The sequence below is a fragment of the Apis florea genome, unplaced genomic scaffold, assembly GCF_048593485.1.
Source record: "Apis florea isolate Af1SG1 unplaced genomic scaffold, ASM4859348v1 contig_1645_pilon, whole genome shotgun sequence".
NCBI lineage: Eukaryota > Metazoa > Arthropoda > Insecta > Hymenoptera > Apidae > Apis > Apis florea.
Window position 1 is genome coordinate 4,758 of NW_028256430.1, and position 493,208 is coordinate 497,965.

The window sequence follows — 493,208 nt, forward strand, 5'->3', positions numbered from 1 at the left end:
CTTTTGATATTCGACTAGAATTTTGTTTAAGAATTCATATTGTTCGTTCGCAATGTGGTTCGATGTATTGCGTATATGTATAAATTTTTCAATATGGCGTTTGGCCTTTGTCACGTATAGTCTCTTCGTATTTCGTGCCTCTATCTATATATAATTTTCTAATAATTAATATATTTCGACTTTAAATACACATTCTGGTATAGGAATCTTGCTTAGAGTTACGTTTTTATTTACAACAAGTGTAGTATACGACTAGATTTTTATTTAAGTTTTATATTCTTCGTTCGTATTGATGTTCGAAATATTGCGTATTATATACATTTGAATTTTTCAATATGGCGATCGTCTTTCGCTACGGGTAGTGCGTTCGATTCGTGTGCCTCTCTCTATATATAATTTTCTATTAATTAATATATTTCGACTTTAAATACACATTCTGGTATAGGAATCTTGCTTAGAGTTACGTTTTTATTTATAACAAGTGTAGTATTCGACTAGATTTTTATTTTAGGTTTCATATTCTTCGTTCGTATTGATGTTCGAAATATTGCGTATTATATACATTTGAATTTTTCAATATGGCGATCGTCTTTCGCTACGTGTAGTGCGTTCGTTTCGTGTGTCTCGATTTTTATATAATTTTCTAATAATTAATATATTTCGACTTCAAATTCGCATTCAGGTGTAGGAAACCGGCCTTGGGATATGTTATTATTAATAGTAAGTGCGTATTCTTTTGATATTTGACTAGAATTTTGTTTAAGAATTCATATTGTTCGTTCGCAATGTATTTCGATGTATTGCGTATATATGTAAATTTTTCAATATGGCGTTTGGCCTTTGTCACGTATAGTCTCTTCGTATTTCGTGCCTCTATCTATACACAATTTTCTAATAATTAATATATTTCGACTTTAAATACATATTCTGGTATAGGAATCTTGCTTAGAGTTACGTTTTTGTTTATAACAAGTGTAGTATTCGACTAGATTTTTATTTAAGATTTCATATTGTTCGTTCGTATTGGTGTTCGAAATATTGCGTATTATATACATTTGAATTTTTCAATATGGCGATCGTCTTTCGCTACGGGTAGTGCGTTCGTTTTCGTGTGTCTCGATTTTTATATACTTTTCTAATAATTAATATATTTCGACTTCAAATACACATTCTGGTATAGGAATCTTGCTGAGAGTTACGTTTTTATTTATAACAAGTGTAGTATTCGACTAGATTTTTATTTTAGGTTTCATATTCTTCGTTCGTATTGATGTTCGAAATATTGCGTATTATATACATTTGAATTTTTCAATATGGCGATCGTCTTTCGCTACGTGTAGTGCGTTCGTTTCGTGTGTCTCGATTTTTATATAATTTTCTAATAATTAATATATTTCGACTTCAAATTCGCATTCAGGTGTAGGAAACCGGCTTTGGGATATGTTATTATTAATAGTAAGTGCGTATTCTTTTGATATTCGACTAGAATTTTGTTTAAGAATTCATGTTCTTCGTTCGCAATGTGGTTCGATGTATTGCGTATATGTGTAAATTTTTCAATATGGCGTTTGGCCTTTGTCACGTATAGTCTCTTCGTATTTCGTTCCTCTATCTATACACAATTTTCTAATAATTAATATATTTCGACTTTAAATACACATTCTGGTATAGGAATCTTGCTTAGAGTTACGTTTTTATTTATAACAAGTGTAGTATTCGACTAGATTTTTATTTTAGGTTTTATATTCTTCGTTCGTATTGATGTTCGAAATATTGCGTATTATATACATTTGAATTTTTCAATATGGCGATCGTCTTTCGCTACGGGTAGTGCGTTCGTTTCGTGTGTCTCGATTTTTATATAATTTTCTAATAATTAATATATTTCGACTTCAAATTCGCATTCAGGTGTAGGAAACCGGCCTTGGGATATGTTATTATTAATAGTAAGTGCGTATTCTTTTGATATACGACTAGAATTTTGTTTAAGAATTCATATTGTTCGTTCGCAATGTGGTTCGATGTATTGCGTATATGTGTAAATTTTTCAATATGGCGTTCGGACTTTGTCACGTATAGTCTCTTCGAATTTGTGCCTCTATCTATATATAATTTTCTAATAATTAATATATTTCGACTTTAAATACACATTCTGGTATAGGAATCTTGCTTAGAGTTACGTTTTTATTTATAACAAGTGTAGTATTCGACTAGATTTTTATTTTAGGTTTCATATTCTTCGTTCGTATTGATGTTCGAAATATTGCGTATTATATACATTTGAATTTTTCAATATGGCGATCGTCTTTCGCTACGGGTAGTGCGTTCGTTTCGTGTGTCTCGATTTTTATATACTTTTCTAATAATTAATATATTTCGACTTCAAATACACATTCTGGTATAGGAATCTTGCTGAGAGTTACGTTTTTATTTATAACAAGTGTAGTATTCGACTAGATTTTTATTTTAGGTTTCATATTCTTCGTTCGTATTGATGTTCGAAATATTGCGAATTATATACGGAAACCGGCTTTGGGATATGTTATTATAAATAGTAAGTGCGTATTCTTTTGATATTCGACTAGAATTTTGTTTAAGAATTCATATTGTTCGTTCGCAATGTGGTTCGATGTATTGCGTATATGTATAAATTTTTCAATATGGCGATTGGCCTTTGTCACGTATAGTCTCTTCGTATTTCGTGCCTCTATCTATATATAATTTTCTAATAATTAATATATTTCGACTTTAAATACACATTCTGGTATAGGAATCTTGCTTAGAGTTACGTTTTTATTTACAACAAGTGTAGTATACGACTAGATTTTTATTTTAGGTTTTATATTTATCGTCTTTCGCTACGGGTAGTGCGTTCGATTCGTGTGCCTCTCTCTATATATAATTTTCTATTAATTAATATATTTCGACTTTAAATACACATTCTGGTATAGGAATCTTGCTTAGAGTTACGTTTTTATTTATAACAAGTGTAGTATTCGACTAGATTTTTATTTTAGGTTTCATATTCTTCGTTCGTATTGATGTTCGAAATATTGCGTATTATATACATTTGAATTTTTCAATATGGCGATCGTCTTTCGCTACGTGTAGTGCGTTCGTTTCGTGTGTCTCGATTTTTATATAATTTTCTAATAATTAATATATTTCGACTTCAAATTCGCATTCAGGTGTAGGAAACCGGCCTTGGGATATGTTATTATTAATAGTAAGTGCGTATTCTTTTGATATTTGACTAGAATTTTGTTTAAGAATTCATATTGTTCGTTCGCAATGTATTTCGATGTATTGCGTATATGTGTAAATTTTTCAATATGGCGTTTGGCCTTTGTCACGTATAGTCTCTTCGTATTTCGTGCCTCTATCTATACACAATTTTCTAATAATTAATATATTTCGACTTTAAATACATATTCTGGTATAGGAATCTTTCTTAGAGTTACGTTTTTGTTTATAACAAGTGTAGTATTCGATTAGATTTTTATTTAAGATTTCATATTGTTCGTTCGTATTGGTGTTCGAAATATTGCGTATTATATACATTTGAATTTTTCAATATGGCGATCGTCTTTCGCTACGGGTAGTGCGTTCGTTTTCGTGTGTCTCGATTTTTATATACTTTTCTAATAATTAATATATTTCGACTTCAAATACACATTCTGGTATAGGAATCTTGCTGAGAGTTACGTTTTTATTTATAACAAGTGTAGTATTCGACTAGATTTTTATTTTAGGTTTCATATTCTTCGTTCGTATTGATGTTCGAAATATTGCGTATTATATACATTTGAATTTTTCAATATGGCGATCGTCTTTCGCTACGTGTAGTGCGTTCGTTTCGTGTGTCTCGATTTTTATATAATTTTCTAATAATTAATATATTTCGACTTCAAATTCGCATTCAGGTGTAGGAAACCGGCTTTGGGATATGTTATTATTAATAGTAAGTGCGTATTCTTTTGATATTCGACTAGAATTTTGTTTAAGAATTCATATTGTTCGTTCGCAATGTGGTTCGATGTATTGCGTATATGTATAAATTTTTCAATATGGCGTTTGGCCTTTGTCACGTATAGTCTCTTCGTATTTCGTGCCTCTATCTATATATAATTTTCTAATAATTAATATATTTCGACTTTAAATACACATTATGGTATAGGAATCTTGCTTAGAGTTACGTTTTTATTTATAACAAGTGTAGTATACGATTAGATTTTTATTTTAGGTTTTATATTCTTCGTTCGTATTGATGTTCGAAATATTGCGTATTATATACATTTGAATTTTTCAATATGGCGATCGTCTTTCGCTACGTGGAGTGCGTTCGTTTCGTGTGTCTCGATTTTTATATAATTTTCTAATAATTAATATATTTCGGCTTTAAATTCGCATTCAGTTGTAGGAAACCGGCTTTGGGATATGTTATTATTAATAGTAAGTGCGTATTCTTTTGATATTCGACTAGAATTTTGTTTAAGAATTCATATTGTTCGTTCGCAATGTGGTTCGATGTATTGCGTATATGTATAAATTTTTCAATATGGCGTTTGGCCTTTGTCACGTATAGTCTCTTCGTATTTCGTGCCTCTTTCTATATATAATTTTCTAATAATTAATATATTTCGACTTTAAATACACATTCTGGTAAAGGAATCTTGCTTAGAGTTACGTTTTTATTTATAACAAGTGTAGTATTCGACTAGATTTTTATTTTAGGTTTTATATTCTTCGTTCGTATTGATATTCGAAATATTGCGTATTATATACATTTGAATTTTTCAATATGGCGATCGTCTTTCGCTACGGGTAGTGCGTTCGTTTCGTGTGTCTCGATTTTTATATAATTTTCTAATAATTAATATATTTCGACTTCAAATTCGCATTCAGGTGTAGGAAACTGGCCTTGGGATATGTTATTATTAATAGTAAGTGCGTATTCTTTTGATATACGACTAGAATTTTGTTTAAGAATTCATATTGTTCGTTCGCAATGTGGTTCGATGTATTGCGTATATTTGTAAATTTTTCAATATGGCGTTTGGCCTTTGTCACGTATAGGCTCTTCGTATTTCGTGCCTCTATCTATATATATTTTTCTAATAATTAATATATTTCGACTTTAAATACACATTCTGGTATAGGAATCTTGCTTAGAGTTACGTTTTTATTTATAACAAGTGTAGTATTCGACTAGATTTTTATTTTAGATTTCATATTGTTCGTTCGTATTGGTGTTCGAAATATTGCGTATTATATACATTTGAATTTTTCAATATGGCGATCGTCATTCGCTACGGGTAGTGCGTTCGTTTTCGTGTGTCTCGATTTTTATATAATTTTCTTATAATTAATATATTTCGACTTCAAATTCGCATTCAGGTGTAGGAAACCGGCCTTGGGATATGTTATTATTAATAGTAAGTGCGTATTCTTTTGATATTCGACTAGAATTTTGTTTAAGAATTCATATTGTTCGTTTGCAATGTGGTTCGATGTATTGCGTATATATGTAAATTTTTCAATATGGCGATCATTCTTTGTCTCGCCTAGTGTGTTCGTAATTTTTGTGTCCTCATCTGTATATTTTTTTATTAATTGATATGTTTTGTCAGTAAATTCACATTCAGATATGGAAATTCTGTCATGGAATACCTTATTATTAGTCGTAATTGTGTATTTTCGTAACAATTGATTAGAATGTCTTTATAAAATTCGTATTTGTAATCTTATTCGAAATATTACTTTTAATATTCGTATAAATTTTTCTATATAGTGATCGTCTTCTTTTAAGCGTTATGTTATATTCGCGTTGTAATTTTCATATTTTTCTCTAATTAATAACATATTTTGGCCATAAATTCCGATTCAGATAAATAATTTCTATTTCTCTCGATACCTTTATATTATTAGTTAATATATATTCTTTTGAAAAAAGTTCGTGTTTCATACTTAGTTCAATTATTGATAATTCTTAAAATACTAAAGTTTGTCTTGTATTTTCGCGGGTAATATTCTTTTGAATGTGGCGTTCGTCTTGTATCAAGTATTATATGTTCGTAATACGTGTCTTTTTCTTTATATTAATTTCTGACACTTGATAGGAGACGGTCGCCATATTAAAAAATGAATATGTGAATCAAATTAAAAATTGTATTTCAATCTTTATATTTAATAAAAAAGAAAGGAAATATTATAGTGTATAACAGTTGTATAATTCTATTTATTAAATATTTTTACATGATATTTAGATAGTCATTTGGTTTCGGAATTATAATTAAAATTAGATTCTCAATAAATTATTCATTTAATAACTTATTGAATTTTATTGTAATAATGTTACAACATATTTAAGTTTTGTGAAGTAAAATACACAGATTCTTGCATAGATGTTATTCCTGGAATGTTCGTAATAAGGGACATGCAATATCTAAAAACTTATTTCAAAGGAAGCAAAAGGATATATTAAACTTGACCGTATGAATCCTATTTGGAAAAGAATTTTGTGTGTTTCGTAATATAAAATGTATTTTATAAGAAAAAACAAGATTCATTTCGCATGTTATACATATAAAATAATTTCATTTGATTCAATATTCATTTTAATTTTATTTGATCCAAAATTTCAAACGTAATAAATTATAGAATTTCATCTAATACAAACCAATCCTAATCTATGATTAAATATGTATTCATTATTTTTCCGATAAATGTTACATTATTATTTTTTTTCTAAATCTATAGAAATAAAAATGAGAATAAGAAAGATATTATTTTACATTGTTCGTAGACTATTTGAAAATTATCAACATGATGCAATATTTGATATTGCACAAATATCTTTCTTAAAAAATCTAAAAATTTGTTTAAAAATAAATGAACAGCATCATAAACATAATCGTCTAAATAATAAATTAATATATTTATATTTTATATAAGCTTATATATATTTTATATAAGCTTATTTGAATTTAAATTTCTGTTTCTTATAACAATACAAATATTATGTAATATATCTATTAATTAATGATATGTTGATCTGTTCAGATAATTATTTTATTTTCAATATTTTGTAATATTATAATATAATAATGCGATGTTATGGTTAATTTATGAATTATGTATTATAATCTTATTATTAGAACAAATCATTTAAACATATATATTTTTTATAATATTATCGTTTACGGATAACATGTGGAAAACAAAATCTTTGTAACGGCAATATTTCGGGAAGTTTTAAACGACAGAATATTAATATTAAATATTATTTTCTACATGACAAAGGATTGTATAAGTGAAGTTATCAAGTATTTAACAACCAAAACAAAAACAGATTATTATCTATACCATAAACAATCTAAAAATAATCACGATAAAAAAAAGAACTACTCGACATAAACGAATATATGTTTCACCAAAAATCCAAAAGTATAATTTTCTCAATAACGAACGAATAACATCATGAACGTAATTACCCATTAAGCAAGGTACATATTATACATTCGCCTCATACGCTGTTGAAAAATCAAACGTCGCTCACCCTGACTGTAAGTTCTGGATTTCCTTGCACGGGCCGACAATCGCTCAAGGCGAATGTGCAAAGATACAACATATATAAAACAACGAGAATCAAGGTGGAACGGAGGCCTGGAAATGTGGAGAGAAAGGGTGGCGGGGTTACGACAGAAACACTGCAGCTGCATTCTGTCGGAGCAGAAATCCTTGAACAACCTATCCACCAGCCCCACCCCTAGATCACGCCGTAAGTAAGCGTATCCACGCATTTCATGCCATCCACTTTTTCTTTTTTTTTTTTTTTTTTTTTTTACGACTTCACCATAGTCGACCCAGAAGTTTCCTTTTCCTTCGATAATTTCGGATCTACTGGGGGATAGTTACAAGCTACGGAAGGTAAATCTTATCACTGTGCATTGTGGATGCACTTTTCCACGAATGGAGCAATGGCATTACCCGATCTCGTTACGGTGCATTATCTAAGATCGTATTTTGTTCTGACAACGTATACATCGTCGTGGGCGGTCCCTAAGTATATACACAACTTCCATCCCCGTATTCATTTCCTCAGGTCTTGTATATTTTCCTTTATCATTTTAATAACGTTATATTACTTACTTTAAACGATATTTCGCTATTCGACACGATATAACGTGCACGATGACGAGATTTTCGATAGATTCGTTCGAAAATTTATTCCGTTATCTCTTACTGACCTGAAAATTTTGTCTACCGTGAAATTTCATTTTGTACCGTAGTTTCGAACGGTTCGAGTGTATCGTGAACGATGAAAAGTAAATTTTAAGTTAATTTTGTCATTTAGCTTTTAGTAGCTTCTTCTTTCCACTCTTTGTCTATTTTTTTTCGCTTTGAGGAAATTGTAGTTTCATCGTATTATTTCATCAATTTATTTTTTATGATAGTATATTCTTGCGGTAGTTATGAAGTATTTTAAACATCATCGGATAAAAATTTTAATTTCAGAAACAATGATTATAATTTATTATAATTATAAAAATATATAAATGTTTTTCTTCAGTTTATATCAATTATCAGTTACTAATATTAATATTATTATACGATTACAGTAATAATAATTTAATTTTCCATATAGAATTTTCTATGTAACATATTATAAACGTAGTAAATGGGTTTATGATTATACATAGATCATTAAACAAGTCGTTAGATCTAATTTCGTTTTATTTTATTTATGAGTGATGAAAAATTTTTTAATCGTCCTTTTTTTTTATTAATCTAAAATTAATAAAAGAAGATAACTTTGTCAGATTATTTAAAAGTTAAGATTATAAAAATATTTATACTTCGATAAGTTAATTTTTTGCACGTGTGATACGTTAAATATTAAAATATATAAAATAAATAAATGCACAAATATTCTGCATATACACTTTATAAGTCTGTCGATTGACGTATTTACAGAAAAATAACCAAACGTAATCACTTTCAAAAAATATCGATATCTAACGTATTAAAATCACTAGGAAACGAAAGAATTCAAATCTGTCAAATATCGCGATTCAATCATCGAATCAAACGATCAGAAATGATATTTCACGATGACACGAGACGTGTCGTAGCAACGAGAATATTTCTCCCCGTTTCACACACCGGTTTTCAATCAACGATCAAAGCAATCGCGTCAAAACTAGATAGATATCCTCGACAAGCCAATAACACGTTGCAACAAGAAAACCGATTATTTCCCTTTCGAACGATGAAACTTGAACAATCTCGAGCAACAGGGGGTACGAAATCATCTGATCCGTCTACTGAACCGTGCCACCCGATAATTCGATCAACTTTTAATCATCGGATATCGGCCCATCAAACATTCCTCATGCAATTTCCCGTTTGGCTTATCATGAAAAGTGGTTCCTAAAGGAAAAGATCGGATGAGCCTGGAAGAACCTATTCCTAAGATGGCAGAAAGGGTCAGATTTTCCCCTAGGAAAAACCAATTATCCCCAAGGAAATGGCGCTTCTTACGAGGCGCGAATTCAAAACTATCCAATCCACGAATGAAACTGTCCAATTAAACATGATTTAAACGTTATCCCGGAGCCAATATCTAATTAATCCTCTGCCCGGCCTATGATTTCTTGCCGCACTTCCCACCCAACCAATTAAGCCGAACGCAGATCTCGCTCCAGCATGATTTAGAGACAGTCTATGCGTTCCTACTCTTCGCCTCCTCCATCCCCTCCTCCCCCTTCTCCCCTCTCCCTCTCAACCTGCCGTCTTGTTCCCCTTTAGTTTTTGTACTAATTAGAATATGTCTGGAGATCCACGGTTCCACGATTTTCGTCCACCGGAGGGCCGAGGCAACGAGTTACAAGCGGAACCGAAAACTTTCGACCGCAAAATCGCGCTGCATATTCATCGAGTAATACGATTTCACACAGTTTCGAGGCTTGGAGCCAGGTTTCACGCTCTAACCTCTCGCGGATAAATCCGGGACACCGGTCTAATCCTCACAGCCGGCTCTATCCCCAACCAGGAAGAAACTTTTTTTCTGGGGCAGCGCATACATTCTGCCGGATTCCGACTTCGCTTTGACGAGAGAACCGCGGAGAGCGCGGATCATACGGAACCGTCTCGCATTTGAAAGGGTAACGATCCCCCGACGGGTATCGAAAAAGTTAGACCGGCTCTGTTTGGACTTGTGGCCGAGGAAAGGAATTACTCGACTCCTTTCATCCCTTTCTGTATAGATTTCGACCGATGAAACGATGAAAGAAAAGTTTCTTGGTCGCGTTATTAAGAATAAATTGCGATACCGTTTAAAAAAGTAAAGTTTCTCTATATTTGTTGGAATGAAAGGTATATTTTAGATGTTAAAATATTATATTTGGAATTGAATGGTGTAAATGATATTAGAATAAAATGTGTAGAGTATTTTAAACGTTGAGAAATGAGAAAATTTGTTCGAGATAATTATACACTGGAATCTGAGTTAATAAAGAAACTAATAATATTTTATTAGTTTGATTATTAGATGATTGTGATTAATCTAATTTGAAAATAATTAAATATATATAGGATATCGAGAGATAATTTAAATACTTTTTTAAATTATATAATGAATCTCATAAAATGCGAGAAATTTATATTTCCAAGAGATCAGAGATTCATAGAGAATGCCATCTAATTTTTTTTTTTTTTAATGAAACAACGTTTATATCAAACATCTTGTATCGAGAAATGATTTTATAATGCAAAACAGATATATATATTTCGAAATTGAAGCTTCTTTTCCTTTACAGCATCGAATGGATAAGAGGATTATTTGCGTATCAAAGATTGTTCGGAACGTGATAATTTTAAAACTGAAAACAACGATCATTAAAAATAATTGACACGAATCACTATTATTCCAAATCTTATCACAAATCAACTTCTATAAAAAAAAAAAAAAAGTTAAAATCACCGAAAGAACACTCGAAAGCAACTGACCGAAAGCTCAATTCATTCAAAAAGCCGTCGCCCAACGAGTCGAGTCAAGATCCTTATCTCGACACATTCGCGTTAATTCCCATCCACTACGCTTTAATTGCTCGCGATTAACGAATCTCCATGGTGGTGCATTCAAGGAACAGTTCGTTCGTGAAATGAAATTTTAATTACTCCGTTTACGCTTCCGATCTTTAATAGACGATACGTCTTCCTTTTCCAAACATTTTTCGCACTCTGTATACGTGGTTTAATTTCACCATAGGAGAGATAAAACTTTACTCGCGTATCGCGGTGGATACCCTTTTCAATTTCTCTCGGATACACTGGTGCAATTCCTTTAGAACCCGCGGATTAACCTATAAGCGTGTACACAACCGGAAGATACGGGGTCACGTGCTGTGGCGCGCAACGGCCACGAATTAGCAGTTAATCAAGCGATTCGCGCTCGAAAGAAAACGGCCACATAGGGTGGCCTTTTTCTTTTTCTCGCTCTCCTACGATATCACGTGCATCGTTTCATTCTCGTTTAAACAAGGATACGTGTTCGAGCGCCATTTATAATCTGAACAGAATAGTGGTTGGGATTTGAATTTTTATACAACGCATTAAGTTCTTAATTTTTATTAAACTTGAGGTATTACTAACGTAATTGTAAGCACGTCTACGTTTTGATCGACCGTGAGTTCCTGCGTTTTAGACCTACGTGGATCTCGTGTTATAATTAGAATACCACACGGTTGGTGGTTGGAATTTGAATTTTTATAGAACGAGATGCATCGTCTAATTATCTTAATTTGTTATTATATTTGAAGAGTAATTGTATGTTGCGCTCTTTATTGAGATAGTTCATGCTCTAATGAATTATTGTATAAGCGTAGATACATGATAATTGAATAGTTCAGGATGTAATTATTTCTGGTTATTAATTTTTCACAGATTTTATTGAAGTTGTATTAAATAATGGGAGGGGGAATCATTGAAGAGAATGATGGATAATTTATAATGATGGAATTTTATTCAAAAATTATAGGATATTAACGATGGATTTCGATCGAGGCAATTTCTAACAAGAATTATTCATAAGTTTCGAAAATATTTCGACACTTGAAAGAATAGAATCTCGTAAAAAGTAGTACTAATCCTAAGAAATAATAATTTTTCATATAAGTTTATAATTAAAAATGGAAAATTATTGCAAGAATATTACAAAGGTATGTTATTTTATTTTCTAATTAAAACATTTATTCTCAAAAGATTAGGATTGACAATATCTAAAATAAAAAAATTATCACAAATGCTAAGAACTTAAATCATAAGCTAAATCTAGAAACTAATTATACATAGTTCAATTATGTACATTTGTATTATTCAAGCAAAATGTAATAGGTATTACATCTAAAATGGTATGAACTTGCTGGATGATTTAATATTAATAGGCACTGTAGTAGATTGCATATCGTTATGTGTACTAACCATTTCGTGAATATGTACATCAGTCTATTAAATGACAAACTGAATTGCTGATTTCACATTTGATTAAGTAGTCGCATTCAATATATTTACAATATAGAATAATATTGTAAATAATGTAACAAAATATATATTTGTTACTTTAATTTATTATTTTATATGTAAAAGAATTATTTAGAAATCCCATTGCTTATAATGTGAATCATTTATTACAATTTCGTAATACACAATAAATTTCTTTGTAGATACAATATTTATCTAATAATTATAAAGATTTAAAAGAATTTTATAGAAAAAATTATTTTAAACGTTAAAATTGAAGAAAAAAGAAAAGAAAAAACTAACTTCAAACACTGGCTACTTTAAAAGATGCGAAATTGCACATAGTTTGCTAGAAAATTATATAAAAATGGGTGAAAATCGTGGAGTATCACTAGGTGCAAATTGTATAACGATACCTAATGTAACATCACGCTGTTAGAATTGCATATCTTGAAACCGCAGGTATCATCATTCTGTGTTACTATGACACCATTTGGTTAAACTCAAATTTCTCAAAACATTTCTCAAAACAAGGCTCATTTTAACACAAATGCGACAAGGTGTTCTGTAACACTAAGTACATTCCAAATCTGTGGTCTCCAAACACAATCAAACTAATTTTAGCCATTGTTATTACTCTTAGTTATTTGACTTTTGTAATAATATTCATTTATACCGATCAGACAGAATCATTATTTATACTGTATTAATTTTTTATTTAAAAATTATAAAATATTCATATTTGAATATTAGAAAAAAAGAATTAGAATTCATTTTTAACATTCATTCTGATTATTTTCTCTCCTCAAGTTTTATCTTTGCATTCTTGTCCCATCGGAATAATCTAATAATATTAGAATAATATTAATTTCAACGATATAAAGAAATATTAGTATTTCTTCGAATACAGGCAAAATTTCTTATCATTTTTAATTAAAACGCTGTAATTACTTTCCTAACACCTCATCTATCTGGCATGTGATAAAACGTTACTCGCTGTTGGAACGCGTAACGCTGAAACTATTACGTATTCGCAATGCAAAACACCCTCGCCGCAATGAACAAAGATACCATTGCCCCTCCGCTCGCCCCGTCTCACTCTCGGTTCACCGCATTGGCTTCCTTGTCACGAGGTTGAGGGAAAGCGATCTGCATTTTTCAATTTCCCATCGGTCGATATCTCTCTGTCTCAAATAAATTCACTGGAAAACGTGAAATATGCGCGCGACTCGTTTGGTCATTGGCCTCCAACCGGAAACGAACTTCGAAATTATCGATGTGAACTCTTTGTAGCCAGTGGTGACTTGTTTAAACGCAGACAGGTCATGCATATTCGTAAAATAAAGCAATTAATCTAAAAGAGATTTTGCGCGGCCAGGGAGGGAAGAGGAAAGAAAAAAGGGGGTAGATAGATGCGTTTAAAGAATTACGAGGCTCGATATATATATATTTTTTTAAGAATGATATCGTTGAATATTTAATTAATCCGTAATACCTTTTGAGATTACAAGAAGAACTTTGTTTGAAATCAAGATTCTTTGATTTCGATGAATCGGATGCAGATAATAATAATAATAAAAGCACGCAGATTTCCATTTATAATGCTCGTGTAGTACGTTCCACGTTATTTTTTCTTTTCTTTTCTGTTTTTTTTTTTTCTTCAATTTCGATTAAAATTAAAAAATCCGACGTCGGTTTCCAATGAAATATCCACGAAACGTGTTTTACCTTCCTGTGAGCAATTTTTCTGACGAACCGTGGAACAAGATTCTCTCTCCTTCTCGCTCTTTCATCTTTTTTTTCCTCCCTTCTTTTATTCCCATTCTGGTCTACCTCCCTTCGGTTACAGACTGAGTTCGTTGTCAAGCCGAACTAAAAAGTTTCCACCGAGTTCAAATGGTATTAATATTCATGCTTCTGCCATTATTAGTCTCGCGGGAGATTTCAGTTCAATTTATTCTGATGCGCGTTTTAAAATCTGATTGAACCGACGGGGAACGATTCGCCCTGACAAAGCTCTGTAGATTACTCAATGGAGATTCGTATTTTTAATGGGCAGAAAGGAGTCGCGGAAAGTAACGCTATTTATCAAAGATTCCCTATCTCTCTTTCTCTCTCTTCCCCTCGATTCTCCTTTGAACTCTTTTCACGTTGTTCTTTTAATCCTTATCTCGCGTAATCCTTTGGTCGAATGCGCATATTTATATTGTATTTAAATTCGAGTAGGAACTCGAGCGACTATAAACGAGGAACAATGTTAATCAAACGAAATTATGGAACCAATCGAGATGCTATGTGAAATAAAAATTGTTGTTAAGCTGTTTGATTAAACGAATATGTGGGATATAATTGAGATTCAATAGTATGAGATGGATTAATATGGAAAAAAATTTTTTAACGCGACGAATAATTCTTGAAGACTTGAAATGCGTTTTAAAAAATTAAACGAATATTGATTTAATTTATTTTAATTTTAATATTAAAAAATTTGTATTCATTATTCAATTAACAAATTTGTTATTTTATATAAATGACTTCAAAATATAAACGATGACAATTATTATTGAATAATAATAATAAATGTTTGTTATCAATTTACTCCAATTACTAATAATATTATTTCAATGAAATGGAGTATTCGCAAAATTTTGCAATAATTTTGCAATCATTGTAAATTGTTTTGAAAGAAACTTGAGACTTAAGATTTTTTCTCCAACTAAAAAAAGAGCATTGATCAATCAATGTAAACCAGATTTTCTTTAACAAATTTTATTTCATTATATCAAACCAATAAAATTTAAAATAAAATTCAAATAATCTCATTCCTATATAAATAATGTTCCATCAAGTTTCATTTATTTCAAAACAAGAGCAAAGTCTTTGAAAAAACTTTTCATCCATTTCATCAATATTATTTAAATTAAGGAAGAAACCACGAATTAAACACACACGCGATTATACACACATATACGCCACTTTCTTCAATAAATATAAAGAATCCTCGTACAAAGAAATTTCATCCCCTCGATTCGTTTCCAATCACCGCCCATTCCAAAGCTACGAATTATCCTTTAATCCGCGTAATTTTATAAACTTTGGAAACTACGCGCGAGTTATCATATCGACACGAGAATGTTTCATTAATTTGCAAACACGGGGTCGTTCGTTTATACATACATAAATACATGGATCGTCGTCGGCGAGCAGATTCGTTTCGGAATTGGCGCGTGACCGGGCAAAACCGACATCGTGCAACGAATCGATAATAATTAATCAACGAGCATCTGGCCAATTATATCTACCGAGGAGGAACATATTTGCGCGACATCGATTAGCAAGAAACGTTCTTCCTCGACGAGGAATTTCTCTTATCTATAATAGGACTGAATCTCTGCCAGAAGATTTTCTTATCGTAGGGAAAAGATAATACAGAGTCGTTGTACGTCATTATAAAGTTTGGAAGTAGAGTAATCGATCGTAATGAATGTTTATTGATATTAATAGCTACTTTGAGCAAAGAAATATTAATCCTTTATGAAGTGTAGATGTTCATCAAAGTCACAGTTAAATAAAATTAAATTAAGTTGAATCAAGTTTTAAATTTTCATGTTTTTCTTTATTTTTGGATCTTTAATTTATAATCTGATAATTTGATGTAGTATATATAAATTAAAATCAAGAGAATTTATTTTTAATTTGTTCGGTGGTAATCAAAAATAATCATTTAGATTGAGGCAAAAATTTGATCTTATATCTTCTATTCAGCAAATTTTGGTTGTAATAAATAAACTTAATTAATAGGTGATTTTCGATATTTTTCTTTTCCTTACTGCTTCCAAATTATTGCTAATATACGTACATCAGTACAACTTGAACACAATGTGGGAAAGTTAATGGTACTAATATCTTGAGAATCCATACATGAATAATGTACCTATAACACAAAGCTCACTAATTTACCTTTGGGACGACACAAAGGGAAGAGGAGTATTCCTCTGCTTTAGTTACCGATATACGATACTGACTACGACGTTATTTGCAGATCTGACATTTTCAATTGTCAATCTGATGTTTTAGTATTGAGATTTTTGTTCGTTTTTGTTAGTTGCTATCTTCGCCAATTCTTGAGAATAAAATCTCTGAACTTCAAATGTGTCGAAATTTGACATCCCTTATCTCTGTCTCATTTCTTCTTTTTTTATTCAAGCTGAAATATCGCTAGATAAGCATTCTAATTCCAGATTGTGGATGTTAAAGCAGGCATTAGTGATGATGAACTTCTTTTTTTCTAAGAACCGTACGATTTCCTTTCTTCTAGTTAGCCAATTTTCTCATAAAAGAATGGAATGCTAATGACGTTCAAATTAAGGAAAGAAAAAAAGAAACTGCTCTTCTGGATTCTTATACATATTCCAGATTCTTCTTTTCATAAGGATTTAAAGAGCGTACAAACAAATGAATAATTTATATCCAATCACAGGGTGCATTTTCATACAAGATGAAAACATTTATTTACAGTGAACTGAACAAAGGAAAATTTACATATAAGAAATTTAAATATACGAAAATGTAGGAAATGCACGTAACGTGAAAAATATCCAAAATATTTATCACGATATTAAATTCTATTTCTCTAATTGTCTTAGTAAAAACTTCAAATATTTTCATTGTCGAATAACAATTTTATTTTCTGAAACGATATAATTCGAAGAACACACAGCTTTTAAAATATTTTTAACAGGCAACATATGGCTCCTGTACGAGTATACGATATAAAAAATTAATCGGTATTCTCTATGGGTCAAGAAAATAGGGGCACATTTTGTCTAACATTTCATACTTCATGCTCTACCAATTCTGCCCATAATGTTCGCGAAAGAGGGTGCAGCTGTCGCTGTGATATCTATCTGATCGTGACAAAGATGTCGTAATTCTTACCCAATCTTTCCTAACTGACTAGAGGAAAAAACCAAGAACATTTTTCAATTTTACCACGGCGACAGCTGGCTTCTAGCCCTCCCAGTCTGCCTCGCCATGGTCATCATCCTCCTCTTCCTCGTGGCGAAGTTTTTTCGACCGCAGAACTTTCGTCCCAGCGAAACTTTCCCAATTCGAAGGCGGATTGTCAGATAGGAAGGGGCGAATCGTGGCGAGGAAAGGGGTAAGAATAACGGTGGATAGAGGAAACGTTGGATCGTCGGTTTTCGAATTTAGGAATGTTTGCACGCGCGGTATCTTGGATGTATGCAAAATGGCAGGGCACACTTGTGTAAGTGCGATTGTGCGCGGGTATATACAAGAGGACCAAGCGTTCCCAGTGATGGAAACAGTGCGATCCGTATAAATATGCAATCAGCAATACCGGGTATGTGCACACACGTTCGGGTTGAAATACGATTTATATGGCAAGTGTCCGGAACTTCGGTCCGTTTACCTTGTGGAATGATAAGTGATTGGGTGAGATTTCCTTTTTTTTTTTTTATTTGATTAGAGGAAGAAAGAGTAATTAGATTCTTCTTCTGCGCTCCTCGAAGAGCGAGTGATGATATCGAGGATCGGTTCTAATTTATTACATTCTGGAATTAACATCGCGACGTAACGGAAATATGAAGATTATGAATTTGATAAGTCTATTATTAAGCTTGTGAGATTAGCTGTTTGTCTTTTCTTAAGTATTGTAAAAAAATTGGTTTAGAAGATTATCTTCCAGATATTGTTAAAAATAAATATTTCATATCACGGGTGAGGTATTAAACAAAGTATTAAGAGCAGTAAAGATGATTGGACGTAATAATTTTGAGATTATTGCATGATAAGTGCAATTTTTCTCTAATAAATGAAAAGTTGTTTTTTTTTTTTAAATTATAACTTGATCTGAACATTGGCTATTTTCAAGAAAAAACATTTTTTTTCCAGAAAAAATGTCTTTCATTGGATGATAACTATAGACTCAATAAATGGAAAAATTTTGTTTTATTTGGATTTCAAAATACTGAGAATTGATGCCAAACGAAAAACATGCTTCCGGCCATGTGTTTCCGTTTTTCATTAAATCTATATAAAAAATACATAGGCATTTTTTTTGTTGTATTCTTCAACAAGAGATAACATCAATCATAACTTTTTATTTTCTTTAAAAAAATCATGAAATTTTATGTTTTTTCAAACATAAAATTATTATGCTTTTTATAAAGAATGTACGATGCCAAATTCTTATTTCATTTTTCTGTACATACTTAATCATTATTAAAAATAAATATATCGATTTCGGTGCATCATACTCACGTATTTATATTTTATATCTATAATACATAATAATCTTTATGATTTTTACTCAAGTTTAAATTTAATTTTCAATATTTAATTTAATGAAGATTGACTTAACTTGCAACATCGATAATTTGTAGATATCTAAAATAGATAGATGGTCTTATCGTCAGATATGACGAAAAGACTGATTCATATTTTCAATAAAATGAAAAATATGATTTCAATTTCTTTAATTTTGCAATTCTGTTTCTTGTAAAGCCATATTATCGATGTTTTAATAATAAGAGATTTACTAGAGAATTCATGATAATGAAAAATCGAAGATTTCTTTTTCTTAAGATTTGAATTTCATCACGAAAATTTTCAATAATAATTTCAGGTGAATGATTATATCGATAAAACATCTGATTTACGATGCAATATGATATTTTAATATTCGATTTACGTAATCCATATGCACATACGTACAATATGTTTTGCACAGAGAATAAATATCATATCTCTACATATAACAGGAATTACGTTTCAATTTTTGATAAAATAAATGATTGAACATTGTGTTTTACAGTGATGCTTCTCTAGCACAAAAAATAACAGATTATATTTGATTCAAAATGTTATATAACGTGTTATAAAATTGTTAAAATAGATCGAACACAAATACTGTTTCTGAGGATGAAATATCGAAATGTATGAGAATACCAAGAAGAAGAAAGAAAATTTTCGCCAATTTTTCTACAATTTTCAATCACTATTAAAAACTCGAACTTTATTTATTTAATTCTCTCAAAACTGCTTCTCACAAGAATAGCACAAACAGCCACACCCGCGATATTCACGATCCACTTGATGGCGTGCAACGCCTCCTCCATCGCTAATTTCTTCCTTTTTTTTCTTTTTTTTTTCCCCATTCTCTCTGTCTTCTTTTTAACAACGCGGTCGCGCAAAGCCTTCTCTCACTTGCCGGCTTACACACGAGTTACGGTTCTCATAGTAAATTGGCTATCTATCAGTGACACGGTTCGCCATACAAACGAATCGATCAATGGTATAATGCATATGCGATCAGCCGGCCTCGTGTACAGAATTGAAATACGATTTATACGAAGTTCGAAGACGCCTTCATTCCCGCTTTAATTTAATCCGCTCTGGCGATTCTGCGGGAATCGCGAAATTGTCAATCCACCGATTGCAACGGTCCACGTTTCCCGCAATGACACGCGATCGTAGGGCGTGCACAGCTATTTTTCTTCCGATCGACAATACCCGTGGTCTGCAAGTCACTTCGCTTCGTTAAAGGATGGATGACGTTCCACGATGGGATAGAGAGGATGCATTTGACCCGTCGTTCCTTTGATTAAATAATTAAGTAGCGAACATGAAATGTTAGAGACGTTATTTGATTTTTGGAGAATAGGTTATACTTTTTTTTGTACCGTTTTGATTGTTGAATTTTTTGGAGATTTGACGTAGATAAATTATATGAAATGGATGGAATCCACTTATGGAAGATAATTTAATAATTGATCGTGTTTGTAAGTGAACTATTATTTAACTATTTTGAATAGGAATCTGATTAAAATTTATTTCGAATCGTTTAAAAAATAATTTAAAAAATATTGAAACTATCAAATCTTCAAAGTTTCGGGTTTCAAATATTTTATTTATGTTAATATTATTCGATTCTCTCTAAAGTATTTGCTTTGCGGCTTATTTTCACTAGTATATATCCTTTTACTTTGCTCCAATATTGAAATCATTGCGACTTGAATGCTAATAAAATTTCCTTCGACGTGCGGCTAAGGTTATAAATCACCTTTCAAATTGGCAAGTCTACTTTATCCTCCTGAATACGCCCAATATCCACTAACATTAAAGCGCACATAACTCCAAAATCACGTCTTAACGCCATTCGCAAAACTATAAAAAGATAATTCTATAAAATTAGTATTTCGTATAAAAATTATACGATCTCATAATATTCTAAGACTGTTCTATATCGTTAAGTAAATTGGTTCGTGTACTATGTATATTTACAATGAAAATAGAGATTAAATGATTTTACTTTTGCGAGTTTCCTATCGATTGTATTTCTACGTTGTATTTACAATAACACTTGACTATGTAGCTGGTTTTCTTCGAAAAGCTATAGGATAACAAAAGTTTGTTTATTGTTTATAAAAGCTATAAGAAACATTTTGTTACAGTTATAATGCTACAATTATCTTAGGTTCTCATATTTCATAATAGTATAAATGAATGGAATCGTAAAATTCGATTACTTAATATAATTAAATTTTAAATTGAAAGCTAAATCGATGAAATGATGATTTAACTTTAAACAAACTTGAAATAACTTTTAAGTCAATTTAGAATCATCCGTATACCATTAATAACATCATTATAAATAATACTTTTCCAAAAATAAAGGCATCTATCGTGTGATTCACTTTGAAACTCGATTAAACTCGATTAAAATTAGGAAAACTTTAAATCGTTATAACTCCGAAGATAGTGACTTCCGGTTAATGAATGAGCGATCGTTGGAAGAGCGGATTCTTGCCCTTTAAAACGCTTTTTCATTTATCTCGATACGACTTCCGGTTCCCGAGATATCGTCGTGTAAAGAAAAAAGTAATTTTTTAAGTTTACTCTCTCTGTCCTTGTCGCTTATTCGGACCTCTCGCTCGCACCTCGTCTCGCTGACCTATCCCAAACTGCAGACAAGCGGCAGACGCGATTCCTAGAAATGCATAGTACGCATTTCCAGGAAAAATAAGTAGGTCACTGGGTCGCGAGCCCATTCATAATGTATTGAGCGCTATGATCACTTTAAATCCTCATATCTCGGCAACCGATTGAGATATCGGGATAATTCAAAAAGAGGCTTCAATGGCATGATTTTCCCTATTTCCTGAATGGGTTTCGAAGGCAATATTTTTAGTTTTTCTTTATATTTTTTATATGAAAAATCAAACCTGTATTTATCGAAGCTATTTACTTAATTTCACATTGATTGAACGTTAACAATAATTGCTTCGAATTTTCAGATTCAATAATGTAGAAAATTTAAAATATTACCTTTGTGTAAAATCGTAGGATTTCAATTAATTGAAATAGTTTAGATGAGAATGATTGAATGCAATGTTTTCTTGGGTACAAAAGGAGAAATATATTTCACTAGTAAACAATAAAACACAAAAGGGATTGTTTTAAATATTGGGTCGTTTGGGAGTTTCGAAGTGTTTTTGACAGTCGATATATTCTGTTTTGTATTTCGATGAAATCGAAAGAAGTTTATTTATTGCAATCTTCTGTCAAATAACAAAAATGCTGTATTCAAAAAAACATTGCTTGGAGCTAGACAATAAATTTCACAATTAAAAGGAAAAATTGACATAAATAGAAAAGACATCCTTTTTATACGTGATCATCTAAAGCTTTATGTTTTCATAAAAACACAAATTAATAAATTAATTTATTTTATAACAGTTCAAAATTATATGGAAAATGATATCTCTTCCTTCCTAATCCAAAATAAAAAATTACGTATTCCAAATACTTAAAAATCTATATAATTTTCAAAACAAAAACTTATTATTCCATTCCAAAATATTAATCAAATATTATAAATTAAATACTAAATAAACTCTCGACTAATTTTCACACCCAACTCTAGCATCCGATAAAATTCCAATTTCCCAAAAATACAGCATTCCCAAGTTTCCCCCTCGATTCCTGCGCAAACTTTTCGAACAGAATTCATCAGGCTATGCGTCAAATTCCAACGACAACCCTCCAGGAACCATAAACTTTCCGCATCGCGATCATTCCGCGACACGTGCCGCGACACCTCTCGGTCATCCATCGTAGCTTTAATATTCCGCCCACGTGTCGCATTAGAAACTGAATTGCAGATGAATCGGGCCGAGTAAGGGGAACTCTATCGGAATCACGGTCGATCAGCTTCTCCCTGAGCCGCGTTTCGAAGATTCAAACATCCCTTGCATGACGTATGAGCTAGGATTGTACATTTGTTCGCGTAAACACGGGCGTAAATAGCGCACGGGACGACCAGGTGTTTTTGGCCCGAGTTTCGAGTGCATTTTGACGTGACGATCGTCCAAGCGCTTCTTCACTCTCGTTACTTCGCAATGTGGATCTCTCTGGCAGGGGGTGGGTTGTGTCGTGTCTCCGGAAAGACGAAGGCGACGCATGGCGCCCCTTGCGAACACGTATATTTGCGGCAGGTGGAACCGTTTCGTGTTCCGCTGCGGTCGACGCCTCTTTAACGGACGTTTAAACCTGGCGAGGACCGACGTGAACTGTGCCAGGCCACGATATTCGTGGCAGCTTGACGATTATTTGCATTCGCGATAGTCGCAGTTGTTCATAATTGATTGTTTGTATTTCTAACGATTATTCTATAATTGCGATACGAGTTACTTTTTATCACCGATGATTTTTGGAAAAGGAAATTTTAATATCTTTGCACTTTTCGCGAGGTCCAGCGATTATTGATCATTTGTATTTCTGCAATCCTATGAACTTTTCACGGGATGTGAAAAATGATCGAGATTGATGAAAATATATTTTTCTCAAAAACGTTGTCGAGCATTTTATAAATCTGGCAATAATTACTTAAACTTTTACGTTATAATCAATTAAGTAATTATAATTTCTATGATTTAATCATAGAATCGATTTGTCGACTGGAACAACGAAGAGATTTTTGAACAGTCAAGTTATCTTCAGAATGTGATTTATACGGTTTCTGAATCTTTCTCGTACAATTCTTAACCCAATGGAAATGAAAGAAGAAAAGTTAACGAAAATTCGAGAAAGAAAAGCTGAAGGGGAGTGTATTAGAAAGTTTCTAAACAGCGAAATAATTAAACGTTTCGCTCGAGCAAGTTTCTTCAAAGAAGAAACGTTCCGTTTCATTTGCCTGGCGTTTAAACGGAAACGATTTCTCATCTGCGCGAACGTGGGGGATGAAAGAGATCGAGAGGGTGGCGGACCACCGTGTGGTCGAAGATTTCCACGATCGAGAAGTTTCAGGTTGAGGTTTGGAAGCAACTTGTAATACCTTCTCGCTGCGCACCGTTTCTCCAAATTGTTGAAATTTCATTTTGGATAAAAAATAGTTGGGGATGAAGATTTTCCTACGTTGTCTCAACAATGAGATTTCAACGCTTACACATATAAAGATGTCTAATAAAAATTTAAAGCAATATATTTTTCATGGAAAAAGAAAAGAAAAGAATAAGTTGTATAAATTTTCTATATAAAATGTTATGAATAAAACAAACACGGAATGAAAACATAAAATTAGGATGAAAATGAAAGGATTACATCATTCTTTTCAAAAGTATAAACAATGCCAATTTTTACACAAATATTCAGGAATATAAAACTAGGTGAAATTTCAAGCTCTGATAAAGAATTTCACATTCCAATTACCATTGGGCAGGCAGTGGAAATAAGGTTAAAAATCGAAATCTAAAAATAATATGAAAGTGCGACGAGGAGAGAGAGAGAGAGTGAGAGAGAAAGAGAGAGAACAAACAAAGAACCGACACAACCAGAGTTTCCTAGGTTGGTGGTTTTACGCGTGGTGCGTGGTGGGCGATGCTAATACTCTCTTACGACGTGTACACGAGTAATAATCCACACCTTACTTACGATGCAGTTCCAAGTGTCTCTTACGTACCGTAACCATAAATGAACCCTTTGCCCGTGAGTGCAAACTTCTTCGCCAACTTACGAATTTCACCGTCGAAACGAGCGAAAATGAGCAAAGAAACTTTTCTTTTTCTTTTTGTTTTTTTGCTGTTCCTACGAGAGAGGTATTCACGTACACGTGATAACGAGTGGGGCTGATTAGAATGTGAAAGGAGAGGAAAATTTATTACTACGAAAGATTCAAATTTTTTACGTAGTTTTTTTTTCTTCTTGTTATTAAAATATTTTTATACGAATAAATATGATATAATGTAACTTTTCACGCGTGTGTGTTAATTTTTTTTTTTTTTTTGATTAAGTATTTATGTAAAATAAGGAAAATATATTATAAAGTCACGTATAAATAATGATAATTATATTAATATATTTATTCATCACTTTTTGTATTCTCATTTCATTTCGAAAAAAAATCCAATGTATATTAATTATTCTTTCAGATCGATTTCTTTAATTTGATTGTATTGCCATTAGACTAATTTACACGTTTTTTCGCAATTACAAAAATTTTATTGGTTTAAAATAAATCGATCGATTGAACAAAACTATTTTAAATAATTTCCTTTATTTTTACAACTGATAAAGTGAAATATTGTTTAAGATAGGATAAAGATGTCATTGTTTCTTTATTGACTTCTTTCTGTTAAATATGTGGGTTTATAAGTTTATAGTGAATAATGTTTCGCTGTAGCATCAAAATATTCAATGTTCGTAATTAGAACTTTGATGCGAGGATTGAAGCTATTCGTTACAATATACATCATCATAATTACAGAGATGTCGGTCATTAAATCGACAAAACTATTTCATTACTCTCTATGTACAGGTGTTTCAATAACCACGACTAGATTTATAGCAAAAACTTTGACACTATTGAACTTAATAACGAGCTTGTTAAATGTAACGTTTCGTACGTCGAATATTTAGATAGAATACTCATGGTAAATGCAGTAAACATATAATGAAAATTTAGTTTACATCTCTAAAGAAAATAAACTTAAAATTATTGTATGTTATTGCTGATGAGTAATTTAAACTTGAAATTCTTTTTTATATCACACTGTTTTTTTTTTATTTTTTATTTTTCATTTTATCATATCATTTATTGATGAATAATCTCAACTTTTTACATTCTATCTGTCTCATACTAATTATTCATTTAGTTTCAATGATATTTCTTAATTCAAAAATTACAATATCTTATATTAAAATATATAGTTTAAAGCAAAAGCATATCAAAGTTATTATTTTTATTTTAATATATTATAAAAATTTATTAAGAGCTTAAATACTTTGATTCTCTTTTCAAATCAAATTTCTCTTCATATTCTTTCTTAAAATCTAAAAAAAAAAAAAAAAACGTAAACTATATTTCAAACTTCAAATTACCTCGCATCGTATCAACCGTAAATCTCGATTCAAGCAATGTTTTCGAACAATGACGTGACACTATCTGTAGAACAATTAAACGGAAAGGCAAACACTATAATCGAAAATGAGATTCGACAACTAGTTAACAAGTTTATACGATAAAGAGTAAAAAGTACTTATTGATGAAGTTTAATTAAATTACAATTGTTTAAGTTTTATTTCTTACCCATCTTTATAGTCTATATAGATTATTTTGTTAACGATTAAAATTAATATTTAATTACAATTAAATATAGAACAAAATTATAGGTAGACAAAAATAAATCGATGTTACATATAATTTAATTATCTTTTGCTACAATGCACAAAGTCTCCATTGCTAAAAAATAGGAAATTAAAATCCAATAAAATTTATAAATCCAATTTTTTACCAAACAAAACAAATCTATATATTATGAAGATGTATAAGGAACAAAACTTAAACAACGATGATCACTTTGAATAAACACTTTTCATTTTCACCACCTTAATCATTCATGATTAATGCTTATACACCTCCAGAATTGAAACAAAGAGAGTTTAAATCACACTTAACTGTACGTAGATATACACACACTAATATTAAATTTAAAACATACAACAATGTATATAATTATGAATTTATATATTATCATATCGTACGACTTTATACGCTTAATCGTTGCTTTGGAATGTTCGTCGTACGACATTCGACACATCACGATAAATTCCTGGTCGCCACGAACGGATTAATATTGTACGTTGTATCTTGGCAAGCAGCGAGATCTATTCTTCCGCCGTCGTATCGCGCGGCGACCCATTCTTCTCAGTTCAAACACACCGTGCACCGCACATTGTTGATCTTGGAAAAATTCAACGGTTACAAAAGCTAGGATAAACTTTTCCCCACCGATAACCGTGCAACCTCTGTACACATGTATATGCAAAACTCTCTCTCTCTCTTTCACGAGATCAAACGCGGAATACGTACGAGGGAAGACTTTCATTCATTCCAAAGATGTTTTCCATGAAAATTCCAACTATCCTGACGTGTATAACTTGGCACCGGGACACGCTGGAGAAACAGAGTATCTCGTCGTTCGATCAATTGTCATTCCATCGAGGAAATACGATGCGTGGTGGAAGAGTATATTATACGATTATTCATCAGATCGTGTATCGATCGATAGTAGGCCAGACAGTCCTGGATTTGTATCGAATTATAGGAGGGTTGGTCCCCGAGGACTAGTCGTCTCGAATAATCACGGATTTTGCGGATGAGAAGGAACGTTTTGGAGAAAGGATGTATTTAAAAAAAAAGGGGGGGATGGTATGTTTGATATTTTGTTTTGTGAATATATCAATTTTTTTCAAAAAATGTTTTTTCTCTCGCAGCGTGTTATTACGAATTATTAAGATCGTATTATCTTGAATGATTGAAATAAATAAGCATGCGTGTAATAAAAGAAGTAAATGCGTATAATCATGGAAATAATCTGACGAATGGATGGATTCAATAATTATACCCTGGAATCTTATCTAGAATCTTTCTAATCATTATTTCAATCGTATATTATTTTTGTATTCTATATGTTATTATAAATTCTGTTTCTTAATCTTCGATAATCTTTTTTTTTCGAAATGAATTGTTTTTCAATAAAATATCGAATACATCGTTCTATATCAATAACTTTTTTAGATTTGAATAGATTTGAAAATTATTAATACGATTCGAAATCATCTGATGATTTTTACATTTTTGTACGTATATATTTGCAAATTATTTAACTTCCATTGAACTGTAGTTATTTATTGTTGTATAATAATATGCGATTCGATTACATGTCTATATATGGTGAAGTTCAAATTATACCGGTTAAATCAATATCATCCATTGATCAGTACGCCTAACATATTGAGTCTATAAATAGACGTCGATGTTGAATCATGAGTTATCGATATACTACGTGTACCGACATATTTTCCTTACCACCACGAGCTTTGCATCGTAATACCATTTTCAAAAATAACAGAGTTACGAGTTTATTACGGGACACACGTGTATATTCCATTATTATTTTAGAAATTAATTTAAATATCGAATGAATAAGAATATGGAAAATAGAGTTTTTTTTTATATTACAATATAAATATACAATATACAATATTTAATTATCGCTGTTGTAAAGGAGGGATGAAATTTATTGTTAGCTCCGATTATAAAATAAGTAATAATTTATTTTAAGAATAATTTAAGCACTTCAATATTTTTAAATAGCTATAAACGAAAAAGATTTAAAGAAGACAAATCTGATAAAAAGTATATATGAATATTTTATTTCTTTATAAATTTGGATTCTAAAAGATCAATATTTTGCGTCCATTAAATTTTAATATTAAAATATATTTAATTATAATACAGAAATAATACGTTATATCTAAAAAAAAATGTTAGGATTTATTCCTCAAATGTCATGAATATTTAGAATATTCATAAAATTTTCCGTATGAATTTAAATTTGAAATGGCAATCATAGGAAAAAACATATATTGTAAATCAATAGCAATAAAGTAACGCTGTTGAACAAGTGGGAATCAATCCTGGTGCACGATATCCTATGAATTCGAAATGAGCATTGAAAAAGCTTCAAGAATTAAAATACGAAACTTGACGAAACCATTCATTCTTTTTTAGATATCTAAACAAATTTTGAACAAATAAAATAATTTTCTCGAAATTAGCAAATTCTAAAAGTAACATAAAAATCATTCAATAAGTTCTCGAATTTTGAAAGTGCTAATTTTTATTAATAAATTTTAAAAGTATACAGTTTATTATTGAGGAAAGCGTAGAATCGTATAGAAATTAATAATTTAATATTATGAATAATCCATATTATGAATATTAGAGATATTATTTAATCAGATTCAATAATCATGGAATTAAAAGTTAATCTAGAGAAATCGATTTCAATTAAATTATTTTTAACATTAGAGAGAATAACTTCAATTAAATTGCTTTTAATATTTATAATATTATAAGTCCTCTCATGAATCCAATGGAAAATTAATATAAATTATTTCCAAAATTATAACAAATTCAGAAAACTGATATAGAATTCGTTCATTTTCACGTATCTTTATATCCATATAAAGATATATAAGATTTCTTATTAAACTTCAACTTCAATTCATAATTCTCTCAAATTTTATCGAGAATTTATAATTTTCCTCGAAACTTTTCAAACAACAGGAACACAATAATTCATCTTGAATATAAATTACACGACATACGAAAAAGAATCCACAAAAAACAAAGAATCATCTACCAAATAATGTAACGTTAAAAGATTAAATTAAACATCCGAGAGAAAAAAGTATTTTATTCGAGGAACATTTGTTATACACGAAGCCACGATACGTCTTCCACTAGGAAAAAAAAAAAAAAGAAACGACCAATTTTTCACCACGCTCACCATTCACTTCATACAAACGAAATACGCTTGAATTTCCGGTTCTTCGTGCGTATTCAATCTGTATCTGCATAAAGTAACACGTTTACACGTTTGTCTCGAACGTTTATTTCCTCTCTCGTGTTTTTTACCTGTAAAAACGAATTCGAATTTCTCCATTACATCCATTTCTCCCGTCTGAAAACAAATTGATAGGAACACTTCCTAATGCATGCCGCAACTTCCTTAATAAGCTACTTAATCGCACGGAACCGGTGTAATTAAATCGCGTGTTTCACGAGGGAGAGAGGCACGCCTGCTATCGCGGAAATGAAGGTCGAAGATGGTTGAAAAAAAAAAAAAAAACTGTGTAACGAGAGGAAGCGTTACGTAACGCGGAGATATGCTGTTGTTCTCTTGAAGGGGAAGAGAATTAGAAAAGTTTCTTCCGTCACAATAAATTTGCGTCGTAAGATCGATTCGTTTCCATGTTTCACGATCTTGAGTATTTGAATACAATGATTAGAATAATCATTTTGAACGAAAGTAATTTTAATTAACGATTGAATGAATTTTCGAACAGGTGAAAAATTGTTGAAAAATAATCGTGAACTTGGGTATTTTATTTTCGTTTTGAACGAATATTAATTATTATTCGCAGAGTGAATTTTTGAAAAATTATTGAATATTTTATTTTATAATAAAATGAATATGAATTCTTTTTGAGCGTCTGAAAATTTGTTATTTTATTTCATTTTATAATGAAATTTCGTTTTATACTTTTATCAAGTCTCTCTACTATTTGAAAGTATGGCTGATTGATTATACATTTATAAAAAAAATTGGAATGAAATCTATTTATACGAACAGGAATCTCTATTAACTTAATGAAAGATCGTAGGTATTAGAGAAGATTAAGTAGATTCCTGTACTATACGAACTTCTTGTTCGAGGAGAGATTCATATAAACGGAGTTCCACTACGATCGAAGATATACCTGATTCTCAACCATTGGAAGTAAAGTCTCCTAATTCAGACTTGGATTTGAATTATTGAACTTGGATCTGCTAATTGAAATTGCTGTAATAATGTTTATAAGAAGATTCGACCAATCTACATATCTGAACGAGATAAAACTTTGCTCATCTGAAAATTCTAAAACTAATGCATCCTGTAACTGACTAAACTAACGCGATACATATTGTAATCGAAAGATTCTATTCCTAAGATTTTTTCTCAATAATTAATGCAAAATTTATAAGGATCTACTTTATTTTCCAAAAAAGTGTCGTCATTCCATTCCAATCAGATTTTCCAAAATACCTAAATTTCCTCGTTGAATGGAGAAAAAAAAGAAAATTGATTTTGCGCAACAGATATAATCTTTTGGCTACAAATGAATAATTCAAACGAAGACGTAAGGATAGTTGCGCCGTTTTGGCGTCGATACGAAAATAACGTCGTTAAAAAAGCCGATCAGCCAGAGAGCAGCGACTCTCGACCGATATTTTCGCGATCGTTCCCCGATCCGTTTCCACCGTCTCCGTTTCCACTCTTTTCTCCCCCTCAAAAAGGAACGATACGTATATTCCTTTCATCGTTTCCATCGCGATAGACACCGAGGCGCCTTCGCTGAGCGATCGTTCTCCTGCGTTAGCCTGAAAAAGACTGCAGTGCCTCTCCCCCTCTCTCTTTCTCCCTCTTTTTCCTCATCGAGCCACACCAGAGCCTTTTCAAATAAAGTTTTCGGAACGAATGCAGTCGCTAGTTTCCTATAGTTGGCCCCGTTATTGCGCGATATTCGTACGTTATCCACGCTCGATTTATTTGTTTCCTCGCGTTGCCAACGATCTCGTTATCGGTTCGATTTTTCTCCTTTCCCTCTTCCTTTTTCCTTTTTTCTGTTGTCTTCGTTCTTGCGGAGAATTGGGGAACATTTTAACACAATAAATCTGTGCGAGAATGGAAACGAATTGGCATTAACAATAGTACGAATTACGAGAACTTGGTCAAATCAAATTCACTCGATTACAAAGAAATTAATCCACGTATTCGTTTCAAACTGCGGTTCAATTTTTTTCACCAGAAATATGAATGTTACTTAGTAAATTCGTACTATCTTTCACGGGGAAAAGCGCGCAGTTTCATCCCCTTCGCGACACTTAAAAAGAAAAAATATTTAACGATATTGCCTTCGAACAGAACGAGTCATCGATTCGTAGATGCGTTTTTCTGTTTCTTATTCTTCCCTCGAAAACGATAGTCGATCTCTTCCTCTTTTTTTTTTTTTTCTTATTCTCGCAGAATTTCGCCCACGCGATTTTATTTTATTTTTTTCCTTTGAGCCAACGTTAGAGGCACTCGCCTCTATAATTCTCGTCGCTCTAACCACGTGTAATTCGCCTCGTATAACGCGATACTGCGATGTTTATTAATTGCATAAAACGAAGCTCTCACGGAAAATAGGGGTTTCCCGAGCGAGTGAGCATAATGAGGCTCGTAATGGGTACGAGGAGCGTGGCGGAGGATCGAGATGTACGAGTCTGCGTTGATTGTGCTGGGTCTGGGAGGGAGAGGGGGAGGGGGGCTTTTATGTTGCCAGAGCTTTGATTCTCGCCTGTTAGGGGTAATTTGATTTTTCGTCCCGTGATTTTTTAAGATTTTTTTAAAAAATTTGTTAAGGAAGATTTGTTTCTGTTTCTTTCTAAATTTGCATCGTTTTTATTCTGAATGCTAATTGCAAATTTCGATCGAGAATTTTTGATTTATCTGTTAAAAATGAATGACAATTAAGAGATATTATGATTAACGAATTTTTGTAAAATTAAATATTTTTAATGTTCCATAATATTAACGATAAATATTAATTAGGAATATTTGTCATTCAGAATGGATTTGAAAATTTGTCAGAATTTATTCAGGTTAAAAATTCAATTTTGATCGTTAATAATCATTAAATCTTTGTCACCAAAAAACTGGACAATAATAATAAATACAAAGAGAAGAAAGAAAAATTATTTTCTGTGTAAATCATTCGTAAACGCGATAATACTTTTCTCGCGTGAAATTTGTAATTTGTCGTGAAAAATTTAAATTTATGATCTCGATATATTACTCATTCTTCCTTCGAAAACTATGTATCTTTTTTCCACTTTTTATCAACCATTGGTCAACATGTATAACAATTAATACCGATTAACACCAAAAAAAAAAAAAGAGAAACGAATTTATCATTGTTATCGATTATTTATTTATTACAAAAACTAATATAAGAGCAAGATTTACCTACGAACGAAACGATCTCTGAAACTCTCTCCACTCCACATATTAGAAAAAGAAAAACCTAAAATTTCAATTCCCTTTCTCACAATCATTTTCAAAGATCAAAAATCTACGAAAGCATCTACATCCACCGTTTAAAAATTCTTCGAGACGGTACACGACGAATAACCAACAACCCTTCCTCGAAATAATTAACCATCGTCCCTATCCAAGCGTAATTGCATCGTGTCCCTTTTCTCGAGAACCCGAGCGGTGCTCAAACTTAATGCACGCGACTTGAACCCCCTCCCCCTGGCCAGAGCGGTAACACGCGTGACAAACACGAAATCCACATTAATGTCCTCGAGATTGGTCGCGACAAAGGGGGTAGAAAAGAGCGGCAAAACGCGTGCATCTCTCGAGAGGGAATCCCGTTTAGGACATGGAATGGAAGAGAGGGGTACAAAAATCTCGAGCACTCGAGCCTTCAAACACGGCCAAACGTATGCCTCGAGCAACGTTTGCTCGAACACCCGGGCTCCTTTCCAACCCATAAAACTCTTCTCGCTCCGCGAAGAGTTTGAAGAAGGGGGTGGCTCGTCGTACGTGCATCATCCGCTCCACACCTTTCGATAGACAGAGAGAGAGAAAGGCCGTCTAATGGCGCGCGCTAATTGTGCCGCATCGCAGACCGTGCAACCCCTTCCTCCTTACATGGAACCTCGTTCGTTGAACAATGACGACTGATACATAAAACACGATGGAACAGAGAGAGAGAGAGAGAGAAAGAGAGGAAGGGAGGGCAGAATCTCTTCGAGGAAGGGAGAAATAGAGTGCAGCGAAGAGAGACGTACACGTGTACTACCTCGTGGAGACGGGGAGAGGAAGGGGGGCAGCCGCTTGGAACCTGCGATAAATAGATTAAATTTGCCCCTCGACTCCCCCTTTTGACGGTGCGTTCGGCGGAAATAGATGGATGGCACGCGACCGGTATTACGCTGATATACCGTATCGTCGGCACGCTGATAATCGAGCGGTCGAATATCGACGACACACCGCCGGCCCTCCGCGGATCCTCGCCGATCGTGTGTGTATATATATTGGCGAAGGCAAGGTTGTATCACGAGATATGCGGATTGCACGACTTATTTCCGGGAATGCGAAACGTACGATTGTGAGGGTCGATAAGGTGTCGAGTCGATATGTATCGGGTCGAGATTCACGGAGCGAATGTTGAAAGGGGATAAGGTTGCATCGATTTTGGATACCAGGCTTCTTTTTGTAAATGCAAATCTTAACTCTTTGCATTCGTCGTACAATCGCCATCCATAATTTGTGTATTTATTTATTGAAAATTGTTTTATTAACTTGATGATTGGTAATCTTTTTAAATATAAATACGAATGCAAAGGTTAAGATTGACAACTTAAGTTTTGAGGATGGAACAGTACGATTTAAAATGCACGTCTTCGTTTCACGTTGCAAGAAAATGGAATTGGATAAGTCGCTTTAAATATATTTTTAACATTGGACTCTAAGAAACGAGAATGCATATGGATTCGTTGATGCGAGCTAGTCGGGCTCTAATTGAAAGATTTTTAAGGTTAGATAAAGAGTTGGAAAGAGATGGTCGAGGCTAACACGTGTAATTAGTGGAACAGCGCCGTTATCTCTTGGGAATTTGCAAGGACATGTTTATTTCTTTGAGAAAAAAAAAAAGAGAAAAAAAATTGCAGTAACACGAACCTATTATATGAAAGGTAATGCGTACGTTGGAACGGGCAACGCCCAAGGAAAAGTACTTGCATTATGTTCTCGAATGTGAATGCGCGAGTTTTCAAAGAAAGGAAAATCGATTTTTCGTGAGATAAACAAGATCGAAATCAAAAGAGTTGATTATTAGTAAATTTATTAGTAATTGTGCACGATGGTTGCATTTTTATTTCGTGGGAACGAGAATTTAATTATGATTAAAAAGTTACTTTGTACGTTGGAACGTAAATTGATTGTGCATTTCAGATTAAAAGAAAAATGAATTGTGGGTGATCGTAATCTAATCTCTAGGAATGTCTATATAAATATGAATAATCTGGAGTGAATGAAAAGTATTGTAAAACAGGGAAAAGAAAACTGTACGAGTTTCAAAATAATGTGTACTATAATAAAATTGAAAATTGAATTAAATTTACTTAAATTCAAATTAAAAGAAGACAAATTTCTCAAAGTACAATTCTTCAACTTCCTCTCAATATTTAATTTATTAAAATGAATCGTCGAATATCTAAGAGCAAACCTTAGAATAAATCACGGATGAAAATATTCCATTTGATAAATAAATGAAACGATCGATCAGAATCATTTAAACAAGCAAACACCATAAATTGTGATTACTTTTTCGCAATTCAAACACAGCGATAATCAAGATAATTTCTACGCCATTAAATACACTTCCGTTGCTCGATTTAGCTTCAAACTTTCTTCGAGCAAGGAACATTCGCTTAAGAATATCCACCCAAGCGTTTTCCATTGTTGTGACGAGTTTCGTTCGAGTGTAAACAGCGATCGAAGTAGGCGAGACACCGAAAAGAATGTGAAAGTAAACAAGAGCGTTTCTGATAAGTTTATGCAACGAATAACGCGTTGATCATTTTTCCAATAGCGGTTTAACCGTTCGTTCCTTTTCTCGTGGAAGCGAATTATTAGCACTTCTCGAGTGGAATTTATATTTCGCCGTGATTGCGAAGGAAAAAGCGTAGAAAATTAGAGATCGCAAGGGGAAAAAAATGGAACTAGTGGTTAGACGCGGGTCATCGAGATCGAGGAGAATTGCATTATGCCGTAGATTTCGAAAGTTCTGTGAAATTGCGATGTTCTACGTATTTTCTATTTCTCTTTTTTATCCTTTTTAATGATTCGTGAAGAGAAGGACGAACATAGTTATAGTTTATATTAACGCAACTTGAATTTTAAAAATTCGAAAAAATTGGAATTGAAATAAAGAACGAGTTAAATATTGAAATAAATGAATATTTAACATTGAATATTTTATATTCAATATTTAACATTGAATATATATATGAATTCTAGAAATAAACTGGAACCAGTGGAAATCTAAAATTATTTTGGAAAGCGACGCGTGAATAATACCAATTTGTACATACTTCTGCATTTCCTCGACGAAGATTTTCCGTTTCGCGAACTTCACCGCGGATTATGAATAACGTAGATTCGCATCTCTAGGCACGTGATTGTGATAGATGAATTAGGAGGAGGAGGAGGAGCGTAGATTCACACCGGCTGTCGCAACGCGTTAACGTTGTTACGTTCGAGGATGTTGGAAGAATAATTCCTCGAGAATTTCTTTCACAGTTTTCCATCCAAGTGATTTCATCGAGGAAGACGTGGTTCATTAATCAGAGATTATCAATCTTGCTTGTCGTCGTTTCTCTTGATCGCACTGTTTGGAACGAATAGGGGTCGCAGTATGGGGATGAAATTCATCTGTTTCTATTTTTTAATCGAATTTTAAATGACACTTTGAATTAACTGTTTAAATTGTTTAAATTAAATGGGATAAAAATTTTTGATTAATTTCAAATAGGTGAAATAATAAAAGAGAAAGAATTTTCTATCTTCATTCGTGAATCTATTAATCTTCTTCTACTTCCAAATTTATTTATTCATTTAACATTTACTTCTGACTAATTACATTTTGTTCAGAAAGAGAAAAGCAACACGTTGAAAATTTTCATCCTTTAATCTTTTTCGATTAAAAAATAGATATGCAGACAATTTTTTAATTCCAACAGCAAGGCTATGAAAACAGTGTTCGCTTACTGAAATTTATAAATAATCTCAAAGAGAATTTCCGTTTCGGATGATGCGGTTTTCAAAGAAATTCGCGCACGAATCCACTAATTTTCGAGCATCTCGTCTATTTCCAGCACAATGGAATTCTAACGTAATTTCCCGGATTCGCGAGCATTCCACTCATTTCCTAGGAGCTCGCATCATTTCCACACTATTCCACCATTAATCGAGCTGATCAATCAGTCAAAGAAATTCTTTCAATTTTTGATCGACTTTCCACTCCAAGTTGCAATAAGATTTCATCCTCTGTTTTTATGGTAGAATGATACTATTGAGGAAATAGTTGTGAAATTGTTATTATCGACTGTTTTCAACTTGAAAAGTGAATTATTTTTGAAAGAATTTTTTACTTTCAATTAAAATACTTTCAATTAAAATATTATGCTTTCCATAATACTTTGTTTAAAATTTTCTCAGGACTCGTTTCCTTATCTTCTGCCGCTTAAACTGTTTTTTTTTACACATCTAAGAGAGTGAGATATTGTGAAAGGAAACATTGGATTTCTGATATTTATCGACTTGTGTTTTTTTTTTTTTGTTAATTAACAAGTGTTCTAAAGTAGTTCAATTTGTTAGAATGATTTGACAAATTCATTAACGATGTTTGTGTCTGTGTTATAAACATTTTTCTAATTAGGAGACGTATCTATATAAGATTATCTAAGTGATGAAATTTTTCAAAAAAAAAAAAAAAAATTATAGGATTTGCAGCGATGAATTACAACACTAATCATTTCATAAGTTAGCATATTTATAATATATTTGAAATCGTAGAATAGGAAATTAAAAATTATAAAATTAATAATATTTATTTACATCAATAATTAAGTCTGTTCAAAAGAATAATTCTAATCTAAAAATTTTTAATTTTATAGAGAAAAACGTGTTCGATATTCCTAATGTGTTTCCAGACAGGAAAAATATAAAAAATGTTCAAAGTTTCGCAACTTTTAATTTAACTTAAAATAATGAGAAAGATGATATTGCGTTCAACGATAATTGGGTTAAAAAATTAGAACGATACTTATTAAAAAATAGAAAAAAAAGATAAATGGAATATTGCTCGTTTCACAATTTTTCCAAATTTTCCCTTATAATATTAGCCATGGGAACGTATGAAGGTCTCTAAAAAATTGGATAGTTAGCTGGAGCGATAAAGTCGTAGGAGTAAGTGGATTTCTAATTATTTTTTGCGGCCATATAAATATAACTGGCCAGCCAGTAAAAATGTGCGGCAATTTCAGAGAGCGAATGTAAAAAATGAACACACTACGAGCACGTACTATAATCTCTGGTTTATGTCAGATTAAAATATCCTTTGCATTACTTACAACCTGCCAGGCCGAAATCTTTACTTATGTTTATGAAAAAGTAATATCGCGATATCTATCTCGCGAATATAAATTTATTCGATACGCGTGTATATATTTTTATTTCAACTTTAATTACTTTCCTGTAGAAACGTATATTTTAATATATATTTAATTTCTCTGAATTTTTTTTTAAAATTAAAATTTTCCTTCGTGGAAAGAAAAACTCGATGAATATAATATAAATTTTGAATAATTACGAAGAAATATTTTATGGAAAAATAATTTTACCATACCCCGCACGTGTACATATTTGTACAATTTGTTTTAATTTACTAGAAATGCTAAGTACGTGTCTCCTCGTATTATACAATGATTAAGTAGCATTGTAAAATTCTCGAGATCCAAGGATTAGGAAAGAATTTCGTATGTTCTTCAGCCTAAAAATATCATCCACCAGTCTTAAATAATTTCAAGAGGATCTGTTTAATTTAATCGGGACAAGTGCTTGTAGCAGATGGGTGAGAATTCGTGTTTGGCAAAGAATAGAGCACCAATATGAACCTCCTGCAAAGGAATTTTTAAGAAAATTGTCCTCCACGATTGTAAGACACATTCATACACGCAAAGAGAAGAACAAAAAATTTTGAGAGGAACAAATCGACGAAATTGAAATTTTTTTTCTTCGCTTTTATAATTGATATTTTTTATTTTATTTATTATTCGTTGCTTTCTTACAAATATATCAATGGAAGCAAATAAATACATTTAAGAATTTTAATATTAACTCGAGGAATAGTTAGTTTTAATCAATACAAATGTACATTTTATCTGTACATTTTAATGATCATTGAATCCATTAACTTGGCTTTAAATTGTTTGTGCTTAAACAACTCGAAGTCTTCTTTGTTTATATGAATTTATTTTTTGAATTGACTTGTAAATATATTTTCAAGTTTCAAATAAACTTAAGGTTCTTATATATAATATAAAAATGAATTGGAAGCGTGAAATGTGATTTTTTTTTTTTTTTTATGGAAATATAAAGGAATTCCGTGTCAGTTGTTGTAACACGAGAAGTAGAATGATAACGAACAATTTAAAAAAAAATGGGACAGATCCCAGATGACCTAATATACAATAGATATTTAAGTATTTTATATCGTTAATATATTTGCTGCTATAATGTTACGAATGAAACCAGCATAAAATTTTCCATTTAAACATTATCAGTTACTGGTAATCGTCATGCGATAGATGCGTCATGTGTTAAGATTACGTATGTATATATATCTATGTAATTACATACGTTTATTTTTGTAACATTGTAGCTATGATGATAGTAGCAATAATAAAACGTAAATTTCAAAGAAATAATTCATATCATATAAAACCGTGTATAAATTCGAAGAAAAATAACTATAATTAATAATATTATGAATAATATTAAATCGAAAAATCAGTGCCTGGATTAAAATTTAACTTAGAAAAATTCCATGATTAATCATAAATTGAAGATCGACTTTCTTTCCATTTTGTATATAAATAAATTATTCATAGCTAATTATTAAATCGAAAAATCTTCACAAAAGATTCAATTTCAGTCCAAACTAATTGCAAATCTTCTATCATTTTCCAGTGAAAATATACAAAATATAATACTTCACTATTTCACAATACGAAATATCTTCAAAATTATCTAAATTAATCCTTTATTTTCCATTGTTTCATTTCCAATTAAAAAAAAAAAAAATCAGAATATTTCACCAACATCTCCTCCACTTTCCATTCACGCGCAATATTCCACGATATTCCCAAACTTCGACCATTGCCATCGAAACGCGAACAAGGCCGCAGAATTCCGCAATGCGAAAGACATAAAAGGCACGTATTATACAGATAGCGGCGTGCACCAATATCGGTAACTCGAGTCGATCGAGGCGAGGGGACGACAGGGCAAATAATTCCGCGTCTGGCCGCGAGGGTATCGTTCTCCTTAAAAGCGAGGAGAGCAACGACGACTCTCGTCAGACACCGCGACCACTCGTTCCCTTCTTCTCGATTCGAGCCGAATTGCCGCCTCTGGCGATCTCTCTCTCTCTCTCTCTCTCTCTCTCTCTGCGCCGATCCCACTAAACTTTTCACTTCGGATCGATCACTCTGGCCAGAATGGAGGAGGTACGAGTATTATTATCCACGCAACTATTCTTTGATTACAAGTTCGATCATGCGAGAGTTTGTTCGAGCGATTCGTTCGAAATTCTGTGTACTAGTCAGAGGTCAAATTTTGAAGTTTCTCAACGTAGAGGTTTTAGAGACAAGGGATTAATGTGTATTTAACAATTCATCGTTCTTAATAGTGTGAAGGATGTGGAGGAAACAGAATTTTCGAAGTATATAAATATACAGAATTTTACAGATAAATAATATTTTGTTTGAAAAAGTAGTTATAATTAACCAATGATATTCTAAATAATTTTAAACACCACAATCGCACGGAAGAATATGGAAAAGAATGCACGCGTTACATTCATCAAATTTCTCTACGAAAACTATTCAAACACGTTGAATGCTTTGAACCGCGGGGGAAAAGAAGTCGATGCTCGAAGAGAAACGAGAGAATCGAGGCCGCAAACTGGAAAAGCATCAGAAACGAACGAAAAGCAAGGTCGTTAAATAGCGGTTCGAGGAAGAAGGAGGAGGAGGTGAGCAGAGGTTGCTCACAAAACATGGTAGTTCGAACGAAAAGGGAGCGAGGAAAAGGGGTAATAGAATCGAACGGAAGGGGATAGTAGACGAGAGAGTCGGTTCACGGAAAACCGTTTCTCTCTTTGGTGTACCTCCTCGTAGGTCGTGACGTTATCGCGACGGTATTAACTCGAATCGAGCTTCCGTTAGGTCGAACCGCAATCAGCTACAACGAACGAACTCGACGGAGCGTAATCTTTCTCCTGGCCACCCCTCCTCGACCCCCTCCGCGCTTTCGATATCCCGCCATTATGCGCCAAGAGCAGGAAGGTTACTCCCTTTCTGTGCCGATCAACCAACCGTGGATAAGAAAAAGAGGGAAAGATAGCCCGCCAGACTCTGTCGAGGACAGAGGACTACGATGAATGCGAGAACCGAGAGAAGTCGTGCGAAGAAATTGGGGTAGAAAGATTAAAATTAGGCAACACTGGACACGTATCGTTCAGCTTCTTTTTCTATATTAAAATTAATCTTAATACGAAGGAAAAATTCCACTGAAAATCTTTTAAAATGATAAAAATAATATATTTATTCGCTACTCGTTTCTTCAACTCCTCTTTTTGTCTTTTTATTTTAAAGTGTTGGTGCAACACGAAATTATCGAAGCGGGTATACAAGTCGAAGTAACTCTCGGCTCGAATTGTAAAGATTTTATCCATCCTGGCTTCCGCTTATCGGGCGGATATCTCCTTCTTCTTCTGAACGAATTGTATTTTCTCTTCGCATTGGCGCACGATCTGTCATCGGCCGGCCAACACACGAATCGGATCGCGAGTTTTTCACCTCCCCCGCCGGAGGAGCGATTCTAAAGGCGCGCCAGACGGTGCTGGCACGTCTGTCGAACTTATTGCCGGTCGAACAATGAGCCGGTGACCCGTCGCCGGTTGAAGAGCAAACGATCGATGCGTGGAGCTCGATTCGACCGATTATACAGGTTTCTTATAGAGGGATGGCCGACGTGAGATGATAATTTTATAATGGATTTAATAGGTGAGAATATTATCAAATTTCTATGCATTAGGAAAAGAAAAGGAAGTTCATATTTTTTCCCATTTTGCTCTAAATGATTATTTGTCTTCTCATTGTGTGATGATTCAGATTACATTCAATTCAAATAATGTTTCTTTAAACGAGAAAGAGAGGCGAGGATTAAAATTACTCGATCATTTTTCCAAAGAATGTGAGTAAATCACACGTAAATCGATCTTCATAATTAGTTACGAAGCATTCATCACGATCGAATTCAATCATAGTTTACGTCAATTTCATAAACCAATCTATAGATACCTGTAGCAAGCGTAACTCACTTCGCCATTCACACGTCTATCCCCCATCAACGTGATAGATAGATTCGATAAATAGACATCCAATCCTCCAATCTCTTCCGAACAACAACAAAAATCAACGACGCATATGTATATATATATATCAATTCTTCGATAAACGATTATATATCATTTTTCATTTTACGTGGCATTTTTGTTTTAATTTATAGCAAACTTACTATAATCGATGATAAAAGTTTAGAAGAATTCATTTAATCGATGGAAATTTTGTTTATCGTGCAAAAGAAACAATAAATTAATCATTTTTTGAAATTCTGTCACAGATAACTCGTTCCATACAATCACTTTTCGCATACTTGCTCGCGATAAGTTGTCTCAAATAATTCCTTTCTGCCATCAAGTTTTTCCACAAAAACGAATCAACGTTACAAACGTTTCTCAAACAAACATACTCGAAACGAACGTTTCAACGTGGAAAGAAAAACCGAACGACAGAATCGAACGGTACGAAGAATCATAGAGACGGAAGGGTGAAAAAAAACATGGCGGTTTTGTGCCCGTCTTTCGCGATTGGAAATTGCCCGATACGGATGAAACACGGCCGAGAAGAATCAATAACGACAGCGACCATTTGCGAACATCGAGGCGTGCGTAACAATTCATTGTCACACGTGGATCCTTCGTCAAAGTTCAATTTAACTTTTCAAATCCCTCCCCCTCCCGCCCATATTTCCTTCTTCGTGTTGTCTGATCATTTTTCTTTTTTCTTTTGTCTCTCTCTGTCTCTCTTTCGTTTGTCCTCATGGAGTGCACGCAGTGGTTTCGACGTCAGCCTCATGGTAATTTCAATGGAGAAAAAACGGGTGCATGGAGTTTGGTTTACTCGCGAAGAAAAGTTTTCAACGATGAACAGTGATCGTTTTTCGTCGTATCCTTTCCTCTGTCCGCCTGCCAATTGTTTTTTCCCTTCCATCCCTCGGTGCAAAGCGAACCGTAACGGCGCAGCCCGCCGGTGTTTCGTCCGCGGCGTCTTCCACAAACGGGATATTAAAAACGGTGGAAAGGGCCTTCGGCTGGAACCGGTCGCGTTTTATTAAATTAAAAAGAACGTTTGTCGTTGCGAATCAATGGTGAAATTCGTGGACAGTTTCACGGTTTCTATTAATTCTTTCGGTGGTTTTGACGTGAGGGAGACCGCCATTTCCTGAATCTTGAGTGAAATAGTGATTAAAGATGTAGCGATAATTATTATTGGATGAGTAATTCATTTTGTTTGGTCGATTGAAGAGAGATATTTGGGAAATAATGTGTATATTATGTCTTAGTCGACGATTTTTCTCTTGAAATAATTGTTGGAAGAATATAGAATATTGTTAATGAGGGATAATAGTGATGTGAACATTTTAATGCTGCGAATTAAAAAACAAGAAACTCGTCGGATAACGAATAATTTATTTCGTGAAATATCGTGTTATTCGAAGAATAGACTTTAAAATAAAGGGTTAAACGATGTACTGTAACGTTAAAATGAAAGTAGAAGAGAACCAGGAGCATTGCTTCATCATATTTGAGATGGAAATTAAAATTGGAAAGAAATTGTAGACATTCTCTGTCGAAAACTTAATAAACAATGTTAGATTGTTCGACGGTATAACATCGAAATTTCGTTCACGCATGTAACGAGAATGTTCAGATGGACAGAACGATTGAATTTCCTGGCTGTTTGGAGAAGGGACTCCCGGGCATGTGTATCCATCGTAGTTCAACTTTACCTTTGTTTTATTTTTCAAGTAAAACAGACACTGCGAATAAAAACAACGAGACGTGTATTGAATCATTGAACGCCCTCGGGCAAGATATATTCTTGCCAACATTGGAAATGTTAAAATCGTTTTCTAAGAATGATAAAAAATTCAACTGTGTCGAAAGATTGATGACTTACGGTTCGATGCTCGGGCTAATTTTTTAAAATTGTCACGTGTTACTTATTCATGACAATTTGATTGCAAAAATTGTAATATCTATTGTTCGATTGTAAATCATGTTATTGTCAAAATAGGAAACAAAATTATAGAAATATACATAGTAAATAATATATTATTTAGGGATAATAAGAAAACTTTTATTTTCAATAAAAGGTAAATGACAAATATATATTCACCTTTATAAGTAAACATTTTAATTTTACTAAATAATAATAAAATTTACTTTGAAATTTGCTCGAAAATAAAAATTCTTATCTCGGCAAATTTTATGGCAAAAATCAAAATTAAAATTAATGCTAATGTAAATACAACTTTTAAGAATTTTATTATTTAATTATTGCAATACTCTATAATATACGATTCTTTTAAACTTCTTTCAATATTTATTTAAAAAAGAAATGCAAGATTCGATCTCTTCCAACTCGATCTTTCGAATTTGTGAAGTATTAAATGGATTTCCTCCTCCCACCTCCCTTTTTTTCGCATTAAACTGCAGACGTATGCGTCGGTATAGGATACGTTTTATAGCGAAAAGACGATAAGGCAAGGAACAATTTTTCCAAAGGTAGAAGACCAGCGGAAACTCGAGTGGGCAAGAACGGAAGTCACTTTGCGGGATGAGCCGCTTTCTTAAAATAAAAAGAACAAGGGATAAGAAGAGAAAGAGAAAAGGAGGAATGGGGAAGGAAAAAAATTGGAAAAAAAAAATAGGGAGGAAAAAGGGAGAACGAGCCAGGGTAAAGGAGGAAAAATGAGAAGTTAGCCAGCGAGTTGCAGTCGTCGCAGGTGCGGTAAACAATTCCTATTTCACTTTAATTCTACCGGAAAAATTCACGTTTTCAGCTACGTTTTACCATTCGCCGTATAATGGCGTTCCTTCGTCCTTTTTTTTTTTTTTTTTGAATCGCGTGATCCCTCGTTGGATAGAATATTTTTCACTCGGGCATCGACGATGGTTGCAATCAATTTTCACTTCTTAATAACTGTCGACAGCTCAATAACTCTCACTTTATTTACTTTAATCGTTAAAAATAACGCAATAGCGTACAACAAAATTTTATGATTAAAAATTTATATATTAAGCATTTTAAAACTTTTAAATTGCTAGTATTTAAAAATTAATATTGAAACATGTATGTGCAATGTTTGAACAATGTTCAAAATAGATAGAAAGAAGTTAAAATCAAAAGTGTGATTTTTTTCTGTTCGATGATAATAACGAAAATTATTAACAATCAAGATAAACATAATTAATAGAATTGACTATTGTTGGATTAGTATGAGCCATACAAGTATCAAATCTATTAATTTCAAGGCTAATTATTTGATGTTCGAAAAATAAAACGTTAATTATTCTTTATAAATCTATATATTTGATAATAATATTTTAATAATAACATAATTTTTGAGATAATAATTATTGGAGTATATCTTTCTCAAATTACAGTTGTGCATATATCATTTTCCAAAATGATAACTCGATAAACTCGCTCGATTGATTAAATAACGTTGTTCATCGTTTCAATTTATTTGCAAAAGTTAATTAATAAAGTATTAAATGATCCTTCGTTAAATGAATCATACGCGTTTCGATTAATTATCATGGAGTATCGTTTTTCAACAGCTTTGGATATGAAACATTTTTGATACGTTTTACAAATATACCTTTTTCAAGATTGATATATGTAAATCGTTTCAGAATGTGTATCTATAATTTATATTATGAATGAAGATAAATATCGAGTTCTGTCTGTTTATTTTTATTAAATAATTTTCCAATCACGATGGGATAACTGGCCCTTTTAATTTTTAAATAAAAATGAAAAATCACTATCTCGTAATGATGAATATATACTTGAAATATTCGATTAATTCGTGTTTAAAAGGAATAAAAATATCTCTCGGTGTATAAAATATTTTTAACGTTACTTTTTATTTTATTCATTATAACTTTAATTTTATTAATATATATAAATGAATGTGAATAAATTATTAAGTACAAATTGTGAAATGATTCATGTTTATATGATGATCATCGAAAATTGCAGCAGAGACAATGTCAGAAATCACTAATTCCATTAAGAACAGAAGCTTCACAGCGTTATGTCGCAAACTACCAAACACATTCCTAAATTCCTCGAGCAACTCGCATTGTTTCACAGCTATGTATACGTAAATACGTGAGTTGAACGTGGAAACGTGGGTTGTACTTGATAAATCAAATATTTGAAATATAACAATAAGAAAAATAAATTACTTTAAAAACTGATAAAGAAGAAATATTAATAGTATTAATTTCAATTTGAGAAACTCGTAGATAAAATTAATGAAGATATTAAGATAATTGAATTAGAATTTTTATTTTAAATTAAAATGCTTAAAATTCATCTTACACTTTATATCTTCCTTTTTATGAATAATAACTCTCTCTGTTATAGCATTATTATTGTTAATCTCTAAATCTATTTACTTAAAATTTCTTTTGTACTTTTTTTTAAATCTATTAATTTTAATATTAATTTAACATAATAATTTTTACATATTCTTTTTTAAACTTAAATAAATAAAATAAAGAAAACACTAGAATTTAAAAATTCCTAATAGAAAATATTTTCACGATTAAAGAGGTAATCTGGAAAATTCTCTCTCAGAATTCCTTTCATAGAATCTAATAATCAATTACAGATCACAGTATCTGTAAAGTTCCTCCAATTCAAAAGCGAGTGTCAGTCACAGAGCGTCAAAAGAGATTATGTCTCGAGACAAGTTTTGTATTCTGTCCCATAGAAGTTCAACGTTTTGTAAAAGAAGTCGGATCGGGCAAGTATCACTCGAGATATTGCCATAGACCGAAAATACAGTCCGTCTTTTGCTTCCCTCCTTGGCTGCACTTATGAAAATAGAGAAAAAAAATTCCATCCAGAGAGAAGGAAACGAAGAAGAAGCGAAAGAAGAAACTGATTTCTGTATGGAACAATCCGAATACAGAGACCAGAGTACAAAAGTATTATAAAGTATTATTTATCGTTTATAAATATTTACTAAAAGTATCATCCTTTCATTTCAATGATTTTTTTAATTTTTTTTTTTATCAAGATCATTATGCTTAATTTGTGTTGAACATTTTAATGATTGTTGTTTATTATTGATTTAATCCCAATATAATGGTGTGAACTAATTAATCAATTGTTTGTATTAATAAATCTTATTTATAATGGCTTGATCAAACTTAAATTATTTCGAAGAAAAGTTTTTAACAACCATTAAGTAAAATAATGTGTAAAATAACGATCTTGATAATGTTAAAAAAATCGAAATGGTAAATACCTCTTTATAAATAATTACTTTTCGTTTACTCTCTCTGTTATTTTTGTAAACTTCCCTCGCAGAAGAGACTTTCGTTTACGTTATAAAGTCTTTAATATTGGGTCGAGATGATGGAGAAGGGTGCACGATTACCAGAATTCCTTATCAATGAAACTCGAAACTTACATTTATATGCAAATCATTCTGTTATCTTAGAATAGCAAGAAAATTCATGGAATTCTATCCGTGGATATATTTTTTCAGAAAATTATTCGTCACACCACGTTTAAGAGATAAATAATACTAGAGAATAAAAAATTAAATCGAACTTTCTCGTGGAGGAATCTTCCTGGTTGTAACTCGAAAAAAGTTGACTAATTTTTCTTCTCTTCTCTTCTCTCTTCGAGAAAAACTTCGAGAAAATATATTCCTTCGTTGTTTTAAAAGTTTTTTCGTTTGATTGTATAATAATTGAATTCGAAAGCCATTTTAATTATATCGATGAAAAATTATGTTATACAAGCGTATCGGCTTACCAATTTTTAATATTAATTTTTATTCCACGATTTATTTTTCAAATTATACGAAAACGATAAAATAAATATAACCTTCGCCTCACGATTTATTTTCCAAATTACGTAAATATAATTTTAATTTGATCAACGACCCATTACTCAAATATAAATATATACATCGTATACAATTTTCCATTCCACGTTTCAAAATTAAGAATTCGAAATAAAAATACAAATATATCTTCCCCCTTGTATAAACGTCCCCTTCGAATTTTATTTTTCCACCGATTTCACCGAAAAACACACGTATCCCCCGATATTATACAGTATTCCGATATAACTGTATTCCAATTTTTCATCGTTGTTCGATCGAATGCTCTCTTGGAACCAGAGTCGAAAGCCACAGGTGGCCGTGTTACGAGTTTTTTCTGCCTCTTTTATTTCCACCAAATCGCATTACCCCTCTAATCCAGCTGTTAATTTCTGAGAGGGCGTCGAGAGACGTTTTCCAAAACAACGAGGCCGAGGCGTGTCCACGCTCAATTAAGCCACTTATCCCCGTGTAATTAGCGGGAATCGAATATTTTCAGGTCTATTTCGAGGCCTTTCGCTTCACGTGGAAGGAAGTTCGCGAAGGAATTCCTGGCGTTTTAATCGAAGAAGCGCATCGTATCCGACCACGTCCAAAGAGATTAGAGCTTTAGAAAAGTGTCTTCATCAACGATAACTCGATCGTGAACGTCGTAATTTATCCCGATATTTCCTTCCCACTCTCTTTCTCGTCCAGATGGAATAATCATCCGTGTTTCGCCCGAGGAAAATCGCGCGAAGAGTAAAAATTCCGTGCGTGGACGATCTCGTTTCTGTTGCCTGTGTTCTTTCACGATCTTGCCTATTATTGTACTTTCTCCAAATTACCCTATAATCAAGCGATTCGTGGCGATTTCGTGCTTTCGAAACCGCTTTTTTTTCTTTTCACGAAAATCGGTCGTGTAGAAAATTACTCGGATTCAGGTCGATTGTCCTCGCTTTGCTCGAATAACTTGAACCTTTTTAACGTAAGTTTAGGCATTTGTTACGTAAGTCAATTGTGTTGGAGATTGAAATAAATTAAAGAATGCAAATTTCATCGCGTAAATTAAATTGATATTATTTATTCACTTTTGATGATTATAATTAAGATTTTAGAAAATAATTAACAATTCAAGATAATGAAAAGTGAAATTGTGTTATAAAATTACAATTTCTTCTTTTTAACTACTTGTAACATTATTCCACGTTAATTTTCAATTTCAGATTTCAAAAAATACGTATATTTTTTTACTCGAGTACATACACAATCTATTTAATTTGTCAGAATTATACTCTGCAAAAAATAATAGACTCTTTTTTATTTGTATTAAATTTTCTTTTCATCGATTATAACAGAATATTACATTTAAAAAAACAAAAAAAAGAACTAGAATCGTTGAAAAAAATTAGCATACTTTTAATTGTGCACTCTTTCTTTCCAATTACAAGGTTTGAGAAAGGGTACATCGTTTAAAACAGCCGAGGTAATTTCGCAATGTTAAAAAGATGCAAAAGTTCGCGGACCACTAGTTTAGAAAATCTGTTTTCCTGTTCGAGTTAGAGCTCGGCTTTATTACGTTGCAGGATAATAGATCTTAAAAGTGACACGGAGCAGACTTGTTTCAACGTTATGCGCTCTTAAAGAGTGGGTAAATTTAATGCTATTACTTAGCCAGACTTTTAGTGGCGCCTTTCAATCATTATGAAATATATATATATATATACACATTTTGTAATTTCGTTATACAATCTTGTAACGTTTCTCGTAATAACGTTTTATCTTAATTCAGATCCATCCTTTCAGGCTGATATATTTTTTGTTTTTCTATGGATATTTTGTTTTCATGGCTAGATTGCTTTATACCCTTGTAGAGAATTATCTTCCCTTTTTAAGGGAGAATGAAAAATGAAATATGTTTATTATTATTTCAATTAGAATTCTCTTTTAGTCTTTTTACATATATTTTTTCCTTTTTTTATCTTTCTGAACAACAGTTGGATTTATTTTATTTTATTTTATTTATTTTTGAAAATTGTTAGATTTAGATTTATCTTCTTTCCTAATATCTCTATTTTTCTTTCCTAGTATCTTTTGACAGTCAGAGTACATTTACATCTTTAGAAAAATTATCTTCGTAAACGAGATGAACTCGGTTATTCCGTTTATCTATACACGTTATCATAGTCGAATTATTTTTACAGTCTCGTAGAAATATTCTTCTTATGATTCTCACGAGAACTCATCTTTTATGAAAGATGAGTTTCTATGTCGTTCCGGTTTATCACTCCGACCATAACTTTTCAAACTGCATTTTACGCAGGATTTTATCGGCCAATAAAAAGAAATTACAAAAGATAGTAGTAAAAATCGAAAAAAAAAGTACGAAGACTCTTTACCTCTCATTCGCGAGGATGATACGCTTTTGTTTTCGACATTTGTCTCGGACGTGTTTTGAATGATCTCTGTTTCCCAATCTCTCTCTGTTTTCCAAAGAAAAAAAATAAAAATATACTCTTTATCACAAATAATTAATAATAAAACAATAAATAAAGCTTCTAAAAATTCCTAATCTTAAGAAGTTCATCCAGAATGCATTCTGTTATCGATGAAATATTTAAATTAATTTTCATATTATCCACACTTCACTACTTACTTTCCAAATACCTTACATACTTCCATTCTGAACGTACAAAAACCACGTTTCCATATATTCCTCGACTTAAAAAAATAAATAAATAAATAAAACTTCCTTTATTAACGCACCGATTAACGCAAATTTAATGCGATTTCGATGGGGAGAGGAGGGAAAACTGCGATAAACCAATCGGGCGACAATGGCGCGATCGAGGTCGAGGGGAAAAAAATTGAAAAATCTACATAATTTCGCGATGAATTTCCCTTTAATTCATTCGAGGCTCTCTTCTTGGAACGACGTTGAGCCGCTTTCTCGGCCAATGAAAAGCTGATCAATTCTCGCTGACGTTGCTGGCAAAGTGAAGAACACGCCGCGCCTCGAATAAATTCCCACCCTTCTTCCCTCTTCTCTCCTCGTTGAAACGAGCAGCTTTGAAAAAAGAATACTGTGCGCAGCACGCGTTCACGCGCCAGATATCATCCCCTTGATCGGGAGGAGCAGCTTCACGCCAACTCGAACGATTCACCTGGAAATTCAATGTCGCTTCGCGCGAATCTCGCCCCCTCCTCTTCGCGACATCGAAAACCGAGGAGATGAGACGATTCCAGGAGAGCGGTTTTCTTTTCACTTATCTATTTCTCTCCATCCTTGCCAATTTAAATCCCTTTTTTGTACCGCAATTTGTAGGGAAATTGCTTGTTTTCTATATTTCACACGAAAGAAATAATTCTACATGAATATTATTAATAAATAATCGGAATATTGTAATGATATGATAAGTAAATGTAATTTGGATCCTGATGGCGAAATTTGGTATTGAAAATTATAGTTTCGAAAGAAGCAAAAAGGGAAAATTTTATGCGTGTTTTAACATCATCGTGATTTCGAGTAAATGAAGTTGAAATCACTGTAAAATCTATCTATCCTTATAATACATGGTTTCGATAGAAAAAAAAAAATCGACAAAAATTACGACAGTCATACAACACCGTTTAATAAACTCGCAATAGACAATCCTCGTGTAACACGAGTGTTTCCACTTCCATTGTGTTTTTTTTTTTGTTGACATTCCTCTGATTTGTATTAGCTCTAAGCTTCGTTTAACACGATTTCGATACAATAGAGAGCGAATCAACCGTGTTATAAGAGGATTGATTATATATACAGAGCAAAACAAAATAAAAATAAATATTTCATTCCTTTTTCAATCTCGTCCGTCATATTCGTGAATTCGCGTTTACACTTGGATCGATAGTGGGGGGGCGACGTTTTGTCTAAACGAATATGCACGCTGCATCTATGAGCACGTGATCGCTGTGGTTAAAACTATTTGCCAATTTACAAGTTCTGTTAATGGGTTTGGCGTGGCCAACTTCGGTATTGTGCATCTAAATGGAGCAGTGATTCTAAACATTCTTGAGGACATGCACCACTATTCCAAACCAGCAAATGTTCCATGTCTGTTTTTAACAGGTTGCAACTTGATCAGAATATTACTGATACAATAGAAATATAATATCTTGATATAATTTTACTTCAAATATCGGAATAATAAAAATCTTAAGTTTTACCATTAAATGTATAAAAAACACGAAACTCGTAATATGAAAAGGAAGAGGAAGATTCGCTAATAGAATCGTCGAAAATTTTTTTGACGGTTAATTAAATAAAGTGGTCATTAACGATAATCAAACAACGTTTTCATCAAGATCTTCCACGTCGCACTCGTCACACGCGCGCAAACAAACAAAAAGCTGAAAGTGTTCTTTCACCGACATCATCATTCAACAAGAACAATTTGTCTCGCGTCGAAATATCCTCTTGGAACGTGTCTCGCGATAATGCAAATTGTTTCTCTTTTGAATCGCTTATTTCCTTGGCTAATGAAGTGTTACACGACCAAACACTTCTTACATAATACCGAAACCCAGATAAATTCAACAGCCAAGAGGGGTGGAGGATGCCATTATCATTTCTCTCGATCCGGATTTCTCTTGGATTCCAAAAAAAAAAAAAAAAATTATGGAAAATGAAAAATATTTCAATAGGCTCTAAATTAAACTAGAACGAGTGATTCTTAATCCATCGCGTCACGACTAACAATTTTTACCATTTATTTATTTTTTATATTTATATTTTCACATTTTCACAAGGATTTCGCAGCGATCGATAATTCAAATTGGTTAATTCGAATGCAATGTTGCATTCTGTGCAACAACGTGTTAGTTTTTTAACAATTGTACAGTGACCCGAATTTTTATTCTCTGCCTCTCGCAGAGAAGTGTAAATGAAAGTTTATAATATTTATATTACAACTGGTTTTGCGAAAAATTGGAAATAAAAAATGGAGAAAAATGTATTTTGCAATTTGATTCGCAACTCGTTTTAATTAATAATCTTCTACAATTTTTCAATTTTTTGTTTCCAAAAGAATTATAACAATCACAAATTGATAAAATTACTTAGACAAGTGTGTGACCTGAAAGTAACACGTAAATTTTCCTTACCTCGTTTCAAAAAAGACTATTTACAAAAAAGAGTAGTAAATCGAAGCAAAGGTTGAAAGACATTGACATGAGATACAGGGAAATGCCACCATTTGAATTGCTAAGTCACGAGCTCCGATATTAATCGTTCTCGAATCCATCTTCGGGGTGGAAAACGTAAGAAAAACGTGCAGCTAGCCAGATTTCCATGTGGAGCTCGAGCACTCAACCTGCGAGAATTTATTTCGTATCGAGAGAACCAGCGTCGTTTTTCTCCTTCTTTTATTTTTTCTCTTCGCTTCTTCCTCTTCTCCTTTTCTTCACCTTGTTCCTTTTCTTTTTTTTTTTTTTTAACGAAAAAAGAAAAGGCGATGACAGCCGGTCTGTCCGCGCGGACTTATTGTTGCGCGACTGAGAAGGGAGGACCAATTTGTCTCGAGACGAAATATCCTTGGAAAATGAAGTGGACGACCATGTAAATCGTTCCTCGTCAATTTTATTTTACGTCTGCTCGATCCCCTTGGCGGAATCAGCGACAAGATTTACGACCACCAAGTCGCTTACTGCTTCGACTGATCCATATCAATGCTCCAAGCTTCATCATTTTCAATTAAAAAAGCTCGTGAAAATATACACGTGGAAATTATAATTATCAATTCTCAGCTTTCTTATTAATTCTTTGTGATTGGTTGAGATCGTTTGAAAACGATTTCAATTTTAAACAATTTTGACACATGGATGTAAATTTTTTTCAAAATCATTCGACGATGATTTAATTATATATATAAAAATTACGTATATATATATATATATATATATAAAATACGATTGAATAAAAGCGTGATTATTTTCTTCGTTTCTTTTCTTTTTTTTTTTTTTCAATATTGGCGTAAATTCGAAAATTTTACAAAAGTGTTAGTTTGAAAAAGGTGAAAGGTGAAATATTTACTCGCATCACTTTGAAAAGTGGACTGGCGGAGTGTTTCGCTTGGATATATATATTTTTTTAAAAGTTTTTCACAACATTCGACAACAACCGTTTTTGTATACCTTTGCACCTTTCATTACGGAATTAAGGGAGTCACTAGATTTACATTCGTTGAGTGCATTTTAATCCGTGCTTTCAAACCGTTCGCGGAAGTAGATGGATGCGTACATTTTATTTTTCTAACTTTTTAAAAACAGCTCCGTTAAAAAATTTGAAATTTCTCGTGGAATAATAATTTTTATAAAGGCATTTTGTTAAACGGGATAAACAATGCAAGAGACTCGTATTAAAAGGGATAACCAATTTAAGAAAACAAACGCGATTTATATTCTAATCTATCGTCTAAATCTAAATTCTCATTTTATATTTATATTTATTATATATTTTATGCCAAATTCTATCCTTTAATACATTCTATTTCGATATCAAAAGAAAATGATAAAAGCAACAGTAACGTTACGAATATATAAATGGAATATAGAGTAAAATATATTCATTTCTTGAATCGATCTTTTATCAGTTCTTTTTATTAAAAGCTATTATAATTAATTATAAATGATAATATCGAAAATAAGAAAAATAATCCTCCATACACGTATTGGACGTATTGGAATACATTTTTGTCCCTTTTATAATATATACATATATATATATAAATGTGCATGTGCTGGTATACCTTAAGAAGTATAGTATAAAATCCACGTATAAAATAAAATACAAATTTCACAGTGCAATATGATGTTTAAAGCGGACAATAATAAGGTTTCAAATACTAATATCACGCGGCCTTAAAAAACCTTCCTGAATAACCTTAAGCTCTTCAAAGTAAAGTCTTGAAACTAAAATAGCCTGTAGTATATAACTACCAGCCATTTCTGTGTTCAAATACACAATTTTCCGGCTTTACAAGTACAACAATTTAATATTCAAATTCGATAAGAGTTCGTTCCACCGTCATAAACCATCGACCACCAACGTGACGAGCCCTTTCAAAACCGTAATCGCCATTCCCATATAACACGTTTTCAACGATTTCTGTTGCATTTTTCAAGCTAGCCACGTTTATCCACCAACGTACAATGCGAGGAATGATTCGATTCGAAGAACCGACGCTCGACCAAAAAAAAAAAAAAAAAAAAAAAACGACAAAAAAGAGAAAAAGACAAAGAGGAGGGCAGGGTGTGGAGAACATCATAACTCGATATCCGAATATTACGTATCAATCACCCCTTTCGACCAGGGAAAAAGAGACATTGGAGAATTTCATCGGTCCCGTTTTCACCGGGATGAAAGGATTAAACGATGAGAGAGCATTATATTCCATCGAGCAACCGCCACAGCGGCCCTAAATCCAGTGCACGCGGAAATTCAGCAGCGATACGATCGTTTTTGCTCTTTTCTCGCCGATTCTCTCCTTTTCATCTCTCTGCCTCCCTTTCCGTCCATTCTTTTTGTCATCGTTTTATCTTCCCCCTTCCCTTTTCCTCCACACCGTGTACCATTGACGACGATGAAGAGTACAAAGCCAGCCGCGGCCAGAGACTCATGGTTACACGGCCGGGCGCGAGAGGGAGATAGCGGATGCATCGAGAGCGAGACCACTCGTCTCGAAATGCGCGCGAAAACTCCGTTTTCTTGAGCTACGTTCCTGCTTTATTTCGTATCTATACACGATTCCTATTTCGTATATAAATAGTATGTATTTTTATTAATTGAAGACATATGATTTTAAACATTTAACTCGAGAAGAACTCGTACATCTCGAAATCTCGCTTGCAATTTATTCCTCGAGATCGAATTTCTCGAGATGTCGAGCGTTTCGAAAAATTTCCATCGCTCGCCACGAAACACCCGGTATAATTTTATATATCTACCCTTCTTGCATATATGTTATTACGTTACACATATACACACGTGCGGAGAGCAAAGTAACATAGACACGGCGCGCGTACAAGGTAGCGGCAAGTTTTTACGCGGGCAGCCCGAGTGAATGACCGGTCAGAGCCGCCTCTCACTCTCGTCTCTCTCCTCGTCGATTCATTCGTCTCTCTTTCGCCCTTTCTCTCCCTCTCCCCGTCCACGTATATATATGTCCAGACACGGTGCAGTGGAGAAAGAGAGAGGAGAGGAAGGAAGACGAGTGGACAGAAGGAGAATCAAACCGATGCGGAGTCTGCAACTTTGCTCTCTCTCCCTGTCTTTCTCTCTCTCTGTGTGGCTACGCACCATTCGATGCATTAGGCGACGTGCACACTATAAAACAGGGGAATACAAGAGACAAAGGTGGGTCGAAACGGACCCTCCGACTTCGAGCTCAACCGAGCAGGCTTCCTCGCATCCTGCGGGAAACCTATTGTCTTCGTATTTCAATATTTCGCGCAACTCGGCAAACACAGCTGTTTTTCCTATCCTTTTATTCCCTCCTCTTTTTTTTTTTTTTTTTGGTTTGTTTCGTTTCGTTTCCATTCCCTTTCTTCGTTTCTATTTTTCTTTCTTCTTTTTCCCCCGTTCTCTTCTCTTTCTTCTTCTTTTTTTCTAGCAACTGTTCGGCCCGGGACGCGTCGTCGAGATACCCAGCTGTCGGATACGTATCTCGAATGTCCTCTTCCTCGACGATGTCTCGCGCCGTTATTAAAAATCTTTTAACCAGCGACACGCTATTCCTTGTCTCGTTTGTCCGCCGGTTGTGACGGAAAACCGCCGTTAATTCCGCTCGTTTTTCAAACGCCACCTACCCGACTTGCACCGGGATCCAGGGAAGATTTCGAGCGGATGTTTTCATCGCGTGCGTTTCTTGAATTGCAGATACTGCGTGGATATTGTTTTTCACAGTTTCGGATACAGACATAGAGGGTAACTGGGGAGTGAAGATATTAAGAATTGAATTAAGTGTGATTCTCTTAAGTGAAAATTGGGGAAAAGTTATTGTATACAGTTTTATCAAATTGCAAAACGTATATTCAATTAATTGAAATTATCTGGGGGCTAGATTCTTGCTTGATCAATTTCCTCATTTCATAATTATAATCTCCACAAGAAGACAATCCTCCCCCAAGAGAAAAAGAAAAGATAATTCGTGGAAAAGTCGAAAAGAGAAATATCGTCGAGACGGATTTGTTATTTATTCCGTCCTCCTTGGCGAAAAATTTTTCAATTTCCTCCGCCTCCGTTCAACACCGGCCGCCATATGCATTCAGCGTGCGCGTTACCATAAGAAAACGTATCGCTTCTTCTTCGCCCTCCATCACCCTTTCAGGATTCAACTCGCGCATCCCATGCCCGAAGGCTATTCCTGCACAGGAATAGCTTAAGCGCTAAAGAGAGCGGAGAGGATATCGGATACCGCACTTTGTTGCAACATGCTCAATTTGCTTGCATCCTGTGTCTTAAAGGTTGATCCACACGAGATACGCGAGGGTCGGTATGGGGGAACCGGTTGTCCATGTATATATAACGTGTTCGCTCCGGTTTTTAATCTGGTTCTGCCCTTAAATTCACCGCGTGTCTTTCTGGCTTCTTGTCTTGGCCGGATGCCGCGTTCACCACTCGCGCGGCGATCGCTCGTAGGAAATGGAAACGAAACGCGATCAAAGGATCGAGATCGTTTTTCTTCGAATTGATATAATATTGGGTGGGAAAATTGGCTGGATCAATCAGAATTTTTCTTTAAACGTTTTGGTAAAAATTGATTCGAATCATTTTATTCGAATTGCTTGAAACTTCAAACTTTGTTTCGCCATATATCCAGAATTTTCTTCTTTTTTTTTTAAATCACTTAACACGATGTCTAATTAGGTGTCTAATATCAAAAATTGGAATTAATAACAACTAATAAATTTCGAGATTAAATTTTATTAAAAAACAGAAGAAAATTGTTGAAAATTGCAGTCCTAATCCTTTTTTGGTTTGGTAGATTGAGTTGGATACAAGTATAAATTAATGAAGTGATAATATAAAGTTTCTTTTCTCTCGTGATGATGGAATTGATATGATTAATATTGAATGGATCGGTTTTCGATCATTAAAAATACGTAACATCGAGAAATTGGATCAAATTAATTGTGATTGAATTAATTATTATTCTTTATGAATGACGGTAGATTTAATGGATATAGATATTTTTAATATGAATTGGATTACGCGATGGCATCATTTGACCTTTTAATGAAAATACATTCGTTCGATCGATAAAAATAAAAAAAAAATCAACGGAACAAATTAAGTTTAATTAAATTCGTTATGTCTATTAAAATTTTCAACGGAAAGAATATTTCAATCTTTGAAAAATTGCATAATTAAAACTTATACAATCGGCATGTTGTTTTATTTTTAATGCGCAACGATCGAATTTTTATAGACTGAAAACACGATTAAAACTCTTTTATTAGAAAGAACATTCATATATTTAACAACTCTCGTGTTACCGTCAGTCATGAAAAATGAATTCGATATGAAGAGAAAAAGAGAGATCTATTTTCGTTCCATAACATTTAATAATTTGGATCTCGTGCAAGATAGAAATCATTTTTCCTCGAAATGCAAATTTATTTATTCAATTTCATTTTTCAATCTTTTTAACGCGTTAATAATGACAAAGATAAATATTATTTTTTCGTTATGGTATAATTTCTTCGCTTCATTTCACTTCTTATTAATAAAAGGGATCACATTCGTGTATAATAGTTTAGAAACAAGAATTGCTAACAATAAGGGGACACATAGAGTTTAAAGCGACAAGGGTCTAGAGAGAGTTTAGAATGACAGTTTATGGAGCGAAACGTATTTAGAGATGGCTATATCGTGCCAACTTTGTTGTGCCCAAAATTTATTATCAAAAGTTTATCCAATTACGATGATACATTTACGTAAAATACTAGTCACGAAACAATGCCCTCGATAAGTAATTTTTTTTTTTTGTAGTTCAATATTAACACACAAATTTTCCATTGTTCGAGGAATGTAAACAAAAAGGAAATCACAAACTTTAAATCTCTTTTGAATATTGAAATATTGTAAATTTAAATTGTATTGTGGCAAGGAATAAATACTTTGGTGAAACTTTCTCAAAGTTAACAATTGAAGGAGCACGAATACAGAGGTTGGCAGTGAGTCATAATTTCTTGTCCAGTTTACAGCATCCTGTTTTATTCTCGTTTTTGGTCGCGAAACACAAGAAACGAAATAGATCAGGAAATAGGACGATTAACAAAAGTATTAACAAAAGTATAAAATACAATCTTTTGTTTCGAAAATTAATATTTTATATATGTGTATAGAATAGTTGTAATTAATACGTATATTATAATACCAATTGTAATAACACATATTATTCTACATTATTTTCGATAACAAATTCGAAACGAAAAATTTTTATTCTATCTTTTATTCATTATGGATCAACAACCAGTTATCTAGTTGCGTCTGGTTGCAGAATTAGAATAGAAAAATTCACGAGATATTTCGCACGTTTTCAAACCAGATTTCAAACTTTAAAAACGAGATTTGAAATGGAACAATTATTATTCCACGTTTTCAATTTAATTTTGTTTTTTTTTTTTTTTTTAAACATAAAATCTCTCCCTTTCATAACTGCGCGATGAATTTAAATTCGTCAATACGTGAGAATAAGATAGATAATGCGATTTGAAAGCTTAATTTGAAAAAAAAGAAAAAAAAATAAAAGCATGTAACACGAGAAAAACGATAATGGGACTATGGCCAGTGGTGGCGATGGAAAGTAAGAATTCATCGATATTCCGTGTAATCACTTAGTGTTAACAATCTATTTCAGAATACCGACAGTTTCTGCCGATACGACATACTGACATTGATGAAAGACTCCATTACTGTACACAAATTTTCGCCATAATATCGTGTCGAAGGTAAAATTCATTATCATTTTTCTTCTATTTTATTTTTACAATCCGTTATAATTTGTTTAATTTCATATGACGTACGATTGCGTTTAAATATTTCATGGTGAGTAGTAGAGTTATTTATTTAATTGCCATCATCAAATTTAATGAGTTAAAATTTTACTGTGTATACGTCTATGCAACGAGGTTTCATTTCCAGAGGTTCCCCTCTCTCGAAATTATAATAATATTACGTTTTCCCCTGGAAACCGTAACCCACCTTTGTGTATTTATTTACATAATTCTTTTTTTTTTATTTTTTAAACACGAGCACGTGAAATTTAGCTGGAAAATTTGTAATGTTATTTTTTGACACAATTGGAGAGTTTAGAAAGAGTTTATCGAGATTAAAACTTGAGAAAAGATAGATATTGATAATATTTATCGTGTTCTTTGAATTGTTATTCATCCAATATTTATTTTTAAAAGACGGATATTTGAGGAAAATTTTATTCTCTTCAAATTCCCTTCGATTCAAAAATGGTACATAATACAAAAATTCTAATACATCGTTGAACAATCAAAATAAACAAAACTAAAAGAAATCGCAGAAAGAATTTAATAAAGCATTTAACACAAATATTTCCATATTTATAAGATATCTATATCATGATACTAATTACTCGAACAAATAAATTACATTCTAGAATAGGGAGAATAATTACATTTCGAACCAAAATAAATGAGTGAATATAAAACTTTTTACATATTCTTCTTTATTCAATATACAATTACAGGTATTTTTAAATACCTCACACATTTGCTAGAAAAATTCTTGCAAATCGAACGAACCCAACAGAACCAAACCCTCTCTTAACTACTTAAGAAACAACTGAATTGGAAAAAATTGAAATAATGGAAACATATAAATTCAGCACGATCGAAATGGAGGATCGTAGAAAGTCACGAGCCATGTTGCGGTTCAAGCACCGAGTTTTCTGGGGTCAAGATCTCGAGCGGAGGAGAGGAAGAAGAAGAGAAAGAGGAAGAGAGAGAAAGAAGGATCGCGCTTCTTGCAACCAGTTTCCGGAGCCGCCTTATCTCCGGTGTGCAGCAACAACAAGTGCATCGCGCCATTACGTGCTGATTATGCGAGACAATGGCTGTGTTTTTGCCATGCGAATGATCCGAGTTATCGAGAGTCTCATCCGTGCGAATCTTACAATTGTTTGCGGCGCATGGAAACGTTTGAAAAACGTTTGCACATCGCGGGAAGAAAACTTCGACTTTCTTGCTATCGTTTCGAAAAGAAATTTTATTTTTTTTTTTTTTTTTAGAATTTGAACGAGGATTTTGATTGATGTTGTTTTGGAACAATTTTTTTTTATTGAATTTTATAGATTTCTTGGATTAATAATTTTAAATTGTAATTAATCGTTTTTGTATGCTTCCAGTTCTTTCTTCGAATTTCTGATATTATTCGATATTTCTTAGATGAAAGATTGAATTCAGTTATGATTGAAAAACGGGGAATGTTCAATAGCCGTGAAAATTCTATACGGTATATCATAAACACGATGTACGAAATATCGTATCAGACAGCCTCTATTGAATTTCGAATGTTTTGCGTGGCGTGCAACAATAAAATACGTGATATCTCGTGGAATTATTTGCCGATTTTATGACAAAATCTTTGTGAAAAATTTTTAAATCGAAAAATTTGAACGTATCTCGAAGAATTTACAGCTTAAAAGCAAGAAGAATTTTCTTATTCAGTATTTGATAAAATGTTTAAAGAATTTAGAAGAATAGAAAATTATTAATTATTGATAACGATTTCATTATTTCTTATTGTTATAATAATATTAGGAAATTGAAATTCGCTTTTCCTTTATCCCCAAAAATTTTTCTCCATAGCAATTTCATTATTTTACAAGAAAAATAAAATAATATTCTTAATCAATGTACAAAAGTTTCTCACGTAATTATCAATCAACAAAACGAATGGAAATGAACATCTCTTCAAAATTTAATTTTCATATTTGCATACTTCCATTCAAAAAAGTTCGTAAAGATCATTCATTCTTTCTCGATTTTCTTAAGCAAGCGAGCTTCGAGTTGTGCTGCACTTTTTTTCTTCCTTTCCAGATTTTAAAAAGATCGATATTACGAAGGAATATTTACATTTAATCAAGGTCTGGCATCGTGCAACGGTTGTACGCACTGCCTGATAAGATTACCTGTCGATGCATCGAGAATCGCGTGTTCCTAGTTGTCAGTGTATAAATCTCACGTGTCGCAGTTTATTCGAGAAAGATGTTGGATAAATCAACGACGACGCGAAACATTTTATTGGTTAACACGTTTAATGTTCAAGAATGTTCGATTTAATTAAAATAATTAGAAGTAATTTAAAATTTCTGGAAAAAATTATATCCCTTACGTTTAATCAATTATAAAGAGAAGTGATTTAATTAAAAATTAAGAATATATCTTCACATAATATCTTCGTGATAATTTATCGAAGAGAAGTTTTCATGTATTTATTTTAGAATAGCATTGATAAGGACGACAAGCATATCGGTTAGGAAGCTTGCGAAATTTTAACTCGGCTCAACTTTCCCCGCTATCACGATGCCCGGTTGCCTGGTATTAAGAAGTTGGATGAATCATGAATAAATTCATCCGATAAACGGCCGCCTTTGTACGAGGCAAGTTTCTTTATACAGGCTGGACCCTCACGACGACGATGATAAAACTTGTCTCTCGAGTGTGCTTGAATTATTAGCGGGCGCAAATAGAACGAGCTGTCGGTGAAATTCTCGACAACGTCCATTTTCTCTCATGCTCAACCGTGTGTTTCACGATCGAAACCCAACGATTTATCGATTTCGATACAAGTTAAAGAATAATACGATTCTGTGAGAATTTTTCGCGAATTATTCGAGTTTTCACGCTTGGAATATATATTTCAACTGTGTGATTGTTCGTAGGGGATGGGAGTTTGAGAAATTTCGTCATTAAGGGATGAATCGAATTGGGAATGAAATATTTTTTTTTCTTTTTTTTTTTAGCTTTTTTGAAAAAACTAATGCATTTTATCATTATATTGGAAAAATTAAAAGGTATTGTTGTATCGCGGCAGCTGTATAATGTTTTTGATTTTTTTTTAAAAACGGTGGAATGAATGAATTAAATTTAAACAATTTTATTTGGGAAAATTAAACTCGTGTTAAATGGTGGTGATAGGTTTTGGTATTAAATATCAGACGTAAAATGCTTTTAATTTTTTGGAAGCGAAATTTATGGAAGTAATTTTGCAAAAAAAAAAAAAAATTAAATTATTAGAAATATCGAATTATTTAATAGAAATGATCGTATGATTTGATAAAAATTTTACATTATAGGTAATGAAATTTTTATATCTTTAAATTTTGCAGAGAAAATGTTAGAATATTTTATTATTACATCGCAAAATTTAAATTTATCGATACAAGCAACATTTTCTTTCTCTAAATTTATTTTCACGTGCAGCATGTTTAATATAACGTTAAAAAACATTTCACACAAACTCGTACTTTATATATAATTAAAATTAATCAAGAAGGTCAGTACAATATGTACTTTAGAGCTTCATTTGTAGAAACACGCAAGTGTAATTATCTTGCTCTTTTTAAAAGGACTTTTAAAAAAAGTAAAACGGAATAAATGAAATACAACGAGTTTTTTAATAATGCAAAAGTAAATATGAAACGACAGTCGTCCAATAATACCACTTTATCATAAGCTGCAATGAAATGACTCAGAATTTTGTCAAGTTATTCTTATCGAAATCTGTATCAATGATACGTAACTTTTGATTTCGATAATAATATTAATTTATACCTAAATATTGATAATTCACATGATAAAAAATCCACTTTTTCATCATCGATCCTATTCAAGTTTAAAGAATTTTCAAATTTTCAACTTTTCAAAAAATATTGAAATTTCATGTCGAATATTATATTTCGAATTTTCCATTCGCTTTCACTTCGTAAAATCATTTCATTTCTCGATCGTGACACGATGATTTTGACGTAAATTCGATAAACGAAAAAATATTTTGTGCTCCTCCAACAATTGGAAAATTTTTTTTTGAAAATTTTGGGAAAAATTGCACGATCTCGATGCGATTATAAATTATAGATTGTGAACAAAGAAGAAATTAAATTTCTCCACAATTCGAGTAGATCGAGATATCAAATCTTTTGAATGCATTTACATATTAGGTCGATAATGGGTCATACGTATTAAGCACCTGCAATATAATCGTGTTATCGGATGATCCGGATAATACTATTGCACGTAACACTCGCATAAATATATCTGCAATTTCAAAATCGTGAAAATTCAAAAATTGTATCCATCCGATAAAACGAGAATCTCGAAATTTACATTTAATCATCGCGAAAGGAAATACCTTGCAATGATTCTTGAAATTCTCGCGTAACCACGCTCTAATGTTGATTTTAAAATAAATTGGAGAATAAAAAAATTGGAGAAACGATTAATGCTATAAAAATATGAGTTAATTTGATCGATACTTATAGAAAATTTTATGGAAAATTATTATTAAAGAGGACAGGCTGACGTATTTTAAAAAATTTTTAAAAATATTCGAACATGCTTTTTGCTTTACGCGTATCTATAAAAATTTGATCGCTATAGATAAAATTAATTTAATAAAAGTTGAAATTCCCACTCGATAGTTCGAGTTAAGGGGTGTATAATTTTATTTCGTAAGAGCTACAATTTCATTTCTGCCATTTCGGTGCGAATTTTCAGAAAGTCCTTTATACACCAAGTTCTAGTAAATTCTATTACGCGTGTAAAACGATTCAACTTAAAAAAAATTTCGAACGCACACGGCCAATGGAAACATCTATTATTCGATTATATGCTTTCACGAAACAAATGGAATTTCAGGGAACTGATATAAACTGGTCAGAAAATTTCACGGTGAGTTAATTTTGTAACAAATAATTTTTTTCTTTCGTTCACGGACGTGAGAGCAAAATTTTATCTATCAGATTTTTTCCATCGACTCCTGGATGAAAGCAATAATATATGCTGCGAAGAGTCGGTGATAAAATAATCGAGTAACAATAACAGCACAGAATATTTCTGTATCGTTTATTATTACATTGATATCATTTTGAAAAATATAGAGAAACGCATGGAAAAAGCATAATTTTTAAAAAAAGAAGAAAGAAAGAAAATGAAGTTAAATGACAAAGTTATACGTTTTCACTTTGTCTTCAATTGTCTTGAATTTTTTTCTTAAATGTGAGAAAAGAATTAATACGAGAAATAATATCTCCTTTCTTCTTTAATGTTAAATTTTTGCCAGATTCGTGGAATTTTTATGGCAATTTGTAAATCTAGAAATCGATTAAGAATATTTAAATTTTTCGATTTACATTTCGATATATATATAAATCTATTAAATCTGTGACTTGATGAAGAAATGCCAATATCCTATTTTTCCAAAAATTAATTAAATTTATATCCAATTTAAAAACAATTATATATTCTACATGAAAAACATTAATTCTTTCTCTTTGCTAGAGAAGAAATTTCAAAATGCGGAAACTTCTGCGTCAGAAATTATTTGAATTTTTTAACACAGTGCTAATATCTCAATTTTATAAACATTGACTGACGTCGATCACTTCTTGCATCGAGCCTCAGAAATTATTAAAAAAAAAAACAAAAAAAAAATGAAACGTGATAATTATTTTCTCTTCCGTTTAGAAAGATTAATTTTGCCATTATTCAATTTCTTTCCATTATTCTTTTCTGTATATTCAATCACATTTAATAACAAACAAAATACAAAGCGTATATAATACAATATAAGACAATGAAATTTATACATAGAATACAATAGAAAATTGCTCGTTTCAATTTAATTCTCCAATTAATACGTGAAAAGTTTTAATTTCACTTTCAACTTTTGAAAAGTCTCAAAGTTTTCCCTCTCCTCGTGTTTTGTTCACCGACTCGGATCAAAACTCGGGCAAAAATTAAATTCATTTCTCACGGTTCTGCATTTTTCGAAACCGTCATTTCTTAGTTGGATTCTGGAATCCATTTCCGGAGCAAGGATATGCGGATAGCCGAAAATTTCGGGTCAGATAGCATGGAATATTTTGATTGGAATCTGGTCTCAAAAGTATCGAGCTGCATACGAATCCACCGATACATACGTAACTTCGGTCTACCCCAAGATTCGATTCTGGTTGAATTACGTTCGTAACTATTGGTTTTCTGACAGCCCGTCATGCAAAACTATTCAGTTTTTAAAAAATAAATATACATATATAGTTGTTTCATTCGAATCCAGTTTAAATATTAAATTTTCCACGATTTCGTCAAATTCAATTTCAGTTTTCGCAATAAAAAAGAAACAACAATTATAATTATTTTTACCGACGAGAAGATATTTATGATATTTGAAAATCTAAAAGAATGGCAAGCTTCAAGGATCAAGGAATAAAAAATTGATTGAAAAATAAAAGGAACATCGATACAATGTCACAAAAATGCTAGGCTATTTTCCTGATGATCTGGAAAAAGAAATTAAAATCAATTCCAAAACATTTATTCGTACAGAAAATCGAATATATAATAAAAAAAAGAATTGTCTTTTTATCCCTAAAAATAAAATTTACTCCTGAATACTAATATTCTCCTCGGGCATTCTCCGCAAAACTCTCAACTCTCCTTCCTCGCCAACCGCACTCAACATTATTAAAAACTTCAATTCGATATAATCTCCACGGCTAATTCCTCATTCCTCAACCGCAAACCCTTGCCAATAAAAAAAAAAAAATTCCTTTCACCCAGACCTTCCTCCTCTCCCGACACCACCTCGTCATAATACAACATCCCCCTTAAACAGAATGCCATCCGCCTTATCTAAATAATGGACGACCAAGCGTCTCGAAACGTCGCGAAGAATTCCTCTAAACCGCATCGAGTCATTCAAACGAGCCGAGCCAACCTCGAAGGGGGAATGAAATAAAAAAAAAAAAAAAGAAAAAGAAACCAACGTCACGATAAAAGGGAAATATACACGTAGAAAAGGGAATGGCGGATACAGAGAGGAAGGAAGAAGGAGAAAAAGAAAAAGAAAACAGGAGGACAAGTCGGAGGGTAAAAGATCGATCCTTCTCTTATCTCGGCCTCATTGTCGTCAGAAATAACGGTCCTTCGTGGAGAGGGTGGAGGTGGTTGGATGGGCGAGCGACGAAACTTGCGGTCGCAAACCGCCTGGATGCCAGCAGAAGGGGGTGGAAAGAGGAGGGAAGAAAGGTGGAAGGGTGTCGGTAGACTCAATTAGCCCCGCGGAAAACTTTCGACGTGGGATTACGACGTCAACAACGTCGTCCTCCTTGGACGTTCCGCGCCCACCAACGAAATTGCTCGAAAAGGCGATTTCTCTCTCTCTCTCTCTCTCTCTCTCTCTCTCTCTCTCTCTCTCTCTCTTCCGTTCGAAGAAGAAGAAGAAGAAGAAGGTGATCTCGTGTCGGCGCGGCGTGTTTCCAGTCAGCGTTTCCTTGCATCGTGCCAACTTCCGGTACCGGAGCCTCGTCTCGACTTATCGCCATCTTACTTTGCTTCGAGCGAGTTGGCGCCGGGACGACCATGTCTCCGAGGAACGAACGCGATTCGATGTGGTTCGATGTCGTTGAGGGAATTGTTGCTGCTCGACGATTTTTCGATCGAAGATTTATTTTGTTTTTTAGGGCAAAAGAGATATGCGAGTAAAAAGAACTTTATGTCCGTCGTGTTAATGCTTTCGTTTCATGAAAAATTTGATTTAATGGGTACAATTTATAAGGGATAAGGCTATTGTTTTCTTTCTGTTTCTAGAATCGATTTGTAAGACATTCCATGAATGTCTTACGAAAATCTGAGAACATCGAATATCGGTCGTTTAAGATTCAAGTGATGTTTTCTTTAATATCTTTATTCTTTATATAAAACGTATTTATAATATTCTCCAATAAATGTAAGTACATATCATTGTTTACGATACATTTATTTTATTTAATTGGAAAAGATCAAGACTTGTTATTTATATATCTGAAAATAAAAAGTTTTATTTAAGAAAAAAAAAAAAAGAATAATTGGATATTTTTCATGCAGCAATGCATGAAAATATAAAAAATTCATTTTAAAGAATATTTCATTTTATATAACGTGTCATACGACGTTTTCCATCTTCGTTTCAAAGTTTCCTTTTCTCTTTCGTGGGACGTTGCCTCGTTACGAAAGTTATTACACGAAACTATGGCCAAATTACGAAACGACTCTTAAAAATCGAACTGTGACTCATATTGCGAAGAAATTAAAAAGAAATCCATTTATGGATTCATTTTTTTTTTATTATTCTTTTTTATTCGTGAACACCTACACTCAACAAAAATAAAATATTCAGAATGTAAATCAATCGGATTATAGAAATTGTATTTCTTGGAATGCTCAGCATCGAAGTATCTGTTGTTTATTTCAGCAGATCGAAATATCAATAAATTTATTTATACGTTTCTCCTAGTACGTTTTAAATTTGATTCTACTTCAATTTCATTCTTTTTTATTGCACGTGAAATTACTTGAACAAATTTTCGAACACTTTATTCTATGTATAAATTTATTATTTTCTCTGTGGAAAATTATTCAAATATAAACTGTTATTTATGTGATAATAATTTTATGATCTTTGAAACGAAGAAAGGAAAAATTATTTTTATTGATTATACTCATCATAAAGATAAAAGTTACTATTTTAAATATTTATCCAAAAATTTCTTTTTCTATTTTAATAATCGATATAAAATAATTTCTATATTATTTAATGTGAACAATGATTAACACGATAACATGGAAAAGAGAAGAAAAAGAAAGGTTAAACCAACGATACGAAACTTGGATCAAAAATCCTCGGAGGAATCCAATTTTTTTAATTCCATCCCTGGGATTATTATATCTTCGAATTCTCGATATCGTTCATCAAATTCGACGTTACTTTAATCCGTTTCCACGTAACAAGCTCTGTTCGAGTGCTCTCGAAATAGAGAGCAAGGACATCGGTGCAAAATGATCCCCCATAAAAAGCATTCAATAGTGGAGAGTTTAATTGATATCAAAGAGAGGAAGAAGAAGAAGAAGAAGAAGAAGAAAAAGAAGGGGCTCTCGCTCGATTAGCCAGCGCAACTTGCCTGGTTTAACTAATCTTAATTTGTCAAGATCTGCTGGAAACGTTCTTTCAAACGTTTCCTCCTCGCCTTCCGCCCTTTCTTCCTTCGATCTTCACGGAGTTATGTCGCGGGCTGAACTACGGGGAAGAAGTTTTTCTCCTCTGAAACGCGACATGGAAGGTCGAGGGGAATAACAGTGTCACGTAGCTAAGCTGGATCGAGAATTCTCGCGATTCTGCCGGAGTCTCTTGGAGCGGATTGTCTTTGGAAATGGAGGGGATCGCTCTTTAATCTCTCGTTATTTACGCTGGAACTGGTGAAAGAGAGCGAAAAAAGAAAAGAAAAGAAAAGGAAAAAGAAACCGTGAATTGCGAGCGTTTCCATAAAGTCGAATATTCGTGTAATTTTAAAAATCTGGAGGAGGCATTTGAGAAGAGAAAATTGAAATTTAAAAATTCGAATGTTATTAAAGTAGCTTGTTAGATACAATGTAAAAGAATCCATGTTTTCTTTGTATAAAATAATTCTTTAAAAAATACGTCGAGCAATTAATGTATCTCTTATATACCGTTTAATTGAAATTGATAAATAAAGGCGATATCTTAATTTGGATTCTGGATTTTAAAATCCAATGAAATCCAGGTTGTTCAGAAATTGTTGGGAAATTGCATTGATTAATATTGAAGTATTATTGAAAGTAAAGTGGAGCTTGAACATTGAAAAGATTAAGAGAAAATAGATTTTTAAAATAAATAAATGGAAATGAATATTTTTATTTCTTCGAGTGGAGTACGAGAATTTTGTGAATAATAAAGTTTTCTTTTAAATAATATTTCAAATATTTATATGTATGTATATTTTCATACTAATTCATACGAAATAATAATATTTCGAGTAAACAAATTCTAAACATTTTTAACTTTTGTATGCAAAAACTTGTACCTCCTTTTTTTCGATAATTCATAATTCGATAAATAGCAAGTAATATTTATTTATGAAAATATCTCAAACTATTTCAAATTTTTCCCAGACTTGCAAATAATATTTTACATATTTGCAATGATCATAAAAAAATTAATATTAATTTTTCAATATTAATGCACAACAAACACGATATCGTTTCATTATGAAGAAAAATATTTCAAAGATGTATTTCGTTATTGAAGAAAATTTTTTCGAAAAATACTAAAATATCTAATAATAATATAATAAATACAAAAAAGGAAAGATACGTGTTGATGATAAGACTTCATTTTAATAGAGATATAAATTTTCCTTCAATTTCCTTACTTTTTTAATCAATTCTGACTTTTTGGAACGAGATTTTTGAAGAAAACATGAAACATTGCGTGTCCTCGTTGCAATGGTGGAGAAACTTGCTATAGGGATTGCCTGTAATTGATTGTTCATGCAGACATGGGAAAGCAGGAAGAGCTTGACAGTGAAATGATCGAAAGACTTTCACCTTGCACTGTTCATGACGACGTTGGTCGTATTACAGATCGTTAAACCAAGATCATTTTAACAAACGATCTACGTGCAGGCAATGTTTTGCGCAATTATTTGATTAAATCTTTCATCCATTACGGAAAGGGAAAAGAAATAAAATTTCTTTTGAACAAAGGCAGATGATTATTATCATTTCCTTACGAATGATCAAATATGTAACGTCATTCGCATCTTACAAAATTTAGCAATTGTTTTATATAGAAGAGAAGATAGGAAAAACGTTGAAGATAAATCAAAAAAATTGTCGATTAAAGATGAATTGAATATTTTAATCGACAGCCGTAATTTCACTTCGATTAATATTATTTTCAAAAAAGGGAGAAGTTTTACGAAAGAATTTGAAAATTTCATCCAATTTTTGTAGTTAAAAATGGACTGGATATTTCAAAAATAAATATCGTTGTTGTTCGATCGTAATATCGTTGGATACGAAATTGGTTACCACAATTGGTTGGTGATAACAACAGAGAAGGAAACGAGTCATCGATTTGACACGGTAGCTGAAACATAAATGATTCGATTGATACGACGACGAGAGATAATCATAATTGAATAGAATAATTAACAGAAGTGTTAATTATTGTGCATTATCGTCGAACAGTTGGAACAGATGCAGATGCTAATAATAACATCGATCATCGATCAAAAGATGTTTCAACTTCAATTGAATTTTGTGAAAATTGATGTATACAGTTTCAAGTAATAATCTTATGAACAAGTTAGACATTTTTTTTATAACGAACAGTATTTTATTAGAAATTGTATCATTTAAAAAACATTTGTGATTCTTCTTCTCTTCTTATAGAAAGTAATGAACGATATTTATTAATGCATTAAAAGTTATATATCTTCTTTAAAATACACACGTTACTCATAATTTCTAAATATTTTCTTTTTTTCAATTTATTTTTCGAAATATCGATGATAATACATTAAAATTGAATTTCGAACATTATAATATTTTGCGATGTGACATTTCATTTCATCTGTCTACGATTATGATTATTTTATCAACACTAAACCTAAATGTAAAATGTCGATATTGCTATAAGCCAATATTAATCTCGCTAAAGGCGCTTGCAAAAATCATTAATAAAAAATCTAGAATCCGTCAATTTGACGGATAATCCCATTGACGGCAGATGAAAAATAAAATCTACGAAAATTCGATCAAAAAATTTCTTTCCTCGGGGGAATAAATCGTTGACCATTGTGAAATCATCTTTGAAACAAAAGCCAATATTAATTTTGTCAAAAGCGCTTTATCTTTAATTTCAATCTTCTCGATTCGAACGAATGAAAAAAATAAAATTTTCCAAATCGAATTTGCCCCGCAAACTTTCCTTTCAAGAAAAATAATTATAAACGCGCGAAAAGTAAAGCAATTCGAAATGGCATAAATAATTGGACGGAATAATTGGATAGAGTGGGCGCATCAATATTTCGAACGGTGTGAACTGTTAATAATCCAATTTATCCGGAAATCCACTTCTGCAAGACAAAGTTGTTTCTGTAAATACCGTAACCGCGAAATCCACCACGCCACGAAAGCGGTTGTGGAAAGGGAGTGGATATAATCGAAGTACAATTCTCTCCCATCGTAGCGGAAATGAAGTGGTTATGGTGGCGCCACTACGGTTTCAGATATTAATTAGCGCTTCCTGGTAATTCAATATGGCGGCAGGTTTTATAACAGAGAAGGAGAAGGAATACACTTACAAATGTAATTTTTAATATCGAGACCTTTAGTTGTGTGGAACGCGATGAATTTTCATGGAGAGTGTAATAATAGGTAATATTACATTTTTGTCGCGCTCCAGTTGCCTCGATGAAAGAGAGGAAAAAAGAAAAACTAGTATAATTTCAACTTTTATTATAGTTTAAGGATAGTAAGAAATGAAGATCGAGCGAGTTACAATAACAATAGCCTCTTTTTTTTATTTAAATTATCGATTATTAATTTGCACAATTTGAATTGAGATGATCCATCGATGATGGAAGAGGAATTTTTGATAGAAAATTCTAATAAATATATGATCGTTTTCTTTTTATGCTGATTTTAATTATTTTAATATAAATATATTTACATTTACATTTTCCTTTTTGCAAACTGCAAAGTAAAAAGTAAATGTTAAATGAAATAACATCTTATCATGAGTAAAATTTGTGATTGAAAATCAGCATTGGAAACACTAACTTCCTCGAGTATTATTTCTTTAAAAAAAGAAAAGATTTTTGTATCTCAGACGTGTGATTCATGACAAGTCATTTATTTCGTTCAAATATTCATTTCCCTGTATATAATCGTACAAAAGAACGATTGACTTACAAATTGAAGCGCGATTATTAATTTTTTTTATTTAAATCTGTAAGTCCATTACTCATTCCCCATTCGTACGTTCGTTAAATTTATTATTCTAAACTGTGTAACTTGTAACAAGGCATTCAACCATGAATTTCAACTCAATAATAATAAAATAAAATTAATCATTCTCCAAGTAAACAATTTTAACTTTTATTATTATTATTATTATTATTATAATCCAGCGAATCAAAGTATCACAAATATCTGAATCCACGATAAAAATCCACGGATTGACGTTGGGCCGTCCCATTTTTAGAAGTTTTTCAATCACTTTTATCATTCGCGCCGGAGGAAGAAATCCTATTTGCTAGATTGTGCAACGCTTACGGCAAACGTATCTCGTGGCAGCGGTATCGGTGTAAGAGTAATTGCTTCCAATTTATTACATCGCCCATGAGGACTTGGAGTCGGCAGATAGAAACGTCGATTAATACGTGTCACCGTTCTATCAACCAAGCCGCACGATGACGTGCACGATCGTAACCGGAAGCCAAATGTATCGAATCGATCATCCCACGACAAAGACGGACTATTTATATTTCGTTTATTAATATAAACGGAAGAGGATACATTTCACTGCCACTGGAATCATCAATTGGCGTAATAACAATGATAAGTAATTGAAACGGCGACGAAATAATTAATTTTCCAGGAGTTATACGTATATTCAGTGATAAAAAATTTCTGAAAACCGATCATTTCGATGATTATATATTTTCTGGCTTGGAAGGATAAGTAAAATATAATTTGTCTGAAACTCGCTTGCGCGAAATTTTATTTTACGTCATTGCAGCAATATCTAAATCGCGAAGGGGGGAGGAGGATAAATCTGCTGGATCAGAAACAATCGATCGTGGCACCGTTTCGAGTCCACGATATACATAAAACCGAGCGATAAAAACAAACGAATTGTGCAGAGAATCCGCTGACTTTTACTGGTTCCATCCTGAACGACTTACCGTTATGGCCAAGGAAGGAACACGTTTCCCTCCATCGATCTCTCTTTATCGCGTTACGTCTTCCTCTCAACTTCTCTCTCTCTCTCTCTCTCTCTCTCTCTCTCTCTCTCTCTTTCTCTTTCTTTCTCTCTGCTGCCGATTCTGACTAAAAAGAATCGTGGCATCACGTATGATCCTCTAGCTATTAAAAGAGAATTGAATCGTGCTCGATCGTTGCTCGAAAATAACGTTATCGTATCTCGAAAAGAGATATACTTGAGAGAATCGAAATGAATGAACGATACGTAAGGATATATGCAAAATCAGCCCTTAACATCGATGCAATCGATCCAAGTTTTCAAGCTGTAACGAAAATTGTTTGAAAAGAAAAACGCAACGAATCATTTCGACTCGATTCCCTTAACGATACACGTGCCTGAATCGATATCCGGCTTCCAATTGCAGTTTCGCATCTCCGCGTCGATTTCACGCGGCCACAGGAGACAGGAGAGAGAGAGAGAGAGAGAGAAAGAGAGACACAGATCGAGTTCGCCTCTCGTGGGAGAGATCTAGATCTATCCAGTTTGATTGATGGGATGGGAAATAGTGAAATATAAGGGACGAGGAGAAGGGCAGTCTTTTTTTGGAGGGGATTTGGCGACTTATTCGTGGAATGAGTCAGCTTGCCTCGAGAAAGTCGATCGTCCGATTCTCTTCACTTGTTTGCAGAGGGATCCTCGGATTACACGAAAAACACTTATTATCATGCAAATCTATTCTTGCTTCCTTTCGCCTGATTTTAAACTTGTCACAGATCCTCCTCTCCTCTTTTGTCTCCTTCCTCCCTGGTTTTTTTTATATCTTCCACTTTTTGTTCGTGGAAGCGGAATTATAATATCGGTGAAAAACGTTGGTAAGCGTTGGATGGATCGATCGTGTTTAAGAATGGAAGAAAGAATTTGATGGGATTGAATGTTTAGAGATTCGAATTATGATTGTTTATGTAGCTTATAGAAAGCATATATCACGTTTGTTTTTATTATTAATTATAGTTTGTTATTGAAAGGGAGAAATATTTTGACGAGAATCTAACGAGAAGAATTGAAATTAACTCGACAAGGTATTAGCGATTGATCCTTGAATGGAATGCTCGAGAAGAAGAAAGGATAGAACGGAGAAACCTTCGTACTTTTTCTTTTCTTTCTTATTACGATACGATCTTTCTCGAAAGATGAACAAAGTAATAAGTCTGATTTCTGTAAATCAATATCAATCGTTTCTTTACATGTAGATAACACAGAGGTTAAGGTTTTGCAATGAGTATGATAAACGTTATTCCATTATTTCACTCGATTTCATATAAAACACGCGTTCTTTATTTTTCAAAAAAAGAAAGAAAGTGGTCCCACTCACCTGGTCGACGATCTCCGTCAGGTCGTGCAGACTTATGTTGTAAATGGCGTTCCTGGAACAAAGGGAAAAAGACAGGGAAACGTTAAGTCCTCGTCTCGTAAATCCTTCGCCTAATCTTTCCGCGCATTCTTTCGCCTCTTCACGATTTCGAGTGGGGATAAGCATTAGTAATTACGACAAGCTTGATGGAAGAACGCCGGCTGGGGGAGGAAAAAGCGCTCGAATGCTTCTCGCGAAACGAATAAACATTCGGTCCACGTTTAATCTCTTGATTTGCCGCTTTCTTTACAAGCTGAATGTTTGGAAAGGGGATGTCGCCCGGTTTTGATTAAATTTGCATTTGTTTGGTATTTTTCGAGATCCCATGTTTTTCGAGATCTTCGCGCGTTGGCAAAAATTTGACGGTTCGTTCGAAGTGATGGTGATTATCGATCGTTTGGAATAAGAGAAAGTTTATTTAGTTGGCTAAAATATTCAGAAGAGAAGATTCTTTCACGATTCCAATATTCAACTTGATTCAATGTATTAAACATACAATAATTATTTTTAAACAATAAAATTAAACAAATTTAAATTAACATATACTATACATCACAGCAACAGATCATTACAATCATAAAATATATTATTCATAAATAAAACTCGAACTTTTTCGCGTAAAAATCGTGAAAAGAAATTAAAATTTTTGTTTTCAAAATCCACTCAGAAAATAGAGGGAATCATGCCATTGAAGTCGCTTTTTGAATTATCCCGATATTCCAAGCGGTTGCCGAGATATAAGGAATCGAAGTGTCCATATCGTTCAAGACGGTGCAAAAATTATGAATGGGTCCGCGACCTAGTGGCCTACTTATTTTTCTTGGAAATGCGTACTATGCATTTCTAGGAATCGCGTCTGCCGCTTGTCTGCAGTTTGGGATAGGTCAGCGAGTCGAGGTGGGAGCGAGAGGTCCGAATAAGCGATAAGGACGGAGATAGTAAACGATTAAAAATTACCCTTTGCTTTACACGACGATATCTCGGGAACCGGAAGTCGTATCGGGATAAATGAAAAAGCGTTTTAAAGGGCAAGGTTCCGCGCTTCCAACGATCGCTCACTCGTTGATCGGAAGTTATTATTTACGAAGTTATGGCGGTTCAAAGTTTTCTTAATTTTAATACGATTTAATCGAGTTTTAAGGTAGAATACGCGGTATACACGATTATTTCTTTTGCTCGAATTAAATTGGATTGTTATATCTATCTGTTTCGAATATAGTAACATTAGTTAAGAGTTTTATAAAATCTGTTTATTTATAATAAGTTTACTTTACAAGTATCGATTCTAAATTTATTTAAATTGTGATTTTTATATAAATTTTTGTAAAGATAAACTTCATTAAGAAAAATTTATATGGATTTTATTATTTAAAATAACAATTGCTTCACGATTCACATTGTGTTAATATTGTTTCTCTTACAAAAGATAAATAAATATATTCTCAATTAAATAAAACTATGACAATAATATTATTGCAAGATAAATCAATCAAACTATGGTAATTAATAACATAAATAAATCAGAGTGGAACAGAATAACATTGTATCATAATTAAGTATATAATTATGATTTCTGTTTACCAAATATAGTGAGTTATGACATTCCATTCTGTAATGGAATACCACACGGATCGATTTCATCATGGCAAAAGGATTAATCATTGGCTTTGAAAATTGAGAAAGTGATACATATATTTTTCACGAGACTATATCTGGAAATAAATTTTCAAGAAACGTAAATTTTATCATTATTTCCAATTTTAATAATGTAAACTGCTATTTAAGAAACAAATTCACACTGGAATCATTTATTAAGTCAATCTTGAACTTTTTTAAACGAAATACAAAGAATGTTTATTAAAGTCTGTTCTTATCTATTATCTGTTACAGTATGTGTGATTTTGACAACTTCGTAAGAATCTTTTAATTTCAATAATCCCCGACATTTTTCATCGAGTCAACCGTGTTTTTTTTTTTTTTTCATCATCTCACACACATGTTAATAAATTCTCCTACTAAATTGATTAAACTGCATGTCAAGTTAGCCCAAGTATTAAGCTGTCCCTGATGTATCGCCTTTAATGTGTCACACGTAGCACAACTTGGAAACTTTGCTCGCCCCTGTTCCATTGTAATTAGTTTATTTAATCGCGACAAAGCCGTCGCCACTTATCCTTAATGATCCAATCAATCGCATACAATCTTTGAGATTCGTGAAACTTAACCCATCCTCGTTACAGACGTAGTGCAATATAGATACAGAGAATCAGCAAAGTTCCAGAAGACGATAAAAAAAGGACAACATTTAATATGAAATGTCATTCGATCATAATATCATTTATAACAAGAAATATATATATATATCATTACACACGAATAATATAACTTTAACTCCATATTATACAGCAAATTGAGAGAAACATGGAGAAATTCGTGCACCATTCATCTGATTGAATCACACTTTACATTGCGCGCTGATGTATTTGTATTTCCATCGTTAATTGCGGCCACGTTGGAAGATGTTCGTACACAGAAAAAAAAAAAACTCGAGAAAAAATACGCGTCGGTAGGAGAAGGATAAAAGTTTTTTTTTTTCTTTTTTGAATTTAACACCGGCGCAATTTCGAGCTGTATATCAGCGGGAACAAAAGAGACCACTTTATCTAAAAACGGTTGAAACGCTGCTGCGGAAAAATAAAGTCGTTCAATCCGAATTAAAATAACAGGGTTGCAAAAATTTATGTTACCAGAACAACGCGCATGAATACCGACAGTTATTGTTGCATACGTACCGATACAATTATATATATATACACGTGTATATGCATGGCCGATTCATCGAATCTATTTGGAGCAATTATGAGCTTGATCAAGTATCGTTCTGTTGCGAGAGAAAAAATTTCTTTTCTCGTAATACGAACATGTTTTTAGATAACAGTTATTATTATTATTATTATTATGATTAAGAGAGAGAAAATATTGTGCTTGCATTTATTTTTGATATTTTCAAATGAAAATTAAAAGATATATTCTTCTAATTATATCTTCCCTTTTTTCTGATGCTATAATTAATAAAAGATTACGTTTATTTTTCCTCGTGGGAGTTTGAATTTATGGAATATAGTAGATTATTAAATTCGAATAATGTTTAATAATAGGTATTCTTATTTTTTTTTCCCTCTTAATTACGAGTTCTTTTATGAAAAAAAGATTGTCCATTCTTTGTTGTAAATTATTATAGCGTGAAGTAAATATTTTTAAATAAGGAAAATTTATATTTGTGTATGCTGAAGGAACAATAATTTAATTGAATAAAATATATGGAATTATAACTGTGATTTTAAAACAGCAACGATTCCTAATATTTTATAACTTTGTTATTATTATTACACTTTCGTATTAAAATAACAGGTTACTTAACGTTCAATTAACTGTTGCAAGTTTGTCTGCCTCACTTAATTTTCTGCTAACTTGCAGTTACGTCCAACACAGCTTATAATGAGTTTAAATCTTCGTAAGAACATGTATGCAAGTTTGTGATGTGATCAAACAGGATTGATTTACTGGGCCACTAGATTATCGGCGTTTCGTGCATTTTTTCCCAGAAAACCAATTTCCCATAGATATTAATGATCGATGAGTTCATTACTTAGCTGTCGATGACTGATTCATAATAACAACGTGGTAATATCGATTTTTGAAAAACGTTAAAAATTGTTGGTAAAACGTTCTAATCACGTATCATGTTTAATCGCAATAGTAATTTAATTTAATGATTTAAAAAATAGTTATCAATGATGCGTAACAAATTTTTTCCTATATGAAAATATGGAATTATAATCAAATTAAAAATAAAAAGTAAAATTAAATTTTTATTCGATGCAATCTTTTCAAACTTAATCAATTATTATTTGGAAATATTTTTAAAAGACGAATCGTAAAGATATATAACACGTTTTATGATCAAAATGAATGCACATGATGAGCCTTATGAGAATGCTCTACAGAGAAGAAAATCGAAATTAGCACATTGATTAAGAGAGCGTCTGGTCACGAAAGAAAACGCGCTCCTGTGAAAACTCTCTTTGCCACGTTGATAGGATCACTTTTTAACGTTTGAAACGACACGACCAAGTTAATACAAATTTCCATGAGAAAGGAAATCCTTTTGAATACAATCTCCTTCGTAGCCACGAACATCGTAATCCCGTTTTCTCATGGAACAACGATACATTAAAATATAATGAGCATTATCAACTGTGTTGTCCCATTGAGAAATTCCAACTTTCCATCGTATGAAATCCGTTGGACACAATGAAAAGGGAAACGGAATTTTATTTATCGTATTATTCGAATAATTAACACACTCAATTTGGAACAATTTTCGAGGATCGCAATTGAAATAACTCTATCTGTGCCACGCATTAGAAATAATTTGCGTTCCAATCTCAAGTTCTTTTGAACTATGATTTTTTTTTTTCTTTTTAACGAAATTGAAGTGTCTTTCATTAATTATTCAAAATATTGATAATCTCTTCTGGCCATCCTTTTCGAAATTCTTTGTTCATTTATCAGTTTTCCCATACAATTGTATCACGAAGAAAATAATATTAGAGCTTTTAAAGGAAGTCTCATCTAATATGACATGACTTCCTTAATTCATATCCTTTATTTATTGAATTGTTTCCAATAAGTGAATCGACATTCTTATGTATTCAAACTTTCGTCTTCGATCCTGCTAAGCATCGTGATAAATTCGAAGGTCGATCTCTTTCGAATCAAAGCCTCACCCGGAGGAGGTCGGTGTAAAATCAGTATCCCTTCCCTTCACGATGGGCCCTTCACGATAATTAACAGAGCAAAGCGTCGAGCTTGTTATTATTGTTACATCGGTTACCCGAGCAATTATACGAAGTATGCCGTACTAATAACCACCACGTTGTAATAACTGGTAACAACCGAGTATGGTTTACTCACTCGACCACCCATCCTCCCCCTCATCCTTCGCGGTTGTAAATTACGATCCTTGAATCGTGTATTACGCAAAGGTAATATCGAATCATTATTGTATCTGTAACACACGATGGTATCACGCATCACGTGGAAACGCGTGTTATCGCGGCGATTCAAAGGATTGAAAATTATGCAATGGAGAATGTAAGCGTTGGCAGGATCGAAAGGATAAGAAATTTTTGTTTGAAATTGAAATGTATTATCTTGCATCTGTTTCTTGAATGATTTTTTTTTATTAAATTCTGGATCATCATCAAATATGAGTTAAAATAATTAGATCATATTTTTGTTCGAATGAAAATTGATAATTTTGATAACAAAAAGAGCATTTGTATATTTTTTTTTATAATTGAAAGGAAACACTGTAGATATTATATAATATTGTAGAACGTTATTGTGAAGAAGGAATTTTAGAAGATTGTTTGTTATTATAAGAGATAAAATTGAGTGGAAGTTTCAAGTGTTTGAGTACAAGAGAGAGGAGTGTAGAGCTATTCAAATATTTTACAGATATAGATAATCTCGAATGTGTATCGAAGATGCTGCTTTAGCTTTTTAAAAATAAACCAGAGAAAGAGAAGATGTGTCACAGATTAAATTTCAGAAATATTATGTAGAAACGAATGTAGTTATTAGAATTATTCTAAAAAATTGTTAAATAAATCCAATTATAGAAATTCATTGAAAACCATGCACGAAATTACGAGGCTGTCTCTTGTTCTGAGAGTTGAAATAGAAAGAAAAGTTCCCGAACGCGTAAGTTACTTTTACTTTGTCACACACAAAGGGATTTCTTCGTTCCGGAATAGATAGAAGGGAAAAGTTTAATTTAATTTCTTTAACAATTTTCATGAAAAAAAAAAAACACATTTCGTCTCGAGAAATGAATTTCGTTCTAGATTTCTAGAAAAACGAAAAAGGAAAAAAAAAGGATTAAAGTATAGAACGATCCATGATCTAATAACTGAAAATTTTAATAAGATTGAATATCGATAGCTCTTGAGAAGATATCTCGAGGAATAGAAAAATATCATATTTTCCTTTAGGAAAATTGATCTTTATTCTATTTCGTGCTTCACGGCACACTCGTTCGATAGACCTTCGCCTTTAAAGTGAAACATATTCCTAGGAAAAGTGTGAGGAACGTGTTAAAAGGAGCGAAATACGAGCCTCTATCTAGAGGGAATACGTTATCGTTGAAACTCGAAAATGTAAACCATAGTTGACTGGAATTCGGTGTTTCTTTTTTTTTTTTTTTTTTTTCGTTCAAGCTATTTAAAATTTACGATTTTTTTTCTTTTCTTTCCTTCCTCTTCTTCCCCCCCCCCCCAAAAAAAAAATTTACATTCCTTTTACTACAGCTACTTTTGGCTTTCCCTCGTGGAAGTAATATCGTTCTAGTGGCTCACTTTTATTGCCTTTAATGTAAACGCTTATATGCAAATATAGAGGGTGGTAAAAAAAAAAGGGTTCATAACTTTTTAAGGTGTTACTATATTCGTGAGATATACTTTAATTTAACCTTTAACTTTTGTTTGTTTGTTGCTTGAAATTGACTTGTCAAAGATGTATCATGAATGTATAATCACGTTATATATTTATATAGAATCGAGAAAATTTTTCAAAAATAAAATTAATCGTGTATTTTCTTCGAATTATTGATGAAAAAATTTATAATATCGAGATATAAAAGAAATTTTGTTGTAAATTTAATTCATTTGTATCGAAACAAACATTACAATATTTACCTTAGAATTAATGTTATTATATTTATATAATTTAACAAATCGTCGACAGTATGCTTATTAACACAACGCAATTATACTCTGATAAATGCTACCACTAATAGTCTGAGATATAATTGAATTAAGCTACCCTGAAGGTAGACAACAATGCTCTGGCCCAATGATTATTGCAATGGTTAATTGAATATTATTCTGAAACTGCGTTCAAAACAGTATCTATGATTGCTTCTTAAATATATCATATTTAACAAGATTAAAACAATTCTCAATTAAAAATAAAACGTTTCCTCAATTACAAAAAAAAAAGTAGAAATAATTGATTAACTTTTTTCTCGAATTGAAAATTATATCCAATATCTAAAATTCCAATTAATTCAATAATTAAAACATTAAGATGATATTATTAAGATGATAATTTAAAGATAAACTAACTGATTGATAGTGGTTAGTAACACAGATGATAGATACGTAACTATGACTCACAATGATCGATAATAACTTCCCCCTGTGCGAACTTCGATATATATTCCTGTCGCTACAACTTCAACAATCGCACGTCTTTTTGTTATTGAAAACAAAATTTCAACAAAATCATTATTCAAAAAATTGTATACGTAATGTCATAATTCTATCTTTCCAAAATTTTTCGTTTCCTTCAGAACGATCATTTAAATCAATTAAAAAATCTTAGAAAATTTCAAAATAGAAACATCTAATATTCTTACGTTAGAAATCTCATCATATCTCAATCATCGAACGAATAAAAATACCTTTCACGCGTCAAAATCTCGACGATTGCGCGATCACAAGCGCGAGAATCTTCGTTTTCCATAATTGAAAGAAATTTATTCCATCGGTATCGAAAAGACCCGGTGGTCGATCGATCAGGAAGGGAATGCTCTCATGTAAAATTAAAGAGGACACGTCATAAGGAGGGGGAGACTTCGTCATCGAGGGAGTGACTCGAGAGAAACGTGGGTGTATCCACGGTTTAGCCGATGACCGTTCCCTCTCCATCCTTTACAAAGAATCGAATCACGTAACAATTACCTGGCGCCAATCAGGATGGAAGTGGTCGCGCGCTCCAGGAGCTTGAAGTGCTCCACGTGGCTCTCGTTTCCCAGGAACCGCTGGCCAATCACCTCGCCTGGAACAGATCGAATGGTGGAGTTACATTGAGAAACTTCTTAGCACCGAATCTACCTTCTCCCAACCTCTATGTCTATTATTCTTCCTCTCTCTCTCTCTCTCTCTCTCTCTCTCTCTCTCTCTCTCTCTCTCTCTCTCTCTCTCTCTCTCTCTCTCACTCTCTCTCTCTCTCTCTCTCTCCCTCCCGTTTTCAGTAACTTTTATCGTGTTGAAAGAGGCTCGATGGCGCGTTTTAAAAGATAGGACGATCATTGTAAAGTTTGTTATACGAAACTAGTAAGGTTTTCTTTTCTTGATACTTTTTAACCTTCTTGTTGTTTCGTTCTACATAGATAACACCGTCCAACAATTTATCGACTATTCGAAAAGAAGGATTGATTAAAAACAATCAAACGTTTTCGAAATTATAACACGAATAACTCGCCCCCTCCCCTCTTTTATGCTGAAGCTAGCGTGAAGCTAAACAGAATCAGTGACACGCCATCGAATATCCATAATTCGACGCATCCATAATATCCGCCGAAACCGTTACACCCTGTCTATTATGCGCCTATTTCGCGCACAGTTTGCTCAAAATCTGAACCACCCCCTCCTCCCTCGTCAAAACGTCGCTCCCTGCAGATAAATGGCCTATGATAAATCAACTGGCCTGCAGCTACACTCGATGGGAGAGAGCCTCGTCGATTCGACCGAACGATTCCAGATTTTCCACCTTCGAAATCGTAAGGTATCCTTATAAAATTGTATTACACGAGATCTCTCTCTCTCTCTCTCTTTCGAGGAGAAGAGAATCCTCGTTGGTCGCCCACTATCTCACGGCGCGATTCTCACCTGGAGATCGGTTTTACCGCGTTATAAAACGCCTCATCACCGCGATCCATGAATGGATTTTGCCCGTATACGCCGTACGGCTGCACGCCCACGCGCGCAGATTTATAAGCCAGATAGAGGCGCGTGGGCGGGTGCATCGATGCGCCTGAATGGGAGGAAGAAGAACTTGTTACGGTGGATAGAGATGCAGGGGTGATGGAGAACGATGAGGAAGAAGAAGAAGATACTTGGATGATGGCGGGGAAAAGAGGAGGGATATAAAGTGTGCTCGAAGGAAGATTCTAGGATTTAAAGTTGAACGTAATGGAGAAACGAGATTTTTCTTTCGAGGCGAAGATTAGAACGAGGAGGAATGAAGAATATGGGGATGATGCCGAATGTTGGACAATCGTGAATGAATGAGATATCTTCTTCTTCCTTAAATCTAGGGAAGTCTGGTGATACGAAGAGAAGACGGAAAATAGAACGTAAGAAAGAAGAGAACTATAGGGGAGAGGCACAAAGTCTAAAGAAGTAAGAGCAAGAGTGGACAATTGTGAACGAAGAGATGAGAAGTAAAAAAATTTCTTCCAGCTCGAACGACGATGAACAACCGTACACACACACACACACATACACACACATATATATACACATAGAATCACATAGAACGCCGATAAAGTAAAGAGGGGAAGAAGAAGAAAGGGTCGATCAAAGAGACATGGAATTAAGAGAAAGAGAGAAAAGAGGCGTAGGAGGACCGGTCAAAGGAGAGATAAATCGGCGAACGAGGGGGAGGAAATTTCAAGGGAGGGGAAGAGGAAGGAAGGAAGCAGAGGGGGCGAGTAAAAAAAAAAAGAATCGAGAGAGAGAGAGAGAGAGAGAGAACACGGTGGAGGAGAGTGTCTCTCAGAGCCTTGGTCGACGATAAAGCGGTGCGCCTACTTTGTGCCGGCTCCCTTCTCCATTCTCACCCTCGCGACTGCCGCCACCAGGCCGCTTCTTGCAAAACCCAACGTTTTACGACTCGCCTCTCCACTCTCCACTCTCCCTTGCCTTCCCTTGTATCTGGTGCACACTCTCTCTCTCTTTTCTCTCCACGTCCTCTCCCTTCGCGGTTATTCACGTTATGCTTTTTCATCCATGTACTCTACAAACGCGACCGCAATAAAGCGCTCTCCGCTTCGACAGGCAGAGAGGAAAAGGAGAGAGAGGAAGGAGGATGTAAGAGCATTCTACATCGGTGCTCATCCGATTGTAGAAGTCGTCCCTTGAATTGGGCAGTTGGCAGGGATCGGAAAAGGGATCTGCGTTCGACACTTTCCAAGATGTTCCAACAGGGTCCCGCAGTCGTTCTGAGTTGAAGGGGAGAGAGAGAGGGTGGGTAAGGAGGAGTAATCGAGCGTCGACGAATTTATGAGCGTACGATTTGGCTTGTTTTCTGACCGTCGAGTGGATAATCGCGAGATGGAGGGTTTGAAAGTATATTTTTTCTTTTTGGTGAATAAATTAGTGATGAAGAATAGATCGAATCGAAAGAGATAGAAGATCGTGGATTTTTGAGATTAATTTGTGAGGAATAATAATGGATAAAATATTTTGGCAGGGTTAATATCGGTTTTTCTTCATTCTGTCTGTATATGGAATTTTGAAATTTCCTCTTTCCGTGAAATATGTATAATAATATGGAAATTTCCTTGTCATAAATTTCTTGTAATGACATAAGGAATATCCTTCTGTTCCTTTTATCACATCTGTTGAAATTTAACAAACGTTACGTCCACGAAAGGTTAATTAGAGTTCTTTCAACGTATGTACGTTTTTGAGTAGAGAGAGAGAAAGAAGTGACAAAGAAGTAAAATTTTTTAAATTGTTCTTCTAATTATCGTTTAACTTTTTTTGTGTGTGTGTGGAATAAAGAAATACACGAGAAAACTTTACAAATATAAATTTGCTTCGAAAAAAATTATATCACGGTATTTTATACAATTTTAAATTTATGATAAAGCAGAATAAATATACGAATTGAAATAATTCCGTGTATAATATAAATTTTATTTAAGCAATAAACGATAATATCCATTAGGATATTTAAAAAAAAGGAAAAAGACTACAACAAATCAGCGATTCACCAATGATGAAGTATTTCCATTATTGGGAGGATTTATGCAAATGACACGAGTCAAGCATATATCTCAGTTATCAGGTATTGACGAAGTTTCGTTGAAATTGGTATCGTGGAACGTGTTTTCTCATTAACGATTAAAACGATTTCTGTAACTGCTGACATTTATTTTTTAGCCATCAGTCAGGAAATTTATGCAGATTTAAACGTATTCGAAAATAATTTACTCCCATGTAAATGGGAATCTATCGATATCGGATAATAAATATCAGATATAACCAAAGTGTATAACCAATTCTCACGATTTCTCACGGTATGTTACCTTCCTAATTACATTTTGTTATTTAAAACTCGTGCCTCATGTTTTAAAAGTGGAAATTGACAACTTTATTAAAGTTGGAAAAGCAATAAATGGTGTAAATATCATTTATGGAATCGATAATCGATATTGTTAATGTAGTTGTAGCATAATCAATTCTGAATACAAAAAAAAAAAGAGAGAGAGAGATAATGAATATTAAGCGTGTAAATTAATAATATTGTCATTAAATTATTAGATCGATATCCATTATTCAATTAAAAATCGTTTGAAGTTATTTTATATTACGTTATACGTTTCGAATAATATATTTTATAATTTTTCGCAATTATTGTATTGTTAGAAAAATTTAATAACGAAGAATTAATTTATAAATTTGATGTAAATTTGAGTAGGAATTGCTAGGATTTTTTTTTTCAAAAAAGAATAAAATAGAATAAATTATAAAGCTGTGTAAAACAGATTTTTTCCTACAAAGAAGTAGCTTTTGAAATCAGCTTATATCCATAAAAAGTGTTCGAGCTATTGATCGTTTATTCCGATACCAGCTTACACGTCCCTTTCTTTCATCCTTTTTATTCGCATACACACGTGTCTATAATCGTTTGTTATAAATATTAATAAATTTCCACAAGTGGTGAGAAATTTAAAAAAAAATAAAAAGAAACTAAAATATTTTTAGTTAATTGGTATATTTTTAAATTTTATTTTAATATTCGACTATTTTTTCATTTATTTATTTACTTCTTTTTTTTTTTTTTTTTAATACCTCTTATCTCATTAATATTTCGAAACAATAAAAGTGCAGAAGGAAAGTGGAGTCTCACAAAGGGACCAAAGATTAGAATGAGTTACGTTTAGTGTCGAAATTATCAAGAAATATAAAAATTTACGATGTATTTCGTAGAGAAAAGTTTTGAGAAAATTATTCCCCTATCTATCTCATTTATTTTCCGAGAAGAACCCTGGAGAACATAATTCTGATACAAGTTTTTGAGAAAACTGCTTGTTACACTTGCTACTTTAACACTCTGCTATTTCAAAATTCCTTACATTCAATGAACATTTCGCACATTTTCTTATTAATCTAAGTATATCACACGAGTGTAAAAACTTTATCATACTCAAAGAAACGAAACAAAATACAAAACTTAACTTAATATAATGAATCTCGATCAACATTTTTCTCGATCTCTGTATAACAGATTTTTTAAAAAGTATCTCACAAACGCGAATAACACGCTGGTAACAGAAGCTTAACTCGCTCGATCAAAGTTCATTTAACCGATTATCGGTGAAAACTTTCCTCTCCATCATCGTGTTTCGTGATCATAATTCAAATAGTTCAAAACGATTTCGAAAGAAACATCTGACAACAACTGCTGACTGAAGAAGGAAAAAAAAAAAAAAAAAAAAAAGGAAAAAAAACCATCGCGCTCAATCGAATCCTGTAACTCGCGTATCTCGTGCACGAAAAAAAGGGCGGGAAAAACGTTCGGTTCCCGTCTAAACGCAACGATTTTTCGTTTAGCCTCTCGGTAACCCCGGCCGTTTGGCTTTTATCTCGGCGAAAATGCATATATATTCACCGACACGGCCTTCCTCTGTGTGTATACACATATATAATACATATATATATATATTCATCCGTTCATTCATTCGACCACGATCGCCCTCTCCTGTGTTTCAAGTTCCCTTCTTCAAACCTTTTCTGCAGGCGCGTGCACGCGTATTTTATATTACACGAGTTTTCCACGAGTAGACACGGTGGAATAAAAAGCGCCTCGCCCTTTGGTGGTGCGCGCCACGAAAAAAAGAAAAAAAAAAAAAAAAAGGAATGGAAGAGAAAGGAAAAAAGGGGGAAAAAGAGGGAGAGAAAAGTTACGTTTGATTACTGGTTGCGAAGCTTGATGGTCTTTGCCCCGTGTCGCGGATATAATCCTTGGTGGCGCCACCGGTATCTCTCTTTTTCCCTCATCTTTGTCCCTTTCCATCGCCGGCTAAGTAATTAACAACTCGGTGCTCGTTAGATCTTTTAATCCGATCGGATTGCGCCGTTTCGCGCCCAACCTTTTCCCATTCCGTCTCTCTCTCTCTCTCTCTTTAATACAGGAGGAGAAATTAAAAATGGAAAAGTCCAATTGCCCGCCGTTATATTCGAACGGTTTTTCCACTTTTGCCACGATCTCTCGAGAGGTGAGAAAAGTGGCGGTGGAAAATGGGGGAAAAATCGCGAGCGTAAATCGATGGATGGGAAACTTTTGTTTTAAAGATTTAAAGCACGGTTGCGAGAAGGAAGGTCGAGTAATCCTTTCGAATTCTTTTCGAACGTGTCGCCTAATTGAGAGCACGATTTGAGACGGAAGATCGGGTAGAAATTTTATTTATCGATTTAATGCTCGATTGAGGATTCTCTCGTTATTATAAATTATCGTTCTGATTATTTTCAGAAAATTGGCGATCCGAAAATTAATAAAATTAATTTTAAAGAGACTTTTACTCTAAATTTATACGGCAGGTTTAACAATGCTCGATCAGCGTAAAAAATAATCGCATAAATCATTTCTTTAAATTTCTACTCGAGTGAAGTGGTGGCATTAATTATACAATGTTTGCTGCGTGCAAAGTGTCCATTATTTTTTAGGGTATACTGTGCTACCAGTGTTGGCCGATTCGTAAGGGGGTTAGACTTCTTTCTTATCACCAAGCTCGATCATTGTATATGTTATAATCCTGACGTCACGCTTTCAACGGGCAGAAAATTTATTTGCGAAAAAGTACATTAATTATATATATATATACACGCGAAATTGAAATGAAATGAAGCTTTTAACCTAATCCCAGCTTTAAAATATAATCACGTGAAATGGATTTCGGAAATCGAATAATCTCACAAAGAAACGCTTTTTCCTTTTCTTTCCTAAAAAAAAAGAAAAATTAAACATAAAATCGTCGAGACAGTTAATTAATATTACGATCATTTGAATTTGATACGCGCACACAAAAATGTCGTTTCATCGTTTTACGCGATTATTAATCCCTAAATATTTGCCTTCGCTTTCGACACATTGATTTTTCTCATTAAATTTTTTTTTCTCATTCGATTCTACCTTTCAGAGGGGAAACGACACTTGAAAATGTGGCGCAATTCGAACGAACGACAAGATCCCGCCGGGATCATGATCGTCCACTCTATATCGAATTTTTCCACGATTCACGTGTTTACCACCAATTAATTCCGCCAGGATGCATTTCACGCAAGTACAGCATAAGCTTCTATCTTATACCCGAATTAAACCGGACAAAAGTCTCTCGAATCGTGGCGTCGAATTTTTTTCTATGCTCTCCTCGCGATATTAACGATAGGGGGAAAAATAATAATGGATCAATCGATAAACGTTGCTGTAAAGATCGTACAGGTGGGATAAACGGGAATAATAAATAAGATTAATTGGGCTGGATAGATCGTAATGAGCGTATCTGGAAAATGTTGGAAATAAAACGCAGGGGAATATTTATGGGTAACAAGATTGAACAAATTGTCCGTGTTTTAATTGTTTTTGCGCGAATTTGTATTAATAACGCAAAGTGATAAGAATATTATATTATTGATCTTGAAATATTGATTTTATTTTATTATTGTTATTATTATATACTCTTCACCGATTCTAATATAAAAGGATCGCTTTAAGCAAGTTTAATTATCGATATTATTATCCTATTACAAATTTTAATTTTATCGAACAAAATTTTTTCTTTTGCATACCAGAGAATATTTAAATTGTATTACATACAGAACCATTCTCGAAAAGCAACTCGATATATTATATTATATACACGAGTACGGATTAAATTTTCAAATTTTCCATAGGAGAATTAATATCCCTCTAATCCTTAAGCATGTTTAAAAAAATAACGGAGCATTACACGAATACCGCTCGTATCGATTTAAAGGATCCGTTAAGCGGCTAAACAAACGAGCGATTTTCATTGGATGGTATTCGGATTGCAAGGATTCCATTAAGGTCGTGGATGGAAGTCGATGGATCTCGAAGATGCACGATGGCTGCTCGATCCTGACTTCCTTATGCCATTTTATACGAGCATAATGCACCTTGCAAGCCGCTTGCATGTATGCAAGCGCGTGTGCAAATGCCTCCAGCCAATTTCCATATATTACAATGGGAACAGAGTTTCGTAGAATTTCACCAAATACCTTGATTACGACACGCACCTGTTTCTTAATTGCTCCCCGATCAGTTTCAGCGTAGCCATTCAGACGAAGGAAAGAAAAGCATCTCGATTTAACGCGGATGTCAATTTCTTTTTTTAAAAAAGAAATTCTTTCTGTTGATCCTATTCGCGTATCACTTTTGATTCCTTTTATAAAAATTCATCGCTAAGAACTGGAGGAGAAATCGAGGCGGAATAAAGCTGGAGCGTAAGAGAACCTGCAGCAACCTCCATTCAATGCACCGGTTACAAGTTCAAGAACATGGCAAGTGCAACGGGTGAACCGTTAGTTACGGTAAATTTCCGTGCACCAAGTCTAACAAGTACATTGTACATTGGCCAGCAACACGCTGGAGACAGTAGATAGGTTGGTTGCTTCTCTCAACTTCTTCACCGTCGCCATTATAATCAACTTTTTCTTCTTCTTCCTCCCCCTCCTGCTGCGGCTTCCAGCAATTCGAGGGAGGAAAGGACAGTCGAGTGGTTGGCTAATTTGCCTCGGTCACGAGCTATCGTAAAGGATCCTAATATTCTTGGGATTATAAATCGCAGGAGGACATTCCTCGGCAATCTTCTTTCTTGAATTTCCCGCCGCTTTGTAATTTGCCCTATCTTCTGAGTTCATTTTCTCTTTCCCTCTCTCTCTTTCTCTCTCTCTCTCTCTGTCGTTTCGATATCACGTCGTAATTGGTCGATATATAGAAAGAGAAGTTTGATAGGAAGAAGAGGGATCGTGACTCTCGAAGTCGATAAATTTTAGAAAAAGGAGACAAAATTGCGAAGTTGTTATCTCCTCTTTTTCTTTAAATAAGACTCGACTTTTCAAGTTTCTCGTTACTTTTGTTACCTCGATAGCTCGATCGAAGTTTTTATTTTTCGGTGGACAGTTTTAAATTACGTTTTTTACGTATCTGAAATTTTTATATTAAATAAACGATGATAAATATGCAAATATTCGAATAATCGCAATGACGTTAAACTAATAAATTATTATATTACAATGTATATAATGTAAATGACAAAAGTACTTATGTACTACTCTATAAAGTTTCTCTTAGCTCCTGTTTTTCTGCTCGTTACGACAATAAAAAATAAAAAAAAATAATTAGCATCGATCGATAGAAAGTAGTAGAAAAATGTTCAGAAACGCGTTTAGAAACTCGCGTTCGTCTCTCCTGTATTTTCACTTTTACCAAAGTATTAATTTTCCAAGAAGAAGCCGTATACACAACTCTACACAATTAAAAATTCGAGAAAGAAACGAAACTACGTACTCGCACACGTACACTTAAAAACAAAACTTTCTACAATTATTTTCAATACAAATTACACCTATAATATTCTGTATTTACATCGCGCGTATACAAACGGAGGAAACTTTCCACGAAATTATCTGCGCAAAAACCTTTGTGTACATTTCTCGATCGACCCGAACGAAACGAAAATATTACGACTCGTATTCAGTACGAGCAGCGACCGCGCGCGGAATGGAGCGAAACTTTCTAAATCCCGTGCTTTGCAAAACCGTCCCCTCCTCCCCCGTTAATTTCGACACCGTTTTTCTTCACGAGGCGGCCGATGCATATGGATGCAGCGGCTGTGGGCATCGAGAGGCACGCGCCGACACTCACGACGTAATTTCTTATTCCCGTGGTAGCCGCCTCTCCGCGGCACGCGACCCCCTCCCCGGACACCGATCGATCTTTCCCTCAAGAATACGTAACGCCATCGTCTGTCAATCGCTTTCTCTCTCCGTTCTTATCCGCGTTTCGACCGATTTTCGCAAATTGCCGAGGAAAAATTAGCGCGTGTGTGTTTTTGTGTGCTTTTCGTGGAACAGTTTTTGCGCGAACAGAGGAGAAAGTTTTAAAGTAATTGGTAGAACGCGTTGTGCAGTGCGGGAAGCAACGGATAATACAAAGTATCAATATGCTTGATACGTAATTGTGCAATTTAGAGAATAATGTCTCGTGGAGAAACGGTGTTCCATCGACACGCACGCGAGATTTTGATAATTTCTTTTATTAATCTTAACCATTTGCATCCTACATATATTCACATTATTAAGCGTATAATATAATTACATTCTAGGCATTCTACTTTCTCAAATATGAATATACGCGCATTAAAAACGTTGCTCGAACCACTTTCGAACCAACATTTTCCGATATCGATTTGAAAGGTGGTCGCTCCCCCCTCCTCCTCGTTGACGCTGGTTCGCCACACCAGTTTCCCGAATGTTTCATCGAATATTAATCCTCAAGCACTGTGACAGTTTGGAAAGACCTAGGAGAGAGAGAGAGAGAGAGAGGGTTAATCGAATTCCCTTTAACGATTGGATTTTTCGAGCCGACGATACGTCACCGATTCGGTTCGTCGAAGTTGGGTTCCCTTCCCCGAAGTTGGACCTCCTCCTAAGTAATTTGCTCGATCGAATTACCTACCTTACCTACCCACGGTTTCCATTAATCACGCGTCATTTTAACCGCGCACGAAATGCACCGTGTGTGTTAAACGAACTCCGCCGAGTTAACCGTGTAGCGTTGCAAGTTGATTCTCTGTGTGTGTGTGTGGTGCAAGGGGAAAGTTTGGTCGGCACGAGGCTGTATCGAGGAGTTCATCCGCGTTACGTTGTCGCTTGGGTAACGAGTTTGCACCGAGAGTTGCGATACGTGGAGGAACGCGAGCGTGTGTGTGTGTGTGTGTGTGTGTGTGTGTGTCACGAGCTTCTTCTTCTTTCTTCGAATGGAGGAGCCAGAATCTGATTCTCGAGGGGGGATGGTTGTTTAACGCGAGACGCGAGTTTTGCGTGGAATGAGCGCGTATATACACCGAAAATTTAAGAAAATTCAAGATTCTTAACCCTTTCGCTACTATACGAGTCTCTCTGCACAAGATATACATTTCTCTGGAAACATAATTATTTTTGTCGTCAATTTTTTTTTTTCCAATAAACACCGTTGAAACAACGATTTTTCTTTGTTGGTTAACAGTGGTTGCAGTGGTGAACAATAAATAAGAAAATATATTAATTTAGCTGAATGGATATATTTTTGGTTATACAGAACAGTAACAATTGACGATCGCGTATCGAAGACAAACGAAAGGATGCCAACTACAGAATAGTGACACTGCAACGTTTAATAATAAAATTATAGATGGAATTTCAGTGAACTTTTATACCCTATGACATTCTCGAGCACATTTTTGTTGCGGCGAAAGGGTTAAGAATAACCCCTTCCCATTTAGCTTCGAAACGAAATTCAGGCTCAAACGGTAGGGCACTTTGCAACGTGGATTATAAGAATCTTCTGGTAAGAAGTAAATCTCGATTGAAAAAATTCGTGCTGTTTGGGCCGAAATCTTGATTACGAGTCAGACTGGTGACAGTAAAAGGGATTAAGATAAAACCAGTGAAAGTCGAAACGGCAAGAATAATTGTCGAACGCGAATTTTTCCGATCCTTAACGAGGAATCGTGGCGTTATTTCACTTAAACCGCTAAATACGAGATATATATACCCACTTCTCCTCCATTTACATTTATATTGGCTTATTATACCCGCGGCTCGTGTTACTCGCGCCTTCCTCGAACCGCAACCCCTCCTCATTCCACTTTTCTTCCACCACGGTTAAATGTATGCCGCTCTTAAGAGCTTACCGGCCGGAAGCATAGAAGATGAAATTTACTCAGCACTCTCGATCGCCCCTAATATTCGCCGGGCGTCTGGCCTCGGGCGGAATTCGAGCTGTGTCGGTGGGGCGCCGCTCGAGGGCCGCTCGATTCGACTGGCGGACGTGCGGGGCCTATCTACCGATCTACCACCACCGCCTTGCTGGTAATTAAGTCAAACAAAGGCAAGCGTGACGATCGATTCGACCGTCTATGCGACCGACAAAATGTCACGTCGCTGCTGTATATATATATGTGTGTGTGTGTGTGTGTCTTTCTGGTACGTGCATCTCAATTTACATCCGTCACTTTCCCTCTCCATCTGTACCTTTGCTATATTCCTTGTCAATTTACGCCCCCTTTTTTCTTTTCAGACTATCTCCTCGTTTTCGACTCTATCCACCTGTCCAGAGAAGTTTGCTTCGTTAATAATACCATTGGATCGAGAGGAGAAGAGAATACAAAGGAGGGAGGAGGTGGCTCCCTTCTTGGAAGAGGTAAAGAGTTTTTTTTTTACGCGAGCCACGGTTCTTAGTCGATGAAGATTCGAAATCGTTATGTCATCGATGATACATCTTCTTCTCTTTCCTTTCGCAAGGAACGAAGAATCGTGGGTTATACGTGTATTTATATTGATACGTATAGCCTTGTTAAATGTAAATACGATTGCAAAGGGTTAATATTCGAGGATGGAAATTTATCGTCATTTTGTATTCATGATGAAGGTTTTGAATTGTTCGAGAACCGCGATCCCTTAATTGTTTTGATAAGTACATTATTTTTAATTGGCTGTTGCGATGTCCGGAATCTGAAGCATTCGACGAGGGATTAAGAGGGATAGTTCATTACGCACCCCTTGCAAACTCAGCATACCTACCATTATATCGCACCCCAGACTTCTGGGTGGACTGCCACCGGGCAATTTCCGTAGTGCCACACGTTCACAAAGTCTTGAATGTTGTGTGTTTGATCAAAACGGGTAGCATGATAATTTTTATATTAATTTTATAATATTATCCTTTTTAATTTTTCGTTTTTGCAGAATAAGTCATTTTTTGGACAATAATACTTTGCATCTCTGTTATTGTATTTTTCTTCAATTTTGCATCGTAATATCCTATTGCGTCGAAATATCTCCAATTATTCTTAATCGAGAAACAGAAATTTCCTATATTTCACGTTTGAAAAATGCATCTGAAGCACATGAATGCAATTAATTTTCTCGAAGAAACGAGGTCCTCAACCGGAAAAAACATAATAATAATAACTTCTTTCATCCAATAACCGCTTCAATCCACGCTCGAAACCAAAGACAATCGATTGATTGACTCGACAATTTCGTAAGCGCGAGCAAAGTCAAAGCGTTTCATCGAATTATCGGATGGTGCAATTAGGAAAACGAGAATGGAAGGGAAAGAAAACGGAAGAGAAGTGTCTTTAAAAGAGTTGGAAAGGAAAGATGGCCTCTCCTTTAGCCGATAAACGAGTCCAGCCAGTGGTTCGATTCCGTTGATAATAAATATCTGTCTGACTATGCGCGTATGTTGAAGCGCGAGGAAGTGCGAGTTTAAACTGCTCGTTGGCTCGTGTAACTAGAGGAAGTTATTGAAAGTTGTTAGAGTTGCATCACGATACGACGATTTTAGTACTGGAGAGTAATGCGAACGAGGAGGAATGCCAACTTTATTGTGGAGATTGTTTTCATTCGAACAATAAATTCCAATTGTGATAATAATTTTAATGGTTTAATTTATTTTTTAGTTTTTGGGATTAGAGATTTGAAAGTTAAGAAAAGGAATCTATGTAGAATTATTCTAGAGGTAAATTTATAAAGATCGATGCGTATGTACAAAAAAATTTGGAATTTAATCGAGTCGATGTTAATATTTTAACTTGGAATGAATTTTCTAATCTATTTTTGAAACACGTGTGTTGATAGAATCATAGATGGAATAAAATATGCAAAATATGCAAAATGTTTGCAATACTTGATCGATATGTCATTGAAGTAGTTGCTTGGAATGCAACGCCGATCGAAAGCGGAAGAAGACACTTGAGTAGAAACGGAATAAAAGACACTCGTCCATTGTCTTCAAATAACGATGTCAATAAGTAACGAACGATGTTTGCCAAAAATAAAATATCGCATCACGATCGTTCTGAATTATTCCAATTATTATCAAAATTATAGCTGCAAAAAACGAGGAAGAAATTTTCGAAACTCCAACTTCCAATTGGAAACACTGCAAAACATTTTCTATTTTATCATAAAGATTAAGAAGTTGACAAATTGCCAATCAACAGCGTATTAATAACAGTCAAAATATGTCCATGTTTGTTGAATTGATCGTAATATCAATTTAACAACACGTATTATTTGATTTCAAACGAACGTGTCAATAAATTTATTTAATGAAACTGAACTAACCAATCGATTCTCCTCTTTAAGTCAGCAAGCATTAGAATCTGACTTGATTCTAAGATTTTGTTTTTCTCAACTGAAGAAGAAGAGTTAATTTCCTGCTTCTCGATATCTTAAAATTTAATTAATCGTTTGTATGTCTTTATCAGAATGTAACAGAATCTCTTATTATTTGAGCCAACAGAGGGAAGATTAGTCGAGCAATGGAATTTTTTCGTAACAGAAGAACAATCATATTTCGCGAGCGATCGATCTTGTCTATTTTTCATCACTTCTTCTCTGAAAGTTCATGTAAACAGTTGATGTAACGTATTCGTATTTTTTTACAATATTTTAAATTTTATGAAACGTAACACATATCTGTATAAACATTTTTATTTCACTGTTAAAGTATGGGCAACAAAGAAAGAATCGAATTCGTCGCTTATCGACACTCGATCGAATTTAGCACGAGGGATACAAGCGTTGGAAATCACGATTTCAAGGGCGAAAAACGAATATGCGTTTGACGCATAGAAGTCAGGGAAAATCTAGTTGCTGCAGCCCGTGACAAATAAATCAGACCTGTTGCGACATGATCCTATTAACGCTAAGTACCGTGATTTATCGCGCTATTTGTATCGAACAGGCGGAAACGGCGTAGAAATGTTTTGTTTGCGGACAACGGTATGGCGATCCATTAAACTATTAGCCCGGTTATCCACCTCGCTCGAGAATTTTTGAACGACAGTTTTCAGCCTAAGCGACGCATCGTTAAAGCCATCGTTCAAAATTATCCAAGCGATCGAAAATTGGCTCCAGTTTTTCAAGCGGATTCGCGCGAAAATTGAAAACGAGAGAGAGAGAGAGCTCTTTTAAAGTCGATTATTGTTGTTTCACTTGAAAATCGTAATTTCCTATGTCTGTATATCACTATTTCGTGGGGATTGAAATTACGATTTTTTAGATTTAAATTAGATCTGATTTTTGAAAAAAGAGCGCTCTAATTTAGCTTAAAAATCAAAATCAAAGAACGCAAAGCTTCTAATATTTTATGGAAACTTTCAATCAATAGAGGAAGAGTAAAAATGGTCGTTCATCTATTCATTTCGAACTATTTTTATGATTAATAAAACTTTCTTTTGAAAATCGCCCGATTTAACGGAGATTTTGTACGCGATTGTATAATTTCGAGAAGATTGTTATCGTTCCCCGCGAATATTTAAATTCCTGCAATATTTAAAACTCGAATTTTCGTTATTAAATGGCGGACGATGCACGTAATTGGACGTATTTCTTTCGTATTATATGTACATATATTCGTTTATAAAAATATTATAAAAATAACATTTATATCATCAATTTGCAGATTTTGTTCCGCAAGATAATATTTATCGACGTACAATTAAAATATTTATCCTCTAATTGAAATCGTGGATGAAAGAAATAATTGAAATGTATTGACTATTGATAGACAAGTTATCTTGAATAACTTTTTACTTTTCCAAGTGATTTTTCCGTTTCTTTTTTTCAGAGGCTGAACTTCTTAACGAGCCTTTGAATGTTTGCAAAATTATTTACAAAATATACTATTCATTGGATGCACTTTGACCATCGTATAAAATAATATTTATACGATTGCTTTGATGAAAGAAGCTCCTAAGAGTATCGTGGAAAAACAATTTCCAGGAATCTACATCTCGTTTTATTATAAATCTCCTCCTCCTTTTTTCGTTCAAGCTTCAAACTCGTATATATAATAAAATGACTCAAATTCAAATGCGAACTTCACTCTACTAGAATTCGACAATCCGTCTCTTTATACCGAAACGATCGACGTCCAACTTAAATACATTCGATATTCCTTCGAATATAATAAACTCCATTTATTCAATGCAACGCAGAAGTTTAATTTTCAACGATTAAATTTCATCGACGCGTAAAAGAAGAAGAAGAAAACGAGCCATATTTTCCCCACATTTCTCGCGATGAAAAAAGATGGAGAGAGAGAAAGAACAAAGATTTTCAAAAAATTTTATTTTCCCGGGCGAAGAGGAATTGAAATCGCGACGAAGATGAAATCTGGAAAAACGTTGGGAAGAAAAGAAATTCGGGAGAAGAAAATGGGTCGCGCGGGAAACCGCGAAGTTGGAGGGGGGAGCAGGAGGAATTAAACTCGAAGAACTTTTCTTCTTTTGTTGTTTTCTTCTTTTTTAGGACGACACGCGGATAAAGCGGGGTACGGTTGATAGCGATATATGTTTGCAGAAAACAAACGAACAAATTCAAAAGCGAGAGTGGAGGGAGGAGTATGCCGTCCTGTTGCTTCAAAGGATTAACTCCACGACTTTTATCCTTTGTGCCCCGTTCGTAATTATTTTGCAACGCAAATGTTATCGTCGCACTTTACATGATCGTGTTCGCGCGGAAATTAAATCTGCCATCTTTGTAACGGAGTTCGAGGTTAGGTCGGGTTAGGTCTCGAGTCACGCGTACGAGTTCTGTACTGTTGGGAAACGGAGGGATTTTAATACGTAAAAAAAAAAAAAAAAAAAAAAGAAAAAGAAGATAGAAAATAAATGGATGGATAATTTCGTTGTTTCGAATATTTCTGCTTTGGAAGAATATTTTTTTCCTACCTAAAAGGAAAGGATCGCTCGAAAACTTTTGTCTCGTTATTATTATTCCTTTGTCCTTTTTATTTTGTTCTTCGAATAAGAATTTTCTATAATTTTTAAATCTTATTTATTTCTCTGTTGAAAGTTAACGTGATTGTTGTCCCATTGGAATTGAGGAATTATTTATAATATTTCAGACAATTTTTCTGAAACGATACGAATATTCGAACGTATTTATTTTTTTCAAACAATTCGACGAGACCAGTTTCGAAACTGTAAAACACAGAGACTGTCACTTGCCAAGTTTTTCTTCTTCTCATTTGAAGAATGTAGAACTCGAAAATGATATTCGTTTTTACAGAAGAGAGAAGAGAGAGAACACGAACGTTTCAGAAATAAAATATGCGGATGGAACGACAAAACGTCGAAGGAATATCCGACGATTTTCGAAACTAAGAGCAGTGAATTTTTTTCAATATATCGACGAGCATTTCGAAAACTAGCTTCTCGTTTGATCAAGTTCAAATTCAAATTTCTATTGGCTACGACAATTGATTTTACGAAGAAATCGTGCTGCTACTCGTCTAATTTAAATTTTATTTACTAAATTTTCTTCCAAATTGTTCTGAATATCTATACATCAGCGTTTTTGATACAGTTTATATATTTCCACTTGTAATAAATAATAATTTGACGTGGTATACTGTTCCATGAATGATCTTGGAATTTCTATTTCGTAATACACACAATTTATTACTACATTTTTACTTTCTTCGCTATTCTGAGGAAATGTTAAAAGTTTCCTCTTCTCGTCCTCTTTTCAGAGACACGATAACATTTATGCTTTAAATATTGAATATAAAAAAAAAACAACACTCATCTTATATCAATCACTTTAATTTACACGTTGATTGCGCGATGAGTGATAAAAAATACCAATGCGATAAAATACGAGATAGAAATCGAGGAATCCTCCGTTGCACGAAATTATGAGCGTTGAATCACTCTCGTTGGATCATTGTCCTTGACGAGTGACCGGTCTGGAAAACTGGCCGTCATTAGCATCGATGCCCACTCGAAATCGTACGTCCCCCGGGCTAATGGCCGTGGTGCTCGATGCTGGTAAACACGGAGGGGGAAAAAGGGGACGAGAGGGTGGAAAAATACGACGAAACGTTCGATCGCCTGGCCCTTTAACTCTTGCATCCCCGAAACGGATTACGCGTCTGACGATCGAGCCACCTTTAAATGGAAAATAAAATAATCGAATCACAAAATGAACAATTGATTCGAGGAAGACTGATCGATATTACACAAAGAGGAAAGAGGAAGGAAGTATTGCGCGTTATTTTCCCAGACACAAGAACGTCGCTTTCTCATAGTTGTCTCTTCATGAGAGCGTACAATGCCGGCCTCCATCAACCAAGATGCCTCCAGCTGGGATGAGATTACAAACTCGTCGAGATGATTCCGCCCGATCTGCGCCCGTGCAATACGCACGAGGAAGAATATGCTTGGGATGCACGGATGTAACACACGGTGTTTGCAACGAAGAAATTTCAAGGGACTCAAATCGTACGATTATTTGATTATTTTTTCAAGCAGACTATTTTGTCACTGTGATCTTTCTTCTTGATCTTCTTAGGAATAATTTAATTTAATTTGCACTGGTATTTAGATTTAAAAAAGGTTATCAATCGAGTAACTAGAGATGTCTCTAGAATGTATAATAATAAAATGTAGGACGACGATTATGTTATATGGTGCAAAGGGTTAAAAAGAAAGTGTTCGAGATCCATCTGATGATCTGTAATTCACTGATTTCATTTATGAATTTTTATTGTTGATTAAATTCCACGATCTTGACAAGTGTCGTCAAGTTGGAAGAGAGATATTGTGCATTCTTCTTACGCAGAATTTTTAAATAAACGCATTATGCATAGAGTAAACGTAGTCGGATAAGACTTCCATCTTCTTTTTCTTCTGACTCGCGAGATACGACTGAGAAAAAAAGAATTTCATCAGGCAAACTGAAATGGCGTTTCAAATTTGAAGATCCCTCTTCATCGAATGGAACTATATCTCCATAATAAAAAGTATTAAAACTATTTCGACTTTTCGAAACAGGAAGAAAGATCAGTGGACAAAATTTAAACTCGAATAATATATCTATGAATCCTCGAAAATTTTAATACTTCGAATCCACTTCTATTTCCACCAAAACGATTCCATCCACGCTAAAAATAAAACTGGCCAGTGGGGTTTCGAAAACAAACAAAACGTTTCCTCGAACGGATTAAGCCTTGTCACGTCGTTCCACGCGCCGATTCGAGTTGCAACGCGTCACGTCACGATTGATCGCGTTTACACCCAATTCTTAGGAATAAGAAAAGGGAGGAACAGTGAAAAACAGTTTTTCAGACGAGTTCGCATCACGCGAAAGAGAGAGAGAGAGGGAGGGAGAAAGGCCCTCGAGAAACGGAGCGAAGGGGCCAGCCAGCCAGCCAGCCAGCCTGTCGCGCCACAATGAATGGACACGGTAACCTTTTGCGGCACTCCAGTGGCGACGGCTTTCCAGACCTTTCCAACCACTTGGAAGTCACTTGGAAAAACGCGACCTATACCACCGGTGGCGAGGCTTCAAAGCTTTCTATCGGCCGCCCAACTTTGGCGACAGCTTTCAGAGGAAGAAGCGGCTACGATTCTCTGGCTATTGTTTTCGCGTCTGTCTAATGCACCCGGGGCGCCCGCGGGACGAGACAGGTGCGGGGAGCGTTTTATTGGAGCGTCGAGATCTCGACGGAACGAAATCCGAAAAAAAGGGGGGATGACGGGCGCCGATTTATCAGGAGGATGATAAATCGCGGTATTGGCGAGAGAGTTGGCGTGATATTTCGACGATTTTATTTTATTTTTCGATTCTTCCGTGAATTGAAGCGAATAAATAATTAGGAGGATGGATGAAAAAAGGAAGAGAGATGATTTTTGGAACGATTCTTGGTTTGTCGAGGTTGGTTTTTACAGTAGGCAAATACTGTTTATGGTTCTTTGTAACTGTTGACTGTTTTCCTTTCTAAATTCGAGAAAAGGAAAAGAAACAGTTTGTATCGTGATTAAATCGTAAACGTGCTCTCGTAACACATCACCCTACAAGTCTACGTTTAATGATAAATTATCATTAGAAATTGGTATCGATCAATCTCGTTTGTGAATTTAATTTCTACGTAACAGTGGAGCTAGAGCTCTAACAGTACAGGAAAAAGAAAGAGTTTTTCGTTACTTAACGAAATATTGCGCTAAAAATTATAAATCCTTTTTTTTATCACGAGTTGTTTAAAAGTTTTTCCTTTGAAAATGGTGATGTAAAAATTCGTTTTTAAAAGGGTATACAATTCATTTTTCCAAGGAAGTGAGCAAACAATTAAGGATTAACGATACCTCGCTCTTCTTTTTCATTTCGTTTCGCAAATTATTTAAACGGTTTTATTACGATAGGGAGGCGACATTTCCGAGTTTTCTTTAATGGATAGCAATAAATCGTGGTCTGCCAGCACCATTAACGCTCTTCACGGACATTCTGATAATCAGACTTTCCCGAGAATACTCGTGGAAAATCCGAGGGAAATGACGCTCACCTGAAAGGTCTCTCGTCTGACCAATAGAATTCAAGGAATCTCTATTCAAACGTTTCGCTCGAAGGGTTGTTAATTTATATAAAATTGGTTTGCAAATAGTTGGATTATTTTTGATTCGCTTGTACCCGGTGAATTTATTAATGTGAATCGAATATAAATTGAACAAAACTTTACTTTTGCAATATATTATTCACATATTGGCTTTTTTTTCTTGTTGCTATAAAAAGGAAAGTAATGCATTAATTTACACGGTTTGTCACATTTTTGATTATTTTTCACCTATGAATACAATTTTGTTTATTCGAGGGAAACGTTTGATCCATTAATATAATTTATTATTGCTCGTCGTAATATTCTCACGATCTTTAATAATTTAATAATAATTTATATTAAAAAAAAAAAAGTGGATTAAAACTTGAAACATCGATCTCACCTTCCGCGACACTATAATTACGAAACCAGAAGTCAGAAACTGATCAATTTCACGCTTCCTCTCTGTAATTATTTAAAGTTCACAAGTGCTTTCTAGTAGAAATCAATATATTTAAATATCGTATTCGAGCGATCCCATTCCATCCAAAATTGTTTCAAAAATTCTTTCCATAAAAATCTATTCAAAAATCGTCGTTCTTTTTCGCCCATTATTTCGAGAAGGACAAAGAAAATGTCCGAGAATCCTCGATATCAAATACGATTCGGATAAATCTTACGATCGAAGGAAGAAGTCACGTCAGCGAAAAGTTTTTCAAAAGTTTCGTCCCTGGAAGCGAAAGGCATCGATCCAAGAAAATTCTCCCCCTCCCTGTTTCACTCTTTTATTAAACAGTTCAGGGAAAATGGAAATTCGAAGGAGGGGGGAGAAAGATGGGAATCGATTCGATGTTTTTCGACTCGGCTGATCGAAACCTGTCCCGTTTTCCCATAAGGTCGAAACGTTTTGACAGACCCGTTGTCCGAATGATTGATGCGTGTCAGCAGAGTCAACGGTGTTTGTCGATGTGCGTGAAATGTTAATCGCGCGATGACGGCGTTTTGTTCGAGATTCGTTTCGAGATTTGGGTGACGCGAGAGAGGATTGGTGAAGGCCGATTATCCAGGATCGATAAAATTATTTCTCGAGCTTTTCCACCCTTGAATCGTATTTGATGTTTCTGTATTCGTTGTACGGTATTTTAAGTGTAATGGTAAAAGTATAAAAAAGTATTTGCATATATATAACCGAGTGAATAATAATTAATCGTTGAGATCAGGTCGAATTGCGTGAAATTTCGTTCAATTTTATTTATAGTTTAAAGAAATATTTAACGATATCGTTTATATATTTCACGACGTTGTTATGTTATAGGGCAATCGTTATCCAACTTTAAAGCATCCATAATCACGAATCCCTGAACATTACAAACTTTCAAGATCCCCTGAACTAGTAAATTCGAATACTTAATAATTCAAAATTCAGGAGAGGCAACGATATACCGTGATAATATTTAACTCGAACATCTAGTTTGTGTGATAATCTAACTAATTCGATCAATTGCGCAACGATTTTAGAGGCTGATCTAATTTACGCAAAACTCACAACATTTTAAAATTGAACAGAACTACGTGTAAAAACGACCGTTTTTTATCTATATGACTTCGTAATAAACAGCAGTAATAAACAATCTTATCGATTGATAAAGAAACAAGCAACGAAAGGCTGTGTCTTATAAATATATTTCAGAGGATTATCGTCCAACATGCTCGATTCGTGAGCAAGCTTTTTGAAGTGAAATCGAACAATGTCAAAATATTTCGACGAACAACTTGTGATTGCAATTATTATCATCTGTGGCGATGAACAGCCAAATTGTAAGACTATCATCATGATTTCAGTAAAATATTTTTTTCCCTGCGTTTAGAGCGATCGATCGTGCCAAAGGCACCCGCAGTTAAAGGATTAAATGGGTTAGTTGCTCGAAGCGAACAGAAATCGGGCGTTCGATTCCTTTTTATCGGGCTTCTTTGTCCTCACTTCCGCCCCTTGTATTATACGCAACGATGCAATTCGACCGATTCTGACGACGGGGGGTCTCTCCCCTTTTACACGTTTCTCTTTTACAGTGTAAACTTGGATGAAGAAGGATGGAGCAAAGCGGGTTGTGCACACCGAGATGGAAGTTACAAGTGATCCTTTGCTCGATCGATCCTATCGATTTCTGGTGGAGATCGTGGTCGTCTTGTCTTATCGTTTAGTTATAACACCACGAAAGTTGGAGAGTTAGAAATGTCTATTGGGACGATAAAGCCTTAAGTGGTTGGATCAAGCAGGTGATTGTGGATGTATTGACGTTTCGTGAAAGGATGTTATTTGATATATGAAAATATGGAAGATAAAAAAATTGAGTGTTGATATTGAAATTTTGGAATGATAAGTTTCTAACAAACGAGAATTTGCAAAATTGTTGAATCTGGATTTATGTAATTTTTCGTATGTGGAATACAAATCAAAATTAGAAGTTGATAGTAATGAGGATAAAAGATTAAAGCAGAGTAATAGTAATAAATAGTGAGAAAGAAAAGGTGAAGGGAAAATTGCACGATGACGATGTGCAAACTTGTGTGTGATTGGTGTAATTCCAGAGTACATTATTGATGGATTATCGAACTTTATAAAACTATAAATATATAATAGCTAAATGATGTAAGATTGTGCGAAAGTTATAACTATGTAAAGCTTACTTCTTCACACGAAATAGATTCTTTTATATTTCTTAATTTATCGTATTTCGCGAACGTGAAAAGGGAATATTTTTATCGAAAACAATTTCGTGCGTGATTTTTTCGTATCGATTTAAAAATCATCGAAAAAAATATTTCGATTACGAAAGGAAAAAATAATTTTCAATAATTCTAAATTATCCTTATTCGTTTCGTAAAATTGATACAATTCGCTTCGATCTTGATTAACGATGTTTGTTTACAGTTAATCTTGAATGTAATTTTTCCATTTAAAAAAAGAAAAATAACAAAACCTCAAACTAAATTACACTTTCAAAAATTCTCTCTTTGAACGTTTTAAAAAAAGTCTCACTTTTAATATATCGCTATTTTTTTTTTTTTTTTTACCTCGAAATCGAGTCAACGCTCGTAACATCGATCGAAAAGAGGAAAGAGAGGGGGAGAAAAATTCAACGTCGATCGAAGTAAGATTCACGAGCGAAATGATTCGCTCGAAAAAATGGGCCGTAAAATTTTTATCGGGTCGAAGGATGGACAATCGAATATACTTTCGTCCACTTGTTTGTTCGACGAGATGAAAATTCAATAATAAATGTTACCCATGCATATATGTACATTATGTACCCTCCTCCTCCTCCTCTCCCCCTCTTCCACGTGAAAGATTCATTGTTGGAAAATTTGGACGATCAACCGGGGACCGTGTATTTTTAATAATCTCCACTAAGTCTTTGCTTGGCCGTAAAAATCGTCAGAGGACGCGCACGTAGGATTAATGAAAAAAAACGGACGTGACGTGGGACCGCGGCCAAATTAATTCCGCCCGATTCGTTCGTCCGCTTGGAATAGCCGTGGTGAGGGTAAAATTTTTCCGCCAAGGAAGAAAAGGGTGTAGAATTTCGTGAATTTAATCTCGCGGGATCGAATACAAAAGAATCGTGACATACGATTTTTTTCGAACTCTTTCTACGTTGCTTTCGAAGCAACAAATTTAATCGATGCAACAACTTTAGATGAGATCTGCGCCTAGATGATTTTAGAAAATATGGTTCTCGTCATATAGAAGGTTTTCTTTTTTATTTCGAAACATTATTTTGATCGTATTAACGGACGTGATCAATTGGTAACATAAAATCTCATCTTCTAGGGAGAATTTGTGAGTCTTGAAATAAATTTTTGCAGGTAAATTTAACTGTCTATTAATTCGTTTATTTATACGCATTATTTATTAAACTTATCTCTTCCAGATTACTAGTCCACGTTTTCTCGTTTCATCCAACTTAACTTGCCTTCAAATCAACCTTCCACGTATCCATTTCGACCCCTGAACTTTACCCCTTCAAAGATGAAACCACGGATATAACATTCTGAACAGTTGAAATTCCATTCAACTTCTTAAAATACGCGATCCAATCATACGCGAGCTTCTTCAAACCGTGACAAATATCTCCATTTTATTACATCCCTGGAAATATATTAACGATGGAAGAACGTTCGAGCGGAACAAAGAAGAAATTAAAAAGAGAAAGAGAGAGAGAAAGGGAGAAACAAAAAAGGGGGGGAAAAAGGAAGAAAAACGAAAGCGAAAAGGAGAATCGACAAGCCCGCCGCGTTTTAGTTCTCTTTCACGAACGTTGCCCTCGAAAGAACTACGTTTAAACGCTTAAACACGGCCGTGTTTAAACGTTAAATCATTCTCTTCCGTTTCTTTGCTCTCTCTCCTTCCCTTTCTTTATCTCTCTCTCTTTCTCTCTCGCGCGCACGCCTTTGTCTTATTGACTCTCTGAAAGGAACCGTAGGAAAACTTCTAATTTCAAAGCTCCATTTAAATTAACCATCGTTCGAAAAAGGCACACCTACCTGGCAGGGTGTGTTCGTTCGTTCGTGCAACACACAGAGAGAGAGAGAGAGAGAGAGAGAGAGAGAGAGAAGAGCGAGCAATGTTATACTCGAAACGTTAAAATTCCCCTAACTTGGAGATCGTAAATTTGATAAAAATTCCCCTAGAGAGTATAACACGGTAATTTTTCTAAGAAGTCTAGAACTCCGTTCGACTTTGCTCGAGGAATCAATCGTTTATTATTCTTCCCTTCAATTATAGAATATTGAATTTGACTTTCGATTATTTTACGTGTTCGAAGAAGTTTCTTTTTTACGTATCTTTGCTACGAGATTAAAAACCGCTCAAATTCGATATTGCTCGATAATTTTTCTAACAAAATTGAAAAAAATGTACGATACAGGAAACAATTTCAGAGCATAAATGTACAACATATAGTTTTTATTCACAACTTTCGAATGGTTTGGTACATAAATAGAAAAGTGTGCAAAAGCGGACGTCGCCGTTCCGACGACGCATGATTTATGTAATTAGTTTTTATCGTCTCGCGCGGCCGAGAAACACGGTTGAAACGTGACGTGATTTTTATCGTGGGATCGATTCGATACAATTTCCTCGAATAAAAATTTCTTCTATTGCGCCCCGCATAAATCAACGACGCTCGTGCACACAACGTGTCTCTTTATTCCTACGTGGCAACCACTTTCGTCGCGTGTTATTTACAATGCCAATACAATCGATACAATTACATAAAAATGCCTTCGTACTTAAGGTAACGAATTTACAAACAGGTTGATGAAACGAAAGAAAAATGAAAATTGTATAATTATTTTCTTTTTTTTTTTTTTTTTGAATTAAAAATTGTGGAAAAGTATTCTTCTGGATAAACTCATAAATTATCACAAAAATTAATACAATTGAAATTGGAAGAAGTTGGAGATAATTGTTTATTAAGAGAATTCTTTCGTTGCATTAAATTAAACATTACTTGAACGATAATTTCATACTATATATAATCTTCGACTAATTTTAACAATTTTAAATATTTTAATAATACCCTTCCATCCTATTTCATACCCACACCTTGCTCCATACGAACGCCTTGTTCTCATTACACCCCCTCTCTCCCCTTTCTCCGTACCTTTCTTCTTCACCACCATCGATCCCCTTGAAGCGCGACTTAATCAAGCAAGTTATAAGCGTTATAACCTTCCTCCATCCGTTTCCTCTTTCCTCTCCTCTGCAAAGATTCCACTTGACCGTGAAAGATCCTTCGCCTTATCGCCTTTCGAGTCGCTTCCCTTTTTCTTCTTCTTTTTTTATCAATCTCGCGTGCAAAAGCACGCCGAGTAACGTCGCGTTTGTTTTATTGATAAATAAAACGTTTCACACGCGTACGCAATGTTCGATCGTAAAATCGAAAGTGTTCGAGCCGTGATACGAAATCGACGAACGAATTTCCCCCGTGATTGAAATTAATTTCTGCCTCGGTAGAACGCTCGATTCGCCACTCCAATAACGCGTATCCATTCGCATCGTGCGTTTTCCTTTCACCCCTCCTCCCCGTACTTTCTCTTTATCCCAAGTCGGCCGTAAACTGGGTTAACGAGCGTCCGTTAATTCCATTTCGATTACATTACCGTATTTATAAAATGATTGTCGCGCGTGTGCACGTTTTAGTGGACGTGTCTTTTTGGAGATTATTTTATATATATATATATATAAGGTGTTTCGTTTGAATCGTTTGTTATTATTTTATCGAGCGATAAATCGATCAGTGGATCAATCCTAAGCTAAAAATTTAAATTTTTACGACACGATATTATCGTTGATAATATTTGAATAGGAATTAGAAATAATTAGTTGTGGAAATTCGAAAATACACGGCACGACGAGTGCCAAGTATAAATTCACGTGTTGCTTTTAACGCGGTCTACGATACGCGAAGAATGATTTATTGCGAGGACGATCCTCTTTTATGCCAAATGCTAACAAACGGGGCGCCACTTGCAGTTGTGTGTGAGAAGCAAGATCCATAACCTGACAGGTTAATAGAACCTTTAAAAAGCGTTCAGAATCGTCGTTTCCCGATTAACCACGTTTCAAAATTCAATTAATGCCTCTACTAATTCAACTAGTGAAATCCAAATAGCAGGGTAATAATCGTGTTATATCATAAATTAGCAGACGGAGTTGATTTCGAATTAATTCCCCGTCAAATTTATCGCGGCTTTGCTAATTCGTCAAGATTCAAACGGAGGCAAGTGTTCGATGTCAGACACGAGCAGTCTGCCGTTAATCGAATTACTTTATTCGATATTGTTTCACGTTTCACAAGTTTGTTAATGGATTCCGGTATAATGGATGCATAAATAATTTCGAAATTTTTACGATACACGGAATGATCCATGTAAATCGAAGGATAATTTTTTAAGAAGGATGATCTTTTGGTACTCAAATTTTCTATTACATGATAACAAGCAATAAAAAAATTAATATTATCATCCATTATAAAGAATTTAAAAAAGTTTCCCTTCTCTAAAATTTTATTAAAGAAATTTGAAATTTTCATGGAACGAGAAGAGTCTTACTTATAACATGACAATTTTCACACGCCAATCTTTCGTTTTAGAACGTTAAAATCGAAGGTATTACATCAGAACATTATTATTCATCGATGGATTCATAAATATATAAACACCATATATATATATACACATCTATACTTATACTTAAAATAAACTCGATACCTTCGTTATAGAAAGCATTATTAAATAGATCGCTCTTCGACAAATCAAAGATGGAAATTCATTTGATACGATCGACTTTTTCTCGCTTCGTTCGTTTCGTTTCCTCGCGCCACCCCTTTTTGTGCCGGACATCGATTTCAAAGGGAAGCTCAATCACCGAGGCAACAATGCCTATCTTTCCTCCTCTCCGCGTAATCGTATCCTTCAGACGAGACAGGAAACCATTTACGTGAGTCACGGAACCCGGAACGACATGCTATTCTCCCTCTCTCTCTTTCTCTCCTTCTCGTTGACTTGAAAATATTTTTCAGCATAGGGACACACGGTGTATACACCGTTTTATTTTACATACGTCTTACGGTTCGGAAGTGGGTAACGCAACCGATGGTACACCTACACGAGATAGGAAGCGAGGGGAATGAACCTTATCGTATATCTTATCCTTGCTGGATAATTTGATGTGATTCATCGTAGAGGCGAAACTGACGGTCTTTTTTCTTTTCCACTCGAGTCGAACTTTTGTTTGAGCGAGTGTTATTAAGGGAGTAGGAGGGGAAAAAAAAATAGCAGGGAAAATAAAGGTGAAAGATTTGTGATTAGGGCAAGATCCTGATATATGAGGAGAAAAATGGGAATAAAGAGGGAAGTATAATTTAATCTTTTGTGAATACGTGTGAAATATTCTTTTTTTTACTTTTTATTTGCAAGAGACTAATACATTTGCACGAGAAAAAGCTGGAACATCCTGTGCATCGATTTGTTCTACAGTTTATATCGAATATAAAGATGATATATACAGGGCTCGATGAAAAGGTGATAGAAGTTTTTCGAGAAATTAGACAAGAATCGGGTAAAGATTCGTATTTTTATACAGGATATTGTCTCAAATTTATGGATATCGATACCATCGATACCTGGACATCAACACTCGTCTGATTCCACGTAAAATCAAAATTCCATCGAAACAATCTCTAAAAATCGTGCCATCGATTATTCACGATCGAACGATCGAAGAATTAATGGAGCTCGATCGAAAGGGAGAGAAAAATGTTCGATTCCAAACGGCGAAGCGATTGCTGGAGAAATATTTACGCGAAATCAAAACGAGGCGAGATTAGTGATAGAAATTACGCGATTCAGGAAGCAATCGTATTTACGTGAATCATCTAATGGGCAAACTATTCCATCGAGTCGAACGTTCAGTTGTGAATCATGGCGGTCACAGAGGCGCGGACCCCCCATCGGCTATGCCATTGGAATGTTCGTAGAATTTGTGGCATTGCCATCGATTCCCTCCTCTGCACGCGTGCAGTAATAACGTGCACGGCAACACCTTGTTAACCAACGCTGTCAATCACTTGCCCCGATTAACGAAACTTTTTTTCCCTCGCCTCAGGTTGAGAGCGACATTGATCGACGCGGCTGGATCACCTTCTTACAAGAATATCATCTGACGAAAGAATGGCAGGAGAGGCGTGTGAAAATTATCAAGAGAAGATATTTTCTCTTTCACGATGAAGTTTCGCGGTGAACGTTTCACGAGATTATCGTTTAAATGGATAAAGAGAGAATGGATCGAATATATATATATGCATGATTTACGATGTTTATTCGTTTATGGTGATATTTTTATAACAATCCTGAAAGCGTGTCGAAGTGCTTTCTCTGGTGGAATTTATGCCCCTTCATGGATCGTTTATCATGCACGACGTTCACCGGTGGTGGGGAGGGGTTAATAAAATAAAATCCTAAGGGAGCCGTTGCCCGAGGAGTAGGGGGGAGGTGAATAATTCTCCCGAATATTTAAAAAAGTTATTAGGAATGATAAGGAGGCGGGGATTCGTTCCAACGTGCATCCATCATGGCCATCCTCCAGGTTAAATTTTAAACCCTGTCCTTAATCTGAACGAGGGGAGGTAATTAGAGAAATTCTATCTTGAAGTTCATTGTGCCAGAGATTGGTGTAATCTGGGCTTATTATTCATCCACTTTGAATCAAGACTCTTGTCAAGATAATGATCCAAGCTCTGTGAAAACACGTGAAAAAGAGAAATATTTAGGTAATGGTACTTGGGTTTTTATTAAAGCGTGATATCTTCCAATTTTCTTCCTCGCAAGAGGTTTAATCAGAACTGGCTAATGAGCAACGTGTAATGGATCACAATGGACTCCTCTGCCTTAGAAACCTTATTATTATCATTGCTTAGACACGAGTCAGGGCACAGAAGCCAACATTCCCTGAAATGTATTAAATCAATCATGCCTCTGATATTAATCATCCTGGACCTCTTCACACACGCTTCCAACCTCTTTTCGAATCGATTTATCTTTCGTCTTGGAAGAAAATGATACGAATTCTCTGCAAACGAATATAATTATCGATCAAACTGGAACAAACGACGGAAGAGGAAAGACCTCTTTCCTTTCCTCAACCTTATTACCAAAATTGCAAATGTTGCAAAGCTTAAATCGGCGACAGTCGTAAGTAACTCTAACTCCAACACCTCGAATACCCCGCCGGATAAATCTCTGTCACCATAGTTATCCGTTACAACCTCCTCCTCCTCTCCAAAAATAGATATCCTACGGGAGCCGTATCCTCAGGATCCAACGAATCCGTGAGTGGATCGCGAAACAGGATATATATATATACACGTGATGGTGGAAAATCGGCGGAGAGGTTGGAAGAGGGAAAAAAAAAAAAAAAAAAGGAGGAAAAGACGCGACACCGAGGCGGGCTGTGCGCTCTCGTGAATGGCCTTAAGGGATATCGTGAGCGGAAGAAGGGCAGAGACAGTGGGGGATAGGGCGGTGGTTTCGAGGGGGCCTCGAGGAAGAGAAAGAAGGATGGCGAGGGAGCGGTGAATCATCGGGTCACGCGACCAACGCGAACCCCCTTTGCGTCGGTACCAACCGGTGCCATTCTCCCTTAACCTATCCTAACCTCGGCTTGGAGACAGAGACCGACCGCTCTTTTCCCCTCTTGCCCTTTGTCCTTTTGTTTTATTTTATTTTTTTTTTTTAAAGGTTTTTCCCGCTCCTCCGCCCCCGCTCTTCGTCAAACGGATTTCAACCCTCCCCACGAGTTTGGCTTCGACCCTTTTCGCTTTCAATGAGTCACAATGAGCCTTGTTTGTCGGTATAATTTTCTCCTACTTTAATTTTCTCCCGGCTTCTTTCCTCAAAATGGGTGTACGTAATTTGGCTTCCGGTTTCTTGTTGACGAAATCGCTGGTTGTACTTTTTCTTTTTTTGTTTTTTGAGCTTGCTGGACTCGAGTAATAATGGTCAGTTTTTTGATCCTGGTGTATTGATTAATGGGGATGATTGGATTAAGTTCTTTCGTGGGGATGGCGAGAAGTTTGAAATATTTCGGCTTCTTTTGTTCCTTGTTTTAACTTTAATTCAAAATTGAAGGCATTTTTTTAGTATAGATTTATCGATCTATTGAATGACTTTTTTCCCCTTTTTTATTTTAACTTAATTTCAATTATTTATTTTGGGACAGTTAATTTTTTATTATTTTCTAAAACGTATCTCGTTCAAATAACGGATTTCTATCACATCTCATTCGTGAAAATACGTTGACAAAATGAAACTATTGAAAGTTTGCCCGATATTTTAGTTGGCAAATTTAGAAAATTGGAAATTTGTATCGATTCGTCGGCTTGATATATATTTTTCAAAGAGGGAACGAATGACTCTATGAATATCCACGACCACGCACGATATTGGAAGATTGAAATAAACGCGATAAATAAATGTACACACATCGTTAAGACACGACGAGGACAATCTCACTTTTAATCGAATTCAACCAATCGAATTAGTAGACCTTTCACTCCAGGCTACTTTACCAATTAAGTTAACAGAGTCGTCGACGAATCCTTTCTCTCTGGACTTCGTGTGCAATTATATTAATTCTCACACCGTATCGTGTTTCGTTTCTCCCCTTTGCATCGATTTATGCGAAATTGTTCAGAACGTAGTTGTCTATCTTCATATACATCGATCGTCGCGAAAATATTTTATTAAGAATTTTAATGAAGATTGGAGAATAAAAATTCCATCCATCGTCGATTTAGCCAAAAGATATTAAAGAGTATTGAGAATTATAAAAAGTTATTTTAAATTGATGATACATATTATCGATTAAGGAATTCTTAATTTTTTTTTAATGCATTCGTTTTTTAAATTTTTATTTAAAAAAAAAATATATATCGACATAAATTTACAAAAATTGGAAAATGAAAAACGAAAGAGAAATTACGAAAAATCGAACGAAAGGAATTTTACAATATTATTTACAACGAGAAAAAATTCGAATCGATAAATTTTTATACTCAAATTGAAAAATTCCACGTTCTATTCTTCTTTAATCGAGATAATATTTTAATTTATACTCGATACTCGTCCACTTTCAACATCGGTTACTGCCATTTCCGTTTCATCATATTAACCAGCGAGGATATTTGCGAGTTCTCGAGATACGAATTTGTAAACTCAATCAGAAAATCAATCAGAACCAGCGAGCAAATAACATCAAACTTAGAGCAGTAAACCTTTCGATCGTTATAACGCCACTCCAACTGTTCAAACAGAAAAAGATTATTAGCGTATAAAATGCTAATATCGAATAATACAATAACTTTTGCTAACAATTACTTATTTACAAAAACTTAATTAAACAAGTAATAACTTTCGTACGATCTTCGATTTTTCTTTTTCTGTTTTTTTTTCCTTTTTTTTTTTTCGATCATCGATTCATCGAAACATCATGGCCGTTGTCACGTGGCGCGACAATTTCATTCAACTTCGCCGCGACATTGATATTTTATTCAATTCCCTCTCACTTTTTGCCTTCGAACGTCGTTGCAAGTCAGCTACACACATAACATACGCCGTGCCCAACATAATCCAGGTGAAATCGATACGATACACGTGTAAATGTACATAACGTGTTCGAACATAACCTATAACGAGCATAACGCTATATACACGAGTCGCGCTTTTTTACCGACAGGACGCTGTCATTCGCGACGATCGTCGACCCAGTCGATACGTGACCGTGTATAATAACCGGAAACCCGTTGATGGGCAGAACTAATTACTTTCATGTCCCGCGTGTGTAATCTCTCTGCGTTGTTTACCTGTACTACTGAACCTGTGCCGTGTAGTGTGTTGACTCTACGCCTTAGAGATAAGAAATGAAAAATCGCATGTAAATAGCCATTGTGCGCCGAGATCTACGTAACTACGTATACCATCGTCCGCGTCAATGCGCCGTATCCCCTACAAGGTAATTACGAATATATTAATTAGTGTTATTAACGGTATTGTCGAGGTGCAGTTATATAATCCATGCATTCTGCGCAGAGCCACGTTTTTGAGGGTCCTCGACCCTCTTTGTTGTTTCTCGTTTCGATTCGCGTGTTGTTCAGCGTGTTGGTTGGAACGGTGTGGTGGTGGTTGTCATTATCGAGGCATGTGGTAAGTGTTAGATGGGATTGTTGTCTGACGGAGGTGAGTGACCCGTGAGCAATGTGGATTGCGAGCAAGATTGAACTGTAATATGCGTCTACGTTTTAGAAACTGTATGTGTCCACCGATCCTCCATTATTTCGATCGATTCGTAAACGGAGCGAAACGGAAATAATTACCCCGGGGTGCGAACCGCTGAATATGCATCATCGTTGATCTCGTTCGTCTCTCTCTCTCTCTCTCTCTCTCCCTCTCCTTCAGGTTGACGCTCGAAGCGTTCCGTATAACGCGGTCGGATGGATTGAAAAAAATTTCTGCTTTATTTAGCTTTTCTGCACCGACACGACATAAACACGGATCTCAATTAAACCGGCCGGTGAATTATTTTTTCGCGCGGGGGAATATCGGCCGGGTTTTTTGTTCGAAACTCGTCCGCGTCACACGTCACGCGTCACGATTGAAAGCGGGGCTCCACGCTTCCGCGCGTTTCCTGTTTTTTCGGCTTAATTATTATTTTTAAAAACTCCATCGATCCGTGTATACGACGAGCCGTCCTCTAATGAAATACGGGGGGGGATCTCGATGTAAAAGCGCGAGATCGAATTTCTATTCTTCGATTGAGAATGAAAAAAGGGAGAGGGGGGTTAGAAATTTGGCAAAATCGACAAATTTTTTTTGATCGGAACTTTTGATTCGCGTGTTGAATCTTGATTTAATTAATTAATAGAATTAAAATTGAAATGGGGGTCGATAAACGAACGTCACGATAAAATACAAAACGAATTACAAATTACAGATTGAAACTGCGTGTTCCTGTTTTTAATAAGACATTATATCGATGTATACACGATAAAATGTATCGCGCTAATGCGTTAATGCATACGTTAATACAGTATTTTCGCGCTGAAAACATGCATAATTCAGTGAAGCAGCAATGTTAATTAACACGGTGTCTTTCAAAATGATCGATTTCTTTCATAAATGATTATTATTATACGATTACGATAAGAGCGAAATCTTTGAAATATCAATCAAGCGGATACCGGTTAAATTTAATATTTTTCGAGGGGGAGATCGTTTGATTTATTTTCACGCGAGGGAAATATATATTTCCATTTGGTGGGGGAGAGATGGAAGAATGGTGGCGAAGCGTGATGCGGAATCAGATATCCGCATTCGGGATTAAAGATGGCCTAACTTGGCAATTTATAACGTCACCGGTGGCGCTTTACACCGGATGTCGATTAAATTCCCCGATGGCAGAAGTTCAGGCGCGATTTCGCCCCGGACCAAATGACCGCGTTAATTTCGATCGAAGCTTGGACGCTGATAAATGCGCGATACATGTCGTTGAAAGCTTAATGAGATCTCTTTTTTTTTTTCTTTTTTTACCTATTTTTCTCAATCGCGTTTCGCAGGGAAAAAAGCTCTGGATTTTATTACTGGATAGATGAAATTGCAATTGTTGGTGCTCTTAAATTTTCTTTTTTTTTTTTTTTATAAAGAAATCACGAGCGAGAAAATTGGAATTATCGACAAAGTATACACGCGTGTTCTTATTTTTCTTACAGATAATATTAATTGATAATGTACGATGAAATTATTTTTTCTCTTGAGAATATTTATACAAGTATTCGTCTAAATTTAAACGTGTATAATTAATTCCTTCATCAGAGATGACCCCTATGGCGTCACCAGCAAGTCCAGTCACCGATGACCCTCATGGTGGCCGACGTGTCAAGGGGTTAACTATTGTAATACGGATCTAAAGGAGCATACATACGGTGGATTAACAAGACAACCATCGACCAGCCTTTGCGTGCCTTCCACGCAAACGCTATAAAAACTCAAACAATACTTATTTCAAATCTAAGAATTTCTATTATTGCAAATAATTTCCTAGATAACACCGATTATTGCAATTTTTTTTCCTCATCTCGAGTTTGAATATTCTATTTTCTAATAAGACTAATAAAAATAAATCTCTTTTGATAAATATTCCAAAACGATCCAAGACGACAAACAAAATTCTATTCTTTTAGAATTATCAAGTACACCAGATTATTATTTATCCCCCTCCGTCATCTTCATCGCGTGATTTCTTTCACTCCAACTGAAATATCGTCTTCGAATTCCAACCAACGATTCTGATTACCAGCTCCAAGGTGCAACCTTGCGCTTCTCTCTCTTTCTCGTTGAAACGAGACGGTTGAAATAAAGACAGAGAGGAAGAGAAAAGAGTCGTTCCTCGTTCACGAATCGCCTTGTTTTCCTCGTGTACGCTTAGTACACGGCTCCATATACACACACCGTGTGCAAACACGTATACACACCCTGCGCGCATTGTCCCGCATTCGAAGTCGAGTCAGGGCCCGCAACCAGTTCCCTCTCTCTCTCTCTCTCTTCCTCTCCTTTTTTCCTCCATCTCTTCCTCCCCTTTTGCACGACCGTCCGCCTCTCTGCGCCCGACACGCGGCCTACCTGTAAAAGCTGTCGAGATCTGGTTTACCTACGTGATTCGCGTTTCCCAACCGGCGGCGGTGTTTCCACCGTCGAAATTGGACCGTCCATTAAGCGGACGGTTTTTCTCGATGTTTCTTTTCTCTCTGTTTCCCTCTCTCACTCTTCTTGTTTGGCCACTCGTTTGGAGAGAGAAATTGATCGAGAGATCGATGATCATTATGCTTTTTGTCGGTGTAAATGGATTAAAGAAGGAGTTGCGTGCGTCTTCTCAGTTTGTAGTCTTCTTTCTTCGAGAGATTTGCCATTTTGTAGGCGATGTTGAAATAGCTTGAGGCATAGTTGACGGATAATTAATAAAATTCTCCTCTTTTTATCTTTTTTTTTTTTTTTGAAATTTTATTCGAAGGAATTAGTTCAAATTCTATGTGTAGCAGAAGTATATAATAATTGCCTTATCTAGGATAAAAATTTAAAGTATAAATTTCCCTCTCTCTCGCGGGATAAACTGCGAAAAGGTTAACCCCTATGGGAATTCGTATCTACGCTACTTCGTCACTGTCTCCCGAATTTTCTTCTTTTATTGTATTTTCCATTATTCTCCTCTCTTCTCCCTCGATTTTTTCCTTTTTCCATTGGACGGGAACAATTTAACAAAACAGTGAATGGAATAATTTCGAATCGTTTCCCTGGGCACATTATCGATCGATCAATCGAATCCACGCTTCGAATTACACAACTGTTGTAACACTCGTCCAGATATGCAATTGCAAAATAAATGATGCTCCTCTACACGAGTTCATTTTCGTGCCGGTCAAATTAATTGGTCGCGTATAATCGCCGCGGTTCCTGAATTTTCGCTGCCTCCCTCACCTTTCCCAACCAAAATATCCAATGTTTACGTAAAAGCGGGATCGAAAACGCATATAAATTCCAGATAATCCATCGATTTCACGTCGATCTCTCGACGGTTGTTAAGAGAAAGAATCTTAAGTGCAGTTGAATTAAAATTTTAAAGAAGATGATAATGACAATTTCGTTTAATTTTAACGAGGGTTAAAATTAATGCGTGAATAATTGAGAGAATTTTCGGAAGTAAATATTGTTTGGAGTTAAGGAGGATGGAATGAATGGCAATTTTTACTTAATTTTTGAACGATTGGTTTTAATTCGAAGGAGGGAATAAGTTAAAATTGATAGAAGGAAATTGAAATAATTTCCAAAAGTAAACAGCATTGGAAGATGCCCGTTCCATTTAACGTCTAAATTACGGGCAAACGGCATTCACGCTTGATTCTCACGCTATGAATAAAATATTTATTTTCCGTTTAAAATGCGATAAACGTTAAGAATAACCGTGTTCCACTTTTCGTTATTCTTTCGAATAATAGAACTGAAAATAAACTCGAGTTTGTTATTTTACGTTACGTTAGTATGATTCCACTGTATCCTGAATAATAAAAATCTTAAAAATTTGAAACTATTTTATTTTAGAATTAGAAGAATATTTTATTATTTTCAAAATTTGACGCGGAAATCGAAGAAATATATCTCTATTTCCAAAAATCCATTCCTCCCAATTCTTGTTTTAACCCTTTTGAATTCACAAATGGATATTAAAGTAATTGAAAAAAGGAAAGGATGGTTCGAATTTTCTTTCCTTCTAATTCTCTTTCAAATATAACATTGGTACTTTCACAATTGGCCAATTGATAGGAAAAAATGTATTTAAATCTCTCCAAGAGCTTCATTTTAATTGCACGTATTTTTATGAAATATTTTCGAGGCTGAAACTTTGTTTACAAGCTTATATTGAAAATTCTACGATACTTCCAAGTACGCTATAATTATTATTTATCTTAAAATTATAACGAAACGAGGGAAAAATTTAACGAAATTAAATGAAATTAAATAAAATTAAATGAAATTAGTATCGATTATTTTAACATATTTTTCGAACATCTTATTGCGAGTGAATTTTAATTAAATTCAAGATTATCAAGAATATGTAAACACATGTATACGAAATAAAATTGATAAACACACGTACGAAGTTTCGTACGAAGTAAAAAATTGGACGAATAAACGTTTTATTTGAAACAAGTCGGAGAAGAATGTTAAAATTTACGTTGTTCGAAAGAGGAAATGTCAGAGAACGTCAAAAAACGTGAGATTGTTAACGAATTATTTTACCGTAGCTTGGAAAGAATGGTCGCTGGTTGAACGAGGAGAAGAAGTGAAAAAAACATCAATTATTTCAACTTAATTAATATTCCTTAAAATAATTAGCGCCTCTAAAAACAAGTTAAACAAGTTTCCTTCGACTTGAAATAACGTCTCAAAATATCTCTGGCCTTTGGTTAAACAATTATAAAACGATATTTTCTTCTTTCTTTTTTTTTTTTTTTTCAAACACCGTAATTTCATTCAATAGGAACATTTTCACCCAACAACCGAGCCACTCATAAAATGATTAATTTCACTTCCCGGCAAATTTTTAATTTCAATGCAAAACGCCTCGACTTCCCCCTCGACAAACTTTTCGCATCTACATAATTTTTCGAAAAAATGATTAATCCAGATCGCGTTGATAAGATCCCCGGATGGTAAAATATTCGTGTATCGAATCTTCGAACAAAGTTTTCTTCCAGGATTTTCATTTCGTTCCCTCCCAAACCACCTCGGATATCGAAAGTTTGAAATAATCCTCTCTCTCTGTCAGGTCGAGACAGAAGGCTTTAAATAAAACCTCGAAATCGTCATCGTCCACGTTGCACAATTTCCCTACCGACATCTTAAAACTTCCATTTCCAGTTATTAGCCGTTTTCGCTCGCCGATCCGTGCCACCTGCGACCATTTCGAATGAACGTCGCATTAATGGAACGTTATAAAAACCGGGCCGACGATTTAAAAGCTACAAGAACGGACCCGTTTCCTTCTTCGCAAAACCTTTCCACGGCGAGGGAATAAAATAAATAGAAATAAAAGGGGGAAGGGAGAAAAGCAAGCAAGCCTTTTTTCTCCTTTTTACACATCCAACACGTCAAAAGAACGCGTCCAAAATTTTCCAAAATGTATACAGTTTCCGAGATGATTCGTCGATTCCTTTGATTCAAGGAAAATAAAATTTAATCCAAGATCAAATACACGTGTAATGAGATATTAAAAATTTTCGAAATTATTCATACAAATTTCTTGCAAGTTCGAAAAATGGAGGCAGGGATACAACGCTTCGACGAAGCAGTGAAAACACATTCGAGAAAGAGAGAGGGAGATCGAGTTTCGCAATCGCGAACCGGTTACGTTAATCCCACAATCTCGTTCGACACGGTTCGCCAGCCGAGCTGTGGAAACAGCGATGACTGCTAGGCGACGATTCATCTCCTCTCGCATCATCAATGACTTCGTGGCCTTCGAGTATTTCTTCGAGTGGCTCGTGACGTTCGAATGAGGCAATCTGTCGCGGATCGCGATTAGAAACGTGCCTTAGAGACGGTTGTAATGGGGCTTGGAGTTAAGTGGAAGTGATCGGTTGCATATATCCTACCGCTTTGATTGAAGGAGGTGGTGGATTGGTCGAGGGATTGGAACGATTGGTTTTCCTTTTTTCCATCGTACGATGATTTCATAAAACGGGATAAATAAAATTTAAAGAGTTACAAAAGTTTGATTTATCCAAATTTTGCGCTCGTTGTATCATATTTATAAAAGTCGTTCGATAGAAATATACATTTCTACGATTAATCATCCATTATCAAAATTTCAAAGCGTCGAAATTCCTCGTATCGATCACTCCTTCCATGCAATTCACGTCATTTCCTCTATCTTCCATACGTCTTCCATACCCTTTTTTTTTTGCGATAAACACACGTACCCGCTCTGCTTTTTCCACCCCTCTCACACGCTGCCTCGAGAGAGAATCATCTGGAGCGGACCTTGACGATACACCGAAAGAAAGAAAGAAAAAAGGGGAGGGGAAAAAAAGGGGAAAACGACGAAGAACGCGACAGAACGATGAGGCAACGATGACGAATCGAGGACGGGTGCAACCGACACCGAATCGGTTTTTTCCCCAGGTGACAAATGTTCGCCATGCTCGAGAAGAGCGGCCCATCGTTAACGCGAGATAGTTGCCGGCGGATTTTCTTTCTTCACCGTGTGCCTCGATCATATTCGACACGCTGAAAGGAGGCGTCATTAGTGGTTGGCTGGGTGTTTCCTCGCCTTCGAAACGAGCCCGTGTACGATGTATAGATGTTATTAGGTTGATCGATGTCACGGGGGTTCTTTTTTTAAGGGGAGGCGATATCAATTTCACTCGGAGCAAATAAGGGGCTAATGTCGCGCCTTTCTCGAAATGGTAATAGCGTGTAATGATATTGGAGGGAACGTGGATAGATCGATATGAGTGTTCTAATATTAAAATTCGGTGTATTGTGTCATTGTGTAAATTTCGATGTATTAAAGTTTCGGGTATTTCATTTTTTTTCGATACTTCTTAAAAATGGACCAATAAAAATGTGTCGAATAAATAATGTTGCGATGAAAATTAAGTGTACAAGGAAATAGGTATGGACGATTTTAAATTTTTTAATTGATTATTCGATTTTCTTTCCAATTTTGTAAATCGAAGATACTCTAACTTTTAATACTCTCTTGTTGTTGCTTTTTATTATTAATACTCGATCTTGAATCGATTTTTAAAATATAATATATTTTATACGAGTTAATAAGAGTTTGAATATTGAAAATATTTTTATGAATTGTTTAACAAAATGTAATCACACGAAATAATATGTTAGGGAATAAAATAAAATTATTATTTTAAATTAATATTTTATGCGAAATATATATCGCCTCGCTTTTGTATTTTAATAATAAAACGGTGAAGATTTAATGGAAACTTATATGGGATATCATGTTTACGGCTTTGCATATACCTTTAAAAATAAAATAGGAAATAAGTAATGGATTCTTTTGTGAATATTGAATTGGAAAATATGTAATGGGTATCTTTATGAATTTTAAATCGATAATTGTATATCGTATTCCTATTACGAAATGAAATATAATACGTATAAATATTTAGCGATCAATCTTTGAAAAAATGTTATTATTTTTATTTTGAGAGAAAATCTCAAAATCAATGCTATAATAACATTTATTCGAGATATTGCATAAAATTAATATTCTCTTTATTTCTTACGTGTTTAATATTTTTATTTTACGATAAATTAAAAAGCAAATAATCTCTTTACGTTTATTACAACATTATTATAAATGGACAAAATATTGATTATCAATAGGAATAGAAAGGGCATAATTAAAGAAGATTTTGTCGAATGATATATCATTGTATCGTAGCTTGATAAATTGAATTTAAACGGATTATCTTGAAATGTAATATTGCATTTTTTAAACACAATTTTCTCTTCTCTTATATCTGATAAAACGTATGATTTTCAAGCTGCGAATACAAAAAAGATATAAATTGTATTATGTTATGCTTCGATATTTAAATTCTATTTTTAAACATTGTTATTAATCTTTGTTTAATAATGGAATATAAAATTGCCAAAATATTTTTTTTATCGAGAAAATATTTATCGATTTTTTTATATAATACTAATAATATTATATTATAAACGATAAATTATTTAAATTAATTGGATCGTGATATAAATTTTCATTTTACATCGATGCAAGTTTTAAAATTGATTAATAATTCGTAAAAGAAAATGCATAAAAGATAAAAGTGATATCTTACAGAGGAAAAAGAAAAGTTGTTCGAAGGTAAATCTATCTAAGGGAAAATTTAAAAACTCTAACAAGTATGAAACTCGATAAAACAAATCTCGGGATAGAAAAATATATATTCATAAATAAAAATGAAAGAGTATCATATCGAAGCTGAAAACTTATCCTTTATCTATAAGCAATATTTTATAAAATGACGAATCTTCAAACTAACACTTGTTACGAAATAAAACAAGTTGCAAACTTTTTTAAATTCATCAACCGTGCTACGACCGTACTACGACCATACTTCACTCATTTTCAACTTACTTAATCATATTCTCCTTAAAAACTTTCACAGTTTTGAGAAAAAAAAAAACGTAAATTCGTATATTTTTTTAATATCACATACAAATTTTTTTTCCATATAAACTTTTTAATTTCAACGAAATACAAATTAAATTGCGATTCGCGACGGCATTAATTTCGAGCAATAATTTTTTTAAAAAAATTAAAAAAAAAAAAGAATCAAAGAATTAATAGAACAAGCCAAAATTCTCGGTTTATTATTACGAGCGTACGTAGAGCGGAATGTCGATACGAATCGCGGCACGAAACGCGCGAAGGAGATAACAATATCGGTCGTCATTGATATTCAAAATCATCGATTCAACGCAGTCGCTCTCCGGACACGGAGCGAAGCGCACGTGTTTTTCGTTACTCCTCGAAAGAATATTATATTATTTCGATAAATTAATTAGTTTCGCGCAAATAGTTATAAATTATTCGATTGTTTACAACTATGTACAAGCAAAAATTAATTAATCGTATAATTATTGTAAAAATTGTAAGTAAAGATACGTTGATGAGGGAAACAGTGTGCATCATTGAGGTCACAAGTGCAATATTTTACTTCAAGATTGCATACGATAATTAATTATTAAAACAGTTGTATCCCGATAATCACAAATTTACAATATCCTCTTCCAGAATGAAAAATTCTTCTCGATATAAATTATAAATAAAACAAATCCATAATCCATTTTCTTTTCTTACATTTTTTTTTCTTACATTTTTTACTATTGTTACAATAAATATTATATTACATATAATAAAAATTATAAGTGAAGATAGTCTCCTACAAAATAAAAAATTTCTCGATATGAATTATTATAAACAAACAATTCCATATAACATTCTTTTTTCTTTTTTTTACATTTTTTTTTATATAATATTATGTTATGAATATTATATATATATATTATTACTTATAATTAAAATTTTCATACACAATTTCTTTTTCAAAAGACAGAGACAAAGAGAGAGAGAGAGAGAGAGAGAGAGAGAGAGAGAGAGAGAGAGAGAGAGAGAGAGAGAGAGTAGGCAGAGAATAGATCTAACCCGCAAAGGCATTCAGGCTTGATAAATGGCGATGCGATCGACACCTCGCGAGAAGAGCACACAGTTATTATATTTGGATCGTATATATATATGGCGGATATCACGATGAGGACCTCATTTCCGTCCACTTGGAATCATAACGTCGCGATATATTATCGAGAATGATATATGGAAGGGGTATTTTTCGTATCAAGCATCCTATTCGTAATTAAAGCCTTTCTCCTCACCATCCATTCGATTCGTGTTGAACGAGGACGTTGACATTGATACGCTTTTTGAAATCGAGATTTTTATTTTTTTTGGAGAACCACTCGAGAGATAATCCTCTTTGTAATTATGATATTTTAACAGATTTTGCTGCGTGGGTTGTGTGAAGAAAGGCGTTATCGTTCGAAGAATTGTTACGATAAGAGAAACGCAGTGAAATTTTTCTTTAATTTTTGCGGAGAAAAATGGAAGGGAATAAAAATGGTTTGGTATTTTCAGACGAGTGAAATTTCTCTATCGATCTAATAATTAGGGAGTGGTGAGCTCTTTTTACGCGCGGAGGAATGTGTGTAAGAAATGGGACAGGGAAAGTTATTGCTGGGAGAAAAGTTGGTCGGACTGACTTCTCGGGCAGGAACATCAATCTGGATTTACTTATAGTAGATACTGCTGGATAGGTTTTTATATTGGAAAGGAATGTAGATCTCGAGATGAAGTTTTTTTGCGTTATCGTAAGGAATAATGACTATATCTATTAGAAAGTTTCTAATTCTTGTTGCGTAAACAAGAAAGATATGCGGATAACATTTTATTAAATATTTTCACAAAATTCTTAATATAGAAATAGAACGGAAAAATCCGTACATCTTTCTATAGACGTTAAAGAAAACATCGATTCGTAATAGGAACGCAGTTAGGAATGACTCGAAATAGAAGAAAGATTATATTTAAAAATCAATTCAAACGATTTGGCCGATCGTTGATTTTCATACAAAATTCATATTGGGAAGAAGATCGAAATAACATTTCCCCCTCTATTTCTAGTTCGAAAATATCGATAACGCGGTTCCTATACGTACTTGCTATAATATAAAACGTCTTTGCTAAAATCACTGAAAATTCCACGTCAATCTCACAAATCTCAGTCAATTCGGTATAACCGGCATTCGCGGTCATTTTCTCAATTGCGTGTCAATTTGCCTTCGACACAGATTCCCATAAATAGAAACCTGACTACACGATATCCAGGCTGAAATAATTCTCTTCTTCAATTGTTCGATCCCCCACCGACTTCTAAAATTCTTCATTGAAATTAATATTTTCGTTTTTCAGATAAATGTATTATCGAGATCGTTGAAATTATTCGAAAAGATTTGACGTCGTTCCTTCCATTCCTATTTCTTTCGCGGTGAATATTATTCAACCATCTCTTGATCAATTTCGAAATAATGGCGATTCGAAGACGCCATAAAGGTATCACGCTGTTATCACGAAAGTATCGGAAAGTAATCGAAAAAAGATGCTGGTCTGGAAATAAGATTAAAAAGTTTCGAGTCGTGGACACATCTTCGTGCGCGCGATAAAACTCGAGGAATTCGAAAGCAGTTCGAAATTTTTATGGGATATTTCTGTCCATTGTGAACGTACAGTGAATGTAGATCAGGATCGTTTCGTGGCATTGTGAAATTATGAATCATTAATTATTTCGTATCTCTTGTTGTTTGATCTCATCGTTAATTGCGAGACAATGACTCATGTTCGATCGTTCCTTTATTGATTCGCGTATTGCATAAAAAATATTCGCTTAAATGCATCGTTTAATTCGTGCAAATATCGCACAATGTTTCCAATGCTCTGTGCAAAGAAAGATATTTTCTCGTTATAAAGGAGAGAATTATTTCAAAGATACACGTGGGTGTAGCAAAAGAAATCCGTGTCGTATGGTTATTTAAGAATTCGATGTAAAGAGTCGTTGTAAAAATTAGTTACAACCGAATATATTAAGCGACCATCAAGACTTTATTAATCCTCGTGGTATCCACCAGGTACCACTTGTCTATGTGGAATATATTAGCGCGAAGTCGATTACGAAAACGGCACTTTAACTTAAGTGGAAAATGTTCGTTCAATGTTCATCCTTCTGATTCGTGAGGGGGGGGTGCAATTCTCAGGGAATGATCCGGGAAGTGGTGGGTTATTGCTCGAAAGATGGACTGGTTGGTAACATGTGGAAAAATTGTACGATTATTATGCACGAGGTTTTTTCTTTTCTTTTTTTTTTTTTATTAAAAATTTAATTTTTAACGAGATATCGAAAACTTGTTGTGCCTCGTTAAATTTTTTCGATCGAGAATAATTTCGAATTGGCGCCACGCCGTGTATATTTAATTAAGATCGCTGTCATTTATATTTCATCGAAATTCGGATTTGATTTCGAAATTAATGCGAATGCGTATAATCGTTTTTCGAATTTGCTTCTTTCGTGCCTCAAACAACAAACATCGTAAACCTTTTATATTTACACCTCAAATCCTAAAATGTGCCACCCTGTTTTTCTCCTCCCATAACAAAAGATTTCTACTCAGAGAACGCTACAAAAGTATCGATTAGATATCTCGTTTAATAAACGAACAATTTTCGAGAATTCATCTTCGTTGTCTCTATCGTTCGAACGATCGATCGTGAAAAATATAATTTTTTCAATAATTTTTAACGAATTCGTATTTTTCGTAAAAAAGGCCATCCCCAATTCTTCGAGGTATATCTCATTATATGCTTTTATACAACGTGACGCGTAAACCCTTCACACCGATCAGGAGCCCGCTAACACACGATAACCTCGGCCCAAGTGTCCCCTCAATTATGGAAATTGTTTTTACTCGAGCGGAAAACGCTTGTGGTTACGAGCGGCCGTTAGATGAACAGCTCCATATCGTTGAACACCGCGTCCAGAAGAGGAGAGGAGAAAAAGAAGGAGAAAGAAGGAGGGCAGAAAAAAAGGAGAGAGAGAGAGAGAGAGAGAGAGAGAGAGAGAAAGGGAAAGTGCGTAACGTGTGTTACATTTCTTCTTTAATGGGCCCTGTATCGTTCGATTGTACGGCAAATCGTCGGTCTGATTAACTGTTGAACAGAACAGGTGATCGTGAAAACCATCCTGCCGGCCGCGAAAAACACGGCCTTTGAGTCGTTTTATCGTGAGGGCGAGAGGGGATCCATATTAAAGAAAAATATTTGCGAATAACCAACGACGATCCTTTCGTCCATGCCTGGCTGAGTCTTTTGTGGCCGAGGTTACGAGGATTTTGACGATCTTTCGGGCGAAATGTATAGGAGGCCCCTTTATCCGATTGGAAATTAAAATTGGTTTCTGTCTCGTTTTGAGGGTTTTTTTTTTTTTCTTTTTGAAATTATTCGTCGAGTAATAGAGCGAGGAAAGAGTATCATTGAATGTATACCGAGGTATAATGGAAAAGAAATAGAGTGGAAGATGAATTTTATTGGAATGAGAAATTTTATATTGGATGGAGGTGAAAATCTTTGGGAGATTGGAAAGTCCTTTTCCACGTGCACTGTACTTATTATGTGTGTGCATGGTTGTAATGGATATTAAAATCTTGTAGACGATTCAATATTTTCACAAGTTTAATACAAATTGTTGATTCTAACAATAATAATAATAATAGGCTCTGTTTTACTTGCGAACATTTGATAGTAAAATATTGCTCGAGAAAACAATTTTATTCCGCGTGAATAAAAAACGTGGGTATACGTGAAAAAGAGATGAATAAAATTGTATAAATTATGTAATTGCGTAGCATTAATAATAACGCGAAATCTTAACGGTACGCGCGGTAACAATCTTCCTGCAAACTCAACTCCTTTCGAAAGATAATCTCCGTATTTAATCTCGTCCACGTTTGTAATTTCATCGCTAAACTATATTATAACGGACTATATTATATAGCTAAAACGTGTTCAAATATTCATCTAATATACAGAATACATGTGTCACGTTACACGCTATGTGTTTTACATCACAATAAAACTATTGCCTCAACGTCCGCAAATAGAATCTCGATTTTTCTCGTATAAAAATTACGAGAAAAAATTAGAAATTTTATCATCGAAACTTTGTCGAGAGATAGAGAAAATCATCCCATTTAAGTCGCTTTTTGAATTATCCCGATATCTCGATCGGTTGCCGAGATATAAGGACTCGAAGTGGCCGTAACGCTTAAAACCGCGCGGAAATTATGAATGGGTCCGCGACCCAGTGACCTACTTATTTTTCCTGGAAATGCGTACTATGCATTTCTAGGAATCGCGTCTGCCGCTTGTCTGGAATTTGGGATAGATCAGTGAGACGAGGTGCGAGCGAGAGGTCCGAGTAAGCGACAAAGATGGGGATAATAAACGATTAAAAATTACCCTTTTCTTTACACGACGATATCTCGGGAACCGGAAGTCGTATCGGGATAAACGAAAAAGCGTTTTAAAGGGCAAGGTTCCGCGCTTCCAATGATCGCTCGTTCGTTGACCGGAAGTCGTTATCTTTGGAATTATAGCGGTTTAAAATTTTGTTAATTTTAATAAGATTAAATTGACTTTAAGGTAAACGATTGGAAAATATTCTTTTCTTTACACGACGATATCTCGAGAACCGGAAGTCGTATCGGGATAAACGAAAAAGCGTTTTAAAGGGCAAGATTCCGCGCTTCCAATGATCGCTCGTTCGTTGACCGGAAGTCGTTATCTTTGGAGTTATAACGGTTTAAAATTTTGTTAATTTTAATAAGATTTAATCGGCTTTAAGGTAAACGATTGGAAAATATTTTTTTCTTTACACGACGATATCTCGAGAACCGGAAGTCGTATCGGGATAAACGAAAAAGCGTTTTAAAGGGCAAGGTTCCGCGCTTCCAATGATCGCTCGTTCGTTGAACGGAAGTCGTTATCTTTGAAATTATAGCGGTTTGAAATTTTATTAATTTTAATAGGCTTTTAATAAAGTTTTAAGATAAATTGTAGAATAAATATTATTTACTTTTTGAAAAATATTGCTTACAATACTTATAATAATGATAAATTTGAGATTTTAATTTAAAAAATTCTTCGAAAGATAAATAGATCTTCATTTAATCGATTGATTTGATGGTTCGATTAATTTATGTTGATTAATCAAATAAAAACTTGTTAGACGAATATTCTGCGTTTACGTTACTTATGTAAAATATGCAAAACATGTATGTAGTAGAAAGATATGTATTCTCGTGAAAATTTCATCGTTACACGTTTAATGAAAAACAGTAGCGAATATAATCCTCGAGAAAATACGAGATTGTCAGACGAGAAACTTGCACACACACAGCATACGTGCATCAAGTGCATCAGCACTTGAAAATAAATAGAAGTAAATTGAAGAAACAGGAGTGTCAAATGAAGACAAGTATATTAGGGTTTACTTGGGTCAGCTGCGATTCATTTTAGCTATTCTGCTGTTTTACGAGTAGAACGAACGTTTCCAAGAACGTTATAAAATATCCCAATTTGAATTCAACACAATATGTGTAAATTCTAAAAATATAATTTCGTTAATAACTTTATTAAATCATCTGATGGAATAAACGTCTTTTAAAATAAAAATAGAATTGCAAATTGATTTGTATTTTCTTTTCAAAATTAGTTTCATTCCAATTTTAAAATAACTTTGCTTTTCCATGATAGAATCTCCAATTTTAACTCAATTTGTGTTTTCTTTAGAATAAATTCCTTTCTAAAGAAAATTTTCTACAATAAAGCTTCCAATTCCAAATCAATTTGCATTTTCATTCCAAAAAATGTGATTATTTTTCGTATAGGAAATTTTTACGTGCACGTGTTTTATTTTATTTTATATCTATTGTTTTTAAAACATAGAATACATATACACAGATAATTAAGTTATAGTTAAAATAAATTTTCATTGATGTTTCAAGTGTTCAATTCAAAAAAAAAAGAGAGATATAAAACATGTCTTATCACTTGAAACGTTCTGTCGATGTTGGTATACAATAAAAAAAAAAAAACAATCCACGCAGAAAAAGTTAATATTCAAATCTGATGACCTAGGCACACGATTCGCTTAATATTTCATACAGCTGATGAATTTGCGTATGGATCACAGAGATTTCTACTATCACTCACAGTCTTCAAAGAAGAATAAAGGATTGGGACAACCTTTAAGACCGATATGTAACATAATTTTACTCTTCATCGTTGCCAACGTTTTAATTTCCCTTCTTTTTTTTTCCAGACGATCGTCCAAGAACAGTTTTTTCCCAACACGATACCACTGTCGAATCCGTTTAATTCGTCCAAAGTTCCTTCGATCCTCTAAAGATTTTCAAAAAAAATTCAACATCGCTTATCGACACTTACAGAATTCTATAAAATCTCTTGAACTTTACAATAATTAGAAGAAGAAGAAGAAGAAGAAGAAGAAGAAGAAGAAGAAGAAAACTTTAATAAATATAAATTTCCTGCGTTATCTCACGATATGGCAAAATTAAATTACTTCCGACGGATTGAACGCGTAAAATTTGCGTGAAAATCCCAGGCCAACGCGAGTAAGATATCCCACAGCGTTGCACGATGATGAGAGAATTAGGCGGAGCAAGCAAAGTATCCCTCTTGGCCCGACGCTGTCCCAAAGGAGCCCTCGGTAACGCATAGTACATGGTGGAACAGAACAGGTAGTTAGTCCGACCTCGTGTTTAATACCGTGTTCACACATTGACCAGGGCTATATATATACACACACATCACTAAACAAAGCAATATGCGCCCACCTGAATTGGATGCTCATCAACAATTGAGACGTAACTGGAATAGAAATGAACACGAGGAAAACATTGCAAATACAATACGGATTTTTAATTTTAATTATGAAGATTCTGGCACATTAATCGAATTATAACGCTTCTAATATAGATTATCACGAGTGTAATAATTATTCATCACGTAGCATAATAAATATTTGATTTCTGGAAATTTGACGCATCAATGAATAATATTGCTCGTCGGGATTAGAGAATAGTCTCTCGACGTAATTCGAGGAGTTTCCTCCTACCGTTTGAGCCGGCTTTCCAAGCTCCTGCTCCCGTCGATATTGCAAGTACGAATTTCTAATCGTGTTTTTTGAATAAAAAATTTTCGTCCAAAGAAAGAGCACGCGAATATAAAAAATGTTTCGCGCATCACAACTGGTCTAAATTATGAATACACGTGGGGAGGGTATGGGCACGAATTAAAAGAGTAAGCGTGGGAGTTGCACAGCGTGGTGGCTGAGAAACAGGGAAGAAGGGAAAGAGCGTGCGTACGTAGTTTCATGGAAAGTGGAGAGACAAAGTAGGAGGATATCGCACGCGAGCTCGCGTGATCGACATCGACTTCGCGCGCGTGTGTGTGTGTGTTGCTGCTTTCTCGTGAACAAAGAACGAGAGGAGAGGAGGAGGAGGGGGAGGACACGGGCAGGATGATGGAGGAACGAACGGAGGACGATGGAGAGGCTGAGCCCTTCACGTGTAATATAGTAATAACCGCGTGGAGAAGCTTTATCGGTCCCTTTATTTATTATTCATCTCGAGTCCACGAGATCTCCTCCCCGGGAATAAAGAAGGGGTTACCTCGTCGTTGGTTACCCGAGAAGAGCGCCAATCGGCTCGTCTCGGCCTACGTCACTGCACAGGGGAAGAAGGATTCATTCTTCAAGAAGATCTTTAGAGGAGTATGTTAAGATTCCTGTGGAATGTGGAAGATCGTTAGGTTTCTTCTTTTTAAAAATAGTGTGATGGAAGGAATTGTTGAGAAAGAGACTTGGTGCGATTAAATGAATTTTTTTCTACTTGCTTATGAACGTGTAACAGTTGTCGAGATTAGATTTTAATAACGCTAGACATATTAAAATTTAGATTAGAATTTAGGCTCAAACAACGTGTTTGAAAATTCCCTGTTTCGTCATAATTTATGATTCATGGATGTCACGTTGTCTTGAAAAGAGAAAGAAAATTTTGAAAACGTGTAATAAGACTTGTTTGAAGAAAAATTCGTCGTCACTTTTTTTCCATCGATGCTTTTCTCAAGATCAAGATGTATATAAAAAATAGAAGAAAAGAAGCTCGCGTTGATTTGTACAATTTTCATAAAGAGTGGAGAGAAAAAAATTGGTTGTACATCTCTTTTTAGTTACTTCACGAATCCTGCAAAGTTTCAAATAAATTTTCAGTTTCGGTAAAGTTGCCTTGTCAGAGGCAGGCCAAGGAAATTGCTCAGTTGCCTCGGAGTTTCGCATCCACCTTGCATTCGCCAAAACATTTTCTGAAACGGGTGGGAAGGGGGAGGAGGAGGGGCTAATGAGAAGTAGTTTCTCCATCCAGGAAGAAGTCAGATTGTGTACATCCGCGAACAAGAAAATCGAACTCTAAGGAACAAGTTCTGAGAAGAGCGATCGGACAGTCTGCCCGCTATCTTGGCACAATTCTCATCTTTGAGGAGAGTCCCTTCAATGGACAAGGGATCCGTTCAAATACTCTGTCCACTTTCCGCGTTGTGGAAATCCTTCGACAGAGGAAATCGGTATTTTTCTTCTTCTTTATTCTTTTTTTTTTTTTTTTAACTTTCTTCGTTTTATTTTCTTATTTCGTTTTATAACATCGTTTAAAGAATTTAATTAAATCTATTCAACACGTGACTATTCGTTCCTTCTTCTAACGTTATTGATTAAATTACATATATTGGAAAGAGAAAATAAACCAACAGAAAACACAAACCACAATGAGACGTAGAAACAAAGGAGCAGCGATAAAATATTCAAACAAAAGCATAAAAGAAATTGTAAAGAATCGAAGAAGATTAAATTACCAATCAAAATCTTCGAACGATTCGACATCGAACACGTAATCCATTGCTGCGTAAAAAATAAATCGTCCATCTTGGACCGTCCAACCCTCTTCTCGCTCGAACAGCGAGAATTACGAACGACACGAGGAAAAGGTCGGAACCACGCGACACAAACCTGAAAAGGATCCACGAAGAGAGAGAGAGAGAGAGAGAGAGAGAGAGAGAGAGAGAGAGAGAGAGAGAGAGGAAAGCGAAACTCGAGCGGAATCTTAAATCAATGGACCGTGTTACTCGGTTTAATTGAATTAGAGCTACACCACCCGGGCGACTCGTTTACAGAGACAAATTTATGAGAAAGTTTTTAATCAGTTGGGAAACGAACGAGGAAAGTATGTTAATATCCCGAATCCCCTGCGAAGCGGGCAAACACGAACTTCGTTAATCGGCCGAAATTAAAATTCATTTCCTCCCTCGCCAAGAAAACCAACTTTCCACTCTCTCTGTTTAGACCAATTTGCTACGACAACTCGATCGTCCCTCTTTTTTTTATCTTCACTCGTATCAGCGACAGAAATCAAAATTTCGACGTTCTCTCGAAGGAGATTGGAGAGCGGCAAACCCACGTGGATCGTTTAACGCGGAGGAGTGGAAGAGGGTGTTAATTCGTTTTTCATCCCGCCTCTTTTATTCATCCGAACGAAACTGAGGAATTTAATTAATTTACCAGAGAGAGAGAGAGAGAGAGAGAGAGTTGCAGATGCGAGCAAGCGTGATCGGGGTCAGGTATTGTGCGACGGTGGTTTATCTTGCGGTTCAACTCGCACTCTCCCCCTATCGACTAAACTTCTCCCGCCGATGATTTATCTTCGTTTACCGCTCGCCAATTTCCGCAACTTGGGGCTGAATCAGTCATGAGCTCAGCCACACTTTAAATAACTTTTGCAACCCGAACCGTTTACTTTCGTTTCGTATCCACCGATGTAATTTTCACCTGTGGAAATCTATGGTATACCCTGGATGGAGACACGCGATCGAAAATGCCTCGATTTAATTGCCTCGTTTCCTTTTAAACCTGACCCAGATAGGAAAGGGGGAGAGGCGTGAGCGGGAATTACTCTGTAATAATAACAATTGGAATTGTCATTGGTCACGGTTTTCTCGAATAAAATATCGGTGTGGAAATTGTGGACGATAGACACGCGAGGCCGCGTGCCTTCTTATTTGCAATTTTAAATCAACACAGATCGAGTATATTCGTTCGTGAATAAGGATGACGATTATCTGTTTTGTTTTCGAAAGGTGTGGGTTTTAGTAGCGTTTGAGCAATTGGATTTCTATTATTCTCTGTGGAATTAATTCTTCGAAAATTGATTGGAAGCGATTGGAGATTATTTATGCAATTCGTTCGAACGTCGTAATATTCGATATCATTTATCGAGAAGCTGAACAATTTCCCTTTATTCACCCACGGATATTACGCGATATATATATACTTGCTTCATCGAAGCAATTCCAGGAATTGGCGTACTTCTCCACGACTAGTTAACGATATACCGCCGTGCCATTTCCTTCCAAGAAACGAAAGAACGAACGAACGTTGAAAGCACAAATGCAGAAAAGTTACAAACGGCACTAAACGTTCCTCCGCTGCTGGCATAGGACAAAAGCTTGGTAATTTCAAAGAAAAACCGATTTACACCGAGAGAGAGGTAGGAAGAAGTTCGTATCGAACGACAAATAAATTCAGCTTTCCATTAACAATCTTGCGCGCGCGATCGCGTGATTAATCTCCTCTTCTTTCTTTCGCGATCGAGGAATGTTGCTTACCGGGACACTTGCCTCGAAATTAGTTTCCAGAAGCTCGAGCTCCAAGGGCTGTTTCCACGTTACGCAATACGGTTACGATAATAAAAGCGACATAAATATTAATGCCGTAATTAAATCAGCATCTTGCGCAGAAATGGAATAGAAGGAGAGAGAGAGAGAGAGAGAGAGTTTCGACATGGTACAGTTTACGAAGTTTCGTTATTAAGGATGGGATTTGAAGCGAGTAAATTCGATATTTCGAGTCGAGTAGATCGAATAGATTTCTTCTAATCTTTCGAGATTTTGAATTATCGCAAATTTTTTCGCGTAATTCTCTCTTCGTTTCTTGATCAGATTTGAATTTTCTTGTGCGACAAATTTTTAACGATGGGGATTTAACATCGTATATTAATCTCTCGATTACATATATCCCCTCTCCAATACACCTCCCTTTAATTTTTTCTGAAATCCAGAATTCGAAATTCACCGTCCTCTTACCTCAAACTCGCTTATTACTCGCGGACGCATCGAGCCAACAATCTTCCCTCTCGAGTTCTCTCGAGTTGAAACAACCCTCCTCCCGAAACACGAATAACCAATTATCCAAATATCGAACACCATCCCGCCTCCTCTTATATAATCACACGTTCTTAACCCCAGACCGGTTTTCTCCTCGATCTTTCCTTCCCTCGACTCGAATCCAACCCCCTCCTCCTCCCCCCATTCTAACGCTCGAAGCGAAGCCGTTAAAGCTCCAGTTACGCCTGTAACACGAGCCTCGACCCCTCCCCTCCCCCTCCACAACAATTTATCCCTCTCTTAACGCGTAATATTCATCTTGGCAGCGTTACAAGCTCAACAGAGGCCTAGAGGAGGGGAGGGGGGGAAGTCCGCACCACGAGTCGAGTCGGTTTAAATCCACAGATGGTCTATTTATTTTCTCTCTCTCTCTCTCTCTCTCTCTCTCTCTCTCTCTCTCTCTCTCGAGGATAATTGTCTCCCTTCTTCCTTCTTCTCGAAAGAATTTGTCGCGATCATTGGGATATTAGGCGGCCAATCAGGTTTCCAACGATTAATCGGATGGTACGCGCGGCAGGGTAAACAGTTGGAGGATTAGAAGCGCGATAGTTTGGACTGTCAACAGGAGATTTCCATACTTGAAGGGGAGGAGGGCTTTCTCTAATCGCTTCCGATCTTTCTTCGTGTGTAACTTCGCCTTTCGCGGGATTTTAGGCGGTGTTTTCGAAGTGTCAACGTTTGAGAGAAGTTTCCTCAAGCTTCTTGTTGAATCTTGTATTTTTATTAGGGGAAAAGAGATTTTAGTCGGCTTGGTCAACGATACGAGAAACAAACGTTGATTCTTCGTGTGCGTGAAAAATAATTGGGTGATCGAAACGATAACGGTATCTTGTTGTATGCATATGAATTTGGTGTGTCCAGTGTGAAGTAGGCACGCAGATTCTTTTTTTTTTTTTTTTTTTTTTTTCGACGAGGAAAATCCATATGCGCTATATTTCGTCGCGTGACACGAGTGACGCAACGTTGAAAACTGCGTCGAGCTCGTAAATATAAAGCATAATTTTCGTTTTAAATTGCATAACTAGACGTGACATATGGCCGAAATATATATGTATAACTTCGTTAACAAACTCTCTTCGATAATAAACTCTTTTTTTCTTTCTTTTTTTAGAAAACTCGTTTCGTTCCAACCACGAATTTCACGATCGAGCGTAGAAATGCATTTTGGATTAATCTGAAGCCAGGTTCGCTACTTGCTCGTACCAACTCCGTTGTTAAGCGCAAAGTAGATAGAACTTTCGTTCGATTCTTCCCATCTAACCTATAAACTTTTCATCGCGACGAGGATTATTTAGAAGAATGGTTTATCGAACAAATTTATAATTTTACGATTCGTCGTAAAAAGCAACGCGCGAACTCTGCATACTTGCAAGAATCCGTGCATCATCTTTCAATCACTTTCCAACGCAGAAGACACATTCTTATTCTTTCGCAACAAGGCTACTCGACTTTGAACTTTCGACGTCTCATCGTTCAATTACGCTTTTCGCAAACGAGAAAGAGAGACAAATAAACAAAACGCTGAATCGGTCGCTTTCCAATCCTCGTTCGATCCACGCTCCTCTACGTAAAAATATCGCATTACATCTCGCCACGCTGCATCACTGTCTACAGTTCAATCGAGAGTTTACGGCTCGAAACTTGCAGCATCGCTTCGCGATCGATACAAGTTTTGCAATGTAAAGAAATCTGCTTTCTTCCACTCCTTGATTATCAGATTAATCAGATTAATCGTCCCGAAGAATCTCGTCTTTTTATCGATAGAAAAGTGGAAAAAAGATTCTGATCCTTTCAACACGATTTTCGAATTATACATAATCGAATGCTTACATTTGCAATCTTTGAAATATACATGCAAATACAAAGGAACTTTTTTAAAACAATGATGGGTGGTAGGAGGGAAATCTCAAGATTGTGTGAGCAAAATTTGAAAATGCGATAGTTGTAATATATTTATTATACACACGCGCTTAATTAATAGGTTACAAAAGTATACGAACGTGTATGTAAACACTGGTATTAAGCGACGTTCAGTCGATGTCGAGCCATCGTTCCATTAACACTAACGTAAAGTGTTATAATATTGAAAATGAATCCAGAAAAGGGTCTAACTATTCTTCGACTGCATAATCGTTCTCAAATTATTTTGAATGATATAATCCTGAGATTACTTCTCTCTCATTGTCTTAAACAAAATGTAAGCGTTCGAGTATTGCTGTGCATATATTGCTTGACCCTGAACTACTTGGATACATAACGTGCTGCCTTTAATCAACGCTACGCAGAAATACTTTGCATCGCTTTCATACGACCGATGCTGCAATTTGTAACGAGAGCCTTGATTGTTTCCAACGTGTGGAAATAGAATGCATCGCCTCCCCTTTGAATTTGTATTACTTACTTTCGATGTCAAAAAACAGTGCTTGACGGTAAAAATCTATCTTTTTGGACGGATTGCTTTATTGCTCGACTTTTTAAGTCGCAGTATAGGTCAGTATCACCTCTAAGTATTTACCAAGAATGTACCAGTTTAAGTCCCCATAGAACAAACTCAAGTTAATATCACCTCAACATCATCCTCAATTTTCAAAAGTAAAAGTACAAATATCATTCTCGATTCGAATCATTCTACTTTTACAGCAACGAAGGATCCGATATTATACGTTTCTATTTCGAAAAGGCCTACAATTTTTAATAATCATTCGATTATACGATTTACATCACGCATTCTATCTCGAGAGGCAGACCTTCCAAGATCATCCTACGTTCGATCGTTCCACTTTCCCCCCTCGACTCCATCCCTCCATTTCGGAAAATAGAAATCGGTCGAGATCCAAAACATCCAATATCCCGCGACACGATCTCATCGCGTAAAATGGATTCGATTCAAAGCCCCGCGTTACGCTTGAAGATGAAACATTTTTTCGTTAAGAGAAGAAGATGGTGCGAAATGAACGCGTCACTTCTGCGTGGTGAAATCGAAAGAAAGGGAGGAGGCGCGTGTTCGTCCAGACAAGTTCTGGTCCAGGATTCTCGAAAAGAGAATTCGGCGTGTTTTCGTGATGGATTATTATATTTCAGAACTTGGAAAAATAGTACAAGGGTGATGAAATCTTGAAATGGAACGTATCCGTCTCGTGTATTCTGCTATTCTATATATCTAAGAAGATGATGAAATTCTTGTAGTATTTCTGGCTAAACGCGGGAAACTGTTGGAAATAATGATAATAACTTTTTTAGAAAAATTTATCGATATAAAATAATTTGCAAGGATTCTCTTCCTTAATAATTCTCATTTTTTTGTGAAAATGAGAGCATCGCGTTTTAGATTTTACAACAGTTGTAAATAACGTTATAAATATTAACCCTTTGCACTCGTATTTATATTTAAAAAGGTCACCAATCAAGAATTCCTAGAATGCAATTATGTGTAATTACATTTATACACATAGAATGTAAAAGTGTAGGATGACGACGTACGACGTATTGTAATTTATTACAGATACAAAAGAGAAATAATAAAAGAAAAGAAGAGAGCATACATAATCCCGAACAAAAGTGGATTATCTTGGAAATAGAAAATTATCGTTCGAGATATAAATTGATCGCCCGAGAATATATTCTTCAAACGAGTGCAAATGATCGTTTCTCGGCCAGCCGTTTTCTCGCGTCTATTCCGGACAATTTAACCGTGTCTAGTGTGCGTGGTTCCTGAATTCCCTCTCTCTATTAGAATAATTACCATCCTCGAGGAGCACGAAGGTACGAGGAGCAACAGGGGGAAAAAAAAGGATGGAATAAACTGCTAAACACCACCACTGGCGACGCATGATTGCCCGATGAATTAACTGGAAGTTAAGTCGAACTCTGAAACCGAGTTTATTTTATCGAGCGGCCCGCTTTCGCGAAAGCCTCTTAACTAGGATCGTTATCATTCTCGATATATTACACGACCATTTTTCTTCTTCTTTTTCTCCATAAAATACGCGACAGAACGTGAAATTGGAAAATTCAAGTTCGACGATGAAATGCTGCATCAAAGAATTTTTATAAATTCGTCTTACATTTTTACGAATACAAATTACAAATACGAGTGGAAAGGGTTAAATTAAGAAGAAAAATTGGACGAAAATTTTGGTTGGATTGAAAAGAGGCATACGACACGACCGCAAACTCATCGTCCCTGGTTTTCATACGTGTCAAACGTCATTAAGAGGAGCGACACGTAGCAGACGACACGTCTCTCTCCCTGCGTTCGAGGTTAAATTCGCGGCGACAGTCGTCGAGCACAATAAAGCGATCTTATTTGAAAGAGGAAGAGGCAAGGCCAGATTGCGACTTATTGCAGCTTCTCGATATACGTTTGAATTCGTTTAAAGATTGCGTTCCAGGTCCTGAAAAATCTTGGTGGAGAGATATCTGTTTTCCAAGAGAGAGAGAGAGAGAGAGAGACCGTGTCCTCCCCTCGACAATGTTTGTTTTTTATCGAGCGGAATTCTTATCGTGCCCTCGCGTGCCACACCGTGTTACCCCGCCCACTTTCGATAGGTAGAGTATATATACAGGGTGTCCAAATCGCGGAACGATTCTTCTTGGAAAGGAAGAAAATTAAAAAATCGAAAGTGTAATGTTGTTTCGCTCGAAACTGTCTGAACTCGTTTATTTAATCTGGATCTTTTCAGAGAAATACAATCGAGCGTGCATGCGCGCATCGATCGAATCGAATTAATTTACGTACAATTAATCATCGTGACTTTTACGAAATTTCAAATTCGATTCTTATTTTCTCACATTTGAATGCAAACCAAGACGCTAAGAAACACGATGCACGTTTCCACTTGCTGCCGCAATCCACGAGAGAGGGTGTCTTGATACGGAGGAGGGCGCTCCCTTTTCCCTCGAATTCGAATTTTACAGAAATTTGTTTTCCGTTCGAGCGGAGCCCGTTCCTCGGTCGGCCAAACGAAATTCCGATGGCCGACGTGTGTGTACCGAATGGTTTTATCGCTTTATTTCCGGCCAGGAATTCGAGGGCACCGGTATAACGTGCGCCGTTGGAGCCGGTTAAAATTGTTGTACGCTTTTGGAGAATTGGGGGTGGTTCCCGATTGGTTGCGTGCGAGGGAAAAAGGAGAGGTGAAAAGGGGAGGTTTGTTCGGAGAAACGAGGTTTCTTCTCGTTAAAAATGATTCACAATGGGAGATAAGAAATGTAAAAATCCTAATTCCTCGTGATTTATAGTCGAACATATATATATATTTATGTGACGGTGTAATAAAATTCAGCTGAAAAAGAGAGAAATTCGTTTTGGAAAGAGGAAATTTCGATGCGAAGAATTTATCTAGTGATTTTTCACTATTGTTGTTTATCTACGATATCAATTTTTCGTTCGAGCGAAGGGAGAAGTAGACGAATACAAATCTTACATAAATACATAGCTTTTTTATCCCAGAAAAAGGAGGAAATACACCAGTTTTTCGCGAAACTCTAAAATTCTCGCCCTTTTTAAAATCTTTCCAACCCAATTAATTGATAATTCTATTGTCGAATTGCAGTTGGCGCAACAGGAAACGAAATTTCTTCGTGGTTGATCCAATGTAAGCTGAGCGCAAGAAGCGATGAAAGAGGAAGCCTCCCCTGTCGTGTAGAGATATACACCCGGCAAAGAAGAAGACGAATGGAGAGCAGATAGATCGAAAAAAGTCTCTCTCTCTCTCTCCGTACGAAGGAAAATCGTGCACGTACAGTTTTCTTTCTCTCTATTCGAGGAAAGGTCTCTTGCATTGATTTCTCATTTATACCTTGCTGTTTGTTCTTCGCCTCGTTTCTTTCTCACCGAAACTTATTGAAGTTTCAATTTATCTCGCGCGACTCCCTTTGTTTAAACATCATCCAACCGAGAAAGATCAGTCACGTCTATCCAATCTCATGAACTGCGTCAAATTCATCGTTTCTCGTCCTCCCCTTCTCTTTCAACCGTGATTCGAAAATTATTTATCGAAAGAAAATACTGCGCAAGAGAGGCGAGAAAATGACTGAAACATCAAAATACGATTCCCAAGAATTTTTAAAAAGTTGCACCATTTATTGGAATAAGATGGAAACCAAAATGTATTTATTATTACCTCTGCAACAATAGAATTGTTAAAGAATGAAAAACAAAAATTTTGAAAGAATATTTGTTTCAAGAAATTCTTCCACAGAACTACAAAACTTCAGCAAGGCATACTTCAAGAGAGAGAATTAAAGAAGATGAAAAGGAAGATACAAAAGCGGATCAGTTCAAAATATATAATCCGTCTCCCCTTTTTTTTCTACTTGGCTCGAGTATCGGGAGGTCGAGGCAGCAACCTCGACAAATCCAGAAGTTTCAACTACAAATCCAACTGTCACGGGGCGAGGGAACAGAATTAACGTTTCAGTTTCCGACGGCAAACTTGGTAACTCAACGAAAGTAACGAGAATAAGTAACGTGGCACGAAATAAGAAGCGAGGAAATTTTCATTTTCGCGCGTCGAGGAACAACTGGTCGTAAGCCGTTCTCCCTTTTCCCTCCCTTCTTCAATAAGGAAAGAACAACGCTTGATTTTTTTTTCCTCCCCTTCCTGATTGAAACGCGGATACCAAAAACTCTTGTTTCTCTTTATTCGACTGAATACATTTAATAATTAAAAAGAAGGACGAGGATGTTCGTGTTTTACGCGTGTATATGTAGGAATAATTTTTTAAAGATGATAGAAACGATCGAGTAAACAGGAAAATTTAAAATTTTAAATGATAGAAATGTAAATATCCTTTGGAGGATTTTATATTTATACATTTTTTCGACAATCATCACATATACGTATAGAATAATATATATCAAGAAATATTAAATCGATCATCGATTCCAATTCGATTCCAAGAGGAATTTATCGCTAATTTTTCCCTGAAATTAATCGAAAATCTTATTTTTCGTTCTTATTCTTCAATTAAATATTTGTAGATACGGAAACGTGTTGTTCTTAGCAATTAAGAGGCGATTCGTTTCCGAGCACGTTACGTTTACAAAAGACTTTTCTTGTAATAGCTAATTAAGACAAGGAGAGAGGGAGAGAGAGAGAAAAGGAGAGAGCTTGGTCTCTGGTTTCTCAGAAAGTTGGCGGGGGTGGTGTCTCGCGCGAGAAGAGAAAACTGCTTGCTTTTTCCATCCAACGTTGAAAAGGTAGAGGACAAAGGACGAGGGGAAGCATTATCCTTTGATAGTTTTATGTATCGAGACGGCATTTTTGCCTTCCTCCTTTGATTTATTGCCTCGTCCAGTTTTCGCATTTTGTCCCCGGAAAAAAGAACGTTAACGATCAGCTTTCCACGCAATGGAATATAATTTTATTAGCTCGAAATGGGAAACAAACGGAAATTTATATCTTCCTTATCGAAGATTTTCCTACTTTTTTTTCTTTTTTTTTTTTTATAAATAATTCGTTCTTGTTTTGAAAAAATATTGCTATAATTTAAATATATTCAATCGAGTCAAGTAAAAATTCTCGATAATTCTATTTAATTCTTCGCGCAAAACAAACTCCAATTTCCACAACAACAATTAATTAATCCACCAATTCATAATGACAGGCATCGCCGCATATGATTAATAATGCTTGAAAAGCACGCTCGAAAATCGAAAGAATCGTATCATCCCCTCTTCCTCCGCCCTCCAATCGCGAAAAATTCACACGATCATGGAACGATTTCAATTTTCGTCGCGCGAACGGAAAGCAGAAATCGATCGAATCGAATAAGGAAGAGAAAAGGGAAGAAAAATAATCGATCGACATCGATAATCATCCATTGAATTAAACCTCGCCCGTAATCAAAACCTCTGAAATTCTTCCGCCAGAGATTGCCGCCCTCTCGTATAATACGTGTACAAGGCGTGGGTGGAAGTCGCGCGAACTGCTCCAAGAATTTTCATTTGCCGCCCAAAGTCGTAAAAGGACCGCGGCCAGTCGTTTCCACTCGTTCCTCCTCTTCGTTCTACCCTCGAGAGGCCGGCTTCCTGTACGTTCCTCCAGGAACTCGGCGTTAATCTTCCGCGCTTTTCGAGACAAGGAAGGGAAGAGGAGCGGCGCATCGATACCGAAGAATATCCGCTCGAGTTGGACTCCTCGAGTCGAATGGTGAATTCGTACGAAACGCGTCCTTCTGTACACCAAGTTTTTGCACAAACTCTCCAATCAATTGGAAAAATCAATCGAATCTTGTTCCTTCGAATTCCCTCGATCTGTCTATATCTACGAATAAGAATACGAATAACCAAGCGAGAGAAGAAAAGAAAGGGAAGAGAGTCGACGGAAAACGGAGTCGGTTGGAAAAAATTTTTTATTCCGTCCGCATCGGCCGACATTTCGACCGTGACCAGGATTTAATACCAGCCTCCATTGTAACCACCTTAACCCCCTCCTCGTAACGCGCACGAACGTTGACGCGGGTATAAATTTAAACGGCTTTGCACATTCGTGCGAATTTCGTGTCGTCGACGAATTCGAGCGTTGATCTCGCGAGATTGTTCATAACAGGAGGAGGGAAATCCCAGCACGAGAGGGGTCGATCGCGGTTTCGAAACTCCCTTACGCAGTCAGCACCGGCCGATTCTGGCTATTACCGACCGAGTTAACGAAGCCCAGGGGACTCGGCTGGCGTTTTACCACGCGCGATACACGGTTATGCTTGATAAATGCGATTCGAGGGATAGGGAAAATTACGGGATGCTGTCTGGATGGATATTCGTGGCGTTTTTTTTTCCCCACGCTTCGAGCCTGAGGGACATTTTGTTTTTTTTTTTGCTCTCTCTCTCTCTGGTCGAGAGTCAAGCGATGGAGAATTTATTGGTCTCGATATCGGGAATGATAAACTCCCCTCGTTAATTCGAGATTTTCGCGATTAAACTCGCGAGAGGTTTGACGAGCGTTTCGTTAGAGGCTTTGCTGCGGTTCGTGTCGTGGTATTTGGCGAGCTTGAGATTCTTTTTTTTTTGTGCTCGCGAGAGATAAACTCCCGATTTTTTCACAATAAATAAAAAGTTCGGGCCAGGCTCGTGCTTGTATAATTTTTGGCCCGAATTTCTTACCACGAGTCTCGTTCATTTTTGTAGAACAAGGGGTTAACGAAGGGTAAAAAGAAATTAAAATCTGGTTACCGTCTACTTCTTACATTACATAGTCCTCTAGCCACGTTTCTTGCACTTGTACTTACCTGAAACATAAAAAGGATCGTACAATTAATCGACGTGTTTGCAATTATCGTGTTCGAGCTATTCTTCGAATTTACAAACACCTCTTACATCATTCCGTAATAATAATAATAATCGATCGAGGCAAGACCTTGCCATCTAAATTGGAATACAACGTTCCCACGATTAAGGGGATCTTTTATACTCGTACTTATAAATAACTGCACATTGTTACACACGACAATGGGCTTTCCAGCGGGAGTTATTACACCCTAATTAACACGGGACGATCGATACTTTTCGCACAACCTTTACGCGCGCAAATTGGCGCGTAATTGTAATCCCGCCGCTTCTTACGATTTCGAGCGACATCCGAAAATGGAAAATCTCGTCTGGAAAGCTGTTCGAGCCAGTTTGGTGGCCAAGTTGAAAAGAGACGAAGATCCGAAAATCCTAATTACTTGGAAAGCCAGCCACGTCCAATTCTCCGCGACGCGTGTAATATCTGTGGCTCGTCGCCAAATGCAGTCTCTCTCTTCCGGTTTGATGAAGCGGCGTTTGCTCGGCAACGATCGATGGAGCGAAATTCTTCCCTGAGAGGAGAGGCGAGGATTCTTTCGAGAGTATTGGACGAACAGAAATCGAGAATATTTTTTTCGAATTTTGCAAGTCTTTCTATGAATTCTAATATTCTCGAGAGTTCTTGATCTCGAGGTTATTGTCCAAAGAGACTCGTGAAAAATATGAAAAATATATGAAAAATATTCGCACAGCCTCGAGACATAAATTCTCAAAAAAGAAACTCTTGCATTAAAACAAATTCTTCTGACGAAAGCGACCAGATAATCGCGAAACCTTAACCCTTTCGCCACGGACGACTTCTTCTGCACCAAAAACTTTTGCAAGCTGCTTTGAAGCAACTACATCGATGCTACGAGAAATATGTGCAATACCTAATCGCTCGTCGCATGTACGACTATAGTGGTAACGAAAGGGTTAATTAAGGGTGGATCTTTTTTCCGTGACACTGCGAGAGGACATCTTCTTCGAAAACTTTATCCGCCCAGGGCAGAGTTGAAATGGGGCTAATTTAGCCTTGCTGGCGCGACTCGGATCGCCCTACTCGATCTTCGTCCCGAAAAAAAGCGCGCACCTTGGCAGCGACAATGGCGTAACTCCCTTCAAGGGGATTCGTTCGGGAGGAGAGACGAATGCAAGGCGGAAGAAGCTCTTTCCATCTCCGGCGAGGAGGAGGAACCAAACGAGACGAGGAGTGCACGGTCTAATGGAGGTCATTTTGATTCTCCAGCGTATCAGGATCCCTCTGCTCTGCAGGGTTACGTACTCGTATTCGTTTCGATCTTGGATTAGGGAGGAGTTAGGTGATGCAAATTTTCCAAGTGAATAATAGATTGTTTTTAGGGATTCGTTTTAGTTTGTAGGTTTAAAGAGGTATCTCAAAGTGGAGGATAATTTGTATTTTATATTGGAAATTTTACTTTGTCTCTCTCGAAGAAGAAGAAGAAGAAAAATGGAAATATCAGTAGATGAAGAATATGCGTATTATATGTGGCTTCGTATTTATATAGCCTGAGCGTGCCCCTTTGGCGGCGATATCGGGGCGTTTGAAACGAGTTAATAACCTAATTAATGTAACAATCGCGAGATATTAATGGTAACGTTAACACGCGCGGTGGATAAAGTTAATCGATAGAAGTGGGAATTGATTTGGAAATTTGCAATCTCAATAATAAACGGGGAACGAGTTAATACGTAAATGAATGTATCTGTTGCGTGATTATCAGAGACACTTTGCAATTAATAACCCTTTCGAGGCTGATAATATTCGTTAAAAATATCCCCCCCCCCCTTTTCAATCGCATATCCAATTCGATTTCGATTCTCTCTTATATAATCTCGAGAGGAATCCTCGCGACACTGATGATCGTTGCCTTTGTCTTCCATTGACACGTGCACGACTCGTTTAAATCCACGTGATGGGCGAAAGATTTAACACCGACTTCCAATAACAATATCATCGTCACTCTTCCGCAACCTTTTTCTCGCCTATCTCTCGATACAATCATCACTCTGATTCTGAAACCACGTTATTATACGAATTACAACTTTTGTGTGCAACACAATGGAATGGAAATGTCGATCGTGTTCATCGTTGATCCAACAAAGTCCAAGTACAGAAGACACTCGGGGAAGGTGAAGGAGGTAAAAGGAGAGAGAGAGAGAGAGAGAGAGAGGTTACAGGGGGATGAAAGTGGCTGTGGGTGGAAATTGGCGGTTCTGACTGGGCCGACCTTGCCAAAGCTCCGTTTAATAATCTCGATAGGTCGAGTTGGGGTGCTGCCATACAGAGGACACACACACACACACACACACACGGACTCCCTTTAAACCTGGAGCCAAAGGTAGATCGATAACACGATTGAACTCTCGCCGATTTCTCGATCCTTATCCTCTCCATTCGCGCCACTCGAAGAAGGAAAATAAAATTTGTTAAATAACTTGTTAAATAAAATTTCACAATTATATAACTCGCAACACATTCTTCCTCTGAGAGGCAAAGGATGGAAGAGAAGGAACTGGAATAGAAGAGGAAACAAAAAGATTCGAAGGAAAGGATGCGAGCAATTTATGAGGGAAAATTATTCGTTTCTAATGTAATCGGATTCTGAAACCGTGTCTCGCGCGCCATCTCGCCTCGTCAAAGAGAGAAAGAGGCACTCTCTCGAGTGTCGGTGGGCGCGGACTAATGGGCTAATGTCGACTCGTTTTGCCCTCTGATCCCCGCGCTCGGGCCGCGCAATTATCGGAGTCAACTGGTACGAGTTGACCCACCGGCTGCTTTTTACGGGGCCCTCCATTCATGAAACCGTGGCGCTGGAATGTCGCGCCGAGCAGCGTGCATTCCAACGGACCTCTGGATACATATATATATATGTTATTCCTTCCATAAGAGAGACGTTGATCGAATAAATTTTCAAATTCGAGGAATCCTTCGTTGGAATTTTATGTGGTACGAAGGGACGAAGGGATAGTTAAAGAGCAAAGGAAATCATTAAACTATCGTTTCCCCCCTGCCGTGGAGAGCGTTCGCTTCTTGAGGAGAGCAAATGGAGGCGAAGGAAATAAATGGCGAACGAGACGAGTTACGCCCCGCGAAATGATCCTCTTCCCTTTGTATCTCTTCTTTTTCTTTCCTTCTCCCCTGTATCGCTCTGTCTCCTGTCTTTGAGGAAAATTAGTTTTCTCGTGTTTGTGACAGGGACACGGGGAGAAGTGTAACGAGATATCGTCAATGGATCGAGTAAAATAATCTTACATCTTTAAGAGAAGAATGAAATACTCGAGTGGCGATTCTTTTTGCGGATTGCATGGAAAAAATTGACTCGAGTTTTCGAATTTTTTGCGCTCCAAATTGGATCGATGCAGCAATTCGAAAGGCGAGGATATTTATTTATGTTTGGCTTTTTTAAAAATATAGAATAGATTCCTAAGCTCTTTGTTACGTATATGATCTTATAAGCGTAGAATGTGAAAAAAATTTTCAAATTTTCGTTTGATTTCTATTTGTTGAAACGATAGAAGAGAAAGGAAATAGCGATAAAAATAGAGATGTAGTAGATGAGAAGATTTCTAACAACTCTATTTCATTGTGATAATTACTTTATTATTAAAATATATAGATTTTCAATATTCAACAAATTTTCATTCTTACAAGTAAAGATACAAAATAGAATATTAAAATGTAAAAGTTCGATACGTTTGTGTGCGTGAATGAATTTCAAGTTAGCTAAGAAGGAAAATAAAAAGAAAAGAATTCTAAACTAATTTGCAACACTTGATCGTAATAAAGTGGCAAGTTTATTAGGATACATGGAAGAAATAAACGATGGAGGCGAAATTTCCATTTCCCCTAATTTGCAATTACATCCTCTTCGCCTTTGCCAACAATTTTCCCATCGCGAGGGTATCGACAAATGCAAATGCCTCTCGTCTTAGACAAGAGAGGGGGAGGTGCTTGCATTTTACCGCGACAGCGAATAAGTGAAAGCCGTGGAAGTTGGTGTGTCTCGATCCACTCGCCCCCTTCGATTTACATTGAACCGCTATAAATATAACCAGCCACTCGATCGACTCGTATCCAACAACTCCACTCACATCTGTCCCGGCGTGCAGTGGCGCGACTTTCCGTCGAAAGGGGCGGATCGTTAATCGACGGGGAAACTCGACGGTGAAAACAGCGGCGAGACGAGAATTTCTACGGCCTCCCGAACTGGTAACTCGAAAACTTAAATTTCAAGAAATTTGCATAGAATGTTTACGAAAATGGCGATACTCCTCGTTTCGAAGGGGGAAACAAAGAATGAATGCGGAGCAGAGTCAATTGAAGGGAGTTGTAAAATTATCAATTTTTTTTTTTTCTCAATTTGAAGATGAAAGAATAATGGATATTTTTCTTGTGGAATATTTCGTTTCGATTAATTATTTTTAAGATCGCAGCAATGCCAGATTAATCTCCTGAGCCTTGAGTAATCAATTCGAGCAATTAAAATTTTTACCACTCGATTTTACGACCAATTTTATCTCCAATTTGCATAGGATCTCCTCCAACACGGCCCATAAAACGCAATCACGCGAGAGACAAGTAATCTTATTAAAATTACACGCGAAGACAATCCAAGTTTCGCGAATAAATTACCGAGGAAAGTAGGAAGGGAAGGAAAAAATAAAGAATTTCCAACTTCTCGAAACTCGTTGGAAAACGATATTTTATTTATCTCGAAAAGGAGAAGAGCCATCAGTCGCAACGAAAACACGCCAATTTGCATCGAAATTCATATCGTTCGAATAAATTCTCAATACGATTCTCGAAAGGGGGGATTAATCAAAGGCTAATTATTCGAGGCGAATAAACCAGCGAAACGCGAGTTTATCCTGGGAGAGGGGGAAGATTAATTCGCGTGTTTCTTATCGCTGCAACATTGATCGTCGACTCGGCACAATTGTTTTTCAAGGAACGAATGGCGGTATCGAAATCTGTTACGAAAGTTGAGCTTCTATCGTGTACGAGTGCGTCGGTGTATTATTTGTACACTGGTCGAGATAATTCAATTTGTTATTCATCGAACTGTTATATAAGACGATATCGTGATGAGATACGTGTTGTTATAGTGTAAAATGAAAGAGCTCGATGATTGTGATGAGTAAATATTTAAGAAGAAAATGTGATTTGTCGAGTTTTTCCAAAGTAATCGTCCGTCGAAACTTAAGATTTTTAAAATGGATTTCAAAAACGAATTATAAATAATATTTCTGGGATAAAATATTAAACGGAACTAAATTTTCACCATGGATGGATTTCATCGCGTGATATTTACGTGAAGGAAGAAGGAATTATCAAAAATTCACAAGATTCACAAATCTCTCGAAAGAAGAAGAAATGTTGGACGGTCTCCAAATCCGAAATTAGAAATGACACCGGTTTAAACTTTTAAACCGAATCGAGAATGGGGCTTAACGTAATCGCAATTAACTCGGAAAATCTTCGTGTCAAAAATTAAACGCGTCATTTCACGGCGTGCTCCATCCGATACCCACAAATCCCCTCACGAAACTTGCTCCCTCGTGTATCTCAATCACTCCTCCCTCCCTCCCTATCTTCCTTACATTCGCCAATTTCGAGATAGCCAAAGATACAAAGCCTTTTCCACAGGCGAACTTTTAATGAATAGTAGAACGCTGCCTGCAATTGATTCCAAAAAGTATCTTCCCTTTTTGAATATTTTACGCTTGATTTCTCACCGTGCCTTTCTTCTTTTTAACTAATTAGAAGTAAATGGAAAATTGGAATAACGAATACATATATATATGGTTAATCGACAAAATAAGCGGATCCTCGAAATCGTTGGAATCAACGACATTAATCTCTGAAATAAAAAAGATCGAATGGTACTTTGGCGTTTCTGAAAAATATTTTTCTCAACAATTATTCTTCGTTTTAAAAACGTGATTAATCGTTCTGCCGTATAATCCCCTCCCCTCCCCGCGAAAAGATTAATTCGACGTTGTATTTTTCATGGAGCCGGGTCCCTTATTAGCGCGTCATAGGACAGGATAAGATTTCGTTGAATCTCTCTATTTATAATTCGAAAGGAACTCGTGCAATAGGAGCAAGGAACAAGAAGTTCCAAAGCTGGGAAACTTGCGAGTCTCTTTTCGAACAGTCGAACAGGGAATAAAACGAGTCGGTCTAAAATATTAATGAAAAACTTCGTCGTCGTTTGCCCTTTTGGCCTACGCTTCACTCCTAATTCGGCCATCCGTGCTAAAGATCATCCTCCCTCGTTCATCCCCATTTATTTTATTTCTAATTTGTAAATTTTCTCGCACAAAAATGTGTATCTTTTGCATCTTTCATTTGGATCTTTTGGATAATTTAAATTTAATCTTAAATTATAATTTCTTCTCTTTTTCTAATCTGTTTCATATAATTCAATACAATCGAATAACACGGATCTGTCGTTTTGAAATTGAAATGTATTTACGAGCCAATGTTATTAAAATTCGAAAGGATTATTTTATCGTAAGAATAATGAAAATAATCAATTTGTTAACAATAATTTACAATCATATACATCTCTTGGCGATCAAAATTGGAGAGAAAATGATCGCGAATTCACCGAGCCAATTCATCATCCCCAAGAAACGTTCCCCCTGCAACTCGGTTCAGCATCCTCGGATCTGGCAATTTCAAGATAGTCAGCAGTGAATGAAAAGACCGGGGTCCAAAAAGGGGTAGAAGCGTTCTGGCTTGCTGATACCGTGGCCTGCGAGCATGCAGATATACCGGATTCCCGTCGGCCATTCCCCCTTGGCCCTCCCCTTTCCCCAACTCGAGTTCAACCGAACATCGAAACGTTCCAGAACAATTCTACTAATAAGAAGTCGTTCAAAATTTCTCACGAGACTTTTATTGAGAAAAATCTTAAAATCTCGCATCGATTAACTCGTCCTCTGAATACAGAATATCCCCACGTCCCAACTCGAGAGCCGCGTTCAATCGAACCAAAAATATTCCAGAAATATTCTAAGAATTTCTCCAAAATTTCTCACGAGACCCAGTTCGATCGAGAAAAATCTTAAAGTTTCACGTGTGCATCGATTAACTCGTCTGAATATAGAATATCTCCACATCGAAAGCGTGTCGAGAGCCACGTTCGACCGAACATCGAAACGTTCCAGAAATATTCCAACAATTTCTCCAAAATTTCTCACGAGACCCAGTCCGATCGAGAAAAATCTTAAAGTCTCACGCGTGCATCGATTAACTCGTCCTCCGAATATAATAATACTCTTCTTGACAATTGTTTGGAACGAAAGAAATGCTCGAGATTAAAAAGAAAGAAAGAAAGAAAAACCGTGCCACGAGGAAGAATTCCTCGATGTTCGAGACGAGCTCGTGTTCTAAATTGCGGAGAGAGAGAGAGAGAGAGAGAGAGAGAGAGAGAATTTTAGGGCAGATACGAAGAAGCGGAGAAGCGCGAATGGCGGGAAGGTTTGGCGTTGAATTATGCCGCGTATGCAAAGTGCGAGTTATCTTGGCGAGTGATAAGGGAGACACGCGAGTCGAGCATATCTCAGAGGATATAAGCAACGACACTTTGCCACACGGTGCGGTCAGACTGATGCGGAACGTACTAGCACTGCGGTCTCTAAAGCGCAACGTGGTCGTCCTCGTCGCTGGGAAACGGTGGCCGCTTATTTGCATAATATTTATGCAACCGCGAGGAAACTGTCCACGATGCGGTCCTGAGTTCGGCAGCGAATCGGATTCGGTGGAGGAAAGATAGATTCGGCATGATTAGAGGCGAGGTTCGTCTATTTTCTCGGCTATATCTCGATCAATTTGTAGATATTTAAAATTTCACCGATTTTTTTGTTATATTTTTATTGCCTCGAAGCCTTGGACAACAAGGAAATTGAATATCCGTCGTTACGTTTTCGAATGCGTGTAAAATCGATCCATTGCGTGGAATGGAGAGCTTTCGTGTTAATTATCTGTTGTGTTTCGAACGGTGGCCAGGCGTCTATTTTTCGCGAATTTTTCGAAAGTAACGATCAGGCGAGCGTGAGGAATCGATTATGAGGCGAAAATGGGTCGCTCTTGGCCGTGATACAACATTTTCAGTTATTTTCAGTTTGTTGGCTGTTACGTCCGCGGGCGGTTTAAAAGTAACAGTGGATTCGTCGACGATATATACGGAGAGTCATCAAGATTTTATCCGACCTTTAGTCGATATCGCCGGCTTAGTTATAGGGCAAAAATAGACGCTTCCTTTTAACAATCGCATTCGCGATATTATCGTGTTGATTTAACCTTTTACACGACGTGTATATACGATCAGCTATTTTTCGATGCGTTCACAGTTTGAAAAAGTAGTTTTCGAATACTTGACGATTGTGAATTTACTTATTGTATTTCCATTTTTCCCGAATATGGAAAGGAAGAAGATTAATCGAAGACGACGCTTCCTCTTCAATAATAAATTCTATCTATCTACTTTTTCGATATTACTCTGAATAAAAATTTCCTTTTCAATACAGAGAGAGAGAGAGAGAGGCTGAAAGTGACACTTACTCAAAAATAATTTAACCGTCGTTACACGTCGACCATGATTGATTCAACGAATTCAAGCATCGCGTTGAATTACATCCAGTTACCAACAACGATAATCTCGACACCGGTTATAAAAATAATATCGAAAATAACACCTCTCGACTCCAGGAAATCTCGTCGAGAGCCAGACACGTTTCCACTTTTATTATTTTTTTTTTTTTAAGTGGGCGCGGTAGTAAATCTCATCGAAAATAGAATTCATTTATCACGCGTGTTCAAGGCCCTGTAATCTCTAATCCCAATACACGTATATAATTTCTTCCTGTTGATTGCATCACAACATGCGAGGTCGAAAGTTAAGTTGACGCCACGATTTTGATTTGAAAATCGCACTTATATATAGAAAATTTCCCTCCCCCCCCCCCCCACGATTTTTATCACAAGTTAGAAAAGGGAATAAGTTTAAACGTAATCGTTTTATTTATGGAAAACAAATACTATCTGCGCCGTTTCCTTGGAGCGAGGACATTTATCTCTGTGGGGATGCTGTGTATAACGTTTCGAAATCCGAGACGAGATTTCTTTTTTCTCGTTGGTGAAACACGTTTGGCGACTTCCGATAATCAGGATAGATGCATAAAGAGATATAGCGGGTAGAGCGGGTAATTAGACGAATGAAAGAAGTCGGATATCATAAATCTGCTCGTTTAAACCGACTTATCTGGCATTTCGGATCCAAAGAAATTTGCGGTTTTGTTATTTTTCCTGATATAACGATATCCTTCTTAATAACGATAATAATAAATTTAAATTTATTTACGGGATAAATTATTATTTTTTTTTTTTTTTTTACAGGACATTCCCGTGAAATGTCACATCTTTCATCATTATGTTATAAACGTGAATATAAAAAATGAAATGTTACGTGAAAGTCTACATAAATTATCAATTTATTCGATAATGGATGGAGAATGCATCGATAATAGAGTAGTAATGAGAAGTAATTAAATTTCTTTTTTTTTTTTTCTTTACCGATATATCACAGCTGCTTAAATCTTGAACTTAATCTTCTTAATCTTTCTTTTCTTTTTTATTTCGCTTAATTCATTTCTCCTCGAATGGTTTTATAATCATATAAGCATTTGTATTAAAATATTCGATAAAATTAAATAATTAAATTACAATTCGAATTTATTAATATAATTAAATGAGCTTATTAAATTTCTAATAATAGAATTTAGAGACAGGGTATCACGTTACATAAAAATAATTTACATCGTTCATTAAAGAGGCAAATGTCTACGTACTTATGCACAAGAAGAGTGTGTATATAGATATTGGAGAGAACGAGCGGAGATAACAAGTAGCGATTAAAAGAAAATCTTAATTAGTTGGGTAGTTAAGTAAATACACGGGCAGATAATTAAACGGGCAGATCGACCGTGAATGGAAAACCAAGTGGCTGAATCGAGTAAATTAACGATACGACAGGAATTTTTCGAATTGGCAAAATCAAGCGAATCTAACGCGAAATCTTTGTCGTCGGAAGTGTACGAAAAATGTGTGCAATTTATCTTTGGTAAATTGATTTTAAAATTTGTCGAGTCCACTTACTTTTATCTTCTTCTTAAATTTAAAATAATAAAAAGAAAAAGATTAACAATCGAAAAATAATCGAATTTATCCTTCTCTTTATCATTTATTATCTTTGAACGAAACTTTGTATAAATGTTTCTCTCTTCATTTGTTAAGAAGAAAGAATTTTAAATCAATTTAAAATTTAACACTCGATCGAAAAACTAAATATACAGAGTGAAACAATCACTTACGTTTCACCTACGAAAGATCTTTCGCGTAATAATTCCTTTCTCAGCATACTCCTCACACCACCCTCCTTAAACCCTCCTTAAACTCTGACTTTACCTCGTGAAAAATGGAGTTGGAAAAAAGGGAGCCAGACGAGCGGAAAACCGGCAATTCCAACACTTTCTCGATCGCAACGCCGAATCGTCGAACGTTATTAAGAAACCCTCCCTTCAAGAAACGAACCCACACTTTTCCCAGCGCAAGTCACGTAAGAAGGCAACGAGATGAGCGAGCGTGTAAAATGATTTGCAACGAGCATTGGCCGCATCGGGTGAGGAAGCACGGCGGAAGAGGAAAGAGCGCGCGCGTAATATCCACAATGGGAGGAAACGGCGAGGAGCAGATTAGACGCGAGGAAGCTCCCGCGGTTAATTAATGCGGGAGGAGGCCTCGTTAATCGGGGGCCTCACCATTGTATTTCGTGGCCGAGAGATTTTTCAACCCCTCGTTTCACACGCTCGCTGCAACTCACGAGGAAAATTTTGACGGTCATCTGAAATGTTCCTCGGTTTTGCTGGTTGCAATAGTCGAGCATTAGTCTCCTATGTTTTGTTATTAGATTGTTAAGACGATTGTCAATGGTCCCTCTGGAGAATGGAAGTGTTTAAGAGCTTTTTTTAAGAGATTTTGTCTAAGAATCGATAATCTGAGAGTGTTAGATCGAGAGACGATGATTCTTTTGCTTGGAATATTCTGGAAAGTATTCTTTTTAATGAACGTGTGATCTCCATTTTGTTATTTGCAACAGGAAAGAATAGAACTCGATGTGTTTTATCGTAAAAATAATTTGATAATTTGAGAGTATCAGAAAGTATTCGAGGGATGATGATTTTTCAACCCCTTGTTTGAGGAAAATTCTAAGAAATTTAATGGTAATCGAAAGATAATCTAAAGAAATTTTTAAAGATATAAAATTCTTATAAAATAACAAATACGATGAATCTTCATTTGAAATTTTGTAATATTGGAATGTGATATTGCTCCTCGAGTATAAGGAATTGAAATTCTCGAATCTCTCTAACTCTTTACTTTGATTTGTTTAATATTTGTCACGCGTGTAGATGCGTTATTTTTACCTTCACAACTCTGCGTGTCTCTATTAAATGAATTGGAAATAATTAATTTTTCCGATACGAACAGGATTCATTCGTACAAAGTTTATTTACGTGCATGCAACAAAATATTTTTCAAAAGTACAAAGGGAGCAAAGGCGAAAATTAAACAAGATTTTATCGACGAGAATTTTCCATTTTTCTTTTTGATTTTGCCAATTTGTAATAACTTTATATTATTTATAAAAGGGGACCAATTTGCATAAACCGACATCATTTTTAAAATTCATTCCTCGATTTTCAGCACAAAGAATATCTAAACGAGGTGGAAAAAGAATTAATCGAGGATTATTTCGACAAACATTTCGTCCATTGTTCAATTTTCGATCGAGCGAGCGCGCAAAGAACAAAGGAAAAAATTAATCAATTCGACGAACGATTTCACTCTTGATTTTCAATCGAAATGCGTTACCTCGCAACAGATCAGTAAGTTGACTTTTAGAGAAACGCATTAGCATTTGCCAGTCCTCAGCCCTTTCACGAAGTTTCGTGCAGTTGCAAATATCGGGGCCAGACACCGAAAGAAATTAGTTTCTTCAACTTCGATCCACGCTTCTTCGCTTCGAGCAACTTGCGCAGACATTCCGATTATACCAGCGACGTCGACATCTCGTTTTATACTCGTTTTATACTCGCTACATTTGTAACTCTATTGCGAGTTAATTTCCTTCGCAAATTTTATTTCGTCGAAATAACAACATCGATTGACACTTTAATCATCGATCCAATTTTTTTAATTATTTCGATAGACCTTGAAGACACTTCAACGATTCCAACGAAATTAATTATTCTCGACATTCTTTCTTGCTATAAAATCCAAAGCATATGGTGTAATAAAAATTTCCTCCTGAATTTTTAAAGGATCTTCCACTTTATTCCATTTCCCCACGAGAAGTCGTTTTTCTTTTCGCGCGAGTGTGACCCTTTGAAAATGATCGACAACGGCCAAAGGTATCGCGAAATCCTCCCCTTTCAGAAACTGCGAACTACAAACTAGGAGGAGATTTTCGAGCAATCAGTCGTACCGTCCTTTCGACTCCGGATGGATCGGATTGAGCCAACCACGGATCGCGTTGTAGAGGAGGAAAACAAGCGTCCTCGATTCGACGGATTCTTCCGCCACTATCGCAATTTCCGCCTCGTTTCTGGCCTCGCGCGTTGCTGGACGCGCCAGTGTTTCCCAACCACAGTGTCCCTTCCATCATTTTCCACCTTTTGTAATTTAATTTAACCATCTTCTGAAACCATCGAATCGAATCTTCAAGAATGGAGTTAATTAAGAGGTATAATATCGAGTACAGGCATAATTTTCGTGATTAATTGGAATAAATTCAACGTATCAACACGAATAACAATAAAAACATACAAGAAAGATTTAACCAATTTCGAAGCAGCACATAATCATCGTTTAAAATACATGGTTTAATTAAAAAAGAAATAAAATAATATTCATACGAAACGAGAATTTTTTTAATTGCCTCGAAAAATATTCGTACACCTCGAAGGAAGGGATAAAAGACGGGCCGCATATTCGTCGAACCGCGTTACGTTGCGCGCCGCGACAAATGCAACGTAAATTGTGGTGCATTAGTGTAAATGAATGCGGACGAGTTGGCGGTATGCAAAGCGGGGCGTCTACGTGCGGGCAGCCGCGCTAATATTAAATTGCATTCGCCGGGTACGCACATCCCGGACGACGAGGAGGATACGTGGTAGTGAAAAGGTGAAAGAAAAAGCGCGAGCGGCTGGGAAGGAGGAAGGAACGAGTTGTGAACGAGTCATGAACGAGTTGTTGTCGTCGTCGTTTCCGCATTGCCACCATTAACAACCCTCGACTCCTCTCTCGCTCGACTCTGCCGCAAGATCTGTCAAAAATTGTTTGTAAATCTTGCTCGAAGCAATCGATTTTGAACAAGCATTAAATTTAAAGAGAGATTGGAGTTGAAGGGAATAATTTCAATTAAAAATAACACGATGAGATGAGATAAACCATCATTTCTGAAACGTGCCGAGGTATGATAAAAGAACGGTAACGAATGTTGGAATAAAAACAGGCATGCTGGATGATGAAGAAGATTATAACGTAATTTAAATGAGAATGAACGAACGTTCTACTATTTAACCGTTCCATCTCTGCTTCTCTCTCTAATTATCAAAATAATTTACATAATACCAAAATTATACTTTGTTCCGCTCGTTCGAGCTTTTCATATCTCCGATTCCCTTTAATTATCAAAAATAATTTCTGTGAAACCAAAAAATTATTATACTTTTCCTTTTAATTCGAAATTAAAAATTGGCCAGAATTTCCATCTTAACACTCGTCTCGATAAATGCGAGGAGGTTGGAAGAAAGATACACGAAAAAGTGTGTTTTTCATTTTTGACGTCATCGATCTAATTTTCCATCACAACTCCCCCCTTTACATTCGAGATAAATCGATCTATCGCATATTTGTCGCTTCCAAGCCACCTGTTTTTCTGCTATTCGCGTCCAGTAATTAGCCCCGTTGACGTAACACCCGTCCATTACCCACTGTTCTTTAGGCATTGTTGCCTCGTTATCCCGATTAGAATCGTTAACGCGAACCACCGCTCTTCCTGCACGCGAAACATTCTTTAACGAGGCCGTCTACGATTCCGTTCCAACCGTGGATACGCCAACTTTAACTTCGTTCCACTTTTTAATTTCTCTCGAATTATTTTCTTTCGAAGATCGCGATGACGAGTTTGAATCTCGCGCCTTTCTGAAGGAGAAGAACAACTCGGTCGATAAAGCGAAACGTCGAATATCGAAAGAGTAGTGGGATGGTGGATAAAAAAGAGCGGGGGGATCGTTTCCAAGGAATGTCTATCGAGGGGGAGGGGAAAATTAAAGGGCGAAAACGTTGGAAATGGTGGGTCGATGCCTTTCGGAACGCGTTTCAATTTTCTCGCGATTCTTCTTTATCGTCATTCCCATTTCTCGCACGCCTCGACTGATTATTTCGATACATTAAGCATTTCCTTGGTGTGGCGTCTCTGCACAACCCTTTTTGCTGAATAAGTACGAACGATTCCGTTTCTTTCGTCGCGATGAAAGCGATGAAATTCGGATTGGACGAGCGTTACTTGTATACTTGTGGATTATTGAAATACGATTTTCATGCGATTATTGATTAAATATTTGTTTAAACATATGATGAAAACGTTATAATGTTATTGGTGATATTATTATTATTCGTATTATCGCATAGTGTTATTGTGGTATTGTAGTATAGTAATTGTGGATAACATAATAGATATTACAATAACGACAATACATACAATGTGATGAGTGATTTTCAAACAATTTTCTATCAAACAATTTCTTACGTTAGGAAAAAAGGGGGATGAACTTTTTCTCATATCGACTTAACTTTCTTCATTTGTCGAAATTGGAATAAGATTATTTCAGTTTTAATAAAATACAATTTAATAAAAAGTGAGACTCGAAATATTACTCGAGATTATCCTCTAAACTGTAAACTCATTAATTTCTGTCACGAAACGATTATAAAACGAGTATAACTAGTATAAATAGTCGTAACGTAGCAAGAATAAATTCATACACAACTCTAAACCCTGTTTACAACGTATATTTAAAATCTTGTATGAATATAATTTTTATAATCCTTACTTCCATACATACGCCTCATTTGCATATAATTTTCCACTTACAATCAAAATCCACTCGCGTGTTTATATATATATATATAATTATACAAATAAAAGTTGCACAAATCTAAAATCGTCAGATCAACGAATTAATTGCAGCTAAACATCTCTTCCCAAGCACGTCGACGAAAGAGAGGGAAAAAATTGAAGAAAAGATTAAATTCAAGATTCAATTCAAACGTGAAACTACATAAAAACACACCTCTGCAAATCTCCTCCCTCGTTCAAAAGTTGCGGATAAAATTAGAAGCATGAAATTAAACTCAAGATTTATCTCACACCCCTTGAGAAACGCTCAAAGCGAATTCTCTCAAAAGCGAACTCGCGTCTGGGAAAGAAAAAAAAGAAGAAGAAAAAGGGGGAAAAAGAGAGAGAGAAAAAAAATCTCGCATCCCACACTTTCAACTCGCGCGAGAGAAATCATCCTCGCGATCGCGCTACGCCTCCTCACTGACCGAGCAAAGGGGCCACAACTCGGCTGTTATTAAACCTCGCCTATTCCCCGATGAACAATATCTACGCGCATCAATGGCATCGCGTTTCTGCGCTCTCGAACGCGACCTTTACCCGCTCCTCCATCCTCTATTAACCTTTCTTATCTAAATAGTTACGACGCCCGTCCGTCCCTTGGTCCTTTTAAAACGCCTATCTTTTGCGTTTTCCGTGCCAAGGAATATGCAAGGGTGTCGTTGCAAGTGTATTAATTCTTTAAGACGTGGAACAGTTGTCTAAACATTGTGCAAGTGTGAATTTTGGAAACGTTGAAATCCAAGTTTGATCGGTGGAAATATAATTTAATTAAATGTGAAATTAACTTGACAATTTGTACAGAGGAACAAGTTTTTCAAACAGTTTCGTTGTTGTAAGCAAGCTGGAAAATAAAAGTTGAAACACTGTACAAAGAGATTCGTCACGAAAGAGGCCAAAGAGGGTTGTTGGATAAAATACGCTATTTTTTTATTATTGTTCATCCAATCGAAAAAAGAAAATTATTGCAAAAAATATACGCCTCTTAACTCGTCGTTCCCCGTTTTCGTCAAGCCATGTCCAGAATCCTCTAAAATCCAAAACAAGCCGGGATTAACGGGTCCAAAAAGCCCGGTTATTTCATACATAAAACCACACATTCATCCGGCGAGAGCCTCCTACAATTTCGCCCATCCCCTCTTCGCGCCCCTTATTATTCCATTTCACTCCATCTGTCGAGTAGCCAGCCCCCTTCCCCTCCACCACCTCGTCGTGCGCATCGTATATCCGCGTAAGTAAGAAGTTTCCACGCGTATAAAGCGACGACAGTATAAATACAAGGGGGTCGTAAAGTCGATGCCGAGGAAAGTGATGCGGCGAAACGTAACTCTCCATCCGAATCGTAAAGTTTCCCGCTGACTTGCAACCGAACAGGAAGGATATATGTTATATATATGTATAGGAGAAAATGGCGAATTCTGGGATACATATTCCATATTATACAGGGTGAGTCGAAATTCAAAGTGAAGAAAGTTGAAGGAAAATTTAAGCCATTCGTCGATGGCTCGTTTATGTAGAATAATTAACCCTTTACACAATTGGAATTATCGAGTATCTTTCTCTGGAAATGCAGCATCGATAAACACCGTCAAAGCGACTCGAATTGCGTAATTTCTCGAGCACCGTACACGTTTTTGACGTGATTGTTAACGAATGTGTCAAATTCGAAGAAGGAAGGCCATTTTTACCGCGAAAAAAATTCTATTCCAATTTTCTATTCCAATCCATAGAATATTTTATTTCGTATCGTGTTGTAAACGAGCCACCCTGTATATATCTATACATGCAGGTTAATCGTGCGCATAAATCGAGAATACGCGCGGAGAAAGGTGGAATATAGGCGGTTGAACGCGGGCTACCGACCGTCGGTAATAATTCTAATAGCCGGAAGCTTTAGACGCGAGCAAAATGGGAGTCGGAAGTCGGAAGTCCGCGTTGCGAGTCGTCAGATATTATTCCGGTGATGACGGAATTCTCACGGGTTCTCCCTCTCCGCGTTCTTTCACAAAGAAGACGAAGAAGAATTCTGTTTCTTTCGAAATTTAATCCGTTTAATCCGGATCCTGTGTGTTTTCTCTCGCGAAAATTCTCTCCGAGGGGCTTTCAGGCTGCAGGGAAAGCCGAAGAGGAAGGAAAATATACCGATTGAACCGTATACCAGCTCGACTGGAAACGGGGAGGGGAGGGAAAGTTTCGAGGGAGGTGTTGTTTGCAAAGAAGTTGGAGAAATTTATTCGTTCGTTTTGCTTCGTGTATCGTGGGAAAAAGATATATCAGAAGGATCTATATTAAGCCAAGGAAAAAGAAACGTGGTGAGTTCGGATATAAATGATTCATAAATGACCAAGATGCGAATCTATAAGATGTATCCTACGTAATGATAATAACTACATAGTTTTTTATATAGCATTCGGTGTGTGTTATTTATTCAAGCATTGAAATTTTGATAAATCTAATAGAAGAGGAGTATCATTTTTGAAATGTACAATTAGACATTTTTAGACGTAAGGCATAATACGTTTATGTAAAATTCTTTTTTTTTTTTTTTTTTTTTTTTTAGATGGACACGCGTTAGTAAATCACGATATATAAGAAAACACTTCGTCGCGGGACGAGAGGCGAGAGAAAAAATACACGCAGCCTTAGTTTCGAGAATCGTACGCTAAGAAGCCTTATAAAACGGTTAAGAACGTATACTGAAACGTGGTGAATGGTTGGCTCGCTGTTTACCTTAAAGTAACGCTTACACGCCTCTGAAACGATAAACTTTACAGATGTTTCACAGCGTTTCCCTTTGCGCCCAGGGAAAACGACTGGAAAAAAAATCTGCTATAAATGCATCCCTCTTAAACATTTTTTTTTAACCACTCTATATTCAACGACGCATTGGCTTCTGTATCGACGAATATAAACGTGGTGTAAAAGTAAGTAAGAAGCAACGATGACGTTTCTAATAAGAAAGTTAAAGAAAAGAGGAGAGGAGATTTAAAAATTCGCAAAAATTAGAGGAATAGGAAGATTGATCGATTAATTTGGACGAATTATGAGAAGCACGAAATCTTATCTGATTGATGTGAAATATCTAAGTAATTCTAACTGATATTTAAAGATCGATATATATATATATATTTTTTTTAAATGGTATTAAGAAATCACTATCCTCTCATTTCACACACTCTTCCCCGTCCTCTTGCTAAAAATATATATAACCGCTGCTATAAAGTTCCTCGACTTTATAAAATAGAGCACACTTTAATCGGAGCAAATTCATCGTGACCCCGTGGCTCATCGCACAAAGGAATTAATCGCGATAGCTCGTGAGAGGTAATTAAGCGTGAGCAACACTGCGACTACAGCTCGTCTTCGATCAATCGATCGAAGACGATTAGCATCGTTTCGCATTATCAGATCTCGACGAAAAAAAGAAAAAAACTATCGTATTAATTAACGATACAATCTAATCCCATCCGTGAGGATTAATTTCGAACGATGTGGAGGAGAGGAAAAATTTCTTCTTCCACGAAATATAGAGGACGGGTAGTAAACGAGGTGGAAAATTGACACGAGGACAAAACGAGAAGTCAAAGGGGGAATGTCAAACGAGAGAGAGGAATTGCAAAGGATAGGAAAAGATCGCGAGAGAAAAGCCACTTAATAACAATTTCGATCGTGGTGCGTATCGTCGAAGCGGGAAAGAAGTGCACTCGAGATTGAGCTGAAAAGCTACGTGTGTATCTGCTCGAGTCTTACGCTCGAGAGTCGTCCTGCCTCGCGCCTCTTTTCAAGCAACGCTTATGTACGCGCACCGCTTAAAGAAGCGCGAGTGCCTCCGCTATTCCAACTTCTTCTTTTTCTTTTCCTTCCTCCTCCTCCTCTTCTTCATCTTCTTTTCGCGTACTTTAAGGCGTCGACTCTCACGAGCTGCAGTACGTTACTCGGGCTCTACTTATAATTACCATCCTACGTTGGAGCAGGAAGGAGACGCTGTATATATAGGGTGTTCGAAGTGGTTAGGGAATTTCAGAGAGACGAGGATAAATAAAATGGGAAAAAGACGGTTAAAATCGAATCGAGACGTTTTTTTTTCTTTTTAAGAATAAAAAGAGCGTAATAAAAAATTAATTAAGAGTAAAAATCTTCGTGATTTCGACGATGATTTTCACGACTTCCATATTGTTCGTTTTCGTGAGAGAAGGATTGATCGAGTCATAAACGATTCAATTTATACTAACAATTGTTGTTATTTCAGGTGTGGACACCCTGTATACGGGCAACCTGAATGGATCGAGCTTAGAGGTAACAACAATCGTCCCCTTCTGATAAAATCCTGACGATAAATTAATCGAAGAAGAAGCTGTCGAGTTTTTTTCCATCCACATCTAGAAGAGAGAATCTTTTCTAACTTGTCTTCGGGATAACGATTTAATACCGAATGCTTCTTGATTGAACGTGATTCGAAGAGACTTTGGAGGGGAAATTCTCTTTTTTTACGCGAAACAAATTGCTTTCGAGCAATTTCTTTTTTCCAGATAGGATTAATTATAAAAAAAAAGGTAACGAGTAATGGTGAAATAAATTTGTGATATTTTTTTTCCCCGACAAATTTTGAAATATCTCGCGAAATATTATGATTTTTTTTTTTTTTTTTCTTTTACAAAATGTACACGTATTCTCTTTAACGCGAAACGGGCAGGATATGGCGGGTCGGATTCGACTACACATATCGTACAATATATGAGTTTGTTGAAAAATATGAAAATAAAACACGTTTGTTGTTATATTTGAGGAACAGAGAGAGTGTGCAAATAAATAAAGAGCATATAACCTCTTTCGGAAAAATGGCAAAATCTCCGAACATGTTTTATTCCAACATGTTCTCCAATAAAAATCCACTATATGTAATCGTTAAATCCGTCTTATTTATCTATCTCTATTTAAAAAACGAAACACTGAATTAATTTTCTAAAAGAAAAAAAAGTTTAAAATTCGAAATACCAAGTAATCTAATCAATATCATTTCTCTCTCTGTCTCTCTTTTTTTTTTAACATTTCTTCCAATAGAGAGTGAATCATAAATATCAACCGACCGTCCATCAATCCGAAAGAGTAATCGGAACCGTCTCTCGTGTTCCATCATTCGAGCTTCGATATTGACCATCGTTAATGACACGTGTTCATCTAGCTCGAAGTTATTTCGAATTTTTCGAAAGGAAGAAAAATCCTTCGAATTTCTAATTATTATAATTTCAAGCAGAGAGATCCACGAAATGGAAAGAACGAGTTGATGATAATTAATAATCACAATCTGTTGAAATAAAAGATGGAATAATTCGCGTATTAAGATTTTAAATTCTTACAAAATCTAGACGAAATATAAATTCGCGAGATCAGAATTTCATTTTCCAAAAAATAACTCTTCAATAACAGAAATATTAATAAGAATATTAATAAATCGTACAAAGAAGACGAAATACAATTTAAGAATTTCGCAAAATCTTCGCGATTCGTTCTTCTATATAAATATCAAATTCACGTTGAAACGGAAGGCAGAAATGCATAAAACACGTTTCCCCCCCAATAAAACTAGAACGAGAAAGAATCTGCCTTAAAACAAACTCCCTCCCTCCAGCGAGATTAATTTATAGTTTCATGTCTTTCGTTTATTTTAACGCACGCATCTAAATTATCCCGCCCTTTTTTTCAAATCGTGTCTCGTGTAAAAATAAAAAAAAAAAAAAGAAGAAAGAAAGGAAAACGTTCCATACACAACTCGTAATAAATAGAGAAGAGGAATATATAAACCGAACAGGCGACGAATACGCCGGAATTCCGCGCGCTAATTGTAAATTCTTTTATTCCCGCGAGCCAACGTATACACAGGCCGCTCTCCTCGCTAATGGAGATACACCTCTGAACACTGGGGGTAAATTGCCTCGCAAAAAGGGCGAGTTTCCACCCTAGGAGAAACTGTACCAAGGCGCAGGCTCGTCACGGTGGCCGATTATACTCGTTGTCGAGCAGAGTGTGCTACATACAGCAGTGCTCAACTTATCGTTTTGCGAGCCCACCCACTCGTGATTGTCCATTAAGACAATGCTTAAAACAATGGGACTAATAAACTAAAAGTTTGAATCCTTATTGGACCGTGTGTAGTGTTTATGAGCAATGAGGAGAGAGTTTAAGACTTTGGGCCTTACATTGGTTCACGAGTAATGCTGAGGACAAAGAAGCTGACAAATGAAATAAAGATTTGAAATTTTAATTTAGGGCAATGGAACTAATAAACTACAAATCTTTTGAACTGGTTGTAATGCAATGATAGAGGAGGGAATTTAAAAGTTTGGGCCTTACATTGATTCACGAGTAATGCTGAAGACAAAGAAACTGAAAAATAAAAAAAAGGTTTGAGACTTTGATTTAGAGCAATGAAACTAATTAACTAAAAGTTTAAATTTTTAGTGAAGTGGCTGTAGTGTCTATGAACAATGATAGAGGAGAGGGTTTAAAAGTTTGGGCCTTATTGAATCTTATGTTGTTACATTGGCTGTTACTCATGAGTAATTCTGAAGATTAGTGGAATGGAGACTTTAATTTGGAACAATGCTGCTTAGAGTCAGCAAAATTTGTGAAATGAAAACTGTATTGGGCCCTATTTGTTCTACATCTGCTCATAGATAATGATGAAGATCGAGAATAAAATTATGAGCTTGAAATTTTAGTTTGGGACAATGGTGTTTAAAGCCTATGAGAGTGGAAATCTTCGGGGCTTGAACAAAATTATTACATAGTATTAGATTTTGGGCCTTATTGAATCTACTATAGCCACGGATAGCAAAATTAGCGAAGTGTAAAGCTTGAAACTTTAAGCTTTATCGACTATTATCGAATACTAGTACGCAATATTAATTGTAAAGCGAAAAAGAACCGAAGAACACTTATCGAAGAATCGTTCTCCATCTCTGTGAGATATAAATTTTTCCCCTCTCTTTCTCACTCGTATCTCGTATTCAATTTTCCTTTTGTGTTGGAATAGTTTCAATTCCGCTTCGTTAACGGCCTCTTTCTCGTTCCGTAGTTTTTACCATTCGGGCAAATTTCACCGTTCGAAATTGTCCTTTTCAATTGTCGACACTATTATTCGTTATTCTTATCCGTTTTGTTGTTTTTCATAACTGTTATCGGCGATGATACGAGAATAAAGTATACGATATATGTGGTATTTTTAATTTTTGAAAGATAATTCGGAATTTTATAATTGTAGTAGATAAATGCCAGATATGAGTGTCGTGTAAATATTGGCAAAGGTATACTCTTCCTCAAAAGTCGTAAGAAGTCATTTTGTAATTCAGTTGATATTCGTTTAAGATTTTAAAGAGAATTTTGAGCAAGATCGTACTTGATAAACTGGTAGTAAATTAAACCCTCTGTTAATTTTCAGATAGAGGAAAGAGATATGATACTGAACATTAAACTTCGTGTTAACAGTAATATTATTGATAACCTGTTAAACAAAAAATATTTTATTGAACAGTTGATATGAGTTATAAAAATAGATTAGATAAAATCAGTGATTACGAAAAATCTTTTTATAATTTCAATGATTAAAATAATTCCAATTTTTTTTAAAGACTAATATAATATTTGTACAAGTTCTCTTATCAGAAGAATTAAAATGTTGTTTAATCACTAATAAATCTACATGAATTTTATAATATTTTTGTGTAATTTTAAAAAATTTTGCCTAAGTAATGTAAAATTTAACTAAGAATATTAATTTCATCAACCATCATGTGCCCAATCCGTCTAATTTAGTTTGCAGGCAAACTTAATGTCTGTTTCCGCATTTAACAATACAACGTTCTACTGACTCAAACAACGGTCTACGAACTTTTTGATTGTTTCATGGATTAGCACGGGAACGCAGTTGTTTAACTTTGAAAATAAGTTAGAATTCATCGCGAAGAACGATTCTGCTTGATGTTTACAATGTTTCGCGATTACGTAGTCCAAGATCTCTGAGGAATTTCTCAGATTTGAATAAATCAACGCATGCTCGTTAAGAGATTTAGAAAAAAAAAAAAATTTTTCTTTTGCTCATTCATATATTCATTCATTTCTTCGTTTCGAACGTTTCGACGAGCAAAGATTAATCTCGAAGACTTTTCGATTATTGATCGGGGAATATATTTTTTTAAATATGTTTTCAAAATTCTGAGAAAGTAGAAAAATTGACTTTTATAGATTTTGCTTGCCAATTTTTCGACGTTTACGTTTCCATTTTATACGACTCGAGGCAGCAAGAACATGCCTCGTTTAAAGCCTCTTTGGCCATCCTCAAGTTATATCAAAGAAATACGTGTATATCCGAAGAAATAAACGAATAATATATACGAAACCGTTTCGAAAAGAGTATCGGGCAAATATTCGCCGTTTCATCCTCGGTGAGACGCGACGGTTCGAAAAACGGAGCTAAAAACGGAAAGATCTCAGTCTTGTATAATTCAAACATTCCTTCTGGTATCGATTAACCGTGAAACGATAACGGGAAAATAAATATCCGTCGAAAAAAGACCGTTCTAGGAAGCGCAACCTTTTACCAACCTGAGACTCCATTTCGAAACGAATATCGAGTCAGAATTATTTTCTTTTAAGAGTAAATAGCAGAATTTTAGTATCATATACGTACAATAATAATCTAAGCCTTTTGATATCGTAAAGTATATTTCACTTTTCGAAACTGACGATTAAAATATTACTTGATTAAATTATTATATATACAGTTGATAAAAATGTTCAAATAATATATTCGTCAAAAGTTCAAGCTTAGCTTTTGAAGAGTTCTCGAGATTGAAGCCCTTTAACCGATTACTTCCGATTATTGCCGAGTTTATTCGACTACCGCTCGTGACGACGTTTCAAACGAGTCGCGAGCCGATCTTGCCCGAATTATTCCGAACTATCCCGAACGATCCACGTTGTTCCTAAAGAACAAAAATTATCCGCAGCTTGAAAAGCAAGAGTTTCTAGATCTACATCTTATTTATACGAACTTTTTTCCATTCTCAGGTGGATACGATAGTATTTTTATACAGCGTATTTTCTTAAGGTTTGTACCATTTTTCTCGAGCTTGGCTACTTATTAAACCAAATAACTAACATACAGAGGATTCGTAGCACATGCAAGCAGTTACGATCGCCGATGCGCTAACGCGAGATGTGCTCATAGATATGCACGTGAAATAAGCGTGGATAAATGAGAGGAACGTTCGTTCATGGGTGATAGTGAGCGATTGTGCGGGCGCGCGTGTGCGTGTGAATAGTTGATTCAGCTTATCACGCGAGAGTATGTTTGTAGCTTTGCAGCTTTATGAATGACGTTTTGAAAGTGGGACCCACCGATAGGAAATTTGCAAACAAACATTTAATCGACAGACTTACTTTTAAATACGTGGAAGATCTCTGCGAATTCGTGTTCGACAAATCTATATATCTATTATCTTTCGTGTTTGTTTTTTTTTTTTTTTTTTTTTTTTTGGATCGTTTCGTCAGTGGTTTTTTAATGGAACTGCTTTTAAGGCTTTTAAGGCTTTTTTATTTTTTTTTTTTGGAATGTTATTATAAAATGAACGAATTTGATTTTTCGCCTTCATATGTATGCGGCTATGTTGGCAAGAATGCTTTTTCTTTGAGGGTTACTCCCAATTTTGATGAAGAAATTCCTTTGGTGCACTTATTTGCTTTATTTTGCCTCGTCGGCTGAGGGAATTGATAGAAAATATCTTTTCAAAGGGTTCATAAATATGAAATGCAGAAACGTGGGATATTTGAAGAATTTATAAAGTAAAAGTACCAGCTTTTACCATACTCTATAAATTAAAAAGTTCTCGCAATCAGGATTGAAAAAAAGCTTGCAATAAATATTTTCATATCTCGAAAATCTTGATTTACTCGAATATAACTACTAATAAAACTACGAATAATAAAAGTAAAAAAGCAAGTACCGTATTTCCATTCTGATATTCTATTGTCAACAAAAAAAAAAAAAAAAAGAAACAAAATTGCATTTGAAAAATTCAACAAATCTCGGAAGAATTTCAATTTCAAAATTTGACAAATCGAAACAAAGGAATCGCGGGATACACAGAAATCCCCATCCTCCCTTCCCCCCTGTTAACACATTTTCTTTTCACCATCTTTATCGCCACGTATCCCGCATTAACATTCAATAGCGCGAAAGAGATCAGAGTGAATTCCCTGGTTATCCGTAGGGCAACAACGAGAGGATCGTAGATCACGGAGGAGGGAAGCAAAGGAGTAAAATTGCATGGCCTCCATCGCGGTGTTACTCGTGTCGACATAGCCGAGAGGCGCCGTTTTTTTCTAGATACACCGATACAAAATAAAAAGAGATAAACGAGCGAGGAGGGTTGATGCAAGTAGGCTGTGCACACGTATACGAGAAGAAACTTGAGATAACATTGGAATGGGGTTGTATACGAGCGAGAAGAAGGTTTGATAAGCGGGCGCACAGAATTGAATACAAATTTTTATAATAAAAATCGTTCGTTCGAGAGTCGAATCGTTTGAGAAAATATACCTCGGGTTTCGATTCTCCTCGGATGCAGATTTTTTTATTAAATTATCATACGCATCGCCTGAGAGGAGGAGGAGGAGGAGGAGGATGGTTTTCGTTTGAAACCGCGGCCAACACCCGCCGATAAATATTGGATTATCGACACGAGTCGATCGCATCGCATCGCATTGGCAAATATTTGGCGGGAGGAAGAAGAAAAATATGGGATCGGGGGAACGGAACGATAATAAGTATTTGCCATTGTCAAGCGGCTTGACAACACACGGTTTATTTAATGGGAACACTCGGCCGAGATATTTTTGATTGGACGCGAGAGATTACGTCCGTCGATGCGCGAGATTTGTAAACCGGACGATGGAAAATTGAAAGCCGTATACTTGAGCGCGTATCGAATTGCAGACGCGTAAAACGCGATCACCCTTTCGCTTCGAATAATTTTTATTCCGTGAAATTTTAATGTATATCTCGTACTTTGCATTTTGTAAAAAGTGCATCAAGATAATGGTTTTGCAACATGTATCAAAATTAGGATGTTTTCTTTATTCTGGATATAAGATAAAATTCGGTGCAGAATAAATAAATTTGAACATCTGGTTTGATATGAGGAATAATTTGAGGAGGCTGTAATTTGATGTTAATAATTTTTTTCTTGGGTGTGTAAATATAGAGAACAGGTTAAGATTAACTTGTAATTTTAATTATTCTTTATAACTTCATTCCACGACGTCCATCATTTCTAAAGTGCAATACCATTCCAAGAGTAGAAACTTTATTTTCCTTCGTCAATATTTATTTTCGATATTCCCGTTATTATCCGTCTCATCGATTTCCTATCGTCGTTGATTACTGACAAATTCTTATGCGCGTGTCTATATACAATGTGTCCGATTCGAAACGCAATAAAAAAAGAAAATACAATCTTCCAAACTTGAAAATTTCTCTACAACAATAACAACAACCGTATCTCGCCCCATCTCCTCGTAAATCGTTATTTATTCTTAATATAACGTTATCACGGCCACCACCGTCTTATTGATTTCCCGTCACTTCTGCCGCAGGAGAATTCTATCCCCCGGACATTAATAAATCTATCCGTCGAAACGGCGTCCTGAAACGTGTGCGGGTCACGGATTGACGCGTCGCGACGCGACTCGACGATCGCTCGGACCGAGGAGGAGGAGGAGGGATGCCGCCCTCGCGGGACGATCAATCACTTGGCCAGCCATTCTTCCCTTTTTCCTTCCTCTATCCTATGGAAATCGTTTCTTCGTTCGACTTGGGGAAACTTGATCGTTTCCGCTTCATTTCGCCTGCGGATCGATGCGTAACGCTTATTTCGCGAAAGAAAAGAGTTCTTTCACAAAGATTGTCCTTGATTCGTGGCTGTTTCTGCGAATTCAGTTGTAAAGTGTGGATAGATAAATAACAGTATTATTTAGATTATTATAAAGATGATCGGGAAAATTCTTTAGAAAAATGATGATCGAAAGTGAAGAATGGTAGTAAAATGTTTCCTTTCGAGTTCCTTTTCTCATTAACGCGCAACAAGCGCAATAATAAATCCATTTTCTGCCTTCGAAAGTGTTACCCGTGCATGATTTATACGATGTTTTGTATTTGTGCCCACATTGAATGCACGTGTCGGGTAATAACGCTTTACAAATATCCTGCTGGCTCTTGCTCTCGTATCAAGAATAAACGATAATTTTAATGGATGTTTCTGTTATCGTTTCAAAGTATCTTTATACTTAAATGGCAATTCGCCGATTTGTTGTTTATTCGTTATTTTTCTCCCGCTATTATTATCTTTGACAAATTGCAATATGTGTACTTTTTTTTTTTCTTCTTTTATTAAACGTTAAATACTTCTGTTTACACGCGATATCGAATACACGCGTTTCCATCTGGAATTATTATAAACCAAACGTGCGCAAATTCCTGTGCAAAAGTTATATTTAAACGTATTTGTTCGAATAAATTACTCGGCACAGGAAATAAATTCGAACGAAACATTATTTTAATCTTACACGATAACATGCATCGTTATACTTATCTTTCTACTTATTTCGTGGAATTTTTTTTTTAAATATATATATATATATATATACATACTTATGTTTAATTTCGTGCCTCGTCGTGCAATTTCTATGTAAGATTATCAACGATCGATATTCTCTTATTATAAATAAACAGGGGAACAGATTCGTTACGCGATCACAGATTAGTTGATTAAACGAGCGTATTAAAGAACGAATACGATGCGGAACAATGTGGTGTACGCATCCCGTGTAAATCTATACAGCTTTGTATTAAGCTACAACTTTCGTCGGATGAACGAGGATCGGCTTGATTAAGCTTATCATGCGTGTGTATAATACGCTGTAATGGGTCTGTCGCTCGAGAAAAATTATTACGTAGAGATCTGCTGCCAATCCTGTTGATAAATATTTTTTCACCGTGAACGAGAGAGAACGAGAGCGATTTGTGATCCCCCTCAATGTTAATAATCGTCTCGGTATCGAGAAAAATTAGATTTGTGCCGTTGTGCCGTTATGTCGGTCAAGAATTATCAGAGGTAAAATGGATATTTTATACCTGGGACTGGCCATTGTACAGCCTTGATTAGATTTAAACGTGAAAATTTGATCAAGAATTAGTTTAATCATCGGCTCGATAATATCTTGGAATTATTCGGGTATAAATGAACTGTGGCGATCCTCCATTTGATATACGTATCTCCATTCAAGTTGTTCTTTATATAAGAAAGAAATATATAAAGAGATGATATTTAGTTGCGTAGAAAGGAGATTACAATTTCGCTCGATAAAGTTGATGTTTAAAAATTTATGGATGAACTTATTGATCGAAAAAATGATATTATTTTTTTTTTTTAAATCGACCATAAATTTTTGCTCTTTATTTTAGCAAAAATTAACAACGTTAAATCGTTTCGTGTCGATAAATAATATCTCTCTGCGGCGCACCTTTCGAAATATATCCCAATAAAACTAATTGTCGATTCCATGCGTATATCTCGCTCGAAAAATATCACCTCCCCCCCTCCTCCCTTCCTCGATTTACAAAAATATATTTTAAATATACGAACGAAAATTTTTCTTCCTCCCTTGTTTTCATTGCAAACAAACGCCCAATCCCAATAAGCAATAATTCATCAACGAGAGAAAGAAATAATATTGTAATATGAAATAATACGTATATATGCATATCTGCATCAGGAGAGTGATACGCGCAACCGTATTATCCGAATATAGGCGAAAGCGCTAAAAACTGTTCAGCAAGATCGCGGGTGGGAAGGTTTAATAAAAGCCGTAAAAGCTTTTAATAAAAGCCGGTACACACTTTCGTTTCACGTAAGACCATAGCGCTCGGGCGCAAAATGCCATTACTTAGGCACGATTAAATGCAACTACCACACTTCAACGATCCCACCTACTAAATCAGCTCAGCAACTACGGCGATAACGTAATCTAGCGTAACGAATCTTCGCTCGTGTTCGTGCGTGTAGCCTAGCTTTTGATTTAATCGGTCAAAATCGGATCGGGAAGAGCAAAATCCCTTTCCATCATTTCACAACGATTTCACAAAACGAATAATAAAATTCTTCCCGATATTGTTTTTTCCCCTGTGCAATTTAATTATAAAAAATATATTTCCAAACTGTTCCAAATTAAAAACTAGATATTTCGTTCGAGAAAAAAGAATCGACTCGAGAAAAGAGTGGAGCGATTAATAAGAAATCGATCGATAAAGTAAGACTTCGCGGAAACCTTGCAACCTCTGCTAATCGCTCCGCCCCTCGCCGAGCGATTCGAATCGATTGTATCGATAAACGATTCGATCAATAATCAATAAATCGCGTTTTCGAGGCGAATTTTATGATAGCGTACGTACGAGTCTCGAAAAGTGGATTTGCAGCGCGAATACTGCGACAAACTTTCGCGTTAAATCGATTTCTGATGGGGGAGATCTTAGATAGAGAAGGATTAACCGGTAAATAGAAATAGGAAACTCCATCGATCAACGTTCCCATTGCCAACTCGATCCTGTTCGCGCGCAATGTTCCCGAACGAACGCCAAGAATTTAACGTTTCGCCCGGGAATTTAAATATCGACAATCGATGTTTAATTACATAACGTCCTCCCCTAATTAACGTCCGATTATAATTTCAATCGCGCACTCCAATTTATTATTCCCTTCTCCCAGTTTCAAGGGGAGGGGATTCGAAGAATTTCATTATCCCGGCTCGGTTGTCTATTTTTCAGAGGTTTTGCGGCGCGCTCTGTAATTCCGAACGGAAGCGAATGAATGGTGATCTTTTTCGCGTGGGAATAACTCGATGATTTTTTTTTTTTTGTTCTTTTTCTCTCTTTTCTTGAGAAAGAGAGAGAGAGAGAGAGAGTTTAAACACTGATGTTTGTCCAATTAATTTGGAATTTTTTCGGTCTTGTGTCTTTAATTTCGAAGCGAGAATTTTAGATTCGTTTAAAGGTATTGTTATTAAGAAGAATTTTTAAGCGAGCAATGGATTACTTAAGAGAGGTTAGATAAGCCTGTTATTATAATTTTAATCATCGATATTTAAATTCCACTCGTGATCTCCACTCACATTTTATTGAATAAGATTTATATTAAGAAAAGAAGAGAAGACGAAATAAAATTCCACTCTCTCGCTCGCACGAGATACACGATCCTCGTCAGAATGAATTAAGCCCGGTGCCGGGGCTAATAATTGTTAAAATCTCGCGCAATGTCCACATTGCATTGTATCTGAATTTCAACTATAAATAAACACGGAGGATACGCAGCACGGCGGTCACGCTCGCTACACACAAGAACGGTTAATGGAAAACGGGACTACCTGTCCCGTTCTCTATGCACGCGGCCCAATTGCCGCCTGGAATAACCACCTGCTCGTGTATAAACCGTCCTACGAAACTGACTTACATTTTAAATAAAACACCCTCGCGAATAAGAAAAATTCTCTGCGAAAGAGACGGGTATGGAGAGCTTGATATCCTCGATATTCGTGTGAGACAAGAGCATGTAAGAGAGTGGTATCTCTGTGTTATCTATGTGTTAATATGAGATCGATTTTCCGCGTGGAAATGATTTATCTTGAGATGGAAAAAATAAAAAGGGGATCAAGGAAGAAATTAAATAACAAGGGCGAATGAAAATTGACGATGTACAATTCAAAAGTATACAAAAGTCGGATATTTTTTGGAAAAACTTTGCTTTTTTGCAATCGATCAGGATAAATGGAAAATTCGTTGAACGCTGTTAAGAAAATCACGTAATCGCAGGTAATTGAAATTTTTCAGCAACGGAAGATTGTTGGTTGAACGTGGCAAATAATTCTTTTTCTTTTTTTTTCAGGATCTTTCGAGGAGGAGAAATATTCCGTCGTGATGTAAAAATAATTGATTATTAAAAAATTGAGATGAAAAAGAAGATGACTTGAAAATTTGAAGGATATAATAAGTGGTAAATGAATATATGATGTGAAGAAATTTCATTCGATTATTACGGTTGATCGCGTTAATGTAGAGCTATTGTCGGTTCGAAGACCAGTTCCGTTAGTTTCACGATAGTTTGACTGCGCGGCGAACGTGCATTAATAACGCGGTTGAATTTACATTGATGAATGTATCAATGATTAACGGCCGTATCACCGTCACAAATTTCCAACGTCGAACAAATACAATGCCTGCCGTGAATCCAAACTACACCCTCTCCAAACTTTGCTCAAAGTTCAAAAGCGCGCAAGATTATAAACTATCGCCCGGATTAAACTTGAACTCAAAAACTATTATCATGTACGAAAACCAAGTAATTTAAAAGAGGAGAACAAACTCGAAGGAAGAGAGGAGAACTTGAATCACAACTAGGAAGATATTATATTGATACAAAAATCGATTCGATCGTTTCCCCAACCGATGATTTCATCGTTCGGAAAATATTGTTTCGAAAATTTCGAAAACTTGTGGAAACACAACGCGTGGAATTCAGACACGTCCAATTACGCGCAACATCGTATCCGTCGGAATTGTAAAGCAAAATTTCGACAAACATTCCCGCCTGTGAAAAATGGGAAAACGGTGAAACTCGAACGGTGTATCAAATTTTCCGCAACATTCCACATCGATCGATCATCCCGTTTCGAAAATCGGGATTCGAATGGGCCGCGCAGGTTCAAAGGTCGGCGAGGATCTGCTTCCTGATCGTCGGTGATAATGGAGATACAAAGGCAGGTCGCATATTCGAGCGACCATTGACGACGCGCTCAGCTTAACAAAGTTCTTCTTCTCGGTCCCCTAACGAGCTTACTCTTGGCAAAAGCCAGTCAAGTGTACGGCTTCCGCCGTTGCAATGGCTAACCTACATACCGTCGTATTATTGCATCCGATACAACAACTGTGCGCGTCTGTGTCGACTCAAACCCGTTCCCGCAATCTTACACAACTTTGTCGCCCCCCACTACTCGCAAAATCTACCCATATAAATTGAAACTCTTGCGACAATTTCTCTGTTCGCGAGAATTGGACGATTTAACGTCGAGTAATAATAATCGAATAAAGTCGATCGACGCGCCATCTGGGAGCGTAAATAATCGTGCCACGTGTGTAGAGAGTTAATTTTAATTTTGAGTGGCGTGGAAAAGCTTTTTGTTATTAAGCTCTTGAATTCTCGAAACAGGTTTCGAATTGCAGGAATTTTTTTTCTCACTTCAAGTTTCTTTTCGAAACTCTTGAAAGGAATAATTAATCAATGAGTAAACGGGAGTATTATACGTTTATTCGATGATCCATTTGAATTTATATTCTTTTAGTCTGTTTTAATATTATTATTCTGCATTTTCAGAAAAGAGAATATTTCCACTTTCTAAATCTGTAATATTGATCTTGAAGACAACGAAGTGAGTTGAATCGGAATATGGTCAGCCGATATCTGACTTGGTTTGGTTAGAAAAATGGAATTGAAACGAGAGCAAGGTTAACATACATGTCCAAGATTGGCGAGTATCTATTTAAATACTTTCTCTCTCTTTTGTTTCTTCTTCTTTTTTTTTTTAGATTCATACAAATATTTGATGAAAAATAATAAAACAATTAAAATACAGTGAAAACGATTCAGATCCAGCTATTCTTTCTCTCCATGGCAATTAAATATATTTTTATGAAATATAGCGTTTATATATATATATATATATATGCATATATGTAAATGAATCTTTACATATTCAATTCTTTTTCCTTTTTTTTCCCCCCCTTTCTAGTTCGACAAATTTTTAAAAACGCATCTCTCTCGCTTAATTGTCATAAAACACGCGTGGGATTACAAGGAACCGGAGATAACAGGCAGGCTGGCAAAAAAAAACGACAATCGGCTTTTTTAAAATCCGGAAAAGAGAACGGATTAAATGGATTCGTATAAAAACGTTAATCGACGCGCATACGGGAGAAAGCAATTGCTGTTGATGGAGGAAAGATAAGCGGTGGAAAAATATTTCCCAACAATTTCTGATATTTATTATTGGATTAAAGTTGTTATCTATTTGGATATATCTAATAATCACGGTTGGCAATTTCTTCGATAACGCTCCGATGTAAACTCTTTCTACGCTATTAACCTGGAAATATTTAAGAAATCTAGGTCGGCAATATAGCAAAAGCTGATAAAGGCGAGGAAGTCGTATATCGTAAAAACTTATTTTCCATACGCGCAACTTTCGAAAGGTATACATATATGTGTGTAGCACTTACACGATATATAAAGAAAACATATAAAAAAGTACAATAACAATTCTATTATGAAACTTGAAATCTCGCGTGTATTTCAAGAAACTTGAGCGTTCCTCTAAGATTAAAAAAAAAGAATAAAATAAAATGAACTATTTAACTTTTATCGTTGTCACGGAAAATATTTAAATTACTTTTGAAACAACGACTTACAGCACAGATATAATGGATAAAACTAAGGATTTTATCATATTTCCTTTGTTCGAACAATTATTTGTCTCCTATTTCATATCGAAACAAAAAAAAAAATAAATTTCCTCACGAAAATTAAATCCGTATGCAGCGGGAGAACAAGAATAGGAAGATTTTTAGCAACAACTTTCTCCTCGCTTGCAAATCTTCTCCAGGAGAGAAAATATTTGCACGAAAAAACCAAAAGAAAAAAGAGAAAAACGAAAAACAATAAAAATTAAATAAGATGGGGAAAATTTCATCGAGCGTTTCCAAAATCTATCCGGTCGAAAAACAATCGCAGAATAAACCCCCCCTCGACTTCGATCGCCAATCCTTGACGGATCCACCGTTGGCACAACGTATTTCCATAATATGTACACAATTGGGGAAAAGCATCGGAAAGTGCTCGATCGTAGATTTGTACACGGCCGTCCAATTTCATCAGAATCGGCCAACTACGTGTGTATGTGTCCCCCGACGTAATTGAATACTCAATAGGATTTACCAAAGCGGACGAACGCGGTGGCCGCGTCGATCGACACGACACACGCCAATATTTGATCCGTGTCAAAAGCTTCGAGGCAGATTCACCCACGGATTTCGAAGGGTCGTTAAACTCGGTGAGCAACCCTCCCTCTCTCTTCGTATTGTTCTTTCCCCTTATGTTTCTCTCCCCTCTTTCGACTTCATTGTCTTCGACTTTCCGCTGAATTTTTCTCCGCCTCTCTCTCTCTCTCTCTCTCTCTCTCTCTATTTAATTCCTTGTAGGTTGCTTTTGTTCGGTTAGAGTTACAGTGGCAGTGTTCGTTTCGCAGAAATGGAAAATTTAACACGTTACACAGATTTTTGTGATGTGTTTTATAGGATAGAATGTTTGTGAGATAGAATCTTTATCATTGGAAATAATAGGAAATGTTTCCTTTTTACGAGATCGGATCTATTTGTGTGATGATTTATGATGTAAAATTGGTAGTGGTGGGGGATTCAATTAGCGTGTTGTACGATGATCGAATACGGTTTCGAATCGATGTAGCAATGATAATTCGAAACGGGATTAAAATAACAAATTTAACATTCGATAGTTGGGAAAATTGTCCATTCAATTTGCAAGAAAATGGAAATTAACTATTGAGAATTATTTAAATAAAGGATAATGTTATAGATGTATTCGTTGCGAGTATTCCGTTGTAAAATATTTTTTCGTTAAATTTCGATTAAAATGAATATATGAAAATATATGTAATCGAAATATGTATCGATATTTTTTCAATTTTATACGCGGAAAAAGTATTCGTTTCGTTTTAATTTATTCTGATATTTCTTTTTTCTTTTGTTTAAATCTCGCCTAAAAATTTGTTGCGATCATTTCTATTTTGAATATCCGTGTTAAAATAAAATTAATATTTTATTTTACTTCGCCTCGACTGTCATGCGTGAAATCGTAAAATCAAAAAATTCTCTCCAAAATTCCCTTGAAATGAAATTTCGAGCGAAAAAGAAATTTCTACTTCGATCGAAATAAAACATTGAAATATAATTTCTCGATTTCTATTCAACGATTTAAACACGTATACAGTTCAAATTGAATTTTAATACAAAAAAAAAAAAAACACAGGCCGCCTCGTTGCATGTTGCACTTCGCCAATAAGAGAAAAACAATTCGTTTTACACAAACGTGCCCAATGATTAAAAAATGCTATATCATACACTTTTCAGATGTATAATCCCTTTCCCCTCCCCAATCCTATTCAAATCGACTGTCTAAAAGCAATTAGGGGTTTATCCAATCCTTTAAGAGCTTCAAAATACCGTGATTAAACAAATTGGATTATTCAGAACGTTACACGCTGATTAAAGCGCGCAATACAAGTATTTGTTTCGCTGCTGGTTCAGCCAAATCGTTTCTCCAGTAACGTGATCTTCCAACCAACCAAGTAATTACCACCGGCTCTTTCCATTCCAGGCCGAACGCGTGAACGATCCGTGTGGAATACGCGGATGCAGAACTGAGAAGCAATCGTCTTTCGATATGATGATATAAGATTTTTAAAAAATTATCCGGAGAAATTGAGTCTGAGTATGCGGAGAAAGGGATTCCAAGAAATTTTAGAAAATTATCTATATACATCAGGCTGAGTAACTTGTTAAATATTTAATGGGCTGTCAACGTGCCAATCTGTTCACACCGCGTGGAAATTTTGGAAAAGTTCCATAATAGTTTGAAACGTTGAAGAATCGACAAGTTGCTGTTAAAGCGGCATAAATCCTGATTTTGACGAAAATTTGCGCATTAATGATTCGTATACAGAGCAGTTTCCTTCCTTTTACGAAAAAAATATGGCGATTGTTTCGCATAAACTGCATCTCGATCGAGAGTAATAGAAAATGGAAAATCTTTGTAATTTATCCTCCCACGTGGCTCTCCCTTTTTTCCCCCCCATCATCCAAGCTCAAAGACGTTCATCCAAGGTGGAGCGTTATCTTAAACATCGACGAGCAGAGCGGCCAAATCCACAGGTGCAGTCGAAAGGGTGCTCACGTCGCGCGGAAATGCCTTTGAATCGATGGAACACGGCCGACGACGCCGACCTCGACGTCGATGAAATCGTCGCGCGTGACACGTGTACCGGGTGTGCGGAAATTTCAAGAGTAGGTGCTTATCGAAACGAGTCGAAAATATTGTTTTAAATAATTTAAGATTATGTTGGTATACAGTTGATGAAAAATTGTACGAATTGTATCGAAAAATTGTATTCCATATAGACACAGAAGAGACGATAAATTCGTCGACGATAGATTCATAAAAATAATTCTGTTTTAGCGTTTTAGGGACCGATCCGATATTCCTCGAAATTGGATTTAATTCAACTTCTTCCACGACTTAAATATCAAATTTGCAAAATTTCTCGTTTATAATTCGAAGTAAGAGAAGAAAAAAGAAAATGGAAGTGAGAAGGGGATAAAGTAGAAGGGAAAAGAGTATCGTTACACCGAGCGAACAGGAAGCAAAATGCCATTTGGCCCCCACGTTTATTATAAATTTCTCCCTTATCTTCACGAGCACTATCCAGCACAACCAACCATCTTCAAAAGTCGACCTGTTCGACCTTAACCTTTCAGAACACCCGGTATGCACGCGCACAATTCTCTCTCATCCTGTCTTGTCCCTTTTCTCACCCTATCTCCCTCCCCCCTCTCTCCTTCCTTCCCTTTTCCAAGTAGCTGTTCAAGGTAAAACATAGTCGTTCCCGATTCTCACAGGGCGACAACCTTCACTTCCATGTATACGGATCGTTTCGTTCCATAGCCAGACACCACGTTTTCTATCAGTCGGTTGCTTCTTCTCCTTCCCTCCCCTCTTACGGTTTCTTTATCTCAACGGAGGGAGGAAATTAAATTTCCCGTGTGAAAAGAACCGAGCGCGAAAAGAGGAGCGCGTCTGAATCGGTTCTTGGAGGAGGAGGAGGAGGAGGACTAACTTCTTTCTTTTTTTTCTTTTTCTTTTTTTTTTTTTTTTTTTTTCGAAACGTTATCGTTCCCGATAAGCAAGCGTGTAAACAGGCTCCAGCCTGCTAACGTTAACGTGGAAAATTAACTGTGGAAAAGGGGCGAATTTTTATCGATCGACCGGTTATCGTATAATAGCGGTGATAGTTAATTTCTGTACGGTAGAAGCTTGCTAATTGTGCGAGGCAAAAAGAAGAAGAGGAGGAAAAATCGAGGTGTGCGCAACGAAAGAGGTAATTAATCATATTGTCTGTTTTCATATTTTCTCGTTTCTTAGACCAGAAGTTCTGGGGGAGGATCAATGCTGAAATACGATGAATTTCGCGTTGAATAAATAACGAACGAGATTCTATGGTAGAATGAAAGAACAGTTTAAAAACAACGATATCGTTCGATTAATCGATCGCTGGTTAGGTTTTCAATATTCTTGCCAAATTAACGAAAAGAGTTATGCAACGACGAATGTTACATACACGAAATATAAACGGAATAACACAGAATTCAACAAGATCGATTCGTTCGTTCATGAGCCAAATATTCGTAATAGAAGAAATATTTCCACACGGATTAACCATTATATAAATTAGAAAATTGGCGTATGCTAAAAGGAAGGCATTATAAAAGAGAAGAAATAAAGAGATAAAAAGGAAAGCCAATTCGAATTGTCTCGAGATCCTCTTAAAAGGAATCTTATTCTCCTTTTATCGCATCCTTTCATAAATGTCCCTTTCAATTTATGAAAGAGACCAAACTTAAAAAAAAAAAAAAAAAAAAAAAAAGACACGTACAATAGAGAGTTAATAATGCCACGTATAATCAAATAATTGACCGTCTCCAATGTTCTTAGAAAAATCTTCTACTTTCCTTTTTTTTTTTTTCTTTTTGAAACAAAAGTGTCCCCTTTCGCGCCACGAAAAAGGAGGACGATTGAATCGAGTCGACCTTTTTCGATCGAGAAACCCTCCCCCTCGCGAAACGTGCCTTATTGTTCCCCGATAATCTGTCATAGTAATGAAGCGGAACGAATTCGAGAGCCGGAAGCCTTCCTCGTCCACCGGAAACGCGGTCGTTAATCGACGAAATTAATTTTAGGAAGGCGTGAAACTTTTTCGAAGGTACATCTTTTTTTTCTTTTTTTTTCTTTTCTACTTTCTAAAAGGGAACGCCTTTCAGCCGAGATGCATTTGCTCGATTGGCAAGTGTATTCTGCGGGATGAAAGCGCGTTGAAGAAGAAAGGGGAAAAAAGGAGGGGAGGAGGAAAGGAGGGAAATCGATTCTACGAAGAGAGAGAGAGAGAGAGAGAGAGAGCAAATTGGTACGCGCGATTATTTCGAGCATCGGCGAGTTAATGACGTGAAATAAATGCGCGGAGCGTGGTTGCGTAAAATGCACACACCTCGGCTCTTGATGGCTCTTGATCGATTAATTTGATTAATCTTAATTTAATATCCACGCGTATATGTGTGTGTGTGTATATATATATTCTAAAACGTGTGTCAATTTAATAATTCGATACATCTATAAAATAGCATGGCGGCCTTCGTTTCATTAAATTCTCGCACGGCCAAAGGCGGCCGATGAACCGAATTAAGCGATACATTATCATTAATGCGACGATAAAAATGCCGAAATAACTTTTGCGCCCTTTTATCTCGGCGCTGATAATCGCCTTCGTTCCTCTTTCTAATAATGCATCCGGCGAATCGAACGAATTTTTGGTATAAAAATATAGAAAGATTTCGTCGCGATAAAGATAAAGGCGAATCGGAATGATGATGAAATTAGAAAATTATTAGTTTCCACAAATCTTTCGATTCGAAATTGGATAGAAAATTAGAATTCTTAAAATCTAAATTTCATTAGAACCATTTACACGTGAACAGAAGTAAGAAAAAATACAACGAACAATTTAGTAATATTTCGAATGAAAAATAATATTATTCAACTCGTATGATAATTTGTAATAATAAAATTTTGAAATTCGAAAACGATTCGAGCATAATTTTAAAAATAATCTTCCAATGATTTTTCCAATTCGTTTTTTTCCTTGTGTTATAATAGTTGGAGTAAAATAGAGATTAAAAATATAGCGTCGTTTTTCTCGCTTTTCGCGTGAAAAATAATTTCGCGGATGTAACAAATACATAGTGGTTACAAAGAGCGCAAAATAACTTGTCACAAAGATAAAGAAATTAATTTCACGCGTGTATCGAATCCATTAACCGACAGACAAAGCGAACAATTCAATTTCTCAAACTGATATTTCAAAATATCATTTTTCCAAATATTTTTATGCGCAAGTAAATAAAATTCAACATAATTTAAACCCTGTATAAAATTGAAACAAAATTTCTGCACGTTTTCGTCCATTTCTTTCCGACTTATAATTAAAAAAAAATGAAACCTTTCAAAATTAAAGTAATTATAGAAGCGAGACTTTTGTTTTCAATTCGTAGTGAGCACGATAAATGGTTCTAATTGTTTCTAAATTAAGAAACCAATGCAGCAATTATATAGCGAATATTACTGACGATGTTTGACATGCAGCCTAGGAACCGGATCTTGCGGCCAAGCCACGTTCTGCGCAGCTAAGCTGATTAGCGCCAAAATTCGCAGCGATGTGCTCATTTTGGTAGCGAGTGGCCCTGCAGGGTATCCTATGAATCAGCGGTAGCTTTCAATCCTCGTCATCGCCGCACCGATCGTCATTCCTGGAAAAAAAAAAAAAAAGAAAAAATGAGAAAAATTTATCGAAGTTTCGTTCGAAAATCGAAGAATGGAAAAAGTGGTAAATATTTGTTTTTATTGGCTAAAATTCGATATTACTTTAAAGTTTAAGTTCCAACTCGCTCGAGTCAATTAATCTCTCAATATCTAAGATTAAAAAACATCGGGATATAAACACTTTATCATATGACATAATACTTAATTATCCAACTTCAAAGCAGTGCGCCTAAAGAGCTTTGCTGGAATCTAGGTCCCTCCTCACTTTATTACCGTGAAGAGGAACTTGAAAGAAGAAGTTACCCAGTTCATTCTCATAAATGTGCCGCCGAGATGAAATCCAGCAATAATGTTGAAGAAATAATATCGACGCAATAACAACAATTCGACGATATAATTAATTCCGCCTATTAGATTAAAAAAGAAAAATTCTCCTTTCTCCTTGTGATATATCACGTCGTATATCCAAAATTTAAACATTTATTATTTCAATATTATAACCACACCAAACTATCGTCATCGTCATCATACCACAAGTATATAAAGAATAATTTAAAAGAGAGAAGATAGAAAGAACGTTCCCCCCATTTTCTCCTATATCTTCGAGAAACAAGAAATTCGCTCGTTCGAATAAAACGAAAAAAAGAAAAAAAAAAAAAAAAAGAAAAGAAGAAAAGAAGAAAGAAACGATGGCAAAAGTGAACTCGGTGACACCATAATTCCACGACAGAAAGGATCCTGTTTGTCGCGATAGGGGAAAAGTTTCTCACGTGGTCTCGCGTTAAAAATGCAGACATTTCTTAAAAATCTCGCCAGTTCTTAACAACGCCGGGATGGCGCAACGGTGGGCTCAGAACGGTGTCACGAGTGTCTTTGTTCTTTTTTCCACGGACGAACTTATACATGCGCGGCTTCCTCCATCCGGGGCGGAAGGAGGAGGAGGAGGAGGAGGAGGAGGTGGTATCAGGCCAGACATTCGAGGAGGAAAGGAGGAGGAGGAGGAAAGGCAACGAAGGGAGGAGATAAAAGGCTAACGAAGGAGAAACGTTGAAGGACCTCCGACTGAAACGAGCGCGGCAACAACGATGAACGAGACGACGACGACGACGACGACGACGATGGTATGCATTATGCAGAGAGGTCGCCAGCTCAAGCTTCTATTTGTCCTCGAGCTTTCGGTGGCAGTCGACACCGGTGCCGCCGCGACTTCGAATACATTCGCGATTAGGTGGCAAATCGGATGTACACCTATGCATACGTATGTATATATATATATATAAAGGTTTTCGTTGAATCGAGTCGCATATCTAACGCCGCCAACCAACCGCCATTCCGCACGCAAAACGTACAGCTTAATTCCGTTTCCGTTTGCTCGACAGCTTCTTCGCTGGCTTTAAATTCACCCCTTCGAGCGCCATTTGTCATCTCGAATCCGCTCGAGATCCATGAAAGGATTCGGCATCGATCGAATCGAGTTGCAATCGAGACAACAGAGGGTCGCTTTTCGATTGCTGTTTCGAATTTAAGGGATCGAATATCTATCTGGGCTTGGCCTGCCGAATTATCGCGTGGTTGGTCAACGACAAGATTCAACTTCTCTTTCGTGTGTCTTGTTTAAAATTAATTCTTGTGAATTTTAAACTTTGCGATCGATTATCTTCGTTGGGAAATTTTATCGTAAATGACGTTTATTTACGACATATATATTCATATATAATCTCTCCCGATCTCAAAACTTGATTTTCCGTACATTAATGTACGTTTTCAAGAAAAAAACCAGAACCAGGGCGGCTCTATAAATCGTCATTGGAACACGCGCAATCCACGTGACGGATCGATAGCCCCCTTTTTTTTTTTTTTCACAACTTCCGCCTCCTCATACAAATGCTATTAGCCTAATCAGATTTTTCCATGAACGAATGTAAAGATCGGCCCGCTCTCAAATTCAATTTAACCCCGTGTCGCGTCGACCCCGAAACGAGTACACGATCGAACGTGGTTCAACGAGATAACCGTTCCGTTCTTCGATGATCTTTCGAAACGGTCGGCGTTGAAATCGTATGAATTCTGATCCCGTGTGTTTCGATACACACACACGCGCGCGCGTTCAAACAAAGACAGACGAGAGGAGAAGAAACAAGGTTGCGGGGAGAGATGGTTCTCGATAGTTTCTACGGCGATACGATCGTAAATTTCGCGAAATAGAGGCGTAGCACTCGGAGGTTCCCGGGGGACCGCTTGAAAACGGAGGGAAAAGTGCAACACGGACAAAGTGCTCGCCATATATACGGTGCACGCATCTGAGAGAGGCCGAGAGCCGGTCTCTTAGGCGTGGCTCGCCCTACTTTCGAGACGAGCCACCGTCGGATCGAGAGTCACTTCCCTCCTCCAGCATCCTCGTCACCGTCGGTTTCCGATTCCTCTTGGTAGCGCGAAACCAGACTTTCTCTTACGAGTCACGACCCGCCCAGCCGGCCAGTTTCTCGATCGTGGAAACGGATAGGGGTGGGAAGAAAGGGGATCGATTTAATTTTCCTCCTCGTCGATCGGGGAAAAAATCTCGGAGATTGGGCTAAGCATCTGGCGAGCACGTTGATTTGGAACGATTTGAAACGAGAAGAAAATTATTCTTTCTTTCCTCTTTTTGTTTAATCGTTTCTCTCTTTCTTTTTTTTTTTTTTTTTTTTTTGGAATTGACACTCGACATCCATTGGAAACTCGCGTAGAGCGATGTGGTGTCATATCCCGGATAGGGTTAATTTTGGCTCGTTACTTCAGCCGAGTGATGGCACCGATCGAATTTCAATAGAGGTCTCTACAAAAATACCGGGCCATTCAGTCGTGAGAATATAGGGCAAACTGTGCACTCGATATAAATCGGCTAAACGTAAAAAGAGGGGGAAAAAAAAGAGAGAGAGAAGGAAAGAAAACACCTTTTATTCATGCCGTTTAAACACAGCTATTCTGCGAGAGGAAAAAGAACAATAACAAGGGAATCCTTGTATAAAGGGCCATAGAATCGTGATAACAATGAAATCGCCGCTGCAAGCGCAACGCTGCTGCTTGCGTGTTTCCAAACGAAACGTGATTTTAATGAACTTTTCATGCGTTAACGACGATATCCGCACGATATCAATTTTCATATTCGAGAAATCAAACTAGATCGAAGAGCATGTTGAGAGAATATCGAAAGAAAGGTAAATAAGATAACGCGAGATTAGAAAAAGAAAAAAAAAAACTATATCAATGGATTAAGCATGAAAGGAAGCACGAATTGGAGTAACAAACGTTTCTCGTAATTATTCATGCGTTCATTGTACGTGCGTTCGAACTAGGTCAAGAAACGACAGGAACGAATTGAAGACGGAAAGAAGACAAGAGGGGATCGAAAAATTACAGAGATAGATGGCGAAACTCGAGGCCAACAGTGAGAGGCCAAGCGAGAATGAGAGAAAGAGAGCCAGGGAAAATTCACGGGCGACAACAACGCGCCACGTGTAATTATCCATGCGCTTTGTGCGTAATCCAGCGCCTGAATAAGAGCAACCAGCGACGACACGATCACGTGGCGCACCCGACATGGCCACTCGGACCGTGTATAATTCTAGACCGATCATTCACCGTTCAACGAGCCGAGGATCAAAGCAAAAACAGTAGGCCTGCTCTCACGTCTTGCTCGCGATTTCCAGCTTTGTGAAATCCTCCACGATGTTCTGTGCCGCGATCGTTTGTTTCGTAGCGGCTTTCAAACAGCGTCTCTCGCGCACGTCCATATACAAGGTGTCTCTCAAATTGCCAATGGATAATTGGTGAGCGAGAAGAAAATTAGTCGATAAAAAAAGAACGCCATCGTGTTTCGCTCAAACATTCGTTTTCGAATATTATTCTCGAACGTGAATTGAAATTGCCCTCGATTAACAAAATAAAATTCTTTCCGATGCATTTATTAGCTAAAAGCGAATCAGATTTCCGTCAATTAAATCATTCGAAATCAACAAAGAAAATTTCTTTAAACGAAGAAAATAAAATTCCTATCGCCATTTTCACCATCCCACCCGGTACACGCGTATCGATCTAACCACGCTCTCTCCTTTTTCCCACCCTTTCTCTCCTTTTTTTTTCCTTCCTCCCCCCGCATCGTCATCGACTAACACCTGTGCAACGCCAACGCCTTCCCCACTTTTTCTATTTTTATCGGTGTGCGTTTACACTTAGAGATCCTCCATCGAACATTCCTTCGCGAGTGGGGGGAGGGGTCTATCGCGAATTTATCGGGCCGATAAATCGGGTGAAGCCCGATCGTGGTGATCCATTTTTATCCCACTTTTTTTTTTCGCATAGCGGAACAATACTTGTTCCATCGTTGCGCGGGCCATGAATTCACGGGCGTGTGTAACCGGTTGTCCTCGATTTTTCCACCCGTACACTCCCTGTCGATAAACTGTCCGCCAACTTTTCCCTCGGCGCAGAGGAGGACATCCTCTTCTTTTAAATCCCGATATAAAAGTGGGTTGGATCCCGATCTTGGCGCGATCGTTCGACCCTCCCCTCCTCTCCTCGTTTTCCTCGAATATAAATGATGATAAACGAGAAACGTTCCCAGAGTGGAGACAATAGATAAGTTTGTGGACAAGAAAGACAAGGTCACGGTGTGCATGTATGCACGCCACTTTATGGGCCAAGGATTTCCACGTAAGCAAACCTCGAAACTTTGTCAAAACTATCCCTGTCCCATCCTCTCAACAACTTCTCGATGGCGTCGTGTAAAAGACAAATATCGCCGAGCGTGCAATTTACCGCAAAGTGTGCGTTTCATTTTCATGCCGAGGAGACGTTAACACTAAACCTACCGACATTTCATGTATACCTATTCCTACCATGAGCGGTCAAATGATCGCTGCAAAGAAAACATTTGCATCTTAATATAGAAAGAGATTTTAGCGAGATTGGATTCGTAAAGTGAACAATACAGAAAGTTGTGAATATTGAAAAATGTATCTACATTATAGAAAAAGTCAATAAGTCATATGACGATACAGTAACTTTATATACAAGAAATTCTAAACGAAAAAACGGTCACTTGACCGCGCCGTGGTTTAGTGTTAATTCGGTGGGAAGATCAACATTCGTCCAGTTTATCCTATCTCAAAGAAGAATTACGAAGAATAATCAACAATGCATCGATAATTACACATTCTTCGAACGTAATTATTTCATTCATCCTGTGAAAACCGAGTCAAATTCAACTCGAACATCTTCTTAAACTTGGCGCGAGTGTCTCAACGCTTGGAAAGAAACACAAGCGCAGAAGTTGCAAATGAATTGTCGCAACGCTTCGTGGCTGAGATGCACGGTTTCTATAAACGTAATCCCAATAAATAAGCGTTCCTTGCGAGTTGTCACGGATTTGTCAACTTGTTCGCGCGCTATCGATAGTCGCAATCGCGCGCAACAACTCGCTGCCGTTTAGGAATGGAATTCGTTGCGAACCTCCGGATTGCGACAAGTTTCGAGGGAAAGATTGCGTCCTCGATGGGATCGAGGAGGAGGGGAGGAGGAAAAGGGGAGCGGAAGTCGATGCGTGAAAGTAAGAGAGGAAGGAGAGATAAGTCTAGTGGATGATGAAAGGCGCCAAAAAAGAAGCGCGCGAGATATCCGCGCGACGATGAATGAGTCTAGGTACTAGGGTCTTTGAGGCTGCGACCAGGCTGTGATTAATAAGTAACGTCGATCCCGGAGAGTTTCCTCGAGCTTCCTACAGCATATCCGACTGTGACACTTCTCTGACAGGTAGAAAGGCGAGTAAGTAACAATTTTTGGCGAAAATAAATGGCGTTTTCGCGCGGATGAGGGGGAGGGAATGGAGTTTTGGTAAAAAGTTTAAAGCGAGAGAAGTTAACCGGTGCACGAGAAATTAATAAATAATTCTTGATTAAAAAATTAGGATCGTTACATCGATTATAAATTTTACACGTATATCGATAAACGATATTGAGAAGTTGATTTAGAGAAAAGAAATTCTGAGAAGTTGGGGAGGAGATTATGTTATGCAGTTAAATACACACGTGAAATATCAAGTGATTATAAGGCACTTGACAGAGGCACGTGATCGATATTTCCCGATCAGAAATTCGAAATGTTCAACAATCGTATTTGTACAAATTTTTTTCCCACCCGAAAACTGGATCGAAATGATAAGAATACGAACGCGAAAATTCCTGAACCGATTCGAAACAACGTGTGCAAATTTAATCGTTTCATTTACTTATATCAATTTAATTTTCAACCAGAGATACGCTCCTCGGTGAAATAGACCACGTTTCTAAACTTCGTAATTTCAAAACGAAATTGCACCTCCGTATTCCAGCAAGTATAAGTAGACAGATCTGATATCCCAATTAAATTTCATCACGATCTCGCCACACGTTAACCCCGCGCGATATCTTTCTCGAGATAAAAATAGGACCACTGGATATAAACAGAGAGAAAGAAAGAAAAATCGTGTCATTTTTACGTACGTGAAAACCGATATACGATAAATCGAACGGTGACGTGACGATACCTCCAAAACCAAATATCGGTGCTAATTACACCCCACTGCGCGCAGATTCGGATTATCGAAACGCCAGTTGTACTATTCCATCAGAGTGACCACCGTTCGACGCGCCTACTATCGTGTATTCGATAAATAAGCGTCTCATCTCTTCCCTCCACGTACAGACACGCGGAGGACGAGCCGTCTATGTATGATCAATGATACGCGCTATCTCTGTGAACAGGTGAAAGGGTACACACAAGGGGTTAACGCGATTACACGCCGATTTCTCTCTGCGTATACTTATCGGCGAATAACGTAACAAGCGAGAGGATTCGTTCGCAAAGTCGGCCGATGCGGGTTTATCGGAGCGAGAGGGAAGTGGTGGCGGGCCAAGTGGCTGGCCGGTAGCTCACGATCGTGAAAGCGAGGAGGAGGAGGTGGCCGCATAAGATAGCGGAAGGAGACAGAGGCGGCGAACGTGGCGGGCTATTTAAACGTGGGCTGAATGAATATTCAGAGGCGCGCAGAGGGAACGCGGTGCCCCAGGTGACCTCTCGTGGAAAACGAGCAGGTGAAATGGTCCAAATCACGGCGAATATTCAGATCTCGGAACCGTCCTTGTGCAAATTATTCTCGTTACGAATGCCTGCGATCGTAGACTGTGCGCCGAACTGTGCAAAAGAGTGTAACCAAAACCGCGATTCCCCTTGCAAATTTCTTCGCAACTGTCGAATGGAGAATACGCCGGCTCTCCACCTGCTCTCTCTCTTTCCCTCTTTCTCTTTCGGTCTCCTTGGTTCGAGGGATCGCGAGAGACGTGGGAATTTAATGCCGCTTTGAATACCCGTGTCTACGCCTGTTGAAATATCTATGCCGGGTTGTTAAGTTCGATATCAGCCCCGCGGGAACGTCTGAATCTCAATTGCTTATAAATAATTGATCGCGCGTCATCTACGAATATATATATATATACATTGGACATCGAGGAAATCGAGTATATCTTCTCGAGGTTAGATTAACGATTTGTTTAAATGTGAGAAAAAAAGAAAGATTTACTATAATATTATAGCAAATTAAACAATATTTTGAAAATTAATATTTTCTTTATAGCCTACACGATAAATTTTCTTCTACAACAGAAAATTGTTTTTCTCCCTTTTTAAATAAGTTTGTTCGTCTTTACTGGAATATTTAAAAAAAAAAAAAAAACGACGATGTCAACAGCAATGAGTTACAATAATTTACTTTCTAAACTTTACTCGTAGCTAAATATATAAAATAATTCTCTAACAATATCATAGTCTTTAACAGTTGAAGAAGAACCGATTTCTTCAATTTTCTGACAACGTGTACAAAGTTAACTCTACCTGCTTACAATATCACATCCTCCCCAGTTTTTCAGGTCGGGGAAAGATAACCGTTATCGCGGCTGGTTACAACACCTGCAAACGGCATTTTCGACCATCTCGTTTCGAATACTTGCGGCGCGTTACGTGGGCGGTTTTACAACCCTCCCACGTTTTTTTCCTCCACTCGTCTCAGAGGCAAAGTGCAGCGACTTGCCACGTTGCAATTCGAGGCTTAAGATCGCGTTGCAAAAGAGGCAGCTGACTACACCGCCTGCCATTCGACGACAATGTACGACGATGAAGTTGCTCCACGTGTATCGAGGGCCCTTCCGCTTCCCGAAAATACATTTAACGCGCGCCTGCCCGACTTCTCAACGGTTCGCTAACTACGAAAACAGCTGCGAGGTCTGCGTTAATCCCTTATTATTATATTACTTTTTTCCATTGAGTTACGAATTTTTATTTTCGAATTGTGTATCCAAATTGTGATTGACAAATTAAGAGTGTGTTTGTATTTTTTCTCGAGCTCGGAAACTTCGGTCAGAGAGGAACGTAGCTACGTTATTGCATAGTTGGACGTTGAATGGCAAGTAGAATTTAAGGAATTTGAGGCCAATGGGTTATTTCTCTCGTTGAAACGAAGTAAACTAATAATATATTTCTCAATCTTCATCTTGGTTTTTCTTTTTTTTCTTGCAAAAATTTCTCGTCTCCCTAGGAGTGATTTGTCCTGGGAGTCACGTGTTTAATTATGAAAATTATATTTGACCTACAACGAGGATCTTACTGTGCGTGAAAGTGTCCAAATTTACATTGGAAAATACGTTGAACGCGATTTTGAAATGCAAATATTTGATCGATCCGTTCCGCAAATATTCCCCCTCAGTGTAACTTTAATGTAAGACGTTAGAAAAATACCAGCGGTAATAACAAGAAATTCCAACTCCCCCTTGGAATCCGCAACCGGTTATTCGCGCCAGCTTCAAACGACCCTTAAAATTGCACATTAGGCTGCATGATATTTTTCCATATCGTAATAAGTAACGACAACGTTATTGATCGTGTGCATTTTCAAGATGGATCAAGAATTATTGCGTAATAAAATATTTATTCACATTCCAATGATACGAATACTACAATACCTTGTTACGTAAGAGAACCATTATATCATAGTGTTTCTCTTGTTTTATATAAAATTTAATAATTACAAATAAAGAACCAACTTATTGTCCAACCCTTAAGCGAATCGAAACGAAAAGATTGGAATATCTCCAATATTAAATTTCATCATCGAAAGCATCTTCCCTTAAATAGCGAACTGAACTCGCTTCTATAGAATAAATATTGTTCGAGCATTTTAATAAATAATTATTCCAAGAGCCAACTCACTGTCCAACCCTCAAGCGAATCGTTACATATTTTCAGATTCGTTGCCACATTAAACGAAAAGATTGGAATAAACTCCAATATTAAATTTCATCATCCTCGAAAGAAACTTTTACGACGATCGTCCACACTTCCACTGTATCAGCTTAAATACATCTCGAAATCTTCTTCCCTTAAAATAGCGGAAGATTCTCGATGATGAGCGAGCGCGTAAAAACGGGTGGCCGAAAACCGGTGTAATAACAGGCAACGAGGGCGGAATTAGCTCCACTCTCGCCCCGAGTAATTTCCTCGGGGAAGAATCCTAACCTTATGTTAGGGGGGAGGCGAAACGTTCGATTACGTTTGCCACTCGTTCTCATGGATAATTGTCGCAATTAATACGGCGAACGTTAACGGTAAAAGAAGGAAGCGAGGGGGGGCCACGCGCCGCGAAGAAAAGAAGCGGGGAGGAAAAACGTGGAAAAGACGTTGGATGCAACGGTGCCTGCGCGCAACAGTACAGTTTCTGGAATGTGTTGGTACATCTCTCGTAATTTCCGTTAGCCAACCCACGTTCGCCCACGTGCAAGTATTCTTTGTCGGTCTTGCGGAATGCATCCTCGGATGCCTCGGATGATTCTACGGAATTGCACGCCATCGAAAGGATGCCGAGTGGATATATTTGATAATCTCGCAGGACAAAAGATTATCGCGAGTCTCGAATCGTTCCCATTTCTTTTTTGTTCTTCGTCTTTCCTTAATATCGTCTTTCCGCGATATCAACAAGTGTCATCACCACCCACGTTCGTTCAATCGGATCTAAACTATCTGTACGAGAGAAATTCTTGGAATATCCTTACGTTGCTCCATATAACTGATTAATCGGCAATCTTGTAATAATATGACATTAAGATTCATAATCCGTTAAAACGACGTAACGTGTGGATCGTGTGTAACGAGGCATGCTGTGAAGGAGCGCGGATAATCGTGTTTCCACGAGTCGATTCGTGGAAAGGAACGCATCGTTCTTTCGTCTCCTCGATGGAGACGATAACGCGATAAAGCCGAAGAGGAAGGAACGCATCGACCAATTTCTACGTTTCCTCCCCTTCCATTCAACCCTGCACGTTCAACGAAAGAAACCTATCGAAATCGTTCAACCTTTCCTTCCCCTCTTACTTTCATCTCGCGCGTACACACCTCTCTCTCTCTCTCTCTCTTTTTCTCCTCCTCCTTCCTCGCGTTTACCTCACGTCACGCTACAAAATTCATTTTATCGCGACAGCGACGACGAATCGATATTTCTCGTTTCTCGGCACGGGCTCGCAATCCGATAAACGAATGACGAGAAGATTGCAAGCGGCGCGCGATGCAATAAATGGATATAGATGTGGTGGATACGTGTTTCGTACGTAGGTATAAACAAGGGTGTGTGTATGCGCGCGTGTAATACGCCAGGTGTCCGTGCCACGGGGTTGGCACCCTGCATAGGCGCCGGACACGATGTCTTAACACGCTCGATCGAACTTTCGTATCGTTTTTCCCTCAAATTTTTATCCAACGTTTTGGAATAATAATTCTTCTCAGAAAGAGATCCTCGTTATTCGATATAGCGTATGCATCAAACATAAGTGAAAAGAAGATGATTTATACACGTGTAAATATATCAGAACGGTTTTGATTAAAGTGGAGATACTAATATTCGATTTGAGTTCGATATCGCGCATATGTCGCGATAGACTACGTTAAATATAACTCGTTTCTTCGCCCACTCTGGAGAGACTTTACTTTATCCTCGCCGTTTAAAGTATCCTCATTTATCATCTCACGATCACACACCGGTGTGTATACACGGCAGAAATATCCTCTTCTCTCAGCCGTAACGTAGCCGAGGTGTACGCATATTACGAGGTGCAGAAAACCAGGAAGAAAACTTCGTCTCAGAATTTCAGAGTTCGAGTATCACTTGCTGACCCTGCATCACCCGCGATTACACCGACAACGTTACCCAGCACCGTATCGACCGTCCAACCACCTGGTATCGTCAGAAACCAGGAAGAATTTCTTCGCTTTCGAGAGAAGGAAAAAAAAAACCATCCATAAAGGAAAATTCGATTCCACCGTTGATCCTCGCGGAACAAACGCCAACTCGTAACTTCCAAGTCTTCCAATTTCCTCCTCCTCCCCAACTTCCGTCCAAGGGCGCCGCCTATGACGCCCCGAGCAGCTCAACGCCCGTGGACGATTGTCATCGATCGATCTCCTCGTGCACGATTTCCACGCTCGAAGACGGTAGGTACGTGTCCGCCATCATCGTCGCCGTAGCTGCGGGCCAATCGAATTTTCATCACCGCGAAGGCGAGCCCTGAATATTCATACCCTCGAATCCCTAGTACCTTGCACGCGTCCCCTAGTGGTTGCCCGTGTGCTAACCTATAGGTACACAGCCGCCGGGTAATCGCACAACCCTCCTCCACCCTTCTGACCGCCAGCTGAATTTAAACTGATGCGCGCAAGGGAGGGCGCGTGATCGCCGTGGGGCGCTTAAGCAAATCGAAGGGGTGGTGGTGAACGCTCTTCGAGCCAAGTTATTCTCTCTCGATAGAGAGAGAGAGAGAGAGAGAGAGACATCCTCCTTACACCGCTATTTATGTATCTGTGGAGGATGAATGGGCGAGCACGTGGTAAATCGTGGTGATAAATGGTCGGTGTGATTATCGAGTTAGTCAATTATCGGCTGGATTCGCGATCAATCGTTCCGTGAATCGGATTGTTGATTCTTCGGTGGACGCTTCGGGGGAGAGAGAGTTGCTTTGACTATTGCCAGCTGGTTGCGATCAACCGATCGAACTTTGCACAAAGGCACGTAGAACGAGCAACTTGGCGAGCTTCAACTTCCCGCAATTGGGCGAGAAACGTGTAAATTTGCGGTCGAAGAAGGAATGAGATTGATAAGCTTGAAGAGGAGGATCCTTTTTTGTGTTCGGTAATTCTTTTGTTGCGCAATTTTCTTCCGGTAATTTAACGTATTGTTGTTAAATAACTAATCTAGAGGAGGGAAAAAATTAAATTTGATCAAGCCGGAGGAAATATTGATATTTATTTTCCTCTCTAGTTGAATTAATTTCACGTTTATACATCCGATGTTGAATAATTCAATGCTCGGTTGAATGTTGGCAAATACTCGAGTGGGTGAAAATGCAATCACTATTGCGCAAATATTGCGGGCGCGTAGTGTGCGTATATTAATAAATATTGACATGATAAGTTGTAATAAAAAGCTTAATTTCACGCGAGCTATTTATCATTCATTCGGGTGAACAGTTTTTTTTCCTTTAAACCGAACAGTTCCAACCAGTTAATTCATACGTTTCAGTTTCGGCTACGAAAGCGTATCCATATTCATAACTCGGTGCCAACGATAAGAGTCGTTTTCCGCTTCTTAGATCCGCAACAATGCATTGGAATTATACGTGATCCGCTTGTTTGAGGCAAAATCAAGAAACGGAGGCACACACCTTATCGGCCTCTATGAATGTAGAGCATAACTCGGTTGGTCCGAAATTACGGCGGCAAATCTGTACAAATAAACGTATATCGAATAAGGAGCGGAGGGTTCTGTATGGCCCTCATTTAAACCAATAACAACTTCTACCCGCGCTTCAAGATAAGAGCTTTCCGATAGTTTGAACGAACGCAAGAAAACCCGTTTTCCACCACTCGCATTAGTCACAAGAATTTATTCTCGCGGCTAATAGGTTTCTCGCAAGATGGCAACTCTAGTATTTTTTTCTTTTTTTTTTTTTAAACGTGCCGCCTTACGTCTTACTAGTCTACTTTAGAGCGCACTTGACTCTTTTAGTACGTCGCTTTTTTTAAGAAGGGGAAAGAAAAAAAAAAAAAAAAGAAAAGAACTTTCCTCAACGTGCCCGGTTGTGTGCAAACTTCGCAACAACTTTTATTTAAATATTTAAATTTATGAATTTAAGGAATGGAGGGAAGTGAAACTCGATAGTTTGGATAATTTTATTGCGAGGATAGATCGATCAATGGTTTAATTTGTTATTACCGGATATTCTATTACGAGAATTTAGAAAATAATTTTAATTCTTTAAGATACGGGAGAAATAATTTCACGTTGTACATCGAGAAAGAGAGAGAGAGAGAGAGAGAGAGAGAGAGAATAAATTCACGTTCTAAAGGGAGAGAATTTCTTCGATAAAAATTAACACGCCGATCAATCTCTGCAAAGTGACAAGGGTAATCCACTCTCTCTTACTAGACGATAATTCACAGTTGAAAGTATCGAAATTCTCATCAACCTACTTTCGACACGGTTCCACGTGTCCACGTTTAAGATCGTTTCTTTTGGACGCGTGTTGTCGAGCAAAAAAGAGAGGGAGAAAGAGAGAGACAGAATAGGATACAAAGGAGTCGAGCGTAACGATAGAAAAAGACAAGGAGCGGATAAAAATCAGCCGCTTTTCAGTCCAAACCACTCGACGCTTCTCGCAGCCGGGGTGATCTGACGCGTGTGCAGCCGTTAAACCGAGGGGAAAAAGAGAAAAGAGACTGTGAAAAAAGAGAAAGGAGCGGCCAAAGGGTGGCTGAAGAGGGGCAAAAGAGAAGGAGGAAATGTCCAGAGAGAGGAACGAAGCTGTTTGAGCAACATACGTGAGCGAGGAGAGGGATACGACTGGCAGCTGGCATGTATGTTCGCCTATCTTCCGCCCGAGTGGAACGAGGGAGGGGAATGCGCGAAAGAGGAAGGAAGAAGGAAGGGTGGAGGAAGAAAACAAAAGCGAGACGATGGAATTCTCCGTTGGAAAAAAGGGGGGAGGAGTGGAAGAAGGAATGGAAACAAAAAGATAAAGAAGTGATGGAGATAAAAAAGAAGTGACGAGGTGGTCACGAAGGGGAAAAAGCGGAAGACAGATCGAGGAATAGGGAAGGAGAAAATGTAAGAGACGCTGGGCGGAATCGAGGGCTCGCGGCCGTCGTTTCTTCACCGAGATTCTCGTTCAAAGTACTCCGCAAACGCGGAGCCTACATCCATTCATGATTTTTTCAAAGGAAGGCTCCCTCCATCCTTTCATATCTTCCACTCTCGTTCCCTATGGCTCTCAACGGCCGCTCGTGTGGACCGCGGGCTGAAATTATTTAGCCACAGTTTCTGACCGCTGCTGGCGATGCGCTTATTTCCCGCCCCCCCCCCCCCTCCTCGCTTCTCCCGCTCGAGCTAAATCGAAACCAATTAAACGTGACTTTGCGAAGAGAATGTGGGGACTCGTGATTCGAGACACGATTGAACACGTGTCTAGATACGTGCTCGTTTCTTGTGGAAGTGATTATTGGATTGATTCTTCGTGAATCGAATTCGTATGGACGAAATTCGTGTATGGAGAAGAGACGAGGAATAATTTTAAAATAATTCAAAAAGTCCCCCTTATCGGTCGACTTATTTTATGAGAACGCGGAATAATAATACGAAACAACGTGGTTATTCGTCCCGATATTCTTTTCCATCCTTTTCTCGTCTTGGGGGATTAGAGCGTGTGATCAAAATTTATCGAACGTTTGCACGCCGCTTCAAACGAGCTTCCGCTGGTACGATATTTGCCGAGAGAATTTACGGAAGCGAGCGATATTATATATGTATGTCGTCGATCCTGCGAAGCGATTGGATATTTTTCTCGGTCAAAGGTTAATAGCCCGGTACGCGCCGCGGTTTTAATTCATTTTAATTTGACACACCGCGTTGCCTCGGTTTAACCATCTCTGTGTATTTCGCGCCGAGGCGAGTTTACGTTGGACAATAAATCGACGGTAACGAGTGCAGATTTCCCGAGACGCATGCGTCTGTTTCAACGTTTTCGCGATGAGATTCATAATGGATCGTAGTTTCAAATTGCTTTGAGAAGAAAAAAAGAAGAAAAAAAAAAAAACTTCGCTTTGAAATATGCCAGGGTCGATTCTATACAACTCTGTGCAGGGTATCGATCGAACGATAATTATTGCACCGTTCGGTCAATGATTATTTGGAATGGAAAATGAATAGAACCGTTGAAGAGGAACGAAGAAGAAGCGAAACAACGTTCGAAAAACGATATTGGTAACAATAAGAGGGGAAAGAAGAGGCGAAGTATTTCGTCATCCGTGAATATTAAATGGAGTTTGTGCGTCCAAGGAACAAGGGCAGGTGTTTTTTTTTTTTTTTCGAAATTTTTACAACTATTTAAGATCAGAAATTAATTGATTTCTCGTCGTTGTTATTCGTTTTTCAACGAGAATAGATCTTCTAAATACACCCATTCGTAAGAATAGATGGATTGTTAAAAAGATCATTGGAAACGAAACAATCGATGAACAACTTTAAACATCGCAGAATTTATTCAGCCAGAATTTCCTGAAAAATTGTGTACCATGCCACTATCAGTTTATTTATCAGTTTATTATTACTGTCCACTCTTTTTTGGCTGGCCTGATTTATTCCATGCCTTCTTTATTCGTTCATTTCCGACAATTTTTTTTTTTTTTTTTTTTTTTGATCGACCTCGAGAAAAAAAAAACGAATTTTCATCTATCCGGCCGTTTATCCAAAAAGTAGCGCGCATTCGTTCCGGCGCGATCCCCGGCTACGTTAAAAACCGGATGAAAAAGAATCCATCTGTGCAGTGGGTTTTAAACGAACCACTACATTATTCGATCCGCTCAACCCCGTGTAATGAAATCAACGAAAGCAAAAATAAACGCAACAACATTTCACCAACACGCTGAAACAACTAAACCCGTCAAAATGACGGATCGCGTATTTTTCGTATTTCACCATCATTGAAAATGTTTTTTTTTTTTCTTTTTTGGCAAAAATTAACGTATATAATATTTGTGATTATTCGTATATTTTCACGAGATTATTTTAATCACGATCATTTATATGTAAAATAAATACTTAACACAGACTGGTAATTCTAGTTAATATACTTTAGCATGTTTTATGAACACCGATGATTTATTAACCTCATTCATAAGTATATACGAGGACATTTGTTGAACCCGTGTAAAACTCGACGATTAATCGGGAATGTTACAGAAATAATTGGTTTTTGTTAAGAAAAATTTGCAGAGAAATATGATCGATTAAACGTAACGCGTTCATTGTTTAGTGGAAATTTTAATTCAAATTGCGGAATTATCTATATATACATCGTGTAATAAGCAAATAATAGAAACTTCTGATAAATAAAATATATATATAAATTCGTATTAATCTTTTCAAAATTCAATTGAAAAGTTCATTGACGAACGGAATGAAAATAGGAAAAGGACGAGGATGCTAATATCCTTCGATTTAATTACATTTTTGATCATTCATCTAAATCCACGTACGTGCGTGCGTGGAAAATCCAACGGATCCATATGATAAACGATTAACATTGGCAACATTGATAAACACGTGCCGGTACTGAAAATCTTCTCCACTGCATCATTTACCATTTCAACTGGTCGATTACCAGCTGAACACCACGTTCAAAATTCAACGGCCCGTTCGAGCGTGCTTCTTCATTACATACAGGAAAGCTTATCCCGGCTCGAGGAAGGAAAAGGAAGATCGATTATTCGATCTTCGAGTGATTTAGACTGCAAACCTTGGCCAGCATTCCTAGCCAAGCGCGAAGACTATCTTTCTTCGTACCGTCAGCCACGGTAAAAGACCGGAAACGAGCCGAGCAACAGCCGTAAGCACGGTGTAACGGTATTACACGCCGTCCCTCTGCTCCCCTCTCCTCTTTAAAACGCGAGAGACGTTCACGTTCACGGTTTTTCGTACCCAGAATCTCGCAAGGAGTTGCTTAACCCCTAACGCGACTTCTAATCGGCCGTCGTAATCGAACTTTTAAGGCGAATTCTCTGGAATTCAACGAGTATTCCTTCCACGATCGAGTGGCCAATTTACTCGGAATGGTTATAATTTATTCGATTAAAAAATGTCGTATTTAATTTGTCGGGCAAAGTTTTTTCGGGAAGAAATGATTTCGGACTTTTAAACAGAGAAAAGTTCTTTCTTTTTATTTTTATCGAACAGGATTTTATAATAATAGCGAGGGATGAAACTTTAAAGGTAGAAAATAATTCGAACGAAGTTTCTATCATCTCAGTAGTGAAAAATATTTTCTAGGGGATATTCTGTTTAAAAAAATGTTGAAAGCTTTGATTCGAAAGAAATTTTAAAAGGGGAAGTTCACGCTGGTAGAGATATTACTTCGAGTTTTAGTTGTTGAATTTCTTTGTGTATATATTTGAATAAACGTATTTCCATCTAAGAGCATTCTTGTTCGCTTAACGAAACTTTCGCTTCTAACCACTGTCGACCTTCGTGACACCAGCGTGTTAACCAATGGTACGTTAAGAATGTTGAAAGTAGTTCTCCTGTAGACGTTTGGAAGTTAAGTCGATATCAAAGTAATAGCCTTGAAACTGTTCAGACACGTGTCCTAATATCATGTGAAATAGGAAGCTTGTTCGTAACGAAAGAGATACATTTTTCGATTTTTCATTTATTCTTACTTTTACGACGATCATCTCTTTGGAAAATTTTTCATAATAAATTCGTTGAAATAATTTTTTGTTTCAATAAAGATAATTAAAGTAAAAAAATGATAGACAAACAATATGTTTAATCATTATTATTAATTGTATCGATCGTTATTTTTCTTTCCATTGCCAGTTCGAATTCCTCGCTAATTGGCGCATTTAATGTCTGACTAGGAGAATATATTCAGAACTTTATTCTATGGTCGAGATTCAAAAATAATCCTCTTACTACAAATCCGCAATAGAGTTTGAATATCGAAATTGTCAAAAAGTTCGATGAATTTTCCAGATAATATATTAATAAATAACAAGAGAGAAATTGAATATATTTAAAATTAATATTTCGATAATTCGAAGGTAAAATACAATTTTTAATACAATAAAGAACAAAGATTTCTATTTATTTATAATAGATTTTCGATCACACGTAGACCATCTTTTCCCTTCGCCGCTCAAAGCAAAGCATTTCTCGCTTCCACGCGTATTTTTACCTTCTTGCCTATTGTCTATCTGTTGTCTACCTTTCTAATTTCGAACAATAGGTACTCATAAATAAATTTCACGGATAATCAAATTCCTCAGGCATTCGTCATGGTTATTGCAATAACGAAACTCTTAAAATTATTCTTCTTGTATATCACCGTAACTCTAACATTTTATTAGATTAGATTCATAGAATAAAATGAACAATTTTAAGATTCTGATTAAAACTGAAATCGTAATTAATTCAGTGCAAAACTGCACTCTATTTATTTTCTTCTCAATCGCGGTAGTTTTAATTAAATCAATTGCCACAGAATTTAAACTATGCATACATACGCTCGTAAATCATGATTTAATTTGCACGATCAAGCTGTCCAGTCCATTCTAATCAACAGGATACGATATACGTAATGGAAAATATGATGGTCAATGTCAATCGATTTATTGTCGTTGCTGCAACTTTTCTAGTTGCTAAACTGCATATACCCCCCAAAAAAAAAAATGTATCGTATCAATGTGTCACGCATGCGTTTGTACCGGTATTTCAATATTTCGACGAAAAGTCGAAACGAGACAAGCTGCAACAATATAGCTACTTTTATTACGACTCGTTGAAACAACACGAAAATCCGTACAACAGGAAAACAAGAGAGAAAGAGAACTAAATTCTCGTATTAACGAGAATAATAAAAGTATATATACCATAAAAACTTAGAAATGGGAAGATATGGAAAAAGATATTCAAATTTTTATTCAATCTAGAACGAGTGGAATTCAGTATAACGTTTAAATACGTACTCTTTCTTTTTCTTTTCGTATCTATTCTAAACTCATAAGTAACTCGTTTCCAATTGAAAAATAAAATCGATCCAATCGAATGAACAAAATCTTGCATGGCCAGAAGAAATAAATTACTACCAAACTACGCTACCACTATTAATTAATCTCTGAAGCAGGATTATATCGAGAATAAGACGCGCAAGTTCCATAAATTGGGCGGAAAGGCAGCAAAACGTTCACGTGATTCGGCCGTTCGTAGTTTAATTTTAACCAGAGAAAGTAAACACGGCACAGACGGTGCGTGCGCGGATAAAACTAGCAACGCGCGGACTTGGCGTGCCGCGTTTTACTTGTAACTGACACACAAGGGGTTGAAGTTAAACAAGAAAACGAATCAAACTAACTCGAATACCGTCAAACGCCGTCAACGTCGGAAATTTCTGTAACGCGGTTGCACGATGCGAGTCGAGCGCTTCCACCCCCTCGAACCTGCCTCGAGCGTAGTAAACGCGTTAAAGTAGACGGCTGGGTAATAACCTCGATATAAACTGCCCTTCTGTGCATCCACAGAAACTTTGCGCGAGTTTCGTTGGATGGTGAAGTTGCGCAGAGACTTTGGATCGAAAGTCAAAAGTATTGGCGATCAACGATTGTTGCAACGATTATCGGAGGAAAGATGGAAATATTCGTATGTTTTAGGAGTTTTTCAAGAAGATTCGTCGCGCAAATCGATTTATTCATTTCATGTGCCGAGTATTTTTTTTATTTAATCCGGAACACATGTTGAATTTGTGTGAATTTATGGATGAGATTTCTTGAAAAAAAAATTGCCAAAAATATTTCGATTTGAAGTAAAATTGAGATGCATGAATTAATTTACATATTTAAGGTGCTTGGTGGTTCGCTCGTGTTTATTGGATAAACAAAGTACCGTTAATTGGTTACGTTTACGCTTATTTATTTTTAACAAAATTGAATTAAAAATTAATTAAAAAATTTTAGATAAAACTAAAGCTAGCTCGTATTTGTTAATTAAGTAGAACACGACAAATTTATTAGATATATATATATAAAATATCGTTGCAGAATATTTCGATATTTTCGTCAGCAGATAATTTAACGCTTATTAATACAAATTTAATTATAAAATTTTGAATAAAAGATCTACACAATAAATTTTTAACATGCAATACCCGGAAAAAAAAATTGCCCAAAAATTCTATCAAATCTAAAACTAACTCACTCGTTATAAGATAAAATGAATTGTCTTTCACTTTCATTTTCCTTTATTCTTCTAATTTTTCCTTTCAACCCTTTCTCAACTTTATCCCATACATCATCTCAAAGACCATCTCAATGTCGCGATCACCGCCTCGAGTTTTCTTTTCCAGATCCTTGAGCCCTGTATAACCTCCTCCTCATCGAGTTTCGCGTCAACCTCGACGACCATTAATATTTCTTCTTCTTCCTCCTCTTTCGGAGGAGGAGGAGGTCGATCGGAAACGAGAGGTACGCGACACCGTCTGAATGGATAACGAGACGCGTACACCGGCGAAAAACAATTTCGAATTCGACGAATAAAACGTGTCCTCCTCGCGCGATTTCGTGTCGACTTTATCCGCCATTAGATTCCCTCCAGATTTTTTACATCGCGTCTATAACCGAATATATATACAGCTGCTTCTCTTTAATCCTTTGGATATTCACTCAATTTGAAGAAATTTCTTTTTGATTCGCGAGTATCGATGTAATAGGAATCGCTGTTGTCGTTTTCAGTTTTATCTTCTTTTTGAATTCGATATTTCCTTCTTTTATGTGTCGAGGTTTATTAAAATTTAATCGTGTTTTTATTAGAAAACGTATCGTAAAGATTGAAAGACGATATATCTGTTATCAACATGTTTTTCGTGCTTTACTTTCATCGCCACATTATTTAAATATCGATCCATCATATTTCAAGGGAAATTTTAAAACCATCACGGTTTGGTCACAACTAAACGATTTATTTCAACAAGATTTATTTCACAACGTCCATTTAGTTAAAGTAAACGAATGCCAAAGTCAGTTACCACATTTAACCTTTCATAAATCCTCATAGAGATTCATAATTTGCGATATTATTCACGAATTAAAGATATTACAAAAATTGTATAATTTCCTCTTCTTCGCAGATCGAACGTTTATCTTTAGCTTTAATTTCGGTTCGCGATATTAAACGATCGCGCCAATTGGCAGAAGTAATTTCGCCAGGCGGAAAACGCGACAGTTAACGAGGCACTACAGTTATCACAGGTGGAGCGAGCTCTCCAAACCTTGCCCCATCTCCATGGAGAAGATGGCAAGCGTTAACACGGGCACCGTGAAACGCATTTGCTCAGAGCCATGAATGAATAACGAGAGAGACACCGCCCAAGATAACGTTTAGCATCTTGCGTAATGATCCCGGAATGGGGTTGTCTAGGCGAACTAATAGGATCGGCGGTGCGTCGCGTTGCGCGATAAACAGTAATGAAATTTATTATCGCAACGATAATTGCGATCGAACAAAGACTCGAGTGATTCGCCATCATCGAAGAGAACGATCCTCAAAGACTTGGCACTTTCGAAGATAAATCTTCACGGATTTTCATTTCTGTGGGAAATTCTTCTGCAATGTTTTCTCTAAAATAAAATTCATTTTGTAAAGTAAAGTAAAATTTAAATTTTCTAGAATCTGTCGTTTAGCAATCGTTTAAGATTATCCACGATCTTAAATATGCACGGTCAATTACTTTATCAGATATCGAAGGAGGTCTTTTTTACGTACAAGTGGCTTGGTTTAAGAGAGGAAACCTGTTAGCGGAATTGAACTTCTTTTGGGATCAATTTATATATCGCGTTATTATATATCGGTGGTGTATATATACGTTTATTATACTGACTTTATTATATATATATATTTTCCTTCTCCCCAATAAATTTGTCAATATCAATAATTTAAAAATGTATAATTTGTAAATCTATAAAAATAGTTCTTCGCGATATCTAATTTATTTAATTATTTATTTATTCGTTATATAACTTGGATAAAATGGTACAATTAATAGCAATGATTGTTTTACGTTAATCTAATTTAAAATACGCCCACGAAAATATTGTCTACAACATAAAGATGGATCACTAAAAGTAAAAGATAATTATGTAATGATTTTAACAGCAAATGAATCTGTTATCTGATTCATTTTCTATAAAATTATGTCCAATGAATGGATTAATAAACTATAAAGCCAAAACGTGCAATTAATTATTTAATAAATTAACAAAAGACAATTAGAGATAAAAGTTGCAAAAAGTGTTTCACAATATTTCTTAATAGTATTCGAATTTATATTATTATAGCTCTCAATAAGAGAATATAACGTAATAAGAAAATAGGTTGGACAAAAGCAACAGCTAAAATTTATACGCTCAAATAAACGGTAAGATGCTTAGTACTTTAATACAGAAACACCGCGACCATTTTACGTGAATTATTTCCTACATAAACATCCTGCGTTTAATCATTCCTTTGACACAGCGCGATATTATTTGTCGCTAATGTGTTTTCACATAAAGCGGAATTCCTTCTCGCTTTAAAAACGATGTTGTCTAAATGAGCAATTAATAAAAATAACGATAATTACACCGAGCATGCAAGCGTGAAAACAAATAAACAATTAGAATTTAATTCGAAGTCGATAAATAAATTTATTAAATAAAATATCCCTATATCTGTCCCCTCGACCGAAAAATTAATTCTTTCGTTATTGTAATTTAAATCGAAAATTTCTCTAATGTAAAATATAGAATCTGTACGATATAAAGTTTATTATGCCTAAAACTATCTTCGTAAAATAATTATATATCTTATCAAACAATTAATAAATCATCGAAATCTTCGATATTAATACTTTCAAAAAAAAAAAAAGTACAGAATTCCAAAATAATTTAAAAATTAATTTAAACGCGATTCAGAAAGAGAGAGAAAAAAGAAAGAGGGGGAAAAAGGCTAGGTGAAAAATAAGATGAATCAGAGAGGATTCTAGGTATTTCTGAATCTTTCATCGTTCGTGAATTCCATCTTTACCCAACAATGGATCTTCCTCTTTAAAGTTAAATGCTACTTGAGGAAGCCTCAAGAAAAATACAGGAGTGTCGGCGTGTGTATATATGTACACATTGAATATCCACGCCATGGATCAATACCTATCTTACGTCGTAGGTGAACAACGTGTCTGATCTGAACATCCATACTTGAGCTCGAGACGTGCAAAGTGATGGTACACGGTATCTCCGTAACATATATCGTAAGACAAAGGATATAGATAATCGTTAACGTATGTGTTTGCCTGACAACATAAAATATACGCGTTGAAAAATGAATATTTGCTCAACTCCTATTGAAAAGATGAAGTTGGTTACTTGTTCGAGAAAGATAAATAGGTGAAAATAAAATATCGAGGATGGGAAAAAAAAATGTGTAGTGAGCCAAAAGTATTGTTAAATCGATCGATCGATCTGGAAAATTATTAAGTTATTTTTCTGGAATTCGATTTTCGGCCATTTCTCTCAAAATTGAACAATATGAATATCATTCGATTTTTTAATATCGATATTGTACGTTTCCCTCGTAAAAAAGAAATATGAAAATTAATTAACAAAAGGATTTACAACAATATCAATGAAGTATAACTGTTAGAGAAATTTAAAAGAAAAAAGTATTTAAATCTATCAAAGAAAATATTTTCCACGCTTTCGAAAGAAGCATAATTTCTTACGATTCCTCCGATTTGATATCAGAAGAACGAATATAAAATTCCACGAATCACTTTCCCCGAATCAATCGGATAAAATTAAACAAATATTTACCATCTGACGAAATTTATCCATCCACACATGGAAAGTAAATATTTTCCCAAAAAATTCACTCCGAGCGGAAGAGAAATTTTTCACAACTCGAGAGAAATCTGAAATATTCCACGACATCGAGCACCATTCTCGAGGATTAAACGGGAACAGAGTTGGACGGATACAGAATAAAATGCCCGCAGTCGATGTCGTTCAGAGATGGTGGAAGGCATCAGCCGGTCCTGGGCATAGTAAACCTCAAGGCTAACCGTTCGCCCGTGTACAGTCCCCGACATAAATTACAGACAATGAGACCGGCCATCAGCGGCAGTATCTTGGAAATGAGCGGCGCGACTTGCCTTCGAGCAAAGGCAACACGATGCATCCAATGCACGACTATGGTTGATACCATTCGCGCGCCAAGAATCTCGAACGCGATATTACATCTTGTAAGGTGTAAGCAAGATTAAGGCGTTCAGATAACGTAGGATTGAAGCTTCTATTCCCCGTTTTAAAGAGCAACAAGAAGAAGAATCTAACGAGGAGAGACATTTCGAACTGTAACGGTGATAAATTTTAAAGAGCTGAGACCGAAATCGATATTGCAAGTTAATAATTCGTTTAAAGCTGGGAATTAAAATTACTCCTTATATTAGGTTGTATTCTATGTTATTACATAGAGGTTTTGTTGTTCGATTATTTGAGATAGCGTGTCCAACAATGTTTAACTGTTCTTAGACACGTATTCTAGCAAGTGTTTTTCTCTTAGACAAATACATATACCTTTTTACGTAATAACCATCCATATTTGAACATTGTTCGATCCTTAATTGTTTCGTAATATATTAGTTTGCTTCCTCCTGATCGATGAATCGTTGGCCAATTAGTTAATTAACATTCTGTTTAGAATGTAGAACCTCTATATCTATTGAGAGAATTTAAAATAACGGCGAATTTTTATTAATCGATAAAAAAAATTTTCAAATTAATTGTGCCTTTTGGATTTCAGATACCATTTTCTATATATAACAAGTAATAGATGTCAAAAGGGCGTGCCCTGTTACAAATTGTGCGCTGGTTTGTTGCATCGTCGGCAGGTTAACGCTTCGAATTATGAAATTAGCTTAATGCGTCTGAAATTTGTTGAGCGTTGCCGAAATATGGTTCTGTAAACTTGTGCTCAATTTGAGTTGTACGCGCGATATATATATATACAAGAGGATTCGCAAAGTTTAGGGATGAGTTAGCAGACTGCGTGTATTTCAACGTGTCGTCAACGGTCGGGAACTATGTTAATTTATGCTCTCATCGATGTCATAATCGGGAATGTTACGAGGCATTGATGAAAATAAACGATGCAAATATCGTCGACGTGAATATTATATTATCGTGGAAAATTATTTTCCTACTATCGTTCTGTTCGAATCATTGCCTGCTCGGTTTAACTTTTTATAAAATATATTTTCACGAAAAGAGAAAAGAATCGGCCAATCCTTTTTTATCCTAATTGCATCTTTCCTCGTGACAATGCTCGTTGACAAAAAAGATTTAAATAATATTTACTTCCCTCCTACAATTTACAATTTACAATATACAATTTTTTCGAAGATTCAACCACTAATAACGCATTTCGCCGGTATGAAATTCTTTATGAAAGGAAAGTTTCTCGAATAACTCGATTATTTTAAATCGCTTGAAATAATACCATCTCAGGAAACGCAATTCCACCTTTCTCGAAACAATAAGCATTAAGAAGGGTACAAGAGCCGCGTATATTTAAAACGATAAGAAGCTCAACGAGTAATAAAATCATCCAACTGGATGGTCGAGAGATGGCCATTATACTCGCGCGATATCGTCCCGTAATAATAATACACTACAATTCTTTCCAACTTATTAACAACATCCTCTCCATTCATCCTAGCTCTAAGAACAAGAACTTTGCCACTCGTCCTTAAGAAAGCGACAACGTCGATATTAGCATCATTTATTAACTTCTCCAACCCAAAGGACAAGACGGAGGAATTGGCGAGTCGAAAGTTGGCTTCTTCGAAGAAGAAGAAGCTTCGAGAAAGAAGAAGAAGAAGAAGAAGAAGAAAAAGAAGAAGCCTCTTCTTCAACCCCGATCCAACTCGTTACCCTCGTATTCAGAGGAGGGCCTCGGGCTACGGAGACACTTGTCTCTCGAAACATTGCCGAAAGGGCGCGACAAAAGTCGGAAGGACTTGGGACGCCGTGCACTTGCATAACTATGCCGCAAAGGAGGGGAGGACTGTTCGTCCGGAAGCAACGATTCCTCGGATTAGCGAGTAAATTTTCCACGCCTTTGGACACAAAGCAAGGGATTCGTTCACCCTTGCGAGAACTTGCCTCATCACCAACGTCAAAACATCTACGCGCCCGCCTCTACGTGATAAAAGCCCGTCCTCCCTCGCTCACGCGCCTCGCACCTGTTGGAATGCGAAAGAGGGAAAGAGAGGGAAAGAGGGGCGGGTGTAGCATGGTTGTGCAAGGTGGTCGAGGAGGAAAAGTTTGGCCAGATATGACCGTGTGTGGATGCCCGAAAACGGGCGGGAAACGGAACGAATCGAACGGATTAAGGATTACGTAAGACGCGGTTTGCGAAAGCGTGGTCCAAAACCCGCATACTGGCTACCAATTACAAGCGATAAAACTGCGTGAAAGTTTTTGAGCCTTTTAATCGAGACGCGAAAGAAATGTTGAAAGAAGAGATCTGTACACTTAAATTTTTCATATTGCAGCATTTTCTTTTTTTTTCTCCTGAATATCAGACCAGGCGAGAAAATAGAAAATTAACGAAGATCGATTTATCGGGTTTTCCCGACCCCGGTAGTCTTCATGCATAAAAATTTAATCAACTTAACCTCATCCTCATCGTCATATATCTTTTCCGATTAAGAATGACATTTTAGAAATATCTCGCGAAACTTGCCTAAATTGAATTATTAAGGGGAAACTCAATCGATCTTTTCGATCGATTTCTCTTAGAATTCTTAATAAACCGGTATGATGAAATTAATCAGTTTCTTAAAAAATATATCTATCGAACTGTTCAAATTCGCTTTTCATAATCCTGTACATAATCGTAATCATCGTGTGTTTACAGAGAATTACGATTACCAGAGGAGAAGATTGCGCAACGTACACGTGTAATCCCTCGCGAGGCCTCGCGGGATTAAATATTGAAATTACGGCGGTGATCGTGCACAAATCTCGTAACACAGGAACGTATCGAGTGGCCGAATCGTATCCCAAATCTTGTAAAGGAAACCTTATACCGTTCGCGCTACTTTTAACCCGATATCTCGCCCTTAATTATCCGGCGCGAAAATTCGCTCGTTACACGCCTCGCGCGGCAATCCTAATCTCGACGTCTCGATCGAGGAATACGCCCACGAGCTCGAAAACCGGAATCTTTCGTAAATCAATGCCAGCCGAAAACTATACGCGGCAGAAAGGAAATGTGTAACGTGTAAATTCTAGTGATGGGATCGAGTTTACTTGCGATTAGATTCGAGTTCGAGCGTTTCATAAAAATCTAGAGGAGTGGAAAAATTTTTTAAGTATATTTTAATACTTTATTATTAAAAAAAAAAAATAGAAACAATAGTCTACGATATATTTATTTATGGTCGTCATTGAGAGATTTTATTTCAATACTATTCGTCTGTGTCTTTTAATAAAATTATCATATGAAAGTGAATATAAAATATCAGTTGATCACAAATTTACTTATGTAATCTTATTTGTTATTCACTTTTTCCTAATACCCTTCTCTATTAATTTACAGTATTTTCACGTTGAACTTGATCCCATCGTTATTATAACAACGCGCACACACACACACATAATTATTCTCTAAGCCGCGAAAATAATATTCAAATGGTACACGGATTTTAAATTATCGTTTTTCGTTTCAAATTATCATACCTGTACACGCGTACAACCGGTTACGTAATAAAAGAGCACCGGTAGAGGAAATATAAAGTGGACCTGTTCGGTCCACTCTCGACGATAGTAGGACGTGTGTATTTCTCGGCTCGAGTGTACCTGGCCCACGTTTCTTACTCTCTGTGGGTAATGGCCTCTTCCCGCTCCGTTCTTCTACCTTCACGCTCCACCGTTCTGGCAACCGATGACAGAGCAGTGCTAGGCTAGTACCCCGTTCGTTTGTTCGCCTGCTTGCCAGCCATGAAGAACGGAGCGAGCAAGATGGACACTCCATAATGGAAATTGTAGCCGGCGAGAAAGAACCGCCCGTCTCGGTGTACAACACGGGAGGAGAATGAAAAAAACCTTGCTCGTTGTTCGATGTTCGAATTTTTAGCCACGTGAAACGGTGCAAGCTTCATAGAACGTTGTTGTGTGTGTGTGTATGAAGTTGGTCGGAAAGTTCGTGCCAATTTTTGTGTAACTTTGAATATGCAGAAACAAATAGGAGTACGGTTTATGAGGATAAACTTTTTTTGGAAAATGTTTCAAACGTGTAAGATTGATTTTGCCGAAAGTCGATACGAGTTTTTAAATAATTAAATACGAGTTTAAAGAGTGATTCAGTTTTAACTTTTTTTTATTTAAAAGAGTCGTGTTTTATGATTGTTAATTTTTGATCGTGTTGTACTTTAAAGAAAGGAAGAATAGAATATTTTTCGTGCTCTTAATGCTTTCCTCTTGTCGAAAAGAGAAAACTATTATTTACTGATTTCGATAAAATTGTTGGCAAATTTTATAAAATTTATGGAAATTATATAAACGTATGTAGTTTGAAATTGTATTTTTTCATTTGGCTTTCAGAAAAAAATTTAATAGTAAGTGATTCGGATATATCTTTGAAAGTTTTATAATATTTTAAAGAAAGAAGAAAATGGAATATATTCAATATTACTAAGAAAAAATATTCTGAATTCTCTGTTAAAGTTTAATAATTAAAGATCAAAAATGTTCTCAATGATCACGCTCTCGATCGATAATAACGAAATCAAAGCAAAAAAAAAGTTAATGCCAAACAATACCAATATTAAAACAAGAATTAACAAAAACATTAAAAAATTTCTATCTTCTAAAATTCCTACGTTTCTCGTTTACTTAAAAATCTTCCTATCCAATAAAATTGCTAGCCGAGATAAATAGCGCGATAAAGTTTCGTATAACAAATTGATCCAGTGAGATTAGCTAAAAACATGCAAGAAAAGAAAATGGGGAAAAAAAAAATATATATATATAATGGAACTATGAGAAATTATTATGGAATACTCGCAAGATATGGAACGAGATAAAAGGAAGGAAGAAATATCGATTCATTATTTTATTATTATTTGTGAAAATAATATACAATTGCACATTTCTATAATAAACGAGATGAAAATATCAATGGATGGAATAATGAAACACAAAGTAAGAAAAAATATCTCGTGTTCGATAATTAATCGAATACTAATGAATAATTTATGAAAATAATGATCTTTACACTAGCCATGTAATCTCTCTTTTTCCTTTTAATTCGAAAGAAAGAAGAACTGCGTTTATCGGGAACAAAGAGGGAAAGAAAATAACGAAACAAACTTATTTCTTATTGTTGGCAAATTATTATTCTCTCCAATTTCAAAGATGAAATCTCCATAATAATGACTTTTTCTACCAGCATAGCGTAACAAATAAAAAGAAAAAGAATCGCATATCGCGAGTACTGTAATCAAAACTGTAAGAAACGAATAAACCACGAAAAAATACTATAGCGCGGAAAAGAATATTTATATTTATTCAAAAATCTATAAGATACACGAGAAAAACAATTAGAGAACATAACAATTCCGTACACAGCCTCCTTATTCTTATAAAGGAAAGAGAAATAACATGCAAGAAATCACTTTTGCAACGAAACTCACGATAAATCCTAACGATCTCATCCCTTCGACTCGTAACTCACGAAACGAGAACACCGAGAGGATCGGAATTTTCATTCAAAATTTCAAATTAGCTGAGTACACGCGAACAAAGAAAGGGTGGAGTGGAAGAAAATGGGGGAAAGGCGTGTAAGTCGCGAAAATCTCGTTACGGTATCACTTTCATCCGCTCAAGATTCGAGGATATCGTATTAACCCTCGTATTTCGATCCGACGCAACAATTCTCGTATAAATATCCAGCATTTGGCACGATTCCGAAATATTCGACTCGTCTCTTTGCATCGGCTCTGTTCGTCGAGGAACACGAACTAGAAGGGGAAGAAGAAAAAGAAGGAGGAATGTTTTGTCTAGACAGTGCGAAATTGAGAACGGGAAAAGAGCAGGGCAAACGTCGACACCGGCGTCGTTGGCAAGTGTCCGCGTGCTTCGACGTCGTCGTTATATATGAACGTAGAACTGCCACTTTCTCTTCCGCGAGCCTGCCTACACGATTCTCGGCTTTAGCATGAACAGTCTATCCGTGTTGCGAATATCAGCTGTTCCCGATGACATTAATGACCGGAGAAGAGCAACGTCGACCGCCTTTAAAAGCTGAATAAGCGACATGGTCGTCGCCAAACAAGCTAGCGTAATCTAGCAAATTAAAGGGGTTTCGTCGAGAAAAATTGTTCGAGTCGTGTATTATTGATTAATCTTTCCTTTTGAAATATCAAATTAATATGGATTAGTTTGATATTATCTACGAATGGCCAAATTTAATTTCAATCAGGACAATAATTGAACTTGTGAGATAAATTTCCTTTTCCTTGATATGATTGACGATAAGGATTAGCAAGAAAAAAAGATTTAACAAATCTTATCTAATCTATCAAATTCAAACCGTGAAGGAAAGGAAATGTTACGCGAAATCCAAACTAATCATAAACTTCATTGAAACTAATCATTTGAAAAACTTAAACCAATCACTAATCAACTAATCATATGTTTCCTCCTAAAATTAAGAATCTTGCAGAGAGAGAAGTTAATTAGTTCGGTTCTTATAAGTTGGCCATATGTTTAACCCAAGCATTAACTTGTTCGCGCGTCAAAGATAACGTGAATAAACGAGATTCCACCATATGTCAAGTGGAGAGTAAATCGAAGGATTTTCTGGATATTCAGAAAACTGGTAATCGACGAAGTACCGTTAACTCCGCTATTTTAACGGAACGAGTTTAATAAATGAAAGCATAAGAAGATTCCACGCGATAAATCATCGTTACACGACAGGATTTATACGTATGCACCACGGTGCAAGAAGGGTGTTCATAAATTCTAAGCAGAAGTCAAAGGGAAGGAGAGAGAGAGAGAGAGAGAAAGAAGAGAGAAGTTTGCCAATTAGAATAATATGAAAACCGCTTGGTTCGCGGATTTACATGAATCGTCTATTCGCACTACCGGTATCAACTCTTGCTCGTGACAAATGACCAGAATGGAATAATGCCAACTTTGCGCAGCGCGATTAAGATTGTCGAGCACACTGAGATTCTGAATAATCGGTCATATACATTATGCACGGATACGAATGGCAAAAAGATGAATTTTTCGTATTGGACGAGATAAAGAAACCTTGATTCTTTTTATCTCCCCGTGTTCGGTTAAAAAAAAACAGAGGAAATTCTTTCTCTGATCGAAAATCGTGACCATAAATTACAAACGATACACACCCTCTTGTATTTTTGTAACGCGTCTATCATTTTTTTTTTTATGCAGATAAAACAATTCGATGACTCGTTACGAGATTTTATCAACTGTAAAACTGTTATCGCTTCAACAAATTTCTTTGCTTTATAAATATTTATAACGCGAGATGGGATGTGGATCGCGATATACACGTTTTATAATTGACATAATTCGCGATGGAACAACGTGCATTAAAAAATGTTCAATGTAGAAGACGACATGGAACTCCATATTTCAACCTCGAGTAGATTTATATACACACATCTGTGTAAGAGATTTCTTAGACAATATATCATTACTTTCTCTTTTCGCTAGGGGTCCAAAGAAATGTATATATTTCCATAAATACGTCTTTTTTTTTTTTTTTTTTTTAAACTTTCTCCCGTCGAAGAGGTTTGTAAATGTTTGATGAAAGTTCATGGATCACGCAAAAGGTTACTGTACATATTTCTTTAACAAACATGACATACTTTACTCATCCCAATGCATGTCTCGTGTTTGCATCCACTGACATGTTCTTTTCTTACGGTAGTAGTCAAGAAACAGTAAATGCAACTGAATGGAAAAAGAATTTTGTCTAGGAGTAAAACATACTTGTGGATGTATGCGTGTAATGATAAAATAGTAGCTATCAAAATATACACATTGGAATAACTGTTCATTTTAAATTAATTCAAAATTGTGGGCTGTTTTGTGTGAATAAGTTTAAAAAGATAAATTACTTATTTGTACAAAGCTTCGTTTCTACTATTAATTTTCAAATATATGCTTAATATATTTATATAAGAAATTTAATTAAAGATTTTAAATTCGTTTATTAACTCTAATCTTCAATTTGCTATATCACATGCTAACCTTATTTTTTAAAATAAAATTTATATTAATGTTTAATTTTTAACGAAAAAAAGAACAGATATTAAAAAACAAAAAAAAAACTTGAATCAAAGTTAAAAATATTCATCAAACGCACTAAACAGATCTCGTTAAATCTCAATAAATATCTAACTGAAGCAAAAAGCGTACATCGACCTTCGGATCATTTGAATCATTATAAAACAAAAAAATAATTATTATGAACAATAGACACTGTTCTAAGTAATAGGCGTCATAGTAGCGATCGATTTACACTTGCTGCAAGCAATTATAAAGGCCACTGGACTTTCATCGCATTACAATAAAAGATATTGAATGAAAATCGAGCTTTATTACCAAGTATTTACCGATGAAGATAATATAGCATGGGAATAGTGTAATATAAAATCGTAAAAAAAACTATAGCAATATATTCCAAAGTGAATTTGTAAATTTAATATTAATATTAATTTGATAATAATATTTCTGAATAAACTAAAATATAAATCATATCGCTCATTTTCTACGACAAAAAATATAACATATAATTTAAAAAAAAAATGAATTTGAATGTTATTAATTCTTATAAAAATGTAAAATAATATCGCATCCAAATTTCAGATTAAACGCTTTGCTACAAATATATTTCAATTATTGTAGAATATTATTAACTTCAAAACCTAACCTAAAATTACAAGTATTATAAATGAATGCAAGAATTCAATTTACAAATCGAAACACTACTATAAATCTCATCACAAATCTCATTATATGACATTTATTTAGATTTAAATGTAACTTATGTTTGTGAGCAGCAAGGGTTAGCCTGTAAATCACAGATGTCGCTTCTAAACGCTATAGACACATACATCGACATATCTATCTATAACATGAATTCACTACTATCGAAAATATTTTAGAAATTTACTATAATCTATAGAAACTACAATATCTGCAATCGAATTGTTATATTTATAAAAATATTTCGAATATTTTGATTTAACTTACATACATCGTATCCCTAATTATTTATAATTTTCAAATGCATACGTTAAAGAATTTTAAAAAAAAAAGCGTCATATATATATATATATATATATATATATAAAAAAAAAATAATAAAACTTGATAGTTATATTTGGAACATTTTCCTTTAGTCTTATACAGGCCCAATATGACTACAAGCTTATCGTGGTCGACCACCACGCGTCGTTACGTTCAAGTCGTGGGGCCCCTCAGGCGAAAAGCTCGAAACCGGTTCTGAGCGTACAGAATGGCCGGGTAGCCGGTCAGCATATATATACGATTGGCTACGACTTTCTAAACTTCCGTCGCACAGCTAAACGTACGCTCAAGCCGTATGCTTTATTTTTCATTTTTCTCTGCCAATATGTCACGGTGAAAATATTTGAAAAGAATTTACCTCGTTAAATACTCGCGCCATCTAGCATTAACGTTACACGCGCGATAGTAATAAATTTCGAAAATATTATGCTATTACGACGCTTAATAATGGAGCGTGAAAAGAAACGAAACGAATGTAAAAATATATAAAATTATAATAGAAAAAGATATTTCATTAATTTATTTATTTATACAATACCGTAAATAGAGTAGAATTTCATTTCTTCGATTCTCAAAAATTTCAACCTGTTTGTTTACGTTTCTGATAACACTAGGCACAAATTCTAAGAAATAATAGAAGAACGAAAGAAAAACGAAACAACAGCTTTGAATGATGATATCATACTGTTTACGCGAACTTTGTCGTAAGCATACTGCGAAATATTGAGAGATTAAATATTAAAAATTTTTATATTCTAATATATATATATATATATATATATATAATATATATATATATAAAGATGCTGTTCATTTCGTATTTCGAAATAATATACATGAAATGATAGAGAAGAAAAAACAGTGGAAGAAAAACGCCAATCGGAGCGCGTAAATTTTCTAACGCATAACGTACGCTAGAGTCGACACATCACGGCATGTTGGCGTCGTCGCGGCACACGTGTATTTACTATTTATGACAAAGGATACAGCAGTTGTACGAGAATAAACCAACCGTTATTGCACTTCGTGCCAAACGCCATGCAACTTTTGCACGCTACTAGCATTCTTAATTGCACCGGACAACGGTTCGTATTCACGATATTTTTCGATCTAAGCGACTAAACATAAGTGCTTCGAACTGTGATAGAAGACCCTAACAAGGTGATAGAAGACCCTAACAAGGTGATAGAAGACCCTAACAAAGTGATAGAAGACCCTAACAAGATCTTCTATCACCGGTCAACTTCGCATTAACGAATTATTCATATATTAACGATTCAATGATATTATAGGGAAAAAATAACACAAACGCCGCCTAAAATAACCGGAAATAAAGAAATATAGTTTTACAAACTCACCAGAAATATAGTCTGGATCGGTGCGATGCGTACTCGCCCAGTGTCAACAACCCTCGACGTGAAGAAGTAAGTCACAAAAAAATCCCAATGGGTGTTTAGCAAAAAATCTTCGTGGTAAAACCTACGCGAGAACTAACATCTACGTCTTCTAACATAAACGAACGTTAAACACAGAAAAGTAACACTGAAAAACACCACCGAATTCACTGTCCCGCTTTATAGAACGTCCCACGTAACTACGGTTTCCCTTGTGATACCGCGTGGGCGCGAGTCGCGACACAAAATGAAAAAAAAGAAACAAATTTTGTCGGCACGTAAAAGCTTCGATAGCTATCACGAGAGGATAACACGTATAGGACGGAACGAAACAACACGCGCGCTGTTCGAGACGCAACTGCCGCCACTACCGACTCATAGTCCCGCTCTACCCCACTTCTTACCCCGTGACCCCCCACCACCGTCAACCATACTCCCCACTCTACTGTCTTTTCTGACCATTCTTTGGTCCCTTCAACCTTCGACGATTCTTCGATACTTATACTGCACGCAATACATACTACGCTATGTCTCGATCAAAGACCCTTGATACTTGTTACGAATACATAGATACATATATATTCATACGTGCAAATGTTTAACCGTGATTTATTTTCATTAAACGATTCATTTGAAACGAACATAGCGTTAAATTCGCGAAAAAAATTAAGATTACATGAAAAATTTTTCTTTTCATATAATCCTCAAGCACACAATTCACTATGTAATAATCATTAGTCTCTATAAAGATAATTATTTTTATAACAATCACTTAATCTCAATCAAATTTTTGATTATAAAAAGTGTTTTTATGTGAATGAACAGTGATATACATATTTATCTATTTATATGTTTTTAATATTATACAACAATTATTATTAACTTTGTATATATCAAGAAAGAAATTATCTTTAATATATGATACATAATTTTAATGCTTTTGATTGTAATATGTTCTCTTTTTCTTAAAATAGCGGCAGAAAGTTGGACGCCTACATGCCATGCATGCGACGCGTAAACGATCTAATGGACACTACGACAGCGTGTGATATGGAATAAGTACAATTGTTCAGCAGACTGCGTGACGCTATACACCGTGGGCGTGGCAAAATCAAGTTGTTAATAAAGCAATCTATCGTAATATAAAAAAGTATATCGTTCTATATTCATAGAAATAATATCACAAATAAATTATTTTTAATAATTTTCAAATCTCGAACAATAATAAGTATAAGATTCGATAAGATAAGATCGATATATCATAAAAAAATATTATAAAAAAATAAAACTCTAAAGTTCCTTTTATTTTAGATAAATATAAAAATCTTTTCTTTATAATAATTTTTATAAGCAACAAAATAAATAATAAATCTGAAATCTAAAAAAATATCAATTATAAAAGAATATTATTTAGCATTTTACATATTATTATCTGAAATTTCTTTCTTTTTTTTTTCAAATTATTAATATGAACATAAAATATATATTTTATAAAAATATTATTTCTGAAATATAAAATTTTTTTTAGAAATAATGAAAAAAGTTATACAACGACTTACACAAGCATCTACCTACATTGTAATTTCGCGTAGATTACATACGAAATGAAACCCAGAACCACATGGAAGAAATCATTGGCGATGACAATCACGAATAGATTTTAATTCTCGTGACGGTAGCAGAAAATTTTGCCTCTTCTTTGAAGCAGTTTTGTAGGCTGCTTGAAGGTATAGTGCAGCCATTGGAGCTCAAGCTGCCGCGTAACCTGTTCTCATTTTTATCGTCAGCATCAGGTTTCAGCGCAGGTGAGCTGCGAAGGTGCTGAGCCAAGTCCAGCGAACCAGCTCATGGTTCTCGAGCATTTCCTTCTCCCTCGTCATAGAAACGCATTGACCTTCAGGACAAAATGCCGACGATCAATGCAAACGTTGCACCGTATTATCGTTATTTGAGAATATAACCGGAATTATGCGATTGCCTAACAACTATCTAAACTAATTGCAACAGCGTTTTACCCTTTGTGAAATTTAAAACCATGCTCAGGAACAGTCTGCTTCTTCAATCCAATAAAAAAAAACTTGATGGATACTAAGAAAGAAAAAAAGAATTTTCAAATACATATAATTAATATTCTTAACTTAATTTATAAATAATGCACTAAATGTCTAAACAAAAAAAAATAATTTAAAAAGAAATGTTCAATCTTTGATAATTTGTATTATATATTTCTTTATTATATATTAAAGAAAAATTTTTATTTCATATTTTCAAGGAACTTGTATTGTATATATTTCAGTACATTTAGGAAAAATTTTTAATTTGATAAAGGACGTGCAATTGGATCTTATATTATTATTAATGGACAAAACACGCAGAAATTTTTTACTGTCATTTCTATAGGATTTTATTAACATTGTTACTTCAATAGCATTAATTACAGATACCAATTTGCAATGATCAATACTAACTAAAAGAGAAAAATGCTTTTAAAAAAAGGAAATGAGATTACGAGTACATATACAATTTCGATTTTTAGAAAAGTATGACAATGAGCGGCTGCATTATTTAAATACAATTCTATCATTTTAACGAATGTAATGTATATGACGACCAATCGCTCAAACAAAAGGATAAGAATGATTCCTGTGGGAAATGATTTATTCGATAAAGGAACAACAAACAAGTTAAAACAAGTTGTATTGAATAATGCGAGCTTGTGAATATGATTTACATACATAATAATTATATATTATTTTAGACTTCGCAAAGATTAATAAAGTATTTTGCAATGCAGTACGCTCAAGTCAAGTGCGATCGAAGTATAAAATCTTAAAACAACCCTAATCGGGTGCCCAGCAATGTGTTTCAGACTATGCATTCTACACAATCTCATAAGAAATAATGTTATTTCGGCTGGTATTATATCTTTATGCGCTAAATAAAACAATAATTTCATTACTCCGAGATAAACGATACTCATCTTTCTTCTCTTTCTTCTCTTTCCTGTGTTACAATTAATTTTGTAATGAGCTACGTGTTATTTATTTATCAAACAACTAATCAACTAATTCACTTTGTGACTACATTTTGTGATACATATGACATATGACTAACGATCGATTCAAGGGATCTTGTAATCTCTATCATTGTTATCTCCTCCCTCCCATCTCTTTAACCTATCTTCTCCCGTAAGTACATTAGATACGACCGAACAGAACATCGAGTATATTATTTCTAATATTTCACTTACACGCTAATATGTACAGTTATGAATACCGCACCGTGATTCGCGTGATACCCAAAGAAAAAAAAAAAAGACCATTGAGTACCATTCTACCAGCACGATGCAATTATGAAAGACGAAAGTGCTGTTCAAAACCGGTCGATTGCTTGACGCGTATTGAGAGACAGAGTAGGATAATAAAAAAATAGTAAAAGAAATGAGCGAGAGAAAGAGAGAAAGAGAGAAAAACACGATGGAAAACGAGAATGAAAGTAGAAGAAAGAGGGGACACGTATGCGTTCGAAATATCCTGTACAAAAGTTATTTTTTATCCAGTTTTATATACGACCAAATCTATTTTTCGTCGAGCACCGATCATTTTGTTATTCTATATATGTATATGTTGTTTTTACTAAGTTTACTATAAAATTCGCTCTCTGAAATATTCACCGTCTATAAAACTGGATATTTGTCAAACAACAGTATAAATTTTTTTTTCACAAGTTACGAAATAGATATTAGAATTGCGATCGATACAGATCAATTTAATAGCGGCTACGTGAAAGCCAATGGAAGAGTAGTATCGGACTTTCTATCTCGATACTATAATGCATCATAATGTATTCTAAGAGATTAATATTAAAGGAAAGTGAATATAAAGATTGATAATTAGATAATAGTTAATAAAATAACAATGCAAAATAAGTAACAAAATTAATATTTGAAGATAACAACATAGATAATAACAATTAAGAATATCAAACTTATAGATAAAGTAACGAAAATTATACATTATTCTTAATTATTTTGCAATAGTAATTCATTAGACTTTTTTTTTGTTTTAATTAAATTTTAACAATTTTATATTCACTTTCCATTCATTCATACCATTACAATTACATATACATTTAATTTCAATTTATACTCATAATTTGAAAACATTCGTAGTAATTTATTATTTAAAAAATAACAGGGACGGGTAGAAATTTTCAAGAAAACTCAAAATTAAAAAAAAATTTCTACAGAAATACATACATGTACTAGCGCCGATTCATTCCATTGGCTCCGTACAGTCACGTTGTCGCATACATTATACATACACTAATGAAGAAAAAATTATTTAATTGTACTGTATTTACATTATCGAGATATAAAAATACTAACAAGAAACATACCTATAGACAAGATCCTCCAAACGATTCATCTCTTTAGAAATAAACTAATTCATAATCAAGTTTGGCAGTAATATTGTCCCTATCTAGTTGCATTCTTATTGTTTTTATTTCATCATCTCATTCATTGTCAATAAAACGTAGCGTCTTTTATGACGTCTCACACTTACACGATTTCTTAACGCTATCCATTAACTTTTAATCTCTATTCTAAATTCTTTGCTATCTTGGAAGATTTCCATTGCTCACTGCACAGGCCTTTGCTGTGGGTCAATATAAAAACAAATGTTTTCGTTATCGATACAGCTATCATATACACTGGTCACAGTGACAGCGATTTATTTATAAAAACATGCGATTTCACATTACATTTGTTTCACCGCTGAACCTAATTTATAAAATTGTGTCATAAAAAAAACACTCAATGCAAAGTATATATCTTATATTCATTAATGAATCTATTAATTGTAGCTTATTCTTTTTTAGAAAAATTTTAGAAAAATAAATTTAAATGCATAATGAATGATGATAACAAATTCTTAATTAACCAATGATAATATAAAATTATATTGAAATTTTTAAATTAAGAAATATAGGTTCAGCGAAGAATTTTCATACCACACACTTGCTACAGGCAAGTATAGTACCATTCGTGGTAGCAGAAAGTATTTCAATGTAAGCAATTCGACTCCCTAATTTTAAGGAAGATAATAAAAATAATAATAATAATACTCGACATATTTGTCGTAACAACGTTCCACAGCATACACTGTAAAAACGGCTTACAACATACACACGCATGCACCAGTTGTGTGCGCATGTGTAATAAGAATATTTAATATGCACAGATATATTATTTCATATCTCTAGAAATATAATAAATTTTATGTATGTATTACATGTGTATTTATGTGCACAGTCTCACTAGCACTGTTACAGCCCGAATAAGTGTCGTGCGTATAAATCTATGATTTCTTTAAAGTTATATGGAAGAATAATGGAGCGACAACTTGTGGGATTCATGTTATTTAGTTAACACTTTGCCTCTAAAGTTGCTTTGTTAAATTTTATCAGAGTGTTCTATATATAGTTTTCTCTTTAATTTTTGAATAAACATTTCCTGAGCATTCAACTGACGATGTTGGAAGTCCAGTTTTGTCCAGAAACAATAGTTTCATTCTAATAGATGAATAACTCAAGACTGCTTCACTTGTTGACAATGTTGCACAACTCACCGACGCTTCTGCTTCGAGGCGTATATCGTGATTTTTTAAATTGTTGTATATTTGAAAATAAATTAGTCTGCATTGATGTCCTTTCTGAAGACTTCGAACTAATATCCGTTTGTACGTCTATATGCGACGGACTCTTCGAACGTACAGCATGATGAGGACTTTCACGATTTATAGTAAATCGGGACAGTAAACTGGAATCATTGGATAAAATTTTTGAACTTGCAGCCAATCTACAAGCGCAAGGAGAACACTTTGGTAAATTTATCATAATTTTATCCGGTTCGATTGTCAAAGATGATCGACCAAATTTTCTTAAAGGACTGCAAAGAATTTTTTTAGCTTTCAATTTTTTCTCTATAGAATCATTTTTTCCTTTATCTTTACATGTTTTTTCAAAACTCTTACTTGCAAATTTACTGCTCTTATTACCCCATGAAAACTTTTTTGTAGATTCTACTGATTTTTCATGATGGACCTGTGTATCATGTTCTTCAGGCTTCTTATCTTTTACAGTTGTATCTTTATTTAGAATTTTATTACTGCAATATTTCTTATTATTTTTAGTACATTCTGAATCCAACACAGATTCTATACTGCTATATTTGAACTGATTTATAGGAGATTTTTTCTCTGATTTGAACTGACTTTGACTATTTTTACAATCTGAAATACTTTTATTATTATCATTAGATATATTGGAATATGATGACAATGACTTTTCTTCAATAGTATATTGTCGGCAGTCTTCAACCTGTATGTCAACTAAAGTTGTATGAGATATTTGTATATCAGCTTTCTTATGACCTTGACCAAATGAATTTTTTAAAGTCCTATGGACAATATTCTTTTGACTTTTAGTAAATGGATTTTTTATATTTTTTGGCAAAGAAATATGTTTTTTTGCAACTTGACTAATATGATTTAATCGAAAGTTATGGCGAATAGAAGTACCTTCCAATATTGTTTTATTATGTTTCTTATCTTGAATATTTGTTATCAATTCTTCTTCTTTCATATTTTTTTCATCTTGTTGAATAGCTTTTTTTGAATTACTATCTAAACTTGAGTCATCATCCTCAGAACATGTTTCCTTTAAAGAATTTTTATGATGAATTTTCTGATTAATATCCATCTGTTGATCACGAAAAAAGAATCCATCATCTATAGAAACGAAAGATGATTCTTCATCACAGGGGAGGACAGGTGCCTTCTCCCCTGTGGAAGGCGATTGCTAGACAAGCTTTTCAGTCTGTGAGCTTGTTGAAATAGAACTGGTAGTGTTTGAATTATTAGAAGTGGTGTGTCCTTGACTGCTCACATGTGTATGTCCTCCTCCCTGCCCCCCCTGATTCTGGGAGAGGCTTAGTCGCCGTCAGTTTATCAGTTCTACACTTACAAATTGCTTCAATCGCTCTAAATATTGATCATATAATTCTACATCATTATGACCAGCACCCTGATGAAAATATAAATATTTATATTTATATAATTTTTTTCTTTAGTACTTAAAAAAAAAAAGAAAAATCTTATATACCTCAACCCATAATGGTTCTACTGCTCTTGGACATCTCTCATAAATTGCTAAACCATGATTGAAATTTATTACATCATCTTCAGTTCCATGAATTACCAAAACAGGAGATGTCACTTTTGGTACTTTATCTATACTGTAAAAAAAGAAAATTTCAATGATTCATTATATTTTGTATGTATCATCATGAAATTTTATATGAATATAAAATATATAATATATTAACAACATAATAAGAAAACCAAGTACAATATTATCAAATTTTATTTTATTATATTTTATCTTTAGTTAACATATATTAGAAAAAAATGTAAAAATAATAAATAATTAATTATTATTATTTTCAAATTAATTTAATTAAATAAAAATAAAAGAGATACATTGAAAATAAGCGAAAGTAAAGAAAATAAGTAAAAGTGCAAAACCTATTAGCGAACTATATGTCAACGGATCATGTAATTTATAGGTTTCCATGACGTATATATATATAGATAAACTTTTATTGCTTCCCATATTTTAATTCTGAAAAACTATCACTCGACCATGGAAAAAATATAATTTAAGTTTCCATATTCGTTATCAATAAAGATTTTTAATTTATGTTAAACTTAGTTTAAATTGTAAATATAGAATTTTCTTTTAAATACTTATGTGTATGTGTTTGTATATATATATACATTTATATCTGTACCACGTGTATGGATGTACACCTGAACTGGATGATAGTGTCATGCGCGTAAAGTTAGCTGTGCGAATCACAGCATGCGATAAGCGGATTATAGATCGCGTTTCATTTAACACAATAAAGGGGGATATATGTATTTCAAAGTTTAACCTACCTCGGGAACGCGTCAAAGAACCAAGTTCTTTTGGTATTAGGAAAAGCAACTCGCATTCCCGACATTAAAGGTGAATGCAGAACAACTGCGCCAACCTCATATCGCGCGGCCAGATCGACTGTGGGTACAGTCCCGATGCTTTGACCATATAGAATGATGTTTTCCGGGCTAATACCGTAACGTGTTCTAAGAGCATGCCACGCAGCATCTATATCCGCATAAAGATTCTTTTCTGACGGTTTACCACCAGAAACTCCATAACCCGAATAATCATAACTAAATATGTTACAATTTATTCTCGATCCAAGTCCTAAATAAAAACTAGACATCTGTCCCAAATCGACTGCATTTCCATGGGAATATAAAATCGTAAAACGTGCAGTAGCTGAACACCGTACAAATAAACAGGCTATTCGATTTCCTCGTGACGTTCTTGCATAGAAACCTTCTACCGATTCTTTCTCCCTTTCTGTATATTGCCATTCTGCTCTTTCGGATAAAGAAATTGTAACTTTGGAACCTTCATCTTCAATAAACGCATACGTAGGTTCAGGAGGTAGAAACGCTAGTTTTGCAGCGATTCTGGACGGGCAAGGCGGACAGCAAAACAAGCAACACAATTCACTAAAACTTAACCCGTTCATCGTTCCACGGGGAAGTTACGCGCACGCGAAAACGCCGTTTATCACGTTTCTTCGTGGAATTTCCACATCGAGATTATCGCTTTGATTCAAAAATAATTCCATGCACTGTACTTCTTACACTTAATGATTCAATCACAATGTCATTTGTTATCGTACTCCTGAAAGAGTCACTCACGATGAATCAGCCATGACGGCTTTCAAGACGAACAATTTCTCTCCCTCTTGTTTTCTCTCTTTCTCATATAATGCCCCCACCCACTGAACGTTGCGCACTTTCATTGTATTCAGGTAAAACAAGATACATACTCAGAAGATAAGGATAGAGATAATGGCACTATTTTGTACGTTGTTCTTCTATTCATTGCTCGCTATTGGTGAAAGATTTAAAAGCAACGAGATGATTCGATATGTAACGAAGAATGGTCGCGTATTCAAACACCGTTAACTATATTACCAACATTCCAAATAACAATGCAAAACATATTATCGGAACATAAGTATGCGCCTTGCGATTCAAATGCATCTAGTGATTTTTTTGAAAGAAAGCTACGAGGTTAGCAATAGCAACCTTTCGTGGAAAATCGATTAAATCCAGGTATATGGTAGAAACTCGACTAGTTTCATGTTGTTGCGTGATCGTTGTCGTTCACTATACAGTTTTGGCCGATGGCGGCTGTCAATTGGTGTACCTCTACTTTTTGTCGAATAAATTTTTATAAATCGTTAAATAATTTTGAAAATTTTTATTCGTAAATAGTCATTACGCATTTATATTGAATTGATTTTTCTATGAGACTGTGAAATTAGCATTTACAACATTTGTATGACATCGGGCAAAGAAACAATGGGGTAAGTGAACGTGGTGGTATTCTGCACCGCCTTTTAAGGGTGTGTAATATATGTACACACAAAGTATGATTTTCATATCGCATATAAATACGATAAACTGTTCTTAATTTTTTTATTACCGAATACCATCAATTGATATAAAATAGGTCGGTTTCATTGTATTAGCTAATGAATAGTGCTATCCTTTCTTGTCTATTTACTATCATATTCTCGACATCATCGCAGTTACGCATTTAGATGGGTGCGTACATAAGAAGACTCTGGACCACAATGTTTTTCTTTTTTTTATCTATATATAACCGTGAAATAAAATAGCGAAAGTGGGATAAATCGACCCCGCGTGAAATGTGTTTATTCTAGTTGTTTACTCGTGCATTATTTGATATATTTTTAAATTCAAATTATGAAAATCAATTCTGTGAATTGTAGAAATATTTACTACATATTTATCCTACTGTTTTTTAATATAATTATATATTAATTATAGCAAATATTCAAATATCGTTTTTTGATAATAAATGAAAAATTTTATATAAAATTTTTTTTAAATTAATTTTATAAATGATTTTATATTTTATTAAATACTTTGTTAAATATTAATTATTTTTGTTGTAGTTATTTTTCATATGAAATAAATTTATTAAAATTGTTTATTTTAAACAATGTATATAAATTGTACATATATTGCATGTGTGAAAAATTAAAATATCTAAATAAAAATATAATTGTTTTTTATAAAAAATATAACTGAAAGATGCTCATTCATATTTATTTTATTTGATTTCCTCCAAATTTATACAATATAATCTGTATTATTATAATGTTAAATTGTAACATTATTAGATTTCCAAATTTATATAACATAATCCGAATTATTATAATATTAAATTGTAACATTATTAGATTTTCATTCCATTAATTTTAAGGCATGTAAAATAATATGTATATTTGACATTTTTTAATGTACTTAATTTTGTTATGTTTCTGTGGAATATACATGTAATAAAATATGTTTTACAAAAAAAAATAAACTTCAAGATATTGATATATATTCGTTATTATTAAAATACCTATAATTTTTATTTTGAATATAAGATATAAATAGATGCTGCATGTATAAGTTAAATCAATATATTTAAGTACCTAAGTTTCTTGCTTTTAATAAATTGCAGCGAACAACCAATTTTCACGTGTAAAGCACACGTGTTTCATATTGATCCTAAGACAAAAAGATCTTGGGTATCAGCATCTACAGCAGCAGTCTCTATTTCATTTTTTTATGACTCAACAAGGAGTTTATACAGAATAATTTCTGTAGAAGGAACAAAGGTAATTAAAAACCAACTTATAAAAAAATAAATTTGTAATGTATTTAAAAATCATCTAATTCTTTTTTTTTTTTTTTAGGCAGTAATAAATAGCACTATTACTCCAAATATGACCTTTACAAAAACATCACAGAAATTTGGACAATGGTCAGATGTTAGAGCTAATACTATATATGGTCTTGGTTTTTCATCTGAAGTAGAATTAGGAAAGGTTTGTGAAATGTACTTTAATTTAATGTATAACTATATATATATCAATATTAAAGATAATATTATTCATTTGGCAGTTTATAGAGAAATTTCAAGAAGTGAAGGAGGCCACTAAATTAGCTAGTGCTAAATTACAATCAAACAGTTCATCTGTTACACCTGCTACTAGTGCAAATGTTAGCCCAATTACATCACGATCGGGTATGCCATCATCAGAACAAGATCTTATAGATCCACCAAATTCATCGATGATTAATTCCAATGTGTCAGCATCAAATAATCCCAATCCAAATGCCAACGTGATTTCCACACAAAATAGTGTGTCTTTGGTAAGCAGCAGTCCCTTACCTGGTAGTTGTCAAAATAAAGTGGATGATGAATTGAAAAATACAGTCCATTCAAGATCACAGAGTGTTTCTCAGCAGAGTACAGAAAGTCCACAACATCAAGGGAAATCAGCACAACTTACAACACAAGGGGGACAATCAGCTGAAATGCAACTTAAGTATGAGAATGATAGGCTGAAACTTGCATTAGCACAAAGTTCTGCAAATGCTAAAAAATGGGAGGTATGGTTTAATATATATTAAAATAAATATACATATTATATAAATTAATTATTATATATAATTATATAATATATAATATAATTCATTATAAAAAATTTGATAGGTTGAATTAACTACATTAAAAACAAATAATGCCAGATTAACAAGTGCATTACAAGAATCTACAGCTAATGTTGATGAATGGAAAAGACAACTACAATTATATAAAGAAGACAATGCAAGGATCAAGGCCAAATATGCAGATCTAGAAGCTGGAAAAATAGCAGAAGGCAATAGTGAAGCATTAAGGTTGAGAGTTGAAGCATTAGAAAGTGAACTTAGAACAAAAAATGAAGAAATCAAAGCTCTTACTATAGCTACAAAAAATAAAGATTTTGTAGTATGTATATATTATAAGATATAATATTATTAAATATTAATAATTATTCAAATGATTTTGAAATATGAAATATTATTTTATAAATAAGATTTATTGTATTAATTATTATCTGTTTAAAATGATTTTAAAAAGCATAATAATTCAATAATTTTTTTTTAATAATGAGAAGAACTTAAAAAAATACTATTTTAAGTGAAATATCTAATTATACATTCAAATAATCTATAATTTTATTTTTTAGGCCTTACAGAAAGAAAATCAAGAACTTCGTGAAATGTTAAGGGTTGTCCATGAACAATTAGAACTTGCATTAAGTGCAAATAAAGTCCAAAAACAAAATTTGGATACATTAAATGCTAGATTAGCTGGGTACATACAAGATTTGGTAACTGTACATCGAGAAATTACAAATACATTGCAATCTTAAGTTTACATGTAGTGATGTTTAAGAATATTCTTCATGGGAGTTTTGTATTTATGATATAAGCAAAATATACAAATGGACGGTGTAGATTAATACAAAGGGAAAGGTTCCAAAAAAATATGCATAGTAAACAGAAATCTCAAAAAGTAAACTAAGAATATCTATCTTTAAATAATAAAGATAGATTACATCTTTTTAAAATATTTATTCTGTATTAAGTTAATAATAATATTTGATGTTTTTCTTTACAACTCTTTGTGCCATACTCATATTGTATATAAAAATGTTTTTTTTTAACATCATTTTATATATATATATTTACATATACAAAAAATAAATATAATTTTTTTTATTTTTTGCAGAGATGGAAACAAATCTTATCTTAGATTTTATATTGTATCATAAAAATATTTTAAAATTATTTTTAGAGGTTATTTAATTAAAATTTAATTAAAATATTATTTAATTAAAATTTATTATATTATGTTTTTACATAAATCAACTACTACAATCAATTTTATTAATTTTTTTTTAAATTTATATTTCTGCACAGAACATAAATCTTATTTAAATATTATATAGATTATAACATATTGTATCATAGAAATTATTTTTACAGGTTATTTGATTAAAATTTATATTGTTTTTACATAAATTTTTATAATCAATTTTTATTAATTATGAAGATTAAATTTACGTATACATAAATAATTCATTTTTTCATAATTTTGTTTTAATATTTGAAAAATAAATTACAATTGCAATTATAATATACCATCGTCACCAAACTAATATTATTTCACTGATTTCTGTCAATCTTTGACTCACTATTAAACTATAACTTTTACGATATTTTTACAACTATTATTAAAATTATCAATGCTATTATAACTACCTCCACTGCTATTATTGCACTACTAATTGCTGTTATTATTGCTTATAGTATCATCGTTAGTGCTATTTCTATAACTGTTACAACTGTTAATCATGTTATCATTATATGCCTACAAAAAACTTTTATGATATTTAGAAACATAAAACATATCAAAAACGTCACGAGATTTAATGTGATATATGTTTCTCGATGTTTTTTGGAACTTAGCCCCTTGAAGACTACAAAAAAAAAATTCAGTTACCCATGAACACAACTAAGAAAACTGCACAATTAACATTAGTAACGTTTTAGCGATATTCAATTATGTAGTATAACTATTTAATTCAGCTGTACATTGTATCCATATTGTTCTAGCACATATTATTTACCTTTATTAATAGAATAAAAAAATATATAAAATTGAAGAGTCTGGCATGAGTTGTACAGAACCATTGATATCTAATATAAAGTATGACATGAAAAAATATATTATAGAACCCATTTACAATGGGTAACTTAGTAGTTTAAATACAAAACTTTACCAGATATTTTAAGAATGAAAAAAGATGTTTTTGATGTGTGAAATATTTTGTTAATTTTTTTATGAAAACCTGATCGTTATTAATTTATTGTTAAAAAAAAAATAAATGAAATTTTTTCTAACGTAAATGATTTATTATTCATTTATTACTAGTTTTTTAAATAGTTTTTCTATAGCAATCAAGCCAGATATTCTTCAATATGTTGTTTAAATATATAGTATAGATTCACTAGGAAACAAAATTTGCCGAAGGATGCTGACCGATCGTCATAAAGATATTGAGGTGATATTTCTTGTAACAATAATTTCTAGTAGTAAATAAAGTGCAAAATACTAAACAAAGCACTTTTTATTGTACTGACAGTATGTATGTATGTACGTAAAATTGTTATGGAAATGAATTTTAAATTGGAGGAATTGGAAACAAAAGCCTCGCTTGCCACATGTAATCTTAATAAAACATTTTCAGATGGCTTTCTTGTGTTCTATTATCATATTTTCTATTCATATTTTTATATATCAATATTATATGATAAATTTGATTTAATAATTGTTATGAATACTTTTTTATATTTTTGTTACATGTATATATTCATAATTGAAAACTAAAATTATGGAAATATGATAAAAAATTTATTATTTTGCTTCATTACTTTATATATTTAAAAAAAAATGTATTACTTATAAATGATATTGATTTTTCATTTTACAATATTCAAGTTGTATATTTCAATACATTTTATGTATGTTTATGATAGAAATCTTTAAGAAAATCTCATACATAAAATATAAAATTGAATTATATTCTTACATTATGTAATGATTAATATAGTAATTAAATTATGTTTATATAACATAAGATATGTAAACATATTCATAATATGAATGATATTTAATTAAGTTAAAAATTATTCAAGTAATGATACAAAATAAATAGAGAAAAAATCAGTAATAAATGAGTATATTTATATCATAATTAAATTTTATAAAGAATAAAAATAGATTAAAGACATTTGATTTTTTATATAAAATATAATGAATTTTAATAATATTAATATTTTATTTTATTTTAAAATAATACTTAATTCAATTTTTTATCTAACAAAATCAGTTGTTACTATTTATCTCTTATTTTTTATTTTAATTATATGAATTATATGAATTATATATTTATATTAAAATAATTTTATATTTTATATGATTTTGGAATTTTTTTTTATTACTTATTTATTTTATTTACATATATTAATATTTTTAAATAATTATTATTTGTTTTATACTTTGATGAAATAACCTAATTAAATTAAATACATAAATTTTTATTTATTCATAATTTACATACAAACACATAATTTAACATTTTTTTTATAATTAACATTCATAAATAACATATTGTTGCAAATTTTCTTAAAATAAATATTTTATTTTATTATATACATATAGTTGAATTAAATTTTATTACTAAATTTATTAATTATATTTATTATTAATTAAAAAGAAAATTAGTATCATAAAATTTTTTATAATTGTTTTCTATCATTGTTTTTTATAATTGTCTATGTTTTAAATATTAAAATAAGTTAAAAATTTTAAAATAAAGTTTAATGCATAGAAATTTGTTATAATAAATATAAAAGAATATGTAAATAATAGAAATTAATTAAATTTTATAAAAAATAAAAAGAGATTAAAGACATTTGATTTTTTATATAAAATATAATGAATTTTAATAATAAATGACAAGTAATTCATAAACATTTCTTAATTATAAAACAAAGAATAACAATTGATTGGTTTGTTCATATTAGTATTTATTAAAAAATTGTTTATTGTTATTATACTTTAACTTTATTCATTTAATATAATATAATATTTATTTAATATAAAAATATATATTTATTAAAATATCTTTATGATAAAACTTTTTATATTGTTTCTTTGTTATTATAATAATAATAATTTTAAGATTATTAAATAAATTATATTAATCAATAAAGTAAAATATTATTCATTAATATAATTATTACAATTAAATAATATATAATTGATATATTATTTAAAATAATTATTTATTTTTCTAAATATGTTTTAAATTGTTTTTGAAAAATAATTTAAATTGTTAAATTAAATAAATTTTAATAGAATATTTTATTCTATTTAAACTTTTTTTATTTGCTATTGACTCAATTTGAAAAATATATAGCAGATTCTCCCGCTTTTTTAAGCATGTATAATGCACTGATACTATCTATAGTTTATCATAAGATACATATTCTGCATCAATAACGTAAAATAAGAACATAACAGTGTGTAAAAAAATTTTATATTTGCAAATATTAGAAGATGAAACAGTTACATATTGATTGACATTTGCGATTATAAAGTTGTAGTGAATTCTATTAAGTATACTTACTATTTCGAAACGCAAAAAGTGACCGAAATATTGTGTAAGAATTAAAGTTGTAAAATCGTTGCCAAGTTTACAAGTTTACTCATTTAGTGGAAAATTTTCTGTCTTGTTATTTATAACTTATTTATAAAACAAATAGGTAATGAATTTATATATTAAGAGTTTATATGAATAGCTATGTAAATGTATAAAAAAAAAAAATTATAAAACTAATAACTCTTCTATTTAACACAATAATTATATTATTATTGTATTTACTATATTATATTTAAAAAAAGTATATATTTAATTAGTTATGTTTCTGATCATCTATTTTTGAAGCACATATATATATATATGTATATATGTACATATATATACATATATATATATATATACACATATATTTATATGTATAATATGATCAAATTTATAATTGTATAAATTCCGGCATAACCTTTTAATTTATTTTTGCTTCCTGCATTTGTTTAAATAGCTACCTTCTCTGATCAAATTCTATTAGTTTTATATTGCAAATAATTTTTAAATAAATGTTGCAGATAAAAAATGGTAGTGCTTAGTAATTTTCTTGCACCACAAGAAGGAATACGTCATGAAGAGCAAAATACTACCGTGTACATTAATGATAGAGAAGTAGGAAAAGGAACTCTGTATATTACAGAAAGGTAAAAATTGAAATAAAGCAAAGTTTTATATTTAATTATATTGTATCCATATTTTAATATAATTTTTATATTGGTAGCTTACTTTCTTGGGTAAATTATGATACACAACAAGGATTTTCACTAGAATATCCTCATATATCATTACATGCCATATCACGAGATGAACAAGTACATCCAAGACAATGTTTATATATTATGGTTGATGCAAAAGTTGATCTTCCAGGTATATAAGATTATTTAATTATTTTTCAGAATTTAAAAATAAATATAATTTAGTAGTATATGACAATAAAAACTAAATTTTTATTAAAAATATTAAAATTATATCTCATCTTTACAATAATTTAATATAATACTTTACATAGATGTATCATTATCACCAGCTTCTGATAGTGGTTCAGAAAATGAATTTGAAGATGCGGATACACCTATTACGGAAATGCGGTTTGCTCCTGACAACACAAATAATTTAGAGGCAATGTTTCAGGCAATGAATCAATGCCAAGCACTTCATCCTGATCCACAAGATAGTTTTTCTGATGGTAAGTAAACTTATTATTACAATCTTTTATCAACAATTTAATATTTTATGAGATCTTATATATCTTTATAGCTGAAGAAGATATTTATGAAGATGCAGAAGAAGATGATTTTGAACATTATGATGTTGGTGCTGGTGATGCTCCCTACATTTTACCAACAGGTAAAATTTAAAAATTTTAATTAAAATAATTATTTTTACATTAATTCAATAAATTTAATATTAAAGTATATGTATAAATATATGTATATAAATAATTTTTATAAAAAGTTTTTATTTAGAAGATTTTTTTATTGTCATTCTATACTTTTAGAACAAATAGGTACCAATCATAATGGAACAGAAGCAGATGATGCTATGGATATAGAAGCAGGTCAATTTGAGGATGCAGAAGAAGATCTATAAAGTATGGAGATAATATAATGCAAGCACGCATTTAGTATTAATTTATAATTACCAGTATCATATACCATGGTAGATATGTGATATTATGGCAGACTGTATAAGAGAGCAGTATCAAACATAAAAACAGCTAACATTTATTTATATTCATTTTGTACACGGTAATAATTTCTTAGATAAAAATAAATAATTGTATATCAAATTTAACTCCTTATTTGTATGTATATTTGTATTTGTTTTTTAGAAAATTATTAATTTTTTACATTTATTTATACAATAAAAATGAAACTTAATATAACAAAATTCTTTGAAAATATCTGCATACGCGCGTGCGAAAGAAAAATATACTAATATTTATGAAAACTTATCCATTTTAAAGTAACACAATTTCGTGATTAATTTTAAATGTATATATATTGTATCTTTTTTATTGTTAATAAATGTTTAAGTTATTAAAAAAATGTCAAAATATAATTTAGCAATAAAAAACTTTTATTATGTCAATATGTAAATTTTAATTGCAAAATTTGCATTTTGACAAACAATACTGGTGTAAAAATTTAGTTAAATATTTTTTTTTTAATTTAAAAATTATTATCTGTAAATGATATATTATTTTATATTTATGACATGCCAAAATTATTTTATTTAAATGTATCAATTGTGTATCAAAATTGTTTTTCTTTAGAATAATTATTTTTCATTTAAATATATAGAAGTACATATTGACACGTATGACGCATTTGTGTATTTTTAATTGTAAAATGTATTTTTACACCAAAAATCATATAGTATGATTGAAAATCCATTTAAATAATGTATATGTAGATATGTATTCTAAATTAAAAATAAAAAATTATTAATTTGTTATAAATTCTACACAAAAATATGGATTTCAAATAGTCTGTAACTTAGATCACTTGTGATTTTCTAATAGGAAAGTATTAATTTGTTCCAAAAACATTAAAATATTAAATCTACCGTATTTTTTTAGGACCAAAAATAAGATCAGCATCTGGTGCACCTTTGGGATGATTATATTTTTGTCGCCGTTCTCTATTCAAGTTTACCGTTACTGGCTTGGTACTCTGATTAATTGTTTCTTGATAATCTTCTTCCTCTTGTCTTTCTGTAATATTTAATGTCAATCTTTTAACTCGTTCTTTTTCTTCTTTCTGTTCTTGTTCTCTGTTTCGAAGATTCATTGCTAATTCTGATGATACTGGAACTGCTAAATTTTTGTATTGTTGTTTGTTACCTTTTCTCAACATAAGTACAAAATCAACTGTACTATTATCAGAAGGTCTTTCTTGTAATTGTTCATATGTTTTTTTAGTACTTTTTACATGTAAAGGAACTGAAATATCTACTTGTTGTGGTTTTACTGAATCTCGCATTCTATCTTGTATATTATCTGAAACCATCTTATCAAGAGCAGACAAAAAATCATCATCTTCAGGACAACTTACTCTTCTAGGACCAGCTGGTAATGCTGCATTTAATTCTGTGACATCCATAATAACACCATCAGTACCACCTTCTGAAAGACTTTGATCTCCTTGGGTATTTTCTTGTGTACCCATAGTGTAATCTCTTTCTGCATCAGCAGTCCAATCTTCTTCTGATTGTGCTTCAGAACAATCTTCAGATTCTTCAAAATGTAAATCAGCCACACCTTTTGCATCTCCACTACCATTTCCAGATGTTACAGCTATGTCTTCATCTCCTTCAGCAATTACACTCATATCAGATTCTACATCAGTACGTTCAGTACCATCTTCTGCAATAGGATTTCCAAGAGTAGGATATAATGTATTTCGTAATTCTTCTACAGCACATTGTGCTTCTTTATAACTTTGAAACAATTGCATTTTGGGTCTCAACATTGTTAATGTATCACGATACATATAATCTATACCCACTGGAAATGGATTTTCTGAAGTCCAAATAGGATCTGTATATTTAAACCAATAGTAATTTTGAAAGAATATTAAGAAATAATCAAGTTTTTTCTTGCTAGACCCACCACTAAAATACTGTCCACAAGTTTCTAATAATGTACAAACTAATCGAATTCTAAAAAGATGATCAGGTGGATCTAAAATACTTGGTATGGAATGATCCATGCTAACTCCAAATGTAATCAAAAGATATAACGTCCGAAAAATATCTCCACTTTCTACCATACGATAATTATACAATTCTCCGAGATATTTAACCATAGCAATGCGGCGTTGATTAAATTTTGGTAAATTTATTTCCATGCATAGTCTTATATCTTCTAATACACCATCTACTACATGAGGGCCTATAGTTTCATAATGTGCAACAAGTCCAGCTAATAAACTTCCTACACATCGAATATTTAAATATTTAACATTATATGCGGCAGTGAGACATTTAATAGCATAAGATGATACACTTTCATCTTCCCAGTCTAATTTGCGCATCCATTTAAGAACTTTATCAGTATTTGTTTTTGAAAGATCTTGATATAATAATTTTCTTATGAATTCGTGAATAGGAGGTCTATCTTTTTTAGATACACCTCCTGTAGATTCTGGTGGATTTACATAATAATATGCATTCTCAATTATTGTTACATAACGTGAATCTAGTGCAGTAACTGCCTTTTTACGCATCATTTGTTCTAAATATACTTTTGTTCTTTGATGTGAATCTGGTGAACAAAATAAGTATCTTCCACATGTTTCTAATAAATTACATGCCATTTCAATATGATGATGCGTAAAATCGTGTAACAAAACTTTTAAGCAATATAAAGCTTCTATTTTGGAATAAAGTTTAAATTTAACAAGCTCACCAATGTATCTAACAACTTTTACTTTTGATTCAATATTGATTTGATCCTTTTTGCGTACATGATATTTAAAATCATGTTTTAACATTGAACATAAATCATTTCCTACATCAGACATAACAGGATAAAGAATAGCCGCTAATCGTGAATAAAATGGTAATAGATCTAAACGAATTCTAGAAACACCAAACAATGCCTTCACTAACTTTTTTTTGTTATGTTTTGTGTTCAGATTCATTAAGAAATGTACTGCTGCATTATCAATTAATTCACGATTTACACAATTTGGTAAATGTGTTATAAATGCATCTAAAAGTATTTTATTACTTATATTTGAAACCTGTGGTTCTTCCACTTCTGCTTCAGGTTCATCTACTTTTTCAGTTTCTTCTAGTTCATCAAATGTTATTTCCTCATCTAAAGCTTCTTCACTTATTGGAACATCTTGTTTAGGTACTTCTTTCAAATATGATCCTGGAAGAAAAACTGTTAAATCTGGTAAAACTTCATAAAATCGTCTGGTTTCTTCATCTCCCCACATATCTTCTAGAATGCTATTTTCTTCTCCTTCACTAATCATTTTCAATGATTCTTCTGCTTCTGCTTTCATTTCACTATCTATAGGGAGTTCTGGCATGGGTTCATCTAAAGTATCAGAAAAACTTTGTACATTATTAAGTAAACGATCATAAGATACTTGAAGACTTTCAAGTTTTTCTTTTCTTTCAGAGCTTAGTTCACCTCTAGTTTGTAAAATTTTTCTATTTTGTTTTTCAAATGCTTGAAGATCTTTATGTTCTTTTAATAAATGCTTACATAATGAATTATAATAGTCTCGTAATAATAATCTAACATTTTGTTGTTTATCAGGAGAAAGTAATTTGCTTTTAGGTATGGTTGTACTTAACTTTTCAGATATTTCCCTTACTTTTTTGGGTACAAGACCTGCATAATCTTCTCCACAATGTTTACAAAAACTTAATATAATACTTGCATTATTATGTTCTTCTTTATCCATATTAATTAAAACAGTTAATGCAGAACCAAGCAAAGGTAATCCTTGCTTATGGGTAAAAATTCCTGCATTAACTAGTTCAGCATAAAATCGAAGATCTACTCTAAGTTTGCTTGGATTCGTAATTTTATCCACAACTTTTAGAGATAAAATTCTTTGCCAATTTTCAAAAAAATGAGTTGAAAATTCTGCATATGTCTGGTGTAAGAAACTGCATACTTTAATAGCAGGTGCAACATCTGTCATTTTTAATTTAGCATCCACCAAAGCAGTAGCAACTTCACTTACATATTTTGTCAAATTTAAATGTGTCATATCTTTTAAAACTGTATCTAACTGTGTACTACTAAAATTTTTTAATTTTTTGACAAATGTGGTATTTCTTTTCAATGTTGAATCTAATTTGCTAAAGTATGTTTCAGGTGGTCTATTAGGATTTAAATTGGCTGCTCGTATTTCTTCTTTTGCATTCAGTCGTTGTTCTGTTTCTTTTATATAATCAGTCAAATATTGTTTATCTTCTTCAGATACAGCATCTTGTTCCGAAATTACTTCTGCTGTTTCTGGTGCTGCTTCTTCAACTTCTGACATTGTTTAAATCTATTACATAAAAAATATACATGCTTGAAAAATGTCATTTAGAAAAAATACTTATAAATGAGAATTAATTTATATCAAAGAATTAATGTAAAAAATAATTCACATAAAAAAATTTATAATCTAAGAATTAATATTTTTTTAAAGAGTAAATATAAATATTTGATAAAATATAATTTATATGCTTCTAAATTCAGAAATTATCAAATTATCAAAAATTACAGAAATAAAATAAAACATAATTACAGTTAATAACTTCTTTATTTTAAAAAATATTACATTTATTCATACCGTATTATATATTTTTTTATACATAATATAATTTCTTTTTATTTATTTCAATATATTACAACTAATGTACGATATTTTTATGTTTATGACACGTAATATAAAATATAATAAAAACTAAAAAATTATATGAAAGAGATTGAAAATAAAAAATGTATTTATGTTATTTTATATAATTGTAATATAAATGTTTTGAAATTATTTACTTACAATTTTTAAATGCAGGAAGGTTATTTTATGGCAGACGACAACTGATTTCTTACCATAGATGAGATACGGAATAGACTTAACATCCCATATATCATATTATTGTCATTTTTGATGTTACCGATGCAACGTAGAATATAATTGCAACACAGATAAGATATAGAGATACATATTCAACGGGATTTTATGTTTGTAGCCTATGTTCTGAAATACCGATAGCACAAAAAATCAGGATATTTGATATGCCCTCTACGATTAGTACACTAGAGTGAATGAAATATATTCAATCAATCACAAGAATTGATAAAGTCAATAGAATTTAAAGACAATTTTTTTGATGTTTTTTCATAAATATTTCTAAATATGTATTATACATTGAATTGTAGATTTTTTTTTTTACTAAATAATTTACATTCATGAATTGAATTATTATGATATATAAATATATAAAAATAAACATGTATAAGATGTATAAACTTATAAAAATTGTATCGAATAGATTTTGTTAAGAATTTTAATCAATAGATTAAGCAAAAAATTAATCAATTATTAAATTATATAAATTTTGCGATATATAGACAAAGAGATCAAATATTAAAGGAGGACCGAGATAGGATACAAATTAGAGAATCAGCGTCATCTTCAGAGTGCCGCACATGAAACTAATATAAAAAAAGAAAGCAAATAATAGAGAAAGATAGAAATATGTTAGGAATTAACTGTTAGTGCCATCTCTTGAGCAGTAAAAACATTTTTTCAAAGACGGTAAAGTAGAATAAGAATTAAGAACCAGTGCCATCTCTCTTTTTTTAATTTGTAAAAAAAAACTTTAAATACTGTTTGCACTCAAGAGATGGCGGTAGCAATCAATTCTGATCTTATTTCTATCCTTTTCTATAAGTTTTATCTGTGGCAATCCAAAGATGGCACTACTTTCCTAATTTTTATCTTATACTTCTATATTTCATACTTCTATCCTTTTTCCACTCTTCCTATCTATCTTTGTAGTAAAAATTTATACATTTAAGAAATGATTCAAATATCTGATTAACTTTTATTGTTTCAAAGCTTTTTTGAATTTCATATTTCACAATTTTTTGATTTTTTTTTTTAATTTAATTCTTATCTTTTGATTCTTATTTTTAAAAATGATATAGTTTTATTTCAAAAAATAGATATAGAAAAAAAACTTTAAAATTAAAATAAAAGAAGAATTAAAAATTTAAAAAAAATGGCAACTTATCCTTAAAGATAAGGATATATGAAAAAATGTATTAAAGAAATTATTTTTAAAATATATTAAGTTTATCAATTTTTATGATTTTATGAAATTGAATATAATTTCCTGCATTCATTGTTATAAACTAAGTTATAATTTTTATACAAAAATATCATACACTAGATATAGATTGTCTGTGACTAGATATAAAAGATTCCTATATTTAATTTATGGTTAGATTATATGTAGTATGTAGACGGAACATTTTGATCTTTTTTAAAGTCGGTATTTCAGAATATATACAAATTTTGTAAAATGTTCATTTATTTTTTTGTGATTATAGCGCTACAATCTTATTCTATGCTGAATTGATAATAACAACGAAATGATAATGAGCTTTTAAAATACGTGGAACGAAAAATGCATTGAATGCCGATTCTTATATTATTATATTTCATCCATAATAATAGATGTATTCTATATTTCATTTATGATTGCAATATTTTCACGATAAAATCTATTTACAAATGCATTAAGATACACTGTATTGCAACACTATCTAACGGTATATATATGAACTAATAATATAGAAAAATATATAGCAGCGAAATTTCAAATAATTCGATCAGATATATATATTTAGAATTAATTTATTATTAAAAAGAATTATCATAATTTTCTCATTATAATAAATTATAATAAAAATTTAATAAAAATGTAAGATATATATATATGTGTGTGTAATGTACATGAATTGTTTGAATAATTGGAATTTTATTATAATCAATAATTGATCCTTAAATACAATTTTTCTACATATAAAATTTTTACAATTAAAACTGTCATTAACTATCAATTAGTATATAATCCAAACAATAAATTGTTATACTAAAAATAGTTTACTTTGTTAGTTTCATATGATAAAAGTTCAAAAATACATATTTATCGCAATAATAAATATAAAGAAAGATAATAATTGCGAATAATTTATATATTCGAATATTAGTTACAATATATTAAAATAATATAAAAGAAAATAATTTGTGAATATACGATCTATTTATTTGTTTATATCAATATTACATTATACTGTGATAACAATTATATTTTCATACATCATTTTTTCATGTTCTTATCATATCGATATCCCAAAAGTGTTCAAAGATAAAATAAACTCGATCAGCGAACGTCAATAACGCGATGCCACGGATGAAATGGACGAAAGAGAGCAAAAATCGAATTCGTTCGTTTTCTCGTTCGATGGTCCGCGATATTATTTCGCAAAGATAACACGTTCAATCGTGATCTTGCGCAAAGCTTGCCAACCTTACGGGACAACGACGTACACGTGCGTGTAATCCCCAGAAATAGTTGTCCCCAAACCGACCTAATTTGTCCATCTATCTGTCTGCCACGTTCCACTTAAAATGTGCACTAAAAACGCTATGCTTAATGGATTGTCCGGCACACGCTTTCATTAACAAGGCTTGAAGCCATGGCCGTGGAAAATATCGGACGAACCGAACTGACGAGCTCGTTTCGTTACTTTTTCACACGTGAAAATTAACTCATATTTTTCTTCCTCTTTTTTTTTTTTTTTTTTTTTGAAAGAAAGAATGGAAATGATTTTCGAAAGTTAGAAAGAGAGGTCTCAAAATACTAACTAATTCCGATTTTTCAATGAGAATTTTGTACAGTGATGGATTTTATGAAAATATTAAGTTAACAAGATATAAAGTAAATCTGATTTTGATCGTATACAAAGAAACGAGATTTATTAATTTTAAAACAATGATTTTTATGTAAGAAAACATTTTTTACATTTATCTCTTGTTATAAACTTTAAGATTTAAAGTTTTTAATTACGATGACGATACGCAATACGTAATTTTACGTAAATCATATAAAATGAAGATTTTACGAAGGGCTTTTGGTATTTAGAAACTGATGTTATTACTGTTCCGCTAATGGATAGAAGCTTGTCTACGTCGTTGAGAATAATGTTAAACTATGGAGTGGGATAAAATTAAAATATAATTATTATTATAGCCATGTAACCATGGGCACGTATACTATATCCCTGAGGTGTACACATGTGGCATCAATATTATTGTATCATTACGTTACGTATACTCGTACACAATAATTCATGTGTTATGTAGTATACAAACAAAATGTCATATCGGGTAGAATTGAATTGTATTTCTCTCGTATTTTCCAAACATTATAATTAATCTTCGAGAAATTTATTAATGTAATTGTATAATTAATTGATCTGGCTTATTTTATCAATGTACGAACAATTATTTAATAGATTAACATTATTGGGATAATTAGTTGCTTAGGTTAAAGTGAAGATGAATCGTAATCAATTGTAATTATTTTCCCACGATTAATACAAAAATTCCTGAGTATGCAGGGTTGATTATTCCAATTTATTTTACCTAATCCACGATTTAGACGAGGTTAATCAAAACATTTATCTTTGTTCAAAAGTCACGCGTTCAATACTTTTGAATCATCCTGTATGCGGGTAATTGCATCGTCTACGAATGGTTATGCATACCAACAACGAAATTTTCATCTTCCACGTGGAGGAACAGTGTCGATGTATTAATCCTATATCCTTTTTTCCTATAACGACGTTCAAATCCAAAAATTGATCAAACATTTGTTCCAATTAATGTGTTAAAAAAGTAAGTCTTTCAACAATTTAATAACACTCCAATCCAATTATAATAACATTTCTTAAAAATTACTTTCTCCCCAAAAAATTCATCAAAATATCTCCCTCCTTTATTTAATTTATAAAATTGATTTTCTTCGTGCAAGCTTGGAAGATGGCCACTGTAAAATTAATTTAAATTACTTTCTTGTTAATTCTTGTCAATAACACTATTTTTATTTTCAGGGGGAGAGAGAGAGGGAGAGAGAGAGAGAGAGCAGCCTGTCTAAAAAAATCCGTCCAAGATTAATCATACAATTAACGGTTGTTTGAAAGTTTTATGAAGAATTTGGGAATTTTCGTAGGAAAAAATTCAAAACTCTGCGAAAAATAATATCGATTAAAGGCGGCGTAATCGGGCCGACAATCTCTCGCGAGACCGTTTTCAGATGAGGCACTCTTAATTGGAAAGGCACATGCAACTTCTCCGGTAAATGCGACAGATTCCATCAACGCGAAAATCCTTGGGAAGAGAGGCTAATTACTAATTAGTAAGGCGAATGTAGAAACGAGGAATAATTAACGAGAGAGGGCGGGCACCTAGAATTGTTAACTGCATGTTGTAGCTCGGTTATAACCAGTTAAATTTCGAAGAAATTCTCCGCTCCATTCTTCATTAACGTTTAAATACCGGTTTCAATTGCTTTATTAACCATCAAGATCTTTAATTCACTCAAATCGATTCCTGAAACGTATGTACGAATCGTAGAAACAGATGATGTGTGAACAATAGGGGAGAAAAGAAAGGGGACAGTTTTATATCGTATCAATTTGTTGTTGCATGATAAATATTTAAGGATTCGATCATTTCAACAATTTATTTATCGTTTGAAATAATGTTCGAATAAGATAAATGATGGAGGGAATATTGAGGTTCGATCAACAGCATTTTTAATTCATATTTTGCAGGTCTTTTAATACATTCTTCCTATTTTGTATACTTCTGCTTCATTCTGTTTCTATATATAAAGGAATCTATACAATTTCATCGTTCCCTCAGTTCTCTGAGACTTATTCAAAGATATTACAAAATCTAATTACTTAAATTACGTAAAAGAAAACCAGGGCATTTTCATTATTGATGAAATTAAGTGCTAGTTTTAAGATCTATAAAAAAAAGGTATATATTGTATGGAGACATATTCAATGGAGAAATGATTTCAAGTGAATCTCAATTCATATTTATTTACACATTTTCAATTTCTTTTCTTATCAATTTTAAAAACCGTTATTAATTATATTTTATGTTGTACAAATTCTTTCTACTCTTATTCATAATTTTCTGAAATTAAAAGATTTTATTATCTGTATTATTTTTCCACTCTAAAATATGTAAACATTGTTGATGTTTGTCTATGAAGAAAATCGAAAAAAAGTTTTGTTGTTGAATTTCTATCTTGATTTCACATTCGAAAATGTTGGTGTAGTAATGGCCACGAAGAGTTAAAGTAGGTTAAACAATTCTGTAGCAAAGAAGTAAAGAAGTTTGGTAAAAATAAAAAATTATACAGTTTCCTAGGTATCGTACATTTCTTCTGATCCATTGTTGAAGAAAAATTTATGTAAAAAAAATTATCACATTAAAACTGAGTGTCAAAATTATGAAAAATTCTACTTTAATAGTAAAGTTTCCACAATTGAATCAACACCTACTATTACCAATATTCATAAGTTTGCAATAACAATAATTAACTGAGGTTATAAAAAAATAAAATTGAAGAAATCTGATTGTACACTGTGATTTTTTTAACCAATATTTGAAATGTTGCTCAATACATATATATATATCAAAGATAAATAATTAAAATACAACAAGTAACAATAATCGATACAAAAAAATATTTAACCGACCTCTCTGCTAAATCTTGAAAAGAAAAAAAAACATTTTATCAAAGTTTTCACAAAACGAAAGAGATGAACAGATATATATAAAATGCACATACACAGAGATATATTAAATCCTTTTATGTTCCATCCTTATGCAAACGTGAATGGGTTACAAAATAGAAATCGTGGAAGGAAGAAAAAGAAATAAAAGGTAAGCAGCAATGGAGAGGGTCACATTTTCAGAAAACGATTCACGTTTCCACATTATTTCCTCGCGAAAGAGAATTCGCAGACGCAATTTCTCGAATTGTGGAAAGCCGTGGAGGAGAAAGGGGGACGATGCAAAATCTTACAATTTTTTATCAGCCTTTTACGAAACATCAAAGGAGTTATAGTTGGATGAAGAACTCGTTGGAACAAAGTTAAAGCTAAAAGGATGAGCTCCGGATCGAAGAGAAAACGATTCGTTAAATATAACGCGTTTCCAAACTTTTCTAGTTTGAAGTAACTATGAAAGTATTATGATCGAGATGCAACAACTTTTTTAGAATTACCACGAGTACCATCGTTTACCTAACGTGAATTAGATTGTATTCTGTAAAAGTAACTCGCAAAAAGTAGAAATTTGGACAGAGAATGAAAAACTTTTTTCACAAAAAAAAATCCTAACATAAAGAAATAAAAATATTGATAATGAAATCTCTGAAATAAAGATTTTACAATTGTTTTGCAAATAATAACAATTTGATGAGTGAAACAAAAGAAGCAGATGTTACAAAATAACATCATAATTTATCAATCCATTAATATAAATTGATAAAGTTCCCAAAGGTATAAGAGTTTCCAAAAAATAAAAGAGAATACAGAAAAAAAAAAATGTATACACTTATGCTCAACACAATAATGCATACAATAATAAATAAAAGAGATATATACATAAACTAATATAAAAACGAAAAACTATCACAACACACGTTTTATAAATATAATTAAAATCGCTCTCTCAAAATTTCATTCCAATTCTCTCTCCAACCCTTTTTTTTTTTTTACGTATCAAGCCAGAGTCCCTTTAAAACTCGAATCCTCAACGATTAACCCACCCTTTTTCCTTACCCTATCTCTTCAACCCTTTTCCCTTTAACCCGGTTCATCTATCCATCTATCACGAGCAACCCCCTCCACCGATCCACTCCGTTTCTCTATGAAACCATATCTTTCCTCTTCTTCTTTTTTTTTTTTTTTTACTTTTATCACGATCTACCCTCTCTCCTCTATTCCGTATCATCGGCTTTATCCAACCATCCACTCTTTTCCCTTCTCTTTCTCCTCTCTCTCTCTCTCTCTCTCTCTCTCTCTCTATCAACCCCATGCGCACACGTGGATCCTTCTTTATCCGACCGATTTCATCGTCTCTCTCTCTCTCTCTCTCTCTCTCTCGGTTGCCATTGAAAGCCCTGCAACATGTTATGTCTAAACGCCAGTGAATAAAAGCTCGAAGCCAGCGAAGTGAGTATACGCTTCGTCACTTCTAATTTTAGCACAAAGGGTGCGGCGGGCCTGTGTGTACACGTTTTCGCGCGTGAACTTGTGTGGCGCGCGCGTGCACCACCTTCTGTTCCATCGTGAAACACTTATACAGGCGCTGAGAGAGAGAGAGAGAGAGAGGAGAGAAGGAGGTTGCGCCCCGTCCAAGTTGTGCGCCACATCGAGGGGGTAGAATATCTACCTATGGATTTCCACCAGCTTCGATGGCGTTCGCCAGGCCATTTTTATCGAGTCCCCCTCTCTCTCTCTCTCTCTCTCTCTCTCTTCGATCCGTATTTCTTACCCCTTACTTTCCCCCTTCTCGTTCAAGAGAATTATCCGTCTTAGCTTTATCTTTTTTCCCAGCGATTAGCGATGGGATCGAGTGGTTATAAATCTAAATTTAATCGAAGGATTCGTTACAGTAAGATGCAATTCATTTGATCATTGATCAGGTAGTGGTTCTGGTTTTCGAATCATAGGAAAAGTAAACGTTTACAAATTTTGAAAATGTATCTTATTGATTAATCGAGACTCTTAAGAGTGTTGAGAGAGAGAGAGAGAGAGAGAGAGAGAGAAGTTTTTGATTGAATTCTTAATAAGGAATTAAGAAGAAAATGAAAATTGTTTAATTTCTAATTGTTTTTCGTAATGCAACGATTCATAAATTTAATTCTTTTGGATTAAAAAAATCTTCCAATTAGTTCGGATAATTTTATCCTTATTTTAAATCGCAATGTATAAGCAGCACATTGTACGAAGGTTATCTGTACTTGGTTCTCATCATTTACCGATCGAGTCTTGGTTCGATTGAAATACGATTTCCGGTCTCGGTGCATTTGGACGACGCGAAATTTAGTTATATATCGGGAGAAAATTAGACATTCGTGAGATGGAACAGAGCGAAGAGCACGTAAATGAAAGCGATTATCTATTTAATCGGGTTAATGCAGTATTAAAGCAAAGGCGGGAAATTTGAAAAGGGAATCGCGATCGCTTCTTAATGTGAAATCGAACTAAAGAAGAAAATCCATTGTCTCTTGATAACAATGCCTGATTTAATAATACCGTTCTTGATTGTTCCCTGCGAGTTTTTCTTTGAATCTGACCGAGTTAAATTTCTCGTTTTGATACATGTAAGGGAAAAAAGAAAAGAAAAAAGAAAAAAAAACGAATATCGAATATCGCCAGTATTTTACGATGTTTTTCTCGTATACGCGAATATATGTAAAACTCACGATGGATAAAAATTCTCATTTTATAACACATAGAAGGGGGAAAAAACGAAGAGTTAACTGGATTTTTAGTCATGGAATCCATTTCCGTTTTTTAATTCTTATTGATGAATTTTTATCGAAACGTTATATAGAATTTTTCCATTGGTTGTGAAAGTAGAGCTACGTGAAAGAGGATTGATAGAATAATGTTACGTGTCTGCGCATTTTGTTACGTGGATTGATATATAAAGGGAAATTGTTATATTATTACAACAATCACGATGAATTCAGGATGTTACTTTTTACTTTTTTTTTTCTTTCTTTTAGGAATCAGATTTTATCACGTTTATCATAAATTTAACAAAAAGAAATGGACGATTAAAATATTTCTCGTTTACTTTTATATTCATTTATATGGAAACATTGAAATTTACGAAAGAAAAAAATTAAATTTCTTCTTCAAGATAGGAAATTTTGTGACTTCGTTTATCGTACATTTTTTATGAAAACTTTACTCGTTCGTTTCCACGAAGAGGAAAATTGATTCAATTCAAAATTACAAGAAATGTGTTCGAGGATAAGATTTTAACATCATAACTTTTCTCCATTTTTCACAAGAAAAATGTTATTATAAATGACACCAAATGACATGCAGTGATTTTATTTATAAAATTGCTTTTTCCAATTGTAAATTGTTCACATATTTGCATTAACTTTTAAAGAAAATTCAAAATCTATCTTTGTACAATCACGAAACTTTTGAGAATAATATTCTCAATAAATGTTATAACAATCGAAAGATCTCGAATCTCTTGCCTACAAGTGCTACAAATTATTCAAAGACGGCAAATCTTACTTGGACGATGCAACGGTTGATTTTCAATTTTTCTACCAAACCGAATGTAAAGGGGGTCGAATACATTTGTCGAAATAAAATATCTACTCGATTCGCACTGTCCCTGACCCAGAATCCGATAAAGCGATCGTCAGCGATCGAGAAAGTTTTTTTTTCTGTCTTGAGAAATAAAATTCTATTCTATGGAATATTCTAACGTGTTACACAATTAAGTAAGTAAAATTTCAATAAACGATTGAGAATATTTATTGATATTTATCCCAGATCCAATGAAAACATTTCGTTCTACGATATTAATTTAAAAATTTCAATATTTAAATATTTATAAAGCAACTTGATATTATTTTCCCAGTTTACGTGGAAATCGAACGCGAAATTATCATAAAAATAATATCTATCGTATCAAAATTTTAAATTGTGATCCATTTCTCGATAAATCTCTGTAAAAGTTTTTCTTTTTTTTTTTTTTTAAATAAAATTAACTTGGAAATTATTATCGTTATTATTAAGTAAAAATATATTACTACATAATATAAACTGAATTAAAATCTGTCATAATCTTTTATTTTAAGTATATACGTACTCAACTCACTTAATCATGCTTCACGGATTCGATCTATCTAAATAAGGAAAATAAATTGGATTCGTTATATTTGTATAATAAGAAAGTAAACGAATCTCGAAATTTCATCGTCGTCCCAGAAATCTGTTCTACGTTAAACAATAAATTTCAGCGCGCAAAATTAACCTTCCGTATCCGTACACGTATAGCAAATAATCTCTAATATTAAATTATTAACCTGAAATTTAAGATCTCGTAAGAATAACAACCTAACTTCGAGACTGACCACTTCTTAACCAAATTTGTAAGATCGAACCCTTGCGCGGGTAGAATTTAAAACTAAAACGTGGGAATCTCTGATTAGATCTCTTCCTAAGGTCACTCTTTTTTTTAAGACTGCTATTACACTTTTTCAAGTCTGTAGACAGTATCATTTACCTCGGTGCAATTAGAGGGAGACACTTTCCACAGCTTCGTTAAAACTTTTCTCCTAGTCTACTATTACATCTTGGGTTCAGAAAATTGGCCCTAATAGGGCAAAGGGATCAAATTGTCGTTATACAATCTTGTAAAAATATTATTTAAAAATTAATCGATTTAAAAATCAATTTATATCATCTATATATATATATATCTTGATTAATCTATCATATCTACACGCACATACTATATTTTATTTTCTTAACATTATTATTGCTAACATATATTTGCTATAGGTTTTCGTATTAATTAATGTATCGAGCATTTCGAGAAAAATACATTGTTCATATGTGCACGTAAAATTTCATAGATATAAATTGAAACATAGAAAATATACATTTTTTTCTTTGCTGGAAAATTCCACTTACATAACAAGGACGGAAGATCGAATAACGGAGCAACGTGTTACAATTCTACCGAAATCTGTCTATGTTTTAACACATTTTAAATCCACCACATTTTTAAATTTATTATCAACGGAATTGAAAATCGTACGTTTTTATCTCCCTCCTCTTTCCTCCCTCCCCTCCCTTTTCTCCCTTTTCTATTTCTCAACCATTACGCTCAATTCTAGCCGAAGATGTGTCGAGATACATGTACGAGAAATAGCGATTAACAAGGCCAACCTTTTCGCGTGATTCTTTCATCTTGTCGAACGCTCGTTGTCTCTCTTATTCCCCCTCCTCCACCAGGCCGATGATTCACGATGTATCATCTGGTCTGGTGGAACGCAGAGGATTTCCGAGTGGTCTGAAAAGGGGCTGCACGAGTACGAATAGAGGAGTACACACGAGCCTCATTTCCCTTTGACACGATGAAATGCCACCACAGTGGTGTTCTTCCTCTCATCACGTGTATGGAATGGTAATGCTCGCCGTGTGTTTGAGGGTTTGACTTCTTAAGCGACAGCGTTAGGCACGATTTGCCCGGAATACATATGTGTGTTGGGAAAGAATAATTTCGGGATGAGAAGTGGAATGGTTATTGCGATGGATGCGTTGGATAGTTTTCTTCAAAATTCTCTTTTGTAATTAAGTTTTGGCCAATAATTAATTTGATGATTTAGAATATATGTTATGCAATTTTTCGTATTGAGATTATTTCATTTACAATGTATGTACTCGTTATTATTTGTGTCTTATATTTGTTTAAAAATTTATCGAAAGAATTATGCGATTTTATAAGTTGATGATCGGTTTTCTTCTTACTTTATTATTGCTTGAAAAAAGAAAACTTTTTGTTTACACGACAACATGATAAATGATGAAAAAGATTGTGCTATATCAAATTACATGTTGTAAAACAGTTAAGAAAAAGATATTTAAAGTTTTAAAGTATCTTAGTTTTTTTTTTTCTTTTTTCTTTTTTTTTTTTTTCTTAATATTGGAATAACGTTTTTGCGCGTTTCTTAATAATATAAAACTTATTATTTTTCACGAAGCAAATTATATTTTCTTTTTAAGATACGTACCAAGTTATTTTTAGAAAGGATAATATTTCGTTGTACGTGTCGTTTTAGGTGATTGGTTAGCATTTTAATTATAGACTTATCAATTTCGAATAAAGTTTGTGTACATTTTCTGACAGAGAAAAATACGCTTCAGGTATTCCGTTTCAATATTGATTTTTCGTATAAAAATAATTAAACGTTTATCCTCATTAATGCTTTGTTTTCTAAAGTGTAATATAACCTGGCTTCAACCCTCGAAATATGCGTAAATCATCTGATTTTATTGTAATAATATTCTAATAAATTATATACGTATTCCTTCTTTTAATTATTGATTTGTGTTAAAATATCAGGACAAAATATTCGCAGGTATATTTATGAACAATAATAATAATAATAATAATAATGTTAAAACGAAAGCTAAGACACATCGATTTATTTTCTTTCTTTCTTTATATTTTTAATATTCAAGTAAGAATATCTCTATTGTTCACCGTTCTACGAAATATTTGTATCAATTAATACGAAATTAATAATTATACGTTCAAATGTTTAAAGAATCACAAAGCATCAAATAGAGAATACAAGTGTTATGATTAAATGGACACAGTTTTATATGGATAGCAACAAATTAAAGAGATCAATTAGAACAATTCTCATAATAATTGATATAATAAAATAACTGTGATGAAAAAATATCATTCTATAATTTTTATTAATTTTTAATACGTAATCTATAAAAGCTATTACTAATAAATTATTAATCTTAATTATTTCTTTTTGTAGATTCAAAAATTCAAAATTGATGAACAATTAATTTCTACAATAATCGATTCGGATGGATTTGAGAATGAATCAACTGCTCAGAAATGAAAAACGGATTGTTCATTGAATAGAATGTTCTAAGAATTGAGAAGGTGTTCGTAAATAAGATAAGCTGAATTCTAAGAACAATTTAATTTCAAATCATACGTGGACGGGCTTTGAAAAGTATACATGATTCAGCAATGTTTACCTCGTGCTCCATTGAATTTTCTAATAATATTTCGTGAAATTTCTTATGTATCACTTCCACGCCTCTAGATTTTTCCAGATATTTTTATTTTTACCCAAGTCCCAAATTTGTTTTCTCCTCTATCGATATATCATTGTTAAAATATAGCAAACAGTTTTTATATCTTTCTCCCAACCAATCATACGTAAATAAAAACTTGAAACACCATATACTAATTTTATTAAAGGCCGTTTATTCTGTAAAACAACAATTTACGAGTTTTTTCTCTTCTCTCTCTTTCTCTCTCTGTTTTAGAGAATTATTACCCTGACATTTTCAGAGTAAAATACGATCGACTATAAAATTCCACTACGATCATGGCTGCGTGCTCTTTTTCCGATAATACGAATCGAAAATGGTATCTCCCTGTTGTTTTACGAGGGCGACATTCGCCAGGCTATTCTTGTAAGAAATTCTGTTTATCCGGAAAAATCTTTATAGATTTTCGCAGAGAAGGAAAAAAAAAAAAAAAAAAAAAAGAATACATCTTAGGCCAATATATTTTCTCTATCTCTTCTTTTTTTTCTCAGTTAAAAGTAAAATTGTAAAAATTCCTCGCAATCTTCGACATTGTATATCTTAGATAATGTAACTCTTGGTAAGGAAACACTTGTTTAAACTTAAATTTTCAGCTCAATTTCTGAATATACTGAAAATTCACAATGCAAGAAATTACTCAGAGATGAAACTGATTTCATCTCTGAACCGCTAATAAAGAGTTGTCGATTAATTATACGTTATAACACAAAAGACGATAAAAATACAATTGATGTTTTGTACATAATACATAAAATAGATTATGCAACACCGATTAAAATAAATCTTAATTCAAACCTAGAAATAATTATTATACGTCAATCAAGAATATACTAAATCATTGTTTTCAATAAATGAGCTCCTCTCATTGACTTTGGAGCATGAATATATGATCTGGCATAATAGCTTCTGTTATTAACAAAATTCGATTCGAAGGAATCGACTCGGCGAGACGCAGCTTTCACATTGCTAACTTTGTTCCAAGTTGGCAATTAATTTCAATTTGTCCCATAACGAAGCCCCCATCGCGGAGAGGTCAGGAACGTTTTAAGAGAACAGGCTTGAAGCGGACGGATGAATTTCTCGAAACCAGAGGACAGAAACTGTCTTCGTCGAGGAACGGAAAAACGGACAACGTTCGCTCCATGCTTGCTAATTTCGTTTCTTTTTCTTTTTTTCCAACGATTTCTCGTAACGACATTTCTCGCTCTCCTTGATGCGATTTCCTTCTGCGGTCTACCGTAGACGGCCACGTGGATTAAAGTAAATAAATTCTCCTTTCTTAATTGAAAAAAAAAAAAGGGGGGAGAAATTGGTCGAAATCGAATAATCAAGTAGAGATCGAAAGATTCTTCTCAGACTTAATTTTCCAATTGCTATTTTAGTGTTATTTTATCATTATACATACATATGTATATATATATAGTTAATTAAAAGTCTGGATTCTCGTATATTCTTTTAGAAAATATAAGGATATTCGTGTAGCGAAATCGGAATGATTGAAAATTCGAAATTTTAAAATGTTCGAAAGTAGAGTAGATTTAATAGATTTACCTAACATTTGATATCTCTTTTTCAGAAAATTCTCGCAGAGATGCAGTTGCGTGACATTTCAAGCGTACAGGAGGGTGAGATAAATATATTCAAGCGAGCCAAGCGACCCGAACTTACATTTTCAACACAAAAGACAATTGACGTAAATCGATTCTTATCCCCTTCGACCCTCTTTCTTCTGTCCATGGAACCGCATGGAAATATCCAGGGAGATCTACCTTGGGCCTTCCTCCTTCCCTCTTTGTGAATTATATATAGCGAACGATTAGGGCCCCCTTTATCCTCCTTTTAAAAGAATCATACGATGATCTTAAACTGGAATCCTCTCTATTTTTTCCCTTTAAATTTCGAAAAGTAATCTCTTTCTTTTTTTTTTTTGCAGACGGTTGCGGATTTTAACTCTTCCTTTCGATGATTTTAAACGCAACGATAAATTATGAATTTAAGATTTGATCGATGATTGTAAGAAGAAATGTAATTTATTCGAAAGAGATGCGAGGATGGAACGTGTAGGATGAATTTATTGTTAAAATTAATAGGACACGTATCGCACTAAATCTTCCCCTACCAAATTTTATAGGGGAAGATTTTAGTTGGAAACAATTTACGAGAAAGCAATTCGTAAAACGCTTTATTAATTATATTATATAGTTTAAAGTATGTGTAATATAATTTTTAGTTTAAAAAGTGTGAGACATTTTATGAAATTACGATAATTTTTTTTTTTTTTTCAGAAGGGATGAACGAGGAAACGATTCGATGAACAACTTTAAAAATGACTTTATTAAATTAATTTATTCAAATTATTATTGATCGTTATTAATGTTTGGAATTGTATCAAATATGACAAATGGTTAAGATGAGAGAAAAAGTAATACTTTCATATTCGAAACATAAATAATAATAAAATAATTAATTATTATTACAGTTAATATAGAATCGTTTGATCGAGAAAAATGGATTAAACCTTATAGAAAAAGAAAATTAATTTCTCAAGAAAATATGATAAAATTATTATAAAGGTAAAACTAGGTCGCCGTGGAAACTTTTAATGAGTTTCCTAGAGAAATTGATTTTTTTCTTTTTCTCTCACAAGGAAACGCAATTGCAAAAAATAAAAAGAAATTTGATATTAAAAAATAAAATATCATTCGAAGATTCGTGGAAACAATTGTTTAATTTTTTCCAAGAATACCATTATGCCACGAAAACACGGATTGCACAGCATAAACGGCACTAAAGTAAATTAGAACAGGAGATTGAACTTTGAGGAAGTCTGGGTTAAACGGGATAATATTACACTTTTTCCAAAGCAAAAAATAAACTGTTATTCTCGACTCGAAATTATATTAAGGAAATACTTTTTCAGGAAAAATTACTTATTGTGTTACTTCTTAAAAATTATTAGGATAGTATAAACAAATTTTTCTTGTGTACATGTAAAGAAAGATGTAATTCAATATTTAGTTAGATCGAGCAATAATTTTATTTCCTGCTCCATTTAAAACAACGTTTAATTTTACCTCCTTCTAATCATTTGTAAATAACAATTACAATTCTTTTCCTGATTCTGAATATCTCTGATCGCGAGAGCTCATTAAAAAGTATTCTTTATAATAAATAAATTTTAAGTATTTTTAAATATTTTCCACAATGTAACAAACGTTATTCAATCAAACGTTATTAAATCGAGCGAAATATTAACTTAATATAATTTAACCTAGTTGAATCGTTTCTTAATTAAATTTCCTTTCTTTCTTTCTTTTTTTTTTTTTTTTTTAAAGTAGAAATAAAAATTAATAAAGACAGATATTAATTTTAATTATATCCGCTTTGCAAAATATAAATATAATGTGACATGCATCAAAGCACACGTGAAACAAGTGTAACAATTCAATAAAAAGGGAAAATCTCGAGCTTGAAACTTGACAATGACTTTTTACACGGTTAGAACGAAAGCAAAGCGAAATCTATATTTTTGATGATTAAATCCATCTGCCCTTTTACAATGCATCGTAACTTTCTATTTTCTTCCACGCATAAAAAAACTTCTCACAAGATCGTTACATTTTCCTCGATTCGTTGTACTTCACAATTTCACGATCCTTTTCTTCTTTTTCTCCTCCTTTCGCCCGTGAAACACGTGGCGCTCAACTCATATCGGAAATAGTATTAGAATCAATAGGAGAAAACTCTATCTCTCAGTTTTGACCTAGAAAAATTGATTGAAAAATAAAATTCGTCTGTGAATTTAAACGACGTGGTTATTGACGATTGGATAGTTGATCCAAGTGTACAAGTGTTTCTAATGGAAAATTAAACGATGATATATGTATATCGAAGCTGAAACTCGTAAATAAAGTTTGTTTATATCCCTGGAAAGATATGTATTCAAAGTTGTAGCCTCTATTCTGTATACACTTGTATACACTTTGTATTACATCGAATTGTATATCGTGTTTCTGATGAAAATTCAACCAATAAATAAATTTACGTTTTTACAAGTTATTTAAAAGTTATTGAAATTATATTACATTGAATATATAAATTTGATAATGTATGTCGACTTTATAACTGTGAAAAATATCTACTAATCGATCCTTTTATTTTTTTTTTTTCTCTTTTTCTTTTTTTTATTTAGAGAGATCACATTTGCTATGAAAACTGAAATTGATTCTTCTCTCGTGTGTCGAGAACAAGAACGAAAATAAAATATCGTAACGATCGTTGAACGAGGAACGAGGCGAAATTTATTCCGAGATAACAGTAGCGATTCCATTGTGGATCAAACTTAATTAATATCGTCGTGAATAATTCAACGACATAATTACGGCTAGAAATATCTCCTACAATTTCCTTTTGTTCGTTGATTACTCTTGGCAGAAGATTTTAATATAAATTAATCGGCAATGAATTGTTCTATCTGTCTATGTATAAAATAATAAATGCATTTCGGGTGTTTCTAAAGTTAGTTAAAAAGTTGTTGACTTTTTAAAAGTTCGTAAATAATAATTATCTCAATAAAACGGTGTTTCAACAAGTTTACACAACAATTATATCGTGATTACAGAAGTAGAAGTCGAAAATAAGAATATTAAATTTGATAACGAAATTTTTCATCGAAATTTATGATGATATATTAGTTTATAATATAAAATATAAATATTAATGAAATTTACTTCAAATTTATATTTACGTATTTTAATTAAAAAAGAAGAAAAGAGCAAATTGAGATTGATAAATAATTAATGCAATAATGTTTTAAAATGAATGAAACTTTACATTTACCTAACTCAATTTTCCTAATAAAAAATTATACAGAAACACTTTTTTCTTCTCTGAATATATCTCAAACAAACTGATTTATCGATACAACGAGGATGAAAAATTTGAAAGATCTCATAATTTATCATTTCGAAGTTTCTCCCTAGAATATAAAAACGATACAATTTGAACTTATTTTATTTCCTGATAAAATAATGTTTAAAATATGATAGAAGAATTATTATATATTTTATTTTTCACTTGTAATTAGTCCTATAATTAATTTTATTCAATACAAATTACTTTTTTACCGTTCACAAGATAAAAACGTAAATTAATTTTATTCGATTGATTAAACCACAATCAATTAATTTATCAATCAATTACTATTATTTCGATCAATACTATAATTACGCTCCCTATTGTTCTCAACGTGTGTGTATACATATATATTTCTTGCTTACTATCGAAGGGCCTGGCTTAATTGATTATATATCAATGTAATTATTCGATGACAGAAGACAATCATATGCTTAATTGCTTTCAATTTATAGGCAATGATATATTTGTAATAAGAAAGATAGATCGAGAATCGTATTCTACTATCGTAGGAATAGTTAAACATACATTTATAATTCTTAAAAACTAGTCTATAATCTAATTTAAAACACACTTCAACTACAAGACGAGAAAATACTTGATAAACCCACTCGAAAATTTTATAAAAGAAACTGTGTAAACTTCTACAAGTTTACGTTGCACGAAGGGATACTCAAGATAAGTGGTGAAGAAAATAAGAAACCACTTATATGTAAGCAAACAAAATAATCGTGTCAATTTATCGTACGATTCTCAAGATCAAGATTCATCGTACAATTAGTCAATAATCGTGTTAACCTTTTAAAAAAAAACGTAATTTTAAAAATTTTCAACAACTCGTTCATTCATTGTTGTGAAATAAAATATTGAGCATCATAATTTTTAAAATATAACAATCTCAAAAACTTGGTTGACTAATAAAATCAATTGGAAATTTTGTTGGACAATATCTCATAAACTTCTTTCGAAAAATAAAAATAATTGATTGGATTGGTAAAAAATTGATAAAAACTCGAAAAATATCTCAAAGAAATTTTGTTATCCACAATATCAATAATCTTCTTCTAATAAAAACGATCAACCGCTTCTTGTGCTACTCCGTAGTACAAACGCAATTGCAATACAATACATCAACTCACGCACATCCAACACTTTATTTACTCCGCGGAAAGAAGAAAAATTCTCCAAAAACTCGAACAGAATCGAAAAAGAACGAGAACGAAATTTCTCCTCTCTCCTTCCAAAATAAACAAATACGGGAATTGAAATTGCCACGTCAATTATGTCATCGACAACACGAATATATTAAATAACACAGAACGAGAGAATCATCGTGCAAACGAATCTCTGTCGCGTGCCTACGTATTACGTATATATATATATATATATATCGATTGCTAATCAACGGTGTTGATTGACTGATAATGGGTATCGATATTCCGAGGGAGCCACCGAGTGAAGATCCTCCGAGATATCCTATTCGAATATCCCCCCTCTCCCCTCGTCTACCTGTGTAATTAAACCCCCCTCGTGTTCGATTAAAAATTTAATAGCCACGATCCGCAAAACCGATTGACATGTATCGATGAGTGGAATCGGAGGTGTTTATATCGCATACATATATGGAGAGAAATAATTACGGCGCACAATACACCGGGTGCATACGTATTTATTAAATTGAGCAGAGGCTGTGCCGATACTGTTATAAATATAAACTTCGATCGTGCGCAAGGATTATTGCGTATCATACTGGGGGTTTGTTCGACAACGCGAACCCGGATTGATGGTAACGTGGTAATTTAATGGGCTCGAAGATTCGTGGTGGATTCGTGCCAGTTCCTTCGGGCCAATCGAATCTCGAAACGATGGATTAATACCTAGTGAAATTTTGATCGTTATTAAGCAAGGTATTATTGAGAAGTATTACTGTTGTGCCCTTAGAGAAATTGGTATAATTACTTTTTTGCATTTGATTATAGGAGAAGTTGTACGATGAAGAATTTTTCGATGTATTCACTTATGTGGAGCTAGGATAAATAAAATTGATTTGTTGGATATTGAGAAAACGTTAAAGGTATCATTATACGTATTATCGAAGATTTTTTAATATGTCTTTTCAGTTTCCATTGGGAGTCAATTCATCTTTGATGAAAATGAGATATTTTGCTGTGTTTCGCTTTACTTAAAAATATAATTTTGTGTAATTGTGATAAGGAAAGAGATGTTTGAGGGATGTTTACCTCACAAAAGGGGATCGAGAATGATTTTTATTTAAACGATAATTATCTATTGAAATATCTTTTTGATATTTTATAAAAAAAAAAAAAGAAATCTTGAATAATGAACGAAATTATATTGGTATTATATTATGAAAAAGCAAATGACGATATTTTTAAAATCATTTGTTCATGAGATTTCAAGATATTGCCATTTTTCTAAAATAATATATTAATGTTAAATTCTCACTTAACATATTTTTAGCATTCTAAATTAAGATTTTATAGGAATCCACCTGCTCACCAATTTTAATCAATTGCTCAATATGAATTTTTGGCAGGGAACCAGCGAAACAATTGTGCATCAGTTGTTCGGAATTTATGATCTCGGAAAGAAAAAATAATCCACGCGATTCGATCGTGATACGATTAATTCTCTGTTCTAGAAATATATTGAATTGCAAGATAGTTTTTTTAAAGGAATTAAGAAATTAAGTACTTAAAATAATATCACATATTTTTTTTTTTTCGAACAATTATATTCGCCTTCCCATGACTGTAAAAAATTTATTCGCATTTTCCTTTTTTAAAACGTGTTTCTCCTACGTGTTTCGATATTTTATAAATTACGTCTACTATTAATACCGATAACCGATCTATATTCCAATATCCTCCAAGAGATTAGGGTAATCAAATTAAGTGATTCATCCTATATACACGATCTTCGATCGTTTAATTTAGAATGAATTTAAAAATTTCCAATACTTTTTTTCTTTTTATATCTTCTTTTTATAAAATTCAAAGCGAACTCTGATTTAACAAAGTTTATTAATTAACAACGCATTACACGCTTTGATAATTTGTGTTCGTTACGATAACTTTTTTTTTTCACAACGAAATGTTTGTTATAATGCGCGCAATGGTAAAGCAAAAATATTTAAAAATTACCTTCGGGGAGTAAAAATTTTATTTCAAAATTTTATTAAATCATCATTGTTCACTTGTTTTCACTTTAATTTATTTCGATTTGATTGAAAGATCGATAACATCTACGGCATCATCCCCTTGGGATAATTAATAATCACTAATCTGCTTCAAAGGCAGATTGGTAACAAGTTAATTACTATGTATATAGGATCATTTACATATTTAGTGATTGATCAAAGACGAAGCGAATTGAAAAATTTTACACATGGTTCTTTCTGGTGATGGCATTAAATTTATCATCACCTGTTGAAATTGAACTCGTCATGCTCGAATAATAAAAAAAGAGAGAGAGAGAGAGAAATTTACGCCTTCACATTTTATCGACGTTCCCGCAATCTAATTACTTGGAACAAGATTATAAAGGGAAAAAAAGGTGCCGATCAAAGCACTATTCTCGACAGTAAACCCCAGGAATAATTGCGAGTGGTCGCCCACCCCAACCCCAACCGTCTGCTTGCAAGATTAAACTTACCATAAGTTGGATTTATTTAATCGTAAAATAGACGGGATTGTTCTCTTTTCAATCATTCGAGGATATTTAAAAAAAAAAAAGGAAGGAAAGAAAAGGGGAAAAAAGAAATTCATCCGAAAATATATAGAATACGAATTGCTCATTTGCATTGAAAACAACAAGCAAGGTTGCTATGTCGTCTCGTGTAAAATCTGATTTAAAATATTCAGTCCTTTCGTTTCCTTCGTGCAAAATTTTCAGACGAAATAATATTTTTCCAAGTTTTTTGATACGATTAAACGACCACGTGTCTCACCCCCATTCAAATAAATATTAAGGCGACATCTGTACACATCACGCCATCTAATAATCTCGAATATATAAATATTCGAATTGGATATTTTACGAGTCTGTCGATGGTGTTTTATATAGGCCAGTTTAAAGTCGTATGCGTGCGTATCTCTGGCGACGAGGAGAAAAGTATTACCTATTCTCTGTGAAGTTTTACGACTTTACAGCTGGAATAGCTGGATGACACAGGACCAGGGGAGGTTTTGACGGTATTGATTTCCCAAGCCCGGGACCTCCTCTACCATCTGCAACTCAAACTGCTTCACTGAGATACCCCTTACGTGCTCAAACAGAATTGTAGAAAACCTTATACAAGGCTATCTCGATGTGCATATCACCGATCGTTTCGTTTCGAAAATTTTCCATCCTTGCCATTCTCCATCTTATTGTGGAAAAACGAGGAAAAATAAGGAAAGGAATGGTAGAACTAAAATGGGAAATTAAAGAATTGTTCGATGGAAGTTGGCATATGCAATAGTAAAGAAAGTGGAATTTTAGAAGAGCGTTGTTTAATCTTAGATTTAATTGTGATTTCGCGAATTGTAGACGATTTGAGCATCGAGGATGAATGAACGAAGAAAGCTATCTCTCAGATTTTCCAACATTCGGATCAAATTTACAAATTTCCCCCCTCCGATCATTTTACGTGAATATCGATGTTTACACACGTCTCCTGCGCCTTTTCATATTTAAAATCGCCCACAGGAACTTTCAAAACTGAATTAACGCTAGCAAATATTTGTACAATTTGACATTAAAATATTAAGTAATATATGAAAAGTTCAGTGTGTATTTCAAAAAAAAAAATAAATAAATAAATAAATAAATAAATAATGCAAATACATTTTTTTTTTTTTGAAAAATATAAAGAGAAGAGAATTAATACATCTATTTGTACATCGATTAATTGTTGCAATATTTTTATGTGCGTGAATATGGATGAAAATTTACGTATTTTTCCTAGATTTTGTTTATATATGTAAATAGAAACAGAGATATTGAGATAGATAAGATAAAAATCAATGTTGATAAGGAAAATATGAAAAGAAATTTTAACAATCTTTAATAATGATCAAGAAGAGCCGAAATATAGTCATTCGACAAAGGAAAGCGATGAAAAATTATTATATAAACGATATATAATTTTTTCCCTAAATTTAAATTTAAATCAATATTTGGAAAAATTAAAAATAAAGGAATACTTAGGACTGATTGTAAGAAAATTTTCTTACTATTTCGATTGACGCAATCTGACTGTCTTCGACCCGTGTCATCTCACACGTCTTTCTCGTCTCAAACAAAGGAAGCCCGGTTACTGGGTCAAAGGTGACAAGCCACCAATTCAGAAAATTGGCCTAAGTAATACATCCATACAAAAATACAATCGCTCATTGTAACTTACGTACTTTTTATTGTAAAAGTTTATAAAAAGTCTTTTCTTCACTAAGATATAAATATTTGTAAAGGAAAAAACGGAAGAACAAATTTGCAATAAAATTTAATAAATATTTTATTCGAATGAAAATGTGTGTTTTTTTATGTGCTATTACACGAAGATTTTCATGAATAACTGTAATTTTAAATTCATTCAAAGTATTTATAAAATGTTATTTAAAGGGGATAATATTAATGATAAAATTTCCAATGTAGTGAAATATAATATAAAAATGAACAGAAATGAAATACGGGGGAATGAAAGAAATTATTAAAATTAAAATAATAATAATTAAATTGCACGAAGATTGCGATGAAAATTTGGCACGTATAATTAAAATGGTAATTTTAAAAAAAAATTATAAAAAAATAATCTCACGTGTTCTCTGTTTTTATTATTAAAAAATTCTTTTTTTTTTTTTCGAAATGTACACATGTGACGTTAATTTACGTTTGAATACTTGAAACTTGATTTCTCAGAAACAAATCTCACCGAAAGCCGTAGTTGCTCACGTGGGAGATGTTCTTAATTAGCGAAGCAACCTAAATCAGCAACGAGAGTTGCTAATAAACCCGTGTTGCATGACAAAGTGGTTGAACAAAGTGGAAATTAGAAATTGAAGGAAGAAAAAAAAAATTGGCAGCAAATTATTGCTATTATTAAATTTCCAATAAATAAATATTGATTTTTAACACGCTGTGCACTTTCAGAATTTAAAATTTATTTTAACACGCTGTTACTTTACTTACAATCATCGAACAAATTTTTCACGTTACAGTGAAATCTCAATCCAAGTGGAGAGAAGAAAATCTCCATAAGTAAATAAGAGATCGAGAGTAATGGCTGACTATGAATGTCATGTAACTACTTGATAAAGATTCCTTCACCTTTCAAGTTTTCTCTCTCACGTTCCTGCTTCTTGAATTGAATATATTAAAAATGCAGATTATTAAGGTATTAGACAATGGTATTACACTTCCTCATATCCATTCCCGGTTTCCCTTCTGTTCATTCTAATGAATAACTGTATCCACTACTTCGTTATGCATGCAACTTCGAAATTCTATAATGCCATTGCTATCGTTTGAAAGCGAAAGATCGGGAGAAAACGATGTTCCTTCCATCTGCATAAGTCACGAATCGTGACAACGAAGAAACAATGAAGCTCGTTGAAACGATCTCGTAAATAAACGAACGATTTGAATCTATTTGATAGTAGAATAAAATCTTTCTTGTGTATATAATTTTCGATTAACAGTCAACATCGTACAAAAATTAGATCTACTTCAGAAGATTGAAGCTTCGTCGTATAAATTCAAAACGAAACTTTTTTACTTAAAATTTTATTAGAATCAATTCAATTCAAAAAATAAATTTGAATATTTTCTTATCGTTCCGTCATAAAGCTAAAAATACGCAAATATTTATAGATTGCACAGAAATTTATTACACAAATAAAACGATACTCAGAATATTTAGGCGTCTCGATTTTAGAAGAAGAAGAAAACCACTATTCATTCAAGTAATTTTACATCGTTTAAGAATCTCATTTTGCACTTTCTTCATATATAATTGCACTTGGAAAGAAAGAAAAAAAAAAAGGAAAAACTAATTAATTAATTGATTCTTCGCGAAAATTCAACGACTAATTTCCAAGACACGTGGCGTCACGGACGATTAAACACGATTGAATTGAGAAGATAAAAAGGATGGTTTAGAAGGCGATCACGCGAAACGCAAGAAAGTGAAGATGAGAATATATATATATACATATCGATGGTTCGTTAAAGGAACCTCCTACCTTTTTACTTTATTTCCGTACGTAATCAATAGGCGTTCGATCGAATCGGTATATTTCCGAAGTGGCGTCTCCAATGTTCACAAGAGCACCTCTCCTCCTTTATAGGGGTCGTCGGCGCAGAAACGAGCGAGGAAAGGATACGTGGGGAGAGGGAAATTGGAAGAAGTGCGCAGGCCGCTAATACATCTTCTTCAAGAATTATAGGTGTCGTGTATAAATAACCGGCTGCTTATTTATCGTGCTCTATCGAGAAAGAAGCGGGAAAGGAGGGATGAAAAAGCCATTTTTATACGATAGGTGTACACTCGTTTAACACTTTAGGCATTGAATATTGGTTTCATTCTTTTATATATATTGCTTTATATTATAATTTATATCGAACACGAATTACGATTTCTATTCCGTTGCAGAATGATAATTCTTTTTTTAATTTAACAATCGGTCGAGAAATTTTGGTTAGGAAATTTTTTTTGTTAAAAAAAATTCAATTTTTATTCTTACAATTTTCTTTCTTAAAAATGCGTAGAAAAATTAAGGATAACATTTTTCATCTTTGAAACGAATTACATTAATTTACAATTTTTGGGAATAGTTAATTCTTCTTTGATTGGAATAGAAGTAATTTGTAATATTTATCATGTGCCTTCCCAAAACTGTTGTGTTGCGTGTGGAAACAGCATTTGCGTGAAATAAATTTTAAGGACATCAAGATCGTTGCTGCTATTTGGTTCGCCTTCTATTAATAATATTTTCTATAATCGATGTGAAAGATATTTACTCTGGCAAAAGATGGCGAGCAGCCTATATATAAATAGCTAATCACTTGTTTATCGAGCATCTCTAATAAAGCCAAGAATATTAATATATAATATCTATAAACCTGATTTCTTAAATAATTATATTTAATTTTGTTATGATAAAAATCTGTGCAACTATAACAGTAACACAATATATATAAATATTATTTTGACGGTGAAAACAAATATTTTTTATAATACTCTCGTATTCCTTTTTATAATAACCGAGATTAAATTAACCATCAAAAGCTTTATTTAAAACGTATTGCATAAACTGTTGGTTCGACAATAGAGAAAGTATTCATTTCCTCTGACATTTGATTTTTTTCCCCTCTACATATACATTTAATATATAACTGATATATCATCGTACAATCTCATACGTATGCATTTGGATCGTCAAAAAAATCTCGTTGCACATCACATTAATCATTTCGATGTCCTCCTGTCCAACATTTCTCTCGAAGCGTGGGGCTAATCGTCCTCGAGACGCAATAAAAAAGGAGGATAGAAGGAAGGAAGGAAGGAACCACCAGGTTATAAATGTGAAAGTTCAAGTTTTATTTACTATAAGTTTCGCGGAGGAATACACGTTTTATTAATAATACGACGCATTTTCCTTGAGAAACGCAGGCATTCGTTTATAAATAACTGGCTTATTTGTCGTTGCCCAAGGAAAAAGAGACAGGATCGTTATCGTGGTGGTATTTTTAAAAAAAGATGCACGGGGTGGAAATGCTCTTTTCTTTTTCTCTTTTTCTCTTTTTTTTTTTTTACAAAACCTCGGAACGTTACAGACGATTTAACATCGCTATGACAACGGAATAAAACGTTCGTCGACGAAATCATGGACACGGCGTCTCGTTCTTCTGTTGTAATCGAATCGATCATAAAGCAAATTTGCATACATGATACCAAATTTCTCATTAGGATCGAATTTCTAAAAAGGAAAAGATATATTATTAGTAATCTATTATAGTTTTGCTTCTCGATCGATTGATCGCAATGAATATTCAACACGTTATAATTTTTACGTGAAATCGGATAATTTGTATTTATATTTAATAAAATATTTAAGTTCAATCTTACAAAACTTATGTCTCATCGTGAAGTTTGCAACTTGTCGTTTCTATAAACTTTCACCAATAATATTAACTCAGTTACGCAAGAGCAGATTATATATTTATTTCTATATTTCATCGTCGATTCTAACGTATCCTTTAACGAATATCGGGTATCAAGATAAATTTAAAGTCTGGAAGAAGCTGGAAATTAAATATTTTTTTATATCCAAATAAAATTATTTTGATGCGTTGTGCATCGTTATTAAAAAAAAAAAAAATATTGCAGAAATAAATGCAGAATTAACAGACAAGGGAAGTAACGTTACGTTGATTTTGAATTTTTCAATTAAGCACGGAATATGTTCACGAGAAGATAATAACTTGAGCTCTGATATATCAGCAAAACATATATTTCAGTAGAGAAAGATCGTCAACAACGCTAGATATCTCGCCACGAGGTGTATAAATAAAACAGGACGCGCATTTATAGAATTCATTATTTATCCCAGTCAGAGGGTTGAGCAGTAGTTATTGCTATTCTTGCTCGCGTGAGCCGTGTCATTAAAATCCGATTTTGTGAGGACATCGAAAATTTTACATTAACCCTCCCTGTATTTTACATTAATTTCCCTCTCTCGAGAAAAATAGCTCAAAGTATTTGGTCCACGCGTTCACGTAAGGGTGAAAAGTGCCGTTGTCTCAACAAAAGTTTTTCCGTCAAAGGAAACGTTTTTAAGCAGATACGTGTGAGAGTAGCCTTAATCTGTTGGAAGAAACGTTTCTACTTAATGGTATTCGAGGATTGGAAAGTCGGTTGATTGGAGATTAATTGCGGTATAATAACTTTAACTTGTAATGGATTAAATCGAAGATACGTAAGAATTAATTTTAATTTCCAAATTAAGAATCGAAATATTATATAATTAAACTGTCGTAATATTTTATCCCTGGAAGATAATTATATATATATATGCCAATATTTATAAAGATATCTTTCGAATAGTTTCTTTCACTCACAGCATACTTGTGTCAGCATCCAAATGAATCAATGTTGTACAGATCATCAATTACCATTGAATTTTATTAGATTAGTAACAAATTTTTTATAACGATATTAATAAGCATGAATAAAAAGAGAAATAGAAATAAAGATTGAGAGGACGATTGAAAAATTGCTCGGAAATTAAAATCGACGAGAACAATATCCCATTGAATACAAATTTTCCGAAAAAGTGAAGGGAATGAAATAAACTAACTGTTTAACAAGTAATCCCAAAAATTACAAAAATCGAAAGATATCCCTATCCCTTGGTTAAATGGATTCGAATAGAGCGAGCTTCGAGCGTTTCAATCATAAAACAAAGACGCGTGCATAAATTATATCGATTCGTTCGTCTGGCGATCGTCCATTTCCCTGTAATTTTCCTCGTCGGAATTTATTCGGTATGTCGGATTAGAACTCGATCAGCCGTTATTGATCAAAATTCCACGATTCCAAATATTTAACAAAATCCAAGGAAATTCTATCCGGCGTAGAGACAGATCTCTTTATTCTCGATAAATAAAATGAAATATACGTCCTTAAACCGTGCACGTGACATAACGTGACAAGGCCCCATGAAAATCACGCCCCATGGGGATTCGAGGGCCTTTTAAATAATCGTCTCGAAACGATCGCGTGTCGCGATAATAACACGCGCGAGAATATGGAATAAAACGGAAACAACGGAAGCCTTGAAACGCATTGCGGAAGCTGAAACAGCTGAAGAAACGAGAAGAGCGAGAGGTGGGGAGAGGGTGGAACCTAGCTAAGATTACGGAACGCTTACCGGGTCACGGTCTGTCTATTTTCTCATTCGACGCCGTGTGTATTTACGAGGGATACCCTCTTTTCAATTTTATCAATTAATCAGTCGTCGAGAATTTTCTTCGAATTTTTCTTTTCGATATATTCGTTCCATTTATCTTGGGCTAATTTTAGGTTAGGTTCGATGTATAGTGAATTTTTGATTATTTCCTTGCGGATGATTATGTACGATGAATAAAAAGGGAAAGTTCCATTAAAAATGGAATTGCGTACTAATATTTGTGATACATGTAAAAGTGATATATTTTTGTTAGTGATTGCTAGATATTTTTTTTTTTCTTTTATTAAAATATATCTTTTTTATATTTTTATTCATACCACGGTTTCGTTATTTCATTTACATCTTGAAATATTATATCTGTATGTTATTATTTGTACTATTTTTCTTCTTGCATACAATCAATCACAAGAATTTTTATATCTTATTTTAAGCGAGTTTAATTGTGCTATCAAAATCAACAAAAATTTTATTTTTTATTTAAACTTTGATATAAAACATGATGCGTAAAAAATAATTGGTTTTATGTTTTATATTTTTCTGAGTTGAGTTTCCTTACAATGTAATGCAACTGCAAATTTTTTGTGACTGACTGTACACGTGTACGACCTTTTTGATTCGAATGACCTGGCAGCAGAAGCATGTTGATAAAATTTGTTCGGTTCACTCTTGGGACGCCTTCTATATTGTCTGATACACGGATGGCAGAGAAAATAGAAAGGAAGCTCAGGAATTAAAAATCAAAATAAATAATTCGATATTCGAATAAACTTTGCATCGAAAATAAAATTTCGAAAGGTAATTTTCAAAATTGAAGAAAAGAGAATTATGATTATTTTTATTTGCAATTATTTATTTGTGATTTTTATGTTTTTATGAGAACAGATTATTTATCTCATGTATCTACGAATAATTATATTATATTTTTTTTATTGCCAAAATATAATCGAAAAAAATTATATTAAAGATTAATATAATATAATATATATTACCGCGACAAATTTTTTAATATTTTATTAATGCCTTCATCATAAATATCCTATTTAAAAATATGTATCAGATTGCAATTTGTTTAACTATTATATAAAAAGAGGATTTTGTCCCGAAAAACGTTGAGAAATATTGCGCTAGAGATTGTACAGAAACAGCAAAACTTTTTACTCTTTTCAGAATAACTGTAGTTTACAAGATTTTCTGAAATTTCAAGTTTGAAATGTTTTATGATTTTATAACAGTCCAGCCTGTGTTTGATTCAACTGTGTAAGTTTCGTTTCTCGTTTCCATAGTTTTCTTTCACGAGTAGCATCGACGAAGTTGAGAAGTTTTTGAGGTTTCTTAGTCACCTTGAAGAATTCGAAGAAATCACAATTTCATTTGTATCGTTGCTACAGATAACGAAACGAAAGAAAAATTATCCTGAGAATATTATACGAGAAAATTTTGCAATTTTGTTATAAATATATTTATACATTTTCGTATGAAAAATGATTTTCAATAATTTTTTTTGTAAGTTTGATGAATTATAAAAACGTTTTGTTTATTTTAAAGGATGTTACATATATTTTGGTTATAAAATAAAGTAAATATATCGTTTGACGGGCATGTGTGACGTTGTCATAAACAATGATGATAAATTAATCACCATATTCAGAATAATGATGCTGAGTTGTTTTTCATTAAAGCAATTTAACATGGAACATCAGTACCAGAACCGCGAAACAGGGCATGATACGTTCCAAATTAATAGATGACGATCATATTTCTGTGCTAAAAATAGCAATAAATTTATCACCAATCTTTCTCGTGACACTTTGTGAAAAACAATTTCAAAAACTTATATATATATATATATGTATGCAAAATAATTCAATTTAACTATATTATTTTATTATTTAAAAAAGACAAAATTGAAGAAATTAAGTAAAGTTTAAATTTAAATAATTTTTCGTAAGAAATTATAAATATTAAATTATTATATTTAAACACATTATAACATAATATTCGAAGGTTTCATTAAATACACAGAAAATATATTATTATGGAAACAAGATATAATTTAATATACACATGTGATATTCACATTTTCATTCTTCAACTTATGCCTTAATATTACGTAATATTTTATCAAGTAATAATATTAATGAATCGACGAGTTACATGTAATAAGCTAAACTTTCACAATTTTATATCTAACAAGATAATCAAGTAATTTATCACTTGTAAATGTCAGTTTATTCATTTTATTCATTTTTATCATTAACCATGTTACTTTATGCAGGGAAATTTATTAGTTATCTATAATTTATAGATAACTAGTAACTTTGGTAATTTATAACTTTTGACTTTTAAAAAAATTTCATTAAATTCAATTAAGAATCATTAGAAGAAATGACTCATTTCGTTAATGTATACAATCTCAATCGTTTATTTATTTTTAAAATTAGAACTATCTAAAATTAATTTCTTTTTTAAAATAGAAAAATAAACTTCAATATATGTATCTATATGTGTGGAAAATAATTTATCATATAAATATTGCTTATTTTGTTGCAATATTCTTGAAAGTAAATAAACCTTAATCATCTTTATTAATTTACCAACGAATAAATCGACAAATTGCAAATTCCATTTCAAACAATAAAAATAAAGAGACGAAGAGCTAATTCTTAGAAGAGATGCTTAAAGATATCGACCAACCAAATAATACAACTTGTTTAAGTAACGTGGAAACTTTTGGAACAAATAACTCAAGAACTTATGAAGCCTTTATATGGTGCTAATTTATACAGAGGATGTACAGAAGCTTGTGTATTCTAAAAGTTTCATCGAATCTAGGGATCTAAAACTAGGACCCTTTCCTGTCAAGAAACTTATCAAAGAGTCTGGTTAACAGTTTTAACACGTTCTCCTCCTAATAGAATTTTCATTACTTACACTATAATGTGCTAAGAAATAATTATCTTATGATTAATTAATATTAAATTCTTACATTATTTTTTTATGAAATGTTCCATTTATCAAATTCTAAAAAATACTCTAAGAAGTCTTCACCAAAGAAGTTGAATTGAATCATGGTATTAAAATTTTCCTTTGTAAAGGAAACGATTATGATCATTCTATTTCTCACAGATTTTATATTATCTTGCAAAGGGATTGCAAATTAATTTTTTAAAGATTGCTGTCATCATTTTTAACATTTAAAGTGTTTATGGTAGAATTTCATTTATAATTAACATTCACTCCACCGAATTTTTATAATGTAACACATTTTTCGAATAGAAAATAAGCAAAGAATTAAATAATTATCGCTCGCAAAATATTTTTCAAGATTCACCACGTGGAATGGAATCGAGCAGAAACGCACACGTGCGTTCTCAGTGTTTTCCCTCCACTCCCTGCCTCGTTTCTATATTTACGTCCTCGACAATTCCGCCTGATTCTAGTAGAACGGGACCTGGACAACTTGGTGAACTAGGTCTCAAGTGTTCTAGGACTAGGGCAAGACACGTTTTGCGGTCTTTGCACCGTACACCGAATTTAGTTTCGGTTAAATATATTACTGGTTAATATATAACACATGTGTGTTACGTGTTGTGACTTTGATTAATTCGAATTTCGAGTTCGACGGTCTCGGTTAAAATATTTCTCGAGCAAGCAACAAAGGGACTGGTGTGTCGTGAATCTTTGTGACAAGTTTTATTGATATTGAAGATTCATGAAGAATCATATCTTTGGAAATTTTGTTTTTGTTAAAACTGCTATGTTGAAAGTTTATTTTAATTGACGATCAGTATAATGTTAATTCGTGTTGATTGCGATAAAGACATTATTTAATTTGTATTTTATTTTTCGAATGAATAAAACATCGTACGAAGCATCATCCTGGAACAAAATCAAGGAATATTGCAGAGAATATTTGTTATTATTATTATCGTGTAATCTGTTATCACAAGATTATTATATTATTTTTGATGTGTTTCATAACATTTCTTATTTTTTTGTCTTATCTCTCAATTAATAGTCACACTTTTCTTTTCAATCATTTACATATAATAAATTCCAAAAATTTCATTAAATGTAGATTTCTAATATATTTTCAATTTAAGGTGTTGAACCTTAATAAGAATGAGATAATTCCAAGAGGATAAAAATCAACGATACACTTTTGAATTTTAAATATTTCTATTCGAGCATGTTCTATTGATCAAGATAAATGAAAAACTAAACATACAATGTAGGAAAAATACACTTGCTTCACACTCAATTTTCGCATTGTGTTAAATGTGAAGAGAAATCTGACTCATTGAAGTGGATAACTTTAGGCTTCCCCCTTCTGGTTAATAGTCTCTTTTGATTTAATGTTTATTTTAAATGTTTAAATTTATCACTTTTAGCATTCTCTTGTAACGGTTATGTTTAAAAACATTGTATCTAATACTGAACATCTTTCGACGACCAACTTGTATACACAGAATATCCTTTTTTCACGTAAATTCATCGTTAATCTTATTTATTTAACATTTTTTTTGTAATATATCTTGCCCTCTTTGAATATTTTATTTTCTAACTAAATCAAGATACTTTATAAACATCAGATATACGTATACAAGGTTTTAAATAATATTGATTGTAGAAAACTCGTGAAAACTTGTTCTTCCAAAACACATTTTTAAGATCTAACTAACGTAACTATTCTTTTTCCAGGAAGGCAAGAAAAGATATGTGAGTTCGAGCAGTTTGCCTTAGAGTAATTTATCCGTATCGACGTCTTACTTTGTAACGCGAGACGTTCGAAAACTTTCTTTAAGATGTTTGTTTGACATTATCAAACATCTTTAGAACGTCCATAAAAGCTTGCTCTGTGCTATCTGACTAGAAGTAGTAAATCGTACACGAGATACATCCGAATTATTCCATCTTTCTATTTAAATTATCGTCTCAACAAATTGGTTAATTTTCATACTTTCCTGTCGATTATTATTTTATAAACTGTTTAATTTTTTCGTCACGCAACTCAATTCATTTACATGTATTTTTCAATTGAAATTTTATGCCACGATTCGTTAGAAAAAAAAAAAAGAAATTAAGCAGAGCATAACAGAACGTGCAAAGTCGAATTAATACCAGAGGCAGAAGAGAGGAGAGGAGAGCACGTTTGCACGAAAAGAGAGAAGTATAGATAAATAAAAATTATTCGCCGAATTGTAATGAGAATAGTTTCGAGAGCCAGTTTTTGCCCAACTTTTTCAATGAATTTTCAACGAACGCGTTCATCTAAATCCCTTTTTCCAAGAGGAACACAAAAAGCAAATACAAAAAGATGGGAATTTTCGGGAACGTAAACTGTCGTCGTGTGTCGATTCACGCGACAGAGAGACAATTAAATCTGGCCGGGATACTTATCGAAACGTGACACTCGACGAGAAATCGCGCATCGTGTCTATACACCGTTTGCGGTCTACCGGATATTCGTGGCTATCGATGATATCCGGAGACATCCTTGGCCTGATAAACGGAGATATCCTGTTTATCCGTATAACCGTATAGATACCTCCGTTCTATCGATTAACGCGATCTCGAGTAAAAACCAGTCCTCCCTTTTTTTTTCATCCTGTTGTCCCATCAATTTTCTCAGATTTACAATGCAATAAAAAAATCTATTACGAATATCTGTTTTCGCTGTTTCAAAGAAATGAAACAGGGATTGTAATTGAAATACAAGGATACGATTATATTATAACGTTAGTCAATTTTTATTATAAATAAATATTTGGTCAAACGTATTGTATTTAAAAAATATATATATATATATAAAATGATTGTTGACAACGGAATACAAAAATTTGTACTACGCTGTTGTTCGCAGAATTAACAACAATGAGCTAATTAATAACGATGAAATTTTACGATAAATTTACCATGATTGATCCCCATCCTCGTTAAAGTATACCAAGAAATAAAAATTTTCTCCTATATATATATATATGATCAGTTTCAAAAAAAGATGGTGGATGCCGACCAACGTTTTGTAAGAGGAAAAAAAACCACGAAGCGTTCCATCATCGATTTTCGTTCACGAGCATTTCTCGTCACCCTTTCGTTATTCCGTTCATTCCGAAATGGGAGGAATATCGCGTTTTCTGGCCGGTTGGTGCAAATAAAGCAACGCGGAGGAATGGAGAAAAGGAAGGAGAACGAAAGGAGCCGGCTACGCGGAAAGATCGAAAGCAAAATCTTCCGTCGGCCGGAGCAACAGAGAATTCCTCAGTTGTTGCATTATCGATGGTTTCTTTTCCAATGAATGTTGCACGAGATAATTTATTATTACTGGTATTTGTTTAATTATTATTCAGTAGAGGAAATTGCACGAGATTGAAGATTTTTATCAAGTTTGTTTATTTGGGGAAAATATTATAGTCGTACGGACGCGTTGGCAATTAAATTTTAATTAACGAGGCTCGTCCGTCTGCGTTGATGATTCCGAATAGTAAAATTTGTATCAAGCGAAATAATTTTTCGAGAGGGTAAGGTGTAGGTAATTGAGGCGTTTGTTTAAAATGTAAAATACGAGATATGAAAGTTTGAATCATAATAAATTAATCGTATTTTGTATCGTTTAATTGATTTATCGATAAAGCGATTAAGTAAATTGGTTATTTGAATGAATGAAAGAAACAATTTTAAATAGAAATAATTCGAAGCAAATCTAAATTTTAATCTTTATATTATATACGTGTATTACAAAAATTTTAAATCCATGTTTCTTTAATTTATACGATTAATAAAAATGTAATAAAATAAAAGTAATTTATATAAATTATTTTGACGCTGAAAAAATATTGAATGCTCGTCGTTCGTGATCATATATATATATATATATATATATATATTAAACATTTTATATTTATTACGACGGTTTTCTAGAAAAAAAGAAAATTATTTTATCCTGTCAAAAATATATTAAAATATATAAAAACGAAGGATCATGACTATTGTAAAAGGAAGTCTGAAAAATAGACGAACACACAATGGCCGCCAAGAGATCTTATATCAAATGGGTATTGCGCTCGAGGACAGGAAGGCATTCGAATACTTAATTAGAGATTTTTATGTTATCTCGTTTGAGCTTCCGGTTTTGTGTTATACAAGTAACGTGCACGTATTGTTGTGGTATCCGTTTTTTTTTTTCAGGGATTAGTCATCATTGTTATTTTTATAAAACTCGTTTTTGAAGAAACGAGAAGGAAAAGAAATTAGAAAATTCTTTTTTCCTCTTTAATTTCTTTTTTTTTTTTGTGTGTGTGTTTAAAAATCTTTCCTTTAATTTAACACGACATTATTATTATTATTATTCATCCATAATTATTTATATGATATAATTATATTTTAATTTATCCTGTCGTTCACTCTTGAATCTTGTATGTATTCTGCTCTCTCTGAAATGTATTATAATTGTGACCACGCTGTTCTAAATTCAGCCCCTGAGAGCTGTTCAATTAAAACAACCCAGAACGAGTATAAACCCATCTACTACATGCATACACACACACATATATATATATAGATAGATAGATAGAACACATATTCATAAATAATATTGTTAGCAACCACTTCGTTGCATTGTTCTCGGTCAAAAACAAACGAACAGAATGTCGAAATCATGTAAATTTGAATATAAAAAGTCCTCGTGCAATGACACACAAAAAAAAAGAAAATTTATGATATTCATCAGCATCAATGTTGAAGTAAAATTAGAAAGTATTGCGTTTGAAGAAAAGAATCAAATGTTGATTACAATTATATATATATATATATACTTATCAAATTTTAGAATATTTACGGTTTTATAAAGGAAGTTATAAAAATGTTGTTAAATTAATTCGAAAAGAACCGAATGATTGAAATAATTTTTCTCTTCTATTTTCGTTATTTATACCAATTTTTAGAATCACTTATGGTGAATTTTGAGGCCATTTTTCTGACTAATTAAATTTCCCAAACAGATGATTCTTGCAATTTCAATTATTGCAAGATAAAGTGCAACTTTATGGTAACAAAAATTTATAGCTTTCTTAAGAGCCTCAAAGAATTTATGCAAAATCATTATAACAAAAATTTACTTTTATATATACTTTCAGGCCTAATAATACAGCCAATATTCCTTCGTTATTCTAATATTGGCACATCACTTTGAACAGTTATTACAGACTATTTTTATATTTTCAGACAATGGACATCTTTATCAAACATTTGTCTTGGATCGATATCAAAATTCATCCTGCATTTGATTAACCCGCAAAACGTCCCGAGCGTTTCAAAGAGGAATCTTTATACGATTTTCATCAAGGCGAATGATTGAAGAGGTAAGAAAAAAAGGGAGAATATATAATAATAAAAGTTTTTTTTAAGAACGTCCCCTCCTAACACACTTAATAAATATGTTTATCGCTTCGCCGACTTCCGTCTATCGGCTGAGTGGGTCCAGTGACGTCACTGCCGTTTTTCTAACGTCACGATAAAACGACAAAACCGCAACCAGCCGGGATGGCGGTAAAATAACTGGCCGTAATCGGAATGGGCGAGCGTTGTGCAATCGTTGTATCACGTTTGATGCATTCCCAACTCTATTTATAGCTCGGCTTCGACGATTATTTTTAACGGAAACGGAACAAAGTCGAGGAACGAATCAACGAAACTTCGCGTGATGACTTGTTCGACGAGCGGTGCCAAATTCGTCGAGTTTGAATGAGATTTGCGTATCGGCTTTAACAGTTTTTTGACGCGCGACGTCTCACGTGTGAAAAGAGTTGTAAGGATTTTTGTGTTCGATTTAGAGAGGAAGAAGAAAAGAATTTGAAGAGATTGTATATAATAGAGGATGAACAATTTTTGATTATTTAAAATTGAGATACTTGTGCATATCATTTCATTAATGTAGAAAAATATTTATATATGCGTATTTTTGCATTCAAGATATGTGTTGTGCATAATTAAATGTAGTTTATAATTATCATATAATATCTCAGGCGGAGGTTAATTTTATTTTCTTTGGGGCACCGGGGTACGAACGAATTTAAAAAAAGAATAAAGGAAAAAATTTAGAAAAAGATGTTAGTTGCTTGTTTAGCATGTAAGTGAGAAAGGTAAAAAAAGAAAGCTGTGATGATAACCTATTAATAATTGTTTACTTATATACATGTTAGGTGAAACGAAAAATTCTAGGAAAATCGATAATTAAAAAATAGCTGCTTGTAAAATAGATACCACGTTACTTATTTATTTCTGCTTGTTTTCGTTGCATCTGAATTATCTAAATAAAATAAATAATTTAATCGAAATACGATTAACTAAATACGATTTTTAATAGGGATTGATAAATAATTTTGCTTATACATACATACATACATACGCATGTATGTGTGTGTAAACCAGACATTTTATTTGTATTTCTTCTTTTGTATTCATTTATGATAATTAGATTCATTACACGAGTAATAATGAAAATATGAAAACATCAATGTTAATATCTAGAAATGATAAAAGGGCTTGTATCGAACTCGCTCTTATAATTAGTATCATGCGACTTTGTTTACTTTTAAAATTGCTATGACAATTTTATTGATTACGCTTACTTGGCAAAAAGTTGGCAAAAATAGCATGTTTTTTTTTTTGTATTCATTGAACTTGGGTTTCAAACCTGCCAATTTCCAACCTTTTATTAATTTTATTTTATCACCATCAAGTTACAATCCATGTGTGTTTTATTAAATTCAACAAAATAAATTATGTATAGTTAAAAAAGGTCAGAGACGTATAACATCTCACAGAGATCGGGATAAAATATATTAATGAAACAAAGTTGAAAGGAATTAATAATAAAACGATAAAATAATACGCTAGGAAATAGCAAATCGTGATCTTATAATAAATTGCTTTCATAAAGTTGCTCACCTACGCACTCTTCATTTGCTCTTTTTTATATATAAAGGCGCATGTGTAAATGACCTTACCTCAACGTGTGCATGCGTAATTAAATAAAGTGTTTAAAAATTCGAACGTTAAGAAAGAAAGTCTTGAAAGTATAAATGAAGAGGTGTCGAAAAATGTCTGCATCTTTTTAATGATTTGTCTTCATTTTGTATCATATTTATGATAATACCGATTAAAATAATAACCAACTTTGTGAGATGTAATTTTTATCTTATGATCTTTTCGTTTAAAAAGGACGTGCATAAAGAATTTGAAAATCAGTTTAAAGTACACGATAATTTTATAAATTATATTAATCAATTTAAGATGTAAATTTAAGATGGAAGAACTGTTTTAATTTTTATTTCTTCCATTAATATTTCAAATATATAATTTTCTTGGATCAAACATTTAATTGTATTGCATTTAATAAATTTAAATACGAATATATTTACAACTATAAATACATTTAAAATAAATTTAGTGTTATACTCTACAAATATTATTGTGCATGTATTAATTGTATTATCATAAATATTTTCACCTGATATACTACTTGTTATCACTTATTATCAATAAATGTAAAAATATTACTTTCTTTCAGAAATTCTTTTTTGAAACTTTAAGGAAATATGCCATTCTGTTCTTTATAAAAAAATATCAACAATATTTCTTTAAAATAGTAAAATCCATACATATATTGGACAAGAGGAAGACACGCATCAAGCGTTCGTTAAGCCATTATATCACGAATAATTGACGCAGACACGACAAAAACATGTTTCTAAAACTAAAATAGATACAGGAAATGATACATATTAATATAAGAGAATATTTTTATAACACAAAATTAATCGAGCAAAGTGATTTTTATATTTTAAAATATTATTATCACAATGAGACAAAACAAATTCATGAACAATAATTCAGAAAAGACAATAGAAACAATTTCACAGGATTTCACTACTTCGAGCTCTCTTGAAACTTTAAACGATCAAGCCAACCGTATAAAAGAGAAAAAATCAAGAGTTGAAAAGTCGAGGGGTCATCGAAAAACTCGTCACTTGTCACTGCAACCATGCGGATCGAAACGATCAAGTTATATCGACAATTAACAATTGTATTTCGACTATCAAACACGTTCCAAGATATGTGGACAGAGATTTTGCAATATGAGATATTGCTTTCCTTTTCGGTTTTCTTTCTTTCTTTTTCGATTGTTAAAAAAGAATATCTGTCGTTTGAGAGAATATCTATCTTCTCTGGAGCAACACGTCTATTTCTGACACACGGTTCATACATCAAACTCTCATTCTCTACGTACTGACCCACATATGTTGCAAGCAACGTCCCGTATAAAATCCCATACTCTGATAAAATGACGAATGTAAGGCTACGTTTCTATTCGACGATGCTCTGCCATTTTATCGAACGAAGGTATCGTCCTTCACCACGGGTAACATAAATATTTTACAAAAAGCAACAAAAATGTATATTTATGTGGCCTAGGAAGGAGGAACCTTAACAATAAAATCTTATCGAATTTTGAGAAAATTGAGAAAATAAATTGAAAAATCAAGAATTTATTTTATAGGAATCTTTTTATGAACGTTTATAATTTGTTCAAAAAGGATAAATAAAAAAGGGGGATTTTAGGATTTTTTTGCCTCGTGGCTTGAGCTTTAAACTTCCAAATACGGTAAAAAAGCATAAATATTTTGTTATTTTCATCAACATTTCGAGGAAAAAAAAAATTTTTATCGATAATTTCTCTTTCTTCTTTCTAAATTATGAATTTTATATAACCTATGCAATTTTAATTTATTGGGCTAAAAAAAATACATGGAAACGTGCATCTATAAATTTATCAAATTGCTCGATTAAATTTCTTTTTTTTTTTTAGTTTTGAATGCAGCTTATGCACATTGAAAGAATTTCACCACGCTCAATACAAGGTTCGTTTTATAAATCAGGATTATCGCGTTGACATTTCGCTTACTTCTCGTCGAAAGAGAAAACCGTATACACAACTAAATTATAAAGCAGTAATCGTTTCAATCCGTGCATATGATCCAGCACTGACGAAAGCATAAATTGACGCGAATTAAAAGAAGAATTGATGAAATAATAATCTGTGACAATCAAATAACATCATTAACAAATTAAATGAGCCTCGATCTTTCGTCGTGAATGTGATCTTTTATCGCAATATACAAATAAACTATTTGCAATGTAACAATAATAAAGTACAATAAAGAGAAATTATCGAGGACATACATATTTGCAAAAAAAAAAAAAAAAAAAAAAAAAGAAAGCAGCAAGTGGTTTACTACTTATGTATATCAAACGCGTGTGTTATTTAATCGGCAAAAGGTGATCGATATCAGGTGAAATTAAATTTCTGAAACCCCACTTTGACCTTCGATCGACATCTTACACCTGTATGAACCTCAAGATTAGCTTGGATTTGGACGTTACGCAAGAACGACGATGCGGATCAAGGATGAGCGCGTCGAACCGGTTCAATAACGTTCATAGGGCACGGGAGGCGACGACACGTTCCATTTATTCTTAACCAATATCCTCTATCAAACGAATTTACATCATGTCCCCCCTTCGATGTAGAAAAATTCTTTCACCGCCATGCCGCTATTGGAAACTGTGTTGTATCCTTCCTATAGAAACGAATCTTTCTTCCTCTCTTTTTTTCTTCTTTAACAAAAATGAAAAGAGGTTATGAATTTAATAGCCTCGAACGTGTGCACACGAATGTACCCTGTATTTTCTTCCAACACGTGATAAAAGTAATTGAGTAGAGCTTGCAGCTGAGAGATTCGAGTATTTGTGTAACGAATTTCAGGGGAGTTAAAAAGAAAAAAAAAAAGGATTGAAATTTTTTTATACTTAATAATTTTACTTGAACAAGTTACTACGAGATATTTTTATAATGTTAACATAAAAAAAAAAAATACGTAAGAATTTTATATATCGCATAACAATTGGAATAATGTAAAGATTTCACGAAACACGTCGTAACGAAATGGGACAAGTCATCCGGGTAAATGACAGCTACAAATGTGTCAATGATCTCACCTCGTCCCTGAACAATTTACGCATACCAATCGAAAGTATACGAAAGAAAAATTGGCATTAGCTCATTACGCGATACCTTTGACAAGGTTAATACCCGTTTAAGCGACATTTCGACTCGTTACTTTGACTGTTAAATACTATCTAAGTCGCCAGACAATTTATTTGCCAAATTATAGATGTAATTCAAGGTCAATGGCTAACATCTCTTTCATCTCTCTCTCTCTCTCTCTTTTTTTTTTAATCAACGAAAAAAATAATTTACTACGTATCTACTTTCCTACATACATATACGCTCGATTGGAAATGTGTTTGTAATCTTTTAAATCGAACAATTTATCTTTGAATAAAAATAAAAAGAAAGACTCAAATAATCTCAATAATTACAACTCGATAAAAAATTCAACGAAATACCTACGTTTCCCTTAACAATCTCTCCTTCCTTTCTTTCCTCCAAATGTGTTTTCAAATTAATAAGAAACACTTCGCATCAAGGTCAATACAGTGAATATCTAATTTTTCTCGCGCATATCAATACGCGTATATTGATAAATAAAATAAATATCCTTGACAAATAATTTAATTTTGAATTAATAATAATAATAATAAAGGCGTGTGAATAAAAACTGTATTTACTAATCGAGAATTGTATGCCTCGGTGTTTGTACGAGTACAAAGCATCTCTCTTTCATAGTGGAAACAAACTCTCATTTATCGTCCATCCAACCGCAATAGAAACGCGAGCACGCTATATAAACTTCATTCATCGATCCCGGCTTTTAAATTTACTTGAAACCACGTAACACACTATCACATCGTTTCGAGGCATTACGTAGCAACGCTCGAGAAAGAAAGAAAGAAAGAAAGGGAAAAAGTAGACGCCGTCATCCGAATTTCACGAATTACGATCATCAAAATTGTCGAAACGAAAGACACGTTGCGTCACTTCTCTTCAACACTCGTAACGCTTCGATCGAGGACTCCGTTCTCGTACGAATTCGTGGATTCGTATTTAAAATGTAAGAGAATCCAGAGAATTGATTTCGATCGATGGACGAAGTCGACTGGTGCAGGACCTCGCGAGAGCCTTACCCAGTCTTGTGCGCGGAAAGCATCGATCCAACTTTGGCCTTTGGAATGCATCGCGCCATTATATAATTACGTGGAACGTAATGTTACATCGTTACGCAATGAAGCAAAGGCCCGTGCCACGGACGCGACCGTGCAAAATGGATAGCCGGCTCGTCGAGGCTCTAAAATTAATTTCGAGCCAGAAGTGTCCCTTTAGCCAGAAGTTGACCGATTTGCGGGCAGAAATTCGCGGATTATTAACGAGTCGTGACGAGTCTGTCGTCGTCACTTTTTTTAGATAGTTGTTGCGATACAGCGTTGGAGAAATCTTCACGAGTCGTTAGTTCTGAATTTTTTTTCTCTTCTCTCTCTCTCTCTCTCTTTTTTTTAGAGAGAGAAGATCGTTTTAATCGATATCCGGTGATTTTAGTTTTTCTCAAACTTTTTCTAGAGTTTTTTAAATTTTGAAAAAATTCAAGATCGATCGTCGTGTGGATTTTCAGAATCATTTCGTTAATCATTAAGTTTTTCATAAATGTATAAATAAATATTCTTAATGTAATTAATGTATAAATTATTGCTAATTAAAGTCTGATTAAAAGGAAATATTTGTTTATAGAAAAATATAAAATGAAAAATTGTTGAGAAATTTTAAATAATAACGATTATAAATCACTTGGTAAAATAAAATATTGATTTTCTATATATGGATTTGGAAGGATAAATTTTTTGTCTATTTTATTTTCACGTTAAGCTAAAATATATTTGTTAAAATTTGTTATCCAATTTAGATACACAAAAACTTAAAAATATTACATAATCATTTAATTGTTTATTAAAACAACTATAATATAATAAAAATTGTTGGAAAATTATTGGCCAGCTTTTGTGTGTAATAAAGCATCTGGTTTCGTAACAAAACATTTTTCTCACAAAGGTTTTAAGTTGCATAACTGACATCCCGGATGATAGAGATAAAACACCGACAACAAGGTTGCTGAATATTTATTTAAAATTTCATGCTATAATGAAAAATGTAAAAACAAGAGAAATTGATAATATTATTCTTACTTTCCAGATATCGTTTTTTAAATTTATTAATTTAGATAAAAAATAAATTAACTTAGCATGGGCTAAATTCATAATTATGTCATCCAAATATTTTCACATTTTGTTTGAAGTTGAACAAAATTTGGATTATTTTTAATAGATATCTCAGTAAATGCTTGAGAAAGAAGTTAAAAGAAGTTGATTCGAATAACAGGCAAATAATATAACAACAGTTGAAATATTTAAATAATGGAACATAATTTAGATACATTTTTGAATAATGATAATTCTCAGTTTTATTTACGATCAAAATGTAAATCTGCAAATTTTTGGCAAACAACCGATTTATTTTCTTGAATATTTCATTACAATACGAAGAATTTATTGCCAAAAATTTATACATTTACATGCCTCAAATTTCAAATTTCATCGTAAAATTTTCAAAGTAATGTCTTAATCTAATCTAAATTACATTTTATATTAAATAAATTCATATCATTCACAGTTATAATTGTCAAATAATTTTAAAGTATACTTTTTTGAAATTAAAATATACCCAATCTCATTTTCAAATTTAGAGAATAACAAAAACTTTTTCCCAAAATTTGCAAATTATTAATTGAATATAAAAGTTGCAATTGTTTTTTAAAAATAAAACTGAAATGCGATCAGAATTTTTTTCGATGTTTCGTTTATTACATTTATTCAACCAAATTATTTATTTTACCTGAAAAAATTACAGTTGTGTCACTACTCTTCCAGACATCATCGTCATAACCACATTTGTATAAATAATTGATCGTATAAATGATTAAAGCTTGATAAAAAAATCAATTCAGAAACACGACAAAAATACATTAACTCGAAATCAAGGACTTGTTAATCCAATATTCGACTATCCGTTTGCATCCTGTTGGAAACATTTCCTCCTCCGTTCTCGATAATAATAAAAAAAAAAAAGAAAAAAAAAAAACAGAAACGAAATGCAACGGACACAAAGCAAAATTTCGATCCACCTACTCTTTTTACTGGTCATCGACATGGTCATCGTAGGCGTAGAAAGAAACATCATGAACTGGATGTTCTCGCGTAAAACGATTCGCCTCGAATCATCGATCGGATCTCCTTCATTTGATACGATTTATATCTAATTGCAATGTACGAGGCTCCATGGGAAATGCGTGGAAGAGGAGGAGGCGTGGTATCCTCGACATCGACGTACGAGATGCGGCAATTGATGGTCTTCGCGGTCTCGAACGAAGGAACTGGCTTAATTGAAGAATTAGTTTAGGTAGGAGTTGGTCGCGCTCTCTCGAGAACGTTTAAGACGATCGTTAGATGCATTAACGTCTCTTCCGATTTCACCATGCGATCGACCGTTTTGAATTAATATTTTCGAGAATCAAAAAATTACGCAATTTTTTCGATTTTTAAATTTGCGAAATTCTCGACATATTTCGAGAAAGTTTTTTTTTTTTTTTTTTTTTTAAGAAAGTTTAGAAAGAGACTCTCGAATACTTTTCCTTTTCTTCTTTTTTGAGGAGATTTGCAAATCGTGTAAGTGTAATTCTTAAGAGATAATTAGCAAACGAAGAGGAATAATTGCGAAATATATATTTATAAAGATTTATCATCGTGAATTGTGAATTAAACAGGGAAATAGACCAAGGAATTGACCAAGGACTCGAACGATTTATGAAATTTATGCTACAGCTCAAAGGTAATTATACAAGTGCGATTTTCCGATAAGAAAAATCTAAAGAGAAAAAAATTGAATATCAGATTTGAATAATGATTATTTAAATGCTCGATGCTAATTCGTTTCCACATACGTGAAAATTTTTATCCGCGAATATTAATTATTCAACAATTTTTCTGCATTATTCCCATCGCAAATATTTTTTATGGTATATTTTTATACGAATAATTGATGCATGAACATTAAAATCAAGTGTTTAAATTAAATAACTGAAGTATAAGTATATTCAACGAACACAAAATCTTCCATGAATTATATATTCATAGGAAATTAATTCTTCGCGATCTCTGTGTTGACTTTTAATTATGCATGGAGAAAAAAATTATTCTAATAATCTACTGATTAAAAAGTTCATTACGTAGACGAGCTCGAAGGATTAAACGATATTAAAAAAAAAAAAACAAAACAAAAAATATAATTTAAGTAAAATTTCAACGTAGTGGATTAATTAATTTTATTTTTTGATTATTTAATTTTATAATTCTTGATTTTATCGAAAAATTATTAAACTCGTTATCCAAACTTTTGGCTAAGATAACAAGGATAAGATGAAAAATTTCTCATTACTTTTGATTGAAGATTTCTTGGCATTCTTTCCAAAAAAAAATTTTTGAAATTTAATATCAATCATTCTATAATTTTTTAGAAAATTTTTCGAGTATAAGTTTTGCAGTAAAATAACAACAATTCAATCGTTATCAATAATTTCGATATTAATACATATATAATATATAACTTAATAAATAAGCCTCGAGCAACAATTTTTCTATATCAATCTTTCTATTCTCTCGTTTTAATCTCCAGAATCGATCCTTCGATCGATACGTTAACCCCTCGAATACACACCCTGTACATTACACCCTGATTGCTATCAGATAAAGCACCAGAGGCACTTGTATCTCATCGAAAATTTGGAATCGAATCGATCCAAAGATTTCAATTGTCGATAAATAACAAACGATAAGATATTATCCGTAAAATTATCGTCCTACTGAATTGATTCGAACGAGTGTTGGCCGGATATTCACAGCTTCTAATTGTTTACGAAGTAGATATAACACAATTATTACGCTCATGCTTCATTCTGCTTCCCCCTTCCCCCTCATAATACACATCCACAAGTCCACCACGGTAAAACCGCATCGACCGATGTGGTGCACACGCTTACGAAAGTAAACGTTACGTTTCTGCATGGGCTCGTTTGTGTGCGAGCTAAATCGAGTTGGTGCTCAATTTCAACCTGACTTCGATTCGACGCGGCCAACTCGGGGAGGCATACGTTTAAAACAAATAATTGCGCGCCATTCAAACGTGCGTTTGACACCGTTTAATACCGTTATTCAACGGATGAAATACTGCGGGATACACCTTCGTTTCTTGAAGAATCGCGGACCCCTCCCAGTAATTGGAAAGCTTGCCTTCGAATTGTTTAACCACTTCAAACCAGGCTGGAAAACCTTCGACGTCGTTTCTCTACGACGTCCCTTTTTTATCCTTTGCCAATTTAAGGGTGAATGCAAGCGTTTCTTCGATAAAGAAAGTTAATTTGAATTCTATTTGATATTTATTTGTATAAATACATATGTATTTATGATATTAATTGCGTTTAAAATAAAATCAAAAGTCAAAAGTAACAGTGTGGAAAAATTAACGGGTTGTTAGGTTAATTTATATAAAAATAATAACATTGAATTCTGTGTATTTCAACACAGAGTATTGCATAATTAACGGTAGAGTGAAAAACCAATTAAAAACGCGAGATAAAACTTTTTTCATTATTCACATTTCGTAAAAAATCAGATTGAAGAATCCATCAAATACAGATGCATATCTATAATATAGATGCCAAAGCGTGATACAATTGAATTGTAAAAGTAAATATCAAGGTTGATAAAAAAAAAAAAAAGAAAAAAATTCAAAATAATTTCCATCCAACTTTTTCCATTCCATTTTTTTCCCCCTCCCTCCTATTATACAAGACACTTTTTCACGATAATTTACGTTTGCATCCAATCAAGGATTAATACCTCGTTTCCTATAATATCCTCGTTTCCTATAATTTTAACAATCGTGAATCCGATAAATCACAATAATCGAAACGATGACCAAGATATATACGGATATAAATTATCGTTCCTTTTTGACAACGAGCAGAATCTAATTAATCCAGTTTAAGAGACGCGAGCTAGCTAAAAGCAATTCCAACGGATGGACAAGTTGTCGAATTCTTATCACGGCTATCTAATTAAGGCTGCTCGTGCATAAAAGGGTGATATTAACGAACCAATCTTTCGTGAAATGAGAATCAAGGTGAGGATAAATGATGTATGCCTCCGTAAGCGAATGTAGAGAACAACATTATGACACGAGGCAATTAATAATACGAGTAGATATAATACGGTACAATTAAAATAATACTTAATTTAACATCACCAATAATAATAAGGTGTGCCTTCCATATAATTATCCTACGTGCGATTATTACATGCGACAAAAAAAAATTTCAAGTGTATATATATATATATATATATATATATTTATAACACTTACCTGATCAAGAAAAATTAAACGGTTTTCAATTTTCCTGCATTAGAGATAGAAATAGAAAAACAAAAACGGATCGATCAACTATTTTAATTAATTTATTTGCATTTATATCGTATAATCACTCGTAAGTACCGGGGGGGGGGGGTGGAGAGGGAGGGTGGAGGAGGATACGTAAACAATCAGCTCAAATTAAAGTTTAAATACAAATAGCCTAAAACACATCTTTGTTTACATACTTGATATTATTATTATATTCACAGACAGACTTAGCCACGTTTTTTTTTCTTTTTTTTTTTTTTCGCTTCATGAAATTTTCGATAATATCATTATCTATATTTATACATATACAATTGACCCGTATTGTCTCGGATCATAAACGTCAAAGAGGCCGAATTGCAGCGAACCTCGGAATAATTCGGCGACTTCGATCCGCACTTCTTAGATTCTTTATTATTCCTTTCTCATCGTATTTATATACATATATATATATATAGATTTACTTATTTATTTATATTTATATTTATCTATATATATATATATAATATATTTATATTCATTTAATTCGTAGGTACATCCTTACGGGCGTATAATAGCTGAGAATCGAAAAGAAACGGCGAAACGTGTGTTTGGGAAAAAAAAAACGATACGAGTCAATATACGTCCCTTTGCCATTTAATTATTGCTTTGAAAATTAGTCGTATAATTATTTATTGTATTTTCACTAAAAGGCTGGTCTTTCGTTTTCCTTTTTTCTTTTTGTGCCTTCGACAAGGATGCGAATCCATATCTCACGATAATATAATTGGAATAAAATTGCTCCCGGCGAGTATTTCTTGCTACGCGTCGATTGTCCAACGGTTGATTTCCATTCTCAATGCAGTGAGTCCGATAGAAATAATTCTTAGAGGAGGGACTCGTCGAAAGAATTGGATTCGCGCCCTGAAGTTTACAATTGTTGCGACAGTTCGTCGAGGAAACTTTTTGCTTCCTCCGTCAAGAAGCTGATATATATCGATCACAACAAGCACAACAGCTGTTTTTTCATAATAATAATTTCATCGAGCGTATCGAAAGCCGCATTTCGTGGTTTCTTTTCGGTTCCTCCTTTTTTCGTCCAACAGCAACAGCAGCAGTAAAATGGTAAGCCCATAAAAAGGTACCTTTACACGTTGACACTTAAACGATAGCTTCACGATAACGGTCGAACGATTCAGGAGTACACTAAAACGGGTACGGCATTCTTTCTTTTTTTTTTTTTCTTTTTTTCCTTTTTTTGGTTTTTTTTTTTGGTTTTTTTTGGTTTTTTTTTTTAATAATCTGAAAGATCGCGTGAGATGCTTCGTGTGTGAGACATTTTGACTAACTGCGCTCGGTGGACGATCTACTTAAAAACGACGAGTGAACTATCTAAACCAACTGTATACAAGTTTACTCGTGTACAGAATTCTTCTTCTTCTTCTTCTTTTTTTTTTTTTTTTTTTTTAATTTAAAAGACAACGACGACACGTTTTCCCCTTACTCCAGACAAAAATATACAATATATATATATATATATGTATACGACTGAGTTTGGCTCCATCCCAAAGAGATCCCACAAATTGTTCTACTATTATAATACGGGGATAACACCTTTGTTATCGCGGTATTGATCGCGATAACAAAAGTTTTTGTGCATCAAAATACCATCCCAATGATTAAAATCTATTTGTATTCTATCTCAGAGGAAAAACCCTGTGTGGATGAATAATAATAAGATAATTAATAAGGCGATGTTGAAACTCGTGATCATCACTTTTAGCAAATTTTAGCAGATTTGCAAAAGGTTCGTTCAGTGGCGAAATGATGAAATGAAACGTCAATTTTGTAAGAGCTGCAGCTCGAGTCGATTTAATTCTGAAATGGGATAAATCTTCAAATTCTTTTATTGTAATTTAAACTTAGGAATAGGATACTGGAAACTTTTTGCTATTTTTTGTGATTCAAAACCAAAAGATGTAGAATATTTTTGCGTAGATATTGGAATATATTTTTTACATTTAATTAACAAAAGTAATAATTCATATTTAAAATTTAAATTCGTTTTCATTGGTTCACAAGCTTTTTAGCTTGTAAAAGGAATTTAAAGATTTCCAAAAATCAAATTTCCATCTATCTCTGCTGCGAGAATTTCGTGAATAAACAAAGGAAATCTGGCGTCACAACAAGGATACGATTAAACCGAGTCAAGCTGAAACTCAAAGTGGAAGGATCGATCCGTTTAAAGTTAATCTCGATAAAATTGCGAAACGTATGTACACAGGCCAGTATAGTAAAACTGGGCTAATTATTTCGAACTGCTATCGACATCGGAAAGAAAACTCAGCACGAGACATTTAACGGTGTAACGAGATTCGACGAGCGCCATTAACAAAAAGCACGCTTCAAGAGCCCTCTACGAGCGATCGGAGGCAACAATTGGCAGGTCACGCACACTCATTCTGCCCAGACGTATGCCTAAAGCATTTAAATCGCCTTCCTTTTGTCGTTACGTGCCCTGCCTGCACGCGTGTATTTCTCTCTTCCTCTCATCTCTCTCTCTCTCTCTCGATTCTGATGTGAATGGAAAAACGATTTTGCCGAGTTTTAATACACCAAAAAACGCTTTTGGCTAACGAGTTTGACCGGTTGTATATATGTCGAGAAACGATTTTCGAAATTCTCGTAGCGATAAATTAATAACGGTATCGTAGTAGTAGGTGGCACATACGTGCAAAGAATTTATACACGTGAGGGATAAGATAAAAGGAAATGTCCATATATTTTGTTGAACAATTTGTGCTATGTTTTTCGTCCTTAATCATTCTAAAATGTGGTATTATGTGGTATTCTCTTTTTTTCTTTATTTTTTAATATATATTGAAATACTCGAAGTTCTAACAGTTCTTTAAATTTAATCGGTTTCTAGGGTTGGTGGTTTCTGAAAGATCAGAGATTTAATTTATTGTTTTTATTGAAAAAGATGATTGGGGAAAAAAACTTCAATTTTCTGAAGTATGTTTTGAAATGATGAAAAAAAGTTTGTAGAATTTTCTTCGTGTAAGATAATTTCAAAGATTTGGTATATTGAAAAAAATAAGTAAATAAATAAAGGTGTTTTAGAAAACCAAGAATGTTTCCACTAGTTTTGATTAATGTAAAGCTGTATTACGTCAGAAGTAAAGCTTCTTGAATAACAAATGAACGAAGAACTCTTTGCATATTAATAAAATGGATATTTCTTGTTGGATATTATATAATAGAGATATAGATAGGTTAAAATAAGAAATTAAAAAGTTTATAAAAAGAAGTTAGAAAATAATTTAAAACAATATTTTCATTCCTTCACGAAGCTTAAGAAATTTTTTAAACTAGATTTCTTTTTAAGGAAAAATCAAATATATCAAAATTTGGTTTTTTCGATAAAATTATTTAACAACGTTCCGTTTTATCCCCATACCCATTTCAAATATTGAAGTGTTACAAAATTGATTGAATGGTTCAAAACTGAAGCGAGAAAATATTCGATACATCAATTATTAACTGTTTGCCATTCGATATTTCGTTGTAAACGTTCAAAAAAGAATTTGAAAAAAAAGTCGAATCTCTTCTTTATCCATCCATTTATTTTTTTATCTCTGTTCGCATGATTCATATTAAAATAAATTCCATCCTATTATTACGAGTTATGTAATACTTTCACAGATTACGAAGAATTTATCCTGCCTTGCAACCGAAGAGAACCAAGTTTAAATAAATTATATACTCATATACAATACAATAACATTCAATTTCGAACGTACAAAGTATCGTTTTAATGATGTATAAATTTTCAAAATGAATCGTATTATTTTTTTAATCAAACTATGAATCGCGTATCAAACATTCATATGTAACATTAATTAAACATTTCTTCCATTCTTGCCCCAATAAAATCAGGAAATAAAATCATTTTTTCTTTTTCTTTTTTTTTTTCGAAATATTTTATAAAACGTAATAATGTTTTAAATGCACTTCCACTTCTCTCTCTCTCTCTCTCTCTCTCTCTTCAACAATTCTATCTCCAGGAACAGCTGTCCATCATTTAAAGTGGCATTAACGAAACCAACGAATAATATATTGCATCCCAACATTATTAAATAATTTATAGCAGCTTTATTCCTGACAATTTCGACAAACAGCGAATAAGTTACATAGGCATAAATCAACCCCTTAAACATTCGACCATGAAATTTTGTAAACCGTGCCAGAGTCAACGTGTGTCAAAATCTTCTGGGAAATGTGTATATATATGTATATATATAAAGGTGAAACTAAAATAGCAGAACTTTGAACCAAGTTTATGCAATATTTCTCATCGCGAAGCGGTTTACGCCCAAAATGGAGACCAATCAAGGTGGAGGCAGGTTTCTAACAGTAAAACATTCGTTCTCTCTGTTTCGGCTACTTTTTAATCTAAAATTTGTTATAACGCTGAAAAACTTACTATGTTTCCAATAAATTCGTTTTAACCACACTCTCCTATTGTGATTATTAGATCGGTTGAAACGTTCAAATTTAATAAAAATTTTACTAAAAGCTTGTTTAAATAAATACATGCATTCCTTATTTTGCCTAAGACTTATCCAAACACATCTTTTCACAGTAATTCAATGATTAGATTTCCTTTATCTCTTATCAAAAACAATACTTTTTTTTACAACAAACAAACGTATAGACAATGTACATTTGGAAAAAAATGATTAAATCGATTGTCTACGAGAAATGTTTGAAATAATCTATCTACCCTCTTGGCGAATAAAATTATTTTTCCCAACAATATCTATGAACGTGATTCTGCCATATTAATTTCTAACCGTGGTAACAGTATATCAAGTAATATCTGTTCACCAACCACGCTTTATCGCAAGTGAACGGCGAAATATTGCGAGCAACCTGTCGCCAACGACACCTGATAAAAATATTATCTCCTATTAATCAACCATTCATCATTCTTACACCATTTATCGAAGAATGAAACTTATTCCTGAATATGGTCGAGAAAAACTTTATCCTTTATATTATAATAACGTGTCATTATAATCGACGAGTTGGCACAGCACCGTGAAATTACTCTACACTCGTCGAGGGGCACAGTTTTTTCGCTCTTGCTTGTGGAAAATGTAAAATATATATAACACGTGTATACATCTTATTATATTCTAGTTGCAATAACGCTTACATGTATGTACATGTATAATAATCTAGCAGTAGTGGTAAAGGAACCACTTCTATAGAGATAGAAAGTTTCGACAAAGTTTAAAAATAATGAGAAGTACATACGGCGATGGGAAACACTTGGTGAATCGGAAGGGGTTGGAAACGCATCGTCGATCCTTCGCTTGAAGTACGAAAATTTCCACGTCGATCGGATACGTGAAAGCACGCCACGAAAGGTGTCGTTAACGAGACGAGAGACTATAAATAAAACTTTCCACCCGATCGAAGTGTTAAAATACGCAGCTCTGATCTTGGTCCTCTTCGACGAGTTGTTCGTTCGACTTTCTTAATATTTCTATTCAATATCGCGAGAAAACGTTTCCTTATTTCTATACACGATCCGTATAATTAATTAATTAGTAGCTGTGAAGAATGAACTTAACCATTATTGCAAGATCAAATTACAGATACTGGTCGAATTATTTGTATTTAATTATTTCGATATTAAATTATCAAGTGAGTTGATAGATCCGAGTGAGTCAAAGTTCAAGTGAGAAGGAAAAAAGAGGAACGACGAGAGAGAAAAAATATTAAGCAAACTCTTGGAATTGTTCATGTATAATTTCTGATTTTGAAAAATTGGAATTTGGATAATTATTGGAATTAATTAATCGTAGATGGAACGGCGCGAATTTTTCCCTCGTCTCAAATTATGCCTCGTCTCATAAATCGCCGCCATGATGACGAGTTACACATACGAATGAAAATGAATCGGCCGTTTCGTTGCGAAATTCATTTCCTTTGCAACCAAGTGGAAGAATTGATACAAGTCGGAGCAGAGCGTTGCGTGGCCTTGTATTTTCAGGACTCAACCTAGTTGAGTATAATTTCCCTTTTTGTGTTACAACGTGACGTGGCAAACCGTCGAAATTGCAAGGAAATTTTCTCCTCGATTTATCGTTTTCCATGTTTTCCATCTTCGTCCAGGCGTCGAACGAATCCGATAAAATTCGAAAAACTAATATACGAGATGTATTATAAAAGGAAATCATTTGTTGGACAGAATCAAACAAACACGTTAAATAAAAGAGTCAAAGTTAAATGGAATTCTTAATATCGTCGTTCGATCGAAGAGGACGATTATCATTTGATGCCTAATAAATGTCATACTTAGAAAACGTGACTCAAACGTTTATTAAACACGTTTATAAAACGTCAAACGTTTATTTTCTCTCTCGTTATTATCGAGAGGAAGGATCGATGAATGTATCCTCGTTTCTCGAAAAAAAAAAAAAAAAAAGAAATGATTCAACGGCTCCGTCGATAAATATATTTCCACACTCGCAATTTTCTTCTCCTTCGTTCGACACGATTTAACTGAAGATGCACGAATGTGAATCATCGTATACAAATATTATGTAAAAAAACCGAAGATAATGCAAATTCGCGTGATAACACCGAAGTGGAGAAGTGGGGAGAGCCATCTGACGCCCATCAAACAGATAACAACCGGCACAAACCTTCCAATCCCTTCGATTCCTCTTCGACCGATTTCCGTTTTTGATTTCACGATCGTCGCGAAAATCGAGATGACCGCTCGTTATCGAATTAAATCAACGGACGTAATGCTCACGTGTTCCTCGTTGGAGAGTAAAATATACGTGTCGCGATAAATTATTAGTCGGACGTCCCAAGTTTCCGCTCCTCGAGCCATCTACCTGGCTCCGCAACGCGTCGTACAACATTACGCTTCTCGTGTTGAAACCCGATACTCTCGCTTTCCACGCAATGACACACTGTGCGATCCGCGAACGTTTTATAACAGAGTCAGCGTAATGAAACGGCAGCGGTAACGGAGAGAAAATACGACGCTTTGATTATTTACTCGCCTTCTTAACGCGTTTTCTAAAATTTTTATTTCTCAATTGCGTGTCGCCACAAGTTTGGAATTCCACGCACCTTTATTTATTCTAACTGAAAGATAGCGAGTCGCTGGGGAAATGAGAAAAGATCTTGAGATCGATTTAATTTTAACTCGATCCATCTTATCGTGTCATAAAAAGACGAAGGTCTATATTTATTTTCGAGATTCAATACTTTTAGAATATCGATATTCGAAATATTTTTAGAAACGAACGTTTATCTCGAAATTGCTCTATAAATAGTCGTACTTACTTGCATACAAACGTTTGCCTGAACAGAACCATTTCTTACTACTGTTCCCTTTCCGGGAATTGGATACCAATTCGATAAATTTCTCCTCGAATAACACTCCTTCGACGAACTCTATTTCCATAGAGAAACTATCGATCGAGGAACCAATTTTCTCAAGGATTAATCTCGTTCAAGGATAAGAATAACCGTCTCTCTCTAAACTGAAATCATCGTGAATAACCAGCATAATTTAGAATTCGATTCGAGATTCCACTCTCTATTGTTTTGTATCTTAAAAAGCGCACGAGTTAACGAGTTTGACGCAACGATAATCATTTCTTCGTGACACGAAGAGCAACTTGCCCAACGCTGTAATGCTTCTTTGCGCTTTTAGAGCATCGTTGGACGATGTATCGTTGCGGTAACATTATAATTGTTCGTGCACACCGGGAGTGGTACGAATTTAGACGCAGCAACAATCTATAGATGAGCCAAGGTCGTGCCGTTGCCTTTTTCACACAGAGCCACTCCTCTCGGCCGCCATTCTATTTCGAGGATTTTCTAAAATTTATCGTCCAGCACCGCGCAGTCATCATTATACCCGCTCTAATACACTGGCGCCATCAATTTGAAGCTGTGCCACAATGTTTGTGCTCCGTGTACATGTGTATACATATATATGTATGTATGTATGTTCACATTCTCGGATCGACCACGGTTGCAACATTAAACGGTGTAAATTTGTCCGCTATATAAGAATGTATCAAGCAATTTGCGATCGTTCGAACAAGTGCCAATAACAGAGCTTTAATAAACGTGCCTGATATTTCATCCTACGTTTCATTTTTACAGGTAATTCTCCGAGAAAGGAAATTTATTTTTGCTATTTGCTCTGCAAGGAATTTGTCTTTTTTCGATGGGAAAATCGATCTGAAAATATCTCTCGCAATTGAAGATATTTATAAGAAGTGAAGAATGTTTTTTTTATTTGTCGTAAAAAATATGAGAAGAAAATTGAATACTTTGATATTTTTTATCGTAGCGTATAAATATATATATATATATGTTCGAGTAGATTAATTTTAAAAGAACGAAATTATTTAAGAAACGATGAGACGATGTTAAGAAAAAATTATTAAAATATAAACAAATAGTGTAAATTATTAAAATTTAATATTTAAATATTTGTATAATTGATATTAACTTTTGTCTTTTTTCCTCTTTTTTGAGTTTCTTCGGCATTGCGGATAATTTTTCATCGCATGATATCAGGACGAATGCCAGAATTTTCACATTCGTTAAACAAGAACTGCAATGCCGGTGAAACGTTAAAAAACTTCTAATGTTCTTCTTTGGACACGACGAACCAAGATCTCATCTCGGAATTAACTTATGATCATGAATCTTAAATCAAGGTAAATTGAATTGTCTGATCCTCGGATTCCTTTGAGAACCACTGGTTTATTCCACTGGTATCCTGATATTCAATCATAATCCCAATATAGACCACGAAAAGTCAAGATTTAGCATCCGGTATCAATGACAACCGCAACGTTACGATATTAGCACGATTGTTATTGATCATTCATAAATCACACGAATGGATATAAGCAACTGTTAATTCTAATTTCAACCATAATCCTATTCCAATTACTTCGTTCCAAGCTATTTTTAGGGCAACATTCTTTTCTCTTTTAAAACAATTTTTTAAAACATCATCTTTATTATTATATCTCTGATAAAAATTGAAAAAAGAAATTTATAAAATTAAATTGAAACTAAATCTTTTTCGAATAGATCAAAAAGAAAAAATTAGAAATACGTATATTCAATTTGCAAAAATTTAAACATTTGTTGTCGATTGTGTTGCATTTTGAACAAAAATTAAAAAAAAAAGGAATTAAATTGTTAATAATAAATTAGAAATATTTGTATATATCAAAATCGAATGGATGTTTGTAATTTTATTCGAATCATTGGATATTTCCATAACAATATGTCGTTGTTTTGTTAACAATGAAAATTTAAAAAAAAATTTAAACGATCCTTTCAAATGTAAAAAAGGAAAAACATTACAAATGTGTACGGTCAATTCAGAGTTAACGATAGTTTAGTAACTATAATTACTGAAAATAACGACATTACGTATTATTATGTAACACAACAATGCATTTGTTCGTCTTTTATGAGTATACGTGTAATTCTTAACAGAATTGAACAGAAGGAAACATATGGGCAATGAAACATAATAAACTAATTGCTTACGAATATTGACACGATAATTTCCTCGTTTTCCCTAATTTCGTTTTCAAAATTTTATATTTTGATTAGATAAATTAAATTATTAAAAAAAAAAACGTGTATACCAAATTTATATAAAAATATTTCCTTTAAAATATTAATATTAAAATTGTTATGTTAAAATGATTCAAAATTAATAAGAAAAATATTTGTATTTAAATAATAATGAAGAAAAAAAATGAATAAAGATTATAATTTTTTAACATTCATCAAAAAAATCATATATACTGTTAAGAAAAAAATACAATGATTAATATTCTCGAATTCTAATTAATATATTTGCACATATATTCTTCTTTCTAATCGTAAAATATTATATGTATATAAGATATCAATATATAATCGTAATATATGATCAAATAAAGTTCAAATATCGTACTACATTTCTCTATTTTATTTTTCTTTCTATGAAAACAAAAAGTTCGCAATATTAAGGGGGGGAGGGGGAAGAGAAAAAGAGTAAAGAGAAAGAGTGTAAAGTTACATTTGGATGAAAACGAAAATGTGAATGTTTTTTTCGTGTAAATTAGTTTTATTTTACAAACAAATAAATCCATTTTTCTCACGCAGAAACGCATCCGCCACTATTTACAAAAAAAATAGCACACTGTGTGCATGATAATAATTTTTTTTTTTATCTCTTTTCTTTCTCCTTTTTCCTTTTCCATGCATACACGGAATGGAATAGAAAAAAATTTCATGCGCCATCGACGAATCAAAGGGGAAGAGAAAAAAAAGAAATAAATAAAAAGAAAATGAGAAACGGAGAGAGAGAGAGAGAGAGAGAGAGAGAGAGAGAGAGAGAGAGGAGATCGAAGGAATACGTGCAGTAACGATTTGTCTTGAGAGAAAAATTAATAAAACATAACGATATTTAAATTATACAATCTTTACACAATAAGATTTATTTTTTTTTTTTAAATTAATATTTACAAAAAATGAGATTAGTTATATTCATCAATGAGTGCTAAGATAAAATAATACAAGTCCGTTTTCTCGAAGTATCTAACATCATACATCGTATTTATAGGAATCGTAAGTTGGCTACAATTTACAAACATAAATGATCACAAGGCGAGGAGAAGGTATTTCCTCGTTTTTTTTTTCTTTTTTTCTTTTTTTTTTTTTTTTTTTTTTATTTTTTTATTTTATTTACAATACTCCTGATGCAAAATAGTGATGATATCGATTTTTTTTCCCCTTGACCCACCCCCTCCCTCCCCCCTTTCCCCTTCCCTCGTTTCCTCCTTCTCTTTCTTATCCTCTTTCAGTTCAAACAAACATATTTTTATATTCACAAGAGAGGATCTCTCTTTATCGTATCCCTTATTACACACGATACAGATAAATTACTTCACTCGTACGTACTTATACTTTGGCGCAACAATTCATCAACGAACAAATTAATTTATTCATCGTTTTTTTTTCTTCTTCTTCTTCTATTTTTATAATAATAATAATAATAATAATAATAATAATAATCGTGGCTTCTCTCGACGCACAATATACGTATGCATGTATATTCTATATAACAATCATGATGCTCACGTTTCGTATTCTATCCGTTTATGCAAGGACATAACATTTTGCCACGACGATACGTAGGAGGAGGAATCGCGGCGCGATTCATTATTTTTCAGCCTACTTATTATAAGAAAAGGTACGTGGAGGATTTGATTGGTGCATCCGTGGTGAACGAGTCGTTACGAATCAAGATCCAATCAACGATAAAACGACACGTGTACAAAGCGGCTTTCGCGAGGCGCGGAAAGCTTCTCGGCGGGAAATTTGAAAAACGGCGTTCGAAATCCCGGCTCGAAACTCGACACGTGTGTTATTATCATTATTTTAACACGGTGATCGTCGAGCCGGATTTCCACTGGTCGGGCATCGACAGGAACTCGAGTATCGCCGGCTAATCCTACGGAATACCCTAATAGCAGCCCTAATTGCGGGGGGGGCTAACTCGGGCAAATCTCGAAACTGTCGTGTTCAATCTCGGCTGGCGTTTTCGAGATCGTGACAAAAGGAAGGTCGCGAGGACACGCTCGCAAATTCCCTCTCTCGAGCGACAGCGTCCGAAATCGCCAACGTCCAAGTTTCGAGAGCGTGGGGGCTCGATGAGATCGATCGATCGATCGATCGGACACGCCTCTCGTTTCCCCACCTTTGTTTGCTTGCTTCTTCTACATTTCGACAAAGGGAATTACCGATTTCCTCTATTATATATACGCGTATGTATCGCCCTCGGATCGGCGTATATAACAAATCGATACACAGGAAACTGTATTATAGCGGCGAAACACCTTTCTCTGGAAAAATTGTTACGAACGAACGATCGTATAAATTTCGAATTTCGAAATTATCGATAACGAATATTTCTCTTCGAATTTCCTGGACGAGGCGGGTGAACGACACACACACACTCTCTCTCTCTCTCTCTTACACACGTACGTCCGTGACTAACGGAAAAATCAATACAAGCGCGGCTATCTGGTGTCGCGTTTTAACGGATTTCGCGATCGTTACTACTACATTGTTGATTTCCAGGCAGTGTCCTCGATGAACCAACGATGACGAGGAGGGGAGGGAGGGAAATTTTTTGCTGATATTTTATCGTACGATTTTATTGCAAGTTGCTTCGTCTTGCAATAAAATATCAAAGGAAATCCGCGTCAGCAACGAGGGGAGCTGAAATCGTTACTTTTCGAAACATTTCTCGGTAGAAGCGAATATACATATATTGCTGATCAAAAGTTTTTGGAATCATTGGAATTTGATCGAGATTAAACGGAGATTGAACAATTTTTTTTAACAACGAAATTAGAATATAGATTCGAATCGTAAAGGTGATTCTAAAACTTCTGATCGTTTAGTGCCAACCTTCGAAATTAAAATAAAAACTTCCTCCAATTATATTGCCTCGATGTGCGCAAAAACGTGTCTCGAAAAACGTGTTACCAGGCACCAAAAAGTTTCTCGTTGTTGCTTCAGCGAGGACACATGGCTTAAGGCTACATGGCTCGCTTTCCCCCTCTCTTGCTCCCTTGCATTTCCGCTTCTTTCTTTTATTTTCCATATCTCTCGTTCCAACCAATCTCGAAAGATAGCAGAAACCACGAACGAGAGACGAAGAGAGTGAATATTCGTGTCGTTTACGATAAACACGCATCCTCTATCGAACAGTGAAGTAGTGAAAGAAAAATCCTTGATATGCCAACGACCCGATATTTCATCGCGTCGAAGCATAAGCCTACTTGTACACAACTCCCTGTTGAACGCTTCGAGTTCTCCAATTCTTTCTGGATTATTCTTTCCAACTACGCGTATGTATGTGTGCATGCATATATCCCGATGGCGAGACATATATACTATATATATAGTATATATATATAGTATATACAAACAAGTCAGAAAGGGTCCAGTGTGCAAGCGAGTAAAACGCTCGATACGTGTACAACGATACAATCAGATGATGTTCCAGATACCCGATCCGAGCTAATTAATTTTCGTCGAACGTTTCCAATTAATTTTCACGGGAAACAGTTAATTAACGAGGGCTGTATAATCGAACGTTCGCAGGATTCGAGGACACGACCCTGAAATTCTCGAAGAACGACGATCCCTGGAACTTTTGATAAAACGCGATTTAAACGGCCGAGGTATTTTTGTGTGAAAAGAGATATCCTTTCAAAAATATTTGCTATTATATATTCTATCTTCTGTTTATATTTTTGATAAAACTTGTAAAATTAGTTGTTTAAAATTCTTTTTATTCTTTTTTAGCAAAAATTTTATTATTCTCGTTTATGCGTATTATATTACGAATAACGATGGACATAAAGAAAATTGGATGTATTAATATTGTTAAAAATTTATTAACAAAATATATCAAATTTTACTTTGTACATTATCAGATTAAGATCTTATTACGGGCGAAGAAAAAAATTGCGTATTATATCATGGAAGATGGAAATCTAGGATACAATTTATTATGACATTTTTATGTCCAGTCATCGAATATGCACGTATAACCCATTTAATGGTGTGACCAATTTAAAATAACCCGTATGAATTTCACAAATTTAAATTTAATAAATAATTTAATATTTGTAAAATATATATAATATATAATTTAGAATCGGAAATATATAAAATAAAGTTCAAGAGAGATCGATGTTAAAATCATTTACCATTAAAAGGGTTGAATATTCATGCACATATTTCTCGTGCATTAACAAGATCTGCTGTGAAACTGTACAACAAAATTGCTTTCAGTTTCGAAGAAACCGTAGCGAAGAGGTTGAATCGGTAAAAGCAAAGATAGATGAAGATTAATCGAGTGGCTAACTATTCTTGAAAGGATATCTTTTCAACAGCCATCTACATAATCTAACTGCCGTTCTATAAAACTTCTCATCGTGTTGGATAACACAGAAATTACTAAAGAGACTTTATCTTCTGGTTACGTCATCGTGTTTGTTAACGATCGAGAAGTGAATCCGGTGCACGTTATCGATGGCGAGAAATAACCAGATATAACAGATGATTACGAACAGTGGCAGAAGCTATCCGTCACGAATCTTCCACTCTGCACACGCACTTCGTTCTTACACATATATGATTATTTTCTAATATAAAGACTCGTTACTTTGACCAGCAAAACACGCACGATATACAGTAGTGTCCACTTTAACGCTCACAGTTCAGAGTCTGGATTCAGAATGAGAATTCGATTCTAAAATGAGAAAAAAAATGAGAAAGAAGATTTTTAATATAATAAGATATCGATACTCGACGCGAGGAAACATGGATTCGAGTAATGGATCAGTCGTTATTTAGATATTAACCGTTCAGTATATATTTAAAATGGGCGCCAAAAAAATCTATGATGCTAAAGAGGGCACTAGTGTAGTTATCATCGCTCGCATCGATCTTTAAAATTCGATTGTCTATGACACTCGACAAATATATACCTTCACTCGTACCTAATTATCTCGTTATCACGAATAAATACCTCGAAGAGATATAAATTTGGTACGTGATCAAGTTCTCGTGGAATAAATAATATTTCTCTCTTGGTTTACCACTTACGTAACTTTCAAAAGTAATCTTTTGGAAATTTTCATAAAATTTTTTAAGCAGATTTCAATTTTATTAATAATAATAATAATAATAATAATAATAATAACTAATTATTAATAGAGTAGAACCTCGATCAATCAATTATTTACGATCCTCCATCGATCAGAGTCTCGATTATCGAGAATCTCAAAATTTTTTTATAAGTTCAATGAAAACTATCATTCGATGAAACTATCACTAGTTGAAAAGAAACGTGAACAGATATCATCTAAACATGATTATAAGAATAAGAATGCACTTTTTTCGTTCTATTTTATACATTTAAAGTTTATTTTCAATACTGTGAATCATCTTGAAAATTTCCATAATTTTTATTGTATTTGCACATATTATATATCATTATATTATTAAATATATTTTACAATCATTTCCTCTATTCATTCATCCATTTTTCCTATATTTCTTTAATCGATTGTCCAATTATTATTTATAAAAAACTATTTCAAATAAAAATATTAATTTCTAATGAAAATGGTTTACAGAATGGTATGCAGAATTTTCAGAATGATCTGTAATAATAACTTCTTTCTAGATCTCGATTATCCGAAATGCTCGATTAAATCGGTTAATCGAGGCCCTGTTTCAATCATTATTCTTCAAAATAATAAAGCGATTACGTTATATTACAAACTATTTCTCTCAAAATAATTTGTAACATAATTAGAAATATTATTATTTCTAATTTAATTCAAACATTTCTTTACCGTCTATAATTAACTTTTTCACAATTCGGAAGATCTTGGACGGTGTATTCCTCTCCGAGGTATTATATATAATTTCCTATTTAAATACGCATTACATCTATTCGAGGTTCACAAGGTTCGCTTCAATCCTTAATATCCCATCAAGACTAGAAATAGGAGCAATCTTAACAAAAAAAAATCATCTTTCATTTTAGTGTTATGTACGCTTATTTAATGAATTATATTCATATATATGTATATGTGTATTACATGTACAAGAGCATAAAAAAGTAAATCGGATGTGTACGCGGTGGAAGGACTGTTTCGTCCCTGCCCTGACACCTGAGATTCTCCACACTCACTGATAATGAGATTTTCGTTACAAGCAAGAGCTCATATGCCACTGATAAGGTAAAGATTATAATTACATTCTATGAATTTTTGTATCTTTTTACATATATGATTACAATTACAATAGTACCCGCTTTATCGTTTCTTTGTCCGGAACATCCACGTACGGATGTTCATCCGAACGAGATTTCTAAAAAATTTGATCGAAGAGAGGAAAGAAAAATACGACACGAGGGAGTGATGGATTCGAATAATGTGTTATAAACACGATATTCTTTGAAAAGAAACTTCGTTTCCGAAATTAATGGCAAGCTCTAAAGTGAGTACTATTGAATAACTGGAATAATAACATAGTACTCTCGATAAAATTAATAAGATATGCTAATGTAGGAAATTCCCTAAAGCTAAGTAAGAATGAGAATGTCGATGAAAGAAAAATGAATGCATCTATTGAGAAATATTATACGAAAGCATCTATCAAAAGATCATCGTTTTCTTTTCAAATAAAGATCCGAGGGAAATCCAGATGAAAAGTCAACAGTGATTAGTTTCGACAGCCTTAAATAAATTGCATTCATATTACAAGCGATAGATTCTTCTTGGATCGAGAACGAGATTCCGTTACGTTTCTACGAGATTTTCAATCGCTTTGGGAAATGTTAAATTTAAAAAGAAAAAAAAAAGAAAGAATTAATTAGTAAAAAAATTGAATCTAATATATATCCAATGAACTATTGTCGATTCTTTCTCTATTGTGATACAATGATAGATGCATCTTTAAATTTAGCATCCAATGATAATAAGTTTTTCAAAACAGTTCTCAAATTAGAAAATTTATAATATATATACAATATATAATCTGTTATAATATAAAACATTTTTTACCATATGTATTTAAACTTCTTACAAGTCTTTCATATAACTAATATAATCGAGAAGCTTCAAGATTAAAGAGAAAATTTTATTATCTTAATTATTAATTATCCTGAATTTTTCTTTCCTGTTGTCTCTAATTTGATCTAAAAATAATAATCATTTTGTATATCTATATATATACATAATGTGTGCACTAAATATATAAAAATTGAATCAATGCAAAGGATGGAAAAAAAAAAAAATGGAAATCGAGCATCATCGGGATACAAATCAAAGTCCTTCTCCTAAATTAAAACACCTTGACCTCATAAACGAGATCTCCATCAGATTTCTCCCAACGCCTAAAGAAAAACTGATCAAACGAGGGAAATCTATATTGGATCGATATCACGTTGAGAAATTAGAATTTATATATAAATCGATAAGTCCTTAAACTTAAACAATTATCGTTTACATCTCTTTTAAAATTACATTGATGTAACAACGAAAAAATTCTGTCGAAACAAAATTGCACGTCGAACGAGTCGAATTTCAATGTGAATCATAAATACGTGCGCCATGGTGTGAAGTACAGTTTTCGAGATGGGTCTCGATGAATCATTTTCATTTGCATTGAGCAACATGTCCTCGAAACATTTAAGTACATCGAACTAACAGCCATGTGCGGGAATATGATTACCAGACATTCATGATTTCGTTCGTTAACCTGTTACAAAGTTTCCAATCGAACAACCTTCGATCATTTTATATCTGAGAAAGTTATCGTACAACGAAATTCATTGCTCGAATCATTGAACCGTCGTATGCTTGGAAATTTTGGTCATTTTTCACATTGAACGGGATGGATATATATGTACGAGGATTTTATCCTTCGACATATTTTAATCCCTTAATTACAACGCTTCGTTAAGAATATAATAAAGACACGTGGTATTATAATTGATTAATTATTTTCGTCATTGTAATTTCTATGGATTCGAAAATTACGATATTTCTAGATTGCAGATTTTTAGTGAAACTAGAATAAGTTTATTCAATTAAAATATATATATATTTGGTTGTTCAAAATATAGTATTTGCAACATGTTACTTAATTTTATTATATTTACTTATATAAAATTTGTGCTACGATATTATATAAAAAATTTCTTGTGATTGTTTGACAAAGTGTTATTGTTTATTTGAAAAAAATTTCCTACAAAATAGCAAGAAGTTTTATTATTAAGAATGCACAGTTAATCTCGTTTATAATAATTATTACGTGCAAATAAAACGTTGACGTTAAGAAGAAAAATGTATATGTATATATATATAATATGAAAAATACGTACAAAAATCCGCAATCTGTTCAATATCAATAAAAATACGCAACTTATGGAACAATGATATAACATTTATTTTCACTATTAATTGTTGTAAAAAAAATTTTCATCGATTTCATTCTCAACGAAAGATTTAAAAAAAGATTTGAAAGTCAAGAGGTTAACGAATGCTATTTTCAATGGAGAGGAATATTAAATGAGGAAGAAAATGGAAAGGATGATCCGAACGTCTCAATGAGAGGCGTTCGAGAGGTGACACAATGATGAACTGGAAAATTGCTCGCTTAATGTTCTGCGTCTGATGTTCCCTCTAATTGATTTATCGTTAGATGAGAAACTGGCGGAGCACTCTGCAAAGTATGGATCGATTGAGACTAAAACGCAAAAGAGTCAATATCTAAAGCTACAGGCAGAAATTGCAATAGTTGTTGGATAGCGAGTGTCGCATCTGGGGGCCAGACACGACGTCGATGCATAGGATTATAAGGACTAACGAATAGAGCTGTTGCTCGAATTAAAGCACGTAATTTGAGACATTGGAATATCTTATTTCTTCGATCAATCTGAGAGATAATGATAATAATCCATTAGAACTACCTATAATGTATCTAAATGCATCACACGAATGATTAGAATTAAGATATTACGAAAATAAAATTGAATTGTACCTGCAAGTTTTGCTAATAATAAAAAACAACAAATTTCAAATTAGTCAGTTTAATTGATAATTTTAGTGTTATAATATAATGCACGAATTCGTTTTAAAAACACATTTTATTTTGTTCTTCGTGTTCATCGAATAATCAATGAAAAAAACTCCCTTTCGAGAGTACAAAAAAAGTTGCTTTTCCAAATTTGAAAGATTGTTGAAAGAAACTGGACAACGAGATAATTTATTTTATTGGTTAAATCGTGAATAAACGCGCGAGCAAAATCGTCAGTGACGATAAAATGGATTTCCATTTTTGCATCTGGCAGAGAGGAACAAAGAGCAACGACGAAAATATCAATTGTCGTACGGGTTGCCCTTTCTTGTCTCCACATTTGGAAGGAAAGATTAACGAGGCCAGTGAAACGGCTTCGTCTGTTGGCGGCGACAAAAAAATTTTGCGGCTGAACGCCTAATGAATGCAGGTAGCCTTCAGAGGTCGAGACATTGCGTACGGAAAAGCAACGAACTTCATCAAGGCTAACAACTAGTTCGCCTATGTACAAAAGGCTTTCATATACTTGTATATGGAACATAACCCTGTCTCATAGTATTCGCATAACGAAAAAAAAAAAAAAAAAAAAGAAAAGAAAATGTATGATTATAGTTCAAGCATATAAAAAATATCCAAAGAAATCGATTAACCGATCGTTTCCAATTTTTTCTAAATCGAGGAACAAAGTCAAAGTAGTTTTATTGAAAGTAGAAAATTCTAGATTTTACAAGTATGAAATAATCAAACGATCATAATATCTCAGATTTTTAAAATTCGTTAGTTAACATTAGATATAACATGTTTTCGAAAATTATTATTTGAATATTATTACAACTGGACTCGTATATACTTATGCAAATTCATATTTTCAAAATGATAAAAAATGGAATTTAAAAAAGATTTTTTTTTAATCGCATATTAAATATTGCACCCCGGATATTTTATACGAAAGTAGATTTTTTTCAAAAATGAAACATGATTCGTTCGTATTTAAATCTTCGTAGAGATTTTTCTAAAAATTTTGATTCGAAACTCCGTACAATCTTTTCAAATAGAAAGATTTGCAACACTTTTTCTTATAGATATGCATTTTGTACATGTATACACTCTTAAATTTCTCACAAATGCAACAAACATATTCATTCCCGAAGATGAAATCAAGAATGATGCTCGTCAAACAATATCTAGTACCATTTTTCTTTACCTTCACTTTATAATCCTAGGGAACCCTAAACTTTCATATAGTGACAATTCGAAAAACACGTTTTTCCAATCGTATCTTCTACTTCTGTACAAGAGTGCGATATGCATATAAGATAGATTATATATCCATTTTAACCGATTATATATCCCTCTTTAATTTATCCAAACATTCAAACACGATATGTGATAGATAACGGCAAGTCTTGAGATGTTGAATGAATTTCAAACCGACATTCGAGCGACACTTTCGTGCTCAAGATTTCGACCAGGAATCGAGAAAAATAATTCGACTTTTAAGCCGCGTCTTAAACTTCTCCCTCCTTCAAAGAATTTCAGGATCGAAGAAGATGGAAAAAAGAGAGAAATCAAAAAAAAAAAAGAGACAAGCATCCTCTCTAACCGATAGAATTATCGAAGAAATCGGCTTCGTTTTCGATAGAGGAGACTGTTCTCGCTTATTCAAGTTGCATCACCATACTAAAATTACGCTATACGTCACAATAGAGTGTTCGACAGATGGGGAACACATCGCAATTGCGTCTAATATTCGCGATCGATTCGCTTCTTATGGATGAACGTGTAATATCTTATCGTCACGCGCGATCGAAAATCGTTACCCCTCCACGAACTTGTGTTATCAGTCGCGTGTCACCGACAAAAGCAACACACGTGTAACGATAAAACTCGTAAAAGCCAGTGGCGTTTAATCTCGATGCAGGTAGAAAAATATTTACACCTATCTAGAGCGAGAATCGAAAGCGAGATCATCCCCTTATCATTCAGTTTGGCAAATGTTATCTTGCTAATCGATCAACCCTCAACTAACTGGTACTTCGTGAAATTGTCCTCTGCAAATTCGCTCTTCTGGAAGGAAAGAGCCAGGAAAGCAGCGAGTTTCGATGTTTCCTTTATTCGAAACGTTGTATTTAAAATTGTGATTCCTAAGAAATTTATGCAAACGTTGAGAGCTCTGTTCATCGTAATGGATCTTGAAAAGTAATGTAAACGTTTGAACGAATAATTTATCTGCATCATTAATAAAGTTTCATTGGATATATTGATAGCAAATGTAAATATCCTGTTTCCAGTTGAGGGTTCAAATTGTTACTTACAAATATCGAAATATTGAAATATACATATTATACACACTTTTGATCAAATCATATAAATATATGTACATTTTAAGGGTAAAAGGTTTAAGATTGTACATGCTGATACATTCTATAATTACGATGATGAATATAAAACTTCGAAATGACTATAATCTCACTTCTTCAAAATAGTTTTCTTTATAAAGAGAGAGAAAAAAAAAAAAACAGAAAAGAAAGACACAAAAATATAAATTTGATTTTGCTAGATTTCAATACGTTATCATCGTTAATAAATGATTATTTCTTTGTATAAAAAAATTAAAATTTCTTTGTAAATCTGAAACATGATACGAACTAAATAAATAGATAAAATTATTCCCCCCAAAAAAATTCGAAAAACCAATTATTATTATTATAATTGATATTATAAATTCCAACAAGCATAAAATAAAATTATCTTATGTGGTTCAATTTCTAAACTCTATATCACACATCAGACAGAGGAATACGTCTAAAGCTGTGTTCGGATCCAGCAATCTTGTATCATTTCATTCAAAACGACAATCTCGTACTGCGACATCAATCATCTCATATTTTAGTCATTGGTTCTATATATATATATATATATATCATCATGGAAAATTTTGCACATCCATATCAATATCAACCTCACAATCTTTCTGCACGCGCATCTTCCAAACAATTCATCAACGAAACATCTGTCGTTTGATTTCAATCCAAATAATCGAATAATTAGCACCTTCTCAAAAAAAATTATTAGTTTTAAAAATTATTAGTCTTCAAAATATTCGCAAAGTATGTTATATGAAAAACAATTGAACCTTTGGACATGTTTCGCGACCAATTAGAAAAGCCTAAAGGAAAATGGACCAAGAATAGGTCTAAGTCTAAATCATTATGACGAGAAGATAGCTTCTTTGAAAAAGCACTAACACGAAACCTAGTTCACACTTGACAGATATAACTTAACAGAAGAAAACTTAATTTTACAGGTGCAACATTACAATTCACGAAATTCTGACTCGTCGAATTTTGACTTTTCTCAAAAAATGATTCGTTTTCACAAATCGAAACTTGAAAATCAAATATATAATCTTAAGATGTGTCTCTATCTTCTTGCATCATTCGATAGTCAGCTTTAACGCTTGTCTGGCTGATGTCAAGTTCAAGGAAAAGTAAACTTCTTTGAGAATGCAACGTTAAACCAACGTCTCGACGAAATGATATTTCTGATTGACGGACGAAACTATTTTAGACATAAGGTCAGCTTTGTCACAAAAATAATTGGCCACATTGAATATTTGTCATCCTAAAATTGTGCATCGATCAAGGAGGAAGCAATTCGAAATTTATTCTTATTATTATATTCGTTACGAGTAGAACTATTCGAATACAAAACTTTTGCATACACTTTTCTCCAGAGATTATTCGATTGTAGAATTTAGATTTAAAGAAATAAAAAGCCAGATGAAACCGTTTGCGAATGTGAAGCGACGATGTATAGCATGTCACAAACTACTTATTACAAATCTACGATCTAAATTATTGGAAATATGTCCCATATTACTCGAGATACCCTACCGAAAATTCTAACATTACGAAAATAGAAGTGATGGTGTAGAAAAAATGAATGTACAAAATGTGAATGTCAAAAATGGCCGAAAATGGTAGATTCGCTACCAATTGTGTACATACGCTTGCAATTTCTCTATGAGTCAATATATGTGTCACGGATGGGAGGGGACGACATTTGGTCCCATAAACCAAGAGGCACGCAACGTATACGAATAATGGCTAAATCGTGGTGATCCCCTACGTGTTATAAATTAGAGGGCGGATCGATACTTTGCTCGCTAATGAGCATCACTGGAAGCGACACGAGATAACGCGGTTTTATTCTCGTCGAAAGCGTCGAGAGAGTGACTATCTATAGTATATCAAGACGAGCGGTGATAACATCTGAGAAGCAGAAACACTATCGTGAGCACAGCCACAGATGAGGAACGCCGGCTGAGGAGGGCCGACGATTAATTTACTACGGATGGTCCTTCTTTGCGCGCTTGATAACGCTGTTGTGATCAAATGAGTCCGGGATTACTTCTCGAGAGCTGGATCGAATCATCTTGTGCTTGATACAAAAAAAAAAAAGAAAAGAAAAAAAAAAAGAAGACTCCTTCTCTCGTTCCATCTCCACCCCCCATCGGACTTGGTATTAGGCGTTGCCAGACCAAGGTGGAAAATAGATTTCATCGAGTAATTGCCGGGATAAAAGGGAATAACGTAGTTTTGAATTGCACGCAGTAAAATTGGCTCGAGCTTGGGGAGGGAGAGGGGAGGGTTCTTACGAATTTCAATTTTTTCCAACGACGAATTTCACGAGGGATTTTATCGAGGCAAAAGTTGTTCAGCCACTTTTTTCCTTTTTTTTTTTTCTTATGTAATTTTCCTGTTTTATAAACGTGAAAATTCAGACAGATTTCTGCGAGGTAAAGAACTTGAGAGTTAACTGAATTTTATTTACGAAACTATTGATACTCGTGGGTATTTTTTGCTTTTCAATTTGATGGAATAAATTATTAAATTGTACATGGTACAATGGGATATTGGATTGACTGATTAAAAAGATTGATAATTGCCGCTTAGTTTGGAAAGAGTTAAAACAATAGGAAGAGGTAGAACTATATATAATAACGCGATCGATGAGAATTCAAAATCTAATTCCAATTTCCTTTACGGTAAAATTATGAAGCCACTGATACACTTATATACCTTACAAAGTACACTGTGCGAAGCATAATGACGCCATAAAATAAAATTGTGACTCGAAATGCGTTTCACGTCGCATGTGAAACCCTCGGAAACGATGGCCGAAATGATGAGCAAAATCCTTTCTACGCCGTTACATGATGTAAAACGTGCTCCACGTGCGAACGATTCAAATCTCTTTGAATTTCCGTTTCTCCTAATTATCACGCTAAACACTTCCGTTCCTCTTGAGTTTCTCAGTTTCCACGGCGAATCATTTGTCTAAGTTTCCGAGACGAAAGGGGCAAAGGCGGTCGACCGTGAAACAAAACGATTCAGAATTACACAAGTGAGAAGTATAATAATATCGTGTTTTTCTTGCATCGAGTTCTCCCGAATCGAAAAAGATGAAATGAGATCGTGCGCAACGATAACGAACGAGGAACAATATTGAATATTAGGAAGAAACGAACATGCATAAATCGTTGGGGAAAAAAAGAGAGTCGTATCCTTTGAAAAAGAAATGTGACATCGACGCTTTTCTAACAACTCGTTTCGTAAGAGATCCAAAGCATTGATCTCGATGAATATGTATATATATATATATCGTTATACAACCTCGCTTCGTTCTCTGGATAAGATTGTTATAAATTGCAATTTCTATTCGAATCGCTTTTCTTCGTGGCATTCAACGATTATTTACGATCGAGATTTTAATGAAAAGGAGTTATAAAACACTCAAGCATTGATCTTGAAATAAAATTGATAGTGCTGTAATGCAGAGAGGTTTTCTTTTTTTTTTTTTTTGAAAGTGACATCGTTTTTTCGACTCCAATTCGAAAAAATTGAAACGAGAGAGGAAGAGTCGAATAAAGTTAAAACTATCGATTGTAATTGCAAAAATTCGATGTAAATTGATTAATTCGGTTCTATGTACTCGATTTTGATTTGATTAGTTGCACGAAGATTGTCTGATTATCTATCTGGATTATATGTGTAAAAAATTCCTATGCTGATTAATAAAAATACATATTGTACATTCTCTGTTCAAAAGTACGACACGCGAATCAGAAAACGGCAGACATCATCATCCATTCGTCAAATGTTGCAGCAACAAATGTGAAACGGAACTTTTATTGATAAGCCAATGTCGTGGTTTACGAAATTCTTTAAAAAAAAAAAAAAAAATTTCACGATTCGTTTAATGTAATGCAAGATATCTCTGAAGAATAATATACTGCATGGTTATACTACCATGCTCTCATCTTGTTTCAAAGTACATAAATTGATCGTTAATAGCCCAATCGTAACTTTTATGAGAGTAGTTGTCATAGACGTTCTGTGTCATATTGCTTCGCTCTTTAAGATTATTATTCCCTCTCGTTATCTCCTTCTCTCTTTCGTTCCTATTTCTCAACGATTTCACATGTCTCCTTTTTTTATTACAATTATTTACACGTAACGAAATTTATCTATCTTGATTTATCCAAACTTGACTTTTATTTAATAAAAAAGAGAAGAAAAATTTCAGAAAATGTGAAAGACAAAGAATTAAATTTGAATTCTATTTGTTATTAATTAAAATGGAGAAGATAAATCAATAATACAAAACATTATACTTCTGATCTAATCGAAGAAAAAATATATATCGAAGATTGTATTATTTCAAGAAAGAAGAACATGCTGACAAAATTATTAAATAGAAAGATAATTCATAATAATTACTCTAAACACGAATATGGAACAGGAATTTAATTTATTATTTTATAAATGTTTCGATGGATTTGACGAACTAAACGCGCAATGCCAGATCGATTTTCGAATCCTTGAGGAAGAAAGGGCGAAATTAATGCCAATTGGCGTGTTTGTTAGTTAATAAAACTATGATGATAGGAAAATTTCCAAGTCGATATATTCCGTCGATGTTCTATCATAGTCGTCCGTATATTATCGAGTGCTCTCTTAACCCCTATCCCTCTTTCCTTCTTCATTGATTCACTTATTAAAACGTTACAATGGTTCGTCTGTTGCACGAGGAGGAAAAGAATCACTCCTACATGTGTGTGCATATTTCATGAATATCGAATATATTAATTCGAACCGAAGTCTCGACCAAACTTGACATTTCATGTTCAATATTCACTCCTCGTGCTTCGTTCTAGGGACTACGTTTGACGTTTCGAAACATTATTACTGTTATATAAAACTACAAAAGTATCGGTGAATGATTCATATGTATTTCTAAAATGGGCTATGTTTGTCGATCTTTTCGCAATGCTCGTAATTTTAATTTTATTTCTTCTTGTCTTCGAATGATAAAAATAAAAATTTTTATTTTTATAAATAAATTGCAATTATTATAGTGTAGAAAGTATACTGGATTAAATTAAATGATATCGATATTATAATTTTAAGAAGAAGTAGAACATCGAGAAAATAATGTCGCGTTTAATTCTGAATAGTAAAATTTTAAGAATTTGAATATTGATAAAATCGCATTTTAATTTAGATTATTTTTCCAAGCATTTGATATGCGTTTTATATATTTCAAATTTAATACATATATTTTTTTAAAAATATATTCTTTTCGAAGAAATATCAAGAATCAATGAATATTACACCATATCTAATAAGTTTCTTTCGTCTATTATCAAAATTACAACAACATTTGTTGAAATTCTAAAATAATTTACTAAAAAAATACAATTATTCTGAAGAAATATACGTTTTTTAAACTGATATCGTTGAGTTACACGTAAACGTAATAATAGTATAGATTAAATTCTTGTTAACTTTTTCTTTAACTTTTACTCTATACATTTTGCAACAGACATCACTGATGGTATTTATCACAAAAAATAAAGAAATACAAATTAAAACGAAGTTGAATAAAATGAATGTTAATGAATTTAATGAATTAAACTCAACTTAAGCTACTTGTGCAGTCCACATGTATGAACCAACGACACTTATTATAAATTAAAATTTAAAATTGGAATTTTTAATCCTATCTAGTACGTGAAAAAAAAAAAAATAAATTCATTTTAAATTGCCTCGAGCTGTAATTCAAATCTAATATTAAGACCCAAGAAAAATGTATTAACAATTTTCACTATCATCGATGGAATCGAAATAGCAAACTTGAAACATTTGTAGCAACGTTTGAACAAGTTACTTATTCGAATTACTCTTCTTTCTACGTAGTATCTCGATAAGAAACACTACGTGGAAGCAGAAATGTTGCAGATTGTTCTACTGTATGCAACGATATTAATGGGCATCGAAGGCGAAGCGTTACATGACAGTGGATGAAACAATAAAATAACGCAATTGACCGCTTTCCATGAGCGGAATTGCACTTGATCTGCGTTCAATAAATAATTAATTCCAATTCGAGAACGTAAGAACAACAGACGGAAAGTAACCATCGGCACACATACACATACGTACTACATAAGTATCTAAGAGACCACTTCCATCCATGTATTATATCCTTGTAATAGTAAGCACGACATCGAATATGATATTCAATATCATCTCTCTTTTCTATTTTATAGCTGTTTATACTATTTATCCGCGTATTAAATATCATTTCAATCATCGGTTTATAACATCGTATATTTGTAATCAATAATACAATATAACATAATAAAAATCATTAATACATAATTATTCAATTGAAAAAGCTTTTGAACGTATATTCAATATTATTTTATACTTTCCATGCAACGAAATTTTTATGGAAAGTTCCTTGTATATATGGGGGGGAAAAAATAATAAAAATTAATGGATATATTGATTAAATACATAAAATTCTTATAAAAAAATAATGAAGCCACGATCAACATGATAGGATTTTCCATTAAATTATTATATTTTTAAATCCTCCGAATGAAAATACTTTAATAATAAAATAATTCAATTAAAAATATAACAAGCTACTATATTGAATAAAATAATATATATATATATATATAAAAATCTTTCTCTACAAAAATAATTCTTCCACGAAAGAAAAAAAATTATTGCACATATCTAAAATAAATGCGAAGTGATCTCGAACTTACAAACTCCTCATATAATAATATGTACATGCTTATATGTTTTTGTGCGTTCACGATTTTCTTCGAATTCGTTAAATCAATTTCTTTGATTCGTTTTGATCAAAATTATCCAAATTTTCCATCGTTCCATCGTAAACTGTTGTTACGAGGAAAAAGGGGGAAGATAGAATTCCTAGGTGGTTCGTAATAACGAGTTCTAAAATAGGCCCTTCCCTTAGCCGACGAGCACAATCATCCAAAGAGATAGGAGACAAAGGACAAACGTAAAGTACTAAACACAATGGGGAACAAAGTGTTATTACCAGAATGCATGCGTTTGTAACGGATGCAATTTACCACTTACGATATGAACTTGAACGAAGATGCTTTCGATATGATTACGTAAGTATTTATACGTGCGAATATTTAAAATTATATCATATTCACGCGCACGGTGGTGGAACGATTGCGTAACGATTGTTCACTGAATCAGGAGAGATAATCTATTTATGAACAGGGGACAATAACGGTGCGCATTGTGAATAGAAATATCGAGTCGAAGAAGAAATTGGAAAACGAATAATTACTTACAAAGAGATCCGACACGTAATCGAAAACGACTTAAAAACGAGATATATCCTCCGTGAAAAAAATTCGCGGAAAATAATTGCTTAATACAGGAAAATTACAATAATTACTACTAGTATATATATATATATAATGCGATTTTAAACGATTACTTACAGGCTAATATTCACAAAGGATCGTATACCGTACGTGCTGTTTGTTAAAGAATTATCCAAATAGAAAAAAGACCTATACAACAACTTTTATTAAATGAACACGATTCAACTTCTGTTATTCTCCGGAAATAAATATTATTCCGAATTTGCATTGGCATCACATTAAGACGTTATGATCTGCAATCACTCGAATAGAAGCTATTATCGTATCCACAGAAGCCTGGGATGGAGGTCTTATCTTTTCAAATCCTGTGATAAAGCTTAGATGATTAGCCTTTTGTAGTTATTCTAGGTCAGTTAAAAGCAATTGATCAGATATGACCTATCACACAAAACACGATATGAAACATGCATTTAAAGTTATTTCATTCATAACAATTTTTTTGATACTCGATTGAAAATATTTGATAACGCATCACTTGATCACAATCAAATCAAATCAAATCAAAAAAGAAACATAGGAATAATTTTTTGCTAAGAACGTTTAAATATATAAAACTAAAATTATTTTAAAAATTTTTAGAAGACTAGATCCTGTGATCCTTTTCCCTTATACAAATTCGAATATTCGAAGCAATTTAGCACATCCAAATAAATATTATTGAATAATGTTCTCTCACGAATTGTAGTTTGAAATATAAGATAAAATGAATTTGCATCCATTTTATCCAAATGATTTGAAAGAAAAGTTTTCTTTCCTTTTTTCTAAAAACATCAATAAGGGGAAAAAATTTGAATAAGAAAACATGCGAAAAACTAACTATCTTATGATATTTTTCAAACTCGAAATTTAGAAAAAAGGATGACGTGATGTTAGTGATCGTGTGATATCGTCACATTAAAATGAACATTTCAATTTATACATATGGATCGAACGACAACCAAAATTATATCATATCTCGGTCGTGCAATTTCTTGCCAAAGACTTTATGTTTCTTTGTTCAAACCAAGCCTATCTTCGTTTTTTATTCGACCAATACTGCAGCACGAACGAATAAATGAACTGCACGTGTATTAAAGTAATACACATCCTAGAAGTCACGAACGCGACAAAAAAGGATATATAAATAGATGTTCTTTTGCCTATACGATTTGTGCTTGCATTATACTGCAACATGCTTGTTTGCTGCACGAGTAACAGAATTTCATGTTCTTTCTGACTACTAGCTTTGTGAAGAAGAAATTCCTTGTGAATATTCTCTCTCCTCTTATCGATTTCGAGAAATCGTATAATCATTAATTGTATCCTTGTTGAAAAAGAATTTTGAATATATAAAAAATGATATGCAAATACGAGCACGTTCAAAGTAAAGAAAACAAGTCTCGTAATATATAAATATAATTCGATTTGTGTTACCCGTTAAGTTTCTCCCTTCCCCGTTCAGCCATTCTCTTTCTAGTTGCAACTTCGATCGTTAAGTTTCATCTCACTTGAAAAGAGGACGAATTTGAACAAAAGTGGGAACCGCAGTAGTCGCCCATAAATTTATCTATATCCTGTCTTTCTCTTTCATTCTCTCTGTTGCTTTCTTGTTCTTGCAACGATTAATCGACTTGATCAAGCTATCAAAATCAAATTGATACAACGCCCCTCTGTTTCCAATGATTTCGTGCCAACATTCAATTATACAATTCTTTTCTATCATATGACAACTTTGGATTCGAACAACGTTATATCACAAGCAAATCGAGGAAACTTTCGTAACATCATATGTAATGTATACGTATACACAGTATGTATGTAGTTTTTAACGAAGTTATGCGTGTGTTGGACCTTCTCGTGTGTGTTTCATCGTAAAATCGATTCTCATTATGCGCTATCGATGCGTGTCCAATCGTCGACGGTCAGGGCTCGTCGTTGGTATTGATATTTCTTTGATTCTCGTGTTTCTCGCGTTTCTTATATTTGATCATCGAATTTCAATACCGTCAAGATATGATGCCATAAAGTATCTCGTATGCTCGATCTCGAAAAGAAGTTTTAATCGATCTAAAAAAGAAAAAAAAAAAAAAAAAGAAGAAAATTAACAAATATATCGTCTTTCAGCGATAATACTTTCGCTGTCATTTACTACTGCTGCTGTTGCTGCTGTTCCATAATATTCATTATCTTGTTCTTTTATTCTCTTCCATTTATTCATTTATTTTTTTTTCTTCTTCTTTTTCCATGATTTGTTTCTTTGAATAGTTTTCTCATGATTTCGTTTTACACTTCTTCTCTCTCTCTCTCTCTCTCTATATATATATATATCATTTAATGAAATTTCATTTCACGTTCTACACGCGCTATTTCCTTTGGCCATCTCGCGCGTGTGCATCGTTCATTTTTCTCTTTCCTCTTGCACGAATACAGGATTGTCCACACGTTTACATTCCATACTAAAAGTGCAGCTCTATATAAAAGATAACGTTGCGCACAGCAACTTAAGGCGATATAATTATATATGAATACTCTTACAATGTATCTATGTACGAACGCCAGTGGTCCTCTATTAAAAACGTTCCAAAAATGAATTCCTATTTTACTCGTACTCCGTCGATCGTATTTTCACAAATATTCTCTCTCTCTCTCTCTCTCTTACTCGCTCGCTCGCTCGCTCACTCGCTCGCTCTCATTCTCGCTTTCACTCTTACTCTCGCTTCTTTCTTTTTTTCTGTATTACTTATGTAAAGTACAATAATTCAACAACGAGCATCTATAGCCAGTATATAACGAGTATTTTTTCATTTTTTCTTTTAATAAGATTTGATATATTATAATATAAGGATCTACGTTTCTTTCTCTCTCTCTCTCTCTCTCTCTCTCTCTCTCTCTCTCTCTCTCTCTTGCATTCTGTTTTTCTCTCATTATCTCTTTATTTCTCTCAAATGGTGTCCACAGTAAACGATCGATGAAAAACGAGTCGTATATAAATATTACTTCAGCGGAATAATCATGTGACGACTAGCTGCTATAATATAAACACGATTCATATCGTGGCAAAAATTTTTCCTCAACGAGAATGAAGAGAAGATGCTCGTAGACAAATAGATAATAATGCATGGCATGATTATTGGTGTATATTATATTCTTTTCTGTCGAAAAGTCTTTTTTTTTTTTTTTGTATGTGCTAAAAGAGGCAGAATGGTGGAGAAGAGGGGCGTGGTGTAAAAGGGGATCGGGGAACATTTATAAAGAGTATATAGCAACACTATATGTACAAAATAATTCTGGCAAAAATGATGTTTTTTTCAATACTAATAATAATTATCGAGAGCAATCTTTACACCCGCCTTCTCCGCTAAACCGGATAATAAAGCCATCTTAGGGAACACACACATATACGTATATATTATATATCGTCACCCTCATATCTCAATATGTCAGTTATGTATTTGATGATTGGGAGAGAGAAAAAAAAAAAAAAAAAAAGAAAGAAAGAAAGAAAGAAAAAAAAAAGAAAAAAAAATCTTTCTTGTGTAAAAATTTATGATGGTATAATGACGATACCGATGAGAGTTGTGATGTGTGTGAGTGTACGCGTATGTCTATATGTATTTATATATGATATCTGTTAATGTAATATATTGTAATTTTTTTCAATATATTATATCTGTTTGTTTTTCTCTTATGCTCCCTCTCTTTTTATCGATTGAACGGCAGGATTCACCGTATTTTCTTTGTATATTACCCTTTCCATTTCCATTCTCTTCAGAAGTTCGATCACAAAATAAATCGCAAAATCTGCCATCTGTTTTTTATATATTTATCTTCCTTACTTTTTTTTTTCTTTTTGGTCACTCTTCTAAACCATCTTTCTTCTGTACATCATTGTACCGAGCGTACTCGCAAACGCACACAATCATACATGCGCATGCACACACACGTACACGCTTTCTTCCCATCTTACATACATATAATACATTCTTTCGTTTACACTATCTTTCTTACATTCTCTCTCTTTCTCTTTCGCTCTCTTTCTCTTACTCTTTCCTAATATTACTGTCTCTCTCTTACTTCATCTATCTTTTTCGCTCGAAGAAAAGCGAGCAATGAGCGACAAACCATCGCATATGAATGCATACACGACACATATATCCATCTTGAATCAATATGGGAATTCAAAATTCGGCGAATTCCTTGGCGCACTTCTCCGTCAATGAAATCCTGAGTGTCTCCTCCTCATAGTCGTCGAAATTGCTTGTGTCTCCTGGCCCTTTACATTTTGGTATGAATGGGGCTTCGATTTTCTTTTGGAAGACAGCTATCCAATCGGTACTGGCGAACCACTTGTGACCCTTGATATCGTTTACACCAGCCTTCAAGTTCCCATACCTTTTAGTAAGATCAACTTGTAGCAAATTACGTAGTAAGTCTTTCAAGTCGGATCCGAAATGCGAGGGAAATCGTGGTTTTCCGCTAACGATCTTCTCATAAATTTGAATTGGTTGATCAGCAAAGAACGGTGGATAACCGGCAGCCATCTCATAGACAAGCACACCAAGCGCCCACCAATCTACAGCTTTATTATAACCTTTGCTGAGAATTATTTCAGGCGCGAGATATTCTGGCGTACCGCACAAGGTCCATGTTCTACCCTGTACCCTTTTAGCGAAACCAAAATCTGTAACTTTTAAATAGCCTTGTGAATCGATTAACAGATTTTCTGGCTTGAGGTCCCTATAGATTAAGTCGAGGTAGTGAAGGTACTCAAACGCTAATACGATTTGTGCCGCGTAAAAGCGCGAGTGTGGTTCCGAGAAACGACCAACCTTTCGTAGATGACTGAACATTTCGCCTCCCGGCACATATTCGAGGACCATGTAAAGGTAAGAATTATCCTTGAAGTGAAATCGCAAGGAGACCAAAAATGGAAAGCTAATCGCTTGCAGTATTCTTTTTTCATTAAGCGTGTGTTCGACTTGCTTAAGTTTCACGACTTTTTGCTTATCGAGTATCTTCATAGCGTAATATTCCCCAGTTGGTTTGTGTTGCACTATCATGACACGACCGAACGAGCCAGTACCGAGTGTCTTGATCCGCTCGAAATCATCGAGACCAGCAGTGTTCGTCGGGTTTCTTTTCCACTTGTCCTCGAACTCTTTCTTTGCCTTGTCAAGAAACTCCTTGACGCTCTCAGCAGCGTCAACCTTTTTGTTTGCAGTCGCGGCATTGTTGCCCATCTTAGCAGCCGCGCTTGTACCCGAGCCTGCCAGGGCTCTATACAGCTCGAGAAGTTCCAGAAGACCGCGTCTTCGTTTTCGTTTTCGTTTGTCCTCTTCCGTAGCTGAGCCTATCAAGGCCCCACCAAACTCCAGTCTTTTCGAAATTGTTACTATTTCCTATGTTTCCCTTTATTATACTCACTTTTATTGTCACCGACGGTCTTCAATAGTCTTTATCCAATACTCGTCGATGCTGGCCCTATGAGACCTGTACGTCCGAGAGGGCACTCACACTTATGCAAGAACTGGGCACACGCGCACACTGCACGATGGATACACTCGTACCGATAGCGGACTATCCCTTTCTTTTTTTTTAATTCAATTCACTTAACCGCAATTTTTCACACTCGGTTCGAAACTTAGTAGTTCCTTAATTGTATGACAAAGTAAGACCGAGCGATTTCGCGCGGAAAAATGGGTCAGCATTAATCCTCGTCCGCACCTCGCGCCATCTTTCCTGTCAATCGTACTAGCCCGTCGTTGTCGTCGTCTACTAGAGCTGTCTCAGTCTTTCTTTTCTTATCCTTCTCTTTTTATTTCTACTTTGACTTGTATTCTCATGCACTACAAACGTCTTTTTCCGATGTGTTTGTCTTTCTTTGACAAATCAAAACACTAAACACTAGTTCTCAAAATAATAGGAACCGAATGACAAAATTGCAGGTCAGAAACAATAGTTTAAACAAGGGTCGATAAAGCGAGAAAACAACGTCGGTTTCGATCGCTCTCAACCCTTGAAATACTTGCGAAATGTCGTCTGCTCAACTTGCACAGTACGCACACACAAATTTTGAACGTATTAAATGAACATCACGAATAAATGTGTATCGCGTCTTCTCGCGATAGAAAATAAATTACGCGTTATCGCACTAACACACAAAATTCTTTTACTATAATCGCGGATTGATTTTAAGCTCTTAAAACGAAGCAGGCGGCGGTAGCAGAGACAGTCGGTACCGTTCCTAAAGATGGCGACGCGGCTCGCTCCACTTGTTCGTTCGGGATTTCGCACGGATGCGAAAGTGACGAAGTGCCGCTCTACGAAGCAAGAGAGCTACTGTACTGCACAGATCAGCTATTGCTTTGACTTATCGCCGGTAGATGTAGCACTAGAAAATTTAACGATACTCTTGACAAGTGCTGCCACCAAACGAAAGCATTGACGTACTTTAAATTTAAAGGAACTTCTTTTTCATTTCTAAAAATCAAGGTTTTCGTTTTGAATCGTGAAATATTTTGTACAAGTGATTATGAAAAAAGTTTTAATGTAATTCTTTGAGTTATTAAAAAAGAAATTGTGATGTATTATAAAATAATTTATTAGATTGAAATTTATTTATTTAATAAATTATTAAATAAAATTATACTTAATAGTTTGACAAAATAATTAAACAATTTTTAATTTATCATATTATTTGATCAAATTTATGATTACAAAATAAATTTGAAATTTATTTAAATTATATGAATACGATAGTTTGTTAATTCAGTCTTTATAAATTATATAAATTTGTATTATTTTTATAAATATTAAATATTACATATATATATTTTTATAATATAAATAATAATAAAAACTTGCTTTTTTTAACATGTAGAATTATTTTATTTCAATAATATTAATAAATTTTTTCTTTCTAATAATTTAAAAGAATTTAAATGTTACATGTGTAAAATCATTTTTACAATATATTTTTTTTTTCTAATATTTTATTTGATTAATATACATTATAATTATTTTAATACAAATCACTCCTGCGTTAAGTTTATCATCAATTCGGTAATTTCATTGCTATTAATAATAATCGACCTGTTTTGTGGTATTGAACCGTGGTAGTACGTACACGGAAGGTTGAATACTCGCTGACCTGTGATAATCCTTTGGCGATTAGTTTCTAACTGTAGATAGGCATATAGGCACAATTTTAGAGCGGCAGATACGGTCGAGAAAGCTAGGTGGAGTCGGTGGAGGACGGGACGAACCGGTTACAATCAAGTCAAAAAGGTACGATCAGGTCAGACCTTTCAGATATATACAGAATTTTTATATAATCTTGCTAATACATTGTTAGATTAAGTAAAAGTAGCAAAATATATATCTATTGAAATTGCGTTGGAATATATTTCTTGTATTAACTTCAATTTATTTCTACCCTATAGGATGCGCGCGACCACGCGTTCTATTGATTCCATGACCCGAAGCTGAAAGTGATGTGCCAATTTGTGGAAAGAAAGTAGCAGAATCAAGATTCAGCTTATACCATCTTTTGAATATTCTTTTTAAAAATTTCTGTATGTAGAATTTCTTGATAAAGTTAAATCATTAATAATAATAAAAGAATGTATTTAATATTAAAAAACATTATTTATAAACATTGAAAATTTTATAGGTATATACATATACATACATATATCGATATATGTAACATTAATATAAAAACATAATATAAATTATTATTTTTATATATATATTTATGCATATAATTTCTTAAATTTTTTATTCTTTTATATTTTTTTTATAATATGCAAAATTAATGAGATGATATATATAATAATCTATATCATAATGCTTAAGAACGCATCAAGAAAAGTGGGAATTTAGTCCAGTGAAATGAAAATTTAGATGCGTGGATGCTATCTTTAGTTTGACACTGCAAAGCCAGTGGAAATATAGGTTACTGTCATCGAAATAGCTTGTGGCTGAAACTTCCACTGACCCACTAAAACGAAATTTAATTTTACCAAGTAATGCTGTATGTCACCAATTACATAGTTATTTTTGATAATAAAATATATCTTTGAATATTAAGAAAGTTTTATATCTATATTAAATACATATTAAAATATATATATATATATATATATGTATATATATATATATACATATATTTCAAATAAATTTCTATTAAAAATAATTTCATTATAAAAAGATATTGATAAATAATTTTGTTTTATATATATTTTTATATGTGCATTAAAAAAAATAAATATTTATTTGCTTCATATTATAAATAGAAATGTTATAAAAACATTAAGTATTGTATATTTTTTTTTTATGGAAAGTTTCATTGAAAATCTAACTCAATCTAGCATGAATGTATCTTCAAGTGTTTTATTGTATGAAGTATATTCAAAAAGCATCTGCTTCACACGTCTTCACCTGCATTGCATTCATAGCAGCTGCTTGGTGTTATCTTCATGCTTACGTAGACTCTGGCACGTGGCACATACGGAAAAGCAAAATATATTTCTTGATAGATTAAACTAATATGTTCGCGTGATTTTTGCAAATATGAATTATTGAATATATATTAGTTTGCACAGAATTATAAAAAAATATTTTCCTCAATTTAATAAAATAAAGATATTAAAAATATTGATAAAATTACAGACTGTATTATTTTATAGTATATAATGTTTATACAATATCATACAATAAATTTTAGAATCACATACTTAATATCTACTTTTTTTTCTTATATAAAAAGAAAATAAAATTGTATACGAATATTAATATTATATTTATAATTAATATAATACATATATATATAGTATAGTATATATATATATATATATATATATATATATATATATACATGTATGTACATACATACATATATATTTCATAATATATGAAAATGTAAATAATGTATATTACATAAAATTATTGAAAATTAATGTATAATCTATTGTATTTATTATCTCATCGTGAGTTAAGTCTTACTTCTAACTAAATTCTTTATAAAACCTTTAAGATTAAAATCATAATAAAATAACATTATAACAAAAAAATGATATTTTACTATTTCATAATAAAGGCAACCTGTAACATGGACGTACATAAATGCAGCAAAGCCTTTCAGACGAGTGCGTGGATCAACCTGAAAGCATCGCGCACCTTTTAATATACACCGGAAATGGAACCATACGCGAAACTTCTAGAACTTTCTGCAGTTTGTTTCCATTTATATCTTATGTATTATCTTTAGTATACATGAAATTTTATTAGAATCTAATCAATGTTATAAATCACACATAAAATTTAATTGTCATTATTTTAAAAGTGATATAACGTTAAATACATATTTCTCAACAATACATTCACCAGCGCCGGAAGCGCGGGGATTTTTTATGAGTTTCGTAAGACAAGATTCAATTGGTCAGTTGTTATTTGGAGGGGCATTAACAATGCGGTAGTGGCGAAGCTACCATTACGAATCTAAAACCACATAACCGTTGACAGCTTTAATTAAATATATTATACTTCACATATATCATATCTCTTTTTCGAAAGAAAATAGAAGTAATAACGATTTTATTTAAATTAGATATTTATTAAAATTCTAATATATTTTACGAGAAATTTCGTTGAACCATGCTGTATTAATGATTAAAATATAGCGGCAAATTTATATATATATATATATGTATATATATATATATGATGAAATTAATAAGTATTATTGGTAATATCATTTTATAGATATTTTAAAGCAAATTTTTTTTTTACGAATTATATCAACAATTTTTTATTGTTTTAAAATTATATTTATAAATAGTAAATATACATATAAGAGATTGATCAATGCGCCATCTGTAAACGAGCGGGAAAGAAAAGTGTTTGAAGGCCGCCGGCCTGCCGGCCGGGCTGAGTAACTCGGGTCTCGAGCGAATCAGTGTGCGAGTCTCTGCCATTTGCGCGTCGGTACGCGACTACGCGGCAGTAGTGATACTACAATTCTACGTCTGCTTACCGGTGCGTAGAAAACGCAAGCCTTATTAAGTGCGTTTTGTATCTAAGTGCTTTATCGATCACACGATTAAATTAATCAACATGGCGGATACAGAAACTAAGTAAGTATTACAGATTTTTTTTATTGATCTATCGTAAGAAAATCACATATTTTCACCGAATGCTTTTGTTATATTTCTTTACCGAATACAGTAACAATGGATCAACAATGCAATCGTTTCATAATCTTCATTACTCATCTGTTTTAAACTCAAATTAAAACCAATATTCTTGTTTTGATAATTTTATTTGCATCATAGTTGATTGTATACTTTTGAAAGCGTACGTAGTACTTATGTACAACCACGAGAAAGGGACAACGGAGAGGGGATACTCTCTCTCTACGTGATATTCTCAGCTTGATTTGTAAGACGCGTTACGTTCTCAGGATTACCTGCTTTTACCATGACATGTGCTCTACTTGCAGAGCCGCTTTTCTGGCGGCATCGTTTACCTTTTATTTTTCCCCACTTGTAGCTTCAACTATATGAAACAGTAACCAACTATAACATGCATTTATTTGTTATTAATATTTATTTTTCATGAATATTTCAATCATGATATTTCATTATTATTTATTTAGTACTAAAACAATTTTTATTTATAAAATTTTTAATATTTTTATAAATATAACGAATAAATATAATTCAGAATATTTTATAATATAAAATTGTAATTTTTTAACAATTTGTTAACAATTTGAATATTTTTACATAAACAAGGGTGATTTTGATTATTCGTACATAAAAAATAGTAGAAATATTTTATGGATGATTGTACACGCATCTTAAAAAGAAAATGGACAACGTATCGATCTGCCCTCTCTTACCGACTAAACGTCGAAAATACTGGTATTTTACTTTTCACTTCACATTTTTAAGACAAAATATATAATGTTTGTAATAATAAACATCGGTGCTATTTAGGTTTATTTAAGTTCCAACTCTATAGGAACAAATGTATATGTAACATTGATGTATATATTACGGTCCACGAACATCCACGATTTGCCGCGCCGAAACAATCTGTATGTGTGCGTACATGTACGTGTGTTCTGTTAAAAGGAGTGGGTTGAGAGAGAAGGGAGAGACGAAAGCAGGATAATATTAACATCGGTAGGTGCCGCTACGGTTGGCGTCCTATCTCTATTTCTTTCCCTTGCCACTCCATCTTTGTCTGTAACTGTTTAACCATAGTAAAGAAAAAAATATGATAGAGATAGAACTTCATTTTAAATATATCATGTTATTTAATATTTTTTTATTTTTTTTTATATTTTTTTTTTTACAAAATATAATTTGATTTATAAAAATATAAATGTCACTGATGTTACATATTATTTTTATGCGCATATTATTAATATTTTTTAAACTTTATAAATTATGTTAATTGAAATATTGATCGATTTTAATTTATAGAGACACCAAAGTTGCTACAACTCCAGAAAAGAAAGTAGTAGAAGAAGAAAAAAAAACAGTTCAAGAAGTTGACGAAGATTCAAAAACATCTGAAAATGGAGATGCCAAAGAAACCAAAGAAAATGGCTCAAATGAAGAAAAAGAGTCAGAAAATAAAGAAGTAGAATCAGCAGAAAATGGGGATTCTACAGGTATTGATAAAAAATTAAATTAATAGATTAGATAAAATTTGTAATTTTGTGAGTAAATCATATGAATGCAAATAATTAAACTAATAATAAATAATTATTAAAAAAATATGTATTATAAATAACTAAAATCAGTAGAAAATTCAATTTATAAGAATAATATTAAATGATATATTTATTTATAGATGCATCTGTTGATAGCTGTTGTATAAAAAGGAAATCAACAACTTTAAGTGAAACTACAGAGGATACTGCCACTGATGGTGCCAGTCCTGAAAAGAAAAAAAAACTTGATGAAAAATGTGCTGAAACAGAAACCAATGGAGATGCAGAAGCTACGGCCTAATGTTTTTTTATGTTCTATTGCAGATTTAATCTATAGATAATTTTAACAGCTAATTGACAAATCAGGACATTTAAAATTTGTTATCCATGCATCGTCATGATAGACGAGCATTAAAAACAAAAAGTTTAATATTGTATTAATGACTTTTGTGTTCAGACATTTATGTGTGTTTATTGCGACCATTTTTATGATTTTAATTGGCAATCATATATATCTACATCATCATAAATTATTATCTTAGATTACTACCATTCATGTTTCCTATGTTTTCCACATTGATGTCCGTACATAACATATATACACTGTGCTAAATTTACAAAAAGATAAAGATACAAATAATCTTATAAATAATATATTTCTGATACATAAAAATAGATGATGTGTGATATGGTGCTTGAAAAAGATATTTATGGAAAGTATTCCATAAATAATTCTCATTTTTTCTGATACATAAACATAATTATATATTAAAATTTCATATCAATGAAAGAAATAATATTTGTTTGCAAATCAAAATACATTCCTAAAATAATTTAAAACTCATCCAGTGTTTATTTTCTGACAAAAAATATGAAATGAATTTTATTTGTAAACTATGATAAATATTTGTTTTCTAATATAATCTATATATATGTATTAAATTATATGAATTACATATTATTTAATTTTCAAAAGTAAAAAAACAATTACAAAATTTATTAAATGTATAATCATATTAACAAACTGACAGTTTAAAAGTTGCAAACAGTTTCGCAATTTTTTTTAAATAATAAATTTCAAAATAATAACTCATTTCAATTAGTTTATTATATATATTTTTATTCTAAAAATTCTAAAAATAATTTACAAAGGTTAAAGGATTTTTTTATTATTAAATTATTTAAATATCAAATAATTTTTTATTTTATTTAACATATTTAAATAAAATTTAAATTTTGATATTCTAATTTCAACTTTCAATATGTACTATAATTTTCTTATAATAAATAGAAGGAAATACAAATATCGTAATTTAGTTAAAAACTCATGTAACTCATAATAAAAAAATTTGGTTTGTTTTAAATGATTTAGATTAGAAAACAATTTAGACTTAAATTATGTTTAATGAAAAATATATATTATTCTTCAATTATTAAAATTTGTCATTTTTTAATAATTCTTTTATTAATAGCATAGAGTGCAATTTATAAATATTTTTTTTTTTTTTTTGAAAATATATAATGACTTATATGTACAAAAAATACTGGTGAGTAAAATTTCAAATGTTATTTGCAATAATAATGATAGAAAATCGTTCATAGTTTTATTTTAATAAAAAATTGCATATCAAAAGGTAGAAGTTTCTGTGTGATTACAATAATAATAAAATATCTTTAAATAATATGAAAATGTGAAATTAAAAGCAATCTATTATATATTACATAAATATAATTGATTTATAATATTAAACACAAACTAGTACTGTATCATCATTAATCCTCTTTAGCTATTATCTAGTACAAATTGTTTTCATATACAAAGTATGATACAATCAGAATAACTGTAATATTTTTTTCTATATAATAAATATTACATAAATTGATAAACTGAATAAGATTATATTAAAACATATCCAATATCAACATAAAATTAGTATTAATATATTTATATTAGATACCTATATTCATATATTTAAAAAAAATACAATTATTATTAAAATTATTTATGTACAAAGTATATATCTTACTTTTGTATGTATATTACAATTGATTATATAATGTATAATTATAATAAAAATTCATTTTCAATTGTTTTCAAAATTTCACAAACAATACAAAAAAACCATTTTATATATTACCTGTGTATTGATTTTATATAAGATTATTACTATGTTGTATTTAAATATGTATATTATCTTTATTATATTCATTTTTTTTTAATATTTTTTTTATACTTTCTATATTTTTAAAATTCTATATTTCTATATTTTTTAAGTATTTTATGATATTATTGTAAAATTTTAGAATTGAAATTAATTGTCTTATAATCTTTATAAATACAAAAATGAAATTTTTTACTTTTTTACTATTTAATTTAAACAAAAATATAATAAAAAATAATAACATTTTCTATTAAATAGATTATTTTTTTATTTGTATAACAATTTGAAAAAATACAAATTATAAAATGAACATAAAATAATAATAATATCGTAATATTTTAGAATATAAATTTTCAAATAATATACAATGTCATCTATAGGAGAAAATTGAAATGTTTTAAAGAATTTGATAAATGTAAGATTGCGTTTATATGCAAGTACCGGGCGCTATATTTTGTTTGTTTGAATTGCGACAATTACTTAAATATAAAACATTATAATTTAATGACATATTCAAGACGTAATTTTATTTCATTGTACTATTTGTACAATTATATAAAATGAATGTGAAACCGACTTTTTCTAAACCTAGTAAGTAAAATTTTTATTAAATTTACTTTTTGTACGAATATTTAAAGTAATTTTTTATTTATTTTTGAAACTTTATTCCATTTTTTTATTATAAATTTTTTAAACATAATATTGTGTATTTTCTCTATTATATTTTATACAGATTATTATTTTTCATATAAGATGTATACTATATAACATAACCTAAACTAATATTTATTTTAAATATTATGTATTATATAAATATTATTAATATATGTTTAAATGCTTATTATATTTAAGAAAAAAATTTATATATTTGATCATTTTTAAAATTACAGGAGATAGTATGTGGCAAGAAGATAAGTCAGATATAGAAGCTCATTCGTCTACACAATTTGTTTATAATGCACATCATTCTCTTGCACTTAATATGCAGCGTCAACGATTACCTGCATTTAAGTATAAAAATCATATTATTTATTTATTGGAAAAATATCAAACATTAGTTTTAATTGGAGAAACTGGATGTGGGAAGAGTACACAATTACCTCAGGTATATTTCTATTTTAAAAAAATTATTTTTATAAATATAAAAATTTAGATATATAGATAAATAATATTATAAAAAAATAACATTGATAAATTTCATTATATGTAGTATGATATTATTCTACATAAGTTCAAGCATTTTAGAGTAGTACAAAGCTTGCATATATATGTACATTTTTATAAATAGCTATCAGTATATATAAAATATTTCTTATAAAATTATATATTAAACATATAAAATTTAAACATTTTATATATATTGTTGAATTTTTTATTTGTTTTTAAATTTTTAATATATAAAATAGGTTATTATTTAATACATGGAATATCTAATATAAAAAAATATAAAAATATTTTTTATATATGCATAAATATATAATTTTATGCATTATTTATAATTTTATTAATTATATGTTTTTATATATATTCGATAATTTACAATTTTATTTGTATAATATACATACATATTTAAATTATAAAAATAATTTTTCGTAAAAATTTAGTAATTCATAAATTCGCGCAGGCGCACATATAAAAATATTGCGTTGCATCGCCATTCTATTAGTCAAACAAGATCCGGCAGTATTTCATCTGTTCAAAGTGTAATGCGTTTTAATACAATTTGCCGGTTATAATACTTCTCATAAGATCATTGTGCATAATTTGATGAACAATCATGTATAATAAAAAAAAATACTACGGAATAAAAATTTTTATAATTAGTTATTTTATTATTGAACAATTAAAAGAAATTATGTGACAATAGTGCGATTAAAAATTGATTAAAAAAATGTCATATTATATCGATAAATAATACATTAAATAAGCTCAAAAAGCTTTTTGAATTTTCGCATAAAACATACTAATATGATATACATCAATTGATCGAAATAATACATTCAAAATCTGTAAGATTTCATGTAACCATGTGGGATCATATCATACTGAGAATCTCTGAATATCACAACATTCTTCGTTGCAGGGCAAAATACTGTTAATTATGATAATACAATTGTTATATGTACATATACAGGTTCATCCTGCAAAAAAATATAAAAATCATCGTAATCAAGTGAATTAGTCACGTGATAAGTTCAAAAGAACGACTGTATTTTTTAACTGTGATACATGAGTCATTTAAATACATACATCGAAAAAGTTAAATATAAAAAAATTATTATTTCAAAATAATAAATGATTGTGTTTTTTTATTCCAAAGATATATAGCGAAATTATTAATCAATGAATTTATTGTTAAAATTTAATAATAATGCATTTAAATTAATTGCATATCTATGATACATTTAAATTTAATATAAAAAAAAAGATAATAAAATATATAATAAGTGAAAATATAATAAAATATATTTACCAATATATAATTACGTGCCAAATTTATATGAAAAATGTTTGGTACAACAACTCTAGTGAGCAGGTCATTCCTAACAATTTTGATATTATTGACATTATACTTCCTTGGAATGGACCTTTTGTTGTATTCTAGAATACAAAATTATGATGTAAGACCTACATTAAATGGTACACCATATATTTCAATCATACCTTGTGATTTTAATCCATTATGTACAGTGACTGTAAAAGGATTAATGCTTGATCATCCAAATCATTTTCTTCTGAGCCCTCTTGCAGCTATCATGGATGATTTATTGCAAATAAGTAGATCTTGGATATGGGTGACACCAAATGCAATCAGTTGTTTTCATATATTCATAGCAGTGGCAGCTGGTAAATGTGTATCAAGTGATTCGTTGTCTTATAGACGCTTAGGTGTAATAATTTTTCAAGCAAGAACATGGTTGGATGATTTAGATGGACATGTTGCTAGAAAAAGAGCAAAAATTAATGGTGAACGATCAGATATTGGTTCAACTGGTTATATTATTGATGGTATCTGTGATGGTTTGGGTTGTGTTGCTTTTATTATTGGCCTATATCAATTTCTTGCCCGTAACTCAAGTAGACGTGGAGGTTATGATAAGCTGCCTCAACTTCCTGTATCTTCAGTTCTGGAACCTGGAAATGTAACATTGAAAACATCAAATGCAGCATTTCGTAATATATTACTTATGACCGTCCATTTGTTCCTCACCAGTGCCGCCTGGAATCGATATATATCTTTATACCAGGATCTTCTTGAGACTGATTATAGAACACCATCGATTAGTAGAGAACATCTTTATGATAGACAAACAACTATATTCAGAAGTTCATCTTTTTCAATAATAGCTTTTTGCTGGAAATTTCTAAATTTCCATGCTGTCATGGATTATCTACTTTTGGCAATATTTTTTGATCGTATGCGAGAATATATCAGACTTGTAAAATGGTCTCCATTTGTTATTGTATTATTACTTGTTTATATAACTGAATTTCATTTTTTACGGGCCTATACATATATACAAGAAGTACCATCATTAATTGATGAAGAGATATCTTCATCTGATGTCTTTACTCAAGGATGACAGTGTAAATCTTGGAAAATATTGTTTTCTATATTTATTTTTTACCGGTGATATATAATAATTACAATGACTATTGTATACTTAAATTTGCAAATTTGTCTATAAAAATATCTTGATAAAATTTTTTGTATTTTCTATTTTTCTGCATGTATTTTGTATAAATACCAGACTAATGTATAAAAAAATATGTATAACCCCTTAAATGGCAAAGTAATAATATTTTTACAATTTATAATATTATATTCTATTATTATAATATTATATTCAATTATATTCCATTAATTAAAATTTTCAGACAATAATTCAATTTTTTAAATTATTTATAGATTGTAATATATAATATTTGTAATGCAAAATCTTTTAAAGAAAGATAATAAATTATTTTAATTCATTAAATATTTAATAATATACTTGTCTTCCTGATTAAATATCTATATAATACAGTTTAATATCTATTATATGTAATTATTATAATTATTAATATAAAATACTATAAATTATTAGTTTTATTAATATTTGATATTTATTTTCATTTAAGGGGTTAACATTAATATTTAATTATATAATTATATAATAATAAACAGGGATGTATACTTGAAAAATAATTCAATGGATCTGCTTATCCATTTCATGAAATTTTTTTAGTATGTTTTTTATACTTGTAATTATAAATGTAAAATTATTGAAATATGAAATTATAATTATTATATATTTCAATTTAGTCATTTAATCTAAATAATAATATATAGGTTGTATGTATTATATACAAATATATATTTATGTTAAATATTCATGGCAACTAATATATGTTTATATGTGATAATTATTATTACTAAGTGCATAAAAAATATAATTTTGTATTTTTTACTTATAATAATTAACGACTTCTTGCCTTTATCTATATATTTTAATGTGATCCAGTGTCGCGAGTTACCTAGTTATAGTACTTGTAAGTTTGCTGAAGTCACGTGGTAGACTTTTACATATATAAGCTGTTATAATGAGCTTTCAATAAAATCCGATATAAATATGACATTAAATTGACGAAGACGTAATACATATAATGTTCTTCCGTTACCGGATTACGCCAAGATTAAAACCAAGAGTAGAATCCAAAGTGTAGAGCTTCACGTTGAACTTGAAAAGCAATGAGTACATTTAACAGTGTACAAATCAAGTTTGTGTGAAATATAAACTTTACTTATCTTGCATACGGTGTTACTTTACTTAGCCTTATTATTAGCCGTTCTATGATAAGGATATCAGTAGATAAGTTTTGTATTATCAGAAGCTATATATTTCAATATGTAGTAATACTTTCATATATATTAAAAATTTATGTATTGAAAATAAATCTAAAATACTAATTTATTTATATTAAAATAAAAATTTATTTGTACAAGATTTGCAAAATAAATTTATATCAAACATGAAAAAAATTATTATTATTATTATTATTAGTATTAAAATAAAATAATATTAATATTTCTTTTTTTAAATCTTTGTAATTTTATTTAATTTTATAAATATATTCACAATAATTATTATAAGTAAATTGTATATAACTATATTATTGTAATAATTATATTGAACAAAATTTTGTAAATTATTATATATTATTAAAAATTTAGCAAAAATAAATTTTTTCAATTAGAAATTAAATAAATTAATCAAATTAAATGAAAAAAATTAAGCAAATGTTTTAAAATTAGGTAGAACTTATTTCTAAACATATATATATTTCGTAGAATATAGAACATAGATTTTACGAATATTTTTTCAAAGAATATATCACTAATCTTAATTGTTTTGATAGAACTATCTTTTGAGAAAAATCAAATTTTTTCTGTTTCCAAAAGTTGTTATTAAATTGTACACTATTTAATTTTTGTTTAATATAGAAAAGATTTAATATTATTTATATTATTATTAATATTATATATATTATTACAATATTTAATTAATTAATATTGCATATATAATATAATATGTATAATATTTATAATATGTATATATATTTACATAAGTACATATATATATATTTTATAAAATGATTATAGTATCTTCTCGAAGCAGGATGGTGTTCAGATGGAAAAATAATTGGCATCACGGAACCAAGAAGAGTTGCAGCTACTTCTTTAGCTAATCGTGTTGCTGATGAACGCAATTGTATTTTAGGCACAGAAGTTGGTTATTCTATACGTTTCGATAATTATACAGACGAAACAACAAAAATCAAGGTATTATTATTTTACAATCGTTTGTATTATTAAAAATTAAAATTTAATAATTAAATAATCAAAATTGAAAAATATGAAAAATGATTATTTAATAACTAAAATAATGAAAATCTGAAAAATTATATCGAACTTAAAATATTCTTAATTTTTTAATTATTTAGAATTTCATTTTTCAAATGTTTGATGTTATTATTTAATACATCTATATATAATACTTAATTTCAGTATCATGTACGAAGAAGAAATAATAGTTTTATAATATATAACTTGTATTATAATTCAAAATTTATTCAAAATTTACTTTTATACATCTTGCTAATAATTAAATAATTAAAAATAATTATTATTGTTAGATATTATTATTATAAAATACTATGTTCTTCTTCGATAATAATACAATATATAAATATAAAATATTAGAAGACTAAAAAATATTGAAAATATAAAGAAAATTAATAATTAATTTAATAATTAATTGTGTTATTTATAGTACATGACAGAAGGAATTTTACTTCGAGAATTAATGAGCGATCCTTTACTGACAAGTTATTCTGTAATTGTAGTAGATGAAGTACATGAAAGAACTCTTCTTACTGATATTATTATGGGACTTTTGAAAAAAATAATTCGGGTAAAATTTATGTAATATTTTTTATAATTAAATATAATTAATATAATCTAAATATAATATAATATATATAATATAATATAATATTAATTATAATTAATAATTATAAATTTATGTATTTATTTATATTTATATTTAAATAAAAGATGTATTAAATATAAAAATATTTTTTTTTATATTTTATAAATATTTTAGAAACGAAGAAGTTTGCGAATTGTTGTTTGTTCTGCTACGGTTGATGCAGAACAACTTCGAGATTTTTTCAATACAAATACAATAAAAGATTCAACGAAAGATACCGCGGTTATACTTACTATTGAAGGTAGACTATATCCAGTAGATATTTTTTTTATAAAAGGTATATATTTATATGCAATATCATCCTACAAAAAAATAATAAATATAATATATTTATAATCATTATTACAATATATTTTTTTTTATTTTTCGCGATTTTTTATTTGTGTATTAATATTTTGATTTTTTTTCGTTTAATTTTCTTGTTTCATTTTTTATTATATTATTTATATTTGATTTTAGAACCAGTGGCTAATTATGTGACCAGTGTCATAGATACCGTCATGAAAATTCATGAAAACGAAGAACCTGGTGATATTTTAGCATTTCTTACAGGCTTAGATGAAGTAGACCGAGCAGTTTCTCTTTTATCAGAACATGCAAAACTTATAAAAGAAGGAAAATGTGAGTAATATGACACTATCGTTGTCATTATATAACATGCTTAACATTTAAGATAAATTTCATTGTCTTTGTATTCTTTTATAGTGAAACTTTTACCTCTAGCTATGTATGGATCTCTTCCGAACTCAGAACAACTGAAAGTATTTTGGAGAGCTGCCAAAGACACTCGTAAAGTTATCATTGCGACGAATATCGCAGAAACATCAATTACTATTCCAAATATAATTTATGGTACGATTTTAATATATTCTTATAAAATATCCATTCTTTATATCTTAAGTAAAATTTATTTATATATTTATATTATTATTATTTAAATATAATAATAAAAATTTATAAAAAATTCAGTAATAATAAAAAATAAAAATATAATGAAATTTTAATCTAGTTATTGATTGTGGCTTTGTAAAAATTCCATGGTATGAGACAGAAACTCAGACAAATTCTCTTGTAATTGTTCCGATATCTAAAGCCTCCGCGGATCAACGTGCTGGTCGAGCAGGTCGTGTTCGAACAGGAAAAGCTTATAGGTATTCGATTTGTATAAACATTTAATTGTTTAAAAATTTAATGTACTTTTGTTTATTTATAATATTAAAAATATTAATAAGTAATATTGTAGATTATACACAGAAAAAGCATACTCGGAACTATTTGAGACAACACCACCAGAAATGCAACGTTCGGATCTAGCACCTGCTATCTTACAACTAAAAGCATTAGGAATTGATAATGTATTAAGATTTAACTTTCCTTCTGCCCCACCAAGTAAAAATCTTCTTACTGGACTGGAATTACTTTATGCATTAGGGGCAATTGATAGTAATGGAGAATTAACAACACCATTAGGTATAACAATGGCAGAAATGCCATTAGAACCCGTTTTAGCAAAATCTCTTATAGTATCAGGTAAAATTTTTAATAAAAGAATTATCAATTTAAAATAAAAACAGAATTTAATAATATATTTATATTTAATTATTTTGATTATGTCAAATAATTTTTTAATTAATTCTTTTTATATATAGGTGAAATGGGATGTTCCGAAGAAATATCAACGATTTTAGCTATGCTTCAAGTACAAAATGTTTTCATAAGACCAACAGGTGGCCAAGCTGCTATAAAAGCAAGAATAGCACAAAGAAAATTTGAAGTTGAAGAAGGAGATTTATTAACGTTACTTAATGTATATATTGCATATGAAAAGAATAAAACAGGTAGTTGGTGTCAAAAACAATTTCTTAATAATAAAGCGTTGCGCAGAGCTATGGAAATTCGAACGCAAATGCATTCTATGATGAAAAAATTAAATATACCATTAGTTTCATGCAATCGTAAGTTAAAGCTAAAAATAATTGTTATAAATAAATATATTATAATAAATATAAAAATTTTTTGATAACAATTATTTTTGTTCAAGGAAATGTACAACAAATTTTAAAATGTATAACCGCTGGACTTTTTCCGAAAGTGGCTTATTTACATTATACTGGAACATATAAAACAATACGTGGAAATAAAGATTTATATATACATCCAAATAGTTGTTTATATACACTTCAGCAACCACAATGGTTTGTATATTAACTTTAATATTTTATAATAATATATTTAATGTGCTCAATTCTTATATTTTTGTTCAAGGTTACTATTCTATGAAGTTTTACAAACAAATAAAACATATATGAAAGATATAACTGTGATCCAACCAGAATGGTTATTAGAATTAGCACCTCATTTTTATGAAAAAACATCTCTTGATCCTATTTAATATAATTTTTATATATTCTCAAATAATTTATTAAAGAAAACAAAAAATTTAATTTGAATATTTTTTTTTTAATAAATTATAACTTAATACTATTAATATAATATACTATTGATACTATTAATACATATATAATATACATCAAATATCTATATTCTTTTTCTTATAATTATTTTAACAAATTTTTAAACATCATTTTTAAAAATCAAAAAAATATATTATTTAATAATTTATTCTATATTTTTACTTATAAAATTGATGTCAAATTATCTTAAAATCTACAATGCAATAATTAATTAATAATTAATAAATTCATTCTACAATGAAAATTAATATATTATAATTTTCAAAAATAAAATTATATTTTTTTAAATATTTAAAAATCATTTAAATATGAAGTGATTACAAATTATTATTAGAATTAAATAATGAAGTATAAATGTATTTTGTAAATCTTAAATGATAAAAAAATTTGTAGGTTAATATTTATGATTTTTCATTAATTATATGATATTAAAGCTTTGTTATCTTATATTCAATAATAGTTAATTAAAATATATAGTTAATTGTCTAAACAGTTAATTATATGTTTTAAGAATGTTTTCCAAGATAACAAGTAACGAAAGAATAAATTCGATAAATGAATCTTTAATATTCCGATAGAATGCTTTAAATTTTTTTTTTATTTCTAATTGTTGGATTAAGATTTTTTATTATGTTTGTTTAAATTCTATTATTTTTATTGAATAATGCTTGACACCAAACATCATACATCAAAATATATGTAAATGACAAAAGCATATTTTTAATTTTATTTAAATTTTAATTCCTATCATAATGAGTGTTAAAGTAGCTTTCTATTATCTGTTGATAATGTTGTCAGTGATATGAAAATAGTAATGCTTTAGAATCCTAGAAATGTACCACAAAAATATATTGCATTATTGATCTATTCCTATACATAGTCTGTGGTTGTGAAAAATCCATCTATCGATAAAGTAGTAATGGTTTTATCTTAATGAACACCAAACAAACTTCACAGTTTACGTTAGTTTTTGTTCCTACCGATGTCAAAAAAAAAAAAATCGCGTCTTCTCTGTTCGGCGTAGTCTAATAAAACTTATTATTAAATTAAGAAAAAACTTATATTAAATAATTTTATACGTCAAACAAAGAAAGTTAAAAATAAAAAATCTAATAGTTTCGATTTTGTTCAAAGTGACAAATATTTTATATTTTCGAAGACGTATGGCTATAATCCGAACGTGATATTAACCTTAATTTTGTAATATCTGCTCGGAATTTCAAAAACGAGCAGCATGGCTAAAATAGTTGAATCATTAAAAAGATTAAGTGTTGAACACGGTACACGTAAACATGATGACAATCGAACCGTCAAAAGAAAAAGCGAGTTAATATCATCGATAGAAGAAGCAGTATCTCTTGATCATAATTATATTCTTGCTGTCTGTGGAACACAAAGGCAAATCTTGCTTTTTCTTATGAAGCTATTTATGTCAAATCTATTAAAAAAAAATATAGTATTTTTTAATTTATAATTTTTAAAAAAATTTTTATGTATGTTTTACTTCAAAATATTGAATGGCATCACGCAATTTTCCCTCCATTTTATTTAAAATATATTTTTTTATTATTGTACAATGAATTAAATTTTTTTTGAAATTTAGATTATTTGATATTAAATTTTTTAATTATTGTAACATTATTTGTTTATTTATATTTATTATTTTTATTATTATATTTAATTATTTATAAAATTAAAAATATTATATAAAAATATATTTAAAAAATATTAAATATTATATTTGGATTTGACATGAATTGTTTCAATTTTACATATTTATAAAAAATCTGTTAAAGATATACTATAAATTAATTTTTATGTATAGTGATCCAGAATTTCGAATTGGTACTGCTTTATCTGATCATACATGTGTAATATATTCTGTTGGGGAAAGTTTAAACCAAACTATTACATTAACTCATAATCAAGCACCTATTGTTGGTATTAGGTTTAGTCCTACTTCTAGAAATATTTTATATACAGCAATGAATAATGGGCAAATTACAGCATGTGATTTACGAGCTAAAGGCAAAGTTATTGCAAGGTTTAAAGGTATGTAGAAAGTTCTTTTAAGAAGCAGAAAATGATATAATATAAATATTACATTTTTCATTATATATATAGTTCATATACTACAAACTTTATAAATTTTATGTTATATTTAATATTATATATAAATTTTATATATTTTTTGTATATAAATTTATATTTCTATCTTTATATTTTCTTCTTATTTTCAGATAGTACAGAAGATGGCAAAATGAGACCTCTTTGTAGTTTTGATGTTAGTTGTGATGAAAAACTTGTAGCAGGTGGTACTGAGCATATTGGAGGAGATGCATTTATTTTATTTTGGGATAGTCGACATACTAATTCAAAATTGGATGATAAAAATAATCTTCTTGGTGGATATTGGGAATCTCATATGGAAGATGTAACCTCTTTGGCATTTCATTCTAGTAAGCAGGATGTCTTAGCATCGGGTAGTACAGATGGACTGATTAATGTCTTTGACCTTACACAGCCATCAGAAGATTCTGCATTAACTTATTCCTTAAATACCGAATCATCTGTGGTAAGCTAATATTCTAAATAAATAAAACCTGAAATGTATATAAACAAGATTGAAATTTATATATCTTAAAAAAAAAAAAAAAGGATAGGATAGGCTGGTTAAATGATAATAATCTTTGGTGCACAACACATAATTCATTACAACTTTGGGACTGTGATGGAGCAACTCCATATGCTAAATTTGAGCGTAGTAATTTAACAGTTTCTCAAGTTAGTATACAACAGTATAATTATATTATTATTGATATTTATAGAAAAAATCAATTTCAAATAATTTAAAAATGATTTCTTAATTAAAAAATAAAAAAAAAATATTATATCTGAACACAATCTCTTAACAATCTCAAAATAATTTATACTATTTTTTTCAGAATGATGATCCAGATGATTGTTATATAGTTAGATTTCATGCTTCAAATGCACTTGGACAACCATTTCTCCTTGCAGGTTCCAGTAATGTTAAAGGGTAAACAATATGAATTATTATTGAATATTTACAATATGTTTTAAATAATTTATAAAATAGGATAATATAACATCTTGATGTTATATTATAACATATAATTTATAACGTTTTAATTAAATTTAATTTAATTAGTTTTATTTAATGCAATATTTTTATATATTTTTTTCTTATAAAATTTTAGGGAAAATTTGAGATGTTTAAATATCATAAATGATCGATTAGAAACATGTTATAATATGATAGGAAATAAACAAATAGTACGTGATAGCTGGCTACATGAAAAGGTATAATTCTAATATAAGCAATATAAATTTATTTTAATATAATGAATATTTTAATGTATCATTTGCAGAGTGGTTCTTTAATAACAGTAGGTGAAGGTGGACTTATAAATATTTGGAGACAAACTGAAACTATATCTATCCAACAAAATTCTAGCCATAAATTGATGGCAAAAATTGGTACTGGCAAAGGACGGGATCGTCAACATAGAACTAAGCCATATTAAAATTGATAGGATAAAAATTTGTAAATGCAAAAAAAGTTTTTGTAAGTAAATATAATAAACAGAAGAGAAATATTACGTAACATTAACATAATCGTACATTTCCCTCACGTTTTTCTTTATTACAATAACAGTTGTATGTACATTTATAATAAATAGATATTATTTCCTTATGCGGTTAATGATTTAACAGCGATTCATGTATCAATCGAAAAATGTAGCATATGTATATATAAACGTTAAGGAATGTAAATCACATATCATTATGTATATATCTGTATAGAATTGAAACAGGAAGAAAAATATCGTAAATATTTATTTACTTTCGCTAAGTAACAGATTAACTTTTATGGATCGCCTTCCGGAAAAAATGATTTTATTTCGGAATATAAGAAGTTTAAGATTAAAATATGTTTATAACATGCATTTGTTATAAAATAAATTACACATTTATGAATAAATGATAATCTTAATGAAATAATTAAAATAACATAATAAGTAACAATTGATATTAGCATATAACTGACGTAACGATTTTTAATTTAATTTATAGATTTTAAAAGAATTAATGCTGATTCATGAAGTAAACGCGTCTTAAAACAAATACGCGTTTATTTATTAGATATAATTTTACGTTAACATTTCCAAAGACGATCGCAGTAGCGAGTATCACAATAATAACAATAGATATAGTTTTAGAGTAAAATAGTAGGTACAGAGTAAACGTACAAAAATACTTCCCATGAGCGTCAGAGACATAAAGATTCACTAAAACGTGGAAAACGTTATTAATAATTCTTTATATCCTTTTTTTAAACTTATGCTGTCTAACAGCATCATATGTTAGATGCCAAAAGACGCATGTAGGCCGCCGCACTACTCCTTAGTTGTTATTCCAGTTTGATTCTTCGCGTTACCCTGAAGATGGTGTACGACTTCATTATACAAGGATAATATTTAATAACAATAAATTTTAATTGTATTAAACTACATTTGACATAGTGCAATGTTCTTAATGTATATAAAGAATATACAATTTATATATATATTTTGTAATATCTAACTGTGGAATGATTTTTTGGAATTATGTTCCAATATTAAAACTTTTTATATATGTTTCTTACTTTTTTATAATGAGCATTATGACATTAAAAATGTTTTATTTTGTATTAAGTGTTCTTGAAATGAAGTCGAACACTCATCCATGAAGGTTACTAACAGATTAATACAATATCCTTTACGAGCTGATATATGCTCGATATTTTTTTCTTGTTTTCTTTTTTTTTTTTTTTTTTTTTTGTAATAGACTTATAAGAATTCAATTTTTTTTTTTTTCATAATCTTTAAATCTTACGGAAATACTTTTAAGAACTATTGTCACCACGATTGTGTGTGTATGTGATTGAGACAAAATTGAGACAAATTGATAGTATTATGTTTCCTTACGAAGATAAATTAATTAGTTATATATTTTATTATCGTGCCTCGACGACGCTGTTCTTCTATTCGATCATATTGCACGTTACAGCATCTTTTGAGGCAAATACGTGCAAAATCTAAACATACATCATGTATTAAAACAAAAAATATAATGATCTATATTCTAGAACCACATTCGAGATTTTTATATTTATCTAATATCTTAAACGTGCAGTATGATCAATTTTTAAAGAATACTTTTTCTAAAATAAATTTTATTTTCAAAATATTTAAAAACTTTCTTTACAAAAAAAATCTCGTATAAATAAAATAGTTTAAGCAATTAAAAATTATCGCCGATTTTAATATATATAATGCAATAAATAAAATAGTTTATTATATTACTTAAAAAAAAAGAAAAGAAAAAAATTACAGATTAATGATAATGGCAGTGAATAATCTCGAAGAAAGATGTAAAATGTAAAATGTAGTTTGGATTGCTATTGATTTTGTTAAATTAAAAATGATTTATACATATTTATTAATGGAATGATATAATGATATTCAAAAAATTAATGATTTTAATCTGTGGCTTGGCACACGTAACAGCAATGCATTATTGATAATAATAGATCTTATCCGTCGTTTTAGCACGTATTAAAATACTTTTAAAGTTACAGTATAAGAATAGCTACCGCGGTCACTCAAGCATTCGTACACATACATGCATTCACATTTACAAACACACGCATGTACGTGTCACAAAAAGAAAATGTTACATACGAATTATTCATTTTTTCTACCTCTTTTTCATTCATATATTTTCACACATTTTCGTTTCTAACATACGTACAAGTAATGCCATACATATGTCATGAAAAAGTATATCTATATACACATCCATGTATATGCAATTCTAATAATGTATTTTTTCTATCTTGTATTCAGCAAATTGCAACAGATTTGCTTAAAAGATTCGTCTAAAATCATGTCTCTAAAACTGTCAGTCGGCTTAATAACATAACGAATAAGGATTCAACAAGATCGGCTGATCTATCTCACTAAGCCGGCCATTTTAACATTTTTTTTCCCGCAAATATTTCTGAGCACTAATTGTTATTTCTTTATTTGTCCATATATTTTTATTCTCTTTTTATAATAGGTTTTGTGAGAATTTGCATAAAAATTATATTATTGCCCTCAGTAGCAGTTGAAAAGTAACACTATTCTTTATTTTATTTTATATTGAGAATAATATGTATATTTTTTTTTTATTGATAGTCGCACTATTATTATGGACACCTTAAATGCATCACTTATGTACTATGTTGTATTTCGATATACAACATAGATAAAATTGTCAAGAGAAGAAAAAGAAAATAAAAGAAAAAAAATATCAGTAAGTAAAAAGAAAATATTAGAAAGAGAATAAAAAAAAATATGAAGATAGTATAAACAAGAAAAATTGAAATTGATAATAATTATGAAGAAAATGAAAATAATTCAAAGTTCTTACCGAGAAAATGTTGAAAGTCAAAATGACTTTACACGACTTCTAGGTTGAGCATCTTTTGATTGATTTCGGGAGGGAGTTAATGTGGAAGTTGGAGTAGCCTCGCCAGTTGTAGGACGAGAAGATCGAGAATGTTTCCGACCAAAACGAAAGAAACGTCAGAAAAAAATTACTTCTTCCTCCAAAGGTTGTTGCTGTTCTGTTCGTTGATGCTGTTGTTGATGTGGATATTCTGGAGGCGATCGTGTAATTCGAAGTGAACGATTCGAGGAATGACTCGTACCAGCATGATTATTTCCTAATTCTGGTGAAGAATATGTAGATCCAGTAACAATTGCCGGGCTGCTTCCCGTTCGCGAATGTCGATCAGGACTATTATTACTCGTACTTCCACTTCTAATTTTTTTATTAAATAAAAAATACATTATTAGAATATATATATATGCATGTATGTATGTATTATTTTAATATTAATTTTTTAATTTAATTTTATATGTTATACTTTAAATAATTATATAATTTATAAATAATATTTATACATACCTATTATTGTTGCTCCCACTAGCAAGTTTTAAAGGCAACTGTTGTTTGACTGGAAGATTACTTTGCACTTTTTGCTGATTAGTAGCACTAATTAAATTTAATGGTATTCTTTTAGCATCTGGTTGTGATTTTCGTGTTTGTACAGTATCATTTCCTTGCGTCAAATGAGATAAATGAATAGTCGTAGAAGTAGGTGCAGAACCTGTAACTAATGTCACTCCTTGTCGTTCTAATGCTTCGAGTCGTCGATATAATTGATCTCGTTGCTGTGTAACATCTCTTTGCTCTGCTGCTAGTTGTTCTCGTTGCCTTGCCAATTCAGTCCGTTCTTCTTCTAATTGTTTTTGTTCTTGTTGAGATGCGGCACGAAATGCTGCTTTTTCTCGACTTAACTGATCTTGTAAATTACGTAATTCTTCTAATTGTCGATTTGGATTAGGTCTATTATTTGATTTACCCATACTTCCTTCTTTATATGCAGCTAATTGAGCCTGTAAACTATCAACTGTTGTCATTTGATTACTAATTATACAGACCAACCTATAAACATGATGAGATAAACGAATTGCTGCCCATTGTTGATCTTTATTTACTTCTGGATCTTGACTTTCTTTTTCATCCAGATTTTCTTTCATAAATTCACTAACTTTTGGAAGAGAAATTACGGAATGAATTGCAGATTCTCGTAACGGATATTTTTCCTAAGAAAAACATATAATTATTTTAACTTATTATTTTAATTGTTAAAATACTAATATATTATATATTTACTTTGTTATGATCAAAACCCGCAAATGTTTCAGCTCTTCGAGGAACACAAAGAGCAGATGGAACATAGGCTTCACTATGTCGTTCTCCTGCAGAACTCAAACTTCTTGAAAGAGTAGCACCACCAGCACTAAAAGATAATGAGCTAGCAAGTTTTGTTGCTTCTTGAATAGCTGCAACAACCTATAAAAAAATGATTTTTCAGTTTTAATTTTATTTATTCAAGATATTTCATAATTTATTATTATTTATATAATTTTTATAATATAATTTCTGAATAATAAAATATATTCATAAAAATTCATATTACTTATATTACTTAAAATTTAATTCTTTTAAAAAAATATAATAATATAACCTCTTGTCGTAACTGTGTAGTATCCGTTCCTTCATTATGAACTAATCTAGTATAATCTAGAATTTCTTTATCAACTTTTTCTATTCTTTCGTTATCACTATTTTCATTTGCACTCCAAATATTTGCAGCATGTAAAAGTTGCATTTGTAAATTGATTTTTTCTTCAAGTAATAATGCTTGTTCTGCATCTTTTTTACGCAGTTCACCTAATTATAACAATAAATAAATAATAATAAACTGTTCTTAATATATTCAATCTAATAATATTTATATAAAATATTAATATATTCAGGGAACATCTACAAAGAGTTAATTCTAAAAACCAAAACAAATATAAAAGTTATACAAAAATGTTAGTTAAGATCTATAAATATATAAAACAGAGAAATTCAATTACTATTATTTTATTTTGTAGCTTCCTTATTTTTCCAATATATTTAAATTGCTTATATACTTAATAAATAAGTCTCAACCAATATTTCTGTATCCATTTTGTATTTATATTATATATATACGTTAATATGCATACATATATACATATATTATTAAATATCACACATACCAATTATTTTAAGAACATGTGACTCTTTAATTTTAATTAAACGTTGCCTTTCTTCAACAGAAAGAAACGATATAGAAGAGGAACGTGTATCTCTTATTTCATTATTATTATTGTTTTCAGTTAATGTATCAATTTCATTTTCAAATTCTTGTGGGCAGGCTTCAACTGCTGATCTAATCGCTTGTATCCATAATTGTTTATCTTTAGGTTTTTGAATTTTTAATTCAAACATTTCAGGTTCAGCTGGATTGCTACTTATTAAATAAATACCTCTAGATTCTTGACCAGCCTTTTCACGAACCAGTAATTTTTGAAGTGATACTATACCAGCCTTATTGTCAGGCACAAAAAATGCATATTTCTGATCTCTTTCAGCCAAAAAAAATAATATATCAGAAAGAACAACTACTACAATGGCAGTCATTTTTCCACGACCTTGCATTAAATATGCAGTACCTTCAAATTTTAAAATTCTATTAAATGCCATAATATCTGATTTTTTGAATTTGGTACCACGATAAGTTGCAAAAGACTTTGCATCAATTCTAAATAATAATAAAAAGAAATATGTTATTTATAGAATTTATAAAATTAAAGAAAGCAAAAAGAATAAAAATACTTTATAAAATATTATTTTCTTACTTATTATAAATTTCTAATTTTCTATCTTCTCTTTCTTTATCAGCAACACATGCATCCACATCGGCTAAAATTTCTTTAACAAGACTCAAAGCTTTGCGTAAATCTTCACCTTCTTCTTGTGCAATACCCGTTTTTATGAGTGGCTCAACTAACAATGGATATTTTGTTAAACGTTGAGTTACAAATAGGATACACTCAGGAATTCCTTTCTTCTTTAATAAAGGATGTGACTATACACAAACATTAATTACATATTCCTTTATGTTATTGCATCAATTAAATATATAAAATTAATAATATATCTTATTATTACCTGACATTGACGCACGAATCGTGCAAATCGAGGGTCATGACGTAAATAATATTTGTAAGCTTCAACAGCATCTCTGTGACGGCTACAGAATTCTCCATAGGCACTCTTCATACGTTGTGCATTTTCTCCAGAAAATTGATCTACTAATATATCAGCGATTGTAGGAACAACAGGATTTGTATTTTGTCGCTTACGTAATTTTTGTAAAAATCGTAAATGAATATCAATGAGATCACGTAGTCTCGGGAACATGCGTTCTAAATCTGGTTGACCTAAACGAAAGTGGCGTCGAAGACCTTCCGCAAAGATTCTTTCCATAGCGAGAAGTACTAAACAATGATGCTTTTCCGTAAGTACAAACTCATAAATGTGTTCTTGTCTTTTTACTTTTCTTTCACAATTATCAACTAGTCGCAATGCGATGTTATGTCCAATGGCGGTACTCCAGGAATCAGGTTCTTCTTTAGCTAAACCTAATTCAGGATCCAAACCTTCCAAATCACCCACAGTAAATTGATAAGCATCATCTCCAAGATCAAATCCTTCTAATCCACTAAAATATTAAATAAAAAATTTATAATTATTTTTTAAGTTTATTATTAATTCAAAACTATTAAATTAATTATTTTCTAAAAAAAAGTTAATCAAAAGTTATATGATGAAAAAAATTTAATTGAAAAAAATTGAAAAAAAAATTAAAATTTAATCAAAATCAAAAGTTTACAAACCTAGATATATCACGATGTTGTCCATCTCCATCTTTTTCCTCATTTATTGTTTGACTGAAAGAAAAATATAATATTTCATATTTTCAAAATATTTTTTTCATAATAAGAAAAAAATTGTTTATTATATATCATAATTAAAATTAATTAAAATAGCTTATATTATTTTTTTATTTTTAATATAATTTTTAACAATGTTAAAATATATTACTTATTTACAAATATGATAAATTATACTTTTATGACTTTCATATTATCTTTTACATAATGTACACTTATTTTTTCTTATTATTTTTATAAATATGTTTCAATACTTTTCTATACAAATCATCTATCTTCTACATAAATAAAATTTAAATGATATTTAAAATATGTAAGACAAATAATAATTGATAAAAATTCAATTTTTAATAACTGACTTATTGCAGTGATTATTTTTAAGATACTATATATAAAAAATATAATAAAATATAATAAATATAATAAAATTGATAATTAACAAGTATAACTAAAATACTTGGTTATTAACTATGATTAACGATTAAATTTTTATTCAACCGATATATAATCGCAATTAATTATTATATATTTAATCATTAATTAAATTAAATTAGTTATTTATTATCATTATTATATTATATATTATACATTATATATTACCATATTAATAATTATATTTTATTTCACAGTAGTTTTAAACTAGTAGTATAGTTTAAAGTAGTTTTAAACTATAAGTTAGAAAAAAAAGTGAAATATATAATTATAGGAATTTCTAAAAGATGAATACTTAATGAACATATTTAAGTTGGATATGAGATATTTATATTTATACATTAAAGTTTTTTTTAATATTTATATTTTAATTATTTAATAAAATATACGAAAAAATAAAGTATGTAATTATGTTAAATTGCAATATTAAAATAAAATCTTTTCCAACCTGATCCAAAATATTTATTAATATATTTCCAAAAAATTTTTATATGAATGAAAAATATTAAATATATATTTTGAGATAGATTTATAGCATGAGAGAGATTATAAATAAAATTATAAATTTATAACATGGAGAAAAAATTGAAATAAAATTAATAAAGAAATTTATATTGGAAACATAATACTAGATATTCATTCCTGATAATGTTTGATAAATGAATTATTTAATCATTTAATAATTTGAGATATTATTATGATCGAATGGAGTTACAATAAGATGTATGTATAAAATATATTATTGAATAATTGTAAAAAATTGAAGCAAGCATGTCAGAAGCATAGGCAGGGGTAAGGTGATGTTTCCGTCAATATAACACAAAGAGGCAATTCAATTGCCTTTTAAACAATGTGTGCGAGAAAAGAATCGAGGAACGATAGACACGGGTCATCCTACTACTGTGTAGGATTAATACACGAACAGAAACGTACGAACGCTTCGACAAAATAGGAGATACACATCAGACATCTGAAACTTACTTGACTCCAAGTTTAGTAGCAACTCGCCGCCAAGGGCTGTAGCTTGTCACAGTTTTCTTGCTGTTAATTTCCCTTTAATCGGCGAGCAATCGATCGGTTTGTCGTTGCACGAGAGGGAATGCACGGGGGAAGGAAAAAGCACACACTGCATTAGGGCAACCTCATTTTGCCTTTTGTTTCCCTTCTTTCTTCAGTTTTCTTATTCTATTATGTTTTTTAGTTTTATACATTACTTGATATTTGAATACATAATTTTTGATACGAAAACATTATCTTTTCAAAAACATTTTACCGCAATATAAAACATATAAATATGCAGCGTTAAAAAATCATGGATTTTTTTATTGTGTGATTTGATAAAATTATTTTTAAGTTACTAATAATAACTATTATTTTTCATACTATACAGTTTATATTAAATTTATAAAAATAATATTTAAATAATTAAAAAAATTTGAGTATAGAATTTTATATGTTAAATGTTTATTAGTTCATGTTAGAGACGCGAGGATAAACACGCTAAAGCTTATCATACTATTGGCTAATAAACTGCAAAATTAATTAGAAATAATAAGCTTATGAACCAGCCAAAGCTTCTGAATAATAAGCAGATACAATCTCTTCTAGCTATATATTTTATAAAATATAGAAATTCAATAAGATTTCTTAATGTAAAATATGAAATGTAATAGATTATTTGAATTTTTAAATATATGTAAGTATATTTGCAATTTTTCAAAATATGTAAGTATATTTTTAGTAAATTTTTCTTAATAGCTGATCACATTGAATTAATAATAAATATATGATTAATTAAATTTAGTTAATTTTATCAGATGATATATTTTTTATAAAAATTTAATGGACAAAAAAGTAAAGTTTCTTAGAGAATGCAAATATATATATTTTCAAACTTATATCTGTTGCAAATAATAAACTCCGAGTTTAGGCCTAGCCATGCCAATTGCGTGCGAATCTTGAATCACAGATACGCAGATCCAATGCAAAAAATTTATAATTTCGATAATAAAAATTATTTACCTTCCACTTCCAGACGATAATGGTAATGGCAATGATGCAGTAGATCCTCTTTTAACATTATAGCTACTCGAAGTTGTGGATATACTTGATGTAGTTTTAATGGCAGCTTTGCTAGAATGATTTTTTGATTTAATACATTCTAGCACTAGTTGATCTTTACATCCTTGACTTTGATGTACAGATACTCCACAATCTGATAAAATAACAATATCAATGAATTAATAAAAAATACAAATATAATAATATATAATTAATATATAATTAATTACGGTCACAATGTAGAAGTATAGGTTTATTTGTTGAGTGTTTCATACAAACATCACATAGTAAACTTCCCTGAGGTCCTGCCATTATTGTCGTCCATAAATGTTGCTGACTAGTTTTCTTACCACTTTTATCCTGTAATTTTATAATAACATTTAAAGTTATGTTTTATTTATTTATTTAAACTTTTTATAATATTGTTACCTTTTTTTTACGGAAAAAAATAGATCCTCGTTTTCTTCTACTTTTTTCTGAATGATGATCATCATATACAACTGCACTAAAAATTAATTTAAAAAAATTGTATTATAATTAATGTATAAATATAATTAATCAAAAGAATTTAAAATATGAAACAATGTGAAAATATTCAACAATAAATATTTACAAGCGGTACTACATGATATATTTACACTAAGTGATTAAAATAAAAATATTATAAATTATGACTAAATATATAATACATCATTGAGCATTTTGTGAAGAAACAATATAGAAAAATGAATATATAGAAAAATCTAAATAATATTACAATTTTATTATGTGTATATAATTTAAAAAAAAAATAATTATTGATAAAACCAATACAAACCAGTTAATTTTTCCTTTTTTTTCCTTTCTTCTTAGAATATATCATGTATGAAAAACTCTAAAGACATATAATACTTACTCAGTCAGTAGCTCATCAAGGGATATCTGAGCATTTGGAGTGCCTTCTCTATCTTCATGAAATTCATGGCTGTTTGGTGTGTGAAGATCTTCAGTTTCAGTCTCACTTCCACTACCCTTTTCATTTCTTTCACGTCGGCTGTACCATGCAGGATGGTAGGAAATTGTCAAGTACAAACACAAAGTATGCGACTATTGTGTAAAAGATGCAAATCAGAAATTCTCGTGTGGTTTTCCACCGAGAGTGCCACATAAGTGCCACAAATGCAAAATTAATTAAGATAAACAAAAGAATATTTGTATGAATTCAAAGTAAAATTCGAAATTTTTTTTTAATAATTTTAGGAATTAAATATCATGAAGATGAAATAATATCTTGATTTTAATTAAAGTGCGATTTAATTTTAAAGAAATTAAAAATTAAATATAATAATAAATAGTGCAATCATGCTAAAATACTTTCATCTACAAATTAATGCAAGCATTCTTAAATATAGGATTATTAAATTAATATAGTATTCTTCAAAATATTTTATGAACATATTAATAAATCGTGCATTAAGTTTTTTTATTATTAATTTAAAACGTGTTTAAGACGTAAAAAATATATATAATCACATTGAAATAGACCTAAAATCAAATGCATTTTTTATTTCATATTTCAATGCTTTAGAGTTATCACTGCTTTAATAACATTTTCAACATTACGAATTTGGTATAGAATAAAATTGCATTACTGATTATTAAAATTCTAATTAAATTTCAATATAAGATATATTAGATATTATTATTCTATTCTATAGTAGAAATATAGTATAAAATAGAATATTTTATAATCATAAATAAAGTTTATATACATATCATTTTTATATATTATAATATTAATTGAAAAAATATTTATTAATTATTATAGAATCATATATTAATAAAAAATCCACATATTAATCATATAAATAAAAAAAATAATAAAAAATGAAATATTTTAATAATTTATAGATCGATCATTCTAACTTATTGAAATATCTTAATTAAACGTCTTAATTCATTAAACGAAATTATTTATAGTATATTTATTTGAATATATTTATTTTAAAATATTATAAAATATTTATAGAATTTATGAATTTACGAATTATACGATTACTAAATAATTTTCATATATTTATATATTTATAAAATACTTTTGGATTAATTCTAGAAGTTAAAACAAACACAAAAATTGATATATAAAAATATCTATTAAAGCTTATTTATTAAATTATAAGCAATTTAAGTTTACATTAGATGCGAAACGAAAATAAAAACCGCTCTATTTCTACATCACTTTTGCACTTTGTTTTCATTTGCTTAAATTTTTAAATTTAAATCGCTTAAACTTAATTTAATAAATAATTGATATTTTTCTATATAAACTTTCACATTTTTAGTATCTAAAATTGAGCCTTCAAAAATATTTCACAAATGCATAAACAGCTTGGGCCAATATAAATTGGGCCATTTTTATTTAGTAACTCAAAATCAACAAGTTAAAATTTTCAAAGTAGCATAACAAACTATAACAAATTATAAAGATATTCTAAAAGATATTTGATACAAAATCCCATAAGATAATAGGTCTATTTTGCATTTTAATTTTTAATATCTTATATTTGATATATATATAATGTATAGAAAATTGAATTGTTCTGTATATTATTTAATGTGATGTAACAAAAAGATTACAAGCTAGATCATAAAAATCAAAGTATTATTTATAGGTATAAAGAATTTATGAAATTAATTTAAAAAATTAAAATTATTAATAAAAATAAAATAATAACATTTCAAAATTCATAATTTATACTTAAATTTATATTTATTTACTTATATTTATATTTATTTCATTGTTTATCAAATATATTGTAAAATGCAGTATAATTTTTTTAAAATTTATACCATTATTGATCTAGCTGTGCAATCTAAAAATATTTTTAATTTACTTACGTTTTAAGTGATGGTGTTGTCCTAGTTACAGTCTCTGCTAAATGAGCATTAACTTGGGGTGTGACAATTGAAGGTGTTGAAATAGATTTCTGAAGAGGTAAACGAGAGCCTGTGAGACCAGGCATTAAACCACTACTGTCTGCTAATCTTTGACTACCTTTGAATCGTTTTGTAACTATCTTCTGATATTCACTCTGTTAAAAAAATTTTCAACCTCTTCATTACAAATCAAATATTTAAAAAACTTGTAAGCATTCTCTAAATTACCTGTACCAAATCAGCTTCATTGAGAGAATGAGTACTTGCTTGTGATCTGCATGTTCGATTGCCAACTCCTACAGGTCTGGTACAAGACTTTCCATGTAATTCTATTTCCATTTCACTGTCTAGACTACTTAAACTAATACTGCGTTGTCGCTGAAATTATAATAGAAAAATATTGAGTATTGTAATGAAATAAATAGATAAAAACTTTAACAAAACAAAATGAAAAAAAGCAATAAAGCAATCATGCTACAAATAAGATGAAAGTATCTTTTAAAATATGTATAACATAATAACCATATTTTGTGCTTGTAGATGATTTTGTCCAGAATATCTGCGACGTCCACATCGAGTGTCTTCTAGATCAGTCCAGCTGCGTCTCCTATCTATACCTTGTGCATTCTGTGAACGAGGACCTACTGATGGAAAATGTGTAGGAGAGCTATTGGTGGAACAATTAACAAGGAGATCAGGATCAGATCCTGTATCATTATTGCTCGAGCGTGGTGCAATTTCAGATGAAATTAAAGGACAAAGAGAAGGACATGATGAAGTTAATCGTTGAGGTACATCATTGTGGGATGTGCGATGATTATATCCCCAGTTGCTCAGCGTTAAATCTCTCATACGTTGAATACAATCATGGATTTCATGCAGATGTTGCAAGTTGTCCTCTGCAAGGAAGTGAATAAATTGTTAGCCACAGAAGCACATAAAATTTTGTCAAGCGATATTGAATTCAATGAAATATAATGAATAGTGTTATACAAATTAAGAATTATGATAGCCTTTACATTTATTATAAAGTATAAAAAAACTTGCAAACATCTTTGTCATTTCGTCTAAGCATTTTTTCTCTTCTCTTTCTTTTTTTCTTTATTTTTACATCAAAATTAACTCTAACCGAACAAATAACATAACAAAAGAAACAAATCAGAAAGAAACAAATCAAGAGCATTATCAAAAATTAAAATAGTAATGAATATCATAATTATTGAATACATCATTGCTTTCCTAGGATAATTACACAATTACAATATCGGTATCATAAATATAATTCATTATATCAATCATTAAAATATTTCATGATATACATTTATGCAATGTTTCCGATATAAGATCAGTTTAAGAATAGCAAAATATAGGATTACTTTAGTATGGTATTACTTGTATAAATTATTCCATAAATTTATTTTTTTTTTACATATTCGTCTGCATTTTAAAAATTAATTAAATGCTGAATTACAATATCATTAATCAAAATAATATTATAATAATTTTCTTACATTCATCTTTAAAAAAGATTTATTTATACCAAAAACAGCACTTTGTAATTATTCTTTTTTAATAAATGTATCTTCTGGCTTTTATATTTCGATGATTACGATATAAGCTTAATAATTACTAACAAATCCATAATTCAAATAATGAAAAAAATTTACCTAAAACAGGGTAATTCTTAGCAAGACCAGGTGAATGCGGCGTGACACTGATAATTGGCACCAAAGGATTAGTTTGGATTTGATTATTAGTGCCAAGTGTAAGCAATGAATGCTGCTGTTGCTGTTCATCAGTTCCTTCAGACATTGTAATAGCCGTTTTTTCCGTATTATCTTTGGTGTAGCCGGTTTCAGTAATTATATTTCCATGTAAATTTAAACTGCCAAGATCTCCATTAATAATAGGTATACGATCGCAATCAGAATGCGATGATCCCAAATAATCAGTTATTACATCTTCTTCGCTATCTTCCCCACTATTTGGACACTCATCTATAAATATATTAAAAATAAATTTATCAATTATGAGTATATATTAAAGATATAACAAAGTTTTTATTATATAAATTCAATAATTAATTTAAATAATAAAAATACAAATATTACAACATAAATTACTCAAAAATTATAAAAAAAGATAATAAAAAAAATACTGTTTTGCGAAAAAGATGATACTGTGCAAGGAATGTTGCATTTCGTGAACTGCATCAAGATATAGGAAAACCAATATTCAAATGTCCTCGCGCATATCGACTCGCGAAGGGAACAAATAGGACCTGCTCGTGACAATTGCAGCAGCATCTCATCTTCATGTTAGTAATATATAAAGGCATATTGTATGAAAATCAGGTCAAATATTTCTATAATGCTATCTGTATTTATATCTTTATAAATATGCAAATATTAATATGAAAAAGGATATTTTGTCAATTAAAAAAAAAAAAAAATTAAGCTAAGTTCATCGAAATTAATAATTAAGTTTTGCTATATTAAAATTGATTACAAATAATCCAAAATCAGTTATCAAATATCACAATTCAGAAATAAGAATATCTTATTAAATCAATTTAATATTACTGATGATACATAAAATTAAAATTCTTTATTTAATCCTACTATTTCAATTGATAATAAAACATATTTCATCATAATATTTGATCAAATATTTATATTATATATTACATATGATATTAAAAAAAAATGAATTATAAATGTTGATCATATGAATTGCACGGATATTAATGACACTTTTGGTGAAAATATTCAATCAATTAACATATTGTATTTTACCTACACGTTGACTTGATAAATCGTTTATTGTCATCCCAGTATTGAAAATAAATAAAAATGGTCAAATCATACCATATACTTTTCCGGGAAACGGGATAGACACTGTTGCTTTTCCCCGTAACTTCCAAGCGCGAATTGATCCGTTGGTCCGCGCGTGCTACCCCGCCTCTATACACCCCCGATTCTTAATCGACCACCAAGCTTTAATTTAATACCTTTATTACTCTTTTCAATAACTTCATTTTTTGCTTCCGTCTTTATAATTCATCTTTTATATAATTAAATATTATTTCGGAAAACTACTCTATTTCAATCGAAATATTTATAAATTCAAATCATATATCTATGGAATTTTATTTTTAATCATAAGAATCATTATTCTTTATATTGATTAACAAAAATTAATTATTTTATCATATTTTTAAAATTTTAAAAAAATATATTTATATATCATGCATTTATGTATACATTAAACAATTTGAGATTAAAATTTATTTCAATTTGTTTATTTGAATCTTTAAATCTTTGTTTTAAAGAAGAAAGAAAAAGAATAATCATAAATAAATTTTAAAATAATTTATTCCAAATATTTTTTTAAGATAATATATTTTTCCAAATATATTTTATAAAAAATTATAAGAATGAAAATATTATTATATTCATTTACTTTATAAAGATATAAATATACTTTTACATATATCTAATATTTTTTAGTAATTCATTCTTTTTTTTAATATTTAAAAACATTAAATATATAATTTTTAAAAATCAATATGTCCTTTATATTACTTTTATGTTTATGAATTATACAATCTAACCATATGAAAATTAAAGATATGTTTTCAATATAAATCTTATAATTATAATAAATGGCAATCTTTCTTGAATATGATTATATTATTAAGAAGTTTACTAATTAATTTATTATTTATAATTTACTAACTAAATTAATTCTTTATAAAAAAAATTATTATTCAATACAGATAATATATATTTTCTTTTAATTTCTACTAAAAAATAAAAAAATTAAATGATAATAAAAATCATATTAGAAACAATATATTTAAAATATTAAAAAATAATTAAATTACAAATTTATTAAAAATATAAAAATATAAAAATAAACACAATATAAATTAATTAAAATTATAAAAATGAATATGATATAAATTTACTAAAAATATAAAAAAATAATATATAATATGCATTACTAATCAAATCTATTATTAAACTTCATATAAAATTATCATTTCAAAGATACCAAAAATTTTATATATATATAAAATTATATAAAAATTATATAAAAAATATATAAAAATATATATATATATATAAAATATACTAAAGCTATCATTATATTTTAATATTTTTTAAATAAATTTAAAAAATAAATTTATCTATTATTATTAAATAAGCTTTTCAATATAATGCTAAATGTAGATATATTTAGATTATGTAATTTAAAAAATTTATATAATACGTTTTATTTATAAATTTTATATTAAAAAGCTTTTATTAAATAAAATATAGACAGGATATTAATTCTAAAAAATATTAAATATTTCCTTTTTTAATATTTTATTGCATACAATAAATAAATATATTGACAAATAGAAAAAAATTATTCATATTTTTGTTTTAATAGCAACTTACCAAAAGAAAACGGAGCCAGTATTTCCTGTCGTTTCTCCATCTTTTTTATTTCCAATAATTAAATGATTTAATTTTTCAGAGAACAGAAACTGAAATATATAAATATTATTAAATAAAAAATTGTTTGTTCCAAAAATCTTTATATAAAATATTATATAAATTTTACAATTGTAATGTATATGATATTTAATGAAAAATATAACACAATTATTATATTTTAAATTCATTGTAAGATAGAAAATATCAATTATATTATTATATTATATTATATTAGGTATTTTACACTTTGATAAAGATATATACACTTTGTTGCCAAAGGAAGCCGTATTGACAGGTGAACGCTCGACTTAATTATTTTGCTATCTATATATATATATATATATATATATATATAGCAAAATAATATATATATATATATATATTATATTACTTAAATAGTAAAAAAAAAAAAAAAATACACACCTGAAATATAATAATCTTTATAAATCCATTAATATTACATGCGATTTATTATATTTAACTCTTTCATAGGCAAATGAAATGCAATTTCAACCAATCTGTATCATACAGTCAAGGCACGTCAACCATTTTGTACTAGCTGAACTATATAAGTAGCAAGAAATCGTAGAGATGCGGTAACGCATGTGATGGGAACAACAGTATAGAATTAAGCGCGTATTTAAAATTTATACGATAAAAATTTATCTATTCATTGAAAAATATTTCAAGAACAAAAAGAATATTGATAAAGAGTATCAAAGTAAAACTTTTAAAAATATATTGTATTTATTTTATTAAATTATTAAATATTTAATATTGTTATTATATATTCAATATAAGTAAAGATATATTAATATGTTTTAAATATATATTTTGAATTAAATTATATATTATATTATATTTAGTTATATAAATTTAAAAAACCAAAAGAAAATAACACTATTTTTTAAAATAAAAAAATTAATATTTTATCAAAAAATATTCAATTATTTCAATATTATTGAAATAACAATACTTTTTTTCTATATTATATATTTATATATAATTTTTAATTATAAATATTTTTATATTATAATTAAATTTTGTGTTTTATTTTTATTAATTTATCAATTTATTTAAATATTTATTTAATATATTTTATTATGTGTGTTTTATATAATTGAATTATAGAAATTAATTATTATAGAATTAATTATAGAAATAATTATAATATATATATTATATTATATACATATATATATTGTATAACAATAATTAAAAATATATTATTGCAAATATTTACACATTATATATGAAAAATATTTACGTGATAATAAAATTGATTTTAAATTTAAAATTAAATTAAATTAACTACAATAATATCAAAATAAATTAAAAATTTTCTTTAATTTTTTAAAATATATTTTTTATACATATCATTTTATATACATTTTATATAATATTTTATTAATTCAGTACATAAAATATTTTCATGTTTTTTTCAAATTTTAAATATGATATAATATTTGTATGTGTAGTTTAAATAATATTTTCAAATTTAAATAAATCATAATATATTTGTATTATATCTGTATGTTAGTAAATTTTTTTGTCAAGTATTATTGAAATTATAAAGTAATTTTAAATTTACATGCTTGGCCGTACTGATATCTAGTTAAGAAACTCAATGAACATCGAAATATATCCGAAGTGTCAGTATAAAGAACTGTCAAACTTTAAAAAAATGACAGTATTTTATAATGAATTTACGTCTAATTAAAAATAATTATTTACAAAGGATAAAATAATTAAGATTAAAATTTTATGTGAGAAAGCAGTATTTATATTCTACATTATTTAACCATTATTTACTTTAGAATTTAAAATATATATATACGTATAACCTAAAAAAATCTATTATAATTTCGAATATTAATTAAATATTATCACGCAATATATTCCACTATTAGTTCATTTTATTTTTATATAATCTTAATATTATGAATGCATACAATGGAGATTTCAGAGACAAAAAACCTTGTTAGAGATTTGGATTTAACCCTACAACCTCGTATTTTTCCACGATATAAAGCTTGGCTTCCTCTTGCTACACAACAGGTAATTATTTATATAAAATGATTATTGTCTATATATTATAACTTTATAAATTTATTATAATGATTAATGGCTATAAATTCTGTTTTTTTTTTTTTTTAATATAAATCAGTTTTCAAGAATAATAAGATTTTAATAATAAAGAAATAAATTCTTTGATTAATAATAATAATTATTATATGATAATAATAACTATTTATATTTTAATATTATTTTATTACAATATTATTATGTATAAAATAAGATTTTTATACACATGCTAATTTATAAAATATATATTTTCAGTTAAGGCTTAGAAATCTTATACAAATAATAGGATGCAATCTAAAAACAAATAATGAAGTTTGTTGGTTTTATTATACTCTACATAGAACAAGTATGTCTTCTCCTTTATATACAAGTGAAATAATAGATAATGTAAATCCAAAATGGTCAAGTTTGGAAGCACCAACCATATATGCTACCAATTATTCTACTGCCAGTGGTGAGCTTTGTAATCTGTTAGTACCTTGAAAATAATCATGTGCTCATAGGTATAATTAAAATTAATAATTAAATATATTTTTTATATCTAATTTATAATTAAATAATAATGATGTAGTATTTAATTTAATTTATAAATTTATATTACATTAAATATATAAAAAGATTATTTTTCTTTTTTTTTAATAGAAGTCATTATAAGATTATGGAAAAGAGTGATTGTTAATAATATAACTACTGATATAACTGTATTTACATGGGGCATATCTTTTACTGGCTTGGCATATATTGGTCCAAAATTACCAAGTACCTTAGAAACTATTTTAAAAGAAAATTCTTTAATTTTTCAATTTCATGGTGGTTTTTTTACACCAACATATTGTTTTACTGAAACTCCTGAACTGAAAAGATATCTACGTATAAAAGTTAATTCATCTGAAATAAGAGATAGTTATACTGTGAATAAACTTAGCAGCTTGAGAAATAAAATGCAAGCATTAAAACAACAGACAGAATCAGTACAAACACTTCGAATGCGAATTGCTTCTGGAGATAATTTTCATGCACCAAAGTATCCACAAAGTTCATTAAACAGATTATTTCAACCTCGTAAAGTAAATAGGGAGAAAAAAGCTGAAATAATAAAAATCCGCAAAGAATTAGAAATAGCAAAATTTAGAACAAAATTATTAGAACAAGAAAGAGCAAGAAAAATGGGAGAATTGAGAGTATTAAATCAAATGCATTCTAACATTATGGAAGAAAATCAAGATTATGGTATCAATTATTAAATTATTTACAATATATTATAACTGAAATAAAGTGATTTTAATGTATTTATTAAAATTAGGTTCCGATTTAATGGAAAGATACAGGGAATTAAATAAAGATATTGAAAGATTACATGAGTGGCGACAAAATCAAATAGATACAAGAGAAACATATATTCAATTGAGTAATCAACTTGCTCATAGAAGAAGACAATTGATTTCAGAATTAAGTTTAATATATCCTATTTCACAAGTATGTGTATGATATTTCATAGGACATTAAATTTTAGAGAAAAGTAATGAAATGAATCACAGTATAAATGAATGTATTTATGGCACAGGATGGAAATCGAAAATTTAGAATACATGATGTTCATTTACCAGATAGTGAGGATTTAGAATTATCAAATGATACTGAAGTTGCTGTAGCATTGGGATTTGTTGCACATACTACACAAATGATTGCCAATTTTCTTAACATACCTACTAGATATCCTATTATACATTATGGATCACGTAGTAAAATTATAGATCATATTACAGAAAATTTACCTGATAATGAAAGACAGTGAGTATTTTTATTTTTTATTTATTTTTTTATATTTATATATATAATTATAATATTATAATTATTATATTATTTATGCTGTTTTAATGTTATGTTATATGTATAATTATATATTTTTAGATTTCCTCTTTTTGCTCGAAGTAAAGATAAGCTGCAATTTCGTTATGCTGTTTACTTATTAAATAAAAATATAGCTCAATTAAGATGGTATTGTGGCCTTCCAACAACAGATTTAAGGGCAACACTTTCAAATCTTGCTACTTTAATAAATATTAAACCAAATCAATCTCAGTATGTTATTTTTTCATTAATAATTAAATATTTTGTAATTATAATGTATATAATTAATATTTTTTTAATTATAAAATTTTTTTTTTATAGTTTAGATAATTCAAAGCGAACATATTCTACTTCATCTTTGGATATTGAAGTTGGAAATAATAAACAAAGTATAACGCCACCAATACAAAAAATAATTTTTGAAAAATGTCATCGATCTTCACGATCTATGAGCCAGTTAAAGAATATAAAATCTTCTCTTGGTTCATCTTTAGATCAAGGTTTAGATAAACCTGTACAGTCTCTTGTTTTAGGCAGTCAATCAAAGCGAATTTGTAAATCAGAAGAAAGTGCCATAGACAATAAAACATTGGTACTAGTAAAAGATAGATCAACTAATAGTAGTAATGAAACTTTAAATAACGCTATTTTAACTAATAAATATATAAGTGATATAGACAATGAAGATAACTTTCAAATAAATGAAGTTGCAATAGAAAATAACATTGAAATCATGATACCAACATCAGTGTCAAAGACAATTAATGTTATGGATAGTTTTGAAGGTTCAGTAAGTGTAAGAGATAGAAGCTCGAATTCTATAAGTAGCTGTGAAATGGCACTTACTAGTAGTCAAAATGGAGATGATAGTTCAAATGATAATAATACAAAAAAAGATGAAACTAGAGAACTTATTTCAATTACTAATGAAATTTCAATAAATGTTAATGATGTTGTAGATAATGCTTTAAAAAATAGAAAATACAATGAAGATTATAACTTAGAAAATCAAACTTCAAAAGATTATGATAATCTTAAAATATTAGCTGATAAAAGTTGTAATGATTATGAACATACACCAGCTACAACAGAAATCTCAACATATAATAAGGAACATTTTGCTAAGTCATGTTTATCTTTGGATGATATAATGTGTTGTGCTTATGAAGAAACTGAAAAGAAACAAAGAACGAGTTCTATTTGTAGTTATCCAGAAGAATATCTTTCATCAAAATATCTTACATCGCGAAAACGATATAATTCTGAATCAAAGTAAGTATATATTAAAATATATGTATAAGAAATAAAATAGATATAATAATAAAAAATATATATATATTTTTTACTAAATAATTATCTTTTTTTTATATATAAATAGAAAAGACCGAATAGATTCTTTTCATGCTAAAAATTGGTACCATAATAACACAAGTAGAGAATCAATGGTAAATAAATTTATGTTAAAATTTTTATAAAAATATAATTCATTATTATTAATATAAATATTTTTTTATATTTCAGTTGGAAACGGAATTAATAGAAACAGCACAAAAATCAGATTGCTATTTATATGATGAGACAAATAAATGTGACTTCCAAGCATCAAGTGAATACATTGACATTATTAGACGTAGTTCAGAAAATGTATATGCACGTACTGAAGCTTTAGCTAATAAGAAAACTAGTTTTAAAGTTATGAAACCACGACTGTAGTATTTACATTTTAGAATATAACAAAGTGCTGTTAATTGTTATAATAGTTGATATCCAAACGCACTAGACCCAACAAAAATTCACTGCATGCCATATAGAAAAGATTAAATTAATATAAATACTGTTACTATTATGAAAAGCGAAAATAAAACAGTCTCGTATATTTCTTCAAATTATAAAATATAAAATATTTATATTTATTATAATTATTTATTTAATTAGATAGAAAACATTATATTTGTTCATTATGTTAAATAATGTTTTAATATTCATATCGCTTTTTACATGAAAAATTGCTATGTGATAATATGTCACTTCAGGTACTAGTATTTACATAATAAATTTTAATACACGTGTGCAATATATAATGGGTCGTGCAATAATAATTGTGCTTTTTATTGTTTACACAACATTAAATAGATAGAATATAAGAAAAAAATTATAATAATGATTCTTTATATATAATATTAAAATTAGTATATGTTTATATTTTTTTAATTATATAAAGTTATTATGTAAAGTTGATATTATTAGCATTCCTATAAAAAAACAAGATTATTAAATTGACTTAACATCCCTATATAATTTAAAGTAATATTTCTACATATATTTAATAGATTTCAATATTTTGAACATCTGATTTCAAATAATATTTCAATATATTAATTAATAATTATAGTTTTTAAAATTAAATCTATTGATTATATAAATGATACTAATATTTAGACAAATTTATATAAAAGGACCAATTGAAGAAAATACTAGTTATTTAATATTGAGTTAAATATGTTACTAATTACTAATAATTATGATAAAGAATACTTAATAAAATACTATATTAGTTATTTAATATTGAGTTAAATATGTTACTAATTACTAATAATTATGATAAAGAATACTTAATAAAATACTATATTAGTTATTTAATATTGAGTTAAATATGTTACTAATTACTAATAATTATGATAAAGAATACTTAATCGATAAAGAAAACAATGAAAATTAAACAATTACTGAAATTGTTATAACTTATTTCAATGTAAAAAGAAAAATTAAATTAAAAGTTACTAAATATGTTTAAATAATTTAACATAAAATTGTACAGATTTACTGCATTCATGTAAGTATATGTTTTTTATTAAATTTAAGAAGTTTTATAGCATTGTAATTTACTATAATGAATAATATGTTAAAATATAATTACATAAATTTTTTTCTAATTTATAACTTATGAATAGAATATATTAAATATATTAGAGGAATGATTAAAAATTTTATTATTACTAATAAAAGTTTTTTATTTATTTTATTGTTTTAAGAGGATTTAATAAAATTTATAACATTTTCAACATTCTATTTTAAAAAATTATACAGTATGATCTTTTTTATTTATAACATTGTGAACAAAAATATGTTGCTATTTCTTATAAGATTTATGGCAATAATTTCTTAATTTTATTATATTATTATACTCTTATTATATTATTATAGTCTTTACATACAAAAATAAATATTAAATGGCCACTGAGATATTAAAAGTAAATTAACATATATATATTATAAATGAAAATGTTCATTTTAAAAATTCATTAATTCTAGTCAATTTTGCACTTACATCCCATAAACGTAATGCTACATTAGGATCTAATTCTTTTTTTGGAATATAAAGTTTACAATCTCGATAAATATTACCACTCTCATTAGATAAGGATGGTTCTATTGCACAATGTAATATTGTTTGTGCACCCTATAGTAAAAATATAATAAATATAATAATATATTAATTATAAAATATTACAAATAAATATTTTGTGAAACATACTATGTAAAAAAAATATATAAAAAATAATCACCTGATTTGCAGTACGTAAAAATAATAGAGCAACAGGTGAAAAAATAATGTAATGAAACCAACTCCTTTTAACATTTCTGAATAAACCAGTGTAAGTGAATCCAGGACAAACCATGTAAACATTAATATCATTATCTTTTGTTCGTTTAGCAAGTTCAATACCAAAATAAGTATTTGCTAATTTTGAATTACAATAGGCAGGATTCATGCGTCCTTTAACTACCAATCCTTTTTCACAATTTAAATTGGAAAAATCAATTATTCCAGATTCAAAAAGTTTAGATGTCACAATAACAATTCTATTGAAAAAAATAATGTAATTAAATATATAAATAACAAAAAAATCGATATTTTATATGGATATTTAGAAATAGATATTTATGGCAAACCTGTTTGGTCCATTTTGTTTTAAATGTTCCAAAAGTAAATTTGTAAGCAAAAAATGACCTAAATGATTTACTCCAAAATGAATTTCAAATCCATCATCAGTTAAAGCTTGTTCTTTGAAAGGAACATATACTCCAGCATTATTAATTAATACATGAATCTCTGCAAAGTTTTTTATTACTTCTGTAGCAAATTCTTTTATCGATGAAAATGATGCCAAATTTAATTCCATTGGCACCTAAAAAGATAATATCATACTTTTTTATATATATATTATAACAGTAAAGATTAAACATATAGATTAAAATTATAATATTATATCTATTATATCGATTGTAAAATATAAATAACTAAGAAAGTTACCAATTCTCCAGTAGATATTTGAGTGCGTATATCAGATACAGCATTTCGAGCAGTTTGTATATTTCTACAGGCTAGAATGACTGTAGCTTTTCTTTTAGCCAATTCTTTTACTGTTTCTTTACCAATACCGGAATTAGCACCTGTTACAATGAATACTCGACCTACCAAACTGTCTGTATTTTTACATCTTCCCCATGTACGTTCACGACATTTTCGAAGTAATCCAATAAATAACACTACTGGTAAAATGAAATAACACCATGAAGATACCATATTTGTCTTAGGAACTATGACAATATTAAGTAATATTTATTTGTATGGAATGACTAATCAATATCTTTGATTATTCACGTACTATGAATTAAGAAATCACGCAATTTTAAAAGATATTTTATAAGTTAATCTTGTTTATTACATATTTCGATATTAAATTTATATTTTACAAATTGTACTTTAATATAAAAGTAATTATTGTAAATATATATTCATTCATATTCATAATATATAATTATTAATATAGTAATTATTAAATTACAATACTTAAAAATTTATTAATAAGCATAACTTTAATAAAACGTTTATATCTATCGTAAACGAATAATTTTCTATCAATAAATAGAAAATATATATGTATATGTATATATATGTATCTATATTCATCAATAAATTTAGTAGATTAATTAAAAATTTTAATCATAAATATTATAATATTAAACATAATAATATTTAAATAATAATACTTTTAAAAATAATATGACTTTTAATATTATTTCATTTAATTTGTTCCATCTATATTTATGAAAATTGTATATATATAATAAAATATTATAAATAAATATTTTTAAAAACTTTTTTAAAAATATTTTCTAATTGTTGTTCACAATTTTATAACAATATTAATATTTATAAAAATATTAATTTTATTATTTTTAATAAAAAGACAATTATTTAATTATAAATATTAAATATATAAATATTTTTATTATTTTTGATTTTTATTTTTATATTTTATAATACTAATGTTTTATATTTTATATTACACATTAATGTTTTTACAATAATCTTATCTTAATAACAATATATTTTATCTTATGCTAATCTTCTATCTTATTCTCTTCAATTCAAAATATATTTTGTATATATTTTTATGTATATTTGCTACATACATATAATTTTGTATAAAAGTTTAGCTTATTTAATGAAATATTAAATATTATAAGTCCATGTAAAATTTAATTACATATATCATTATCTATATGTAATTTAAATAATATGTTTATTGATATATTATATGTTTATTGATTAAAACTATACTAGATGGCAACTCTTACTCTTGTTATTATCCATATGCTATAAAAAAATTCTATATTTACTGAAAGAAGTGTTTAAAATATAATAATACAAGTAATTTAATTCTTTAACTATAATAAAACTTAATTATTTGTATCATGGGAAATCTTTGTCTATCTTGTTGCAAACAATCATCTTCATGTGAAGATTTAACACCAGACTTGGTAAGATTGGAAATTTTAAGGTTATTCCAAGTATATAAATATATCTTTAATATTTTTCATTGATATTTGTTTTTAATCAGCCAATTTATGATTTTTGGCATAAATTTTTTTATTTTAAACTTCTTTTTTTTTTATGTATATTACAACTCTAAACTATATATTTAATTTTTGCATAATAAATTTTATATTTACTATATTTGATATTATTAAAAAATTTTTTTCTTTATAATTATATTAAGAAAAAGCTTTTTTAAAAAAAACCCATGTTTATTTAAAATGTATAAAAGATATTTTAGATAATTTTTTAATATGATGTAATAAATATTTATGAAAAAAAATATTTCTTATTTTCAATATCTAAAAAATTATAAAATATTATTGTAATAATAAAATATCTAATTATATTGTACTAATAAAAAAATTTTAAGAATAATTTTTTAAAAATATTTTTTAAGATTAAATTAAAGAAATACAAAAAGTATTTTTTTTTTTAGGAAACTAGAAGAAGAAAACAAATGGAAGCTGCAGAAAAGAGAATTGCTGAACAACAAAATCGAGGAATTAAAAATATTGAGGCTGTTAAAAGACAAGAAAGGTTAGATCAATTACGTGAAAAACGTCAAGAAGAAGTTGGTAATAGAAATATACAAAGTAATTTAAAGGTAAGATATTTAATTTGATAAGTAATTATTTAGATTATTTATATAATTATGCATTTACAAATAATTTAACAATAATATTTAATAGAAAAAAATTGCATTTTACATGAAATTTTAGAATGTATATTATTTAAATATTTTTCATTCTTTAATCAGTATTGTAATTAGAATAAAAATATCTTTTTAATCTCTAAATATTATTACATTCTATTTAATGAAATAATGATATTTAATAAAATATATTTATTCTATTTTATCTTATAGTTTTGTAATATTTATTTATTCAAATTAAAATTAAAAATTCATAAAATTAGAATATCATAAATCTTTTAATATCATATTATATTATAATAATAATAATTATTTTATTTTAGTGGCAAATGAATTAATGGGACATTTTAATGGAAATTAATTATTTGCTGTATCTATAAATTTATTTTAAGAAATATACAATTAATTTAAGATCATAGATAATATATATATATATATATTATATATATATAATAATGTACAAAAATTGTATGTTATATGATACTATTTCTTAATAGAAATTAAATGATGTCGCAGGTCTGCATTTTGCAAAATTTAAATATTTAAAGATGTACACATTTACATACTTATGTGTATATCTGTTTTTATATTATGTTTTCTATAGTGCCTTAAATAAATTTATATAAATTATACCATTTTATATAATAATTAATAATATAATTATAATGTCACTAATTATAAGTCAAGATACTATTATTGTTGTATATTATAATTTTTGTTTAAAATTCTATCAATATTTTTTATTATAATATATTTTAATATTAGAAATATATAGGTACAATATATAATATTGTTACAATCAAATTCATCATATTTTGTTGTATTGTTGTTGAATACTTTTATTAAAATATATTTATTAATATATTATATAATATTTAATAATATATTAATTAATTAATTAAATATTGAATTTAAATATTGAAAACTCTTTTACTTTTGTTTAACAAAAATATATTTATAAAATACAAGGCTAGTGTATGCATATGTGATATAAGGCTAATTTATTTAATTTATTAAAAAATTTTATTAAAAAATTCAAAATCAAAAATAAAGTATACATATAATTATGTTTTTGATTAAATAGTTAAAAAATAAAAATAAAAAAAATTTATATATAAAAAAACAAAAATTGATTTATAAATCGATCTAATTGTTTATTTAAAAATATATTAAATTGTACAATTAATAATAATAAAATTTTTAATTTTATTTTATTGAGAAAAAAGTTAAATATATTTATTTAAGAAAAAATATTAATTTTAAGTTTTCAAGAAAAGAAAACATCAAGAAAATCTTTATTAAATATTATTTAATTTATAATTGAAGAAAATTATTATTTTTCTTTCGTAAGTTTTTTTCATAAAACATTTTACAATGAAAAATGAAATATCTTATATGTATTTTATTATCAAATATTACAATTTGTATGTGAGATAATATTAGTAAATTTATTTATGCATATAAATAAATATATATATATATATGTACATGTAATAAAATATGTAAAATAAAAAATATGTAAAATATAAAATGAATTTGTAAATGTTTACTATCACATTATGTTTTTTTAGAGGAAAATCCTTCAATTTGTACATATGTTTGGCAAATTATAACTTTTAAGAAATATATTTAAGATTGATTAAAAATACACAATTTTAAAGTATTTCAAATTTTTCCTATCCGATGTACTGACCAAGATCGAAAAAGTTTTTTTGTGGATTTATTCTTCATTTCTCTTCCATGAGCAATTTGTACTTCCAACGATGCTCCATTATTTAATGCCAACCATGTATGAATTTCATCAGTTGCTGCAGAGACACCTAAATATAATATAAAAAAATTAAGTGATTTATAAATATTAATATATTTATAATATGTTGTTAATTTTAATTTAATTTAAATGAAAAAAAATTATTTATGCAGTTAATATTAATATATTGTGAGACATTTTTAGAGGATCGATTTAAAATAATGCAAAAGTTAATATATGAAAAACAAAAATGTTGTATAGTTATAACCGATGCTCTTTCTAACAAACTATATTCTATATATAATATATAATTATATAATAATATTCAAAACAAATTCATCAGAATAAATAAATATTTTATGATAATAATTACACTTGCATGCCTTCCGTTTTTCAAGTATACGTTATGTACGTTCCATAAATATTTCGAATTTTTATTTTTATTTAATTATTCATCAAAATATTGCTTGGTCTTTAGAATCTATCCTCAAAAAATATTTCACGAATATGTTAATATTATATTAATATAATTGGAAAAGAAGTGATATACGTGAAAAATAAGTAAAAAATGTTGTATGAAACTTTTTTATCCAAAACTTCGAGGAAATCGATTTTTAAAATAATTATTCTATTTTTATATTGATACAATACAATTGAAATTTCTATTTCTACTTTGAGGAAAGCTAAAACATAAAATAAATTAGATTTAAATGTACCTAATAATTCATGTAGAGTGATGCGTCGGCTAGCTAATAATTCTTTACTAGCACTTCTGATTTCAAATATTAATAAAGACTGTCTGGGAACATTATCACCTTCTATGTGAAAATCTATACTAAATTGTGGATTAGGCATTGCAGGTAAAAGCCGAGATTTTGCTAATGTTTTACCATTATTTGTCGAAGATGTAATTTTATCTGGACTGGTACATCTAATAAATAAATAATTTTTATTTAAAAATTATAATATTTTATATATTATTAATAGATCTATTTTCTTTCAATAATACATACATTTGTAGCTTAATTCTACAATATAGTTGAGCAATATGTGCGACATGAAGACCTTGTGCTTGTAAGACTTTACCTTCTATACCCGAATACTTTTCCTTAGAACCATTGACAACTTTTAATTCTAATTGAATAAATATATTAAATGATAAGTTTTAGTATGTTATAATATTATAATATAATTATAATATAAAATTTTAGAAAGCACATTATATTACACATTACAAACCATTTGGTCTCAATTTTAAGCGTGGACTAGGTTGTCTTATTCTGCCAAGCATATCAGGTTGTGATACGGCATGGGCTAAACCAGATCCTTGTAGAAGTTCTGTAGCATCAGCTTCTCCTCCTCCTCTAGGTTCCAAGCTTAATGTTATGCCTTTTGATTCATTCTTCTCTTCTATATTTACTTCTGAACGAAATCTACGTAGTTTTAATCCCCTTTTTACCTAAAATTATTTATAATGTTAATTTTATTATCAAATATCTAGATATATTTTAAACATATTACATTTGACATATAATAATAAATATTAATTTTAGATAATAGATTAGATAAACCTATATTATATTAGTGTTTAAAGATTGCTAATATGATAATTTATATGTATTATATATTTTAAGAATATATATATATATATAATTATTAATTATAATGATAACCTTTTGTTTCATAACACGAAAACTATTATATTGTGGCAATTTTTTGCCAAAACTTTGTTCCGGACTTGGAGTCAAACTGTTATGAGAAGATCGCCGTTCTCTTAATTTTGTTGTATCAGTTTCATCAATTACATCTGTTACAGATTCTGTAATAACTCTAGGTATCCAGGAATTTTGGGTTCCATTCATTTCATTGGAATCTTTACTTCCAATACTAGTTTTGTCTATATCAGATAGTTTAAATGTTACAAATGATCAAAGAAATTTAAAATATTTGCAAATAAAACTTTTATACAGAATATTATATTTTTAAGAAATAATTTACCAGATTGACTAGAAATAATTGGTTTTAATAAAGTGACTGTACGCGGGGGTGGTGGCGGTGGTACGACATCTAAATGTAATCTCAATTTTGACTTTTCCATCGAAGGTCTTCTTATAATATTTGACACTGTCTCCGAATTTTCGATATTTAATTGAATCGAACTTTCGCTAATATTGCTGGCTGCATAAGTGCTTTGAGTCTAAATAAAAATGACAAAAAAATCGATTAAATCGATTAAATTTAGAATATTTTATTCAAGCAAATAATTAAAACAAAAATTTTTTATACCTCACATTCTTCGGATAAAACTTTAATTTTTAATTCTACAGATCCCGTTTTAGTTCCTCTTAACGTGAACCAATGGGACTGATCATTATTTGATAATTTTCTAATATCATCGAGAGTCAATGATACTTTTCCAAGATAATCCTTCATACCAAAAGTATCATGATCCCATAATACCTGTACCAATAAATAAATAGATTATTGATTAATTGTATTTGTCATTATTTCATGAATATATCACAAGAAGAAAAAAATCTTACAATATCCAATGTTTCGCCATTTCTGGGCAAACCCATAATAGAACTTTCATCCCAGCAAGGATTTAATGTTTTTTTCTTTATACTGCTTTTGTATTTAGTTTCATTATTTAGTTTTAGTTCACAGAAAGGATCGCTGAAACCATTTAAATCTTTTGCAACAAGATCTTTTGCGCGTATTAATGTCACTTCCATTAATCCACTTCCAGTGGAAAGTAAACTGGATACGTCTGATGAAGTGGGATCCATATCCTTATGAGTTAATAATAATTTCTGTAATGAATGTAAAAACATATAAACATATATAAGAAAGTGTAAAAATTAAATAGTATTTATCATAATAATTATAATCATTAATTATATAATCAACAGAGAGTAATTCAATAATCTTGCCCAATATTCATAATCTGTGATCATTTAAATGATCATATGTATATTTATTACGTTAAAAAAATTGAAAAATATATATATATATATATATATATAGTATAATTGAAATAAATATTTTCGATAAATTATGTTCATGCAGATTATCTCATGCAATGATAAAGAAAAGCATATGAATCATTAGATAAAATATTTAAAATGAAATTTATATAGCAATTTATATATAAAGCAAATTATACTTGCATATTAAAATAAATAAGTAATTTTTTAAATATATTTTAAAATTAAATAAAAAATAAATATAATTTTCTACAATAATATGTACATTATTATTATAAATAAATCATGAATTTTGATTGCATGATTATAATTACTTCTTTTAATTAATCAAATAAATTAATCAATTACTATTGAATAATATTATTATTATTTAATAATTATTATAGATTTTGCATTAATTATAATCTTTAATCATTAATCGTTTTATCCAATCGTTTTATACAAGATTATACTAACTGCCTGTTGCATCCATGGTAAACTGTTTCTTTTAGATTTTGGTTCATCATCTGATATTGGGAATGTTAAACTACTTCTTCGACTTGTGATCACTTGCTGTACACTTTTAACAGGATAGAACAATACAGAAACTATCATTGTCGATGTAACATTTGAACCATTTAGAACCAATTCTTTTCTAATTATCCATGTATTTTCCTGAAAAAAATTGTTTTAAACATTTACTCTATATAAACATATGTAAATATATACGTATAATTTACAAATAAATATAATTAAAAGTTTTTTTGTAATCTTACTTGAGATAAAGATAATATAGCTAATCCTAACATGTCACTATCAGCCGATTTCGATATATTCCACGAGTATACAACAAAACTTAAAGATACTTGAGTATAATCTTGAACAAGGAATTGTGCTCTTGATTCCCAACATGGTGATGTAGTACCTTGAATGTAATGAGTCGTCTTCACCTGTAATAAAAATAGAAAATGTTTAAGAAATTAAGAATCTGTTTTTTTTAAATAAAATAAACGTACCTTTTTGCGATTGTTGAATAGTATACAATAAGGATTGCATTGGGAACTGTCGCTGTTTAAATTTTCCGCCGAATGAATATAAACTACAAGTACTCCTGAAAATTATTTTCTTATAAATTAAATTATAAAATAAATTATTACACGATATATGAAATCATATAATATTACAAAAGTCATGATTTTGCTATATAATTCACAAAAATATAATAAAAAAGATTTAAAGTGTTTTAATAAAAAGAAACACTTAAAAATCATGCCCGAAAATTACATTCACCATCAATGCTACAATAGTTTTTTATGTTTTACCTGATTTTTGAGCTCGATTGGAATACTTTCGCGACACTGAAAATATTAGATAAAATAATACTAACAAAAATAATTATATTTCGTAAAATTTCATGTTATACTATTCGATGGATTTGTAATAATTCATTTACTTTCCAATAACTCGACCATCAAAAAATACGGAATATTAAATTCTCGAAATTACCTGATAAATGCGAATTATCTTCCGTTAATTCTGGTTGTGGTAAGTCTGGATCCAGTTTTGGTAGTGCAGTGTATTCTAATCGAGCGTTGATATTTGGGATATTAGCACTATTCCGGGACGGTTTCTTTTGTTGCAATACTGTTTCAATTCTTTAAAATAAAAATTATAGTAGATGTAAATATATATTCTTTTAGATATGTATTCTTGATTTTTTTTTTATTTCAAATAATATGTAAACTTACACTTGCGAATTATCCCAATTATAAACCCCAAGCGCAAGTTCAAACTGAGCTAACGTGATGGTACTAACGAGTCGTTTTGCTTTTAATTTGATAGAGATTTTTTCGTTATCTAAGGCTCCTACTAAAAAAGATACGTCCTCGTTCCACGTGGAATTTAAAGTAGCTGTAACCCGTCTTTGATCTCCCAATGTTACTACAAGCCATCTCATTTCATCTCCGATGGAGACTATGAATCATAAAATATGAACTTTTTTATATATTTTTAAAATAACACTTTGAGACAATATTTAGAGACGATATTTTAAACAATATATTTTATTATAGAATTTAAATTTTAAATATATTTTAAGAATTATATAAATCAACATTTTATTTAAAGAAATAGTTTTAAGATACTATTAATCAAAATTTAAGAAACTTCAAAAATATATGTACTCACAATATATCAGATTAAAAGAAATCGAATCTATAATTATTATCAGAATTCTCTTTGTATAGGACAACATAATTTTAATTCATATCTATAATACCTCAAATACTATGATTGAATCACAATCAATGAATATTTTTTTTCATTTGATCTGTTTCGTTAATAACTTTGTATTTAAGTGTAGTAAAAATTTATTATAATTTCGGCCAAAGAATATTTTTCCATATTTTATATCTTACTTATTTAACAAGTTAAATATTTAAGCACATGCAAAATTAAGGAAAAATATTATAAAGATTAAATTATAAAAAAGAAAAAGAAGAAAGTAAGAGGAGTGTTGTTCACCTGAACATCCATTTTGAGATAGAACAACGGTAAGCACTCCTTGTGGTATGGAATTATTTAGTGAATCAAATTTAGGTCCAGGCCGTTCGTGAGCTCTCAGATTCATTTCTAAATGACCCGGATCAACGATCCAACTAGCCAGAGCATCCGTGACCACCGCATGAATCCAGGTCTTAATTAAAGGCATTTCCATCATTTGTACCGTTTTCAAGATTCTCACGCTGAACCAAACGTCTGGTTTCTCTAAGAAGCTCACGCTTAAAGAGGTTGCGTGAGGAAACGGTGCATTGGAATTAAGGGTCAGAGTGGCGAGAATGGTACCCGAGAGAGACAGTTTTTCCACGGCCAGATCAACATCCATGCCAACCCTTTAATTCAAGATTAAATTTTTATTCTAGTTGAATAATTTCGATAATTATCTTTAAAATGAAACTTTGATTTTATATTTAGAATTGACATGAAATTCAATGATATTAAATTCAACTTATTTGCAATTTAAATAATTTCTTTTTTAACACATTGTAACTAAAAAAAGTAGAAAAAATAATATTTTTGAAAAGATCATCCTGAAGATTTAATTTCTCTCAATTTAATTATTGAAAATACATTAATGGAGTTTCAGTGTGAATGAAAAATATAGATATATACTAACCCTTTACCAAATAATCTTGTTGTGATGAGCATACGAAATTGTTCGCAATCAAGTTGTATGTCAGCTTCGATTGACAATTTCATTTGATCTGTTTGGCTATCAATATCATCGTCATTTGCATAATCTACAGTTCTTACTCGTGTGATATAAGGGGTTTGTTCTCCAAGCGTGAGTTCTCTCAATTCTAGTGGCCCTAGAATAATATTTTCCATTAAAATCATTTTTCATAGATATGGAAACAATGATAAAATTCCCTATGATGAATTTTTCAAATCTTATGTTCTCGTAAAAAATATGTATCGTGTTAAATGCTAAATGATAAATTACTCTTAAATTAAAGTAAAAAATAATACAATAGTGAATTATATAATTTTTTCGAAAATTTTTATTTTTCAATGATATCTTGTTGTTATTTGGAATAATGAGCATATCAACTTTAAACTCTCCATTCTTATATAAAATAATTTTTAATTCTAAAACTGGAAGCAAAAATTTAACAAAAATATTGTTAAATATTATTCTTTCAATGTTTTTATCATAAATTTTATTTTTTAATATTATTTTATATTATAAATGAATTTTATACTTTAAAGATATACTTTAAAAATCTTAAAATACAATGTTCAATATTTTACTCTTATTTGACAATAAACAAGTTTTTTTTTTTAATGAAAGCTGTGAAAACTTACCAAGTATTCCCGGTTTGGCTTCATTTAGAACAGGTTCCAGTCTTTCTTTTGCTAAAGAAAATATACTGGCAGCACTAAATCTCCACCTATATATATATATAATAAAATATTAAGCTACAGATATTAACGAAAAAATAAAAAATTAATTTTAAAATTTAAGTTATTCAATAATATATAAATATATAAATAAGTAATAACTAAAGATTAATTAATAATATTATTAAAAATAAATATGTATATTTTATTTTATTAATTTCATCAAAATAATAATGCTCTATTCACAGATATTAATTTTAATCAAAATTAGGTATTTATTGATACAAATTTTCGTACCATACCATATAAGTATATTTGAGCTAATGAAAATTAAAATATTATAATTTATTATAATTTAATTATCTGAATGCTTATTGAATGAGATTATATCTGATAATGATTAAATAAAGTGGATTGTAAATCAAAATAACTAAATTTAATATAGCTATTAATAATAGCTTTATTTTTTGATATCAGATTATTTTATATATTGGAAATATTTTACTTTTTTATTTCATCGAAGTTTAAATTTAATATTATTTTCACATTATCTAATTTTCGAAAATTTCTCGTGAAAAACTAAAATTAATTTAAATTCAAGATCACTTTTTGCATCTTAAATCCAATATTTAAATCTTAATTAATAATTTATTTTTACTTTAATTATTAATTTAATTTATTACTTTTATAATGCATTTTTCTTAAATTGTTTCGTTATTATGCCAAAATGAATAAAAATTTTTGATATGTAATGTCACATGCTGTGATACTACATGAATATAGATGTCCGGTTTATGTTCCTTTCCCCATGGTACGGTAATGAATTTGTGTCATTATCGTTAGAGCGCAGTTAACTTGCATAAACTACTTCAAGTTATAACGTTACGTTGTAAAATATTTTACGGTTCGTTTCCTTCTGTTTGTGTATCGTATTTACGGAAAAAATTGGAGTAGAACTGAATGGAATGAAACAATTCAAGTAATTTTTTTAAAAGAAAAATTTACATCGCACAAGATTCATTTGAAACTTTTATATTATTTTTTTATCCTCTGGTATTTTACTTGTTCAGAAAATATATCAATAATTCGAGTTTGCCCTACTTTTCCCTATGCTTTGTTTTTCGTTATTTTTATATCATATAAGTGAGTAAGTTTTCTATTTTCCATTACTTGCATCATAATAACAGTTTTAAACGTGAAGGCACAGGAAGAAAGAGAAAAAGGGTTGCTCGGAAACAGCTTGAACAGGTCTATCAACTATCCAAATAAGTAGTATTCTTTCCAGATAAGCTCTCTTACGTTGTTTTACTATCTTCGAGATCTTAACAAACGAGAAAATGTTGGAGATGATGAAACCATGTAGCTAGAATGTATGACAACAGGTGCAACAATAAGTAACAATCTTTAACGTAACTACATCCTTATTTCAATAATATTAAATCTTTTCTGTCATATCTTTCGCTTCAATTAGCGTATAATACTTTTCTACAGCAATATCATTAACATAAATTTTTTAAAACGAATTTTAAGAATCAATATCTCGCTAGTTAATTATTTATTTTCGATATTCTTCGTGCAAATTTAAATTTTGAATCAAATTGAGAAATGTTAAAAATAATTTTTTCGTTTAAAAATATATATATTTGCCAATTATATTTATATATTTGTTCAATTTCTAAATATGTATACGTATGTTTTCTATTATTTATTTACTCCGTTTATTTTTATTTAGAGAATTTATTAATAAGATTTTTAAACAAAATTTTTATATTAATATCATTGTACTTCGAAAATGAATTCTTTGAAAAATGTATTCTCAACAGTTATATTTGGAAAAACTGGTTTTAAAACGAGCATATTAAAATACGAATGGAGGTCGGCTCTAAACCTCTACGGTTTTGTCAACTACACATCAGCAGCAACAGTATTCATACATACATGCAGTAAAGTACTAGTGAAACGTGAAAGGCAACGGTTATACACTCGAGGAATGTGGAATATTTACAAATACCTACATACTATTAATTCCTGAACTACGTTCGTTCATCTATAATACACAGCTACAGCATTTAACAATTATCGAATCACGAATAGATAGATAATTTATATTTGAACATAAATTAAATTGGAATTTTTCGCTTATATTTGTTTATATGAAGTTAGTCAATATTTATAACATTAAGGCTTATTACGATAAGAATCGATAAAAAATTAAAATGTAAAAATTAAAATAATTTTAATCGTATACAATATACACGATGTTTATTATTAAAATTATTTATAAAAAAATCAGATATTTAAGTTATACACAAAATAAAAGGAGTAAAAATTATTATGAGATATAATGAAATGAATAATTACCATCTATTAAGTAGTAAACTTAGCCATTCAGCAGTTTCATCTTTATACAAAGCTCTTCTTCGACGTAGTCTAGCTAATTCACGTTGAACAGTTGACTCAAGAAGACGGGATATCCTTGCTTTAATTATTGTCGCTGCTAATGCTAACACCAGCACTAACCATGCTAGTGATAAACCTACAGCACCTATTATCCATGCAATAATAAGAGCCATTCCAAGATATAACGCGCCACGAATGGCTTCTGCATCCCTCTGCAAAAAATAAATAATAGTCTGTGTTGAAAAATATAGAATTATTATTCTATCTCTTGATCAAGAAATATTTTTATTGGAAATTTTATAAAGAAAAGTAGAGAATGATTCGTGTAAAAAAAGTTAAATTTCTTAGAAGATGTTTACTTTTTTTTGTAGAAAAAAATATACAAAGTACTGTTTCTTTTGTTAAAAGATTTCTTACATTTAAGGAAAATATGAATAAATTCTTGTTTCAATTTTGAATTCAAGTTTTTTTTTAAATTTAAATTAATTATTTAAAATGTTTTCTTGTATATTGAGATAAGAATGAAAATTGAAATATAAAAATTAAATTAAGATAAAGTTCTTGGATTCGATTTAACTTTTAATCGTTTATTATATTAATAGTGCAATTCTTTTGATACTTTTTCATTCAAAATGATCATTAAAATATTTTCTTTTCATATTTTAGGATAGAATAAATATATTTATTAGTAGATAAGAAAACTAATCAATAAAAAAAAATTTTCTATAATTCTAATAAAAATTCTAATAGAAAATTTTTATACATGAATAATTAAAATATTTTATATGTGTACAAAATTAAATACAAAAATTTTTAATGTTTCATTTGCACATGAATAATTTATAAATATTTACTATATTTATTATTTATATATTATCTTTAATAATTTATTATAAGATATTAGGTTCTCTTAATATTATACAATATAATATATATATGCAAAGGTTTATATTATATTTCAACTTTATTATTTTTACATCCTGTTGAGAATGTATTACGATTATTACATTTTCTTACGAATGTACCGAAGTCTCTCTAATAAAAAACGAAATAAAGCGAAAGTCGTACACAATAAAAATCATTATTCATCTTTCTAAGATATAGGACACGATTCATGTATACTCACGCAACATCGCGTGCAAGTTACATTTTAAGAAGTTTTTTTGGTGTCATGGAAAACGTCATTAACCTATGAATGATCAAATCAAATTTCATGGATAAAAGCACTTGATTTAAATAAAAATATTGTGCATGTTTTACATTTTTATAAATAACTAGTGGAATATTAATATTTACATTATTTAATATTCAATGTTATTCAAATATTGAACGATTCGTTTCACCATTTCTTAATTAGCATATAACAAAATAATCATGATCTTTTTAAAGTAAATTACAGCTTTTATGTATGCACAAATAAGCATAAAAGTATAGTATATACATATTTACTATATGTAATCAGGAGAGCTTTAATTAAGAGAAAGTTTCATCACAAAATCTGTAATAAACTTCTTTTAATATACTCGATTTAATATAAAAAGATTTGTGATTAAAACTAGTAGTCTTTTTAATAATGATCACTTAACAAATTTCTTATTTTCTTTGTTTAAAATTAAATATTTAAATTGACATTGTTTGTTATAAAATGTATGATATCTCTATATAATATAATATCCCTGTGAGGATTTAAAATATATCCACAGTATCCTCTGCTTGTCGTAAAAGGGGACTAAAAGGGAAGAATTACAGATTGTTACAAACCTGTAATTTTTTTTTAGAAAATACCGAAAACTTTTAAAAAGAAAGATTATAGAATTAATGGAATATATTAAAAAAAGAAAGATTAAAAAAAATTGTGTAAGATAAAAAATGAAATATTAAATAGATCAATAATTAAATTAAAGTTGCAATTATAATTTTATTATAATATAATTTTAAATAAATTTTAACTTAAAGATTTTTCAAGAATAAACATCAAATTATAATTATTCAGAAAATTAATTAAACATCACAGAATTTGGTAAAAAAATGTGTATTTTCTATATCTTTTGATCTCATAAATAAACTTTGGATTTTAAGACTATAAAGAAAAATATATTGTTATCTCATATCGTATATTTACGCAATAGTAATACTATCTGTCCCGTCAAGAACGTAACATTTCATTAATTAGAAAGTTGTCCAATGCTAAGAGATCGACTTCGATCGTAAATCACTTGGTATTTCGAGAAGAAATCTTCGGATAATTTAAGTAAATACATCTCTGTTCCTTAAAACTGGAACATATTTAATCTACATTTTTAAAAATGATATATTCTTAATCCAAAATTTTTAATAATAAATTAATATGTATCATTAATTATATCAAATATAGATATAGATATATAGCTTACTAATAAAATTTAAAAAATATGATTTAAGATAGTTTGGTACAAATATATTATATTTTTATTATTTCTCATGCAATAAAACTTGTCATTTCAATAATTTGTATGCAATCATAATCACGTTTTATGTACATGTAAAATATACATATATCGGGACAATGAGACCGCGTAGCGTAAACGACCATCCAGAATAATATTCTGGAATTTTTGAAAGCGTATCAGAGCTGACAAACATGTTACATTGCTTTTCAATTTATATCGCTATATATATCTCTTACGTTTGTATCATTCGTAATTACACAGACAGTGTGTGCGAAAAATATAAATGTCGGACAAGTTTCGAGACAATTTTCGTCATGCAAATGATAAATGACTAAATAGTTAATAAAATACGATTATGTCTATATGTAAAAAAAAAAAAAAAAAAAATAATATTAAAGAAAAATCAAATTAATGAGAAATTGTAAGAATATTTTATGTTGTGATTATTAAAAAATAAATTTTACATATCATACATATATAATCTATAGACAATATATATTTTAGTTATATTTTTTCTTAAATTTTATATCTTTTTACAATTAGATGAATTTAAAATTTTCTTATACCTATTTCTATAAAAGATAAATTTATTGATTTATTCTTCATGTAGAATTTTATTTAAAAAAATAAATTTAAGTAAACTTACATAAAATTTAATTTGTTAAATCAAGGCTTTATTACATTAAATGAATATTATAGAATATATTGCAAATAAAAGTAACACTTGGAAAAAAGATCAAGTGAGAATAATTTAAAGTAAAATATTTTCATTGTAGTTTCAATATATTTTAAGGTCGTTTAATTTTTATACGTATTGTAGATAATATAAGGATATATATATATAATATATAATATATAATACGTAATGTCGTTCATCTGAAGAAATACGTTTTCTCAATAAAAATTACATTGTGCAAAGAATGAAGAAGATTTTCTATGATACGAGTACTTTTTCTTCAAGGAATTCGCGCCTTAATAGGGAGATTATTCTTCTCCCTTTAGTGTCGACGAGGTAAGGAATGTAGCGATAAAAATCGCTCAAGAAATCTCACGAGTTCCGCTCCGGAAAGAGTTGCTTGGTACATATTTCCCACGTATATAGATAATAACTTCTTTTTTGCATCCACTCAAAAATGGAATATCGTATTGCACTTTGCTTAATTGGATGCACTTGATTTATTATCATATTCTGATATAGACTAAGAGAATTAAATTAAGTTATTGCGATTGAAATCATCGCGTACAAAAAAAAAAATAATTGAATATTAAGTGATATTGATTGTCGATAATAAAAAGAAACAATGTATTAGATGCGCACGTTAATTCGATGTTATTTTAAAGAGAATTAAAATTCTTTTAATTCTAATTTAAAAAAAGTAATTTAAATCTTAAAAAAATTACATATTTAATAATTTTTAAGATTTTTTTCAGAGTAGAGTAATAAATCCTCTTTGTTAAATTAAAATCATTTGTCTTTTTCTTGCTTGCATACGATAAAAATCTTATTATATCATTAAACAGTTACAAAGAATGCTTTCTACAATAATGATATTACAATTTTCATATAAAAAAAAAGTAATTTAATTTTTGTATCGAACGCATCATAAATTTTATTTTATCGTCATATAAATTACGTTTGATGCTACATTTACTATTACCTGAATTAGATATTTTTTCCTTCCACGAAAAATTATAATTCTTTTGTAAAGATAATTCAATCTCGCAACCGTGGAAGAAAATCGAGAAAATATTGTGTTTTCAAGTTGCGATTCACGTTAAGCATCTACCAGCCCCGAACATTTCCCGGTGAGCAACGCTATTGTGTCTTTTACCTTTGATGAGGTTGACCATTCGAATCACGTAAATTCCGTCGAAAAATTCCTACCGTTACAAGAACACGGACCATTGGAACTATGTATTTGCGTGCAGAGCATTACATATGAAATGAAAATGAGACATGCAGCTATTTACAATTACACAGATGTCTCATGCACAATGATAACTTCGTATTATGACATACGTCTTTCCTACTTTCTCTCATCGACACGTGTACACGTGTTTTTCAGTCGATAATTTATGAAACTTTTAAATATTGATTTTCTATGTGTATGCATCTGATGACGCAAATTATACCGTTTTTCAGAATAATCACTGTTATGATAACTACTGGTCCATCATAACAATATTCCTTATTTCTGAATTATTTAGGATAATTTATAAATTATACATATATAAAAAAGTACGTATATTAATAATATTTCAACAATCTTACGTACGATGTATTATTAAACGAACGATTTAATATTTTAGCAGAAGCTATTGGTAATTAATATTAGGAAACGCTATTAAAGGAAACGTTAACATGCTCATTAATTATATGGTCGTTACAGTAATATACTCCCGTAATCCGTTTTAGTGCATGAAATTTACGCAGAGTTGCATTAAGAATTTTTTATCGAGTAATTATTATAAATTTATTATAAGTAAAACTAACTGTACTTTGTATTAAATATATAAATGATAATTAAGACATTAATTATTATTTATTTTTATAAAATTAATATTTTATCTGTATTGCATTGTGAATCATGTTTTATAAATAGATAAAATAGATTGTTAATTTAAACATTTATTATGCACCGTTTTGATTTACAACACATTGATTTACGAGTGATAATAAATTATATGATATCACTGCAAAAATGAAAGATAACACGATCAATTTAAATTATTATTAAATCATAAAAGTTATTTAATTAAAAGAAGTTTAAATTTGCATAAGTATATAATATCACTATACAAATTACATATATTATACATCTCTTATATTAAAATTCTAATTTAAATTCTCTCTTATTCTAGCTTTAAAGTTTCTACTTATTTTTTCTAAAAGGTGACATTATATATGTAGATAACAATAGATGTACCATACAATTATGCATGATAAATGTACGAATATATGTAAAAATATTTCTCACCTGAGTTTTTTGAGTAATAGCTAAAGCAAACTCTTCATCGGGAGCAGTATCTTCGGGGGTCATATTGGCACCCCCAGGTGCAACACCGTATCCAGCAGTATTGTTAATGGCTTTGGATAGACCCCCTATCGAACAATTACTTATTGAGCTTCCTCCAATGATATCTCGTTTTCCTGCACAAAAAAAGAAAGAGAAAAATAAATATTAATCAGAAAGAAAAATAATTTTATCTTATCTAACATAATGATTTGAATATTAATATAATTTCTAAAATAAATGTAAGTTAATTAAAAAAAATTGTAATTCAATATGAAATGATTAAAACTGCATTTTTCAGTAAAATTTAATAGTTATTATTGTTAATAAATTATTATTATACATTAAATTTAAACTTGAACATAATGTCATAAAATTAATATTTGATTCAATTTTCGCAGAAGCTGCATTAAGAAAATAGACAATCCGCCGTCGATGAAGAATTTAGAACGGGAAGTATCAAAAATAAACCAAGAAGATATCAATAACGATCGAATTAATAAACTTAACAATTATTGTAATATATACTATATATAATAAAAATATATTAAACCTAAATAGATGATATTTTATATTAATATTATTTATAAAAATTTACAAATTTATATAATTCTAAAAAATGCAATACGTATATAATTATTTCATTTAAATATAATTGTTCTCCAATTTTTGCAATTTCATATATAAAATATTGTTATCAATAATAGTTTAAAGATGAAAAATTAGAAGAAAAACGAATTTCTTCAGTGATAATTTTCTTTTTTACCGTATTGTTAACAAATCATGATATCGTACAATCTTGATATTTTTTTTCGTGCATAATGTTTTCCTAATCAGTATGTATATCAATTGATGCAACTAGGGGTGCAAGGACGAATGCCACAATTAACGATAGCGCAATCTACATACGTGATTAATCCAGGACAGTCTTCGAGATATATCGCGTTTACTTGATCCATTTATTAACTCGTCTACCTCGATTTATGCTCGTCCTTTGAAAATGTCGCGTGAACCTTGTACATGAATTCGAGATTGAAAATTCTGATTTCTATAAACGAGATCTCTGTGATTCTCTTTGGAAAATTAATATATATATATTTTTTTATCTGTCGTATCTTTTTACAAATGAGAAATTTAATATTTTAACGAAAAAAACGAAGAGAAAATATACAATGAGATTCTACACATGTAGATGCAAATTATATGTATTAATATATTCATTAAAATTTTATCTCTATTAATATAATATTCTATTAATATAACAAATGAAATATTAAAATTATTTAAATATTAAATATAAATTAAATTACTTTTAATTTGTTATTTATTATGATAAATTTTAATTAAAATATGTAATGTTCAAGTATTATGTTTGGATTAAAAGATATTAATTTATACGCTTGTTAAAAAGAAATAAATGAAAACTTTCATTAATTTTAAATACGAATGCATATATCTTTCTTGCATGCATCTTTCCTATAAATACCTTGAAAACCGTGAATGTGAGATTGTATTATAATTAGAATGTTTTATCCGATAATATATTTATATGTACAAATATATGTATCAGGCCTTTAATTTGATTTTTTAAATTTAATTAAAAGAAACAGTATAGATATTTTTCTACACTTTTTCTATTCTATTACAGGAAATACAATTCAGATACTCTTCAATTTTTAATTAGAAATTAATTCATAAATCTAAAGAAAGATTTAATCTTTTTTTTTTTTTTGAATTTATTAACGCTAATGTTCAAGAATTTTAAACTTATCTAGAGATTTTTGAAAAATCTAACTTCACGATTGAAATGTCAGTAGACATGCACGATTTGATATACTTAAGAGTACGAGCAGGAATAATCGAGGACAAGACCTTGGCATTATAAGCATCCCTTGTAGAAATTGATATCATACCTTTTCAAATGTTATCGCAGCTAACAGTCGAGTTACAGAATTGTTCAGAATCTACATTTTTTAAGTAGTTTCTTTTTTTTTATAAATGTAATAAAATTACAAAAAAAAAGATAATTGAAAATTAATGTAATTATTTTTACAATTATATTTAAATAATTTTAATTGTTCAAATTGAATATTAAATTCCATTGATTTATTTTTATTTTTCTACAATATTGATCCAATAATTAATGCCGATCCTTAATTTTGAATATAAATTATTCTAAAATAAAATCTTTAAAGTACTTAGTTAACATTTTGTAGATATTTAGCGTGTATATATAATTTTTAAATTACATATATCTCAAATAAAAAGTGTTGAAGTAAATGAAAGTATTTTTTGTTTCTTTTTTTGTAAAATTTATGTACGTCGAAATATAAAAATTTATTGTAATTATGTTGGATTACTTACAAGATACGATTTTTATGTACGTTTTGAGTGATATAATATTACATTTCAGTTAAGAATCACTGCAGTATCCGAACTGATCATATAATACTAATATCGCGTGATTATAACCGCTTCTTTAAAACTTCACATAGATATTTTGGTTTATATTGATCAAATAACGTAGATCATGCGCTTTCTATCTTTGATTCTATCTACCATAAGAAAGGCAAAACGATTTCATTGTAATTGTAACATTGGTCTCTCCATGGAATACTATTTAGAATCTTTTGACATCGCTATAATCGTGTAAGTAATGATAATAATTAATTTAATTAATTTAATTAATTCCTCACAGAATTGAATATGTCCAACGTGAAATTTAATAACGTGTTACGCGAGTATTAAATAATAGACCTATTTGAATATAATGAATTTCAATTTCTTTGAAGTATATGAATAATTATAATTTTGAAAGTTAAAACATAATTATAATATAATTCGTACGTAAATTAAGTGAAATGAAAGAATAATAATATTCGTAGTATTTGTTATAATATAATTTATATTTTCTTATAGATTGTACAATTTATATCTTAATTCTTCTGAGGATAGATAAATGATAAATTTAACACATGATGCTTAATCTTTTCATATTAACCTTAATTAATAATTAGGTATATATGCTACATGAGCTACATATCCAACAATCTATATAAACATTTAAATTTTATACACGCATATCTGGATATACATTTAATTTTATACATTCTGGTATTTTTTAACGATTAACCATTGGCTGAACTAGAATTTAAATATTAATTTTTACAAATGATTCCATGAGAAAGTAGTGTTTACCGTGCAATTCTTTTTAAATTTACATTTACATTATCTGCATAGTAATATTTCAAAAACAAAGCTGAAATCATATCAGAGGAAAATATCTTTCAATGACATCCTTTTTATAAATTAACCTACTTTATAATACATTTCATTTTTTCCTATTTATTTCAGTATTTTTATACATTTGTAATTTTAAAAGAAATTTCATTCTTTATCAAAACCGATTAACTCTCTCTTTCTTCCTCTATAATTTTCTGTAATTTTCTATATTTTGTTTTGCAATACAATTTCTTTTACTTACGAAAGAAAAAAATTATAACGTAATAACAAATCTTTTTCTTTCATTATAAAATTTGAAATTTATAATAATAAATTATCATTTTTCTCTCATTATAAACCAGTATTATTTTTCCTAAACCTCTTTATAACTCTCTGTAATATTTCTTTCATTTACAAAAAGAAAAATATAATTACCTATAAGTTTTTTCCAAGTCTAAAATTTGAAGTAATAATAATAATAATAATAATATCACAAAAAATGATTTAGAATCAAATGCAATAAATATGTAACTTCTATGTCACGTGACTTATAAAATAATTAAAACAATCTATCCTCTTACAACCCATTAATTTTCACAATGCGAATAAAGTATCTTCTTTCGAGACAAATCGTTTGGAGAAAGTAAAACGGAATAAAAGATTAATAGATTAAAAAAGGAATACAAAGGCGCGTTGTTAATTCAGACTTGACTGATAGAAAGTCGTTTGGACGTTGAAACGGAAACGTACATGAAATCACGAACAAATCCTTCGATCGTGGGAGAATCGTTATTAATTGGTCATGTATCGCCAAGAAAATCGGAGAGTCGACGGTAACAAGTTCAACAAAGAAGAATGCAGCTCGAGAAACTCGTACTTCTATCTTGGTAATTACGGTACTATTGTTTTAAATGAGTGTTCACCTGATGCCTCGACCGCAGTATCGTACCTTTTTTCAAGGATGCTCCTCGCTTCAGGTGCCTCGCCATGAAGCTGGAAAGTAGCTGCATACTTTTCTTACGATAGATTTCTTCTCCTTTTCAATGGGACAGTCTCACCGGTCACTTTTATCCCGATAAAAATTATCGATCAAAGATCACCTCAGTAATCAGACACGCGAATATTTTGTTGATCGATGCATGGAACAATTTATTTAGAGTTATTTAAGATGGACATAGAGATTCTTTTTTTAACCGATCTGAATAAAGGAATTTAGTAGAGTTTCTTACGATGCTGGCAACTTGTACGTGCTCATCGTAGAGACTTTTTCACGAGATAACAATGATTAAAATGAGTGATTCAACACGAAATGTAAAAAAACATAGCTTGAAATAGAAGTCGTGGGTTGAGGTAATTCTTTTTTTTTCGAAGGAACGAGTGAAGTTTCTGTTACAATAGAATTACATTTTTTGATGATGAATTTCAGAAAATTTTCTTTTGATGAATTCCTTTGAAATATTGTTTTTAATGTCTTGACAGTAATGTTTCGATTTTGCAACGGAAAGAGTGGGAATATATCATTATATTTCGTAATGTTTACTATTCTTATTAAAATTTTCACATCTATCAATATACATCCAACTTTTTTTGTAAGCATTGTTAATGTTAAATATTATATAAGATTATGTAACATTGAAAACTTGAAAAATGTAGAAGCAAAAAAGTTTTTTTTCAAAAGGAATAAATTTGTACAAAAAGGAATGATTCTTTTACAAAAAATTATAAAAGTAATAATTTTAAATTTTTATCTTTATAGAAAGAGGCACACAGATTTTAAAGAAAAAAACAAATCTTTTCTCAAATAAAAAGTATGGAAGAAGAATATAAACATACATTGAAGAATTAATCTTTTCCCACGTTAAATATTTCGCGATAAAAATTTCTCGTGAAAAGTAAAAACTGAAAAAGAAAATTCACTTTCATTCATCGTGTCAAAATCAAAACTACGAATCAATCGAAATCACAGGGACAAAACTGTATCGTAGAATCACCAAATATTTTTTTAATTAAAATCGATCGACAATTTTAACGCAAGATCCGTTTTTCGTGGCACAAAAATAATCGAACCCGAATGACGGAGTTCGTATTTTCCGATTTTCCATTGTTGTCAGAAATAAATTGTACTTAAGTACACCGATGCTTTTCTACCGGCACACAGGCTCGTACTGAACGCGATCAAATTGTTGGTACCGCGGATGCTACTGACCATCTGTTTTTCTTGGAAATTATTGGTTACATTCGCGCTTGCGCTACCTTTATCACGGTGTACAGGTGTACATTATGAGCCTGCGATTGATTAGAAATATATCGTTGAAATGTGAAGGATTGGTTAATCAAGAATTTGACGTTCTAGTTTTTTTTTCTTTTTTAGAGAAGTTATGCGTATAACTTGTTACTCGTTAAAAGAAGATTTATTATTTTTAGAAAGATTTTCGTTCTTTTTTGTTTTTTTATTCATGACAGTTCATTATTCGTCTTCTACTAATATTTTTATTTAACATTTCAGCTGATAAATTTTTCTTCTTGTATCGGATTTTTTTTTTTAAACATAAATTATATGTTAGAAGAAAGTAGTACGTGTATTTTTTGATAATTTTTTGCAAAGATTTCTTTTGAATATTTTTTAGAAATAATTTATTTAGTTCGATTAAATTTATTCTATATTTGAAACTTGATTAATCCTTTCACATACAAACTATATTTTTCTTTATTCATTCATCTGTAAAAAGATTCTTGCAGAGAAGTGTATGAAACTTCAAAATAAAAAAAAAAATAACGAAATGTATAGATTTGAAACATGTTCACACATTATTTATTACAATGATGATAGATCAATATCATATGCATGATATAAGAGTGCATCAGTATTATTACGCCTTCACACGAGATCTGTGACTCCAATGTTCACAATTCCAGTATATCGTTGTTTAATGGCAATATGCATATGTAATCTAAGATATTGATAATATTTATAATAGATTATCAATATGATAAGAATAAAAAATCGAAATTGTAATATCTTTTTACTTATTTAACAATCTCGAGATTTTCAAATTGATAATATCGAACAAGTAAAGAATTAACACCACTTTCCATCTAAAAATTCAAATCCTCTTTTCGTGTAACATGAATAAATGATCTTACATTTTTGAACGATAGTATCATACAATATCACATATAAATCAAATGACACTATATGAAAAGTTTATCTCTGAAAATACCATGATCCATTTTTTTTTTTTTTTATTCTTCACGATAAATATACGTTCCATCCAATTACTACGTTACAACATGGCCAGGGTAAAAGTAATTATATCGACGATATATCACGTTACATTCATACATGTGCGTATATAAGCACGTATGAATGTCCATAAACGAAGTCCAATAAATCGAAGGAATGAATGAGCCAATGAATGACGGTGTATTAAATTTTTCCATAAAAATAAAGGACACCCCCTCCCCTCCCCCCCAAGTGGCATAATCTTCTACGGGATTAAAATTAAAGGAGCTAAATCATTAAGATCTTTTGTGAAAGATATCGGTGAAATGACTAATGATAGTAAGGGCGATCCTCGTCAGATTGTGGCGTTGCCTTTCAGGCTACCAACTCTCGTCGCCGACCTCTCTTTTCCTTCTCTTTCTCTTTTATTTGTTTCTTGGCCAACATCTGTCTTACGCGCCATACCTTACTATGCCGCATTACATTGCCACAACCCGTACATAACGTGGCGATCCGACGAGTCCGAGTTTATGGTGCAAGGTGCACCGTCTGCTTCGAGAATTTCAGAGAATTTCTGAAGAGAAAAAGCACTTCAGGGACGTACAACCGGACACGTGACGCCCTGTGTTGATTAAACGATAGAATCGATGTTAGTTTTTTTTCTTCTTCGTTTAAAGAAAACTTTAAACCGCGACCGAGCCTGTAATTTCACGAGTTCATTCAGGAATTCCACGAAGAAATCAACTATGTATTTCAGTTTTTATTACTTCTTTTTTTTTTTTTTTTTTTTTTTTTACGATTCAATGGAAAATTATATGTTTAATTTTTGTTGAAACTTGTAATGTTCGGTGATATCGATTTAATCGTCAGATCGTTTCAATAACTGGTTATCGTCCATTCAATGCTTTTACAAATTTTAGCAATATGAGAGCACTACAAAATTCAGAAATATAATGTTTCGAAACTATAATATTATTATTTATTTAACGGTGCATTTGCAAATCCAGAATGAATGAAAAAGATCTATCTATGTGTGACATCGTAAATAGATGTAAAAAGAATTTTCGTCTCCTTCGAAAATTGATTGAATATGTCTGATTTATATTAATAAAAGAGAAAAAATGTAATGTAATATTTATAGGAGAAAAATATTTTTTCTTCGTCTAATAAAATACATAGTTCTTACATACATAGGTATCTTGGGGGACAACACCTTTTACAGGGTTAAGTTATTCAGAGTTAACTTCAAGTTCTTTCTGAAACCTGTTCTTGTTTTGTCGAAGGAATCGACGCCCTGACTAGCTTCCTATTCTGAACTTATTTACATATTTATACAAAGGTACATACGTGTGACTTGCGGGAGATATGCACCAGTTTACTTTCTACGACGAATGTTACCAGACTTCATTTCTAAAATTATCCACCGACTATTCGAGTTTTTTCTCTTATTTCTAAACTGTTGAACTGTTGGACACTAAAATAACATCCAACGTATTTATTTAATAATAAAATAAATGCGTTAATTAAATAGCCTTTTAAAAAAAGAAAACGAATCCCTAAGAAGAAGAGAGTTCTCACGTTTTATTCTAAAAAGATTCTAATTCCTGATCTCTTCTATCAAAGATATAATAAATAGGGGAAAAAAATGACTCCAAATGCAATTTATTTAGAATATATGTTGGAATAAAAATATCATCAGAATTGAGTTTTCTCAATAATGTTTACGTTTTCAGTTCTTTTTTTTTTTTTTTTTCATTTCTTCGTTGCAAACGATCGTTGCATAATTTCTTTACGGAGTGAAAATACCTTTAATCTTCTGTCATGTTTATACTATCCAAAAACGGACGAAGTAAATAGACGAAGAAAAAAAAATGTCATTGAATACAGGAATAACAATAGAAATGACTTAATTAACATAAGAATTTCCCGTTCGCGATACTAACTTTACTGTTTTCTATTTCTTCTTCTCTTTTACAATAATCTTTGCACACTACACGTAACTGCTAATGAAAAGATTCTCGATCTTCTGCTCGATCATATTTAAACTATTGAAGACAGTAAATAAAGGAGGCAAAAGTGACATTGAATAGAAATGCCAAGAAAAATGAATTAATCACCATAAGAATATTCGCAATACGCATATATACTATATTCAATGTTTCCTCTTTTCTGAAAAAAATAATAAACTTTCTTTGCACGGAAGAACGTGAAAAATATTTTCGCCTACCTTGATCGAAGTTAAACCAATTTCATAAATTACACGAGCCACAAGCGTAATTAATCTTCGAATATATAGTGAAACACGATGATGAGCAAAATTCATGTGATAATAGCACGTGCACTGGAAAATATATATATATATATATATAATACTCGTGTTTCGTGCAGCATGTCGATTTTGTACGTGATTCCAACGATTCAATGCGCGTGACACACGCGACGCTTTTCACCATACGAACAGTGGAAGAGCGTTTAAATCATTAACGAATATCTTGCAGTTTCTTATATTTTCTTACTTTTTTTCTTTTCTTTTCTTTTTTTTTTTTTTTTTTTTTTGGATTGATGACATGGAAATATCTCGAACTTTCACAAATGTCATATTTGGATCGTTTCACGATTCCACAAGCGAAAGCGTGTTTTCCACGACTTTCGTTCCGTGCGACTTGGCGTATCATTGACGTTATAATTAAAATCAAAGGATGATATACGTACCCTGACAGGATGGTCTATCTAGCGCGGTTAGGTGAAATCGTTGCTTCACGTGTGCGTGTGTATCAATCACATTTCCATACGAAAACTGTTTTCACCGATCATATGTATACAATTCGACGACAATGAGCAAAGAGACGTGAGGAGATCGAGTTTCTTGCGTGAAAATGATCATGTATAACCAGTCAATGCATCCATCCTCGTCCACGAGTACAGCAACACTGACCTGCCGTCACGAGAGGAGAGCGGACCAGGTAACAGAACTCTCTCTCGAGTGTTCCCTTCTTGTATCCTCTTTCTACTTCACCGCTTCTCTTTCACCTTCTTTTTCCACCTTCTTCTTTTCTTCCTTTCCTCCTTCTTAATCTTCTCTATTCTTTCTTTTTAGCTTTTTTTTTTTCTTATCTCGTCTTCTTCTCTTACACACCTGTGTTATTTACCCTCCTACTTCTTTCTAATTTTCTCTTACATGTTATATATAGTGTTTTATATAGTATTTATCCGTTTAGTTTTTCTTTTCCTCTTTCTCTTCATTTTTCAAGTTTTATCGATACTGTTCTATTTCTTCTTCATTCGTTGCGAATCATTCTTTTATTCTTATTTTCATTGACGTGTAGATTTTTTTTTCTTTTTTTTATCTTTTTTCTTCCTTATGCAAATATGAAGAATTTCAAGAAACAACGAAAAAAATAGGGAAGAACTTTGATATCAAATCAAATCAATATAACATAATACAATTTATATGTTTTGTTAATTATCTATTTTTCTAAATTTCCAATAAAAATAAAAACAAAATTGTAATTAAGTGTCATTACGATCAATCAACATTTTGGTTATAAAGAATTAAATGCATAATATTTTTAAACACGCTTCTGGAAAAAAAGAAAGAAATTACGAGTACTATTTACTTCAATCATTAGCCTTTTCTGAGAATATAGAGTATTTAGTCATAATAAAAAGATATATGTGTAATAAATTTTGATAAAATAATTCATTTTCACGTGGCTTATAATGTGATAAAAGAAATATAATATATATAAGAATAATAAAAGAGATATAATATATATAATTGTACATGTAATCCAATGTTAACAGGATTATAAAGCTAAGTCTAATTTGAAATAATTGGTTTTCCTATAAAATATCCTCTTTATATTCTCTTGTATTACTTTAAATATCATTCAAATATCGAATAACATAATTTGAAGAAAATTATAATATAAATTTAAAAATCAGTTAAAGTTATTGTTCTATGTCAAAATTATTAATTACTTATATTACATTAATTCTATTATTCATTAAATATTCATTTTACTAATCAAATTGATCATATTCAAAAACATGAATTTTTATTATATCCATTCAATTTATATTTTCTCTTTCAAAATAAATCATCTATTTCTTTGTCAATTTTAAATATATGTGTAAAAAAAAAAAAAAAAGATAATGACACTAAATCAAAAAAAATATTTCGTTTCACATTCGATGAGCACATATTATTGACCACGTTAAAATATCCTCGTTAAAAAACCGATGATCACACCTCTTGTTTATATATCGAACTAGCAAGATCGATATCTCGCCGAAGCGAATAAGTTCCTTACCTGCTGCCTATACGTTCTAGTGGCTTTACATCGCTGTAACACTGGTAATCTAGCAGCCAGTAGCGTGCGTGCAACGAAGTTCACCGTCTTCTCTCGTAACCCTGCGTAGAGCATATTGCTCTCGCATGCAGAGAATGCATTGTTACGGTCGTCAGCTGCTGTTTCTCTTCAAACGGGTATATTCTTTCTAGGTGGGGATATGCATCGAGGTTCCAGGGGTACGATATACCGAGGGGGAACCACTAGGGTGTAGGGAGGGGAATGTGTTCGCTATTGTTCGTATACTGCATACACATGCAATTCTCACTCGATGATTGTCTCCGTAAATTAGATATTCGTCATTTATTCGTAACTTATGTGTTAAACATCAGTTAAGAGAAACATTTTTTTTTTTTTTTTTTCGATACAATTCATTGACTTTTTTGTTCTGCTTATACGTATAATTTATACATTAATATTTGTGTCCCGTTCTTCTAATTAATTACTTTTTCAATGTAATTAATTTCATTAACGAGCTTTGTGTTACACGTCGTACATTCTATGTGAATTACAATCTATTTATTTTATAATGGTTTGATATTAATATTGATGTAGCATGAAAGGTTTATCTCAAGTCATTAACTCATAGTGAAAATGTACCCTCGCGGAAGTGAAATTTAGCCTCGAGGGAGCTAAATTGTTTATTAACTGTACGAATTAAACTACAACGAAAATATGTATGAATACATTTCTTTGAATAATTTTTATAATAAAGAAAATATAAAAATGAGTAAACCAACCACAATCAAAATAACTTTTATTGATCATAAATTAAATTAATTACATGTAGAAAATAAATATATATGTAAGAAGAATTTAATAATAAATTAAAAAAACTCTTTTAAATGTTTAATTAAATAGATTACAATAGTAAAAAGCATTTTATTATATGTTTAAAATATACATATATTTAATATAAAATTATTTTTTGTTATTTTATTTAAAAGTTTATTGTATTTCTAAATTTCTAAATTTTCATTCAGACATATATAATTAATGTGACATTTTTGCATTCATTTTTTCCTCATTTCTTTTTAATTAAGTTTCATCTTGTAGAGAAAATATTTAATACGATATTTTATTTTTATGCGATATAATAAATCAAAATTTAATGATTAATTCATAATTTCATAAATGCATTTTATAAATAATCGAAATTTAATTATAGATAAAATACAAAATAGATACAAACTCTTCGTTACTTTGTATTCAGTAATAGTTAATTAAAACATTATTATATAATTAACTATCCAATTAATTATATGTTTTAGAAATATTTTAGAAAAATTATAAGAGAAAAAATAAATTCGATAAATCTTCGATAGTTTAATTTTTAATATAAAAAATGTTTCAAAATTTCTTCCATTTTTTTTATTGTTAATCCGAATTTATTTAAATCCTATCTCTGTCGAAATAATGTGTACATCAAAATATATTATATTTTCTAAAATAATTTACTCATTCTAAAAATATAAAACTGAGAATATAATATCTATATTTTTTACATTAAAGATTAAGACACACTATATATATATATATATATATAGTATATATATATAGTATATATATATATAGTTTTGAAAAAGAAATGAGAATATGTTTAATTGACATATCATATTTTGTTACATACTACGTATATATGTGATCACGTGTCAAAATTAAGTATAAACAAAGATAACAAATAATAGAAAAAGGATAGACATAGTGGAAAAATATGAAAATCAGCGCCATCTCTAGAGTGCCGCAAATTAAACTATATAAAGAAAAGGAAAGTAAATATTAGAAAAGGATAGAAATAGATAAGAATTGATTAGCTACGCCATCTCTTGAGTACTAAAGACATTTCATAAAAAGAGGATAAAGTAGAGTATGAAATATGAACAAAGATGGCAAATAATAGAAAAAGGATAGACATAGTGGAAAAATATGAAAATCAGCGCCATCTCTAGAGTGCCGCAAATTAAACTATATAAAGAAAAGGAAAGTAAATATTAGAAAAGGATAGAAATAGATAAGAATTGATTAGCTACGCCATCTCTTGAGTACTAAAGACATTTCATAAAAAGAGGATAAAGTAGAGTATGAAATATGAACAAAGATAGCAAATAATTGAAAAAGGATAGACATAGTGGAAAAATATGAAAATCAGCGCCATCTCTAGAGTGCCGCAAATTAAACTATATAAAGAAAAGGAAAGTAAATATTAGAAAAGGATAGAGATAGATAAGAATTGTTTATTAGCGCCATCTCTTGAGATATAAAAGAATTATTTTCAAGATTTTAAAATTCATAAAAGAGAGATGGCGCAGCTAATCAATTCTTATTTATTTCTATCCTTTTCTAATATTTACTTTCCTTTTCTTTATATAGTTTAATTTGCGGCACTCTAGAGATGGCGCTGATTTTCATATTTTTCCACTATGTCTATCCTTTTTCAATTATTTGCCATCTTTGTTCATATTTCATACTCTACTTTATCCTCTTTTTATGAAATGTCTTTAGTACTCAAGAGATGGCGCAGCTAATCAATTCTTATCTATTTCTATCCTTTTCTAATATTTACTTTCCTTTTCTTTATATAGTTTAATTTGCGGCACTCTAGAGATGGCGCTGATTTTCATATTTTTCCACTATGTCTATCCTTTTTCTATTATTTGCCATCTTTGTTCATATTTCATACTCTACTTTATCCTCTTTTTATGAAATGTCTTTAGTACTCAAGAGATGGCGCAGCTAATCAATTCTTATCTATTTCTATCCTTTTCTAATATTTACTTTCCTTTTCTTTATATAGTTTAATTTGCGGCACTCTAGAGATGGCGCTGATTTTCATATTTTTCCACTATGTCTATCCTTTTTCTATTATTTGCTATCTTTGTTCATATTTCATACTCTACTTTATCCTCTTTTTATGAAATGTCTTTAGTACTCAAGAGATGGCGCAGCTAATCAATTCTTATCTATTTCTATCCTTTTCTAATATTTACTTTCCTTTTCTTTATATAGTTTAATTTGCGGCACTCTAGAGATGGCGCTGATTTTCATATTTTTCCACTATGTCTATCCTTTTTCTATTATTTGCCATCTTTGTTCATACTTGATTATCTTGACAAATCATTACAAGAAATGTATTTAACACTCAAGAGATAGCGTTAGTAATCAATTCTTGTTTTATCTCATGCTTTTTTAATATTTATTTTCCTTTTTTATATATAGTTTAATTTGTGACACTCTAGAGATGGCGCTGATTTTCATATTTTTTTCCTATTTCTATCCTTTTTCCTTATTTACTTTTTTTGTTTATATTTGTAAAATTTATAATAAAAAAGGCGGATTAGATATGTGATTAACTTTATTATGTTGTTATGTTATATTTTATATATATATATATATATATTATCTCTTTTGTTTAATCTATTGATTAAAAACAATATATTATGTTAACATAGTTTAGTCTTATCCAATTTTTATATATCGTAAGTATATAATATTTTATGTGTTTATTATAATACTATATTATAATATTAATTATATTAATTATAATATACATAAATTATATAATAAATTATTACTATATAAACTTTTTTCTTTATATATTACAAAAAATCTATTTATATAATTTGATATATGTTTCATATATAAATTATTTCTTTTATATGTTTTAAAGGTTTCATATAATTTTGTATTTATAAATATATATGTACATATTATTTATATACACATATTTTTTCGTATTTTTATATTATATATATATTTTACATATAGCTTTGTATTTTGACATTATATATAATTATATATATTTATTATATAATTTATATAATTATATAATTTATAAAGTATATTTTTTATATCTTTTTGTATCTTTTTCTACAGGCCTTAACATCATACCAGCATAAAAAAATAAATATAAAACAACGTAATATAATATTTTTCATAATTAGAATTAAATAAAATAATTAAAAATAATGAAAATTTTTGTTAATGGACCTTCTTAAAAAAAGATAAAGATATAAATATTTAACGGTAAATATAAAACAGGTAAGTAAAATTACTGTCAGAAAAAATTTCATATGCTATTTCTTTTATAATTATAATCTTGTTCAGAAAGAAAATCGTAATTTAGGTAATAATTATTGACAAAAAATTTCAATTTTAATTAAAAGAATATAATTCGACACATGAAATATTTCTAGAGATTGAAAATTTCTATTTTAATTTCATACTTTATATCAGGAAAATATAATTTAAAAGAAAATAATACACGAAATTTTTGTGGAAATATCAAGATAACAAATTTTAGCCAAATTTCCGGCTTTATATTAAGAGAATATAATTGAATAAGAGGTGGCATGCGAAATTTTTCTAGCATTTTTAAAATGAAGAATTTTTATAGAATTTTATATATTTATCTGCAAAATACTTACTATTTTTATATTTACCTGTTGCAGATATTATTCTTTGGGATTCAGAAAATTCATTTTTTCAATATTTTTTTAAATTCTATTTATCTTTTACATATGTACTTTTTATAATAAGAATTGTCGTTTTAATGTATTAAATGTTTTTTTTATAATCTTTTTAATTCTAGAAAATTGAGAAATATATTCTACATATCACTTTATAATTATAATCTTCTTTGTTTTTTATTTAAAAAATTTAAAATAAAAATTGAATTGTTGTGGATTTTGATTATTAATTGATTATTAATTTTTTCGTACACATAAAAGATTTTTGAAGGCTAGTTTTATTTTATTAAATGGAATTATATTATTTTTAATATATGAATCAATATATTTCGCAGTTCTTTATAAAAAAAAAACTATACAATTTAAAAAATTATTTGTTATAAATAGTTTAGTATTTTTTTATATAAAATTATTAATTATTACTGCAATTAATATGTCTATTGCTATTAATATGTATCTATTATTTATCAAAGTATAAAAAAAATATAAATTTTTATTAAAAAATAATCCTTATATGATTTCTATGCATTCACGAAACATAAATAATATCAAAAAATATGTTGAAACTATTCTACTTTTACCTCAAATATTTTCCGCAATGGACAAAAGTAATGTAAATTAAGATAATATGAATTAAAATATAAAATATATAATATATAAAAATATATGACAAATTACAAATGTTGATATCATTATTAACACAAGCAAACAATTAATATTAATTAAAATAAATAATTCATTTTATTATTAATAACTAAAAAAATTATAAAAAAGTTTTTGAGGTTCAATACCAATCCAAGTTTCAAAATATGCTTAAGAAATGCTATTACTAGAAAAAGATCATAAATTTATTTTTGCTATCTGTGACAAAAAAATGGTGCTATTAGTTAAGCAGGTCGTATTTTATTGTACATATATGTACTTTATATACAATAGCTTATAAGTATTCAAATATAAAATCTGAAAATCTTAATTTTAATGAAAATTTATAATGTATAATTGATCGAGCAATTTTTTTTGTGAATTTAATGAAATTCATTTTCAATGTTTTAATTTTCTTTCATATTTTGAAATGACAATTTTGCTGAGAAATATTTTTAATACAGCATAATAAAATAATAAAATCTAAACATTTTATATATTTAGTATTTTTCACTAAAAATTCATAAAAGATAGATTTATATTTAGTTTGTAATCTCTTTCATATCTAGTCTGTGGTTGTATGACATTTATAGAAATTATTCTTTGTTAAAAAAATATAATTTTATAATTTTCTCTCTTTTACATATTAATAATAAATATACATATAAAAATATTTTCAATTCATTTATATAACTTTTGAAGAATTAAAGAATAGTAATTGATGAATTATTGAGTTTCTAACTTCATGGATTGTAAATGATATGACTTTGTACCTATCTTCATGCAATACAATCATACAAATCGATCCATTTGTTTACGGAGGTCGTCTGCTAGTCCATTACGTTTTATTAAAACATTGTTTTGAGATTAAATATTATGCTCTAAATCGTGTGTTTATGTGACTTTAAAAGAAAATAAAGCTGCAATGCCGGGGACTGAAGTTAGTATTTTTTATGTATTGTAAAAATGTGAATTTTATATGAAAGATATTAAATATTTGTTTGACAGTTCTATCTGTCAAATCGAATTATTATCATAATTATAATAATAATTAGAAAGTTAAAAAAAAATATAGTAAATGATTTGAGCTTATCTATATTTCTTTTTTATTCTTTATATTATATAATTTTTTAATTATCTTTATCTAGGATAGTACAACAGAACTCGGAGAAATAGAAAATGTCAGAGTTGTGGTCCGTGTTCGACCTTTAAATGGAAAGGAGTTGGACGGGCACTGTAAGAACATAGTATGTGTGGATACCATAAATAGTGAAATAACAGTTGAGAATCCCAATGCTGCACAAGGAGAACCACCAAAAGTTTTTTCTTTTGATGCTGTTTTTGATACTGATTCAACTCAAGTTGATATTTACAATGAAACTGCAAGACCTATTGTGGACAAAGTTCTTCAGGGATATAATGGAACTATATTTGCATATGGACAAACAGGCACTGGTAAAACATATACCATGTCAGGTGCAAAAACATCTCCACAACTTAGAGGTATCATTCCTAATACCTTTGCACATATTTTTGGACATATAGCTAAAGCTCATGATAATCAAAAGTAAGTATTTTTTATAAAATAGATTAAAATTTTATAAAAGTCCAATTTTTTATTTAAAAATTCAATAAATTAAATATTTAAAAAAATAATGTTTTACAGATTTCTTGTGCGTGCAACATATTTAGAAATTTATAATGAAGAAGTTAGAGATTTATTAGGTAAAGATCAAAATACAAGATTAGAAGTAAAGGAAAGACCTGATATTGGAGTATTTGTAAAAGATCTTAGTGGCTATGTTGTCAATAATGCTGATGATTTAGATCGAATAATGTCTCTTGGTAATAAAAATCGTAAGTAATTTTATCAGATATTATTAAATTATGAATAAAAATAAAATTTTATATCTTGTATATTAATTTTATAATATTATAGTTTGAATTTTAATATGAATTATATATCATAATGAAAGTAGCTTTATTTGTTATATTGTAATACATTATATGGATAAACAAAATAATATAATAAAATATATAATAAAATATATAATAAAATATATTTGTATGATTTATAGGTGTTGTTGGAGCTACAGCAATGAATGTATCAAGTTCAAGGTCTCATGCAATATTTACAATCACTGTTGAATCTAGTCAACTTGGAGAGGATGGTGAACAACATGTTAAAATGGGAAAACTTCATTTAGTTGATTTAGCTGTATGAAATTCTTATGATTATTATATTAGCTTTTTATTTAAATTAGATTTATTTATTATTAATTTATGATATGATATTTTAGGGTTCAGAAAGACAAAGTAAAACAAAAGCTTCTGGGGTTCGTTTAAGAGAAGCAACAAAAATTAATTTATCACTTTCAACACTAGGTAATGTAATATCTGCATTAGTTGATGGTCAGAGTTCACATGTGCCTTACAGAAATTCCAAACTAACAAGATTATTACAAGATTCTTTGGGTGGAAACTCAAAAACTTTAATGGTAATGTTAATTTTATTTCTTTCTAAATATATTATTCATAATATAATTATTTTAATTATTTAAATTTATTATTTAAATTTAGTGTGCAAATGTAAGTCCAGCAGATATAAACTATGACGAAACTATTAGCACACTTCGTTACGCAAATCGTGCTAAAAATATTAAAAATAGAGCGAGAATTAATGAAGATCCAAAAGATGCTTTACTTCGACAATTTCAAGTTGAAATTGAACAATTACGTAAACAATTGGAAGAAAATGGTGCTGAAATCTCAGAATCTGAAGATGAGTCTGAAGATTCTGAAGAAACAGGAGAAACTAGACATGAAAAAAAAGCACGACGTAGAAGAAGTCAAATATTAACAATGGAAGAATTAGAAGATAGAGATGTAGATTCTAATGAAAAAATTGACAAAGCTGAAAGAGAAGATAAAAGTCCTGATGATAAAGATGTTATTGAATTAAAAAGAACTCAGTAAGTTTTTAAAAAATTGATTAACAAATATGATATTTAAGATTATAAAGACTAATCATTTTAGGAGTGAGAAAGAAGCATTAAGAGAAAAAATGCAAAACTTACAAAACAAGATTTTAGTTGGTGGTGAGAATTTGTTAGAAAAAGCAGAAGCTCAAGAACAATTATTGGCTGCTGCAGCAATTGAACTTGAACAACGTAAAAGTAGAGAAGAACAGCTAAAGAAAGCTATTGAAGCAAAAGAAGCTGAACGAATTGATATAGAAGAAAAATATTCTTCTTTGCAAGAAGAAGCTGCAGGAAAAACTAAAAAATTAGCTCGAGTACACACAATGTTAATGTCTGTTAAAGCAGAATTATCTGATTTACAGCAAGAACATCAAAGAGAAATGGAAGGACTTTTAGAAGGTGTTAGAGGTATTGGGCGAGAATTACAACTTCAAGAGTTAATAGTAAACAGTTATATTCCTGTTCAATATCAGGTATGTATAACATTTATAAAATTTTATAAATATTCATATATTAAAAATTTCATTTATCAATTTTTTTCTAGACAATGATTGAAAGATATGTTCATTGGAATGAAGATATTGGAGAATGGCAATTAAAATGTGTAGCATATACAGGTAATAATATGCGAAAAGCACAAGCTACACCACCAATAGGAAGTAATAAAGATGTATGTATTAATTTTTTTAAATTGATGTTGATGTTTTTTCAGAATAAGATTTGTAATATTTATAATAATTTTTATTTATAGCAAATTCAACCTGACATGTCAAATATATATCTCTCTTATAATAATGGAATCGACAATACTTTCGTACAACCAAAAAAAATACGAGGTAGATCTGGGGTTCCAAGGCCAACTACAGCACATAGACGTACACCACATTAAAATTATTTAAATTATAAGACGATAAAAATATTTATATTTCACCAAGTACCTTTTTTAGCATTTTTTTAAAGACATTATTCTAATTTATTTTTGTTTATATGGTATATATGATGAGGAAATCAGTATTTTCTGTAATTATACATTTATTTCTACTTTGAATCAGGTTTGTTCTAACTTATTTTAGGTACTGCATAACAGCAAAGAATATATATACAATACAATAGGACAATATCTAATTAACAAAAGCAATTTATTAAAAACAATTTCTGTGTTATATGATATACAATTTAAAACTAAATAATATAAGCAAACTATTTAATTTTTGCTAGTTTATATACTTAGTTTATAAACTGTTATATAACAAAAATTAGAACTATATTCGATAAAATTTAAAATTATTTCAACTCAGGTAATTTTTTCATATATTATATTATGAATGAAAAACTATAAAAGTAAATTTTATGTTTCACATGTTTAAATTTTCCTGTGATGTTCATGGAATACTAAAATGAAAAACTAAATGAAAAATTTTATTCAATAATGAATATAAACTATCATAGAAAATACATTTTCATATTTAATAGCATGCAATATAAGTTATTAAATAGATAATTAATTGGTATAAAAATAGAAAAGAAAATATGTGCTGTACCTGTGTGATAAAAAATAAAATGTTTTGCTCGATATAGGAATGTTAGAGATAAAAAAACAAAAATGCAATCTTTATCAAAAGTTTAGTAATCTTATGTCTTTTTACATTAGCATTTATGTATCTTTTGATAAAGACTAGATTTTGTAGCTTGATAACAGTACTACAGTATTTCTATATTTTTCATCAAAAAATTTTATGATAATTATTTGAAAGAAAAAAGGAAATAATTTGAATCTTGTTTAGAAAATAATTTCTGCTTAATCATTTATGTTCATAAACTTAAAAAATGAACATGAAATGAAATAAAGAAAGCACATCATTAAAATAGAATTTTAACTATATTTAGATTATTCTTTATTCGCTATTTATTACAATATTTTAATGTTATGTCTGTGTGTGTTTTAAGTTTTTATTAAAACTCATACATTCTTTAAGTACTGTGATAATAAATTTCTTATACTCAATTCCGTTTATCTATTACTTACTATTAAGATATTAAATGTTTATAATTATTATTGTGTGTATGTTATGCTTTTTTATATATAATTTACGACATAAAAATAAATAATTATAAAGTATATATTTGGTTTTTCTTGATTCACTTTTTTTTAATATCTTTTATTGAGTTTTTCTATCACAGTATCGATATAAATATTTTATTGATCACTTTTTTATTTCATGATATTCATTAATCCATTTTGTAATGAAAAAACGATGATATTTTCGTGCTAAAACAACACTGAATGGATCATTAGGATTGCTACTTCTTAAGTCAAGATGATGAGCACTTTCTGGAATTATTATTGCTATTGCAGAAGAAGATAAATTTCGTAATACTCCACCACTAGACCATGGATCCATTAAACCATTACTAAATAACATAAAAAAATATATAAACAAAAGATTATAAAATGATTATAATTATAATCTATACTAATATTTATATTATATATTAAAAGCTCGAATTTTTTGTTTCAATTTAATCAAATTTAATATTATTTCATAATATATACCTAAAAACAATGTTTGTTGCAGTTGATAAATCTTTACATCCATATTCTTCACATATTAAGTTTGGCTGTGGTTTTACTGAATATTGTTTTATGCAATCATTACTATATTCATCCAAATTCCAAGTATGAGGTTTAAACATATCATTTATTCCATCTGAACATATTGGCATTACCATTTCTGTACAAGCTTGAAAAGACCATCCTATAGCATCTAATTGAGGTGAAGAATTATTTAAATTTAAACACTTTGTTTCACTAGTATAATTAGTGAATATATTAATTGCATTTTTTATTGCTATTAATAAGTCTGTTCCTGTGAGTGATTCATTAGTTAAATGTTTGCATACAGCCTATAATAGAAATAATATTTTATAAATTATAAAATGTAATAAATATATTAAAATTTATTAGATTAGAAAAATTATATTGGATTACTTAAAAATTAAGATACTTACATTAATAGGATAAGCAGGTAATGGTGCCAAAAAATTAGCTTTATAAGGATAATTTACCATAGCAAGATTTGTATAAATATCTTGCAAATAAGATATTAATTGTTCAATATTATTTTCATTCTTTAAAGGTTGACATAATTTCCAATTATCTGATAACCATTTTTTTCCTTCATCTAGAAAAATATAAAATAGAAGAATATAAAAAATAAAGAATATTGCATATAAATAAGATAATATAAATAAAAAATTTTATTACTAGTTGATGTTATATTAGTAATAATATTCCATGATTTACGAATAAGTTTTGGACAATTTGAATGAGCTTTTTTAAAATCTGAAGTAACTATACGTAGGAAACTTTCACATTCTGTGATTCCAGTAAACTGTAATATTGGAGCTGAAGAAGCAATTGCTCTATAATATAAAATTTATATTTATATCATAAACTATTATATTTCTAGATAATACTATTTTACTAACCCTTGTACAATATGAGGATATTTCATGCGTATCCATGCACTAAGCATACCACCATATGAACCACCAAAAACTATTATAGGACTATTTTTATATTTTGGTTTCGATTTTAAATATTGAATCAAATCAATATAATCTGCAAGAGCTTGTTGAGATGTTAAATATCCTAAATGATTTAAATCTGTATATGATTTATTACTATAAGGCATAGATTCTCCATAGTAACGATGTTCAGCAAAAACTAATAAAGCTTCAAATTCTGGAGCTATATCCCACATAAAACCCTACAAAATAATGATTAAAAATTAAATTAATTAAAATTTGAAATTAAAAAGAATTATTATTACAGTAGTATATTACATTATTACAACAGAATATAGAATATATTATATTACATTATTACAACATATAGAATAATAAATAATAAACTAAAAAGAATAAAATAATTTATAAAATATATTAAATTGCATTATTTTTTTTTATAAATTGTACTTACTGTATTTTGAGCAAAAATTTCTATATTACCTTCATTTCCAGTATAAAAAAAAATCGGTGCATTATTTGTTTTTTGCCAAGTACCATTTATAAGATATCGTAATTTAAATGTATCTGATACTGAAAAACTAAAATGATCTACCTGTAATTTTTAAAGAATTTTAGTTTTATTCTAAAATAATATATATATATACTAATTAAAAACGTAATATAATAATTTGATCATATATACAATTATCAAAATTTTAATATTCAGAAATTTCTTTTATAACAATTAATAAATACATTATATATGTATTATACACATAAATCCGTGTATAATATATATGTATATAAATATGAAATATATAATTATTCATAGTAAATGTTACTTATTAGGAATTTTGCATTAAATTTATTGTAATACTAATCACATACTGGCATATCAATCGTCTTAATCTCATATTTGTATTTCGTGCTATATAATTCATTTTGAATATACAATGACTTTTGATAGTTTCCATAAAATTTATTTAAAAAAATATGTTGTAACGTAGATTGCCATAATGTAATAAAAAATAACAATAAAATATTGAATAGCTCCATTGTAATACGTTTTTAATGAATTTCAGATTCTAACTGATGAAAATATATAAGTATGTAACTTAAATGTGTTAATTTGTGATGATTATACAGCTTCACAACATATCTGTATATATGATGTATACATGGTGTATCAAAAGTTATATATAATTATATTATATATAATATGTAAAACTAATATTTAAATAGAAAATAATTTTAATATTATTTTTATATTAAAGTTTGATAAATAATTTAATATATTTTATAACTAAAATTATAAATACATACATATAAACACATATATATATTTTATGTAATTGAAATTGAAAATATTTATGCAAATTAATATTTAAAATAAATCAGATAAAAATATTAATACATAAAAAAATAATTATATTTTATCATTAAATTTTCCCTTTTTTCAATAAATATATATTTATATTATCTATATATAAATATATGGCTATTTATGAATTTATATAATAATATATATATAAATATGTATTCATTATATATTCGTAATATTAATAATAAACTTAGATTGTTAATAAAATACAATTATTTTTCTTATAACTGAAAAAATAATATTAATAACAAGTAATAAAAATATTTAACAAAAAAACTATATATACATATAAGAATAGATAAATATATGTAAATATTTGATTGAATTTTTTATAAAAATCAAAAGAATAACAGCAGATCAAAGTAAGAAATAGTACGAATGAATAAGAATAAGAAATAATAAGCTATAAAAGATGAAAAAATATAATATACATTGTTTTTAATAGGATAAAATCATCAATTTGAATTCAAAATTTGATTTACTAATATTAAAACAGTCTCTTTATATAAGGATTTGAATTATTATCAATATTTTTTTTTATAAAATATACAAAATGTATATTCAAATCAAATTATGTGAATTCGAATAAATTTGATATTCTTGATGAATATAATAAATATGAATAGTATAAAAGAAATACATGTATTATATCACGCGATTTTTGATTAACATGTGTTTAATTAATAAGATAAATATATTTAATTAGCGACTTCTTGAAATAGAAAATTAATTAAGTAATGACATTGAAAATATTTATTTTCAAGAATTGATGAAAAGAATATTTTTCAAAAAAATCCTAACTATTATTATTTATGAAAAATTTAAATGATTATTAATATTTCTTTTTAATATATTTGATTTTTAAATTTTAATAAATTATAATTGATTAAAATAAATAAAATATGATAAATATATGTAAAATTTTACAGATTATTAGTCCAAATATCTTTAAATATCGATAAATTTTTTATCTACTACCAATCTTTCTATCAGTCTTTAAAAATTTGTAAAAATTATTATACAACATTATATTATATTATATTATTTTATTGTTTTATCTTTTATATGTGAATTATGTTGTGATTATATTATTTTATTGTTTTATACTTCATATGTGAATTATGTTGTATATTATATGTTCGTAAACACAAAGAAAAAAAAATTACATTTATGTTCAAAACAAATGTTTTTTACATATATGAAAAAAAATACAAAGTTTAATATATGTAAATATATTAATCATTATGACGATCGAAATATTAAAGTTAAAAAATTTTACATGGATTCATATTTAAGGACTTTATCTAATCAATTTTGGAGAAGGATTTATAGAAAGGATATTAAAAATGGTAAATATTTTATTACAATTGATAATTATCATACAAAAAGAAATAATTAAAAAATAATAAAACGTTATATTAAATAAAATATTTTAAAAATTGCAATAAATGTACATTTTTGAATAATATATATATATATATATATATATATATATATATATATATATCAAATATATATTACTTTTATTATTATTATGATAATATAAATAATTGAACAAAATATGAATTTCGTTAATTTGTATAATATGCAAAAAAATTATAAAAAGATTTTATATTCGCATTATTTTTATTTATGAACAAATAAATTTTAATAATATTTTTATAAATATTTATAATTGAGGAATCAATTAAAAATATTTTGTTATAATTTCATAATTTATTCATTAATTTATTCATATTATTTAATTGGAAAAACATTTTAAAATTATTTAAAATTTATACACAGTATGTTTTGTTAATTATAATTTAATTACTAATTGTAATTGTAATTAACCATTTTATCTATATATATTTTAAATAATGAATATATTATAATTATTCATAATTTTAATGTTCTAAAGATTTAATTGTTTCAAAGCATTAATGAAATTTTTTATGGATATAAATGTATTATTTGAATTTTTTCTTAAATATTACCAAATTAAAGATTGTAGAAAATTTGGAAAATTTTTATATTGAATGTAAAAAACATTAAATAAAAATTTCATTATTTAATATATAATATTAATTATAATAATATATTAATAATAGATTACATTAATATAATTAAGTAGGGTTTTATTTCATTTAAATTGAGTAGATTTTGATAGACACAGACATAAAATCTTTATTACAAAAAATAAATTAATTCACTCTACATACAAAAATACATAACTAATATTAATAATACTCTCTATTCAGTGATGGTTTAATAATTATACTACTATCAAAAATCATTATTATCAAATCATGACAGTAATGAAATTGGTAAAATTAATAGTGTACAATATATAATGTACAATATATAATGCATAAATGTCATGAATCATATTTAAGATACAATGAATTTTCGAAATATATATTTTTCATTAAAATGTTTTCCCAAAAATGTTTTTTTCTTTTTAAATTAAACAATACTTATTAATAATTAATTTTAAAATTGATATATATATATATACTATAAAAATTTCATAAAACAAAACTAATCGCAACAGTCTATAGTTTGATAAATGAAATGATATATTACACGCATAGTTGGTCTTAAATTATAAGATTAGAAAAAATTATGGCTTCTTATTTCATTTACAAAAATGTTTTTATGTACTATTTTGTACAAAACATTTTATACGTATGTACTCATTAAATAATACTAACAAAAAAATTCATATATTCAATTTTGTTTTGAACAATAAACAATATTTTAAATACCAGATGGATATAAATTTCTTTAGTTTTAATGTATGTTATACAATTTTACTCTGCAAATGTAAAATTTATATATATAATTTGAATTTCTAATAATAATGGCCATTATTGCATAATTTTAATATTAGTATCTCTAATTCTCTTAGGATACATAAATTGTAAACAATTTTTTAATACTCAAAAATATACTTCGATACATTGAATTATAATGAAGTTATTTTTATTTTATTAATAAGAAAAAAGATCTAATAATGATCCAGTCTTGCATTACAATATTATGTCATAATGTTCAGTGAGAACATGTGACTAAAAATTTGCATCTCACTTAAACAGGAGTACTTGTTCATACATTTTTTATACAAAATGTTCACTTTAATATTCCGCACAATTTCTTAACCAACATATATAAATTTTGATTAATAAATTTCACATTTTCGCGAAAATATATAATAAAAATTGTGTAGAACATTAAAATGAATACTTTGTACATATCAGATATATAGATAATTTATAAAATTATGAAACAAAATTAATAAATGTAAAAAATGATTCTCTTTTTACAAGATCGCATTCTTCCAACTAATATATATATATATAATTAATTAGTACTCTCTAATAATTAACCGGGAATTGTACTTTAGTATTTTCGTTTAGAAAATTACATTACTGTTTGCTGTTTCATTAATAAAATACAGCAAATAAGTATCATTAATTCTATCAATATACATATGTCACTTTTAACTTATTGGTCCCTAACACAAAAATCTTCTAATAGTGTTGTACAATAAAGTGCTTTAAATTAAAAAATATCTAGCCTCTTCTAACTACATTTTCCTTTTAAACTACGAAAGCTATATTGCATACTAAAATATTAATATATACTTCAACATTTACTTTTGTACTTCTGTGTAAGTCGCATTTGTTCTATCTTTTCAGTATACTGACATTCAATTTCTTTAAGTTTTGTTGCTATATGTTTTTCTTGAGTACTAATAATTCCTTCAAGTTTTTGTTGTACTTGATTCATGGCTCTTTTGTACCCTTCTTCTATACGTTTACATTCACTTAATAAAAATTTTTCTTTATTTTTTGCATACTCCTAAAATAATTTATATGTTAAATTTGAAATAAAATAAAATTAATAGAAAACAATAAATGTAAATATTAATAAATGTAAAATAAATAAAAATATATTATATAATTACCTTGTAATTATTTGCAGTTTGTTTTGCTGACTGGTATTTATTTTTTAATGTATCAATATTAGTTTTCATTTCTTTTTCTTTTTCTTTTAATATTTTTATTTCTGTTTTTAGATTTTCTTCACTTTCTTTTAATTGCTGTAATCTTTCATTCATTTTAACTTCTTTACCTTTTACTTCTGTAATTTCTGCAGCCCATTGACTCATAACTTGAGCCATCAGATTTCTCTCCTCATCTACATCACTTTCTTTTTGTTTTAATATTTCTTCTAACTTTTCGATTTTCAAGTTCTTTGCTACTAATTCTTTGTAATAAGTTTCAAGTTCAGTTTCAACCATTTGACTAAATTGCTCCTTTGCTTTGAAATATGAATGAATTTTTACCTTTTCTGTAAGCATTGTTTTTAAAGTTTCCACTTCTTGTATCTTTTCATGACATCTATTTTTTAATTTTAATAAAATAGTTTTATACGTATCTTCTAATTTTTTTCTCATTTCTCGATGTCGTTCCTCTATACCTCTAAGATCTTCAGCTACTTTTTGTTCCATTTCTTCGCGAATTTCTTTTACCATAATCTCTATTATTTTTTGAAAATCTGTACTATCGTTTGAATGTGTACGCGGCGATAAATTTAATTCAGCAAATACTTGTTTTTGATTCTTAACGTATTGTTCGAATTGTTTAGCTTGATTTTTTAACTTTGAAACAAGTTGATCTCTTTCTATTTTTACTTTTTCGAACTCTTTTAATCTTTCTAATTCTTCATTTTTGTCTTGTAAATCTGTTTCTAATTGTTTGATTCTTTGCTCCATAACAAGATCACCTTTTCTTCCAGCTTTTAAATGATTTATTTTACTACTTAATTCTGCTACTAAAGTTTTATAGCGAGAAAGTTCTTTTTCAAGTTCATTTGAATTTAATGATATTTCACTATTTTTTTTAAACGTATTCTCGAAATTTCCAATTAATTTTTTCGCTTCTAATAATTCTATTTCTAATTGTGAGATTTTATCTTTATAAACACTTATTTCACTAGTCAAATTCTCACACTTATTTTTTAAACTTTCATTTTCTACTTGATATCGAGCTTCTTTTAATTTTATTTCATCGGAATTTTCAATTGTTATAGTTCGTTTAATATTAGATAATTCTGATTCAAGTTTGAAAATTTTACTATTAAGATTATTTTTTTCGCTAATTGCTCTTTCATATTTCTTTTTCCATGATTCTTGAGATATTTCTATTTGTGCTACTTTCAATCTAGCATCATCTAATTCAGACTGATATTCTACAATTTTTTTATGTTCATCAAGAGCAACATGCAATTTGTCTTCTAAACGTTTACAATCTTCTTCAAGCTATAAATATATTAAATTTTACAAAAATTTATAAATGACAAATAAAATTAAAAAATAATTGTAAATAAAATATATATACCTGATTAATTTTCTCTAAATGTTCAGAACAATGATCTGATAAATAAACACTTATTTCTTGATTAGGGTGAGCATTGCGTAATTCATTTAAAGCTTGTTCTTTTGCTGTAAATATTACATTTATAATAATTAATTTATTAAAATTTTAAATATAATAAAAAATATATAAATTACCCTTTTCAATTTCTTGATGAATTTTCTTTGTATATTCTTCTTTTTTCTTTCTTTCATAATTTAAATCTTTTTCTAATTCAATTACTTTACTTCTATATGTATCGCATTCTTCTGTTAATTTTTCTGCTATTTTAACTTGTGCCCGCAAGTCATGTTGATATTTTTCAATATCATTTTCACGATCTTCTAAGTTAGCATATTTTTCTTTTAACATTTTAATTTCAGATTTATGTTCATTTATTAACTGCTCTTTTGTACTACAAACATCTATATACAATTCCTTAACACGATCCAACTCTTTTTGTGTTTGTTCTAATTGCACACTATAAATTAAAATATTTTATATAATATAATATTAAAAAATAATAATATATAATAAAATATAATTTCTCAGAAACAATTTTAATTACTTACGATAATTGCACTATTTCAACTTTTGCTTCTTGTCTAACTCTTTCTATAGCCTTAGCATGTATTTCTAAATATTCTTTATTATATTCATCAATTGCATCTTTCTGTTGTTGATTTATGCTTTCTTGATATAATTTTTTGAGCGTTTCTTCATTAACTGCTAATGTTTCTTCTAATTTTTGTTCTAATTTCATTTTTTCTTCTCGTAATAATTCATATTGCTTTTTTACATCACTAAGATGATCAGATAATTTTTGTATTTGAGCATTTGCTTTTAAAGCTTCATCTGTAAGTACAGATTTCAATTCTTGTTCTAATTCATTAACACGTTTAGCATATCGAGTTGCTTCTTTTCCACATGTATCTGCTATAATTAAAGCTTTATCAAGTTCTTTTTCTTTTTGTGATAAAGTATTTTCTAATCGAGTTATTTCCTTTCTTTTAACTGCCTGCCCAGCTAAACATCTATAACATAATTATATAATAAATATTAATAACATAATAAAAAATTGATATTCTGTAAATGATAATATAATATGATATAAAATTATTTTAGATAGAAACAAATAACCTTTTTAATTCTCCTCTTAATTTATTTGTTACATCATCATAGGGCTTTGATTTTGATTTATTATGAAAATCGCCTAATTTCATTTGTTTAATAGAATCAGATTCTTCTTCTAATGTTGTTGTCAGTAACGAATCATATTGTGCTGCATCACTTTTTGCTATCTCTAATTTATTCTATAAAAACAATATTATTTGTAATATCCTTATAATATAATAATTATAATTTTTGTTAATAAACTATTGTTTAGATATGAATTAATGTATTAAATACCTGTAATTCTTGAATCATTTTTTGCATTTCTTCTTTTTCTTGCTTTAAAACTTTAATCTGTGCTTGAAGTTGCATTACTTGTTGAGCATTATTTGTAGCCATAAGATTTCTACATTGTGCTTGACTTTCTTCTAATGCTTGTGCTAAACGATTCATTGTATCTCCTTTTTCTACCATAAGCGTTTCATTTGTCCTTCGTACATCAGCTAATTTATTTTCCAAATCAGCGTATGATATTTCCTATTGAAATTAAAAAGATCAAATAAAGATGATATTCATTTATAAAATAATTCAATTCATAAAGTTATAATAAACAATTTTTTAAATATAAATTTTAATCTTCAGTAATGGTATTATGCAATAATTAAAAAAATAATATAGCATATTAATTTTTATACAAGAACATTATAATTTTTGAAAAATACAGTATCAACAACTTGCCCAGATACAATGACTGTTGGAATCCACATTGAGCAGCTATGACAAATATTATTAATATATATATATGTATGTAAAATATTAATGTACTAAAATTTTTGTCTATTGATATAAATTAATAAAATAAAAATGAAAGATTAAATGAGTAAAAAATAAATGTATGTACAAGAAGAATTTAATATAATATTGAAAATACCTTTGCATTAAGTTTATCTGTAAGTTTATCTATTTGAATTTGCATATTTTTCATTTCAATAGCATGTTTTTCTTGTGCTTGCTTTAAAAATTTTTCATGTGTTTTATCATTTGCCTGTAATGCTTGTACCTCTTCTAATATAGCTATTTTTTGTTGTAATTCTATTAAAGAATTTCTTGCATCTCTTAATTCTTCTGTTATCTAAATTTATATAATCAAATAATTAATATATGTAATTATACTAATAATAAAATCATTGTGCAAAAAAATATAGAAAAATCTTACATTTCGATTAGTTCTCTCTAAATTTTCATTTTTTTCCTTTAATGATGTTATTTGATTATGGAGACCAGTAATTTCAGCTTTTGCATCAACTAAAAAAAAAAAATAGGAATTTTTATAATTTTTTTTTAAAAAACTAAAACTATTGTTGCAATATCAATATATTTCTTTAATTCTCACCCAAAGCATGCTGTGTTTGATTTCTAGATATATTTGATCTTTCAGTTTCAGCTTGTAAAAGTGTTAATTTCCTGCTAAGTTGATTTTTCTCTTCTTCTTTTTCCAATTGTAATTGTTTTAATTCTTCTGTTAATCGTTTAATTTCTCTCATTCGAACTGTATATAAAACTTCTAATTGTTCTTTACTATCATATTCTGCTATTTTGTAAGCTACATTGTCATCAGTTGGTCTACCATTTGGACTTATTTTGTAACAATGACTTAAATGATCAGATGTAACATTATCACCACCTCCAAACTCATGAATTTGTTTGCTTTGTATATTATTTTCATATCCATCGATATAACCATTATTTGAATAAGTTTTACTATGAGCATCATAATGATTAGCTGGTGTTTGATAATTATACAAATAATTTTCATTAAATGTACACTCTTCTTCAACTTGAACTCTTAAATCTTTAGGAAATGCAGAATTTGGTAGTCTTGCTAATTCATAAGGTGTTTCGGCAGTAATATTATGCATATCTTTACTTTTATTATTTTTAGAATATGGCGTATCAGATGGACCATATACATTAAAATCTCTTTGTATATTAGATATTGTTGGAACAATTTCTAACTCTGACTTATGGTTTGTCATAATATTATCATAATTATTTGAATTTCCCATATGATCATAAATACCAAATTCTTTCTGTAATTGAGATACAGTTTGGTCTTTGGATGATATAATTCCCTGAGTAGAATTTAACACTGAATTAGAATTTTCTGCTTCTTTAGCATTATCTTGATAACAACTATTGTTAACAGAACTAGTATCAGTTTCATCATCTAAATCATCATTCCAAGTGAGATCCTTATCCAAGAGATCCTGAATCTAAAACACCAAAATTTATCTATTAAAATTATAAATATGTTTTTTTTTTAATTAATCTTTCCAATTAAACTATAAATTGAATAAAACATTCTATAATAAACTTTAATTAAAATAAAGAAAAGTGCACCTCTTTATCGCGTCGCTTAGCATCTTCTTGTTCTTCATCTTCCTCTAAGCCTTGTGTATTTGTATTTAGTTGAATTTCTGAGCCTTGAAACAAGCTCAGACCTGGATCCTCCATTCCTACAGTCTGGCATACACGAATTTATCATGAAAACCAAACATTTATACCCAACATATTTTTGTTTATAACACCATAACCTAAACGCAACAAGTGGGTCACAGAAAATTAGTTTGAACTATAATCCTAGATTTAGCAATAGATTACAAAGTCTTAAGTAGTTCATTTTTTACTAATCTCAACAAGTTGATGACAAACAACTCTGAGATTATTAAAGTTTTTAAATGATTATGCACTCTGCAATTTGCTTGTAAACAATCTTTGAAAAGTCAAACTGTCTTACAGGAAGTCTATATGCGGAAGTAAGCTTTCTGACTATCTTAGCTTTTCTATTGGTTCCTTCATGGAGTATTACTAGTGATTGTAATAGCGTATTTTCTTGAAGAAATATTTAATGTATAGAGTTTACATGGGTATATACATTAATAACGATAACGTCATAATAAAAGAAGCAATTTTAGTTTTAATATGAAAGCAGTAATACAACGTGTCACAAAAGCTAGTGTTTCAGGTAATGATAAGGTTATATATGTTTTATTATAATAACAAATTTATTGTCTTTTAAGAAACAAGAATGAAAAAAACGTTGAATATTACCATATGTTTATAAAATAAAAACTATATTATATTGTATAAAATTGAATAAAACATAGTCATAACATATGCTTTTTCTTTTTTTTTTTTTCTAATAACATAATACAAATATAATACATAATAATATAGTACAAATATTTATTTTAATTTAATATCGTTAAAATATATATAATATTATACTTGCTATCATAATTATATTTCATTTATTGTCAATATTGATAATATTGAATAATAATTTTATAGAATAATTTTTCAGTTGATGGTCAAGTTATTAGTAGCATTGGAAATGGTCTCTGCATCTTAATTGGCATAAAAAAAGATGATACAATAGAAGACATGAAATATATGTAATATATGTATATAATATTATTATATAATATCTTATAATTACTTTAAACAAAACAATTTATTCTTGTATAAAATATAAAATAAAATTTTATTTTTCTTAGAGTAAAGAAAATATTAAATACTAAAATTTTTGATGATGATAATAAGAAATGGAATGCTAATGTTATGGATAAACAATATGAAATATTATGTATTAGTCAATTTACATTATATCATGCTTTAAAAGGAAATAGATTAGATTTTCATAAAGCTATGTCTGCTCAAGATGCTGAACCATTTTACAATAAATTTCTTGTTGAACTTGGTAAAAATTATAAACCAGAATTAATTAAAGGTAAATAATTAAAAAATGTAAACAAATAATTTTATAAGAAATATTATATGAAATATTTTCATTTTATTGAATACTTTCTACAGATGGTAAATTTGGAGCAATGATGGAAGTTGATATAAAAAACAGTGGACCTGTAACATTAGAAATAGAATCATCACTTAAATTTAATAAATTAAATGAATCTAATAATGTACAATGAATGGTGGAATTTAAAACTAATACATAAATATATAATAGATACTATTAATTTTTAAAATACCTTCCCTTTCTATTTAATATTTTTTATAATAAATTTAGCTTTCATAATATATTTAAAAAATATTTTTTTTTGATTATATAAAAATTAAACCAAAATAATTTCCATATAATTTTATAAATATAGCTTTTAATATAATATTACAAATATAATAGTTTTGCTTTAAAAATTTGGTTTTTTTCTTTAAAAGTATTTACTTAATTTGTATTTATTCTTTTTATTTAAAATTTTTATATAATATTGATGAATAAAATCGTAAGTTTATATATATCAAATATTTTTATATTAATAAATTATAAATATAAAATTTAAACAATTAAAGATATGCATGTAATATTTCGTATTTATTTTTTTTATTTGTTACAAGTACTATTTATAATATTTTATAATTTATTTTATAATAAATGTTATTCGATTCATAAAAATTAAATATTTTTAAAAAATTTTTTTCTCGATATTATAAAATATATATTCCATATAATAATATATTACGAATATTATTGAGAAATATATCTAATATCACTTTTTTAAACCATCAATGTAAGAGATAACAGATAGATATTATATATTGAAATGAATTTCGTATCAAAATATAAATCATATTTGATTTTGTATAATAATAATCTCAAATAAAGTTTTGTGCAATTAAGATGAAATTTTTATTAAATATGAAATTCAGTTAAAATAAATATGGAATATTTTATATAATTTAAAATGTGTACGTATATACATATGTACGTCTATATTTGTATGATATACAAAACTTATACACGAATATTATACTAAATCATTTTGCAATATATTAATGTTTTTAGTTTTTATATTTAAATATTTTGCCAAAAATACTATAATGTACTATTATTTATTATTTTTTGCGAGTATTTTTATTATTTTTAAAATACTCATCGATAAAATAAATAAAATGTTAATTCATGTTTAAAAATCATTTTTAAATTTTTATTATATGATAAATTTACAACAATTATTAATTTTTATTTCAGCTCTAAATTTTATTATATAAACATATATATATTATATATATGTATATGTATGTTATTAAAAGATGATAAAATAAATACATAATGAAAATTATTTAAAAAATTTTAAATATCAATTTAATTATAACATTCATATATTTATTTAAAATATTTAATTATTTAATTTTCACTTCTTATTGAAACATAATGGAAAACGAAAAAGAAGAAAAATCAGCAGATATAGAAAATAAATGTTCAGAAGGTACAGACATATGATATTATCATTATGTTAAAATAATCTTAAAATAATAAATAATTTTTAAAATTAATAATAAGTTAATAATAAAATTAATTAAGTTAATAATAATAACGAATATCTTTATTTCAGATAAATCTGATTCTTCTTCACAAATAAAAAATACAAAAAATGTTCAATTATGGAAATCTAAAGCTACAAATACTACAAATGATGAGTTATTTAATCCACGACACACACAAGTATAATAATATTGTGCAAATTTCAATATAATTTAGTATGGATATTATTATTTTTAAATATTTATTTTTCAGTCGCGGGAAATTCAAACGGATATTGTTGATATAGAAACAATAGAAAAATTAAAAAATCGATTAGATACTTTAATGAATTCTTTAGCTACTCTTTCAGCAGAAAAATCTAAAATGGAAGCAAATTTTCAACAAGATAAAAAGCAATTAAGAAATGAACGGGATGAAGTAAGTTCTATATATATATATATATATATGTATGTATGTATATTAATTTTATATTTATTGATATAAAATATTTATAGTGCGAGAAAGTAATTAAAGATTTAAAAGAAAAATTAAAAAAGGCGCAAACAAATTATTCAGAAATTGAACATGTAAAATGTAAATTAATTATGGAACGCCATGAAAGGGAAAAAGAACAAGCTGATCATGCAAAAATGATAAAGTATAAAAAAATATGTATATATATATAAAATTTAAAAAATTTTACTATAAGAAAACTTAAAAAAAAAAAAATATTCTTTTATTTTTTAGAGAACTTCAAAAATTATTAAATGATGAACGACGAAATAAAGAACAACTTGAAATTCAAGTAAAAAATCAATTTGCATATAAAACGCAATGTAAAATACTTGAAACTGAATTAGAAATAACTAGAAATAAACTTAAACAAGCACAAGAAGCAGCTATAGAAACACCTCCAATTCTTTTATCATTACAATCTAAAATGGTTCTTATGAAGAAACAACATTTGAATGCAATACATGAAGTAATTTTAAAAGATATGCTTATATTGATAAGTTATGTCTGTCACTCATAAAAATGATTAATTTATTCTACAGGAGCAAAAAAGGACAGCTGCTGCAGAACAACAAGCTAGAGCATTAGCAATGACTCATGAAGCAAGAGTAGCTGGTTTAGAAGCAAGATTAGCTGAACTTTCAGAAATTGTTGGAGGATATGATAGACTTAGGCAGCAAGATCAACAAGCTATACAAAAATTGAAAGATCAATTAGTTAATCTACAAAATTCTGAACATGATTATATTACTTTAAATAATGAACCTGAAGAAATTATTTCTAGAATAAAAAATCTTTATAATAAATTATTAGATTTAGATAATAAAAAAACTGAATCACCATATGTTAAATGTTAGTTAATTAAATATTCTTTTATATGAATTGGAAATGAAATAATATATTAATTACTAATGTTATTTTTAGCTTTATTACATAGCTTAAATTTATGTGATAAACAACAAGTTATTGATTATAAAGAAAAATATGAAACTCTATTACAAGAATTAGAAGATTATAAACAACAAATGAAATATGCCAGTGTTGCAAATATATCATATAATATGCAGAATCAAAATATTACATCATCTCATGATAAAAATAACAAAACACAATTACATTTTTTAAAAGCATATAATAACAATTTAGAAGAAAGAATACGTGTTTTAAATAATGAAATTATAAATAAAGAAAGGGAATTGCAATTGAAATTAGAACATCAAGAAAAGGTAATTTTTTTTTCTTTGATGATGAATTTGAATTTTTAATAAATACTATTAAATTTAAAATGATTGATATAAATAGTAATATTATTTTTTCAGTCATTTCAAGAAGAGCATGGAAAATTGAAACATTTATTATTACAAAAGGATAATGAATTTCGTAATAAAATATCCACATTGGAACAACAATTATTACGCCAACGAGAACGATCAATGGCCCTTATTGAAGAAAAGGATAAAGAAATTTTAACTTTAAAAACATCATTCCACGCATTATTACCTAAAAAAGAAAGTACTATAGAAAATAAACCAAATACTCTAAAACATGAAAATGGAACAGAACCAATAACCGATTTAGTAACAGGATTATTAACAAGCGATAGTCCTCCAATATTGCATTATAGTCAAGAATTAGCAAGAAAAGAAGTTCAAGTATCAACATCTAGAAAAAAAGTTTTAGAATTAGAAGCTACATTACGAGAAAAACAAAGAGAAATCGTACATATAAAAGAGAAACAGAAAGAAGACGTAAAAGTTTTACAAGCTCAAATTGCTAGGTAAATTTTAAATTAAATTAAAACTATTAAAAAATTTAAGAAAAAATATTGATATATACAATCAATAATTTTTAGGCTTGAAGCTTGTAAATCTAGAGAAGGGGCAAATCTTGAATATTTGAAAAATGTTTTTATTAATTATTTAACTACAAGTGATGTTTCAAGTAAACGTCATATGCTAAATGCTATTTCCACAGTTTTGCGTTTTACTTCAGAAGAATTAAATAAGGTAAAACATTAAATAATTATGAAATGTATAAAAATATTACATACAAATTATTAGTTAATTTGATACATCGTAAAATTTATTTACTTCAATGTATTTTTAACGTTATTGCAAAATATTTAATATTTCAGAAATATATATTATTAATAATGTTCATAAATTAAGAAATCTATTATTAATTTGAATCGTATTAATAGAAATATTATTTTGTAACATTTATATTACACATTAGTTTTAAAATTAAAATAAGATATAAGCATAATATCTTGACATTCCTTGCATTATTTATATAATTTTAAAATTTAAAATATGTATATATAAAATAAAAAAAATTATAGAAATATAGTTGTAAAATTTATAATTCAAAAGTGTTTATATTTTTTATTCAAATATGTAAATAATTTTTTACTTTAAATAAATATATACTATTATTTCTAAACATTGTTATAATTTCTTTAATCATATAGAAATAAGCACATTAATGCAAATAGAAAAATTTAAAATAATATTACATATATATTGAAATTTTAGTTATGCAATTTAATGCATATTTATTAATTATAAATATAGGAAGAAATAAAATATGAAGTTTATGTTCAATTTTTATATTACTTATAATCTTACAATTATGTTATGTGGCAAATGTGGACAACTCAGAAAGAAAAATGAAGCTCTTTGTTGAAATATGTTGTACAAAGTATGATGTACATTTCAATACATTGATTAATAACATTGCCATTATATGCTCGATCTTATGTTGTCGAAGGAATAATTTTAAATGCACGTCGACTTTACGATGTCTTGTTACTTTTAAGTGTGTAATTATCTTTTGAAATTAATAACAAAAAGTTTAATACGCATCACGTATATATTCCGTTGTATTTATTTATACTCCAGTTTATGTGCTACGTGCATTATATACAAAAAGAATGACTAAATTGTGACGTCACGTTTGGCATGTATTTAGCGTTTAATCTGTTGATGAAAAAAGAATTAAACAACTTATCGATAATGTCTTTGATAAGTTTCAATGTACTTAATTGTACGCGTTTTTATCGAAGATCTGTACATCTCGAAGCTGCTAAATATTTTCCTCACAAATTCTCTAACAATGTATAATTCAATTTGTATTTCGTTTCTTCTCACCGGTAATAACATGTCTTCGAAGCAAATCATTATCTATATACAGATTAAAAATCCACGCTTCGTTTTTTTTTTAATCGATAAACATCGTCGAACTTTCAATCTCCAGTTGTTAATAAAATACAGGCAAACAATTATCAAACGATCGGCATATTCATTGTTCGGTTTGCACTTTTACAATAATTCTCGCTAAACACTGTTTTTTCGACATTCTGCGACATTGCGATCACATTAATTTTTTACAAGTCACGAGCTATCTATTCTATCGAAAATAGGCAATCCTTGCACAGGCTTCGAGTTTAAAAACTTTTACACATACACAGTTGTTTTCTCTTTTTTTTTTTTCATCCCGTGACATTTTAATTAGAACATTTTATTAAGTATCTTCAAGGCATGATGATGTACACCTGTTCGATGGTAATTTCAGGCTCAGAATGTCGGCGATTGTCAACACAGATTACAACATTTTATTTGATAACACTTGTTTAATATTTTTATAATTAGACATCGGTATATAATATATATGATTCTTTAATATATATATTTTGTGAAGAATATTTCTTGCGAATAATTATTTCGTATTTATCTGCTTTCTGAAAATTTGTAATTGGTAATCTGCTAAGATTTTTTTCTTTCTTTCTTATTTATTTTTTTCTCTTTCTTTATATATATAATGATGTTAATAATACTAATGTACAGAGGCCCTTAAATAACATTTCCCCGAGAAGAGTGCATATCTCTGTATATAATGTTGGAATAATATCTGTTTCATTTGTGCACTTCATCGAAAAATATCTGCGCTTTCACATTCTAATACTTAAATTTATTTTAAAAGAAAAAAGAAAAGCCAATTCTTATATTCCTTCACATTTAAAGAAGTCTTTCATCGACTATGACAGACTATTTTCTGTATTATCTGTAAGTATTTTTCCTTTCTCTTTTTTTTTTCTTTTTTTATTCATTATTATTAATTTTTTTCTTTTATTATAATTTTAATACAAATACTAACATAGTATTTTATACAACAATAATATTATACCTATTATAATATTTATAATAATGATATAAATATTATAGTATTGGTATACATTATACAACTTGTATTAAAATTATAATAAATTTGAATCTGAATCTGACAAAAGAATCGTTTTAAGATGTTGTTCTGTTAGAAGTTAAATATTCCCTATCGATGGTATCATCGATTTAACGCATTTGATCTTATTATAATCTTATTCCTTAACATCTTTATGCGAAGTCCCTAAAAGCAAGAGAATAAAATCTATCAATCGGCATTATTAGATTGCGTACAAAGAAATAAATTTCATCGCTTTAACATGATCTATAATTTTCGAATATAATCATGTCACGCTGTATGTCGATGTTGCTCCTTCTTTTATTTGTTACCTTTTTTTCCTATTTGTTATTTTTCTTAAGACAAATACAACAAATATGCATGAAATTGTATTTTTTTTTTTTTTTTTTAATAAAAATATCAAATCATCCTACAAATAACACGATTTTTTTAAGAGTTGAAATTATACCAATGAAAGTATATAGTCGCAGTATGACTTTTATAATAAAATAAAAAAAAAATTTAGTAGAAAGATGGAAAATTATTGTATTATAAAAATGAAAAAAAAAATACAATTATTTAATGGAGAGATAATTTATTTTCATCCGTCATCAATATTATATTTATTGAAAAAACCGAATTTTTTGTAAGATGACTTAATATATTCGTTTGTAGTTTTATTTGAGTTTTCTTCCATTTCTTTTGATATTAACTGTACGGAAGCAATACAAAACATCTAACGGAGAGAATGTATTTGTATAACAACATTAGTGTATTACATTATTTATAATATTATAATGTCATTAGTATTAATTCATTTTGTTTTCGTACAGTAATAAAGAACATCACAAGCGATTCAAATTTTTAGTGTTAATTCATAATTCGCTGGATAAAATGAGATTCTTTTGTTGCTCTAAATTCAAGCAACATTCCGAAATATGATCAGTGAAATGAATTTGTGAAATTTGTTAAGGAAGAAGCATCAATGAATAAATAACTGATATTTCTTGTGCACATTAGAGCAATGTGACATTGTACGATTTGCTACGAACAAGTAATTACAATAAATTATAATATTCCTATTTTTAGAGATATTTTTATATTTTTTAACACAGTAAATAGAATCGTGTTCAAAATTATAGATTTCTTTATCGGTTACATTCTTTTCGTATCAGACATTTATACTAATTTATCTTATAAAAATAAGTAAAAAGTTATAATAAAAAATATAAAAAAAAAAAAAACAGAAAAAAAAGGAAGTATGCAGAAGTTTGAAAGAATTTGAAGGCAGCTAGAATTCTTGCAAATATCAATTTTTTTTCTTTTACACAATAACTATTATATATTATATATGAAATCTTAAATATTTTATGATCATTATATGTGTTACGATTACAATGAAACTTTTCCGATACGATGAAAATAAATTATCATAAAAATTATGTAGAAGACATTATTAATTAAAACATATATAAAAAAAAAAAATTTTTTTAAAAATTAAATATTAAATGTATTGTTATTATAAACATGACCGACTTTTTTAATTTTTTGGAAAATTATGTTGTTTACCTATAATGATTTTTTGAATTTTTTGTTGAATTGATTTTTTATTGTTAATAAATAATATATTTATTTATAAAATACCTTTTTAAAGGATATTATTATCATACATGCGTAACATGCGTGTATATCTTTTCGAAAAGGTATTTTCTGTTCTTTTAAAGCTTGCCGCAATGTAAATACATGTCCGTCGCAAATATCACAATGCTTATCGAACAAATTTCTAACTTCGAGATTTTTTTTTGTTATACTAATATCCCGTATCGTTCGGATCGTTCTTTAGAAAATGTAATGTATTTGTAAGTCAAAATGGCCATAATGGCAAATTTGGTCCAACAACTGGTTCTCGTATAGGAGCATTGGAATTAAAATCTGTCTATCGCGAAAAATCGTCTGCATATTTTATTCATGTATTTACTATTTATAAAATCTCAATATATACATATGATATATTAAATGAAAGAAAAAAAACTATTAAATATAAGCATAAATTCTTCTAACAATGATAATTATAATATATTCAGATTTCAATCTTTTCATAATAAGCTTTACCAAAATTTATTTTTAGAAAAGTTTTAAAAAATTGTTTAAAAATTGTTTTGTCCATTAATTAATTCATTAACATAAAATATTAATATTATGCTTTATTTAAATTTATATTTTAAAGTAATTTTACATAACAAACATAATTTTTATTTTTTTCTATCCATTGGTGAATAAAATAAATAATTAATAATGTTTGTTTATGTAAAATTATTAAATAAAATTTAATATAATTGACATTTGAAATATTATGTGCATAAATATATGTAATGTTTTATTGCAATTAATACAATTTGAGATTTTTCATTTACAATTCTCAAAGATATTCTACTCTTTTTTTTTTTAATAATACATTTTTTACTAATTAAAAGAAAAAATATTTAAAGTCTATAATTGTTTTATAATTTAAGTAATAATTCAATTTTAATGCACGTTTAAAACTTATTATAGAAGTATCACTATTACTTTAAATATATTGATAAAATAGCAAGAATATCGATATATAAAGCAATAAAAGATATAAATCAGGAATTATATTCATCTATTATTGATAAAAGATATCTATTTGTCATTATTTTTTATACATTCAAAAAATAATGAAATGTTATTACAAAAAAAATATGTACTATAATATGTACATGCATTTAAGTAATTACACGTATATTAAATATATTACAAACTTTTATATTTGCAGTATTAAATTTTTAAAAATGCAATATTAATATCTCGAATATCATTTATATAATTAAATTATATGCAGTATAATTGTAAGATCATATGCACGTAATATGAAAATGATAACATTAAATTGTTATTTATAAAAACTTAGAATACTTTCAAGAATACAATTCACCTTATCTTATTAACCAAAACTGAAAAATAATTTTTAAGACGCTTCAAATCGAAAGTTTTAAGAGAAATATTTTTCAAATTTGATGAATTATCTGCGGACGACATTGCATAGATTGGTCAGATTTTAATCCCTCAGCCTATTGTTTCTATAATATGTGTTTTATATATGTATATGCATATGTATCATGTGTATATATATATGTATGCATTTGTAAGTTGTCAAATATTTCACAGTGTAACATTTTGTTTTTGTTTTTTCTTCATATAATTATACTTTATTACCTACGCATGTACATGCATGTACTTTTTATGGTACAATGCATCAATGCTGTACATAACAAAGATTTATGGTATGCTTTCTACGCAGAGTTATTTTTCATCGCTTCTATGCACGACTTATTATTTCTTCTATATTCGGTATTATTTCTTATAACATTATTTCTGTGTGACTGATATTATAATCGTATAACAGTTTTAAAAATATTTCAGAATTAAACAAGGAATAATAGAATGACTACAATAGATGAATAGCAACTTAGAACGTAATAAAATACATTACTGCAAATAATATAAGAATAATAAAAAAAGAGAGAGAGAGAGAAAATTAAGAAATGGATGCACAGGGTTCGTTCAAGTGCGTTCATTTTATACAATTAGAGAAAGGATTCAAAAGAAGGAGTTAGGAAAACAATTATAATATGGTGAAGAAAATGCCAGTAGAATAGCCGCCACTTTACTTTACTTCTGTTTTCCTAGATCACAGTCACATGTATGGCTGCTAAATCACGGAACATATTTCATCACCAATTCTTTTTTTTATTTTTGAAAAATAATAATAATAATAATAATAATAAAAAAAGAAAGAAAAAGAAAAGAGGAAGAAAATATAGTAAAATAACTTCAAAATCTTATCAATACTGGAAAATAGTTCACTAGTTTACACAAGTACAAAATATAATATTCTTTGAAAGGGCAAGTGAGACACTCGATCCCTGTTAGGATCCATTCCTGTACATAAAAAAATATTCACGAAGTAATTTAATAATCGAGGAATAAATTAGGATATATTATATAAAATGTTATTTCTTTTTTCATCACGTGAGAAAGTTTTATTAAAAATCACTCTTATTATTCTATATCGCTTTTTTTCATATAAATTGTAAATTAAATTATTCGATTAATATAAAATTATTGCGAAAACCAGATGTTTTAAAATGAAAATACGCATAATATATTTAAAATATTTTTCATGATAAAATAATGTATTTACAAAACTATTATTAAATGATATCGAATTTAAGATAACTTGTGCTTTTATAAACAATATTATAAAATTTTTTTTTGAATAAATCATATTTTCTTTTAACTACTATATAAATTACAAATATATTCGCCAGTTTTTTCCTCTTCTTTAAGGAAAAAACGAAAAAAGCTATTTACGATAAAATTAATGCAATACGATATTTTATGGAAATGAAGATGCAGAGAAATTGTGTGAATGAAAATAATATTGTTTAAAAAGAGTGATATGAACACAGTATAAATGATTTCTAATAAACTTATCCGAAGAATATATTAATATTAAATTATATTTTTTTACATAATAAATATATTCTTAAAGAGAAAAAAAATTGTATTAAAAGGAAAAAAGAAATCCTTCTTCGGAGTATAATTCACAGGAGTGATCAGTGCAGATTTCAAGTGTCTCATTTCTTCAGTAATCGCTTGCCACCGGTGCGTTAACGCTCCGTAAAAAATAATAAATCAAAAAATCGTAAGAGAGTAATGTTATGTACTATATACAAATAATATCCTAACACTTTAGGAAAGGATTAACTTTGGAGAAAGGTAAGGGGACCGTTCCATGCGCAAGAAAAGTTCACAATGTACGAAGGCCCACAATCTGTAAATTTTATCTTTTCTTTTCTCGTATTCTTTCTAATCCTGCCCGCGCTCTCATTTATAATTATTATTCTACAAATTACAATGCTCTACTCTACCGTTTCGGATGTATCCTAAATTTTATATAATATATATTCGGTATATTATATTTGTTTTCTATTTACAAAATATGTAGAATAGACATTGTTCCTATCCTAACTATAATATGCGTGCCGTGGCGCGAGACTTTTTTAAATCTTTCAAAGTGCGCTTTTTTTATAAACATATTACTAATTACATAATCTATTTTACAGCCAAATTCAACAATCTCCGCTAAAATTCAACGCGTTTCTATTAGAGATATGAAAATTTTTCTATAACGTAAAAGCAATCATATGATTGATAAAATGCACTAAAATAAACGAAATACGTTATATACATATAATGTATATATAATTTGCGTAATGAACAACACGAGTTCCATTAAAAGCATAGTAACAAAATTCTCAAATCGCAACAACATATTCAATAAATCTTCTCGGCACTTTTTTCTTATCTCGGTGCTCGATGGTAATATTAAATTTTATATATTTGCAAATTTTTCATTAGATCTCACACGCATTTGATTATGACATGCTAAAGGTAAAAACAAATAATTTGTCATGGCCAAAAAAAAAAAAAAGAAAAAAATACGGCCTCTATAAAACCGCTTATATCTAAATTGGCCAAAAAAAAAAAAAAAAAAAGAAAAAAAAAGAAAAAAAAAAATAAAGAAAAAAACAACTTCAGCATCAGCAGATCAATTTTAAAATGCTTATAAAACACATATTCAATGCGTTGAATTTGAGCAGAGGTCTAAAAACAGTAGATAAGTACTTTCGAGAATATTGGAAACATATTACATATTATCTATATCAAGTGGTGTCTAACAATTAATTCTTTACTATTAAGGGATTTATTACGCATGCATTCCCTTGTTTGTCGCCGCACAATGGCACGATTTTTGTCTCCACTGTTATAATCTATGAATCACCAAAAGTATGCTTTCGTCTTAAAATTGTCAGACACAGCATCATAGATATTTTAAACTCTCCAGATATCTCCCATTCCAATTCATGCCATAGTATTTACAAGTAAAATAAACATATTTGTTGACTGCATTACATAAATTTTGTGCAATGTTTATCGCAGTTCTTCCTTTTATATTTTTCTTTTTTATCTATATCATATATAAAGAATAACTAAAGTATATAAACTCTGATTTCATTTTATAATGTTTCATTAATTCTAATACTCTCTGATTACGATTTCTCTTCCTCTTTCTCTCAAAAACATCCATACATTTTGCACTCACGCGAAATTTCATTTTCTATATCACACATATTCATTTTTTCTTTCTACTGGATCTCATAGTATTTTTAACAATGTTTAACAATGGCTTAGGCCTTTCATAATCCTTGCAAGGTATATCGATGTACAAATATCAGTCGTATTTGGAATTGTACAACTATGAGTTGTAACTTTATAACGTAGTAAAATAATTTTTTCATTTCTATATTACCATTTCATAAATCATCTTTGGATTTAGAATGCAGACGAGTATTGTCTTTCCTTCTGAGAGAAGAAAGCTCTTTTTTTCGAATTAAATATTTCGCACACTTTATGTCATTATATTATTTTTTTCTCATTTCGTTATTAAACAAGATAATATGATTAAATTTTTAAGTTGAGCTTTTAATTTACTAATGAGCGTTATCATTACTAAAATACAGTAAATTCTTTATCACGCAAATTTTCATAATTTTATATGTCATTATCCCAATAGAACACAGATACTCGAACACACATTAAGTCAACATTAGTAATCTTGAGAAATATTCGATATTTCTTTTATATACAATATAAAGATTTTACTGATATATGTACATCGACTCACCTTGATATGCCTGTCTAAGTTACCTGCACCAGGTTACATCAAAGTTTGAATTGCACTAAAGCCTTGCAGCACTTTACAACTCGCTAAAACTTGTACATCAACAATTTTTCCAATAAAAACTTTCCTTTTTTTTAATGAATAATGATGTACTCATGTTGTGAAGTAAGGGGATGCATAGTATCACAGTTGGCACGTGGGCGCTAGCTACCACTACTGCTTACAGGCAGTGAATGTGGAGCTCCCATCGATGTAGGAGGAGCAGTCAATGGTCCTATAAAAATATTCTTTATATATTATTTGTCTTATAATTAATATCTCAAAAAATAAAATTATCTCAAATAATTACCAGTTATATTAGGTGAAGATTCAGAAACAGGTAGTGGACTAACTAGACTGTTAGCACTCATAGGTGTAGAGTTAGCTTTTAATTTTTGTCTGACCTCCCTAATCTTTAATTGCAAACTTGTCTTATTAGGAAATATATCTGAATGTTTTGCTTGAAAAGTTGTAGTAGCTTGTGTTGAAGGAAAGTAACCATGTTCTTGAAATAATTGCATTACAAGATGTCGACGTTGTTCTAGTACTTTCCTGTGACCTCGTTCATTTTCACTTCTGCCAATTCCTACGGAGTTTCCGGCACCTCCACCAGGTGTTTTTGGTGTTCTGGGTGAACTAGCATCAACATCTCCCACTAGATCGGTATTAGTTCTATATGCATCAACGTTAAAATCTGGACCAAAGAATGTATTTCCTGTCAACTTGACACTAGAAGTTGATTTTGGAGTAGCAGATATTGATGTATCTGATTCGATGTCATCCTCATTCACTATTAGAAAAAAATTTTTATTTTAATACTTAAATTTTTAAGTAAAAATTAGAAAATATATGTCCTTTTGTAAAATTATTAAAATATTTACTTGTGGGTCTATGAGGTCCTTGCGCGGATTTTTTCCTATAACTTTGCATTTGTATCGACGATTGTAAATTTGATGGATGTAAACCAGATGTTACTACTGAACCATGACCAGATGAACCCACTGTATTGATACTGATTGCACTTGGACTTTGTATATCTTCTGGTTTAAATTCTGGTAAGGATGAGAATTTTTCTTGGAAATTTACTTGCTCCAGAACTCTATATACAGAAAATTATATTTTTGATTGTAAATTTAAATTTAAATTTAACATAGTGATAAAATTCAAATAATTTTTAACTTTTTATACCTGTCCATTCCATCTTCGACATTTTTCTTGAAAAAAGAACCCTTCTTAGTAGATGGTGACGGTGAAGCATGAGATTCTGAAAAATTTTGTTGTTGTTGTATTTGTTCTGTAGCTTGAGATGTGTTTGTTTGTGGACGATTATCACAATGTTGAGAAGTCAAAGGCCCATGGTCTCCTGCATTTGATGTGGGAGGCATTGCTATAAAAAATAAAAAATATGTATATATGTTTTATATATTTTCATTTATATTTATTATTTAAAATAATTATTAATATATTATTAATATATCATAAAGTTGATAAAAATATACCCATTGACTGTCTCCTTTGTAACGGTGCTCGACCAAGTTGTGCTGGAGTTGGAGCAAGCATAAAAGGACCTTTACTTGGACCTATATCATTAGGTTGTGTTTCATCCATGGAATATGATTTATTTGTGGGAATTTCAGTACTACCATGATTACTAAGAGGTGTATGAGGAGTATGTGGAGTAGATGGCTGTTTATGTTTATCATTTGTAGCAGATAAAAGAATATTCACAGTATCTTTTCTTTCTTGATCAGATTTTACATTAGTTACTGAAAAAATATAAAAATCATTTTCAATTTTTATTCAAAATATATACAATATCATTAAAAGTTACCATAAAAATTATGACTTACCATAAAATTGGGCATGATTGTTTCCTACTTGATTTTCATTTTTTTCGGGTTCTGCAAGACGAGCTATTGGATGACCAATTCCTCGATAAGTTGATGTAGTGGAAGTTGTTGGAACTGAATATGGTTTGCTCACTATTACACTTTGAGTTTCCATTTTATTGCCAGAAACTAAAGCTTGGGAAGATATATTACGATTGCCAGCATCTATAAAATATATTTATTTTATACAAATTTTTATAAATATATTTTTATATAATATAAATTAATAAATTGCAATCATTTTAATATTGAATTAAAAATAATTTTAGAAGAAATTATAATAAAAAATAATAAAATCTCGAAATAATTATGCAAAATTATATTTATATTCTGCAAAAACTTACCAGAAATAGGTATATGAAATCCACAATACATCCGGGAATGAGGTGGTGTTGGACCAAGATACTGTGATCCCTGCTGCGGTTTGGAAACAGCCACCAAATCGTTATCGAGCAATGTTAGAGTGAACGATGGTTGATAAGGGACAGCTGAAGTAAGGGGGCGAAGAATAGTGCCTAAAGACTGCAACGGCTGCTGTTGTTTAAACAGAGCCATCATAGGTTTCGATCCAATCTGTCAGTTAAACTTTTATAGTTTAATCTTGAGTTTATTCGCATGTGTTTACATAGCACCTTTTAGAAAAGCTTTAAGAGTTCGCTGCTCCCTCAATTCAGGTTTTAATTGGAAAATAAAATAATAAAAAAAAAAAAAAAAAAAAAAAGAAAGAAAGAAAAGAAATAATATTGCAGCAAGGTAAGTGTAGGCACGTGCGAATAGCACTCGAACGCTTAAACTTTATAGTAACTATTCATACCTTATATTCAGACAGTAGTAAAAAATAATCATTTATGAGATAATAAATAATTGATTGTTTGAGTGTAGGCAATATAATTATATTTGTTAATTCAAAAAAATATGAAAATTACTACTTATCCTTCACTCAAACGATAAATATAGAACTTTTAAGTATTCACACATGCCCGAATGAAAAGGATTATTTTAAAGGATATTAGGAAAATAAAATATTTTAAAATTTTTAAAATTACATAATTCATTGAATTCACTGTATAGGTTTAATTCGTCTGGACCATTGTAGGTATGTATGTTACTATTATACATTTTTAATAATTTATATATTTATAATACTTACAGAATGTAATACCGGAGCAGCCGTAAATTTAGGTATATTTCTTCCATTTTCATGAATGCTTGCTACCAAATTACTCATACTATATTGAGTACTGTACTGTTGCTCATTTTTTACTGGTTCTGGTTTAATGACTTTTGGAGATATTGGCATAGTTATAAAGGCTCCACCTGTAGGTTGAAAACCTGATACTCCAGTTGGATTGACAGGACTATGATAAGGATATGTGCTGGGTAAAACAGAAACGCTTCCTCCTTTGTCCATAGAAGTATGATGATATTTCGTCGTGGTTTCAATACCTGTTGAAGGTATTCGTGCTAGACAAACGAAGAAATTATCAATTTATCATAATTTATCATACTATACTATATTGTTGAACATCATTGTTGATTTTTATATAATGAAATATTAAAACAAACCTTTTATTGGTTTAGGCCTACAAGTTATTTCTTGCTTAACATTTATTGCTTCTCTCTTCTGACCAGTTACAGGTGAAAACCGTGATTGTATATAACATTTCTTTTCAGTGTCTTCATCTTGTACATCATTATCACTATCTGTCAATTTATCTTTGCATTTTAAATCTATTTCAGGTTGTGGATCTTCGCAGATTACCATTTGATCTTCGTCTGACGCATTACCATCTTCGTCCTGTTTTAAATCAGATTCTGCATTTTCAACTGGCAAAGGCATTTCCATTATTCGATGTGTATGTGACTGATTAATAACCTAATAAAATATATAAATATATTATTTAGCATAAAGAAAAATTAAAATATTTAAATAATATAGATTGAATTTACCTCAATCGTGGGAGCTTCATTATATACCGTAGTAACGGGAACAGTAATTTCGTCTGTAGCTCTTGGTGTTAATGGTACATCATCTGCTGGTGGTCCCATATCCGTTTCTTCCCCAGTACTATTTAATTTCCCTCGAGATTCGCTACCTTTGAAACTTGTCGTTGAAGATTTCCGCCTATCTTTGCTACACCATTTCCAATCTGGATGCGCTTTAAAATGTGCTTCTTTTACTTCTGATGCAAGATCATGATATTTTTGTTTTTCTTCTGGTCCTAAGGCATACCACCATTCCCCCAATATTTTAGATACAGTACGATTATCTTGATTCGGATGTCTTTGATGCACTACTGCACGATGTCGTTTAGAAAAAATCATAAATGCATTCATCGGTCGGCGTATTCTATCTTTAGTCTGTGAAATTATATTATAAATTTTTAAAATCGATCTCATTTCATTTATATTACATTATATTAAGTAAAATTTAATATTGTTTTAAAATAAAATAATAATAAAATTTTAATAATATTCTTATCACATTATTCTTATCAAACTTACTTTAAGAGGACTCTGTGGTTCCTTGGAATGCAATGCACTAAGGGATTGACTGCGTCTCTTATTAGCATTAGCTTCGACTTCTGCAGGGGTTGTCGGTTCTGTTTCAAAAACATCATCATCTTCTTCTTCAGCTGGAGTTATAGGATCTGGCCCTGGTCCAGATCCATCTTCACCAGGTGTGCTCATACTAATTGGAATTGGAGGTGCACTTAATGGTGGACTCAATGCAGATGGTGGAGGACTCACTTCTGATTGATCCAAAACTGTTGTTTGCCAAGGAAAAGCTGCTGCAATAAAATTGTATATAATGTAAATAATGTATAATAAAAATTATTTTATGAATAAATTAATAAAGTACATATACATATAATTAATATTATCGCAAAATATAATATATTTTGTATAATTCACACTTATTCATAAAATAAATTGCAAAAATTATAAAATTATTAAAATATTTACTGTATTTATATAAATTCATTTTTAATAATATCATAATTATACAATATTAGGTTCTAATAGTATAATATATAATATATAAAGAATAACAATACATATAAAAGATGGATATTTAAATTATGTTATATCCATATTGTTACTATTATTAAATTTTTCTATTAGAAATTGATATAAATTGATATAGAAATTATTGATATAAATATAAATAAGTTATTTCAATTATTAATATAAAATAGAAAAATATATATCAACATTATTTTAACAATTACAAAGTAATTCAATAATTTTATAATATAAAAACATATTTTATATTTATTATATAAAAATTATTTTTTTAAGATTGACCATATGACATATTTGACATATTTTACAATAAATATTAGAATAATAATACATTTTATATGATAATTAAAACTCAAACCTTTTTTCCAATTGCGACCTGCATTGTTCAATAATGATGGAGGATGAGACTGATATGCAGGAGGAACATCATGACTGCCATCTGTGAAAGTCTTATTATTTAGTCAAATCTGCTAATTAATGTAAAATAATAAGATGTATATAATAGATGATATAATAGAATATAATAGAAACATAAATCAACAATCATAAATGAAAATTACATAAAACAACGATTTTTTATCTAATACTAAATTATGCAATAAAATATGTTTAATAATAATCTGCCAATTAAAAAATAATTTTTAACATAACGTTATTATGAACAAAATTTGAAATTAAAAAATAAAAAATTACAATTATTCTAAAACAAAAATAAAAAAAAATAAAAATAAAGTTTAATCATTTAAAAATATATTAAAATAGTTAAGAAATAATATATTAAAATAGTTTACATATGTGAAAATAACGATTCTGAAATCCATAAACTTACACAGAACTCCATTATTTTTAGAATTTTCTTCCCTAGATGATTGCGTTTTAGGAATTTGTACCAAATGCCCAGGTTGTACAATTACATGCTGGAAGACACTTGTTGGAGTAGGCGGATTTGAAGCTTCAGTAGTTGTCATCACAACACTCGTAGGGGGTGGTTGTGTTCTTTGCATATCCATATGAGTAGATACATGTGTAGCTACTTTATTTGCCTAATAATAATGATATATTTTATTCTATTTATTACTAAATATATTTCATATAATTAGTACTCATAATCAAAGTGAAGTTAAATGAAATTATTAATAAAATTATTAAGATTGCTTACTTGTAAAACGGATAATTTGTCGACATGGACGGATGAAACAGCAGGTGATTGTGGAGGCTGACATTGCGTTTGATGTAATGTTGCTGGAAGTTGACCCAAGTGATTCATTAATGCTGGTCTATATTTATCATCTTGATTAGTTATATGGCCTGCTGCAGATACATCCATACTATTTTTTATCACAAGATACTTTTTTTCATGTTGATGCTGCATCACATAAATTGGCTGATTTTGCGTTTGCGGTTGAGCATAATCAACAGGTTGTTCCAAAGGCTTATGTAGGAGAGTCAAATTTTGTGGTGTTGATGTAGATAGTGGCATATGAGGTGAATGAGATGGTTTTAATATTTGTGAATTTTGTTCTGAAATTTCAGAATGATTAGGAAAACCATTATTCGTTGTAAGTGCATGTTGAAGAATGATGCCTTGTTGTTGTTGAGCTATAGTCGTCACAACCGATGGATGCCGCGGCGGAGGGCTTTGTTCTGACCACGATGAAGTTAGATTGGATCCTGGTATACCACGACTTACAGGAGAGATTCTTATCACGCTTGTTCCTATACTAGCAGGAACTGGGGCAGTTGGAGCTGAACGATTCGATCTAACCACTCGATTCGGTTCAGGTTTTATTACTTGCTGTTGATATTGAGTAAGGAAAGTAGATTGAGTAGGTGAATGTTTCCATTTCGCACCAGGCGAAATTAATGGAGTTGCATGATGAGCAGGACTTGAAATAGGCATAAACACATTGTTTTGATTCAGTCCCAAGGGTGGTACTGGAGATTGATTGATACAAGGAGATATCGAAGATTGTCCTGTTGGTGAAGAGAAAGCTGGTGTTGCCGATCTAGAACTTCCTAAGGAAACTATAATAAAAAAATATTATTTATAATTTTTTTAAATTCAAAAATTTTGTAAAATATTAAAATTTAAGAATTTACCAAGCATATTAGCAGCTTCAGTTTCATCTGGATCAAATCGACCAGCAATTCTTTTATCTCCATAATTTGGAGAAGTATCAGAATCTCTAGATGTTTCTTCACCATCCATTTTGCCACTAAATATTTCAATTATTTAATATATAAAACTACTAAATTATTATATTTAATCAATAAATTATTATTAGTTTTCTTACCCAGGAAAAGTATTTGTCGGACCTCTAAGACAAGATCCTTTCAAACTAAGATGACGAGAACAATATCCTCTTCGTTGACTTTCTTTGGAACATCCTTCTTTACTACAAAGTCTACGCCATTGTTTACCATTAAATTTTTTTCTAACTCCACTTGGTGTAGCCACTACATCACCTTTTTTATATCTATGTGGCGTTGCCGCCTGAGATCTATTTAATATTGAACAATTTAATATTAAATTTATACTTAACTCTTATATATTTTTTATTTATTAATTAAATCAAATATTTTATTTAATTAGCATTATTACCTGGGCGTGGCTGCTTGAGAACGAGGAGTTATACTGCGTTGTTCAACTAAACTACTGGTACTTCCTCGACTTTGCATGCTGCTTCGTTTACTGCTCCCTGACAATTTTGCATCTGTCAGTTGAATATATTTATATTATTATTATTTTTATTAATATAAATTAAGTAGAAAATTAGAAAGGATAGACGTAATAAAAGTTATTAAAAAATAAAATAAATATTATAAAAATTCCGAGATATTACAAAGTTATAATATTTCCATAATTTATTATAATAATATTTTATTGAGAATTTATTTCATTTCATTTCATGAAAAAATAAAGATTCATTTCTAATAAATATTTTATTAAAAATTTCTACATTTTTACATTTAAATACACAATAGAATTGTGCATTATCTAACCTGCATCTGAAGGGAATGTAATATCTTCCCTATCTAAGTCATCTTCACTTTCTAAATCATCATACGGTCGACTTCCATTACTTAATGCTGTAGTGGCAGGATGTGCAGAAGTGCCTAAAGTCATGAGAGGACTAGTACCAGTCGTTCTATAATAACCACCTGTGTCGCTATGAGTTGATATATGAGATGTATGATGAGAAGTGTGATGAAGTTGCAAAATTGGCACTGCTGTTGGAGCTTCTGAAGAATTTCGATAGCCATGTTCTACGAATCGAGAAAATAAAGCATTTATATTAATGAGAATAAAATTTCTTAATTAAAAAATTACATTAAATTTTTAATTATATTTTATAGAGAAATCCATACCAATTCCTTCAACCCTCGCAGAATCACAGTCTTCTAATCCTTCCTCTAATTCGTCCCACCAAGGAGGTTGCACTAATCGTAGATCCGCACGTGTCACAACATAACTATCATTTCGATCATCTTCCCTTGATATTTTAACAACAAAACGCTTAGGATTTGATAAAATCTTGCACACTGTCCCTTTTACAAACACTTTAGCCGCATCAATATGATTGTTTGATGGACACTTGATACAAACTTTTGCATCTAAAGTCACTTGCCCAATCGAAGGGCTCGCATCACCTATCACATCGTACCTTCCCGCACCCAAAACGTCAGTGTAACGCATTAGTTTTCTTTCTCCATCAAACTCAATATAAATTTCTCCTTGAACAACATTACGAATAACACCTGGATAATAATATGAATCCCTTAAAGCTAACACTCTGTGGTCGCGCCACTCACTGAGATCAATAGCAACAGTAGCAGGCCGAGGACGAGGACGTAAAGGTTCCTCTCGAACAGAATAATCCACTGCTGTACTTTGAGGTGGTAAAACTACCACTGAATGTGCCGAGGATACCTTTAAAATATCATTAATACATGTAGAATTATATTTTAAAATATTATCTCAGTTTGATGAAATATCTTTTTGATGATTTTTTAGTGATGATGTCTTTAAGATTCTTATTATTTATAACTTATCATTTTTTATCCAAAATATAAATAAAACAAACATTATTGTGGACTATATGCATATTATATTTAAAAAAAGAAATTAGAATCTTTCATATATATTTTAGAAAATAAATAAAATATATCTTCTAGAAATTATTTATTAAATATTTATATAAATTTGCAAAATAATAATAGTTTTCATACTAAAGCATATATGTGTAAAGATCCTTAAATCTTAAACAAATTTAAGTTTAATAATTTTATAATCACTTTTTTCTTTCTTTAATAGATATCAAAAATAAATTATGTACATAAATTATATATAATATTTTTTTATATACATATAATTCTATCAAGTTATATATATACATGTATGTAAATATTATTTATCAAATAAGAAAATATAAATTTTTTTTAGATAGATAAAATGTTATGAATAACATAATTTAACTTTATTATTTCAAAAATTTGCATAAAATTTAATAATTTAAAAAAATAAGATATTTTACATGAACTGTGTTCGCACTTAATTAGTAAACAAAAACTCATATTTTCTTTTATTGTATTTTCAAATTATATTTTGAATGATGCTCGTATTTCTATTTAAATAATCATTTAATAATTTATCATAGAGAAAAAACTTCTTAAATATTTATTTTTATTCTTAATTTTCTCATATCTATTTCATAGTACAATTTTTTGTGATTACTTCAATAGTGAAATTATTTCAAAAATAAAAATTTAATTATTTTAATAATTAGAAAAGTATTTAAAATTATAATATACCTTACTATTTATTACATTTCTGAAATATTAATTCGATATTTCACCAAGATATTATCTTATAGTTAATTCTCTTATAAAATTATTCTTGCTATACGCACTTGATAACAATCTGATTCTTGCTGTTGTGGAGATTGCCGAGTTGCTGAAGTTGATTGCTGAACTAAACCTGATTGACTGAGTGGCATATTCGGTGCCCGTATATTTACCATATTATTTACGGTTCTTGTTACATTGCTGCTTTTGTCCATTTCTTCAAGCTCCGATAAATCATATTTTCGTTTCTTTGGAAGTTTCTTAGCACTGATCGTTGGATCAGACGGATCCCGCTGAGGAGGCACCGGCGGCGGGGGTGGTTGTTCCGGAATAGATTTCTCTTCAATCGAACTGCCGCCACCACCCCCGCCTGCTCCATATTGTCCGCCTCCAAGGGGATCCCGTTTTTCGTGCATCTCAGAGTGAGCAGTCAGCATTTTGGCCACCTCACGCTGCTCTGTAAATTAAGAATAAAATATAAAAAAAATTTTTTTTAGAATTCTATTCATTCTTAAATATTTAAAAAGAATTCTCTTACCATTACTTTTTTATAATCTAAAAAAGTTAGGCAATTTAAAAATTAAGAATAAAAAGAAGAAAAAAAATATAAAGAAATGAAAAGATTAAATTTCAGATGATATAAAAAATAGATGTAAAAAATGAAGAATTTCAATTTATTTTTTATTTATAAATGATTTTATTATTTAATAGAATTAAATATCAATTGAATTTTTATTATAATAATAATGCAATGTATATTCAACTTGAATATAAAATTCAGAACTCTGAATTATTTATATAATATAAATTTCTAATTATTTACATAGATGATTCATAAAAATAATAATATTCATTGCGTTTGTAAATATTATGCATGAATACTAGAATGAATAGATAAATATAAAATTTGATTCATAATCATTAATCTATATTCATTAATCTATAATTTTATAAAACTAATATAAGATAATATTATATATATAAATATTTAAGTATATATGCATTTTTTTAGCTTCTTTGTTTTCTTAATTAATCAATATTATATGTTTTTTTTTTTAAGTTAGTAACTGTAAGTTTCAAAATTCAAAGTTTCAAAATATACATAAAAATATAACAAATAGTAAATATATGCTAATATAATTATCAATTTCAAATTAATGCTTTATTTAATTACTATTTCATTTCAATTGCCGTCATTGTTTAAAATCTCATATAACTTTATAAAATATTAATAATATAAACAATATAGTCTTATGATATTATTTAAAAAAAAATAATAAATAATTTCACATAGAAGTTCATTTTTATCTAGTTATATTAATGATGTTATATGTATTTCAAACATTTAAAATTAAGATAAAAGATATTTTTCGAATTGTATATTCAATTTCATATATTCATTATATTTATTTATACTAAAATATTTAGAATGTTTGAACTGCGAATATTTCTAATTTCGATTTCGTAATATTTAAATATACAGTGATGCTTCGTTAAATCACCATTTCATAATTTCTATAAATTTATATTAATAAGAAAACAATAACAATTCTTTACTTTAATTTTCACCAGTAATAATTTTTATATTAAATATAAAACATTTGTAAGTTGTTTCTTTCTAAAAATAAAAATTGAAGAATATTTTTTCTCACTATTGTATTTTACAAACTGAATTCATGTACAATTCATATATTCATTATAATTTTTCATATACACATTATAATTTTTCATAATATAATAATATGCAAAATGATAATTTATTGCATGAAATGGAGATTTATTCTATTTTTATTATTTATTATTATTTTTTTTATTTATTATTATGTTTTTTCTAATAAAAAACATTTTCTATAGTAAACAAATATATTTTTGTTATATCTGTTAATATTGATGATTAAAAAATTTAAACTGATCAATTTAAATATGTAAAAGTCAATTTTATCATGAAAGCAGATATATATTAATTTTCAGTGAAATTATACTATATCTGTGTATATACTATACTTATATTATAAAATTTTTTTAGAAATATTGTACTAAAAAAATAGTGTAAAATTTTTATATATAATATTTCTTAATATAATAATATTAAATATAAAAATAATTATTTATATTTTTTATAAATTTTTTAAAAATAAAACTTTTTAACAAATAAAAATTAATTAATCTCATAGGAAATTCTCAAATTGATTCTAATCTATTATTACTCTGATTCTCAGAAATACAAATGAACTTTGTTTTCAAAAGTGAAAGCGTTATTGTACTTGCAATCCTAACGCTCATCATTTACTTTCCCCAATTCTAATACAAGAAATAAGACCACATAATCCAAATGATCGAACACATTAGTCTTATTCAAATAAATTCATGAGTCATTACACTTCGAAATAATCAAAAGAAAAAAAAAAAGAAGGAGGAGGAGAAAGAACGACTAGTCATCGATTCTTTTCCTAAAACATTCTTCTCTACAAACACGAATAAATAGATTTGTGTAACATTGATATTTTATTTTTAAAAAAACAAAATCAATAAAAAAACTTTTATAAATATTGTGTTTATAGTAAATAATATAAAAAAAATTATTTCATGAAAAACAATATAATAGAAAGTTATCAAAATTCAATTTTAGAAAAAATCGGTGTTGTAAGTTTAGCTATTAAATAATATATAATATCTAAAAATTCATAAATAATTTTATGTTACATCATTATTTTGTTAAAAATACATATACAATATTATAATATATATAATAAATTACGATTTCAATAATAATTTACTTTATTAATTTGTAAGTTATTGAAAATGTCATTCTTGATGTTGGACATTCAAATTTATATTTATTGATGTGAGAATAGTGCATTAATAATATACCACAAATTATCGCTTCTTTGAACATAATATTTATATTATATTTCTTAATTGAAATAATTTTGATCATTATTAACATAAAATATCTTTTTACATTAAATAAATAAAATAAATAATAATAATTAATTTTGGTCAATAAATAAATTATATAAAATATTCTATAAATAATTCAGTTTCTTCAATATATATGTATATTATATATAAATAAACGATTAAGTATTAGTAAATAATCAATAATATTTTATTGTTAAATAATCAATAATACTTTCTTTTATATCTGATATTATATGCCATTCTTTTGTTTCTTATTAATTTCTTTGTTTTCTTTTTTTCATAGAGTATCTATTGTGACAAAATTCATTATTTTAAATTCAGCTTTGAAAAATTGTATTATTTATTTATTGTATTATTTATTGTTATTATTATTATTTTATTTTTACTTAATATATGTAGTTTCCTTTTTAAAATTTTTTTATACCAATATATATTTTATATTTATTTATATTTATATAAATTATAAATAATAATACAAACATTAGTTAATATAGAATATTAGATTTAATATTTAGGTATATCATTTTCCTTTTTTTTATTTCTAATTTATGGAAATAAAACTTTTTAATAAAACTAAAATAAAGATCTGAAAATAATTGATATCGTGTAAAATTCGTGTTTTTTTTTTAGTTCTTCTTGTATTTATTTTTATTTATAGAAAATTAATGACTATCTTTTAATTAAAGGATTAATTATGATTTATATAATAAAAGATTTTAATAAAATGAATGAGAATTTTCTAGTTTTTCTAATATAATATTCTAATATTCTAATTCTAATATTCGAAATATTTCTAAAATTTTTAACAGAAGTATCATTTTTGTTAATACACATACAGAAGTATTTTTATCACTTTTTATTACTAATGTTCCTCTGATTTTTTCGAAACTAAATTGATTTATTTGATTTATTTTCAAATAAAAATGAAAATTGTGATTTTTGAAAAAATCATTTTTAGTTTATTAACCTATTATTAATTTATTAATATAAAATCTATTAATACAAATCAAATTTTTATCAAAAGTAATATTTTTTATATTTACAATTTTCTTTTGTGTATGAAATTATCATTCTATTGTTGCAAAATAAAATATTATAGTTTTAAAATAAAACAAAAAAATTAGATTATATGACTTTAACAATAGATTTAATATTTCAATCACTTAATATAAAATTTTCTTGAAGAACATCATGATTATTTATTTGATTGATTATTATCCACTTATCTTGATTTATCATTGTTTGATTTGACTTCAATTTTATTTATAATTATATAATTTTAATAAAAATATTTTTAAAAATAGATATTTACAATCATAAATAGTAATATTATTAAAAACACTTATGAATTTAAAATAATATGAAAATAAAAACTTCATTCTAATATCATTTTTACACAGGTATCAAAAGTTGATTTAGAATTTAATATTCTTCATCTGAAAAATATAATTTTTTTTTATAATAAAAATGAATTCAATATTGTATATATAGTCTAGTTTTAAATTATAAATATACATATATTATATATATACATACACATATACTTACAGTCTGTACAGTCGAGAGGAGGCTGTGTGCTGAAATGTGGCGAGTTGAAGCTGGGAGGGTGGTGACACCGACTGGGTGCATACCTCAGCACCCGGCTGTCGGGGACAGGATGCGTCGAGTCTGGGCTCTCTCGTCTTTGTCTATCTTGTGACAGGGTTGCTATTCCCTCTCCCAACTCCAATTCTTCTTCCCAGCCCCAACTGCCGAGCATCCTCCTCCGAAAATTCTCTTCTTAGGCGAACACTTTTCTCTTCTTTCTTAATTGTCTCGTACCTCTAGTCAATGTCCTGCATAACAGAACGTGTTTCAAAAAGGTTACTATAGAATTCTGCAAGTATTCGATTCTCACAACGCTTGGGATTATACTTGTCTCGTTTGTTTCGCGACGATCTCTTAAAAGCAACAAAAACTACCAAGACCCCAGGATTTTTATGTTCCAGTAATTTCTCTCTCTCCCTCTCCCTCTCATCTTGTATTATACATCGACGACATGAGTTGTTAACTCCTCCATCTTTTTGTTATAAAGGGTATGGTCTTTAGGATATAAATACAGTTGAGAGTAAAATGACAGAAACAAATGTTTCTCTCTCTCAAATTTTATTCTCAAATGTACTCATAGACCTAATATAAATACATTGAACAAGAATGTTCTTATTTATTAAAATTATGCACATAAATTAAAATTCTTCTTAATTTAAAAAAAAATAATATTAGAAATATTTATACTCAATAAATAATCCGTTTTTTATCTGTTTTTTTATTATATATGTAGAATCATTAAATTGTATCAAATAATATAATTATCAAGTTAACTTAATAATTCATCCTTATACTGCTTTTATTTTTTCTTATCAATCATTTTTAACATTATTAAATTTTATTTATTGATATTAAAAAAATTTTTTTAAATTTCCAAACCATTCATCTTTCCATATTATCTTTCTAAGTTGTTTGATCGAAAAATAATTCTAATCTTATTCTAATAATATTATTACAAATAGAATTGTAATGACGTAGCAAGATAATAGGAGAGATTAATATTCAAATAGAATAAACCACTAATCTAAAGAAATTAGAACTGATTCTCAAATTACAAGTATGTCTCGATTATCGTTCGCAATGGAAACCACTTTTTCTCTCGAGTTACCGCGGTTTATTATCTGCATCGCGAGAAAAAACCATACTGAAATCGATAAATTGCATCGAGCTGGTCCACTTGCTATGGAACCAAATAAAATTTCAATATTGAACGTTCGATACCATAACTCGATATATCGAACAAGAACTTGTGACGAAAAGTGTTCAATTTGTATAATCAGATTTTACGCATGTCGTTACAAAACGATCCTGAAGCTTATGAAACAACTGTTGATTGCGTTCTTCCAAACATTTCTTTCAAAACTTTTTTCGTTTATATATACGGAAAATTAATATATCAAAAAGAGCATCACAAATATTTTTTATCTAATAATAAATATTAATGTGATATATTTTTGATTAAATAAAATTTATTATATTAAACTAAAGTTACTATGTCGTGAGAAAATATAAAAAAAAAAAAAATTAGAATAAAACATCAAATTCAAATTTGATACTTTTATAAAAGTTACGAAAGAAACTTTTTTGTATACAAATAAAAAAAAATGAAGTTAAAAATATTTGATTGCTATATATAAATAATTTGCAAAAAAGAGTTAATTAAAAAAAAAAAATACAAGGTTTCTCATTACTAATGATGAATATTTTTTAATTGACATTAAAAAAGAAATTTGTTTGAATTGAATATTTGATAATTATATATTCAATAATTTAATATTTTGTATAATTGAAATAAAAATAATTCAAATATAAAATAATCTTACAAGTTATATTAATAATAAATTAAACTAAAATCTCTTCTTTTCTAATATCAATCTTTGTTTGAAACAAAGAATTTATCAACGTGGTAATGCATAAAAAAGTAGTTTGAAGACATTATATATATATATATATATATATACAAAAAATCAAAAACCCAACGAACCTCAAATGTTAGCAGAAAACTGTCTGATAATTGCGTAAATAAAATCAATACATTAGTTTGCACTAAATACCATGATATTCGCATTTTTTATATATACTCAGATAATTCAATAGTTGGGGTCAGAATAAAATCACAAAGAACGAAAACGTCCAAGCTTTGGTATCGAATATCACTTCGACCTTCAAGCTGACAGGAATCATCTTAAAAAACACAGCACGACACAAATGTATACACAACTCGCGATTCACGTGTGCGAGCTGTAACGAGAAACAGAGATTGGCACGCGCGACATAACCTATTCAAGAAATCACCGTGTTTCTTTCGCAAAGCGGAGAAAAACGATTGCGCTTTGAGCCGGCTCTCACTTCCGTACCAGTGCCCGACGAAGATTCCAGGGGCGACTAACGAGTAGTCAACAGGCACTTAGTCGCTGCCGCCACGAATTACGGAGAAGTAAGAGTGCGCGCACACACAAATGGCTGAGGAAGCACACGCACGGTGGAGACGCACTCGCGAAAGCGAACAAACGAACGTGAGACGAGAACTCGATAGGAAAGTTTCGAGGTGAGGTAAGACAAAGTCGATCTCGCACATCGATTGGAAATCACGCGTAACACATCGATCACAGTAGTACGTCTACCCCAATCATATCTTAACTCTCTGCATATGGAAAAACGACAGAGAGGAAACAACGGGAAGAAAGATGAAGAGGATACGATATTAGCTTCTCATTACGAAACAAGGATAAAACATATATACGTGACGTTCTTATCTTAGGTTTGAGCGAGCAAAACAGTAAACAGAGGGGAAAATAGTGAAAAAGAGATAAATAATAAGGAAAAAGAGTTAAGAGAGTGAAGAATGGAGAAAAGAAGAAAGAGAAAGAGAGATGTTACCACGCTTCTTCGCGTCCTACTACCTTCGACGCGATCGCTACACTGATACTGAACCGAGTTCGCCCCGTGGCCCAAGTTCTCGGAGGAAAACAACGCGCTCTCGTGATCGGCGTAGTGTGAGTAAAGGACTAAGGGGGAATGCACTAACCTCGCTACTCCCTACCACGAGGCTGACTCACGTTGTGCCTGCCTTGCCTGCTCCGAAACTCTCCGCCATTGTGGCGTATCGGTCGGTCGACTCTTTCTCTCCCCCTTTCTCCTTTCCTTCTCCCACTCTTTCCTCTTCTCCATCACTTCTTTCCTTTACTCTACTCTTTCTGTATCTTCTTCTCTTTCTCTTTCACAACGTTAACATAATATTGTGGACGCGCGTTTACAGGTACGTGAGGGTGGTCGAATGTCTACATGTACCGGGACGAAATTCAAAACCTGTTACGTGACGCTCAGAAGATAATACTGGTGTCCGAGCCAAACTTGTCCATTTTCGATTTGAAATTCTTATCGTCTACCTTCGATTGGATTTCTTTTTCAAAAAATCATTCTCAGTATGTTTTTTACCTATTATAATTTTCAATCGATTAGATAAATGGAAAAATTAATTTCTCATTGTTTCGATTCTGCCACGAAAAAGCAATTCTATTCAATGTTGAACATTGTTTGTTCCGTTTTAAGACATGACCATTTTAAGAATGCAAATATATTTCAAAATGTTTATCGTCTTCTCAATGAAACTGGTACGGAATATTACAAACGTATTGTTATTTAATATATTTATTTTAATTATATTTAATCTTAATTATAATCATAAACTGCATTTTTTATTAAAAAAAAAAGTGAGAAACTTTGAAACGATGAGATATATACATTATTATTTGAAATTACTCTCAAGATAAATATTTTCTAGAATAATGTATCTGATTATATGTAGATGAATCTATCGAACTTGTGATGTAAAATAGAAAATTAAGAAATTTTAGGAAAAATATTTATTATAGAGAAATTTCTGACTTCTTCAGAATTAATCACATATACAATATAAATATATAATATCTTCACACTTAGATCAGTGAATTTGTGACACTGATACACGAATGTATCGTCAAGATTAACTTGCTACCATCAAGGTAGAAATGAGTCACCGTGCATGAGTAATATGATAAAACTAGGTTTCTAATTGTTGTATAGTCATACTAATATAAAATACACGCGTACGCGCATATAAAAACAAAAGAAAAGAAATATATTAATTAGTTGCATATTCGGATTCTTCGTTTATGCTTGTATGAAATTAAATAAATTAGTAAATAATTCATAAATAGAGAAAATTAACACGAATGAGGAATAGATAACATCGTTATCGACGAACGTATTTTAATACTATTTCACTTAAATTTCTTGCTTCTTCCAAGAAAATGAATACAATACGAGAAAGGAAAGAGAAAAAAAAAAAATAAAAAAAAATGACTAGAAAATAAAGTCTAAGAAACTTCTTGGCATCTCTTTGGCTTGTTTACGTCGATATCAACGGCGTGTCGCGTTACTAGTCATTCGATATTGTCAAAACAGGAGACTTCTTCAGCAAAGACAACCAAGGGATGAAATTACCCCAATGGTGATCGAAAAAGCCTACCAAAAATACTGTTCTAATTCAATTAGAGTAGGGTGCACGCGATGCGCAAAGGAAAACACATGTATTCAGGGAATTACATTTTCGAAAGTAATTAAATTAACGTCGAAAATGTAAACATTGGCAAAAAACTACATAATACAGCAAGGTTTTAATTTTGCTTTAACGACTAACAGCTTGAACAAACTTTACGAGCAATTCTTTATTTTACATTCGTTTTGATTGGTAATGTTTGCAGTTATAACGATTTTATTTTCATTAATAAAAACAAATGTAAAAAAAAAAAAAAAAGATAAGAGAAAGAAAGAAGATTGAAACAATCGACAATGTATGCAATGCGAAATCTTGCGATACAATGGATAAAACCGGTATATATACGTTACATATTTCTGAAATGTCAGTTAGATGTTCCGTAAGATTATAGAAATTCGAAAACTAGAGTGTGCATACTATGTTACAACATCACACGTAGCCGTATTCTGCTACACGTGGAAATCCGAATGCAAGTTGTACACGAATGCCCACGCGATACGCCGTGTATTATGCAAAAAGTTCTTTGCGCAACGTCTTTATTAGCGGTCCGCTTTCCCACTGTGCAATAATCGTGGCCGAGTGAAAAAAGAAAAAATCGTTTCCACTTGAATTTATCGCGATCATACCATTATATACCATCCAGTGAGAATTAATCAATTTCTACTACACGCGCTCGTTTGTTTGCGAGCAGCTTTCTACTCGAAGGTTTCACGTGTCGACGGATCTCTTCGATGGATTTCTCAACGATTACATATGGAAACGGAAGAAATGTTAATTTTTAGCGTTAGAGAACTTTAGTCGCACTACAATATATTCATAGCGTAACAAACACTTAAGATTAGATATATTTGTTTTTTAGATAACGTTTATTTTATGAGATAATTCTCTTTCACCGAGAGAAGGGGGATTGTAACACGAGCATGTAATGAATCATTACAACATGTCACTAGCATTGAGATAAATGCTGATATTATCCGGAACACGATGTGATTATGATCATTCTTTAAATATATTAACCTTGCTAAGATTCTCTCATCACATCTAACCTCTTTTGTATCTCTATTGCTGAATGAACGATCGCGTCTTTGTCAAGTTAAATCCTTTACTTACAGCAAAATATTATATAGTTTGGCATTACTATAACATTTATTCATATATAATTATCTCATAACTAATACACTAATAATTATTAACTTGATCGAAGTAATTATCTATTTAAATCGCTTTATCATTTGAGAAAATAATGAATTATTTAAGTACTTTGAAACTTTGGTAAGTATCACTATTTTGTTTTATTTAAAATTGTGTCTCTACAGAAAAAACAGAAATTCACAAATATGTTATAGATATATAAATCAAGATTCTAAATGAAATAACGATTCAATTTAATAATTTTTTAATCTATTTTCTCAAATTTGATACTTTACGTTAGCATCACGAAATATTTAACGGCACCATTTTTGATTTAAATAACGAAAAGATATATAATCGATAAAAGATATTGAATCGATAAAAATTATCGTTCGAAATACGATACTCGCTTCTTCGCCATTAAAGGGCATCTTAGCAACTCTGTCCACATTTACCTAGCTTTGTCATGGGATCAGTATTACGACTTCATAAAGAAATGGCATCAGAGCATTGAAATATATTATCCCCAGAAAATGTCGAGGTTGCAACCGATACTTTTCCCGGTGTCCGTTCCGGAAACGTACAGGTGCCATTCAAGTTCAAGTACGGTATACCATAGATCCCAGGCCGTATTGTAGACCCCCGGGTATTAGTTTCCTGACTTTAGGAGTGGAATCGAGACGAGGGTTTTACCCGCTTTGAAAGCTAGCGTCGTATCGACTACACGAATTACGCGTGAAAAAGAAAACAGTGGATGATACCTCGGCCATCACTGTCAGGAGTATACCACCCGCGGATTCCGCCGTTCACTCGCAAGGCCCCCGAGGAGCTTTCCTTTTAACGGGCCTTAACAACTTGTAACCGATACCTGTGTTCCCTCTGTTCTCTCTCTCTCTCTCTTTTTTTTTTCGTTACTCTTCCTCCCTGTCCTTCTCTCCCTCTCTCTCTTTCTTTTTTTTTCGGTTTTCTTTTCTTCTCTTCTATGGTGAATGGTCTGAATGAAAGGAGGCAAATCGTCGCGCGAATATTGTATACGTGGCCTGTCGGCTGGTCCACGAGGCACCTCGTCACAATGGAACGCAAGACCGAAGAGTGGTTGGGGTGCGTCCTTGGTTAGTTTGGGCATAAATCAGATATACGCTGGTTATATAGTACTAACGCCGTGACAGGTAGAAAGGCGGGGATCCTCCGTGACAATTGTCCGTCTATTCGTTTTCTACGCTATTGTTGCGCATCCCTATCTCTCTGTCTTTCGAAACACCTGCTTTTCCAGCCGATATCGTCACCACGGTAGAAACACGGTTCGGCCACGATTGTTTTATTAATCGTAGTAGTAATATGAGAGCGAAGGTATGATGAAGAGATACGCGATAAAAGGGTGATCGACTCAATGAAGAATTATTAATCAGACACGTATTGAAACTTTTGTTAGATTAAAAAGAAATTTTTTTCAGATTATACAACTGATAAGTTGCTTCATACTTTTTTAACAGATACGCTAACAGATCGCAATTAAATACAGTAGAATTCCATTTTATCTGAAGAGAGAAATAATAAGTTCATCATATCATAAATAACGTCAAATATTACAAATCTAGTTTCCGTAGAAAAGTAATATCATATATTGATAATGAATTGTATCGAATTTTTCTTGTTTATTATTTAAAAAATTTTCTTTGTATTAGTTAACAAATGCGTAATACAATTTTTTTAAAATAAAAAATAAATTTTGAAATAAATACTAACTGCTTTTTCGTCTAATGATAATTATTACTTGTTATAATTAATATAATTGTTTAGTGCCTATTCTTTAAGCTAATTAAATATAATTTTTTTCAAGATATGGCTTACTTTATATTTTCAGAAAGAAGTACAGAGAATTCTGCGTTGAATACCACCGTGTTATCAGACATTTCATAAACTCATTTCTCCAATTTTTTTTTCAATTACCGCCAAGAAATCCACTTGATATAAGAGCAATTCCAGAAAAATCATAAGATTTTGATCTATTCTTTCCTTTTACTGATTACAAAAACATTTCAGAATATTATTTGCTAATTATCAGGAACGATACAATAAATTTTTTTATTAAGAAAAAATCAACTATTAATATTATCTCTATTATTATTTTTCTTGTTAGGTGATATAGGAGAGATTCAGAATCAAAAATAATAAATATGATAATTTAAAAACTATTAGGTTTATAATTTTTATGTAACAATCTTGATGATAAAGAGAAATAAAATTATGCAAATAACCATAAATATTATTTTTCTATTAAAACTGAACTTTTAAAATGATGTTCTTTATGAAATGGCTTAATAATAGAAGTTCAGATAAGTGGAATCAATCGGAAGAAGTTCATTTAATTAGACATTAATTAAAATTTCATTTCCAAAAACTTCATTCTTCAAAAGGAATTCCTCAATTGTGTTGTAAAAAGAATTTTGATTATCCTTCGTTTTCTTATTATTTATTTTATTTTTATTTTTTTACGACGTTGTCAAGAAAATTATATTTATGCGTTATTGATTGAAATCGATATTTCAGTTAGCGAATCGAGTTGTACAAGTGACATCAATTACTAAATTTAACCCTTTATTGAAAAGTTGATATTCAAAGCATAAAAGTTTCACGAAACCTTGATCATTTATGACATAAAAGTGAACTACTTACGTCCAGTGATTTGTCATATGATTATAATGTAAATGACAGTCGTAGGCTATTTTGTACATCGATTGTACAATGTAAATGCCTAACGTGCAAAGGTAAAGAATAATATTTCACATGCGCATTATTTCATAAAATGTAATATTCGTTTGTAAATATTATTTTGTTTTATTTAAAAATAATACGTTATGCATTTAATCGATTTGTGTCTGTGAGATTAATAATGCATATAATTCATACGCGATTATTTCTTATTTTCTTGATATCTTTTTTAATTGATATTAAGTGATCTTGAAAAGCATTGAAACTACATATTTTTATGCATTTTTGAAATATTTTTACAAAAAAAAAAATATATATATATACATAATAAATACATATATATAAAATATCTAGTAATAATAATAGTAAAATACTTATTATGATATTTATAAAGTGAAAAGAATTTTTAATATTTTAATATTAACAATCTATATTTTTTCTAAATATTATAGACTGTTAATACCATCCATTATTACAAAATTAAAGCATATTAAATCGAAAATTAATCGTTAAAGAATACATAAAATTGTTTTAAATATTATTTACAAAATTAAAATTCTATGAGAAATAATTCACTTAAATCACGTAGCTTCTTACGATATACACATTGTGATTAGAGTATTAAGTTCCAAAAAAAATCTTTCTCTTTTGATAAAAGTGTAAAACATTGTTTCATCGAAATAAAAAGAAGGAAATACCAAAATTTCATGATATCAAAAATAATCGTACCAGTTATATAGTGGACTATAATAATAAATCAGATCGATCATCAAATCAAATCGTATTACGTAAAGCAAGTATTAAACCATTGATCAAGTTAATTATTTTTTTTCCGTTTACACTTGTTTTTCCAATGTTTTTTACAGTTTAATGTCGATAAATCGAATCTTACGAAAAGAGTTAAAAATTTTCGACTTATAAAGATATTATTTTAAAATCTTCGAATATGAAAAACAAATTAAAATTCGATATAGAAAAACTTTATGCTCAGATTAATATTTTGAAAGTAGTCAAAGAAAAGATTAAATTTCATAGAAAATATCCTAAATTTTAAGAATTTCGATTTATCTCTAATTACAAGATGAAAAGATAAAATAATATACCTAAACAGATAATAAATAATAAAGATTAAAATAAGTTTATTTCACATTATAGAAATTTTCATAGGAAGAGACGAAAGAGAAACGAAGAAAATAATAATTTGAGCAGAGCTTTCCGAATTATAAAGATATGACTACAATAGTATACAAATCATCTTTTATTATTTATATGGTAATTCGCATATCGTCGAGCCAGGAACAAACGTACTCGTGGACAACTCGTGCCTACACATTGAGTATGGTGCGACTTCCGGTCCGTTCTAAAGATAATAGTATCGCAGGAATGTACGGCTGCTTGAAAAATGCAGTCACCATTCTTGCAATCCAGCCGATTGTACGCGAGAATTTTGATATTAACAACTAGGCCCTCTTTGCACAATTAAATTACACAATTAAATAGTGTGAAATTTCATCAAAAAATTAGAAATTTTGAGTATTGTTCGATTCTATTGTATTGTGTATTGTATGTGTTCTACAAGTAAATTTTCGATCAACTGATTATCCTACTTAAAGTTTTTAAATTGTATCTATGCGATGAAAATGAACAATCAATAATTATTTATTAATTCTTTATTATTAATGTTTAACAACTTAAGCATTATTCCACAATTAATTTTAATCGATTCTAAACTTTTCAAAAACTGTTAATATTTCTATAATTAGTAAAATAATAAGATATATATCTATATCAAATTAATTTATTTAAAAAATATATATGTTAAAATTAAAAAAAAAACGAAACGACACGAAATGTCTAATTTAATAGGATTATAAAAGATTCATTTCCTTTCCCTTTTAATAATTAACAATTAATAATTAGCTTCTTTTTTTATAAATAAATAAATTGTTCGATAAATAACTTATATATAAATTTTCAATCCATTATTTATTGATGAATTTTGTTTTTATTTATAATTGTAAGACAATCGATATGAAATATCTATCCTATTCGAGCAAAAATGTTTTTCGATAATATACGTTCGTTTTTCTTTAATCAAAATCTTAATCTTTTCATCTTCTCGATAAAATAACTTACTTTTCAATTAATCATTCGAATACTACATCGTTTTACCTTCCGTTTAACTTGCATACCATTTCTGGAGATCGAGATCGTAAGAATTCTGAAAGAAAGTCTTCTGTAATTCCAGAAAACCGGTTCCTTTTGAAGAATTACTTAGAATTCATAAAAAATTATACATGTAAAGTAAATTTTATTTAATCCATGATACTTTTCCATTCATTTCTAACGCTAATTATATATTTTAGATGCAATACAAAGATCGTTTCGATCCTGTGAGAAATATTATTCATATAATTTTTTTTTTTGTACTGTCGATTATACTTATAGAGATGAATAAAACATTAAAAATGTAAGTAAATAATGATAAAAAACTCTTTTAAAAATAATTTTTCTTATTATATTGCTTATATTATCATTTCTTATATGAATAATTGATTTCTTATTTTTTAGTGATCTGCGTTTTTGCAATGAGAAAAACTCTGATAAATAACAAAACTAATATTTTGTTATTTTAAACATTTGACTATGGAATACATGAATCTATTCATTATCGAAACGAAAATTTTTGAGAAATTTTTGAATTAAACATTTTCAGTTTATCATTATTCTTTCTGAAAACAAACATTTATGCATTCTGAAGAAAATCTTATTTAATTTATTGATGCAATAGCAATTTAATCAATTCTTAAAGATTACATGTTAATCATCTTAAATGTTAAAATTAGGAAATGTTTTAGAAAGTGAATTGATTAGTTTAGTTTTTCATTATAAATTATAATACATAAGAAAATTTTAATACTATCAAAAATTTACTAGAATTTATCCTATGTTCCTATATTTTAATATTATCTACCGAGTGTGAAACACGGTAATCGAATATTTCCATAAACAGAGATGAGGTTTTTAGTTAATTACATTAGTTAATTGCAATTACAGTTTGTATCCAAAAAGATATAAGTTAGCTTTAGTCTGATGAAAACAGGTTCTGAAAACATCTTTAAACAGATTTCTCGTCAAGACTTAATGACGAAAGAAATCCACGTACAAGATAAAATTACGACACAATAAAAGTGACAAGTAGTAGAGAAATTTCGAAGAAACATGATGGCGTACAAAATGAATATTGAAGATTTTTTTCTCTCTCTCTAACGATAAATATTATTATATAAAGAGAAAAAAAAAACTATTGCAATACCAAACTCATTAATGTAAATTATTTTAAACAACCATATTTATTAATTATATCACATTACATTGACGTTTAGGAATAACTTGTTTGTTAGATTTTTCATTTTAAAAATTCATTTTAAATTTGAATATTTTGCAATAAATTTTCTTTGTTTTTAAAATTTAAAATTTTTTATTAAATTGTTTAACTTATTTTAATATCGAAAAAAAATTTAATATTAATTGTTACATACTGGTCTTGGTGCAATTTTAAATAGTTTGAATGAATATAATTTGTGATACATTTAGAATGATAAATTTTAGAAAAATTTTCTAGAGATCCTAGTTTAATTGGAACTTTTCCCAAGCTTTAGCAAATTTAATAAATAAATTATATATCATTATAATTTATATTTTAAACAAATTAAAAAAACATATTAAAAAAATTTTCAGAGAAAAAACAATGAAACGTAAATGCTAATATAAAGATACTAAACTTGTACAAAAAAATTAAAAATTGCTTGATGAAAGGACTAAATAATACAGAAAAAAAAAAAAAAAAAAAAATTCAACCTCGACTTCAAATGCGTCATTAGCTTCCTTTGTAGTTGAGTTTTAAAAAATTTCGAATTAACGTTATACACAAAAATATTTTGTGACGAAAAAGAAAGGAAACAACGTAGGTATAACGAGCGTTAAGTGACATTTATAAGCTTTTTAACAAGATATCAATAAATTTCCGGACTCATAACAGCATGACATTACCCTTTAATGTTTCATCGGTGTACGTGTTGCCCGCACGCGAAAACAAATGTGTATACTTTCATCAGGTAACAAGCCCACGTACACATATGTAACATAAACCATTCCACGCCATTATGTCATACCACCTTCTCCTCCATCCGATCCAGCATAAGAACACGGAATCTAATTGTAAGTATCAAGACATAGCGTTTCTCTCCCTTTTTTCTTCTTCTCATTTAGATTGGTACTCGAATAATTTGAAAGTTTCCAATAATAATGTACAAAGATATATGTGATTATGTAATTCCATCATAGCAATTGTAAATTATGCAATAAGAATATAATGAAGATTGATTTACATTTAATCATAGAAGAATTCGATTGAGTTGGATATTCGCTGTTTTATGTAAAAAATTATATTCTCTTAAAATAGAAGGAATCAGGACATTTTTAATCCTTGGAATACTTATAAAATGTATTAGTTATGAGGTAGATTCAAATTTATTTAAGTTTCGTTATTTAATTAACGTTATTGCCGTCTGCTAATGTTATCGATCGAGTTAAAAATGATGCAGTTATCGAATCGTAAGGTTTGAATAAAATAAAATAAATATGACAAATTATTGAAAGCATTAAAGCTTATTGAGAGAAGGAGAAAATGAAAAAATCTAGTATTAATAAGAAATCCTCTTATATCCCGAATGTCCGTCGTATTTATATATATATCTATTATATACATTTATTATGTTTATTAAAAATTTTATTTTATAATTAAATATTTATATAATCATATAGCTATTATAGGATCATCGAAAAAGTTAAAACGAATCAATACGCAACCGAATGTTTCTAACTGAATGAAATCGATCAAGTTATACTCAATTAACGTGTACCTTTATATCCCTCGACTTATATCCCTTGCAATTTAACGAACGATAATCTAACCTGTAAATTGATCTGTAGTTAGATCTTTCTCGTTCGATCATTACTTCAAAAATTCAAGTGGTCCCTATTTAAACTAAAATCAATATCAACGGCTTAGTCGAGTAAAAATACACTAACCCGATAACGATTACTTCGTGTCCCAAGTGTTCAGTCACCTGCATTAATCTAATTATGAATGTTCCGCGCTATTCGTGTCTCTGGATATATCTATGCAGATCCATTTACCATTTCATTTGTCGTTTATATCGCATCGTGCACGCGAGGAATGAATTTTTATATCATCGAAACGCATTTCTATTCCATTGACAGCGTCTTATCGAGACTTAACTCGAGACATCGAATGATTTTTAATTTTTTTTCTAAATTGTTTTTAAATTAGTTAACAGTCGATGATAACGTTAATTAAAAAAACGAAAATTACGTTTTGGAGAATTATTCTCAAGAATTATTTTTTTCTGCATAACAGTGAAAATTACTGTCTCGAGTCACTCTCATTATAATATTCACTAAAAAATATTTCTTAGAGGACAATTCTCAAGAGTATTTTTTGCTAATAGATTACATTGAGAATGAAAGTTACTCTCGACATCACTCTCTAATGAATACATTCCGAGAGTAACTTTCATTCTCGACGCAGCGTCCATTGCAAATAACTCTCGAGAGCAACTCTTTAGAGCAACTACTTAAATGTTACTATTCTTAAATGTAATCACGCTCTTAGTTTAGATCTACCAGTATTCCGCGATCTGAGATAAAGTCTTTCCTCTTGCAAGAAGAAAAAGGAGGAGATGCTATTTCATTCTGTACGGAGCAGAGCCAGAATGGCAACTCAAAGGTTCACCAACAAACCACAATCGAGTTATACGCAAGAAAGGCAACCCTCTTCCTTCTATAAACAGATTGACTGTAGTACATACAGCTACGTAGACTGATACGTACCACTTTGATATGACGTCACATTTTCTGCGAGACCAGTGCGCATGAAACGCTACGTATGGAACATTAAGTTGCATCGCGTGTGCACACAACCAGCAACGCTTTGTACACCGGACAGACCAGTGGCGTAAGTCGAAACCATCGATCGGAAAGATACGTGCCATTGAAATTCAAATAATCTCGAATATTATTGTTGCAATTGCTTTTATACCGCCTCTTCGCTAACACGTTGCTTAGTTCCGTTGTACAGTTGAATCGATTAGAGAATGAGCTAGTTAACTACTTAATCCCAAATTTTTTCTTTTTCTTACTTTGTTGCTCGATCGAAATTTAAAAATATGAAATATTTTCAAATCAAGAATGATCGAAGTGATTCGATTCAATTTGTTTCTAGATATAATATAAATTGTAAAGTTTTAGTTATTATAAATTAATATTTTTGTGCTATTAATAGAATTTATGTTTTTCTTTATGAAAATATATACACATTATACATTATACACACAGTAGTGCATGTATTGTTAATAATTAATGCAGAAAATAAATTTAATTGAAACTAGAATACACATGTTTATTTTTTAACTTAGAATATATATTATTTTTATAACTTTATATTTATGTTATAAAAAACAAAAGAAAAAAATTGTTACGTTTGCAAATAAAAATTATTTATTATAAGTAATTTATAGAAATAAATTAAATTATAAAATTAAATAAATTGAGCGAGAAAACGATGCACGTAACGTGTAACAACATTTTTGAATTTTCTATTTTTAATTCTAATAAGATATTTCAATGAGTAATCATAATTTTTATTAAAAAAATAAAAATGTAAATTTCGATAAAATATGTAATTTTATATTTTATATATAAAACAAAATTATTTAAACATAATAATTATTAATTATTAAATAATGAGATTTGTAAAATATTTTCTGTAATATACAATTTTTTATATTTGTTCAATATAATATAATATAATATTTTATATTCAATAATTTCCAAAAAGATATGAAATATCTTTTTCTATATGATTTAATATGAACTTTACCATATATTAAAATATATAAAAATTTACTATTACAATTAAATAGAATTATTATAATTAAATATAATAAAATATATTAAATCAATTTCAATATTTTTCTTACATTTTTCTTTCTCCTTTTTATAATTAGAAATTTTCATGATTATATAATTATTTTAAATGAATATGAGTTTGAAATGAATATTTTGCGATACTAAATATATTATATTGAAGATTATAACAAATAATTGTTTTATTTATCAAACAAAAGAAAAAGTATTAAATAATACATTAGCAAATATTAATCTCTTTTGTTCTGTAAAAGAAATGTGAAAACTTTCAACTGTCATACCTGTTCACTTCTAATGATATTAAATATCAATATCTTTTCCAATAAAAGCTAATGATGAAAATTATTTTTCTAAATACATAAAACATATATTTATGTATCACATTTTTTCTTGTCACAAATATATCAACAGAATCATCCTATTAAATACAAGTAAATTACAAGATAAATATACACTTAAAAAAACACTAGTGAATCAAAGTCATACAAAACATTAAATCCAATTAGTACCGCAAAGAATTAAACTACACCAATTACTTCAACTAATTTCTCTTATCTGATCCATTCAAAACATTTAAACATATTATACTACTTGATACAAAGAAGATCCAGTATGTTCTTTCCAACTATTCAAACATAACCTAACTCATGCGCACGAATATATTCGAAGACTCAAAGCGGAATCAGAAATGCAACTATGGTGGCGCATCGAATGCGGCACAAGTAATAAGACGCGTACATGGTACATATATGTATATATGTACTTAAATAAATATATATGCTCAAATAAAAACGCGTGCGAGTACAATTGTTTAAGCAGGTTCTCTCGACTGAAGTATGGTGGAGTTCAATATTTATTACGATGTCGCCAGAGGTCGCGGAGTTAAACTACAAAGGCAACAGGGTCAGCATTGAGCCGCGACCAAAGGAAAACGACGCGACAGGTCGCGATAAAAGGAATGTGACATAAGTTGGGGGTTGCTTATCGATATTGCTTGAAAATATGCAACGACACTGCGCGAGAAGAAAAGTCATTAACACGACGCTCGGCGCAAGAAACGCAGCGATAAGGTATCACGCGGTTTCATCGACGGGGTACCCAGCTAAGAAATCCTAGCAATCGCAAGCGAAAGCGCGCGCGCACGCGCACATATGCTACCGCATCGAATTAACTAACGTATAGACCTGAATAAAGAGCGGAGGAAAATAAATGCGCGCATAGCAAGTGGGCAACTTTAGAAGTGTATGTATTACACGCGATAACGACGCTATTAATACAATATGTTAAAAGCTTTTTGTATGCCATCGCGTTCATTGTTGCTGTATCGTAGCACGTACTACCGCGATATTTTAATATATCAATGAGTAACCTCGGAAATGGAAGATCTATGGAAGAAAATTATTCAATTCATTTTAAAATATATCTATGTATTTTAGAATGCTTATTTGAATTGAAAACTTGATTGCTGGTTTTGATCATTGATTAGAATGAAAAAAGTTCATAATATTATTTTTTTTTAAATGGAAGTTAAAACAATGAAATTTACAACTATAATTGAAAATTCACCTTTATCTGTATTTATCTTATAAAATCATGTATATATTTCAATCTTTGTAAATAGGTTGTAAGTATAAACTGTAACTTACAATACTTTCTGTGGTTTAATATCCAGATTTTATATTAACAATAAAATAATTATTATTTGATTTTCGAATTTTTATTAGCTATTTTTTTAATTTGTTAAAAATTTGTTTATTAATAAAATATTAAGTTAAATATTAATAAAATATTTTTTAAAACTTTTAAAATTTATTATAATTCATTTTATGTTGCATAACAACAGATAATATTTTTCAAAACAATGGTTAAAAATGATTCTCATGAATTTCAAAATAAACAATCTAATAACAATACATTAGCATTAGTATTATAAATTTATATTAAAATTGTTATTGTTTCAGTATTATGAGAATAATAATTGCTCCAATATAAAAGAAATATGAATTGCATCTTTTTTATTGAAATGAAATATATATTGAAAAATCAGATATCAAGTTATTAAAGTAACTTTAATTTAAATATATTAATATATTTAAAACACAAATTCGACAAATATAACTATACCGTAATTAAATTCGAATAATTTGTTAATTATACGAATAATTACAACAAAACGAAAGAATTTCACTTTATGCTTATTTTATTTACGCTTTATGAAATTTTATATTATGAAATTTTTACTTCTTCGATTAATTTTATGAATACCAAACATTTTTGCATTCGGTCTAGACACTTATAAATAATTTCTTGTTTGCAAATGCAATGCTAAAACGCAAGTTATAACGATCTTTGATCTTATTAATTATTAATCTCGCCTGTTACGTAAGTACTATGATAATTATTCCGACTAATTGAATAATTGATTACAGATATTTAGGATTTACTGTCCGGAAGGAATAACAGATATTTCGTTCATTTATCAGCGGCTGATAACTTTGAAACTGATAAGAATTCTCTTCATATACCGTGAACCTTCATGAACCGTATCGTTCTCCCCTTGAGAATGATATAATTTGCATAAAAATCGCAAAATTTTACATTTTAACTATAGCTGAACGAGTATGATAGCTAGACGATGTAAACAATCTGTCAAAACACGAATAGCAGATGTTCTAGATGCTGTAAGAACAAAAAATGAAAAGATAACATAAGAAATATATTGACAGTCAACTTCAAAAATCATTAACATAGCAGCAAAGTCTTATTATAACCCGTACAACGAAGATACCGATTTTTTTTTTTTTTTTTTTGCATTATCAACGAACATCGAGAAGCGGGTTGTTTTTATTATATATATATAAAACGATGTCGATGGTTGTTTTGTTCGTACTTAAAACAAAAGATTCTTATGTATTATGAAATAAAATCGATATTATATTGTAGATCTATTTTAACCCCAAAGAATCATACGGATTTCTAGCAGATCTTTTCATTGCGAATTCTTTTTAATACTTGCTCATATTTACTTGTTAATATTTATTATAATCAAACACAATGACAATTGGTGAAGGTGAAAGTGTGAAGTAAATGGACATATTGATTTTGATTTTTATTGAATCGCTTCGTATATTTAATTCAATAAATATAATCTATGGAAAATTTTCTTATTTCTCATGATTCAAATTAGCTTTGAAATTTCAAACTCGTTTCCAATTCGTCTTTATATATTATTAATATATTAATATCGATCAATAATAAATATAATGAAATCAAAATAAACATATTAAAATATTTCAATGATCATTTAATAAATAAATAAATACCCAAAAAGAAAGTTCTATACTTTGAGATATATAAATATATATATAAATATATTAAATATAATATATATAAATATATTAAATATATATATATATTTAATATATTATACATGCAAAACATAAAATTTTCGAATTTGAAATCTTATTTTCCGTTTATATAAAATTATTAAATTACATTTATTTTGTAATTTTTTTTTTGTGGTAATATGTTACTTTTTTAAAATTCAGCAGCAAAATTTCACTAAACTTTGATGTTAACCGCGATTAAAGTATATCTCTACCAATATTATTATATTAAAGATAATTTTTAATAATTATACCATACGATTATATTATGATTATAGACATGTGAATATACATTTTAGAATTTATAATTTGTAATTATCTATAATCACCTATTTATTTATATCCTAAAAATAAATTTCTCATTCTGCATATAAGAAAGATGAATAAAATATTCTAGTATTTAATTATAATATATTATAATAGTATTAAGATCTTTTACAATTATTTAATGAACAAAAAAATTATTTTTCAATAATTCTTATTTTAATATTTATAAAAATATATGATAAAAATATATAAAATAAACAATTTAATTTCTATTTTCTAGTATATTCGAATAAATATATTTCATTCATGGCATATATCTGTGTATATACATGCGTATATAGATATAAAAAAAGATAATTGTATTAAAATCTAATCAAAATCAATTTTATATTGTCATAAGTCAATAAAAATTATAAATCTAATCTGATATTATAGATTTTCAAATGTTAATTTCATTGTGAATTTTCATAAATAATGCATATATGAACGAAAATTAAAAATATCTATATTAAAAGAATTTACATTTTATATTTTTTAACTCTACTTTTAATTTTCTTAATTAGAAAGTTGATAGTAACATGTTTACAATTATTGATAAATATATATTTGTATGTTTGAAATATAAAAAATTAAAAGCAAAAATAAAGATATATTTTAACCTCAAAACACATAATATAAGAAAATAATATAAAATATCTAAATACTTGATGTAGTTTTTAATAAATAAGTAAATTTTTATTTTATTTTAAAATTTTATTTTTTTTTGTTCATTTGCATTAAATTTTTTTATTATTTAATTATGAATTCAATATTAAAAAATCAATTTTGAATAGCTTAAAAATCATAACGCTTGTAAAGCATAAATTCAAAAACGTTAAGAATCATAGTTTTCAATATTATTAGTAGAATGAATATTGCATTTCAAAGTAATTTTCACGAAAACTATTAAATTGTTATAATTACTTATAATTTATAAATTATTGAAATATAATATATATAATTATTATTTTCATATTTAAGTTATAATTTGTACTATCATATTATAACGTTTATTGTTAAACAAAATTTGTTTCAAAAGGATAATAATCATATTTTCAAAGAATTTATCATTAATACTTATATAGAAAGGATTTACAAATATCGATATAATTGTGAACATGGTTAAAAATATGGTTAGTATTGTTATTAACCATATTCTCTAACACTAACAATATTCGAAGTATCTAATTAACGACTAATTCCTACAATTCTATTCAAGATATAAATGCATATTTGAATAGAGTAACGGTGATATTTAAACGGAACACGAACAATTATAGCATTGAAAAATAAAACAGAGATTTTTTTCAACTATCTATTTCTTGTGCAAAATTACCTAAATTAAATTGAAAATGCAACTTCGACATGATATTCACTAAAAATGTTTATCAACACGATCTTTGAGGAATTTATTGTAATAACGATAAATAATAAACGCTCGTTAATTGAAAAATTAACAAATAAATAAACTAAACTGATAAGTTATATAGTATTGAGAAATATATGAAGATAAAATTGATCTAAAAAAAAGAAGAAAAAAGAAAAAAAATGCACAAATATTAAATCAATGCACTTTTTCAATAAACTATTTCATGGCAATGGTTCGCTTCAGTTATAAATAGAGTATCGATAAAAATTATTTTTAACGAATATTAAAGGAAAAAATTAATATGAAAGTTGATAAACAAGAGATTTGTTCAAAGTGTAAACTTTGATATAGTTTTCACAGAAAAGATGCACTGTACAAAATTCTACCTATTACAGTGAACCTCTATGGCGAATTTATATAACATTTCAACTCGAAAAATACGTAGCATGTGCACGTACGATAAATCTTGTTATAATTATAAATAAATTAGAAGCAGATAAAATACACAACACTTACTAAGGCTTAGCACCATTAAGAATTACATAGAATTGATAATCCTTGATCGCTGGTTGCGTTTATAGCACTTTTGTACGCACAGAACCATCTTGCTCAATTATTATCCTAAGTCACCCAAAGAGTTACTTTCCATTCAGTTCCGCCGCAGCATGATCAATCGTACCGCGCAAAGCCGATATATTACGTACAAGTATTAGCGTCTAAATTCTGGAAACGCATTCAACAATAACACAAACACTTTGAGAAAAATCCCAGTGAACACGGTAAAGTGAAAGAACGTTAATATGCACGTATATATACAAATCGACTGAAATTCATCGAAAACCATGTACGCGTAACGGACCACAAAAGGTTAGGAAGAACAGAGTTTAGAGTACGAATCAAGACTCGGCAAAAATAAACGACACGAAAATTTGTTATTATATATGTAAGTATAAATGTCGTGTTAACTAGAGATACGAAAATAACAGAGAAAATCCTAAGGAAAGAATGAAGCACAATTAATACACAACAAATGCGAGGAAAAATCGCGATATTAGGTTTTACATGGCGTACATTAGGCGCACAATTCTTACTAAAAATCACACCGAATTCGCGAAATTCACGTACCGCGTCTACTAGCTCCATCTTGACTCGTGAGTTAAGCCGGACGCGCACGTTCTTTCTGTTCGTCGTCCTCCTGGTCGTCGTCGTCGTCGTTATCGTCGTCGTCGTAGTCGTAATCGTCGTCGTTGTCGTTCTGGTCAGCGTCTTCTAGTCGTCTCTCACTCACGATATACTATCGCGCACACGCTGCTGTTACTCACTAACACAATAAATCCATTGTGAGAGAGAATTCCTGGCAGCACATTCCGCGTGTACGTAAGTACGGATACGAGGGTGTACGGTGGACTTCGGCGCGCGGCTCTCTCGGCTCGACTCGAGGCGATTCGAGCCGAGTCGCTTGCTCGTTCGCGGATGTCGTCACGAGGTGAGGGAAGAGGCAGAAGAAGAGAAAGACGTGGGGAGAGAGGCGGGAGAAAGGGAGCCGATACGAAAGGGGAAACTGGTGGGGCAGCACAGTGAATGTAGAAGAGAGATAGAGAAACTTTAGGAGTAAAAGAAAGGAAGAAAGAGTAAGTGAGAAAGGGAAAAATAAGAAAGGAGAAAGAGAGTTAAAGAGAAAGAGAAAGAGGATTAAAAGAGTGACTGTGAGGAAAGATGAGGGAGGAGAGGTAAGTACGTGTATGGTCGTCGTATAAATAGACGAGAGACGATATAGGCATCGTATAGTAAGACTCCTAGGGCAGGTAGTGGATACTCGTGACAGCGATGAAACTACCTCACTTACTTGCACCGTGAACATGGAGAGTCACTGACACACAATACAAGAAGTTCGCGCACGTGCATACACATATACTGGCACGCACACATGTTCCATACGCAACTATGTTCCCACAAGAAAGCTCACGAACGGGCGCGAGCGAGCGAGCAAACGAATAGTACGCACACAAAAGAACATTCTCGCGGAGCGACTTCACACGCGCACGCGTAGCAACACACATATGTACACTAGAGCTGTGAATGCCATCGTCGCTGTGGTGTGTTGTCGTCGTGGTCTCGTAGACCGCCACTCCACCGTGTCACCTATGCCGTGAGTATTGACGATGAACGTAAGAGTCGACACGAATTCCCGGGAACCATCGGCACCGCGCCACAACAATCCGGGCTTCTACTGCCCTTGCCACTGCTGTAATTTTCGTCGGCTCTTTCGACCAAATGCGCGTGCACTCACATCACGAAAATCCGTCACAGTAGACCGACCGACCAACCGGGAGAGATGGCGACTACAATACCACGACACAGTCATGACGTCGTCATCGGTGCATGTTCCATGATATTCTTATTTACCATAGTCGAAAAAACGCGAACCACTATACCACCAAATTATTGACATCTTTTCTGTCGAATATACATTTTTTCTTTCTTTTTCACTCGAATTACACACGCGATCCCTCTCTCTTTCTTTCCGCCTCGCTCTTTCTCGTCACATGCACACGTATGGACTCAGACTCAGTTGCTCAACTGAACTGCCTGCGACTTGTCGAGCCATATAACCGAGCAGGCATCACGCACACATTCAATCACTATACTACTACTATTACCACCACTACCGCCACCTCTACCGCCACCGCTACTACTACCTTCTTCTCCTCGTCCTCCTCCACCACCGCCTTTACTTCATATCTTGTCGACCGCGTATAGACATACACACGCGCATAGCTGCATACACACCACTGAACCGTTCGAACCAGCCGAGACGACGCGCGCGCACTCACTGACAGCCGCTACTTCACTCACACCCGGAACGCGCTACTTTACGGACTCTCACTGCCTTACTCACACATTACCGAGTTTTCTGTATAAAACGATCGCTCACAGACGCTTGTCAGCTCGTACGTGTAAAAGCCTCTAACCCGGAGCACACACCTACGCACACTAGTGAGCACTATACCGCCGACGGACTGTAGCCTCAGGACCGTCGTCACACTCCCCGCGGACCCGTGGATTCACGTTCCTACCGCTTTCTTGGTTTCAAGGAATTCCTCCATACATCTGTTCCTCTATCTTTTACTTTAAAGAATATTATGTTTTTGAATTTAATATTAATCGATAAAATTTCGTTTTACTTTCTATTATTATTTTAATGTTTTATTATAATAATCACTATTTAAATCATAAATTATATATCATAGTATTGCAAATACTTTGGATAGCAAATAAAATATGAGATTTTTCTCCTGTTTTATATTTTCAATCTAAAATTTTAATAAAAATATTTATCTAATGAAATTAAAAATGATTAAATATTTAAAAAAAAAATCAAATATATCAAAATAATTATATATTTAAAAATATTTAAAAATATAAATTATTAATTATTGTTAATTATTAATGTATTAATATATATCCATATAATAAATTAAAAAAAAATTATTACTGTTTTTTCTGTAGAAAATTATATTCTATTTGAAACTTCTCTGAATAAAGGCATAAAGAATTCTATTCTGATGCTCTTGGTAATTTTGATCTATTCTTTAACGATCAGCGCATATTAATTCATCGATATTAAGTAATGATCGATAATTTGATAGAGTTTAAAATATACATATTTAATATATGTAAAAAACAAAAAAATATTTTATAAAAAAATACAAAATACAGAAAGTATGTAAAAAATAGTTATTATAATATAAAATTATTTATATTTTAGATTATTACATATAGAATATTTTTTGTAATATATAATTCATATTATTTATATTTTATATTATTTGTCACATATTTAATATATTTAACGCATTGATATTGTTAAATTATTAATAATCATAAGTTTAAGTTATTTAATTTTATTTTATGTTTGTTTGATGAAAATTGTAAGAATGAAAATTTAATCTAAATTATTGTGATCATTTATGATCTAATGATACTAATTAAGAATTAAAAATTTTAAGATAAAAAATATTAAAATATATATAAATATTTATAATATCTATGAAAAAAATGCGCATTAGAATTTCTTAAAAACATAGATATTTAAATATCTTTCTCTAATCATAACAAAATAACTTTTTAATACAGGATTTATATGTCAACGCTATCTATTTATTCTGTTCCTATTAAAACGATCACAAACGCGATAATTATATTCTCTCAGCTACATTTGCAAACCATTCGTAAACTACAAATATTTGCTCAAGATACTCAAACCGCTTGTGAGAGATGATCATCTGCTTGCCTAGACGTAGCAACTTCTAAGTCAACATCATTATTCATCGTTCAAAGCCTTCAAATAATACAACACACGAATCAGAATGAACAGTACCGAGATACATTGTTCGTATCACTTTTATTGCATCAACGTCTATTATTATCTGCTCATCTATATTTTCTTACTCATAAGGGATGTTATAAATGTTAAATAACTCAAATCAAATTCAAATATAATAATTATATAAACAAAAAATTATATAATTTATACACAAATAAAAAAGAAAAAAATTGTATATTTATGATAACTTATAAATGATATGAAATATATAAAAAAAAATATTAAATGAAAAAAAAATTAATTATTCATTAATTATTCATGATGCATTAATCTTATAATTAAAATTTTGTTTATTTCTATTTATAATTAATTAAAAAATTAATTAAAGTCTTTCACATTGATCAAAAAATTAGATAGTAATAATTATTATAAAGAATAAAATAATATTAAATAAATGAAATATACTATAAGTAAATAGAATAAAATTTTAAATAAGATATATAACTTGTCATCTTTCAAGTCCTATGCATTATAAAATGTTTAAAAAACTATCGTCAAATTTTGGCATATTTCGATTTTTTGAAAATCTGTAAGCAAAGCACTTGTTTTTTGTCAAGTGTTATGATCATATATTAAAATCTACGCCTCGTAGTAGACATCTGGCGTAACAGTCTTTCGTATGCCGTGCGTAAGCGTTTGTAGAAGATTCATGCGTTACACACATTTGCATGTACATATATTTATTACATGCAGAAATACCACCATGCAGAAACGAATATATATATATATTCAAAGGTTCTGTGTATTTATATGAGTAATTATATATATACTAGTATTATACAAGAAATGATAACATTATAGTTATAACCACTATATATAATTTCGAATAGATTAAAAACTTTTATTTTATCTAATATAAAAAAAATTATCTTCAATGTATAATCTCATTTTTATATTATAAATATGTCATTGTACAACTATATTTGATTATCATCAATTTTTATTTAATTTTATCATTAATTTTATTTAATAATTCATTCAAAATTTAAATCTAAAAAAAAAAGATTTATTTTAGCTAATAAATATTAAATCTAACAAATTATATTCTTTTATTATGTAAATTATATATTTTTATTATTTGTAAATTTATGCACTTTTAAATAAATAGTAATCTATAATCTTCATAATAAAATTCAAAGATTAAAATTAAAGATTTTTATTTTTATTTGTCCAAAAAAATGATCTCGAACTTATAATTTTACATTTTCATTTTATATATCAAGAGATTATTTTTTATTTTAAATAAATAATATATTTATATAATTATTCATTGATTTCATAGAAAAATTTATAAACAAATTTTTATTAATTTTATCGATGATCATCATAAATTATCGTGAAGATGTTTATTAATTTTTAAACAAACGATCCCTAATTATGTACAGCCCTGCACACAATCCATATATAAGCAAGTACGGCGTTACGGCGTAAGAAACGGAAAGAGAAAAAGAGAGATTCGGTGCATGCGTACATACATATTTAACTATACACTAGTATCGTGCGTGCATATCATTGGCGTAGAAACATTTCCTTCGTACATTTCCTAATAATTGAAAACACTTTCCCTAAACTATCTCAAAAATTACTATTTTCTTTTAACTGTTTAACTCTTAAACTTATTTATTAACTTAATAAAGACAATATATTTTTTTATGTGAAAGATTAATTATTAATAAAAGAAAATATAAAATTTATTTAATAGATATTAATTCACAAGCAAATTAGCAATATATAATTATATATGCATAACTCTTTTCTAATTCTAATTAGATCTAATATTTTTTCATAAAAATCGAATAATTGGAATGATTGGAAAAAAAGAAATGAAATAGAACACAAGATAGAATAAAATGCTTGATAATAATATATGTAATATTATATAGTGTCTATGCAGTATCATATGCAAAGAAAATTTTTAAGACTAGGATCATTTGAATACGCTATCATCTTATTGTCATTGTATCAATCCGGAAAATCTAAAAGTCTATTATTCGAAGGTTATTTAAAATGGTTATATGAATTCCACTTGAATTCTCTGTCAGAGGAGTAGAATACGTCCGGTAAAGACTTCATCAATGAGATACTGCGGGAGTACCTTGTAGTGACTCGACTCCCCTTCTGCATTTCCCTTCATAGACTTTCGTGCGCTGTCGATGAATGGCGTAACCTCGTTATGGGACTTCACGTGGATAGCCTCTGTGTTCTCACTAACTCCACGCGAGACACGAAAAAGGTTTCTTAGAAATTTGACATGTGCCAGGAAATAACGATGAACGTAATTTCTATGTATAATATTAATGACTATGTCGAATAAAATCATTTTCAAATAAATTGTACAGCAATTTTAAATAATGAATCTTTCTAAAAAATAAAAATCGTATTATATGTATTTTTTATATGTATCTATTTTAAATAACTAATTCGATTACTATTTGCTTTTGAAACATTTAACCATTATTGTTCATTAATTACCAATAACTTCTACATGATATCAATATTTTAATTATTTCAATTAGTTTTATTATAATTTTCAAGTGAATTAATATTTATGAAAATAATAATTTATATAAATTTAATTACTTACATAATTTGATTACAATAATATAAATTCTCATTTTCATCAATATAATATTTACTTATAATGTATAGAACAATAGAATTTTTGTTATAAAAATATGATCAATGTAAGAGAAAAATATGAATTATTAATATATGTATGTATATTATTAATAAAATATATATGTATATTATTAATAAAATTTATACTATTCGTTCAAATTTATTAAAAAAAAAAAAATTTTAATTTTTAAATTTTTCTAATTTGATAGTCAGAGATTATATAACATCTCACGAAAAGTATTTCTTATTTGTATATTATATTTAGAAAATTGTTATTCTTTTTCATCTTTATATTTAATTGTAAAAATCATATTTAATTATATATAATTATAGTATAATTTTAATATATTTTATAAAATAAAACTCGCGATGTATGATTAACGAAAAAAATTCAAATCAAACAAAATTAGATAAAATAACATAGCAAAAATAACTTTTATGTATACTATTGTAAAGAATAAGATGTTCGAAGAAAAATACAATGCAAAAGATATGGTGAATACATTTCAATGTTACTATTGTTACTTTAGGTCAGAAGCTATATTATTTAGTATACGGTATGATTCTATGAAGTATAATTGAAAAAAAAATAGAATTTTTCATTTTATTATTGAATTAAATTTGATTTTTAAATTATATTTTTTTATATTAATTATGAAAGTATTTAATAAACACAATTCAATTATGCCGTAGGAACATTTCCTCTAAAAGAGAAAAAGAAAATTATTATTTATAATATATCTGTACTGTTTATAATATTACAAATTATAATTATTAATTGAATGTTTAATCAATTTATATCATAACCAGTGCATGCTTACTCAAGCATTATAGAAGTTATTATGGTTCATTAAATTTATACCATGAAATTAATGAAGTTGAATATATAATAATTTTGCAAAAGAAAAGATATGAAATATAGAAACATTTTTTTCACTGTATAGTTTTTAAATTTATATTTCTATTTTCGCTGGAATTATCTGAAACGTAATTAATATCAATGTTATAAAGAATATTCCTTAAATGAAACAAGAAATTTCCATATCCAGTTACTCAATATATATCTATATTGATTTTTATAAAATGATTATAAATAATACAGTATTATTATAAAAAAGATTAATATATTTTCTCGCAACTTATTGAGCATACAATTTTAGCTAATAATTAACAGAATAAAAATAAACTATTCAAATGTTAAAATCATTTAAAATAGAAATCAATTGAAATTGCATTTTTCATCTGAAATCTCGCGAATCACATTCTACGTGAACATCTTTTATTTTCAAAGATGAAAGATGCGAAAAAATTGAACAACTCTGGTAAAGTATGATAAAACTTAGCAAGATATTTATTATCTATTACACGTGTATCTTCTCGGATAAAAACGATAATATACAATTAATTTATCCATGAAATAGTATATTTCCACTAGAATGAATCAAATCTCATTCTCACACATATATATAATAAAAAAAAAGAAGCTGCTTTATCATAATCTAATGTAATTTTTTTGCATCAATATAGATTTACCTTTATTGCGTTTCAAATATATTTTGAAAAATTTTTATTTTCAATTGCATGAAAAATTTTTTTATAATACGATTTGAGTCTCTTCTCAAATGAATTGGAACTTCTTAAGCTTCAATTTAATTTTTAGCTATAGAAAAAATTCACAATAGTTTATATCTTATGGCTTCGTTTCAACATTGTAGAAGAGATTTAAGTTGAATCGCAGAAAATATTTTATTGAACATAAAAGAAGAAGAAGACTTTCAAACTGCATTGTATTTTTTATAAAAGAAACTACTTCTAACTACTTTCTAATATGAAAAAATAATGAGAATAAGATTTAAATTAAAAATCGAAAATTATTAATTATACTGTACTGTATAATTAAATAGCAATTTATTTAATTAAATAAAAAATTGATAAAAAATAATTTAGACTCAGCATTAATTATTAATTTATTTAATATTAATTTTAATTTATTGAATAAAATTTTCATTTTAATTTTTGGCGAATTTAGAATTGCTCTCAATCTGCATTGAAATGATTAATTTTCATTAATAATATGCAATAAAATATACGACTTATGAACTTATTATTGTTTTATTGATAAAAAATGTCGTCTTTTATTAAATGCAAAAGAGAAGCAGAACCGGATCTGCATTTCTATTACACGAAATTGCTTGTTTTATACTTACTATTTAACCTAACCTATACACAATATACAATTTTTTCATACATATATTATTCATAATATTAATTTAAAAACTGTTAAAAATAGATTTGTCTCAATCCCTTTCGTTACAAATTCCTCAATTTTATTGTATCTAATCAAAAAATTGAAATAATTTTCTCAATAAATAACAATATCCAATATCTCATACCTATGATGAAATGTGAACAAAAGATTTTTCCGTGGTGAAATGTTAATGATGAATCAATAAAGATGCGACGAAAGAAGACGGCGACAATCGAGGAACGTTTTATGAATTTTACAAGAAAAAATAAAATTTAATAAAAAGACGTATAATCAGTTATAAGATTTATCTTTAAGTTTGAAATACAATGTGTGCCGAGTAGATACGATACTGCAGCCAAAGCAACGTTGAATGGGCCTCCGGCCTATTGGCTGGTCTCGGGTCACGTGTACACTGCTAGCATTCATTCTACTGGCAACTGATCCGCGTATGTTGTACGTGCATGGATAGTTTGATAGGGCCGATACCAAAGGACTATTTTATCCTTTTCGGAAAAATGCAGCAACAGTGTATCGAGAATGCATCTTGCTCGAAAAAGAGAAATTCAGCGAAGAATAGTTAAACAAACCATTACTCGAAAGAATTCTTGTATATCAGTATAATGATACATCGGAAATATACCATTGCCATTTGATATTATGAACGGTGTTTTCAATTTTCCCGGGCAAGCTAAAGATATGTTCGAATATATATAAAAAAAAAAAATACTACATAACATTTGACTATGAACATTATGTTATAAATATTATGTTATAAATTTATGATCAAATGTTAAATAAATGTTTAATATTGTGTATTATAAATTTGGAATTAAATATTTTATGTAAATTTTATATTTTATTATATAATGTAAAAATTAATCTCTCTCTTTTTAATAAAAACTTGTATTATTTAGAATAATATTCTCCAATAGAAGAAAAGCAGATTTAATGAATTTTAATTATTGCAGTAAAAAAATCATATCTTAAATGTTAAAAATATTTTATGTTAATGTTGCATGAAAATAATTCTCATATATATGTTATGTATATAATATTGAAATAAATAAATCATATATAAATAATTCATGATTAAAAAATTTTTATATTAAACAATTTAGGGGAAATTAGATTTTATTAAAATTTATTTAAATTAAATATTTTAAAAAGGAAGATTTTTGATTTACTTCATCATTTTTTTTTTTTTTTTGCTTTAATTAATTTGTTATTTCAATTTATATATGATATGTATTAGAAAAAAATATAGAAAATTTTAGAAAATATTTTTTTAAAAAAATATTCCAACTTTTTGACTGTAATATCTTATTACAAATATTATTTTACGTTGTCAATTATATTTAATAACCTAAATAATTATAACATATAACATTCACTTATAAAAAATCTGAATTTGTATTGTAATTTTTTAATACGATATCAAACGATGTATAGAAGTGAAAGCAAATAACAGATTTAAATTGAAAATAAATCTGAAATTAACAATATGTTTAAAACAATATAATTAAATATCTATTTACACAGAAATATATTTTTAACAATTTCTATGCTAATTATAAAATAATTTCTATCTTAATTATTTATTTCGAGATTATCATTTATATAATTAAAATATTATTGATTTGTATCGAATAATAGCAAACATACCTAGATACGAAATTCTTCAATGAATTTTCAAAGATAAATTAGATAAATTAATTTAAAAAAATACAATTATCAATGTAATGATAACATTGATCAATTACCTTAGCGATATAAAAATCAATCAATATAATTCGTGAACATTGTTATATTGTCAAAACTCAAAGATTTTGTCGGTACAGTCTGAGTAGTAATGATAATACTTGCGAATGAGTAATCGTCATCGACGACCTACGTTCATTGAATACTGACCATACATATGACGTACATTCATTTACTCGACAAGTGAAGAAGCAACAAATCACGGCAAAGAACTTACGGTCATAGAACTGACATCGACGATACTTGGAAGCAAAAACTTCTATATATGTATATGATATGATTTGATTTATCTAAATTTCATTAATTAAAGAAAATTTAAGATAGTAGATTAATCAAACTTCTAACAATTGAAATTATTTATCTGAAGGTTAATTTTTATAATATGAACGTGAAATTATAAGTAGTGGAGAGAATTTGTGCATTCGTATTATTTGAAAAATTATAGATCAAAATTATAAAAAATTAATAAATCATTATACAAGGAACGTACAGAATATTATAAATTTTAGAAAATTAACCATAAAATCAAATATTAATAATTTCCATTATTATATTCTAAATTATTAATTATAATTATCAATCTGATAAAATAATTCACAATTTTTTTGATATAAGAATTATTTAAACATGCATTTTTAACAAAATCAATAATATGCAATTAAAATATGACATCACGTTTAACATTTCCAATACCTTGTTTCTGGAAAAAAGATGCATTTGTATCGCTTTTTCATCTTAAATTAAACATCATTTGTGTAGATACATCAACTGATACTTTTCTATTGTATGCTTAAAAATCGATAGAAACATGCATCATACAGTTATCAGTATTGAAAATTTACACAATACATCGATTCAACAAGTCACGATGAAATTAAAAGATTAAGCAACTATTGTTGTTGGCACAATTTCGAAAGATCGCTTTTTTCTTGGCAAAATCGATTTTTAAAAATAGAGTTTCGAAAAAATCGCGGAATAATAAGAAAAATTCGATTATTTGTAAAAATAAAATAACCAGTCCTGTTCGATAACACAATTACGGTTCGATCGCCTTCGATAACCGATCACAATTATAGAATCATATGTAACATATTCCAAGACCGAGGTAAGAATTACATAATAAATCTATTGGTTGAAGAGCAAGACAGTGTGTCTCATGGTAACGATACACGGCATAATGTCTTTTTTCCTTCTTCATTGGTGGCAATAGCTAATCGATAACTGGTTGTCGTTTATGAGCAAGGAAAAACGAGTAGTGGCGTCGTGGAAGGACGTCAATAAGTTACAGTTAGTGTTTAACAGTACTCGTTGAATGAAAATCTACAAATAAATGCGTGAACGACGACAATGATATCGAGTCGATGCATAATCGCGTATTGGTAACAGAATCAACATACTATTACGCGCATTGTGGTTGACGGAAGAAACGTAAAATATTTTTTTTTATCTGTATCGTAAAATTATAAACGCATGATAACGTAATGGAACATTTAATGATGAGCTAATAACAGAATCGATAAATACTATTGCGCGAGTTGTACCCCTGGCAGAAAATATTCGATCATTCTTTATATCTTTCAATAGCTTGTCACTTGTTTCTACATCAACTGATATCGATGAAATTTTCAACTGTCATAAATCTACAAAATAGATAAGAAATCTATGGAGGAAGATAAAAAAAATTTGTAAAAAGCGACCTTTATTACTTTTTTCGTGATTCCAAATTGCAAAACTTTGTTTACACGTCATCTTGTAAATTGATCTTTTTAACTTTTCAAAAAAAAAACTTAAATTGCTTGCTACAATTTTAAGAAAGTTATTTTATTTTAAAAATAATTTAATCCTTTTCCAAAGATTATAATTGCTAGAAAATTAAACAATAACGATTTAATTTTGGAATTGTTAATATAATTTTCTTAAATAATTTTTTAATAAATTATTAAAAGATATCAATTGTTATGTTTGATTTTTATTAAAGTTTATAAATTTATTATTTTTTATTTTTAAAAGATATGTTTAAAAATATTTTTTTTTTCAATTATGTTACATTAAAACTTCTTAGAATTAAAGAAAAAAAATATAATCTTTATTTGTTTTCTAATCGTCCTTGAAAACTTGAAATTATTCTACGATTATTCTCAAAATTATAAATGCCAATCATTTTTAATTATAATTGCAAAAGCATAATCGTGTTTCATAGCTCAATGACATAACGCAGAAAAAATTGAACTTTCAGATAAATTGGCATCAAGTACATTGTCACGATATTTACCGTATCAATTTAAGAGGTGCTTTCGCACTTTATCGTATCGCAAAATTATCGAAGAAAAACCGCAGGAGTCCGATATGTAGATTATTCCTTATCGATCTCGCTCTAATAATAAATTTGCTACGATTGATTCGGTCTTAGAATCAGTTGACCTTTCACATTTAAGAGAGAAGAATCATTTTTTGGATGTATAAATATCTACACGTTCAAGATAAATAATTCTTTTAATCTTTTGAAAATTTAAATCTATTAATAATCATCTTTTTATAATTACGAATCAATTTCTCTATTATTCGCAATTCATTAACATTATTTCATTATTATAATCCAATAAACAATCGAGACAATAAACAATAATTATATAAATAAATCTTATTGCATGTGTATTCGAACAGATACTTCTTTTGTATCAGTATTTCTGATGACGCAAAAATAAATGTGCAATTTACTTTGATGCAATTCATTTCAAGCAAAAAAAGATGATCTTACATCGAACAATAAATTCCAGATACATATATATATATATTGAAAAACATTTAATTGACCATTAATGGTAGAATGAGGAACGAATAAAGAGATAGAAAGTGTAATAATCATAAATAAATCGAAGTAACTTGATGACTTTTCTTATTGTTACCTCCCTTCTCTTTTATTGCAATTTTTGATCGTGAATTGCTATCGCGCGAATAAAACTCAACAAATAAAATTTATATCGTGAAATTTTTACCGAATCGCGTACACAATGACCAATGATGGTAATTGGCAGAATCATCTAAGTGATATTGCCTTATGCACCTCATAATCACTTGCGCGCTACCAGACTGCCCGGCAGCACCACCCTGTTGTGCTATTATTACACGCAGAATCAATCGAAAGTCTCTATATATTTGCGTCACGCGTATCTCGTTCGTATGCATACACGTATACCAATGCAACTTACAGACGGTGGTTAATAGACGGGCTTTTGAGCTTGCAATTCCACATAATGTAATTTGTTTGATCACCCACTAGAGTATACAGGCGACGCACCTCAATTGAAACTCATGATCGAAGAACGCCCAGACTGACGCTAGTCGTTCTAAAAAAGAAGAGTCCTTGTTCGATACGTTTCTACTATTTTCTTTTTTTCTTTTTTTTTCTGTTTTATTTTTTTTTCTTCTATGACAATCTATTCAGAATGATATTTAAAAAAAGATACTTAAAGATACTACTAAAAATTCGAAATGTAATTAAAAAATACCAAAAAAAAAAAAAAAAAGGGAAGAAAAATTATAAAATGATAAACTTTACTATTTATAAATTTTTTTCAAGAATAGTGGAATAAGCTATTTTGATCTTATCTTGCATAACGATTGGAAAAAAATGTATTCACGATGAATTTCCGAAAAATATCGGATAACAATTTGTTTCAAATATTAATTTCGTTTATGTAAATCATTCTATTTTTTCAAATTATATAAATGGTTATAAAGAAAAGTTAATTTTGATAAATATCCGTAAAAATAAAAATGTTCTTTGAAAATTTCCTTTTTTTTTAAAAAATTTTTGTAAAAAAATTATTTACTGAAAAATTTTATAATAATATTACTTTTGTTATTATACACAATTAAATTTAGAAATATAATATTTATTATTATATGTAAATATTTAATAAATATATATATAATCAAAATTATACTATATTATTATCCTAAAAAATAATATTGATATTTAAATTATAATCTAATATATGAATACCATATACATTAAAATAAACAAATCTAAAAATAAAAAATATAATTTATATAACAAAAAAATATTCACTTTCTAATTTTCCATTTTCAATTGATTTCTACGATTAATTATATATATATATATTTTACATAATATTTAAAATAAATATTTCACCACAGAACTCAAAAATTTGATAAGTTTCATAAAAAAAAACAACATGTATGCGCGATAATAAATTGAGAGTTAAAATAAATTTAAAATCAGATTACAATATCAAACTAAATGTTCGCGTTGGAATTAAACAATATCCGAAAAAGAATGGAAGATAACTTTGTCAAGCGAAAGTTCAATCTCCTGTCTAGTTTGGTAATGATAAAACCGTCATCGAATCTAACCGATCGTCGAGTGCGTGTGAACGCAACCGGATACGCTCTCGAAAATATTTCATTCAACGTTCAGTCCTGGTGTCGCCATGTGCCAAGCATTGACCGTGGACGACGTCTAGCGTGTGTCTATAGACCTATTCGTCGTCTATTAAAAGAGTAGTAGGTTGCAGTCTCGCGATTACATATACATACCTGTAACCAGCATATATAGTAATACGTGTACGATAGCACTGTCACGAGCGTGGCCCGACGACGACAACGACGTCGACGAGTTGCATGCGCGGGCGTCTCGACGCGCTTCTCAGTGACCCTCATAAAGCGTCGGTTCAACGGTAGACGCGGTTAGCAACAGATTTGATCAAGATCGGATTTACCGACGAATTAAAAAGCCACCTTATCCGCTGTTCGTTAAAACGGTTGGAATTTGCGTGGCGCTTCGCGCAACATGATTCCGTCTCCGTCATAATAAAATACAACGCGGCCGGAAGTGAAGTCTGCCACGTAAGAAGTGGTTAACATTTTCATCGGTTACAACGGCGTGAGACCATTACGAGTCGAATTTCAGAATTATTTCATAACTAATGGCGACTTGCCCAATGTCTCATTGATTGGCAACGATGATAAAGAATACGTGGAAACAATATTTGAATTTCTGGGCCTTTTTGGCATGCGCCACCATTCTGCTACCCTTCCTCCGTTTTTGCCTTTTCTCTTACACCCAACTATACGAACTAATATTAATAACCTTTGTTTCGTTTGTAGTACATTATTTATAGAAAAATTCAATAATCGCGTGGCAAGAACGCGTACTTTAATGCGAAACCGGCTATTGAGATTTGATTCCCCTTCGCTGCGTGAATTTAATTGTCACGAAAATAAAAAAAAAAAAAAGATAACCGAGATGCGATTATCTAAAATATAAAGAAAATTTAAAAAGAATTAACATGCGATCTTGTGTAGGAAAGAGCAAGAAACCGCACATAGCAACAACCATTCATGTCGAATATACGAGAAATTTTTATATCAAATAATGTATTTCATGAATAATAAAAGATAATTTTTTTATCCTTTTGATTTTTTTAATATATTCAATAATTTTTAAAACAAAATCTATAAAAAAGATTAACATATGGACGATGAATGATAACAATTAAATCGATAAATCATAAATGTATATCTTTCGTTAAAAAAAAAGAAGAAAGTGAGAAAAAAAAAAGAAAAAAAATATTCTTACTTCATCGATTTAATAAAAAAAACATAGCATGGAGAGAAGCAATATTTTAGATTATGTGAGAATGATTATGCATGATGCAACGCTTTTAGCGGAAATTTTATCAAAAAGATTAATAGATGAATTTATAGAAATATTAAAGATATTTTTTGCCGCGCAATCTTATTAGCCTTCCGTGCATAGAAGTTACATAGCTTAGTTTGCGCTGCATCAGTGACCTGAGCAGCGAAAGTTCTTTTGTTTACTTGAAAATCACCATTTCATATAATTACACGAGTTCTTTTCATATTTCGAAATCATATTTCGAAAATATAAAAGACAAACGTGTATAATATAAGATGAGTAATATGTACCATCAAATGATCAATTAGAACCTAACCTCTTTAATTAACGCAGATTCAAAAAAATCTTTCTTTTGAAAAATGTACAATGAATTATTGCTGGCAACAGAATAAAATATGCAAAGTAAATTGAATGATACTAAAGACAATAAAAGCATGGTGAAGCCATTACGAGACTAAGCCAGTTATAATACATAGTTACAGCCAGTACAATACTGCAAAAATCTGGATCATACTTAACTGGGGAAAGATGAAATTTTACATATTTTTGAATTTCAGTTTTGATTTCGCATGAATTTCTATCATATAATTCCAAATATTGCATAATATAAAAAGAATTATTTAATATAATGTTAACATTTAATTAATATAAAAAAAATTAATACGATCAAAATAATATCGATGTCATAAATGCTAAAAAATATTATATATATTAAAATAGTAATCTAGTAAAATAAAATAGTAAAATAGACAATTATACATAATCGATAAACATGTTGTAACATGTAAAGATGATACGTCGAATGATGATACATCGAATGAATTTGTTATCCGATCGATTGCAACTTTCACGAGCGCGAGTTCGTTTTGTTCACTATTTTACGCTGCACTTATATACGCGTCAGATCACGCCTAAACATTACGTTGAGATAACCACACGTATCTTTGATTCATATACAATATTGTTTGTGTCACGAATGCGTTCGATCCCGTGGAGCTCACGTGCCGTAAATTATTCGGTGAGAATAGCAGAGCAGCCGTGTTGCAACGCATGCGCATGCTCGCACTCAAAGCAGAAATTAAACTGTGGATCGCTGCGATCGAAATAACTCGCGACGGAGAACAGGTTTCTACGGGTTCGTACGATAGGATTTGCACCGTAGATAAATTTATGGATTCACGATATTAAAACAAAAAATTTTTTTGTTATTGATTATATTCTCTTTTAAATTCTGGATACTAACATGTTTGTTATATAATTAATTCATTTTAACATAAAATATCTATGTATTTACATAAAACTTTTGCAAAGAATTCAAATAAATTATTGTTTTTCAAAAAATTATATATATTCTATTATTATATTTTTATAAAATAACATTTTCTGCTTAATTTTGAATATAATTTAATAATTGGCAACATATTGCATAGTACTACGAAATAGAATTGACACTAACCAAAAATTAGATTATACAATGTCTAAAAAACTCCACGGTCATCTACCTTTTTTCATCTCAGTCTATCTTGAGCATCTATTTTCAGGTCACATCGTGCGTATACTACTATTTTGTATTTCATTCGCATATATTACGCGTAGATATACCTACAGGCTTACGTTGGCGCACAGTTTCACGTCAGCCGAGTGGAACGAAACTTAATTGCATTTTCATCCATGCTGTTGACTACGAACAGATTTAATTCCTAACCTCACTCTTTATTCTTTTTGTTTATTCTTCTCACCGAGAATGATGAAACTCAGACAGAGCGTCATGATAAGCATTCTTTTTTTAATCTATCTTTCTTTTTCACTCTCATATTTTGTGACAGTGTCGGCCCTGAATCGGTCTTTACCTGCGGCCTCCGTAGTGTCCGTGGCAACGAGCTCACGCGAGTCCGAACAAAGGCGAAGAGGCGGCTGCGTGTTGATAGTAAGGGTAAGGAAGAAGGGGAGGAAGAAGAGGAGAAGTAGGAGGCGATAACAGCCGATATACTCTTCGTTCCGTGTACAGGCGGCGTTGCTATCGCGGAACTCTCCTCGCTTGGAAACCACTATCGTAGCACCAACGCACCTTCTTCCATGTTGCATGCATGCAAATTCAACGCCAAGTACCACTAGCATTGACGTTCACTTACGACAAATGCAACACAACACGCCATAGCCAAGCACAAAAAAAAGATGTCACCGGTAACCGTGCACTCGCATCGGGTTTTCACGTATCTTACGGCACAACCTCCGGTCCAGGACTGATGCACCACGGCTACAACGCGCACGGACCCTAGTCACGGCTACCACAAGAAAGAGAAAGAGAGAATCGTGACGCGCGATGCTCGGTCAGGCGCCATTTACAGAAACGCACGCACCGCCACTAGTTCTCTCTAACCCTATGTCTGTCTCACTCTTACTACTTTCATTTCCCCCACTTATCTACTCGCAACGTACCTCCCTCTCTTTACCCTAGTTCCGTCTTTTTCTATCTTATTCTTCCCCTTCTGACGTATCTATCCGACCTATCCCAATTACAGCGAACGTCCTTGAGGTGACTAACACCTTGTCGTCCACTGCTTGTGGGAACGAAGAGGGATGCATGAAAGCGCTGCTGAAGAGGTGGAAAAGATGGTGATAGTAGTGGAAATGATGGAGGTGGTGAAGAAGGAAAAGGAGGAGGTGAGTGGAACCACCAAACCCTCGTTGTTGAGAACACGCGGTGACGAGGAACTATGCTTTGATGTTAGTTGGAGAACAAAGACAGAAAGAAAAGAGCGGCGAATGCCGCATGTAACGCTTAGTCTTTCTTGAAGCTGTAAGTAAAAGGAGAGGGAGTAGGATGAACCATGCTTCTTAAGTGTCTGTACGTGAGAACGAGGAGGTTATTCACTGTTCTACGGAAATGTTCGAGCATGATGATGTTGCCACAGTAATGTGCCTTTTATAATCTCTGATAGTTATATGAATTCATTCGTAATGTTTATGATACTAATGTAAATTATCGATAAGGCAATAAATACTACAGTTTTTTAAATTATTTATTTTATATACTTTTAATGATTATGATTTACGCTTAAATAACATTGAATTATTTAATAATTGATTTTTATTAAAAATACCTTTCCCTTTTTCTGAGAATTATTAGTTAAACTTGTAATGCGCACCCCTAAATAATAATTATAGCATTGTTATATATATATATTTTTTTTTTTGTTTAAATACGAAACAAGCGAATGTATTAATAAAATTTCATTTGTCAAGCGATACATTACCATATTTACATTGTATCTACATCATCTAACATTTTATTACGTTATATTCGTTTAATAATGTGATTAAGATAGTTTGTGGAAGGACTGTGCAGTAATAATACACGCGAAAATAGCGATAATAATGTATGCCTATCGTTACAACATACTTTGCTTCTACGATTTCCGCCGTATCTTATCCCGCAATTGTATTTTACTCAAATGAGATAAATGCGATACATTACTGTAATGCCGATTGATTATTATTACAAGAGTCGTAGTGTTCGAAATCGACTATTTATTGCTCCTAGGAATTTATGTTTCTCTGGAGATTCTTAATACTGACTTTTCTCCGAAAAATCACAGAATTCAATTTCATTCTTTTGTCTTTTTTTTTTTTTCGTTTGTTTAAATATTCATAAATTTTATTCATGTAATTGTTCCTCGAAAAACATTTGAGTTAATTTCCAGTATTACTGGGTTATCGAATGACAATCAAATATTTTGAATAAATTTTTTTTAGATTATATTATACGATTTTACTATTTCCTTTTTTTTTTTTTGTCTTCCAAATAACAAGCGACGCACGAATCTCCGGACGTTTCATCGAGTAAGCGCAATTTCACACACATATTAATTCTACTTTCGAAGAAATATTTTTTTTTTTCTTTTCGTTTTATACGAGGTACGCACAACAACATTCGAGCAACGTGCATGAGTCAGCGACGCGCGCTCAACCGAATACGCACGTTAAAAAAAAAGAAAGAAAAAAAAAACAGAGGATTCTCACACGTGG

The 493,208-nt window shown here is 30.9% G+C and overlaps 23 protein-coding genes and 4 long non-coding RNA genes across 53 annotated transcripts; 16 read left to right on the plus strand and 11 right to left on the minus strand.

The window, feature by feature from the left end:
* The first annotated feature begins 5,328 nt into the window (after positions 1 to 5,328).
* On the plus strand, positions 5,329 to 166,012 carry LOC147658763 (uncharacterized). Of its 2 annotated transcripts, XR_015292105.1 has the most exons (3): positions 5,329 to 5,435; positions 94,646 to 94,768; positions 165,352 to 166,012. It is a non-coding gene; the product is annotated as an uncharacterized LOC147658763 (long non-coding RNA). The 2 variants fall into 2 exon arrangements; XR_015292108.1 differs by lacking the exons at positions 5,329 to 5,435; positions 94,646 to 94,768 and adding an exon at positions 115,000 to 115,529.
* Positions 74,315 to 221,226, minus strand: LOC100870804 (semaphorin-1A-like). The gene is made up of 4 exons (XM_031919238.2): positions 220,822 to 221,226; positions 185,731 to 185,910; positions 83,014 to 83,110; positions 74,315 to 75,218 (listed from the first exon to the last, which is right to left on the minus strand). Exons 2-4 carry the CDS (start codon positions 185,825 to 185,827, stop codon positions 75,086 to 75,088), a joined length of 327 nt encoding a protein of 108 aa, XP_031775098.2. The 5' UTR covers positions 185,828 to 185,910; positions 220,822 to 221,226; the 3' UTR covers positions 74,315 to 75,085.
* Positions 220,474 to 223,717, plus strand: LOC147658764 (uncharacterized). The gene is made up of 4 exons (XR_015292110.1): positions 220,474 to 220,645; positions 220,756 to 220,887; positions 221,832 to 222,007; positions 222,386 to 223,717. It is a non-coding gene; the product is annotated as an uncharacterized LOC147658764 (long non-coding RNA).
* On the minus strand, positions 223,236 to 227,619 carry LOC116415110 (uncharacterized). Its single transcript, XM_086908215.1, has 2 exons — positions 225,256 to 227,619; positions 223,236 to 225,181 (listed from the first exon to the last, which is right to left on the minus strand). The coding sequence occupies exon 1, from the start codon at positions 227,617 to 227,619 to the stop codon at positions 226,459 to 226,461; it is 1,161 nt and encodes a 386-aa protein (XP_086764341.1). The 3' UTR covers positions 223,236 to 225,181; positions 225,256 to 226,458.
* LOC100868849 (alpha/beta hydrolase domain-containing protein 17B) lies at positions 223,236 to 229,851 on the minus strand. Its single transcript, XM_003697630.4, has 3 exons — positions 228,858 to 229,851; positions 228,022 to 228,154; positions 223,236 to 227,943 (listed from the first exon to the last, which is right to left on the minus strand). The coding sequence occupies exons 1-3, from the start codon at positions 229,499 to 229,501 to the stop codon at positions 227,860 to 227,862; spliced, it is 861 nt and encodes a 286-aa protein (XP_003697678.1). The 5' UTR covers positions 229,502 to 229,851; the 3' UTR covers positions 223,236 to 227,859.
* Positions 229,852 to 230,057: 206 nt separating this feature from the next.
* homer (protein) lies at positions 230,058 to 233,268 on the plus strand. 2 transcript variants are annotated; one of them, XM_012492180.3, is made up of 7 exons: positions 230,058 to 230,350; positions 231,523 to 231,679; positions 231,758 to 231,889; positions 231,966 to 232,217; positions 232,314 to 232,457; positions 232,561 to 232,836; positions 233,078 to 233,268. In XM_012492180.3, exons 1-7 carry the CDS (start codon positions 230,325 to 230,327, stop codon positions 233,261 to 233,263), a joined length of 1,173 nt encoding a protein of 390 aa, XP_012347634.1. In that variant the 5' UTR covers positions 230,058 to 230,324; the 3' UTR covers positions 233,264 to 233,268. The 2 variants fall into 2 exon arrangements, with proteins under 2 accessions (XP_012347634.1, XP_003697684.1); XM_003697636.4 differs by having other exon boundaries at positions 231,966 to 232,457.
* Positions 233,269 to 234,389: 1,121 nt separating this feature from the next.
* On the plus strand, positions 234,390 to 238,900 carry icln (chloride nucleotide-sensitive channel icln). 2 transcript variants are annotated; one of them, XM_031919262.2, is made up of 6 exons: positions 234,390 to 234,958; positions 237,625 to 237,750; positions 237,828 to 237,973; positions 238,116 to 238,292; positions 238,364 to 238,453; positions 238,605 to 238,900. In XM_031919262.2, exons 2-6 carry the CDS (start codon positions 237,632 to 237,634, stop codon positions 238,694 to 238,696), a joined length of 624 nt encoding a protein of 207 aa, XP_031775122.1. In that variant the 5' UTR covers positions 234,390 to 234,958; positions 237,625 to 237,631; the 3' UTR covers positions 238,697 to 238,900. The 2 variants fall into 2 exon arrangements, with proteins under 2 accessions (XP_031775122.1, XP_003697669.1); XM_003697621.4 differs by lacking the exon at positions 234,390 to 234,958 and adding an exon at positions 236,841 to 237,224.
* On the minus strand, positions 238,896 to 244,273 carry Upf2 (UPF2 regulator of nonsense mediated mRNA decay). The gene is made up of 2 exons (XM_003697641.4): positions 243,625 to 244,273; positions 238,896 to 243,129 (listed from the first exon to the last, which is right to left on the minus strand). Exon 2 carries the CDS (start codon positions 243,118 to 243,120, stop codon positions 239,671 to 239,673), a length of 3,450 nt encoding a protein of 1,149 aa, XP_003697689.1. The 5' UTR covers positions 243,121 to 243,129; positions 243,625 to 244,273; the 3' UTR covers positions 238,896 to 239,670.
* A 79,989-nt stretch (positions 244,274 to 324,262) lies between these two features.
* On the minus strand, positions 324,263 to 326,767 carry Pka-C1 (Protein kinase, cAMP-dependent, catalytic subunit 1). The gene has a single exon (XM_003697625.4). The coding sequence runs from the start codon at positions 325,698 to 325,700 to the stop codon at positions 324,639 to 324,641; it is 1,062 nt and encodes a 353-aa protein (XP_003697673.1). The 5' UTR covers positions 325,701 to 326,767; the 3' UTR covers positions 324,263 to 324,638.
* Positions 326,768 to 327,389: 622 nt separating this feature from the next.
* Positions 327,390 to 328,102, plus strand: LOC105736639 (uncharacterized). Its single transcript, XR_001112749.3, has 2 exons — positions 327,390 to 327,747; positions 327,903 to 328,102. It is a non-coding gene; the product is annotated as an uncharacterized LOC105736639 (long non-coding RNA).
* Positions 328,103 to 329,937: 1,835 nt separating this feature from the next.
* Positions 329,938 to 333,029, plus strand: LOC100867743 (uncharacterized). The gene is made up of 4 exons (XM_086907680.1): positions 329,938 to 330,208; positions 330,302 to 330,596; positions 331,953 to 332,143; positions 332,326 to 333,029. Exons 2-4 carry the CDS (start codon positions 330,577 to 330,579, stop codon positions 332,484 to 332,486), a joined length of 372 nt encoding a protein of 123 aa, XP_086763806.1. The 5' UTR covers positions 329,938 to 330,208; positions 330,302 to 330,576; the 3' UTR covers positions 332,487 to 333,029.
* A 1,680-nt stretch (positions 333,030 to 334,709) lies between these two features.
* Positions 334,710 to 343,324, plus strand: LOC100871044 (putative ATP-dependent RNA helicase DHX35). 2 transcript variants are annotated; one of them, XM_086907658.1, is made up of 12 exons: positions 334,710 to 334,938; positions 335,238 to 335,452; positions 339,992 to 340,171; positions 340,662 to 340,802; positions 340,995 to 341,157; positions 341,340 to 341,501; positions 341,586 to 341,732; positions 341,890 to 342,031; positions 342,124 to 342,410; positions 342,530 to 342,835; positions 342,922 to 343,075; positions 343,146 to 343,324. In XM_086907658.1, exons 1-12 carry the CDS (start codon positions 334,908 to 334,910, stop codon positions 343,270 to 343,272), a joined length of 2,055 nt encoding a protein of 684 aa, XP_086763784.1. In that variant the 5' UTR covers positions 334,710 to 334,907; the 3' UTR covers positions 343,273 to 343,324. The 2 variants fall into 2 exon arrangements, with proteins under 2 accessions (XP_086763784.1, XP_086763789.1); XM_086907663.1 differs by having other exon boundaries at positions 340,005 to 340,171.
* On the plus strand, positions 336,752 to 339,370 carry LOC147658765 (ceramide phosphoethanolamine synthase-like). The gene has a single exon (XM_086907669.1). It carries the CDS (start codon positions 336,855 to 336,857, stop codon positions 337,929 to 337,931), a length of 1,077 nt encoding a protein of 358 aa, XP_086763795.1. The 5' UTR covers positions 336,752 to 336,854; the 3' UTR covers positions 337,932 to 339,370.
* Positions 343,325 to 344,152: 828 nt separating the features above from the next.
* LOC100867625 (WD repeat-containing protein 89) lies at positions 344,153 to 351,446 on the plus strand. 2 transcript variants are annotated; one of them, XM_086907721.1, is made up of 8 exons: positions 344,270 to 344,752; positions 345,180 to 345,406; positions 345,595 to 345,929; positions 346,013 to 346,138; positions 346,300 to 346,394; positions 346,576 to 346,678; positions 346,747 to 346,943; positions 351,178 to 351,446. In XM_086907721.1, exons 1-7 carry the CDS (start codon positions 344,589 to 344,591, stop codon positions 346,900 to 346,902), a joined length of 1,206 nt encoding a protein of 401 aa, XP_086763847.1. In that variant the 5' UTR covers positions 344,270 to 344,588; the 3' UTR covers positions 346,903 to 346,943; positions 351,178 to 351,446. The 2 variants fall into 2 exon arrangements, with proteins under 2 accessions (XP_012347646.2, XP_086763847.1); XM_012492192.3 differs by lacking the exon at positions 351,178 to 351,446 and having other exon boundaries at positions 344,153 to 344,752; positions 346,747 to 347,072.
* On the minus strand, positions 347,541 to 364,275 carry cyst (rho guanine nucleotide exchange factor 18 cysts). Of its 5 annotated transcripts, XM_031919237.2 has the most exons (18): positions 364,122 to 364,275; positions 363,660 to 363,748; positions 360,879 to 361,208; positions 359,734 to 360,110; positions 359,440 to 359,589; positions 359,173 to 359,366; positions 357,191 to 357,328; positions 356,725 to 356,800; positions 356,526 to 356,655; positions 356,257 to 356,449; positions 353,746 to 353,799; positions 353,018 to 353,570; positions 352,705 to 352,934; positions 352,063 to 352,607; positions 351,501 to 351,706; positions 351,146 to 351,325; positions 350,375 to 351,075; positions 347,541 to 350,227 (listed from the first exon to the last, which is right to left on the minus strand). In XM_031919237.2, exons 2-18 carry the CDS (start codon positions 363,697 to 363,699, stop codon positions 349,990 to 349,992), a joined length of 4,335 nt encoding a protein of 1,444 aa, XP_031775097.1. In that variant the 5' UTR covers positions 363,700 to 363,748; positions 364,122 to 364,275; the 3' UTR covers positions 347,541 to 349,989. The 5 variants fall into 5 exon arrangements, with proteins under 5 accessions (XP_031775097.1, XP_086763829.1, XP_086763816.1 ...); XM_086907703.1 differs by lacking the exon at positions 357,191 to 357,328 and having other exon boundaries at positions 364,122 to 364,262; XM_086907690.1 differs by lacking the exons at positions 363,660 to 363,748; positions 364,122 to 364,275 and adding an exon at positions 362,007 to 362,135.
* Positions 364,276 to 365,339: 1,064 nt separating this feature from the next.
* Uvrag (UV-resistance associated gene) lies at positions 365,340 to 369,932 on the plus strand. 2 transcript variants are annotated; one of them, XM_003697626.4, is made up of 9 exons: positions 365,340 to 365,756; positions 366,039 to 366,237; positions 366,426 to 367,013; positions 367,087 to 367,259; positions 367,348 to 367,574; positions 367,695 to 367,865; positions 367,956 to 368,906; positions 369,013 to 369,079; positions 369,156 to 369,932. In XM_003697626.4, exons 1-9 carry the CDS (start codon positions 365,643 to 365,645, stop codon positions 369,345 to 369,347), a joined length of 2,682 nt encoding a protein of 893 aa, XP_003697674.2. In that variant the 5' UTR covers positions 365,340 to 365,642; the 3' UTR covers positions 369,348 to 369,932. The 2 variants fall into 2 exon arrangements, with proteins under 2 accessions (XP_003697674.2, XP_086763903.1); XM_086907777.1 differs by lacking the exon at positions 369,013 to 369,079.
* Positions 369,933 to 370,619: 687 nt separating this feature from the next.
* Positions 370,620 to 373,292, minus strand: LOC100868261 (retinol dehydrogenase 11). Its single transcript, XM_003697627.4, has 4 exons — positions 371,950 to 373,292; positions 371,589 to 371,824; positions 371,201 to 371,498; positions 370,620 to 371,094 (listed from the first exon to the last, which is right to left on the minus strand). The coding sequence occupies exons 1-4, from the start codon at positions 372,220 to 372,222 to the stop codon at positions 370,921 to 370,923; spliced, it is 981 nt and encodes a 326-aa protein (XP_003697675.4). The 5' UTR covers positions 372,223 to 373,292; the 3' UTR covers positions 370,620 to 370,920.
* Positions 372,932 to 375,704, plus strand: Svip (small VCP interacting protein). 2 transcript variants are annotated; one of them, XM_012492137.3, is made up of 3 exons: positions 372,932 to 373,463; positions 373,958 to 374,125; positions 374,497 to 375,704. In XM_012492137.3, the coding sequence occupies exons 1-3, from the start codon at positions 373,398 to 373,400 to the stop codon at positions 374,509 to 374,511; spliced, it is 249 nt and encodes an 82-aa protein (XP_012347591.1). In that variant the 5' UTR covers positions 372,932 to 373,397; the 3' UTR covers positions 374,512 to 375,704. The 2 variants fall into 2 exon arrangements, with proteins under 2 accessions (XP_012347591.1, XP_086763915.1); XM_086907789.1 differs by lacking the exon at positions 374,497 to 375,704 and having other exon boundaries at positions 373,958 to 374,158.
* Positions 375,561 to 401,529, minus strand: LOC100868386 (uncharacterized). 8 transcript variants are annotated; one of them, XM_086907742.1, is made up of 20 exons: positions 401,391 to 401,529; positions 390,597 to 390,769; positions 385,151 to 385,401; positions 382,754 to 382,839; positions 382,065 to 382,257; positions 381,413 to 381,780; positions 380,638 to 380,863; positions 380,396 to 380,544; positions 380,212 to 380,247; positions 379,906 to 380,000; positions 379,666 to 379,839; positions 379,367 to 379,564; positions 378,467 to 378,736; positions 378,210 to 378,383; positions 377,922 to 378,120; positions 377,597 to 377,820; positions 377,163 to 377,382; positions 376,937 to 377,057; positions 376,640 to 376,854; positions 375,561 to 375,993 (listed from the first exon to the last, which is right to left on the minus strand). In XM_086907742.1, exons 2-20 carry the CDS (start codon positions 390,657 to 390,659, stop codon positions 375,839 to 375,841), a joined length of 3,417 nt encoding a protein of 1,138 aa, XP_086763868.1. In that variant the 5' UTR covers positions 390,660 to 390,769; positions 401,391 to 401,529; the 3' UTR covers positions 375,561 to 375,838. The 8 variants fall into 8 exon arrangements, with proteins under 8 accessions (XP_086763868.1, XP_086763864.1, XP_086763879.1 ...); XM_086907738.1 differs by lacking the exon at positions 401,391 to 401,529 and adding an exon at positions 399,790 to 400,453; XM_086907753.1 differs by lacking the exon at positions 401,391 to 401,529 and adding an exon at positions 399,305 to 399,533.
* A 2,902-nt stretch (positions 401,530 to 404,431) lies between these two features.
* Positions 404,432 to 406,112, plus strand: LOC147658766 (uncharacterized). The gene is made up of 3 exons (XR_015291963.1): positions 404,432 to 404,905; positions 405,303 to 405,467; positions 405,878 to 406,112. It is a non-coding gene; the product is annotated as an uncharacterized LOC147658766 (long non-coding RNA).
* A 1,218-nt stretch (positions 406,113 to 407,330) lies between these two features.
* On the plus strand, positions 407,331 to 411,637 carry Klp64D (kinesin-like protein 64D). Its single transcript, XM_003697629.3, has 9 exons — positions 407,331 to 407,477; positions 407,686 to 408,104; positions 408,204 to 408,394; positions 408,616 to 408,755; positions 408,838 to 409,035; positions 409,118 to 409,509; positions 409,574 to 409,991; positions 410,063 to 410,188; positions 410,270 to 411,637. Exons 1-9 carry the CDS (start codon positions 407,463 to 407,465, stop codon positions 410,405 to 410,407), a joined length of 2,037 nt encoding a protein of 678 aa, XP_003697677.1. The 5' UTR covers positions 407,331 to 407,462; the 3' UTR covers positions 410,408 to 411,637.
* Positions 411,397 to 414,235, minus strand: LOC100871396 (lysosomal Pro-X carboxypeptidase). 2 transcript variants are annotated; one of them, XM_012492194.3, is made up of 7 exons: positions 413,917 to 414,235; positions 413,501 to 413,641; positions 413,008 to 413,288; positions 412,784 to 412,941; positions 412,528 to 412,700; positions 412,073 to 412,422; positions 411,397 to 411,930 (listed from the first exon to the last, which is right to left on the minus strand). In XM_012492194.3, the coding sequence occupies exons 1-7, from the start codon at positions 414,082 to 414,084 to the stop codon at positions 411,723 to 411,725; spliced, it is 1,479 nt and encodes a 492-aa protein (XP_012347648.1). In that variant the 5' UTR covers positions 414,085 to 414,235; the 3' UTR covers positions 411,397 to 411,722. The 2 variants fall into 2 exon arrangements, with proteins under 2 accessions (XP_012347648.1, XP_086763943.1); XM_086907817.1 differs by having other exon boundaries at positions 413,530 to 413,641; positions 413,917 to 414,206.
* Positions 414,236 to 415,519: 1,284 nt separating this feature from the next.
* Positions 415,520 to 424,947, plus strand: Dtd (D-aminoacyl-tRNA deacylase). Of its 2 annotated transcripts, XM_086907877.1 has the most exons (5): positions 415,520 to 415,758; positions 423,721 to 423,946; positions 424,286 to 424,376; positions 424,479 to 424,711; positions 424,795 to 424,947. In XM_086907877.1, exons 2-5 carry the CDS (start codon positions 423,904 to 423,906, stop codon positions 424,908 to 424,910), a joined length of 483 nt encoding a protein of 160 aa, XP_086764003.1. In that variant the 5' UTR covers positions 415,520 to 415,758; positions 423,721 to 423,903; the 3' UTR covers positions 424,911 to 424,947. The 2 variants fall into 2 exon arrangements, 1 of the variants encoding a protein (XP_086764003.1); XR_015291990.1 differs by lacking the exon at positions 415,520 to 415,758 and having other exon boundaries at positions 423,734 to 423,946; positions 424,286 to 424,385.
* LOC100871514 (uncharacterized) lies at positions 417,352 to 423,733 on the minus strand. Of its 2 annotated transcripts, XM_012492157.3 has the most exons (12): positions 423,322 to 423,733; positions 422,315 to 423,194; positions 422,138 to 422,226; positions 421,853 to 422,053; positions 421,660 to 421,695; positions 421,219 to 421,458; positions 420,949 to 421,121; positions 420,381 to 420,842; positions 419,967 to 420,289; positions 419,794 to 419,897; positions 418,359 to 419,714; positions 417,352 to 418,252 (listed from the first exon to the last, which is right to left on the minus strand). In XM_012492157.3, the coding sequence occupies exons 1-12, from the start codon at positions 423,433 to 423,435 to the stop codon at positions 418,037 to 418,039; spliced, it is 4,194 nt and encodes a 1,397-aa protein (XP_012347611.2). In that variant the 5' UTR covers positions 423,436 to 423,733; the 3' UTR covers positions 417,352 to 418,036. The 2 variants fall into 2 exon arrangements, with proteins under 2 accessions (XP_012347611.2, XP_086763990.1); XM_086907864.1 differs by lacking the exon at positions 421,660 to 421,695.
* Positions 424,948 to 425,968: 1,021 nt separating the features above from the next.
* GCC88 (GRIP and coiled-coil domain containing 88 kDa) lies at positions 425,969 to 429,196 on the plus strand. Its single transcript, XM_003697647.4, has 9 exons — positions 425,969 to 426,206; positions 426,333 to 426,442; positions 426,515 to 426,679; positions 426,757 to 426,899; positions 426,989 to 427,223; positions 427,297 to 427,606; positions 427,679 to 427,980; positions 428,074 to 428,531; positions 428,607 to 429,196. The coding sequence occupies exons 1-9, from the start codon at positions 426,152 to 426,154 to the stop codon at positions 428,770 to 428,772; spliced, it is 1,944 nt and encodes a 647-aa protein (XP_003697695.4). The 5' UTR covers positions 425,969 to 426,151; the 3' UTR covers positions 428,773 to 429,196.
* Positions 429,197 to 436,849: 7,653 nt separating this feature from the next.
* Positions 436,850 to 452,298, minus strand: cic (Putative transcription factor capicua). Of its 6 annotated transcripts, none has more exons than XM_086907846.1 (21): positions 452,012 to 452,298; positions 447,607 to 447,998; positions 446,066 to 446,627; positions 445,700 to 445,963; positions 445,299 to 445,410; positions 444,991 to 445,197; positions 444,797 to 444,912; positions 443,856 to 444,721; positions 443,526 to 443,739; positions 443,055 to 443,135; positions 442,175 to 442,458; positions 441,620 to 442,030; positions 441,236 to 441,545; positions 440,820 to 441,133; positions 440,014 to 440,203; positions 439,631 to 439,834; positions 439,280 to 439,546; positions 438,969 to 439,167; positions 438,662 to 438,879; positions 438,091 to 438,570; positions 436,850 to 438,015 (listed from the first exon to the last, which is right to left on the minus strand). In XM_086907846.1, the coding sequence occupies exons 2-21, from the start codon at positions 447,976 to 447,978 to the stop codon at positions 437,945 to 437,947; spliced, it is 5,742 nt and encodes a 1,913-aa protein (XP_086763972.1). In that variant the 5' UTR covers positions 447,979 to 447,998; positions 452,012 to 452,298; the 3' UTR covers positions 436,850 to 437,944. The 6 variants fall into 6 exon arrangements, with proteins under 6 accessions (XP_086763972.1, XP_086763963.1, XP_086763977.1 ...); XM_086907837.1 differs by having other exon boundaries at positions 440,014 to 440,242; XM_086907851.1 differs by having other exon boundaries at positions 440,014 to 440,086; positions 442,175 to 442,461.
* A 37,890-nt stretch (positions 452,299 to 490,188) lies between these two features.
* Positions 490,189 to 492,201, plus strand: LOC147658767 (uncharacterized). The gene is made up of 3 exons (XM_086907888.1): positions 490,189 to 490,314; positions 491,006 to 491,112; positions 491,188 to 492,201. Exons 1-3 carry the CDS (start codon positions 490,230 to 490,232, stop codon positions 491,335 to 491,337), a joined length of 342 nt encoding a protein of 113 aa, XP_086764014.1. The 5' UTR covers positions 490,189 to 490,229; the 3' UTR covers positions 491,338 to 492,201.
* The last annotated feature ends 1,007 nt before the right edge of the window (positions 492,202 to 493,208 follow it).

What these genes read in the sequence shown, in the direction of transcription:
- LOC100871044 (XM_086907658.1), top strand. Translation starts at nt 334,908, where the DNA reads ATGAATGTGAAACCGACTTTTTCTAAACCTA. An exon ending in AGAGTACACAATTACCTCAG is followed by an intron (nt 335,453 to 339,991) that starts GTATATTTCTAT and finishes AAATGATTATAG; the next exon opens with TATCTTCTCGAAGCAGGATG. An exon ending in TTTTGAAAAAAATAATTCGG is followed by an intron (nt 340,803 to 340,994) that starts GTAAAATTTATG and finishes TAAATATTTTAG; the next exon opens with AAACGAAGAAGTTTGCGAAT.
- LOC100870804 (XM_031919238.2), bottom strand. Translation starts at nt 185,827, where the DNA reads ATGAGCACATCGCTGCGAATTTTGGCGCTAATCAGCTTAGCTGCGCAG. An exon ending in TAGGCTGCATGTCAAACATC is followed by an intron (nt 83,111 to 185,730) that starts GTCAGTAATATT and finishes GATCTGTTCCAG; the next exon opens with GCGAGGTGATTGGCCAGCGG. An exon ending in TCCATCCTGATTGGCGCCAG is followed by an intron (nt 75,219 to 83,013) that starts GTAATTGTTACG and finishes CCTTTGTTCCAG; the next exon opens with GAACGCCATTTACAACATAA.
- GCC88 (XM_003697647.4), top strand. Translation starts at nt 426,152, where the DNA reads ATGGAAAACGAAAAAGAAGAAAAATCAGCAGATATAGAAAATAAATGT. An exon ending in AGAAAATAAATGTTCAGAAG is followed by an intron (nt 426,207 to 426,332) that starts GTACAGACATAT and finishes TCTTTATTTCAG; the next exon opens with ATAAATCTGATTCTTCTTCA. An exon ending in TAAGAAATGAACGGGATGAA is followed by an intron (nt 426,680 to 426,756) that starts GTAAGTTCTATA and finishes AAATATTTATAG; the next exon opens with TGCGAGAAAGTAATTAAAGA.
- LOC100867743 (XM_086907680.1), top strand. Translation starts at nt 330,577, where the DNA reads ATGGCGGATACAGAAACTAA. An exon ending in ATGGCGGATACAGAAACTAA is followed by an intron (nt 330,597 to 331,952) that starts GTAAGTATTACA and finishes TTTAATTTATAG; the next exon opens with AGACACCAAAGTTGCTACAA. An exon ending in AGAAAATGGGGATTCTACAG is followed by an intron (nt 332,144 to 332,325) that starts GTATTGATAAAA and finishes ATTTATTTATAG; the next exon opens with ATGCATCTGTTGATAGCTGT.
- LOC100868261 (XM_003697627.4), bottom strand. Translation starts at nt 372,222, where the DNA reads ATGGTATCTTCATGGTGTTATTTCATTTTACCAGTAGTGTTATTTATT. An exon ending in AAATATCTACTGGAGAATTG is followed by an intron (nt 371,825 to 371,949) that starts GTAACTTTCTTA and finishes TTATCTTTTTAG; the next exon opens with GTGCCAATGGAATTAAATTT. An exon ending in AAACAAAATGGACCAAACAG is followed by an intron (nt 371,499 to 371,588) that starts GTTTGCCATAAA and finishes TTTTTTCAATAG; the next exon opens with AATTGTTATTGTGACATCTA.
- Dtd (XM_086907877.1), top strand. Translation starts at nt 423,904, where the DNA reads ATGAAAGCAGTAATACAACGTGTCACAAAAGCTAGTGTTTCAG. An exon ending in ATAGAAGACATGAAATATAT is followed by an intron (nt 424,377 to 424,478) that starts GTAATATATGTA and finishes TATTTTTCTTAG; the next exon opens with AGTAAAGAAAATATTAAATA. An exon ending in TAAACCAGAATTAATTAAAG is followed by an intron (nt 424,712 to 424,794) that starts GTAAATAATTAA and finishes TACTTTCTACAG; the next exon opens with ATGGTAAATTTGGAGCAATG.
- icln (XM_031919262.2), top strand. Translation starts at nt 237,632, where the DNA reads ATGGTAGTGCTTAGTAATTTTCTTGCACCACAAGAAGGAATACGTCAT. An exon ending in ACTCTGTATATTACAGAAAG is followed by an intron (nt 237,751 to 237,827) that starts GTAAAAATTGAA and finishes TTATATTGGTAG; the next exon opens with CTTACTTTCTTGGGTAAATT. An exon ending in TGCAAAAGTTGATCTTCCAG is followed by an intron (nt 237,974 to 238,115) that starts GTATATAAGATT and finishes TACTTTACATAG; the next exon opens with ATGTATCATTATCACCAGCT.
- Svip (XM_086907789.1), top strand. Translation starts at nt 373,398, where the DNA reads ATGGGAAATCTTTGTCTATCTTGTTGCAAACAATCATCTTCATGTGAA. An exon ending in AAGATTTAACACCAGACTTG is followed by an intron (nt 373,464 to 373,957) that starts GTAAGATTGGAA and finishes TTTTTTTTTTAG; the next exon opens with GAAACTAGAAGAAGAAAACA.
- LOC116415110 (XM_086908215.1), bottom strand. Translation starts at nt 227,619, where the DNA reads ATGGATATTAATCAGAAAATTCATCATAAAAATTCTTTAAAGGAAACA.
- cic (XM_086907855.1), bottom strand. Translation starts at nt 452,092, where the DNA reads ATGCACCCAGTCGGTGTCACCACCCTCCCAGCTTCAACTCGCCACATT. An exon ending in CTGCTCCGGTATTACATTCT is followed by an intron (nt 440,243 to 440,819) that starts GTAAGTATTATA and finishes TTTAACTGACAG; the next exon opens with ATTGGATCGAAACCTATGAT. An exon ending in ACAAAGGAGACAGTCAATGG is followed by an intron (nt 439,168 to 439,279) that starts GTATATTTTTAT and finishes TATTTTTTATAG; the next exon opens with CAATGCCTCCCACATCAAAT.
- Klp64D (XM_003697629.3), top strand. An exon ending in GAAACTCAAAAACTTTAATG is followed by an intron (nt 409,036 to 409,117) that starts GTAATGTTAATT and finishes ATTTAAATTTAG; the next exon opens with TGTGCAAATGTAAGTCCAGC. An exon ending in ATATTCCTGTTCAATATCAG is followed by an intron (nt 409,992 to 410,062) that starts GTATGTATAACA and finishes ATTTTTTTCTAG; the next exon opens with ACAATGATTGAAAGATATGT.
- homer (XM_003697636.4), top strand. Translation starts at nt 230,325, where the DNA reads ATGACATCGGGCAAAGAAACAATGGG. An exon ending in TCGGGCAAAGAAACAATGGG is followed by an intron (nt 230,351 to 231,522) that starts GTAAGTGAACGT and finishes AATAAATTGCAG; the next exon opens with CGAACAACCAATTTTCACGT. An exon ending in CTGAAGTAGAATTAGGAAAG is followed by an intron (nt 231,890 to 231,965) that starts GTTTGTGAAATG and finishes TTCATTTGGCAG; the next exon opens with TTTATAGAGAAATTTCAAGA.
- LOC147658765 (XM_086907669.1), top strand. Translation starts at nt 336,855, where the DNA reads ATGTTTGGTACAACAACTCTAGTGAGCAGGTCATTCCTAACAATTTTG.
- Upf2 (XM_003697641.4), bottom strand. Translation starts at nt 243,120, where the DNA reads ATGTCAGAAGTTGAAGAAGCAGCACCAGAAACAGCAGAAGTAATTTCG.
- Pka-C1 (XM_003697625.4), bottom strand. Translation starts at nt 325,700, where the DNA reads ATGGGCAACAATGCCGCGACTGCAAACAAAAAGGTTGACGCTGCTGAG.
- LOC147658767 (XM_086907888.1), top strand. Translation starts at nt 490,230, where the DNA reads ATGCGCATGCTCGCACTCAAAGCAGAAATTAAACTGTGGATCGCTGCG. An exon ending in CGGAGAACAGGTTTCTACGG is followed by an intron (nt 490,315 to 491,005) that starts GTTCGTACGATA and finishes ATTTTGTGACAG; the next exon opens with TGTCGGCCCTGAATCGGTCT. An exon ending in GCTGCGTGTTGATAGTAAGG is followed by an intron (nt 491,113 to 491,187) that starts GTAAGGAAGAAG and finishes TTCCGTGTACAG; the next exon opens with GCGGCGTTGCTATCGCGGAA.
- LOC100868386 (XM_012492193.3), bottom strand. Translation starts at nt 394,864, where the DNA reads ATGCAGCTACTTTCCAGCTTCATGGCGAGGCACCTGAAGCGAGGAGCA. An exon ending in AATTGGGATAATTCGCAAGT is followed by an intron (nt 380,545 to 380,637) that starts GTAAGTTTACAT and finishes TTTATTTTAAAG; the next exon opens with AATTGAAACAGTATTGCAAC. An exon ending in CACTCTACATGAATTATTAG is followed by an intron (nt 375,994 to 376,639) that starts GTACATTTAAAT and finishes TATTATATTTAG; the next exon opens with GTGTCTCTGCAGCAACTGAT.
- Uvrag (XM_003697626.4), top strand. Translation starts at nt 365,643, where the DNA reads ATGCATACAATGGAGATTTCAGAGACAAAAAACCTTGTTAGAGATTTG. An exon ending in TTCCTCTTGCTACACAACAG is followed by an intron (nt 365,757 to 366,038) that starts GTAATTATTTAT and finishes ATATATTTTCAG; the next exon opens with TTAAGGCTTAGAAATCTTAT. An exon ending in CAATTATTCTACTGCCAGTG is followed by an intron (nt 366,238 to 366,425) that starts GTGAGCTTTGTA and finishes TTTTTTTAATAG; the next exon opens with AAGTCATTATAAGATTATGG.
- LOC100871514 (XM_012492157.3), bottom strand. Translation starts at nt 423,435, where the DNA reads ATGGAGGATCCAGGTCTGAGCTTGTTTCAAGGCTCAGAAATTCAACTA. An exon ending in TAGAGAGAACTAATCGAAAT is followed by an intron (nt 422,054 to 422,137) that starts GTAAGATTTTTC and finishes ATATAAATTTAG; the next exon opens with ATAACAGAAGAATTAAGAGA. An exon ending in GTTGAAATAGTGCAATTATC is followed by an intron (nt 420,290 to 420,380) that starts GTAAGTAATTAA and finishes TTTAATTTATAG; the next exon opens with TGTGCAATTAGAACAAACAC.
- LOC100867625 (XM_012492192.3), top strand. Translation starts at nt 344,589, where the DNA reads ATGGCTAAAATAGTTGAATCATTAAAAAGATTAAGTGTTGAACACGGT. An exon ending in GTAATTTAACAGTTTCTCAA is followed by an intron (nt 346,139 to 346,299) that starts GTTAGTATACAA and finishes TATTTTTTTCAG; the next exon opens with AATGATGATCCAGATGATTG. An exon ending in GGTTCCAGTAATGTTAAAGG is followed by an intron (nt 346,395 to 346,575) that starts GTAAACAATATG and finishes ATAAAATTTTAG; the next exon opens with GGAAAATTTGAGATGTTTAA.
- LOC100868849 (XM_003697630.4), bottom strand. Translation starts at nt 229,501, where the DNA reads ATGAACGGGTTAAGTTTTAGTGAATTGTGTTGCTTGTTTTGCTGTCCG. An exon ending in TTCTTTGACGCGTTCCCGAG is followed by an intron (nt 228,155 to 228,857) that starts GTAGGTTAAACT and finishes CTTTTTTTACAG; the next exon opens with TATAGATAAAGTACCAAAAG. An exon ending in TAGAACCATTATGGGTTGAG is followed by an intron (nt 227,944 to 228,021) that starts GTATATAAGATT and finishes TATTTTCATCAG; the next exon opens with GGTGCTGGTCATAATGATGT.
- LOC100871396 (XM_012492194.3), bottom strand. Translation starts at nt 414,084, where the DNA reads ATGGAGCTATTCAATATTTTATTGTTATTTTTTATTACATTATGGCAA. An exon ending in AAATTTTTGCTCAAAATACA is followed by an intron (nt 413,289 to 413,500) that starts GTAAGTACAATT and finishes ATTATTTTGTAG; the next exon opens with GGTTTTATGTGGGATATAGC. An exon ending in TACCTGCTTATCCTATTAAT is followed by an intron (nt 412,423 to 412,527) that starts GTAAGTATCTTA and finishes TTTCTATTATAG; the next exon opens with GCTGTATGCAAACATTTAAC.
- cyst (XM_031919237.2), bottom strand. Translation starts at nt 363,699, where the DNA reads ATGGAGAAACGACAGGAAATACTGGCTCCGTTTTCTTTTG. An exon ending in ATCTACAAGCACAAAATATG is followed by an intron (nt 359,590 to 359,733) that starts GTTATTATGTTA and finishes TTATAATTTCAG; the next exon opens with CGACAACGCAGTATTAGTTT. An exon ending in AGTGGGAGCAACAATAATAG is followed by an intron (nt 350,228 to 350,374) that starts GTATGTATAAAT and finishes TAAAAAAATTAG; the next exon opens with AAGTGGAAGTACGAGTAATA.